Source organism: Phyllobates terribilis, unplaced genomic scaffold (assembly GCF_046119375.1).
Source record: "Phyllobates terribilis strain yellow unplaced genomic scaffold, ASM4611937v1 Scaffold_10__3_contigs__length_209671492, whole genome shotgun sequence".
NCBI classification, from domain to species: Eukaryota; Metazoa; Chordata; class Amphibia; order Anura; family Dendrobatidae; genus Phyllobates; species Phyllobates terribilis.
In genome coordinates, this window is record NW_027362770.1 from 125,237,411 (window position 1) to 125,806,995 (window position 569,585).

Sequence of the window (569,585 nt, forward strand, 5' to 3'; positions counted from 1 at the left end):
CTAAGTATCTTCATTTTTTAACATGTTTTCTATATCACTAATGCAATTCCAATTTCATATATTCAGGGTTTAACAAATTAAAGCTACACTATGAAAAGCTATGATATGTAGGTACGGTATATACAGTGTGTAGCGTCGGCGTCCCGGCCTCCTGCTAGGCAGGGACGCTGTTCCCCTCACCTCTCCGCTCCGTGCCCGGCGTCTTCCTCCCGCTCTGCTGGCAGCGCGCGCTCCTTCTCGGCCACTGTGCTTAGGGCGCGCGCGCGCTCCCCCTCTCTTAAAGGGGCCGCGCGCGCCGTCCTAAGGAGTCCCCGGCCAATGGCCGGAGGATCTCTCCATATATAAGGCACCTCCTCCAAAATGGAGGTGCCCGAGCAATGTTGTTGCAAAGTCTTTCAACTCTGCTTCAGCCCTCAGGTCCCGTTGCCAGTTACCTGCCAGTCACCTGCCAGTCACCTGCCAGATTCCTGCCTGTTTCTTATCTATCTTCGGTCCGACAGTCTGCCTACCAGCCCTGCCAGTCTGTCTATGGATCAGTCTGCCCGCTCACCTGGGAGCGCTCACCTGCTACCTGCCCGCTAGCCTACCTGGAGGCTCCGCTGTCACGTGCTGTGACCACCTGCCAGTCCAGAGACTCTTGCCCGCTCACCTGGGAGCGCTCACCTGCTACCTGCCTGCTAGCCAACCTGGAGGCTCCGCCGTCACGTGCTGTGACCACCTGCCTGTCCAGAGACTCTTGCCCGCTCACCTGGGAGCGCTCACCTGCTACCTGCCTGCTAGCCAACCTGGAGGCTCCGCCGTCACGTGCTGTGACCACCTGCCTGTCCAGAGACTCTTGCCTGCTAGCCTACCTGGAGGCTCCGCCGTCACGTGCCGTGACCACCTGCCTGTCCAGAGACTCTTGCCCGCTCACCTGGGAGCGCACATCTGCCACCTGCCTGCTAGCCTACCTGGAGGCTCTGCCGTCACTTGCCGTGACCACCTGCTTGTCCAGAGACTCTCGCCTTCTCACCTGGGAGCACACATCTGCTACTTGCCTGCTAGCCTACCTGGAGGCTCTGCCGTCACAGGCCGTGTCCACCCGTCTGTCAAGAGACTGTCCCCGTCACTTGCCATGTCCTCCTGCTCTTCAACCCAGAGACTGTCCCTGTCACTTGCCCTATCCTCCTGCCCTTCTACCCAGAGACTGCCCCTGTCACTTGCCGTGACTACCTGCCCGCCTTCCCTGGGAGCCACCTGCTTCCTTACAAGGACTGCCCCCTTTGTATAGTAGCTCAGAGGTTCCACCTCCCAGACCCGTTACAGTGTGGCTCTCTTAGCTTGCACCTGTTCACACTAGTCTTTTTCTGTTTGGAAATGTCGGTCAGTTTTTCAACATCTTACCATCATTATCAAATAATCAAAACAGATTCAGCAGGAGGATGAGAATCTAAGCTAAACAAAAAAAAAACAACTAAGACCACGCACAGACCACTTACTTATCCACAACATGAAATCCATCACACAATCCTATTCTCCAAATGTGAATTCAGCCAAGGCTTTCTGGTGAGTGTGATCAATGCCTTTCAATCTTCATATGTGTGACCTGTACAAGTTTTCCTTATGTGAACCTGACAAGGGTGACAATTTAACTGGCAGTCAGGCTTTTTTATATTAATGATTTTAACCTTTACAGTTTTTATATTGAAGACTGCATGACATTTCAATTTAGCGGTTGATAATAAATTTATTAAGAGTTTCCAGGGGAAAATTAATTTTCCTGCATTAACTTATAAAGCGGAATGATCGCATCAAATACAAGACTGAGCATAATGTTCACCATACACACCCTATAATTAGAGTTGTCCCTCATGTGAGTTATGTCCACCTTTACAACCAGTTTTTCTAAAACGTATTCCTTTGAAGTGTACTAAATTAAAAATAAAAAAATTCATTTTGCAGTCTTATTTTCTAATATCCCCATTATGCATATGCAGCACCTATAAACTTTAGAGAAAATGAAGCCATGGGCACTTTTACCAAATTTTTCAAAGGTTGAATTGTGATTTTATAAATATATTCTGTGTTTCTCTGAAAATATTATTCTCTGACATTATTTTTTGCTCCTAGAGATGGGTTAGGGCTGATTTTTAGAGGATGCCATTTTTTCCATGAACAATCCACAATTATTCTTGAAAAAAAAAAAAGTCAACATTTATTCAAATATAATCATGTCATCACACAAACACACACACTGCACATACACATGTGTATATATATATATATATATATATATATATACTAGATGGTGGCCCGATTCTAACGCATCGGGTATTCTAGAATATGTATGCGGCCGACCGGGCGCAATCAGCAGAGCGTTGTTTAAATTTGGCGCCAATCTCGCAGATTGGTCGCGGTCGGCTGGCGGCCGTGACCAATCAGCAGAGCGTTGTTTAAATTTGGTGCCAATCTCGCTGATTAATCGCGTCTGGCGTCCGCGACCAATCAGCAGAGCGTTGTTGAAATTTGGCGCCAATCTCGCTGATTGGTTGCGGTGGCCGGCCGCAACCAATCAGCAGAGCGGCGTTTAAATTTTCCGCCCATATTGCTGATTGGTCGCAGGCGTCGACCGCGACCAATCAGCGTCGTATTAGTGAGGACCGGGGAGCGGCGCTGCTTGTGTGGCTACTTCCGAGAAGCCCGGAGATGAGCGGCTACTCACAGCAGAAGCATCCCGACCGGCGGCGCCGCTCCCCGGTCCTCCGTTCACACTTGCCCTCCGGAGATCAGTGGGCCAAGCGGCTGATCTCCCGACGTTAGCCGCATGGAGGTGAGCGGCGCCGCCTGTCGGGGTACTCGTGCTGCCAGCAGCGGGGAGATGAGCGCCTCGCGCCGCTCATCTCCCCGCTGCATCGCCGCTGACCTCCGTCCCGCAGATGAGCCGCTAACGGTCGCCATCTTTTTCTGAAATCCCGCGTCGTTGATTGGCCGTGGCCGGACCAATCAGCGACGCGGGATTTCCTGGACAGACAGACAGACGGGATAAGACGATTATATATATATATATATATATATATATATATATATATATATATATATATATACACACTGCACATACACATGTATATACACACACTGCACATACACATGTATATACACACACTGCACATACACATGTATATACACACACTGCACATACACATGTATATACACACACTGCACATACACATGTACAGTACAGACCAAAAGTTTGGACACACCTTCTCATTTAAAGATTTTTCTGTATTTTCATGACTTTGAAAATTGTACATTCACACTGAAGGCATCAAAACTATGAATTAACACATGTGGAATTATATACTTAACAAAAAAGTGTGAAACAACTGAAAATATGTCTTATATTCTAGGTTCTTCAAAGTAGCCACCTTTTGCTTTGATGACTGCTTTGCACACTCTTGGCATTCTCTTGATGAGCTTCAAGAGGTAGTCACCGGAAATGGTTTTCACTTCACAGGTGTGCCCTGTCAGGTTTAACAAGTGGGATTTCTTGCCTTATAAATGGGGTTGGGACCATCAGTTGTGTTGTGCAGAAGTCAGGTGGATACACAGCTGATAGTCCTACTGAATAGACTGTTAGAATTTGTATTATGGCAAGAAAAAAGCAGTTAAGTAAAGAAAAACGAGTGGCCATCATTACTTTAAGAAATGAAGGTCAGTCAGTGCGAAAAATTGGACAAACTTTGAACGTGTCCCCCAGTGCAGTTGCAAAAACCATCAAGCGCTATGGCTACAAAGAAACTGGCTCACTTGAGGACCACCCCAGGAAAGGAAGACAAAGAGTCACCTCTGCTTCTGAGGATAAGTTCTGAGGATAAGTTTATCTGAGTCACCAGCCTCAGAAATCGCAGGTTAACAGCAGCTCAGATTAGAGACCAGGTCAATGCCACACAGAGTTCTAGCAGCAGACACATCTCTACAACAACTGTTAAGGGGAGACTTTGTGGAGCAGGCCTTCATTGTAAAATAGCTGCTAGGAAACCACTGCTAAGGACAGGCAACACACAGAAGAGACTTGTTTGGGCTAAAGAACACAAGGAATGGACATGAGACCAGTGGAAATCTGTGCTTTGGTCTGATGAGTCCAAATTTGAGATCTTTGGTTCCAACCACCGTGTCTTTGTGCGACGCAGAAAAGGTGAACGGATGGACTCTACACTGTGTTCCAAATTATTATGCAAAAAGTGTTTAGGAGTGATAAGGTAAGAATTTTTTTGTTTGTCAGTTAAACTCATTGATGGTGATGTGTGTCAGGGCTCTTTATATCACTGTAAGCAATTGCACACACCTGTGCTAATTAGTTTGGCAGGTGTGTCCAATGAAAGGCAAGACTACTTAAGAAGGCTGTCCCACATGATTAAGCAGCCTACATTTTCTGCCAAAATGGGAAAGAAAAAGGATGTGTCGGCAGCTGAGAAGCAACAAATTGTGGAGTGTTTAGGTCAAGGCATGACTACAATCAACATTGCCAAGACACTTCATCGTGATCATCGCACAATCCAGAAGTATGTAGCTGATTCACAGTACACACGTGTGCGTGCTGATAAGGGCAAATTGAGGACTCTTTCCTACAGGCAATTACGTCAGGTTAAAAGAGCAGTGGCAAAAAAGCCTTGTCATAGCAGCAGACAAGTTTTTGAAGCTGCTGGTGCCTCCAACGTCCCCCGAACAACAAGATGCAGGGTCCTTCATAGGTTTGCAGCTGTGCGTAAGCCATCCTGTCGACCTCCTCTATCCAAAGCACACAAGCAGAAACGGCTCCAGTGGGCCAAACAATACATGAAGACTGACTTCAAAACTGTTTTGTTCACCGATGAGTGCCGTGCAACGCTCAATGGTCCAGATGGATGGAGTGGAGGATGGCTGGTTGATGGACACCCCATGCAAACACGGCTACGTCGCCAACAAGGAAGAGGTGGAGTAATGTTTTGGGCTGGAATCATGGGGAGAGAGATTGTAGGCCCCTTTAGGATCCCTGAAGGGGTAAAGATGAACTCCATAATGTATGTGGAGTTTCTCAAACAGCACTTCCTGCCATGGTTCAAGAAGAAGAACCGTGCATTCCGCAGCAAGATCATTTTCATGCATGATAATGCCCCGTCTCATGCAGCACATAACACATCTGCATCTCTGGCTGCTATGGGCATAAAAGAGGACAAACTTATGGTGTGGCCCCCATGCTCCCCTGACCTCAACCCCATTGAGAACCTCTGGAGCATCATCAAAAGGAGTGTCTATGATGGTGGGAGGCAGTTCACATCTAAGCAACAGCTCTGGGAGGGTATTCTGTCCTCATGCAAAACAATTAAAGCAGAAACCATCCAAAACCTGACAAATTCAATGGACGAGAGAGTTCAGAAGCTCCTTTCGAACAAGGGGTCCTATGTGCAAATGTAACATCACCTAGAATAAAGTTTTGAGTTGAAAACTGTTTGATTTCAGTTTGTAATAACCTGCTAATGCTTATAATTTCAAAAATGACCATTTTTTTGTTCTTTATTAAAATGAAAAGGTTGAAAACTCTGCTGTGCATAATAATTTGGAACATGCATTTTGAGTGCAGTTTGAGTGTTTTATTTTTTTTTAAATACAGTATACTGTTATCATAGGCAGTTTGTACAAAAACCTTTCAATTGTACTCTAATAGTTATTTGACTGTAAAATTACAATGACTGCAATTCATATAGGTAATTTGGGAAAATCTGAGAAAATATTACTTGCATAATAATTTGGAACACAGTGTACATGCCTGGTTCCCACCGTGAAGCATGGAGGAGGAGGTGTGATGGTGTGGGGGTGCTTTGCTGGTGACACTGTTGGGGATTTATTCAAAATTGAAGGCATACTGAACCAGCATGGCTACTACAGCATCTTGCGGCGGCATGCTATTCCATCCGGTTTGCGTTTAGTTGGACCATCATTTATTTTTCAACAGGACAATGACCCCAAACACACCTCCAGGCTGTGTAAGGGCTATTTGACCAAGGAGGAGAGCGATGGGGTGCTACGCCAGATGACCTGACCTGAACCCAATCGAGATGGTTTGGGGTGAGCTGGACCGTAGAGTGAAGGCAAAAGGGCCAACAAGTGCTAAGCATCTCTGGGAACTCCTTCAAGATTGTTGGAAGACCATTTCCGGTGACTACCTCTTGAAGCTCATCAAGAGAATGCCAAGAGTGTGCAAAGCAGTCATCAAAGCAAAAGGTGGCTACTTTGAAGAACCTAGAATATAAGACATATTTTCAGTTGTTTCACACTTTTTTGTTAAGTATATAATTCCACATGTGTTAATTCATAGTTTTGATGCCTTCAGTGTGAATGTACAATTTTCATAGTCATGAAAATACAGAAAAATCTTTAAATGAGAAGGTGTGTCCAAACTTTTGGTCTGTACTGTACATATATATACATACATATTTATATACACATACATATATATACATACAATACAGACCAAAAGTTTGGACACACCTTCTCATTTAAAGATTTTTCTGTATTTTCATGACTATGAAACTTGTACATTCACACTGAAGGCATCAAAACTATGAATTAACACATGTGGAATTATATACTTAACAAAAAAGTGTGAAACAACTGAAAATATCTATATATATATATATATATATATATATATAATCGCCTTATCCCGTCTGTCTGTCTGTCTGTCCAGGAAATCCCGCGTCGCTCATTGGTCCGGCAGCGGCCAATCAGCGCCGCGGGATTTCTGAAAAAAGATGACGGCCGTCAGTGGCTCATCTGCGGGACGAAGCTCAGCGGCGATGCAGCCGGGAGATGACCGGCGCGAGGCGCTCATCTCCCGACCGCCGGCACCGCTGACCTCCATGCGGCTAGGGTGTCAAGGGAGGACCAGGGAGCGGCGCTGCGGGTCGGGATACTTCTGCTGCGAGCGCCCGCTCATGTGCCGGGTTCTCGTAGCGAAAGTAGCCGCACAGGCAGCGGCGCTCCCCGGTCCTCACCAATACGATTCCGCTCCCCGGTCCTCACCAATACGATTCGCTGATTGGTCGCGGCGCAAAATTTAAACACCGCTGTGCTGATTGGTCGCGGCCGCGACCAATCACCGATTTGGGCACCACATTTAAATAGCGGCCGCAACCAATCACCGATGTTGACGCCACATTTAAACACTGCTGTGCTGATTGGTCGCGGACGCCAGCCGCGACCAAACAGCGAGCTTGGCGCCAAATTTAAACAACGCTCTGCTGATTGGTCGCGTCTGGCGTCCGCGACCAATCAGCGAGATTGCCGCCAAATTTAAACAACGCTCTGCTGATTGGTCGCGGACGCCAGACGCGACCAATCACCAAGATTGGCGCCAAATTTAAACAATGCTCTGCTGATTGGTCGCGACCGCCAGCTGCGACCAATTAGCGATTTTGGCGCAAAATTTTAACAATGCTCTGCTGATTGGTCGCGGCTGCCGGCCGCGACCAATCAGCATTATTGGCGCCAAATTTAAACATGCTCTGCTGATTAGTCGCGGTCGTGACAAATCAGCAATATTGGCGCCAAATTTAAACACCGCTCTGCTGATTGGTCGCGGTCGCCAGCCGCAACAATCAGCAGTATTGGCGCCAAATTGAAACCTCGCTCTGCTGATTAGTCGCAACCACCGGCCGTGACCAATCAGCGATATTGGCGCCAAATTTAAACACCGCTTCGCTGATTGGCCGCGGTGGCCGGCTGCGACCAATCAGCGATATTGCCGCCAAATTTAAACACAGCTCTGCTGATTGGTCGCGGTTACCGGTCACGAATAATCAGCATTATTGGCGCCACATTTAAATACCACTCCGCTGATTGGTCGCGACCGCCGGCCGCAACCAATCAGCATTATTGCCGCCAAATTTAAACACCGCTCTGCTAATTGCGTCCGGTCGGCCGCATACATATTCTAGAATACCCGATGCGTTAGAATCGGGCCACCATCTAGTGTCTTATATTCTAGGTTCTTCAAAGTAGCCACCTTTTGCTTTGATGACTGCTTTGCACACTCTTGGCATTCTCTTGATGAGCTTCAAGAGGTAGTCACCGGAAATGGTTTTCACTTTACAGGTGTGTCCTGTCAGGTTTAAATAAGTGGGATTTCTTGCCTTATAAATGGGGTTGGAACCATCAGTTGTGTTGTGCAGAAGTCAGGTGGATACACAGCTGATAGTCCTACTGAATAGACTGTTAGAATTTGTATTATGGCAAGAAAAAAGCAGCTAAGTAAAGAAAAACGAGTGTCCATCATTACTTTAAGAAATGAAGGTCAGTCAGTGCGAAAAATTGGGAAAACTTTGAAAGTGTCCCCAAGTGCAGTTGCAAAAACCATCAAGCGCTACAAAGAAACTGGCTCACATGAGGACCGTCCCAGGAAAGGAAGACCAAGAGTCACCCCTCCTTCTGAGGATAAGTTTATCCGAGTCACCAGCCTCAGAAATCACAGGTTAACAGCAGCTCAGATTAGAGACCAGGTCAATGCCACACAGAGCTCTAGCAGCAGACACATCTCTTCAACAACTGTAAAGAGGAGACTTTGTGCAGCAAGCCTTCATGGTAAAGTAGCTGCTAGGAAACTACTGCTAAGGACAGGCAACAAGCAGAAGAGACTTGTTTGGGCTAAAGAACACAAGGAATGGACATTAGACCAGTGGAAATCTGTGCTTTGGTCTGATGAGTCCAAATTTGAGATCTTTGGTTCCAACCACCGTGTCTTTGTGCGACGCAGAAAAGGTGAACGGATGGACTCTACATGCCTGGTTCCCACCGTGAAGCATGGAGGAGGAGGTGTGATGGTGTGGGGGTGCTTTGCTGGTGACACTGTTGGGGATTTATTCAAAATTGAAGGCATACTGAACCAGCATGGCTACTACAGCATCTTGCAGCGGCATGCGATTCCATCAGGTTTGCGTTTACGTGGACCATCATTTATTTTTCAACAGGACAATGACCCCAAACACACCTCCAGGCTGTGTAAGGGCTATTTGACCAAGAAGGAGAGTGATGGGGTGCTACGCCAGATGACCTGGCCTCCACAGTCACCAGACCTGGACCCAATCGAGATGGTTTGGGGTGAGCTGGACCGCAGAGTGAAGGTAAAAGGGCCAACAAGTGCTAAGCATCTCTGGGAGCTCCTTCAAGATTGTTGGAAGACCATTTATGGTGACTACCTCTTGAAGCTCATCAAGAGAATGCCAAGAGTGTGCAAAGCAGTCATCAAAGCAAAAGGTGGCTACTTTGAAGAACCTAGAATATAAGACATATTTTCAGTTGTTTCACACTTTTTTGTTAAGAATATAATTCCACATGTGTTAATTCATAGTTTTGATGCCTTCAGTGTGAATGTACAATTTTCAAAGTCATGAAAATACAGAAAAATCTTTAAATGAGAAGGTGTGTCCAAACTTTTGGTCTGTACTGTACATTATATATACATATATATATATATATATATATATATATATATATATATATATATATATATATATATATATATATATACACACGGACACACTGCACATACACATGTAAATATACACACACTGCTCATATGGTGCATACCAGCCTCTCTCCTCTTCAGCTCCTCTAGACTCCTGCAGTTAAAGGACTTTTGGTGACTTCATAGTCACATAACCATAATGTCACCAAAGGTCCTTAAGCAGTTTTAATCTTGGAATAGAAATGCTGGGGGCCCCTAAGAGGGTCTAGGCCCTGGACAATTGACCAGTTTGCCTCCCCCCTACGCTGGTCCTATGGCTTATTTTTGGAGTAGTGCTTACATTTCAAGCATACTCCAAAAAGCCTGTAAACTCATGCTAGGGCTTATTTTCAGGGAAACACGGTAGCTTTTGAAATTGTAATAAAAACGTATTCTCCTTTAATCATAGTTTTTCTACCTGCATGTTGTCCTATTATACATCAAAATTCTACCACCATATAATACTGAGCCAGAGGCCACATACAATACTCCCACTCAGTGTTACCGTTACTACGATTATGCAGTGCCTAAATGATACTTTCATAGTGTCCATATAATTCTGCTACGTGCAAAACCTAAATACTGCTGCCACATAACTTAGCAACTAAATGCCCCTATACTATCACCATATACAGCTACAGAATACTGGGTGGATGTAGGATTCATTTTATTCTATGGAAGTAAAATAATTATTATCCCAGGGCTCTATGGCAGTGAAATGTTACTGATGGTGGAGAGGTTTAACAGCTAAATACTCGACATTGTACTGTAGTGAAGGTGTTAAATGGAATGTGTCATCAGAAAATAACCTATTTAATCAGGTTTTTGTGTTTAAATGTTTTTATGAAATATCTGTCTTTATAAAAAAATATCTAGATTTTAACTTCCTGTTGCAGGAAATCTACATGTACATTAGCAGCAATAGACTGACCCAGTCCCCATCTATTGTACTGAAGCATCTAATGAGCGTGTGCATGAGTCATTGTGAAGGGAGAAGCAGGGTCACCTGTGATATCAGTTATTGTGATTGGTGGATCCTGTGTTATCATTTCTGTATAAAGGTATTAGCTGTCATTGTAATCCTACCTCTAATAAGGTAACTGCTGTAAACTCTTCCTGCAAGAACAGGAAGTATGAATGGAAAAACGCGCCAGTGGCGAGTATGAAAATTACATTTTTTACACTGGCAATTGGGGCTATTTTAGACTCATATTTCCTGTCCTTTCAGGGAGAGTTTACAACTGTTTCTTTATCAGAGGCAGGATTAGCATGGCAAATAACAACTTTATAAAAGTTGAACACATAATCCACCAATCACAATAGGATACATCACAGCTGACCCTGCTTCCCTCCCTTTACAATTACCTTTGCACACACTCATTAGATTCTTCAATACCAAAGATAGGGTCAGTGTCTGTTTATTGCTTCTAATGTGCATGTGATGTTTCCTGAAACAGAAAGTTAGAGTCTAAAAAGAAATCCCCAGTGGCCAGATTGAAAATTGCAAGATTGTGATACAGGAAAAAAAAGGGCAATTTTTTTAGGAAAAATACATTCAACACAAAAAAATGATTTAAACTTCAGGTCATTTTCTGACAACACATTCCCTTAAGAATGGGTTATCATTTCTGAAAAAAACACAGTGACGGCAAATGATATTTTTGGACTTTTCTCAAATATATGCAATAGGTAAATCTGATTATTTCTCTTGGCATTACCGGGGTGCAGGCTTTACAATCATATAACCAAAGTGAGCACAACATATAGTGAAATTCCCCTCTCTTGGACTTACCACCAATGAGAGGAGGATTGAGGATCCGAATGGTAAATCATGTCTTCTGGTCAAATCTTATTGGCTGAATCTCTGCTCTATAGAATACAATGGAAGGACAGTTTTATTTTTCTTTCTGATAGATTCAACAGAAGTACAAGATTTATAAATTAAGTCACCGATATGCTGCAAATCAGCAAAACACAAATCAGATCAAAAATGTTCTCACCTCCTGCCAGGAACATAAACTTGGCTCTTTCTAAAGGGTTAATCTAGTAGAAGAGGAAATAGCTGCTTGTAAAGGGTTAAGCTACTAGGTGAGGACATAGCTGCTTCTAAACAGTTTATGCGAAACTCCCAGCTAAGAGGCAAGAAGTCTCACAAATCTTTCAAAATATTGACCGTGAAGAGCCTGACTTCAGTGGTCCAGAGATTTTATTGCTAAATTAATAAGTTTTTTTTTTTTTACTTTTCCTAATTCTAAATATGTGAGAAAAGGTTATAGTTTACCCGGTCAAGTTTACCAGGAAGTGAAAGGTCCTCCTTAATGTTCCCAAAAGTCTAGATTGGTGGTCTAGGGTAGTAAATGGCTTAAATGTAAAGTCAATGGATGTCCAAGTGTTAAATACTCACCAGCCCAGGCTCCACTGATGTCCTGCTGTACCAGGAGACTGTTGGTAGTCTTGACTACAATCGGACATTTATGAGGTCTCAGAAAATAGCAAAGCAGAATCATAAGGACCACAGCACTTTCCTGCAGCCACTGCAGTTTTGTACTAGAGATCTTTAGAGGTTGTACCCCTCAATGAGCAGACATACGCTAGGAATATGTCATCTACAGGTGCATCTCACTAAATTAGAATATCATCAAAAAGTAAATTTTTTCAGTTCTTCAATAAAAAAAGTGAAACTCATATATTATATAGAGTCATTACAAACAGAGTGATCTATTTCAAGTTTTTATTTCTATTAATGTTGATGATTATGGCTTACAGCCAATGAAAACTCAAAAGTCATTATCTCAGTAAATTAGAATACTTTATAACAACAGCTTGAAAAATGTTTTTAAAATCTGAAATGTTGGCCTACTGAAATGTCTGTTCAGTAAATGCCCTCAATACTTGGTCGAGGCTCCTTTTGCATCAATTACTGCATCAATGCGGCAATGTGGCATGGAGGCGATCAGCCTGTGGCACTGCTGAGGTGTTATGGAAGCCCAGGTTGCTTTGATAGCAGCCTTCAGCTCGTCTGCATTGTTGGGTCTGGTGTCTCACATCTTCCACTTGACAATACCCCATAGATTCTCTATAATAGATTCTCTATGGGGTTAAGGTCAGGCGAGTTTGCTGCCAATCAAGCACAGTGATACTGTTGTGTAAACCAAGTATTGGTACTTTTGGTAGTGTGGACAGGGGCCAAGTCCTGCTGGAGAATGAAATTTCCATCTCCGAAAAGCTTGTCGGCAGAGGGAAGCATGAAGTGCTCTAAAATGTCCTGGTAGACGGCAGCGCTGACTTTGGTCTTGATAAAACAGAGTGGACCTACACCAGCAGATGTCATGGCCCCAAACCATCACTGATTGTGGAAACTTCACACTAGACCTCAAGAAGCTTGGATTGTGGCCGCTCCAATCTTCCTCCAGACTCTGGGACCTTGATTTCCAAATGAAAATTGGAACTCTGGGACCCTGTGGAGTGTGTCACTGACTGCCCTTCTGGACATCTGTCAAGTCAGCAGTCTTCCCCATAATTGTGGAGCCTACTGAAACAGACTAAGGGACCTTTTTGTTAACTATTTTAATTTACTGAGATAATGACTTTTGTGTTTTCATTGGCTGTAAGAGATAATCATCAACATTAACAGAAATAAACACTTGAAATAGATCACTCTGTTTTAATGACTCTATATAATATAGGAGTTTCACTTTTTGTATTGAAGAACTGAAATAAATTAACTTTTTGATAATATTCTAATTTAATGAGAAACACCTGTATGTCTTTTATGAGATAACCCCTGTTAACATCATCCAATAATTAAAATTACTATTTGGTGACTACTGCAAACCAAGAAAAGTGACACAATCCTCTCTCATCCAGATAGTAACAGTGCACAATTTTATTTTATTTTTTTTTAAGAGATGTATTCAAGAAATCAATAAAAAATACAAATGACGACAATTGTTTTGTAACATATCCCAGTGTATATAACAGAGAAGAGGTGGGACTTTATGGCAATTTTGATAAATAATAGCCAAGAAAAATAGTTGAATGGTTCAGAAATTAAAAGCAATTCCTGAAAAATCCACTTACAGATCAAAATATACAGAAACATTTAGTCAAGAGCAGGAAGAGATTTTTTTTGCAGTCCTAGTAATTGTGGAACAAAATAAAATATTTGCCTGTGGCAGCTTCACGGGAACCAATAAATTAAATATCCTTCTTCTGGCCTCTTAACATTCATCTAGAAAAACTGAGAAATAATAGATCAGATGGCGGAGATACTTTGGGCTACTTACCATTGGGGTCTTCTAGAAAGAGGGTCAGTAATGCCATGTACAACAAGCAGCTAGTATATTCTGCGACTTTAGACTTTTACAGGAAACTACACATTTATTGGATTCCTTTAAGATGGTGGTCTACAACAGTGTTCCCCAACTCCAGTCCTCAAGGCCCACCAACAGATCATGTTTTCAGGATTTCCTTAGTATTGCTCAGGTGATGGAGTTATTCCCTGTGCAGGTTATGCAATTATCACCTGTGTAATACTAAGGAAATCAAGAAAACATGGCTTGTTGGTGGGCCTTGAGGACTGGAGTTGGGGAACCCTGGTCTACAACATGTAGTTTTGCTAAAACTTGAGAGCCACAATTCTCGGCGCATGCCAAGAGATGTAGTTTTTGTAATAACTGGAAAACATATGTTGGAGACCACTGTCTCAATGGGGTTGTCTCATCATCTTCATTGGGTAAAACTGCAAAGTGCCGGTAATAATAAGCAACTTTGCAATTTATTAGTTGTCAAAGGGAATCTGTCAGTAGATTTTTGCTACCTCATCTGAGAGCAGAGTAATGTAGGCAAAGAGAAGCTGAATCCAACGATGTATCACTTAGATTACTGGGTGCAGCGGTTCTGACACAATCAGAGCTTTTAGATTTAGCACTGCAGCAGAGCTGAGGAAGCTAACCCCGCCCACAACAGGCTCTCTGTGTACAAAGTCCATAGACAGTGAGCTGCTTATCACAGGAGGGGGCCTTGCCGGACTAGTGTAGTCCATGTTAATCTCTTAGTGATAAATGCTTCAGTTAGTAAACAACAGCACGCACTTTGAGGCCATGTGCCCACGTAGCGTTTTTTGTAGCGTTTTTACGGCTGCGAAAACGCTTGTAAAACAGTCTTCCATGCAAAGCAATGTGAATTCGGATGTGCTGTGCACATGATGCGCTAACTTGCGCGCCAAATTCGCATTGCGTTGCAAAATGCAGCATGACCATTTCTACCGCGATTACGCTGCAAATTCGCGGCCATTGAGGAGCATTGAAACGCAGCAAACCCGCAGGTATATGTGGATTTGCTGCGTTTCAATTAAATTCAATGGCCGCGAATTTGCAGCGTAATCGCGGTGCGTGTGGTACCCAGGATGAAGAGGAGACTACAACTCCTCTTCATCCCGGCTACGACGCGGTGAAAAAAAGAAATAAAAAAGTTAAAAATAAACAAAACCTGTATACTCACCTCTCCGGCGGCCCCCGGTCTGCTCCCGGCCACGTCCTCTCTCCTTGGCGTCCCGCGTTGTACTGTCAGGACCTGCGGTGCCGTCATTTAGTCACCTGATGGTCACGCGACCGCTGACGTCGGCTGTCAGGTGATAGTCGCGTGACCATCAGCTGACTAAATGACGGCACTGCAGGTCCTGACAGTACACCGCGGGACGCCAAGGAGAGTGGACGCCGCCGGGAGCAGACTGGAGGAGACCGGAGAGGTGAGTATACAGGTTTTTTTTTATTTTTAACATTTTAATTCTCTTTTTTTTTTACTATAGATGCAGCATTTAAAGCATCAGTTGTTCACACATTATAAATCCATGCCGGTTGCATGGATTTATATTGTGTGACCAACTTGTCAAGCACTTTTCCAAGTGATGCTCAAAATCACTTGGAAAACTGCTTGAAAAAACGCATGCGAAAACGCATGTAAAAACGCTTCTCTCTGGCAGAAAAAACCCATGTAAATCTGCATGTAAATCTGCATGCGTTTTTTTCTGCCAGAGAGAGGCAAAAACGCTAAGCATCAAATCTGCTACGTGGGCACATAGCCTGACAAGTGACACATCCCTGAATTCTGTGTTTCAGCCTCTATCTGCTGCTATCTTCAGATTACACAGAAAAAAACTTGCTGACAGATTCCCTTTACAAAAATCCTCTTCATTCTCAATAACTTATTATTTGTAATGAATTTTAAATTTGTGTTTACAGCTCATAGCCTACGTTACCCGCTACTTCTGCAGTCCATCACTGGTGGCTGATTCCCTAGGCAAGAAATGCAGCATTTCCAAGCACTTTGATATAGAACTTGTAAACAATGCAGTAAAGCTGGCTAGGTCATTGGATTGGCCAGCAGCAGTGCGACTGCGCTCCTCCAATGCTGCAGAGGCAAAGCAGCCTCATCTTGCAGCATCGAACTACATTTTGGTTCCAACTGTCAATCAATAAGGAGAGCACTCTTCCCAGCAAGCAGAGAGCTAGGAGGCAGCAGAGGAGGCTCCCAGTTCAACAACACGAGAAACCCTTTTAAAGGCTATGATCTCATTGGCAACCTATTTTTTCTTTATTGCAATAATGCATCCAACATGGAAAAAAAAAGCGCCATTATTCCTTTGTTGGTATACAGCTTCTATGCAGACCAATGTGTTGCCAGGGCAGTAGACTACACTCTATGTAGTCCATTTTTCATCTCTACACTAATTCTTCCCAACATGCATTTACTCTGTTGAAGTAGTGTACACATGAAAGAGAAAACTGCAGGATTGTAATACAAAGGGTTTCTTCATAGTCGGTTATCATGGTGATGCATAAGTCTGCTTAGGAGCTGTAGACACAAAATGACGGTTAATTAGTTCCTTCATTTTCCATTTGAAATCCATTGGAGCAGTAAACATTATTTCTGAAACCTTTGATGAGGTCTTTAGGGGTTGTATATTTTTGGCTACTTTCTAAGTAAGGCCATCTTTTTGGATCTAGAGATAATACAGCAACACTTACTGATTGCCCTGTTCCATAGTGCACATCCAAAAGAGAATTTAAAAGGCTGTGCAGAACCTTGGCTGCTTTCTTCTAGAAACTGCACCACTGTCCATTGGTTTTACCTTGTATAGCATCTCAGCTGCAATACCACAATCGACCAGTGGACAGTGGTGGCACTGTGTTGGAAGAAACCAGCCATGTTTTTCTAATGCTATACAACACCTTTAAAAGTTGTTTATGTGACCTGCAGGTAAAAAATACAAGCCCTGGAAGCATTTGAGAAATGTACTTGTTATGGCGATAAATCTCTAAATTAATAGAGAAATAAAAATAATTAGTCCAAGGTTATATAAGAGAAAAACACCTTTAACTAATAACCAGAGGCCGAGAGGCATGAGCCAGACACCACCAGAGGAGTTGGTAATGGAGAAATTAGGTGTTATGTAGTAAGTGTATATACCCCCTTCTCAATCCATCGGCACATGAGAACACATCGACACGTACATCCAATGCAGAAAGCAATGCTTTGGTGTCCATCGTTTACGAATATTGTGCTTTCCATGGAGGACGACTGTTTTAGAAAATCCTCCCTCAAAGACTGGACAAAAATGGGCCACCGGCAAAGGCTTCATTTGGTCTCTCATCACCATCCGAGGACGTGGTGGCGAGTGGCCTGGCTGAACACAGGTTCCTCCCCATGAGCAGCAGAGCATTCTGGGAGTCCTGGTTGGTGGGGCACCACGTCAGCTCTTCTCCAGTTGCACTTTGTGGGGTAATTTAGAAAATGTATCTGCTTCTGTCCAAGACTGACCTTGAGCAGTGCTCCCGTGATCGCAGAACCACAGGGGAGGAATGAGGGCAGAGCAGCACAAAACGTTCAAGGAGCCCAATTGTTTCACAACTTGGTCCGTTGATCAGTCAACTTTTTTGATAAATATCTGTTTGGAGGAATGAATAGTAGAACAACGTGAGACATTAGAACAAATAATAACATTAATCTAGTAGACAAGAACATAAAAAATAGGTTACATGTATTGACGCGTTAGAAGAAGACAAATGAACTCTTTCACTACCTAGGACAAATCTATATCTCGTAACTTTAAAGGGGTATTCCCACCTTAGACATTTATTTCATAAGATATGCCATAAATGTCTTACAGATACTGGTCCCCGTCCCCTTCCGGAACCCACACTTATCTCACAAAAGAAGGTTCTGTGACAAGTTCCCGGGAAAGAGCACAGTTTGGACTAGACCATTCTGCTAGTCTTCCTGACAAAGCAAGAAGCTGGGGGCTGTTCGCGGTGCGCTTCTGAAGACAACCCCTTTCAGTCAAATTTTAGCCATTAATTATTATTTTTAGCAAAACCATTCATTAAGGTGTTTACGCCAAAAAAGTTGCAGTATTTTTACTCCACTCGGAAGTTGTGCAAAACTATTGCAACGTTTGATGCTTCAACACCAGTCCAGGCCAGCTACGCCAATATGGGAGTAGCATGGGTGGGACATGGGCAGGACTAAAGAGGCATAACTTTATCTAGAAATGTGCCAGTCCCCGACTGCCGTACAATTCTGCCAGCGGTGCACACTGGGTAACAGAGGCTTCTAGGTCATTAAGCGTCACACGCATCATAATGAATCAGGTGACTGTACGCCAGAGAGCGCTTCATTCAGACTTGTATGAGCCACAGACGTGTCTTAAGAAACAGACCACAATATGTTTTGATGTAAAATTGAAGAATACATCCATGTTTGTATGATGCTGGGTGGTAGGACTGGCAGGTGTCTATTTTTTTTTTTTAAATTGATTTTCGATGGAAGCTAAAATAGGTTTTATTTAGTTTATTTCATTTAGGTTTATTAAAAATGGGAAATTAGTCGTGGCATGTCTTTATTGTTAGATACATATATTTGTCCAAAATCAAAGCATGTAAATGAACTTGGATTAATCCTGAAGGCATTTACTCATCAAGACTGGTCCAGGCTTAATAGCTGCAGTCATGGTCCCCGGGGGTGATTGATACTCCCCTTTACTGCTCACGTCTCCAAGAAAGACTTCAAGGAGAAGACCGGAGCAGTGCAGGGAATGTTCATCCACCCAGGGCGCATGACTGCAGCTACGAAGTCTAGATGTGCAGACGTCGCAACGGACTAGTCCGGGTGCATTTGCAAATGCAGAGAGGTGATTTTAAGGTAATTTTGCACAAATATGTGCATGTGTATTTAATGACAAAGATTTAAAGATCTCTGCTTGCCATCATTAGATAAGAACGTTGATGGTTTAAAAATCAGTCCATAAATGAAAGCAAGCACAGATCTTGAAAATAGTAATAATTTTTATTTCTATAGCGCTGAAATATTCTGCATCACTTTTAGAGGGGAATTATACAAACAATAAAAGACATCACAGAATAACAATCACATAAATCAACAGATACCAAGAGGAGTGAGGACCCTGCTCACAAGCTTACAATGACAAGCGGAGTGAGGGCCCTGCTCACAAGCTTACAATGCCAAGAGGAGTGATGGCCCTGCCTACAAGCTTACAATGCCAAGAGGAGTGAGGGCCCTGCCTACAAGCTTACAATCTATGAAGAAAAGAAAAATAAATGGCCCAGAACATACATTGGAAATCTGCACAGATGCCAAGAGGAGTGAGAGCCCTGCCTGCAAGCTTAAGGCTATTTGCCCACGATGCAGAAATGTTCCGGATTTTTTCCTGAGCGTTTCTGCATCTCCCTGGCAGAAAAAACGCATGTGGATTGTACATGCGGATTGTACATGTGGATTGTACATGCGTTTTTCCTGCCAGGGACATGCGGATGTGAAGCGTTCTTCACATGCATTTCCGCATGCGGGTTGACAAGCGCTTTCCAAGCGATTTTAGCATCACTTGGAAAGTGCTTGTCAACTTGGTCACACTATATAAATCCATGCAACCGGCATGGATTTATATAGTGTGACCTTAAAGAATGTTTAAAAATAAAAAAATAAATCTATACTTACCTTCTGATGGCCCCCGCAGTCTTGCTTCGCTCCGTCCTGGCTTGCCGGCACCTCGCGAACACTACACTGAAGGACCTGCTGTCACATGACTAAATGATGTCAGCGCAGGTCCTTCAGTGCCGGCAAGGGAGGAAGAGCGCACCGCGGGCCATCAGAAGGTAAATATAATATTTATTTTTTATTTTATTCTTTTTTTTTACAGGTTCTATGGTACCCGGGTCCGGAGGAGAGTCTCCTCTCCTCTAGACCCGGGTACCATCCGCACATTGAAACGCATGGATTCTGCATGTACAGATGCAGTGATGTGTAATCCAAGCGTTCCAATGCAAGTCAATGGTGGCGAAAAAGCAGCGCTTCCGCAAAATAATTGGTAGTGCTGCGTTTTTTTCCGCAATGATAATCCGCAGTGGAAACTTCCGCAGCATGTGCACAGCACATGCGGATTATCATTGGGGAACATGGCAGACCTTCTACCAAGCGTTTTGGCAGCGTTTTTGCCGCTGCGGAAAAGCTTAAAAAACGCATCGTGGGCACACAGCCTAAAATTTATGAGAAAAAAAAGAATGAATGGCCCAGAACGTACATTGAAAATCAGCATAACTTAACAACTGTGATTAAGAAAATTTAGTTGGAGAGGTGGCTGAGAAATGATGATTCAGGGTCCCAAGGTGTTGCGAAAATCCATTCCCATACATGTGATGCAGATTGTTGTAAGATCTTAAATAGATTTCAGTACAAAAATCCTTTATTTCTGAACAGGGTCTTAAAGTTAAACTTAGACAATGACAAAAAATTTGAAAGAAATGGCAAGCTACATTTTTTTTTATCCATAAAAAATGTTTTCTCCTCCACATACCTCACTTAAAATGACCCATACTGGAGAATCTGTCTGAATGCAGAGACGCAGCGCCTCTAGTGGCCCAAACGAAGAATCCACTTCTCCTTCGGCTATGCCCTTATTGAATGATCCTAAAGATGAAGAAGAGAGCAAAAGTAAAGTTTAAAAAAAACTGTAAAAAAAAAATGCATATTTAAAACATTCATTGGAGTCCTCTGATGGCCCAAATTCCAGAATTACTGCCGATAATATTTAATTTCAAACGATTTATAAACCAAATCCAAGATTTGACTTAGTAATTGAATATTAGCTAATCAGATGCAGTTATTACCCGATCATCAATATTACAGCCGCAGGAAACTCTTATACCATGACTTCTGATTCCAAAATGTAATTGAGAAAGTTTTCTTAATTTAAAAAATTTAATTTAATTTGCCGCTAATAAGTGTCATTAAAAGTTATCAATACTAAAAACACTCAGGCATGACATAACATTTTCCAATCTGCCATCCGTGTGAGATCTCCTTTTAGCAATGACAAGGGTTGTTAGCTGATCTATGGGCTGGACAGAACTGCAAGGGTAGTTTGTGCTCCATACATTCATTGTTACAATACTTACAAGGAATCTGTCAGCAGGTTACTGCCATGTAATTCGACAGCAGCATAATTTAGCAGCAGAGACCCTGATTCCAGTGATGCATCACTTACTGGGTTGTGTTTTGCTGTTTCAATATGATCAGTGTTTTATCAGCAGGAGATTATCATTACTAAGGTGCCTCCTCCCTCCTGGTCCAGCCCCAATTAAATTTTTAATGTTTTTTATTGCATTTTTTTGAGTGAACTGAAGCAACAAAAAACTGGCAATTCTGGAGTTTGATTTTTTTTGCCATTTAAAGTATGATAAAAACCATTGTATGTTTTCATAGATAGGTTTTTTTCAGATACAATTATACGAGATAGGGTTGTTTCTTTTTTATTTTTAAACTGAAAAAAAAAGAAAGAAACCAGATTTTTTTAAACTAACTATTTTGATGGCTTATTCTATATTTTGTAATGATGAAAGTATTGCAGTACATAGGAAATTATTAATCTCCTATGAGCCCAGGGCTATCAGCTCTCTGTGATCTTGTTGCGCAAGGAGCCAATGGGTGCTGGAGACTATTGCCGTTTACAGTTGGGCCATTTAAATGCTGTCAGAGATTGGAGGCATTTAAATGGTTAAACATCAGTGCACAGAACAAGCGCAGGTCACTACTTTTAGCAGCAAGTGTTGTCTGTACAGAGCAACCGGCACAAGTTGGATTAGGTGCAGGTTCAGCTCCTGAGCCTGCTCCATACACCTGCACTCGACTTAGGACATAGTATTTATTCATACCCCAGTGGTGAGTGCCGCCTGTCTTCAGTTTTCATCTTCTACTGCGCACGCACTATCCTCTACAACCTGAGCACTGCAAGATCTGGTTTTCCCAAACTATTTTGCTAAATTTGCTTCCTGATTTTTTGTTATGCAGGTGTGGTAGCACTGCCAGAGTTTTCTGATTTCTTATTTCCTAAGAGGTCAAATGCAACTGAAATGTTGTTCTTGTGAGATATTCCAAAGGAAAATGTATTTGTGGAACAATTCCTTTAATTGTTCAGATATAAATAAGTTTGAAAAAAATAAGTGTATGCCAATGATATCAGCATGTCAGTGTAAAAGTCAAGATGTAAGGATAGCCTTTGTAACAGTAAATGTGTATGGGAACAGCCGCAAAGACAACCTGAATCATACTGAAAAAAAAGAAAACATGCACACTTGGCCAATATAACTATACAGGTTTACAGTGGAGGTTGGGCTGTGTTCCCAGTGGTCAAATCAGTTGCAGATTGTCAGGACAAAAAAAATCTGCAATATATTACAGCACCAGCAAAGAAATGTAATGAGATTTTACCAAATCTTTCCTATGTACCGAGTAAAATTTCTTTATGGAATCTGAAATTGCGGTGTGGATTTTGAATCTGCAGCATGCCAGCTTATGTTGTGGATTCACACCATGGAATTCACTCCTTGCAATCCCTAAGGAGAAATCCGTGGCAAAACCACAGTAAAAGATTTCAATCAATCAGCCCTGTTCACATCCCGGGCTGACCTACCCTTAAGCCCCCGTCTCACATAGCGAGATCGCTGCTGTGTCACGGTTTTGGTGACTCACCAGCGACCTCACCAGCGATGTCGCTATGTGTGACACTTTGCAGCGATCAGGCACCTGCTGTGAGGTCGCTGATCGCTGCAAAGTGTCCTGGACCATTTTTTGGTCGTTGCCCTCCCGCTGGTCAGCACACATCGCTGTGTGTGACCAGCGGGACCAACGATCAGGCTGGTATCCATGGTAAACATCGGGTTACTAGGGGCACACGCGCACTTAGTAACCCCATGTTTATCATGGTTACGAGCCTGCTAAAGTGAGCGGTAACCTCCCGCTCACCGTAGCAGAGTGGTAACCATGATAAACAACGGGTTACTAGGTGCGCGTGTGCCCCTAGTATCCCGCTGTTTATCATGGTTACCAGCCTGCTCCTGCTTCAGCAGCAGGCTGGCAACCAGGAGCAGGACATCGTGGAAAGATTCTTTCCATGATGTCGCTGCTCCCCTGATCGTTGGTGAGCCTGCCTGTTTGACAGCTCACCAGCGACCACATAGTGACGCAGCAACGATCCCTGACAGGTCGTATAGTTGTCGGGATCGTTGCAGCGTCGCTAAGTGTGACGGGGCCTTTACTCTGCTAGGGACCAATTGCATGTATTGCACTTTCCAGAATTTTTCGGTGTGCAATGGTTTATCAATATCAGAAATAATTTAAGGGAATTTCAGGATCTCTGATATTTGGCCAGGATGTGGACTGGATACAGTTGATCCACACTGGTAAAATCTATTAACATTGAGCCAGATTTAAAGATTTTACCTGAGTATTCTGGTGTAAAAAGCTTTCAAAAGTAATTAAATTTTAGCGTAACTTAAGCCTGTGCTAAAATGTTGCATTCTCACGCCATTTTCACCCAGCTCTGGCGTATGACTGCGAGGCATCCCCCACTTGTGAAAGACGTTGTTCCTTACACCACAAAGCTTACGCTAGTCGTTGACTGGATTAAGATTTGTGGCTAGGCGCAAGCCACTTTTTAGACGCTCCTAATTAAGGTGTGCGCTTCTTAATGAATCAGGAGTGTCGGACTCCAGCACATCTCAGCATCCATGACCAGCGGCATGACAAAAAAATTGGTCTTGACGAATCAGGGCCATTGTGTCTGTGGTCAGCATTACAGCACATAAAAGAGAACATGCAAAGATAATACTGGACGCCCATCAGTTCCCATATTCCCCTCGGACAGATCATAGAATCATAGAATGGTAGAGTTGGAAGGGACCTCCTGGGTCATCTGGTCCAACCCCCTGCTCAAATCAGGATTCACTAGATCATCTCAGACAGATGTCTGTCCAGCCTCTGTTTGAAGACGTCCATTGAAGGGGAACTCACCACCTCTCGTGGCAGCCTGTTCCACTCATTAATCACCCTAACTGTCAAAAAGTTTTTTCTAATATCTAATCTGTGTCTCCTCCCATTTAGTTTCATCCCATTGCTTCTAGTCTTTCCTTGTGCAAATGAGAATAAAGATGATCCTTCTACAATGTAACAGCCCTTAACATATTTGTAGACAGCTATTAAGTCTCCTCTCAGTCTTCTTTTTTGCAAGCTAAACATTCCCAAATCCTGCAACCGTTCCTCATAGGACATGGTTTGCAGACCAGTCACCATTCTGGTCGCTCTTCTCTGAACTTGCTCCAGTTTGTCTATGTCTTTTTTAAAATGTGGTGCCCAAAACTGTACACAGTATTCCAGATGAGGTCTGACCAAAGAGGAGTAAAGACCGATAATGACTTCACGTGATCTAGACTGTATGCTTCTGTTAATACATCCCAGAATTGTATTTGCCTTTTTTGCTGCTGCATCACACTGTTGACTCGTGTTCAGTCTATGATCTATTAGTATACCTAAGTCTTTTTCACATGTACTGTTGCTTAGCTCTATTCCTCCCATTCTGTATATGCTTTTTTCATTTTTATTGCCCAGATGTAGTACTTTGCATTTTTCCCTGTTAAAAACCATTCTGTTGGTTGCTGCCCACTGCTCCAGTTTATTTAGGTCTTTTTGAATCCTCTCTCTCTCTTCTCTAGTATTAGCTATCCCTCCTAGCTTTGTGTCATCAGCAAATTTAATCAGTTTACCCTCAATTCCTTCATCTAAATCATTGATAAAGATGTTGAACAATACAGGTCCCAGGACGGAGCCCTGTGGTACCCCACTTGAGACATTCACCTATTTGTAGGTATCCATCTGGCGTACGATGGTATTTAGAAGGTTTACCCCGTCCTTCATGTAAAGCTTCTTTGTCTGACTGAAGACTCTGAAAGAAACAAGTAAAAAAAAAAATCTGATTAACATTGTAAGAGAGCGAACTGTAATATAGTGTGTAGTCCAACAGACGAGACCCTAAAATCTTGCAGTTTTCACTCAAACCACTGGACCTAGACTGTACAGATTATTCTCAGCAGACAAATTTTCATCACAGCCAGAATTGCAATAAAAAAAACAACCTATGTATAGATAACACGTCACAGCACGCTTCCTCCCCCACCCTGCACAGTGACCTCCGCACAGATAACAGAGCACGCCCACAACACTCTCACACAGAAGTCAATGATTATCCTCCAGTCCTCCATTTTATTCTATGATCCACACGCCTGCTCAAAAGCATCTCACTAAGTGATGTTAAAGAGAAGCTGCCACCAGGTCAAAAGTGGAATGTTTTTGCTCTTATTTTATTCCCCATGCTCCCCTTGGTATGCAGTTTTAGATTTTTTTTTATATCCGCAATTTGATTCCACAGATATAAGTATTTTTATTTAGTCCACATTTTTATGGTCCTTACTATTGGGTCGTCGCTCACTGATCCTTTGGGGCGTGTCTTTAGGTTGCTCTGCATAATAACCCATGAGCCACGCCCCCTTGGTAAATACCATAAAATTAGCAGTAAATAAAAAGACCCATATCTCTGGAACCGTAACAGCAATGGAGTCAAGATGACCTTCCATAATTATGTGCAGAAAGTAAAATGTACCAGAAAATCTCAGTAAAAAACAGATATATATATATATATATATATATATAATATAGTATATAGTATACAGTTAGGTCCAGAAATATAGGGATGGTGACACAAGTTTTGGCACTTTAGCTGTTTACAAAAACATATACAGTCAAGATACAGTCATATAATCTGTATGGGTTTAAAGTTCAGACTCTCAGCTTTAATTTGAGAAGGTTCGCATTGAAGTAAAGGTTTAGGAATTACAGCTCTTTAATATGTAGCAGCCTCTTTTTAAAGGGACCAAAAGTAATTGGACAATTACAGTGGTGGCCAAAAGTATTGGCGCCCCTGCAATTCTGTCGGATAATACTCAGTTTCTTCCTGAAAATGATTGCAATCACAAATTCTTTGGTCTTATTATCTTCATTTAATTTGCTTGCAAGGAAAAAACACAAAAGAGAATGAAGCAAAAATCAAATCATTGATCATTTCACACAAAACTCCAAAAATGGGCCAGACAAAAGTATTGGCACCCTCAGCCTAATACTTGGTTGCACAACCTTTAGCCAAAATAACTGCGAACAACTGCTTCCTGTAACCATCAATGAGTTTCTTACAATGCTCTGCTGGAATTGTAGACCATTCTTCTTTGGCAAACTGCTCCAGGTCCCTGATATTTGAAGGGTGCCTTCTCCAAACTGCCATTTTGAGATCTCTCCACAGGTGTTCTATGGGATTCAGGTCTGGACTCATTGCTGGCCACCTTAGAAGTCTTCAGTGCTTTCTCTCAAACCATTTTATAGTGCTTTTGGAAGTGTGTTTTGAGTCATTGTCCTGCTGGAAGACCGATGACCTCTGAGGGAGACCCAGCTTTCTCACACTGGGCCCTACATTATGCTGCAAAATTTGTTGGTAGTCTTCAGACTTCATAATGCCATGCACACAGTCAAGCAGTCCAGTGCCAGAGGCAGCAAAGCAACCCCAAAACATCAGGGAACCTCCGCCATGTTTGACTGTAGGGACCGTGTTCTTTTCTTTGAATGCCTCTTTTTTTTCCCTGTACACTCTATGTTGATGAGCTTTTTGGCAAAAAGCTCTACTTTTGTCTCATCTGACCAGAGAACATTCTTCCAAAACGTTTTAGGCTTTCTCAGGTAAGTTTTGGCAAACTCCAGCCTGGCTTTTTTATGTCTCGGGGTAAGAAGTGGGGTCTTCCTGGGTATCCTACCATACAGTCCCTTTTCATTCAGATGCCGACGGATAGTATGGGTTGACACTGTTGTACCCTCGGACTGCAGGGCAGCTTGAACTTGTTTGGATGTTAGTCGAGGTTCTTTATCCACCATCCGCACAATCTTGCGTTGAAATCTCTCGTCAATTTTTCTTTTCCGTCCACATCTAGGGAGGTTAGCCACAGTGCCATGGGCTTTAAACTTCTTGATGACACTGCGCAAGGAAAACACAGGAAAATTCAGGTCTTTGGAGATGGACTTGTAGCCTTGAGATTGCTCATGCTTCCTCACAATTTGGTTTCTCAAGTCCTCAGACAGTTCTTTGGTCTTCTTTCTTTTCTCCATGCTCAATGTGGTACACACAAGGACACAGGACAGAGGTTGAGTCAACTTTAATCCATGTTAACTGGCTGCAAGTGTGATTTAGTTATTGCCAACACCTGTTAGGTGCCACAGGTAAGTTACAGGTTCTGTTAATTACACGAATTAGAGAAGCATCACATGATTTTTCAAACAGTGCCAATACTTTTGTCCACCCCCTTTTTTAGGTTTGGTGTGGAATTGTATCCAATTTGGCTTTAGGACAATTCTTTTTGTGTTTTTTCATTGAAGACAAATTAAATGAAGATAATAATACCAAAGAATTTGTGATTGCAATCATTTTCAGGAAGAAACTGAGTATTATCTGACATAATTGCAGGGGTGCCAATACTTTTGGCCACCACTGTATCTCAAAATCTCTTTAATTGGCTGCATGAGCTATTCTCTTGTTAATCCATCATCAATTAAGTAGGTAAAAGGTCTGGAGCTGATTCCAGGTGTGGCATTTTGCATTTACATTTGGAAGCTGTTGTGGTGGACCCACAGCATGTGGTCAAATGAGCTCTCAATGGAAGAGAAACAGACCATCACTAGGCTAAAAAAAGTAGAAATCCATCAGAGAGAGCAGAAATGTTAGGAGTGGCCAAATAAACAGTTTGGAATATTGTGCAATAAAAAAATAAAATAAAAAAAAGAGTGCACTGGTGAGCTTGGGAACTCAAAAAGGCCTGGACGTCCACTGTTGGTGGATAAGCGCAGAATCATTTCCATGGTGAAGAAAAACCCTTTCACAACACCCTCCCAAGTGTACAACACTCTACAGGAAGTAGGTGTTTCAGTATCTAAGTCTACCATAAAGAGAAGACTTCATGAGAGCAAATTTAGATGTTTCACCAGAAGGTTCAAACCATTAATCAGCCTTAAAAATAAGACTTTGCCAAAAAACATCTAAAGAAGCCAGTCCAGTTCTGGAAAAGCATTGTTTGGACAGATGAAATGAAGATCAACCTGTACCAGAGTGATGGGAAGAAAGTCTGGAGAAGGCTTGGAACGGCTCATGATCCAAAACACAGCACATCCTCTGTGACAAATGGTGGAGGCAGTGTGATGGCCGGGCATGCATGGCTTCCAATGGGGTCACTAGTGTTTATTGATGGTGTGACTGAAGCCAGAAGCAGCCGGATGAAGTGTACAGGGCGATACCATCTGCTCAGATTCAACTGAATGCAGGAAGGGTGATTGTCCACCTGTACTGTGAAGCGCCGTCCAATGACCCAAAACATACTGCGAAAACAACCCAGGAGTTTAAGGCAAAGAAGTGGACTATTCTACAATGTCCGAGTCATCACCGGATCTCAGCCCCATCGAGCAGCATTTTACATGCGTAAGACAAAATGTAAGTCAGAAAGTCCCACAACCAAGCAACAACTGAAGTCACTGCACTAAAGGCCGACAAACCATCACACAGCAGGAAACCCAGCTTATGGTGACGTCCATGGCTTCCAGACTTCAGCCAGTCATTGCCTACAAAGGATTAGCTACAAAGTAATAAAAATGATCATTTTATTTATATTAAAGTTAATTTATCCAATTACTTTTGAGCCCCTGAAATGAGAAGGCTTTGTAGAAAAATGGTTGCAATTCCTAAACGTTTCACAGGTTATTTTTGTTCAACCCCTTTAATTAAACCTGAAAGTCTTCACTTCAATCGCATCTCAGTTGTTTCATTTTAAATCCAAAATAGCGGCCTGCAGAGCTGAAATCATGAGCATTCGGTCTACTACTGGACCTTTCAGAGCTCACTGCACATGATTCTACATTTAAAGGGGTTGTCTGATCTGAGACATTTATGGGATATGCCATGAATGTAGAACGGTATGAAGTGAGCTCCCTCTAGTGGCAACGGCAGCTAGCCAACATGTCTCTGTAGTTCATATCTATGGTGGAGATTTGGAGCTCTATGTCAAGAAGATTTGAAATTGCACTACCCTGTCCTGCTCCAAGACCTCCTATTACATCATGTCATGCTCTACAGAGCGAGCTGTCAATCAATGTGCCAGGGCATGGTTACAGCGTGCTCACTGTATAGTGCGCGGTGACTGTATCCGTCCCCCTGCAATGCCCTGATGAGTGGAAGCGAGTGGTAACAGGGAGAAATTTCACTTTCTCCCTGTAGTCACTGGTCCAGAAAGGAAGCTGGACATGATTGAAATGCTATTTACCTGCAGATTACCACTGTATAGTGTTTTTGGAGTTGATTGGTTCAAGGGGTTATAGATAAAATATATTAAGAAGTTAATTTTGGACCTAAAAGCAATATGATAAAAAGATGGCTATTTACTATAAGGAATCCTGGAGGCATCTGCTTATCCATTAATAGCAACTCTGCATCCAAGGGGAAAAGAAGCAAATATAGGATCGCAAATGCATGAATCATAATGAAACGTCCACAAAAACAGGAAACTATCCTTGTATGGACTGTTCACATGCATGTTACAGGGAGACTGTCACCATGCTATCATGTTTTTGTGTCCCCATCTGACAGCAGTATGATGTAGGTGCAGAGACCCTGATTCCAGCGATGTGTCACGTACCGGTACTTGGCTGCTTGCTGAAGTTTTGATTAAAACTTTTCTCTGCTGCAGATCCACCAGTTCTCTAAACGCCGAGTTCTGTATAACCCCGCCCCCACCACTGAGTCGCAGCTTTCTACCTATGCACAGTGCACACAGAAAGCTGCCAATCAGTGGTGGGACATGGTTGGACTACCTGGCAGCAGGCCAAGAAGTAATCCAGTGATGATCTCCTGATGATAGAACAGCGATTTTATAAAAATTACAGTAAGCAGCCCAGTAAGTGATTTATCGCTGGAATCAGTGTCTCCGCCTCTACATTATTCTGCTTTCAGATAAAGCATTAAAACCTGGTGACAGGTGGAAAGGCTGAATTTGAGAACACAGGACCTGATGCATAAAAGCTTGAGGGGTACAATTTCTCCAAACTGGTCGCTCAAAATATTACTTCAATCAACAAAATGGAGTGAACCTGACTATTATAGCAATTTTATAAAAAATGCAAACATCACAGGAAATATTGCCATTCTACTGTATCAACTACCAGCACCCAAAATATATGAGCCGAAACAATGGAAAATCTGTGCAGCCACTACTAGATGGCAGTATGGTCCTGTGCATGAGTGGATCATCACAAGCAGAGCTGCCATTCATGGCTGATACATTAATAGCTAAAGAAAAAAAAGCTCCAGAGATGTAACACAAAGACCAATTTATCTGTATATTACAGATCCTCAGATAAGTTCAGTCCGCTGCAAAACAAGATATATCTTTGTGCGTTTTTTTTATTACTCTGCTTTATATGTGCCAGGCAGAGCGCAGGAAGCCGTTAACTTGAAAATACTGCCATGTAAACTGCACAGACAGGCAATTCATTTCTTCACCTACAGGAGATTTACTATTGAAATTATAGCAAACGAAAATATTGGTGTATGCTTTATCGAGAGCCGTCTGTGCCTCTGAGATCTGAGACTGGTGAGCAGTGATGTGCAAAGTATTCCTGACTCTGAATATAGATCTCTAAAATACATTACTGCATCACTAAGCACAGGCTCCTCTAGTGATATATATCCTCGGTGTACATCACTATGGTATTTATTGGGCTCCTGTAGTGATATATATCCCCGATATACACTATGGTACTTACTGGACTCCTCTAGTGATATGTATCCCCGGTGTACATCACTATGGTATTTATTGGGCTCCTGTAGTGATATATATCCCCGATATACACTATGGTACTTACTGGACTCCTCTAGTGATATGTATCCCCGGTGTACATCACTATGGTATTTATTGGGCTCCTGTAGTGATATATATCCCCGATATACACTATCGTACTTACTGGACTCCTCTAGTGATATATATCCCCGGTGTACATCACTATGGTATTTATTGGGCTCCTGTAGTGATATATATCCCCGATATACACTATGGTACTTACTGGACTCCTCTAGTGATATATATCCCCGGTGTACATCACTATGGTATTTATTGGGCTCCTGTAGTGATATATATCCCCGATATACACTATGGTACTTACTGGACTCCTCTAGTGATATGTATCCCCGGTGTACATCACTATGGTATTTATTGGGCTCCTGTAGTGATATATATCCCCGATATACACTATCGTACTTACTGGACTCCTCTAGTGATATATATCCCCGGTGTACATCACTATGGTATTTATTGGGCTCCTGTAGTGATATATATCCCCGATATACACTATGGTACTTACTGGACTCCTCTAGTGATATATATCCCCGGTGTACATCACTATGGTATTTATTGGGCTCCTGTAGTGATATATATCCCCGATATACACTATGGTACTTACTGGACTCCTCTAGTGATATATATCCCCGGTGTACATCACTATGGTATTTATTGGGCACCTGTAGTGATATATATCCCCAGTATACACTATGGTACTTACTGGACTCCTCTAGTGATATATATCCCCGGTGTACATCACTATGGTATTTATTGGGCACCTGTAGTGATATATATCCCCAGTATACACTATGGTACTTACTGGACTCCTCTAGTGATATATATCCCTGGTGTACATCACTATGGTATTTATTGGGCTCCTGTAGTGATATATATCCCCGGTGTACATCACTATGGTATTTATTGGGCTCCTGTAGTGATATATATCCCCGGTGTACATCACTATGGTACTTACTGGGCTCCTCTAGTGATATATATCCCCGGGGTACATCACTATGGTATTTACTATGCTCCTCTAATGATATATAATCCCTGGTATACACTATGATACTTACTGGGCTTCTCTAGTGATATACAGTACAGACCAAAAGTTTGGACACACCTTCTCATTTAAAGATTTTTCTGTATTTTCATGACTTTGAAAATTGTACATCTTGAAGGAGTTCCCAGAGATGCTTAGCACTTGTTGGCCCTTTTGCCTTCACTCTGCGGTCCAGCTCACCCCAAACCATCTCGATTGGGTTCAGGTCTGGTGACTGTGGAGGTCAGGTCATCTGGCGTAGCACCCCATCACTCTCCTTCTTGGTCAAATAGCATATTCCTGGTATACCCTATGGTAATTACTGGGCTCCTCTAGTGATGTATAAATCCCCGGTATACACCATGATCGCTAACCCAGTGAAAATTCTCACGTAGCGGTGGTGCCGTAAGTGAGGTCACCGGAGCTCATTAGCTGATTGAACCCCGGTGACCTCTCTCCCGGCAGCTCAGCGCAATACACTGACACAGGCGTGATTACACTCCTGTCAGTGTATAGCCTGTTGTCCTCTAGAACAGTCACATCAGTGATTGCTGATGTGACACTCTAGAACTGACCCAGATCTTTGTGGGACACTCTGGATTATTTCATCACGTCGGACAGGTGAGGAATATGGTTTTTCTTTATTTTTGTTTTTTTACAGATGACAATGGCTTCAAATGGAAAGGTGAGTATTTTTGTTATTATTCTCTTTTTTTTTTTTTTAACACGGGACAATGGCTTCAGGGGATTAGGCGTTGGATGAGTACACTTTTATTTTTAAATAAATGTGTAAAACCGTGTGGACTTTTATTTCAAATAAAGGATTTTTTTCAGGCTGTGTGTTTATTTCAGAACCTTTACTATGAGGTTAGTAATGGGGGTGTCTTATAGACGTCTCTCCATTACTAGTCTGGGCTTCATAGCAGCTGTCAATACAAGGCTGACATGAATTCCAAGTGGTCGGGATTCAGTCTCCGCTGCAGATTTTTACCGATAGAAATGTCATTACAAGCGGTGGATCCGCATGTACTGATGAAACAAGTGCAGCATTAGAACGCAGCGTCCAAAATACGCTGCGTCCAATGCACTGCTGGTTCCTGATCGGGAGCTGTTATTAATAGCCAGGGAACATGTTGGTCTAATAGCCCCTTCCTAGGCTAAAAATAGCAGCCATCAACTGCCCCTGAAATGGCACTTCCTTTGATGGGATTAGGAGTAACGGGATTAAGGGTAATGGGATTAGGTGTTGCTGACACCAAGCCATAGGTTTAGTAATGAAGAGTTGTCAGCCAGATACCCTCATTACTAAACTTGTAAGTAAAGAGTTAAATAAACACACACACCGAGAATAAAACACTTTATTTGAAATAAAACAGCTGCATTCTTTAATCATTTAAATTAACCCAATATACTCACCCCAGGTCAGACGGTAATCTAAGGGTTAAAGCGCTGTCCCACGTTTCTTTTTTCAAATATCTTTATTTCGCTCCAAAAAGCATTCATTGCTGTACAAAAAAGCTTAAAAAAACATAAGCACAAATGCACGTTTTTTTCTGCATAGTGCCAACAGATAGAAGAAAACAGCCCTTGCCAGCACCTCAAACTACAGATGGGCATCTAATCCAGTCACCCCATTGCTTTCCAAACTTGGCGATTGCTCCCCTCTTGATATAGACCTTTGCTTCCTTTAAAATGGTATTCTTCAAGCCCTGAACCCCTTCCTTTACCAAGGGAGGACCATTTGCCAACCAATGTTGGCAATAGACTTTTTGGTTTGCTAGAATATTTTGGCAATGGCCAACTATACTTGGGAAGAACCGCCCACGTCGCCCCGCAAATCTAACACAGGATTTTGCGCTAAGAGGAATTCTAACTTTAGAAACCTCCATCACTAATCTGCCAATACTTTCCCATAGCCCAACTAGTCGAGAGCATGACCGAAACATATGAATTAAGTCTGCACCTTCCTCTCTGCAACGTGGACTGCAAGCAGCAGCTCGAAGGCCCATTCTATATAATACTTTTGGAGCTCTGTAGACTCTGTGTATGAGAAACAGTTGAGACCTCCTCTGCGGTGTATTAATTGAGACCAGTCTTGTCGATTCTAGCACATCCTTCCACTCCTCAGTGGACATATTGCCCACGTCTCTCTCCCATCTAACCCTGGACCAATGCTATCAGATCTCCCAGAATTTTTAACAACGAGGAGTTACATAATAGTGATATAATTCCATTAGTAGCTTTATCGTGCACCACAAAGTCTATCAACCCATTGGAAGAAATAGTAAGATCAGAAATGGTTTCCTGAGCCCATATTGCATGTCTTAATTGCAGGTATTTAAAAAAATATATAAAATATGAGTTATGCAAATTAAACTCTTGCTTCAAGTGGTCAAATGAGCAGAAATGGCCATCTATGTACAACATTTATACATACCGTACTTCAATCCATGATTTCTCCATTCCCCAAATCCCTCCAGATTGTCGCAGGTCCCTCAAGTTAGGATTATCACAAAGAGGGGTATACTTTCGAGAAATCCTGCATTCCTAGCTATTTTTTACATGTCCACCAAATTTTATGAACCAAAGAGACAGTAGGGTAACATCTCAAATTACCCTTGAATTTATGGGATTCCAACAAATCTAGTAAACTGTTCCTGCCCAACAAATGTTTTAATATTACTGTTCCTGGCTCCTGAGTCCCCTACAGTGCCCATTCCCTGAAATGCTGGAATTGGGAGGCTAAGTAATACCCCCAAATATGTGGCAGAGCTAGCCCCCCCCCCCCCCCTGATTTTTAGGTAAGTGCAGCTTTTCCAGTTTTATCCTCAGGACTCCTCTTTTCCACACTAGGTCTGTCTATGAATATATTATGCATTTTCCTGAACCAGTACTTAGGAATCCAGAAGGTGGAGTTATGTAACACATACAGGATACATGGTATAACGCTCATTTTAATAAGGTTCGTTCTACCCAAAGCTAAACGGGGTAGTTTCCCCCAAGGGCTCACTTTATTCCTCATCTTGATTACCAGAGGGCTTAGATTCAAAGGGATGCAATCCAGTGGCTTTCTTGTAATGAAGATACCCAGGTATTTAAATTTCTGAACCACTGGAATCTTTGACAATCCGTCCCAGAGTGAATTAGGAAGAGGAGCTGACTTTGACCAGTTTATAGTCAGGCCCAAAAAGGTCCTGAATCTTTCAATTGTATACATTATAATTGGGAGGGAGATGGTAAAATTCTTGACAAATAACAAGTCATCTTTTTCTCTTCATTCCTGTACCTAAACCTCTCTATCCCAGGAAGTCTTCTAATTATACATGCTAACGGTTCAATTGTAAGAGCAAAGAGTAATGGCGACAAGGGGCAGCCCTATCTTTTTCCCCTAAAAAGCTCAAATATATCAGACATCTCCCCATTAGCCCTTATTCTAGCTTTGGGGTCTTATATAATAGCATAATCCACTTGATGATGTTGGGTGCGAACCCAATCTCTTTTAGTACCGCTCACATATAGCCCCACTCCACACTGTCAAAAGCCTTGGCAGCATCCAAAGAAACAATCTATTTCTAGGGTCAGCCTGCCACACTTGCAAATTTAGGAATACCCTTCATAAATGAATTGTCGTTAACTTTGAGGGCCTAAACCCAGCTTGATCTGAATGTATTACCGAAGAGATGACCGTGCCCAGCCATTTCTGGTGACTACCTCTTGAAGCTCATCATGAGAATGCCAAGAGTGTGCAAAGCAGTCATCAAAGCAAAAGGTGGCCACTTTGAAGAACCTAGAATATAAGACATATTTTCAGTTGTTTCACACTTTTTTGTTAAGTATATAATTCCACATGTGTTAATTCATAGTTTTGATGCCTTCAGTGTGAATGTACAATTTTCATAGTCATGAAAATACAGAAAAATCTTTAAATGAGAAGGTGTGTCCAAACTTTTGGTCTGTATTGTATAACCACAATTATTGCATCACTTAGGGAACTTGGAAGTCTCCCCGCTATAAACACATTGTTAATCATATCCAGGTATTGTTGCCCTAATACCGTATCAAACAGCTTGTATATTTCTATTGGGAGGCTATCCAACTGGATGGTTGGTCATTGGGCATCTTTCCCCACTGCCTGTTGAACTTCTTCCAATGAAATTGGTCTTTCTAGAAATTCCCTATCATTATCCCCCAGTGTAGGGAGGTCTATCACAACCAAATACTCCTGCGGGTAGTTAACCATGGAGGAGTAAGTATAAGCTGGAGTAGAAGTCGTGTAAAATCTCCAGTATTTTAGAAGTTTGAGTACAGATGTCCCCCCGCCCCCCCTATCCGTCAGATGAAAAATATAAGCGTTTTCCCTCTAAGCCTTTGCCCGATTGGCTAATAGGAGGCCAGTTGTATCTCCCTCCTCATAAAACTGCTGCTTTAAAGAACATACGCTTGTTATCGGCTTGTTCCAGCTGAAATGACCTCAACTGCTTTTCGGCCCCTTATCAGATTCTCCAGGTTATTTAGTATATAAAGTAGTAGTAGAAGTCTTCTCTATCTTCCAGTTCCACCAATTTTTTCCAAGAGTTGTCTTTTACTCTCTTTATTTCACTTATAAGGACCACTTAAGAAAAGCCTTCATAGCATCTCATAGCACATTAATTGGTGCTGAACCCAAATTAATCTAAAAAATCCCACAATTTCCCCCTGACGTTGTCACAATTAATAAGTTTGATTCAGAAGGGATTAAGTTTCCAGTCAAGGGAGGGTTTAGCCCTAATAAGATTTACCGGCATCTGGACCATTAGAGGGGAGTGATCCGACAAGGACCTAGGGGCATATTCAATATCCGACAAAAACAGTACCATAGAGGTGTTACACCATACCATATCTATTCATGAAAAGGGATTGATTTGTCGACAAGGCACAAGAGAAGGCCCTTGTGGCGGGGAACCTCTTCCTTCAAATATCTATCAAGCCCACTTCCTTAGTAAGACGCCCAAATGGAGGTACAGTGGTGGCCAAAAGTATTGGCACCCCTGCAATTATGTCAGATAATACTCAGTTTCTTCCTGAAAATGATTGCAATCACAAATTCTTTGGTATTATTATCTTCATTTAATTTGTCTTCAATGAAAAAACACAAAAAGAATTGTCCTAAAGCCAAATTGGATACAATTCCACACCAAACCTAAAAAAGGGGGTGGACAAAAGTATTGGCACTGTTTGAAAAATCATGTGATGCTTCTCTAATTCGTGTAATTAACAGCACCTGTAACTTACTTGTGGCACCTAAATCACACTTGCAGCCAGTTAACATGGATTAAAGTTGACTCAACCTCTGTCCTGTGTCCTTGTGTGTACCACATTGAGCATGGAGAAAAGAAAGAAGACAAAAGAACTGTCTGAGGACAAAAGTAGAGCTTTTTGGGAAACAGCATCAACATAGAGTGTACAGGAAAAAAAAGAGGCATTCAAAGAAAAGAACACGGTCCCTACAGTCAAACATGGCGGAGGTTCCCTGATGTTTTGGAGTTGCTTTGCTGCCTCTGGCACTGGACTGCTTGACCGTGTGTATGGCATTATGAAGTCTGAAGACTACCAACAAATTTTGCAGCATAATGTAGGGCCCAGTGTGAGAAAGCTGGGTCTCCCTCAGAGGTCATGGGTCTTCCAGCAGGACAATGACCCAAAACACACTTCCAAAAGCACTATAAAATGGTTTGAGAGAAAGCACTGAAGACTTCTAAGGTGGCCAGCAATGAGTCCAGACCTGAATCCCATAGAACACCTGTGGAGAGATCTCAAAATGGCAGTTTGGAGAAGGCACCCTTCAAATATCAGGGACCTGGAGCAGTTTGCCAAAGAAGAATGGTCTACAATTCCAGCAGAGCATTGTAAGAAACTCATTGATGGTTACCGGAAGCCGTTGTTCGCAGTTATTTTGGCTAAAGGTTGTGCAACCAAGTATTAGGCTGAGGGTGCCAATACTTTTGTCTGGCCCATTTTTAGAGTTTTGTGTGAAATGATCAATGATTTGATTTTTGCTTCATTCTCTTTTGTGTTTTTTCCTTGCAAGCAAATTAAATGAAGATAATAAGACCAAAGAATTTGTGATTGCAATCATTTTCAGGAAGAAACTGAGTATTATCTGACAGAATTGCAGGGGTGCCAATACTTTTGGCCACCACTGTATATAGTCTTTCCCTCCCGTAAACTTATCTTCATGAGGATTACAAATATTATTAAAGTTACCCATGATTATTAAAGGGATATCAGGCCACCCACCGAGTTTTACTAGAATTTTTTTTTAAGTGGGGTGCTAGAATATGGAGGGGGAATATATAGGACAACAATGATACATTCAAAGTGGGACACTGTACAACGCACTCCAACAAACCTGCCATCATCTGTGAATGAGTCTATGCATTCAAAGGGAATTCCCCTATGCACAAAAAGACTAAACCCCCCTAGAGTAACTAGAATACACAGAGTGTAAAGCATACCCCATCCAAGGTCTATGTAGCGTATTAATTGACTAATTTGTCATGTGTATCTCCTGCAGTCCAACAATCGCCGAATTAGATTTCCTAATGTATTCAAAAATTGCGTGTCGTTTAGCACTGTCTCTCATTCCCCGGATGTTCCACAAGAGACACTTCAACCCATGTAGCAGGAAAAAAAAATAATGGCAAATATTAACAAAGCATCATAACACAAGGCAGTCATACTGGAAGATACCCAGAAATCTTTACATTTGCACACCAAGAGAAGACCCATCCCAACCCAGAACTTTACTTCACCCAAAATGACGTAAATCTACCCTTAAAGACCGGGACTCAAGATAGCATCTAGCCATCCAATACGCTATCATGCCGAGTGTGACCAACCAGCGAACAAACTAAAAAAGAGACATCTAAAGCATGTAAAACAGAGCTCACTCTATTATTGAACCCCTCCTCCCCCCACCCAAAAAAAACAGGTGTCAAGAAAAGTCCATATTCAGAAAAGACCAGGACCTCAGGCTTATATTAACTCAAACTTAAAAAAAAAAATAAAAAAAACCCAGACGTGTAGTACATATTTTATGTAAGTGAAGCAGCTTCTTCCATTGAAAACGTCTAAGATTTAAAATCTTCCATCCCTCATTTCTTGACAGATCTGATGCTCATTAGTGTCCAACCATCTAAGGGCATCCTTTGATAGATCATGGAGTATTGCAGACCCAGTGCACACATTCTTTTTTGATATCTAGAAACATGGCTCTCTTGCGCTGGACTTCCAATGAAAAATCTGTGAAGAAAAATCTTTTGCCCGCCAAGAGTAATGTGTTGTTTCTCCTGTGCCTTCCATAGAATAATGTTTAGATTCTTATAATGTAGGATTTTGATCAAAATGGGTCTGCAGTGGACTACCCACCGGTCCCGGTATAGTGGCGACCCTGTGTGCCCTCTCTACCGCAAACGAAGGAGTGAGGATCTCCTTTCCAAAAGTGTCCATCAGCTATTTCTCAAAAAAAAACTGTCGGGGTCATTCTTTTCTACCTTCTCCGGTATCATCTACCTTCTCCGGTATCATGATGTCATTACATGATGTTATTGCGTCTTTGACAGTTTTCCAAGTCGTCAACCTTAGCAAGTAGAGCGGCCACGGCCTGGAAATAACTTTGAATGTCCCTATGAATGGGGGGGTTGCGCATCCTCCAGTTCGCCAACTCTCCCCTCGACTGTTATAGTGCGCTCCGCAACTTTGTGGAAATCATGTCGTATTATAGGAGGGGGATTCGCCTAGGAGTGTTCCACTAGTATTCCATTCATTTCCCTTAGGAGATTTACCTGCCATCGAAGGTTGCTGAGAGGACTGGGCTGGCTCAGGGGACCATCATCTTCCACCTCCTCCTGTGCCAAGGCCAAATAGAGATATCCTGTTGGGAATGTATTCTGCAACCCCTGTAGGTACACCCCGACCTCTGTCGCTCAGAGACTTCTGAGTGGGCATTATGCGCATATTTTTCCAGCTTGGCCGCTATGTCCACCGAAACATCTTTTGGTCTCTCCCTACAAGACGCGTAGGCGTCATCTTGGGAAAGCAGAAAACTAGATGAGCTCACTGTTGTAGGCATCCACCATCGAATAGGTTTCGGAGATCCAGCAAGCCCCTCGGCCTGGGCAAATGAATCCAAAATACCAGTCAGCTGGTATATTGGAGTAATATTGGGACCCAGTCTGAGACCCTCCATCTTCCTGACCCATCCTTTTGCTTTGGGTCATAGCAGAACTCGGGACCCAGCTCAGACAGCCAGAGACGACTTCTCCCCCTCTGCAGCGCCTTGTATGCACAAGCATCAGTCTCTGAGTAAATACAATCGTATTCCCACGGGTTCCATCGGAATCAGCAAAGCACTCCTCACAGTTAGGGATCCGAAGCACCTTTACGCGGAGGTTAAGTATTGCCTCGCCGTGTCCTCTTCCCATTATCTCGCTTCCTCTCACACCACCAGGACATGGCACCTAAGATGGCTGCCCTAACCTCAAAGCGCGCTTGAGGCCGAGGTCCTCCCAACAGCAGCACAGGGGTCTTTGGGCATCAGAAGCTTCCTCACAACGCACTTACTCCCCTCAGAAACTGATAGAATGCAGTTAAAACCACAAAATGTAGGGATTAATGGAGGATTACTGTCTAGGATACCAGGAGCTCTGCTTACACGGGTCTATTCAGTACCAGAGCATGGACACGGACCCTAGCTCACCAGTTTTACCCATCATGAGATGTTTTTTGTTTGGCACCTTGATAATGAGACACATATTCATAGGCCATCAGTTGAACCAGGTGACATTATTTTTCACTAAGTGGCAGGATTGCTTTCTAATTACTGATTTCAGCTAGTGTCATGACTTTCCACAGACTTTGCACCTCTCTTGCATCATCTGTTCAATACTTTTTCCCTGTGTCATTTCTCATTATTACACAAGTTAATTTACAGACATCTATGGTTTGATTTCTTTGCCTGTGTGGATTGGATGAGTTCTTACCAATATCTTGTGAGAATTTCATGTCTATAGCACCTTAGAAATATATTTACTTCCAAAATTGTTGACGTGTTCAATGCTCATTTCACCCGCTGTATATCCTGGTATGAACAATGGTATTTAATGGCTTCCTCTAGTGATATAGATCACTATCGATATCAAAATATTGATTTAGATTTCTCTTTTATTCATTCCCTTTCCATTTTGTTAATTGATAAAAATAAACTATTAACATTACTATTTTTGAAAGCAGTCTTGCTTTGGAGCATTTTTTTCAACACCAGCCTAAAACTGCATAGTACCGTGTATTCCAAGTAAAACACCACTAAGTTATTTACTGGCTTCCTCTAGTGATTTACAGCCCCAATTCCCAAAAAAGTTGAGGAACTTTGTAAAATTTGAAGGAAACAAGAATGATTTGGAAATTCCTTACAGCCGTAATTTATTAACAGCAGAACACAGATCAGCAGTTGAACGTTGGACATTTCTCCATTTCATTTGAAAAAAATTAAACCTTTTAGAAATCGATGGCAGCAGCACATTTCAGAAAAGTTGGAACTGGGTTAACAATAGGCTGCAAAAGTAAGTGGTGCTAATGAAAAACAGCTGGAGGATCAATTTTCAACTAAGTCACATGACTGTGTTTAAAAAAGAGCATGTTAGAGAGGCAGAGTCTCTCAGAAGCAAAGATGGTCAGAGGTTCACCAATCTGAACAACTGCAACATTGTGGAACAATTTCAGAAAAATGTTCCTCGATGCAAAATTGCAAAGACTTGGAAAATCCCACCATCTACAGTACATATTAAAAGCTTCAGGGATTCTGGAGAAATCCATGTGCACAAGGGACAAGGCCGAAAGACAATATTGGTTGCCCTTGGCGCATTATGAAACGAAAAATCCAGCAAAGACCCCAGACTGTTGAACACCGAGAATCCTACATCAGTCAAGAATGGGGCAACTTTCCTCTCCCAAAGCTCCAGCAATTGGTCTCACTTTCCAGACGTTTACAGGCTGTTGTGAAAAGAGGATGAGATGCTACATAATGGCAGACATGGCCCTGTTCCAACTTTTTAAGACGTGTTGCTGCAACCATTTTCTAAATGAGTTGGTTTTTTTTCAAATGAAATGGAAAAATGTCCAAAGTTCTTCTTCTGTCTATGATCTGTTGTGCACCCATCCAATCTATCCTAAACTCTGCTGCCCGACTAATCCACCTGTCCCCCCGCTATTCCCCGGCCTCTCCTCTCTGTCAATCCCTTCACTGGCTCCCCATTGCTCAGAGACTCCAGTTCAAAACCCTAACCACGGCATATAAAGCCATCCACAACCTGTCTCCTCCATATATCTCTGACCTAGTATCCCGGTACTTACCTGCACGCAACCTCCGATCCTCACAAGATCTCCTTCTCTACTCCCCTCTTATCTTCTCTTCCCACAATCGCATACAAGATTTCTCCCGTGCATCCCCCCCTACTCTGGAACTCTCTACCCCAACACATCAAACTCTCACCTACCGTGGAAACCTTCAAAAGGAACCTGAAGACCCACCTCTTCTGACAAGCCTACAACCTGCATTAACCATCGCTCCACCATACCGCTCCACGACCAGCTCTACCCTCATCTATTGTATCCTCACCCATCCCTTGTAGACTATGAGCCCTCGCAGGCAGGGTCCTCGCTCTTCCTGTACCAGTCATGTTTTGTTCAAGATTATTGTAATTGTTTTTGCTATGTATATCCCTTGTTCACATGTAAAGCGCCATGGAATAAATGGTGCTATAATAAATAATAATAATAATAATAATAATAAAATATGGTTATAAGGGACTTACAAATCATTACATTCTTGTGTTCTTTACATTTTACACAGCGCTCCAACTTTTTTGGAATTGGGTTTGTATATCTCCCGGTATACACTATGATGTTTACTGGCTTCCTGTGTAACTTACTAAAATGGGGTTTATCAAGAATGAAAGTTCTCTCCTATCCTAGGAGCTTGACTACTGGGACCCCCACAAAGTTTGAGAACGGGGCTTCTGAATGGTACAGAAGTCGAGCATGTGCAATTTTGCTTCATTCATTCTCTAAGGAATATCTGGAAACTGCTCAGCGCTGTTCTCCAGCAGTCCCACAGACCATGAATGAAACACAAGTGCACATGCTCAACATCAACTCTATTCACAGGTCTCAGGATCGATGGCTGTCCCAACAGTTGGACCAACATGAATCAGCAAATTATCTCCTGTCCTATGGAGAGAAGCCAACTTTCAATCTTTGGAAAACCCTTTAATAACACAGTGTGCTATTAGCTCCATTGCTCCTCCTAGGAGTCAACATGCTATCTTTCCAAACTATGTCTATGCAGGATATAAAGATATATACAGAAATTAAATAGCTACATTATTTTTCCTTAGCAGTAATAGTTACAGCCAATTTTTATCTTCATAATTCTCTGGAAAAGCAACTCACACAAATCTAAAGTGACTGGTTGTTACATAAATCCCATCCACAGTAGGCCAAGCTTCGTTTTTCCAGATGCTGGCTGACCTCCAAACCTCAACACTTGCAGAACGCATTTCCCCACATTGAGCACATGTTGTCCGGAACATCTTTACAGGAAGTTGTACTTCCACTTGATTTCCATGGGAGAAAACCTCTGATTCAGCACAGACCTCTCACCTACCAAGCTAATTATACATGGAATTTCAGATTTTCTTCTTTCACAAGTTGCTTGTGCTGTACGGATACTTATCACTCTCTAAACAGATCCCTCCTTGTACAAAACAAACTAAAGGGGTTTTCCAAGTACAGAAAAAAAGATCATAACTTAGACCATCAATGTTCAAGCAGTTAGGATATAACCCCGGGGGCAATCCAGAGCAGAATTGGGCGTTCTGTGGATTTACAATCGACATGGAAGGGTTAATTAAATTGCAGAGTTTTTCGACAGAGTGGAATAGATTTAGTAAAATCTCATCCACTTTGCAGATTCAGTAATACACAGCGGATTTTTCGCACGTAAATTTCAGATTTACCAATGTGGACATACTCCTACAGGTCCGACCACCAATGATCAGAGCTAACTGACCCATTTCACGTTTATCCAGGCACTTGATGTTCTGCCTGGTACCGCAACTCAGCCCAAATCAGGGAAAACAGTATCAGGCAAAGCAATGTGTACCTGAGAGCCATGGCCTATTTCTTCTAATTTATGGTGGTCCGATCCCCCCAGATTGAACACTGATGGGCTTCAAATGTTTTATTCCTGGAACAATCCTTTAAGGTTCAAAACCAGTAAGGATTTCCTATATGTGTGAAACTGAATACGGTCCTGAATTCTCCAGAACTATCCCAAATTTCCAGACACAAATCTGGCCAATTCAGGACTAAGAGGGTTTGGGATTTATCTAAATGTCGCCCATAGGAGGCGGGATCGTTGGTCAGAGCATTCTCAGGCAGAGATAGTGGGACGGACATAAAAGTCACTATTTGCCCAGCAGAGTATCCATCATTTTAATTTTTATTTAATAAAACAATAGTACACTTGAAAATAATCTGCTTTGTAATATATTTTATCACAGAAATCTGCTTCTTTCTCCTGGATTGATCTTTAGCCCTCAATCCAAGGCTAAAATTTGTACAGTCTGTACTCAACTTAGACAGATTTTCCCATGAGTGAATTAAGAGGACGGTTGGAACTTTTAAAATTCTATGGAGGGAGGAGCTAGAGTTCTACAGCTAAAATTCTTCATAGAACTGTATGAGCACCAACTGCCATCTATCTCAGTAATGGAGACATCTGTAATTCATTGAAGACATTTTACCTGTGAATTGAGAATTTTGAAAATGAATGATCAGTCCAGGAGAAGAAAGAAGCAGATTTCTCTAATAAGATACATTGCAAAGTTTCTTATTGTTATGTGTATTATTGATTTATGTCAAAAAAGTAAAACAGCAGTTACTCTCTAAGGCTGTGTGCCCACGATGCATTTTTTTAAGCGTTTTCGCAGCGGCAAAAACGCTGCAGAAACGCTTAAAAAACGCATGGTAGAAGACCTGCCATGTTCCCCAATGATAATCCGCATGTGCTGTGCACATCCTGCGGAAATTTCCGCTGCGGATTATCATTGCGGAAAAAAACGCAGCACTACCAATTATTTTGCGGAAGTGCTGCGTTTTCGCCGCCATTGACTTGCATTAGAACACATGAATTCTGCATCACTGTATATGTAGATGCAGAATCCATGCGTTCCAATGTGCGGATGGTATCCGGGTGTAGAGGAGAGGAGACTCTCCTCCGGACCCAGGTACCAGAGAACCTGTAAAAAAAAAAAAATAAATAAATATTATACTTGCCTTCTGGCGGCCCACGGTGCGCTCCTCCTCTCATGCCGGCAAATCGCGATGGACTGAAGGACCAGCGCTGACATCATAGTCATGTGACGGGTCATGCGATGCTGACGTCGGCAGGGCTTTCAGTGTACCACGATCTGCCGGCATTCAGCACCGAGTGAAGCAAGACTGCGGGGGCCATCGGAAGGTAAGTATAGATTTATTTTTTATTTTTTTACATTCTCTAGGGTCACACTATATAAATTCATGCCGATTGCATGGATTTATATAGTGTGACCAAGTTGTCAAGCACTTTCCAAGTGATGCTAAAATCGCTTGGAAAGCGCTTGTCAACCTGCATGCGGAAATGCAAATGAAGAACGCTTCACATCCGCATGTCCCTGGCAGGAAAACGCATGTACAATCCGCATGTACAATCCGCATGCGTTTTTTCTGCCAGGGAGATGCAGAAACGCTCAGGAAAAATCCGGACCATTTCTGCATCGTGGGCACATAGCCTGAGTGTGATATGGAGTAAGTCCTCCTCACCTGGAATACAAAGTATATAACAAAGGTGATAGATAAAAGGTATACCATTTATGATCGATTAGTAGTCTCCAAACATGTAGCCATGCTGGGACTAGTAATTTTGCAAAAGCTTGAAACTCACCAGAATTCAGGAAATGTGGCCATAATAAAAAGTTGTGATCAGGAATCGCCTTTTTTCTACAGCAGTATCAAAGAGGAAAAGAGCACTTCCATAATTTCTAGAAAGTAAAAATATTCTTTATCGACTTTCCATTAAAATCATATCAACAGTTTGTAGTCCACATTGTAAAACTACTGACGCGTTTCTGGCCACAGTACTGCCCTTAGCCGTAGTCTGAATCATAGAATTGTGGGAAAACATTTCTAAACACAAGAACCAATCATGTGCAAAGACAAAGTAAATGCTAAATGAAATCATGTGTCACTAGCACCGTCAATCGATAAATAAGTGACAGATCATATCTAGAATTCATCCCCTTCGCCGGTCTAGTATCTTGTATGGTTCCCTCAAGAGGGGGCGACTGGCAAAGACAACTATTATCGAAGGACGTATACTGGATACTAGAACTAGATACTAGACAGGCGAATGGGATGAATTCCAGGTATGAGCTGTCACTTATTTATGAGAGCTGGTGACACATAGGATTTCAATTAGTATTTATTTTGTTTTCATGTATAATTGGTTCTTTTCAACAGAAGAATGATTCAAATTATGTAAAATAAAAAGATGACAACACCTCTTGTAATACGTTTCGATAAATTAGCATATAGAGCAGAAGTACCCAACAAGGGGGTGCACACCTTTATATTATTGTTTAAAGCACCTTTCACCCTATCCCAGGGTAAGGGGGACCATAGTGAGTGCTGATGCCTGGTGTCTCCTGGCGTGCTTTCCTTTCTCCAGAGAGGTCTTGTTTTTGGTCTGATGAAGGGGAGCAGATCCCCGAAACGCGTAACCTTTTAAGACACTGTATGAACGAAATAGCATCTTTTACCTTACCTCTGGATTGATGCTACATTCTGTTGGAGTGAAAGCTCCAAATTTAAAAATTCAATCATAAGGCCAGAAACGTGTCAGTAGTCTTACAATTAATACGATTTTAATGGAAATTCAATAAAGAAGATTTATACTTGATATACAATATGGAAGTGCCATTTTCCTCTTTGATGATGATTTTAGGTTGATGGTCAGCAATAAAATTGTCACCCACTAATTTTCAGACAATCATCATACATTAGGATCACAGATATATAAGCCCAACAGACTAATATATCTAACCCCGAGCAGTGACGGCCAATTATTACTAACTGACGAGCGAGTCGTAGAGACACCTGTTAAATTAGAGTTTAAATATGGCGTGGGATTATTATAGCATAAGTGAATATTTTGGGAGATATCAGACAAATATATATTTAAAGAGTCAACATTTGCTGCATCGACTAGAGGTAAACACATTATATATACAGTACAGACCAAAAGTTTGGACACACCTTCTCATTTAAAGATTTTTCTGTATTTTCATGACTTTGAAAATTGTACATTCACACTGAAGGCATCAAAACTATGAATTAACACATGTGGAATTATATACTTAACAAAAAAGTGTGAAACAACTGAAAATATGTCTTATATTCTAGGTTCTTCAAAGTAGACACCTTTTGCTTTGATGACTGCTTTGCACACTCTTGGCATTCTCTTGACGAGCTTCAATATTTATCTATAATATAACGCAGCAAGCGTCCCTCTGTCTGAAGCCTCTATAGACTGCGAATGCGTGACACGCAGTCTGGGTCCAGACAGAAGAACGCTTGAAGCCGTTACAGGTAAGAGGAGGTGTATGGTGCCGGAGATCGCTGGTATGTCTAGACACTGAACGCATACCGCGATCTCCGGCGCCATGCTTACATACTCACCTGACCGGGAGGAGCGTTGCCGCGGCGCCTCTCTCTTTGCCGGAGACTGGGGCAGGAGTGAGGCGTCGGATCGGCGCATGCGCATAGTGCTATCCGGCGCCATTTTACAGCGCAGTGCTCTGGCGCAGCGCTCCTCCCCGGCATCCGGCAGAACAGGACGCAGCAGCGCTGGAGCACAGAGAAGAAAGGTGAGTATAAGTGGTTTTTTTTTTTGGATGTGTGTACAGCATGAAAGGGATGCGGGGGCTACACATACCAGGATTGGGGTGAGGGGTACCACACATACCAGGATTGGGGTGAGGGGTACCACACATACCGGGATTAGAGGGATGAAGAGTGCCACGCATGCCGGGATTGGGGCGATGAGGGGTGCCACGCATACCGGGATTGGGGGGATGAGGGGTGCCACGCATACCGGGATTGGGGGGGATGAGGGGTGCCACGCATACTGGGATTGGGGGGATGAGGGGTGCCACGCATACCAGGATTGGGGGGGATGAGGGGTGCCACGCATACCGGGATTGGGGGGATGAGGGGTGCCACGCATACCGGGATTGGGGGGATGAGGGGTGCCACGCATACCGGGATTGGGGGGATGAGGGGTGCCACGCATACCGGGATTCGGATGAGGGGGGCCACGCACACCGGGATTCGGATGAGGGGGGCCATGCATACCAGGATGAGGAATACCATACATACCAGGATAGGGATGGGGTACCATGCATACCAGGATAGGGATGAGGTATGGGGTACCACGCATACCAGGATTGGGGTGAGGGGTACCACGCATAGCAGGATTGGGGTGAGGGGTACCACACATACCAGGATTGGGGTAAGGGGTACCACACATACCAGGATTGGGGTGAGGGGTACCACACATACCAGGATTGGGGTGAGGGGTACCACACATACCAGGATTGGGGTGAGGGGTACCACACATACCAGGATTGGGGTGAGGGGTACCACACATACCAGGATTGTGGTGAGGGGTACCACACATACCAGGATTGGGGTGAGGGGTACCACACATACCAGGATTGGGGTGAGAGGTACCACGCATACCAGTATAGGATGGTGGGGACAGGATGGGGGCAGCACAAATATCAGGAGGGGGGCAGCACATACCAGCATGGGAGACCATATACCAATAAAAATGCTCGCCACCCGGGTGTAGAACTGGTCAATAGCTAGTATATAAATATTGTCACCCCCCTTCTCATGTACAGCACCATGAAATACATGGTGCTCTAAAAATAAATAATAATAATTCTCCAAATCTAGACCCAAGCAGTGCACATATATCAGCCGCTTACATCGAAAGGCAGGATCTCCACGGTTGTGTTATAAAGCTTATCTTCAGGGTGCTCTATGTTTCCACTTCGGAAAAAATACCTATAGGAAAAAAATAAATAAATTAAGAATGGAGTTCTCAAGTCAAAGACGGATGAAGGTCGATATCGTGATAACAAGTAATTATTTCTTGAAGTCTAATTAACTCGTATCTTAGGGAGGAGGAGGAGACGCGGCATCCACAGCCGGCACTTCTCAATCAAAACAACCCTTCTGATCCCCGCCTTGTATTAAAGTTGTAATGCTGGAAAACTTTCACTTCCGCAGCTTTAAGCGAGACGGTGGAATGTTTCTATAACAGCAGCGTATAGTCTCGGTACATTTGCTTTTACCACCACTTACGCTATTCTTCGCTGTATTGCATTAATAGCAGTATGTTTGTTAATACCATACTGTGTGATTAGCCTTTAGGAGGCTTTAAGAGCCACTTTATTTAAATTCTAAGGCAGGTTCTTATAAGAGAAGAGTCGGAAAAGCTAGATAAATACTGTAAAAGCTGTGCAAACATTTGCTGAGCGATATCAAGAAGAACCTGAAAACTTCATTTAAACATTTCAGGCAATTTTCAGACACTTACCAAATGCTTGACACCTGGAATACGCTTACTTCACGGGTGCAGACATATTCTATTACTCAGGTTTAGCTTTTGCATTTGTGGCATATATGAATATGGGTGCTTAACAGTTTTTTTGTGTTTCTCCACCATAATCATACACAACACATACATTTTGCCCTGTGTGAGATATTTCCGATATACGTTTCTTAGTGTACCGAAGTGAAGAACTCGATAAATTAAAGCTATGATGAGACTGTGTGCCGCACCCCGCACAGTATTAGAGCAGTGCATGTAACCCCCAGAGAAAGGCAATATATCCTAGGGGACACACGTGACACAGGATGAAAACACAGGTTTCTGTACGTCATGCATCCGAATCTTCAGTAAATTCACTTGTATTCCTTAACCAAATATTTAGAAATATATATTCATGAGGGTCTCCACGCCTGTCCACCCAACGTGGGCTCAGTTCTCATCACATTATGTGAACATGACTGGCTTATGAGCTGGGAAAGTGACCAAGAGACTGCCGTTTTCGGCTAGCAAACTACTGTACAGTATAAACATGCTTTGCAGAGACATCTGGAAAAAACACTATAGCGCATGGTACGTTATGGTTTTTTTTTTTTTTTTTAAGCTTATGGACAGCATACATCTATACATTGTCATACAAAGGAGCTGTGTTTTGGAGGTACACATCTGGATATCCTCCCAAAAGTATACTTCCGATGCAAAACTCAAAAGTAATCTAGTTTCATAACTTTTAAGGTTGAAGGTGGATATGAGTCCATAGAGTTTAACCTATAACCTAACATAGCCTCACTGCTCTATCTAAGCAGAGTCTAAATCTTCCCATACACATTAGGTGGCTGTCGGATGAACGATTGTTCGGCCAGCAGAGTTCTCAGCAGTCTCTCCCTTACACACGAGCGCTTACTCAGCAGAGTGCTCCTGTGCCATCTATGAGAGCGCCATAGCCAGATATGTCTACCGCTCACTTATTTCAGGGAGAACAAAAGGATTGGCAGTCCAAAATCGGAGATGCTGGATCCCGACTCACTTTACAATCAATTGTCCAAGGTGCCCATACACAGACTGTAGGCTGAATCCATTGATGTAGATGGGTTTGGCCATCAGTCTAATGTGTATAGGGGTTTTAAGTTGTCCATACACCTGAGGCAGCTGTCGGCCGCCTGCTCCCTCACACACATAAGTGCTGGGCTTGGCCCCAAGGACATATGTTTTCAACAAGGAGAAAGCCGTTGTCAGACACCTCTGAAAGGGGCTTTTCTTGAATACAAAAGGATTGGGCATTGGAATTCCAACTGCCTGATCCTTCTCATTTCTGACATCATATGTCAGGGAAGAATTGGGAGGTCCTCACACACATTCGATGGTTAGCAGGTTCCAACAACTTTCATCTAATATTTATGGAGGCCTCTAAAATCAATATGGGACCTTGTCCACTCTCAAACCTACTGACCTACAGACTCATTCACGCATATTTTAATCTCTTTAAAACAGTTCCTCTTTTTAAAGGGAAAATCTGCTCAAAAGTGATCTTCCAAAATGGATCTGTGAGCCAGAACTTCCATTAATTTCCAGAGCAAGAAAATAAATAGGAGACCAAAACGTTCAGGTGGTCATCAGGGTGCTGCATCCTTTCTGTTCAGGAAATCAATGGTGGCCTAGGTGGAAATCTAGACCAACATAGTCATAACATAAAGCTATAACACAGCTGGATGGGCTTCTTTAGTACAAGGCTAAATTAATAAGTACTTTAAGACCTGACTCCAGAAACATTCACATATAAATGAAGAGTAACAGAGGAGATAATCATCCTGGTCATACTATAAGTCTTACTATTTACGAACCTTTCAACCCGTAAAGGCTTGAAGAACCTAAAGCGTACAAAGTCTCCTGCTGTTGGTGTGAATGCCCAAAAGAAATCTTCTCTCAGGTAAGCCTTCTCCAAGGTGAAATGTTGGTACGTTTTTAGGCTGGTGCTGACTTCAGCGGCTGGATTCACATGTTCCTTTCGGAGAGCTTGCTTACCAAAATCTTTGTCCTGAATGAGACGACAAAGTTATATTGGTGAGAAATGTATAATATATTTACTATAGACCATCAATTACATTGAGTATATTGGAAATCCAATGATCAGCTTTCACAATGATCAGAACAGTACAAGATTCTCAACAAAAGGAGAGATAATGTATCGATAGTGTAATATCTAAGGGCCAGTGTATAATAAACTGGACTTTTACTGACCCTTATTTGGTCCAAAGATGCCTCTCCACTGCCACTTCAGTCTATGTTGATTGGCTGCAGCAGTGATGTCACATTGACAGTGTGGCAGTCAATCACTATGCTCAGCAGCTCGTGCCATTTACTTTGGCAGAGCTGCTGATCCAAGTGATTGGTTGCAGTGGCTACTAGTGCTGTAGATGCGACATCACCGCTGTAGATGCGACATCACCGCTGCAGCTCTTCAACAAAAATCGAACGCAGTGGACCGGAGAAAGGCTATGTTCACACATCATGTTTTTTTCAGCGTTTTTTATGAAAAATTTCAGCTATATTTTGCAGTACCAGCAAAGTTTATGAGATTCCAGAATTCTTAGTTCACACATCATGACTTTTTTGTTCAGGATTTTGTGCTTGGCGTTTTTTTTTGCAAAATAGAGCATGTCACTTCTTTCAGCATTTTTTCAGTGTTTTTCACCCATTGGAAGTAATGGGTAATGAAAAAACCGCTGAAAAAACGCCTAGTGTGAACATAGCTATCAGGTTTTGCTGCGTTTTTAGTGAAAATAAGCAAGTACAGCAGTATGTGAAACGCATTTATTTTTGTGATTTTACCATCTTGTCTTGGTCATGGAGATGGTCCTTTGCATTAGTACAGTGTAATTAAATTAGTGATGTGTAAAGCGTAAACATTGGCTAAGCTACCTGTGAGATTGAACAATACCTGTGGCCCAGGGAGGTGTGAAATTGAACAATGTCCTGAGCAACTCAATGGCAGACCATAGTGTGAAAATATATAGTGTCATACAAACTCAATGCACTGCCAGTGTCTTAGGTAAACTGTTCCTGAACAATTCACCTCCCCCCACTGTTACATTTGAAATTCTGATTAATATGGTTTCACATATGTCTTGCATTGGTGACCTGTATTCATACTTCTGTGGCGGAAGCAAAGCTGAACTTTGGCTATGTTCACACATCATGTTTTTTTCAGTGTTTTTGTACCTAAACCAGAATGAGATTTTTTTTTACTGAACTTTATGTACATGCATAACAGAGACAAAAGGACAGTGAGAAAAAAGCTGAAAAAAAGCACCAAACAAAAAGCAAAAAAAGCAAGAAAAGAGCAACAAAAATCCTGAACAACCTCCTGGCAAGAGATTAGGTTTTGTTGCAGAAAATGGACACTGAAAAAACCATGATGTGTGAACAAAACCTAAAAATTTGTTATATTATATTGCTGTGCCTATGTAGTAATAAAAGTTAAAACAGGACAACCCCTTTAACAAATCTCCAACTTTTACAAATATTAACTTAAATACCCATGCGATTCTCCATACCTTTAATTTCTGAATTTTTCCTGCCAGAGAAGAGTGGGTCCCGACGTGTTGGAACAGAGAGGGTTTGAACCGAATCCTCAGGTTTGCCTTTTGTCTGTCGCAGTGCTTCTGAAAATGGAAAGCATTCATTATTAGCAGGCGGCTGTGCTTATGTCTAGGTCAGATAACGCCAACGTGTAAGGAAAGCAAGCAAACTGGTAATCACCACCCGCCACATTATTCAGCATTACAAACACCACATCCCATATGGCACAAAGCTCGCAGACGAGACACAAATGTTTTTACACATAATTAGCAGAACCTGAATGTGATAATTTTTTTGTGTCACATATTTGTCTTGTTAAGATATATAACGGAAATCTCACGGAGATCTAGTTTTAAACAGGCATAAGCAAATCTGTTCCATAAAGAAAAAAATACTTGCTGGTGTCACCCTACAAAGGTGACTACTCTAAAAAATTACTGGGTAGCAATTTTACAAACCTTGCTCTTCATAACTATGTCTAAACCAAGCCAGACATCATCAGCAGTTACTGGGCATGGTCAAAAGACTCCATATTCAGCTCAGCTTCTTAAGAAAAAACAGTCCCTCCCCCAAGGCTGGGTCAAGGAGTGTCTCATACCGCCAGTCCGACCCTGCTCTGTACTGATAAGGGCTATTGCTTTAAAACAGCCATCTGCAGACGGGTTTCTGTCTTGGTCAATATTGTTGGCCTTACATTATGAGCACAAAACATCCTTCACCATTTTCTGACATATGACATATATATATATGTCTTATCTGGTCTCCCTCCTTTTGATGCAGGCTCCGGCGTTTAGCCTGCATCATTTCAGGCACATGACAGCTGACCTGATCAGCTGTCATGTGCCCCTAACAGCAGCGGGTGGAATCACGATCCACCTATGGCTGTTAACAAGTTAAATGCCGCTGTCGATCTCTGACAGCGGCATTTAACATGGCAGTGCTGGAAGTCCGCCCATCGGTGCGCCTGTCACATGATTGCGAGGCGCCGATGTGTTTGTATGACAACCCGGGGTCTGCAAAAGACCTCTGTGGTTGTCATAGCAGATGAGCATTTCTGCTACACATAGCAGGGCTGAAGCCATGCTATGTGTAGCACAAGCAATCGTAAGTAATGGGTAAGGAGACTATTGCAGCAAGTAAAAAGTGTAAAAAAAAATGTTTTTAAAGATATAAAAAAAAAATTAAAAATCTAAAATTTCAAACCATCCCCTTTCTCCCCATTCAAAATAAAAAATAAAATAAAAAATACACAGATTTGGTATTGTCACATTCAGAATCGCCCGATCTATCATAATATAAAAAGAATTAATCCGATCAATAAACGGCGTAACGAGAAAAGAAATTGAAACGTCCGTTTTACTTTTTTCTTTGGTCGCCGCAACATTGTAATAAAATGTAATAACAGGCGATCAAAACATTGTATCTACACCAACATGGTATCAATAAAAACATCAGCTCGGCACGCCAAAAATAAGCCCTCACCCAGCCTCAGATCCCAAAAAATGGAGACGCTACGTGTCTCGGAAAATGGCGTTTTTTTTTTTGTTTTTTTTACAAACTTTGGATTTTTTTTCACCACTTAAATAAAAAAGAACCTATACATGTTTGGTATCTGCGAACTCGTAATGACCTGGAGAATCGTAATCACATTTCAGTTTTAGCATTTAGAGAACATGGTAAAAAAAAAACAACAATTGTGGAATTGCACTTTTTTTTTTACAATTTCACTGCACTTGGAATTTTTTCCCCGTTTTCCAGTACGTTATATAGTAAAACCAATGGTGAAGTTTAAAAGTACTACTCGTCCTGTAAAAAATAAGCCCTCACACAGCCATATTAACGGAAAAAAAAAGTTATGGCTCTGGGAAGAAGGGGAGCAAAAAGCGAAAGCACAAAAACGGAAAATGGCCCAGGGTGAAGGGGTTAAGACGCCAAGGTTATCCTGGGCGAAGCCTGTGGTCTTTTTCCTTAAGCAATTTCACTGGTGGTTTTGTCATTGTATTCTGCAGCGGCGGAGCCTACGTCTTCTGTTTCAGCTACAAAGAGATGAGCCACTTAAAGAATGAACATGTTACTGTTTTTAAATGCTTCATGATTTCAGAACCTTGACGGGGTTAAAAGAAGCAGCAAAAGACTGAACATGTTCACAGTGATGTGGATTTTACATTGCTGTGCATTGTGTTCATTTTTGCAACTCCTTTCCAGGTGGGGTCCAAGTGGAATCCATAGGAAAACGACTGTGTGTGTGTCATGTTGCAAGGCTCGTTAAAGGGTCCAACATACACTTATAGGGTATCTACCTCCAAGGGGTTTCACCTGCCACATAGTTGTTTTTCTTCTTTACAGGTGAGACAATTTGTACTTTTTACTACGGTGAATAAGGTTTTATACACAGATGACCAAATACGTTGTGCAGGCCGCCATGAAAGCTGCATCAAAGAGACTCCAGCAATTTCAGGTTATACACAAGATAGATGGAACAAGACACCGTAGGGTTTTTTTTTTCAAATCTGTGAAGGAACAATTCGGGGTTAGGATTCCTTGTTAAGATAAAGTCTTTTTTCCTTCAATAAAGAGAGACGCTCATGCCCATAGGCTGTGATAAAATACCTTCTTATTGTAAATTAATAAATACAGCGCTAGCATACAAAAGATGAACGGACGGTGAAGAATAAAAAAAAAAAGAACTGTGCTTTTATGGTTGGCTGACTTGGTTTACCGTCACAGGCAGACAGTAAAAAGAGCAGCTCACGATCAAAAAGTGATGTGGCTAGCTGATGAAATTGTAATGACATAAGTTTAAATTAGCAAATTATGCAATTTACCTATATGGGCAGCACGGTGGCTCAGTGGTTAGCACTACTGCTTTGCAGGGCTGGACACCAAGGACAACATCTGTAAGGAGTTTGTATGTGACGCGCCCCTGGGCCTGTGTCGCGCTGCGTTGCGCACGCGGGAGCCTACCCGGAGCCGGATCAGTGGAGGGTTGTAGTCTCGTGGCGGTGACCCGGTCCGTGCCCAGGGAGTCAAACTAGACGGCAGTCTATTAGTAGTAAATAGTTGAGGACTACGCCACCCGTTGAGTGCAGCCAGGGAGCTGCTGCTGCAGGGCAGACCGCTGAGGCCGGTGGTAGGATTGTGCAGCGTGATAGTATAACCCCCAACGGGAGGGGTATGGCCTCAGGGCAGCCGACGTGGATGATGGGGGTAGCAGGAACCACTCAGAGACGGTACGGTGTAGTTCAGGGTCTTTACTGGTAACAACGACAGACCCTCCCGGAGTACTTGCTAGCAAACGGGGCCTGGTCAGTCTTTGAGCAGATGGGATCTCCCCTGGCCAGGCGTAGTTGTAGGCCTCCCAAACTGACTGTACTCTTCTGGCTACCTTGCTAGAAGCTGATGTAAGTAGCCCACGTCCCTGAGTGTACCGTGTGGTGCTCACCCGTATGGCCGGTGACTCGGGGCCTTCTAATGGCTTCCGCTCCACGATGGCGGTGCTGGTCCCACGCGTGTGACCGTGCCTTCGGGCTTCTGGGCCAGAGGACCTGAAATCCCCTGCCTGACGGATTCTGCTGCTGGGTAGAAGTTAGTCCCCACAGCCTCGGACTCCGGGTCCGGTAAAGAATCTTCTTAGTCAGGGCGAGCGCTGCAGCTGCCAGCCCCTGACTCCTTGGAACTCTCCTGTTTCCTATGCTGCTTCTTGTCTCCACTCTCCTTGTCTGACTCACCCTGCCTCAGCCCCGGGTTTATACAGGGGAAGTTCTTCCCCTCCCAAGACTGGGCAGGAGGTGTGGCATGCACAGGATCCCTGACCAAAGGACCTCCCACCTGCTCTCAGACATAATATCTCTATCACTGTGGCAACCAGACCCCTGGGGTGTCACATTCCCCCCTAGTGAAATTTAGTACTCCGGGACTAAACACATTTAGAAAAACATAACAAAGTATAACAATAACAATACTATAAGAAAAACACATAAGATGGTTACGGCGTGTCCGCAACTGGATGCAGTCTTTGAAGAAAAGCAAAGGTGTCCATTTCACCAACACAGGGAGACGTAACCAGGTAGGGGTCTGTCCTACCCCGAGTCCTTAACAGTCTCTAGTCCATCCTGGGTTACGCTCCAACTATATACAAGGATTCCCGGTAAATCCACCCAGGTTTCCTAAAAATAACTAGAAACACAAAATTATACACAAGCAACAAGACACAGAAAAACATAAATAAAACAATTTATACACTTTAAATTCTCCAGCGTGCGGGTAACTGGCCTCTAGTGGCCCGAGTGGACCTACGGAGCTGACTCTCTGGCCCTGAACTACAGGGTGTAGGAGCTGTCAAGGGTAAACTGGGCAGCTGTCTACCGGCTCTTTGTCTCACTAGGGGTACGGCAGGCTCACTATAAGCAGAGGGTTGATTCTCCTGTTCTACTCGTGTGGAGTCTTCTGCCTCCTGGACCGGCTGTTCTTCCAGCTCTACCCGTTGCTCCGTAGGTTCTTGGGATGATGGTTGGAGGAAGGTGAGTACGGGTACCACAACTGCACCATTGACTTGAGTCCAAGACTGAGGGAAGTCCCCGAGCACGGTACTAACCATATCTTCCCTTTCTTCCACGGGTCGATGGTCTTCTTGTTCCTCTTCAGGGTTCCTCAGTTGTTCGGGACACTTCTTCAGGTGGTCCCGGGATACAATGGCTGTGGTTTCCCCTCCGTCTTTACTGATGGTACAGACCTTCGGGTTCTCGTGGCTTGAGGGCAGTACTGTGTACGGGTCCTCCTCCCACTGGTCATCCAACTTGTGGAGCCGTCTTTTCCTCTTCAAGACCTGCTCTCCGGGTACCAGGGGAACAGCGGGAGCATACTGGTTGTAAGTCTTCTCTTGTCTTTCCCTAGCCTGACAGAGACTTCGCTCCACGCTCTCTTGTACTCTCCGGTACTGCTGCTGCCTCTCTGTGTCCCAGTCTGTTTCTGGTGAAGTGTCCTCAGGTGTCAGGACTCCCATTTCCAGGTCAACAGGTAACTTACCAGGTCTCGCCCTCATTAGGTAAGCCGGGGTACAGTTGGTGGAACCTACCGGGATGTGGTTGTATAGGTCCACCAGATCGGGCAACTTCTCAGGCCACAGACTGCGTTCTTCCAGGGGCAATGTTTTTAGCAGATCCATTACCACCTGGTTCATTTTTTCACAAAGTCCATTAGTTTGCGGATGGTAGGGTGTCGTCCTTATCTTCCGGCAGCCATACAGATTGCAGAATTCCTGGAAGACCTCCGCTTCAAAGGCAGGTCCCTGGTCCGTCAGCACTTGGTCCGGGTACCCGTGTGGACGGCAGAAGTGCTGCTGGAAGGCTCTAGCTGCTGTTTGAGCCGTTAAGTCCTTGACGGGGACGACAACCAAGAACCGGGAGTAATGATCCACGATGGTTAACGCGTAGACGTAGCCACTTCTGCTTGGGGTCAGTTTTACATGATCCAAGGCTACCAGTTCCAACGGTTGCCGGGTGACGATGGACTGCAGGGGAGTCCTCTGGCTGGCCCGGTCCTTCCTTCTCAGATTGCACGGGCCACAGTCTCTGCACCACTTCTCGATGGTTCCCCTCATGCCTACCCAGTGGAACCGCTCGCGCAGCAGGAACTCCAGCTTTTTCCACCCGAAGTGTCCAGCTCCGTCGTGGTATGCCTCCATCACCATGGCTGCGTCTCTTCGTGGCACCACTACTTGCCAGAGTAGTTCATGCGTCCGGGAGTTGACCATTCTGCGGCACAACTTCCCCTTGTAAAGGAATAGTCGACTCTTCTCCGCCCATAGTTGTTTGGCTTCCTCCGGAGCGTCTGGTTCAAGTCGAGCCTCCGGCCGAGTCAGCATCTCCTTCACCAGTCGGACGGCAGGGTCGCTGTCTTGCGTTTCCGCCCAGTTGTAGTGGGGTAAGGGGTTCAACGTAGCAGCCTGTTTACCCCTTACCCGGTGGGAATACTGGATAGTCCCATGACGGTGGAACGCAGGGAGTTCAACTTCTTCCAGTCCCTCCGGATCTTCTCCTTCGTCCGGCAGGTTGGGCATCCTGGACAGGGCATCCGCGTTAGTATTGGAGCGTCCTGCCCGGTATTTGATTGTGAACTCGTAGTTGGACAGACGGGCCATCCACCTCTGCTCCAGGGCACCGAGTCTTGCCGTGTCCAGGTGTATCAACGGGTTGTTATCCGTGTATACGGTGAACCGGGAAGAAGCGAGGTAATGCCTAAAGCGCTCGGTGACTGCCCATACCACGGCCAGGAACTCTAGCTTAAATGAGCTGTAATTCTCGGGGTTCCTTTCGGTGGGTCGCAGTTTTCGGCTGGCATAGGAGATCACTCGTTCTCTCCCCTGCTGAATCTGGGATAGTACGGCTCCTAGCCCGATGTTACTGGCGTCGGTGTAGAGGATGAAGGGCTGGCTATAGTCTGGGTACGCCAAGATTTCATCCCCCGTGAGGGCCATCTTCAGCTGGCGGAAGGACTCTTCTTCTAGCTCTTCCCATTTGAAAGGCGGCTTCTGGTTCTTGGCCTTCCGGGACTGGCCTATCAGGAGGTCCTGCATAGGCGCTGCCTTTTTGGTGAAACCGGGAATAAACCTTCGGTAGTAGCCTACCAACCCTAGGAACTGCCGCACTTCTTTTACGCTGGAGGGGCTTGGCCATCCCTTAATTGCGGTGATCTTATCGGGGTCGGGAGCCACTCCGTCAGCGCTCACCACGTGTCCCAGGTATTGTACCTTTGGTTTCAGGAGGTGACACTTGGAGGGTTTCACCTTTAGGCCGTAACTCGCCAGAGCTTCGAACACCTCCGCCAGGTGTTTCAGGTGGTCCTCATAAGTTTTGGAGTATACGATGACATCGTCCAGGTACAACAGGACCGTCTCGAAGTTTCTGTGGCCCAGACAGCACTCCATTAATCGTTGGAAGGTTCCTGGGGCGTTGCAGAGTCCGAACGGCATGCAGGTGAACTCACTAAGTCCCATCGGGGTGGTGAATGCGGTCTTCTCCCGGTCCGCCTCTGCTACAGGAACCTGCCAGTACCCGCTAGTGAGATCCAAGGTAGAGAAGAAGTTAGCAGATCTTAAAGCAGCCAATGACTCCTCTATCCTTGGTAAGGGGTACGCATCCTTGTGTGTGATACGGTTGATTTTCCGGTAATCTACACACATCCTCATGGTGTTGTCTTTCTTTTTGACTAAAACTAGTGGGGCTGCCCAGGGGCTACAGCTATCCCGGATTACCCCAGCCTCCTTCATGTCTCTAAGCATCCCCTTGGCGTGTTGGTAATGTGCAGGGGGTACGGGTCGATACCTCTCTTTTATGGGAGGATGATCTCCCGTGGGGATGCGGTGTTCTACCCCCTTGACTCGCCCGAAGTCTAACGGGTGTTTACTAAACACTCTCTCATACTCTTGAACCACCCGATAGACTCCTTGTTTCTGATGTGAGGGAGTGGAATCAGTACCCAAATGTAGTTGCTGACACCAGTCCTCCATGTCTTTCTTAGAGCCGTTACCTTCCTCCGGGTGAGATGGAGGCAAGGGTTCCACAGATTGTATAGAATTTTGATTAGTGGTATATAATTTGGCTAGCGTGGCATACCGGGGCAGGTACACTTCCCTCTCCCCGATATTTATTATGCGAATGGGCACCCTCCCATGGCGTACATTGACCACCCCCCGTGCTGTCAAAATGGTGGGCCTACTGTCTGAGTAAACTGGTTCTACCATTGCCTGGTAATCTCTTCCTCTCAGACCAATAGCTGCCCGGCACCAAATCATCATTTCACTTTTTGGGGGCATGGCAATAGGAAAAGGGTCACACATTCTTACGCTACCAATCTCACCGCCGGAGAGTTCCACTTGTTGCCGTTGCATCAGTGCCCGGATCTCTTTCTGGAGCACCCGCTGCTCGCCGGAGCTGGCGTTCTTGGCAACCTGCTGTAAAAGGAAAATCACCTCTGCAAGACAATTTTCAATTACGTTAGTTCCTAGAGTTATTTTTGGGTGACTCTCATGTTTATCAATATCTACAATGATCAGTCCCCGTGCGGCCAGTTCGACTCTACCGATTTTGAGGGCCACCTCCTTAAATCCGATCTGTGGCACGGGCTGGCCATTGCTGGCGATGATACTCAAGTCGTCGTCAGGGTGGTGGGTAATATCCGAGTCATTCCAGTACTGCTTGAAGAGCACGTACGGGATGGTGGTGACCTGTGACCCGGTATCCAGTAGGGCACTCATGGGAATGCCATCCAGTACCACAGGCAAGACTGGACGTCCTCCCACATATCTGTCGCGCCAGTTCGATGGGCCTGGTGATCTTTTTCCTGGGGGTTGGCCCTCTACCCCAGGTTGTGCCCGTTTAAAGAACAGTACCTTCCCATATGTCCAGGTTGATTGCAGCGGCGGCAGATGGGTCGTCCGTCCTCACTGTATCGGTCACTGGGTCTTCCTCTGGCCGGTGGGGTCCTCCTGGGTCGACGCCACGGGATGTCCTCTGGTCCGGATGCCAGCTGGATCTTCCCTGGGGTGGAAACCTGTAAAGACTGCACAGTTCGGGTTAGCGCAGCAACGCTCTTAGCTAGCTCTTGGACCTGATGGTGTAGGTCTGGAGCCGGGTCATTGTCCAAAGCCTGCGCATCAGCTCCCACAGGCCCTGCTGACAAGGGCGCCGCCTCCTGGTAGTAAGTGGTAGTGGGGCGTCTGTGGGTCACAACGCCACCTGGTGCCGGTTCTCGGAGCACCCGGATGGCTCTGTCCTTGAACTGTGCAAAGTCCAGATGGGGATCCTGTAAGGCCATTGCCCGCAACTGGGTTCGGTGGGCATTGCAATATAAACCCTCTATAAATTGTTCAGTCAACAGCCTGTCCTCGTTTCCCACCCCATCAGGGTCGGTCTGCTTTATGGCCCTCAGGGCCTCTTGTAGGTTTAGTGCATAGTCCCTTATACTCTCATGCGCTCGCTGCTTGCACCCGTAGAATCTAAGCTTAATCTCGGCTGAGGTGCGGGTATCAAAGGTGTCCTTCAGCCGGGTTAGTATCCCTGCGACAGTCTTCCTCCCAGGTGGCCAGGATTTTACTTCCCTTTTGGCTGCCCCGGTTAGTTGGGCCACCAGGATGCTCACTTTTTGCTCTTCTGTGAGGGGGTACACCTGGAAGAGGCTATCCAGCTTTTCTCTAAAGTCATGCAGGGTATGTGACTCCCCTGAGTACTGGGGTAGCCAAGCTGCTCCCGGGATATAGGGCATGGTGAAGGGCATAACTGCAGCAGCGGTAGCGCTGGCGGGGGTTGGGGCAGTGAAGCTCTCCTCCGTATCCGACATCTTCCTCCCCCCTAGTGGACCGTGGCCTACCTTGCGATGATCCTCTTCCGTAGGCCGCGGCTCCGCAGTGGATCGTCAGGGTTGAGGACCTTCCGTCGCGCTCCTGTGACGTCGGCGTCTGCTGGGCTCCTTCCAGGACCTTACGCAACGTCCGGACGTGAGGCGGGGCTTCAGTTCTCGCGCGCTTTCGGAGTTCACGCCCCTCTTCTTCCCGCGCGGCGTCCCCAAGATGGCGTCCAACGGCGGGAAAACTCCACGGATGGCAGGAAGAAGGCCGAAGATGGCGCCGGATGGCGGGAAACTTCACCGATGGCGGGAAGAAGGTAGAAGATGGCGCCGGATGGCGGGAAACCTCCACGGATAGCGGGAATCTTCACCACTGGTAAGTTTGAACAGTCTTTGCTTTTCAGGCACGCAGTACCCGGTGGTTGCGGGCACGAAATCCTGCCGACTACGCCAAAGTTGACGCGCCCCTGGGCCTGTGTCGCGCTGCGTTGCGCACGCGGGAGCCTACCCGGAGCCGGATCAGTGGAGGGTTGTAGTCTCGTGGCGGTGACCCGGTCCGTGCCCAGGGAGTCAAACTAGACGGCAGTCTATTAGTAGTAAATAGTTGAGGACTACGCCACCCGTTGAGTGCAGCCAGGGAGCTGCTGCTGCAGGGCAGACCGCTGAGGCCGGTGGTAGGATTGTGCAGCGTGATAGTATAACCCCCAACGGGAGGGGTATGGCCTCAGGGCAGCCGACGTGGATGATGGGGGTAGCAGGAACCACTCAGAGACGGTACGGTGTAGTTCAGGGTCTTTACTGGTAACAACGACAGACCCTCCCGGAGTACTTGCTAGCAAACGGGGCCTGGTCAGTCTTTGAGCAGATGGGATCTCCCCTGGCCAGGCGTAGTTGTAGGCCTCCCAAACTGACTGTACTCTTCTGGCTACCTTGCTAGAAGCTGATGTAAGTAGCCCACGTCCCTGAGTGTACCGTGTGGTGCTCACCCGTATGGCCGGTGACTCGGGGCCTTCTAATGGCTTCCGCTCCACGATGGCGGTGCTGGTCCCACGCGTGTGACCGTGCCTTCGGGCTTCTGGGCCAGAGGACCTGAAATCCCCTGCCTGACGGATTCTGCTGCTGGGTAGAAGTTAGTCCCCACAGCCTCGGACTCCGGGTCCGGTAAAGAATCTTCTTAGTCAGGGCGAGCGCTGCAGCTGCCAGCCCCTGACTCCTTGGAACTCTCCTGTTTCCTATGCTGCTTCTTGTCTCCACTCTCCTTGTCTGACTCACCCTGCCTCAGCCCCGGGTTTATACAGGGGAAGTTCTTCCCCTCCCAAGACTGGGCAGGAGGTGTGGCATGCACAGGATCCCTGACCAAAGGACCTCCCACCTGCTCTCAGACATAATATCTCTATCACTGTGGCAACCAGACCCCTGGGGTGTCACATATGTTTTCCCCAAGTTTACGCGAGTTCCTCCGGTTTCCTCCCACACTCCAAAGACATAGTGATAGGGAATCTGGATTGTGAGCCCCAATGGGGACAGTGATGATGGTGTCCGTAAAGCGCTGTGGAATTAATGGCGCTCAGAATCACATTGACTAGGTGATCAGAGGCTCGCCTCGTGGACAGATCATTTGGAATAGATCTATCAAAGCTTTAGCTACAAAAGCATCAATGCTATAAAAATTAAGACAACACAGATCATGTATATAACGTATGTGTTTTCCATATGACCAGGATAATGCAAATGTTTTTCCGTGAATCATTCTCATATGTGCTAAGAAAATTAGCTACTTTTATTATATTGCTGCTTTGCCAACAGAAACTAAGTCCTGCTCCTGGATTATAAACACATATGTATGAATAGACGTGAAGAAGGACTAATTAACACAAGTATATCATTTTTAAGACAAAGTAAACTGATTACAAGCGTAAACGAGAAGATGTAATATACAAATCATTCCAACAAATAAAAATAGTACTTTACAAATTACATCCTCCACCACTGGTACGTAAACATTCCCATCGTAACACTATAGTAACAAAACAAGGCCATCGTTCTACCGATAAACACAACGATGAAAAATGCTTGGAGTCTTTTTGCTTCAGCATTGAGACTTACATTTACTCATTGAAACTTTTCCCAAAAACAAAACTGTCAGTCACTCCTTTTACAGGCCTCCAACTTCCAACAAAATGCACTGAAGTAACCCTTCTTCCAATCTTGTTTTAGTAAAGAAAACCAGACAAAATGGATGCAATACAGAAATGATTGTTTGAAAACTCTCTTGGAACATCCAGGAGGCTCCAGGAAAATGGTAAGATCCCCAAAATTACCAAAAGAAGCTGTCAACCTACCTGGTGCCGATACACACTAATACTGCCAGAACATTCAGAAGACTCCTGAAAAAAATGATATGTCCTGGACTACCAGAAGAGCTGGCAAACCTCCGAGGTGACTACACCCTCACACAATCATGGATATCCAGGAAACTTCTGGAAAAAGGGTAATTCTCTTACACTACTAGAAAACCAGACACTCTTGAAATGTCAGATACTCTTAGAAAAAGAGGATATCTCCCAGACTACAAGAAGAACTGGCAAACTTTCCAGGTGCCCGCGTTCTATCACACAGCCAGTAACTTTCAGAAACTCCTGGAATGGTCCAGGTGACTCTAGAAAAAGAGGAGAGTTGCTAGTTGCTGGACTACCAGAAAAGCTGGAAACCTCCCATGCACCTGCACTTTGTCAGACAGCCAGGAACCTCCTCTAGGAGACTTCTGGAAAAAGGAGCTCTCCTGAACTTCCAGAAGAGCTAGCAAGTTTCCTAGGTGCCCACGATCTCACAAAGTTAGAGACGTGAAAGCTCCGCATTTTCCCTATTATTGCCTACAGCTTTCACATCTGTGAGTACTACAGCAGGAAAGGTATTCTCTGAAGTTCACAAATGGATGCCTCATAACAAAACATGCCAATCCCTAAAAAATAAAAAAGGCACAAACATCACAAAAAACATCACTGTACAATGAAGTTTAGCAGTGCCTGGGACAATCGTCTGACAAAATGTTGTGATTGTCTATTCCAAGCCTCCCAACCACCGCAGATCCAGAATGACAGTCCCAGATTTGGGGAGCTGTCCCAGGAAAAAGGTTAGATGTCCGTCCCTCTTCCAACCTTCTGTGTGTTTACAGGAAGCAGATACAACTGAATATAACCACTCACCTGTGGCATCTGAAGCGTAACTCAGGAGGCTTGATAAAGTTATTACATCGCACCTACTGTGCTGGGACACACAGCACGCACGCGAGAACTGCTCCACTCCTCATTGTAGGAACAGGAGTACGTGATCATTTTTTTGCTAGTGAGGTGGAGTTAAAGTACACCAAATTGGGGAGGAAAAAGGGCACTGTGGGACATCATACTGTGTGAGGAGGGACACTGGGGCATCATAATGTGTGCATGTGGTGAGGGGGGATACTGATGGCATCATGTCTCTGGAAGGCACTGTGGGCTCCCCATGTGTGTGGGACACTGTGGGGATATCCATGTGTGGAAAATACACTAAGGGTTTTGTGGGAGTGGCTCTATGGGGCCATCATAATGTGTATAAGGGCATCATAATGTATTTTGTGGGCGGTACTGTTAGGGTGGCATATTATTGCATAGGGGCCATAAAGGAGGTAATAATTGGCTTCATCAGAGGGCATAATTCCGCACAAAGGGTTAGGAGCGTGCTATAAGCCACATTATATGCCCCTTTCTCGTGTCTTTCAGAGTTGGAAGGTTTGCCATTCTGATAAAAAACTTGGTGTTTTTTTTTGTATTGAAAGTAGCATATTGCTTCTTTCCGAAACAGTAGTAAGACCTCTTGAACATGCAATTCACCTTGGTCACCTGGAGCTCCACAATCTGCAATCAATGGCAACAAAATGGAAAAAGTCAAGGAACACCTCAGTTATGAGGAAAAATTACTCAAAGCTGAAAAGAGGTGTTAAGGGGCATTATAGCAATTCATGCAAATACATACATACAAAACGAATTCTGTAAGAAGCCATCGACTTTCATGTAACCTCAAAAGACACAAGCGCGACCTCAGGAAAAGCAGGATAAAGATTCAATCTCAAGCTATGAAAAGGGTTCTTTACTTTAAGAGCTGCGTCAAAAGGTCTTCTACAGAAATTGGTTTTAGCAGAAACCGTAAATTACATGTTCAGATACAGAATGCAGATGAAGACGTTGAACAATGACTCAGTCTGATGGGTACTTGGGTTCAAGAAGGGATTTCACCTCTAACAGTCAAGAAGAAATCATGTCCTAACTTTGGATTACCCAAGGTTAACTAGTATTCATTTTATACTCCTCCTTATACCTCTTCAGGCTGTCTCCTTTTATCTAAACAAAGTAACTTTACATACACCATAAAGGAAATACTCGGACGGCTGCAAATTCCCCAGCAAAATCGGCTCTTACTGGGGAGAAGTTGGGTGGCTCCACATAGAAAGACGTGGTCTCCTATAATTCAACAAAATCTCTTTTTTTGTGCACACAACATGTGAAGACCCGGACTCTTCCATGGGAGTAATACTACTCAGACAACACAGGGTGAGGGGTAAAACAGTGTGGAAATATTTTATTGAACCACCAAACAGACAATAAACAGATAGAACAGTCCCAGCAAATACCCAAGATGGTGCAAAATTACACAGTCTCACCCTTCTACTGGCCCGCCGAAAATAGAGCAGCTGCGACTTAGAGACTTCCAGGGCAGGCTACCTCAACCAGTGGCCCCCCCACTTCTGGTGGGCCCCCACAGAGAGGAGATAGCGGCAAGCTTAGGAAGACTTCATCCTGCCAACCTGGTCCCCCCAAATGTATCCATGGGTTCTCTGATGGTCAATGGTGCAGATCAGTATCCTTCCAGTCAGGGCTGTAAACCTTTAGGCCGGAATTATGTAGAATCCAAATCTGTCTCTCTCTGGATCGAGCCATGCTACCAAGCTACTCTCCTGAAGAGTGTGTCTGATCCTTGATTCTCGCTTTCAATTCTCTTTGCAGCAGGATAGAAAAATGCTTTTTATATTTACATATGTGGCTAAGGTCATCAGTCACAGGTCAGAGGTGAAGGTGCAGGACTCACTCAGGTCTAATTGCTTGAGGGAATCCCCCTGCTCTTGGAAATAAACTTGCTAGCTTAGTACAATATGCAATTAGCATAGTAACAAACATCATTGTTCCCAAACACTGAGTCACTGTCCTTCTTGACCAGCCAAAGAAAAACACACATATTCACAAGTCAACACAAACACAATAGTGTATTTCTCTTGGCTTAACAAATCTAGACGTCTGGCTGTTTAAGATAAGAAGCTGTTTCATCACATAACCTAACCCTTTTCTTTTTTCCATATTTTCACACCAGTGGCATACAAAGAGAAGAGGAACCACTATGACATTGAACCCAGGCCAAGAGGTTCCTGTTCAACATCTCCTTCCTGCTCCAACCCTTGTAGAAGATGGAAAAAATAAGGAGTCCCTGCCAGGATGATCCGCCTTCATTTTGGTTATGAAGTCACTATAGAAAAGTAAATCTGTTCTGGGCTTTCACATTTCAGTGTTAAAAAGTATTAGAACTGATGGCATACATTCGATATAGTTTCACCTGCTGATCAAGAGGGTGCGTCTGCCAGGGTCGGACTGGCACTGAAACTCCCACCCTGGCACTTGAAAGAACACAGGCCCACCCGATGAATGGTGAATGTGAAATATTTTCGTGCAATTGTAGGTTATGGTTAATTTGGGAATATGTCACATTTTTTAAACAAAAATTGTTGTAAACTGCACTTTATCATAGACAGACAAAACTGAATTGACATAATGTAGAATATAAATTTCCCTCCAGGAGAATGTTAATTTGTTTTAACTGGATGGACGGACATATTTGTAATATAGAGCTCCATGATCCCAAAGACGCTGTTTGATAGTGTTACACGCACGCCGCCTAAGTTCAGATAGGGGCGAGACCAGTTACATGAATTCGCTGGAATCTTGGGGAAACCGTTACTCAGGGCGACCATAGGCTGTAGCTTCTCTCAGGCACACGATAGATTCAGTTGCTGACCAGACACATCTGACAAGAGTCTTCATGAAAGGTAGAACAGTAACATTTAGTGAGGTATGGCCAGTGCAATGCAAATGTCTCTTTGAGCAACAGGCTCCAGTAATAACAGTACAGTCTCCTTTGCAGCACAGCAGTACACAGTCTATTATCCGGTAGCACAGTACAGCACAGTTTTAATGCATACACAACCACAGGCTTTTCCTTCACAAGGACTCAATAATACACAGCATTCTTTATCCTGCATGGAGATGGAGGGGGGAAATGGTGTGATGAGAGAAATAATCTCTATGACAGGCTTCCTTCCAGTCCTTATCTTCCTGGCCAATAATACTGTACACTGTTAGCTCAGGGAGTCTAACTGACCTTTGTTTAGCTTCCCTCCTGACCTGAATTCTGTTCGCTTGCCTTCTGTGAGATACAGATCATAAGCCACCTGTCTCTTCAGCTCTGGCCAGCCAGTAAACAACCTCCCCACAATCCCCCTGGGGCTCTGCTAAAACACTCCCCTTCTCCTGTGACTGTGTTAACCCCTCTAGTTGCTGGATGCTTCTGGAGCACAACACTTTCTGTCTCCTGTGCTTGTGTTACTTCGAATAGTTGCTGAATGCTTTTAAAGCAACAGCACTACTTCTGTATGTCACACTCTGCAACAGCACTACTTCTGTATGTCACACTCTGCAACAGCACTACTTCTGCATGTCAGAATAGTCCCAGAAAAGTGAATGAGATGCCTGAAATCTCATGGAAAAGCAACTTATTTTCTCCTTGCATATTTGAAGCAGTTTCATGTCTGCAGTGTCTATTCTTTCAGCATTTTGCAGAGTTTTTCACCCACTCTAAAGAACGGGAAAAAATCTCATAAACGCAGCAATATCAAGGCGATTTTTCTCACAAGCGTTTTTCCTGCCAAGAGACGCGTTTTTGGTGCAGAAATGTCTGCAGCAAATACTTATCGTGTGCACGTACCCACTCCATTTCATTACCAGTAAGCATTGCAGACTATGGGCTGTTATCTTTACTAGATACTGACTTCAACAATTATCTTGAACAGGAGGAAGGGCATTTACACTGGCCGACTATGTGATTTCCACAGTTGCAGTTACTTCCTGAATAGATTCTCATCATCTTCTCTCAATGTTCTGCTGAGTAAAGCAGATGAAAATCTCGTCAGAACATGACCACAATTTAGCGCAAATCACATTCCTGCAGTGACGTGACAACCGCTCAGCACAGCAGAATCCTAACATTGTATATACTGCACATTCCGTAATCTGAATCTTAACATTGTGTATACTGCACATTCCGTGATCTGAATCCTAACATTGTATATACTGCGCACTGTCAGCTATTCCGTAAGCTGTACTGCTTGCAGAAAATTTCCATTGGGGTGAAAAACCCCTTTAATGGCTGTGGTCAGCCACTGTAAATGCTCCTTAAACAGAACCTGTCAGCAAGTAAAGTCACGGCTGTAATGGTGCTGCAATGTTGACTACACTGATATCTGTGGTGAAGAAATCCACTTTGTTGTTTCTCTTTAATCACCATGTGACGTTTTCTGATTTCGGGGCACAGGGGCCGGACTGTTTAACTGATCAGTTTTCCATAGATTTCATTGTCAAAAAAAAGGATCCAGTTGAAATCAGTTTTTTTTTGAAGCTGGACAAAACAGTTGTGTCTGCACCACTTTTTTGTTAATGGATCGCTGCTGGATCCGTTCTAACTGATGATTACCAGACATGTGAACATAGCCTTACTTTAGGGAGTGAAAAAAATTGGATCAAACACCATGGTACATAGTAAAATAAACAGGGTACTCCTTAATCGAACATAGAGCCTAAAGAAAGTGGAGTAGAACACCCAAACAATCAGAAACAAGCAAAGATTTATTTCAGTTTAAAAACACTTTTATTGGATAGAAAAATTAAAAGAGTTTCCTTTTCAATATATATATGTGACACTAATAGGGAGCGGTCATATAGGATAAGAGAAACACACATAGCAGTTACGGCAATTAATTAGTGGGTCCCCCGGGAGAAGAATGCAGAAGATCCCGTCAGAAAGTACAAAATTAGTGAAACAGAATAATATATACACAATGTATACCATTGTAGGGCGTTTGTGCAAGTTCAGAGTCAGAAAACAGGAGAAAAATGGCCACTACTCAGATAAGAAAGATGGCCAGGATACAGAGACAAATCATGGTATAGAACTCACCCATGGGGACTGGGGTAACCACGTGGCCGTACTGCAGCCCCGACGTGCGTTTCGCGTGGCTTCCTCGGGGGGCTGTGGTTGTGGATGGGGTAGGCACCTTTAAATATACTTCCGGATGCAGCGCTGATTAGTGCAGCGCATGTGGAGTGACAGCGTCCCCCCGCACCGCGTCACATCCGGCCAGTTTCCCGGGGAAGCGCGGGCAGCGACATACTGCAATGACGTCACTGCCCACACCTCCCACGTACGGAAGCCCGACGGGATGCGGCCAAGGGAGGGCGGCACTGCACATGCGCGGCTCAGCAGCCGCCATGGCGGGTGAGGGCGAAGAGAAGGGCAAAGAACACACATTGCTGCGAGTTGGATGTGGGACAAAATATGGACAAGGTGAGTGCCCCATTCATGCCTCAACAACACAGTAATATCACCATAAGTATGCATCAGTGTAAATAAAACGGGGAGCATATTTGCCCATACATGACGCAGCAGTGGCTACCACATTTAAACAAAACGACAGAGACAGGCAAATTTAAATATGTAGAGCAATATATACAGTGCCTACAAGTAGTATTCAACCTCCTGCAGATTTAGCTGGCTGACACATGCGGAATTAACTTGGCATTGTGACATTTGTACTGTAGATCAGCCTGGAAGTGGGAAATGCACTGCAGCAAATTTTTGTTTTGTTTTGTTTTTTTAAAACGTAAAAAGTTAATTCAGAGTGTCATTTATTATTCAACCCCTCAAACCACAAAAATTCTGTTTGGTCCCCCTAAAGTATTAAGAAGTAGTTCAGGCACCAAGAATAATGAGCTTCACATGTGTGGATTAAAGATCTATTTTGCCAGCCTTTTCTGACTATTTAAGACCCTCCCCAAACTTGTGAACAGCACTCAGACATGGTCAACATGGGAAAGACAAAGGAGCATTCCAAGGCCATCAGAGACAAGATCGTGGAGGGTCACAAGGCTGGCAAGGGGTACAAAACCCTTTCCAAGGAGTTGGACCTACCTGTCTCCACTGTTGGGAGCATCATCCGTAAGTGGAAGGCTTATGGAACTACTGTTAGCCTTCCACGGCCAGGACAGCCTTTGAAAGTGTCCTCCCGTGCCGAGGCCAGGCTTGTCCGAAGAGTCAAGGCTAACCCAAGGACAACAAGGAAGGAGCTCCGGGAAGATCTCATGGCAGTGGGGACATTGGTTTCAGTCAATACCATAAGTAAAGTACTCCACCGCAATGGTCTCCGTTCCAGACGAGCCCGTAAGGTACCTTTACTTTCAAAGCGTCACGTCAAGGCTCGTCTACAGTTTGCTCATGATCACTTGGAGGACTCTGAGACAGACTGGTTCAAGGTTCTATGGTCTGATGAGACCAAGATCGAGATCTTTGGTGCCAACCACACACGTGACGTTTGGAGACTGGATGGCACTGCATATGACCCCAAGAATACCATCCCTACAGTCAAGCATGGTGGTGGCAGCATCATGCTGTGGGGCTGTTTCTCTGCCAAGGGGCCTGGCCATCTGGTCCGCATCCATGGGAAGATGGATAGCACGGCCTACCTGGAGATTTTGGCCAAGAACCTCCGCTCCTCCATCAAGGATCTTAAGATGGGTCGTAATTTCATCTTCCAACAAGACAACGACCCAAAGCACACAGCCAAGAAAACCAAGGCCTGGTTCAATAGGGAAAAAGTCAAGGTGTTGGAGTGGCCTAGTCAGTCTCCTGACCTTAACCCAATTGAAAACTTGTGGAAGGAGCTCAAGAATAAAGTCCACATGAGACACCCAAAGAACCTAGATAACTTGGAGAAGATCTGCATGGAGGAGTGGGCCAAGATAACTCCACAGACCTGTGCCGGCCTGATCAGGTCTTATAAAAGACGATTATTAGCTGTAATTGCAAACAAGGGTTATTCCACAAAATATTAAACATAGGGGTTGTATAATAATTGACCCACACTTTTATGTTTAAAATTTAATAAAATTCAACTGAGCAACATAACTTTTTGGTTTGTAAGATTTATGCTTCTGTTCATAAAACCTACTCTCGTTTGCAGTTTGAAGGCTCTAACTTATTTGCATCTTATCAAACCAGCTAAATCTGCAGGGGGTTGAATACTACTTGTAGGCACTGTATGTTGCCAAATTGAAGACATATAAAGAGTCCAGTAGTTGCACAGTTGTCACCATTCACAGGGATCGTGTCATCACGAGACGAGATTGACTCCTAAAGATTATTTGTAACGCTGAACATTCATAAGCACTATAGGTGCCCATCCCACGTTCGTCCGAAACTCATCCTAAATAGTACGGAGGTATAGATGGTGGTGCCTAAATATGAAAAAATGATGAAGAAAACAGAAGAATAAATAAAAAAATAGAAACATATATGATACTAAAATGAGAATCCACATTTAAAAACGAAGGAGAAGAGAACCTACAAGAATGAAGAGAAACTGTTGTATTCGTTGAGACTGCCAGGGGTCACCGTATCCAAAAACGCATCTTGGCGCAGTTGGAGTGCCGCTGGATTGCGGTTTTGGATACGGTGACCCCTGGCGGTCTCAACGAATACAACAGTTTCTCTTCATTCTTGTAGGTTCTCTTCTCCTTCGTTTTTAAATGTGGATTCTCATTTTAGTATCATATATGTTTCTATTTTTTTATTTATTCTTCTGTTTTCTTCATCATTTTTTCATATTTAGGCACCACCATCTATACCTCCGTACTATTTAGGATGAGTTTCGGACGAACGTGGGATGGGCACCTATAGTGCTTATGAATGTTCAGCGTTACAAATAATCTTTAGGAGTCAATCTCGTCTCGTGATGACACGATCCCTGTGAATGGTGACAACTGTGCAACTACAGGACTCTTTATATGTCTTCAATTTGGCAACATATATATTGCTCTACACATTTAAATTTGCCTGTCTCTGTCGTTTTGTTTAAATGTGGTAGCCACTGCTGCGTCATGTATGGGCAAATATGCTCCCCGTTTTATTTACACTGATGCATACTTATGGTGATATTACTGTGTTGTTGAGGCATGAATGGGGCACTCACCTTGTCCATATTTTGTCCCACATCCAACTCGCAGCAATGTGTGTTCTTTGCCCTTCTCTTCGCCCTCACCCGCCATGGCGGCTGCTGAGCTGCGCATGTGCAGTGCCGCCCTCCCTTGGCCGCGTCCCGTCGGGCTTCCGTACGTGGGAGGTGTGGGCAGTGACGTCATTGCAGTATGTCGCTGCCCGCGCTTCCCCGGGAAACTGGCCGGACGTGACGCGGTGCGGGGGGACGCTGTCACTGCACATGCGCTGCACTAATCAGCGCTGCATCCGGAAGTATATTTAAAGGTGCCTACCCCATCCACAACCACAGCCCCCCGAGGAAGCCACACGAAACGCGCGTCGGGGCTGCAGTACGGCCATGTGGTTACCCCAGTCCCCATGGGTGAGTTCTATACCATGATTTGTCTCTGTGTCCTGGCCATCTTTCTTATCTGAGTAGTGGCCATTTTTCTCCTGTTTTCTGACTCTGAACTTGCACAAACGCCCTACAATGGTATACATTGTGTATATATTATTCTAACTGTTTCACTAATTTTGTACCTTCTGACGGGATCTTCTGCATTCTTCTCCCGGGGGACCCACTAATTAATTGCCGTAAATGCTATGTGTGTTTCTCTTACCCTATATGACCGCTCCCTATTAGTGTCACATATATATATTGAAAAGGAAACTCTTTTAATTTTTCTATCCAATAAAAGTGTTTTTAAACTGAAATAAGTCTTTCCTTGTTTCTGATTACTTTAGGGAGTCTAGCTTTTTCTGTCTTGGGCCATCTATGGTCTTATCTCCTCACAGTTTGGACTCGCTGAGCTCATTTCAGAAGTCATTAGACTCTATATCTTTTTTAAAAGAATGGTTACAATACGTCTAAGAATAGATGTGCCAGCCATCCTTCGCTTTCTTTTTTGCTCATATTTTATGTTAAATAGCGTTCCTCAATATATATATATATGTCATCCTCCATTACCTTTTTCATCTCTCCTTACATCTTAGCTAAAACATGGCACTATGTAGCACATTAGACACTTTTATAATACGTAGTGTATAATCACTGCATATTTCAGGGTTATGACCTCGTATAATATGGGGCTAGCCAGTCTCACCTACCAGTTTGGGTCACAGACCCTTTTTCTTTTTGCTTTGGTGTTTTAGGCTATGTGCCCACAAAGCAGATTTTAAGCAGAAATTTCCTGAGCGTTTTTTCTGTCAGGGAGAAGCGTTTTTACATGCGTTTTTTCAAGCGCTTTTCCAAGCTATTTTGAGCATCACTTGGAAAAGGGCTTGACAAGTTGGTCACACAATCTAAATCCATGCAACTGGCATGGATTTATATTGTGTGACCGAGATTTCTGCTTAAAATACTGCACCCATAGTAAAAAGAAAAGCCGGAATTAGTCTTACCGGTAATTATATTTCCAGGAGCCCATCCTGACGGCACTATGGAGGTCGTCCTTCCTATTCTTTACAGGGACAGGAATTGCGAGAGGTTAAAAGCCCCTCCCACCACCCTCTCCTCAGTGTTTTTTCAAGTACCACACCTGGATGGATGCTAAATCTTGTTTATTTAATTTTAAACATTTTAGAATGTACAGTGCAATATACCAAGAAGGGAGGGAACTAACTGTGCCGTCAGGATGGACTCCTGGAAACATAATTACCGGTAAGACTAATTCCGGCTTTCCAGTACGTCCATCCTGACCGCACTATGGAGAATACCAAAGTATGGCAAACTCTAGGGAGGGACCACAGCCTGTAAAACTTTCCGGTCGAAACCCAACTGATGACCCGAAACATCTAACTTATAATGTTTACAGAAGGTGCTTATGTTAGACCATGTGGCTGCACTACAGATTTGCTCCACCGAAGCCCCTGCTCTCAACTGCTCTGGTGGAATGGGCTTTCAGTTCCATAGAGGGAGATCTATTTTTTAAAATATAGGCCTCCGAGATAGTAGAAGTAATCCATCTGGCTATAGTCTGTTTTGAGGCCTTTTCCCCTTATTCTTACCCCCATATTGGAGAAATAAATTTTGGTCCTGTCTCCAACCCTTAGTCGCCTGAAGGTAATTAATTACTGACTGTCTCACATCCAGGGAATGAAGAGACTGCTCTTTGGGGTTCCTAGGGTTTTGACAAAATGAGGGCAAAATCACTTGCTGATTAAGATTTTTGGTGGAGACAGCCTTTGGTCTAAAAGCTGGGTTAAAGCTAAGCACTATACGGTCATATCTAAGATACGAAGATAAGGATCCTGAATAGAGAGGGCCTGTATTTCCCCTATACTCTTCACCAAAGTTATCGCCCTAGAAAAGCCATTTTGAGGGACAGATTTGCAATAGTAATATCTTCCGCTCGCTCATATGGGTGTTTACATAGAGCGTTAGGGAGCAAAAGATTTCCTAATTGTGGATCTTAGCCTCTGGATGGCTTTAAGAAATCTGACCACCCACGGATTAGATGCTAAGGGATAGTCAAAAAATACACTTAGGGCAGAAACTTGAACTTTCAGCGTACTAGGTCTCAACCCCTTATTAAATCCCGCCTGGAGGAAATCTAATATTTTAGGAATATTGGGGTGAAAAGAATCTATTTTTGCATTGCCACTCTCAGAACATAACCTTTTCCAGATCTTCATATAGATTGCAGAGGTGACAGGTTTCCTGCTTGCCTGCATCGTGAATATTACGTCGTCCGAGAGACCTGAGCCTTTAGGATCTCCCTTTCAGGATCCAGGCTGATAGCTGGAGTCTCTTCAGATCGTGATGAAACACCGGGCCCTGGTTGAGGAGGTCCTCTCTCAAAGGCAGAAGAATGGGTTTGTCCTGTGCCATCCTCTTCAGCAGAGGAAACCAACTCCTTTTCGGCAAGTAGGGTACTATTAGGAGGACTTCTGCTTGGTCCTCCTGAATTTTCCGAAGAGTCCGTGATATCAATGCTAAAGGAGGAAAAGCATAGGCTGGACTCAGGCCCCAGCTGTGATTCAAGGCGTCCACGCCCTCTGGTCTGTCTGCTGGACTTAGAGAAAAGAACCTTCTGACCTTTGCGTTTTTCCTCGTTGAAACTGCCAGAACACCTGGTTGTTTAGCTCCCATTCCATTGGTAAGATCTTCTGTCTGCTTAGATAGTCTGCCGTTATGTTCCTGGTTCCTGCTAGATGGACCGCCGAAATGGACCAGATCGTTCTTTCTGCCCAGAAAAAAAATCCTTGTGGCTAGGTCCTGGAGCGCTGGGTGCCTTGGGCCCCCCTGGTGCCGTAGGAAGGAACCTGCTGTCATGTTGTCTGATAAGATCTTCACGTGCTGATTCCTTAACAGAGCTTGGGTGCGCTTTAGCGTTTCCCATATCGCGCGTAGCTCTCTGTAATTGGATGAGCATGCCTGGACTTCTGTTGGCCAAGTACCCTGAAGAAATTCTCCTTGTAGATGTGCTCCCCATCCTGACCTGCTTGCGTCGGTAGTAATGGTGACACAAGGGGATGTTATCCACGGGATCCCTTTCTTCAGATTTTCTGATTTCAACCCCCAAATTAGAGATCTCCTTACTCTTAGGGATAAGCAGATCTCTCTGTCTAAGGTTATCTGCCTTCTGTCCCAGGCAGATAAAACTGCTCTCTGGAGATCCCTTGAGTGGAACTGGCTCCAGCAGACACAGGGGATGCAAGATGTTAGGGTGCCCAGTACCTTCATAGCCATCCTGATGGATTTCCGACCTTTTAGAAATCCCTGGACTCTGTTCCTTACCGTCCTCTGCTTCTCTTCTGGTAAGACAGATATTCTTGCTTCGGAGTCCAGCAGAAGTACCCCCAAAATTATCTTCCTGGTTCCCGGCATCAAATTTGACTTTTCCTGGTTGATAATCCAACCTAAATCCTGAAGAGTCGTGACGGTTATGCTCAGGTGACTCCGAAGTTCTTCTACGCTGACTATCAGAAGAAAATCGTCCAGATAAGGCACCATGATGATGTTCTTTTTCTTCAGGTAGGCAACTAAATACGAAATCAATTTTGTGAAGACTCTCGGCGCTGACGCTAGGCCAAAGAGAAGGCACTGAAACTGAAAGTGGCAAGTTTTTCCCTGAACCCTTATTACAAAACGGAGGAATTTTTGACACAGGGGGTGAATGGGAACATGGTAATATGCATTCTTTAAGTCTATTGTACACATGAATGCATTTTTGTCTATTAAAGGGATGGTTGTTTTTATCGACTCCATTCTGAAACGTTTGTACTTTATCCAGTGGTTCAGGGGTTTTAAATTTATTATCGGGCACGATTTTCCCGAGGGTTTCTTTATTGTAATCAATGTTGAATAATACCCTCGACCCGTCTCCTTTAGGGGAACCGGCACTATGACTCCCAAATCCAGGAGGTCCTGAACCTCTGACTGCATGGGACAATTTAAAACTCCTTCCCGACCCGTGTCACAGCGTTTGTGAAATGGAAATCGGTGCGTTCCTGACCCATGTCACAGCGTCTGTGACATGGAGGGATCGCGCCCCTGCAGCGCCTGCGAGCGGGGTCGCTCAGGTGTCACAGTTGCTACTGCAACTGGACATCCTGAAGTTGACCCCACAGGGGGTGGATTAACCCCCCCGTGCCTGGGACCCCTCCGATTGGCAGTTTCATTTTCACTTTTAGTGAAACTGCCAATCGGAATGAATTAAATATTTCACCAATGAAAATTGGTGTAATATTTAAATTTGGGCATGGCCTGATGCTTACAGCATCAGCCATTGACTGGGGGGAGTGTCACCTCTGTCCCCCCCTCCCCCCAGATCTGATTGGGGGGCTAGCATCACATGGATACTAGCCCCAATCAGATGTGGAGGGAGTTGTTCACGATAACTGAAACTCCCCAGCTCCTACCCGTCCCTGGATCGTCTGCTGCCGCCGTGGACCCTCTGCTGCTGCCCCATTGGACCCTCTGCTGCCCCCGTGGATCGCTTCTGCCGCCGCCGCGGATCGTCTGCTGCCGCCGCCGCTGATCCGCAGCAGGTAGTATTGCCCCCACTCCCCCCCGACCCCCCATCCACTTTCATACCTGCACCCCAACCTCCGCTCCCTCTGCTCCCTCTCCCACGTCTTCATCCACCGGCTGCTGTTCTCCTTCTGACAGCCGGTGGACTGTGATCACAGGCAGCAGCAGGCTCCTGTGATCACACCCACCATCCCCCAGTCCCAGTGATATCACCCCCCACCTCCCAATAATCACCCCCTCCCCCCAGTGTTCACCACCCCCTGTCCACCCCCCATCCCCAGTGTTCACCCCCCCATCCCCAGTGATCATCCCCCCTGCTGCTGCCGGCTCCTGCTCCCCTTTCTGCCCCAGTAATCTCCCCCCTGATTCTGCCGGCCTCCTACCCCCCTTGCTGCTGCCGGCTCCTGCCCCAGTGATCACCCCCCTTGCTGCTGCTGCTGGCTCCTCCATCTCCTCAGCCCCCTCCTACGCCTGACCACCCCCTCATGCGCCCCGTGTGCCTGAGCGCACCCCCTACGCCTGACAGCCCCCTACGCCTGACAGCCCCCACACGTGACTGCAGAAGGTTACACCAAGCACACACACACTATAATAAAGTTTCGATTTTTTTTTTTTTTTTTACACACAGCACACAAAATGTCCCGCCCGTCCCGCTCATCCCAGTCTAGGGCGTACTCAGCTGAGGAGGCTATGTCAGGTTGGTGTGTGTGTTGTAGTGTATGTGAGGTTGTGTGTGTGGTGTATACATTACACTATACCACACCGCACACCAACCTGACATACACTACACAATGGTGTCCGCTAACAAATTGGAACCATGTTGCGTTTGGAGAGTCCCTGTGTGCCCAAACATTGGAGCTCCCCACAAGTGACCCCATTTTGGAAACTAGACCCCCCAAGGCACCTATCTAGATGCATAGTGAGCACTTGGAACCCCCAGGTGCTTCAGAAATTGATTCGTAAAAATGAAAAAGTGGAAAAAAAACACTTTTTCATTTTTATGAATCAATTTGTGAAGCACCTGGGGGTTCCAAGTGCTCACTATGCATCTAGATAGGTGCCTTGGGGGGTCTAGTTTCCAAAATGGGGTCACTTGTGGGGGAGCTCCACTGTTTAGGCACATCAGGGGCTCTCCAAACGCGACATGGTGTCCGCTAACAAATTGAATGGAAAATCGGCTCAAATTGTTAGCGGACACCATGTTGCGTTTGGAGAGCCCCTAATGTGCCTAAACAGTAGAGCTCCCCCACAAGTGACCCCATTTTGGAAACTAGACCCCCCCAAGGCACCTATCTAGATGCATAGTGAGCACTTGGAACCCCCAGGTGCTTCACAAATTGATCTGTGAAAACAAAAAAGTACTTTTTTTTTTCACAAAAATTTTCTTTTAGCCTAAATTTTTTAATTTTCACATGGGTAACAGGATAAAATGCATCCTAAAATTTGTTGGGCAATTTCTCCTGAGTACACTGATACCTCATATGTGGTCATAAACCACTGTTTGGGCGCATGGCAGGGCTCAGAAGGGAAGGAGCGCAATTTGACTTTTGGAGCTAATTTTCCATTCAAAAACTGAAATGGCGCTCCTTCCCTTCTGAGCCCTGCCGTGTGCCCAAACAGTGGTTTATGACCACATATGAGGTATCAGTGTACTCAGGAGAAATTGACCAACAAATTTTAGGATGCATTTTATCCTGTTACCCATGTGAAAATTAAAAAATTTAGGCTAAAAGAAAATTTGTTAGAAAAATTAAAAATTTTTTCTTCCATGTTGCTTTAGTTCCTGTGATGCACCTGAAGGGTTAATAATCTTCTTGAATGCAGTTTTGAGTAGCTTGAGGGGTGCAGTTTTTGGAATGGTGTCACTTTTGGGTGTTTTCTGTCATGTACACCCCTCAAAGGGAATTCAAATGTGATGTGGTCACTAAAAAAAATGGTTTTGTAAATTTTGCTGGAAAAAAGATAAATTGCTGTTGAACTTTGAACCCTTCAAACTTCCTACCAAAATTTTTTTTTTTTTACAAAATTGTGCTGATGTAAAGTAGACATGTGGGAAATGTTATTTATTAACTATTTTGTGTCACATCACTCTCTGGTTTAGCAGAATAAAAATTCAAAATTTGAAAATTGCGAAATTTTCAAAATTTTTCCCATATTTTTGATTTTTTCACAAATAAACGCAAATATTATCGACCTAAATTTAATACTAACATGAAGCCCAATATGTCACGAAAAAACAGTCTCAGAATCGCTAGGATCTGTTGAAGTGTTCCAGAGTTTTAACTTCGTAAAGGGACACTGGTCAGAATTGACAAAAATGCCAAGGTCTTTAGGGTCAAAATAGGCTGGGTCCTGAAGGGGTTAAAGACTGGGAGTGGGGGTCTGTTATACTGAACCTTTCCGGTGGCGGGCGAATAAATTCTAGGGAATATCCCTGGGAAATTATCTTTAGAACCCATGGGTCCCGAGTTATCCCTGCCCAACTTTTGGCGAAGTAACTGAGACGCCCACCCAGCAGGGCGGGCTCCAGGTTTTTGTGGGCCCTGGGTGAAAGAGTCTCAGTGGGCCCCTTTAACACATACCACGATTCATGATGCACTGATACCGCACACATATATATATATATATATATATATATATATATATGTATATGTACTATATATATAGTACAATGCCAAAGATTTCACTTCTTACATTACATGACCGATATCTATTGTAAATTCTACAATAGCCCAGAAACCGGCAAATCATCCGATACAGAATACTGGCCCCCATAAAATGCTCCATACAAGATACTGGCCCCCATATAACGCTCCATACAGGATACTGGCCCCCATATAACACTCCATGCAGTCTGTGCCCCCACATAACGCTCCATGCAGGCTGTTCCCCCCACATAATGCCCCATGCAGGCTGTTCCCCCCACATAATGCCCCACGCAGGCTGTTCCCCCCACATAATGCCCCACACAGGCTGTTCCCCCCACATTTTGCCCCACACAGGCTGTTCCCCCTTATAATGCACCATGCAGGATGTCACCCCCCTTATAATGCCCCATGCAGGATGTCACCCCCCCCCTTTTAATGCCCCATGCAGGATGTCACACACCCATTCCCTTATAATGCCCCTTGCAGTATGTCACTCCTCCCCTTTTAATGCCCCATGCAGTATGTATGTCACTCCCCCTCCCTTATAATGCCTCATGCTTCCATACATTAAAAAAAACTAAAATAAATAAAATAAAATACTCACCTCACTTCTCACCTGCTGCTGCTGCTCCGGACTCCAGCGTCGCCGGAGTCTTCCCGCTCTGCGCTGCCTGTGACGGCTCAGGAGAGAGCACGGTGGAAAGACGTCACTGCGCACTCTGACCTGAGATGTTACAGTCAGAGGACGCGGAAGAGACCGGAGCTGCTGCGGAGGCACGGGGAGAGGTAAGTATTGTGCCGGCTGCTGGGGCCCTGACCAAGCGGGGGGGAGTGGGCGCTGACACCGCTCTCCTCCCGTCACGGGTCCCATAGCGCGGCGGGGTGCCCAACAGCAAGTCGGCCCCCCGCTTGCTCAGGGCCCCGGCACTAGCCCAGGTGCTGACGCTGGCCCTGCCCCCCAGGTCCATGGCGTCATTGCCCTTTGGACTCAGAACTGGAACCAAAGAGAGGGGCTCTACCTTCTACCCCCTTTAGAGTAGCTCCATCTTCCAGTTTTTCCCTTCCCCCGATACTCTTGTCTCTGGGGCGGGCAGGATTTCTGAAAGGGCTGAAATTTTTTAGGTTTTTCCTCAGGGAATCCCTTTTTCTTATCAGAGGCCTTTTCCAAGATAACATCTAGGATCGACCCGAATACCCTTAAACCTGAAAATGGAATGGCACATAATTTATTTTTTGATTGAACATCCCCCGACCACGTTTTCATCCAGATGGCCCGCCGGGCTGCATTAGACAAAGAGTTATTGCGGGACGCGAACCTGACTGACTCAGCGGAAGCGTCTGCCATAAATCCCGTGGCCAATTTTAACAATGGGAGAGAATCTATTATGTCCTCTCTAGGAGTCTTATTTCTGATATCTTCCTCCAAGTTGGTCGATCCACAAATACATGGATCTCGCCACTGAAGTGGCAGCTATGTTTGCCTTCATTGTTGCCGTCCGCTTTCCGGTCCATCGGGTCTTTTAGAGTTGATGAATCCTCAAAGGGAATAGATGTCTTTTTGGCTACCTTAGCCACTGGAACATCAATTTTTGGAACCTCGTCCCAGGTCTTGATGTCCTGTCGCTCAAAGGGGAGTGGGAGCCTGAAATGTCGGGGCACCACCAGCCTTTTCTCTGCTTCTTCCCACTCCTCCAAGATCATCTCTCGAATATGGTGGTTTACCGGAAAGACTATGTCTCTGAATCCGCAACCCGCCAAACATCTCATCCTGTATCGTCTGATTCTTCTGGGTCTCTTCTACCTGCATAGTGCTTCTTACAGCCTTCAGGAGTTTATCTATTTTCTTCAGAAAATATGGATATCTTTTGCCTATCTCTGGAGTATCCGACACTATCTCCCCTTCTTCCTCTGGATCCGAGGAAAAGGTCAGAGCATCTTCCTCAGAACTTGCTTCCATTTCTCACCTAGGTCGTTTGGCACGGGGACCCGGCTGAGTTGTAGGAGCGGGAATTAGGCTGGAAACCGAAGCCTGCACCTCCTCTCTAATCACAGATCTCATTTCAGTTAGAAGGGTAGATCTTTCTTCCCCAACGATCTTTGAGGTGCAGGTTGTAAATAGAGGCTTGCCGGAGTCGCCAAGCTTTTTGTTACATATGGCACATCTTCTAGACTTCCCTGATCCTTTCTCCTTGGATGGGGTAGGTGTTGCCATGTCCTAATATCAATATAGGTTAGTTTCTCACACTAATACTTCCCCCAGCCTCCCTCATACGCTGTGTTTACTCACAGATACCGGGGACTGCTCCTTTGGGGCCTCAGACATAGCTGTATCCGCCATGGTGCAGCTTAACTCTGGGATTTCTTCCCCCCTTAACGGACGCCAGGTAGCTTTTATCCTACCTTGGTCCTCATATCTCCAAAAGCCTTGCGTCACAGCCTGGAATGCACGCCGGAAGAGGATGGTTCGCGTGCTCCCTGGTGATGTCACCGGAAGTACGCTGAACTTCCACCAGCCGCTCTCTGCATATGAGCAGCGTCCCTGGCCAGCGCGAGCCCCAGCTCTGGGGGAAGCGGCTCGAGACCCCAGGAGCTCCCCGCTCGACTAGGACATGGCGTCTTGACAGGGGAAGGAGAGGCCATTAAAAAAATATGCAAACGCGTTTCAGACGACTGTCTTAATCACTGCATGTTTTTGCTTCTGACATGTAAATCTCACACCCCTGGGCCATTTTTAACACTAAAGAATTTGAAATGCATTGAGTTTTTGTAATTTGCAGCACTTTCTCTATCCTGAACCTGTGCTGCCGGCCCCGACCTCAGACAGTCTGACCTCGTCCTTGTCTTCACCCTCCTGTACCTAGTACCCGCTCTGACCCTCCGGTCTGCTGCTGCAGTCCTGTGGACTGCTCTGGCGTAGTACCTGATGTCTACCGGCAGCCCAGCTGATCCTCACCACCAGAGGCTCTAATGAAGACACAGTAGACACTTAGTCACACCCTTCCAGTCACACCCCACCCCCTTATTGGATGCTACCATGGAGTATCTCAATAACAATAGACTAATTTCCCAATATATACATATGTTGATGAGGGATCTGTCCTGCAAACTAATCTGATCAGATTCTATGAGGAGGTAAGTTCTAGATTGGACCAGGGAAACACAGTAGTTGTTGTCTATCTGGACTTTTCAAAGGCATTTGATACGGTGCCACACAAAAGGTGTTACGCTCACGTCCGGACTGGCTGGCGTGAGCGTGGTTAGCGGTCCCACTGGGTCACGAATCGAGGAGTGCCTGGAGGGGCATGACTAGGGGCCTCGCCAGATCCGACCACGAACACACGGCGGCTTAATCGTCTCCGTGGTCCGAGGAGGGATGTGGGAGGTGGCTCAGGTGCTACTCTAGGTCAGTCCCCGGTCACAGCTGTTGACCCACACCGGGGAATGCAGGAACGGGCAGGTTAGGCTGGTATGCAGACAGGTGGGTACTGGCAGGCACGGCTGATATGCAGACAGGCGGGTACTGGCAGGTAGGAAAGCAGGCTGGATAGGGACCAGTACAGACTGGGATACAGGAACAGAGCCGCAGGTGCGGTGGACAAGCAGAGCAGAGCGGAACCGCAGGCACGGAGGACAAGCGGACAGAGCAGAGCGAAACCGCAGGCGCGGAGGACAAGCAGAGCAGAGCGGAACCGCAGGCGCAGGGGACAAGCAGAGCAGAGCGGAACCGCAGGCGCGGAGGACAAGCGGAGCAGAGCGGAACCGCAGGCACGGAGGACAAGCAGAGCAGAGCGGAACCGCAGGCGCGGAGGACAAGCGGAGCAGAGCGGAACCGCAGGCGCGGAGGACAAGCGGAGCAGAGCAGAGCGGAACCGCAGGCGCGGAGGACAAGCAGAGCAGAGAGGAACCGCAGGCGTGGAGGACAAGCAGAGCAAAGCGGAACTGCAGGCGCGGAGGACAAGCGGAGCAGAGCGGAACTGCAGGATAGGAGGACAAGCGGAGCAGAGCAGAGCGGAACCGCAGGCGTGGAGGACAAGCGGAGCAGAGCGGAACCGCAGGAACGGAGGACAAGCGGAGCAGAGCAGAACCGCAGGCAAGGAGGACAAGCAGAGCAGAGCGGAACCACAGGCACGGAGGACAAGCGGAGCAGAGCAGAGCGGAACCGCAGGCGCAGAGGACAAGCGGAGCAGAGCGGAACCGCAGGGGCAGGGAGGCAGGACAGGGCTCTGTTCACATGGAACAGACTGGGAAACACAGGAAGATAGCTAGAACACGGGAGGTAGCGAGTGGACACAAAACTCACAAACATAAGTACAGAGGCAATGAGTTGGGAGTTCGGTGCAGGTTCAGACACTGCAGGAAAAGGGAAGAATCGGACATAGAGACAAACAGGTAACGGGCAAGGACACAGTTCAGACAGGAACTGAAACTGGAACAAGATACAGGAACGAGCCTGGGTACTCAGCCCCCAGGGTGGTGGAAACAGACTAGAAGTTACAGATACAGGTAACGGGCCTTGGTACTCAGCCCCCAGGGTGGCAGAAAGACTAGAAGTAATAATGCAGGTAACGGGCCTGGGTACTCAGTCCCCAGGGTGGCGAAAACAGACAAGAAACAGGACAGGACCTGAACACACTGAAAGAAAGTTTTGTTCAGGCACCTCCTACTGGGTGGAGGGGGTTTAAGTATCCAGTGACTCACAGCAATAGGCTGGGGACACATTAGGACTGCGCACACTGTAACTTTAAGAATCAGGAAGTAACAGCGCCGCCGCCCTAAGCAATCAGACAAGAGACATGCACACAGCAAGTAATGGAGCAAAGTGTGCAGCCAGGACTGATAGGTAAGTTGGCGGTCTTGCATGGTGGGAGATGGTAAGCCATGCCAGCACGCTGCCAGGGATGCTACAAAAGGTTGATACATAAAATGAGAGCAATGGGACCAGGGGAAAATATGTGTAACTGGATTAACAACTGGCTCAGAGATAGGAAACAGAAAGTGGTTATTAATGGAACACACTCAGATTGGGTCACAGTTAACAGTGGGGTGCCACAGGGATCAGTAATGGCAGGGGCGGACATATCGCTGGTGCAGCTGCACCGGAGCTCAGAGTTGGAGGGGTCCCGCAACAACGGCGCACATCCAGCTGTAATGTAATCCGCCGGATCCCTACGCTGCCATATACGCCACTGGCCAATCAAGGGCTGGCAGCTAACGTGGGCGTGCCAGATTCAAGGAGACAACAAGTGACAGAGCGACCCAGTCAGAATTGCCAGATGGCTAGTCCGTCCCTGGCATCTGCAGAGACCACCACAGTGGGAGTTGCACTAGGCTACACAATACCTAAATTATGTTGTGCCACAGTGCTCTCCTTCATCCTAGTACCCAGTGGGGGTATCACGTGTAGACTTGATATGGCTAGAATACCCCTTTAATCATGTGGCTAGTCTTTCTATACATACAGTACATTGTTGCCTTGAGGAGTGCTCCGCATTTACTCATTCTTGTGAAGCGCTGACCACAAACTTGTTAGATGACACACCACAAAAAACAGCAGAAAAATGAAATGACCAATAAAGTGCAGTGATTAATTTGAGCTTTATTCACTTGCAGGGAGAGCAGCTGCGGGACTTTACAAATAAGCTGATAACATTAAAAGTCATTTAGTGGTCTGTTTATTAAGTTCCAAAATGAATGCAATATTAACAAACCTGAACATCCAAACACCGCTGAAGGGAGTGAAGAGTAATCTTTCATGCAGTGTTAATTATCTCCAAATCCGGTTGCATTATGAAAGATGCCTGAGCAATGAAATTAGTGTGATAAGTGTTTAACCCCTTACAGGTCAAAAGCGGTCAATGCATAGTCCAATTAAATGCAACATTACGATAGGGCAACATGAGCTTAACCCCCCAGCACCACCACTACCACCCCAACTCCCATCATCAAGCTGCTCTGTCTGCCTTATTATCTCCTGACAATTACAGCTTGTTAATGCTATGTTCATTTACAGAATATCGCTGTACATCTCAGCAAAATAAAAGAAACCTTACAGAATGTGGCGGACCCCATTGTCAGATAGTTTTTGTGTTAGGCAAGAAAATACAGGGCGAGAGATCAAAGACTATATGGAAATAGCCACCAGACATCCACAAGACACAGCGTGTGCACTAAGGGCTTATGCAGATGACGCGCCCCCTGGGCCAGTGTTGTTTGGGGGATACCCGGAGCCGGATCAGATGGGGGTTGTAGTCTCCGAGTGGCGGTGACCCGGTCCGTGCCCAGGGTGTCAAGCTCAGTGTGTGGCAGTCCTTATAGATGTTACTAGATGTTCTTTTGTGTCGACTACGCCACCCGTTGATTTGCGGTCAATACGGCCGCCGCTGCAGCAGGGTCCGCTGAGGCTGGTGGTATGTGTGCAGCTTCGGGTAGTATAACCCCCAACGGGAGGGGTATAGCCTCAGGGGGTCAGATGTAGAGGATGGTGGTTGTGCAGGTGCAGGATGAATCAGCAAGAAGACTCAGAGTCGGGCTGTGCAGTTCAGGGGTTTTTACTTACGGGTGTTCTTATGGTCACTCTGGCCTGAAGCGACCACCCGAGCCGTGCTGCGTCCACCAGGTCCTGGACTCGGCCAACCCCCAAGCAATTCTGGAGCGTGGTCCTGAGCTCCTGTCTGACTTTCCCTCTCTTCTGGCCGTTCTCACCAGGGATCCACCTATGTCCGGCTCCCTCGGGTCTCTTGGTGGGTACACCTCTTCTGGGTTCCCTGACCCTATGCTTGGTATGCCTTTCTTGTGGATTTGGTGAGGGTCGTGGCAGATCCTGCCCACGACCTCCGGTCTCTGGCTAAGGTGTGCTTTAGCCTCTGCCAGCTTGGGTTCCGGTACCCTGGGTGCCAACCCTTCACCCTGCCGTTTGTATTCTGGGGTCTTGGGGTTCCTGCTTGTTTTCTCTCTGGGTCCTTCTGACTCCTCTCTCTCTCTCAGATTTGGCCTTGGAGCTGGGCCCAGCCGGAACCACAACTCCCTGTCAGTCCTTCTGGCTGAGCTTCTCTGCTCTGCTCCTCAGATTACACTCTGACAGACTGACCCTGATCTAAGATGGTGCCCACCTTATATACTCCCTCTATGTGTGAGCTCAGGTGACCAGCACCCAATGAGCTCCTAGCTTTACCCAGACTGCTCCCCCTATCTGCCCCTACACTACTGGGATGTTCCACCCCCCTCCCACTCCAGCCAGGGACAGACACTATCGTACCTGCACATAAACTGGTGGGAGTACCGTCGATCTGTCCCCCAGAAATGGGATGTGTGTAGTGCATGCAGCCTACTAGCTCAGTTCCACACTCCATCCTTACCCGGGAGTGGAATACCACACCTCTGGCTTGAGGTGTAATACCCCTGTAGCAGCCGAATCCTCAGGGTGCTACACAGACATCCGTGCAAATCGGTCTGATCTTGGACCACAATCTATGGACTGGCCGCGGCTCTACCGACCCGAATGTGACAGCCTCATAGGAATACATGGAGCTGTCACGCTCCGGTTGGGAGACTCGTGGCCAGTCCGTACATTGCAAGATCGGACAGTTTTGCACAGACTTCGGAATGAGCCTTCAAACATTTCCCGTGACGACATCAGATCACAGGATGATGAAGCTTGTTGTAAGGGAGCATTCACACTGCGTTCAGGTACAGTTCAGTGGCTCAGTCGGGGTTTATGTCCGAACCCCCCTCAAAAGATCCGATGTACATACCATTAGGCTGCACCAGGTTCAGGTATTAGGATTTCCGTTAACTCCGATTCATCCAAGTATTATTTTGAGCCTATTGAGTCCCTTCTTCTTGTAGGAAGGATTGTGTGAACATCTCCTAAGTGGTATTTTGGTTCAGGAAATAGAAGCATCATTGAATTTCCTGCAACCAATGCAATCGGCCCAGTGCTGAGGAGATTTATATGTTTGAAGAGAAACCAGAGTATTTACTTACTGCAGTTTTTCAACACCGTTTTTATTCTAGATTATATTTTTCTGTTAATGGCCACAGTGTGAATGTGCACCTACATATTACACTTACTAACAGGTATGCTGGCCCTCATTTTTAGTTTTGCTTCAGTTTTTTGTACACAGTATATTTGGGGTGTGTGGCTGCCCTCTTTGCAACTCATATATCCAGAAAACCTGTGTGTTAAACACAGTCAGGTCCAGGTCCTGCTCTGCCCCGGTCTATTTTGAGGCCTGCTGGCACATTATGAGGTAAGATATTAGAGAAAGGGATCATCCTGATTGGGTGTCACGGGGATACTGCAATAGAGAGGGGCTAGAAGATCACGGCATCTGGTCACACGAAATCTTGCACTGATTAGAACTGCTTCATCATCCTATTCAACAGTACAGTTTTTTCCCTTGCTCTGTCATTGCAAGGGTTAATCAGTTCAGCTGATCTCCTGGAGCTCTCCATCATGAATTGTCTCAGCTGTTCTGTGTTCGCCTCTCCCCTCTGGTTTATATCCTGCCACTGGCACTTGAGAGTTGCCAGGGAGAGTTTTTCCACTTCCTGGTTTGGTGTTGAAGGAGAAGTTCAGTGTTTGGAGTTGGCGGTTGAAGAATTTCTCAGGAGATAGCTGCGTGGAGTTGGTTTGCGTGTTTATCCTTATCCTCTCCTATTTGGTTTGTGCCTCCTATTCCATCCCTGTCTCCCACTCTGTCGTTTTGTGAGTGCATTTGTATGATTGTAGTTTTCTTTTATTACTGTCTGTTTACCCCTGTCTGGTTAATGTTTGCCTATACAGGTTGGCCTCACACCTCTCTGGGTGAGGGAGGGAACAGATATGGGTTAAGATAGGAGCATTGCAAGGTATGAGACCAGGGCGTCTCCACCATCCGGGGTAATCCAGGGGACAGGGCGCCCTTGGTTTGAGGGATTGGGTAGGTGCCCATAGTCCCTTGTCACTATGTGACATTGAGTACACCTTGTCGCTGTGGGAAGGCTTTAACCTTTTTTTTATGTAAAAACTAAGTACCCTATGTTTTTTATATGTGTTACTATTTATTTACTTACTGCAGTGTTTCTACGCATTTTTTTTATTTTAGGTTATATATAAAGTGCTAATTAGAACCCACAACATTAAATTCTAGCACCACAAAGTCTAGGCAATATTTCAAACCCATTTACTCTTTCTTTTAGAACAGCAATCATATTGCATATCTAACATATTCCCCAAGTATATATACACAAGTGTATTCCTAGACTATTATGGACAAAATATACATGAAAAAAACATCTTTATGACCTCTGTCTGGTTGCCATACCCTTTAAATGCATTGGAAAATTTGGACATTTAAGCTATGTGCCCACGGATTTTTCCTGAGCGTTTCTGCATGTCCCTGGCAGAAAAAAAGCATGCGGATTTGTACATGCGGATTGTACATGCGTTTTTGCTGCCAGGGACAAGCGGAAGTGAAGCGTTCTTCACATGCATTTCCACATGCGGGTTGTCAAGCGCTTTCCAAGCGATTTTAGCATCACTTGGAAGGTGCTTGACAACTTGGTCACACTATATAAATCCATGCAACCGGCATGGATTTATATAGTGTGACCGTAAAAGAATGGTAAAAAATAAATATTATACTTACCTTCTGATGGCTCCTGGTGTCCTTAGCGATCCGTCTTGGCTTGCCGGCAGCTCGCGGTGGACTAAAAGGACCTTCCATGACGTCATTTAGTCATGTGATGGGTCACGCGACCGCCGAACGTCAGCGGTCGCGTGACCCGTCACATGACTAAATGACGTCATGGCAGGTCCCTTTTAGACCATTGCGAGCTGCCGGCAAGCCAGGAAGGATCGCTGAGGAGACCGGGGGCCATCAGAAGGCAAGTATAATGTATATTTTTTATTTTATTCTTTATTTTACAGGTACTATGGTACCCGGGTCCGGAGGAGAGTCTCCTCTACTCCAAACCTGGGTACCATCCGCATGGTATCTGCATCTGCAGATGCAGTGATGCAGATTGCATGCGGTCCAATGCAAGTCAATGGTGACGAAAACACAGTGATTCTGCAAAATAATTGCTAGTGCTACGGATTTTTCCGCAGCATGTGCACAGCACATGTGGATTATCATTGGGGAACATGGCAGGCCTTCTACCAAGCGCTTTTTAAGCGTTTCTGCAGCGAAATTGCCGCTGCGGAAATGCTTAAAAAATGCATAGTGGGCACACAGCCTTACACTTTATAATACATCCTGCAAAAAAAAAAAAAAGCGTCTAATTATTTTTTGACCAAACAGTACTACTTTTGCTATTGGTTAGTTCTGCATTTTTTGAGCAGAACATGCTGCAAAGTCAGGCACAATTCATATATTGCATGTACAAGAGGCATTTATTCATTTCTCAGATCTGTCACCAGACTTCACAATACATTCAGCATACATCTTTAAATTAATCTCTTGAACCTGATGACAGTCGTGCACTTACTGTCCCTTAAATTAATATTTTCTTTTCCTAAGAGGACTTATAAAATGCTCATTTTAATATTAAGCAAGAAAATACTAAAAATAATTACACAGCCAATCTCACATGAATCACAGCAAGCGCACACCAGCCTCATCAAGTCTAAGAGATCCATGTGTTAATGTATGCAGTTTAAATGTATTTATTTTATTCACTTATAGAGCACCATTAATTCCACAGCGCTTTACAGACAATATTGGCACTGTCCCCATTGGGGCTCAAAATCTACATTCCCTATCAGTTTGTCTTTGGAATGTGGGAGGAAACTGGAGGAAACCCACACAAACACGGGGAGAACATACAAACTCCTTGCAGATGTCGTCCTTGGTGGGATTTGAACCCAGGATCCCAGCGCAGCAAAGCTACAGTGCTAACCACTGAGCCACCGTGCTGCCCGTGTTTTGTGAAATATGGTAAAAATCTGCTTAAAAGTTATAAAATAATTATAGTGCAGTAACCTGTACAATACATGTTTTCCTAAATCACTTGAATTTGCGATTTTGCACTAAAAGGAAATAGGTCACCAGGTTATTTCTACCTAATTTGAGAGCAGCATAATGTGAAGAGAGAGACCCTGATTTCTGCAATGTAGCACTTACTGGGCGGGCTTTGTGTAGTTTTTATAAAATCACAGTTTTATCAATAGAAGGCAGTGTGCACAGAAAGCAGCCAATCAGTGTTGTGGGCGGGGTTATACAGAGCTCAGCATTCAGAGAACTGGTAGATATGCAGCAGAGAAAACAGTGATTTTATCAAAACTGTAGCAAGCAGCCCAGTAAGTCATACATCACTGGAATCAGGGTCTCTGCCCCTACATTATGTTGCTATCAGATGGGGTAGCAAAGACACTGTTTTAAAGCAGCATGGATTGGTGATGGCTTGTGTGGTCTTCTTTTCTTCTTTGGCTGGAGAATTGTTTTGTCGTGGATACTATAAAACACAATGTGAAAGCAGTCTAATTATATGTAACTAGATGGTGGCCCGATTCTAATGCATCGGGTATTCTAGAATATGTATGCGGCCGACAGGGCGCAATCAGCAGAGCGGTGTTTAAATTTGGCGCCAAAATCGCTGATTGGTCGAGGCCGGCAACCGTGACCAATCACCAAAGGAGTGTTAAAATTTGGCGGCTATATCGCAGATTGGTCACGGCCGGCGGTTGCGACTAATCAGCAGAGCGGGGTTTAAATTTGGCGCCAATAATGCTGATTGGTCGCGGGCAGCGAACGCGACCAATCAGCAGAGCGGGGTTTAAATTTGGCGCCAATAATGGTGATTGGTCACGGCCGCAACCAATCAGCAGAGCGGTGTTTAAATTTGGCACCAATAATGCTGATTATTTGCGACCGGTAACCACGACCAATCAGCATAGCGGTGTTTAAATTTGGCGCCAATATCGCTGATTGGTCGCAGCCGGCCACGGCGACAAATCAGTAAAGCGGTGTTTAAATTTGGCGCCAATAATGCTGATTAGTCGCGGCCGGCAACTGCGACCAATCAGCAGAGTGGTGTTAAAATTTGGCGCCAATATCGTTGATTGGTCACGGCCAGCGACCGCGACCAATCAGCAGAGCGGGGTTAAATTTGCCGCCCATATCGCTGATTGTTCGCCAGGGAGCGGCGCTGCCTGTGCGGGTACTTCCGCTGCGAGCAGATGGGAGATGAGCGGCTGCTCGCAGCAGAAGCATCCCGACCGGCGGCGCCGCTCCTCGGTCCTCCGTTCACACTTGCCGTCGGGAGACCAGAGCGTTGTTTTAATTTGGCGCCAATCTCGCTGATTGGTCGCGGTCGGCTGGCGGCCGCGACCAATCAGCAGAGCGTTGTTTAAATTTGGCGCCAATCTTGCTGATTGTTCGCGGACGCCAGCCGCGACCAATCAGCAGAGCGTTGCTTACATTTGGCTCCAATCTCGTTGATTGGTCGCGGTCGGCTGACGTCCGCGATCAATCAGCAGAGCGTTGTTTAAATTTGGCTGCAATCTCGCTGAATGGTCACGGCTGGAGTCCGCGACCAATCAGCAGAGCGTTGTTTAAATTTGGCGCCAATCTCGCTGATTGGTCGCGGCTGGCGTCCGCGACCAATCAGCACAGCAGTTTTTAAATGTGGCGGCAAGATCGGTGATTGGTCGCGGACGCTATTTAAATGTGGCGCCCAAATCGGTGATTGGTCGCGGGCAGTGGCCGCGACCAATCAGCAGAGCGGTGTTTAACTTTAGCGCCAAGATCACTGATTGGTCGCGTGCGGAGAGCGCGACCAATCAGCGAATCGTATTGGTGAGGACCGGGGAGCGGAATCGTATTGGTGAGGACCGGGGAGCGCCGCTGCCTGTGCGGCTACTTCCGCTGCGAGAAGCCGGTAGGTGAGCGACTGCTCGCAGCAGAAGTATCTCGACCCGCAGCGCCGCTCCCCGGTCCTCCCTTCCGCATGGAGGTCAGCGGCGGTCGGGGTCCTTCTGCTGCTACCGGCCAGGAGATGAGCGCCTCGCTCATCTCCGTCCCGCAGATGAGCCGCTAACGGCCGCCATCTTTTTTCAGAAATCCCGCGGCGCTGATTGGCCGCTGCCGGACCAATGAGCGACTCGGGATTTCCAGGACGGACAGACGGGATAAGACGGTTATATATATAGATATTGGCATACACATTAGCAGGAGAACAAGCTCGTGCTCTTGTCTGCAGACGATTAGTATCTATAGATGACCTGTAAAGGTTGTGACTTTCTTCCTCACCAGTGTTACATTGTGCCCACACAGATGGGCAGGGGACAGAGATCAGGGCTTTAAAGATCAGAAAGTATCAGCCATGGACAGCATTATTAATCCTGCCTCTGGTCATTCTGTGAGCATGGGATGCCTAGGAAATATGTGCCCTAGGCAGTGAGGCTAGAAGCAACACATTTATATGAAAAGTTTTAATGGTGATGTCTCTGGGGAAAAAAGGCAGAGCTCAGGATGCAAAATCCAATGAGCTGCCTGACCCCACGACCCCTGTGCTGCATCCGAGATGCCGAAGGGAAGTACGATGGAAAGAAAGATTCTCATCACAAATCCTCCTCGCAGAAGCTTGCGGATTATTGACTGTAAACTGCATTCACATAAAATCACAGAGACTTATTACCAGGCAATAAAACACCATTTTACAGCAGGATTTCATGAGCTCGGGCCAAGAAAGTGGAGGTGACAGAAATATGCAGGGGCGAGTGCACAGTAGTAACTTGTATTAACACCCAGAATAGAGTGCAATATGCTCTAACACGTCTACGGATCCTCTCCACGTGCCACAGCATTATACTCAATCAGGCCTTCAACATATCTCCTGTAAATATTTCATTTTTGGCTACTTGGGAAAGTAGAGTAAAAACTTACACGCTATTGGACAGCCTCCAGCTTTTACTACTTTGATGTACACTAAATAGAAAAAAAATAGACTTCAAATGTAGTTAAATGTTGGAAGGAAGGAACCCAACATCTCCTTTTGATGTTGTAAAATACGGCCTAAAAACGCATCTGGGCCGGAGGTGCCCAAACACCCCCTCTAAGCCCCCAAAGATGGATTCTGACACCTGACTTCTTTGAAGATCCATTAAAAAATGAACTGAATGATTTTTGTGAGAAGCTCAAAAGGACAGAGCTATACACCACATCTAGGCAACTTTATAGAGAGGTTCGATATCTACTTTAAAATTAAAGGGGATTTCCATTTTCAGAATTTAAAATGGGCAAAAAGGAAATGTGATAGAATAAAGGTGCTTTCTTGTTAAATCCCCCGCAGATAAAGGACTGCAGCTCTAATGCTTAATTACATACCATCTATGCATGTGAGCACTGCAGCCAATCACTGGTCACTTCCTATTATCATGAAGATCAATGATTGGCTGCAGTGGTCATGTGCAAAGACAGCACTTCATTCCTGCAGAGGAAAATTTTAGGGAGCTCTGGAGCAGTAGTGTTGGAAAGGAGGTGGATTTAACTGGTAAGTACAGTCTATTCTTATTCTATCAAACTTTGTGGCTTGCCCATTTTTGTCCTGAGAATAGAAAACCCCTTTAATAAAAAATAATTATTTTAAAGATATGTCCATATTTGTAATTACTTTTTGATTATGGTTTCAATGCATTTCTATAAAAAAAAAAAAATTACATTTTAAAATGGTCTTCAGCTCCTCTGCCTACTAATGTGTCTCTATAGTAACAGACTACAAACGATCCATGTGAAGTCTGATCCTACACACTTATACTTCAATTCCATCAGACCCGGACTTCATGCTTACATATATTTGTTAGGTTTCAAAAAGTAAGGAACATGGAAGAGAATATGACAGAAAAGAAGGGGAAATTACAGGAAAGAGAAGATTACACAGTTAGAGTTTGTTACCATGGAGACACATAGTTAAGAATACAAGCTGCGCACACACATAAAATGGTATATATATATATATATATATATATATATATATATATATATATATATATATATATATTAGCAATTTTATCAAAGTTGTTACCTTTTTAAGTGAATATAACTATTCTTTCAAATGGAAGAAAAATTAAAAGTTTAATGGAAGAAGCTAAACAAATTGTCCAGTGCTCCTCCATGATAATTACGGAGGGCAATGTAAATCATCAAATCAATGTGACAATACTGTGAATACCACAACAGTATATATGTGGGTCAGCCATAGCCTTAAAACAGTAGTACAGCATTTTTTGCCAATAAAGTGCAGAACTGGCTATTGTAAAATCATAATGAAGAGGTTCTTGTGAATTCTTTGTGGATGGATAAATAGAATTTTTCATCATGACACAAGAGGACAACTCGAGGGTTGTTTAAGGGGAACCAGTCAGCTGATTCATGCTGTCGAAACCACAGGCAGCATGAGTCGGAGCTCGGCAGCACAATTGCAGCCAGGCATATCCTTTTCTGAAAGCATTTCAGAGAGGAGGTAGTTTGAAGATCTGACCGTGGAGCATAGGAACTGAGATGAGACTTGTCTGGTGCCGCCCCCACCAGCCTTCTTCCTGCACGGCTCTAGATGATTGACAGGTCCCTCCAGAATATGGGCAGCATGAATCAACTGACAGATTCCCTGTAAGGGTTTAACAAACCAAAATGGTGCATTGGGCCTGGTGGCTCAGTGGTTAGCACTGTTGCTTTGCAGCACTGGGGTCCTGGGTTCAAATCCCACCAAGGACAACATCTGCAAGGAGTTTGCATGTTTTCCAGGTATTTGCATGGGTTTCCTTCAACTTTAGAAGCAAACTGACAAGGAATATAGATGATAATGTTTGTAGAGTTCTTCGCTATAGAAGCAAGCATTATAAATAATAATAAATGTATTTTTTTTAAAGAGTATTTAGGATCTTTGTTCAAACTAGATTATTAGGCTTGTACTAGCACAAAAAATCCCTGTTGGGGAGATGCTTTCAGTCCCTATGGCGATAATACAAATAATAGCCAGATACAAGTACAAAAATGAATTTTAATTAGTGCTACCAAAGGGTTGTAGAAAATACTCTCCCAAGACAGGACGGGTATATTTTATATAAAATATTTCTCCTAACAGAAAGCAGGCAGTATGACAGCGCAGCAGTCTTAGCTCTGCCTAATTAAAGTCATATATTTTTGGTGAAAAAAGCGAGCTATAGTCAGCTGGAAGTAATGAGATATCCAGCATCACTTCATTATTAAAAGTGCTCATTATGATCGGGGAGAAAAATACTGAGAATGAAAGAAACTAAAGCACGATACAGAGGTTGGGACAGGATTTATTGTAAGTACACCAGCAATAGCTTCGGCTGAAGCATGTTTAATTGGCTGCAAGGAGGATGAATGGGGCAGGTACTCAGTCACGAAGGAAATGGGCTGAATGAACGGATTCATAGCCGTATACACCTACACCGCTATTCATTATTAAGAGGAGTGCATTCAGATCAACATACACTACCATATGCCTGACACTTTTAGACGCGACGCGTAATACAGCTCTCCAATAGTTCAACTTCTAAACCTTTATTCAAGGTCTTTGACCCATACTTTCTATTCGAGGAATGCAACAGAGTAAGAAAATGATAATCACTTAGGTAGCATGCCACAAAAAGAATAGGTACACATTTGGACTTTATATCTGGATGTTAGCTGTGAAATTAAATCAATAAAAAGTGGAGTAAGTGTACGCTGTCCAGTACCACTCTCCTTGGTTCCTCCTGTTGGTGCAACCTCTGTTATCATAGAGACACTACAACAACAATTAAAATCAATATAAAATACATAAAAGAGAAAGCATCAAAGGTCACTGATGGAATGGTAATTGGTAAATATACAATCATAGATGAAGGGAAGCAAAGGAAAAAACTGTAACGAAGGCGTCCCTGCATGGTTCCTCTCCCTCCTCCTAGCAGGGACACCGTCATAACTGCTCAGCGACATCCCCTGCTCTGTCTCCCGCTATGGCTGCCGGCTTCCAGCGCCCTTGCACGTCACGCGGGTCTCCATGCAGCACGTTTAGGGAAATGTCCCCAGTCTATAGCTGGGAGGCATTGGGTATTTAAAACACCCTTCCCTGTAGGGACATGCCTGAGCAACTTCAGTACCTAGTTAGTCTTGTACCCACTTGTTTGTTGTCAGGTCCCTGTTCCTGAACCCGTTATGCAAACCCTGTACCAGACTCTGTCCTTTTATCCTGAACCCGCTCTGCCAGAACCGAATCCTGCACCTGAACCCATCCTGTCTGTATTAGTCATTCTGTCCGAACCTGTACCTGCTCCGTCTGAATCAACACCAGTGTCCATACTACCATCCTGTCCTGCCTGACACTCCGAGTCCGTGCCTGTGTCCTGTATCGGGGCTGCCCTGGAGTGGTACCTGGCAGCTTCCTGCAACTTACGCCTAACCTCACCATCAGAGGCTCCAGTGAACACCAGGTAGCCGCTTAGTCACGCCCCTCCAGGGTCAGCCTGGCCAGTGGCACAGTGGGTCGATACCCACCAGTGTGACACAAATCCACCTCGCCGTGTATGTAGTTAAGAAGATTACACTTCATCATCCATCAGGAAATTTCGCTCCAATCTCATCAGTGCCTGGATCCCCTTCCTTGATGGACTTCAAGCTCACTTGCCATCTTTGAGTCTGTTACAGAAGAAGAAGTTACCCAGCTCCTCGCTTCTTCTCAGCCTACAACCTGCAACAGTGACCATATTTCCTCACATCTCCTGCAGTCTCTCTCACCGGTGGTCACCACTCACCTAACTAAAATATTTAATCTCTCTCTTTCTTCAGGCATCTTTTCCTCCTCATTTAAACATGCCATCTTAACCTCTTTACTTAAAAAAACATCCCTTGATCAGAACTGCACTGCTAACTACAGACCTGTCTCTAATCTTCCCTTCATCTCTAAACTTCTGGAACGCTTGGTCCACTCCTGTCTCATCCGCTATCTCTCAGACAACTCTCTTCTTGACCTTTTACAATCTGGTTAACGCTCTTTACACTCTACTGAAACTTCCCTTACTAAAGTCTCCAACGCTCTATTAACAGCTAAATCCAATGGTCACTACTCCCTGCTGATTCTCCTGGATCTCTCTGCCGCATTTGACACTGTGGATCACCAGCTCCTCTTCACTATGCTCCACTCTATCGGCCTCAAAGACACCGTTCTCTCTTGATTCTCCTCCTACCTCTCTGACCGCTCCTTCACTGTATCTTTTACCGACTCCTACTCCTCTCCTCGTCCCCTTACTATCGAGGTTCTGCAGGGCTCAGTCCTAGGCCCCCTCCTCTTCTCTCTATACACAGCCCCTATTGGAGAAACTATCTGCAGATTTGGGTTCCAGTATCATCTCTATGATGGAGACACCCAATTATACACTTATTTCCCTGAAATAACAGCGTAAAATACCAGAGATGGTCTTGTCTGCTGTTTCTATCATCATGTCCTCCCTCTATCTTAAACTGAATCTCTTCAAAACTGAACTTCTTGTGTTTCTCCCCTTTACTAATCTAACTCTACCGGACATTGAAATTACCTTGGGGGGTTCAATCATAACTCCCAAGCATCACGTCCGCTGCCTCGGGGTCATATTCGACACTAAACTTTCCTTTATTCCCTATATCCGATCACTCACCCGCTCTTGTCACCTGCATCTTAAAAACATCTCTAGAATCTGACCTTTTCTCACCTTTGAAACTGCTAAAACTCTTACTGTTTATTGTCTGCTTTGTGGTTCAATAAAGTATTGCCACGCTGTTTTACCCTCACCCTGTGTTGTCTGAGTAGCGTTACGCCCACGAAGACCCCGGGACTTCACAGTGAGGTAGGATTGTTCTGTGCTTCCCTTCATCCGGAATTGTATATTTACCAATTACCATTCCATCAGTGATCTTTGACGCTTTCTCTGTTATGTATTTTAATTCTTGTTGTAGAGTCGCTATGACAAAGGAGGTTGGACCAATAGGCGGAACCAAGGAGAGTGGTCCATGACTGATTTACTATAAACACTTCCTGTCTTGTGTTATTTTACTATGCACTTTATTTTCTTGGCTTGACAAAGGCCCTGCTATTTTTCCTGTGTGTACACTGGTGTCAATAAAAATAATTTTTGTGGAAGGAAGATAGTCGATGCCTTGGATTTTTGAAGTATGGATGCTGAGTTACGTTCGCAGGTCCTTGATTTGCAGCAAAAGAAATCCACAGCAAACCTGGAGGAAGCAGCAATGAAATCACCAGGATCCAAGCGAACTAAATCCAGGAGCTGCCATACTATTTTCCACATGGTGAGGCTTTCCCAACATTTCATAATAAAATTAATAATACACATTTAAACATTTTTCTAAATGTTTTTATTTAGCAAAAATGTTTGCTTTATTTACTGCACTCTGTGAGGAATCAAAGATGCCAACTGCCACATATTGTGCAGCCCATCCTAGATTTCAGAGAACACACAGAAGGACGGGCTGCATGAAGAACATATGCTCATAACACAGCAGCGTTTGGTCAGGCATTGTGAACGTACGTTCCTCTGTTCAGTCAACCTGACAGGACACTGAGGAGGCCGGATTAAAGGAGAAGATAAACACCTTTCTTTAGATGACTGAGAATGAACATCCATCTCTGTCAGCCTGACAGTTTGAGTGCATCTGTCTCTTTCTTCACACAGCCCGTCCTACTGCATGCTTTCTGAAATCTAGGATGGACTGCATACTGATTTATGGCAGTTGCCATCTTGTAATCCTGACATAGTGCACTAGATAAAACATTCTTCTTTTTTAACTAAATAAAAAGGTGTTTAAAAAAAATATTTAATATTTAAATGTGTATTATTTATTTTATTACATTTCTCGGAGAACCCCTTGGAGTCCAAGTGGGTGTTATCAGATTGCAACTCATACAGCGAGAATTACATGCCCCAACGAAAATGATTTAATAACACCCACTTGAACTTAAAGGTAACTCATTAAGTGCAAAATACTTTGCGAATATCTCCACAACGGAGGCAAAATTATATATATAAAAAAAAAGTTGTATTCCGCTTTGCAGCCACTATTACATCAACAAGAAAAAATTTGGAGAGAGGTCCTCTTTATCCTCCAACAATAACGTTTTATCAGATGTGATCACTGCAGCCTGTGATTTCCTGCAACAATCCCATGTGACGACATGTTATCGGTGTAGGCCAAGTGTACAGAGGCTGGCGGAGGACCCCAGAAGGGCTGCTAAGCCAATGCTGCAGATAATCTGCTGCAAAATCTGCAACACGTTTTTAGCTTTTTTGGCTAGGGCAACAGAGGAACATGTGTCATGTGACTAAGATTGTGGCGTCGTGATGTGACATCACATATAATGAATTCCTATCATATAACATTGCCATGTTTCCAAATGTGTTGGGTTTTCTGTTACTGGTTGTAAGTCCCTTATGCCATAGACTTCAATGCAAGTCGCATGTGACTTGTCTGAGATTGGCTGTTGTGCGACAAGTCATCGTATAGCTCCAGCCTTACTGTAGATTCTGATTTCTCCTTTAAATTCAATAGGGAACATTTTTAGAAAAAAAAATCCACAGCCAAAAATTGAAATGCTGAAGGTTTATAACTCTGCAACGTAGGTCAATTTCTGGGCAGGAAAATGTTTGGAGCCTGTGGATGTGTGTTCAAAACGAATCTACATTGCTGCACAATTCTGTATCAAACTTTAAAAAAAGTTTCATTTTTGGATGCAGCCACACACATTTTATATATAAATGGTACGAGCTTCATCACCAGAGTCAATAGAACAACAAAACGCTCAGCAAATGTCTGTAAGTTTTTATAAGAATTTACAGAAAATATACCAGTTCTAATCACGGATGATGAATTGGCTCTTTCATCTCAACCACTGGAATCTCAGGAGAATAAAGCGGCTTCTAGTTATTTGATATATCTTGAAGCTTTATAGGCTGCGGTTTCTAAGACTACTTAAAAGGGATCACAACCTTCCACAATCAGTATCATCTCTTATTCAAGCCAATACTTTCTTGGTCTATTGAAACGGAGAAAACTGAGAAACTAAACAATAAAAAAGCAGAGGAGACAGAAAGTGGATGGTGAGATCTGAAAACTACTATGAAATGACTTCACCATGCCACAAAAGTCCCTTTGTTATTTCCAGGATGACATTTCTCTCTGCACAATACAACATTAGTTGGTACAATGCAGCGAGGCTTCTGGGGAGCTGTCCTGAGTGGTCGGAGATAACCGAGCAATGGAGCAAGCAAGCGTTACCCATACCAAGAGAGCATGTCCTCACGTCTCCTCAGAGCCCCTGGAGCATGGTGGATTTGACTTTAATTTTACATTTTTCTCACTGCACTTGAAAGCCCATCATCCCTCTAAAATAACACTTCTGAGACCTGCTCCATTATCCGCTTATTTCTTCAGCCAGACATCTCCCTCAGTGTCGGTACTTAATTAAAAAAACATTTAAAAGGGCTATAGTGATGTATGTAAGGGCATCGCAAGCCAGAAAGGAAAAGGATAAAAGATAAACTGGGCACATGGACAATTTTTAAAAACATGCTACATTTTTGGGCAAAAGGATATTTTATTGGTGCGGTTATGAATTTTCCTTTAAGAATCTCTTAACCCATGGGGTGCCCCAGTTAAAAAGTCTATCAATGGTATTTCTCGCAGTAGGCAAAAAAGAATCTCCTTCATGGCTGCTAAGCAATCCATATCACAATCTTGGAAGCCGTAAACCTCTGATTTCTTTGAACTCAAGCAAAGACTAAATTATTATGACTGATGAAAAATTTACTGTACATCATGGGGAATCCTAAAACTTTGAGAGAAGTTAGGGGCTGCAGTATGCCTATGTTAGGGCACACCAAATGGCGTGTTATCCTCTTAATTGTCTGCTGTCAAATTGTATATACGATATACGGGCCAGAGAAATCACAACAGATGACATCCTTCTCCTACCTACCACCTCCTAGGTGTCCTTTCTGATGGTAGCGCCTAATACTCTACTGACCCAAATGATCCCCTCTCCACATTTCATTCCTCTTGTCTCTGCACTACTATTTAAAGCCTTTCCACCCATTTCTGGTTTCCCGTCTGTTTGCACTTTTATGTATCAACTATATACATTAGCCGAAATCTCCAAAAATATTGGTGATATTTCTGTCACAAATCAAATTATTTCATAGCTACTGAACAACCCCTCAAGAATTGCTACAAAGTGCCACTCTGAAGCAATTATGAAGCCAGTAGCTGATATATTGAGGTTGTTGAGGACATGGGGCTCAGAGAGGAGGAGGGCACTGGTCTGGGAGTCATTCACATGGGGTTGTCCAGAAGTTCACAAAGCCTTTCATTTAATGGATATACAGCGAATGAAATAAGTATTGAACACGTCACCGATTTTCTAAGTAAATATTTCTAAAGGTGCTATTGACATGAAATTCTCACCAGATGTCGGCAACAGCAATTCACACTGGCGAAGAAATCAAACCATAGATGTCCATAAATAAAGTTGTGCATAATAATGAGAATTGACACAGGAAAAAAGTACTGAACACGCTTACTGAAATGTATTTAATACTTTATACAAAAGCCTTATTTCACCCGATGTATTTATTATTAATTCTATGGCTTTAAAATTACTGTTTGGAAGCAGATAAAAAGGGGATCATAATGAGATCTTCTGAGAGTAACCCACTACTTCAGACCTGGGAAAAGCAGACCGGAACAGCCAAAGGCCAGGATTTAGTCTCATCCCACACCACGTAGTCATCCCCGGCAGAATGTCTTACTTTCATTGTTGAAAACAGTAATGGAATAGGGAGCAGATCCCACTCCTATCATTGATCCCGTGCGTAAGAGAGCGCAGCAGGTATGATGACATCATTACATCGCGCTGGCTGTGCCTCAGTACACAGCACAGGCCGGAGCATTGAGAGAGCAGGGTTACAGGAGTAGCTTTACTTTTTCTTAATTGACAATACATTTTGGGAAACTGGGATCATTATACTGTGCAAGGGGGCTGATTGGGAACATAATACTGTGAAAGGGGTATGTGTTGGGACATCATTCTGTGTGAGGGGCTATGTGGGGAAACAACACTTTGTAAGAGGCCTCTGTGGGAACATTATATGGTGTGAGGGTCTGTCTGGGGACATTATACTGTGTAAGGTGGCTGTGTGGGGACAATATACAGCGTAAGGTGGCTGTGTGGGGACAATATACTGCGTAAGGTGGCTGTGTGGGGACAATATACTGCGTAAGGTGGCTGTGTGGGGACATCATATTGTGTAGAGAGGGCTTTATGGGAACATTATACTTTGAAGGGTAGCTGTGTGGGAATGTCATACTGGTAGGGAACTGTGTGGGAAGGTCATAATGTTTAGGGAGGCTGTGTAGGGATGGACATTATACTGTACAAGGTGGCTGTGTGGTGACATACTGTGCAAGAGGACAGCATACTGTTTGAGGGGCTCATCCCATAAAGTGGACAAGGGTTGCTCACGGCACAACTTGTGACTATGATCAGTCTCCCGTGATAAGGAAAAACTACATGAGTAAAGATGGATAAGTAAAAAAGCAGCATGATGCAGAAGAAATTATTGTTGTATGCTTGCCCTACTTTACAATGTAATTTTCTTTATATATGACAAAGGTGTATTCTATCCTTAATGTGAGTTTCTTCAAATAATTTCTAATGGATTTCCATAAGATTTCACGCAGAGGAGCACATCCTCCCTCTCTTCCAACTATCTTTTATTGACAGAGAACTTTATTGATTATGAATTGTGGAATGAATTTCAGGACACCATAAAAAACTGCAGCACATAAGCATACAGCAGGGGGGCGAAATCCATTAGGTGAGAAGTGGGATTGTGCTTCCTCTGTCTCCAACTCTGCCATACTGATAAATTGGTCTAACTGAGCCAGAACAGATCAAGGAGAGATGGAAAGTGTACATAGACACCTCTACAAGAACGACTCAGTGATACAGGAAAACAATGAAATTGGAAATGATAGAGAGCCAAACCTCCTGAAAGACAAAGTCTTTGCTGGGATAAAGCTTCTGTCAAACAACAAAGCGCCTGCATGTAACAAAATTTCAATAGAGCTAATAAAATCTTCTGAAGCAGCAGTTGATGCCATCACCCAGTTGTGTCAACAGATATAGACAACTGGTAAATGTCCCAAGGACTGTACAAGATCTGTGTTTATTCCTATTCCAAAGAAGAGAGATGCTACCAACTGTGGAAACTGCTAGACTATTGCGCTCATACCTCATGCCAGCAAAGTACTGAAGATCCTACAAAGACGGTTACAGCCTTACTTTGACAAAAAGCTGCCAGAGAAATAAGCAGGATTTAAAAAAGGCAGAGGGGCAAGAGATGTGATTGCTAACATTAGATGGATAATGGAAAAGGCCAAAGAATACAACAAGGACATCTATTTTTCCTTCAACTACAGCAAAGCCTTTGACTGTTGATCACCAGAAACTTTGGAATACCATGAAGGATATGGATATGCCAAACCATCTGATCAGCCTCATTAGGAATCTTTACATTGACTAAGAAGAAACAGTCCGAGCGGAACACAGTGACACAGCATGGTTCAAAGTAGAGCGAGGCCTCAGAAAAGGCTGCATCCTGTCATCATTTCGCTTCCAATTATATGCAGAAGCTATTTTCAGGAAGGCTAGACTTGCCGAAAAAGAACAAGAGATCAAATTTGCTGGACAAATCATCAGCAATCTTAAGACGATAGAACACTGATAGCAATAAGCGTAGATGGAAAGGACTTATTATGGAGTGTTCAGATGGAAAGTTCGAACATGGGACTGCTACTCAACACAACACAGATATTGACTATTGCTAGCTACGACCGGGACACTTTTGAGATGGAAGCGAATGAACTGAAAGTTGTAAAGGACTTCAACCTAGTCAGATAACTCAAGATGCAACGACGTCACCGGAAGTGAATAGTTGACTCGCTATGGGCAAATCAACAGTGAAGTCACTGGACAAGGTCTTCAAATCGAGGAACATATCACTGGTGATAAAAACGGCTTGTACATAGATTGGTCTTTTCTGTGGTAACATACGGATGTGAAATCTGGACGATAAAGAATCAAGACAGAAGAAGAATCAACGCCTTCGAAATGTGGAGCTGGAGAAGGAGGTCATCATACCATGGATGGCAAGAAGACAAACAAATAAATTGTGGAACATATCAAGCCAGACATGTTACTCGAAGCAAGGACCACAGAGTTATGACTTGCCTACTTTGGACACATCATACGAAGAGAGCAATCACTGGAGAAAAACATTATGGTCGGAAGAATAGAACGAACAAGGTGAAGAGGACGACCAACAACCCGATGGCTTGATACAATCAAGATAACGGCAGAGAAGACTCTGGTGGACCTCTCTAGGCTTGCACAAGATCAATCTTCTTGGAGAATGTTCATCCATCAAGTCGACATGGCTCGAGTTCGAGCCAAAGGCCACTATACAAAATGATTATATATATTCGTCAATATTCTGCAATAATTAGGAACACAATGATTAAGGATTAGACCAAATCCTATAATAAAAGGCTTTTTGTGAAAAAGCTTATCTGTATTATACACCGGCAGATTGGCCATCATGGACTTCCATTTCAGTGGCCAAATATTGAAAATCTGTCCTAACTAATCTTCTTATACACCTACTCCTTTTGTACAGGTCTGTAAGGAGGCAAAAGCAGAAGTCATTTTTGACCATGGAAAATGTGCGGAGTACAGTCTTCAGCGAAAGAAAAAGCAAGGGTACAGTGACCGCATATGTGTAAGTGATGGCTTGTGCACGGTGATGCTACCATGAGCATGATCCCGCACCATGATATAAATGTACCACAGGCTGGCACTCTATTCTTTCAGGGGTAAACACAATCAAATGACACAAGCTGTGGGCATTCCCAGACATAAGTTATATACACAAAAAAATATGTGTATGGTAAGGGGGCAGGAAAATGGTTGCTGCGGTACCAGAACACATATGAATTTAATAGGAGCAATCTGACACCTTTTAGAAAACCAGAGAGCAATCGCTGATTAATTAGAAAACATCATCCCTTAATGAAGCCGGTTGTTCATATCGGGTCAAGAGACCTGCAGCTGGTTAGGACATAAGCATTCGTGCTCGCACCATGAATGGCGGAAGTGTGAGTCCGGTGTAAAGCTAGACTTTTTTTTTTAAGAGATTATGCCCAACTTGATAGCCCCTATATTGCCAACATGCCACTTTCTGAAACGGTCACCAAATAAGAATGGTCTGCACACATCCCAGGAAACAGGTAGCCAATGTATGATCACATCTAATGACATGATGGAACTAATCCGGATGGATTATAGAGATGTAGAGGGTACAGATGTAGCACCCTGAGGATTCGGCTGCTACAGGGGTATTGCACCTCAACCCAGAGGTGTGATATTCCACTCCCGGGTAAGGATGGAGTGTGGAACTGAGCTCGGTAGGCTGCATGCACTACATACATCCCATTTCCGAGGAACAGGCCGACGGTACTCCCACTTAGAAATGTGCAGGTACAACCGAGTCTGTTCCTGGCTGGAGTGGGAGGGGGGTGGTACATCCCAAGTAGTGTAGGGGCAGATAGGGGGAGCAGCCTGGGTAAAGTTAGGAGCTCATTGGGTGCTGGTCACCTGAGCTCACACATAGAGGGATATATAAGGTGGGCACCAACTAGAATCAGGGTCAGACGCAGAGAGTCAGATGCAGAGAGGATCAGCTGCAGAAAACAAGTTAGGAGAGGAGAGAAGAAAGACCAAGACCCAGAGTGAGAGAGGAGAAAAGAGAAAGACCCAGAGCACAGAAGAGAAGGGACCCAAGAACCCAAATCAGAGCACCGGGTGAGGAGTCAGCATCAGGGTACCGGAACCCAAGCTGGTGGGGGTAAAAACAATCCCCAGCCAGAGACCGGAGACCGTGGGCAGTGTCTGTCACGGTCACCCACCACATTCACCCCGAAGGCACACCACATGAAGGGTCAGGGAACCCAGGGCCAAGGGTGTCCCAACAGAAGGCCCGAGGGAGCTGGACCTAGGTGGATCACTGGTGGGGACGGCTGAAGAAAGGACAGAGGGAGAGCTCAGGGCCACGCTCCGGACTTGTTTGGGGGTTGGCTGGATCCAGGACCTGGTGGACGCAGCACGGCTCGGGTGGTCACTAGCAGCTGGAGTGACCAGTACAACATCTGCAGTAAGTAAACACCCTTAACTGCACAACCCGACTCTGTCTTCACTGCCGTCTGCACTACACCACCACAACCCCCATCCTCTGCGCCTGTCCCCTCTGAGGCTATACCCCTCCCGTTGGGGGTTATCCCACCAAGCTGCGCACCCACCATCAGCCTCAGCGGACCCTGCTGCAGCGGCGGCCACAGTGACCGCATCACAACGGGTGGCGTAGTCGACACAAAAGAACTTTAGTAACATCGGTAGAACTGCCACATCACACTGAGCTTGACGCCCTGGGCACGGGACCGGGTCACAGCCGCTCGGAGACTACAACCCCCCATCTGATCCGGTGCCGGGTATTCCCCTCAAAAAGGAATATGTCCCAGGGGGCGCGTCAACTTTGGCGTAGCCGGCAGGATTACGTGCCCGCAACACCCGGGTACTGCGTGCCTGAAGAAAAGTGCAAGTTTACCTCAGAAAGAAGTCTCCCGCCGGTTCCGGAGGGTCCACGCCATCGGACCCCATCACAGGTCGTTTCCCGCCGATTGTCCGCCATTTCCAGCTTGTTCCCGCCATCTGCAGAGTTTCCCGCCACTGGGCGACGCTTCCCGCCAAAACCGCAGATTTCCCGCCTTGGAAGAGCAGCGGACGCCATTATGGGCGTGCCAAAGGAGGGCAAGAGGCCGCCTCCCATCGTGGGCCAGGACAGAAAATGGCGCCAAAAGTGGAAACCGCCCCCACCAACAGAGACTGTGATGTTGGAGGTGTCTGTCAGCGTGAAAGAACTACCCCTGGAGCTGACAGTCACCGAGTTGCCCCGGGACCGCCCTCGAGGTGGGAGGAGACGAAAGAGAAGAGAAAAGATGGGTGCCGCTTGGAGCAGTCGGGAGCGAGCGCACCCGGAGGCAAGAGGTCTAACGAGGAGTAGCGGAGGAGCTTACCCGGAGATGGAGAGAAAGCAGAACAGCACCGGCCCGCTGGCCAGGAGTCTGCTAGAGACCGAGGAAGGAGGGCAGAGCAGCACCGGCCCGCTGGCCAGGAGCCTGCCGGAAGCAGAGCAGAGCAGCACCGACCCAATGGTCAGGAGCCTGCTAGAGTCCACAACCCCGCTAGGTCTAGCGGAGATCTTAGCGCAGCTCCCCCGAGACCGGGAGTGTGCACAAACTGCCCTGGAGGGCCTCGCACGGAGGATGGCCCGGGTACAGCGTGAGATACTGGCGGAGTGGAGCCGGGAGATGGCCCAGCAAGCAGAGACCAGTCAACGGAGCACGCTACCCTGGAAGAGGAAGCAGACCGCCTCTGAGGATGGCGCGGGAGGACCCAAGGCCGGAGACGGCGCCGAGGAGGGAGCCGAACGCATGGAGGCAGGTAAAGGGGACGCCTATACCCCAAGCCGTGACACCGCTCACCTGCCCCAGCTCCCCGTCGCAGAGCCCGAAAGTCCCCCTGCTGTGCCCGTAGCCGCCACGTCACCGCTATGGACTAGGCCCCGACCGGAAGCCGCCGCAGCGACCCCTGTGACGTCACGCGCCTCGATCCGGAGCGTGACAAAGCAGGAATTACCACCAGCCTGGTCGCAAGGCCTAGTACCCCCGGGCGCCGCAATGCCAACAGCGCCCCCTACCTCCGCGGAGCCCCCGGCCTGGTCGCAGGGCCAAGTAGCCCAGGGTGCCGCCGTCCTAACGGTGCCCTTCACCTTCCAGGTGCCCCAGGCCTGGCCGCAAGGCCTGGGCAACCCGGGCGCCACCACCACCGCGCCCGCGCCCGCAATACCAAGGGTGCCACACCTGGGGGAGGACCTCTTCAGCCAGCTCACATGGCCGGACGGGCGGCCCTTCATCTGGCCCGAAGGATACCATGAGCTGGAACGGCAGCAGAGACTAAGACCCCTGGATGAACCCCTGATTCCGGCTCCGAAGCCCGTGGCACGGATCTCGCCCCCGCTAGCGGAAGCACAGTTTGAGTGGGACCCCACCGGAGAGGATTTAATGGGGTTCACTCAGGAAACTCGGGCAGTCGCCGCTGAGCGTACTGAGTGTTGTCGTCAGCAGCTAGCAGAGTTTACGAGAGAACGGGAGGAGAGGCGGGTCAGAGAACAACAGGCCCAAATCCGGAGTGCGGAGCAGAAGAGCCGGACTAGGAGGAACCCCCGTGCAGCGCACTGTCCCCGCACCATCGGGACGGTGATAAAGTTCAACCCGCAGCATGGGTGGGGCTTTATTCGGGACCGTAACAACCGCGGTGACGTTTTTGTGACCCGCAGAGACGTCGAGTCCCACCTGCCGGAAGGTCACAAAGGCCGTGACCTCTACGTCGGAGACGAGGTCACTTTCACCCGGCACAAGTGTGCCAAAGGACCTTACGCCCTCCACGTACACCGCTTGACGGAGGAGGAGTTGCGGTACGGGGAGGAGGAGCCAGAGGACCCGGACGGGTCTGAAGCAACACCGTATCACTAAGAAAAAGCAGGAGGGAGCCGTCGTTGAGGACGGGAGTAGAGACTGTATATAGTTGCCCGTCGGGGCACAGTGAACCGTTGCTGCTAAAATAGTCCCCGTTGGGACCAGTGAACTGTTTACCCGTTTACCCTTAATCCCACAGGCTGAGGACTGTGAGCAGCCATTCCCTTCCCTCTACCTGGCCGAGGACTGAGAGCGGCCAACTTCCCCTGTATATAGTTGCGCGTCCTAAAGCGCCCCCTACCGGTTTTATAGAAAACCAGATTTTCTAAGAGACTGTCGCACTTTTCCCGGACACACGGTGCACAGTGTCCGGAGGAGGAACCTGAAACAGGAGACGACGAGAAAGTTTTATCTGCTAAGATATGTTATTTATATAATGTTTTTTATATGTTTTATATGTTTATATGAAAAAATTTTTGTATGTTTTGGTGTTTTTGTCTTTACAGCCCGAGGACGTGCTGTGATTTACCAGGGGGGAATGTAGCACCCTGAGGATTCGGCTGCTACAGGGGTATTGCACCTCAACCCAGAGGTGTGATATTCCACTCCCGGGTAAGGATGGAGTGTGGAACTGAGCTCGGTAGGCTGCATGCACTACATACATCCCATTTCCGAGGAACAGGCCGACGGTACTCCCACTTAGAAATGTGCAGGTACGACCGAGTCTGTTCCTGGCTGGAGTGGGAGGGGGGTGGTACATCCCAAGTAGTGTAGGGGCAGATAGGGGGAGCAGCCTGGGTAAAGTTAGGAGCTCATTGGGTGCTGGTCACCTGAGCTCACACATAGAGGGATATATAAGGTGGGCACCAACTAGAATCAGGGTCAGACGCAGAGAGTCAGATGCAGAGAGGATCAGCTGCAGAAAACAAGTTAGGAGAGGAGAGAAGAAAGACCAAGACCCAGAGTGAGAGAGGAGAAAAGAGAAAGACCCAGAGCACAGAAGAGAAGGGACCCAAGAACCCAAATCAGAGCACCGGGTGAGGAGTCAGCATCAGGGTACCGGAACCCAAGCTGGTGGGGGTAAAAACAATCCCCAGCCAGAGACCGGAGACCGTGGGCAGTGTCTGTCACGGTCACCCACCACATTCACCCCGAAGGCACACCACATGAAGGGTCAGGGAACCCAGGGCCAAGGGTGTCCCAACAGAAGGCCCGAGGGAGCTGGACCTAGGTGGATCACTGGTGGGGACGGCTGAAGAAAGGACAGAGGGAGAGCTCAGGGCCACGCTCCGGACTTGTTTGGGGGTTGGCTGGATCCAGGACCTGGTGGACGCAGCACGGCTCGGGTGGTCACTAGCAGCTGGAGTGACCAGTACAACATCTGCAGTAAGTAAACACCCTTAACTGCACAACCCGACTCTGTCTTCACTGCCGTCTGCACTACACCACCACAACCCCCATCCTCTGCGCCTGTCCCCTCTGAGGCTATACCCCTCCCGTTGGGGGTTATCCCACCAAGCTTTGCACCCACCATCAGCCTCAGCGGACCCTGCTGCAGCGGCGGCCACAGTGACCGCATCACAACGGGTGGCGTAGTCGACACAAAAGAACTTTAGTAACATCGGTAGAACTGCCACATCACACTGAGCTTGACGCCCTGGGCACGGGACCGGGTCACAGCCGCTCGGAGACTACAACCCCCCATCTGATCCGGTGCCGGGTATTCCCCTCAAAAAGGAATATGTCCCAGGGGGCGCGTCACAGACATGGCAGACTCTGGAAGTGGCAAAACGCGTGTCAAGGTGATTGTGTGCGCCCCTCCTGTGGCTCACCTCAGTACTTTCAATATTGTCTCACCATGTCTCAAGCTAATGGTTATCTTTGAGAGCCAATTTATTTATGCAATTTACCTGTGATCTTATATTCAGTTTCTTTAAGGGGCTTTACATTATTTATTTGGTGGAACATTTTTGTAGGCTATTATTACACTTTGAAAGGGTTGTCAAAATAGTTTCAATGCTGTATACTTCCACTAAAAAAAACTTGCAGGTACTTGCCTCTTGCCCCAGCCCCCTTACAGATGTGCTGGCACCAGGTCTCTCGGTCGCGCCACATGAGCACTGAAGTCAGAGGCTGTTAATTGACTAGAGCGCTCATACTTCTGTCCGTGAAACTCAGATTTCCTAGGGAGGTGTGAGAATTGCAGCCCATTAGTAGCAGCTAATTGTCACACAAGATCTGGGAGACTCAGCGCTGGTGCAGGAGGTATCTTTATTTCATCCAGCATTTAAGAAGTGGTGGATAACACTTTTAAGCTTGGGTTGAAATTACTTTATGTCAAAGCAAGAGATTCTGGTGCCCTTAAAAATGACAACATGAGCAACTGAATGTTGGTGGAATAATAAAATAATGGATAGGTCCTGCCACAGTTGTGTGTTGGGAGGTCAGTATAAATTGCCTTCAATTCTAAAGATCAGATATCAGTATATGAATTTCTGGATGTAAAAAATAAATTATCAAGAGTATGCCGCCCCCCAGCTCACACGGTCAATGGAATAAAATGATATAAAAAAACTGAAAAAATATTAAAAGTACACTGCTCAAAAAAATAAAGGGAACACTTAAACAACACAATGTAACTCCAAGTCAATAACACTTCTGTGAAATCTACCTGTCCAGTTATGAAGCAACACTGATTGTGAATCAATTTCTCCTGTTGTTGTGCAAATGGAACAGACAACTGGTAGAAATGATCGGCAATTAGCAAGATACCCCCTATAAAGGAGTGGTTCTGCAGGTGGTGACCACAGACCATTTGTCTGTTCTCATCCTTTTTGGCTGTTATTTTGGTCACTTTTTCATTTTGCCATTGCTCTCACCCCTAGAGGTACAGTAGCATGAGGATGTGTCTACAGTACAACCCACAGAAGTTGCTCAGGTAGTGCAGTTCATCCAGGATGGCACATCAGTGCGAGCTGTGGCAAGAAGGGTAGCTGTGTCTGTCAGCACAGTGTCCAGAGCATGGAGCACATACCAGGAGATGTGGAGGGAGCCATAGGAGGGCAACAACCCAGCAGCAGGACCGTTACCTCCTCCTTTCAGCAAGGAGGAACAGGAGGAGCATTGCCAGAGCCCTGCAAAATGACCTCCAGCAGGCAACAAATGTGCATGTATCTGCACAAACGGTTAGAAACCGACTCCATGAGGGTGGTATGAGGGCCCAACCTCCACAGATGGGGGTTGTGCTCACAGCCCAATACCGTGCAGGACGCTTGCCATTTGCCACAGAACACCAGGATTGGCAAAGTCGCCACTGGCGCCCTGTGCTCTTCACAGATGAAAGCAGGTTCACACTGATAAACATGTCACAGACGTGACAGAGTCTGAAGACGCCGTGGAGAGCGATCTGCTGCCTGCAACATCCTTCAGCATGACCGGTTTGGCAGTGGGTCAGTAATGGTGTGGGGTGGCATTTCTTTGGAGGGCCGCACAACCCTCCATGTGCTCACCAGAGGTAGCCTGACTGCCATTAGGTACCGAGATGAGATCCTCAGACCCCTTGTTAGACCATATGCTGGTGTGGTTGGCCCTGGGTTCCTCCTAATGCAGGACAATGCCAGACCTCATGTGGCTGGAGTGTGTCAGCAGTTCCTGCAAGATGAAGGCATTGAAGCTATGGACTGGCCCGCCCCCTCCCCAGACCTGAATCCGATTGAGCACATCTGGGACATCATGTCTCACTCCATCCACCAACGTCACGTTGCACCACAGACTGTCCAGGAGTTGTCGGATGGTTTAGTCCAGGTCTGGGAGGAGATCCCACAGGAGACCATCCGCAACCTCATCAGGAGCATGTCCAGGGGTTGTAGGGAGGTCATACAGGCACGTGGAGGCCACACACAATACTGAGACTCATTTTGACTTGTTTTAAGGACCTTACATCAAAGTTGGATCAGCCTGTAGTGTGTGTTTCCACTTTAATTTTGGGGGTGACTCCAAATCCAGGCCTCCATCGGTTAATAAATTTGATTTCCATTGATGATTTTTGTGTGATTTTGTTGTCAGCACATTCAACTTTGTACAGAACAAAGTATCCAATGAGAATATTTCATTCATTCAGATCTAGGATGTGTTATTTGAGTGTTCCCTTTATTTTTTTGAGCAGTGTGTATTATCAGCATCCAACTAGTCAGTGAGAGTGCAGCCCTTGTACAATGGATGACGCAATTTGCAGTAACTGGCTTTGCTGCAATAAATGATACAGAAGAAGATGGACATATATAAAAGCTCATCTAATTAAAGTACATTATGCATCTCCGTATTACGCAGCCTTTCCTATATATTCATGCCATGTATTGGCTTTGGATACTCTTTAAATTTACCATGTAATTATGTTTTATTTGTCGCTAATTTAGATAAAACATCCATCGGAATTTGCGGTTGTGCAGTCAGCGATATAGAACTGGACTTAATTATCATTTATTGGGTCATAAATAGGCTGGTTATTTCATGTATATTTCTATTATTTACGGTCCCTTCACTTCTTCTACAGCAGGCAGCACACTTTGCAAAAGCAACAGGGATCGCAAATATATATATATATATATATATATATATATATATATATATATATATATATATATATATTATTCTCACATACAAAAATACATTTTACATTTCCACAGCAACATGAATCACCCGTCGAGATAGAATGTCACCACACTGAGACTTTGCACTGACACTACTAATGGCCCTTCCTATGTGTTTCCCCCATTTGTTGCTAAGAATCAAGGCGGCTGGAGCTACGGGTGGCTGCGCATCACCGAAAGTCTAAACTTTAACTAATGCACACCAGTGTACCTACTAAAACTCAACACCGACTACAAATACCCATGCCAGGAGAAATGTTACGTCTAGAGGCAAAATGGCTTACTAATTAGTATTATGTGATCCCCAAAAGAAAATATATGTTCTTCACACTATACAGAGGCACAGGTAGCATAATACAGGTGTGTTCTACAAAACCTTGGTACATTACATATTCTATCATATGCCCCTTATACAGTGGTGTGAAAAAGTGTTCGTCCCCTTCCTGATTTCTTATTCTTTTGCATGTTTGTCACACTTAAATGTTTCAGATCACAAAACAAATTTAAATATTAGACAGATAACACAAGTAATCACAAATGCACTTTTTAAATGAATGTCTTTATTATTAAGGGGAAAAGAAATCCAAAACTACAGGGCCCTGCATGAAAAAGTGATTGCCACTCCCCCTCCTAAAAACATAAATTAACTGTGGTTTATCACATCTTTGGGAAGATGAGTTCAATTTCCTTAGCCACACACAGGCCTGATTACTGCCACACCTGTTCTCAATCAAGAAATCACTTAAATAGGACCTGCCTGAGAAAGTGAAGTAGACCAAAAGATCCTCAAAAGCTAGACATCATGCTGCGATTCAAAGAAATTCAGGAACAAATGAGAAACAAAGTAATTGAGATCTATCAGTCTGGAAAAGGTTATAAAGCCATTTCTAAAGCTTTAGGACTCCAGCGAACCACAGTAAGAGCCATTATCCACAAATATCGAAAACATGGAACAGTGGTGAACCTTCCCAGGAGTGACCGGCTGACCAAAATTACCGAAACAGCGCAGCGACGACTCATCCAAGAGGTCACCAAAGACCACACAACAACATCCGAACAACTGCAGGCCTCACTTGCCTTAGTTAAGGTCAGTGTTCATGACTCCACCATAAGAAAGAGACTGGGCAAAAATGGCATGCATAGCAGAGTTCCAAAACGAAAACCACTGCTGAGCAAAAAGAACATAAAGGTTTATCTCAGTTTTGCCAGAAAACATCTTGATGATCGCCAAGACTTTTGGGAGAATACTCTGTGGATTGACGAGACAAAAGTTTAACTTTTTGGAAGGTGTATGTCCCATTATTTCTGATGTAGAAGTAACACAGCATTTCAGAAAAGGAACATCATACCAACAGTAAAATATGGTGGTGCTAGTGTGATGGTCTGAGGCTGATTTGCTGCTTCAGGACATGGAAGACTTACTGTGGTAAATGGAGCCATGAATTCTGCAGTTTACCAAAAAATCCTGAAGGAGAGTGTCCGGCCATCTGTTCGTGACGTCAAGCTGAAGCGCACTTGGGTTATGCAGCAGGACAAAGATCAAAAACACACCAGCAATTCCACCTCTGAATGGCTTAAGAAAAACAAAATTAAGACATTGGAGTGGCCTAGTCAAAGTCCTGACCTTAATCCGATTGAGATGCTGTGGCATGACCTTAAAAAGGCGGTTCATGCTCGGACACCTTCCAATGTGGCTGAATTACAACAATTTTGCAAAGATGAGTGGCCAAAATTCATCAAGAGCGGTGTAAAAAACTCATTGCCAGTTATCGCAAACGTTTGATTGCAGTTGTTGCTGCTAAGGGTGGCCCAACCAGTTATTAGGCTTAGGGTGCAATCACTTTTTCACACAGAGCCCTGTAGGTTTGGATTGCTTTTTCCCTTAATAATAAAGACCTTCATTTAAAAATGGCATTTTGTGTTTACTTGTGTTATCTTTGTCTAATATTTAAATTTGCTTTGTGATCTGAAACATTTAAGTGTGGCAAACATGCAAAAGAATAAGCAATCAGGAAGGGGGCAAACACTTTTTCACACAACTGTACACGGAATTGTCAATGCCTTATTTACCTCTGCCTTTCAGAGCAAATTTTAATTTTTTTTTTGCCTCCTCTTCTTCCAAGAGCCAAATCTTTTTTTAATCTCCCATTGACATAGTCATATGGGGGCTTGCTTTTTGGTGGAAACCAGTTATAGTTTTGAATGGCAACATATAATGCACTGAAAAATGGGGAAAAAAATCCAATTGCAGAAAATTGTGAAAAAAAAAACACAAAAAAAACCACACTATTTCTGCCATTTTTGGGGGCTTTCAATTTCCCTGTATATAGTTCTGCAGTAAAAATGACCTGGCAAGATGATTCTTCAGGTCAGTACAATTAAGGCAGCACCAAAATTGTAAAGTTTTTTTTAATATACAGTTATATGAAAAAGTTTGGGCACCCCTATTAATCTTAAGCTTAATGTTTTATAAAAATTGGTGTTTTTGCAACAGCTATTTCAGTTTGATATATGTAATAACTGTTGGACACAGTAATGTTTCTGCCTTGAAATGAGGTTTATTGTACTAACAGAAAATGTGCAATCAGCATTCAAACAAAATTTGACAGGTGCATAAGTATGGGCACCCTTATCATTTTCTTGTTTTAAATACTCCTATCTACTTGTAACTGACTTACTAAAGCACTTTTTTTTGTTTTGTAACCTCATTGAGCTTTGAACTTCATAGCCAGGTGTATGCAATCATGAGAAAAGCTACTTAAAGTGGCCACTTGCAAGTTGTTCTCCTGTTTGAATCTCCTCTGAAGAGTGGCATCATGGGCTCCTCAAAACAACGGTCAAATGATCTGAAAACAAAGATTATTCAACATAGTTGTTCAGGGGAAGGATACAAAAAGCTGTCTCAGAGATTTAACCTGTCAGTTTCCACTGTGAGGAACATAGTAAGGAAATGGAAGAACACAGGGACAGTTCTTGTTAAGGCCAGAAGTTGCAGGCCAAGAAAAACATCAGAAAGGCAGAGAAGAAGAATGGTGAGATCAGTCAAGGACAATCCTCAGGCCACCTCCAGAGAGCTGCAGCATCAACTTGCTGCAGATGATGTCACTGTGCATCGGTCAACTATACAACGTACTTTGCACAAGGAGAAGCTGTATGGGAGAGTGATGCGAAAGAAGCCGTTTCTGCAAGCACGCCACAAACAGAGTCGGCTGAGGTATGCAAAAGCACATTTGGAGAAGCCAATTTCTTTTTGGAAGAAGGTCCTGTGGACTGATGAAACCAAGATTGAGTTGTTTGGTCATACAAAAAGGCTTTATGCATGGCGGCAAAAAACCACAGCATTCCAAGAAAAACACTTGCTACCCACAGTAAAATTTGGTGGAGGTTCCATCATGCTTTGGGGCTGTGTGGCCAATGCCGGCACTGGGAATCTTGTTAAAGTTGAGGGACGCATGGATTCCACTCAGTATCAGCAGATTCTTGACAATAATGTTCAAGAATCAGTGACAATGTTGAAGTTACGCAAGGGATGGATCTTTCAGCAAGACAATGATCCAAAACACCGCTCCAAATCTACTCAGGCATTCATGCAGAGGAACAATTACAATGTTCTGGAATGGCCATCCCAGTCCCCAGACCTGAATATCATTGAACATCTGTGGGATCATTTGAAGAGGACTGTCCATGCCTGGCGACCATCAAACTTAACTGAACTGGAATTGTATTGTAAAGAGGAATGGTCAAAAATACCTTCATCCAGGATCCAGGAAATCACTAAAAGCTACAGGAAGCGACTAGAGTTTGTTATTTTTGCAAAAGGAGGATCTACTAAATATTAATGTCACTTTTCTGGTGAGGTGCCCATACTTATGCACCTGTCAAATTTTGTTTGAATGCAGATTGCACATTTTCTGTTAGTACAATAAGCCCCATTTCAAGGCAGAAACATAACTGTGTCCAACAGTTATTACATATATCAAACTGAAATAGCTGTTGCAAAAACACCAATTTTTATAAAACATTAAGCTTAAGATTAATAGGGGTGCCCAAACTTTTTCATATAACTGTAATTTAATGGTTAAAATAATTCTTAACTTTGTAAAAAAAATGGTTAGAGTTGATACATTTTTAGGCCTCTAGCGTTTATTCTTTCATTGATGAAGCTATGTGATTGCTTGATTTTTGTTCGGCAAGCTGTCATTTTTATTGACACAATTTTTAGGCATAAGGCCACGTTCACATGTTCAGTATTTGGTCAGTATTTGCAACCCAAAACCAGGAGTGGGTGAAAAATACAGAAGTGGTGACGTGTTTCTATTATACTTTTCCTCTGATTGTTCCTCCACTGGGTTTAGCTTACAAATACTGATGTAAAATACTGACCAAATACTGAACATGGGAAAGTAGCCTAAATGTTTCAAGTGTTTGTTTTTTTTATTGCATTTTTGGTGAATGTGAGGTGACCACATGGGTTAACCCTAGAACTCATGACCATAAAAATCTACACTTTCACATACCTGGGGCCTTTTAGGCCCGTGTGCAAATAACATGGAATAACTCAAACAAAAATGACAAACAACTATATACCTGAGGAATACCTAGAGTTTCAAAATTCTAACTAAAGTAATCTTGCAGAAAATTGAAAACAATTAACAGGGCGGGCCTGCGAGGCCCCAGGTATGAGTTCTAGGGTTAATAAATGTAAAGTTTTTATGAATCAAACTTCTAAATGTAACTGCACCTGTCACGAAAACACACTTGGTCAGACCTTGCAGCCCTCTGGCGCCCCCTTATCCTGCTGGTCAAACACAGTATTGACCGAGGATAAGCAACAGGGCGCAGCTGCTCTCATTTATGTCGACTATTGTGGCACGTGATGTGACAGGACGTATATATACACCACCAGTTCCTTCCAGGAACGTATATATACCTCCGTCCAGCCACTCTCAAACCACAATATCACATAAATACTGGTATACTGCCACCACCGATCTCTTAACAGGTGGATCGGGTACCCGTTAGGTAACGTGAATTAGCGGGTGAGGAACGTGTTTGCTCGACATAGGACAAGAAGAATGAAGAATAATGATTTACTCCCGAAAGTGGGCAGTGTTTACAAAAGATATACAAGATATTATAAAAGAGACAATTTACATGTATGCATAAAACAGTTATTAAAATAAAAGGGATAAGTAATAGCAAAACCTGCGCCACGAGGTGATGGTCTCAGATTCTGTGGGGGGACGGCTCCCCGGAAATTAAATGTGATTCTTCCACGCAGCGAGGAGTGCATGCGTCTGACGTCCCGGGTAAGAATGAAGTAAAATGGCCGTTCTGGTTTTTAGTAAGGGGCCAAAACTCTAGGAGACACCCATGTTGTTTACCTCACATGAGGGCTCGGTTTTGTGAACCCACCCAGCTGCATAAGACATAAAAATCCATCACATTTCATATCTTGGTATGGGGGTGTCCCACATCCAAGATGGAGACATCATGTTTGTCGTCACCAATATTCATGAAGATGGATATCAAATATGATATCTCTATGATGCTCAGAAGCTCAGAACCCATTTCCCAGGTTCCTGGTGATCTTCCAGCCATGAAAACCACACCATCACAATTGGAAAAAGGTGAACATCTCAAAAATGTGGTCCCTGTGTTTGTGACAGTCATGTGCATTATTAAAATTGACATTAAAAGTTTGTACAGTTAGACAATAGGATTTTGGAGGGAAAATCCAGGGTATACCAGTATGCTTGCTGACGTTTTATGACGGTAATAAAAATTCCTTGTTAGGGGGGAAAGCAAGAGTGAGTTCTATGTAGCCTCTTCCAAATGAGCAGGGGGTGGAGATTTAAGACATCTCTCATTTTTAAAACTAGGACAAAAATACATTTTGCCTGACACCTCCCCCTTTTTAGACTGCGCTATGGAGGTAGGACCTTCTGGTACTCCTCCAGGCGTTTCTCTGGAGGTTCCCCTCGCCGGGACAACCCATCGGCATCGCCATGCTCGCTGCCTTTGCGGTGTTGAATGGTAAAGTCGTACTGCTGGAGGGTGAGGCTTCAGTGTAACAACCTTCCGTTGGCACCGGACATGGTGTGCAGCCAACTCAAGGAGTTGTGGTCAGTCACGACAGTGAAGGGGCGCCCGTACAAGTAAGGCTGTAAATGGTTGAGGGCCCATACAATGGCCAGGCACTCCTTCTCTATGGTGGAATAGGCCACTTCAGTCCTGCCAGGCAGGTTGGTGAACACTGCTTGGAAGGGTTCCAGCACTGCTCGCATCTGAGACCTCTAGTCTGCGGATAGCAAGGCGCTTATCTCTACATCCTCTAGGGACCCGCTGGCCTTCGCTTGGGTCAGCATGTCCAAGAGGGGGTCGTCCTCCCCATCCTCGGGCAGGCTGCAGACCGGTAGGACGCAGGCTCCAAGTTCTTGATGAGCCTTCATCATATTAACGTGAAAAGCCTTCCGCCTACCCCGCGCATGGTCAAGAGTGATCAAATAGGTGACCGGGTTGAGCTGTTGGTGAAGGACGTACGGGCCTTCCCAGGCCGCCTGAAGCTTGCCCTTTGGTACGGGGACCAGCACCCACACCTTCTGACCCACCTGGTAGGTCCGCTCTCGGGCGTTCTGGTCGTACCAATGCTTCTGGTCAGCCTGGGCTTGCGCCATGTTGTCATGCACCAACTGCGTCAAGGTCTGCATCTTGTCAAGGAAGCGCATGACATACTCCACGATGGACACTCTTGGGGAGCTCGGCTCTTCTTCCCAGAATTCCCTTATCAACCCAAGGGGTCCTCGGACACGCCTGCCATACAGGAGCACAAAGGGGGAGAACCCCGTCGAGGCCTGTGGAACCTCTCTGTAAGCAAATAACAGGTGTGGGAGGTAACGCTCCCAGTCGCGTCCCTGGGTCTCAACCAGCATTTTTAACATCTGTTTGAGGGTACCGTTGAATCGCTCACACAAATCATTGGTTTGGGGATGATACGCGCTCAATACCAGATGCTGCACCTGCATTTTCTTACATAGGGCCTCCATTAAGCGAGACATGAACTGGGTCCCCTGGTCGGTAAGCATCTCCCTGGGAAAGCCTACTCACGAAAAGATGGCCAAGAGGGCGTCCGCCACCTTATCCGCCCTAATTGAGGACAAGGCTACTGCTTCCGGATACCGGGTAGCATAGTCTACCACGGTAAGGATGAAAAGTTTTCCAGAGCTGCTGGGTATGGCCAGTGGTCCCACAATGTCCACAGCAATCCTCTGGAAAGGCTCCTCTATCACTGGCAAAGAGATCAGGGGGGCTTTGGGAGCCGGCCCTGACTTTCCCACTCTTTGACACGTGGTACAGGAGCGACAGTAGTTCACCACATCCATCCTCATTTTGGGCCAATAAAAGTGGTGAGACAGCCGGGCCTTGGTTTTGCTGACCCCCAAGTGTCCAGCGAGTGGAATCTCATGGGCGATCCGCAACAACTCATCCCTGAATTGGTAGGGGACGACCAGCTGTCTTTCCCTCAGCCACTCCTGTTGGGGTGTACAGGGAACTGTCTCCCGGTACAACCTCCCTTGGTCCCAGAATACCCTCTCCTTATCCGACTCGGAGGTGGGTTTCTCAGCGAGGCTCCTTAACGTCTCTAGGCTAGCATCTGAGTGCAGAGCTGCCTGAAACTCCTGGCTGGAGGAAGCCAGAAGTGAGGTTAAAGCCACGTCCTCACTGGGACCCTCTGGGACCGGCTCTGGGTTCATACCTGATTCTGTTATTCCTCTGTCCGAGGAGGGTCCAGAAGGCAGGGATTTACTTGCGTTCTGGGCACTCTGACTGCGGGTAACAGCGGCTATATAGGCCGTCTCCCCGGGGAATAACACCATCCCATCAGCCTGTGCGGCTATGAGTACTACTTCCCCATCCTCCTCCATTACCTCAGGCACAGTGCAACGTATGGGGCAGCTACCATCAGCCAGGTCACCATCTGTTGTGACAGTGGTCACTGGCACAGCACCACCTGCTTCATGGTCCCCGTGCCTCTCCCCATTACCCTTAGCACTGACACTTGCTCCTGCTAGGGGATCCTCAGCAATATCACCCCACAGCGTGACATGGCTGAGTTCTCCTGTACCTTCCAATACATCATCATCATCATCATCATGTAAAGCATTGACATTCACATTATCAGCATTAACCTTACCAACCGTGTCAGATCGGGAAGAGGTGTCAGGGACATAATAAGCAAACATCCTCCCCAAATCAGTTCCAAACAAAACATTTGCAGGTAGGTTTTTGGATACTCCCACTTCCTTCACCCCACTCCCGGCACCCCAATCAATAAAAACCCGGGCCATGGGCAAGGGGCATCGGACGCCCCCAATTCCGGTGACAGTCAGGGTCTTTCCTGGAATAAGCTCTTCAGTGGACACCAGTTCGGGTATGATGAGGGTTCGTTCGGCCCCAGTGTCCTTGAGGCCTACAGTGACAGTGTTCCCCACCATGACAAACTGCAAGTTTTCACAGGCCCTCCCAACCGGCCCACCCACCAAAAGAACTGATGCATTAGGCCCTGGGGCCTTGGATGGGGGGTTCTTCCTCTGCTTCTCTGGGCAAGTGGCGCTGAGATGACCAGTCTGGTTGCAGAAATAACACCTGCGGGCATCAGATGCAGGCCGGGCATTGGTAACGGGAAAAAGGCCTCCGGAAGGTCGGCTAGCAGGGGCAGGGATGGTGGTTGATGGCTTACCCACTTTCCAGCTGGCGACGACCGGCTTCCGCACCTCCGGTCTCCGGTTGGCATCGTAGGTGTCTGCGATCTGCGCTGCTTTATTGGCATCTGGTGGCTCCCGATCCATCACGAACTGCCGTACCTCAGTTGGACACAGATGCAGGAACTGGTCTTTCACCATCAGATCCTTTAGCTGCTCAAAGGTGGTCGCTGACAGTCCTTGGATCCACTGCTCAAAGTTGGTTCGGAGCCCATGCACCACATCGCTGTAACTGTCGTGCGGTCCACGTTGGAGGTTCCGGAACTTTTTACGGTACACCTCAGGAGTCAGTTGGCACCTCCGGATTAGGGCCTGCTTAATGGCATCATAGTTCCCATCGAGGCTCGGAGGAAGAGCCACAAACACATCCAGAGCTTTGCCTCGCAGCCCTGCAGTTAAGTATAGAGCCCACTGGCCCTCAGGCAAGTTTTTTCAAAACCCCTCAGAAAGGTGTCGAGGTCGCCGTCCTTTTCCATCTCAGGAAAATGCTCTGGACGGGGCTTAAACAGGGTCGCATTGTTGGTCTCACCGTTCCGTGAGGTGGATGCTGGGATCCCGAGTTGGGCCATCTGAAGTTCATGGGCCCTCTGAGCTTGGGCCTCCGCTCGCCGCTCGGCAGCCTCTCGCTGGGCTCTCTCGGCCTCTCGCTCGGCTCTCTCAGCCCTCTCGACCTCCTGGTAATGCTAAATTACTTTCAGCCGTCCTTCATGATCCTCTGCAGGAAGTGGCTGTAGAGCAATCTGCAGATAGGGGTCCACGCTGCCCTGGTCGCTGACGCGGCGTGCATCTACAGGTGGGACCCCTGCAGTAGTACTGTCCATATCTCGGCTGACCCCTGGCCCTGCTGAGGTCTGGAGAAGGGCTTGCTCTGCCTCCAGTTGCGCCAGTGCAGCAACCATTTGTTCTTTGTTTTTGCCGAGGGGGTCAATGCCTCTGGTTATACATATTCCAGTAAGAGTGTCCTTTTTCTGCTGGCTGTACCAGAGCTCCCCAACGATGACCATGATCACCAAAATAAAAATAGAAAAGAAAAAACGAAGAAGGGTAGTGGTAACTGCTACACATACAGTATTGTCTCAGATCTAATAAACACCGAGTTCGATCTTCAAAACTTTCGTGCAGGGTCCAGGTAAGAACCGTGCAAGTTTTTAGTGAGAGGAATGATTGCTCAAACCAGATCACTAATGTCCTATGATCCCACCACTTGCCACCAATTGTCATGAAAACACACTTGGTCAGACCTTGCAGCCCTCTGGCGCCCCCTTATCCTGCTGGTCAAACACAGTATTGACCGAGGATAAGCAACAGGGCGCAGCTGCTCTCATTTATGTCGACTATTGTGGCACGTGATGTGACAGGACGTATATATACACCACCAGTTCCTTCCAGGAACGTATATATACCTCCGTCCAGCCACTCTCAAACCACAATATCACATAAATACTGGTATACTGCCACCACCGATCTCTTAACAGGTGGATCGGGTACCCGTTAGGTAACGTGAATTAGCGGGTGAGGAACGTGTTTGCTCGACATAGGACAAGAAGAATGAAGAATAATGATTTACTCCCGAAAGTGGGCAGTGTTTACAAAAGATATACAAGATATTATAAAAGAGACAATTTACATGTATGCATAAAACAGTTATTAAAATAAAAGGGATAAGTAATAGCAAAACCTGTGCCACGAGGTGATGGTCTCAGATTTTGTGGGGGGACGGCTCCCCGGAAATTAAATGTGATTCTTCCACGAAGGCGAGGAGTGCATGCGTCTGACGTCCCGGGTAAGAATGAAGTAAAATGGTCGTTCTGGTTTTTAGTAAGGGGCCAAAATTCTAGGAGACACCCATGTTGTTTACCTCACATGGGGGCTCGGTTTTGTGAACTCACCCAGCTGCATAAGACATAAAAATCCATCAGATTTCATATCTTGGTATGGGGGTGTCCCACATCCAAGATGGAGACATCATGTTTGCAGTCACCAATATTCATGAGGATGGATATCAAATATGATATCTCTATGATGCTCAGAAGCTCAGAACCCATTTCCCAGGTTCCTGGTGGTCTTCCAGCCATGAAAACCACACCATCACAATTGGAAAAAGGTGAACATCTCAAAAATGTGGTCCCTGTGTTTGTGACAGTCATGTGCATTATTAAAATCGCCATTAAAAGTTTGTACAGTTAGACAATAGGATTTTGGAGGGAAAATCCAAGGTATACCAGTATGCTTGCTGACGTTTTATGACGGTAATAAAAATTCCTTGTTAGGGGGGAAAGCAAGAGTGAGTTCTATGTAGCCTCTTCCAAATGAGCAGGGGGTGGAGATTTAAGACATCTCTCATTTTTAAAACTAGGACAAAAATACATTTTGCCTGACAGCACCAACATTTTTTTAATGTCTTTATTTTTAAAATTGGGAAAAGGGAGGTGATTTCATTTTTTTAAGTTTTTAAACTTTGTTTTGTTTGTTTTTTTATTACTTATTTTTCTAGTTCTCCTATGGAACCCATACGTGACCGGTGTTTGCATAATATACTGCAACACTTCAGTATTACTAACAAACATTCATGTAGCACATAATATGTAACCAGGTCAGGAACATAAAAAAACTGAACGCTCCCCCTCTATGTAAAGAGAAATATAAAAAGCAGGTGGAGTATTCCTACAAAGTGTTAGAACAAAAGACCACTATTGGAGTAGCCACAAACCACCAAGTGATATTAAAAGAAAACCTTTATTGAGACAATATTTAAAAGTTAAAAAGCATATATGATTTCATGGTCTAGTAATGAGGAACAAACATACTGAAGGGGTATCAATAGACAGTGACACCCACAGGAAAAGCACAAATAGACATAAAACTCAGGTGCAACAATGACAGGTTATAAATATATGAAAAATTAATAAGAATTATTATAGTTAAGTCATGATATTGCATCTAAGAGACACCCATATATATGCATATGCCCGAGGAGGATATAGAAATTAATGCACTGCTGACCCATGGTGTGTGATACAGCCTCCACACTGCCTCACAGTATGTTTGTTCCTCTTTACTAGACCATGAAATTATATATACTTTTTAACTTTTAAATATTGTCTTCAATAAAAAAATATATCTCTTGGTGGTTTGTGGCTGTTCCAATATTGGTCTTTTGTTCAAATACTTCAGTATTATTGTAGATAGTATAAATCACAATCGCCTATGAAGCCCAGCTATAGGCCGGGCTTCATCGAAGTACCAAGATGGCAGCAATGTGGGCCTTCAGTGGACCCCCTGCTGCCATTGCAACCCATCAGCACCCAGCAATTGCAGGAAGGGGTGCTGAAATGGACAGCCCACTGATGCCGTACTACATAAATGTCACTATAAGCAATTGACGGCGGAATTTAAAGGGGTTGTCCACTACTGGGACAACCCCTTTTTAAACTAAATGTTTGGCCCCGATAAAATAAACAAACCTATACTCACCTTCCGTGCCGACTCCGTTCCAGCAGTGTGGGCAGTCACGGTCCCGGGGCTGAGATGTGGTGGAATGAAATGTGATACCCGGCGCCCAATCAGCACTGGCATCACTGTCCCCGCCTTCGGACAAGCTGAACATTAAGAGGAAGTCAGAGATCAGCTGTAGCCCTGGCCAAACATTTAGTTTAAGAATGGGTTGTCCTAGTAGTGGACTACACCTTTAAGTGGCTAAACAGCAGCGATAGGAGTTAGCTTTGATTGCTGCTGTTACACCTGAACTCGACATATGACAAACATGTATGTCACATGTCTGCTAAGGAGGTTAAAAGCTGATGCAAACTGTAAGGGGATTACTGATCATTCATATGGCCGATAGCACATCCCAATTACTGTAATTAGTTTTTAGACCATGTAAAACATGTGATTGGCCAATAAACGAGTGTTTTGCTCATATGTTGGCCGTTTGCGATCTTACTAAGATTGGCCAATGATGATGAAGGGGAGCTATTAGAGATGGCCATGTAATGGGGCCTTTGGTTAATCTTGGGAATTTGAAAGGTTGGTTATTTTATTATTTTTTGAAGTTTCACTGAAACCCTAAAATTTCCCATAATTACAATGTACCCAAACATGTTCATCATGGGTATAGGTTAATTATATATATAAAAAAAAGTCTTTTTGCCAATGTAATTCCAAATATGTTTCCTGTTTCTGAAGAGCGCAATCCACTCCAAATTCTATCTGACGAGCCTGGGTGATGTTTTATGTATAAATGACAGGTCGAATTTACAATGCAGACAGTGCACACGCTCCCTCCGAAGAGGAGATTCTCACAAGTGCCACAGCGGCAATCTGGTATTACTTACAGCATCCTTCTCTGGATTGCACACTTTCACCCACAGGATGTGGTCCAGCAGCCAGTCGATAGGCTTGTCTTTGTAAAACATGAGGATAAACTCGACAATCAGGCTGAGGTCCAGGGACTTGAAGAGCTTTCCTGAACGTAATGAAAGAAAATTGTGTTTACTCGGATTTCCTTTTCAATGCGCTTCATAAATAAAATTTCAAAATATCCACTATGGATGAGAAGTTTTGGTGAAGCTTTTCTGAGCAGATTGCTGCCATTAAGCCTTAAATACCATCAATCAAATGAAAGTCGGAGAGCGATCGATAGGGATACAAGTATACAGTGCGTGTAATTCTAGATGCTCACAGTTGGCAAACAAAAGCCGGAAAAAGCAAGTGTAAATGTCCATGCTGCTATTAACAACGGGAAGTTTACTTATATAATGTACCAAACAAGAAAAGCAAGGTTCAAAGTAAACAATACTGGGTGAAAAGCTAAGATTTGTGGCTGCAGATAAAATTACCATAAGAGTAACTTTCAGGAAAAAATAATTCAGTCACTACTGCTTAGTTTAATTTACTTCAATGTAATATATTTGCATTAAGATAATTAGTATTGTGCCTTTTTTGCATTTTTGGGGGTGGTCCTTAATGCAGTAGGCCCTCCTATCACTTGCTTTACAGCAGGAGAGAGATGCTTTACAGTAAAGTCCTCGTGGTCTGGAACAGGCACCATCCCACCGACCGCCGCTGCTCGCTTAGTCTGTGAGGATACTACCCTATCACCAACACCTAGTCTGTCAGCAGTACGAGCTCTGTACACCCAGCACTTTATCAGTCTCCATGTACCATTGGTATTTAAAGCGACCCTCCTCTAATTTCCAGTGCACTGATTATTTCTGGCTGCCATCTTCTAAGTAATTTTTCATTCCTCCCATGCCAGTTTTCAACACTAAGTTGCAAATTATGGTGCACACCATATCTACACAATGTCATTTTTTTTGTTTATCTTTTACAACAAGTTTCTGAAAGTAGGTGGAGCTGAACCAATGGGGTGGAGCCACGGACATCCTGACAAATTCACTGAAATTTACACCTGAAATAGACTATTTCTGGTGCAAATCTACACTAGTATCACAGGTGTCTCAGATGTGACAGACAGTCGCCCTGCAGTTGGTTGCAGAAGATCTCTTCGTTTGGCGTTACAGACACCTTCTTAGATCTGTCTCACTGTAGGACGCAGCGGCTACCTCCCTCCTGCTAATTGACACCCAGGCCTGGGTGTTTAAATACTTTCTGTTTGCTACAGGTGCCGGTGATATTCACATGTTCCCTTGTGTAGGCTTGGAGCTATTTCAGTCTATTTGCTTTCTCTCTGCTGCTAGGAGGACGTGTGGTTTAATCTTAAGTCGGCTCAAGCTAAGTTACTTTCCCCTGTGTTTGTCTCCTTTGTTGCATTTAGTTGTTAGTGGGGACTGACTAGTGCTCATCTCTCCCCTTCCCTATTCAGTACCAAGCTCTAGGGAAATACAGGGTTTAGGTTCCTATGCGGCGATTGGTCAGAAACCAATATAGGGATGATAGGGGAAACAGGGTGATATCAGACCAGCCTAGGAGGTCTCCACTCCCCCTTTCCCTAGCGTCTGGGCTTCCTTCCCCTCTTCCCTTCGTGTTGCACTTAGTCTTTCCCATACCTTGCGTGACAGCCAAAAGGTAGCAGATGATGCATACACCTCTAAGTAAATTAGGCGCAACTCATTACATCTGGTGGTTTATGAAGACCAGGGTAAAGAAAGACGGTCTTACTATATTTAAACTTAGAACTTACTCGATATTGTTTTACTAAGTTAGAAGTAACACTCTTTAAGGCCTTATTCAGACCTCCATTTTTCACATACATTTTCTTGCCATCATTTTCACTTACCCTTTACAGCCTATGTGGCTGTTCACACGTGTGTTTTTCTGTGCACCATGTGTGACCATACAAATATCACAGAGACATGTCCATTTTGAAAAAAAATCCAATACAAGTCTATGGGTCCGTGAAAATTACAATAATCACAAGGATGGCATCATTGTGCAGTTCGTGTGTGCTCTGTGATTAACATTGTAATGTATAGGTGAAGCTCTGTAATTTATATTTCCAGAAGTGAAAATCACTGATCAAACACTGATTGTAAAAGCTGACATACTGACCAAACACTGATGGTAAAAGCTGACATACTGATCAAACACTGATGGCAAAAGCTGACATACTGATCAAACACTGATGGTAAAAGCTGACATACTCATCAAACACTGATGGTAAAAGCTGACATACTGATCAAACACTGATGGCAAAAGCTGACATACTGATCAAACACTAATGGCAAAAGCTGACATACTGATCAAACACTGATGGCAAAAGCTGACATACTGATCAAACACTGATGGTAAAAGCTGACATCCTGACCAAACACTGATGGCAAAAGCTGACATACTGATCAAAACACTGATGGTAAAAGCTAACATACTGATAAAACACTGATGGTAAAAGCTAACATACTGATAAAACACTGATGGTAAAAGCTAACATACTGATAAAACACTGATGATAAAAGCTAACATACTGATCAAACACTGATGGTAAAAGCTAACATACTGATCAAACACTGATGGTAAAAGCTAACATACTGATCAAACACTGATGGTAAAAGCTAACATACTGATCAAACATTGATGGTAAAAGCTAACATACTGATCAAACACTGATGGTAAAAGCTGACATCCTGACCAAACACTGATGGCAAAAGCTGACATACTGACCAAACACTGATGGCAAAAGCTGACATACTGACCAAACACTGATGGCAAAAGCTGACATCCTGACCAAACACTGATGAACCTCGTAAGTGAAAAACCATGGACCTCTGAATGAGATGAAGAAAGTATTGAGATACACAGACTCTGATTGATGACATTAAATGAAAAACTACCAAAAAATATATCTGAGTATAGAAGCCAGAAGCAAGCGCCGCCAGCTAAATGAGATGTGCGCAGAGGTCAAACATTAGCAGACTTCATAATTCTAGAGAGGTAAGGTGAAGACTATCAGCGCATTATTGCAGAGACTCCTCAGCCATGCAACCGCAACATCAATCAGCTGGAATGGCGGCTCACAAACAACTCTTGATATAATATTGATGAGGAGTCAAAAAATAAACACTTTGCAATATGGAAAGAGAGAAATGACCAATAAATGTAGAGAAATGACTCAATTAATTCTAGTCACTAGACAGAAAGTGAAAATACAGGTTAAAAAAAAAATAATTATACGGTAAAAATCCTAAGACAAAACATTCAAACAACCACTAGACAGAAAAAGAAAAAAATTTCAGTATATTAATAAATATAAAACGAATTTTCAACATACTAAACCAAGGTATAGGCAACCTGTCATCTCATCAAGTGTCCCCATACTAACCCGATTCCACCAGCTTGAGAGCGCTCTAAACAATTTTTTAAGTGTGAACTCCAAAAGACGCCCCCGCACACGTAAGAAACCACCTGGAGAAGGTGTAGGGATTGCAGCGGACCGTGATAGCACAAGCACACCAGGTTAGTGCAAGGGCGCAACTCACTTGAGTAATTTGGACAGCTAACACCGAAGGCTCCTTCCTGATAACGATATAAGCACATCCAGTAGTTTTCGATATGGTGCTCTTCTTTCAGACACCAGTGGGTTGAGTTGTGTATATCCAGGATGAAGATAAGATGTCAAGCGATATTGGTTGTTGTACGGACACACTTTCTCTGTAGATAGGATACATTTACCGATACGTACAATCACAGCGCGTTTCGGATCCAGACCGGCTCCTTCACCAGGTGCTACATAAAAGTCTACTTTGACTCAACAGAAGACAATTTCAAATGGTTACATTTGTTTGAAAGCTGCTTCTGTTGAGTCAAACAAGATTTCTAAGCATCATCTGATGAAGGAACCGGTCTGGCTCTGAAATGCGTTGTGATTATACATAGGTATAAACAACTCTCTATTGACCGAGAAAGTGTATCAGTACAACAGCCGGTAACACTTGACATCATCATAATCCTGGAAACACACAGCTCAACCCACTGCCGTCTCACAGCAGTGTCAAGGAAGCGCACCATATCAAAGACTACTGGATGTGCCTTTACCATCTCTATAGGTATCTGAACTGTTATTATGGGGGTCATAGGTACTTGATTATTGATTGCTTTAAGGGATGCATTCGATGCTTTAATATTTTTTGCATTTCATTTCTTCTGTCACAAACAGAATCCTGGAGAACCGGTTGTGGGGATATTTGTATGTGCAGAGATTTGGAATCTCTGTTTATAAGGCTTTTTAATGTATTGTCTTGGGGTAGTGTCTGAGGTATTAATGTATCGATAAATGTCAAGAAAAATTAACTTATCATATACATAGGTACGATCAAGTTTTTTTTTAAAGCTGGTTTATATGTTGAGCTTTTAAATGTCTTCCTATTTGACCATCTCAGCTTTCCTTACCATAGAAAGATGTCCTCCACCATATTGAAAACCATTACTTAATGGTCCGATGGGCGGCTCAAACTGCCCTTAGCTCCTCCTGAAGGCCAGATAGTCCTGCCCCTTGTGATTGATGTTGATTACCGTAAGTCACCTACAATAAGCTATAAACCTTGATCCATCACCATTCACCTTCTGGCCAGTGTATATGCAGATTCTACTGCCCAGAACAGAGGACAGTGTGAAATGTGTATGCGCTGGTCTTTAGATGAATGGAGATAGCTGCGTGTGCTTTACAGCTGCAATCAACGGGAGATAAATGTCAGAAAAATATCACAGATTATTACAGCCTCTTCCCCAGTGACAAAGGACTCACATACAAAGTCAGATATGAGTATATGGCGCTGCTTTCCTGACTTATATAGGTCTCCAGCAGGACTGTCTTACTTACTCACTTTCTAATGATAATGAGATTACTCTGCACATTCTGTCACAGTCTACACAGCAAAACTAGCCGGAGAACTACACTCCCTGACAGAAGTTATGTCGCTTATCCATGTTATGTAAGTAAAAGCTTATAACCTGATGTTAAATTCATCCATTGGTTTTATAAATTACTCTTTTGAAAGCTGAAACCCTCCTAAATTTGGTTTAGCTTAAGAAAATAAATTGGCATCAATGCTGAAATATTGATCATTTAATGAACACAGAATGGTCAGATTTTGGCAAGACAAAAGTTTTGTCGCCCCCAGAAAGTAATGTGATATTCAAACAAATAATTATCTTAAAATACAAATATATGTGGCATAACATTGGTGAATGAAGTTGTGCTATTAGAGTTATATTTAATATTTTGTGTGACTTCCATGAGCATGAAGGACTGCATCCATGCGGTTCAACAATGATTCATACAATTTATTAATGAAGTCATCAGAAATAGCAGAGAATGCCGTCTTACATGCCTCCCAGAGTTCATCTAGAATTCTTTGGTTTTGTCTTCCAAGCTTCCTCTTTCATCCTACCCTAAACATGCTCAATGATGATCATGTCTGGTGACTGGGCTGGCCAGTCCTTGAGCTCCTTGATCTTTTTTGCCTGGAGGACCTTTGTTGTAGAGATGGATGTATGAGATGGAGCACCATCCTGCTGCAGAATTTGACCCCTTTTATGATTTGGAATGTAAGAGGTAGCTAATACTTCTTGATATTTTAGGCTATTGATATTGCCTTCCACCTTGCAAATGTTTCGCACACCCCCATACTGAATGTAACCCCAGACCATGATCTTTCCACCACCAAATTTAACTGTTCTCTGGGTATATTTTGGATCCATACTGGCTCCAGTAGGTCTCCTGCAGTATTTGCGGCGGCTGTGGTGTAATTCTACTGAAGATTCATCAGAGAAATCCACCTCCTGCCACTTTTCCAGCGTCCATCTGTTTAGCAGGCTGTGGGACTTTGCAAATGCCACACGGTTTTTATTTGCCTTTTGTTTAGTGCTAGCTTCTGGGCACTGATTCGACCATGGAGGCCATTTCGAGACAGAATCCTACAAACTGTTCCAGTTGACACAGGGACTTGAGGTGACCAGTAGAGATGAGCGTTGTTCTACTCGAACTGTTCGCCAATCTCAAATTCGAGCTGTTTTGGGCGGTGTTCGAGCCGTTCGGCGAACACGAACAATTTGAAAAAAATTCGGCTGTTCGAGGTTATGTTCGATAACTGTTCGTGCACCAAAATCATAACTGGATTTTTTCTCAGTAATGATGAAAATTAATGTTAATACGCAGTTTGAGTGTACAGCGGGGCGGGGGGAGGGGCAGGGGATGGATCTCTGCAGGAACAATGAAGATCTCCATTTTTTTTTCTCTTTCCCGCATTTGCAGTGGGGAGGTGCAATCTGTCAGCCTATCAGCAGCGCACACACGGAGCGAAGTGCTTTTTTTCACACAAGCAAGGGCATGTGTCATTGGCAGTGTATGTCACATGTCCTTGCCCTATAAGACCAAGCCATTTTCCCCGTCGCCACCATTTTCTCACTGCTGCAGCTGCGTGTTAGACGGCACCGCTGTTGCTGTGTGCGCTATACCTTGTTAATTTCAAGCCAATTTTCGCACAAATCTACAGATAGCTTGGGAGTAGGGAATAGTTGTGATTGCAGTCCTTTTAAGGACTAGGTTACAGCATTTCCTACGACTTTTATCAGGGAGGTCTGTGCTCTTAAATAGATAGGTTGTGGGAGTAAAGACTAATTGTAATTGGAGTCCTTTTCAGGACTAGGTTACATCAGTTCCTATCAGTTTTTGCCAGGCAGGTCTGTGCCAGTGCTGTGCAAGTTTTTTTCACAGCATTTGGCTGAATCTAGCAAAGCTAATCCTTTTTGGCCTATTGCAGAGTGTGTTAGTCAGTGGAGTAGCCTATCTGTGTTGCAAGATATAACACCTGTGTATAGAATACCAATTTTTTTACTGCACCTAGTGAAGTAAAATCTTTTGGGCATAGCATCATTCTATTAGTCCATCTATACTGACCTCCATCAGGTTGCAAACTGAATATAATTTTTTTCTGCATCTAGCTCTGAAAAAATATTTGGGCTTCTAGCAGTGTGTGGGACTTGGTCTATTAGTCCATCTATACTGACCTCCATCAGGTTGCAAATTAAAAATAATTTTTTTCTTCATTTAGCTCTGAAAAAATATTTGGGCTTCTAGCAGTGTGTGGGACTTGTTCTATTAGTCCTTCTATACTGACCTCCAGCAGGTTGCAAATTGAATATAATTTTTTTCTGCATCTAGCTCTGAAAAAATAGTTGGGCTTCTAGCGGTGTGTGGGACTTGGTCTATTAGTCCATCTATACTGACCTCCATCAGGTTGCAAATTAAAAATAATTTTTTTCTGCATCTAGCTCTGAAAAAATATTTGGGCTTCTAGCAGTGTGTGGGACTTGGTCTATTAGTCCATCTATACTGACCTCCATCAGGTTGCAAATTAAAAATAATTTTTTTCTGCATCTAGCTCTGAAAAAATATTTGGGCTTCTAGCAGTGTGTGGGACTTGGTCTATTAGTCCATCTATACTGACCTCCATCAGGTTGCAAATTAAAAATATTTTTTTTCTGCATCTAGCTCTGAAAAAATATTTGGGCTTCTAGCAGTGTGTGGGACTTGGTCTATTAGTCCATCTATACTGACCTCCATCAGGTTGCAAATTAAAAATAATTTTTTTCTTCATTTAGCTCTGAAAAAATATTTGGGCTTCTAGCAGTGTGTGGGACTTGTTCTATTAGTCCTTCTATACTGACCTCCAGCAGGTTGCAAATTGAATATAATTTTTTTCTGCATCTAGCTCTGAAAAAATAGTTGGGCTTCTAGCGGTGTGTGGGACTTGGTCTATTAGTCCATCTATACTGACCTCCATCAGGTTGCAAATTAAAAATAATTTTTTTCTGCATCTAGCTCTGAAAAAATATTTGGGCTTCTAGCAGTGTGTGGGACTTGGTCTATTAGTCCATCTATACTGACCTCCATCAGGTTGCAAATTAAAAATAATTTTTTTCTGCATCTAGCTCTGAAAAAATATTTGGGCTTCTAGCTGTGTGTGGGACTTGGTCTATTAGTCCATCTATACTGACCTCCATCAGGTTGCAAATTAAAAATAATTTTTTTCTGCATCTAGCTCTGAAAAAATATTTGGGCTTCTAGCAGTGTGTGGGACTTGGTCTATTAGTCCATCTATACTGACCTCCATCAGGTTGCAAATTAAAAATAATTTTTTTCTGCATCTAGCTCTGAAAAAATATTTGGGCTTCTAGCGGTGTGTGGGACTTGGTCTATTAGTCCATCTATACTGACCTCCATCAGGTTGCAAATTAAAAATAATTTTTTTCTGCATCTAGCTCTGAAAAAATATTTGGGCTTCTAGCAGTGTGTGGGACTTGGTCTATTAGTCCATCTATACTGACCTCCATCAGGTTGCAAATTAAAAATAATTTTTTTCTTCATTTAGCTCTGAAAAAATATTTGGGCTTCTAGCAGTGTGTGGGACTTGTTCTATTAGTCCTTCTATACTGACCTCCAGCAGGTTGCAAATTGAATATAATTTTTTTCTGCATCTAGCTCTGAAAAAATAGTTGGGCTTCTAGCGGTGTGTGGGACTTGGTCTATTAGTCCATCTATACTGACCTCCATCAGGTTGCAAATTAAAAATAATTTTTTTCTGCATCTAGCTCTGAAAAAATATTTGGGCTTCTAGCAGTGTGTGGGACTATTTGTATTAGTCCATCTATACTGACCTCCATGAGGTTGCAAATTCAAAATAATTTTTTTCTGCACCTAACCCAGCCAATAGTTTTGGCCTAATACCACAGTTTGGCCACTCAGCTCTGCTCGGTTACCATCCATTGTTTTTTTGTGCAAACAACTCCAGAGTTGTGAATTAGTTAACCACCAAAATGAGTGGAAAAAGGCCTGCTGCTGGTGGAAAGGGGAATAGGCGTGTTGGGAAGGGGAAAAAAGGTTGTGTCCGTGGGGTAGGTGTTAAAGCAACAGTAACATCTGCAGAAGAAAGACCATCTTCCAGCCAAACTAAAATGTCTACTTCTTTTAGCGGACAATGTGATAAGATCCCTTTCTTACGGCCACGCCAATCGCTACAAATTCCAGATGAGGCACAAAAACAGCAGGTGCTTCAACGGATATCAAGTGCTCCTTTAAGTGGGCTCTCCTCCACATCAACTTCAACATCACAAATACTCCAGTCCTCAAAGGTGTCACCCAAATCGCACTTGCTTCCTCACAGCTCCCAAATCTCCAGCTGCCCGTCTGAGTATGAGGTAGAACAGATGGTTGAGTCTGCAGAGCTGTTTACTCATACTATAGCCTGGGAATCAGAGGTCGACTCCAGCGCTTCTGTGAATCCAGACGAGGAAATGATCTGCACTGATGCCCAGAATCTTTATGAGTCGGATCCAGGACCAGACGCAGAAGGTTCTGACCATAATGTAGACCCTCATTCCCAAACTGTAACTCCTGTTGGTGGAGACAATGAGGAAGACGATGATAAGACTCAAATACCTGATTGGAGCGACAACTTTAGTTTTTTGTCAGGGCAGGAACAGGTTGGCTCTGAGGACGACGGGTGTGATAACGCACAGGGTGATGATGATGAGGTCGGAGATCCCACTTACTGTCAACCCACAGTCAGCCAAGAGATGAGGTCAGCAGAGGAGGTGGAGGAAGATGCTAGTGACGACGAGGTCAGGTTGCGCCTTCCTGGACAGAGACGTAGTACTGGAAGCACGTCAACAACTGCATCCTCAAACACAACTCTGCCTCTCACCACAAGTCGTGGTGGCTCTTCAGGTCGCATGGGTGCTAAGCCTTGCATAGCCTCGGCATTTTTTCAGATCGATAAAGATGACCCAACTCGTGTTATCTGTAACATTTGTCAGCAAAAGCTAAGTAGAGGCCAAAAAATACATAGTTTGAGTACTTCATGCATGAACCGGCACATGGACATGAAGCATAAGTTGCAGTGGGAAGCTCAGTGTGCTACAATGCGGCCTAGCCGGCCGGGCCAATCACCGTCTGCCATATCTTTTGCATCCGCGGCCTCTTCATCCTCTGTGACTGGGGGGACAGCAGTCACACCTGTTTTGGGGCGCAGACCTGCCACCTCTTTACCCGCAACAGCCAGCGTGATTGGCAGGTCATCATTTTCTTTGGAGGTGGTAACACCAGCTGGTGTTGAGCGCTGTCCGACATCGATAGCACCACCTTTGGATCAAGGCAACCTAACATGTCCGCCTGCATCTTCCTCACAGACCGGCAGTTTGCCGGGGACACCCTTATCAACCCCGTCTAAGCACAATAGCCAGCCCTCGGTCCCTCAGATGTGGACAAGTAAAAGACCATTTCCTCCTAGCCATGAGAAAGCTAAGAGGTTGAATTTCACCATCTGCAAGCTCTTGGCTACAGAAATGCTGCCTTTCCGCCTGGTGGACACAGAGGATTTTCGAGACCTTATGTCCGTCGCAGTGCCCCAGTACCAGATGCCCAGGCGGCACTACTTCTCAAAGAAAGGTGTGCCTGCGCTCCACCAGCATGTCGCACACAACATCACCGCTTCTTTGAGAAACTCTGTGTGTGACAGGGTGCATTTCACCACAGACACTTGGACGAGTAGGCATGGACAGGGGCGTTACATGTCGCTGACTGGGCACTGGGTAACTATGGTGACAGCAGGACAAGGGGCTGCTGTCCAAGTCTTGCCGTCCCCACGAGTTGTGCGTCAATCCTCTTTATGTCAAAGTTCCTCCACTGCTTCTGCCTCCTCAACCTCCTCTCGGTCTTCCACCTGCACCCAAAGCCTGTCTGGTCATGCCACAAGCTTTCTAACTGCGCAGAAGGGATCCTGCACACCTCCTTACTATGCTGGCAGTAGGGCTCAACGTCATCAGGCGGTTTTTACATTGAAATGTCTGGGAAATGTGTGTCACACAGCTGAGGAGTTGTGGTCAGCTCTGGAGAACCAATTTCATGAATGGTTGTCTCCACTGGACCTGAAACCAGGGAAGGCCGTGTGCGACAATGCTGCAAACCTGGGTGCGGCCCTTCGCCGGGGCAATGTCACACACGTGCCTTGTATGGCTCACGTGTTGAACCTGGTTGTCCAGCAATTTTTAGCCCACTATCCCAGACTAGATGGCCTTCTGCAGAGGGCACGGTCGCTGTGTGCTCACTTCCGCCGTTCGCATCCCGCAGCTCAGCGACTTACATCTCTACAGAAGTCGTTGGGCCTGCCACTTCACCGGCTAAAATGCGATGTGCCTACCCGGTGGAATTCAACTCTGCACATGTTGCAGCGACTGTGGCAGCACCGACAAGCCCTGGTGCAATACGTTCTGACGTATAGCCTGGGCCAACGAGATTCAGAGGTGGGGCAAATCACGCTGGAGGAGTGGTCTCAGATCAGGGACCTATGCACCCTTCTGCACAGTTTTGAAATGGCGACGAAGATGTTTAGTGCTGACGATGCCATTATCAGCATGACTATTCCGGTGATTTACATGCTGGAGCACATGTTAAACAGAATTCGGAGTCAGGTGGTGGCACAAGAGGAGGTGGAGGAAGTAGAGGAGGAGGAGTTGTATGCGGAAGGGCTAACATCTGCAAGGTCCAGACGGTCGGCAGCACCAAGGCGGCAGGCATGTGAGGGTGGGGGAGATGGTTTTACCAGGGCGCATGGTAGCAGCCAAACTAGTGAGGAAGGTGCAGGAGCCCAGGAAGAAGTGGAGGACGAACTGATGGAAGACTCATCAGATGAGGGAGACCTTGATCACATTTCTGTTGTGCGAGGTTGGGGGGAGAGGACAGAGGAAGGAAGCATGATTGTTACCTCGCCACCAACACAACAGGGACTTGGTGCTCCTGGATGCGCAACACACATGAGTGCCTTCTTGCTGCACTACCTGCAACATGACCCTCGAATTGTGAGAATTAGAAATAATCCTGACTACTGGGTTGCCACACTGTTAGATCCCCGGTACAAAAGTAAATTTGCAGAAATTATTCCTGCCATAGAAAGGGATGCACGCATGCAGGAGTATCAGCAGAGACTGTTGCAGAATCTTACATGTGCTTTTCCACAAAATACCAGTGGTGCACGTAGTGAATCTCACAGTTCCAACTTGCCAACCGTGGGACCGTCAAGTGTTCAGCACTCAAACCGTAACAGAACCACAGTATCTGCTGGTAACATCAATTTTGCGGAATCATTTCACCACTTTTTTAGCCCATCCTTTGCAAGGCCACAGGAGACAAGAAGTCTGACACATAGTCAACGCCTAGAGACGATGGTACAGGAGTATCTCCAAGTAAACATTGAAGCCACGACTGTGTCACTGGACCCTTGCTCTTTTTGGGCTTCCAATCTGGATAAATGGCCGGAGCTAGCCACTTACGCCTTGGAGATCTTGTCATGCCCCGCAGCCAGCGTTCTGTCTGAACGTGTGTTCAGCGCTGCTGGTGGTGTGCTGACAGATAAGCGCACGCGGCTCTCCACTGATAATGTAGACAGACTCACGTTCATAAAGATGAACAAATCATGGATCCGAAACGACTTTTCTACCCCTGTGTCATCCTGGGGAGAGTAAAAGCTTGATGATTGGTTAAAATCACCCTACCAACCGTTTTAAGCTTTCAAATTACTAATCATGTTTATCTCTATCTTGACTGGAAAATAATTTGGGCTTTGTAGCAGTGTGCAGCACTGATCCTATTAGGCCATCTATACTAAAGCTTCACCAGATTTAAAATTAAAAATAATTTTTAGCTGCATCTAGCCCGGAAAATAATTTTGGGGCTCCGAGATGCGCAAGGCACATAAGTGCCTTCTTGCTGCACTACCTGCAGCATGACCCTCATATTGTCAGAATTCGAAGTAATCATGACTACTGGGTTGCCACACTCTTAGATCCCCCAAACTTTTCGATCAACCTTTTCATTTTAATAAAGACCAAAAAAATGGTCATTTTTGAAATTATAAGCATTAGCAGGTTGTTAGAAACTGAAATCAAACAGTTTTCAACTCAAAACTTTATTCTAGGTGATGTTACATTTTCACATAGGACCCCTTGTTCGAAAGGAGCTTCTGAACTCTCTCGTCCATTGAATTTGTCAGGTTTTGGATGGTTTCTGCTTCAATTGTTTTGCATGAGGACAGAATACCCTCCCAGAGCTGTTGCTTAGATGTGAACTGCCTCCCGCCATCATAGACACTCCTTTTAATGATGCTCCAAAGGTTCTGAATGGGGTAGAGGTCAGGGGAGCATGGGGGTCACACCATAAGTTTGTCCCCTTTTATGCCCATATCAGCCAGAGATGCAGATGTTTTATGTGCAGCATGAGATGGTGCATTATCATGCAGAAAAATGATCTTGCTGTGAAATACACGGTTCTTCTTCTTGAACCATGGCAGGAAGTGCTGTTTGAGAAAATCCACATACATTATGGAGTTCATCTTTAGCGCCTTCAGGGATCCTAAAGGGGCCGACAATCTCTCTCCCCATGATTCCAGCCCAAAACATTACTCCACCTCCTCCTTGTTGGCGCTGTAGCCGTGTTTGCGTGGGGTGTCCATCAACCAGCCATCCTCCACTCCATCCATCTGGACCATCGAGCGCTGCACGGCACTCATCCGTGAACAAAACAGTTTTGAAATCAGTCTTCATGTAATGTTTGGCCCACTGGAGCCGTTTCTGCTTGTGTGAAGTGGATAGAGGAGGTCGACAGGATGGCGCATGCACAGCTGCAAACCTCTGAAGGACCCTGCACCTTGTTGTTCGGGGGACGTTGGAGGCACAAGCAGCTTCAAAAACTTGTCTGCTGCTATGACAAGGCTTTTTTGCCGTTGCTCTTTCAACCTGACGTAATTGCCTGTAGGAAAGAGTCCTCAATTTGCTCTTATCAGCACGCACACGTGTGTACTGTGAATCAGCTACATACTTCTTGATTGCCAAGACACTTCATCCTGATCATCGCACAATGTTGATTGTAGTCATGCCTTGACCTAAACACTCCACAATTTGTTGCTTCTCAGCAGCCGACACATCCTTTTTCTTTCCCATTTTGGCAGAAAATGTAGGCTGCTTAATAATGTGAGAGAGCCTTCTTAAGTAGTCTTGCCTTTCATTGGACACACCTGCCAAACTAATTAGCACAGGTGTCTGCAATTGCTTACAGTGATATAAAGAGCCCTGACACACATCACCATCAATGAGTTTAACTGACAAACAAACAAATTCTTCCCTTATCACTCCTAAACACTTTTTGTATAATAATTTGGAACGCAGTGTACATGTGCTTTTCCACAAAACACCAGTGGTTCACGTAGTGAATCTTACAGTTCTAACTTGCCAACCGTGGTCTGTATGGAGTTGTTCAATAAAGGGCCCAAAATTAAGATAACATAGATGGGAGAGGTCTCTATGAATAGGAATTCCTAAGTATTTGATACCCTGTGAGGGCCAGGCAAAGGGAAAGTTGGACTGGATGGAATCCTATATGGATTTGGGGAGGGAGACATCGAGGGCCTCAGACTTCGCTGCATTGATTTTAAAATTTTACCATGTAACAAAGTGATCTATTTCAGCCATAACAGCATGGATGGATATATGTGATTGAGTGATATATACTAGGACATCATCAGCAAATAGAGAGCACTTGTACTCGGTGCCTCCCACCTCAATCCACCTAATATTGGGGTTATGGCGAATTGATGAGAGCAGGTGCTCCGTCACTAGGATGTATAAGAGAGGGGACAGAGGACATCACTGCCTTGTCCCATTGGTGATTGTGAAAGGTGATGAAAATGTTCTGACGCACCCCCTGGGCCTTGGGACACCCGGAGCCGGACCCTTTTTGGTGGATGCTGGTGGTTGTAGTCTTCGTGGCGGCGACCCAGTTCCGTGGCTCAGGGCGGTCAAACCAGTGGCGGAACTATTTATGTGGTTTTCATGTTTAAATGTCCGACTACGCCACCCGTGGATTGCGGTCAGAGTGAACCGCCGCTACAGGGCAGACCACTGAGGCTGGTGTTGTGGGTGCAGCAGAGCGTAGCATAACTCCCCACGGGAGGAGTATAGCCTCAGGGCAGTGTATGCGGAGGATGGGGGTGATGGTGCAGGGCAGCAGCAGTAACGACACGGAGTCAGTGATGCAGTTCAGGGCCTTTACTCACAGTTCTTATTATCCAGACCACGTCTGCAGGTAACGGCTGCCCACGTCGTACTGTGCTCACCAGGTGAGGGGCTCAGACAACTCCCAGATAACTTTGGAGCACTTCACAGGACCCCCTTTGTGTGTCCTTTGTCTGGCCTTTCTTACCAACACTTCTGTCCGGCTGCCTCGGGCCTCCTCTTGGTAAACTTGGCGCCAGTTTCCCTGACCCTATGTGGTGCCTTCCTAGCGGGTGTAGCGAGGGGCTGCGCCACATAAAATGTCAGAGCCTCCGGTTTCTAGCTGAGGGTCGTTTCCTGCCTCCACTAGTTCGGGGACCGGTCTCCCCCTTTGGCCTGACCCCTCCACGCAGGTGGATTCGGGCGTGCGGTGGCGACTCGCCCGTCCGCACCCCTGGGATCCCTTCATTCCTCGTTCCTGGAGCCTTCTCCGCTCCTCTTCCTTCCTTCTCCCTCTTCCAGGCCTGGGCCTCTGTTACTAGGCCCGCCTCCGGAGCAGAGCTCATGCAGAGCCCCTGCTCCCTGCCACTTCTGCTCAGACTTCTCTGCACTGAACTAAGATGGTGCCCACCTTTTATACTCCCTTCTCAATGCACCCAGGAACTGCTTCCTCCCTGCTCCTGCACTACAGGGTTCCCCTTCCTCAGTGTTCCCTCCCCCCACTCCAGCCAGGGACAGGGACTGTCGTGCCCATCTCAGGGGCATATTGGTCGCCCTGCCCCACGGCAATGTGGTGTAATGCATGCAGGTGTCGGGTCCTGATCCACACTCCATCCTTACCTGAGAGTGAGATATCACACCTCTGGGTGAGGTGCAATACGTCTGTAGCAACCGAGCCCTCAGGGTGCTACAGTTCCATTTATCTTCAGCCTAGGTGACGTATTGCGATACAGGGCCGTGATTTTGGCTATAAAAGGGTCCCCTAGACCCCTACCCCAAGCTTTTTAAGAGAATCATATATGGCGTGCCAGGAGACTCTATGGAATGCTTTCTCAGCATCCAACGAGAGTATCTAATTACAAATTTTTAACTGCATCTAGCCCAGGAAATACTTTGTGCCTAGTAGCAGTGTCTGCTAGTGAGCGGATTATCCCGGCTGTTAAGCAAGCTGCACCACCTGTAGTTTAGACACTTCATTTTTTCAAAGGAAATGCTTCGGGACCATGGGATACTTAGTGAAGAGCATCAGGAGGCACCCCAAGGCATAGGGGCTGGGACTGGCAGTAGGATGCCTTGCGGTGGACAGCCGAGCTCGATCCTTATAAAAGCTTTTTAACTGCAGCAGCTTTAGTGGACGCTACTGGAGCTGGAATTACCGCGGCTGCTGGCATGAGACTTGCCCTCCAATAGATCCTTGTAAATGGATTTAAAGTGTATTCATTCAAATTAGAGAGACAATTTAAATTAAAAAGCTTAGAGCTGCCTCCACCACAGGGGGGCTCGCTCGACCCACCAGCGGACAGGCACCAGTATTGGGAGAGGGGGGCTGGCCGTCAGGGTTCACCGCGGCTCTGGCACAAACCCGGCGACACGGAGGTGGCACGGGCAGGAGCGGACTGGCCGTGTCGGCTTCTCACTTTTTGGATTTTAGAAGGGCATGACATGCCTATATCTGTGTCTCCCCCTCCTTTTACTCCTCCACCTCTTTTATTTTCGCATGACTATATGTACTTGTCACTTTTCCATGTGTTAGCTATGTCTTCTGAGCAGTTTGTCAGCTTTTGGACACCTTTGAAGGTGTTTTCTATGTGTTTCTATGTGTTTTTGTTTGCCTGCCATTGGTTTTAACGGTGTTCGAAGGTGTTCGACGAACAGTTCGACGAACAGTTCGGCGAACACACGGGTGTTCGACGAACCGAACCGAACTCGAACACTACGGGGGTGGCTCAACACTAGTGACCAGGCCTGTTGGAGCTCTGTTGCAGTGGAAGAGGGGCTTTCTTTGGATTTTCTAACCAACAAACGTTCCTCCTGAGCAGTTGTTTTGCGGGGTCTGCCGGACCTGGGCTTGTCAAACACATCTCCAGTCTCTTCAAATCTCGCTTTAATTCTTTCTACTTGATGCAGACACATTAAAGGTGCCAGCCACCTCTGCAGTGGATCTGGTCTTCAGCCTCTTGATAATCAAGGCTTTGGTCACAGGGTGGATTTTTGGCATGTTGTCAGAGCTCAAGTTGCAGTTCAAGTGAAGGTCTGGGGTTCTGGGTTTCTTTTTATACACACCCACTAATTAACTGATCATTTACTGAGCACTGGTGAGGATGTAAACTAGGATTGGGTGCATTATATGACCAGGCGACAAAACTTTTGTCTTGCCAAAATCTGACCATTCTGTGTTCATTAAATGATCAATATTTCAGCATTGACGCCAATTTATTTTCTTAACCTAAACCAAATTTGGGAGGATTTCAGCTTTCAAAAACCTAATTTATAAAACCAATGGATGAATTTAAAGTGAGGTTATAAGCTTTTATTTACATAACATGGATAAGTGACATAACTTCTGTTAGGGAGTGTAGAGAAAAGAGTGGAAATAGCCATTGTATGTTCTTTACTGGTGAATAAGTGCATATTTCAAGATTTTTTTTATAGACAGTCAATATACAAACATCAAAAATGTAAAAGAATATATATTTATTTGCCGTTTTCTGATGATAAATTTCAATACACCACTAAAACTGAATAGGAGGAAGGCGGTCCTCAGACAAGACTAAGAAATGTAATCTATCAAATATGACATGTCTCGCTCTTGGAGTAGATAACCAATCCTGTAAAGAGTAACAATGGCACTACATTTTCTGCATTAATGCATAATTTACAGTGGATTCATGAATCCCAAAGCCTATAAAAATGATTTTACAACATTTCTGTACAGTGGCAGCAGTAAAGACCTTTACGCACACCTCTTCCCTACTGAGTGATGCTAATAATAAGGAATGTGTTATGCTTTCATTGGTGAAAAAGAGCACGGTTGTCACTATGAACTGATAAAACAGTATAATTTGAGAGTCTGGTGAATCTCATGAATGCCTGATCAAAATGAAAGAGCAGAAGAGGTAAAGCAATAAAGTGACAGACATCATATATTTAGGGCAGCTGCCCTTTTAAAAAAGTGTATAAAATAATATTAAAGGGGTTTTCCCACGAACAAAAGTTCATTTTAATCAATAGATCTTGGAATAATAATAACTTCCATAATCTTATAAATGTGCCCCTGCTGTGTACTGTGTAATGGCTGTGTCTGACCGTGCAGGAACATGGTCTGATCATACCACATCTCCTGGACAGGGAGGACACAAAAGAGTATACAGACAAGACAGCAGGGGATCACAGCCGATTATTTATTTGAAGTAAAACATGGTGTAAAAACAGGCAGGGAAATGTTTTACCTCACAAAAAAAATCAGCTGTGATCCCAAACTGTAATGTCTGTACACTCTTTTGTTTCCTCCCCTGCCCAGGAAATGTGGTATGATGAGACCATGAACTGGAGCAGCTCTGCACGGTCAGACACAGTCATTACACAGCCGGGGGGCACTTGTATAAGATTATCTCAGCACAGGAACATTTTATTTAAACACATCCAATTGTGGAAGTTGTTATTATTCCAAGATCTATTGATTAAAATAAACTTTTGTTCGTGGGAAAACCCCTTTAATGGACTTTACCATATATCCACCCCCAAAAAATCATAATTAACCCCTTTACAGCCTGGGGTGTATTAGTACGCACCAGGCTGTCACTCCCTGTTCAGCGCGGGCTCCGGCGCTGAGACCATGCTGAACCGGGCACATGTCAGCTGATTATTACAGCTGACATGTGCCCGCAACAGCCGCGGGTGGAATCGCAATCCACCCGCGGCTGTTAACATGTTAAATGCCGCTGTCAATCTCCAACAGCGGCATTTAACATCGCCGCGCCGGAAGCGCGTCACTTACCCCGCCCATCAGTGACCCCGTCACGTGATCGCGGGTCACCGATGCGTGGGCATGACAACCCTGGGTCTGCAGCAGACTCCAGTGGTTGTCATGAGCTGATCACTATGAGCGCCACCTAGTGGTTGGCACTCATAGCACAGGACCATTTCCGCTACATAGAGGTGATCTGCTGATCACCTCTATGTAGCAGAGGTGATCAGACAAGTGCTGCTTCTAGTCTCATATGGAGACTATAGAAGCAAGCAAAAAGTGACAAAAAATGTTTTTAAAAATATTAAAAAAATATAAAAGTTTAAATCACTCCCCTTTCGCCCCATTCAAAATAAAATAATAAAAAAAAGCCACATACACATATTTGGTATCACCGCGTTCAGAATCGTCCGATCTATCAATATAAAAAAAGAATTAATCCGATCGGTAACGGCATAACGAGAAAAAAAAAATTCTAAATGCCAGAATTACGTTTTTTGGTCGCCGCAACATTGCAATAAAATGCAATAACAGGCGATCAAAACATCGCATGTACCCCAAAATGGTATCAATAAAAACTTCAGCTCGGCGCGCAAAAAATGAGCCCTCACCCGGCCCCAGATCCCGAAAAATGGAAACGCTACGGGTCTTGGAAAATGGCACCATTTTTTTTTTTTTTTAGCAAACTTTGGAATTTTTTTTCACCACTTAAATAAAAAAGAACCTATACATGTTTGGTGTCTACAAACTCGTAATGACCTGGAGAATAATAATGGCAGGTCATTTTTAGCATTCAGTGAACGTGGTAAAAAAAAAAAAAAAAAACATCCGTGGTATTGCACTTTTTTTGCAATTTCACCACACTTGGAATTTTTTTCCCGTTTTCCAGTACATGATATGGTAAAACCAGTAATGTCGTTCAAAAGTACAACTTGTCCCGCAAAAAAATAAGCCCTCACATGGCCATATTAACCAAAAAATAAAAAAAAAATGGCTCTGGGAACAAGGGGAGCAAAAAATGAAAATGCAAAAATGGAAAATCCCAGGGTTGCTAAGGGGTTAAAAGGAATCTGTCAAAAGGCTTGAATCTTACAATGAATAGTTGCTTTAAAATTCCCCAGTAGGGCGATCTAGTGACTGCATTTCATTTACTAGACGACCAATCTGGAGTGCTGTCTATAGCCCAGAATTAGGTAAGTACAGTCTAAATAAAATGCCCCAGAGGTAATGGTCTATGAAAAGCACTGCAGGGGTCCGAACTTGTGATATCTGCTGTACATGTGCGGTGGATGTACGCTCTGCATGTAAGGAGAGCGCTCCGCAGCAGAGCAGCTCCATACAGCACGGGGGGCTATTGGAGAGCACAGCATTTTAACCTCTTCGATGCTTTTGTCAATTGTAACAAAAGTTTTAATTGACAAAAGAAGTCCCTCGCAACTTAGCTCATGCCTTCCTCCACAACATGATTATGGGGTACTGATGGCATTGTGATGGCAGCCGATGAGTCTATTAAAAGGTATCTGTGTCCGCCATGTTTGTATAACCATGAAGTTCCCACGGCAGGGCTTCATAGGACAGAGGTCATTTTATAGTGCATGCAATACACAATATTACAGCACTGCAGTGTACTGTACAAGTGATCACAGGTTCAAATTCTTTAGAGGTGACCAATAAAAAAAATCATGTAAAAAATAAAATATAAAAGTTCATATCACCCACTTTTTCCTCCAGAGGTAAAAAATAAAAAAATAAAACATATTTGGTATTGCCACATGCACAAGTGTTTGAACATACCACAAAAAAACAAGCCCCGATACAACTCAATCAATCGAAAAAGAAAATAGAGATAGAGCTCTTGGAAGGCGAGGAGGAAAAAAAAAATCAAGAGTGAAGAGGGGCCTTACCTTCAGTCAGCTGTAATACCAGGCACAGCCACAACATGAGGTTCGGTGCTGTGCTCGGTAAACCATAAAGAGGGCACCAGAGTGATCAGCGGATTGAGGGAGTGCCAAGAGCCAGAACAGTACTAATCCGATAAGGCTGTCAATACTAAAGTCTCTAAAAAACGCGATCTAGTGAATGCTTGTTGGCTATTGCAAACTTATTACTTCTGGAATTAAGTCTTTGCTTCTCCCTGGGGGTATCCCTAATCATTATGGGAATTGAATATATAATATGTATGTAAACCATCCCTTAATTACATCTCTTCATATACATGCATTTATTACGCAGTAACTACTGACATACTTAACTTTAATGACTCCTCGTTGATCATTTCACCAATCAGAAATACACATATATTTCCCTTCCGAGGTTAACTACTGCGGTGTGAACCCGAGAAGCCGGCATTATGGAAGGTAATTCATCTTCTTCATCCTGCAATCTTGCAAAATACCGTCATGGTGGAAATCTATATAAATTACCGCTACGTCAGAAAGTGCAGACCAGCGGATGAATGTGGCGTGTTCACTTCTATCCCTCAACGGGTTAATCCATAAAGAGGAGAAGACAATTGACCTACTTATCTTTTATACTGATAATAATATGTTATTATGTTGTGTGCAAATATTATTCACTCCGATGTTTCTCCGTCGGTAAGAAAACAGCAGACTTGTATTACTGGGGGTCCCGGGGGACTTGGTGTACTCTGCATATCAATGGGATTTCAGCACTGTAAGATCAGAGATGAAATAAGATCTCGCCAACCTTTATTTCTCATTCCACGCATATGAAGGCAGGAGAAAAAAAAATCCTTAATGAAAAGCACAATGTGATTAATGGAGGAAAGGAGCAGGTCAACTAAACAGACAGCACTTTGTAGTAAACTTTTCAATCTGTGGGTGGATGAGGAGGCGAGAAGCCGACCGCGATTCATTATCTTGGCAAAATTATTATTTTTTTAATGAGCTTGAGCCCCCCAAAAACACTTTGTGGTCGTTTTAATGTGCGAACTTAGCGCAATTTTTCAGCCACTCACCTTTTCTTTTAGACACTTATTGTGGCTCCTGATAAAAGATGATTTTACTTAGTAATAAAACAAACCCGTTAAATTAGCTTCTTGTTATTCTTTTTCAAATTTGATAAAATTACGCACAGGCCTTTAGTTATTCTTGTACTGAAACACAAAAAGTTATTAAATATTCTGAGACAGCAGTGAGACCCGCTTGCTCGTGTTTTGCAAGCAGCGATGGGATATATTAATTGCATCCAAGCCAACCCGCAGGAGTGGATCACAGAACGCCCAACGTCCCACATGGTCCCACAGTCAACAGCTTGTGCTAAACAACAAGACGAGGCATCTGCTGAAATCGAGACTTAGGTCTCCAATCGGCCTCTTATCTCAAAGCCCCAGTGAGCTGAAGTGGCCAAAGTATCTTAATTAAACATATCAAAAGGCAAGAATTTCCTATACGGCCACCTGTCTCTGTCTGCAGGCTGACAGAACGTCTCATCTTCCCACTTACTTACAAGATGAGATACAAGAAGAAACATCCAGCATTAGTGCTGAACATGTCGTAAACCACAAGGCAGCAATGGCCACAATGCAGTCTGTGAACGGCGATTCTGATAAATTACCATGTTACTTGGAAATGGTTTTGTTGATTATAATGAGGGACCGTTGTAAAATGTTTCTTGCCTTTCATCCATCTTTTTGCATCAAGCTCGTACGCAACAACATCACTTTTTATTGTAAAGGCCAAACAAAAAAATATTATATATGTATCAAGCTCACACGTTTTATACGGTGCAAAAAAAATTGTGCAAACATGGCTTTAAAGGATTTTTTTTCTTAAACTCATGTAGTTTGGGCTGAAAATCATCGTTTTCTATAAAAAAAAAAAAAATGAATAAATAAATTTAAAAAAAATTGCATTGTTTACAAAATCATTGGGCCCCATTCATTGAAGCTTTTTTTGACAAAAAAAGTGGCATAAAAGCTTTGAAGAGTCACAAAATTTTGGTGTCGGAGTTGGGTGCAAATTTGTCGACTTTTGGCGTTTTCATGCCAGTTTCTCAACTTAGCCAAAATGGGTAAAACTGGGGCGGACAGGGGCATGATTACAGCCCGTCTAATTCATGACAAGCTGTGGTATTACTGACACCAGAAAAGTTGGGGACTGGAGTAAGATTTCTGGTGTGGTGCACGCCATGCGTCAGATGCTCCTGACTCCTGAACGTCCCCTTATCAAGACCAGCGAGAAAAATCTACAGTCTTGAAGAATCGGGCCCTTCGTCTCTCTACAGTTTCTTGGCAGGAGAATGAGTTCACTTAAAATCTGTGAGTACATTCTGTAATTCTTATCTGTCTTTTCTGTGCTCCTCTCACCTGATTTTTGACCGCATAATGATAAAAGTTGAGAAGAACTTTGATTTGATGTGGTCATAAATCAACGAAGAGGGGCTCAAAAAAAAAATATGGGAGAGTTTGTAACTTTTTTTCGACTGTCTTGTTCTGGGCTCCTCTTGGTTGATTTATGACCACATCAATGTTTATTTCAACTGTAATGTGATCAGAAATCAACTTAGAAAACACAGATAAAAGAGTTACAAGGTCTCCCATGAAAATGAGCTCACTGACCATTTCAATTAACCCATTCTGCCGCCAGAAATGAGTAGAGAGACAAGGAAAAGTCTCCAAATCTGCCACTTAATAGCTGTAACAGCTTAAAAGCCAAATGCTAAAAATGAAAAGGAAGAACGACTCAGAAGCTTCTCCTTAGGAAATAAGTCATTTACCCCCTTAAAAATCTTAATGCACAACATAATCCCTTAAAGAGGACCTTTCACCAGTTTGATATTATAAACTATTATAAACTGGCCACAAAGGAATAGTGGCTGCAGAGCAGAATAGTACATAGATTTCATTTTTTAATTCCTTCTCTCAGTTGCGGAGATCTTAGCTTGTAAAATTTAGGCTATAATTTATTATAAGTCCAAGGGAGCATTACCAATGAGTCTTCTCTTGTGTTGTGTACTTCTTCCCTTGCATATGGTTGACCAATCATAAGCAGATAGCAACATACAGGGAAAAAGAACACACCCTCACAATAGCTCAGAGCAGGCTTTCTCCTGTGTGAAACATGTAATGATAGTGTGATATCCTCCCTGATCTCAGTGCAGAGCAATATCAAGTGCTGTGAGTAGAGCAGAGAGACGTGCTGGGAGTAGAGCACCATCCATCTCCCAGCAGTCAGATGTTTGGGGGAGAGGCAGTACAGCAGAATGGAGATTTGTCTCATTACAAACACATCTGCAGCTATCCTAACAGTGCTGTCAGCCCCCTCTCCCCACACTGACTGCAGTGAGATGAAAGCTGAAGAAGTGTTAGAAATCACACTCATCTCTAGCCCCAGCATTTTCAGTCGCTCTGCAGATAGATGAGTGAGATCAGGCTGTCTGTCAATACATGTCTCATACAGGAGAAAATCAGTTCTATGCTTTTATGCGGGAGTGTCCCCCCCACCCATATTCTACTTACATTTGGTCAACCTCATGCAAGAGAAAGAAGTACACACCCCAGGGAAAAATCTCTGGTAATGGCCTTATAAAACACAGCCGAAACTTTAAAAGCTAAGATCTGCGCAACGGAGAGGAGACAGCATAAAAACTATGTTTTATTCAGCCCTGAGGCCACTATTTCATGATGTAGCCAGTTTAACTTGCTCAAACTGGTGAAAAATGCTATTTAACTAGAAATTACCTTTCCCATCTATGATTCATTGTATGAATACTTTCTAACATCCAAGATGACTAACAAATTTTGGCCTCACAATGAGTCCAGGTCAAAGCATTTCAGACTTAAAATGAAACTGCAGGGGTGCCCCCAGGTCATGATTGCCTTGGTTCGAAACCCCTCTGTAACTTAATGGGGTTGTATGGTCCAAAATGATAAATCTGCAGACACTCTGTGTGACTGCAGACTTATGAATCCCCCCAGCGAACGCACTTTGCGCTGTGGGGATTTGCTTGTTTCTGAGCTAGGACTGGCGGGTACGTATGTGTTATGCATACTCCTGGCCAGAACCCGATTAGTGGGTTTGGCCTTGCTCCATACACTTGTATTGAGCAAGACCGTACCCCATATAGTGACCCGGCTGTCCAGTAGCTGTGGCCTCACTTAATACAAGTGTATGGCGCGAGGTAGAGCCTACTAGTCAGGTTCTGGTCGGGAGTATGTATAATGCATACGTACCCGCCGGTCCTGGCTTAGAAGCCAGCTAATCCCCGCCATGTGGAATGATGGACAACTCTGACTACATGGCTGGGGATGAGGTACAGAGGACAGAATTATAGCATGGCCAGCTTGATTTCTTTGCACAGCTTCTCCATCTCCTTGACTGCAGACTGTTATTCTGCATACTATTGCCAGATCTAAATGGTCACTTTAAACTTAATCTCGTTAGATAATGTGATTGATAAACAATTTTCAAATCCTTTATTTAAAATTTATTTAAAAACAATGTTTTCAAATGTTCCTTCCCACAAAATAACCATCCACAAATTAGTCCAAATTGTTGGCCACTTGGTGGCTTTCGTCTAATTGTTGTCAACCATTTCTAATAGCAGAAACATCAAGCTGAATTAAAGAAGTAGTGGGGAGTGTTTCCCCATTTCAAATAGCATAAACAACAGGATGGAGTAAAGGAGTGGTGTGGAGAATACTGAAGATATAATCCCATGTCAATCATTGTGCCCTGTTTGGCGGGGGTTTATACAGATCTACAGTGTACAGCTGTAACCGGACACTTTTGCAGCAAGCAGAAGGGAGGGGCCTGAGTGACAAAACCCCATCCCTCAGCTGTGGAGCTGCCACAGGAAGACCCCCTGTGGACCCCAGCCATGCGGCATATCCTTTGTATCAGACAAGTATAATTCAATACCGATACATCCCAGTGATACACCAAATAGATTTTTGGAACCACCCGAACATGAAGAATGTCACCCTATCTTCCAGCACAGTCTAGCACGCAGGGATAGGGAGATACACGGCACAGCCTTTCGGAAATCTATAGGGCCACTGTGTTTGGTCTCCATGCGTAGCTCCCTAGGACCGTTCATTAAAGAAGTATAGCTCAATTTAGTTTTTTGGAGTTTTTAGCTTAAAAAGGCCAGGGGGGAGATTTAGGTCCAGCCAGGGGATCAGGAGGGGGAGTGACCCAGAGGGGTTAAGAGCTCCAGTATCACTAGCTCCGTGTGTTTTTCCTGGGAGGTTGTGACGATACATCGTGTGGGAGAAATCCTGCAACCAAGGGGACCACAAGCCTCCCATGTGGCAGCCTCTCCCCCGCAAGCCAGGCCTTCCATCTGACTGGTAACTGACTCTTAATAACTGCTTATATATTTTGTACCATTACTATGGTGTTTGCATCTCTGCCCATAATGTATGTATAACCCTTATGTATATAGTGTATTGTCTAGTGTGCCCTTAAGGCGATTAAATATATAATTTAACCTTGGGCTTCTCTTTTATCTCGATCCACGAACTCTCATGTCAGTTGTTCGGTCCAACAAACACGCTACCGGCTGGTTTCTGGCCCTATATAATCCCCCGATCCTAGCAGGAATTATATCTAATAGAAACTGATGGCAGCTCTACCAGGCCGACAAGGTTCTGCTTCACTGGGGCTAGTGAAGGGGCCTCTCAACTTGTCAGGGGTGTAAGCGAGTGTGGTGCCACATCAGTGACTGAGTGGGCCACCTCTTCTCACTCCCGGTGCCTTCCTGTACCCGTGTGGACAGGGGGTGTCTGTGTAGAACTGTACCAATCTGACTTTACGCGTCCTAGAAGGGGTGCGGAATGTCACATTGGTGCAAAGGGCAGATCCGTATCACGTGTTCTGTCTGACGTGTGACGTCAGACGGGTGGCGAGGTGTGGATCCTTCACATGTGGTGGCAGCGGTGGGATTCTGCGGGGTCTCGCTGGTGCCATTCTTCACAAGTGGTGGGGGGGTGTTTCTCCATTTCTAATATCAGACACATCAGGATAGAGTAAAGAAGTGGTGGGGAAGGGTGGGCGGTGTTTCCTCCTCCTCTCTTGTTTGTCAAAGAAAATAGCAAGCTTTCAGATCAGGATAAGCAAGCCATTAGACAAGTGTAGGAGCAATGCATGCTGGAAAGTGAAAGAAAAAGTCCCTGTACCTAAAGAGATGGCAGAATGCTGACAAAAGAGAAATAAGGGGTAAAAGACCATTCTTTTCACTTTTTGAAAGGCTATGTGTGTAAGTTTTTATTATCAAAATTAAGTCAGTGGTAGTGGTGGTGATGGTTGAAGAAGGATTGGTGCATACTGTTTGAGCACAACAATATGGTAATGATGGTGGTGTAGGGGGCAAAAAAACATCTTACTGGTTCCATTTAAAAGTTATATCAATCTTTTTAAAATTACATAGACATATTGGCTTTTTACAGCAGCCAAAAACAATTTGACATTCATATTCCACTTTGGAATAATGTTTTCACGGTTGGTCTGGTGGTGGCATTTCAGTTGTGCGCGCCTCCATAATTTCCTGCCTATAATGCTCCAGCGCACAATAAACTGTCACCATCCCTTAATATAATAGTTTGCGTTATGACAGTCTCCCCGTTCAATTATCCAGCGAGCTGCATCTCCATTTGAAAACTTCAGGTGCAGAATGGATTTGTGAAATTCCCAGTTTATATAAACACACGCCGAAGCTTTAAATGCCTTGAGTTTCGCAGCATGACTGTGTTTGTATTTTACAGAAGCATTCAGCATTGGAAAAGAGAAGGCTTAGGGGAGACCTCATAAACATGTATAAATACATCAGGGGGCAGTACAGAGATCTCTCCCATGACCTGTTTATACCAAGGATGGTGACAAAGACGAGGGGGCACACTATGCGTCTGGAGGAAAGGAGGTTCCTGCACCAGCATAGAAGGGGCTTCTTTACGGTCAGAGCCGTGAGACTCTGGAACTCTCTGGGAGAGGAAGTGGTGATGTCCAACTCACTTAAAGAGTTCAAGAGAGGCCTGGATGCCTTTCTTGAGAACAATAAAATTACATCTTATGCTTAGTTAATTAATCCAGGGATTTAATCTTACTGCCAGATTGGTGTCGGGAAGTGAATTTTTCCTCAGTGATGTAAATTGGCCTATACCTCATGGTTTTTTGTTGCCTTCCCCTGGATCAACGCTGCGGAATAGCTGCAGTGCACAAGAAATAGGCTGAACTGGATGGACGCTTGTCTTTTTTCGGCCTTATAAACTATGTAACTATGTAACTATGTAGCATATGAGAGACATTAAAATATGGAGGCTCGGAGAGACCAGAGGGGATTAAACAAATCCATAAATCCATCAGAGTTTAGACAGCCTGTGACGGTGTTGTCAGAGAGAACATCATAAATCAGAGGCACGCAGGTAACTGATAATAGGGCTCTTTTGTGGCAGTATTAGAAATAGTCGGCACAATGAGAGGGACCGCGTTGCTTGAAGATTCGGTAAAGAGTTGTTGAAGCTAATGGAAGACTACAAGATGAATAAAAACAAGTATGACAAGCTTCAGCCCCAAGGAATCAGTGCTCAAGTGTAAGGCATTATTTGCAATTCCATAATATTGTTTTATTAGCAAACTGATATTTGTGACTACTCTAAACAGTGCCAATTCACTTACAGAAAGACAACCAAGGGAAATGCATTCTACAGATGAAGCCCACTGAAAAAAACTATAGGGTAGATCACCATGTCCGGCACAAGAATGCAGAGAAACTTCTACATTACATGACTTACACTACATATAGCTTCATGATCCAATATGCACAAATTATAACAATATCTCATCATTTGCTCACAGAACATAACCCTTCCCAATGAGACCCAAACAAACAAAGGCTCAGATGATATTTAGAGGACCAAATTTCCACCATGACCAGAACACTGGACGTAATATACCTTGAAGACTACCCCTCCCAACAAGATCCAAGCAATGGATATCACCATAATACAATTGTATCATATATATACACACACACTCTACTGCATCTCCCAACTTGACACCACTAGACGTGCCCATAATAGAATTCTACGAGCTTGTCAACCCTTCTGAAATTTCCAATTTCTTCATAAATTTGACCTTAAGCTACTTCAGATTTTTACACAAGTCATAAAAGTAGATAAAGAGAACCAAATCAAATGAATGAGTCATTGTCATTTTTCTAAATGAGGATGAGCCAATATCACGTCTATGAGTGGCAAAAGTATGAGAATCTGTGCTTTCAGTATCTGGTGTGACCACCTTGTGCAGCAATAACAGCATCTAAACGTTTCCAGTAATTGTTGATTGGTCCTGTACATCCGCTTTGGAGGAATTTTAGCCCATTCCTCCCTACAAAACAGCTTCAACCTATATGTTGGTGGGTTTTCCCCCAAGAACTGTTCACTTCAGGTCCTTCCACAACATTTCTACAGGATTAAAAGGTCAGAGCTTTCTTTGACTTGGCCATTCAGAAACTTCAACATTATGCTTCTTTAATAATTTTTTTGAAAACTGACTTGCACACTTTGGTTTTTCGTTGCTTTTTTGCTGCATGCCCCATGTTCTGATATTCAGCTCATGGACAGCTGTCCTGACATTACCCTTAGAATTTGGTAGTATGATTCAGAATTCATTGTTCCATCAATGATGGCATATTGTCCTGGCCCAAATGCAGCACACAGGCCCAAACCATTATATCACCACCACCATCATAGTATATCACAGATGGTATGAGGTTTTTATGCAATAATGTTTTTTTCTTTCCCCGAAGATAATGGTTCTTATTTAAACCTAAAAAGGTCCATTCTGGACTCATGCATCCACAAAATATTGTTCCAATAGTCTTCTGTCTTGCCTAGGTGATCTTATGCAAACTATACAGTAGACTGGCAACAATATTCTTTTTGGAGAGCATTGACTTTCTCTTTGCAATCCTGCCACGCACACCATTGTTCAGTGTCCTCCTGATGGTGATCTCATAGACATTAACATTAGCTTATATGAGAGAGGCCTTTAGTTTCTTTGGGGTCACCTTGGGTTCCTTTTTGACCTTGCAGAATATTATATTCCTTGCTTTTGGATGATCTTTGCTAGCTGACCTCTCCTGGGGATAGTAATAATGGTCTTGAATATCTGACAAGTGGATTTATGGAGCTTAAAATCTTATTGTTTTTTAACTTTTACAGCTTTATGAGCATCAACAAATCTTCTTCTGAGGTTCTCAGAAATCTTGTTTGTTAATGACATAATAAGCTTGCATAAATGTTTTGTGAAGATCAGACTTTGATAATCTCTGTCCTTAAAGAAAAAAAACGTTGCTTACTCACACTTGAAAACAGACTAATTTCACCTTCAAATTTTCTACTGATACTAAAGGTTCACCTACTTTTACCATTCACAGTCATGTGATATTGAATCATTTTCTTAATTTAAAAATGAGTTGGTAATATACAGGTGCATCTCCATAAATTAGAATATCATCAAAAAGTTAATTTATTTCAGTTCTTCAATACAAAAAGTGAAACTCATATTATATAGAATCATTACAGAGTGATCTATTTCAAGTGTTTATTTCTGTTAATGTTGATGATTATGGCTTACAGCCAATGACAACACAAAAGTCATTATCTCAGTAAATTAGAATAATTAACAAAAAACACCTGCAAAGGCTTCCTAAGCATTTAAAAAGGTCCCTTAATCTGTTTCTGAAGGCTCCGCAATCATGGGGAAGACTGCTGACTCGACAGATGTCCAGAAGGCAGTCATTGACACCCTCCACAAGGTCCCAGAGTCTGAAGGAAGAGTGGAGAGGCCACAATCCAAGCTGCTTGAGGTCTAGTGTGAAGTTTCCACAATCAGTGATGGTTTGGGGCCATGTCATCTGCTGGTGTAGGTCCACTGTGTTTTATCAAGACCAAAGTCAGCGCAGCCGTCTACCAGGACATTTTAGAGCACTTCATCCTTCCCTCTGCCGACAAGCTTTTTGGAGATAGAAATTTCATTCTCCAGCAGGACTTGGCCCCTGTCCACACTGCCAAAAGTACCAATACCTGGTTTACACACAACAGTATCACTGTGCTTGATTGGCAGCAAACTCGCCTGACCTTCACCCCTTAGAGAATCTATGGGGTATTGTCAAGAGGAAGATGAGAGACACCAGACCCAACAATGCAGACGAGCTGAAGGCTGCTATCAAAGCAACCTGGGCTTCCATAACACCTCAGCAGTGCCACAGGCTGATCGCCTCCATGCCACATTGCCACATTGATGCAGTAATTGATGCAAAAGGAGCCCCGACCAAGTACTGAGTGCATTTACTGAACATACATTTCAGTAGGATAACATTTTGGATTTTAAAAACATTTTTCAAGCTGTTGTTATAAAGTATTCTAATTTACTGAGATAATGGCTTTAGTGTTTTCATTGGCTGTAAGCCATAATCATTAACATTAACAGAAATAAACACGTGAAATAGATCACTCTGTTTGTAATGACTCTATATAATATATGAGTTTCACTTTTTGCATTGAAAAACTGAAATAAATTAATTTTTTAATGATATTCTAATTTAGTGAGATGCACCTGTATTTTACTAATTTATTTAGTTTGGTTCACTTTATCTACTTTTAGGCCTTGTGCTAAAATCTAATGTAGTTGTAAGTAAAATTTATACAGAAATATGGACAGTTCTAAGGGGTTTACAAACTTTCAAGCACCGCTGTACATATAGCACTCAATCTCCACCCATGACCAGGCCACTAGAATTACATCTATACAACTCTCATATACTCTCTATATAACACTACTCCACAATTACTGGACATAACCATCTACACTGATAACTTTGCACACCATTGAATGCTCTGGTTGCCTATATGCTATGGAATACAAGTGTATCACTCTTACCCACAAATCTCTCCACAGTGCTGCACCGCCTACATCTCTTCCTTATCTCCGTGTACCACCCAACCCAAGCGCTCTGTTCTGCTGATGATCCAAGACCAACATTCTCCTTCATTAGTACCTCCCATTCCCATCTCCAAGACTTTTCTTGTGCTGCACAAGTTCTCCAAAATGCTCTCCCCCAGATAATCTAGGTTATTCCCAGTGTCCACAATTTTTTAAGACAGGTCTATTACATCCACTTATTAATCTAACTTTTTGAAGTTCTCCATCCCTACATTTTCTTCCGGTCCCTTACCTTTTCCCCCACACTACATGTACTCAGTAGCATTTAGCATCTGTGCATATATAGATATTGGTTGGTGACATTTCTGATATACTCCCTAAACATGGTGAGACCACTAGACATGTCTAAAATACAACACTGAACATCCCAGCAGGATGAGACCCCTGGACTTGTTAATATATAGAACTCTATACAGATACAGAATACTACCTTTGTACTACCCTGACTGGACAGTACTATATTATAGATGATACATTATAAAGTCAAAGATCACAACCCTTTCCAACATTCCCCGACCACTGGGCACAATTATATCTGATTAAGTCTGTTGTCACGCAGAGGAAATGACAAAGTAAAATACAGCCCGGTGATTTTACCTGTGTTCAAAGAATGATTCAGGAATAAATCATATAAATCTTCAAGAAAAAAAATATATATACAGAAACCTGAGTGGAGCTTGGAGACTAATTTGTAGCTCCTTCACTGCAATGATTTCTGCTATATGCATATTTCATGAATAGTAACAGCCATCAAATGAGCTCCAAACTGCAGTTTACATTACAGAGAGAACTCTGCAGATCTTGGCCCAATAACAATAGAATAATTAACACCGCATCATTTATATGCTTATTACTGATATTCACAAAGCTTACATATAGACATAACACGGAGCCGGGGGGTTATAATAAAGGTTTCTCTTATTCAAAATATTAGTTTAGTGGAAGTATAGTGACAGAAGATCATACGAGCACTCGTTCGCTCTTGTGGGTACTGTTAGATGTTCATACCGCTGTTGGGGGCTTTTTTTCAGAGTCTTTAGGCAGTGCCATACAAGCAGTGCTATTCTTGCCATAAGAATGACGGAAATGAGTACAAAATCCCAACAGACCCCAATATTTGTCAGGGTGAGCTGTGGTGAACTATTCCATCAATCATACAAAAGATCTGGCAATGCATCTCTGCATCAAGAACAAAGCCACTTTACAGACTTACACTTCATACATAACTCCTGAAGGTGAAGAAAGTTATAGTACAATATATAGGGCCACAGACCTTTAACTTGAGACAATGATGATGAGTAAGGCTCCAATAGACATTAGCAAAAATTCAGCCAAAGCCCCCGATCTTGGTGGGGCCGACAGACCATCAGGTCTGTCTCCTCATGAGTCTCCCAGACAGACCATGTAAGTAAAAAAAATTGGTCTGCACTTGATAAGGAGGGGTGCAGGTGGAATGGGCTAATAGTCCAATTAATCCAAGAAGAAAAAAAGCTAAGAGTTTCACAGAAGGGACTTTCGTTTTGCCGTACTCCCAATGTTAACATTTTTCAACTTGAATAGGACTTACAGAGGTTTTACAGCAATTTAAGACTTAGATTACTTATTCACGATTCATGGACAGTGACTAATAACAAAACTCCTCCCATCTTATCCATATCTACTGGATCTTCGAATATCAGAGATAAAAATTTTTCCCAAATAGTCTTTTAGCCATTAGATGTTAATAGCCTTTATACGTCTATCATACATGATAAAAGTACACAGGCTGTCATCACCATGTTCCGAAACTCCCATCTTTCCGAAGATGCTCCCCTATTTTGTATTAAACCCCTCTCTATCAGTTTACAGAATAATTTCTTCCCTTTTGGTGATGAGTTCTATTTGCAGACACGCAGCACTGCCATGGGCTTCAACGTGACACCAGCCTATGCAACTAGCTATATGGACTATTTTGAGAATCATTATGTTTATACCAATGACCTGTTCTCCACATATTCCTCCTGTTGGTATCGCTACATCGATGACGTTTCTTTTTTATCTGGAATGGCTTTATTGACACCTTGACCCAATTTGTCCATAACCTAAACTTTGTCTAGCCAGAATTACAATTTATTTTTAATTATGACACTTCCCAAATTCCATTTTTTGGATACCATGGTTATTATCTAACTATAGCCATCAGCGCCACATCAGTTCCGGGGGCAGTGATCCCACAACCGGAAATATTCCTAAGGTCCGGCACTTGAGTCTCTGTCATTGTTCAGCCTCTGCCTTTTTGAAAATTGTGACCTTATTAATTGATACTTATAGTCTGACCCACATAATAACCTAGTCATCTGCAATATCATAACTATATTCAGGGCCGGCGTCAGCACCCGGCGCACCCAGGCAAATGCCGGGGCCCTGAGCAGGCAGAGGGGCCCACTGGTGGTCGCTCACCCCGCTGGGCTATGGGCGGAGGAGAGCGGTGTCAGCGCCCGCCTTTCTCCGCCGCTTGCTCAGGGCCCCGGCAGCTGGATACTTACCTCTCCCCGCGCCTCTGCAGATCCGCTGTCTTCCTGCTCTGCGCTCCCTGTGACGTCTCAGGTCAGAGGACGCGGTGACGTCTTTACACCGCGCCCTCCCCTGAGCCGTCACAGGGAGCGCTGAGCGGGAAGATACTGGCGCCCCTGGAGTCCGGACCCGAGCAGCGGGCAGCAGGTGAGGAGAAGGGAGGTGAGTATTTGATTTTTTTTTTTTAATGTATGGAGGCATGGGGCAGTATAAAGAGAAGGGGGGGGTGGCATCCTCCATGGAGCATTATAAAGAGAGGGGTGGGGCATTCTGCATGGGGCATTATAAAGAGGGGGGGGTGACATCCTGCTTGGGGCATTATAAGGTGGGGAACAGCCTGCATGGGGCATTATAAGGGGGGGGGGCAGCCTGCATAGTGCATTATAAGGGGGGGGCAGCCTGTATGGGGCATTATGTGGGGGGTAACAGCCTGCATGGAGCATTATAAGGGGGGGACAGCTTGTATGGGGCATTATGTGGGGGGTAACAGCCTGCATGCAGCATTATATGGGGGCCAGTATCCTGTATGGAGCGTTATAAGGGGACCGGTATCCTGTATGGAGCGTTATATGGGGGCCAGTATCCTGTATGGAGTTTTATAAGGGGACCAGTATCCTGTATGGAGCGTTATATGGGGGCCAGTATCCTGTATGGAGCTTTATAAGGGGACCAGTATCCTGTATGGAACGTTATATGGGGGCCAGTATTCTGTACGGAGCCTTATATGGGGGCCAGTATTCCGTATGGAGCCTTATATGGGGGCCAGTATTCCGTATGGAGCCTTATATGGGGGCCAGTATTCCACATGGAGCCTTATATGGGGGCCAGTATTCCGCATGGAGCCTTATATGGGGGCCAGTATTCCGCATGGAGCCTTATATGGAGGCCAGTATTCCGCATGGAGCCTTATATGGGGGCCAGTATTCCGTATGGGGCCTTATATGGGGGCCAGTATTCCTTATGGGGCCTTATATGGGGGCCAGTATTCCGAATCGGACATTATATGGGGGCCAGTATTCCGTATGGGGCCTTATATGGGGGCCAGTATTCCGTATGGGGCCTTATATGGGGGCCAGTATTGTGTATGGAGCGTTATATGGGGGCCAGTATTCTGTATGGAGCGTTATATGGGGACAGTATTCTGTGTGGAGCGATTCACCGATTTCTGAGCTATTGTGGAATTTACAATAGATATCACTCATGTAATGTAAGAAGTGAAATCTTTGCATTGTACTATATATATATATATATATATATATATATATATATATATATATATATATATTTCTCCGCCGTATCTCTGCATCATGAATCGTGGTATGTGTTAAAGGGGCCCACTGAGACTCTTTCGCCCGAGGCCCAGAAAAACCTGGAGCCGGCCCTGACTATATTACATGAGCTATGCATATAAACTTTTGTACATTGTTACTGCTGTCTTATTCATGACCTCTATTTATGTACTATTTCTTGAATATATTTATATTTTGTAATTTTTAAATTATACTGTATAGCACATCCCCAATATTTTTCATCTTAGCGACCTTATGACAAAGACTCTGGATGGGTCGAAACATCCCTTTACTTTGTCGCTGCTTTAACTTAAATATTTGCTTTATCCATGCGTACCTACACTGAATACTGTCAATCAATAGAATAGGCGAGGTTACACGGAGCTCTTCATTGAGAAGATAAGCAGAGGTGCAACAAATGAAAATCTAAATTTGTCAAAATGACAGCAAGACGCCTGGTAAGTGATACACTCCTGGTACACATTGTGACTAGTGATGAGCGAGCATGCTCTCCACTGCTCGGTACTCACCCGAGCATCTCAGTACTCGAGATGCTCAGAGCTTGTCGAGTACTTGCGCGATGCTCGGGCGGGAGCTCGGGTGCCCGTCCTGCATGTTTGGCGCTATTTAGAGCACCAATCAAGCAGGGATTGTCTGCCACTCACTGTAATGCCACAGGCATGGTCAGGGCCATATTTGCCCTCAGGCACTTGTAGACACGTGCCTAGGGCGCCGGAATTCGGGGAGGGCGGCGCCTGAGCGTGTTTTTTTTTGGGGGGGGGGGGTTCGTGCCCTGAGCCGGCCGGGTGGCTCCGCCCCCCCCACGCAGGAGAGCAGGGAGTGTGGCCATGTGGGATGATTGACAATACCTGTGACTGGGCTCCTCCCTAATGAACGCTTACTCTGATTGTGATTGGCTGCTTACTGCACACATGGTCAGTGACATCATTAAGGTCCTGAAGTAAGTTTGCTGAAATCGCTGGCAATGCCTGGCATAATGTGAAACAACTGAAAATATGTCTTATATTCTAGGTTCTTCAAAGTAGCCACCTTTCGCTTTGATGACTGCTTTGCACACTCTTGGCATTCTCTTGATGAGCTTCAAAAGGTAGTCACCGGAAATGGTTTTCACTTCACAGGTGTCCCCTGTCAGGTTTAATAAGTGGGATTTCTTGCTTTATAAATGGGGTTGGGACCATCAGTTGTGTTGTGCAGAAGTCAGGTGGATACACAGCTGATAGTCCTACTGAATAGACTGTTAGAATTTGTATTATGGCAAGAAAAAAGCAGCTAAGTAAAGAAAAACGAGTGGCCATCATTACTTTAAGAAATGAAGGTCAGTCGGTCCGAAAAATTGGGAAAACTTTGAAAGTGTCCCCAAACTTTGAAAGTGTCCATCAAGCGCTACAAAGAAACTGGCTCACATGAGGACCGCCCCAGGAAAGGAAGACCAAGAGTCACCTCTGCTTCTGAGGATAAGTTTATCCGAGTCACCAGCCTCAGAAATCGCAGGTTAACAACAGCTCAGATTAGAGACCAGGTCAATGCCACACAGAGTTCTAGCAGCAGACACATCTCTTCAACAACTGTTAAGAGGAGACTTTGTGCAGCAGGCCTTCATGGTAAAATAGCTGCTAGGAAACCACTGCTAAGTACAGGCAACAAGCAGAAGAGACTTGTTTGGGATAAAGAACACAAGGAATGGACATTAGACCAGTGGAAATCTGTGCTTTGGTCTGATGAGTCCAAATTTGAGATCTTTGGTTCCAACCACCGTGTCTTTGTGCGATGCAGAAAAGGTGAACGGATGGACTCAACATGCCTGGTTCCCACCGTGAAGCATGGAGGAGGAGGTGTGATGGTGTGGGGGTGCTTTGCTGGTGACACTGTTGGGGATTTATTCAAAATTGAAGGCATACTGAACCAGCATGGCTACCACAGCATCTTGCTGCGGCATGCTATTCCATCTGGCTTGCGTTTAGTTGGACCATCATTTATTTTTCAACAGAACAATGACCCCAAACACACCTCCAGGCTGTGTAAGGGCTATTTGACAAAGAAGGAGAGTGATGGGGTGCTACGCCAGATGACCTGGCCTCCACAGTCACCAGACCTGAACCCAATCGAGACGGTTTGGGGTGAGCAGGACCGCAGAGTAAAGGCAAAAGGGCCAACAAGTGCTAAGCATCTCTGGGAACTTCTTCAAGATTGTTGGAAGACCATTTCCGGTGACTACCTCTTGAAGCTCATCAAGAGAATGCCAAGAGTGTGCAAAGCAGTCATCAAAGCAAAAGGTGGCTACTTTGAAGAACCTAGAATATAAGACATATTTTCAGTTGTTTCACACTTTTTTGTTAAGTATATAATTCCACATGTGTTAATTCATAGTTTTGATGCCTTCAGTGTGAATGTACAATTTCCATAGTCATGAAAATACAGAAAAATCTTTAAATGAGAAGGTGTGTCCAAACTTTTGGTCTGTACTGTATATAAAGTACAGGAGACTGGAGTCACTGACAACAGTGTGACACTTCTATTATTTCAGCGTCAGACAGGACAGGGGGTGGATGTGCGGCAGGAGAGGAGGCAGCAGCTCAGGGTAATAAATGGAGGTATGTATATAAAATAGAGTATAATAAGCTGCACTGAGTGTCACACGGCCCTACCTGACATGGCCGAGCATTTAACCCCATAAGCCGTGGGCTATGTTATTACAATAATAATGTTATTTTTTTTTCTTTTTAATTTCTGCGCTTTCGTCTTTCTCTCCCTCCTTCCTTCTTTTTTGACACCAGTGATACTCCATTTTATAAGGATTTACTAAAAAATGTGCAATAAAAATAAACAAAAAAAAACACACGAGCATAGAGCATTGGATACGATATGCTACTGACACTCGGCTCTTGTTCTGCTGCGAGTGTGATCCGAGTGTCAGTGCTTTGTGCTCCGATTCTCTCACATGACAGAATTGCAACACAGCTGTGGAGGAGATGGAGAAAGTCATTTCTCCATCTCCTTCATTGCCGGTGTCCGTGGGAATTGCACTGCACTCAGGTGACATTTGAGTGCACTGCCCCATAGTGTTACACTGCTCAAGTACAATCCTATTTTTTTTATCGTATTGCACTTGTCCGATTTATTCGCTCGTGTGTCAGCGAGCCTTTGTAGTTTTTAGAGATCGTACTTTTGTGGTCACGTTGATACCAAATGTGATTTTATTTTCTTGAACACTTCTTTATTGTTCACTAGGGTAAAGGCGGGAATGATTCCAATTTTTATCTGATGATCACCGTTTGAGCATCCCAGTAGACAGTGGGATTCTCAAATGAAGCGTCATCAAAAGGAAGCAGAAAAAGAAAAAAGCTGTTAGATACTGTAGTGTAGTTAAAGCTCCACTCCTGCAGTTTTTTATTTTACTGCTGGAGTGACGCTTTAAACCTCACTCCCCTGCCAGTGAATGGGTCTGCGCACATGACAGTGTGCTTCCACAGAACGTGTGTCCGTGGGCAAAACACGCTGACATGTCAGTTATTTACACGCTGCACGGGCCACAAAACTGATGACACATGGTTGACATCCATGTGTCATCAGTGTGACACGTACCGGTGCCTGGGAATTAGTGTACAGTTAGCACTGTTCTCAAGCGCCAGGTGCTGAACACTGCCCTCATCATTGTCCCCAGCCGGCGCTGCGATCAGCACCAGCAAGGGACAATGATTAGTAGTATTCTACTCCAGCTGTGTCCTGGAGTAAGAATAAAATAAAATAAATATTATACTCACCTGTCCGAAGATGTCCCCCACTGTAACCCATCTGACCGTTCAAGCCGAGGAGCCGGAGAGAATGACTCACTCCAGCGAGCGAGCCCTGAACCTCCGCTGTGCTCAGTGAGTGACAGGACACCGCTCACTGAGCACAGCATCAGTGCTGCAGAAGTCATTCTCCCTGGCTCCTCGGCGTGAACGGTCAGATGGGTTATAGTGGGGGACATCTTTGGACAGGTGAGTATAATGATTTTTTTAAATTTTATTCTTATTTTTACACCAGGACACAGCAGGAGCAGAATACTACTCATCGTCCCTTGCGTGTGCTGATTTCAGCACCGGCAGGGGACAATGATGAGGGCAGCGTTCAGTACCCGACACTTGGGAACAGCGTTAACTGATGCGGCATGGCTGCCACACAAGTACACACGGATATCTCCGGCCCTGTTTTTTCCAGTACCGGAAATATCAGGACATGTGAAACTGGCCTAACACTTCGTGTGTTGTGCACAGATCATAGTTAGTCTGTAAGAGCCTGTAAGGGTATGTGCACACGATCAGCAATCGCTGTGGATTGGACGCAGTGCAAACTGCAGCGGCCAGATGTTAGAGCATAGTGGATGGGATTTCAAGAAATCCCATCCACTATGCGTCTCCGTGCATCTGCGGATTACCCGCGGACACGTACATGTGGCGCGTCTTCACAGACCGCAGCATGTCAATTTCTCTTGCGGAGACTAGCGACTCCGCAAGAGAAATTAGATCACTGTAATGTTTAGGATGCAGTGAATCTGCATGGTTCAATGAACACATGCGGATTCACCTGCGTGCAGCGCTTTGGACGCAGCATAAAGTATACTGTGTTCAAAGCGCTGCCAATACTGACCGTGTGCACTTACCCCAATGCGTCTCCAAGCACTTATTCTTAAAAATCAGAATCTTCTCCAGCGCTAGCAGATGTCACAGCACTGACTGATGCAGAAAGGACATTTACAAGCAATATCAGATACTAGACAGTAACACAGGTCAGCAATAACCAGGAGTGAGCAGTCTGTACAGGAGCTGACACTCTGAGTACAGGGCAAAAAGTAATCTGTACTGCTTCAATAGATGCCTATACAGGTGTGTAATGAGGTTCTGGCTTTACAGTCAAAGGACTGGAGTTATAACAGTGAGAAAATTAGAATTGTTTGCAAGAAGAGCCATTTTTTGAGCCAAAAAGAGCCGGCTCTTTTTGGTGAGCGGAGCCGAGTGAGCCAGATCACCAAAAAGAGCCGGACTGCCCATCACTACTCTGCTGCTGCGATCTGGAAAGAAGAGGAGGAGTCCGGGCACTTGAAGCTCCCGCAGAGGCCCAGGCAGCACATTGCTGGCGGCGGCTCATCTCAGCAGGCAGCGCCGGTAATTGTGTCCTGTTGTGATGTGCCATTGCGCTGACACTGCCACCCGGAACGTGGTGCCGGTGCATGATGCTGGCTGAGGAGCTGCCGCTTCTGCAGACAGTCTGCTCTGCAGCATAATTGATGATGGCGGGCGGCAGGCGGCGAGGCGGGCGGCGGGGTCATAGTTTAGGCGCAGACGCGCAGTCAGCAGCTGCCGCCGGTACTGTGTTCTGTGCTGTGCACAGACTGTACAGCCAGCGGGCAGAAGGCAGCCTGACAGAGCCCAGACTGCCTGAGTCTCTGACTAGTCTCAGACTCTGAGGAGTCTGACTAGTCTGTGACTGTTGTCACTGGTCAGACATGATGGCAGGCAGGCAGCAGCAGGGAGGGACACAGTGGGGTCTGAATCCCAGACATGGGCTGCATCAGGCACTGCAGCATTGCATATGGGCCATATGCAATTTGCAGTGCGTGCTGCAGCCCAGTTCTGTGTGGGCCGCTCACCTCCCCCCCACCCCCATATACAATGCTGCAGCCCTGTGGTCTGTGTGGGCCGCTCCCACCCCCCCACCCTCATATGCAATGCTGCAGCCCTGTGGTCTGTGTGGGCCGCTCCCATCCCCCCCTCCCCCATACGCAATGCTGCAGCCCTGTGGTCTGTGTGGGCCGCTCCCATCCCCCCCACCCCCATATGCAATGCTGCAGCCCTGTAGTCTGTGTGGGCCGCTCCCATCCCCCCACCCTCATATGCAATGCTGCAGCCCTGTGGTCTGTGTGGGCCGCTCCCACCCCCCCTCCCCCATACGCAATGCTGCAGCCCTGTGGTCTGTGTGGGCTGCTCCCATCCCCCCCACCCCCATATGCAATGCTGCAGCCCTGTGGTCTGTGTGGGCCGCTCCCATCCCCCCCTCCCCCATATGCAATGCTGCAGCCCTGTGGTCTGTGTGGGCCGCTCCCATCCCCCCCACCCCCATATGCAATGCTGCAGCCCTGTGGTCTGTGTGGGCCGCTCCCATCCCCCCCACCCCCATATGCAATGCTGCAGCCCTGTGGTCTGTGTGGGCCGCTCCCACCCCCCCCACCTCCATATGCAATGCTGCAGCCCTGTGGTCTGTGTGGGCCGCTCCGATCCCCCCCACCCCAACCTTTTATATGTGCTACATGGAATGGGAGGGGGGGAGCTACAGTCATGGCCAAAAGTATTGAGAATGAGACAAATAGTAATTTTTCCAAAGTTTACTGCTTCATTTTTTGTAATGGCAATTTGCATATACTCCTGAATGTCAAAGAGTGATCAGCTTAACAGCAATTACTGTACTTGCAAAGTCAATATTTGCCCAGAAAATGAACTTTAACCCCCAAAACACATTTCAACATCATTGCAGTCCTGCCTTAAAAGGAGCAGCTAACATCGTTTTAGTGATTGATCCATTAACACAGGTGTGGGTGTTGATGAGGACAGGGCTGGCGATCAATCAGTCATGATTAAGTAAGAATGACATCACTGGACACTTTAAAAGGAGGCTGGTTCTTGGTATCATTGTTTCTCTTCAGTTAACCATGGTTATCTCTAAAGAAACACGTGCAGCCATCATTGCACTGCACAAAAATGGCCTAACAGGGAAGAGTATCGCAGCTACAAAGATTGCACCTCAGTCAGCAATCTATCGCATCATCAAGAACTTCTAGGAGAGAGCTTCCATTGTTGTCAAAAAGGCTCCAGGGCGCCCAAGAAAGACCAGCAAGCGCCAGGACCGTATCTTAAAACTGTTTCAGCTGCGGGATCGGACTACCAGCAGTGCCGAGCTTGCTCAGGAATGGCAGCAGGCTGGTGTGAGTGCTTCTGCACGCACTGTGAGGCAGAGACTCTTTGAGCAAGGGCTGGTTTCAAGGAAGGCATCAAAGAAGCCACTTCTCTCCAGAAAAAACATCAGGGACCGACTGATATTCTGCAAAAGGTACAGGGAGTGGACTGCTGAGGACTGGGGCAAAGTCAATTTCCCTGATGAATCCCCTTTTCGATTGTTTGGGACATCTGGAAAACAGCTTATTCGAAGAAGAAGAGGTGAGCGCTACCACCAGTCTTGTCTCATGCCAACTGTAAAGCATCCTGAAACCATTCATGTGTGGGGTTGCTTCTCAGCCAAGGGAATCGGCTCACTTACAGTCTTGCCTAAAAACACAGCCATGAATAAAGAATGGTACCAGAATGTCCTCCAAGAGCAACTTCTCCCAACCGTCCAAGAGCAGTTTGGCGCCCAACAATGCCTTTTCCAGCATGATGGAGCACCTTGCCATAAAGCAAAGGTGATAACTAAATGGCTCATGGAACAAAACATAGAGATTTTGGGTCCATGGCCTGGAAACTCCCCAGATCTTAATCCCATTGAGAACTTGTGGTCAATCATCAAGAGACTTGTGGACAAACAAAAACCAACAAATTCTGGCAAAATGCAAGCATTAATTATGCAAGAATGGACTGCTATCAGTCAGGATTTGGTCCAAAAGTTGATTGAGAGCATGCCAGGGAGAATTACAGAGGTCTTGAAGAAGAAGGGGCAACACTGCAAATATTGACTTGCTGCATTAACTCATTCTAACTGTCAATATAACCTATTGGTACTCATAATATGATTGCAATTCTATTTCTGTATGTGATATAAACATCAGACAAACACTAATAAAAACCAGAGGCCAGCAGATCATGTGAAAATATAATTTTGGTGTCATTCTCAAAACTTTTGGCCATGACTGTACATGAAACTTGGGGAAACGGCCGCGACGGGGGGGGGGGGGGGGGGGATATTGGATGCGAGGGGGGCACGACCACTGACAGTGCCTAGGGCAGCAGAAACTCCAAATACGGCCCTGGTGGTTGTGGCATTACAGTGATTGCCCAAATCGATGGGAACAGTGCTCACAGTGAAACATGAAAAGCCGGCAATTCAGCAGCGGCATACACCGGTACCCGACAATTTAGAACAGAAAGAATAGAGCATCACACATAGATTAGATAGAAACATGTCAGTCACATATATAATAAGTATAGTGACAGTGTTGGTTACGGTACTTGTCATTTAGTGTTAAAATAAAGGATTCATTAAAAAAAAAACTTAATTTTAGTCTCTAGCGGAGGTTAAGCAGACGGCTGGAACAGATGTTTGAAGCCTGGGAAGGGGGTAATACCCACGGAGCTTCCCAGGCTACTAATATCAGCCCCCAGCTGAATACCTAACCTTTACTAGCTATTAAAATGGGGGACCCCAAAAAAAATGACGTGGGGTCCCCCTTATTTTAATAGCTAGCAAAGGCTAGGCAGACAGCTGGGGGTTGATATTAATAGCCCAGGAAGGGTGCCATGAATATTGGCCCCCTCCCAGGCTAGAAACACCAGCCGTCAGCCGCCCCAGAAATGGCGCATCCATAGGATGCGCCAATTCTGGCACTTAGCCTAGCTCTTCCCACTGCCCTGTAGGCGGTGGCAGTGGGGTAATAGGGCTGTGGTTGATGTCAGCTTATAATGCCAGCTGACATCAAGCCCAGGTTAGTAATGGAGAGGCGTCTATAAGACACCCCCATTACTAACCCCATAGTGAAAGTTACAAAAAAACACAAACACCCAGAATAAAGTCCTTTAATTGAAATAAAGACACAATACTTTAATGTTCTAAATTAAACTCTACTTACCGTATCGTCCATTCCAGCTGAAGCCAACGATCTCCTGCAATAAAAGTAAAATAATAAACCAACCTCATCCTTACCTTTCCATGGTTCCCAGGACGGCTTCAGCTCTGCTACATCGAGATGGCAGGCTGGATCGCAGCAGAACGTGCCATCCAGCTTTTAGAGTTACAAAAGATGGGGCGGGCATCAATCAGACATTCTGTGGATATGCTATAAATATTCGAGTTGACAATACTCTAACTCAGGGACCAAGGAAACAAAAAAAACACCAAGTTATTACTCATGTTGAAAAAAAAAGAACAAAAAGAAAGAAGAAAGAAAAAGAAAGTAGAAAAAAAAAAACACAATGTCCCTTGACCACTGTAGGCTCGTAGCGAAGTTGGCATTAACCCCTTCACATGGTAAAAAGCCCAGAATATTTAACATTAAAAGGGTTATTCTCAAACAAACAAGTTATCCCCTATCAGTGGTATAATGGATAACTTGCTAATCACTGGATGCCCGACTGCTGAGTAGAGATGAGCGTTGTTCTACTCGAACTGTTCGCCAATCTCAAATTCGAGCTGTTTTGGGCGGTGTTCGAGCCGTTCGGCGAACACGAACAATTTGAGAAAAATTCGGCTGTTCGAGGTTATGTTCGATAACTGTTCGTGCACCAAAATCATAACTGGATTTTTTCTCAGTAATGATGAAAATTAATGTTAATACGCAGTTTGAGTGTACAGCGGGGTGGGGGGAGGGGCAGGGGATGGATCTCTGCAGGAATAATGAAGATCTCCATTTTTTTTTCTCTTTCCCGCATTTGCAGTGGGGAGGTGCAATCTGTCAGCCTATCAGCAGCGCACACACGGAGCGAAGTGCTTTTTATCACACAAGCAAGGGCATGTGTCATTGGCAGTGTATGTCACATGTCCTTGCCCTATAAGACCAAGCCATTTTCCCCGTCGCCACCATTTTCTCACTGCTGCAGCTGCGTGTTAGACGGCACCGCTGTTGCTGTGTGCGCTATACCTTGTTAATTTCAAGCCAATTTTCGCACAAATCTACAGATAGCTTGGGAGTAGGGAATAGTTGTGATTGCAGTCCTTTTAAGGACTAGGTTACAGCATTTCCTACGACTTTTATCAGGCAGGTCTGTGCTCTTAAATAGATAGATTGTGGGAGTAAAGACTAATTGTAATTGCAGTCTATTTCAGGACTAGGTTACATCAGTTCCTATCAGTTTTTGCCAGGGAGGTCTGTGCCAGTGCTGTGCAAGTTTTTTTCACAGCATTTGGCTGAATCTAGCAAAGCTAATCCTTTTAAAGCTAATCCTTTTTGGCCTATTGCAGAGTGTGTTAGTCAGTGGAGTAGCCTATCTGTGTTGCAAGATATACCACCTGTGTATAGAATACCAATTTTTTTACTGCACCTAGTGAAGTAAAATCTTTTGGGCATAGCATCATTCTATTAGTCCATCTATACTGACCTCCATCAGGTTGCAAATTGAATATAATTTTTTTCTGCATCTAGCTCTGAAAAAATATTGGGCTTCTAGCTGTGTGTGGGACTTGTTGTATTAGTCCATCTATACTGACCTCCATCAAGTTGCAAACTGCATATATTTTTTTCTTCATCTACCTCTGAAAAAACATTGGGCTTCTAGCTGTGTGTGGGACTTGTTGTATTAGTCCATCTATACTGACCTCCATCAGGTTGCAAACTGAATATATTTTTTTCTGCATCTACCTCTGAAAAAATATTGGGCTTCTAGCTGTGTGTGGGACTTGTTCTATTAATCCATCTATACAGACCTCCATCAGGTTGCAAACTGAATATATTTTTTTCTGCATCTACCTCTGAAAAAATATTGGGCTTCTAGCTGTGTGTGGGACTTGTTTTATTAATCCATCTATACAGACCTCCATCAGGTTGCAAACTGAATATATTTTTTTCTGCATCTACCTCTGAAAAAATATTGGGCTTCTAGCTGTGTGTGGGACTTGTTCTATTAATCCATCTATACAGACCTCCATCAGGTTGCAAACTGAATATATTTTTTTCTGCATCTACCTCTGAAAAAATATTGGGCTTCTAGCTGTGTGTGGGACTTGTTCTATTAATCCATCTATACAGACCTCCATCAGGTTGCAAACTGAATATATTTTTTTCTGCATCTACCTCTGAAAAAATATTGGGCTTCTAGCTGTGTGTGGGACTTGTTCTATTAATCCATATATACAGACCTCCATCAGGTTGCAAACTGAATATATTTTTTTCTGCATCTACCTCTGAAAAAATATTGGGCTTCTAGCTGTGTGTGGGACTTGTTGTATTAGTCCATCTATACTGACCTCCATCAGGTTGCAAACTGAATATATTTTTTTCTGCATCTACCTCTGAAAAAATATTGGGCTTCTAGCTGTGTGTGGGACTTGTTCTATTAATCCATCTATACAGACCTCCATCAGGTTGCAAACTGAATATATTTTTTCTGCATCTACCTCTGAAAAAATATTGGGCTTCTAGCTGTGTGTGGGACTTGTTCTATTAATCCATCTATACAGACCTCCATCAGGTTGCAAACTGAATATATTTTTTTCTGCATCTACCTCTGAAAAAATATTGGGCTTCTAGCTGTGTGTGGGACTTGTTCTATTAATCCATCTATACAGACCTCCATCAGGTTGCAAACTGAATATATTTTTTTCTGCATCTACCTCTGAAAAAATATTGGGCTTCTAGCTGTGTGTGGGACTTGTTGTATTAGTCCATCTATACTGACCTCCATCAGGTTGCAAACTGAATATATTTTTTTCTGCATCTACCTCTGAAAAAATATTGGGCTTCTAGCTGTGTGTGGGACTTGTTCTATTAATCCATCTATACAGACCTCCATCAGGTTGCAAACTGAATATATTTTTTTCTGCATCTACCTCTGAAAAAATATTTGGCCTTCTAGCAGTGTGTGGGACTTTCTCTATTAGTCCATCTATACTGACCTCAATCAGGTTGCAAATTAAAAATAATTTTTATCTGCATCTAGCTCTGAAAAAATATTTGGCCTTCTACCAGTGTGTGGGACTTTCTCTATTAGTCCATCTATACTGACCTCCATCAGGTTGCAAATTGAATATAATTTTTTTCTGCATCTAACCCAGCCAATAGTTTTGGCCTAATACCACAGTTTGGCCACTCAGCTCTGCTCGGTTCCCATCCATTGTTTTTTTGTGCAAACAACTCCAGAGTTGTTAATTAGTTAACCACCAAAATGAGTGGAAAAAGGCCTGCTGCTGGTGGAAAGGGGAATAGGCGTGTTGGGAAGGGGAAAAAAGGTTGTGACCGTGGGGTAGGTGTTAAAGCAACAGTAACATCTGCAGAAGAAAGACCATCTTCCAGCCAAACTAAAATGTCTACTTCTTTTAGTGGACAATGTGATAAGATCCCTTTCTTACGGCCACGCCAATCGCTACAAATTCCAGATGAGGCACAAAAACAGCAGGTGCTTCAACGGATATCAAGTGCTCCTTTAAGTGGGCTCTCCTCCACATCAACTTCAACATCACAAATACTCCAGTCCTCAAAGGTGTCACCCCAATCGCACTTGCTTCCTCACAGCTCCCAAATCTCCAGCTGCCCGTCTGAGTATGAGGTAGAACAGATGGTTGAGTCTGCAGAGCTGTTTACTCATACTATAGCCTGGGAATCAGAGGTCGACTCCAGCGCTTCTGTGAATCCAGACGAGGAAATGATCTGCACTGATGCCCAGAATCTTTATGAGTCGGATCCAGGACCAGACGCAGAAGGTTCTGACCATAATGTAGACCCTCATTCCCAAACTGTAACTCCTGTTGGTGGAGACAATGAGGAAGACGATGATAAGACTCAAATACCTGATTGGAGCGACAACTTTAGTTTTTTGTCAGGGCAGGAACAGGTTGGCTCTGAGGACGACGGGTGTGATAACGCACAGGGTGATGATGAGGTTGGAGATCCCACTTACTGTCAACCCACAGTCAGCCAAGAGATGAGGTCAGCAGAGGAGGTGGAGGAAGATGCTAGTGACGGCGAGGTCAGGTTGCGCCTTCCTGGACAGAGACGTAGTACTGGAAGCACGTCAACAACTGCATCCTCAAACACAACTCTGCCTCTCACCACAAGTCGTGGTGGCTCTTCAGGTCGCATGGGTGCTAAGCCTTGTATAGCCTGGGCATTTTTTCAGATCGATAAAGATGACCCAACTCGTGTTATCTGTAACATTTGTCAGCAAAAGCTAAGTAGAGGCCAAAAAATACATAGTTTGAGTACTTCATGCATGAACCGGCACATGGACATGAAGCATAAGTTGCAGTGGGAAGCTCAGTGTGCTACAATGCGGCCTAGCCGGCCGGGCCAACCACCGTCTGCCATATCTTGTGCATCTGCGGCCTCTTCATCCTCTGTGACTGGGGGGACAGCAGTCACACCTGTTTTGGGGCGCAGACCTGCCACCTCTTTACCCGCAAAAGCCAGAGTGATTGGCAGGTCATCATTTTCTTTGGAGGTGGTAACACCAGCTGGTGTTGAGCGCTGTCCGACATCGATAGCATCACCTTTGGATCAAGGCAACCTAACATGTCCGCCTGCATCTTCCTCACAGACCGGCAGTTTGCCGGGGACACCCTTATCAACCCCGCCTTAGCACAATAGCCAGCCCTCGGTCCCTCAGATGTGGACAAGTAAAAGACCATTTCCTCCTAGCCATGAGAAAGCTAAGAGGTTGAATTTCACCATCTGCAAGTTCTTGGCTACAGAAATGCTGCCTTTCCGCCTGGTGGACACAGAGGATTTTCGAGACCTTATGTCCGTCGCAGTGCCCCAGTACCAGATGCCCAGTCGGCACTACTTCTCAAAGAAAGGTGTGCCTGCGCTCCACCAGCATGTCGCACACAACATCACCGCTTCTTTGAGAAACTCTGTGTGTGACAGGGTGCATTTCACCACAGACACTTGGACGAGTAGGCATGGACAGGGGCGTTACATGTCGCTGACTGAGCACTCGGTAACTATGGTGACAGCAGGACAAGGTGCTGCTGTCCAAGTCTTGCCGCCCCCACGAGTTGTGCGTCAATCCTCTTTATCTCAAAGTTCCTCCACTGCTTCTGCCTCCTCAACCTCCTCTCGGTCTTCCACCTGCACCCAAAGCCTGTCTGGTCATGCCACAAGCTTTCTAACTGCGCAGAAGGGATCCTGCACACCTCCTTACTATGCTGGCAGTAGGGCTCAACGTCATCAGGCGGTTTTTACATTGAAATGTCTGGGAAATGTGAGTCACACAGCTGAGGAGTTGTGGTCAGCTCTGGAGAACCAATTTCATGAATGGTGGTCTCCACTGGACCTGAAACCAGGGAAGGCCGTGTGCGACAATGCTGCAAACCTGGGTGCGGCCCTTCGCCGGGGCAATGTCACACACGTGCCTTGTATGGCTCACATGTTGAACCTGGTTGTCCAGCAATTTTTAGCCCACTATCCCAGAGTAGATGGCCTTCTGCAGAGGGCACGGTCGCTGTGTGCTCACTTCCGCCGTTCGCATCCCGCAGCTCAGCGACTTGCATCTCTACAGAAGTCGTTGGGCCTGCCACTTCACCGGCTAAAATGCGATGTGCCTACCCGGTGGAATTCAACTCTGCACATGTTGCAGCGACTGTGGCAGCACCGACAAGCCCTGGTGCAATACGTTCTGACGTATAGCCTGGGCCAACGAGATCCAGAGGTGGGGCAAATCACGCTGGAGGAGTGGTCTCAGATCAGGGACCTATGCACCCTTCTGCACAGTTTTGAAATGGCGACGAAGATGTTTAGTGCTGACGATGCCATTATCAGCATGACTATTCCGGTGATTTACATGCTGGAGCACATGTTAAACAGAATTCGGAGTCAGGTGGTGGCACAAGAGGAGGTGGAGGAAGTAGAGGAGGAGGAGTTGTATGCGGAAGGGCTAACATCTGCAAGGTCCAGACGGTCGGCAGCACCAAGGCGGCAGGCATGTGAGGGTGGGGGAGATGGTTTTACCAGGGCGCATGGTAGCAGCCAAACTAGTGAGGAAGGTGCAGGAGCCCAGGAAGAAGTGGAGGACGAACTGATGGAAGACTCATCAGATGAGGGAGACCTTGATCACATTTCTGTTGTGCGAGGTTGGGGGGAGAGGACAGAGGAAGGAAGCATGATTGTTACCTCGCCACCAACACAACAGGGACTTGGTGCTCCTGGATGCGCAACACACATGAGTGCCTTCTTGCTGCACTACCTGCAACATGACCCTCGAATTGTGAGAATTAGAAATAATCCTGACTACTGGGTTGCCACACTGTTAGATCCCCGGTACAAAAGTAAATTTGCAGAAATTATTCCTGCCATAGAAAGGGATGCACGCATGCAGGAGTATCAGCAGAGACTGTTGCAGAATCTTACATGTGCTTTTCCACAAAATACCAGTGGTGCACGTAGTGAATCTCACAGTTCCAACTTGCCAACCGTGGGACCGTCAAGTGTTCAGCACTCAAGTTGACGCGCCCCTGGGCCTGTGTCGCGCTGCGTTGCGCACGCGGGAGCTTACCCGGAGCCGGATCTCTTGAGGGTTGTAGTCTCGTGGCGGTGACCCGGTCCGTGCCCAGGGAGTCAAACTGAGCGGCGATGTAACAGCGGTAGATGCAGGACGACTACGCCACCCGTTGAATGCAGCTATGGAGCTGCCGCTGCAGGACAGTCCGCTGAGGCCGGTGGATGGATGGTGCAGCGTAGATGGTATAACCCCCAACGGGAGGGGTATGGCCTCAGGGCAGCAGATGTGGATGATGGGGGTAGCAGGAACCACTCAGAGACGGTGCGGTGTAATTCAGGGTCTTTACTGGTAACAACGATAGACCCTCCCGGAGTACTTGCCAGTGAACGGGGCCTGGTCAGTCCTTGAGCAGATGGGATCTCCCCTGGCCAGGCGGAGTTGTAGGTCTCCCAAACTGACTGTACTCTTCTGGCTACCTTGCTAGAAGCGGATATAAGTAGCCCACGTCCCTGAGTGTACCGTGTGGTGCTCACCCGTATGGCCGGTGACTCGGGGCCTTCTAATGGCTTCCGCTCCACGATGGCGGTGCTGGTCCCACGCGTGTGACCGTGCCTTCGGGTTTCTGGGCCTGAGGACCTGAAATCCCCTGCCGGTCGGCTTCTGCTGCTGGGTAAGAGTTAGTCCCCACAGCCTCGGACGCCGGGTCCGGTAAGAAAGCTTCTCAGTCAGGGCGAGCTCTGCAGCTGCCAGCCCCTGACTCGTAGTAGTATTGCTTCTGCTGTTTCTTGTCTCTACTCTCCTTGACTGCTAACCCTGCTTCAGCCCCGGGTTTATATAGGGGAAGTTCTTCCCCTCCCAAGACTGGGCAGGAGGTGTGGCATGCACAGGATCCCTGACCAAAGGACCTCCCACCTGCTCTCAGACATAACATTACATTACTGTGGAAACCAGACCCCTGGGGTGCCACATTCCCCCCTAGTAAAATTTAGTACTCCGGGACTAAACACATTTTAGAAAAACATAACAAGATATAACAATAACAATACAATAAGAAACACATAAAGGTGGTCATGGCATGTCCGTAACCGGGTGCAGTCTTTGAAGAAAGCAAGGTGTCCATTTCACCAAAACAGGGAGACGTAACCAGGTAGGGGTCTGTCCTACCCCGAGTCCTTAACAGTCTCTAGTCCATCCTGGGTTACGCTCCAACTATGTACAAGGATTCCCGGTAAATCCACCAAGGATTCCTAAAAATAACTGGAAACACAAAATTATACACAAGCAACAATACACAGAAAAACATAAATAAAACAATTTATACACTTCAAATCCTCCAGCGTGCGGGTAACTGGCCTCTAGTGGCCCTAGTGGACCTACGGAGCTGACTGTCTGGCCCTGAACTACAGGGTGTAGGAGCTGTCAAGGGTAAACTGGGCAGCTGTCTACCGGCTCTTTGTCTCACTAGGGGTACGGCAGGCTCACTATAAGCAGAGGGTTGATCCTCCTGTTCTGCTTGTGTGGAGTCTTCTGCCTCCTGGACCGGCTGTTCTTCCAGCTCTACCTGTTGCTCCGTAGGTGCTTGGGATGCTGGTTGGAGGAAGGTGAGTACGGGTACCACAACTGCACCATTGACTTGAGTCCAAGACCGAGGGAAGTCCCCGAGCACAGTACTAACCATATCTTCCCTTTCCTCTACGGGTCGATGGTCTTCTTGTTCCTCTTCAGGGTTCCTCAGTTGTTCGGGACACTACTTCAGGTGGCCCCGGGATACAATGGCTGTGGTTTCCCCTCCGTCTTTACTGATGGTACAAACCTTCGGGTTCTCGTGGCTTGAGGGCAGTACGGTGTACGGGTCCTTCTCCCACTGGTCATCCAACTTGTGGAGCCGTCTCTTCCTCTTCAAGACCTGCTCTCCGGGTACCAGGGGAACAGCGGGAGCATACTGGTTGTAAGTTTTCTCTTGTCTTTCCCTAGCCTGACAGAGACTTCGCTCCACGCTCTCCTGTACTCTCCGGTACTGCTGCTGCCTCTCTGTGTCCCAGTCTGTTTCTGGTGAAGTGTCCTCGGGTGTCAGGACTCCCATTTCCAGGTCAACAGGTAACTTACCAGGTCTTGCCCTCATTAGGTAAGCCGGGGTACAGTTGGTGGAACCTACCGGGATGTGGTTGTATAGGTCCACCAGATCGGGCAACTTCTCAGGCCACAGACTGCGTTCTTCCAGGGGCAACGTTTTTAGAAGATCCATTACCACCTGGTTCATTTTCTCACAAAGTCCATTAGTTTGCGGATGGTAGGGTGTCGTCCTTATCTTCCGGCAGCCATACAGATTGCAGAATTCCTGGAAGACCTCCGCTTCAAAGGCAGGTCCCTGGTCCGTCAGCACTTGGTCCGGGTACCCGTGTGGACGGCAAAAGTGCTGCTGGAAGGCTCTAGCTGCTGTTTGAGCCGTTAAGTCCTTGACGGGGACGACAACCAGAAACCGGGAGTAATGATCCACGATGGTTAACGCGTAGACGTAGCCACTTCTGCTTGGGGTCAGTTTTACATGATCCAAGGCTACCAGTTCCAACGGTTGCCGGGTGACGATGGACTGCAGGGGAGTCTTCTGGCTGGCACGGTCCTTCCTTCTCAGGTTGCACGGGCCACAGTCTCTGCACCACTTCTCGATGGTTCCCCTCATGCCTACCCAGTGGAACCGCTCGCGCAGCAGGAACTCCAGCTTCTTCCACCCGAAGTGTCCGGCTCCGTCGTGGTATGCCTCCATCACCATGGCTGCGTCTCTTCGTGGCACCACTACTTGCCAGAGTAATTCATGCGTCCGGGAGTTAACCATTCTGCGGCACAACTTCCCTTTGTAAAGGAACAGTCGACTCTTCTCTGCCCATAGTTGTTTGGCTTCCTCCGGAGCGTCTGGTTCAAGGCGAGCCTCCGGCCGAGTCAGCATCTCCTTCACCAGTCGGACGGCAGGGTCGCTGTCTTGCGTTTCCGCCCAGTTGTAGTGGGGTAAGGGGTTCAACGTAGCAGCCTGCTTACTCCTTACCCGGTGGGAATACTGGATAGTCCCATGACGGTGGAACGCAGGGAGTTCAACTTCTTCCAGTCCCTCCGGATCTTCTCCTCCGTCCGGCAGGTTGGGCATCCTGGACAGGGCGTCCGCGTTGGTATTGGAGCGTCCTGCCCGGTATTTGATTGTGAACTCATAGTTGGACAGACGGGCCATCCACCTCTGCTCCAGGGCACCGAGTCTTGCCGTGTCCAGGTGTGTCAACGGGTTGTTATCCGTGTACACGGTGAACCGGGAAGAAGCGAGGTAATGCTTAAAGCGCTCGGTGACTGCCCATACTACGGCCAGGAACTCTAACTTAAATGAGCTGTAATTCTCGGGGTTCCTTTCGGTGGGTCGCAGTTTTCGGCTGGCGTAGGCGATTACTCGTTCCTTCCCCTGCTGGATCTGGGACAGTACGGCTCCTAGCCCGATGTTACTGGCGTCGGTGTAGAGGATAAAGGGCTGGCTATAATCCGGGTACGCCAGGATTTCGTCCCCCGTGAGGGCCATCTTCAGCTGGCGGAAGGACTCTTCTTCCAGCTCCTCCCATTTGAAGGGCGGCTTCTGGTTCTTGGCCTTCCGGGACTGGCCTATCAGGAGGTCCTGCATAGGTGCTGCCTTTTTGGTGAAACCGGGAATAAACCTTCGGTAGTAGCCTACCAACCCGAGGAACTGCCGCACTTCTTTTACGCTGGAGGGGCTTGGCCATTCCTTAATTGCGGTGATCTTATCAGGGTCGGGAGCCACTCCGTCAGCGCTCACCACGTGTCCCAGGTACTGCACCTTTGGTTTCAGGAGGTGACACTTGGAGGGTTTCACCTTTAGGCCGTAACTTGCCAGAGCTTCGAACACTTCCGCCAGGTGTTTCAGGTGGTCCTCATACGTCTTGGAATATACGATGACATCGTCCAGGTACAACAGGACCGTCTCGAAGTTTCTGTGGCCCAGACAACACTCCATTAGTCGTTGGAAGGTTCCCGGTGCGTTGCAGAGTCCGAACGGCATGCAGGTGAACTCGCTAAGTCCCATCGGGGTGGTGAATGCGGTCTTCTCCCGGTCCGCCTCTGCTACAGGAACCTGCCAGTACCCGCTATTGAGATCCAAGGTAGAGAAGAAGTTAGCAGATCTTAAAGCAGCCAATGACTCCTCTATCCTTGGTAAGGGGTACGCATCCTTGTGTGTGATACGATTGATTTTCCGGTAATCTACACACATCCTCAAAGTGTTGTCTTTCTTTCGGACTAAGACTAGTGGAGCTGCCCAGGGGCTACAGCTATCCCTGATCACCCCAGCCTCCTTCATGTCTCTAAGCATCCCCTTGGCGTGTTGGTAGTGGGCAGGGGGTACGGGTCGATACCTCTCTTTTATAGGAGGATGGTCTCCCGTGGGGATGTGGTGTTCTACCCCCTTGACTCGCCCGAAGTCTAACGGGTGTTTACTGAACACTCTCTCGTACTCCTGAACCACCCGATAGACTCCTTGTTTCTGGTGTGCGGGAGTGGAGTCAGTACCCAGATGTAGTTGCTGACACCAGTCCTCCATGTTTTTCTTAGAGCCGTTACCTTCCTCCGGGTGAGATGGAGGCAAGGGTTCCACAGATTGTATAGAATTTTGGTTAATGGTATAAAATTTGGCTAGCGTGGCATACCGGGGCAGGTACACTTCCCTCTCCCCGATATTTATTATGCGAACGGGCACCCTCCCATGGCGTACATCAACCACCCCCCGTGCTGTCAAAATGGTGGGCCTACTGTCCGAGTAAACTGGTTCTACCATTGCCTGGTAATCTCTACCTCTCAGACCAATAGCTGCCCGGCACCAAATCATCATTTCACTTTTTGGGGGCATGGCAATAGGAAAAGGGTCACACATTCTTACGCTACCAATCTCACCGCCGGAGAGTTCCACCTGTTGCCGTCGCATCAGTGCCCGGATCTCTTTCTGGAGCACCCGCTGCTCGCCGGAGCTGGCGTTCTTGGCAACCTGCTGTAAAAGGAAAATCACCTCTGCAAGACAATTTTCAATTACATTAGTTCCTAGAGTTATTTTTGGGTGACTCTCATGTTTGTCAATATCTACAATGATCAGTCCCTGTGCTGCCAGTTCGACTCTACCGATTTTGATGGTCACCTCTTTAAATCCGATCTGTGGCACGGGCTGGCCATTGCTGGCGATGATACTCAAGTCGTCGTCAGGGTAGCGGGTAATATCCGAGTCATTCCAGTACTGCTTAAAGAGCACGTACGGGATGGTGGTAACCTGTGACCCGGTGTCCAGTAGGGCACTCATGGGAATGCCATCCAGTACCACAGGCAAGACTGGACGTCCTCCCACATATCTGTCGCGCCAGTTCGATGGGCCTGGTGATCTTTTTCCTGGGGGTTGGCCCTCTACCCCAGGTTGTGCCCGTTTAAAGAACAGTACCTTGCCATATGTCCAGGTTGATTGCAGCGGCGGCAGATGGGTCGTCCGTCCTCGCTGTATCGGTCACTGGGTCTTCCTCTGGCCGGTGGGGTCCTCCTTGGTCGACGCCACGGGATGTCCTCCGGTCCGGATGCCAGCTGGATCTTCCCTGGGGTGGAAGCCTGTAAAGACTGCACAGTTCGGGTTAGCACAGCAACGCTCTTAGCTAACTCTTGGACCTGATGGTGTAGGTCTGGAGCCGGGTCATTGTCCAAAGCCTGCGCATCAGCTCCCACAGGCCCTGCCGACAAGGGCGCCGCCTCCTGGTGGTAAGTGATAGCAGGGCGCTTGTGGGTCACAACGCCACCCGGTGCCGGTTCTCGGAGCACCCGGATGGCTCTGTCCTTGAACTGTGCAAAGCCCAGATGGGGATCCTGTAAGGCCATTGCCCGCAACTGGGTTCGGTGGGTATTACAATACAGTCCCTCTATAAACTGTTCGGTCAACAGCCTGTCCTCGTTTCCCACTCCATCAGGGTCGGTCTGCTTAATGGCCCTCAGGGCCTCTTGTAGGTTTAGTGCATAGTCCCTTATACTCTCATGCGCTCGCTGCTTGCACCCGTAGAATCTAAGCTTAATCTCGGCTGAGGTGCGGGTATCAAAGGTGTCCTTCAGCCGGGTGAGTATCCCTGCGACAGTCTTCCTCCCAGGTGGCCAGGATTTTACTTCCCTTTTGGCTGCCCCGGTTAGTTGGGCCACCAGGATGCTCACTTTTTGCTCTTCTGTGAGGGGGTACACCTGGAAGAGGCTATCCAGCTTTTCTCTAAAGTCATGCAGGGTATGTGACTCCCCTGAGTACTGGGGTAGCCAAGCTGCTCCCGGGATATAGGGCATGGTGAAGGGCATAACTGCAGCAGCGGTAGCGCTGGCGGGGGTTGAGGCAGTGAAGCTCTCCTCCGTATCCGACATCTTCCTCCCCCCTAGTGGACCGTGGCCTACCTTGCGATGATCCTCTTCCGTAGGCCGCGGCTCCGCAGTGGATCGTCAGGGTTGAGGACCTTCCGTCGCGCTCCTGTGACGTCGGCGTCTGCTGGGCTCCTTCCAGGACCTTACGCAATGTCCGGACGTGAGGCGGGGCTTCAGTTCTCGCGCGCTTTCGGAGTCCACGCCCCTCTTCTTCCCGCGCGGCGTCCTCAAGATGGCGTCCAATGGCGGGAAAACTCCACGGATGGCGGGAAGAAGGCAGAAGATGGCGCCGGATGGCGGGAAACTTCACCGATGGCTGGAAGAAGGCTGAAGATGGCGCCGGATGGCGGGAATCTTCACCACAGGTAAGTTTGAAAAGTCTCTTTTTCAGGCACGCAGAACCCGGTGGTTGCGGGCACGAAATCCTGCCGACTACGCCAAAGTTGACGCGCCCCTGGGCCTGTGTCGCGCTGCGTTGCGCACGCGGGAGCTTACCCGGAGCAGGATCTCTTGAGGGTTGTAGTCTCGTGGCGGTGACCCGGTCCGTGCCCAGGGAGTCAAAGTGAGCGGCGATGTAACAGCGGTAGATGCAGGACGACTACGCCACCCGTTGAATGCAGCTATGGAGCTGCCGCTGCAGGACAGTCCGCTGAGGCCGGTGGATGGATGGTGCAGCGTAGATGGTATAACCCCCAACGGGAGGGGTATGGCCTCAGGGCAGCAGATGTGGATGATGGGGGTAGCAGGAACCACTCAGAGACGGTGCGGTGTAATTCAGGGTCTTTACTGGTAACGATAGACCCTCCCGGAGTACTTGCTAGTGAACGGGGCCTGGTCAGTCCTTGAGCAGATGGGATCTCCCCTGGCCAGGCGGAGTTGTAGGCCTCCCAAACTGACTGTACTCTTCTGGCTACCTTGCTAGAAGCGGATATAAGTAGCCCACGTCCCTGAGTGTACCGTGTGGTGCTCACCCGTATGGCCGGTGACTCGGGGCCTTCTAATGGCTTCCGCTCCACGATGGCGGTGCTGGTCCCACGCGTGTGACCGTGCCTTCGGGTTTCTGGGCCTGAGGACCTGAAATCCCCTGCCGGTCGGCTTCTGCTGCTGGGTAAGAGTTAGTCCCCACAGCCTCGGACGCCGGGTCCGGTAAGAAAGCTTCTCAGTCAGGGCGAGCTCTGCAGCTGCCAGCCCCTGACTCGTAGTAGTATTGCTTCTGCTGTTTCTTGTCTCTACTCTCCTTGACTGCTAACCCTGCTTCAGCCCCGGGTTTATATAGGGGAAGTTCTTCCCCTCCCAAGACTGGGCAGGAGGTGTGGCATGCACAGGATCCCTGACCAAAGGACCTCCCACCTGCTCTCAGACATAACATTACATTACTGTGGAAACCAGACCCCTGAGGTGCCACAAAACCGTAACAGAACCACAGTATCTGCTGGTAACATCAATTTTGCGGAATCATTTCACCACTTTTTTAGCCCATCCTTTGCAAGGCCACAGGAGACAAGAAGTCTGACACATAGTCAACGCCTAGAGACGATGGTACAGGAGTATCTCCAAGTAAACATTGAAGCCATGACTGTGTCACTGGACCCTCGCTCTTTTTGGGCTTCCAATCTGGATAAATGGCCGGAGCTAGCCACTTACGCCTTGGAGATCTTGTCATGCCCCGCAGCCAGCGTTCTGTCTGAACGTGTGTTCAGCGCTGCTGGTGGTGTGCTGACAGATAAGCGCACGCGGCTCTCCACTGATAATGTAGACAGACTCACGTTCATAAAGATGAACAAATCATGGATCCGAAACGACTTTTCTACCCCTGTGTCATCCTGGGGAGAGTAAAAGATTGATGATTGGTTAAAATCACCCTACCAACCGTTTTAAGCTTTCAAATTACTAATCATGTTTATCTGTATCTTGGCTGGAAAATAATTTGGGCTTTGTAGCAGTATGCAGCACTGATCCTATTAGGCCATCTATACTAAAGCTTCACCAGATTTAAAATTAATAATAATTTTTAGCTGCATCTGTAGCACCCCGAGGACTCGGCTGCTACAGGGGTATTGCACCTCGAACCAGAGGTGTGGTATTCCACTCCCGGGTAAGGATGGAGGGTGGGACTGAGCTCAGCTAGTTGCATGCACTACACTCATCCCATTTCCGGGGGACAGAACAACGGTACTCCCACCAGATAGATGTGCAGGTACGACAGCGTCTGTCCCTGGCTGGAGTGGGAGGGGGGGAGGAACATCCCAGTAGTGTAGGAGCAGTCAGGGGAGGGACTCTGGGCATAGGAGGAGCCCATGGTTGCATTGTGACCTGGGCTCGGGTGTCAGAGGGAGTATATAAGGTGGGCACCATCTTAAGACAGGGTCTGTTCAGAGAGGAGCTCAGCCAGAGAGGGCTGAGGGGGAGCTGTGGCTCCGTCTGGGCCCAGCTCCAGAGCCAGGCCTGAAGCAGAGAGAGGAAGAAAAAGGAACACAAGGAAAGGCCCAGAGACGCAAGCAGAGGGAACCCTGAGATCCCACGAGTGAACTAAAACGGGTGTGGGGTTGGCAGAGAAGGGTACCGGATCCCAAGCTGGTGGAGGCAAATCATCCTTAGCCAGGAACCGGAGGTCGTGGTCAAGCTTTGGCACGACCCCTCGCCACATCCACCAGGAAGGCACGCCACATAGGGTCAGGAAAACCGGAGAGAGGTTTTGCCCCATAAGGCCCGAGGAAGCCGGACATAGGTGGGTCCCTGGTGAGGAGGGCCAGTAGGAAGGAAGAGAGGGGAACTCAGGACCACGCTCTGGAACTGCCTGGGAGTTGGCCGAGTCCCGCACCTGGTGGACGCAGCACGGCTCGGGTGGTCACTCTTGGCCGAAGTGACCGGAGCAACACCTGTGAGTAAAAGCCTTGAAACTGCACCACACGTCTCTGAGCTTCCTTGCTGCACCATCACTACCACTATCATCCACATCTGCTGCCCTGAGGCCATACCCCTCCCGTTGGGGGTTATACCATCCACGCTGCACATCCGTACCACCGGCCTCAGTGGACTGTCCTGCAGCGGCGGCTTCATAGCCGCATTCAATGGGTGGCGTAGTCGAACATTCTAACATCTACTGCTAAACTCTGCCGCTCAGTTTGACTCCCTGGGCACGGACCGGGTCACCGCCACGAGACTACTACCCCCATCTGATCTGTCTCCGGGTAAGCCCCCGTGCGCGCGATGCCGCACGACACAGCAGGCCCAGGGGCGCGTCAACTTTGGCGTAGTCGGCAGGATTACGTGCCCGCAACCGACGGGTACTGCGTGCATGAAGAAAAGTTCACATTTACCGTAAAAAGGAGTCTCCCGCCAATTCCAGAGGGTTCCCGCCATCGGACGCCATCTCGGGTCGTTTCCCGCCGTTTGCCCGCCATCTGCAGCCTTTTCCCGCCATCCACGGAGTTTCCCGCCATAAGGAGACGATTCCCGCCATCTGAGACGATTTCCCGCCCTGGCAGAGCGGACTCCATTGTGGGCGTGCCAGAGGGTGGCAAGAGGCCACCTCCCATCGTGGGCCAGGTCCAGGAATGGCGCCAAAAGCGGAAACCACCCCCACCAGCAGAGACTGCAATGATAGAAATGTTCATCAGCGTGAGAGGGCTGCCCCTGGAACTGACAATCACTAAGTTGCCACGGGACCACCCTCAATGGGGGCGGATACAGAACAAAACAGAGAAGATGGGTGCGGCCTGGAGGAGTCTGGACAGATCGCACCCGGAGATGGAGGAAGAGTCAATCAGCACCAACCCTGTGGTCCGGAACCTGTTGCAGGCTGCCACCCCAGAAGGCCTGGTGGAGATCCTGGCACAGCTCCCCAGAAATCGGGAGCGTGCACAGACCGCGCTGGAGGCCTTGGCCCGGAAGATGGCCCGAGTGCAGCAAGAAGCACTGGCCGAGTGGAGGAGAGAGATGGTCCAGCAGGCTGGAACCCGCCAGCAGAAGACGCCACCCGCAACGTGGAGCATGTCTGCCCCTGAGGATGGTGCAGGAGGAACGGAGGCAGGAGACGACGCCGCGGAGGGAGCCGCAGAGATGGAAGCAGGTAATGGGGACGTCATCACCCCGTGCCCAGTAGCCGCAAGCCTGCCCCAGCTCCCCGTCGCAGAGCCCGAAGTTCCACTCACCGCGCCCGTTGCTGCACCGCCGCTGCTCCCGACTAGGCCTCGAGCGGCAGGAGCCGCGGTCGCGCCCTCTGTTACGCCACGCCCTTTGACCCTGAGCGCGGCAAAAGAGGAAGTGCCCCCGGCCTGGTCGCAGGGCCGAGTACCCCCGGGCGCCGCAGTCTCCACAGCGCCCTCTACCTCCACTGCGCCACCGGCCTGGTCGCAAGGCCTAGTGGATCGGGGCGCCGCGGCCCCTCCAGCGCCCTCTTTCCCAAAAGTGCCATACTTGAACCCAGACAGGATGCCTACGGCCTGGACGCAAGGCCGAGTACCTCCGGGCGCCGCTGCCCCTCCAGTGCCCTCAACTTCCACAGTGCTGCCCCTGGGCGAAGATCTCTTTGCGCAGCATACTAGCCCGGACGGGCTGCCTTTCGTTTGGCCACCGGAGTACGTCAACCCCCGACTCCGGAAGGAATGGCCTCTGTGTGAGCCTCTGATCCCGGCTCCGGCACCCGCCAAAATTGTTCCGCTCCCGCTGGAGGAGGCCCAATTTGCATGGGATCCCACCGGTGAGGACCTCATGGGGTTCACCAAGGAGACCCGCGCGGACGCAGCCCGGCGTGAGGAATGCTGCCGTCAGCAGTTAGAGGTCTTTGGGAGAGAACGGCGAGAGAGGCGGATCCGCGAGGAACGGCTGCAGGTCCAAAGCGCGGAGCAGAAACGCCGGGCCCGACGAAACCCCCATACGGCCCACGGTCCCCGCGCCACTGGGACTGTGATAAAGTTTCAGCTGGAGAATGGCTGGGGCTTTATCCGGGATCACCGAACCCCCGGCGACGTCTTTGTCACCCGCAGGGATTTCGAGTCTCACCTGCCGGAGGGACACCGAGGACGTGACCTTTACTCAGGTGATGAGGTCACCTTCACCCGGCACCAGTGTGCCAAAGGACCATACGCCCTTCACGTGCACCGGTTGACGGAGGAGGAGTTGCAGTATGAGGAAGATCAAGAGGACCCGGACGGGTCTGAAGACTACCCTCAGGAGGAGACAAGGAGAGGACATCGCTACTAAAGGGGAGTAGCATAAGCAAAGTACTGTAGATAAGTTACCCGTATGGGTATTTGACATGTTGCTGAATGGAGTGTGGTCCCCGTTGGGACTAGTGTGGGACTGTTAAAGAACTGTTTCCTGTGTGCCCCTATCCATTACCAGGCTGAGGACTGTGAGCAGCCATTCCCCTATCCCCACTGGCCGAGGACTGAGAGCGGCCATACCCTGTAAATAGTTGCGCTTCCTAAAGCGCCCCCTTCTGGGTTTATAAAGAACTGTTTTTCTCTAGTGACTGTTGCACTTACCTGGTCACAAGTTGCACGGTGGCCAGGGATCATGGACGTATTAGTCAAGAATGTTTTATATGAAAAGGTTTTATATTATGCTAAAAAAAAAAGTTGATATATTTTATATGTAAGTACACTTTAAAAAAAAAATAAAATTTTGTATGTTTTGTTTTATTCTTTTACAGCCCGAGGACGTGCTGTGGTTTACCAGGGGGGAATGTAGCACCCCGAGGACTCGGCTGCTACAGGGGTATTGCACCTCGAACCAGAGGTGTGGTATTCCACTCCCGGGTAAGGATGGAGGGTGGGACTGAGCTCAGCTAGTTGCATGCACTACACTCATCCCATTTCCGGGGGACAGAACAACGGTACTCCCACCAGATAGATGTGCAGGTACGACAGCGTCTGTCCCTGGCTGGAGTGGGAGGGGGGGAGGAACATCCCAGTAGTGTAGGAGCAGTCAGGGGAGGGACTCTGGGCATAAGAGGAGCCCATGGTTGCATTGTGACCTGGGCTCGGGTGTCAGAGGGAGTATATAAGGTGGGCACCATCTTAAGACAGGGTCTGTTCAGAGAGGAGCTCAGCCAGAGAGGGCTAAGGGGGAGCTGTGGCTCCGTCTGGGCCCAGCTCCAGAGCCAGGCCTGAAGCAGAGAGAGGAAGAAAAAGGAACACAAGGAAAGGCCCAGAGACGCAAGCAGAGGGAATTTGTGAATGACCTGGGGGTTCCAAGTGCTCACTGTGCATCTAGATAGGTGCCTTGGGGGTCTAGTTTCCAAAATGGGGTCACTTGTTGGGGAGCTCCAATGTTTGGGCACACAGCGGCTCTCCAAAAGCAACATGGTGTCCGCTAACAAATTGTCGGCTCAAATTGTTAGAAGACACCATGTTGCGTTTGGAGAGCCGCTGTGTGGCCAAACATTGGAGCTCCCCCACAAGTGACCCCATTTTGGAAACTAGACCCCCCAAGGCACCTATCTAGATGCATAGTGAGCACTTGGAACCCCCAGGTCCTTCACAAATTAATCCGTAAAAATAAAAAAGTGTTTTTTTTTCCACTTTTTCATTTTTATGAATCAATTTGTGAAGCACCTGGGGGTTTCAAGTGCTCACTATGCATCTAGATAGGTGCCTTGGGGGGTCTAGTTTCCAAAATGGGGTCACTTGTTGGGGAGCTCCAATGTTTGGGCACACAGGGACTCTCCAAACGCAACATGGTTCCAATTTGTTAGTGGACACCATTGTGTAGTGTATGTCAGGTTGGTGTGCGGTGTGGTATATTGTAGTGTATACACCACACACACACACACACACTACAACACACACACCAACCTGACATAGCCTACTAAGCTGAGTACGCCCTAGACTGGGATGAGTGGGACGGGCGGGACATTTTGTGTGCTGTGTGCGTGTGTAAAAAAAAAAAAATCGAAACTTTATTATAGTGTGAGTGTACGTGTGTGTGTGCTTGGTGTAACCTTCTGCAGTCACGTGTGGGGGCTGTCAGGCGTAGGGGGCTGTCAGGCGTAGGGGGCTGTCAGGCGTAGGGGGCTGTCAGGCGTAGGGGGCTGTCAGGCGTAGGGGGGCTGTCAGGCGTAGGGGGGCTGTCAGGCGTAGGGGGGCTGTCAGGCGTAGGGGGGCTGTCAGGTGTACGGGGGCTGTCAGGTGTACGGGGGCTGTCAGGCGTAGGGGGGGGGCTGAAGAGATGGAGGAGCCAGCAGCTGCAGCAAGGGGGGTGATCACTGGGGCAGGAGCCGGCAGTAGCAAGGGGGGTGATCACTGGGGCAGGAGCCGGCAGCAGCAAGGGGGGTGATCACTGGGGCAGGAGCCGGCAGCAGCAAGGGGGGTGATCACTGGGTTTGCGGGGGGGGGGGATGATCACTGGGATGGGGGGGTGCACACTGGGGATGGGGAGTGAACACTGGAGACAGGGGGGGTGAACACTGGGGTCAGGGGGGGTGAACACTGGGGACAGGGGGGGTGAACACTGGGGACAGGGGGGGTGAACACTGGGGACAGGAGGGGTGAACACTGGGGACAGGGGGGGTGAACACTGGGGGAGGGGTGATTATTGGGAGGTGGGGGGTGATATCACTGGGACTGGGGGATGGTGGGTTTGATCACAGGAGCAGGGCATTTACACTGAGCCTGCTGCTGCTGTGATCACAGTCCACCGGCTGTCAGAAGGAGAGCAGCAGCCGGTGGATGAAGACGTGGGAGAGGGAGCAGAGGGAGCGGAGGTCGGGGTGCAGGTATGAAAGTGGAGGGGGGGTCGGGGGTGGAGGGGGGGGCAGGGTGGAGTGGAGGGGGGGTCGGGGGGGAGCGGGGGCAATACTACCTGATGCAGATCAGCGGCGGCAGCAGGCGATCCACGGGGGGGCAGCTGCAGAGGGTCCACGGGGGGGCAGCAGCAGAGGGTCCACAGGAGGCAGCAGCAGAGGGTCCACAACGGCCGGCACCCGATCCATGGACGGGCAGTTGCGGCCATCATTAAAAACTCCCTCCACATCTGATTGGGGCTAGTATCCATGTGACGCTAGCCCCCCAATCAGATCTGGGGGGAGGGGGGGACAGAGGTGACACTCCCCCCAGCCAATGGCTGATGCTGTAAGCATCAGGCCATGCCCAGATTTAAATATTACACCAATTTTCATTGGTGAAATATTTAATTCATACCGATTGGCAGTTTCATTAAAAGTGAAAATGAAACAGCCAATCGGAGGGGTCCCAGGCACGGGGGGGTTAATCCACCCCCCGGGGGGTCGACTTCAGGATGTCCAGTTGCAGTAGCAACTGTGACACCTGAGCGACCCCGCTCGCAGGCGCTGCAGGGGGTCTTTCCCTCCATGTCACAGACGCTGTGACATGGGTCGGGAACGAACTGTTTTCCATGTCACAAACGGTGTGACACGGGTCGGGAAGGGGTTAAATAGCGTCCGCGACCAATCAGTACAGCGGCGCTCATCTCCCGGCTGCATCGCCTCTGAGCTCCATCCCGCAGATGAGCCGCTAACGGCCGCCATCTTTTTTCTGAAATCCCGCGGCGCTGATTGGACGCTGCTGGACCAATGAGCGACGCGGGATTTCCTGGACAGACAGACAGACAGACGGGATAAGACAATTATATATATAGATTATTTGGTCACTAAATGGTGGTAATAGGTGATCTGATCATGGTGTGGCAGTATTTGTGCCTTGTATCTGGTATTATTCGGTCACTATGTGGGTGAAAATATGTGGTCTGGTGATGCGGTGGCAGTATTTGTCCTTTATATGTGCTATTATTGGTTTTGGTATGGTGGATTGTGTTGTGAATGGAGGTCACTAGTTCTCTATGATATCAGTAAGGAGAAGATTCTTTATTTTCAATAGAGATTAAATGCTTGGATGTTTAACCCCTTCCTGTCCTGTTATTATTACACAGTAGCAAATATGCACTTACAGAGGTTCTCCAGTGAAAACAAGTAATCACCTATTCTAAGGCCATGTTTACACGTTCAGTATTTGATCAGCATTTTACATCAGTATTTGTAAGCCAAAACCAGGAGGGGGTGATAAATACAGGAGTGGTGACGTGTTTCTATTATACTTTTACTCTGATTGTTCCACTCCTAGTTTTGGCTTAAAAATACTGAGGTAAAATACTGACCAAATACTGAACATGTGAATGTGGGTGAAGTATATAACCAAAGTGATAACTTATTGACTGGTGGGGGTCCGACTGCTGGGACCTGGCTGATCGGCAGAATGTGGAACTTTTATGCCCATTAGAATGGAGCGGCATGTTTGGCTCAACCACTGATCCATTAATTCCCCAGGTAATTGCCGAGTGTTTCGCTTGGCTTTTTCTGGAAGGCCCAAAGAGGATGTATGGAGCTGCGGTCAAACATCTGACCTACCGCTCCATTTGAAAATGGGGATAAAAGTGGCTTGTCAGGGATAAAAGTTCCCCATTCTTCGGACCAGTGTAGTTTCCAATGGTTGGATTCCACTGATCAATAAGTTATTACCTATCCTGTTGATAACTTGTTTTCACCAAAGAACCCTTTAATGCAAACTACCGTAATTGTACATCCCAGTTACTGGGTGCGCACAGTAGATGTGCAGGAGCCGCCTGTGCTTTACAGTCGACGCTCCACTGTAAGGCTATGTTCACACATGTTGGGTTTTTCAGCGTCACTAATCTGCAGCAAAACCTAATCTCTGGCAGGAAATCAGCTGCATCAAAAAAGCAGGTTTTGGTGCGTTTTTTGCTGTGTTTTTGGTGCGTTTTTTCTGAGTTTTTTTTCACTGTTCTTCTGTCTATTTATACATGTACATAAAGTTCTGTGAAAAAAAGAATTTGTGATGTGTCAAGTGCAAACATTGGCTCAGCTATGTGTGAAATTGACCAATACCTGTGGCCCAGGGAGGTGTGAAATTGAACAATGCCTGAGCAACTGAATGGCAGACCATAGTGTGAAAATAAATAATGTCCTACAAATTCAATGCACTGCCAGTGTCTTAGAAAACATATTCCTGAATAATTCACCTCCCCCCACTGTTACATTTGAAATTCTGGTTAATATTGTTTCACATATTTCTTGCATTGGTGACCTGCATTGGGCCCCTAGAGTCAATTCCTCCTGTGGACCCCAGACACCCCAGTATGACCCTGGTGCCATGTACCTCTATACATGTAAAATGGAGAATAAAGCTTTGATTTTGACACCCTACGAACTGAGCTCATAACCTTGAACGGGTTAATTCACATTCCCTCTTGAAAGAGCTGCGACGTGCAGGGTTTTAAGCATGCAAATGCTCACAGCTCAAGAGCGCACACAGCCCAACTGCACTAATTAGTGAGAAACATGCCTCAAAAGGCCACCAAACCCACAGCGCACCCACAATGGCCAAATTAGTGTCACTCATAAGCAGTAACAAGGTAAATTTATGCGCAAGAGGTTTATATAAAGCCATAAAAGCCGAGGTTCCATCAAACGGCATCCTGTTTTCCTTTGCATCCTCATCTCCCACAGACCACTGCATTCAGCTGCGTTGGCTGCCATGGTAACAGAGGTGGCAGGCTTGGGGCCTGGTGTAAACACGAAGCCTCACCAAGTGGCGGCATGAGTTGGTGCGCTCTGGTTATTAGACCTTAAAAAGATCTCGTAAAAGGCAAAGTAATGTACTAACGCTGCCATTTTATCTTGACCTACTTTTGCAATGAGTTGACGGTGGAAGCTGTTCCATGTATCAGACACATGCCGCTCACACGCCGCGCTCCTGTGCCGCGCATATGTTATTTCATGACACACAACAGCTTTCTAGTACAAGACTAGAAAGGTGACTAATACAAGGATGCCAGCTGCTTCACTCCTGGAGAAAAATGTGAATGGCTCATTTTCCTAAACTCCGCAGCATGATCAAAAGGGACGCAAATGCTAAAAATGTATTAGGATAAAGAAGCTAAAACGTAAAAGTGTAAGGCCAGGTTCACATTGGTACGTCTGCAGACTTATGACGCATATACCTAACACGTATGCTAGTGGTAGCCATACATCGCAATACATCTATATTTAAAAAATTAGGTGATTACCTCTATAGACCTTTTTTTTTTTTTTATATATTGCTACAGTGCCTACAAGTAGTATTCAACCCACTGCAGATTTAGCTGGTTGACACATGCGGAATTAACTTGGCATTGTGACATTTGTACTGTAGATCAGCCTGGAAGTGAGAAATGCACTGCAGCAAATTTTTTTTTTTTTTTAAAACGTAAAAAGTTAATTCAGAGTGTCATTTATTATTCAACCCCTCAAACCACAAGAATTCTGTTTGGTCCCTCTAAAGTATTAAGAAGTAGTTCAGGCACCAAGAATAATGAGCTTCACATGTGTGGATTAAAGATGTCTTTTGCCAGCCTTTTCTGACTATTTAAGACCCTCCCCAAACTTGTGAACAGCACTCAGACATGGTCAACATGGGAAAAACAAAGGAGCATTCCAAGGCCATCAGAGACAAGATCGTGGAGGGTCACAAGGCTGGCAAGGGGTACAAAACCCTTTCCAAGGAGTTGGGCCTACCTGTCTCCACTGTTGGGAGCATCATCCGTAAGTGGAAGGCTTATGGAACTACTGTTAGCCTTCCACGGCCAGGACAGCCTTTGAAAGTGTCCTCCCGTGCCGAGGCCAGGCTTGTCCGAAGAGTCAAGGCTAACCCAAGGACAAGGAAGGAGCTCCGGGAAGATCTCATGGCAGTGGGGACATTGGTTTCAGTCAATACCATAAGTAATGTACTCCACCGCAATGGTCTCCGTTCCAGACGAGCCCGTAAGGTACCTTTACTTTCAAAGCGTCATGTCAAGGCTCGTCTACAGTTTGCTAATGATCACTTGGAGGACTCTGAGACAGACTGGTTCAAGGTTCTATGGTCTGATGAGACCAAGATCGAGATCTTTGGTGCCAACCACACATGTGACGTTTGGAGACTGGATGGCACTGCATACAACCCCAAGAATACCATCCCTACAGTCAAGCATGGTGGTGGCAGCAGCATGCTGTGGGGCTGTTTCTCTGCCAAGGGGCCTGGCCATCTGGTCCGCATCCATGGGAAGATGGATAGCACGGCCTACCTGGAGATTTTGGCCAAGAACCTCCGCTCCTCCATCAAGGATCTTAAGATGGGTCGTAATTTCATCTTCCAACAAGACAACGACCCAAAGCACACAGCCAAGAAAACCAAGGCCTGGTTCAATAGGGAAAAAGTCAAGGTGTTGGAGTGGCCTAGTCAGTCTCCTGACCTTAACCCAATTGAAAACTTGTGGAAGGAGCTCAAGAATAAAGTCCACATGAGACACCCAAAGAACCTAGATAACTTGGAGAAGATCTGCATGGAGGAGTGGACCAAGATAACTCCACAGACCTGTGCCGGCCTGATCAGGTCTTATAAAAGACGATTATTAGCTGTAATTGCAAACAAGGGTTATTCCACAAAATATTAAACATAGGGGTTGTATAATAATTGACCCACACTTTTATGTTTAAAATTTAATAAAATTCAACTGAGCAACATAACTTTTTGGTTTGTAAGATTTATGCTTCTGTTCATAAAACCTACTCTCGTTTGCAGTTTGAAGGCTCTAACTTATTTGCATCTTATCAAACCAGCTAAATCTGCAGGGGGTTGAATACTACTTGTAGGCACTGTATATGTTTCAATACATCTTCCACGGAGAAAAAAATATATATCTTTCATATGTTTGTTTTTGGGGCGACAAAAAAACATTGTCAACTTATTTGTACACCCCAAAAAAATACAATACAACATGAACCTAACAAAACATAGTAAAAAGAACATTTTTCTTTTTCATTGAACTACGTCTTGCTTATTTTAGTATTATTTTAGTGTATGAATATGCTGCCTTTTACATCTGAATACAGCTCCTTTCAATTCAGGAGCACATATGTCCAAGAGAACGCATTGTAGAAATGTGAACCGAGGCTAATAAGAGTAACATAGAACAAGTAGAACAATACAAGAGGAAACCCCAAAAAGATTGAACAAAAATATAAACTCAACACTTTTGTTCTTGCTCCCATGTTTCATGAGCTGAACTTAAAGATCGAAGACTTTTTCTATGTACACAAAAGGCTTTTATCTCTCAAATATTGTTTACAAATATGTCTAAATCTGTGTTAGTGAGCATTTGTCCTTTGCCGAGATAATCCATCCACCTCACAGGTTTGGCAAATCCAGATGCTGATTAAACAGAATGATTATTGCATTGTTGTGCCTGACCATAAATGTTGTCCATGACATACGCCTGCCCATACCATAAACCCACCACCACTATGGGCCACTCAAGTCACAATGTTCACATCAGCAAACCGCTCACCAACACGACGCCATACACCCAGTCTGCCATCTGTCATGTACAGTGAAAACCGGGATTCATCTGTGAAGAGAACTCCTCTCCAACAAGCCAGACCCCATCGAAAATGTGCATTTGCCCACTCAGGGAACAAAAGTGTTGCGTTTATAATTTTGTTCAGTGTACGCATTCCTCATCACGCCTCCCCGAATAAATCCCATCCTAAAATGGATTAGCCATTTTTATAAAAGGTTATGCCATAATTATCTAACAGAAGTGAGCTGCATCTATGGGAGTAGCAACAATGAAGAATGGGGGATCCTCAATTTATGTCAGTCATCAGCTGAGATGACCGAGGTTCAGCAGGAGGATGAATGGAGAGAAGTAACCAGTCACAGCCAGGACTGTGGAGTCGGAGTTGTGGAGCTGGTGTACATTTTGGTGGAATCGGTATAAAATGGACCAACTCCTAAAATCTATATAAATAAAAATGTAAATGTTCGTTTGTTCAAAATCTTAAATCTCCGAAAGTTCTTCACCGATTGCGGTAATACAACTAACGTTGGAAGACTAACGCTTTTGCCAACCAGCCAAAGCTTTGCAACGGCAAGCGGCTTGCACTAAAACAATTAATGAGCAACGTCGTTGAAGCAAGGTGAAGATGTCCTCATTCCTAAAATTCCTATCGTTCCAACGGATATGCTATTTCAATTTAAGAGACAAAAATTCCCAATTTAATTGACGTTTGCAATCACCATCAACAAAGCTCATGGCCAATCTTTAGAATTGTGCGGTTTACATCTAGACACGGATTGCTTCTCACATGGACAATTATATGTTGGGTGTTCCAAAGTCGGCAAACCAGACAATCTCTATATCTACACAGATAATGGAACAAAAAATATGGTATACCCACAAGCATTGTGAAATTAAATATTTTACAAACGTGCGCTTTCTCTTTTCTTTCTTTTCCATTTAACCAGACTGAGCCACAGCAACACGTGGCCGGGTACAGCTAGTATATAATAAATTGGGTATAGTAGTACAATGCAGGATGTGCTGTAAATATTTTCATAAGAATTTGGAAAAGTTATGAAATGTCCTATAAATGTCTGTTCTGTTCCTGATCTAAGGATCTCGGCTTTTAGTTGAGGTGAATCTGTGCTGCACTTTATGTACACGCTCAGTAGTGAGGATCCTCCTCCAGGGCTGTGGAGTCGGAGTTGGAGTCAGAGTCGGGAGTCAGGGAAATTGAGGAGTCGGAGGTTTGGCTTACCGACTCCACAGCCCTGGTCATAGCACATGATTAGTATCCTATCATCCAGATGTTGCAGCCTAACTCGTCGGCTGAAGGACCCCTGTTCTCCACATAGGTGGGACTTGCATCCATCTATGTATGTTCTGTGGATATGCCAGGAATGTCCAAAGTGGGAGTAGCCCTTCAGTAACTTTGTAATTCACAGGCACAGGTTATATTCACCAGCAAGAAATAAGGGAATGTTTATAGGGGTTGTCCACTACTTGGACAACCCCTTCTAAACCACTATGTTTCCACCTTATAATAATAATACCAGCTATAATCACCTCCGGTGCTGTTAAAGAGGTGTCGCCATTGGCTCTCCTGGGTCTCGTGTTACATAGCAATCAGGGGTCACTTCAATATCCCTTACTTTGGGTGTAACTTACATCCAGAGGAAATTAGACCTGCGACTGATCTCTCACTTACTCCAAATGTCTTAATTGTCTGAAGGATTGGGAGAGTCAAGCGGCCGGTGATTGGCTGCAGGGCTCACATGACATAATGTGACTGGCTGCAGGGCTCACATGACATCATGTGAATTAGGTGAATCACTGCCAACATAGCTGCTATTATATAAGGGGGAAACAGCGATTGAGAAGGACTTGTCCCAGAAGTGGACAGCTCTTTAGAGAGTAAGACATTTGAATCAGACTGCTCAGGGTTTGTTTGTAGTCTGTAACCATGGAGACAGGTCTGACCAACCAATGAACAAAAAAAATAGAACATTTATTTGCTTGAGTTTTCTATTGAGAGGCTAAACCCCTACTATTATTTAGAGTATCTCACCATTGGAACGTTGCAACTAAGCCATCTAATTTGTCACCACTGATCAAATAATTTTAAGACACTTCACAATGTAAGAGCAATATCCCTTTAAGAGTAAAGGAACGTACTGAGGGCAGACAAAGACTCAATACATTTTGCGGAATGAAAATATCTGAGATTGCTACTCCATCTTTATAAGGTTGTTTGCTTTTGCTGAAGAATTTCTAATGAAAATGACATTTTCATGCGCCATAAAATGCATTATGTGTTATAAGGCCAAAGCTGCAGTTTGACGCTCCCCAATTGTATTGCCGCTTTGCATCCTTCTAGCTACATCAATTGAAAGTAATGAATGTTCACTGCATGCAACATTAGGTGATGTAGCCTGGAAGACAGATAAAGCCTGTAATAACAGCCATCAGAGCTGTGTAGCCAAAATGAACATGTAAATCAGGACCGAGTTCCCATTACTACCTAATGGTGTTGATGAGGACAATAATTACAACAGAGATTTTTTCTAATTTATGATGCTTACAGTCACCATACTATAGCTAAATATCTGCCATCCTTGGGTATATAGGAATAGTGGCATGAATGTACCTGGGTATGGTTCTGAGTATCTGAGCTCCATGGATGCAACACTACTTAGAAAGTATGTCTAATCTTCTTTTAGAACAAAGGATTGTGCATGTTGAAATCTAACATGCCCTATCCTTCTTACCTGAAGTCAAGGGAGAGTTGGGACACCACCATACCCATTAGGCAGGCAATCACCTCCAGGAGCAAGCTGGATTGAGAGGCACAAGACAGATAACTGTTTAAGGCCGCCTGACTCACAGATGCCTAAGCAGCGCTTACCTTTAAATCACCTGTGGATGCATCACAATGTGCAACGAGTGCCACATATCAGAGATTGTGGTCAAACCACAGGTGATTTAATGCAAGGTACATTGGTGCTGAAACCCCAGTGTGGCCCTAAACAGGTTTTAGGCTAGGGCTGTCCTGTTGAAGCCTGTTTTAATGTAGCTGTACCTTCAAATCTGATGCTGCAACAAAATCTGTAGTAAGCATGCACACAGCAGTATACTGTGCAAGTCTGAAGAATGATGCATTGCAGGAGTAGGCTGTACATAGATGGCTGTGTATAGAGGGGCTGAAGAATGATGGGGCTGTATACAGGGAGGCTGAAGAGCGATATACTGCAGGAAGGGGCTGAGAAGAGATGTACTGCGGGATTAGATTGTGTATAAAGAGGGCTCAAAGGAATAAATCATCTGTGGCTGAACCACAATCTTTAAAATGCACGGCCTTGTGGGCGGAGATACACCATTGTCCATGGTGGGAAGAGCTTTGTATATAGAGAGTGGTGGCTGCAATCATGCCCCCGGCACTGACTGACAGCCGGACCTAATGCTGAGCTGCTGTCAGGTCCGAAGGTGCGGTTACAGATGCCCCTCTCTATACACAGAGCGGTGGCTGAACCTGTGCCGGTGCTGCCCCCGTGACTGAAACCCGAACGTTACCGGGAGGAATACAGTTAATTTCCTACCAAGCAGCGGGGATCTAAGGGTGGGCACAGCGCAGGTTCAGAACGCTATTAACCTGTAGATTAACAGCATTTTTTTCACGTGACAGGTTCCCTATCAGTGCAAATGGCTTGTTTATTGTTTGAATAGCTACATACATTTTATGAAATTATTTTTTAGTAGCCACCCCTTGGACATGCACCGAGGGCTACATGAGACCCAAGCCTAAATATGGACCTTGCCATCCATGGGCCAGTGTTTTAGGATTCCTCCCAAGGCTAAAAACTGCTAGCCCTTGATCCCCCCCTCCCACCCACCCAAAAATAATCAGATTTGGTTAATCAGTGGTTAGCACTGTTGCTTCATAGCGCTGGGGTCCTGGATTCAAATCCTGCCATGGACAACATCTGCATGGAGTTTGTGTGTTCCTCGTGTGTTCCTCGTGTGTTCCTTGTGTGTTCCTTGTGTGTTCCTTGTGTGTTCCTTGTGTGTTCCTTGTGTGTTTGTGTGGGTTTCCACTGGGTTCTCCGGTTTCTTTTCACTTCAAAAGGCATATGATAGAGAATTGAGATTATGATCCCCACAGGGGACAATAAGTGATGACAATGTCTGTACAATGCTCCCAATATGTTGATGCTATATAAGCATGCATATTGATAAGTATAGTGTCACTTTAGGTTATTAACACTATAAAATGTTCCCTTCTTCAGAGGAGCTGAGAAAACGACTTCCACATTTGGCTCTGCCGATCATGCATGTGTTTTCGAAAAGAAGAAATAAATCTGGTGATCTCCTTTGAGAACAAAGGATCAGGCATGTTTTAAACCAACATGCTCGATCCTCTTTTCCTATGATTTCTGCATACGAGGGAGAATTAGGACATCACCATACACATTAGATTATTGACCGAATGGAACATCTCATGTGTATAGCCAAAAATTTCCCTTCCTTGGGAAATGTATTGTATTAAAGGTATTCTCCCGTACTGTACTTTACTACGATACATGATCAGCAGCCTGCTTACATGGCAAGATAATCGTGAAACAAGACTATTTAACAACACTCAATGATTAAACTATCGGACCCCTGTTGCTACCCAATACCAATGCCAGGATCCCTGCTGGTCTCCTGGTGGGTGGCATTATGTGGCAACTGATGGGCTTCAGTCCCATTCTGAGTAGGAAGAGCTAGAAAGCTGGCTCAGACAGCACGACACCCCGGCGCCAGAAGGAGAAGCTAGGGGACCAGCAAGGTACAGTGTCCATTTTAGGACATGATCAGATATCAAAATCAAACATCAGAATGATGAGGCTAAATACCCTGTTTGAGAACTGATTTTGATAAGTGATTCTGACGAGCGATCCTGACGAGCGATCCTGACGAGCGATCCTGACGAGCGATCCTGACGAGCGATCCTGACAACTGTAATAGTAATAATAAAAAAAAGTAACTGTTCGCTGATGGGACTTGAACCCAAAATTCTGTGTCCCAAAACCAGCACACTATCTACTAAGCTATAAACTCAGTTGTAAAAACCTAGGAGTTCTATTTGGTTATTTGATTTTCAGTTCAAACTTGTCTAAAACTCATTGGGATGTATGCACAGACTGCAAGCAAGCCAAATTCAAATGATGTTTGATTTTGATGTGTGAGTCTGATGTGTGACTTTCTTCAAACATCAGAATCGGGAATCACAATGACTTTTAGTCACCCTGAGTATTTTCATGGTTGATCTCATAAGACAAGAAAAGCTATCAGTTAATATTGCTTGATTGGATAGCTTAATGGTGAGGCATCAGCCTCTGAAACTACAGTGTTAAGAGTTCAAATCCTGATAGGAATAAGATTTTTTTTTTAAATTATGCCCATTTAGCACACAAACTACCGGGTGTTTTACTTTTAATATCTGACACTCTGTCATCCTGATGTGTTAAGATCTTGTTTCAGACACGCTGTCTATTTGCATGGTAAATTACATAGCCAAAGTAAATTGGGAGGCAATGATTTACTACATATCTATTTCCAAGTGACTTTATATTTGCATAATTTCTTAAAGGGGTCTAATGATAAAATGTCTTTAATGTAAATTTTTATTTCCATCCACCCAAGTACTGGCAGCAAACTCCCAATTTACTTTTGCTATGTAATTTACCATGCAAATAGACAGTGTGTCTGAAACTCAACACATCAGAATGACAATCAGAGTGTCAGATATTAAAAGTAAAACACCCCGGTAGTTTGTGTGCTTAATAGGCATAATAAAAAAAAAAAATTCTTATTCCTATCAGGATTTGAACTCTTAACACTGTAGTTTCAGAGACTGATGCCTTACCATTGCGATATCCAGTCAAGTGATACTGATAGCTTTTCTTGTCATATGACATCAACCATGAAAATACTCATGGTGACTAAAAGTCATTGTGATTCTGATGTTTGAAGAAAGTCACACATCAGACTCACACATCAAAATCAAACATCATTTGAATTTGGCTTGCTTGCAGTCTGTACATAAGTCCCAATGAGTTTTAGACAAGTTTGCACTGAAAATCATATAACCAAATAGAACTCCTAGGCTTTAAAACTGAGTTTATAGCTCAGTGGTTAGTGTACTGGCTTTGGGATGCAGAATTTTGGGTTCAAGTCCCATCAGCAAACAGTTACTTTTTTTTTTTTTTAGCATTATTACAGTTGTAAAAGTCACTCGTCAGAATCACTCGTCAGAATCATTTGTCGAAATCACTCGTCAGAATCACTCATCAAAATCACTCGTCAGAATCACTTGTCAGAATCACAGGGTATTTAGCCTCAAACTGACATCATTCTGATGTTTGATTTTGATATCTGATCATGTCCTAAAATGAACACTGTAGCAAGGGACACTTATCAGTATGAAGGAGCAGTAGGGGTCCAGTAGTTGGCAAAAACTAGCTTTTTGTAGCTCTTAATTGAATGTACACAATTTTGGGGAATTTTTATGCAACAAAACATCAAGGAGAAAGACAAAAGGGGAAAATAAAGTCTTCTGCAACCAGTCACCAAATGTAGCCACTGTCCATGTAACTGTAAACCTGCTGGATATTTTTTATAAATGCCTAACATGAAGTGCTCTGCCCAGATGGACAATGCCAGGTCTTCTCATTTTGGTGTGTAGTCCATAATCCGGGTAATGAAAGTCCCACCATTACTCCTGCACCTTGAACCCCTCCTTGAAGACGGGCACCAGCCCACAGTGCTGCATGAAGGAATCTAAGGTGAATATAGTTTTTTTTTTTTACTATAATGGGATGATTCAGAAGCAGTCAGAATACGCATGACTGACTGATAATTTTATAGACGATGATGTGAGCCACTGCGGTGCACCACATACCTCCTGTCATTGCACTTTGTCATCCAATTTTAACAAGAAAGTCATTTCATCCATTTTAGAAATTGTTTCTAGTAAATTTTGAGAATTACTTAAATCCTATATAAAGGATTAAATGATTTTGCAATGAAATTCGGCGGGGTGTTAATAAAACCTACTCAGAATAAGGACTCTATAAAACATGCTTAATTTTATTTCACTGCAGTGTTCTCTGAAATGGGGTATAATTAGTCAAATCTTTTAAGCAATGATCATAAACCTCTCTATATTTGTTCTGCGGGTGTTTTTCGCTGTCCCCTGGGAACTGGGATGTGCTATTTCTATCAGTGATATTTTATTTCATAAATGACGTGAGCACACAGCAGGCCCACATGTCACTATCCGGAGAGCTGTGAATCCTTCTTGGTAGGAAGACACTGACTAATACAATCATAATGGGTTCTCCTCTGGAATTGGACTACAAATCCCAGTGTGCTTGTAATGCCTTTGTAGACCAAGTGATTGAAAAACATCTGTAGAACTGGGAACATTTCAGTAAAATATTCAGATTATTATTATATTTTCTCAAATGCAGCCTTAATGGAGGTCTCCAATATAGTAGATTGTGGCCAATGTAAAGTACCATGGCTCAGCAGTAGAGTACTTTCCAACAAAGAAGACCACACGACTGTATAGGGACTAAGGTAACACGAGGAACTGAAGAGGATTTGCTTCTCCCTTTTCCCAACACAGTGCCACTAGGTCAACATTCTTAGATGGACCGCTAAGCAAAACAATCTCTGTTCATGGAAGATGGAGCTACTGTCATACTGCTTAAATGACCCAAGACTGGCAGCCAAGAAAGACATCTGGAAGCTTCCAAGTCACCTGAAGCTCATACAATGTGTCTGTCACGGGTGTATCAAGTGTGACAGACAGTTGCTCTGGATCCAGCTGTAGAAGGTCACTGCGCTTGGCATTGCAGACGCCTTCTTGATCCGCTCATGTCTGTAGTGTAGCGATATCCGTCTTCTTTTAGGACTCAGCAGCGACCTCCACCTTCTGCTGCTAATTGACACACCCTTGCTTGGCAGTTAAAAACTCTCAGTGTCTCCAGAGAGTTGCCGGTGATAGTTCTATGTTCCTCTGTCCATGCCTGGAGTACTGGTAATCGGCTAGTTTCTTCTTGGACTTCCCTTGGAGGACTGTTGGCGTTATCTCTCTGCTGTCTTCTCAAGCTAAGTGTATCCCCTTTGTTTTACCTTGTTGTCTTTAGCTACAGTGGGACCTGGCTAGTGTTCACCCCGTCCCCTCCCTACCAAGGGCCTAGCTCTAGGGACATTCAGGGATTAGGTTTCCTGCTCGGCGATGAGTGCGGAACCTATATAGGGACAATAGGTTAGTCAGGGTGATATTAGTTGTACCTATGGGTCTCCACTCCCCCTTTCCCTAGTTGTTGGGCTCCCTTCCCCCTCTTCCCGTTGTTGTACACGTGTTCCTTCCCTCACCTTGCGTGACAGTGTCTGGGCTAAGCTTGTTTGTGTAGTGAGACACAAACCTGTTTGGGTAGAGAACTTTTAGAGTACCGACTGGTTCAAGATCCCAAAGGTGTAGCTAAGAAAACTCAGATTGCATGCCTGACCTTTAAAGAGGACCTGTCACTTGCTAATAAAATATTGAGTTAAATACCTTGTAAAAATCCCTAAGCTCCCCTAATTTTGTCACTTTTTTCCTAGTTCACAGAGAGTCTTCTTTGTGGGTGCGAGCTTTCACCCCTAGATGCTACCCAATCACAGCTCAGCAGCTGATCTACCAGTCTTAAATGCTGTACAGCTGTGAATAGCAGCATCTGGGAGGGAAAGGGTGATCGCGCGTGATGCAAGAGAAAACGCAGAAGAATCGCCCAGTTGGACTTACACATATTGCACTTCAAGAGCAACAAATGAGAATTTCACTGCAATGAAGCAGCACAAAACTGAAAAACAAGTGGAAAAATAAGGGGACCTCAGGAACTTTTACAAGGCATTGAAGTCAATTTTTCTTAGTAAGTGACAGGTCCTCTGTAAAACAAAAAAAAAGAAAAAAAGGCAAGTGCTGGAATCACCAAGTTTTCATACGCATATTTTTATCAAGTGGATAGTGTGAAATAATAGACAATGCCAAAAATCAGGGTGTCTATTTGCTTATGGTTTTGTCTCTGTATTTGTCCCACCTCTGGTCTGCACCTATCATACATTTGTTGCATATCTTGTAGATATGCTATGAATGTCTCAGATGTTTGGAAGTTATCGCCTATCCACTGGGGGTATGAACACTAGGACGCTCATTGATCCAGAGAACCGGAGCTGTGAGTAGCCCCATGGGAATGGAGCGGTGCTCGTTTATGTGCACTGCCACTCCACTTATTCTTATGGAAATGAATGGAGTGGCAGTGCAATTGATTGATACTGACCCATTCACACTAAAGAGCCCTGGTTCTCGGATCAGTGGAGGTCCCAGAAGTTGGACCCCAAGCAATCTGGAATTTATCTTATGTCAAATGGATAGGGAATAACTTCCCAACTTAAGAATAGTCCTTTAAGCTTGATAAATGAAAATTTGCTGTCCATATGAAAAAGTAGATTTTGGTACTCAATGTTTCTGTTTCTTGTATTCTTCATTGGAGGACACAGGAACCATGGGGTGGTCTGCTAACACTATTAATACATTTAATTGAAATTTGGCTCCTCTCCTGCAGACTATACCTCGCCTGCTAGCATCAGGCTCCTTAGTTTAGTGAGAAAGCAGTAGGAGAAGCCCAAAAAAGAATTACAACGTGAAAGGAAAATAATCCAATTACGTCTTGAGAGAAAAAAAAAAGTAAATGCACGTCCGACTGGGCAACCAAAGGTGGCTGCTGTGTCCCCCAAAGAAGACTACGAGAAACAGATTTTATGGGGAGTAATAAAAATCTACTTTTCTCGTTCTTCTCATTGGGGGACACAGAAACAATGGGACGCCTCTGGGGTGGGAATGAAAAAACAAACATTATACTGTTGTCACAGAAGTTTTCCACTCTCGCTCAAGATGCCACCTGGGCAACTGCTGACTGCAGGTATCTTCCTGCCAAGACTTGCGTCTGCAGAAGCAAAGGTCTGGACGCTGTAAAACCTAGACAAGATCTGCACAGATACGCTGCCATACATAATTGTAGAACTGATGCCTGGAGAAGAACAGCCCAGGAAACTCTTACAGTCCATGCAGAGTGTTCCCTAACCCTGACGCTGAATGGGGGAGAACTGGCCTTATAAACCTCGCTAATGGCTGATCTGATTCAGCAAGCAATGGTCACCCTAGAGGCAGGCGGACCTCTGCCAGAGCATACCGGGATGACCTCAAGACATCCCAACAGAGCTCTGAGAGATAGATCGAGAAGCACAGCTCTGACCAAGTCAGATTATGTGAGAGCCTCGCCTCTCAGGAAGATGAGAGGTGAAGTACCTAAGGGGAGAGCAATCTACTAATTAATGTGAAGAGGCAGAGAATCCCGCTAAGGCTAAAGGAGGGAGCTGATCGCCAGACTAATGTCCGAGAGAAGGAGATTACTAGAAAGGAGAAAAATCACGAGGAAGCCGAAATAGGTCAGTTAAAGTACCAGCAGAGCAATACGCTATGTCCGGGCCCGAGGGAAACCCGAACTTGCCACACATGCAAGCATACTAGGTAACTAGATGGTGACAGAAGAGAGGGGGGGGGGGGAGAGGGGTGTGAGATAGACCTCGCCTCCAACTGACACTGCAAAAAACTGAAGCGCCTGATGCTAGCAGGCGAGCTATAGTCCGCAGGTGAGCTATAATGTGCAAGCGAGCTATAGTCCGCAGGTGAGCTATAATGTGCAAGCGAGCTATAGTCCGCAGGTGAGCTATAATGTGCAAGCGAGCTATAGTCCGCAGGTGAGCTATAATGTGCAGGTGAGCTATAGTCCGCAGGCGAGCTATAGTCCGCAGGCGAGCTATAATGTGCAGGTGAGCTATAGTCCACAGGTGAGCTATAATGTGCAGGTGAGCTATAGTCCGCAGGTGAGCTATAGTCCGCAGGCGAGCTATAGTCCGCAGGCGAGCTATAGTCCGCAGGCGAGCTATAGTCTGCAGGCGAGCTATAGTCTGCAGGCGAGCTATAGTCCGCAGGCGAGCTATAGTCCGCAGGCGAGCTATAGTCCGCAGGCGAGCTATAGTGTGCAGGCGAGCTAGAGTCTGCAGGCGAGCTATAGTCCGCAGGCGAGCTATAGTCCGCAGGAAAGGAGCCAATTTTCATTTAGATGTATTAATAGTGTCAGGCTCCAGGTGGCAGCAGACTATCCCATGGTTTCTGTGTCCCTCAACGAACGAGAAAGTAAAGTAAATGCACACTCACTAATCACAGAACACCTTATGTTGTAAGAGAATAATAGAAAAGGACAATGTTTTGGAAATATCCACTTATTACAGGCTCATCCATAACCTTAAAAATGACTGAAAGTAAAATAGATAAAAGTGTCCTGCTACTAGAGTCTTTATGGTGGTGCAAAATACTGTAATCTGCAACTACAGCCACTCCGCGTACCATAATCACACGCCTCTGGGTAAAACCATACCATATTCTCTCCTAGAAGACAATATCTCCGTAATATTTCCTTCAAGAGAGCATGCTCCTTTGTATCAATAAATACATGACACTGGTGTACAGGATGGGGCCCTAGATTTTTATGAGCACCATATTACAAACCTGTATCAAACTGATTCTTCGGAACATGGATAGCTGAACATTTGGAACACCCATGTGATCGTTTGTAGGATATGTCCTCCTGCTCTTTAAGATCTTCAATGCCTTTATCATATTAGACCAATATAATAAATATCAAACAGACAGATAAAGGCACTGACAGCAAACTAAACCTGCTATTCTATGAACCGCCGGCCTTTCTGTGTTCAGGGCAAGAGGTGGAAAATTCTCACCGAAAATTGTCAACAATTTACCCAACTAAGTCTGCCAACCTTTCCTGAGCCATTAACTTTTGAAGGAACGGATCACAGGTTTCTTCTTGTGCCTTTGACAGATAACAGAGCTTATTTACTGCTGGTACCTTCTGGAGAACCCTTTCTTAAATGTACTGATTTTTTCACAGCACAGACAGTAAGAAAGTAAGAAGTCCTATCACCCCAAGGTGAAGGGAGCATTTTAATAAGAATTATCTAAGAAATTCTGAGCTACTAAACTTCATGTAAGATCCATTTTTCATAATCCCAAACTGGACAATGGGCGTTGTGCATAATCGCTCTTCTGATGGTGTAGCCTACTACATTTTAGCCTGCTCTGGGAAAAACTACAGAGCATTTGACATCAAAGTCCTATTTTTTTTATACATTTTTGGATCACTGAATAAGGAATTTTCTAGGTAAGCATTATTTTATTTTTTATAACTTACATCATGAAGGTCCTCCACTTCTACTATCATTTATTAGAGGTTTCGCCTGATTAAGCCCTCATAGAACATATTGGCTGTGCTTACAATGATATATAGCATTTTTAAATATGAAGGTATCAGATTGTTTTACCCTCATCTATAAAATCATTTGATTCACAATTCTGCCTTTTAAAAGGTCCAGATACGCCATGTTTTAGGCTCATCAAGTCCACGCTAAGTGACCTGCGGCCAATCAGACCTCAGACCATGGATGATTTATGGTTAGTGGCCTTCTGCTCACGGCTTATTTACACGTCGCATTTCCAGGGAGAAAAATTGAGGTCAATACTTGGACTTTCTGCTACGGATGTGTAACTTGGGTGGGCAGCAGATCCACAGGAGGATTAATCCAGCGGTGATTTAATGGGCCTAATCCTCGGTTTTTCAGAGTGAAATCCGCTGATTTTCTACAAAAAAAAGCTGAGGATTAGGCCCTTAAAATGATAGTGGGATAATCCTCATGCGGATCCGTGCCAGACATTTTTCTGACAACAGATTATCTGGTAAAGACACATCAAATTCAATTCAGCACATGAGCACATGCAGACTAAACTGCTTTACAACCCATAGATATGATTCTCCAGGAAGAATACATGTCGTGGAAAATGACAAGAAAAAACGCTTAACGAGAAGTGAACATCAAGGGGTACCCAACTGGAATGGTCTACCTGAAAATGTCCTTTTCAGCTGGATGCTAGGCACAGTAAATATCCAAACTCTTGCTAACATAGCTATATGGATGGCAGATTTAACACCCATTTGTATAAATTTTCATGTCACATGGCAAAGGGACTATAATTATGTTGGACAGGAGATGAGATCTACCAAAATCAGTTCATACTTGAACAAAATATTACAGTAATGCTAAATGGATTATCCTGCATCTCTCACTTTTCCATTAGGAGGTGAGAGGTGTCACTTGTATTGGTGGTAGTTTGCCACGCATAGGGAGGTCTCTTGTATGCCAAGCAAGTATTGTGCACCTATCCTAATAAATAGAATATATAACCTATTTGGACAATAAGACAATATTACGCTGTGTGGCTGTAATGAAGAATCCTTAGGACCAAGATGAGTTGAATGGTTTTTATTTCCACAACGCATTTCAATGCTGGTGAGCACCTTTTACTCAAAAGGGTATCACCCTATGGTCTTGTGCGCTTTTCTTCCTTTATAACTTTTCTAATAGTAATTATATATTAGGACGCATGTACAAAACCTGGCTAGAGGCTTTCTCACACCGCTAGCGCTGACGTCAGTGAGGTTATCGGAGTTCATCTGCTATGAACTCCGCTCACCTTATTCCCATCAACGCGAGGCACTGCTGCTGCTCTATCGTGTGCAGCTCAGTATCTCTTCTGGATGCCAGGCTGAATGGTCGCTCCATGTCACCGTTCAGCGAGGCATCCAGATGTAGCAGAGTTGGACTTGTCGAGGGAAAAATGAATTATCGCCAGACAGGTGAGGAATATGGTTTTTAATTATTTTGCATTTTTACATAATAAATGGGTAAAAGAGGGAGGGAGTGATTGTTTTTTTTTATAAAATAAAGGACTTTACTCTGTGTGTTTACTAAATTTGACTATGGGGTTAGTAATTGGGGACATCTTATAGATGCCTCTCCATTACTAACCCCCGGGCTTGATGTCAGCTGACATTACAAAGCTGACATCAACCCCAATATTATTACCCCACTTGCCACCGCATCAGGGGAAGTGGGAAGAGCAAGGCTAAGAGACAGAATTGGCACATCTCTGGAGAGGCTGAGAGCTGATGTTCTTCGTCTGGGAGGGGGCCAATATATACGGCCCCTTTCTAGCCCTATTAATATCCGCTCACAGCTGTCAGCCTAACCTGTGCTAGTTATTAAAAATAGGGGTGACCCCACGCCTTTTTTTAGGGGTCCAGCATTTTTAATAACCAGTAAAGGAAAAGTAGACAGCTGTGAGCGGATATTAATAGCCTGGGAAGATCCATGTTTATTACCCCCTTCCCAGATTATAAACACCAGCCTCCGGAAGTCCGCTTTCCCTAAGCTGGTTAATAAAATTAAGGTGGACTCAATGCCATTTTTTTCTTCCATCTATATATGTATTATATTCTGCCGGTTCACGCTGTGAATTTACTGTACTCTGCTGATGAAATGTCGGGTTTCCTATGAGATGGATGCATAAAAATCGGACAGCATTTGAACGATCCGTGTGCCGTGTGATTTTTTTCTCGCGGCCACTCGCAGCATGCTGAGAAATTTTTTTCTCAGTCCGATCCGAGCAGAGAAAAAAAAATCGCAGATGAACACAGAATCATTGACTAACATTAGTCAGAGTGCAATCTGATTTTTTTATCGGATTGCACTCATTCGTTTTAAAAGCAGATGAGTATGAGCCCACACTGTGTGTAAGGGAGTTGTGAGAAGTAGCTTTTAGAGAGTTTTTCTTTTTTAATTTCACTTTTCTAAAGCCCCATCCCCCACACCTACTCTAGATGTCTATTACACCACCTTATCCTGTAGAGCAGTTTTCAAGGCATGGCTAACACTATGGATTTGTGATTTAAGTTTCTTGAAATCAACTAACATCTCAAACTTTTTTTTTTTTACTTTTTAATATTTTACAGTATTTTATTTCCTACTTTGCTTCTTCTTAAAATGTTACAGATAGTACAAGTGCCCGCAGAAACCACTCCACCTGCTCAATGCAAGGAAGCATCAGATGTACCAATTTGCATTTATATCTAGTTTTATCCAGTAATGTGATCGAGTTGTTCAGCTCCGAGGGCTGATTGTTATTTTCCACAACAATGGGATATTGCTGCATTCCTGGTTACACGAAGGAGGGGCGGAAATACTCAACAAGAATAAGACCCACAGAAAATCACAAAGATTTACATTTTCACACTTTAAGGCTCTGAAATCCTTCCTGGAGATTAGCTGGGTCCATTAATGTGATGTGTAAAGTTATATTTACTGGCAATACATTACTGAGCAGAGACGCATGGGTTTGTGCCATATTTCTTCACACAGCTAAACATGACATCAGTCTGTGGCTTTTATAAAAGATAATATGCATACATAAGCATATAAAGGTTCAGGAGCCCATCGGGTACAGAAGGCATTGCTACCGCTTTGGTTAAGTTATTTAACGAGGACCTGTCACTAGTTTTAGCATGATAAACTGGCCACAACATGGGATAGTGGCTGCAGAGCTGAGTAAAACATAGCTTTTATTTGTTAATTTTTTGAATCCAATGCAAAGATGCTATAAAAAGTCAATGTTATAACTTATGATAATGCCAAGAAGGTATTAGGAGAGCTTCTTCTGTTGGGGGCTTTATCCCCTACATGACGTTGACCAATCATAAGCAGGAGACACCATGCAGGGGGAAAAAAAGAGAACACAGAACGTCAGAACAGGCTTTCTTCTGCGAGACATGTAATGACACAAAGCCCTGATTTCACTATGGGGATCTGCTGTGTAGAGTAAAGCAGAGCTGTGTGTCATAACAAACACCTCTTGCAGCTTTCATCTCATGGCAGTCTTTGTGGGGAGAGGGGAAGGTTTGGAGAACTGAACTGACAGTGCACTGAGAAAAAAGTTGCAAAAGGTGTTTGTAATCATACATAGCTTTGCTCTACTCCCCTCCCCCACACACTGAGAACAGGTCTGTGTGTCATTACATGTCTCACAGAAGAAATGCTGTTCTAACCTTCACTGGAGACTTTGTCTCCCCCTGTATGATGCCTCTTTCTTATGATTGGTCAATGTCATGCAGGGGAAGAATTAACTGCACACAGAGAAGAATCTCTGGTAGGCAATGCCCCCTTTGGTCTTAGCATAAATTAGAATATAAACTTTACAAGCGAATATCTCCGCAACAGATAAGAGACATTAAAAAAAATGTATTTTATTCAGCTCTGCAGCCACTATTCTATGATACAGCCAGTATAACATGCTCAAACTTGTGAAAGGTCTACTTTAAAGTGATCCTGAAAGCTGACACATGCTTCCTGATCCTTGGACAGCATGCATCAGGCACTGGCTGTATGATCTCAGAACGTATGTTTGACTCTGAAATGTTGCAATGTTTCAGAGGAAAACATACTTTTATAACCACCAGTGACTGAGTTGCACTGGAGACTAGTCGGACAGGTGGGTCCCTTACGGATTTCTCCCCACCCGCTGCTCTGGAATGACAGGTCTCTCCCTAAACGCACAATCCAGGGCAGCGGGTGGGAAGAAGCCGCCAGGTATCCACCTGTCCGATTAGTCTCCAGCACTTTTAAAGTATGTTTTTTTTATGGAAACGCCGCAGCATTTCAGAGTTGAACATACAGTGGTGGCCGAAAGTATTGGCACCGCTGCAATTCTGTCAGATAATACTCAGTTTCTTCCTGAAAATGATTGCAATCACAAATTCTTTGGTATTATTATCTTCATTTAATGTCTTCAATGAAAAAACACAAAAAGAATTGTCCTAAAGCCAAATTGGATATAATTCCACACCAAACCTAAAAAAGGGGGTGGACAAAAGTATTGGCAACGTTTGAAAAATCATGTGATGCTTCTCTAATTCGTGTAATTAACAGCACCTGTAACTTACCTGTGGCACCTAACAGGTGTCGGCAATAACTAAATCACACTTGCAGCCAGTTAACATGGATTAAAGTTGACTCAACCTCTGTCCTGTGTCCTTGTGTGTACCACATTGAGCATGGAGAAAACAAAGAAGACCAAAGAACTGTCTGAGGACTTGAGAAACCAAATTGTGAGGAAGCATGAGCAATCTCAAGGCTACAAGTCCATCTCCAAAGACCTGAATGTTCCTGTGTCTTCCGTGCGCAGCGTCATCAAGAAGTTTAAAGCCCATGGCACTGTGGCTAACCTCCCTAGATGTGGACGGAAAAGAAAAGTGGACGAGAGATTTCAACGCAAGATTGTGCGGATGGTGGATAAAGAACCTCGACTAACATCCAAACAAGTTCAAGCTGCCCTGCAGTCCCTGGGTACAACAGTGTCAACCTGTACTATCCATCGGCGTGTGAATGAAAAGGGACTGTATGGTAGGATACCCAGGAAGACCCCACTTCTTACCCCGAGACATAAAAAAGGCAGGCTGGAGTTTGCCAAAACTTACCTGAGAAAGCCTAAAACATTTTGGAAGAATGTTCTCTGGTCAGATGAGACAAAAGTAGAGCTTTTTGGGAAAAAGCATCAACATAGAGTGTACAGGAAAAAAAGAGGCATTCAAAGAAAAGAACACGGTCCCTACAGTCAAACATGGCAGAGGTTCCCTGATGTTCTTGGGTTGCTTTGCTGCCTCTGGCACTGGACTGCTTGACCGTGTGCATGGCATTATGAAGTCTGAAGACTACCAACAAATTTTGCAGCATAATGTAGGGCCCAGTGTGAGAAAGCTGGGTCTCCCTCAGAGGTCATGGGTCTTCCAGCAGGACAATGACCCAAAATACACTTCCAAAAGCACTATAAAATGGTTTGAGAGAAAGCACTGGAGACTTCTAAGGTAGCCAGCAATGAGTCCAGACCTGAATCCGATAGAACACCTGTGGAGAGATCTCAAAATGGCAGTTTGGAGAAGGCACCCTTCAAATATCAGGGACCTGGAGCAGTTTGCCAAAGAAGAATGGTCTACAATTCCAGCAGAGCATTGTAAGAAACTCATTGATGGTTACCGGAAGAGGTTGTTCGCAGGTATTTTGGCTAAAGGTTGTGCAACCAAGTATTAGGCTGAGGGCGCCAATACTTTTGTCGGGCCCATTTTTGGAGTTTTGTGTGAAATGATCAATGATTTGATTTTTGCTTCATTCTCTTTTGTGTTTTTTCCTTGCAAGCAAATTAAATGAAGATAATAATACCAAAGAATTTGTGATTGCAATCATTTTCAGGAAGAAACTGAGTATTATCTGACAGAATTGCAGGGGTGCCAATACTTTTGGCCACCACTGTATACGGCTGACAACATGCAGCCAGTGTCTGTTATATGCTGCCCGTGGATTAGGCAGCATGTATCAGCTGTTAGTTTCCCTTTAACTCTAATTTCCAGTTCAGGAACCCATGAAAGACTCTGCAGTTTTCCAAATATAAGATTATAAACTGGAGAAAAAAGGAGGAATATACAGTATTTAGAAATGACAAACAATTCTATTGAATAAATTACATAACATATAGGTATAAAATTTAAAAGACCAGGACAATGATGGGGAAATAACATATCCTGCACATTTGGTAAGGTGCCAATAGTGTATTAAAGTACAAGGTAACCCATAAGTTCCTATTTAGATTATATGCAAAGAATAGCATTAAGGCACATATACGATTAAGCATATCCTTTAGTAATGAGAAGCTCAGAGCGACAGAGACAATATATCTGTAAAAAACTAACACCAGGTGGTCAGTAATAGTAGCGGCGTCCGGAACAGATCTTAATCTTACCAGGGCATGTGCAGAAAAATAAGACACCAGATGAAGAGTGGCCCCCACAGGACCCCGACGCGCGTTTCGTGTGCTTCTACGTTGCTTTATCAAGGGGAAGGATGTGTTATCCAAATATACAGCAAATAGTAGAGATGCTCCATTAACTCTGCACTCTTAGTTTTTAATAAAAACTTTATTACAATTTGGTCTCTAGTTAAATACTTGAAGACCAGGCTAATTTTAACCTCAAGGAACAAAATATTTTTTCTCTTCAAAATTGTAGCAGTAATTTGTATTCTAAATTTTAGATAGATAAAAGATTTCAACAAAATAATTCCCAAGATCCTGTTCCAGTGGCCACAAAGGTAGTCCATGGCTGCCAGACCACAGCCCTACAAACTTTTTTGTATCTGCCGGCATTCCAGAGCCTCTGCTGATTAATAGCCTTGGCATAAGGTCATGAATGTGTCACAACAATGACATTGTGCCGGGCCTGACAATCGGAACAGGATCTGGGGATGTCAGCAGGTAGATAGAGGTTCACAGGGCTTTCAAGTGGCCACTGGACCTGGACCTTTGCTAAAGTCCATCGATGAAGTTTTATGAAGCTTCGTTAGAGTGACTGCAGACTTGTAGTTTAAGACTGGACAACCCCTTTAATTTTTTTTATTTTTCCACTGATAAAGCCAAATGAGGGCTTGTGGTTTTCCTGGACAGGTTGTATGACACCATTCATTTCACCACAAAATACACTGAAAAGCAGGGAAAAAAATCCAGGTGAAGATGTCGGAAAAATAAAGAACAACCAAAAATGTAATTCCGCCATTGTTTTTCTGTAGTTTTGTCTTTAAGGTGTTCTTTGTGTGGCAAAAATGATCTGGTAAAATGATTTTCCAGGTCACTATGATTAAGGTGCTACCAAACTCGTATAATGTTTTTTACTCTTTTAGTAATGTGTAAAAAAAAAAATGTAAAATTGGTTTGAGTTGATATTTTCTTATTTCCCATCGATAGACCCCATTTTGGTGTACATATGACTTTAAATCATTTTTGGTCCTCAAAAATGCAATAAAAATTATCTATTGTGGCTTTTACCTTTTCTTTATGCAGTTTACCATACGAGTTAAATAATTTTATACTTTCAAGGTTCAGACATTTGAGGACACAGCAGTAAAAAATAGACTTATTTTTTTAAACCTAAACTTAAATTAATGGCTAGAATTCATGCATTATTGAATGTGTTTTTGGATTCTTCCTGCAAATTATTTACAATGTTTGGTTCTCAAATGTGAAGCAAGGTTTTTTAAGGTTTCTTGTTAATTGTTTTTAAACATAATGGTTTTAATGATATCAGGATCTGAATAAGAATGTGAATTAATGGCCATCGGTACACACGTATTTTACACCACTTCCTATGATGTGTGCTAGGAGTAGGAGCGTGGATAATGCTCAAAAAATTTAAGACCGCTTTTCAGTTGTCAGTTGTGGCGCACTGAGGATCCTTTTATAGGGAATCTGTCACCAGGTTTTTGCCACCTAATCTGAGAGCAGCATAATGTACAGACAGAGACCCTGATTCCAGTGATATGACACTTTCTGAGCAGCTTACAGTAGTTGATAAAATCAATAACAGTTCACTGAATGCCGAGCTCTGTATGACCCCACTCCCGCCACTGATTGGCAATTTTCTGCCTATGCACAGTGTACACAGAAAGCTGCCAATCAGTGGTGTGGGGGCGGGGCTATACAGAGCTCAGCATTCAGAGAACTGCTAAATCCGCAGCATATAAAACTACATTTATCGAAACTCCAGCAAATAGTCCAGTAAGTGACACATCACTGAAAATCAAGATCTCTGCCCCTACATCATGGCAAAGCAAAAACAAGGTGACAGATTCCCTTTCAAGAAGCAATAATAAAATAGATGTTTTAATTTCCCTATGCCAGATGCATCAGATTCTTTTGCTATTTTGACTATCCGCCTGAGCCAAAGGTGTAGTCTGAGAGGGAAATTCCAATTTTGGAACGAGGTGTACCCACCGGACAACCTTTACTAACAAAGAAAAGAATGAAATGAATATAATGGCTTAAATATGTCACAATCTACTAACTTGAACTGAATCATGTCTGATTTCATGGCCACTTGCTTCATTAATCCACAATATCTTGGCGTATTTGATGTTCAAGACTTGATAAGACATTGTGAATGCAGCTGATGTTATGGGATAGATTTCTTCTACGCACTAATTAATTTCTCACTCTTTGTCTCAGCAATAGATGTATCACTTAGCAGCTGGCTGTGTATAGAATGGCGTTAAATACCGAAGCCTGTGATATGGAATAGTTTAAGCTGCTATGGCTTCCTACATCAAAACACAAAGCTTAACCATGGTGCCGGCCAAAATATTGGACAACGCACAATAATATTATATAAAGCCGGCCAAAATGCTATCATTTGCATCAAATGGAAGAGTCACAAACTGTAAAAATAAACGATAGGATGATTACCGATGAAGCCAAGTTGAGAGAATTCAAGAATCATCCACTCCTCGGAGGGCTGCTGGAGGGCAAAGTTCTTCATTGTGCTGAGATAGTTGGGTTTGGCCACAATATCGTCCTCCAGCTGCCAGGATGGGAATAAAAAGTACACTGATCAGCAACAATAATCATACTCAGTACTTACACCGCCAATCATTATATACCAGCGGAAGGCACTCATTACAGAAACTCATTTAAAAGGCAATCTGTCACAAGGTGTTTGTCTCTAGATCAGCTGCTCTCAGAGACACTTATTTCAGCGATGAATCACTCGCTGGGATGCTTGCTGTCATTTTGGTAAAATCACTGTTTTATGTATTGCAGATCTAGCAGTGCTCAGAATGCTGAGCTCTTTATAACCCCGCCCACACCACTGATTGGCAGCTTTCTGTATACACTGTATATGGTCAGAAAGCTACTAATCAGTGGTGGAGGTGGCTTACACAAATCTCATGAATATGGAGGACTACATGGCAGGTTTACTACTCCTCTAGTGATAATCTCCTGCTGATAAAACTGTGATTTTTATCAAACCTACAGCAAGCAGCCCAGTGAATGACAGATCACTGGAATCAAGGGTTCTGCCTTTAAGTTTTGCTGTTCTCAGATTAGGTGCAAAAACCTGGTGCCAGATTCCCTTTGGAATTGGACCTATAGGAGCTGGGTCAAAAGCGCTGTACAAAAACAGGGGAGAAAGATAAACAAAGTAATTAAAAAGATTTGCATCTGAAGTGCCTATAGGAAACATTCATGTACGTCAATCTTTGGCCTAATAAAGAACCTTGGACTAGGGATATCAGCTGAATCCGTGTTATGTTTCAAAGCTATTTAACAGGTTAGACACAAAAATATAGAGCACCAACTTATAGGCGGAAATAGAGAGACAGTTTTTTTCTTTCTGGAGGGGAGTTCATTTGAATATTTTTAGCAGTGAGCATTGTATTTAAAGGGGTTTTTCCACGAACGAAAGTGGATTTTACTCAATAGATCTTGGAATAATAATAAGTGCCACAATTGGATGTGTTTAAATAAAATGTTCCTGTGCTGAGATAATCTTATAAATGTGCCCCTGCTGTGTACTGTGTAATGGCTGTGTCTGACCGTACAGGAAAATGGTCTGATAATACCACAACTCCTGGCCATAGGAGGAGGCAAAAGAGTATACAGACAGGACAGCAGGGGATCACAGCTGATTCTTTTTGTGAGTTAAAACTTTTCATTGCCTGTTTTTAAACAATGTTTTACTTCAAAGAAAGAATCAGCTGCAATCCCCTGTTGAAATATCTGTACACTCTTTTGCTTCCTCCCCTGTCCAGGAGACGTGGTATTATCAGACCATGATCCTGCACGGTCAGACACAGCCATTACACAGTACACAGCAGGGGCACATTTATAAGATTATCTCAGCACAGGAACATTTTATTTAAACACATCCAATTGTGAAATTTATTATTATTCCAAGATCTATTGATTAAAATGAACTTTTGTTCGTGGGAAAACCCCTATAAGACTTCTTACACTTACTAAGTGGAACAGTACCTCTTAAGAAAAATATCCAAATGGTTCTCTTGTAATAGAATTCATTTCTTAGAGAACAAAGGCTGCATTTAGCGAACGATTGTTGAGAAGAATATTCGCTCCTTATTATTGGCCTGTGTATTTTGTTAGATGCTTGGATTGTTTGTACGAGCATACAAATCATCGCAATCGGCACAATGTGCTGCCGATAACACGATGCTGTACGGGGACATTCTGCTCCCACTTCATGAGACCGCCCGTGTAAAAATACCCATAAGGGCTCATTCACATGTCCGTGTTGAACGTATGTGTTGTACCCGTTTTTTTACAGATATAACACTTAACTATCTATGGTGCTACTCACATGTCCGTATGTCCATGAAAAACTTACAGAGACTTATCCATTTTTTCCGGCAACACAGATGTCAAGGGCCAATACAAGTCTATGGGTCCGTGAAAAACAAGTACAGCACATGGATGGCATCCATGTACCATCCCGTGTGCTGTCCATGTTCAACGCTGCTAGGTATAAGAGAAGCTTTGTCATTTATTTATTAATCCATCCGTGAAATAAGAGGACACACTGACGGTAAAAACAAACACTGACCATACACGGATACCACACTGATTATAACGGACAGGAGGGTGACACACTGATGGTAAAAACGGACAACCGGGCAACGCACGGGGTCAAAACACAGATGACACCATTTTTTCATGTTGGTGTTTAAACACGGACTTGTGAATGAAGCCTAAGACGGCGCTGATCAACTTGTATAAAATAAGTGCTTGATAGCAGATCGAAATTGGCCCCTACACGGCTGTGTGCCCGCGATGAGTTTTTGACACTGGGTATTTTTGCTGTGTTAAAAAATGCAGCATCTTACAGTTTCAGCAAAGTGTATGTGATGTAAAGACGTCTCCGGCCCATGGTAAAAACACCTCCGGTTCAAGTTTGAGATCCGCAACATCACGTCAATTTCTCTTTTGGCTACACTGAGTTTTATGTACAGATTCTCCCCATAGAATGGCATTAGATGCAGAAAATCCACAGGTAAAGAAACACATATGCTTTTCTAGTGCATTTCCGTTGGGAAACACACCAAAAATGCAAGTAATCTGCACACAACTGTATTAATAAAGTATTGTAAGCGCCAAATACCAGGAAGTATCAAAAACAAAGCAGCTTTATTTAAAGAATGACATAGATAAAAAAACAACATCAAAAACACGATAAAAAATCATGTAAAAAAAATGCGATGAAAAAACGCAAGTAACCCAATTTACATAATAGGTGCAGAAAATCTACAGCATCAAAAACTCACCAAATACTCATTGTGGAAACGTAGCCTAAATGTATCTCGAGTCTACGGTACAAAACTCATTCAAATTAAATTAAAAAGTACAATTATTGCTGAAAGAACTGCCAAAAGTGACAGAAATCCCAATGTAATATCCAAGTACAGGTGTGAACACAACCGACGGCCAATGCAATGTACAGCAAAATTGCAGATTACTTTATTTAAAATTTCAGCCCTAAAGTGGCAGCCACTAAGTGCCTTTCTTCTAACTTGCTGCCCGCTGACTGTTGTAACCTGCCCCCAGCAGCAGACACACTGAGTTGAATACAATGAAGGGGGTCTTTGTCTCTCTCCTGTTTGTAAAACTGCATAAAGGCATAACATGGGTGGACTTTCATTCTGGGTCAGGCAAGTTACTGTAGAGCCACAAGAGCAAAGCATGCTAGGAAGTGAGGCAAAAAATATAGCACCTATAGTGCTGGCAGAATACAAATGAAAAGGAAAGGTCCACAAAAAAAGTTGATGGCAGATTACAGAGCATGATAATCAGGATAGTTCCAGCATGCTTTGAGATTTCTCTGGTGTCGGGAGTGGGCGGTCATGTGATAGCAAGTATGTGCTTTGCATAATCCAGCCACATTCCGACCAAACGTGTCTAGCCTTCACCAATGAAAGTGTATTGAGAGAGGCCGGACACATCTAGTTGGCATGTGGCTGGAAGTGTGCAAAGTGCAGACTTATGGTCACATGATCGCCCGCTCCCAGCGCCAGAGGATCCTCACAGCGTACGCACATAAAATTACTGCAGACTTGTACCCCAAGGCCGGGCAACCCCTTTAAAGGGAGTCTTCCAGCACAAAATGATGGTTCAAACCAAGCGCAGTCAATCACTCAGTCCATCCTTGGCAATGCTAAGCAGTTCAGTGTACCTTCTCACCTACTTGATTTCCATCTCTGTCTATGTAAAGACAGATCTGTCAATCAAGGAAGAGGGGAGCAGTGGTGCACGGAGCGCTTGTGCTTGGTCTGAACAGTCATTTATTGCTGACTTGCTTTCAAGATTTCAAAAGGACACACTAGACTTTCATTGTTCATTACATTCGAGGAGTGTAAAACTTTCAAAAACAGAATATAGTGTTATGTGAATATGTGAAATCCTTTTCTTGCAATTTCTTAGGCTGATCTGGGATTTTATTGTTCAACAGTTTTCTCTGTCGCCAGCGTGAGACAGTGTGTACACGTACCTGCACATAGTAAGTGCCCTTTGACTGAGCATACATCATTAAGAAGCAATAATCCAGATTTTGTTTCGTCCTCCACCTGCAAAACAAACAATGATTTACATTAATGTTCATGTGGGAAGTCGGGTAGGATGAACTGTGTAAGATAATTACTTTGATGGAGATTTCCGCGCTGCTGACTATTACAGCTTCTATATTTAGTGTCTGGAACGAGAATCTAACGATTATGTTATTTACTTCTAATTAATCAGAGCGCGTCGCAGGTTGGGTACGACTCCTGCAGCGCTGGCAGGACCCGCAATGTCTGCAGCTTGTAAGCAATAAAGTGAGCACCAGAAACAGGAGAAATGACGGAGGCTGGGCGGCAGCAATGCCAAAACTGGATGATTGCAAAAAACACGCATCTTATTATAGGAGAATCGCCAAGTGCTTAATGAAAGTAGAGGGCAATAGAAAACACAAGGTTAGAAGAATATAGATCACCCACATTGCGCTTTTTAGAACTATTTTACTGCATAGTAGATAGTAGAGCAGATAAAGCCCCTTTTGTAAATAAGTTAAAAGGGGTTGCGCAGAATGAAAAAAAAACAAACAAAAAAAAACAGCACCACATCTGGTATTGCAGCTCATTACAGGTAGCGTGTGGGCAGGTTCTTTGTCTCTCTCCTCCTGTTTAACTGTCTTCCAATCTGCATACAGGTATAACAGAGGCTAGCTTTCTTAGCAGGTATGTTGGAAAAAGAGGGGAAAGGAGTTCCAGCACCTGTAGTGCTGGCAGAATACAGATTGTATGATATCTGGTATTGCAGCTCCGAACTATTGAAGTGGATAGTGCTGAACTACCATCACACAATATATAACATGCAGGCAATTTTTTTTAGAAGAGAGCAGCGATATTTGTGAAATTTTCCCGATGGCAAAACTGTACCCGTCCCTCACCGATTATTTATTTGCCAGGAGTTTATGCTAATTTCTGCAAATGTGCATTCCTATAAACTGACATTCTGGTAGGATGTGCTTATACATTGCTGTCAGCATGGACAATCAGAGCTTCAGTGTAAAGCATGAGGAAGAACAGTAGTAGACTGAATCTAGGATGAGACCGAATGTGGATTTAGCCCAAACATCACAAATACTGTAACCGAGTGAAAATAACTGATAACAGTCAACAGTGCCAAAAGTAAATCGTGGAAAAGCAACAGTAGGTAGCAATATACTGTGTGCCAAACTACTAGTATGACAGTATAGTATTATATACGGTGTCACAGACTACTAGTATGACAGTGTAGCATTATATACGGAGTCACAGACTATTAGTATTACAGTATGTTATATAATGAGTCACAAACTACTAGTATGACAGTATAGTATTATATACGGTGTCACAGACTATTAGTATTACAGTATAGCATTACGGTGTCACATTAGTTTTATATACTGCATCATAAACTATTAGTATAAAAGTATAGTATTCTATACTGGGTCACAAGCTATTAGTGTTACAGCACAGTATAAACTGTGACTTACTATAGATTTATATACTGTGACATAAACTTACTATTTCAGTGTATTATATACGGACATCAGCCATCAATGTCACTACTAAAAGATCCTAATTAAAGGTAAAGCACGACATTTAGAGAAAGCGACTATACTAGCAGCAGTGGCTTTCCCGCCTTATGACAAATGTCCATTAGTAACCTCTGATAGAGTCAATGAGCGGGGGACATTACATTTTGTGGTGACGAGCTAAACACTAGAAGGACGCAATCATCTGTAATCTTCATGCGACACAAAAACGGTTTCTGTGCCTTGTGCCGCGCTCAGGAGCGGAATTAGAGGTCAGGGATACGTAATATGCTTCACGTTAGAAAAGCCAAAATTATCCTCATCTTTCATTCGGCGGTGCCGGCGGTGCCAGCGGGATAGATCAGCTTCACATTCACTCCTGGCAACAGTCAGTTAGGAAGAAAATACACAGAGGCTTTTTGGGTTACCTCACACGCTCTCTGGGGTCTCCAAAAGATTCTCTTAGTCGTGAGAAATCTGGGTAAAAATGAGGCGAGGGAGATATAACTTCTAGAAGCCCTGACTGGATTTCATGTGGGAACCTAAAAAACAAAAAAGGTCAGTACATAAACATGGAGCAAATCAAGGTATTATATCGTGTGCGGATCATTCATGAGAGCAGACACACGCAAAATATTCACACGTCCTACCCAGCGGGCACCTTTGCTGCAGCAACTACTTTGGAAAAAATAGTCCCCCATATAAAAAAAATAATAATTTAATTTAAAGAGGATATTTTATCAAAGTTTGCATGTTGAACTGGATACACAATGTAATGGGCGCAAACTTTTTTTAACATTTTTTTTTTTGCCTTTCTGTTGTGGAGATATTAGCGCTGAAAAGATTTGGCACCCAAACAGTGCGCGTTACCAGAGAGATTTCACTGGGGGCGTGTACTTCTTTCTGATGCTGACCAATCATAAGCCGACAGAAACACTCTGGGGAAAGAAGAGATCCCCAAGATAGCGGAGAACAAGCTCAATGTGAGAAGTGTTGACAGTCTCCTCTCCTCACTGCAGAGTGATGATGTGCTGGAGCACAGCAGACCTGAGTGTGATTAACAGCTTTAATCTTTGGCAGTCAGTGTGGGGGAGGAGGGGCAGTGTTGCAGGAGTCAAGTCTCATTAGCAACACTTCTAGGAGCTCTCCTCTCAAATTAGCTTCATCGGCAGGACTAAATACACAATAGCATTGCCAAAGCAAGTATAGTGCTGCCAACTCTGCTGTATTACCCCTCCTCCCACACCGACTGCTGGATATGAAAGCAGATAATCACTCAGGGCTGCTGTGATCCGACACATGTGCAGGGAGGAGAGCTGACTGTGTCATTATGTCTCACACAGAGCTATAGTGGGTGCGTGATCTTTTTTCCCTTGAATGTGGTTAGCTACTTATGATTGGAGAGCTGTCAGCAGTATGAGAAGAGAGCTATTAAAAGTGTTTGTAACGAGATTTAACTCTGCAACACTTTGCCCTTCCCCCTGACTAACTGCCAGCGATGAGAGCTGAAAGCTGTTAATCACACTCAGGTCTGCTGTGCTTCAGCACCTACTGTATCATCACTCTGCAGTGAGGAGAGCAGACAGTTTATCAACACTGAGCCTGTTCTAAGCTATTGAGGGGGCGTCAGCATCAGAAAGAAGAAGTACATGCCCCCAGTGAAATTTCTCTGGTAATGCCCACTTGGACAAAAAAAAAATTACTATTTAGGTGACAAATACTTTTGCTAATATCTCCACATCAGTGAGACAAAATAAAAAAAAGAAAACAAAAAAAAAAAAAGTTTTATTCTGCCCTGCAGTGTCTATTATATTGTTCGTTCAGTTTAACATTAATAATTTAGTAAAAGTTGTTCTTTACGAGGACATTTCAGGCAAAAATGCCCATCTTTTTGGCTGACATGCTAAAATTTCAGGCACTGTTTAAAGTGAGTGGAAGCTGTGGCTCATAATGTCAATGGAGGGTCAGATGCCAACAATGTGCATAAATTGTTCCCACCCAGCCAGCATTTCTTTCTCTCTCTTTACAATAAAGGCAACAAACTTCCTCCTGGAACGTGTGAACAAAAACAATGTTTTTCCCCTTGCCTTGATATGGCCATTCCCTAGTTTTTATACCTATTGTACAGTTGATTAATACAAAAACTACAAATACAGAAATTTCAACAATTGGTTACATTCACAATCTAGAATTTGCAGGTGAAAATTGGATTTGCAGTTTGAAATGCTGAAGGTCGGCCTGCGAATTAGCCACATTCATAGGGGCTAATCTGTGTGACACCATCTGCATGGAGACTGCTTTACCAATTGACAAGTCAATTTCTGCAAGTCCTCTCCCGGAAAAACGCATGCGGAATTCCGCACGCGTTTATCGCGCGTTTTCCACATGCGGAATTGCCTTGCATTTTTAATGCATTGCACAAGGTAATTCCGCTTGCGGAAACGCAAAATTAACGGACATGCTGCGGATTTTTGTACGCAGCATAAACGCTGCGGAAAACTCCGCAGCATGGGCATAGAACTTGCGGAATCCCCTTGGGGACCATGGGGAGCGGATTACCAAGCGTTTCACAAGCATTTACGCTGCGGAAATTCCGCAGCATATACGCATGAAAAACGCTACGTGGGCACGCAGCCTAAAAATATTAAAAAAATACACAAGAGCAGCCTAAATATAACAGTGCAATCAGACAGCTGCATAAATTGGACAGAGATCGGACCACAATGCATGGACTGGCCAGTGGCTCTCCTGACCGTGAGAGCGTCATGTATTTCTATATAGCTGTCAGGCTCGCGTTAGGAGAGCCGCGGCCAGTCCAAGCATTGCGGTGCGATTTATACGGCCGTTCAGCAGCGTCCTTACAGTACATCATGCAGTGAGCACTAACCACTGACGCAGCTCCATCACTGCTCCCATGATATGTGAACAGTGCTGCAATGAACAATGGGTGAAGACTGCAGTGCCCAAATGCTCACAGATCATACAGACCAATCCAATCGGTCCAATCTAATCAAGGCCCTAATTGGCACAATATACTAACTTGTGGGAGCTGAATAGTTCTGTATTCAGTTATGATCCATTGTGACTCATGTTATTTCACGATACGATGAGCATGAATACTTTTTATGGGCATCATACATGTACCAGCAATAAGGCTGGCATATTATGATGCAGAAAAATGTCAAAATACATTTATATTGCGTCAATCATTCTGACAGGAGGATAGATTTGACGCTAGAATATACATTTTTATTTCTTAAAAAGAACCTCAACCCTGGGACTGAAAAGTGACTATTTCTCAGTATAAAAAAATAAGGTAGTTGTCACTCCATGGTGAGGATAATAGTTCAGATTTTATTTTATGGCAATTCCAAAAATATAATGGTGTGATGTTTGGATCACTATATCTGGACCTCCATCAGACACTAATAGCTATAGGGTAAAAAGGGCACACTGGAGGTAAAGCTCTGAGAGCAAGCGCTATATGTCTAAACTGCACCTCCCCTGCCTTTCCTATCCGCCATCACAGGAGGGGTTTCTCTATGAAACCCGGCCACCATAAATGGAGGCAGAAAGTAAGGAACACTGATCTGAGTAGAGGAGGCACCAGGCCGGGCGACTACACATGAGAAACGTATAGCCACTTTTTAGTCGTAGGATGGCGGTGCGCTTTATGGGATTTTAATTATTTAGATGCATTTAGGTGAAACCATAAGACTGAACATAGCTTATAAAATAGACAAAATCTACCGTCATGTGTACAATGAAACCGCCTAGGTCTGAAGGATAATAGCTGGAGCTACCTATGGGGTGAGTGTAAAGCACTGGCTTACTGATGTCCTGTCCATCACAACAGAAGTAAAGAGAAATCAATGCACTGGGAACAAAGCACATTCTTAGATAACTTCTGGAAATTTCAGCAGCCGGCACTACACAATGAACCCATTACAAGAAGCCCATTATCCTCTGATAACCATCCATTATGTGGCGTGTTGGCAGGAACTGCCCGTCACATCACATGCTTTATTTTTCACCCCTCTGAAAAGGGGCCTTGGGCATATGGAGAGTCCTTTTTCCACTTATGTTGGAGTTTCAAGAGGGCTGTTAGGCTTTTTATTTTACAGATGGGGGACTTATCTTGATTGCTAAGTGCAAAAATACAATGCCCTACACAAATCCGATGTGCCATCTCGAGCAGGCTCTACCCTTAGTATATTGCCCATCCATTTAGATACTACACATTTTAATTCACTATACTAGATTTCCTAAAACAATATAAATGTGATGTAAGAGTGTAAAACTAACCATTGCATAAAAATTTACAATACAAAAGAACATAAAAAAAGGCAAAGTGACACCAAAAATGGTGACCTTGGATTTAGTAACGAATCAATGATTTCACATTTCATGTCCTGCCAAAGCCAAGTGCTTAGAGGACATTGCATCAGGCCCACTAAGCAGAAGAGGTGCCAGCCGGTAAAGGACGTTCACAAGGTTCTCATTTGGCAGCCACAGACTACCAACATGATCTTTGGACCAAGGTCCTGCGAATTTCATTGCTCAACTCTACAAGTCAGACAATGACTTAAAAGGTTAGCTACTTATAGCGGGAACAATAGAGACCATTTTCTTCCTTCTGTAGAAGATTTAGTTTACATGCAGTTCTATTGTTTGTGTTCAACTTGGACCTTCACCTAACAGCACACACAGCGCAGTGGACCCTTATAGTCGAGTACCCCTTCCAGAAGATTCGGACAGGCCCATCTGCCATTCGGATGCGTTTCGATAGGCACACTTAGTGATACGGCTTTGAATCTTTTAACAATTTTTCCCAAATGGAAAACCCCTGAATGTAATTCCTACTGGGACATATGGACATCATACAGAGGGATCTCATGCTTAAGATACTCCTCTTCAGGCCCAGCCAGGCAGATTCCAGATGTGTCGCCTGCCCAATCACAGTAGTAGTAGAAACAGTACAACTAGAAGCAGTTACTTTCTGCACGAGGCGGTGCACACAAGACCTTACTAAATTTGGCACTGGCGATCAGGACTTTCTATGTGGGAGAAGCTTGTGCTCTATCTAGGCATCTCACTCGCTGTCTGGCTGCAATTGTTGACTTCTTTTCTTCACCTGCACCCGCTGTTCCGACAGCCAGTGTGAGGAGCCGGACACTCAGCAGACAGCTTGAGCCCAGCCATCTCTCGAGGCGAGCTGCAACACATTTGGCTACTGAGTGAGTCAGTGAGTTCCAGCTCAGAGACCACAATAGACTATATTAGAGCTGAATTCTGGAATAATGGTCCCTTCTGTGGTCCAGGTCTGGTTGGTTTCAGTGTCCTCATCCTCCTCAGGGTAGGAGCTGTAGTCTAGACTCCAGTGTATACAAAAAGCCAGGCTTTTTTGTCTAACCTAGCAGTGTCATGGTTTGCTATGGGCGCTTTTACAAGGGTTCATACTACTTAACAAATAGTTGTATAGGTCAAAAGTCTTATTACACAATGTCAACTAGTGTCTATAATGCAATTCATGCCACTTTGAGTCATAGTTAACAGTTGAGTACCACAGAGGTCAGTATTGGGCCCTCTTCTTTTTGACATTTATTAATGACCTTGTAGAGGGCATACAGAGTAAAACTTCAATATTTGCAGCTGATATTAATTATTCAAGGTAATCAACACAGAGGAGGATAATTTAATGTTACACAGCTTTATATAAGCTGGAGGCTTGGGCTGAGAAATGACAATTGAAGTTTAATGGAGATAAATGAAAGGTCATGCACTTAGACAGAAGAAATAAAATGTATAATTGTGTACTAAATTGGAAAACACTGGGTAATATTGTCACTGAAAAAGACTTGGGTGTATGGGTGGACTGCAAAGTCAACTTTAGTGACCAGGCAGCTGCTGCCAAGACTAATAAAACATGGGATGCATTAAAAGAGGCATAGATGCTCATGAAGAGAACATAGTTTTTTCTCTATACAAGTCACTAGTGCGGCCACACTTAGAATACTGTGTACAATTATGGTCTCCGGTGTATAAGAAGGACATAGTTGAACTAGAGCGGGTGCAGAGAAGAGCGACCAATGGGTGACTGCAATACCAAGACTGGTTATCCAACTTGGGGTTACTCAGCTTGGAAAAATGAAGGCTTAGGCGCGATTTTATTACAATTTACAAATATATCAGGGGACAGTACAGAGATGTTTCTGTTGATCTTTTCACACCTAGGTCTGCAACGATAACAAGGGGGCATCCTCTACGTAGAGGAAAGGAGGTTTAATCATAATCACAGATTCTTTACAGTAACAGCAGTGAGACTATGGAACTCTCTGCCTCATGATATTGTAATGGTTGAATCTAAAATAAAATTAAAGAAGGGCCTGGATGCCTTTCTTTAACCCATTCATGACATATGACGTACACTTATGTCATATGTCATGTCCCTGACTTTGATGTGGGCTCGCAAGCTGAAACCACATCTTTCTCATCATCTGCCTCTAACAGTCGCAGGTGCCATAACATTTAACCTGTTAAATACCGCTGTCCATCTCTGACAGTGGCACTTAACACGTGCCGGCGGGGGGGGGGGCGTCATTCCGCAAGCCCCATTGGCGTGCTTGTGACGTGATCGCAGGGCGCCAATGGGTTGCCCTAACAGCTGGGGTCTGCTGAAGACCTCTGTGCTTGTCATGATGATTTTCCTGTGAAAGCCGGCATTTAGCTTGCGTTAATAGAAGATTGTGATTTTCACTATACATAGCAATGCTGATACACCATGTATAGTACAACCTATCAGATGATCGCAGCTTCAAGTCCCCCTAAAGGGACTAACAAATACAGTTAAATTGAAAAAAAAATGTTTTTAAAAATATGAAAAAAATTTAAAAAAAAAATACAAAAAGTTCAAATCCCCTTTTTTCCCCTATTAAAAATAAAACAGTAAAAAAAAAAAAGTACACATATTTGATATGGCTGGATTCGTAAAAGTCCGATCTAGCGAAATATAAAATAAATTAAGCCCTCACACAGCCCAATATTTCGAAAATTGAAAATATTACAGGTCTCGGAAAATGGTGACAAGCAAAAAAAATTTTTTTCTTTTTTTTACAAATTTCGGAATTTTTTTCACCACTTAATAAAAAAAAATATATACATGTTTGGCATCTGCGTAATCGTGCTGACCTGGAGAATCATATTGCTAGTCAGTTTTACCATATAGTGAACATGGTAAATAAAAAAATTATTGTGGAATTGCACTTTTTTCCCATTTCAACACACTTGGAATTTTTTACCGCTTTCTAGTGCATCACATGATAAAATGAATGGAGTAATTCAAAAGAACAACTTGTCCAGCAATAAACCAACCCTCATACGGTTATGTGGATGGGAAAATAAAGAAGTTATGGCTCTTGGAAGAAGGGGAGAGAAAAACGGAAAAAAAAAAAAAAGTAGAATTTGGCCGCAGCGTGAAGAGGTTACCAATATAATTTTACAGGTTATGGGTACTAGACTCTGTGATGGGGTGTTGACCCAGGGAACTAGTCTGATTGCCGTATGGAGTGATAAGTGTCTGCCCCATTGGGGTTTTGCCTTCCTCTGGATCAACATGTTATGCTACGGGTTACGCTCAATGGACTTAAGTATTTTTTCAACCTTACAAACTATGAAACAAAGTTTTTTTTTCGAAAAACCATGTCAGTCATGTGAAAGGGTCCATTGCAAAGAGTTAGGTTGTGTTCCCATGTTGCAAAATAGTGGAAAAAAACAGGAGATCACACTCTGACCACACTCTGACCACACTCTGACCACACTCTGACCACACTCTGACCACACTCTGACCACACTCTGACCACACTCTGACCACACTCTGACCACACTCGTCCATTTTTCTTGTAAGTGAGAAAACCGGATGTCTGAATGAGGCCTTGGTGGGCGTACACAATCAGCACTGAAATTATGGGTACAAAGTAAAAGTGTAAAAAAACAGCAACTTTGCAATTTACCTTTTATTGAAAATCCTCTCTATTCTCAAGAACAGAGGAATTTTTAATTCTGTAGCTCACTGCTGGTCAACAAGTTAACCAGGTAGGACTGCAGTCTATCTGAGCAGAGAGTGCTGCACTTGGAAGCTCATTGCTATAGAGCTTGAAAGTGCTGCTTAGATTGCTGGACCAAGCCAGCTTCAGTGCCCCTGCTGTCCTCTGATGCTGTAAAGCAAAGCTGCCATTGCTAGCTACATTGGAGAGCGCTTAGATCCGACCACTTGCTCTTCAATACCGCTGGTCTGAACTGTTGTCTTCAGGAGCGCACCGCCTGTGTTAAGCAGGAAGCTGGGAGGCATAGGATCAGTGGGCTCCTGAAGATAGAAGATAAGAAAACCCCTATAAGAACGCATTTGTGGTGAGCTGTTCTTAAAATGACCCTATATTATTCCATCTAATGTCCAGAACATCAACGTCTGATAAACAAACAGAACAATTCCATCTTTGATATCTAAAGTCCCCATACACACTGGATAAAAGTCAACCCACCAGTTTCGGTGGGATCGGCCAAATAGCTAATGTGTATGGGGAAACCATCTGCCCTCCAGACAGATTATTTTTGGGACATAAGGACTGAGCGGTTGGAATTCAGTTGCCATCTAATGTGTATAGCCAGCCAAACATATTCAGCTGGAGCATGCATTGACCACCGCTATTTTTCCATGATTTAGGGTTGGCGGGAGTTGGTGATTTTTGTATATGGTTGAATAGGTTTGTGTGCCTGGGCTACTACTGTATTTAGTCCCAGTCCGGCCCTGCTCTTCTTTAGCCAATAAGGGTGACTACCATAGAAAAACAAATCTTCAAATACTCTATTAGGGCACTTTAAAGTAATAAAAGGGATTTCAACTGCAGGGCCATGATCAATAAGCCTGAGTAGGGGCAGCCACAAGAACGGTCTTATTCTCCGAGGAACCCAACCTGACCATTCATTATAAGGATAGTGCCTAAAATGTAACACTTCAGTTCGCCTTTGGTGGCGCTGGGGGAAAATTTAGAATAAAAGATTCCGCTTTTGATTACAAATCACTGGGGGTCCAAGCAAGAGCTAATTTGGGGAGCCTTTTAAAATAACTGAAATCCTTAATGACTTCTTCCAATACGTCCATGACTGTTTTGTGCTACTCCATATCCTAAAAGGCTTGTGGTCACGCACAATGTGCCATTTTTTTTCTTCAACTACTTTTTCAAAATCTAAAACCTTAGTTCTGTTTCCAAACTTGTTCTTTATCCATTATTTTTTTCCCTAGTGAAAATACTCAATTCACCACCTGCCAAGGAGGTTTATTGCTAAAGATTATATGGTTAAGTCTCCCCAATAGGATTCCTCCAGTAAAATGCTTTATTTCATCCAATCCATTCAGACTTTTACTTCTAGACTGTTAAAAGTGCTGCACAAAATGCTTAAATTAAAATGACGGAGTCGTGCCAAGATTGCCCATAGACGTTCCCAAAAGCTGTACTAACACTTCAAGGGCATTGCAAAGAAGTATCTCATAAGCGTGTGCAATGATGCTTTCACCCCATTCATAGGCTCAGGCCCCTGAAAACTACACTCTTGCTGTTATATTTCACTGTCTATATGTTTGCATTGAGAAGAAACGTGTATTTGCCGAAAATAACAAAAAGAAGAAAAAAGAAATCCCAAAAACTTACAGGCTTTTTATGTTGTCAGCCACTGTGGTCGCATACTGTGCATCAGTCTGCAAAACAAAGCACAAATTCATTTATTTACTTGGGAATTTATCTCAGTGATGAATGATATGTTTTTTTTGAATAGTCACTGTCAATTCAACAAACTCTGCACAAATCAATAGTACAGGCGAATATATGAAACACTAATATCTGATCAGATAAATATGCTTCTATCTCCACTTATGAGCCACTTCTTCACCTCCTCCTGAACTCATGGTCCACTCTGAGCAAGAAGGCTGAGCTAGCGTTTTTTTCAAAGCAAGACCGACTGCCAGTACAGTGAGGAATCAGGTTACACCTCCTATTATACTCTATGGGAAAAAAGTGGAGGAGAGGGACAAGCAGACATTGGGACTCAACTACAGCTTCTAGCAACTGTTGTATCTCACTTCAGTGATGGATTCACAGCCACACAGCTCAATACTACTGTATAATGTTTTCCATGCTGCTGCTTCTGTCTGTGCACTATAAAAAAAAAGTAAGAAAGAGCAGGAATCCATCTGTGTGTGCTGTTTATGGAAGGCATCATAGCAGCTAGTGTCCACACACTAGCTCAGAGAGAACTGAAAATTACAGACAGAAGCTGCTGAAGGTAACACTGGTGAAATGTGCAGGATATAGGCCATAATGGTCAGAAATAGGGTTATTCCTCATGTACACATACAACACCCACCCTATTCTGAAAAGCTACCTGAAACAACAGGTAAGCTTTAATGTATGTCTTATGTGTTCCAGTTCAATTACCAGATGATCGTGGTTGCCTTGACAGTCTAGAAAATGTGTAGAGGTCATAGGGAAGGTCTCATGGGTTATCTAAAGCGTGTCCTCTTTAGTAAATCTATTAAAGGGGTTTGTCCACTTATTTTTGAGGCCTTGACAATCTAGGATATGTGTTGAGGCCAGAAATGATGGGAGGTTTCATGGTTTATCTAAAGGGTGTCCTCTTTGGTAACTCTATTTATTTTATTTTATTTTTTATTTTTTTTATTTTAACAAATGAGTAGGGAGCAGCTACTACACAGTATATGGAGCTGTACCATTCTGGCTCACCGTTTACATCTGGCGGCCGGAACTGGAAACAGGTGATCGATGGAGACTATGTGTTAGACTGCCACCGATCTGATATTGATCGCCTATCCCAAGGATAGGTTATCAATATTGTAACTCTAGAAAGCCTCCTAAAATAAGATGATGACACAGAGTCCTGGTCCCTGAGTGATCATCTGTACTCTCTGAAGAAACCTTTAGATGTTTACTTTTGTATGAGAATCGTAAAAGTAAGGATTGGACTTCACTCTTTCAGATCAGAACAAGAAGTCTATGAGCTTCGATCCTCTACATGTCTATGCCAAAATGGAATTGCGAAAAGATTTTCTAATATCTACGTCCTGCCTCCTGCTCCTCTCTACCACGTCCATCCTGTTGCCAGCTCTTTTCCGCATTTCTATCTTTGGGAATTATAGAGACTGTACCAAGATGGATGTCTTGTCAAGTAGATGGTACAAGAGTCTTACGATCTTGCCAAGAGGCCAAGCAGCTAAGAGGGGCCAAGGAGACCTCCCTTGTGACTCCTTTGGACAAATAAGCAGTGGTTCATTGCTTGGAGAAGTCAGGAAAGCAGATTATTTTCATCCTCACTAACAACGTACGACAACAGACTGGTCAATTGGGGAGCCGCCTCGCATTAAGAGTGGTCATTTGACCCAGCCAGAAGCTCACGCATGGTCAGCGCACCCCAACAAAAAAACTTCAGAGCGTTCAACAGTCATTAAACCAATAAATACTAAAAGTGGACACATGAAAATACAGTGTAGTAAATGAGGCTCCGTCATCTCCGTAGATAAATTGCCATTTGAGAACCTGTTCATTTTTTTGATCGCTGGAAAACAAGTGTGCCTTAAACTCAGATATACATATCAATCATACACAGCGTCTGCCAGGAGCAGGAAAACAATATTCTACTGAAGAGAGGGGGAAAAAAAAGGGAAATAAATATGAATGTGCCACCAGAAAGCCTGACACATATTGCTAACGACAGGAAAATGCTTCTTGTTCCAACTTGAGCTGAAGCAGCGTCTCAGAAGCAGGGGAGAATTTACCGCCGCACTGATCGGGGAATGCCCAGAATACTTCAGCCCTATGTGTTTGGACAGCTATATTTATAGAAGGAAAATACAGAAACGCTGCCGTTAATCATGAGAGAGGCAGTTATGCCGGGTCCTCGTTTGGTTCGGAGCAAATTGTGCGCTACCTTAGAAGTCTTACATCTGTGGACAAGCACTGCAAACACAGGAGGCATTAACCTCACTTTAACAGGGCGCCGCAATCATCATCCAACGGCATGAATAAGACGGCCATTAAAAAGGACATATTTCAACAACAAGGAGCCTTCTGGGACCATCTCTTCCATGTTTTACAAAAGCAGAAGATAAATGACATATTACTGTAGGAAGACTGGAACATACAGCAGAGTCTGTGCCGTTAATTGCAGTTCAAGAGACTCAACTGAGGCTGTAAGCGACTTGTAATGTGAACGGGACGAGCTGCAGTACCAAGCTAAACCACTCGTATCACTGAGGCGCCGTGCCCACGGGAATAATGAAAGGTCCAAAAAGCTTCTTGTGCTGATCTGCAGGTCGGAACTTCACGATCACGAAAGATTGGATCACCAATTCACACATGGCAGATTTATTGCAACTGTCCATTGAAGTAAGATACATCCCATGCTCATACCCTAATGATCAATAGCAAAAAACCTCAAGGAACATCGAAAAATAGAGGATAAATCTTCCCATATTCTTGCCATGCGCTAGAGTATACATTCAAATATTGAGTGGCTCAACCCCTTACTGGCAAAGTCAGTCCTGGCCTTCATGATGGGCCAATTTGTTTTTCCTTTTTAGTAACCATGACTTCTGAGAGACAGAACCTACCTATGTAGCAATATCAGGACTTTCTGATCATTGGCTCAGTGATCGTACTCAAAGAGTGGCAATAAATGGTGCACATCCAATTGGAAGAGTGTTTCAAGTGGGGTACACAAGGCTCTGTCCTGGCCCCAGTGGTGTTCAACATTTTTATAAATGATCTAGATAAGGGAACTGAAGGTAAACTAATCAAATTTGCAGACTATGCAAAGCTAGGAGGGATAGCCAACACTAGAGAAGACAGAGGATTCAGAAGGATCTAGATAAGCTTGAATAATGGGCAGCGACTAATAGAATGAGATTTAACAGGGAGAAATGCAAGATTCTACATCTGGGCACGAAAAACGAAAATTACATCTGGGAGTATGGGAGGAATAGAACTAAGCAACAGCATGTGTGAAAAAGACTTGGGTATACTAATAGATCACAGACTGCACATGAGTCAACAGTGTGATGCAGCAGCAAAAAAGGCAAACAGATTTGGGATGTTATAAAAGAAGCATAGAGTCTATATCGCGTGACGTAATTATCCCCCCTTTACGCCTCCTTGGTCAGACCTCATCTGCAATACTGTGTCCAGTTCTGGGCACCACATTTTAAAAAAGACATATTAAAAAAATATATACTCACCTTGGATGCTGGAGCAATTCCAGCGGCATCAGCACTTGCAGTCCCAGGGCTGTGATGAGGTGGAATGACACGTGGTGCCCGCCACCCAATCAGCGCTGGTGTAACTGTCCCCGGCTTCGGACAAATTGAACATGAAGAGGAAGACAGGGCTGCAGCTGATCTCGGACTTCCTGTTCATGTTCAATTTGACAGGAGGTGAGGACAGTGACGCCAGCGCTGATTGGGCGCCAGGCACCATGTGTCATTCCACCACATCACAGTCCAGGGACAGCGAGTGCTGACACAGCTGGAATGGCGCCAGCGCCGGAGGAGAGTATAGGTTCTTTTACTTCATTGGGGCCAAACATTTAGTTCAAGAAGGAGTTGTCCTAGTAGTGGACGACCCCTTTAATAGCTGTCTACAAATATCTGAAGGGATGTCACAGTGTAGAGGGATCATCCTTATTCTCATTTGCACATGGAAACACGAGAAGCAATGGAATGAAACTAAAAAGGGAGAAGACACTTTTGACAGTGAGGGTGATCAATAAGTGGAAGAGGCGGCCACGAGAGGTGGTGAGTTCTCCTTCAATGGAAGTCTTCAAACAGAGGCTGGACAGACATCTGTCTGAGATGGAATAGTGAATCCTGCACTGAGCAGGGGGTTGGACACGATCAGGGCCGGTTTTGACAAAGTGGGGCCCTGGGCAAAAGTTTAAAGTGGGGCCCAAATTCTAACATATTGCACCATCACACAGAAACATTTCGGCTGTATTTACATGCACTGAGTTCAGACCACTAAACGAGCGTGATCAACAATATCTAAGTAATTCGGCGCTTGTTGCCCGGCCTCTTAACACCGGCTGAGGAAGAATGATGGGGACAGAACAATCACTAATAGATCAATCTGTCCCCATACATATCATGTTATCAGCAGCATATCTGCAGTTTTCACGGGGTGATGTGCTGGTGAGAACAATGATTTTTGTTCCAGCATAAATAAACAATAGAATCATTCGATGAGTAGGCAGCATTTTGCTTGTTCAGTATAATACATCCCATAGTCCTCCATATTGTACAATGTGCCCCATAGTCCTCCATATAGTATAATATGCCCCATAGTCCTCCATGTAGTATAATACACTCTGCATAATCCTCCATGTAGTATAATAACTCCCCATAGTCCTCCATATAGTAAAATGCAAACCTCATAGTCCAGCATACAGTATAATGCACCCCATAGTCCTCCAATACAGTATAATGCACCCCATAGTCCTCCATGTAGTACAATAACTCCCCATAGTCCTCCATATAGTATAATGCACTCCCCATAGTCCTCCATATACACTATAACTCCCCATAGTCCTCCATATACTATAATGCAAACCTCATAGTCCAGCATACAGTATAATGCACCCCATAGTCCTCCAATACAGTATAATGCACCCCATAGTTCTCCAATACAGTATAATGCACCCAATAGTCCTCCAATACAGTATAAAGCACCCCATAGTCCTCCAATACAGCATAATGCACTCCCTATAGACCTCCATACAGGATAATGCACTACCCATAGTCCTCCATATAGTATAATGCACTCCCCATAGTCCTCAATATAGTATACTGCATCCCATAGTCCTCCACATTGTATAATGCACTCCCATAGTTCTCCATATAGCATAATGCACAGCCCATATCCTCCCTATAGTATAATGCACTCCCCATAGTCCTCAATATAGTATAATGCACTCCCCATAGTCCTCTATACAGTATAATGCACTCCCCATAGTCCTCCATATAGTATAATCCACAGTCCATATCCTCCCTATAGTATAATGCACTCCCCATAGTCCTCAATATAGTATAATGCATCCCATAGACCTCCACATTGTATAATGCACTCCCATAGTCCTCCATATAGTATAATGCACAGCCCATATCCTCCCTATAGTATAATGCACTCCCCATAGTCCTCAATATAGTATAATGCATCCCATAGTCCTCCACATTGTATAATGCACTCCCCAAAGTCCTCCATATAGTATAATGCACATCCCATATCCTCCCTATAGTATAATGCACTCCCCATAGTCCTCAATATAGTATAATGCACTCCCCATAGTCCTCCATATAGTATAATCCACAGCCCATATCCTCCCTATAGTATAATGCACTCCTCATAGTCCTCAATATAGTATAATGCATGCCATAGTTCTCCATATTGTATAATGCACCCCTATAGTCTTCCATATAGTACAATGCACTCCCCATAGTACAATGCACCCCATAGTCCTTCATATAGTATAATGCATTCCCCATAGTCCTTGATACAGTAAAATGCAGCTCACATATAGTACATATAATATAATGCACTCCCTATAGTCCTTGACCGAGTATAATGCAGCCCCCACAAAGTATAATGCAGCCTCCCCATAAAGTATAATCTAGCCTCCCCATAAAGTATAATACAGCTCCCCCATAAAGTATAATGCAGCTCCCCCATAGAGCACAGTGGGTACGGAAAGTATTCAGTCCCCTTTAAATTTTTCACTCTTTGTTTCATTGCAGCCATTTGGTAAATTCTAAAAAGTTCATTTTTTTTCTCATTAAAGTACACTCTGCACCCCATCTTGACTGAAAAAAAACGGAAATGTAGACATTTTTGCAAATTTATTAAAAGAAAAACTGAAATATCACATGCTCATAAGTACTCAGACCCTTTGCTCAATATTGAGTAGAAGCACCCTTTTGAGCTAGTACAGCCATGAGTCTTCTTGAGAATGATGCAACAAGTTCCGTCAGGTTGGACGATGAACATTGGTGGACAGCCATTTTCAGGTCTCTCCAGAGATGCTCAATTGGGTTTAGGTCACAGCTCTGGCTGGGCCAGCCAAGAATGGTCACAGAGTTGTTCTGAAGCCACTCCTTTGTTATTTTAGCTGTGAGCTTAGGGTCATTGTCTTGTTGGAAGGTAAACCTTTGGCCAAGTCTGAGGTCCAAAGCACTCTGGAAGAGGTTTTCATCCAGGATATCTCTGTAATTGGCCGCATTCATGTTTCCTTCAATTGCAACCAGTTGTACTGTCCCTGCAGCTGAAAAACACCCCCATAGCATGATGCTGCCACCACCATGTTTCACTGTTGGGATTGTATTGGGCAGGAGATGAGCAGTGCCTGGTTTTCTCCACACATACCACTTAGAATTATCACCAAAAAGTTCTATCTTCGTCTCATCAGATCAGAGAATCTTATTTCTCATAGTCTGGGAGTCCTTCATGTGTTTTTGAGCAAACTCTATACGGGCTTTCATATGTCTTGCAATGAGGAGAGGCTTCCGTCGGGCCACTCTGCCATAAAGGCCCGACTGGTGGAGGGCTGCAGTGATAATCGACTTTGTGGAACTTTCTCCCATTTTCCTACTGCATCTCTGGAGCTCAGCCACGGTGATCTTGGGGTTCTTCTTTACCTCTCTCACCAAGACTCTTCTCCCACGATTGCTCAGTTTGGCTGGACGGCCAGGTCTAGGAAGGCTTCTGGTGGTCCCAAACTTCTTCCATTTAAGGATTATGGAGGCCACTGTGCTCTTAGGAACCTTAAGTAATGCAGAAATTCTTTTGTAACCTTGGCCATATCTGTGCGTTGCCACAATTCTGTCTCTGAGCTCCTTGGGCAGTTCCTTTGAGCTCATGATTCTCATTTGGTCTGACATGCACTATGAGCTGTGAGGTCTTATATAGACAGGTGTGTGACTTTCCAAATCAAGTCCTATTAGTTTAATTAAACACAGCTGGACTCCAATGAAGGAGTAGAACCATCTCAAGGAGGATCACAAGGAAATGGACAGCATGTGACTTAAATATGAGTGTCTGAGCAAAGGGTCTGAATACTTATGACCATGTGATATTTCAGTTTTTCTTTTTAAGAAATTTGCAGCAATTTCTACATTTCTGTTTTTTTTCAGTCAAGATGGGGTACTTTAATGAGAAAAAAATGAACTTTTTAGAATTTACCAAATGGCTGCAATAAAACAAAGTTAAAAATTTAAAGGGGTCTGAATACTTTCCGTACCCACTGTATAATGCAGCCCCCCATAGAGTATAAAGCAGCCCCCCATAGAGTATAATGCAGCCACCCCCCATAGAGTATAATGCAGCCACCCCCCATAGAGTATAATGCAGCCACCCTCAATAGAGTATAATGCATCCCCCATAGATTATAATGCAGTCCCCCCATACAGTATAATGCAGCCAACCCCAAAGAGTTTAATGCATCCACCCCCATAGAGTATAATGAAGCCCTATAGTCCTCCAGTATTATGGCCACCACATAGTGATTTAAAAAAAAAATACAATACTCCCCTCTCCTCGTTCCCCCGCTACTCCGCTTTCTGCAGAGCGTCTCAGCAGATCTACTGCCTGACGCAGTGTGGTGTGCGATGAAGTGACGTCATCGCGACCGCTGCGTTAGAGGCAGAGGGGGATTGATGGGAGAGAGAGGGTCATCTGATGCATTCTCCTCCATCATTGCTTTCAACTGTATTGGCATCTAGCGATGGCCCTGGGCCCCCCTGACTCATGGGCCCCATAGCGGCCGCATGGTGTGGCGCTATTAGGGGCACGCCACTGGCTGGGATCACTGAGGGAGTGGGGGCCCTAGTAAACTGCCTAGTTTGCCTGCCCCTAATGCAGGCCCTGGAAGCAGTGACCCTGGAGGTCCCTTCCAACTCTAACATTCTATGATTTGATGAGTTGTAATTTTATTGATCCAATTTGAAAGAATTTGAAAGACATAACATGTAATGAAGAATATATAAATATTTAGTTTTGTTTTTTTTCGGATGGTGAGGGATGATACAGAAATTTCTCAATTTCTTGAGGTTTAGTTTTTCCAGTTTGAGTTTTACAGGGATAAAAAAAAATCTTTATTTTGCACAATAAAATAAAATAAATGGTTTCGGTTTGCCATTTTCAAAGAGCTATGATTTTTAATCTTCCGTCATCCGAGCTGTGTGAGGGCATGTTTTACTGCGTAGGTAAAAGTAACATGATAATTTTATAGTTGGCATCATTGCGGGGTGCAGCAATACCAATTAAGTGTACTTTGGGTTAGAAGTATTTTTTATTGGGAAAAAGTTTTCGCTTAATTTCACGTTTTTAGTGCTACGAAAAGACTATCACGAATGAGCCTAGTGGCACACACTACTTTAATAATAATTTAATTTATATAGCGCCAACACATTCCGCAGCACTTAAAGGGATATTCCCATCTCTAAGATCCTATCCCAATATGTAGTAGGTGTAACAATAATAATATTAGCAAATATCTCCAATTAGAAATGTAGCATAGTTTTTCTGATTTGCTATGTCACTTACCCCATGCAGGGCATTGCAGGACCTTAGATATCCATGGTTACGTCCACTGATATGGTGAGTTAGCTAGTTGCTAGTGGTCGTAACCATGGATACCTAAGGTCCTGAAATGCTTCCACAGGAGGAAAGAGACATAGAGAATCAGAAAAAATATACTACATTTCTAATTAGAGGTATTTGCTAATATTATTATTACTACACATACTACATATTGAGATAGTATCTTGGAGATGGGAATACCCCTTTAACAATTAAGCTGGGACATGTACAGACAATAAAGACACTACTGAGTAACACATAGTTCAACAGTTACAGGAGGATTGAGGGCCCTGCTTGCAAGCTTACAAGCTACAAGAAAATAGGGGGGGGCACAATATGTAGAACGTGCTTGTCATGTATTGTCCAGCCATGATTATAATAAATAAGGGTTATGATATAAGGCTGTATGATGCGATCATCAGCCAGTATTTGTCCAAGTACAGTCCCCAAGTGCTATTGGGTGCATGGAGGATGTGGAGACAGATGAGTAAGAGGGACCAGATTCTGAGAAAATGTACAGGGAAGAGCTACATAAGTGATGTGAAGTGATAGGACTGTATAAAGAGATGTGTTTTTAAAGCATGCTTAAAAATGTGAGGGTTAAGTATTAGTCTGATCATCTGGGGTAGTGCATTCCAGAAAACTGGCACAGAACGAGAGCAGTCTTGGAGATGGAAGTGGTAGGTTCATATTAAGGAGGATGTTAGTGTAACACTATTGCCGGCGTGCCTGCATGGATCCCCCTTCCACCTTCATGCAGGGACGCCGGCATACTCACTGCACTGGCCGCGCGCCATGTGTCTCTTGGCATGCTTCCTTGTTCTCTGGTTTCCCGGTGGCACGCCTAATGAGCGCGTGCGCTGCCCTGCTCTTAAAGGGCCAGCGCCTGCACGTGCAAGATGGCCCCCAGCCAATAGCTGGGAGGCATTTTGTTTAAAATGCACCATCCCCAATAGGGAGGTGCCAAAGCATCAAGTTTCATTAGTGTGTTAGTGGTGCAACTAGTGAGTTGTTAGGTTCCCTGGTCCTGGTGTGGCCAGTCCTGAACCTGTAGTCACTAGTCCTTGCATGGCTAGTCATGAACCCCTGGTCTGTGTGTGGCCAGTACCTGAATCAGTATTGGAGACCCGTATGTCTAAATGTGTGCCTGATCTGAGACTCCGTGTCAGTAACCATTCTACCCGTGGATCCTGAATTTAGTAGTCTAAACAGACCCCGAGTCCCTGTCAGTAACGGTTCTGCAGAGGATCCATAACCTAGTAGTCTGAATGGAGTCCGAGTCCTATCCGTGTCTGTGTAAATGACCTCTAGTGTCAGGAGCTGCAGTACCAGAGGCCGCCTAGGAGTGGTATCTGGCGCCTACCTGCAGCTTAAGCCTGACTCCACCATCAGGAGCTCCAGTGAACACCAGTCAGCCGCTTAGCTACACCCCTCCTAGGTAAGCCCAGCCCCATGGCACAGTGGGTCAATGAACCACATGCACCACCTGCGTGCGTAACAGTTAGTCTTAGATCAGTTGCAAAACAGAGAGCACGGGTAAGGTGATAGATAGAGATAAGGAAGGAGATGTATGATGAGGCAGAACTGTGGAGAGCTTTGTGGGTGAGAGAGGAAAGTTTATATTGAAGTCTGTAGTGGATGGTTAACCAGTGCAATGACTGGCTCAAGGTGGAGACATAGGTGTAACGGCTGTTCAAAAATACAACCCTGGCTGCCACATTTAGGATTGACTGGAGAGGAAACAGTTTGGTAAGAGGTAGACCGATCAATAGAGAGTTGCAGTAGTCCAGATGAGAATGAATAAGAGCAACAATAAGAGTTTCGCAGTTTTCAAAAGGTAAAAAAGGTCAAATTCTGCCATTTAAGGTGCAGGTGCCGTGCGATTGAGTAATTGAATATAGGAAATACAGGCATCCGATGTGGTCCTGCCTATGGAATGACCTAAGGTATACAAAAATGGCACACTTAGGAAATTCAAAAGGTCATGGTGCAAAATATGTCATGGGGCACAGACCTATCGTGACATTCATTATACGAGTCCATTCATATAGCAGAGGAGGTTTTGTAAGTCCTACCCCAATAGTTACCCCTCTAATTTGGGCAACTGGTTAACACATGAATGCCCTAACTACATAAGTGGAAATACTTACAGATGAAAATGCTTTTTAGATAGGGAAACATACATTTTGGATATGGCTACAGTAGATAATAGATCTTATTTTTATATGTCCTAGCAGTAATGAAACTATGGGAAAGTTTTTTTTGTAGTATGGGATATGTTTTCTTCTATGATAATTGCTGTATGATTTGTCAGCACAAAAACTCACAGTTTCTCTCCTGGCTGAAGTAACACTGTCCTTACATTACTGTGACACTGATCTAGAGCGGACATGATGGTTTCTGCTATAGAAGCAGTTTTTGCAGAACTGTGTTACTGTAGTGTTAATGCAATTACCACATAGCAATGCACTGGCAGACGAAGATTGTGGGAGACAGACTATCTGTAAATACACACAAAAAAAAATAGACAAATTCATCGGCCTGAACAGGAGTCTGAGGTTGATTAATTCTCAGCAGCTCTCCTTCCCCGATCTCTTATCTCACAATTCATAATTGGTTATCTGATAAAGGACACAGGAGAAAAGGGAAGAAAAAAATCAGTAGTTTACTAGAGGAGGGTAAAAAACACTAAACATAGGAAATGAACAAGAAAAATTTACAGCACTTCCTCCCTTTATCCTCACATTTTTTTACCCTATTCTGTTTCATATGATTACAGCAGAAAAAAAACAAATACATTTTCTCTATGTGATTACAAAGGTCAGTTTCCTCTCCTCTCATTCAGCTTGTGGCTGCAGGACATATGACTGCAGCAGGAGCCTCCCCCCTCTGACCTGTCTGAGCCTGCCCCCTCTGACCTGTCTGAGCCTCCCCCCTCTGACCTGTCTGAGCCTGCCCCCTCTGACCTGTCTGAGCCAGCCCCCTCTGACCTGTCTGAGCCAGCCCCCTCTGACCTGTCTGAGCCTCCCCCCTCTGACTTGTCTGAGCCGACCCCCTCTGACCTGTCTGAGCCGACCCCATTGCTATAGAGTACATACTGTATCATACTCTGGGAAGATATAGTCAGTGGCGCAGTGGTTAGCATTGCAGCCTTGCAGCGCTGGGGTCCTGGGTTCAAATCCCACCAAGGACAACATCTGCAAGGAGTTTGTATGTTCTCCCCGTGTTTGGCTGGGTTTCCACCGGGTTCTCCGGTTTCCTCCCACACTCCAAAGACATACTGATAGGGAATCTAGATTGTGAGCCCCGATGGGGACAGCGACGATAATGTATGTAAAGCGCTGCGGAATATGTTAGCGCTATATAAAAAATAAAGATTATTATTATGGTCGAAAGTGTTGGTATCCTTCAAATTGTCCCAGAAAATGAAGTATTTCTCCCAGACAATTACTGCAAATTACACGTTTTGTTATACACATGTTTATTTCCTTTGTGTGCATTGGAACAAAACTAAAAAAAAACAGTATGAAATTATATCCTATTTGCAATTTTTAATCTAAATCCCCAAAATGGGCTGGACAAAATTGTTGGCACCTTTCCAAGGGTATACAACTCTTTTTCAAGCATGTGATGCTCATTCAAACTCATCTGTGGCAAGTAACAAGTGTGGGCAATATGAAAATCACACCTGAAACCAGATAAAAAGGGAAGAAGTTGACTGAATTTTTCCATTGTGAGTCACACTAAGAATGGAGAACAGAAAGAGAAGAGAACTGTCTGAGGACTTGAGAACCAAAATTGTTGAAAAATATCCCCCAAAATGTAAAAGTGGAGTACATTTTTTTTAAGAAGCTGATTGGTTACATGTACTTTAAAGGGAATCTGTCACTGTCAATAAGTGCACTTGGGTGTCTAACTTCCATATCAGTGCACTTGCAGTAGTCATCTCCGCTTTTCTATGGAAATTGGCAGTGGCCTACTGTATATGCACCAGCCACATATAAAGAGGGGCATACACAAGATTATGACAGGAAGCAGAGATAATGTCACAAAGCAGAGTCTCTGTTTATACCCGTCAATAAAGATGTGGGGGGCAGCACTGGGTGAGGAAAAAGAAAATCTGCCGAAGATTGCAAGTGCACAGATATGCCAACAAGTGCACTTGCATGCCTAATTTGCATATCTACGAAAGACGAATATTGGCACGGAGCACCGGATGGCTATGAAGTAAATATTATTGGAAATGTTTTAACTTGCCCTATTCTGCAGTACATGTGATTTACTGGGAAAAATCTTACTGACAGATTCCCCTTGAGTTAGCTGTTCCGTATGATGCTATTCTCCTGGTTTACAGGGTGCTGGGACTGCCTGGTGGGATAGAACTGCCATATAGGAATCAAAAGAAAAGTTATTTTCAAAGTGACTGAAAGCTTGCTTCTTTAAACCTTACATGCACGATTAGGTCTTTTCTACTTATAGGTGAGGAGTTTTTCTGTTATGCGCTGAGTATAAAGACAGCTAAAACTCATCTAGCACCATGGTAGGCACATCCGACTCCTGCCGCACAATCAATCATAATCACAGTGGATCTGTTTTGCCGATGCATCTCAATAGGTAGATGAATTACTCTGAATGAGAAAATATACAGTAAACTCTCTTTGGTCAGGCAGGGGGAAGGACTGAATATCTCTGCAGAGTAATACCTAAGCTGTGATCTTACATGAGAAAACACTGCTTTATTTTCTAGTTTTTTTATACCCTTTCCCTTTTTTTTCAGTGCAGATTTGAAGGGACTGTTTTTAATGCGGTTTATTTTTAGTGTACCACCACTGATTCTGCACTTAAAAAAAATCTAAATGTGTTGTTTAAAGATACCATTAGTCAGGGTTTCACAGAGACGACACCGGGGAGATCACACAATAGCCCACCGCTGCTGTCACTCGGTCAGGATTGAGCAGGGATTAGCGTGCACACGATCCCGATTACCCACTATGTAGGTATGGGCAAGCGCGCAGTGAGCGTATGGTGTACACACCTCTGGATTCCAACTCATGGAATATGTGTATACGCCCCAGTACGGTCACTGCCAGCTTCACGATAGCCCAATTAATATTATTCGCTGCCACCACCGACCAAATTTGCGCTATAATACAGGCCTGGTTGGACACCTGCTTTCTGGTAGCGTATGGCTTCGGTGGAGGGAACCATTACAGAACAAAAGAAACAGAACTATTAAATTTTATATTTGATCCAAAAGGGAGGCAGTGTTTATGAAAAATATACAAAGATTTTACAAATGGAGACATTTACAGTACAGAATATACAGTTACACCAAATAAAAGGGGATAACAAAAGAAAGTTACTATAAAGATCACTGAGACGACTCAGTATAGCTGGAGGGAAGCGCCCCTATGAAAGTTCAGCGAATGTGACACGTGCTACACATAAATATGTACTTCCAAACATGAGTACTGACCCATCTTCGGTCGGGTCTTTTAAGCCAAAGGGAGGACCTGCCCACACACTCCCCTGTGATGACATCATGTGGGCTGGGCTCCAGCCTTCATATTATTATTAAAAATATCTGGCTTCTGCGATAATTTCTTGCTGGTTGATCGCAGAAGCCCGAATGTGATACCATATTTTCCATTATGAATTTGCCTTTCTTTAGAGACCACACATGACATAGCTGTGGTCTGTTATCTTGTACTTTTGCATTACCGCTCTCCGGAGGGGCATACAGCTACGGAAAAGTATGCATATTGCTCCTTAGCTGACCCTGCCACTAAAAATATGGGTCCCATTCTCATCGGAGGTATAGAACTTTACATATTCCATAATTCGCGTCGGTGCAGGCCAGACTGAAGATTGTGATACAGCAAAAGGGGGAGGCCCCAGGGGGGTGAGAGAGAATTCTTTTGAAGCCCGGGAGTACATGCTTCTCACCTAGGTGTAGATTTATCGCAGGTCTATGCCACTGGAAAATACACTCACATGTTAATTGAGTTTGCCACCTATCTTTGTACTGGCATCTGCCCCTTAGCCACTTCTCCTGTGTGTGCTAGTTTGCATACAGACAGCTCCATAGGTTGCCAGCTCTGCTACTCTGACAACCAGTATGGAGGAGGGGGGGTGAGGGATTTCAGGGAGAGAGAGATCCTTAATATTTCTAAGACACTCATGGAAACTTATAGGAAAAAGTGCACACAAAAAAACACCCACACAGTTCAATAGCATCTTTAAAACGCACATTGGGCACATTGGAAATCACATCATTTACTTGGGACTGTTAAATGCACTGGATTTTATGAACAAAAAAACTTAGGAGGAAAAAAATGGGCTTTTATGGTATGTGGGAGCATGGCCTAAAAACGAACGCAAAGAAAAACAAAATCATAACAGTTTGATCAGACTCTTTTACCACTCTATAAAAAAATTCTTATCTTCCTAGTGTGAAGCATGATTGGATAAAGTAGCAAGGAGAAGTTCAAACTACAAGGGTCATTAAAGTGGCTAGAACCCCAAAAATGACAACTTTCATTTGGAAGCGTTAATATGTCTACCTGCTAACTATGCAAAGTAATTAGTAACATTGTCTGCTCCAATTCCAAGTCTAAATTTACTTTAAACCCCTGAAGAATACACAATTACTTTCTCTCACCCAGTAAAGTCAGTGTACATTATTATAAATACTCAATGCATTTTTTTTAATACCTGTTCTCATTCATATTCCTATAAATACTGTATTGATTGCGACTATTTGTCCTGTGTTTTACCACCTACGTACACAGCATTCCTGCTTTTACAGCCATCAGTGAAGGCATTAGAGATACTTAAGAAGCCATTGTTTATCTCTAAGATGTTTTGTAGAGAACGACTTCTAATATTCAAGATATAAAAGATACAAATAGCTTAGTACATCCACGCTCGGGTGAACACACCACAACATTTGGAGCTATAAAAGGCAATTAAGGAAATTAAACCGTATGCGGCCCATAGATGACCCCCGGTGACGGATAATATTTCCCCTGAATACAATCACATTATTGCCAGACCTGCTGGTAAATAGGGTCAGGAGGCCATCGCAGATGGTCACTATCAACATGGGCGTGAGTGAAAAAACCTGCCAAACCTGGAATCCCCCGAGACTGTAGCCGGATCTCTACCAGACTGGCCACGTCAGTGTATGTCCTTATTAAGTCCTCTGTCCAATGACATAATGTATGTCACACTAAATCTTAAAGTCGTCCTGTCACTTGCCATAAATACAGTGCTGGCCAAAAGTATTGGCACCCCTGCAATTCTGTCAGATAATACTCAGTTTCTTCCTGAAAATGATTGCAATCACAAATTCTTTGGTATTATTCTCTTCATTTAATTTGTCTTCAATGAAAAAAACACAAAAAGAATTGTCCTAAAGCCAAATTGGATATAATTCCACACCAAACCTAAAAAAGGGGGTGGACAAAAGTATTGGCACCCTTTGAAAAATCATGTGATGCTTCTCTAATTCGTATAATTAACAGCACCTGTAACTTACCTGTGGCACCTAACAGGTGTTGGCAATAACTAAATCACACTTGCAGCCAGTTAACATGGATTAAAGTTGACTCAACCTCTGTCCTGTGTCCTTGCGTGTACCACATTGAGCATGGAGAAAAGAAAGAAGACCAAAGAACTGTCTGAGGACTTGAGAAACCAAATTGTGAGGAAGCATGAGCAATCTCAAGGCTACAAGTCCATCTCCAAAGACCTGAATGTTCCTGTGTCTTCCGTGCGCAGTGTCATCAAGAAGTTTAAAGCCCATGGCACTGTGGCTAACCTCCCTAGATGTGGACGGAATAGAAAAATTGATGAGAGATTTCAACGCAAGATTGTGCGGATGGTGGATAAAGAACCTCGACTAACATCCAAACAAGTTCAAGCTGCCCTGCAGTCCGAGGGTACAACAGTGTCAACCCGTACTATCCGTCGGCATCTGAATGAAAAAGGACTGTATGGTAGGATACCCAGGAAGACCCCACTTCTTACCCGAGACATAAAAAAGCCAGGCTGGAGTTTGCCAAAACTTACCTGAGAAAGCCTAAAACGTTTTGGAAGAATGTTCTCTGGTCAGATGAGACATAAGTAGAGCTTTTGGGAAAAAGCATCAACATAGAGTGTACAGGAAAAAAAAAGAAGCATTCAAAGAAAAGAACACGGTTCCTACAGTCAAACATGGCGGAGGTTCCCTGATGTTTTGGGGTTGCTTTGCTGCCTCTGGCATTGGACTGCTTGACCGTGTGCATGGCATTATGAAGTCTGAAGACTATCAACAAATTTTGCAGCATAATGTAGGGCCCAGTGTGAGAAAGCTGGGTCTCCCTCAGAGGTCATCTGTCTTCCAGCAGGACAATGACCCAAAACACACTTCCAAAAGCACTATAAAATGGTTTGAGAGAAAGCACTGGAGACTTCTAAGGTGGCCAGCAATGAGTCCAGACCTGAATCCCATAGAACACCTGTGGAGAGATCTCAAAATGGCAGTTTGGAGAAGGCACCCTTCAAATATCAGGGACCAGGAGCAGTTTGCCAAAGAAGAATGGTCTACAAATCCAGCAGAGCATTGTAAGAAACTCATTGATGGTTACCAGAAGCGGTTGTTCGCAGTTATTTTGGCTAAAAGTTGTGCAACCAAGTATTAGGCTGAGGGTGCCAATACTTTTGTCCGGCCCTTTTTTGGAGTTTTGTGTGAAATGATCAATGATTTCATTTTTGCTTCATTCTCTTTTGTGTTTTTTCCTTGCAAGCAAATTAAATGAAGATAATAATACCAAAGAATTTGTGATTGCAATCATTTTCAGGAAGAAACTGAGTATTATCTGACAGAATTGCAGGGGTGCCAATACTTTTGGCCAGCACTGTATATCATTTTTTACCTGGTGTAAATGCTGCTGTTCTCATGAATCCGGTGAAGTTTTTCTTTTCTTCCTGCACCTTTCTGTTCTTGAGATATGGCCCCCTCTTCCCTGTTCGTCAATCTAGTCTATTTAGCCAACTGGGTATGGTCCTCGACTCTTCACTATGGGCATGTTCTTGAGGAACACACTTAATTTAGTTAAAAAGACTAGATTTAAACTAACAAATGTATAATAATGAGGTGAGGGATAGAACCAAAATCTAACTATACAAAAAGTGCCCATCCCCGCTCACTGTCATCTAACCCAAGAGAACCCTAGAGAGAAAGTCACCCCTAATCTGGATGATTTTGAGAGAGCAAAAAGACAGAATATCATAAATATGGACAGAGTGACTATCAAAAAATAGGTCAGACGTCATTAAATGTAGATGCGATACTAGGACTACACACGTGCATAAACATACACACCAAGAAGGCCATGATGAGATACCACATAATAAAGTGCCAGTGCAAATAATATATACGGTACATCACAGATAAAGTGCCAATAGTGCTCAGATTGTGAAGGTACCTGGTTCAACTTGAGAAAAACACCCTGCTAGGTCCAGCAGCAAGTAAACCCAAAATCATACGATCAAACTAATATAAGTCATTTATAAATAAAGGACCCCATATGGATACCAATTCCCTGCGACCTCGACGCGTTTCACCATCCTTGACATAAGTTCATCAGGAGATATTAGAGAGCAGTCCAAAGCAAATCCTTGGAGTCATGATGCCTGGATAAAAGCATGTCTGTCTATGATATATGGTGCCTTTTAAACCTGTCTTCATGTCAAACCCAGGCACAAGGAGTAAAAATACCCCAGGATTGCTTGTATTCAGGGTATAATTAAGCATGTTAGGTCTATGGTGGATATCCTTACAACGGAGAGAAATGCCTCTATGGTATCTACCTGCGTGCATTGGTCTCTGGTAAGATGACAGCCGCTGACAAATCACACGCAGTTTCACAGATGTCTTAATAGCATGTATCTGCGTGCAGTGGTCTTTGACTCCAGCAAGATGGCCGCTGATGACCAATCACATGCAGTATCCCCCAATCACGTCACCCAGAACAAAACAATCACAAGAAAAGGCCGCGCTTAGGCAAAGTTGATTCAGGACGTCATAATGCATCAGTGTGAACTCTAATTGGCCTAAGGGGCAGACAGCTGTATCGGGAAGGCTAACACATTCATTTGAAGACGAAATATACACTGAGATTCTTTTTGTAGAATGGGTTTATTTAATTAATCTCTCACATGATGGGCTAAGGGGGCGTCCCTTTTATGCTTAAAGTCACCCACCCAGGTGTTCCCCAATTCTCTCCTGAGCTGGCTCTTTGTTTTACTGACACTGTCGTGTTGGCAGGGGCAGGTGGCTACATAGATGACCCCCGCTGCCTTACATTTGGCAAAATCTTTAAAGATAAACTGTCTCCCCGTGTCTGCGCTACAGAAAGATTTGGAGGGTTTTATCCAAGAAAATAAATTGCAATCCCACACCTATAAGACCCGCAGACCCTGCGATCCAACCATGTTCCTGCCAATTTAGGTCTCTTATATACCGTAAGCAGTGAACTAGGTGGTCCCCAATGGATCTCCCCTTTCTATATGTAATCTTGTGGGTCAGGGGGACCACATCTGCTAGATCCGGATCTGCGAGTAGGATGTCCCAATGTTTTTTTAGGGCCTACAACACCCTGTTTGCCTGATTGTCGAAGGTTCCAATAACACGTATTGGTTCATCATTGGGTCCTTATTAGCTGGGCTGAGCAGGGAATGTCTCTCTTATCCTAATGCATTGTTAAACGCCTGGCTAAGAACCAGAGCTGGATATCCCCTCTGCGTGAATCGTTTTTTTTTTTTTAAGGTCCCTGGCCTGTATAAGGTAATCCTCAGTATTGGAACAATTTTGGTATCCCTCTCTTTAAAACCAAGGGATGATGCCTGTCTTAATTGAGTAGGCCATCATTTGAAAGTTGTTTTTTTCGAAAGGTGTACGTAGATAGAATCCCATCCCTTTCCTTTTTGATCATAATGTGTAAGAAAGGTAGACTGCATGAGTCCATTTCTGAGGTGAACCTCAGACGAATGTCATTCTGGTTCAAATGGTTGACAAAGGTAATTGTTCTTTAGATACACCGCACTGCATAAATGTGTCATCAATGCAGTGTCGTCCTGAAAAACAAATTGTTCCTTCTCACCAGCCGAGGAAGAGTTTGCAGGTTTGCATATGATGGTGCACAGAATGTACCCAGCGCCGTTCCCCTCTGCTGGTGGAAGTACTTGCTAGCAAAAAGAAAAGGATTGTGTCTTAAGACAAACTAGAGAAGATGGATAACAAGTGAGTTATGATTGTCAAAATAGGTGGTCCTGGATCTCAGAAAATGTTTGGTTGCCTTGATCCCAAAATGGTGCGGGATACTGCTGTACAGAGACTCAACATTGATCAATGCCAAAAAGTTTCCCTGTCTAGCACTACACCCTCCAACTTTAATAGTAAGTTGGCGGTGTCTCTAATGCACGACGGTAGGGCTACAACGAATGGGCGCAGTATCTGGTCCACATAAATACTCGCATTTTGGCTGATTAAGTTGATTCCTGAAACAATAGTACGTCCTTTCAGTGGGGAGAGTCCCTTATGAATTTTTGGGAGTAAATAAAAGGCTGGTATTGTTGGATTGGAGCGGGCCATAAAATTAAATTCATTTTTTCGAAATGACACACCTGTCGACTGCTTCAGTGACAATAGGTAAGAATGACTCACTGTTACAGATGAACATAAAAGTTTGGGGTTCGTTCTGGACTAGGTGTCCAGCACTAAACACCGAACACAGACTTCTGGGAAGTCCGTTGCAATGTTCAGAGTTCTGAGGGAGGTCCGCTGCAGAGAGAGAGGGAGAAATATCCACACAGTAAATTTTTAGTTCTGATAAATAAAAGTTATCTTATATTGGGGGAACTTTCTGTATAGTTGAATTTTAAAAATACTAGATTTACAAATAGGGAAGAGGGGGCCATATCTCATGAACGGAGAGGTGTAGAAACAAGAAAAAAAACTATGCCAGATTCAGGAAAACAGAGGCATTTACACCAGGTAAAAAATTACGTATTTATGGCAAGTGACAGAACTTTTTAAAAAAAAACAAAAAAACAAAGTTGTCTACCTCTGACCCATGGGAACATATTAGGTAGATACTACATGAAGAATCATCATACTGCAAGTCAAGAAGAGTATGTTTTCTTTTAGCTTCATACTCAAAATGCGTCTCGGCATCCTCTTTGCAGACCTCAGCTAGGTCTTCAGTATGTGAATCAAGAAAGCTTTCTGAATGATCTCATTACATCAGCCATAAAGCAGTGAGTAAAGGACACTGTAGTAGATGCCTCGTACCTCGGCAATTAGAACCACGATCACACAGTCTTCCTTCTCTTGTTGGTTTAGTTCAGAGATCAATGAGTTGAGGGTGTCCGACAGATATGAGTGGACTTCTCTCTTCACGCTGGGGATCCCCATTACTATAGACACTGTGAAAGTAATGAGGTACACATTAGTGATAAACAAATGGACAACCGGCCACTGAAAGAGCAAAAATAAAATTTGTAGGAAATAGTTTAAAATTAAATAAAAAAAGGTACGTTTCTGCATTGTGTCATTTCCCGATCACAGCCGTTAATCAACATGTGAACCAACTGGCGGTCATTTAACAGCCTGTTTAGACAGTATGACCACATCTCATATCTCACAGAACAATCGTTCTCTGCACATAGATTGGCAATGCTCTCGGCAGCACGCGTTCCGTTTACACAAGACGATGTGCTGCCGAAAACAATGACTCAAAATCATTTCACCTGACGAACAATCGCTTAGACAGGCCGATAATCGATAAATGCATGTCCTGATTACATGCTAGTGTAAGTCAGCCGTTACTCATCGATTTTATATATGATCAAAATGACAGCTCAGCGTTATCAACTTCCATAGTAATGGCTTGTGTCCCTACACAATCTGACATTGCTTAATAATTGCTGACAGTATCACTGTACAGACAAAGAACCCATTTATAAGCTTAATGGTAACATTCAGCTGGGAATTTGATCACACGTTTCCAGGAGGGATAACAGAGCAACAACGCTACAAATTTCTAGGTAAATTGCATTATATAGGGTAATACTTACTGACACTGACAAGTCAGGATAGCTGTCAGGTTCTCTTTAGTACTGTAATATATTGTAATGTATGATGGGCTATATTCACATATGTACAGAGTGGGAACATCACAGCTCCATACGTTTTTTAATGGCACTTAACAGGTTCTGCAAATCAGCGCCTAATCAATTGAATTGGAGTTATTCTCCATTACCCGGGAGCGGCCACTACGTAGTATATAGAGCTATGGTGTTCAGCTCCATACATATCCAGAGCTGGTAACACATGATCAATGGGGTGGAGGGTGTTGGACCCCAAATGATCCTAGTCATCAAGATCACAGTTGTGGAAAACCTCCAAACCGCAAATATAGGGCACGTAGATCTAAAGGTGCTGGTGGACTTACATTTTAATCTGTTGCTGCATTTGGAATAATTCGGCATCTTTCATTCATATGCAGAAGAGGTGTTGAGTGAGTATGGTCTATTAACCCTTTTGCCGAGTATGCTCGGGCCGAGCTCCGAGTATTTATAGCTGCTTGGTGATATGGTTGAATCGCTCCCGTGTGCATGATTTGCAACTGTTTGACAGCTTTATTACATGTGAGGAATGTGTAAGAAATAGACATTCCTCACATGTAATAAATCTGTCAAACAGTTGCAAATCATGCACACGGGAGCGATTTAATCTTATCACCGAGCAGCTATAAATACTCGGAGCTCGGCCCGAGCGTACTCGGACAGAACATACTCGCTGAACACTATGCAGAAGAGGTGTTAAGTGCTCTGGAAGTGTCATAGCACTGAACTAGCCTCTGCCTCTTGATTCCCAGAGCACTTAACTAGGCTTTGCCTTCGGAGATGGTTTCCCTGGCTCGCACCAGCCTCTTTGGCTCACTGTCTGTGACATCAGGCAAGGAAATCAGATTGAAAGTTATCAATCAAGATCAAGGAGGCTGGTGCTGGGTGGAGAACCAACCAGGGGAGGCAAAGTGCTTTGTCACACCCAGAGCACTTAACGCCTCATGAATGAAAACGCTAATTACTCAGGACTGCAAAGTGAAATTGTAAATCCCTAGACACCTTTATATTTTCTGAGATCTGCATGCCCATATTTCGTTTTGGGTGGGTTGATCTTGCTGCCAGATTCTCTTTAATCGGACCACTGGAGAAATTTCCAAAAGCACTTTTCATATATAACTATGAATAAAACAAGTAAAATTCAACCAACCCTAATAAATATGATCATCTGTAACCTGACTAGCACAGGTTGGGGTTAATAACGCATCATGTATCTAGGGGGTACTCGCAATTAAATGGTGCAGGACAGCTATGGTAACAGTGTTAACTGGCAATGTGTTGTGATATATTTGAGTAGGGGCACTGGGCTTGGAAACACTGCTGTATACATACATGGTGCAGGATAACACTATTCTTTCTGTATATCCAGACTAGCAGCATTTACCTCCAGTCCTCCCCTGACCCACGTGTATTGCTGGCTGCAAGCTGTTCTCCTTGGACAGAAGGTGCGGTAGGTGGTGGAAGATGGTGGGTAAGTGTAACACATTCTTGTTAGTGATGTTCCACAGTTTCAGCTTGGTTTCATCTTGAAGAAAATAACAAGATAAATGTAATTTAAGAATCTGATCTTTTAAAAAACACCATTAAGCCGCCCGGCGAGGATATAACAGGTATTACGCGGTGCACACAATTCAATTCATTTGTAGCGGACCACTGATTGATGAGACTCGGCTCATGCCGTGAAGAACAATCATTAGTCCAATTTGCTTTTGCGAACAACAAGGTTTTTTTTTTTACCCACAAAATAAAGAATGAAGCAGGAGACGCATAATATATACAGTTGCAAGAAAAAGTAAGTGAACCCTGAGGGGTTACCTGGATTTCTGAATTGATTACAAATGAAATGTTCGTGATTGTTCTCCAAGTCGCAATAGGCAAACCGAATATAACTAACCTAGTATGACGTCAGCACTTGTACAGCTCATGTCTTTTGTAGAGCACAATGGCTAAACGTCTACAGGGAAAGGAGAATAAGTAAGTGAACCTCTGTGTTAATGACTTTTCCAAGAGCCAATGGACAAAACACATTTACTTTAAGGGTTTCTCTGTCTATTTGTCCACAGACATGCACCAAAAAAAAAACGTCAGAGGTTTTACCTGCAGATTATAAGGTCTCCATTGAAATTAATGGGTAATAACCGAACGAAAAAAAGAAGTGCGTTTCCACAACAGTATACTTTGCAAAGCATAAAAACGTAACGCCGGGAAATTCCGTACACAAAAAAATGCAACATATGTATAAGATTAACTTAAAGAGGACCTTTCACCAAATTTTTCATTACAAACCCTTCTATCAGATATCCTCCTATCATAGAAATGTCCACTCTGCTGTACTACCCTTCCCACTACACTGCCTATCAATAGATTAGTCACATTTGTGCTCAAAAGTTGCATTGAACACAACATACATAAGTAAATCACTGACACAGCTCTGGACAGGCAGTGTGGGGGAAGGGGCATTACCGCAGAGCCAACAGTGCCATTAGAAAAATTGAGCCAATAGAAGGGTTTTTAATGTGGCATAACTAAACTCAGCTGCATTTTTTAATTATGCAGGAGGTTAGACCAGGAGATCAGGGCAGTATCATAGTAACATAGGTTGAATAAAGACCTAAGTGCATCCAGTTCAACCTTTCTCCCCCAATTGTACTCCCTACACTAACATACTAATCATTATATCTCACACATTGAAAAACCTAAGCTATTGTGGGGGCGTGTTCTTTTTCTACTGTGTTGCTGCCTGCTTATGATTGGGCAACTCATACAGGGAGAATAAATACACGCCCCCAGTAAAGAATATTTGATAACACCCACTTATATTTAAAAGTTAACCCATAAGGAGCCAAATACTTTGATTGCCAACAGAAGGGCGAAATAAAAAAAAGTTTTATTCTGCTCTGCAGCCACTATTACAACATGAAAAATTTGGTGAAAGGTCTTCTTTGAAAATTATCCATTTTGAGGCTGTATGTTAAATCTGCAGCTTTTTACAGTACCTGCAATGTGTGAATTTACACTAAAAGGCGTGGATGTTCTCCCTGGGTTCCCAAGTTCTCTCCTCTGGGCCAAACCCCTTCCAATCCACCAGAAAAAAAGGTTTTTCCTCTTACCCTCTTGGTGGCCAGAATGTTCTCTACCTCATAGACATCCTCAGCAGAAACCGGAGCTGGGGAGGTACCTGGAATGTTGGAAAAAAAATTAATCACAACTGGTTTGAGGAGAGATACGTGGAAGGAGTTGGGAATCCGTAAGGTGGCCGGGAGTTTTAACTTGTAGGCTACTGGGTTGATTTGCTTGAGGACTTCAAATGGGCCGATGAACCGTGGACCCAACTTGTAGGAGGGTATTTTGAGACGAACATGTTTGGAGGAGAGCCAAACCTTGTCTCCAGGATGGAATTGAGCTGGATCCAGACTTCTCTTATCAGCATGCTTCTTCATCCGCTCGGAGGATTGGAGAAGTGCGGATCTAGTGTCCTCCCAAATAGTGGAAAATTCGCTGACCAGAGACTCCGCGGCCCGGTTGTCCACAGAAGCGGAAACGGGAAATGGAATTCGGGGATGTTGACCGTAGACCACAAAGAACGGGGACTTGGAAGAAAATTCGCTCTCATGGTTGTTGTAGGAGAACTCGGCCCAAGGTAGGAGCTCCACCCAATCGGTAAGGTGAGCGTTGACAAAGTGCCGGAGGTAGCTGGTAAGGATCTGGTTGATACGCTCCACTTGGCCATTAGACTGCGGATGGTAAGCGGAGGAGAAATCCAGGGTGACATCCAGCAGCTTACACGTAGCTCTCCAGAAGCGAGAAGTGAACTGGACCCCTCGATCAGACACAATGTGGAGGGGTAGGTCGTGGAGACGAAAGATGTGATGGATGTAGTCCTTAGCCAGCACAGATGCAGATGGGAGACCAGGCAGAGGAATGAAGTGGGCCATTTTAGAGAAGCGGTCAGCGACCACCCAAATGATCATACAACCGTCAGAAACAGGGAGATCCGTAATAAAGTCCATAGCAATGTGTTGCCACGGGGCAGCAGGTACGGGAAGAGGCAGGAGACGGCCGGCAGGAAGATGTCTGGGAACCTTGTTGCGGGCACAGGACGAACAGGCCGTGACGAAGTCTACCACATCCTGGCACAGGGTAGACCACCAGTAATGCCGGGTAATGAGCAGGAAGGTCTTCTTCTGGCCCGCATGGCCGGCTAGTTTAGATGAATGACCCCAGTGAAGTACCTTCTTACGATCCGGAACCGCTACAAACGTCTTACCGGGTGGGAGACGAGACAGATCCAAGGGGGCCACATTCATCACTTTAGAGGAATCGATGATATGCATAGGCTCCTCCTTTTGATCGGAAGACAGGAAGGATCGGGATAAGGCATCTGCTTTAACGTACTTGTCCGCCGGGCGGTAATGTAGGGTAAAGTTAAAGCAGGCGAAGAACAAAGACCACCGGGCCTGACGCGGATTGAGTCTGAAGAAAAGTCAAATTTTTGTGGTCAGTATAGATGACCACCGGGTGCAGAGTCCCCTCGAGCAGGTAACGCCACTCCTCCAGCGCCAATTTGATGGCTAGCAGTTCTCGGTCTCCTATGGAGTAGTCACGCTCAGACGAGGAGAAGAGCTTGGAGAAGAAGCCGCAGGTTACCATTCTCCCGGATGGAGATTTCTGGGTGAGCACCGCTCCGGCTCCGGAAGAGGAAGCATCAACCTCCAGAAAGAATTGTTTGTTGCTATCCAGACGGTGCAGCACAGGGGCAGAAGAGAAGGCTTGTTTTAAAGAGAGGAAGGCCTCCTCCGCTTCGGACGGCCATTCCTTAGGATTTGCTCCCTTTCGGGTGAGCGCAGAGATGGGAGCAGTCCGGGAAGAGAAATGTGGGATGAAGAGATGGTAATAGTTGAGAAAGCCCAGGAATCGCTGAATCGCCTTCAACCCCTCTGGACGGGGCCACTTTAAGACGGCAGAGACCTTCTCGGGGTCCATAGACCCGTCTTAGAGATAATATAGCTCAGGAACGGAAGAGAGGACTGCTCGGAGAGGCATTTCTCAAATTTTGCATATAGGTGATTCTGCCTGAGCCTAAGCAGGACCTGACGAACATCCCTCCGATGTGAGGGAAGATCCGGAGAGAAGATCAAGATGTCGTCCAGGTACACCACCACGCAAGAATATAAGAGGTCACGGAAGATGTCATTAACTAATTCTTGGAAGACGGCGGGAGCATTACAGAGACCGAAGGGCATCACACGGTATTCATAGTGACCGTCCCGGGTATTGAATGCAGTCTTCCACTCGTCTCCTCGGCGGATCCGGACCAGGTTATATGCCCCACGAAGATCGAGCTTGGTGAAGACCTTCGCGCCTTTGAAGTGGTCAAACAGCTCAGAGATGAGCAGCAGGGGGTATTTGTTTTTGACAGTGATTTGGTTGAGTCCTCTATAGTCGATACATGGGCGTAGTGAACCGTCTTTCTTTTTAACGAAGAAGAATCCGACTCCAGCCGGGGAGGAAGATTTCCGGATGAATCCCCTAGCCAGATTTTCTTTGATGTACTCCGACATGGCCCGGGTTTCGGCCAACGACAACAGGTAGATACGCCCACGGGGTGAAGTGGCACCGGGTATCAGGTCGATAGGGCAGTCATATGGCCTATGGGGTGGTAGAGTCTCTGCCTCCTTCTTGTCGAAGACATCAGCATAGGACTAGTAGGGTGCCGGTAGACCGGGTAAATTAGTCGGAGTAGATGGGGGTCGAGCCGGGCGAACCGGAACCAGGCAGGTCTCATGGCAATCCTGCTCCCAACGAAGCACCTCACCGGATTGCCAGTTCAGAATGGGTTCATGTTTCTGTAGCCAGGGTAGACCTAGCAAAAGAGGGTGAGAGAGTTCGGAAAGCACATGGAAGGAGATCCTCACAGAGTGCAGCATTCCCACCTGCATGGTCACGGGCTCTGTGACGAGCAAGATGGTCACTGTAAGGAGTCTTCCATCCACGGAAGCGACTGCCAATGGTTCAGCCAGAAGTTTGGTAGGAATCTGATACTTCTCTACAAGGGACTGGGATATGAGATTCCCAGCGGCTCCGGAATCCAGATGTGCGGTTTCAAAGAAGCGGTTCTCTCTCCACAGGAAATAGAGACGGATAAAGTCAAGAAAGGGGAGGATTTATTTTTGCCTAGGACTACCTCCCCGAGCGGTCCTAGACACTGGAGTTTCCCGGCTTCACCGGGCAGGAACGAATCAGATGCTCCTTACTGCCGCAGTAGAAACAGCTCCCCTCGGCTCAGCGTGTCTCTTGGCGAGATTTGACCATCTTGGTCTGGTCGATGTGCATAGGTTCGGGCGAGTGTGCCCAGGAAGTAGCAGGTTGGGAAGCAGGTTTCTGGAAAGCAGGAGCAAGATGAGGAAATCTTCTCTCCCGGGTAGTCTCCTTAGTGCGTTCCAGGAAACGGATGTCAATCCGGGTTGTTAGTGACACTAGGTCATCCAGGGTGGTAGGAACGCCCCGGCCGGCTAACTCCTCCTTAATCCGACCGGAAAGGCCCTCCCAGAAGGTGGACACCAGGGCCTCGTTGTCCCAGGCAAGCTCAGAAGAGAGGGTACGGAACCGTATGGCATACTGGGCCACGGTGAGACTCCCTTGGCGGAGACGGAGCAATGAGGAGGCCGTAGAAATCCTTCGTCCGGGTTCATCGAAGACCCTCCGGAAGGCAGTGAGGAAAGCCGGAAGATCGGACACCAGGGAATCCCCTCTCTCCCATAGAGGGTTAAGCCATGCCAATGCTTCCCCGGTGAGGTGAGACATGATGAACGCCACTTTGGCCCGGTCGGAAGGAAACTGATGTGGTAGAAGTTCAAAGTGCAGCGTGCACTGGTTCAGAAAGCCCCGACATAGGACGGGGACACCTCCAAAACGAGGAGGCGCAGAAAGCCGGGGTCCTAGGCTGGATGCCGTGGTACTGGTAGGCAGCGGCACTGCCGGAGCGGGTGTCGCTCGACTTGGGGCGGACACAGGTGGAACAGACAGCGTGTCCAGGCGAGAGTTCACAGACCGCAGGTAGGTCAGGATGGTTTCCTGTTGGAATCTCTGACGAGAAACCTCCTGGTACACGTCAGCAAGCGAAGGGGCCTGGGAGCTACCGGGTTCCATGGCCCGTGCAAACTGTTACGGATCCAGGTGGTGGAACCTCTGTCCTGCGGTGCAAGGAGGGACCAGAGGGGCGTAAATAGGCATCAACTCGGACCGACCAAGGTCGTACGGCGGCTCAATCGACTCTGTGACCAGGGAGGGACCGAGCAAAGGGACCAGGTGCTACTCTGGGGACCGACCTTGTATGAGAGCAGGTGACTCCCACGGGTCAGAAGGCAGGGACTGACCGGTACAGCAGATGAGCATGGCAGGCAGGCTGGCGGGTGATCCGGGCAGACGGACTGGCAGGCACGGCAGGTAACAGTTAGGAGTCTCCAGGTAGGCTGGCTGGTAGGCACGGCAGGTAACAGGCAGGTGCTTCTAGGTAAGCGGGCTGGCAGGCACAGTAGGTAACAGGCAGAAGCCTCCAGGTAGGCTGGCTGGCAGGCACGGCAGGTAACGGGCAGGTGCTTCCAGGTAAGCAGGCGGGAAGAGCCCATAGACAGACTGGCGGACTGGCAGTAGGCAGACTGTCGGGCTGGAGAGTAGACAAGCAGACGGACTGGACTAGTAGTCCGGCTGGCGGGCTGGACTTGTAGTCCGGCTGGCGGGCTGGATTTGTAGTCCGGCTGGCGGGCTGGACTTGTAGTTCGGCTGGCGGGCTGGACTTGTAGTCCGGCTGGCGGGCTGGACTTGTAGTCCGGCTGGCGGGCTGGACTTGTAGTCTGGCTGGCAGGCTGGACTGGTAGTCTGGCTAGCAGCGGGACCTGAGGGCTGAAGCAGAGTATCACACACAAAGCTACAACCTTGCACGGGCACCTCCATATTGGAGGAGGTGCCTCTTATAGGGGAAGTCCTCCGGCCATTGGCCGGGGACTTCTTAGGACGGCGCGCGCGGCCCTTTTAAGAGGGCGGGAGCGCGCGCGCCCTAATAACAGGGCCAGGGAAGCTGCGTGCACCAGTAGCAGCTGCAGGGAGGCCAGAAGACGCCGGAGCAGGACCGCAGCGGTAAGGGGGACGGCGTCTCTGCCGGGCAGGAGGCAGAGACGCCGATGCTACACAGAGCATAAAAATCTATACATTTAGATAATTAGTAAAGATTTATGTATTGTTACAAGAGATCATTGTGGGGCCTTATTTCTGTCTAATATTTCTTAAAGCACGATACCCATCTCTGAGCCGACATATACAGGGTGGGATATCCATTGTTACTTTAACTTTAACATAATCACTGCTGAGTTCCTGGCTAAGCTTGTGGATTATATACTTAGCGAGCCTTATTTGTTATGGATATAATGCTTGCGGTTTCATTTCCTTTATAAGACGGACGTATTGTTATGTTTAGTAATGCCGGCTATGATACATTTCATAATGAGGATTTACATTCATATGAGATTAGTCTCAGTACACATCTAATGTAATAGCAGCATTATGTGTACATATCATTGTGATCAGAGGCTGAGGCTGTCTAATCTGTTAAACCGGTCATGCACACAAAAAGTCAACCGGTCTCGCCATTATCGTTGGACGATCCCGTTGATCTCGTAAACATGGGAGTCTACTAACATTTTGGCGATGGGAGGTATTAGGGGATATAGGGATCACACCTGATGCTTTAACATTGTGGGAGATCATTGAAATAAACCGGTATGCGAGCCGAATGGCTTTACAATCTTTTATGAAAGTTTAAACTAACTAACTATCTCCACCCACCTAAGGTGATTGACCGTTCCTCAGTGAGCCTCCTCCCTGCTGCTGCTGAGATCTCACACTGCTCAGAGCAAGCTGCAGCTGTCAGTAAAGCTGAGTGGGTGGAGATCTAATATACTTTGACTTATCTCTCACTTTATTGCTAGACTCGTGTAATACTTATCATAATATCAGGATTATACAGCCATTTTGACCTGCATTTCCAAAGTACACCAGTCTCCTCACGGAGACTCCTCATGGAAACCTGTTCTGTTGGTTACAATATATATCTTGCGAGATAAAAAATTAGGTCTTATTAGTCATTATAAGAGGGGGTTTTCAGGGAGATAATGCCAGCCTGCAACATGAAAACAATGAACATCAAAATATACTTCCCTTCCCAATTATTCTTTCATCCACCACACTAGCCTAATCCCCGAACAGTTTTTTTTGTGCACAGGTCAATGGAAAAATGTGTCATCCATAGGGACAACATGTCAAATTAGCATGGAAACACGGACGACTGACTTATGCAAACAATTTTTGCCTGAGATTGGTTAAGAGGAATGTCATTTTCCTGAGGAAATCTGTATTAATACAGTAATAGATAGATAGCATAAAATCAGAATAAAATACATTGTAGGTGTAATGTGAAAAAAATGTGGAAGTGTACACGGGGTATGAATACTTTTTCAAGGCACTATGTGTGTATATATCTACATCTAGATAGATAGATATAGTTTCAAAAAAGATGAAGGCAACACTCCAAAGTCAAATTTCCAGTGGTTTATTGACCCAAGGTGATAAGGCAACGTTTCGTTCCAAGTATGCTTGTGAAAGTTCCACACTTGGAACCAAACGTTGCCTCATCACCATGGGTCAATAAACCACTGAAAACTGGACTTTTGAGTGCTACCTTCATCTTTTTGAAAATAAGTTGAGGCTTGGTATTGCCTGGAGGGCTTTGTACCCGCTATATCGTCTTGCCTCCGCTAGTGCTGCACCGCTATTTTTTGCATTTAGATAGTTAGATAGTAAGAAAGAGATACACAGTGCCTTGAAAAAGTATTCATACCCCTTGTACTTTCCCACATTTTTTGCACATTGCACCCACAAACAAATGTATTTTATTGGGATTTTATGTGATATACCAACACAAAGTAGCAATTATTTGTGAAATGTAAAGGAAATGATACAGTAATTAAAAAAACATGTATTTAAAAAATCAGCATCTGAAAATTGTGATGTGCATTTTTATTTAGTCTCCTGTAGTCTGATACCCCTAAATAAAAGTCTGAATAATTACTAAATTGATTTATTTTCAATTTAACTACAGCTGTTCTGTGAAGGCCTCGGAGGTTTGTTTGAGAACATTAAAGATCAAACAGCATCATGAAAACCAAGGTTTTCATCACCAGACAGGTCAGGGATAAAGTTGCGGAGAAGTGTAAAGCACGGTTGAGTTATAAAACAACAGCTCAAGCGCGGAACGTCTCACAGAGCACTTTTCAACCCATCATCCAAAAATGGAAAAAGTATAGCACAACTGCAAACCTAAGTAGACATGGCAGTCCACCTAAACTGACATCCCAAGCAGGGAGAGTACTAATGAGAGAAGAAGCCAAGAGGCCCATGGTCACCCTGGAGGAGCTGCAGAGATCCACAGGTCAGGTGGGAGGTACTGTCTACAGGACATTTATTAGTCATAGTCGCCAAAAAACTAGCCTTTATGAAATAGTGGCTAGAAGAAAGCAATGTTTTAAAGCAAACCATAAGAAGTCCCAATTGCAGTTTGCAAAAAGCCATGTAGAAGACACAGCTAGTATGTTGACGAAGGTGCCCTGGTCAGATAGGACCAAAGTAGAACTTTTTGGTCTAAATGTAGAATGCTATGTGTGGTGGAAAACTAACACTGTACATCACCCTGAAAACACCATCCCCACTGTCAAGCATGATGGTGGTGGCATCATGCTGTGGAGAGAATTTTCTTCAGCAGGGACAGGGAAGTTGGTCACAGTTGATGGGAAGATGGATAGAGCAAAATACAGGACAATCCTGGAAGAAAACCTTAGGGTCACCTTCCAGCAGGACCCCGACCCTAAGCATACTGACAAAGCTACAATGGATGGTTTAGATTAAAGCATATTCGTGTGTGTGAATGGACAAGTCAAAGTCCAGATCTAAATTCCATTGAGAATTTGGGCAAGACATGAAACTTGCTGTTCACGAACACCTTCATCCAATCTCACTGAGCTAGAGCTAGTGTGCAAAGAGGAATGGGCAAAAATGTCAGCCTCTAGATGAGCAAAGGTGATGGTAGAGACAAACCCCAAAAGACTTGTAGCAGTAATTGCAGAAAAAGGTGGTCCCACAAAGTATTGACTCAGGGGGCTGAATACAAATCCACATCACAATATTTTCAGATATACATTTTTAAAATATTTAGAAAACCATGTACCATTTCCTTTACACTTCACAAATATTTGGTACTTTGTGTTTGGTATATCACATAAAATCCAAATAAAAAACATTTAAGTCTCTGGATGTAACGTGAAAAAATGTGGAAAAGTTCATTGAATATGAATACTTTCAAGGTACTGTACATATACACAGATATAGACTCCCTTTTATAAAAAAAAAACACCTAAATGTAATAGTAATATACTTTCCGATTGTCCTCGTTATACCTAAAACACGTTCTAGGCTTTGTGTCATATTGCATAGTAACAGTAAAACTGTCAGTATTGTTAAAAGGAACATAAAATGGAGAGAAAGATAATGGTGTAGAAAATACAGCCAATATTCCTTTATTGTCAAATCTAGCATTCGGCGGCAGTGTGAGCAGAAGACGTAGGTCAGATAGGAATGAATCACAAGATTTTGTTCTCTTAGAAACTAGGATCTCACCAGATAAGCTGCTCCACGTCCGGTTGATATCGCGTAAGGCTTGTTTCTCGGATATGGCCCTTTTGATCTCATCTAGAACCAGGTTCAGCTCCTTGGATCGTTTCAGGTTCTCTTGTTCAGCAGCATGAAGTCGATCCCTGAGGGCCAGGAACTCCCTCTGATAGACATCCACCACATCCCCTGAAAATTGGAAGTGGAGAGGTTAGCCTGGATTTCCAGAGCAAATTGGGTCAGTCGTTTTTTTACCAGAAATATAGCCTAATAAGTGCATATGTATGATCAAAATCGGACAGCTGGCCCCATGAGAAATTTGGAGATGCCTGGTGGCTTCTCCTAGGTTTGCGTGTCAAACTCAAATTATTAATATAGAGAAGAAGATGGATCTGCGGCTTGGACTCTGGATATAAGAACTGCGACAGTGCTGGGCCAGTATGGGATTATTTTCCAACTAGATCCTCTTGCACAAGCTAGCCCTAATTTTACAGTCTCCATGCCTTCCCCAAGCCTTCACCAAATCTTCTTACAGATTTCCCAACTATATGTCAAAAGCATTAAAAACACAGAATTGTAAAAACGAAACATTTTAGGAAAAAAATAATACAGATTTATGTTTAGAATTACTCTACTGAAAAAGCTGAGGAACTCTGTAAGTACATTTCATTACTAATCTTGACATTCGGTATCAGTCCAGAGCTGCACTTGACATTGGTGAAACCTTCCACCATTTCTTGAAGGTTCCACATCAACACACTTGAGAACAATGCAAATCACCCAAACACCATATGTGATGAAACAACAACTAGCATAACTAATATCTGCATTTTGGTAGTTCAGCAATTAGTTGGTCAACTGTCTCTGAAAGCAACCAGCAGAATTCTGAATAGCTCTGGACTATATTACAGGACATAACTCAATATTTGCAATATGTTACGTGGCTTTTAATGTAAAATATATCTATATAAAAGGGTTAAAATAGGGTTCAAAGATAAACACACACCTCAATAGACCAATGGAAACATGATAAAATTGAGGACAGGACCTAATGGAGCCCATACACAAGAGATCGCCTTTAACTGGATGATGGTTAGGCCGATCGCTCAACTGGCAGCTCTCTCTCCCGCTTTCTCTGTGGAGCACTCCTGTGTTCTCTACGAGAGAGCCGCTCCCAGACTACTCTTGCATTGGCTTATCTCACTGTGAACAAGTTGGACATGCTGGATCTTTATCTCCTCTGACAACATGTGTCAGTCAGAAGATCCCCATATACATTATATTGTCAACTGAGCCCGCCAATATCGGCCAATAATGGTCTAATGTTAATGGTGCCTTTAAAGTGCCCATACAACTTAAGACAGACAGCTGTTGAAAAAGAACTCATTCGGATAATCGCCATCTCTCCAGTCTTGTACATATATATTGTGACAGAGTCACTGGTATGATATACGAGGGGAGGTATGTGTCACTCAGGATGCTCTCCTGTATGAGCTGAAACCTACTAAATTTCTGCCAGCATGTTTTTATGGGAATGGCAAAGAGGGTGGGAGGCCATTCCCCTACCTCCCCTCAAGGTTTGGCTGAGCAAGGCTTAGATGCTCAGTCACATTTTTTTTTTCTGTTGTTGAGTTTGGAGAGGCCAGACTGGAAGCCCACAGCTCAGAGAGGAGCTGAAAGCTGGGACTACAACCTGTGTGGGCGAACCCCACACTGCTATGAACTGTGCCTATCATTTATCTTTTTTTTTGTTGTTTTGCTGGTAAGGATGTGTTTATTTTTGCTGGAGCTGCAGGGCTTTATGAGAAAACACCGTTTCTGAGTCTACTTCCGGAAGCGGCCGAGTGAGTCGTCTTACCACAATATATACACAAATGCACATTTTCTGTCCAATGTTATGTGAATTTTCATTGAGTAGAGGGGCCGAAATGGCCACCAGACCCCTCTGGTGACCAATCTACCAGAAAAACAAAGGGATAATGATATTCTAATTTTCTGATTCTTCTCTTCCCAAACATCACTTGTCGGATGGGAGTCGGGAGGTCCGTATTCACATTAGTCAGCAGAGCCCACTGAAAACTGTAGGTTGGGCTTGGCTGATTTTTTCTAATTCATTTATAATAGGGCAGGTGGTATACCCTTAGGCAATGGTGTAAATTGAACTGGGTGTGGAGCCAACCACTGAGCCCCTGTAAGACTGTAGCAGATAGGAGGCAGGACCTGCGCACCAAAAGGCACGTGGGTTACGGGGTGGGCTTCCCCAAAAAAAGGTACATCAGGACATAATCTTACATACTAGCGCCTGGCAGACCCTATTGACCTACATGCTGAGCTAATCTTACAGCAATCTGACAGGCAACGGAGACTCCGAGCAGTAAGTATAGGGAGCACAAATATTTCACTACTAGATGGTGGCCCGATTCTAACGCATCGGGTATTCTAGAATATGTATGCGGCCGACCGGGTGCAATCAGCAGAGCGGTGTTTAAATTTGGCGCCAATATCGCTGATTGGTCACGGCCGGTGGTTGCGACTAATCAGCAGAGCGAGGTATCAATTTGGATCCAATACTGCTGATTGGTCGCGGCCGGCCACCGCGACCAATCAGCAGAGCATTGTTTAAATTTGGCGCCAATAATGCTGATTATTCGTGACCGGTAACCGCGACCAATCAGCGAAGCGGTGTTTAAATTTGGCGCCAATATCGCTGATTGGTCACAGCCGGTGGTTGCGACTAATCAGCAGAGCGAGGTATCAATTTGGCGCCAATACTGCTGATTGGTCGCGGCCGGCCACCGCGACCAATCAGCAGAGCGCTGTGTACATTTGGCGCCAATGTCACTGATTGGTCGCGGACTCCAGCCGCGACCAATCAGCAGAGCGTTGTTTAAATTTGGCGCCAATAATGCTAATTATTCGTGACCGGTAACCGCGACCAATCAGCGAAGCGTTGTTTAAATTTGGCGCCAAGCTCGCTGATTGGTCGCGGCTGGCGTCCGCGACCAATCAGCACAGCAGTGTTTAAATGAGGCATCAACATCGGTGATAGGTCGCGGCCGCTATTTAAATGTGGCGCCCAAATCGGTGATTGGTCGCGGGCAGCGGCCGCGACCAATCAGCACAGCGGTGTTTAAATTTTGCGCCAAGATCACTGATTGGTCGGGTGCGGAGACCGCGACCAATCAGCGAATCGTATTGGTGAGGACCGGGGAGCGGAATCGTATTGGTGAGGACCGGCGAGCGCCGCTGCCTGTGCGGCTACTTCCGCTGCGAGAAGCCGGGACATGAGCGACTGCTCGCAGCAGAAGTATCCCGACCCGCAGCGCCGCTCCCCGGTCCTCCCTTGACACCCTAGCCGCTGATCTCCCGACAGTAGCCGCATGGTGTTACTAAGGTCCTGACATTTGTGTTCAAAATCGCTGATTGGTCGCGGGCGCTGCCCGCGACCAATCACCCATTTGGTCGCCACATTTAAATATCGGCCACGACCAACACCGATCTTGGCGTCACATTTAAACACCGCTGTGCTGATTGGTCGCGGGCATCGTCCGCGACCAATCAATGATTTGGGCACCACATTTAAATAGCGTCCGCGACCAATCAGCACAGCGGTGTTTAACTTTTGCAGCAAGATCAGTGATTGGTCGCGGCCGAAGACCGCGACCAATCACCGATTTGTGCGCCACATTTAAATAGCGGCCGCGACCAATCACCGATCTTGCAGAGACATTTAAACACCGCTGTGCTGATTGGTCGCCGACGCTGCCCGAGACCAATCACCGATTTGGGCGCCACATTTAAATAGCGTCCGCGACCAATCAGCACAGCGGTGTTTAAATGTGTCTGCAAGATCGGTGATTGGTCGCGGGCGCTATTTAAATGTGGCGCCCAAATCGGTGATTGATCGCGGTCTTCCGCCACGACCAATCACTGATCTTGCCGCAAAAGTTAAACACAACTGTGCTGATTGGTCGCGGACGCTGCCCGCGACTAATCACCGATTTTGGCGCCACATTTAAACACTGCTGTGATGATTGGTCGCGGACGCTGGCCGCGACCAATCACCGATTTGGGCGCCACATTTAAATAGCGGCCGCGACCAATCACCGATCTTGCAGTCACATTTAAACACCGTTGTGCTGATTGGTCGCGGACGCTATTTAAATGTGGCGCCCAAATCGGTGATTGGTCGCGGGCAGCGGCCGCGACCAATCAGCACAGCGGTGTTTAACTTTTGGGCCAAGATCAGTGATTGGTCGCGGCGAGAGATCGCGACCAATCAGCGAATCGTATTGGTGAGGACCAGGGAGCGGCGCTGCCTGTGCGGCTACTTCCGCTGCGAGAATCCGGGACATGAGCGGGCGCTCGCAGCAGAAGTATCCCGACCCGCAGCGCCGCTCCCCGGTCCTCCCTTCACACCCTAGCCGCATGGAGGTCAGCGGCGCCGGCGGTCAGGAGATGAGCGCCTCGCGCCGGTCATCTCCCGGCTGCATCGCCGCTCAGCTCCGTCCCGCAGATGAGCCGCTAACGGCCGCCATCTTTTTTCAGAAATCCCGCGGCGCTGATTGGCCGCTGCCGGACAATGAGCGACGCGGGATTTCCTGGACAGACAGACAGACGGGATAAGACGATTTTATATATATAGATTCGCAGTTAAACAGAGTATTTTTTTCTCTTCACTTTCAAGTCTATAACTTTCCACCATACATCTGGTCTTGACATACCCCCCATTACAAGTGATTTTCTAAAAACCTCTTCGGGCAATATACAGAACGATCATATCACAGTAGGCTTAGATAATCCTTTCTTAATCTGTTTGGATTTCAATTAAACCCGTTATAATAAGAAAGTCGTACAGTTCAGTAAAACACCACTTTCGGCATGATTAAAATCTGCAATAGAACCAGTACACAATGTATCTGCTGTTACAAGAGGAAATTTTAATATTCCTACTTTACCTCTGGTAAATACCTTTAATTTACTCCGAACGAGGAAATAATGCCATTTTATGGCACCCCTGACGGTCTAAGTGAAATGTTACCGTGCGCAGCTCACTTATCTGCAAATATAGAAATTAAAGAGTCCTTGACTGCAAAATGCTTCAATAGCTTCCATAGGCAAAGAAACAGTAAATGATCACTAAATTTCCAGTGAGCATTGATTTAAAGGGGTATTCCAGCCGAAATAGGTTATCCCCTATGCACTGGATAGATGTTAACTGTTGAGGTCCCCGTACACATTAAGCAAAAGTCGTCCGAGCCGGCTAATATCGGCCAACAGCTTAATGTGTAGGGGGCATCCTGACCCTCTCCGACAGCATGCTGGAAAACCAACGGTCAATCCTTTTTGGTGAGATTCGGGGGGTCCTGACCAGGCAACCCGATTAATAACTATTGGCCTTGTCAATGGTATGTGACCCTACACAATCAGCATTTATCGGACAGTATCAGACGCTATAGGGATATCCCTTCTAGACAAGTGGGATGGTAACAGACAGATTAGTCATACATTCTCAGGAGAAATAACAGAGGAACGGCACAATGCAGAGTTCTAGAAGAGACAATCCCGAAGTGTTACATTATGGGGAATACGTGTTTTTTTTAAAGATTGGTTATGTAAATGAATAGCAATTTATTCCCGCCGGCTTTAGAAAGTTTTAATAGCAGCTGATTACTTCTACGTGGTTTATTGTTCACTTAGAAATGTAATAATTCCACTATAATTGGAGTGGTACTCCAATCTGTAAGAATGTGCAAACCAAAGACCAAGAGCCCTAAATCCAGCAAATTAAGGAAATTAAGTTGATTATATCTGATGTATTCCACAGTAAATACTTGCGATAGGCATCACTTGCCCCCATATAGCCCTGGAGTAGAGCGATAAATTAGTGGGTAGAACATGTAAGCTGTACAATAGCTTATAAGGGAAAGTTGGAGGCAGTAATATTGAAGTAACTGAAGGCCATGTTCCCACATGAACAGGACATGAACTCTAGTGCAACCTATTGGAAGTAGCAATCCTAAAAATCAATAATCGACCCTTTAATGAGCCTTGCCACTTGACTTAGGAGAAAAAGCCAAACAAGAAACTTAATTTGCAGACACGTGTTTAGGGGTGTTTACCCTTCATCAGTGCAAAGCAGGAAGTCTGATTTGATGAGAGGCCTCTGACAGGAGGTTTAAGGGGGACTGTTTCTCTTGGTGGAGGGTGCCATGTTGGTACAGTTATATGAAAAAGTTTGGGCACCCCTATTAATCTTAAGCTTAATGTTTTATAAAAATTGGTGTTTTTGCAACACTTATTTCAGTTTGATATATGCAATAACTGTTGGACACAGTTATGTTTCTGCCTTGAAATGAGGTTTATTGTACTAACAGAAAATGTGCAATCTGCATTCAAACAAAATTTGACAGGTGCATAAGTATGGGTACCCTTATCATTTTCTTGTTTTAAATACTCCTACCTACTTTTTACTGACTTACTAAAGCACTTTTTTTGGTTTTGTAACCTCATTGAGCTTTGAACTTCATAGCCAGGTGTATGCAATCATGAGAAAAGCTACTTAAAGTGGCCACTTGCAAGTTATTCTCCTGTTTGAATCTCCTCTGAAGAGTGGCATCATGGGCTCCTCAAAACAACTGTCAAATGATCTGAAAACAAAGATTATTCAACATAGTTGTTCAGGGGAAAGATACAAAAAGCTGTCTCAGAGATTTAACCTGTCAGTTTCCACTGTGAGGAACATAGTAAGGAAATGGAAGAACACAGGGACAGTTCTTGTTAAGGCCAGAAGTGGCAGGCCAAGAAAAACATCAGAAAGGCAGAGAAGAAGAATGGTGAGATCAGTCAAGGACAATCCTCAGATGGTGTCACTGTGCATCGGTCAACTATACAACGCACTTTGCACAAGGAGAAGCTGTATGGGAGAGTGATGCGAAAGAAGCCGTTTCTGCAAGCACGCCACAAACAGAGTCGGCTGAGGTATGCAAAAGCACATTTGGAGAAGCCAATTTCTTTTTGGAAGAAGGTCCTGTGGACTGATGAAGCCAAGACTGAGTTGTTTGGTCATACAAAAAGGCGTTATGCATGGCGGCAAAAAAGCACAGCATTCCAAGAAAAACACTTGCTACCCACAGTAAAATTTGGTGGAGGTTCCATCATGCTTTGGGGCTGTGTGGCCAATGCCGGCACCGGGAATCTTGTTAAAGTTGAGGGACGCATGGATTCCACTCAGTATCAGCAGATTCTTGACAATAATGTTCAAGAATCAGTGACAAAGTTGAAGTTACGCAGGGGATGGATCTTTCAGCAAGACAATGATCCAAAACACCGCTCCAAATCTACTCAGGCATTCATGCAGAGGAACAATTACAATGTTCTGGAATGGCCATCCCAGTCCCCAGACCCTGAATATCATTGAACATCTGTGGGATCATTTGAAGAGGGCAAAAGGAGGATCTACTAAATATTAATGTCACTTTTCTGGTGAGGTGCCCATACTTATGCACCTGTCAAATTTTGTTTGAATGCAGATTGCACATTTTCTGTTAGTACAATAAACCTCATTTCAAGGCAGAAACATTACTGTGTCCAACACTTATTACATATATCAAACTGAAATAGCTGTTGCAAAAACACAAATTTTTATAAAACATTAAGCTTAAGATTAATAGGGGTGCCCAAACTTTTTCATATAACTGTATAAAAAGAAATGTTCGCCCTTAGACCCAATGCGAAAAACACAGCATTTTTTTCTGCTTGTGTCTACACCAAAAATGCATTTTTGAGTATTTTCCCATTTCTTGAAGCAGATTTGATGCATTTTTTAATGCATATAATATTTATGTGCAGAATCTCAGATTCTGTGCTTAAAGGGGTTTTCCCATAAACAAAATACATTTTAATCAATAGATCTTGCAATAAAAATAATCTCCATAATTGGATAGGTTTTAAAAAAGTTCCTGTGCTGAAATAATCTTATAAATGTGCCCCTGCTGTGTACTGTGTAATGGCTGTGTCTCACCGTGCAGAGCTGCTCCAGTTCATGGTCAGCACACACCACAGATCCCAGCCAGTGGAGAAACAATAAGTGATTATACAGACAGCACAGCAGTGCCTTACAGATGCTGCTTCCTGGGAGGTAAAATATTTCCCTGCCTGTTTCAAAACAATGTTTTACCTCACAGAAAAAAAAATGTTTTACCTCTCCAGAAAGAATCAGCTGCAAATCCCATACTGTTCTGTCTGTATACTCTCTTCAGCGTCCTCCCCGGCCCAGGAGATGTGGTATGATCAGATCATGCTCTTGCATGGTCAGACACAGCCATTATACAGTACACAACAGGAGCACATTTATAAGATTATCTCAGCACAGGAACATCCAATTGTGGAAATAAACATCTTGATAAAGATCCCCATGGAGCTGCTCATATTTCTCATCCATATATAAAGTCACTTTAAAGGCATTAGGTCACCATAACATTGGAGAGCCCCCTTGACACTGAAAAAAGAGTGACATTGCTTCCAAAGGGCGATTCATTCCTCAGTAGATTGTTGTATATCCGTATATGAACTGCGCTCCTGTCCTCCAGTTGTACTGGGGTTGTCCACTACACGGAAATCTTCCTAAAAACTATATTACCCAAGGAAAAATGACACACCGGCACCATATCAGCGATGTAGGCTCCAGGTCTCACGTGACATTTATTTACCATGTGAGCACTGCATTCACTAATGGGTCATTTTACTCAGACGTCCAAATGAAGTGTGAGCCCATTACTGGCCGCTGAATGGTTGACGTGCCCATGTGGCATTACAGTGTCACACAAACCCTGGGAGGCCCGATGCTGCGATGGCACCAGTGAGTGGAGTGAGGACAGCATCTGCGATCTTTATTTTATACCAGTGAATAAAGCTAGAATGGGTTGTCCGAGCAGTGGACAACCCCTTTAAGGAGGGCCAGTCACTGAATATTTTAATTTAAACTCCTCAAAATTGCTGCTGCTCCACTGATTCTGGGAGATTTTCTTTTTCTTAGGAGCCCCTCTGTTCCAAAGATGTGCCCCCTCAGTAATAAACATGCAAATTTTCTCCTCGGCCAACTGGGCATATGCCACAGAACATCAGGGCGCAAAAGAGGAAAAAGCAAATGCCCACAAGAAAGTTCTGCAGTACACGCCCAGTTGGTTGGAGGGAAAATTTGCACCTTTATTACCAGGAGTGTGGAGGGGATCATAACTTTGGGACGGAGGAAGAGCAAAGAAGAAAGAAAAACAGTTCCAAAATCAGTGGAGCAGCGATATTTGGAGGGAGTACTCAGTTTAAATTTTAGAAATCCAGAGCAAGGTCCTCTTTAACAACCAGCTATTATCTTTCATCCTCTCTCACTCATACCTGTTTTGGTCTTTCAGCCATTATCTTGTTACAAGCTTTCAGCTGTATCCATCTTTTGGAAGGTCACTTATAAAATTAATCTTGTGTTTAATTATCTTTCCGGGCTGTAGCGTGGCTTCATAAGCCTGTTAATTTTAATTTCCAGAAGCTGCTAAAATGCACAGATGACATTTGCTACAGTAAAGCCCAAATCGCCGTCCAGCACAACAAAAGTCAGACATTTGGCAGGATTTATTTAGAAAAAGAAACAAAAAAAAAACAAAACACAAGAGCCGTAAATAAAAAAATACTGCTAGATCTGCAGCAGATAAAGTTTTTAATCAAAACTGCAGAAACCAGTAAAGTAAGTGATACATCGCTGGCATCAGGGTCTCTGCCCCTTCATCATGCTGCTCATAGAAGGGGTAACAAACACCTGGTGTCAGATTTCCTTCAAGGTGACCATACACAGTAGAAAGGATTACGTTGATGGTTAAACAAAGAGCTGACCAAACCATTGTCTGGTGGGGGATCATTCTACAACCATACACATTTTATCCATATTGGCCACACAACACCGGACAAAAGATCTTTCATTTAGAATCGACAATCAAATAAAAATGTCAAACGTGGCTGACTTCTTTCCAGACAATGATGAGGAGTCAATGTTAGGCTAAAATGATTGCTTGTTCAATGATTTAATTGGATGAATGATTATATAGCTTCATCCTTTTAAGGTTCAAAGACACAAATCCATCGAGTTCAACCTATAATCCTAATATGTTGATCCATAGGAAGGAAAAAAAACCTTGAGGGAGAAGCTAATTGCCCCGTATTCTGGGAAAAATTCCTTCCCGACTCCACACACGACAGTCAGACTAGTTCCCTTGATTATTTTGGTTGAAATAATGACCTTTAAATGAGTGAAAAGCTATAGGATCTGTGCGATATCACGTAGGGCCAATTCTACCACATAGAACCCTACTTTTGTCTTCAATAACCATTGGGCTAGCCATAGAAACAGCGTCTATAGGGAACTTCTTGTCAGGAGAAACTAGGATCTGACAGATTGACCTTCAACTTGTCTGTTTCTTCTGTTCTGCCCATGTACATCCCAAACATTCATGTTTATGGACAAGTCATTGCTTATGGCCATCACGTCTATGGTCTGCCTTATTCGCTGTCACTTCTTCAATGCGTCCATAAGAAAACCAGTCAACCCTACTGAATAACAACCACTTTGACTTGGGTAGCTTCTATTCAAGTTCCCGATCTTGTTATCTTGGAGTTTATTACCTAAAAATATGACATACACTACTTCCCTGATACCAAGGAGATGGATCCATTAATGATGCAACGATTAATTGCCTACTGGAGAAAAAACAAAACTAAAAGACCATATAGGAAAGTCTCCCTCTAAGACACATCCAATGTCCTTATCAGTGGCCTACATGGAAGAGACGGGGCTCAATATCACAGATCAAAATGGTGTCCATCACCAGCATCCTGTCAAGTGCCACTAAGAGGCCACTAATTGATTTCCCTCAAAATCCCAGACAATGCCTTTAAGTGTGCTATTAGCTGCTGCGTTCATTCAACTAATCACTTTTGCATATCCTGGGTCTGATTGTCAGTCATGGTCTGTTCGAGGACACTGAGCCACAGCCAAAACAACTAACTCCGAAAAGTAGCCAGACCAGGCCGAACAGCGAGGGTGGAATAATAACCAGCATGGCCACCAAGGTCTAATTCTTTATTGACCGAATATAATGACATTACATGGAATAGGATCACATTCCCATGTGAAAGCTGGAAAACTGGGATGAGAAACTTCTGTAACGCGTTCTGTGACGGTCCGGACAGCCGGTGACACTTCTGAGGTTACATTTCTGTTTTGCCACCTGTCAATCACGCCGTTCTCACACATTCTTCTCGCTCGGAGAAACAACCTACAAAAGGGTGAAATGAAAACACCCTGTACAGTGAAAGACTAACACATGAGCATACATAATCTGCCGAAAACCGCCATGCTCCCTCTGTCAAACACAGATATTGAGACTCGACTGCAAAATGAAAAGTAGTTTAATTTCCTCCTCCACAGCCCAGCTGAGGCGGCGTGTATGGAAATGTCATTGCCTAATTCTGCAGCACATCCGCCTTCCGAGGAGGGAGAATCAGCGGCTTTATTATGCTGAAGTGGCAATGCACATTACTATTGACACATGCCAGTTACGGGAGGGCAGAAGTCCCTGCCATTAATGACTGCCCAACAATGGGGGCTTTTCTCGGGGCTGTCAGAAGTATCACCAGTTGATGCTCCCAGTAGGTTTATTAAGGCCTCTCGTGCTGAGAGATGCGAGGGCTGAAGCCGCCCCGAGGTGGTTAGGATCCGAGAATGTCCTCACTCGCCGTCTTAGTGCCAAATATAAAAATTACAAAGAGGCGATCCGTTTCAATTGCTCAGCTGGTATCTGGAGTTTGTAAAAAGGAGGCCGGAGAGAAAGTAAATTGACGTTTCTTTTTTTCTCCGTTGACAACCAATTAAGTCCATCTGTAGCGTCTGCTTCATTGTGACCTGTGACGGTTTTGTGGCAGTGGTTTGGAAACAAAATAGCAGGACTCTAAGTAACGGGATCGCAGTCAGCAGGACTCCGGGACCCACACGGCTAAGGCCCAAATGAGACTTTGCCCGTGCTCCATTTATGCATTATATATCTTCAAGTCGGAGTCTCGCTAAAAAAATCCATGTTAAAAAAAAAAAAGCTTAGGGGCCCAAGTCACCGGTATTTACCAGAATTTAAGTGTAAAATAATTGTGCACCTCCGGCCAACGCAGCCAAAGTTTTATAGAGGGAGGAGGAATGGGCTGGGACGTATGTTCCGATGCTGGCACCTTCATGGAGACCGGCATGAGAAACACAAATCTTGATTACGTTTTATTCGTTATCTGGTGCAGGTTTTTACACGGTTTTGTGTATAGGGCAGTTTTTTCTGTTTCCACTGATGTAACAATCAAATTAGATTTTTTGCAAGAAAAAAAACCTTAAGAATTGATTGCTTGTTTTTCCACATAGAAAAAAACCCCAGCACCATGTGCGCTATAGCGGTGTTACCACTGAAATAAATAGGAAGCTTACTCAAAGACTGACAGCGCTGTTTGAAGTAGATTTTGGAGCAGGAACAGTTCCAAAATCCACAGAAAGAAAACTGTGTGAACATAATTTACCATTAATTACATTTATCGTCTATATACAATGTAGATGATAAATGTTTCCAGAGAATTTGAGCCCCCTGTGTCAAATGGATGGTGCAGAGCGTGCTCAGTCTCCTCGCCATTCACTACTCCATAACTAGAATGGAGATACTTAATCAATGCCATAGAAGTTAAAGTATTTGTACCAAGATATCAAGTAACTTGATTGCTGGGGTGACGACTGATGGCGATCTTTGGCAGTCCTATAGACTTTTAAAAGGAATCTATCACCAGGTCTTTGAGACCTCCTCTGAGAGCAGCATAATGTGGGGAAAGAGACCCTGATTCCAGTGACGTGTCACTTAGTTTATTGAGTGGAGATGTGATAGAGTTTTTAGATGTAGCAGAGCTCAAAAGCTAATAAAACCTTAATTGTATGTAAACAACAGCACACAGCCTAATAAGTGACACATTGCTGAAATCAGGGTCTCCGCTCCTACCTCATGCTGACCTCGGATTACATAGCAAAATCTGCTGACGGATTCCCTTTAATGCCTTAAGTACCATGCTCATATTTTTCGGCTATTCCCATAGATAAAGAATATAGTGTGGACATTTAGGCTCAACCCCTGCTCAATCCAGACGGAGCTCTGGAGACCCAGAATCAATTGAGGTATAGATGTCGGATCCCCAGTGATCGGGTGGTAACTTCAGCGGTGTCGTGTTCAAGCATGTGACTTCCCAATCCATCCACCTGTGGGACTTTGGAACAACAGTTTTTGGGATTAGTGAAGGTCTCAGCCCCTCAGAGATCATACATACAGGTGCATCTCACTAAATTAGAATATCATCAAAAAGTTAATTTATTTCAGTTCTTCAATACAAAAAGTGAAACTCCTATATTATATAGAGTCATTACAAACAGAGTGATCTATTTCACGTGTTTATTTCTGTTACTATTGATGATTATGGCTTACAGCCAATGAAAACACAAAAGTCATTATCTCAGTAAATTAGAATACTTTATAACAGCTTGAAAAATGTTGTTAAAATCCGAAATGTTATCCTACTAAAATGTATGTTCAGTAAGTGCACTCAATACTTGGTCGGGGCTACTTTTGCATCAATTACTGCATCAATGCGGCAATGTGGCATGGAGGCGATCAGCCTGTGGCACTGCTGAGGTGTTATGGAAGCCCAGGTTGCTTTGATAGCAGCCTTCAGCTCGTCTGCATTGTTGGGTCCGGTGTCTCTCATCTTCCTCTTGACAATACCCCATAGATTCTCTATAATAGATTCTCTATGGGGTTAAGTTTAGGTGAGTTTGCTGCTAATCAAGCACAGTGATACTGTTGTGTGTAAACCAGGTATTGGTACTTTTGGCAGTGTGGACAGGTGCCAAGTCCTGCTGGAGAATGACATTTCCATCTCCATAAAGCTTGTCGGCAGAGGGAAGCATGAAGTGCTCTAAAATGTCCTGGTAGACGGCTGCGCTGACTTTGGTCTTGATAAAACACAGTGGACCTACACCAGCAGATGACATGGCCCCAAACCATCACTGATTGTGGAAACTTCACACTAGACCTCAAGCAGCTTGGATTGTGGCCTCTCCACTCTTCCTCCAGACTCTGGGACCTTGATTTCCAAATGAAATGCAAAATTTACTTTGCATTTACTTAGTGTCAACGACTGCCTTCTGGACATCTGGCAAGTCAGCAGTCTTCCCCATGATTGTGGAGCCTACTGAAACAGACTAAGGGACCTTTTTAAACTCTTAGGCTATGTGCCCACGATGCAGAAATGAAGCAGAAAATTTCTGCAGCATTTCTGCATCTCCCTGGCAGAAAAAGCGCATGCAGATTGTGCATGCGTTTTTCCTGCAGAATACATGCGGATTCACATGTGTACCCACATGCGTTAACGCATGTGTTTCCGTATGCGGATTGACAAGCACTTTCCAGGCGATAGCATCACTTGGAAAGTGCTTGACAACTAGGTCACACTGTATAAATCAATGCAAAAGGCATGGATTTATATAGTGTGACCGTAAAAATAAAAAAATAAAGCTATACTCACCTCCGATGCCCCGCCGCGTGTGCTGTCGCGCTCGTCCTGGCTTCTTCCGGGTTGCCGGCATCTCGCGAGACAGGCTGCGGTCACATGACAGCGACGTCATCTCAGGTCCTGGAAGGAGAAGCGCTGCTGGGGCCGCCGGACAGGTGAATATAAACTTTATTTATTATTTTATTCTTTTTTTACAGGTACAATGGTACCCAGGTCTGGATGAGAGTCTCCTCTCCTCCAGAACTGGGTACCATCCGCACATAGAGACGCATAGAATCCGCTTGTACAAATGTACAGACATGGATTCTATGCGTCTCAATGCAAGTCAATGGCGGCGCTTCCGCAAAATTAATGAACATGCTGCGGATTTATTTGTGCTGCAGAAACGCTGCGGAAAAATCCGCAGCATGTGCATTGACATTGCGGAATGTCATTGGGGACCATGGGGTGCGGATTACCATGCGTTTTTGATGCGTTTCCGCTGCGGAAATTCCGCACCATAAACGCATGAAAAACGCATCGTGTGCACGCAGCCTTAGGAAGCCTTTGCAGGTGTTTTTTGTTAATTATTCTTATTTACTGAGATAATGACTTTTGTGTTTTCATTGGCTGTAATCCATAATCATCAACATCAACAGAAATAAACACTTGAAATAGATCACTCTGTAATGACTGTATATAATATAGGAGTTTCACTTTTTGTATTGAAAAACTGAAATAAATTAACTTTTTGATGATATTCTAATTTTGTGAGATGCACCTGTAAGTGATGAATGCACAGGCAAAAAATGGTGGCTTTTTGTATCTTGCAATTATAGGACCTGCCATCCCATGAATGAGAATGGTGATTTTTCTATATTAAAAAACTAAACACATAAAAAAAAAAAATCAGGCGACTCTTTACAACTTGTGGACAACCTCTCTAACTCAATTCAGGTTCAGAACACAAAAGTGTTTTTATTAACATATAAATGTCTTTGTGTTATACGCCACATCAATTCTCCATATACTCAGCATTAGCTATTTTATATTGACCAAGCAAACCGAGCTAAGTAACACCGCAGTTCTGAAAGTGGATTTCCTTTTACCAGTATTCATATACTATTAGAAGTCTTAACAAATGCCATTTTGATAAATAAAGTAATTGAGAAAATGCAGTCGAATAAATGGAAAGATATATCGCAACCAGAAAGTTTCCAGCGCAGGAATTGCTTTGTGCCCGACCTGACTTTGAATAATTAGTTTCAGCCCCTTATCTGCTTTCACTAAATGGAGCTTTTTTATTATTTCCATACAGAATCACATATATTATAAAGTTGGAAAAATGCTGGTTGTCAATAGCCGTAAAATAGTGAAGTAAATTCAGGTCAGCCGAGACTACTGAGAAAATGACTAGGAGGAGAGTCAAGCACCTAAATATCTCCTGAAAGAACAGAATGGGGAATAGCCATCAAATAAGAAAGAGCTTTAAAAGGATATTTATATAATTTATTGCTATGGCATTAAACTAAAGCACTATGCTCCCTGGGGGTCCGACCTCTAGGACACCAGCTTATCTGGAGAATGAAGGGACCAAGGTGCCCAGTCAAGTAGACGGCCGGGAGCATCATCATTCAGGCAAAAACAAGTGAATGAAACACTGATTTCAGGAGCCTCATTGTTGTCTCATTAGCCACAAGAATGGGGTCTTTTCATTAACTGATTGAATAAAGCGGCAGCGTGCATGTGTGACCACCACTCTCACGGTCTTTGGACTGGTGGATATAGCCAACCTCTGTACTCGCCCAATAGATTCAGAGTAGTGCAAATAACTCCTGCCTCAACACACAAATGGGAGACGTGGGACCCCCATTGTTACGAACAGTGGGGGTCCCAGCAGACACATCAGTTATGTGGATAGGCATTACGTTCTGATCAAGAGAAATCGCCCGTGGCTGATGCTACCACCTCTTCAATCGAGAGCTGCCCATACATATAAAAAACAGTCAACACATCGGTCCTACAGTTATTTCTCCAGACCCCCAATTCACATATGCATCAGCAAAGAAATAGGGCAATAAACTGCTGTCATTGGAAATTAAAGATTGGACATACTGAAATCAAACATGTTTGGTCCTTCGCTCCCACCCAGTCTGATGGCCAACAGACATTACACCATTGTCCACTTCACAGAGATAGGTCTAATGTGCATGGTCAGTGTTCACGTCATTGGGTCCAGGCAGTCTGGTCCAATCGATCAGTGAATGATGGCATATTACAATCATAGGACTTGGGGTGCTTCACACTGGCTGACTGTAGGGAGTGAGCATTCATAGAAACGCTTGTTTCACAATAATTGGCCATTACAAAGAGGCAACTAATTTTCCTTAAAAATCATGGTTCTTGGCAGCACATGTCCTGTGCCGAGAAGACGACAGTCTATGAGCGGAGGAGAAAGGGACCAGGGTGCTTCAAAAAAACTTAAAAAAAACTACTGGACTGGTTCTGGCTGGCTTTGGGCTCCCGACTTCCTCTTCCATTGGGGGGCGTCATGTGTCGGCTGCAGCCTTGACATTATGCCAGAGCAGAAGAAATGGCTGATTAGCTGCAGCGGTCACGCAACATCCTCTTTCGCCAGAATAGGAAGCCAAGAGCCAGGCAGGGGCAGCTGGAAGCAGAATGGAGAAGTGGCGCCGGTCCAGTAGGTGAGTGTGTGTTTTTTTTCCCTCATTTGCCAAGCAACCTTGACCCACTGATATATTTTTAAAATTAATGGTCGACCCCTTTAAGTTGACTATTGACTGTTGGTAAAAAAAACAATAAAAAATTGTCCAGGATTAGAAAACCAGCAATACTGCCCCTCTTGTTTGTGGGCAGTGTTGGTATTGCACCTTAACTCCATGAACTTGAAAGCTTCAATACCAAACACAACCAATGGCTATGGCCATGGGGATCCTTTTTCCAATTTCTAACCACCCTTTGTACTGTGAACACGGTGATGGGGTGTCCATGGCCACCCTCACGGCTTAGCTTGGACTTGGAGCTCTGATTGTTCGTGGGCCCTAATGTATGCTTTGTGTTTTTGATGAATAATTCCTGGGCGGAAGCTGAGCAAACATTAAAGAGGGCATCAAATATAAAATTACAATAGAGATAAAACATCTTCTGTATTAATGAAAAATTCAGCACTGATCTGTTCTGCACTTTGTCCGGTATCTACCCCAGGTTTCCCTTATAGTCCTCTGTCACACTGACAAAGCTGTAGTATGGCACCTATAGGAGTCCAGAGAACCCCCTGCACCGCACTATGCCTCTGACTGACAGCGTGTGCATCCGTCCGCCTCTGCATTGTGCACAAGGTCTTAGCCTTGAATGCACTGACAGTAATGAGGTCAAACATAAAAGACTAAACCGTTTCCATGTATATAATGCCTGGAGCAAAACATAGGATGAAACCTGACTGAGCAACGCTACCGAACAAATGTCCACACTATGAAAGACAACTGCTCCGGGCTACATTTTATTACACCCAGGTTGTTGCTTCCCTTTTCGTAAGGGGCATAGCTATAGGAGGGCCGAGGTAGCAGCTGCGCCCCGGCCCTGGTGCCTAAGGGGGGCTCAAAGGTCTGTACGCGCCATAACACAACACTAATGGTATGCATTAGACGTGGGAGGTGGGGGTCCTGTTACAGACTTCGCACCAAGAGGAAATTGGTTTTGATCATTATTACTGGTACATAAGCCAATCATGTTCCATATGCTGCGGTAGAAATCAGAGGTGCAAAGCAAGCAAAACGCTTAAAATAATCCCTGCGCTTTCACACAACTTGGTCTAATATGATAATAGACAATCTGCAAATTAATGTTTAATATCGTTGTCTTAATCGCTGAAAATTCACTCCAAAGTGCCGGCCACTAGGCGTACCTCTTCTGTATAACTTGTCCACTGCCTGTTGTTAAGTGTAATCTGTCTTGAGCAACAGAGATGCCGAGATGGATTACAGGAATTTACTGGGTCTTTTTGCTCCTACTCTCATGTCAGTCAAACTGCATATAGACATAACAGAGAGGACGGCCTTCAGCTCCCTGGACAATGACAAGAGCCATGCATACTGAGAAAGGAAGTTCCAGCACATATAGTGCTGGCAGAATGTGCCCCACCACCCCAATAAAAAAGCGCACTCAAAGTTGAGGATCCTAATTTTACATTTTCATCAACACAACAGATCCACCATAGTGGCCATGGAACAAGTAGAAAACGGAAAAAATATAATATATCCCTCCTTCAGCGCGGTTAATCACTTGTAGTCTACATTAATGCTTCATTACAGAGAACAAACAGGACTATTTTCGTTGTTTGCCTTGAAGGTAAAAATCTCATCTTCCCAAGGTCACGAGAAATAAAAAACCAGACGTGGATCCAACGCCACCTGCTGTAATTATCACACCAGCCTGGCATTTGGATGCCCACACATGGCACGTGCTCAAACAAACAGCCACAGAATAATGAAATCCCAAATGAAATTACTTGTCAATTCATGAAGCTTTGTTTTCACTCCGTGTAGGCAAAACTTCAAGATGTGGAAATGCCAAGATGTTCATTACTGCAGTGAATGGGGATTCCCTCCTCCCATCCGCTTCCCTGTATTTCATCGCATCCAGTCGGCTTTTGTCACTTCGTTATGCGATAATCTGCTAAGATTTTTCAAATGCAGATAATGAGATTTAAAAAGAAAAAGGAGAAATGACAACACTTCGGAAAATCGAGAAAAGAAAACGAAGATAATGAAAGTCTTGTAATGTGCGGATAAGCAACTGTGAGATGTGAGCGTAATTTCATTTCTGACAACGCTCAGACATTCCACACAGCAGAAAATATCTGTTACATTTTACCAACGCGACTATGAGGTCTTAATCGTGGCCATGATTAAGATGGTAAGGTCGAAATGCGTTGGAAAATGCTATTGTAAATGTTCATGCTCCATAGGGAAAGTTTCAAGTTTTAAGTCCGAAAACGGAGTACCGGAAGTCTCGTCTGTGATCCTACATGCTCATGTGTCCGTGCATCTGTGATTAGGGAGGACGTAACGCTAGGTGAGGAGCTGGAAAACCAGAAAACATGTATCGAGAGTGCACCAAACCAACCAAAATTCCCAAGCTGTGCTTTGGTGTGCATATGTACGTCTAACCAGATGACAATTTCTTCCTTGGGTTGGTCAGACAGAGCGGGAGCATAAAGGGTCCTCTTGTGGCTCAGGCTCTGACACGATAATGGGCCCAGAAATAGAAAGCTCCTTTTTGAAGAGACTTTAAAGCCAATCTTTCCTTCTTATGCGTTGACTTACGAATAACCTATTAGACCTTTCTGATGATCTGTCCTCTGTGACATGTTCTGTCCAGGTGAAGGGTGAATGATCTCCTCTGTTGGACCAAAGGAACCTCAGTTGACGCCAAGCACTTGATGCTTCTATTTTTTCCAGTCACCATCATCTGGCTCTGAAGAAACTAAAATGCTTTAGGTTTCCAAATCCGTGACATGAGACAAACCTTCTGATTAAGACAACCATCAAAAGTGGTATCATAATACTCCCCTGACAGCAAATGTCAGGAATAAAGAAGGGCGAGGGTGCTGATATCCAGCAGAATAGAAGCCATCACCAGACGTGCATGCCCACTCCTCTCTGCCCATTCGGAATAGAAGTATGCTCAGTAAGAGTATACGGAAGGGGATACGGAGGAATCAAGCTTTGCTCAACAGCTTCTTCAATGTATGGCCAGCTTAAGAAACAGCTCTTGAACTTCTGGAGGAAATCCTGACACTTCAAATAGGAAATTAAAGGTTTGTTATTACCATTTTATGGTGAAGTCTTAACCTACCTCCCCCCACCAAAAAAAGAAAAACCTCCAACTTTATCTCAGGTTTTGAGTGATCTTTTCACCTGGCACACTATTAATATAGTGTTGAATAGGTTTCGCCCTTTTCAACAGGACACTTCAGGTCATGATCTCTACAATAAGACAGGGTCTTTGAGGTGTTCCAAAATGACAAATATAACAAATGCCAGCAATTTTTATTTTTACCTTCATGGAAAATAGCATATAACGCAAAGAACACAATATGTAACTTATTGAAGACCTTTCAGCAATCAGCTTTATTTCCAGCGTCAAGCTGTAATGGCAAGTGGGAAGACTTTGGTCATAGGGGATAATTTGCTGATGGCTGGGAGTCCAACCGATTCAAGATGAGGGCTCTGTCACCTGGAGATTGGGGCTCTGCAGCCCCTCTTTGAATGGAGAGCGGAGCTGCGCGCACATTCATTGTCAACTGGACTGGTGAAAATGGAGGAGCCCGGTGCTTGGCTTTCTCTGGCACTCTTCTAGACAATGAATGGAACGGAGGTCTAGCATGCACACCTCTGCTCCAGAGCCCCGATCCCAGAATGGGTGGGTGATGGGGTTCCCAGAGATTGGACCCCCAGCAATTAGAAAATTAACCACTATACCATAGAGAAGGAATAATTTTTTGGTTATAATGCATTAATTATCTGTGATGATAAATTAGATAAGCACCCATTACTAAAAATGTTTTTAGAATATAACATATTAGATATCGACTGCTTCCACAATCCCCATCTAATAATCGCGTCAGAGGGGCGATTCAGGAGAGACCGCCTATATGTAGGGACATGTGAAGAGAAAATTGTGTAAACATAGCTTAAATTACTATATCTCCTTCTGTTACCTTGAGAATTTTCTTGTCGACAAAATTATATACCATGGCGCTTTAGAAACCGGTGTCTGCATAAGCTTTTAGCTAAAAGGAACGGTAAATCGGCAGAATGCAATGTTTAGCCCCCATCCACTGTAATTACAATGCTAAATGACTCAGGCAGCAGACAACTTTATGGGTCTCATCACAGCGGATCGATGATCTCTGCAGTAGTGTTACCCTCTACAGGAAGATGGTGTGGATATGTTTACTTCAATATATGGTGACCTGAGTCCGCATCACTGAGAATTCAGCCCTTACACAACCTGTCATTTTGCTGAAACAACAAGCTTTCCCCAACATCTGCAAAAAGTCTCGCAAGAACAAGGAACAGTTTTGTGGGCTACATAAATAGATAAAAGACTAGTACAGTAGTACATCCTCCTGAAAGAGCCCTTTAAAGGGAATCCGTCAGCAGGTTTTTGCTAATTATTCTGAGAGCAATATAATATAGGGCAAGAGACCCTCATACCAGGGATGTGTCACCTATTAGGCTTAGTTTCAATACAAGCAGTGTTTTATCTGCAGGAGATTATCATTACAGGACTACATCTCATGTGACCAGCAGTCAGGCTAATCTGTGTAACCCCACCGCCACTGAGCAGCAGCTTGCTCACAATGCACAGGACGCTGCTAATCAGCCCAGGAAGTGATACATCCCTGGAATCAGCCTTTCTTACCCTATATTATGCCAATCTCAGATTATATAGCAAAAACTTGCTGACAGATCATTTTAAGACTGTTGGGATCTACTAGACGTTAAACGTGAGAGTTGGTATAAACCTAAATATGCTGTCAGACAATTTGATTTAATTTGATAGATAATGAGATCATTGATAATTAAAGTGATTTAAACATTGTCTGACTATTGTCTCACCCCTGAAAATCGCTCCAAAATTTCCCGTCACTAGGGGGCTCCCTTCTTTCTAATTTGCTGTCCAGTGAATCTGTCTCTACTGTCTCTACCATTACAAGAACTGGAGCTGGGTGTTTGTCTCCCCTGATTACTAAACTGCATACGGGCATTATCAAGAGAAGGGACTTTGGCTTGGTGCACTAGAATAAATGGGACTTTGGTGTCCAAGATGCAATGAGAGTACAATGATTGTAAGGATCTCAGAAGACAAAAATGGCAAGAAGACCAGCTCAGTGACTCCTTGGGCAGTTCGTATTTCTTACAGGTGATTGCTGTACCACTTCAGTAAAATAAAGACACTTCTCAGAAATAAATCATCAACCTCTGTGCAAACAATGAGCCAGTTAAGGCTATGTTCACATGCAACATTTTTTATGCAAATTAAAAGCTGCTTTTTACAGTACCAGCAAAAACTAGGAGAGTACACAAATTTCACATCCTTTATTTCTGACTGAATCGTAGAACTGCAGCGTTTCAATTCTTTCAGCGTTTTTGCAACGCTTTTTTTCCACCCATAGAAAGCAATGGGTGAAAGTGAAAAACCGCTGCAAAAAAATGCAACTAACTTTTTTTTGCAGAATATTTAAAATGTTTTTGGTGAATAAAATTAACTTTTAACCATTTACTCTAGACATAACATACATATAATCCACACCCAAAAAACGCAGCAAAATGGGCATTTTGAAAGTATTTTTACTGCCAAGAGATCAGGTTTTGGCTGCAGAAAAAAAACCTGCTTGTGAACATAGCATAAAGATTGCTTACAGATTTCAGCTCTGAAGTACAAAGAGAATTTTAAATGCAGCTTAGAATATACTACAGACTGTAATATACATTTTAAGGGTAGAAAGGAAACTCACATGCACTAAAAAGACTTACATGAAATGAAGCTCTGCGATGGTAAGAATAGCTAAGTCTACATCAATTTTCTTATTGTGAAAAGTGTCAGCCGTACGAGCATATTGTTAAAGAGTAAAGGTCATTTTAATTTTTATTTCATAAATCAATACTACACATAAAAACGCGAAGCTTTGTAATATATATCTTATCAGAAAAATCTGCTTCTTTCTCCCCCAGCACGGTAAAATCTATATTTAGTGATAGATTTTTCCCATTAATAAAAAAAGAAGATAACCATTGCTGCTCATAAGATTATATGGAGATGGGAGAGGGCGAGGAGGGAGGAGATAGAGGCACTCAGACATTCTGCTGCAAGTTCACCTGACATGATATATGGAGATAGGAGAGGGCGAGGAGGGAGGAGATAGAGGCACTCAGACATTCTGCTGCAAGTTCACCTGACATGATATATGGAGATAGGAGAGGGCGAGGAGGGAGGAGATAGAGGCACTCAGACATTCTGCTGCAAGTTCACCTGACAGGACAGTTGATTTTTAAAAAGTGTAAATGGTGTTTCAGGAGAACTTGCAGCAGAATGTCTGTGTCACGTAGCTCCTTCCTCACTGCTCTCCATAGAACAGTATGACCTCCAACTGTCATTTCTTATCTCAGTAATGGGAACATTTGTAACCACTAAAGATAGATTTTACCCGTAAATTGAGAATATTGAGAATGATCGATCAGTCCTGGAGGAGAAATAAGCAGATTTCTCTGATAAGATATATTACAAAGTTTCTTATTTGCATGCGTACTATTGATTCATGAAATAAAAGTTTAAGCGATGGCTACTCTTTAAGAGCAGAAATCACAATGTTAGTGTGAAGACTGACTACTTTTTTTCTCTTGTAGGTAGATGGTAAAAAGTGCATTAAATCATCATTATTCTAGACATTGTTACGGGTCCGGGTGGTGGAACCTCTGTGCTGCGGTGCAAGGAGGGACCAGAGGGGCGTGACTAAGTACCTACTCGGCCTGACCAAGTTCGCACGGCGGCTCAATCGACTCCGTGAACCAGGGAGGGACCGAGCAGGGGGACCAGGTGCCACTCTGGGACCGACCTTGAATGAGAGCAGGTGACTCCCACGGGTCAGAAGGCAGGAACTGACCGGTACAGAGGATGAGCACGGCAGGAAGGCTGACGGGTGGTCCAGGTAGACAACCTAGCAGGCACGACAGGTAACAGGCAGGTGCTTCAGGTAGGCAGGCAGACGGGCAAAACAGGTAACAGACAGGTGCTTCCAGGTAAGCAGGCTGGTGGGCGCGACAGGTAACTGACAGGTGCTTCCAGGTAAGCAGGCTGGTGAGCACGGCAGGTAACTCGCGGGCAGGACTGACAGGCAGACAGGCAAGCAGGACTGACAGGCAGACAGACGGGCAGGACTGACAGGCAGCGGGACTTGAGGGCTGAAGCAAGTGTTAGCACATGGAACAACAACCATTGCACAGGCACCTCCATTTTGGAAATCTTCCGGCCATTGGCCGGGGACTCTTTAGGACGGTGCGCGCGGCCCCTCTAAGAGGCGGGGAACGCGCGCGCCCTAAACACCGTGCCCGGGAAGCTGCATGAACCAGCAGCAGCAGGGAGGCCAGAAGATGCCGGACCAGGACCGCAGCGGTAAGGGGGACGGTGTCTCTGCCTGGCAGGGGGCAGAGACGTCGATGCTACGGTACCCCCCCCCCTTTACACCCCCTCTTTTTTAGGCCCGCAAGAAATTCTTTAAGAAGATGAGGGGCATGGATGTTCTCCCTGGATTCCCAAGACCTCTCGTCTGGGCCAAACCCCTTCCAATCCACTAGAAAAAAGTTTTTTCCTCTTACCCTTTTGGTGGCCAAAATGTTCTCTACCTCATAGACGTCCTCAGCGGAGACCGGAGCTGGGGTGGTACCTGGATCATCAGAGAAAGAATTAAGGACAACAGGTTTGAGGAGGGATACATGAAAGGAGTTGGGAATCCGTATGGTGACCGGGAGTTTCAGCTTGTAAGCCACGGGATTGATTTTGTTCAGAACCTCGAACGGGCCGATGAACCGCGGACCCAACTTATACGATGGTATTTTGAGACGAACATATTTGGAGGAGAGCCAGACCTTGTCTCCCGGACGGAATTGAGGCGGATCCAGACGTCTCTTATCAGCATGTCTCTTCATCCGCTCGGAGGACTGAAGAAGTGAGGATTGTCCACTGTAGAAGAGACAGGAAACGGAATCCGGGGGTGTTGACCGCAGACCACAAAGAACGGGAATTTGGAAGAAGACTCGCTCTCATGATTGTTATAGGAGAACTCGGCCCAAGGTAGGAGCTCAACCCAATCGTTATGGTGAGCGTTGACGAAGTGCCGAAGAAAGCTGGTAAGGACCTGGTTGATACGTTCCACTTGACCATTGGACTGAGGATGATAAGCAGAGGAGAAATCCAAGGAGACATCCAGCAGCTTGCACGTAGCTCTCCAGAAGAGCGAAGTGAACTGGACCCCGCGATCAGACACAATGTGGAGGAGTAGGCCGTGGAGACTAAAGATGTGATGGATGAAGTCCTTAGCCAGCACAGATGCAGACGGGAGACAAGGCAGAGGGATGAAGTGGGCCATTTTAGAAAAGCGGTCAGCGACCACCCAAATGACAGTACAACCGGCAGAAACAGGGAGATCCGTAATGAAGTCCATTGCAATGTGTTGCCAAGGAGCGGAAGGTATGGGGAGAGGAAGGAGACGGCCGGCTGGAAGATGCCTGGGAACCTTGTTACGGGCACAGGAGGAACAAGCCGTGACGAAATCCGCAACATCCTTGCGCAGAGAAGGCCACCAGTAATTCCGGGCGATGAGCAGGGAGGACTTCCTCTGGCCAGAAGAACCCTCTTAAGATCCGGAACCGCTACAAAGGTCTTACCGGGTGGAAGACGAGACAGGTCACACGGAGCCACAGTCATTACTTTGGAGTGGTCAATGATATGCAGAGGCTCCTCCTCTTGGTCGGAAGACAGGAATGAGCGGGATAGAGCGTCGGCTTTAATGCTCTTGTCCGCTGGGCGGTAATGTAGAGTAAAGCAAAATCGGGCAAAGAACAAAGACCTCAGGGCCTGACACGGATTGAGTCTTTGGGCGTTTTGTAAATAGGCCAGGCTTTTGTGGTCAGTGTAGATGACCACTGGGTGCAGAGCCGCCTCCAGCAGATAACGCCACTCCTCCAGCGCCAATTTGATGGCTAGCAGCTCGCAATCTCCTATGGAGTAGTTGCGCTCGGACGAGGAGAAGAGCTTGGAGAAGAAGACGCAGGTTACCATTCTCCCGGACAGGGATTTCTGGGTGAGCACCGCTCCGGCTCCGGAGGAGGAAGCATCAACCTCCAGGAAGAACGGCAATCCGGATGATGCAGCACAGAGGCGGAGGAGAAAGCTTGTTTTAGGGAGACGAAGGCCTCCTCCGCTTCGGAAGTCCATTCCCTGGAATTTGCTCCCTTATGGGGAGGAGAAAAGCGGGATGAAGAGGCGGTAATAATTTGCGAAGGCCAGGAATCGCTGAATCGCCTTCAACCGCTCCGGTCGGGGCCACTTTAAGACGGCAGAAACCTTCTCGGGATCCATCCGCAGACCAGTCTCGAAGAGAATATAGCCCAGGAACGGAAGGGAGGTCTGCTCGAAGAGGCATTTCTCAAATTTTGCATATAGGCGACTCTGCCGGAGCCTTAGCAGAACGTACATCCCTCCGGTGTGTGGGCAGGCCCGGAGAGAAGGCCAAGATATCATCCAGGTACACCACCATGCAAGAATACAGGAGATCACGGAAGATGTCGTTAACCAGCTCCTGGAAGACGGCTGGGGCATTACAGAGACCAAAGGGCATCACGCGATATTCATAGTGACCGTCCCGGGTGTTGAATGCCATCTTCCACTCGTCTCCCTGGTGGATCCGGACCAAATTGTACGCCTCACGAAGATCGAGCTTGGTGAAGATCTTCGCGCCTTTAAGGCGGTCGAACAGTTCTGAGATGAGAGGCAGGGGGTACTTATTCTTGATAGTAATCTGGTTAAGACCCCTGTAATCGATACAGGGACGTAGTGAGCCGTCTTTCTTCTTAACGAAGAAGAATCCTGCTCCAGCCGGGGAGGTAGATTTCTGGATGAATCCCCTAGCAAGATTCTCCTCTATGTACTAAGACATGGCCCGGGTCTCAGCCAGCGACAAGGGGTAGATTCGCCCGCGGGGAGGAGAAGCACCAGGTACCAGGCCGATGGGGCAATCAAACGGCCTATGAGGTGGTAGAGTCTCTGCTTCCTTCTTGTCTAAGACATCCGCACAGGACCAGTAAGGTGCCGGCAGACCAGGTAGATTAGCCGGGATAGACGGGGGTCGAACTGGACGAACCGGAACCAGGCAGGACTCATGGCATTCCTGCCCCCAACGGAGCACTTCACCTGAACTCCAATTCAGGACAGGTTCATGTCTCTGTAACCAGGGTAGACCAAGCAAGAGGGAGTGGGAGAGACCGGACAGCACATGAAAGGAGATCTTCTCCGAGTGCAGCATTCCCACCTGAAGGGTTACAGGCTCTGTGACGAGCAAGATGGTCTCCAGAAGAAGTCTCCCATCAACGGAAGTGACCGCCAACGGTTCAGCCAGACGTATGGTAGGAATCTGATACCGCTCCACAAGGGCCTGAGAAATGAGATTCCCAGCGGCTCCAGAATCCAGGTGGGCAGTCTCAAAGAAGCGGGTTTCACCACTGGAAATAGAAACAGAAAGAGTCAAGGACAGAGAGGATTTACTCTGGCCTAGGACGACCTCTTCAAGCGGTCCTAGACACTGGAGTTTCCCGGCTTTACCAGGCAGGAACGGATCAGATGCTCCTTACTACCACAGTAGAAGCAACTCCCTTCAGCTCGGCGCGTCTCCTGGCGAGACTTGACCATCTTGGTTTGGTCAATTTGCATGAGTTCAGGCGAGAGTGCCCGGGGAATTGCTGGTTGGGAGGCAGGCTTTTGGAATACAGGAGCGAGACGCAGAAATCTTCTCTCCCGGGTAGTCTCCTTAGCTTGCTCCAAAAAACGGATGTCAATCCGGGTAGCTAATGACACCAGGTCGTCCAGGGTGGAAGGGATGTCAGGACCGGCTAGCTCATCCTTGATCCATCCGGAAAGACCCTCCCAGAAGGTGGACACCAGGGCCTCGTTGTTCCAGGCAAGCTCGGATGCGAGGGTACAGAAATGTATGGCATACTGGCCCACGGTGAGACTCCCTTGGCGGAGATGGAGAAGTGAAGAGGCAGTAGAAGTTTTTCGAAGACCTTCCAGAAGGTAGTGAGGAAAGCCGGAAGATCGGACACCAGGGGATCCCCTCTCTCCCACAGAGGGTTTAGCCATGCCAATGCCTCCCCGGTGAGGTGAGACATGATGAAAGCCACCTTGGCCCGGTCGGAGGGGAACTGATGTGCCAGGAGATCAAAGTGCAGCATGCACTGATTTAGAAAACCCCGACATAAGACGGGGTCACCACCAAAACGTGGAGGCGCAGAGAGCCGGATGCCATAGCGCTAGTGGGTTGAGGCGCCGCCGAAGCGGGTGCCGCTCGGCTAGAAACGGACACAGATGGGGTAGGCAGCGTGTCCAGGCGGGAGTTGACAGACCGCAGGTAGGTCAGGATAGTTTCCTGTTGGGATCTCTGACGTGAAACCTCCTGGTACAGGTCAGAGAGCGAAGGAGCCTGGGGGCCACCGGGTTCCATGGCCTGTGCAAACTGTTACGGGTCCGGGTGGTGGAACCTCTGTGCTGCTGTGCAAGGAGGGACCAGAGGGGTGTGACTAAGTACCTACTCGGCCTGACCAAGGTTGCACGGCGGCTCAATCGACTCCATGAACCAGGGAGGGACTGAGCAGGGGGACCAGGTGCCATTCTGGGACCGACCTTGTATGAGAGCAGGTGATTCCCATGGGTCAGATGGCAGGAACTGACCGGTACAGTGGATGAGCACAGCAGGAAGGCTGACGGGTGGTCCGGGTAGGCAACCTAGCGGGCACGATAGGTAACAGGCAGGTGCTCCAGGTAGGCATGCAGACGGGCACAACAGGTAACAGGCAGGTGCTTCCAGGTAAGCAGGCTGGTGAGCACGGCAGGTAACTGGCGGGCAGACTGGCGAGCAGGACTGACAGGCAGACAGGCGGGCAGGACTGAGAGGCAGACTGGCGAGCAGGACTGACAGGCAGCGGGACCTGAGGGCTGAAGCAAATGTTAGCACATGGAACAACAACCATTGCACAGGCACCTCCATTTTGGAGGAGGTGCCTTATATATGGGAAGTCCTCCGGCCATTGGCCGGGGACTCTTTAGGACAGCGTGCGTGGCCCCTTTAAGAGGGGGGAGTGCGCGCCCTAAGAACCGTGCCCAGGAAGCTGCGTGCACCAGCAGCAGCAGGAAGGCCAGAAGACGCCGGACCAGGACCGCGGCGGTAAGGGGGGCGGCACCTCTGCCTGGCAGGCGGCAGAGACGCCGATGCTACAGACATTTAACAGACATTTGAGTAACAAGTCTAAACTTGTGGTCATAGTCTTTTTGACTGGTGGGAGAATTCAGAATCAATAATTACCAGAAAGTTGTTTCGCAACAGATGAGAAAATATTTGTTTAGGCCGCAATTAACTGAGCAAAGTCTCAACAAATATTAGAGGAGCCAAATAGCTGAGAGTGAGATGTAATTTACATAAAGTCAAATAGGACTAGGTAGTAAACCGTCAACGGATTAAACAAGGCCAATAAACGACAAAATTATTTATAACATGACGCCTATTCATGGAGATTGTGTTATTGTACTCAAGAGAACGCGGTTAACGGGAATACTACAGGAGGTAAAACGACTGTCCTTTCTTTACACGTACGATTTCTATGCATCAGCTAAATAAAAAGGAAAAACAAAAAAGGAAAAAAACAAAACAGTAAAACGCTCTCAGGAGCCAGTGGTGTCACAGCTCCAAGAAAAGAGAGGGACATGCAAGAAAAAAAAAGCAAAATGTATTGGTTTCTTATAAAACACTTGCTTTGTTCCCAAAATATACTTTAAAGGGGTGGTCCCTTTTCAGAAAATATTTTTTTTCAGGTGCAGTTTGGTATAAAAAAACAAAAACCAAAATGAACTATACTCACCATCCCCGAGTCCACCGGAGAGTCTCTGCCACTGCTCCCAGTGTCTGGCATTGGCTGCGGGGCTTATACCACGTCGACAGCCAATCGGTGAGCTCAGCGGCCCGAGCAGGGTGTCCCATCTAAACTGGCTGATCTCACCGATTGGCTGCCACGCCTACGACGGGAAGCCAGCGCCACAGCCAATGGCAGATCCCAGAAGCAAAACGGGCCCCTGTGCAGACTGTAGGCATGGGACCTCATTCCACATATACACAAGTGCATATATGAAATAAGTACATACACGTCCTTATATATTTATACCATTTTTACATATGTGTGTAATGTGTATTTCTGCCAAAGAGCACCCAAAAACCACATGTGAACATACCCTAAGACGCCAGCCTTTTGCTACCAAGTGCTTCATCTAATCCTTTTACTGATGGAAATATTAATGATGAACTCGTTCAGATGGCAAGAAGACGCTTATAGGAGCGGTACTGTGGGTGAACTGCATGTGTTCACTGTACAGGTTATCATTACAGTAATACCAGATGTGTCTTATTCACTGGTTTGTGGTTATTTAAAAAAAGTGCATCACAAAAATGTGATTGTCATTATTTTGCACCTTTTTAAAAAAAAAATGTTTATGGTAAAAAAAAGTTTTACATTCTTTTTAATCTATAATGTACTGGTATAGAGAGAATACCATTAACATCTTTAGGCAGTGAAAATTCTCTTATACACATAAGTGCAGCCTGGGGCTCACTATTAGAGTTTCTGCCTCCCAACACCGCAGGCCCTGAGTTTGAACCCCAGCAGTGAAGAGCGAGAGATTATGGGAATTAATTAAATATATGGGGGTTTTCACTAAGAGCAGTCGGATGTCTAGGACCCTTCCTTACGACAAAGAACATGCAAGGTGCCGGTGAATAATGTTCAGCTCAAAGTCTTCACTAGGCCACCCTACCCTGCATCACTGTCAGCAGAACCCGCAGCATAGGGGGCATGTCTACCAACTCTCCCAGGGAAAGGGTGTTTTCCACAGTGTGAATACAGCTCAAAAGAATATTTGCAAGAATGTTGGTTTCTGATCATTGCCCGATGTATGTAAACCAGCTGCGCTCCAGGGGAAAAAAAGTTGTCTCTCTAATCCAGTGACAGAGGAAACCACTACCCTACAAGGCACTGTCTGATTTTTTTGTAGTGAGCCTTGCCACATGAATTAGGAACAACCCCCATCTTCAGAGCGGTCTCTGAGCATTTGCTCGCTGTCAGTGCAGAGCACCAATAGGTGGCACTAGACACCCAGCTTGTTTCTCCTGGAGGAGAGCTAATTAGCATGCCTGTCTACCAGGGAGCTTCACCTGGCCCATTAGCACTCCTCCTCCTCCCATAAAAGTTTTTCTCCTCTTAATATATTGCAGTCATCATATTATATAGCACTGTGTACTTACAATTGCTCATTTTGCCTTTCTACCCAGATAATTCTTCTCTTTTCCATTAGGTCTATGACATCACGTAATTAAACACTGACTAGCTGAATCCTTCAAAGCTCTATGTAGAAACAGGAGGTCAATTTCCCGTGTATGAGTCATAAGTCACTGCAAAAGTCCCTGGCAGGGGGAGGAGCGGAGCAGCTGGGTCAGGAGTTGAAGAGGGGAATGATAAATGCAGGGAAAAGAGACTCCCTGTTTCTACATAGAGCAGAGAAAACAGAAGAATTAGCTGGAAGAAAGACAAAATGAGCAATTGTAAGCACACAGTGCTATATAATATGATGACTGCAATATATTAAGAGGATAAAAACTTTTATAGGAGGAGGAGGAGCGCTTCTTTAACCTGCTAGTGGTGTTCACAAGAAAAAAACAGCACCTCCTTACCAAGTGTAGGGAATTTACAGGGCATAGTCCCATACAGATAATTACCGTATTGTTCTGTGTCACCCCAGGCCAGGATGCCACAAATATTAAAGGCTGTGTCTGAGAGCAGGAGGGAGGTTCCCTGGTCAGGGACCATTAGCATGCAGCACCTCCTGTCCCAGGCCAGTAGGGGGAGCAGGCTGTCCCTATAAAAGCTGGAACTGGGGCAGGGTTAGAGAGAGCAGAACCCACTTCTGAAGTGTCCAGAAGGGTTCTCAGAGAAGAGGGACAGGTCAGCAGCAGCTGAGGAGTCCGTGAGGCAGAGGAGAAACTGCAAGCCAGGGACAGAGGCGACGAGAGCCGGTCCTGGCTGAGAGAACCACACAACCGGACATTGGGGTCCGAGGCTGTCAGGGTTGCAAGCCCAGCAGCAGAGAACCAACCCACGAGGGATTTCAGGTCCCTTGGCCTAAGAAGCCTGGAGGCTCCGCCACACAGAGGGACCAGTACAGCACGGAGAAGCAAAGGTACCCAAGGCCCGAGTCTCAAGCCATACAGGCAAAGTTCACGGCCAGCTCAGGGACGTGGGCTATCACACCACGAAGAGGGGGATAGTCAGAAAGAGCATAGAGAGAACGGTAGGCCTACACACTCACCCTGACCAGTGGGGCTCGCCCGAATGCTCTCAGATACCCAGGCCCACTCCTAACCGGTACTCCTTTTGGGTCAGTAATAACATCTGCAATAAAGACCCTGGACTGTTTGAAGCGGACTCTGAACTCTTACTATTGCGGCCTGCACTATCACCCCCAGCATTCACCTACACTGCCCTGAGGCTACACTCTTCCCGTGGGGAGTTGTCCTACCCCTGTGCTGCACACCAACACCAGCCTCAGCGGTCTGCCTCGCAGCGGCGGTTATCCCTGACCGCAATCCACGGGTGGCGTAGTCGGACATTCATAACTCTCAAATAGACTGCCACAGCATTTGGTCTGACCACCCTGAGCCACGGGATCGGGTTGCCACTACTACCCCCAGCATCGCACAGAAGCCCGGTTCCGGGTGCCCCCAGTTCTCGTTGCTAAAAGGCGAAGTTCTGAAACTAGTCTAAATTTAGGCAACTGTAAGAGTCTCGGATTCATATGGAGCATAAAGAATTTGCTGCACTTTTTACCCTCTGCAATATTATAGCCAAAAGGTAAAAAAATACATGAGAATCGACCTAATAATACAGCATAGGAAGTTTCTAAAAGTTCATGTTACTTAGGGCTCAAACACAAGCTTCTCTGCACACAGAAATCCAGGCACTTCATACCGGGGGCTCATAGGTTCCCACCGCATGGCGGCTCCACGTGGTGCCTCCTTTACAATGGCAGACAGACTGTCAGGTGGAGGTATGGTAAGGACCCATAGAAGGTTACGGCAGCTACATTGTGGATTAGTACAATTCTGATAATGTATATGACTATGTGCATGGGCCCTTATAAAAAGTACAGATACGACATCATCACTAAAATCCTTAGCGCCACCTAATAGCATTCCTCCATAAGAAGAAGTGTAGACCGAGGTCTGAAACATTTGCAGCTTCATCAGTCCTCTAGCTAGATTAAGGGGAAGGAAGCAGGCTAGGCCATCTGCCACTGAACTCCTAGCTCTTACGGTTCATTGAAAACAGACCAAGAAACAAATGGCGGCAGCAGATCGAGCAAATCACAAGTTTTCTTTGCTGTAACTGTTTAGCGGATGAGCCTATTTATAACAAAATCTGAGTTTCTATGAAAGCTAGACAGATTAAAGGGAAACAACAATTGGACGCCTCTGAAATATACCATTTACCACCCATAAATCATATTATGAGTATGTAAGATCAAGGATCATAAACATCTTCACACTTTAAGAGTGCGCCGCTCCCCAGCCCGCCCAACTTTGATGCTGCTGCTGGGGGCGGGACTTCCTGCTTGAGTGACAGTTCAGACTAGCAGCATTGTTGTGCCGCGGTCGTACATCTGCTGCTCACAGCTACCAGGAAGGAGGTAGGCGGCACATTAGAAATACTGAAGAACTGTGGGGCAAGTCCAGGACCAGTTTTATACAAATAAAATACGGTAGATGTAGGGATGTGGCCAGGTTTAAGCGCTAATGGGAGGTGCACAGATCCTGGCCCGCTTCTGTGTAATAATAAAAAAATTAAAAAAAGTTTCCTTAGGAGGTTGCGCTGGGCTGGGAATAGAGCTGGAGTGACAGAGGCTTCAGCTATACAGCCTAATTTGCATATCAATTCAAACACTGCTGTCTTAGTGACGGGAGAAAAGGCTGGTCACGTAAAAGTATTGCTGGATTTGTCTTTGTAAGAACTACTTTCATATATAAATAGTTTCGGGTGGGAAATTCTGCTGACCGGTTCCTTATAAAGTGAATCTTTCACCAGGTTTTTGCCATTCAGTCTGAGAGACAGAGACCCTGATTCCAGTGATGTGTCTCTAACTGGGCTGCTTGCTGTAGGTTTGCTAAAATCACTATTTTATCAGCAGATCATCACTAGAGGTCAATTTACGCTGCAGATTTTCTACGCAGCAAATGACTGAGATTTGGTAACATAATATCTACATAACATCCATCCCATGAGAATATACAGTAAATGTCATAACCTCGTTGGCCCCATGGTTCGCATGTACCTTCTCAATGCCAATGGCCGTTGTTTTCAGAATATAACTGACAATCCAATTTACCCAAACCTAATTTTTCTCTCTGATGTGAACAATTCCTTTAAAACATTAGGAAGTGTTTTGAGAATAAAAAGTTCCTATGCTGATAACCTTAGAGGGTATTTCCATTTTAGTAAGTGATGGCATATAGTTAAGATATTACATCACAATGAATAGTGACAGCTATATTACACAGTTTTCCTTCATAGAGGTTCTCCTAGCCCCCCGGATGTGTAGGGGGATTGCAGATGGCGCAAGGTGCAGTAAAGCAAGTGAGTGGGAAAACCTCTGTGCAAAGCACAAATGTGAATGAGAAACTGTACAAGCTGTTCTACAGCCCTTATAATTTCAGGATTATAAGGGTTCAAAGAGGTCGAAACGCAAACGATCATTAAGTGATGACATATTCTGGCGAAATGTTAGTAATTATTGAGTTGGGAATATGTTTTTAACAAACAGATCACAAGTAAGGATAGGGCAAGACTATTTAAATCTTTTCTTCATTTTCAGAGTCTACAGGTCACAAGTCATTAATTGTATTTACTACCTGTAGATGCAAAGCAAACTGATTGCATCACAGAAAAAATCCTAAGGCCTGGTGTACATTGCAGCATGTCAGACTGCTGTAGTTCAGATTTGTTGTACATGCCCATTGAATTGGCTATAATAGTCTGCTCTGTTGCAGATACAGTGGAGATGCAACCCAGTCACAATCACAAGTTTTACAGCTCACACATTACGCTGGCCATTGCTCACACATTACGCTGGCCATTACTCACACATTACGCTGGCCATAGCTCACACATTACGCTGGCCATTACTCACACATTACGCTGGCCATTACTCACACATTACGCTGGCCATTACTCACACATTACGCTGGCCATTACTCACACATTACGCTGGCCATTACTCACACATTACGCTGGCCATTACTCACACATTACGCTGGCCATTGCTCACACATTACGCTGGCCATTGCTCACACATTACGCTGGCCATTGCCCACACATTACGCTGGCCATTACCCACACATTACGCTGGCCATTACCCACACATTACGCTGGCCATTGCTCACACATTACGCTGGCCATTGCTCACACATTACGCTGGCCATAGCTCACACATTACGCTGGCCATAGCTCACACATTACGCTGGCCATAGCTCACACATTACGCTGGCCATTACCCACACATTACGCTGGCCATTACCCACACATTACGCTGGCCATAGCTCACACATTACGCTGGCCATAGCTCACACATTACGCTGGCCATAGCTCACACATTACGCTGGCCATAGCTCACACATTACGCTGGCCATAGCTCACACATTACGCTGGCCATAGCTCACACATTACGCTGGCCATAGCTCACACATTACGCTGGCCATAGCTCACACATTACGCTGGCCATAGCTCACACATTACGCTGGCCATAGCTCACACATTACGCTGGCCATTACCCACACATTACGCTGGCCATTACCCACACATTACGCTGGCCATAGCTCACACATTACGCTGGCCATAGCTCACACATTACGCTGGCCATAGCTCACACATTACGCTGGCCATAGCTCACACATTACGCTGGCCATAGCTCACACATTACGCTGGCCATAGCTCACACATTACGCTGGCCATTGCTCATACATTACGCTGGCCATTACTCACACATTACGCTGGCCATAGCTCACACATTACGCTGGCCATAGCTCACACATTACGCTGGCCATTACTCACACATTACACTGGCCATTACTCACACATTACGCTGGCCATTACTCACACATTACACTGGCCATTACTCACATATTAAACTGGCCATAACTCACACATTACACTTGCCATTACTCACTAATTATACCTTGCCACTCCCGCAGCTTCTCCCTCCCCACTTTCCTTTCAATCAAGTAGTGACTGTGTGCGAATCAGTGCAAATTCTGCTGGAATCACAAATCTAATCAAAACAAGTGTGACGATGCAATATGACTGTTCAAAGCACTGTTGCTCATTGCCCCACACCTACTCAACCCTCCTCCTCCAAAACCACCTTCTCCACCATTACGGAAGATCAACTTTCCTCCTTACTCTCCAAATCACACCTCACCACCTGTGAACTTGACCCAATCCCGTCCCACCTCATCCCAAACCTTACTACTATCTTCATCCCAACCCTAGCCCACCTCTTTAACCTGTCACTAACAACTGGTGTCTTCCCCTCATGCTTCAAACATGCCTCAATCACACCCATCCTCAAAAAGCCCTCCCTTGACCCATCCTCTCTGACTAGCTATCGCCCCATATCACTTCTCCCCTATGCCTCAAAACTACTAGAACAACATGTCCATTCTGAACTGTCCTCCCACCTCTCCTCCTGCTCCCTCTTCGACCGCCTACAATCTGGTTTCCGACCGCATCATTCTACTGAAACTGCACTGACTAAAGTCACCAACGACCTTCTAACTGCCAAATCTAAGCGACACTACTCCGTCCTCCTCCACCTAGACCTGTCATCTGCCTTCGACACAGTGGACCATTCCCTCTTACTACAAACTGTCTCATCTCTCGGCATCACAGACTTGGCCCTATCCTGGATCTCCTCATACCTAACAGACAGGACATTCAGTGTCTCCCATTCACACACCACCTCCTCATCTCGTCCCCTGTCTGTCGGTGTCCCTCAAGGTTCAGTCCTCAGTCCTAGCACCTCTGCTCTTCTCCATCTACACCTTAGGCCTGGGACAGCTCATAAAGTCTCACGGCTTTCATTATCACCTCTATGCTGATGACACACAGATCTACCTCTCTGGATCCGACATCTCCTCCCTACTAACCAAAATCCCACAATGCCTGTCCGCTATTTCATCCTTCTTCTCTGCTAGATTTCTAAAACTTAACATGGACAAAACAGAATTCATCATCTTTCCGCCATCCCATTCAACCCCCCCAACTGACCTATCTATCAACGTCAATGGCTGCCCACTCTCCCCAGTCCCTCAAGCTCGCTGCCTTGGAGTAACCCTTGACTCTGATCTCTCCTTCAAACCACATATCCAAGCCCTTTCCACTTCCTGCCGACTCCAACTCAAAAATATCTCCCGGATCCGCACATTCCTCAACCATGAATCTGCAAAAACACTAGTGCACGCCCTCATCATCTCCCGCCTAGACTACTGCAACCTCCTGCTCTGTGGTCTCCCTTCTACCACTCTTGCACCCCTCCAATCTATCCTAAACTCTGCGGCCCGACTAATCCACCAGTCCCCCCGCTATTCCCAAGCCTCTCCTCTCTGTCAATCTCTTCACTGGCTCCCCATTGCTCTGAGACTCCAGTTCAAAACCCTAACCACGGCATACAAAGCCATGCACAACCTGTCTCCTCCATATATCTGTGACCTAGTCTCCTGTTACATACCCGCACGTAACCTCCGATCCTCACAAGATCTCCTTCTCTACTCCCCTCTTATCTCCTCCTCCCACAATCGCATACAAGATTTCTCCCGTGCTTCCCCCCTACTCTGGAACTCTCTACCCCAACACATCAGACTCTCGTCGACTGTGGAAACCTTCAAAAGGAGCCTGAAGACCCACCTCTTCCGACAAGCCTACAACCTGCAGTAACCACCGCTGCATGACCAGCTCTACTCTCACCTACTGTATCCTCACCCATCCCTTGTAGATTGTGAGCCCTCGCGGGCAGGGTCCTCGCTCCTCCTGTACCAGTCGCTGTCACACTGTGTTCAAGATTATTGTACTTGTTTTTGCTATGTATACCCCTTTTCACATGTAAAGCGCCATGGAATAAATGGCGCTATAATAATAAATAATAATAATAATAATAATAATTACACCCTTGGCGAGGCCAAACTGTTCAGTACACATTCCCACCTACTTGTTTGGCATCCATCTCTGCCTTCCTTTTCCTTAAGTCTAAGTCACACATGCCAAACTCTGACCCACAGGCCCATTATACTGTATGGAAGACTATGTGAGGCCCATGTTATTGTATGGAGGACTAATGGGGGCCCATATTACTGTATGGAGGACTATGTGGGGCCCATTATACTGTATGGAGGACTATGTGGGGCCCATTATACTGTATGGAAGACGATGTGGGGCCCATATGACTGTATGGAAGACGATGTGGGGCCCATATGACTGTATGGAAGACTATGTGGGGCCCATTATACTGTATGGAGGACTATGTGGGGCCCATTATACTGTATGGAGGACTATGTGGGGCCCATTATTCTGTATGGAGGACTATGTGGGGTCCATATTACTGTATGGAGGACTATGTGGGGCCCATTATTCTGTATGGAGGACTATGTGGGGCCCATTATACTGTATGGAGGACTATGTGGGGCCCATTATTCTGTATGGAGGACTATGTGGGGCCCATTATACTGTATGGAGGACTATGTGGGGCCCATTATACTGTGTGGAGATCTGCATGGGGATCACAGTTGGGGCTTCATACTGTGATGGGTCACCATACTTTGCTGGGGGGATACATTAGGGTCATCATACTGTGCGTGTGGAGGAATTCACTGTGGGGGTATCATACTGTGTTCGAGGGGCACTATTGTTTGCATCATATTCTTTATTACATATTTAAATTAGGCCATTGGGCCGTATGCTTTTTACTGCTCTTACATACCATATTATATTATTTCAGTAAGCCCCATTTGTGGATATGTGCTAATTTTATTCTAAGATCTATTGATTGAAATGTACTTTGTTTGTGGGAGAGAGCCTTTAAGTTTGTTCCCATATGAAAAAGTTCATTGTTATTTTTGATGATGAGGAAAAATTTCTTCAAATGTAGACTTTTTTTTAATAAATATCAAGGTTGGCCCGCGACCTTGTCCAAGTTTGTAATTTTGGCCCTCTGTATTTGAGCTTGACATCCCTGATCTAAGGGGTAACGTTTGGCCTTGTGGAGAGAGTGACATGTCTTACATGCCAAGGTAAGGAGACTTATGGGATATGCAATCCTCTTCTGTGAAATTAAATATGCAAATTGCCTCTTCAGAGAGGTAAAGGCAATCTTCTTCCTCTTTGAAGAGGCAATTTGCATAAATCTTCCTTGATTGACAGCTCTGGCTTTTCCAAGAGACAGAATTGTGGAGATAGATGGAAAACACGTAGCTTAGAAAGTGCACTGAACTTTTTGGCCACATTACAGCTATAAAGAGAGTCTGTGCTTGGTTTGATAGGTCATGTAGTGTTAACAGACTCCCCTTTAAATAATTAGTTCCCTCTACAGACTAACAATTTTAACATCTCACCAAAACAGGAAATTACAAACATGTTAACATTTCTTAATGCATTAAAAGTCCCTAGTTTTGACTAACGCATGGAAAACTAAAATTGTTGGTGTTATTATAAGAGATAAAGTGTTTTCCCACAAAATAAAATGCTGAGCCGAGTTCTGAGAACATTGCTCTGCATTCTCAGCACTATCTACCCATGATCTGGACATGATGGGAAATGAAGCTCTGCTAATTTCCTGCCTAATTGTCAAAAATATTATATCTTTCCGAAACAGAAAACAAAGGCATAAGGCCGGAAATAAGGTTCATATCACGCTAGGAATAGTCCTGAGCAACACATAAAGTCACTTATTGTTTCAGTATGTTTGAGATGGTGCCATACCGGCCTCTGTGAGGTGCAGAAGGTTTTATATCCAGAACCAGACTGGACTCAGTACAGGGAAGTAGTCAGAGAGGTGCTTTCTATAGCCATGCAGAACATGTGCCACAATGGAGACAATAGGGTAGTCTTCCGCTGGACTCTTGGGTACAATTACTTTGACAGAACCTGGTCCCACCATTTACGCTGGTTGGCCAATTCAATGTTATATATTTTACACTATATATGCACTATTGCTTTTTACTTACAGCAAGGTATATGTTAATTTTGTGTCTATCTTAGGTTTTGTGTCACGGGTGTCTCAGGTGTAATAGACAGTCGCTCTGGATCTGGCTGTAGAAAGTCACTGTGCTTGGCATTACAGATGCCTTCTTAATCCTTTTGCCTTTAGGACCCAGTGGCGACCTCCCTCCTGCTACTGATTGACACACATTTGCCTGGGAGTTAAAAACACTCAGTTTGCTCCAGGGAATCGCCGGTGATACTTCTATGTACAGGCTTGGAGCACTAGCAGTTGGCTAGCGTCTTCTTTGGTGCCCTTGGAGGACAGTTGGCGTTACTCCTCTGGTGACTGCTCAAGCTAAGTTCATCCCCTTTGTGTGTCTACCTTGTTGTCTTTAGTTTATAGTGTGGCCTGACTAGTGCTCACCCCTCCCCATCCCTATCTAGGGCCTAGCTCTAGGGACATTCAGGGCTTAGGTTCCTGCTCGGCGATAGATGTGTAACCTATATAGGGATGGTAGGGTAGGCAGGGTGATATTAGATCTACCTAGCAGTCTTCACTCCCCCTTTCCCTAGTTTTTGGGCTTCCTCCCCCTCTTCCCTTCGTGTTGCACTTAGTCTTTCCCACACCTTGAGTGACATTTTGTCTGTTTAATGGCCAATGTGAACATGTTCCTACACATTATATGTATACCAACTTATACTCCAGTTCATTTTTTTTGTTTTGCTTTAGGTTTTGCATTCAGTGCAGGCAAGGACGTGGCCTTCCTTTCTTTGAGCTGGGCATTACGTTTCTATAGCTTCCTATTGCTGGGTGTCCATAGTTGGGTCTCAGTCCTGCTCGGCTCTTATTCACATTGAGGTCGCCTTTAATACTAGAGGTTAAGACTATCCCGACTGGGTTCACCTTGGCGCTGGTGGGATGGCTTTTACCCTTTATTGGTCAAAAACAGTGTTTACTAAGTACCCTATGCTATTTGTATGCACAATTTACTTACAGCATGGTATATGCTCATTTTATTTCTGTCTTAGGCTTTGTCTGTTTAATGGCCAGTGTGAACATGCTCCTACAAGTTGCATGTATATCAGTTTTCTCCAGTTCATTTCTTTCAGGTTTTATTTTACACATAGACCTAATCATATGTAAAGTTGTGACATGGCTGTGTGCATGAAGCATGTACAGATTTCTATTATTATCTAACATATGTATAAGTCTCTTTTAAGTGCTTCTATACACCATCTAAAAGGAAAAGCCGGCTTGATTGTCAAAAAATAATGGATTTTTTCCTTCAAAAAAAGAAACGCCATTATTTCAGGAGCATTTTTTTTCTAAATTAAAGAGGTTTTCTACCATTATGTGTAGAAATGATTGCATGCTTGTAAAACAACAAACACATTTAGTATTGCCTTGGTCTAGCGCCAGCTCCTTGCTGCTGCTCCTGTCATGACTACAGTGTAAAACAGCGCTGCAGTCAATCACTGAGCTCAGCAGCTCATGTAGTCTAGAGGAGCCGATGAGCTCTGTGACTGGCTGCAGCCCTGACGTGCGCTGTAGATGTGACATCATTGCTGCAACCAGTTATCTAAGGGTGGAGCAGCAGCAAACAGCTGGCGCAGAACTGTGGGAGCGGAAGTAATATTTTTGTTTGCTGTTTTTTAAGGGAATATCATCAGGTTTTTGCCACCTAATCTGAGAGCAGTATAATGTAGGGGTAGAGACCCTGATTCCAGCAATGTGTTATTTCCTGCAGTTTTACAGATTAACACTAGAGGACTAGTAAACTTGCTGCCATGCAGTCCTCGATATTCATGAGCTCTGTATAACCCCGCCCCCACTACTGATTAGAAGATTTCTGCCTATGCAGTGTACACAGAAAGCTGCCAATCAGTGGTGTGGGCGGGGTTATACATGGCTCAGCATTCAGAGAACTGCTAGATCTGCAGTAGAGAAAACTGGGATTTTATCAAAACTACAGCAAGGAGCCTAGTAAATGATACATCGCTGGAATACGGGTCTCTGTCCCTACATTCTGCTGCTCTCAGATGGGGTAGCAAAAACCTGGTGAGAGGCTCTCTTTAATATGCAAAAGCTTGGTGCATGCTTCTTGATAGTGGAAAACTCCTTTAACATAGTTGTAGTAAGTAGAAGGTGATTATTCCAGGACTATGCACCTCTGTAACACCAAAAGTATGGCTGGAAACATCCAAAATCATTATGAGCAGAAGCGCTGTGGTTTGTGTGTGTAGGAATTGTGCGTCTCTCATACAAAATATACCACATAGGAAGTAAGACTGGCAGAAAATATTAGGAAACTGCAAGGAGAGCGATCTTATTCATAGGAAGTGGAAACATCACTTGTAATAAAATCTGAGCAATCTCATATCCAGGGAATGGAAACCAATATAAACAGGATTGAGTCCACAAACGTTTCCAAGACAACACAGCGCCCGTCAGGAATCAGATCACGTCATCCTCAGTGCAGCCTCGGTCTTTGGGCCTGTAACTTTAAAGGGAATCGGTCACCTCATCTGAGAGCAGCATAATGTAAAAAAGGGACCCTGATCCCAATGATGTGTCACTTAGTCTACTGAGTGCAGCAGCTGGGATACAGAGTTTTCAGATGTAGCAGAGCTCAGACAACTGCCCCCGCTCACACCACAGCTTTCTGAGTACATTGTATATTGACAGTAAGCTGCTCATCAGAGCTGGGGGCGCGGCTGGACCAGGAGGCAGTGATAATCTCCTTCTGGACATCTGTCAAGTCAGCAGTCTTCCCCATGATTGTGGAGCCTACTGAAACAGACTAAGAGACCTTTTTAAACTCTTAGGAAGTCTTTGCAGGTGTTTTTTGTTAATTATTTTAATTAATGAGATAATGACTTTTGTGTTTTCATTGGCTGTAAGCCATAATCATGAACAGTAACAGAAATAAACACTTGAAATAGATCACTATTTGTAATGACTCTATATAATTTAGGAGTTTCACTTTTTGTATTGAACTGAAATAAATTAACTTTTTGATGATATTCTAATTTAGTGAGATGCACCTGTATATATATATACACACACAAACACATATTTTTCTTTTTTTTTTTTTTTTAATGTCCGGGTTTTTAAGTGGTTAAGACATTTCTCAAGTTTCTGCTGAGTAAGGCTACAAAGCGCATTGGTTCTGGGCTAGCACACAAGGCTCACCATGCGGACACCAGGAATGAGGTGGGAATAGTATAGAGATGTGGGGCAAGGACGGCTGCGCACCACAGAGCGGCACCTGTCCTCATGTTATTGGGATGCGGCTGTGGCGCGGCTTCATACAGCAGCCATCTTTCATCAGACGCATGCTGGGTGTCAGTGCAGAACATGTTCCTAGTGGCTCATTTTCCTAAATTACCCACGGCTCGCTCTCTTGTGCCTCCTCCGGAGCTGACAGCCCTGGGCTGGAGTCATACCGAGAGCAGGCACAGTAGGCACATTGGCAATATGCAGAGCAGACATGCCGCGCCAGGGGAAGGTTTATTACACCGCAGCATGCCTGCTAACTGATTACACTGACACTGATGGCCACTGCCGACACGTTCCAGATTTTTTTTCTGTGTGTTCCTGCTTTAGATTTACAATTTCATTTCAGCTCATAAACAGGAGAACAGGAACACATTTAGCTGCAAGTAGTCGCTGTGACCTAGAAAGACCGGTCAGCAAGGAATACACATTGATTAAAAACAACACCTATAATGACAATCACTTACACATCCAGCCACCGCTAACAAACTCATTACCGCTACTGCAAGAATAATCCCTTATAAATCTATCACAGAACGGCCCTGATACGTCACAGAGTAGCTAATCATCAATATGTACTAGACATTACAGTTACACCCTGTGTTATTGTCACAGGTGTATCAAGTGTGACAGTCGTTCTGGATCCAGCTGTAGAAGGTCACTGCGTTGGCATTGCAGACGCCTTCCTGATCCTCTCATCTCTGTAGTGTAGTGATATCCTACTTCCTTTAGGACCCATGAGTGACCTCCACCTTCTGTTGCTAATTGACACACCTTTGCTTGGTAGTTAAAAACTCTCAGTGTCTCCAGAGAGTCGCCGGTGATACATCTATGTTTCTCTGTCCTTGCCCGGAGTGCTAGTAGTCTGCTAGTTTCTTCTTGGACTTCCCTTGGAGGACAGTTGGCGTTATCTCTCTGGTGTCTTCTCAAGCTAATTGTTTGCCTTGTTGTCTTTAGTTACAGTCGGGCCTGACTAGTGCTCTCCCCGTCCCCTCCCTACGTAGGGCCTAGTTCTAGGGACAATCAAGGTTTAGATTCCTGCTCGGCGATAGGTGTGGAACCTATACAGGGACGATAGGGTAGGCAGGGTGATATTAGATCAGCCTAGGGGTCTCCACTCCCTCTTTCCCTAGTTGTTGGGCTCCCTTCCCCCTCTTGCCGTCGTCGTACTCTTGTTCCTTCCCTCACCTTGCATGACAGTTATACTTCAGAGCTGCATTAATAATAATGCAAGCCTCAGAGCTGAATTCTCCCAGCGTTATTAACTGGCTTAAAGGAATTGTCCCTAAAAAAAAAAAATCCTTTAGATGTGTTCCTAGTATGATTATATAGACCTTACTATTATGCTTTTATTTTCAAGGGGTCTTGATTCTTGATCTTATATCAGCAGCAATCCATGGTATGGTTGCTCCACTTGTAGCTTTGTACGCTACACAGAATGCTGTGTGTAAAGGGGGCTGGCTGACTGGCTCATTCCAATATCTAAGCCAGCCTCTCTTCCATCACAGCTGTAGCACAGACAGATAAGGAGGCTGAATTAGCTGCTGCAATGAGTAACCCCTGCGCACACAGCGCTGATGACGTGACGACATGGTGAACTCTCCCCTTTGTTGAGCGCAGGGAAGAAAGTAGAACAGATAAACCCAGGACCACTGCGGAGATCATCAGATCAGGGCACGGAATATAACCTGTAACAATAAGTAGTCAGGCTCCTAAAAGATTATTTACTTTCTTATGTAAAATATATCTTTACATAAAGTAAGACATTATAAAAAATAAAGTATCATCCAATAATGATCAACTTTTTTTCTTCTTTTTTAGAGGAAAGAAGGGTAGTACAGTTTTTAGCCACTATCTCTACAGTGATGGAGCTGTAGGCGATGGATGCAGAAGTTGCTGACTGTCAAAAATATATCATTTTGCCACATAAGACAACAGCATTATTGGACATGAAACTTCATACTAAAGGGGTCTTCTGAGATACAGTTACAAAAAAACCCTCCCTATGCACAATAGTAGAAATTGCCACTCATTTGGGAAAATGAGAAGATTACATTTTTTTTTTTTTTTTTTGGGGGGGGGGGTGCCCAAAGGAGTTAAAAAAAAAAAAAAAAGTAGCTGTCTTAATTTTTATTTCAGAAATCAATATTACACATGCAGGTTATCGACTTTGTAATATGTCTTATCAGAGAACTCTGCTTCTCTCATATCCTGGACTGATTTTTCACTCTCAATTCATGGGTAAAACATTAATTCAGTGAAGAAAGACTTTTCCATTACAAACATAGGAGATGTCAGTTAGTGCTGATAAAAATGTATGGAGAGGGTAGGAGCTAGAGGCAGACAGAGGCATCATGCTGAAATTGCTCCATAGAACATTATGAGCACCAACTGCCATCTCCTATCTATCTCCGTAATGTGATAGTCTGTACTTACTGAAGAGAGATTTTACCTGTGAATGGAGAATTTTGAGAATGACTGATCAGTCCAGGAGAAAGAATATAATATATTATAAACAGTAGCGTAACTTGAAGCTCGTGGGTCCTGATGCAAAAGCTCCAACAGAGCCCCCAATTGTTACAAATCTTTAATTATAATGTTCTTGTCATATGGGCCAAGGGGTCTTTTGGGCCCACTAGTCTTCAGAGCCCAGGTACAATTGCAATTCTGAAGAGAACAGTAGGATATGCAGCAATGTTTTCAAAAGCGCCAAAGAAATTGTAACGAAATACACAAACATTTACAACATGTATGAGAAAAGAGAACAAATCCCACAACATACGGGACAGAAGTTGTAGGAAATGCCCAGCGGAGAAGCTGGGTGGACGGGGTGACCCGCGACACATGTGTCAGGCACAGACCCAATGAGGCTGATAGGGCGACAGATGCCTTTAATGCTCCCAGAACAAAACAAGGGCTGTAACCTAGAAGACTCGCAGGCGCGCCACATCTGGAGCTGGAAAGCCGCTGCTCGCAGATATCATCCAGATAATACAATTCACTGGTTTAGAAAGAACTCATCTTGGTAATTTTTTCGAGAGAGACAAATAGGAGCGTGATTACTGCAGCTGGAGGGGTCACCGGAGAGCTGGCTCAGTGACACAAGCCAATGAGGATGGCACGTAATACAACAGCGGGGGGACGGGGAATAATTCATGGAGATTGCAGGCCGCTCGCTCTCATCTGATCGGCTTGTGTGCTCTTCCTCCTTTCCAATCAGCCCTCATATTGTCTTGTGGCTTCAGCAAATAAAGGTTATGTGCGATATAATGGAAAGCTAGGACATTTTCCAATATGCTTTCTTATGAATTCCTTACATTTTCCAAAATCTCTGGTTGCCGCCATTCAATAGAAAATGATATATTTGCCGGGGGTCCAACCTATGGGACCCTCACTGATCCTGAGAATAAATAGGCCACGGCATTGATTTAGTGCGGCAACCTCTTCACGGTTTTGCTGCACAGCGCCTCTCCTGGCTGTGCAGGGGAACTGCACAGAGCTCCTTCTTTCTCAGCAGCTCATCTGTGATGGGAATACCTCTTTATGCTTCTTATTGACACACAGAAAGCAGCATTTTTAGATAATTAGCCATTTAATTGCCCAAGTTTTCTCAACATCTGTAATTGGCGTCAATAAATGGAAACATTCATGGTTTATAGTCAGATGAAAAGTGGTCCTTAAAGAGTAACTGACATTAGATTTTTATTAAATGGAACCCGACACTGATATATGCTGCCCGATCCAGCCCTTATGCTGTTCCCTAATTGCTGCCCCATCCGTGTCTTTCGCTCCAGTAGAGGAGTCACTGTGTTTTCTCCATCCTCCCTCGGTCCAGGCTGAGTATGGAGATATGATTAGGGGGACGTTCCCCGTATAGTGCACCTGCTGCACACAGCTTATGGTGCGCACAGCCTCAGCACTTATCCTCACAGATACTGAAGGCTGGTTCAATGTGCCCAAAAGGCCACCATTCACTAGATGGACACCAAAAGGGGGTTCTTCAGGCCTCCATCTGTCCGGTAAGCGTCGGCATACCATTTGTTTAGCAGCCGAAGTCAGGACATAACCCCAACCTCCCCAAATTCAAGATAGTCCACTGGATCAGTAGCAGATCGGAGATATGCATGCTTTATATATTTCTTTACAATAGGTCCCTATTAGGGTAGGATGCCCTGGCATCCATCCTGAGTGGCCCCTGTTGGGCATACGCCTCCTGAGCGTATGCGCTCGACAGTGGCCTCAAACGTAGTGTGAACCTAGCCTAAGACCAGCACTGTCTCAGGAACCAGAGCAGCCCCATGGGAAAGAATGGAAACCAGCATGAGACAGAGGGCAAACGTCACAGGAGAGAGGCCCCTTCCCCATCTTCATTCGACAGGCTGTTACTAAAGCGTCATTCAGACGTCAGGTTTTTACACGTATGAGAAAATCGGACAGCGTTTCATCAGAGATTTACATCAGTGTGTCATCAGTTTTTCTGTGAAGGGGAGAAAAAAAAAAGGGTTTGTCCAGCTTCTCCTACCGGTCAATGAAAGCAGACAGCACATAGATGGCGTCCAAGTGCGCTCTGATTTTTCACTGACCCATAGACTTGCATTGCCAATTCTGATCCAACACTCTGTTCAACATCGGACATGTCTCCATGATTTCGCTTGGTCACATTACAATGTAGTGACGGCACACTGATCCCATCCACGCGCTGTCTGGGATCACCACGGTCCGATGGACTTCGATTTGTAACTCAGATCAAAATCTTACATGTCTGATCTTTTTGTAAATCACTCAGTCCGAAAAAAAAACATGAACATGTGAAAAGATCTGTAGACCATAATGGGTAGGTGCTCGATCCAGTAAAAAACACTGACAGAACATATAGGTCACTCACGGATGTCTGAATGAGGCCTTAGGATGAGGTGGTCTTCTGGAGTTTGCAGAACAAAAACGTTTAGGGTTTATTGGGCTCCATAATTATTATACATCGCACTTTTGTGAAACAACAGGTACACTTTAAAAATTGCTGCCCCCTGAACTTGGGCAGTATTGTTTATTTTTTCGCAGCTGGTTGGTAGCTATTCGGCTATTAGCACGATACTGGACAAAAAGATGAGCTGGGTTTGAGATTAGTTTTTCCATATTTTAGAAAATAATAGGAATGTCGATTTTGCCCTCTTTATTCTGTGTATTGTAGAATCAATTTTCTCTCGTTTGTTTACTATAAATAGGATTCATAGATTTTACCAGAAATCTGGAGTAAAATAACAATGGCGCACACCCAATTTGCAGCCTCTATTTCACACCACTCTGCCAACTTCTACGAAAAGTCAGACTGAAGGGGAATTTCTGAACCCATTTTTGATGTGTAATCTGAGAGCAGCATGATGAAGGGGCAGAGAGCCCGATTCCAGCAATGTGTCACTCACTGGGCTGCTTGGTGCAGTTCAGATAGAATCCCTGTTTTCTCTGCTGTAGATGTAGCGGTGCTATGAATACTGAGCTGTGTATAACTCCGCCCCTGCCACTGATTGGCAACTTGATGACTATGAACTGTATACACAGGAGGCTGCAATTAATGGTGTAGCCCGACTGCCTGGCACGCAACATCACCTAGTCCACCAGTGATAATCTTCTGCTGATAAAACACTGATTGCACTGAAACTACAGCAAGCTGCTGAACAAGGGACACATTCCTGGAATCAGGCTCTTTGCCCCTACATCATGCTCTTCTCAGATTATAAATAGCAAAAACCTGCTGAAGGATTCCTTTTAATAAATTCCCCAAACGTGATTTATTGAACAAGCGATCACCTGTGATTAGGGCGTTACTGACGGCCAACTCCGTGTACAGCAGTGCTTACAGGAGCGTGTATAAATATTGGATCAATGCCTGCACTGCACGACGGGCCTCTATGAGATTAATACCATGATTATTAGTTTAGGATCTTATGTGTGACAGCTGACTTCCAATATTCGAGTGATAAAATGGAATTTATCCCTCATGCAAATTATTCAGGCTCCTTCCAGGAATTTCTCGGTGTTTACTTGCTGGTTAGCTTGCCCACGCACACATAATGAGCTTATTCTACCAACAGATACCAGCTGTTACAACGCAGGGAAAAAGAGGCATCGCCACAATATTTAGGCCCAGGCGGATGAGTGACGTTTCTGTTTATCTGCATAGATTTTCCTTAGCAATGGTTAATATGGACATATAAAAGTGGCCTTTAGAAGCCAGTGGGACTGGACTGGTACCTAATAGCCCAGAATATAGATATTGAAGAGTCCATGTCTCATTTTGTTTTGTGACCAGGTAGAACTTATGACTTCCATAATGAAATGGTTGGGAATTTGCAGAGTGGATCATGTGTTGTGGTAGAGGTGAAGTGAGTTAGGCAATATTTCACACAATCTCCAATATCACGATAGATCAGTACACACTACGATCCCAAACAGCACAGGGACTACTTTCCATCCTGTAAATAGGCAGACTGCCTGATTACAAGTTTGTAGACACACAATTTACTAATTACTGGACACACATTAATTTCACATGTCCCTATGGTCAAATGATCACCAATTGCTTCTAGGGATATCATCGTTCTTGTGCAGGCCATATTTATTACATATTGTTTAACTAATTCTTGCCAATGGCAATTACAATGGTAATTGTAATCCCATAGACTGTCTCATATCTATGTGATACACCAGGTGTACAGGACACCTCAATTCTTATTTAACATAGGATGTCGTTCAGGTCCCCACTGTCCTAGCTGCAAAACTAACATAGCAGATATGCTTCATATGATGTGGAACTGTCCTAACTTGGTGTCCTTTTGGAAGAGTGTCGTATCAATGATTAACAGGGTTTATTCAATTGACAGAGCTTTCACCATTAGTATGTATATTGGGATATGCTGGAGATCTGACTATTGAGGAGTACGGCAAAATTGCAGCGGCACGTATGTTATATATGGCAAGAAAATTGATAGGCTCCTGATCTGCTAGCCATTTTTGGGCTATGATATCAGAATTTATTGATAAAGTTAACTGGCTAGTAAATCTGGAAAAAGGCATATACCTAAAAAGAGATGCTATCTCTAAATTTGACAAGATCTGGGGTCTATGGATTGATGGCTCTGGTTTGACATCTAGGGAACTGAGGAGATTTCGCCTCGGCTTGCTTTGAGTTACGTTTATATGATGCCTCAAATTAAACTTCTTTGAAAATTAATAAAAATGTTATTAGTACTTCCACAAGTTATATGGAATTGGATTGACTATTGTTACAATGTTCAAATATTTGTTCATCTAATTGTGCTGGTTTTGCAGGGCCAAGATGTATGAATAACTCATGGTTAATGCTTCTTAAGGTTGGGGGGTGGAGAACTGTGTTTCTCCAATGTTTGTCTGGTTGTTGTTTTTTTTTTACCTTTGTGAAAATCTTTATAAAAATGAATAAAAAGCATTTGATTTAAAAAGAAAAACAATGGTAATTGTAATACATGAAAGAGGTTAGTCGTTTTTATTGGTAACAATGATGTAATAATAATTTAGCACGTCATCATTCATATGTGACGTTTTAAAGGAGTCGTCCAGTTTTTTTGTGTTTGCTTGTATTTCATTATAAACTTTACAATATTTGGCTTTTACCGGCTCATGGTCTTCTAGCACACACAACTTTGATGTGGTCTGTGGTCCTAAATCGGCCGAGAGCTCAGAAAAAGACACATGGCGTTACACTGCGGCGCGGCGTGTGCATGACATCAAGATGGTCTACTAATTACAAAAGGTATATAAACATAGCTAGAATTGTGAACTGGAAAAAGGACCATGGTCCTAAATGCGGGACACTCCCCAAAACCATTTAACCCAAAGATCAAGAACTAAAGAAGCATAAAGGCCCGTCTAAAGTGTCAAAGTGAATCGCATACTCTGTTTATCATATAATACAAAGCTTTATTGAAAAAGGCATAAAAACCATGTATCAAAATCAATAGGTAATAAATGTATAAAGTGGACAGGCGGGCAACAATACAATAGGGCTGACACATGAGCATGGTATATAATAATAATAATAATCTTTAATTTATATAGTGCCAACATATTCCGCAGCGCTTTACAATTCAGAGGTTCATATACAACAGTCCAGTCATAAGTAACATAGCTAAAGATAATACAATAATTAAAGCAAAAATAATGACGACCCTGCTCGTAATGGTATACAAGATAAATAGGGGTTATGTTTGCCAGTACAAAAATGTATCCATTAATACCAAGTATTGTCATAAAGGATAACCCAGAGTAAAAAGATGGGAAGACAAATAGAGATTCAACCTCCAACCACAGTAAAACGTCAGAACCTGAAATCAGGTCGCTTCAAATGATGATGCCATAGGCTCAGAGTAGTCAGCTGAGCACATATCAAAAAAAGGGGGCCAAATGATGACCCTTATGTCACAATCATGTGCTGGATAGTCAGACTATAGTGCATGAGCGGCATAAAAGAGAAAAGATGCCGAGTGCATATATACATAAACTTCAGACATGGCCACCTGACCACGGTGACAGCAGCACTACCTGTCCCCATGTCATTTACAATGACCAGCAATCAGACAGTACTGTCTGTGCCGTCCACCTTTACAAAGTAAGCAGTACTATCTGCATTTATATAACTTACTGCCCTTTCCTGATAAATGATGCAGGCGTCTCACTGTACAGTCAGGTAGCAATGAATATCTGCATCTACATCTTTTAAAGTGAGAAACAAGGAGTTGATATTGTGTGTAAAAATTATACAGGGAGAGGCAGGGAAACAGCACTACCTGTGCCTATAACATTTTCATGGAGGGACAGGGAAGCAGTGCTGCCTGTTTCTATATCAGTTAGGGGAATGGAAAGAGAGGTAGTGCTATCGGAGCATATAATGTACAGGGAGGCAGTGTTATCTCGGCCTACATCTTTTACAAAGAGAGACAGGAAGCTAGTGCTACCTGTGCCTACATCATTTTCAAGAAGGGACAGGGAAGCAGTACTGCCTGTGCCTATATCTTTTACAGGAAGGGAAGGCGGTCACACTTTCTGAACCTAATGCGCAGGGAAGCAATGTTACCTAGATTCCCAAAGGAATGATCCGTTAACGATAATAATCACATCATGGTAATGCAAAAGCCGGCAACACAATTTGGCCACACATTGAAGGGTGGATAATAACAGATTTATTTGTTAAACCAAGCAAAATCTCATGTGATCTCATCACGCCTTGTGCCAATTGACAGACTCTCCTCTGCTGCATCTGCATATTTAATACATGAAGCAATGATAAAAATCAGTCTTATACACAAAGATTGGGAAACCGATATATTAATCAGCTCAGAGTTCCCATGGGAACAAGGAGAAAGGTCTCGGGGGGCAGCAACCACCATGTCGTCAGTCATTAGGTACCGCTATATAGGATCATGGATCAACGCATTTCAGTTCACACTTTCTGTGGATTTAATTTGTATTTCACTTTTCCACCTGTTTTTATGTATTCTAAACATCTAGACGTTACGACTGCTGCGGATGAGATAACACCTCCTCCTCCCAGCAGGGTGCTGAGAATTATATGTGTTACAGGTTTGTGGATGAAAAAAAAAAATAGTGATCTTATTGTGGCAGTAATGTGACCTAGATTACAGTAATGGCTGCAGTGCTACCTCCCAGCCACCATGGCCTTTCTTTGCATGGCTGCAGATTTCTGATGGTGCGAAATGCGTTGGAACTTGAAAAATCATTGTCCACATGAGAAAATATTTTAATTATCCACTCGTCGCTCCCTTGCCTTGGTTTTAATTAGGTTTGGCAGCAGGCTGTTTACTTACGGGTTAGGAAAAACAACAGCGTAATCTTCAGCCTATCACAGCTGATGAATTCCATGCTAATGCAAAAATACCGAGCTCGTTTCATGAGGTACAGAAAAAATGGAGTCTCACTGTGGAAACTTCACTAGTATTTAAGTCATTGTTCACTTTTAAACAGCATTTCAAAAACGCCGTAAAGAACTACGTTCTGATGCAAGCAACTCCAAAAGCCACTTAGCCCACTTCAATGCTCATGGATTGATTTTGTAATGAGTGATCATGTCCATTGCACCTGAGATTGTGACTTACCCAAGTGACAGCCTACTTGACTGCCTGCTTTTCAGTGCTGGTGCGGACATGTTACCATACTGGCGTAGTACTGCTGGAAAACAGTGGCCGAAGTAGCAGGAACAACAAGCGGTAGAAGAAGTTCTTGTAGTTACAAAAAGGAGTTGTAGGAAACAATTCATAGATAGGTGAGAACAGTCTGGGTAAGACTGTTCAGGAGCTTGGAGACTGGAAACTAGGCTAACAGCTAGACACAATACTCAAGCAAGAGTGCAAGATCCATGCAGCTTTAAGTAGGCCTAAACAGGAAACAAGATGGATTCCACAGGTTCAGAATCTGCCATCTTAGTACAGGGCAATTGCACAACACATCAGCAGCCTCCAGTGGTAAGGAGTGGGATTGCAGCACAATTATTAAGGTGAACAATAGCAGCCACTAGTGGTCAAAGTGTAGAAGAACACATGGAATTCTGACAGGACAGTGGCTGAAATTATCCAGCACATGCGTGGAGATTCTGGTAAGTGTATCCACAGGCAGATACGAGTGGAGGGAACTGAGAAGGCAGTCGTGTGGGCAAATCACGACTGCCACCATATTGAGAGCTATGGACGGGATGACTGCTGCAGTCCACCGTTTACAAAGCTGATCGAGGGGCAGCAGGAAACCCTGAAATGCAGTGCAGGGGTAGTTATTGAGGGCACAGAGTTGTCAAAACGTAGATCATTATTGCAATGGTAACAAACATGAACTGGCCATGCCTTTAAGGGTATGTCCACTCAAAACTGAAGCACTGAAAATATTCCAGAGCAGTAAAACCCTTTAGAAATGTGTTAGAAGTAGTGCAGACAGATGTGTATTTGCCCATTTTTAGTCTTTTTTTTCTCTATGTTGCGTTCTGTAAATGTACATTTACTCACACCATGCTTGGAGAGTTAGTAGGCCCTTCCTAGCACTGGATTACAAACCAATCTGTTCAGTTTGTCTCCTCCTCCCCTCTCATAGCACACACACTCAGAGAAACTGCAACAGCATTGTCTTCCTTCAGCTCTAATACTTAACTAATATATTATTATTATAGCTGGATGTTTTACTGCCTTAGAAGAAGATTTTGTTCAACTTAAGAGGTATACATATATTAATACGTCATACTAATTCATGCAAATTAGATTGTCGACAGTAACTAAACATGTTCTGCACAAGTGTGGACATTAGAGAATCTGTCTCTGCAGGGAGATACAAGAGCAGGAAGCTATTGTGGTGGGTAAATCACATGACAGTTGCCATCTTGAAAGCTTTGGATGAGGTCACTGGTGTGATCCAGGGGCAAAGGGCAACCTTGAAATGCAGTGGAGGGGGTACATAGAGCTGAATGTGTCAGAAAGTAGCTGAGTTAAGACATAAATAGGTCATGTCAATAACGGTACATCCACATAGGACTTAAAGTTGCAAGTTTTCTAGAGCTGCAAAATCAGCACCAAATCCTGTAGATTAGGTTTATACACTGCGCCTATTTTTTTCTGCTCTTCTAGGCATACTGCTAACCAATCAACATCTCTTCCATTCAGCTCTTCCTCCCCTCTCACAGCGTGCAGTCTCAGGGAAAGCAGGAACAAACAACTAACTCCATGCAGATGTTATCCTCGGTGGGATTTGAACCTATGACCCCAACGCTGTAAAGCAACAACTGCACGGTGAATATTACAGATTAAAGGGGAGACAATAGTAATAACCAGGGCTGTGGAGTCGGTAAGCCAAAACTCTGACTCAGACTCCTCAATTTCCAAGACACCGACTCAGACTCCACGACTCCGACTCCCTCATACATGGCTCATGTTTAAGTGATAAATTTACTGTAGCACAGATTCATCTCAGCTAAAAGTCTAGACCCTTAGATCAAGAATAGGGCAGACATTTATAGGACATTTCATAACTTTCCCAAATTCTTATGAAAAAATATTCCCCACAAACTGCATTGAACTACTGTACCCAATTTATTATATATTTTAGGAGTCGGAGTCTGTCCATTTTATACCGACTCCAGCAAAATGGGCTCCGACTCCACAGCCCAGGTAATAACCACTGAGCCATTGGGCTACCCCAGCTACCGCTATTCACAAGTACTACTACGGCATACAAATAAAATAGCTTCTAACCCAACAGTGGGACATCTTGGTGTCCGCTTATTGCCTGGGGACCATTTTTTGGAAAAAAAGGAAATATTCAAAAGCACATAGCTTTGCTGTATGGAGACCATAAGACTCAATCAAGAAAAGGAAAAGCAAAAAAAAAGCTAATAATGCAGCCCAGTCATTACAAGGCTTTCTGTGCAATAACAGATTGCTATTAAATGAAGGTAATTGGGGTCAAAACACTTCACCTACCTGGGATATATTCCAGCCTCTGCCCCTTTCTCTAATGATTTGTTTATGGTCTTTTCTTTCCTCGGTAGAATTACAAATCCATGATCCATTTTCCAATCCCCAGTGCCTTAACTTTTACAGCATCCCTGAAGATGAAGTTTTAGGGAGCCAGACATTACAGCGAGAGCACCTTCCCGGCAAGGTGATGGATTAGAGCATAAAAAGGTGTCTTGCTAACATTTTAATTAGCTCTGCTGGGAGATCGGATGGCTCACTGCTGATATTTTATGCAGCTGCAACTTTTTTAGAAAACGGAAAATTACCTTTCACGAGCCCGATCACCATGAAAAAAAGAGAAATCTGTGGCATTTCCAATTTAGCCATGGCAATTAGGCCCCCTTACACTAAATATTTTGCGTAATTTGCATCAATTATACAAATGAGGGTAAACGAGTAAAAATAGAGAATGGTGCCGGGGACTATTTGCATTATGCACGGCTATACTCCGCAGGTACATTACAGGATTCATGAAAGGGATGCTTTTCTCCAGCGGGAGGACATATTGTAGCTAGTGAGGTCTTAAATGTTACCCGTCACCCACACTCGCTGACACCTACAGGAAATCATGTTTTAGGTTTTGTCAGGCGGCCAACAAATAAGAGGCTTCTATGGAGAGCGCTGCTGACTTCTCAATTCTCTCCAAGAGCCATTTGTTAATCCTGACTTTCCAGCAGTCTTACAGAGGTTAAAACGTTAATTTCAAGGGGCAATCAGAGCAAAATTTATACACCGAGCATCGGATTTGCCCGAGTGTTGCTGTAAGGGAATCATCCTATAACAATCTCTGTGCAGAAGTCCTAACAGGGTTCATGGACATCATTCACGGAGTCTCGGCTCTAGATCCTATTCTATTGGCAGCTCATGTAGACTAAGCGCCACCTTTTATTAGTTGCCCATTTACTCGCATGGTAGTCCATAAGCCCATATTTCACTTGCAGAGGCTCTCACATGAGTGGTTCTCGATGCTGGGTTCATTACAACGCAGAAAATTGGTTCCTCGACAACAACTAATCTAGGCCCCCTCTATTCGCCAGTTGTCCTGAACTGAAGTTTTGCAAAAAAAATTTAAAAAAAAAACACAAGTTATTGTGCAGATGAGACGTGCGGCATAATTTGCAGGTGGCCTAGGGGAGGATGATAAACTGTATACAAGCCTGGCATAATTTTTAGAAAGAGTATACTGGTGACAAAATGCAAAAAATTGTCCTTTTTTCTAGATGAAAAAACAGATAATTTTTCATAAGCTTGTGTGAACTTGGTGATAAACCCAATCCATGGATTTCAATGGGCACTGTGCAATGATGATTTTTTTTTTCCTGTGCTGGTGCTGCAGGAATATCAAACACTTATTGCCAAGTTAGGTCACAGATCACAGCTGATCGTAAGGGGTTTATTGTAGAGGGAATATTCTTATGAGCAAGAATTGTGCAAAGTAGAGAGTCAGTCTATGCGTGCTGAATCAGAATCTGTCAGAAAAACCATAATGTAAAGATCCATCCAGGGACTATTGAGAGGGGCCTGACTAGTCCAAGGCTGCCCCCGAACGGCATTTCCCACAACACTATAGTTGTCATGGGTGTGTCAGGTTTGACCAGACAGTCATACTGGATCTGGCTGTAGAAGGTCGCTGCGTTTGGCCTTGCAAACACCTTCTTGATCCTTTCATCATCCCTCTCACTTTAGGAACCAGCAGTGATCTCCACCTCCTTCTGCTAATTAACACACCCTTGCTGGATCATTAAATACACTGAATTTCTCCAGAGAGGTGCTGGTGATAGAGTAAATTCCTGTGTTCAGGTCTGGAATTCTAGCTAGAATCTCCTTGGAGCTCCTTTCTGGATTGTAGTCGTGATCTCTCTGGAGTGTTCTCAAAGCTAAAGTCTATCCCCTTGTATGTTTCCCTTGTTTGTCTTTAGTTGCAGTGGGGCTGACTAGTGCTCACCCCTCCCCCTCCCTAAATAGGGTCGATTTCTAGGGTCAGCCAGGGCTAAGGTATCCTGCTCGGAGATAGGTGCAGAATCTATTTAGAGACGATAGGGGAGTGAGGGTGTCGTAAGATCTGCTTAGGGGTCTCCACTCCCCCTTTCCCTTGTTGCTGGGCTCCCCCCCTTTTTCCATTGTCGTGTGCTGGGTTCTTCCCATACCGAGTGTGACAATAGGTGATTAATAGGTCTCTCCCATGAGTGAGGATCGAGAGACACCTATCAAATCAAGCAGGACAGTGAGGGAAGTAGCAGGCCGTGGGCCGTGCCAGACAATTTTCATCTCTCTTTATAATCCATGGCCAGATCCTTAAACTATGGCTCCGATTCAGCATTAATAGACTGACAGGTTCCCTTGAAATGTCCGTGTGCTGCCCAATTCTTTAGCAGGCGGCACACAGACTCAGAGTGTGAGATCCATAAGGGCCCTAAGAGTGAGAGCATGTTGTATTCTGATGCAATTTTAAGGGATCACAATAGGACATATCCAAAAGAGAAAAATAAATCAGACAGCACACCAACACTTTACATGGATGTAGCCTTAGTGAAAGGGATCCTATAGTTGTACTCTTTTAATGAAACAGATCTTCACACTTTTCGAACCGTCCTACCCTTCACATTTACCAAATGTTACTATAAAATCTTCACACTCTCATCTGGATATGGTCCGAAAAGTCCAAAGGAGATCATTTATCCAGAGCAGAGAGTATGACCTACTTCCACATTTTCAGTTCCTCCATTCCTAAAGGCCTGGGGGAATCAAGAGTATGTGCACAAGATATAGGAGGTCCCAATTTTTCCAACAAAATCACCATGGGACCTCATTAACTTATCAGAAAAAGGTCTCACATTAGGTATACATCAATTAAATCCGTCTTGACCTCACTACTGTAAGAAATCCTAAAAGGCCACTCAAATCTAAAGTAGAAATGGACAGCTAGAAAACAACAAAAAAATCAACTGTTATCTATCAGGCTGTTCTAAAAGATGATTAAAAAAAATATACATGGAGATATAAAAGATAAAAATGTGCTTATTCGGAAGCCACCTTACTGGACCTCCAATAAGGAGTCCCAAAAAAAGAACCAAAAGATGCTCTCCAGCTTGAAATTCCAGATAGTTAAATAAAAGCTTGCACTCAACCTCATAAAACATGGAGTCCAGATATGGTTTATTCAGTGTCTTTGAACTAGAAATATGTGGCTCTATAATGTGTAAATCCCAGCGCTGCGGCAGAACTGTAGCTGAACACATTTCTTGTTAGACAAATGACAAGTGACAATCCAGAACTTCAATGGGATCAGCGGTGCGAGCTCCTCCGGGGGTCAACCTCAAAAACTTCACACATTCAATTCACACATGTTCAAACATCGCACAGGAAGGCTGCAAATCCCAACCGGAAAGCTAATCCGTGTCCATTTAAACCAGCCAAATAAACTATGCACAGAGGAGAAAAAGGTGGATTTTGTGAGTCTCGCTTTAGAGACAAGTGTCAGTATTGGGATTTCTGATGATCTGGAAACGGCAAAGGCAGCAAAGCAATAAAATAAATGCACACAAAACCCCTGAAAACTACAAACAATGTGGTCACATAGCCATCTCACATGACCAGAAGGATGAGCTGTCATATAGATGACCGGCAGCAGTGGCCATATCTAAACCTTGGCTTAACTATGGGGGAATTACTCAAGACTGGAGTTTTGCACGCTTCATCAAATCACTGCTTAGAAAGATTAACTAAAAAGTGCAAGCCTCCTGATAAACTTAAAAAGTAACTGTTGCTTTAAATTTTATTTCACAAATGGCACACATGAAACAAAGTAACCTTGTAATACATCTTATCAGAGACATTGGCTTAGTTTTCCTCCTGGACTGATCTTTCACTCTCAATTCATGGGTAAAATTTGTAAAAATCTGTATTAAGGGATGAAACACTTTTCCAGTTACTGAGAGAGGAGATCACTGTTAGTGCTTTTAAAATTCTATTGAGAAAGGAGAGGGATGGGGGCTAGAGACAGATATTTTACTGCAAGTACTCTCCCAAATTGACAGTTACAGTTCTCCATAGAACTTTATGAGCACCAACAGTCATCTCTCTCAGTAATGGGAAAGTGTGTATTCACTGAAGACAGATTTTTCCCCATGAATTTAGAATTTGGAGAATGTAAGATCAGTGCTAGCGGAGAGAGAAGTGAATTTCTCTTACAAAGTTGTACTACGGATTTATGAAAAAAACAAAAATAAAAATTGACGGCTACTCATTAAAATTAATTATGATTTAGTAGATTAAATTCACAGATTTCTGTAACAATTTAAGCCACTTCCTGGTAAACTTTCCTTGTTCATGCCCCCTATGCGAAGGAACATCCACTTTTTTGATAATTTGTAGGGTCTGTGTGTAAATTCTAGAATGTGTAAAATTTTTGTACGGCTGCACGCCTCTATTTCAGTGCCTGATTGCTAGGAAAATCTTGCAAACCAAACTCAGAGGTGGGTACTTTTATAAGCTTTGCCCATAAGTTAATGTTTTGGAGCAGATCATGGGCATTTGGGGTAAGGGCTCAATGAGGACCTGTCACTTGCTGAAAATATGCAAGTTTTTATTTTTTTACCCTGTGTAAATGGCACTGTTTTGCTTTTCTTACTGCATGTCAAGGCGGTAACCCACATGCCCCACAGTACCGCCCTACTCACCACGTGGCTTCTACTCACATCAGCCGGGTCGCTGAGTTGTCCTCTTGCTGCATTGCAGCATAGGTAGGCGTCTCCATATGGCTTTAGGGGGCATGGCCTGTCTCTGCAGGAATTTAACCCTGCTGTGTCCAGCAGAGATTAGGTTTCCTGGACTATCCCGTGTCGGCAGGTCCACTCTGCCCAAACGTTGGTTCCTAGTCAGTTCGCAGTCGTGTGTTTGTTTCGCCTGTTGTTGACCCGACTAGTATACCCGTCCTGTCTGACCTCTCTGCTCTTGACCTCGGCTATGTTTCCTGATCCTGTGCTGCCTGCCCAGACCTGGGACCGTCTGACCTAATGTCTGTCTTTGCCCTCCTGTATCTCACTCTCGTACCTCTAACCCCCAGTCAGGTGCTGCAGTCCCCGTGACTGCCCTGGAGTGGTACCTGGTGGCACCCAAGGCTCTAGGGAAGACCCGGTAGACACCTAGCTACGCCCTCCAGGGTAAGCCTGGCCTGTGGCGCAGTAGGTCCACATCCACCCTTCAGCGTAACACTGCGCTTTTTTGTGCCTTAGATATGGTCCTCCGTTCCCGGTATATAAATTTAATCTTGGCTTAGTTAGCCAAGTGGGCATGATCCTCAGGTTGTGCAACACACCCACTTGGTAAAAAAAAATGCATGCAAGGAAGAGGGGGCCATTTCTCCGGAATTAAGAGTCAACGAAACAAAGGATAAACTATGTAAGTTTCAGGAGAACAGCGGAATTTACACTAGGTAAAATATATATATATTCAAATGTATGGATTTTGGCAATTAATGTTGGTAAGTACATTAATGCAGAATCAGGAAAGCCATCTATAAGTTTGGGAAAATCAGGGCATATGCAATATAGGTGCCAATGAAATGATGGGATCCAGCTCAGGCGATTCTGGTCATTGCTCCTATATGTTAATGCATTCACACAGCATCAATGAGTCTATTTGTCAATTATTTTGCATTACCAAAGTAAATCTATTAATGTATGAAGATAAATTCCAGGTAATAGATAAATGCCCATTTCTGTGTGTGCCAATGCTCCATATTAAGGGGCCGATCCTTCCCAGATAGCGGGCACAGTCAATGAGCGCCTGGCAGACTCTGCACAATGACCTAGTTGATTCATATAGGGCAGAGACACCGATGTGACAAGCACACAATTGACTGCATTCTCTGTATTTGACCTGCATTAGATTCCTCTAGCACCTGCTGTAAATATGTAGCCAGGGTTTCGGCTGCCTGAAGTGGAGCGAGAAGGTAATACTTTCCATTTTAATAGAGATGCTGTGCAAAGTCAGGCGGACGCCAAATAATGGATCTTATCTGAAAAATTCCATTTAGTGCTCGGCACGTATTTAAAGAAGAAGCGGTGAACAGAATTCCATACAGCAGAATCGAGCCACGGGCCACACCGAGCTATAATACTGCTGGTGGGCCAAGCCGACATGGCGGGCATAAGGACATTTTTTTGCATTCTAGAATTTAACTAGATCACATTTAGTGAATAAAAAGAAATAATGATGGAAAACACTTAGAAATAGGGGTGTATCCGCTTGAAAGGAGGGAACCCCGTTTTGCAGGTCAACCATGTGCTCTGCCTCATCGCTCAGAGTCTATGAGAGTGACGGAACTGGACCTGAACTAAGTGGGTCCCAGTAGAAAGGTGGGACCGCTGTTTCGCTGACCACATAACCATGGGTATAAGTAGTTGGAATAGAAAGGCGGTCAACCATGTGCCCTGCCTCATGTTCAAAGAAACAGACCTAAACTCAGTGCGGTCCCAGACATCAGATCCCTATTCAGTGGATAGGTGCTCGTGGCTGAAACCCAAAAGGGGTTTTCTGGGATAAAAAATAAATCAGAAATTGAATAAGATAATGAAAGACCAAATACCTGTTACAACTTCTGTGCGGGCACACTGATGCATTGGCGCTTCCTGATGATCTTTCTTTAGTGGAAGTGCCATCTTTCCAAGTAGAAACGAAGCTCTGATGACCTACTGTATACAACAGGCGATAGCTGCAGCCAAACTGTGATAGGTGGGGAACACCGGAGCGGAAGCAAGCGGTAGGGGACTTGAGAGGTGATTACGAGGTCTTTTATTATTTAATCCTCTGCCCGCCCCCTCTGTCAGATCTCGGAAACCTCCTTTAATGTTCTCCAGGGCCTTTAGCATTGGTATAGTATATAATTTCTTTATCTTTATTATTCTTTGGAATAGTCTCTCCACAATCCTAGTTCTTATCTCTGCAAAGCATACAATCCATACAGTTGCTATTGTAGGTTGGTCTTCCCCCCCCATATAAGAGGTTTACTTGTCATTCACAACCCACAAGATGTCCCACTTTAGCAGTGCTAGTTCCCTTATACAGCGTCTCCTTCAGTTACATCGGCTGCGGATTGGGTAGTGTCAAAAACATAGCTCTTAAATTTTGCAGAAACACACTGCGATGATCTTCTCCCTGCTTCCGAGATGTGTGCGGAGCCTGTCACTTGGTGATATTCTTGCAATTCAGCAAAGACTTCTGTGGCAGCCTCACAGGTCCACGGAAACCCGCTACTATTCAGCAGTACCGTGAACTGGAACAACCCACGGTGACAAAAGCTTTGGGAACGTCAATGACAGGCCCTGCACGCAGCACAATAGTTGTCCCAAAAAGAAGCTATGTAGCTCCAAACCAACCAACACAGCCATTATAAACCTGCACACATTTCAAATATCATCCTGAAGGAGATGGACTAGGACAGTGTTCCCCAACTCCCGTCCTCAAGACCCACCAACAGATCATGTTTTCAGGATCTCCTTAGTATTTCCCAGGTGGTGGAATTATTGCCTGTGCAGGTGGTGGAATTAACACCTGTGCAATACTATGGAAATCCTGAAAACATGACCTGTTGGTGGGCTTTGAGGACTGAAGTTGGGGAACCCTGGACTAGAAGGTCAGCCTGGGAAACGCTCCATCCACAATGGTCGCAAACACGCTCTAAAGCTGTAATGCAGGCACTGTAAGTGAGAGACATTCACCACTTCCCTTAACTCCAGAAAGGCAGTAGGAGACAATGGAAACCTCACAGATATTTCCATTTCCAGAGGTATAAACAAATCCGTCATGAAGCAACCGAATAGGAAGGAGGCGCAAGAATGTACGAGAAGCAATACAATGGGGCACGGTGTCCTAAATGTACAGATGCGGTGCATGGGTAAGCCTATAAAAAAAGAATGACTTGGAGCCTTTACTACATGCACAGCAGAGATCCTCCAGTGTGGAGTAATACTTCTTGTGTCTCATGGCTCCCAATTCTTGGTCTTCAAAATGGTCTTTGGCCTAAATGAAGAATTCAGACACCTGCAGTCATTCCCTGGCTCGTGTAGACCAGGACACAGATGAAAGTTATGTCCTATAATATTTCCTGTACTATTCATACAGCACGTATTTTATTAAAGCAGGTGCACCAGAATAATGCTGAAATTGACAGACATAGTAGTCCCATCAAGAACATGGTGTCTGAAAAAGGCCTTAAACATTATAGAGGTTTTCCAAGTTCTGGCAGCCCCTTCAAACATTTGATTTGAGAAGGTACAAGATGTGAACCACTACCTGTGGCCTATTCTAAGGATAGGCAATCAATATTCTAAACCGGCACTATTTCTTTAAATGAATGACAATGAACCAACCACATATCGGGCTAAAAGACATACATTTAAGGTGTACAAAAATGTTCCAACTTTCCTTACAGAAGATATCTGAGGAAAGAAGTCAGACATGGGATTTCAACATGCCCAATCTTTTTGTTCTCTTGGCCACTGTCAAAGGCGTCTCGCACTTGTTCACTCACCCCTTACCAATGAGAACGGCCAAGTGAAGCGTTTGTCAGAGCTAAATCTAATCTGAAATGTATGGCCAGCTTAAGGGGGTCACAACCAGAGCCCCTAGGCCACATTGTATTACAAAAGGCATAGGAGAAGTTAACGGACGTGATACAAAATTTTGGATTGAATTTGGTTGAGTCTTTGGAAGGGTTGGACAGTTCCAGAAACGCCTTACCATTCTGGAAGGATCAAGTATTTGCATAGGTTTAGGACTTACGAAGGAACCGCCACCCAGTGTTATGCCATGTGTAGGCCATCTTGGACCCCGAATTAGGTACAGCTAAGACTGCTCTTAATGAACTTTGCTCTATTCCCATTGCGTAAGTACAACATGGTTCCTGGCAAGTCATGATACATTTCCATCTCTGCGGCATGAGTTGACAACACTCAGAACAGAAGCCATATGACATTGTCTGGTTTGGAGATTTAAGGCCTCCTTACAGCAATGGTTAATGTGTCGGACACATCCCGGGAGGAGGAGGAGGCGGCAGACATCCAGGAGAGAATGTTCCCAGATGACAGCCGGTCCTATGACTAATCTGTGGTCATGTTTATACCACATACTGTACCAGGGGAATAAGAGCCTCACTGTTGTGCAGTCTCTGATGCTAAACCCCATTAATAGCTGGAAAGTGGAGGACAACAAACTAATCTTGACGCTTCGCACGATTCGCTTTTAAACAACGTTGTTGGAAGAGAATTGATGGATCTTATAAGAAATCCATGAAGACAAGGATGTGATGAGAGCGAATTGTCTGAATGTCTAATGCTGATTTAATGTAGAGCAGTCAGTAGTGAAAACTACAATGGGACAATCAGTTCTGTACACAGGGCTATATTATACATGATTAACAGGAGGCTCCTCTTACATCACACATGCCTTTTTGCCTTACCTTCCACCCAACGTGAATCCATCAAAACATTCCCACATATGGGGGCTGTCCGGCTGATGGCAGTACGTCCTGATTTCACCTGTATTTGTGTCCTTGAGATAAATGCACAGTTGTATACAATGGTGGAGCAGGGGCTGACAACTACCCGCTCCACCATTCAACTTGTGGCAAGTGCAGGTACTTAAGTTACACCGGCAGCATCACTGTCTGGTAATTGTTAACTAATTTGCTGAGTAGAAGCTCTGATTGCTGGATCACCTGTCAGATAAGAGACGGAGGAGGCCCTGCACCTGCCCATACAGAGGAGAGACGGAGGAGGCCCTGCACCTGCCCATACAGAGGAGAGACGGAGGAGGCCCTGCACCTGCCCATACAGAGGAGAGACGGAGGAGGCCCTGCACCTGCCCATACAGAGGAGAGACGTGGAGGCTCTGCACCTGCCCATACAGAGGAGAGACGGAGGAGGCTCTGCACCTGCCCATACAGAGGAGAGACGGAGGAGGCCCCGCACCTGCCCATACAGAGGAGAGACGGAGGAGGCCCCGCACCTGCCCATACAGAGGAGAGACGGAGGAGGCTCTGCACCTGCCCATACAGAGGAGAGACGGAGGAGGCTCTGCACCGCTATGTGTGACAACATGACGGGAAGTCTGAAGTTTCCTCCCAGATGATGAGGAGGATGTAACAGGTCGCATCTGCAACCTGTAGGAACTGGAACAGTCCCCAGAAAGTGACTGGGCTGGAGAGTGGCTCTTGTAGCCTCATGTGCTAGAATGGAGGAGGGGGTGCACTTATTTAGACATTCTGTGATGCGGGAAGAGTCTCCTATGTAATGTAAATGGGAAAGGATAGATGCATTCTGTGTGATGGGGGTGTCATACAGGGCAATTGATTGGCTGCAGTGGTTACATGTCCTCTGTTCCTCTTCGCTTCTCACCGCCAATACCATGAAGTGGAGGGCAGCGCTGAGGGAGAAAAGCGAAGGGGAGAAGAGGATTGCAAGGGCACCCATACACCCACCTGTGCACCGATACGCCCACCTATGCACCCATACACCCACCTGTGCACCCATACGCCCACCTATGCACCCATACGCCCACCTGTGCACCGATACGCCCACCTATGCACCCATACACCCACCTGTGCACCCATACGCCCACCTGTGTACCCATACGCCCACCTATGCACCCATACGCCCACCTATGCACCCATACACCCACCTGTGCACCCATACTCCCACCTGTGTACCCATACGCCCACCTATGCACCCATACGCCCACCTGTGCACCGATACGCCCACCTATGCACCCATACACCCACCTGTGCACCGATACGCCCACCTATGCACCCATACACCCACCTGTGCACCCATACGCCCACCTGTGCACCCATACGCCCACCTGTGCACCCATACACCCACCTGTGCACCCATAAAGCTAATTTGCACATGAATAAAAAGTGAATTTCAGAGCAAGGGAGCAGCAAATAATGAAAAAATAGGTAAAGGTTTACACAGCCTTTGCCTGCAGTACCTCTTCTTTCCTAGGGCAAATATTACAGACAGTCCCTTCAAAATAGTAGACAGCTACTTTAAAGTGTAAATTGACAACCGCGCGTGATCCATTTTCCTTGACAAAAGGCAATGTCCTGAGCATAATGTATGCAAGGACGGCCACAATGAATAACACTCAGTTGTCAATTTATCCAGGAGTAGTAATATTTGAGGAACAGCAGAATCATATTATGGGGAATAAAAGGACTGAAATGTCAGAAGACGGATCTGATTAGGAGTCAGTAGTGTTTCTGTGGTGATGGTGGGAGAAGGCGTAATGAACACGTGGCATCAGTGCAGGTCATTGTACATGGCTGGTTTAAGAAAGGCACTGCTCATGCTGAATGGCAGGTTGGTATGAGACATGCTGTGCCAACGCATTGTACGGCTGCGCAGCATAACACTGGAAGGATCGCTCGTTATTCATTTGTTATTTTTGTGCGTTGCTTGTTAAGTGGAATGAATCGATCACCCCCCCACACACACTTTTTGCATTCTCCACCAATAATGACTAAACCTCTACAGCATTTCAATTAGAGCAGAAGTAATAAAGCGAAGAATGTGAATCCTGCCAGAGATACATTGCCCTTCAGAGTCTCATTTAAAAAGGCAATGAAGACGGACCGTATAATTACTTACTTTTAGCTGTCACCTTTGCATTTACAATATTTGTAGCTCATAAAGTATCAAAAATAAAAGAAGGGATCTCTAGAAGTGCAAGGCAACAAGGCTTAAAGTTGGACTACAATTTTACATTTAACCCAAACTTTGGGGGGGTAAAAAAATAAAGAAAAAACTTCAAATAAATCATTTTCAGATTCACATTCTTCTTACTCGGCCAATACAAGATTGGCATTAGGAGCTCATACCCCACAATTACACACTTTTTTGTGCTTTACCTCTATTTGCCATGTGGACACCACTTATCCAAAAGTAATGTACACAAAAAAGCAAGTGTGGTTTTAGTTTCACAGGTTCCAGATACTACCTATGTGACAACCATAAAGCATGGTAAGCAAAACGTATAGATGGTCACTGCTCATCTGATGGCCAATGAAATGACTAACATTTCTTAAATGGTTATTCCCAAAATCAGGACCAGGCATAACTTGCTGATCGCTGGTGATCCGACTGCTCAGACCTCCATCGATCCAGAGATCTAAAACCCCCGAATGGAAGTGCACATGCACAGTCTCAACTTTGTTGGCTATTTTTGTCAGTCCCATAGACAAATGGTATCCTCAGCATTCCCAAAGACAATGAATGGAGTCGGAGTATGCCCACCTACATTCAGGACGGGGCTTCAGTGCCCTAATGGATAGGGGATAACTTTTTGGGGCTGGTAGGGGGATTAACCCGTTATTTTACCCAAAAGTACACTTTCAATTAAAAAAGTCCCTCCAACGTGTCGGACACTCGGTGTCTCCCTTCTGTCTAAATTGCTGTCCACTGCCTGTTGTTAAGTGTTATCCATCTCTAGTGCCAGAGATGCAAAGATGAATTACAAGATGTTACGGTGAGTTTTTCTTCCTGATCTCCTGTCTGCCAAACCGCATACAGGAATAGCAGGGGGGCAGACTTTCAGTTTAGGAGAGGCAAATGATTGGAAAGTGGCAGGTGTAATGTATGCTGGAAAGTAAAAGGAAATTTTCAGCTCCTATAGTGCTGAGACTAAGAGAAACTGCCAACTAAGGAGTGTATGGCAAGTAACAGAACAAGAGAATACGGGCAGTTTCTGGAAATATTAGGCTGGCATGAGCACCAAAAGTAGTATTAACCTGTATGGGATGAGGGCAGTAAGACGACACGTTTCTACAAGTTCTTTGTGGAAGAACGGCTATCCTTTAAGATCACTTTGCTTTGGCCTCAGACTGGGTGACATTCAGGTTCTTTTGAAAATCAAATGTCCTTTCTCTTAAGGAACACCACTACAAATCTGAAGAAGCCAATGGTGTCTCTGAGTTGTTTTAATTTGCTAATGAGACATCCAGAATACACGATTATTTGGCGACGTGATTCATGTACAGCAGGCAGAAGTGCAGCGCAAGTAAAAAATCACCATACGGTGGGATCAGCTGTTTTCAGCCAGAAACACATTACTAGCAGGGATTGTACATATACTATTTAATTTTAAATAGCATTGGCCATTGCACAGATACAGCGGTATTTAAAGGGACACACCAGAAAAAGAGACATCATAGAGTACTGTATCCTAACGCTCCTGGAGGGAGGGTGCAGGACCCTGCCATATACCGACCCCCTCATTAGGCATAAGGTATATTTCATGTGGCCGTGTAACAGACAGTGTCCGGATTGCAATATCCAGATCGACAGCCCGGACTCTGGGACTTGAGCCAACTGCTTCCTATATGCCTGCGAGGCAGGTAGGTCAGGAGACCCTGCAGGTGGGCTCGGTATCGTGATCAAAACCAAGGTCTGTAGGTCACAGACGTGTAAAACCAACCGAACACAGGAGAACTGTTTTCTCTGAAGGGTTACTTAAACCCTAAAAATATATTCACATAGGGCAGATCTGTTGCAGAAATTATTGCAACTGGAGTTGAGAAAAACATTTAGTAGGACCCTCGCCCCAAAGTTACAGAGCTTTGCAGACCCAAAATGGCTGTTATTACCACTACCCGAGGGGCTGTTGGAAGTTTTACTTTATAGCGATTTCTGTCGCTCCAGGATATGTCCCTACACAAATAAACCTCCGTGCAGCAGCAAACACTTCCAAAACCATCCCTTATTCACAACCGTATATTGTGCCAAATAAAGTGGAAAAGGAATCAAAATTTAACAGAGAATACCTGGGGCATTGGCATGGTTTGACGTGGTTGTTTGCTTCTCCCCACCTTTTTCTATTTCAACAAACAGCAGGTAAGCGAAATAAGAGTGAGAAAACGTACAAATTAGATTTCATGATTACAACGCAGGAGGAGACGAGAGGCGATTAAAGTGGCAATTAGTCGTGGAAGAACAGATGACTGAGGTCTGGAGAGAAGAATTTCCTACAAATACATCTGTACTGCACATAATGCAGAATATACATTAAAGAGGTAATAAACCAGTTGGCCGGCGTTACATGAGGCGTGTTCCCCTACAGGAAAGGACTTCCATCAGTCCCTGGAGAGGAAGTCTTTATTTGCACCGCATGGGATGTCCTATGACTACTGGAGAACGTGTCAGCTCTGGCGTACGTGTCAGCTCTGGCGCATGTGTCAGCTCTGGCGTACGTGTCAGCTCTGGCGTACGTGTCAGCTCTGGCGTACGTGCAAGTTCTGAGTTTTGTGATTTTTGACGTTTTCACAATAGTCCTGGCCAGCTTCACTAAAATGAGTAGAGCATTGGCAGGACAGGGAATGGCTATGCCCACTAGTGTAATTCATGAAAATTTACACCTCTTTGGTGATGTCAATTTTGCCAGAAACGTACTCCAGTGCTTGACTGATCTCTGGCGGTGGCGTACAGCACTTGTAAGATGCATTTAATTCATTAAGTGGCAAATGCCTCTTAATGAATTAGGCGCATCTTACTCCTACACACTCCTTCATTAAGACTGGCATGTACAATGTGGGTCTTAATTAATCGGCCCCCTAGAATGCCGTCACTTCAGTAGTGTTAGGCTGTAAATGGTCCCTAAAGCTTCAGACAACTTGATCTCTGGTGTTAGAAAATGTGAAAAACAGACAATCAGCAAATCACTTTATGTATAAATGCTTCACTCTTACCCCAAAGAAATCACTCCTGTCTAAATTACTTTCCACTGCCTGTTGGCAAGTGTAATCAGTTTCTAGCAGCAGAGACACCGAGACAAATTACAAGATGTTAGGGCAGGTCTTTGTCTCTCTGCTCCTACTCTGTATGACAAACTGCCCAAAGACCTAACAAAGGGGTGCGTTTTCAGTTCAGTGCGAGCAAGCCATTGGACAATAGGGGCAATTCATATTTAATAGTAAGGGAAATGCAGTTCCAACTCCTAGAATACTGGCAGAATGCTGATGAAGGTAAGCCATTTGACAACTGCATTGGCAATACATGCTGGAAAATGAGGGAAATGGAGATTCAACTCCTATAATGCTGATAGAATGCTAATGAAGAAGAAACACCCAGGCAAAAAGAGTGAATGGCAACTTGGGAATCAAGAGAGTTCCTGACTTTACTAGACCGCTAAGTGCACAAATAGAAGCTTTAGCTTGTTGGGCATGTGTAGGAAAGGGGGGAAATACAGTAAGACCATACTTTTCTCCAGGTTTAGTGTGATAGAATAGACAGGATTTGGGTAGAGAGGACTGGTTTTAGGTCTTGAGTTTTATCTATAGAGTCAGTTACAGTAAAATTAGACCCACGGAGTATTTTACTCCAACTACATTTTCTAAACCGCCTTGATTATAGGAAGTTATCGATCCTGGACAGGCGCTGATTACACACCGTTTCAGTTTCCGGCTTCAATTGATTTTGTGGCCAATATGGTTTACAGTGGCCAGACTGATCGTATCGGCAGCTTTATTCTAGTGAATCAATAGTGAATAGGATTGCACACGTACCTACCAATAGGACTCATCCTTCTTCATGATGTTGCTCCGCTACAGTTTTTATCGCTAATTTGTTAAATGAATTAACCTAGGTTGCATCAAATCATTGATGTTGTGGGATAAAATTACTTCCTTCTGACCAATTCAATAAGATGCCAAGAGTGTGCAAAGCAGTCATCAAAGCAAAAGGTGGCTACTTTGAAGAACCTAGAATATAAGACATATTTTCACTTGTTTCACACTTTTTTGTTAAGTATATAATTCCACATGTGTTAATTCATAGTTTTGATGCCTTCAGTGTGAATGTACAATTTTCAAAGTCATGAAAATACAGAAAATTCTTTAAATGCGAAGGTGTGTCCAAACTTTTTGTCTGTTCTGTATATAGGTAAAAATCAAATGCAAGGTGAACCTGCAGCAATTCTAATGCGAAATCCGCACCCGTTATGTGACGATTTTGCATGGGATTGTGCTGCGGATTCACAGCAACTTTTACACAATTCATAGCAATGGTGAAATTCATGTCCTCATCTTGCCCTGATTTTTGACCGTTTTTTCCTCTACATGTGGTTTTGAAAAAGCTTAGTGACATTTGCTACACGTATCGCTAAGTCTTTTGTATTGCAGAGTTGAAAAAAAGTGCTATGTTATAATAGGGTAACCATGGATATTCTTAATACAGTAAGCCTATGTATCTTATGGGTAAACTAAGGACAAACTGTATTTTTCAGGAAAGGAAGACATTTTGGTTTTTTTTCCAGAAATAAAGCAGCTTATAAAAGCGTCAAACCAGAATACCGATCTGCACTAAAACCTAGACATTGGATGAATAACAGTATGAAGAAGAGGGACTGTTGTCCGAGTGGCCCCCAGTCTGGGCACATCACAAATAGAAGTGCTTAGTGTGCATCTCCTCCTCCAGAGACCCAGCAGAGCTTATTAATCAGACTCAATCAAGTGCTACTTTTGTGATTAAAAATAGATATGTCAGCAAAAACATGGATTTGCATGCTCCAAAAACAACAAGGACGGTAATTGACATTCACAAGAGATGTCAAACAAGACACGTCAGCTGATTTAAAGGGAACCTGGCCAACCTGGAGATGACCTCTTCAAGAGGCATGTGTTAAGCCCCCATTGCTGTACCCTTAGGCTATGTTCACAAAGAGTGGATTTGCTGCAGGGAAAACAGCAGCAGACCCCCGTTATCGCCTATGTGCCTATTTTAATTTTTCATAATGGCAACAGTGAAATCTTTTGTGAGATTTATTTAGTGTCCAACCAGGGTATCAGAAACAAAACCATAAACCTATGGCCATACACAATGGGGCAGATTACTAATCCAGTGCAATATAGAGTCTATTTGAATTTAGGCTAAACAATATGAACATTTGCCAAAGAGATTGGTGTTGGTTGATAAATGTGACGTATCTCTAGATACTTTTGTCCATCATGCCACCACTTCTTCACTTCTTAATTTTAAAGAATTTTTCTGCGCTGAAATTTTGATGCACGTTAGTGTATTATAAGCCGTACCCTCTTCGGTAAGGCTCATCTCTCCCTGTAAAACCATGCCACTATTTTTAAGTGAATCTTGGTGCTTAAAGACATTCACAACAGAAAATCTGCCCCAATGCACCAAACCAATCGCACAATGTATTGTTCAATCGAATGTCCAACATGTCAGACTGGACTTGCCGATCACAGACACACAACAAAAAAGAAAATGAAATATTGCAGAAAATCAAAATATGCTAGAGCAAAATGGAGGAGGTCCAATCATGTCATACGTACAGCCATGTGTCGCAGCCCTAGTATGGACCACAATGTAGGTCTTCTGACCTGAGCTGGATAGCCTCACATATGCCTATAAGGCTGTCGGGTTCAGGTCAGGAGACGGGTTCACCCTATTCATCAGCATCATTAACTTCTACTGTTAAATTTCTTTTCCTTACATTTCCTTACCTATATACAAGCCTTTGAAGGCAATCCATCAGCAGGTTTTTGCCACCTAATCTGGGAGCAACATAATGTAGAGACAGAGACCCTGATTCCAGCAATGTGTCACTTGTTGGGCTGCTTGATGTAGTTTTTGACAAAACCACAGTTTTATCAGCAGGAGATTACCACTAGAGGACTAGAAAACCTGCTGTCAGGTAGTCAAGCATATTCATGGGCTCGGTATAACTCCACCCCCACCACTGATTCGCAGCTTTCTGCCTATGCACAGTGTCCACAGTAGCTGCCAATCATTGGTGTGGGTTCAGATATACATAGCTCAGCATTCAGAGCACTATTAGATCTGCAGAAGCAAAAACAGTGATTATATCAAAATGACAGCAAGCAGCCCAGTAAGTGACACATCCATGGAATCTGGGTCTCATCTTGCTGCTCTCAGATGAGGTAGCAAGACCCTAAAGACAGATTCCCTTAATGATACAGTGATTTTTCTTGTTTTAAACCCCCACCTTCTGAAAGCCATTATTTTATTTTTTTTCTATTAATGTAGCTTTATGAGAGTTTTTTTTTTACTGAGGGACTAGTTTTGTTTTGTTTTGTTTTTAATGGTATGTTCTTAGGGTACATACAATGTGAGGAGAAAGAAAAATGGAGGGGACGGGGACTGAAAAATAACAAAACAGCAATTTTGTAACATTTGACTTTTTTTTGTTTAGTTTTATGGAATTCATTGTGCGTTATAAAAAGCAAGACAACTTTATTCTTCAGGCCAGCGTTTTATCGGGACGCAGAATGCTTGGTTAGTTTAAGGCCGGAAAGGTTTAAAATACGGTTATTCACAAATCTTGTAATGTGACGATTGGGGACACAACAGGTGACAAATCAATATGGCTGCACTTTCTGTCGTCACTTATTGGCCTCCTGAAATAAATCGGATCATGCCAACAATGCTGTAGCCAAACGCTGACTAGCAATCTAACAACGGATTTACCAATACAGTATGGGACCCATAACATTTTACCTGGTAATAAAATATTTTTTCAGCAAAATGTGTCAGCTCATGTAGTGGATATTATTATTTTCTGCCTTTTGGATTACTACATCGCTGTTTGCACATAGTGTGATGGCTAAGCAGCAGAGCCAGGTATTTCCATGTACCGGATCCCTGGGTGTCATGTTATTTCGGTAGGAACAGTGTTAATTCCCAGATAAAACAGACGTCCTTTCAGTGATGACAATGTTACTGTAAAGCCGCGGAGGTTACCCCCTGTCTGTCCAATCTGCCGCAGGTTTATCTGCCAGGAGAGGGATTAGAGGAGGACGCCCATGGAGAACAACTGTTACGACAACAAACAACGAATCAAGGCATCCGCCTGTTTGTCTTTCTGTAAATTATATGATTCAGCTGCTCATGTCAAGGACAAGACACCAACCTCCATAATCTGCAACATCAACAGTATGCCACCCAACCGCCCGTCATGATTCATGAGGTGTATGTGTTTATCAAAGAATTGGAAAGTATTCGAACTGGCGGTAAAATCTAGAAACACTTCATCACTGTATCACCTCTGCTCAAAACCTAAGTGCATTCAGCTTTAGAAAGGTGTCCGGAATGGGTCAGGGGTACGCATAGGGCCAAGGCAGCCATGGTACTTACTAACCATCACCAAAGTAGTACACTGGCACCCCTGGCTTGGCTATAGTATCCAACTAGCTATCCTAATTATAGAGAAAGAAACCCTACTCCCCCACACATATGCCTCACTCCAACTTGGCACCCACTCATCTAGTAAATCACCAGCCGATTCAGTAATGTCTATCCAGTGGTCCCACTGATCTTTGATAATCTAACTGTTCTACAGTGATGACAAGCCAACCATGTGCACGTGACCGCTGCAGCCAATCAGTGCCTTCAGCAGTGATGATACATAGGTTGGCACATGACCAGGACTGTCTGTATGCCGCCGTCATGTGTGTTTGGTTAGCACATCACCGCTACAACGCAGGTAATAAAGACTGGCAGGATTAGCAAAGTGAGTAAAAAATATTTTGCCATTGTAGAACATTCTGTGCTTTGTGGAAATTTTTGAAAAATTAGGGACAACCCGTGAAACAAAGGATGTCCTTTTTCTTTTAAATGTGCCACTATCGCCACAAGTGAGCAAACCATACAGATATCTACAGATATTGGGTGCTGGAAGAAAACTAAAATTTGCATAAAAGTTATTCTTCATGGCTGCCGAACCATTGGGTTCAAGACTAAAGAAATTTACCGTACTGTAATTATTGTAGCACAGAATTTAAAGTGGACCTGACACATTCAAAAAGAAGTAAAAAATCCCTAAACTCTACAGATCTTGCTGCTGTTTTCCATTTTGCGCTGCATCACTCCATTGCTGACATATTGACATTTGTTGCTTTTGGTGAGCAGTATGTGAAATCTCTGCTCACAGTGAAACTAGGGTTTTCGCGTGCGCCTTCACCACTGCCTCCCAAATGCTGCCACTCACAGCTGGTCTAGCAGCCCATCAGCCTCAGAGGATGAGGAGTTGTAATTGGCAGTGTTTTGGAGGGAATGGTGAAAGCACACGCCCCAGAGAAGAGTGCAAAGAAATGCCCAGTTGAACTGCAAGCAGAGATTTCACATAGTGCACTCCAAAAGCAACAATTGTGAATATCTCTGCAATGGAGCGACGCAGCGCAAAACTTAAAAGAGCGACAGAATCAGGGGAGCTCAGATATTATTTTCAAGGCATGTAACGCAGTTATTTTGAGCAAGTGACAAATCCTCTATATGAAGCAATGACAATGTGTACGGTAAATGTGCAAAATATGAGAAAGCCTCACATACTACTTATTAGCTGCACCGTCATGCAGAAATGAATGCCGATTTTGCAGCAAAACATTATTTATGGTGCGTCTGATCTCGTTTAAGACCTTGCCAATCACATAACCGTAGGAGACTCACACTTACAGCACACGACAGATATTAATTCATCGCTGCTTGTCAGAGAACAGTTGGGTACCTTACCAAACACTGTAAAACCGACGGATTTTACTGCACAGCCCTCATCTATATAAATCTAATCCTAATCTGTCTTACAGTTTACAACATGGCCAATATTAAAAGTGCAAAACTGGCATGTAAAATAAGAGAAACCATGGCAAGCTTAGAAATGACACACAAGCCCAGAAAATAAAATGTGTCATTCGAGGTATGTACCACCAAACCTGGTTGCCCCTCGAGGTGGATTTTTTTTTAATGGATTTCTATGGAAAAAAACAAACAATTGGAGCGATACAAGTAGAACACAGTGGCCTTACTGTGCTGACCGTCCGGCAAGACATTATTTTGTCCTGGCCAAGTTATCTGTCACCAGGTTTTTCCTCATCTGAAAGCAGCATAATTTAGGAAGAGACCCTGATTCCTGCGATGTATCCGTTTACTGGGTGCAGCAGCTGTGATGCAGAGTTTTTAGATGCAGCAGAGCTCAGAAAGTTAACCCCGCCCACACCACAGCTTTCTGTGTACATTGATAAACAGCTTACTGTCAATAGACAAAGGAGATGCTGACCACAGTGGCATGAGGACTGCAGTGGCAAGTCCAAACCACGTCTTCCCTGCCTTTCCTATTCCACCACACAAGAAAGTTATAATAGGAACATTGGTCTGAGCAAAAGAGGCAGCTAGAAGCAATTGGAGCGCACCAGGTAAGGTGACTACACGAGGGTCGCTGTTGTGCACCTTTCTTGGCTCCGCAGGGCTCTGCCTCCTTCCCCTATAGCCGCTGCTCTTTGTTATGCTCCACGTCAGGATTTACAAGTGGCCTGACATGCCTCCAGGACACAATCTCGCAAGGCTGGACACACACCTGTGTCTGAACGTTAAACCAGAACTGTGTCCTACAGACGTATGTTTGAACTCTGACTTTTTCATAATTCTCAGTTCCCGTTGTCTTCATCATCATTCCAGCAATTTAATTCATCCCTTGCCGTATACTTCAACTATTACTGAAGTCTGCTTGCAATAGCTGCCATTTAACCCACTCCCTGCTGTGAACATCCTGAACGGCTATTGGAGACTGGTCGCATTACCTACACGTGTGTGCCTGCTTCTGATCTGCCGTCTGCCTACTTCTGTGGCTTCCAGCTTGTCCTGCATTGCCAGTTATTGGAGTCCTCATTGTACCACGCGGCTGTATGCCTGCTGTGCTGACGCCCGGGGTCCGTGTGTCCACCCTGACCTGCGGCTTCGTGGATCCCCCTCACCAGGTGAGCCCAACACCTGCTTTAAGTTACCACTAAATCCGAGCTTGCCTGGCTGTGTAGTGACAACCTGCGGGTTGCAATCTGACCATATTCACCTTCATTATGTAACAGTGTAATGTGGGCGAGTAGGTGTACCTGTCACGTGGCGACTGCAATGTATGCATAAAATAATAATAAAATCCCATATATCGCATGGAAAGAAGCCTTTTTATATGTACAGTTATATGAAAAAGTTGGGGCACCCCTATTAATCTTAAGCGTAGTGTTTTATAAAAATTGGTGTTTTTGCAACAGCTATTTCAGTTTGATATATGTAATAACTGTTGGACACAGTAATGTTTCTGCCTTGAAATGAGGTTTATTGTACTAACAGAAAATGTGCAATCTGCATTCAAACAAAATTTGACAGGTGCATAAGTATGGGCACCTCACCAGAAAAGTGACATTAATATTTAGTAGATCCTCCTTTTGCAAAAATAACAGCCTCTAGTCGCTTCCTGTAGCTTTTAATGAGTTCCTGGATCCTGGATGAAGGTATTTTTGACCATTCCTCTTTACAAAACAATTCCAGTTCAGTTAAGTTTGATGGTGGCAGAGCATGGACAGCCCTCTTCAAATGATCCCACAGATGTTCAATGATATTCAGGTCTGGGGACTGGGATGGCCATTCCAGAACATTGTAATTGTTCTTCTGCATGAATGCCTGAGTAGATTTGGAGCGGTGTTTTGGATCATTGTCTTGCTGAAAGATCCATCCCCTGCGCAACTTCAACTTTGTCACTGATTCTTGAACATTATTGTCAAGAATCTGCTGATACTGAGTGGAATCCATGCGTCCCTCAACTTTAACAAGATTCCCGGTGCCGGCATTGGCCACACAGCCCCAAAGCATGATGGAACCTCCACCAAATTTTACTGTGGGTAGCAAGTGTTTTTCTTGGAATGCTGTGTTTTTTTGCCGCCATGCATAACGCCTTTTTGTATGACCAAACAACTCAATCTTGGTTTCATCAGTCCACAGGACCTTCTTCCAAAAAGAAATTGGCTTCTTCAAATGTGCTTTTGCATACCTCAGCCGACTGTTTGTGGTGTGCTTGCAGAAACGGCTTCTTTCGCATCACTCTCCCATACAGCTTCTCCTTGTGCAAAGTGTGTTGTATAGTTGACCGATGCACAGTGACACCATCTGCAGCAAGTTGATGCTGAAGCTCTCTGGAGGTGGTCTGAGGATTGTCCTTGACTGATCTCACCATTCTTCTTCTCTGCCTTTCTGATGTTTTTCTTGGCCTGCCACTTCTGGCCTTAGCAAGAACTGTCCCTGTGTTCTTCCATTTCCTTACTATGTTCCTCACAGTGGAAACTGACAGGTTAAATCTCTGAGACAGCTTTTTGTATCCTTCCCCTAAACAACTATGCCGAATAATCTTTGTTTTCAGATCATTTGACAGTTGTTTTGAGGAGCCCATGATGCCACTCTTCAGAGGAGATTCAAACAGGAGAACAACTTGCAAGTGGCCACTTTAAGTAGCTTTTCTTCATGATTGCACACACTTGGCTATGAAGTTCAAAGCTCAATGAGGTTACAAAACCAAAAAAAGTGCTTTAGTAAGTCAGTAAAAAGTAGGTAGGAGTATTTAAAATGAGAAAATGATAAGGGTGCCCATACTTATGCACCTGTCAAATTTTGTTTGAATGCAGATTGCACATTTTCTGTTAGTACAATAAACCTCATTTCAAGGCAGAAACATTACTGTGTCCAACAGTTATTACATATATCAAACTGAAACAGCTGTCGCAAAAACATCAATTTTTATAAAACATTAAGCTTAAGATTAATAGGGGTGCCCAAACTTTTTCATATAACTGTATAAACACTCATTCTTCTATATTTCACCCTAGATTAGCTTCTGCTTGGTGGTTAAGAGCCCTGTAAGCCTCCGCAGAACGTTGCACCTGGCTGTTTGAGCATTGCAATAAACCGCAGGGAACAACTCCGTACTACATATAACGGCAGCACTGCCTTGGGCACCGGTAGTTTTTACACCAGCTACCACTCCAGATGCCCGCTGTGACACCGGCAAATAAAACTGCTGCTACAAAGTTATCAGAGAAGTTCTGGTCCTACCAGGAGAAATCCTCATAACAAAATTAACCCCGTGTTTTTCTGCCAAGTGCTGCACATCAGATTGGCCATAAAGCACCTGTACGGCAGCACAGCACATTTCATTCTGGGACGGGTCCAGCAGCACATGATTTCTGACCAATCCGACCACGGCAGCTTTTCAAATACACAGGATTTATGGGGAATATCTGCCATATGCCTCAGACTGTAAATCAAAGCGAAGGTCTCCAGCACTTCATTCTCTCCTTCAAGAAGGCGGCACATAAAGAACCTGCACGAGTTTGTTTCTATCTGCCAAGCAACAACATAACATGGACATACACCTGCAGTGTGCAAGGCATGATGGGTGATCGTATGCAAATAAGATCAGATAAGAATATTACATTTGATGTGGATGAGTAACCCTTATTATGCTGGATAGATCACACATGCTGGTCTAGGATGCTCAGTAGATCACTTGGAGGCTAAACGGGTCCACTTTCTGCATTATAATCCGGAATGCTGGGGGAAAAAAAGGCAATGGAGTGTGAAAAACGTGTGCGTATTAACCCTTCCATCCTTTACTAAAATTCTATATCGTCAGCAAACATGTAAAAGCTGAATTGCAACATTAGTGGTTTTTTTAAATCTCCCCATACTGAAATATTTTTTTAAAGTAGACACCTGGCGCTTTGTGAAGATGCCGCGCGGCACTTTACAGTCATGGATGGCTTCAAGCAATATTCCAAAGTGGAAAGTTTTGGGAAAAAATGCATACAAATTCACATTTGTGGCTAAAAGATTGGGAGGTGATGTGCGTCTCTGGCTTTTTTGGGTCAAAGATCACTAAAAGCGTCGCGGCTGCATCAGTCACATGGCATCTACTATAGGAAGTATGGAGGCCGGCGGGGGAGCCAGGAAAAACTAAGAGCAGCAGCAGGGGGATCGGCATGGCAAGAATGCTTAGTTTTGGGGGGGGTTTAATAGCATTCTGTGTTTTTTTTTTTTTTTTTCATTTTAGGGGTAGAAAAAACTCTGAGTGATACTAGGTCACAATCTGTCAATATTTCTACACAATGTGGTACAGATGTACGCCACGGCTGTTACATCTAGCTCTCTCTCCAATCTACCTACAGGCAGATTGTGCTTCCGCTGTGCACAGAACGATCAGTAATAGATCGTTCTGTGGGAATAGTCCAGCATTTTTTCTCGCCGACACATGTGCTGTTTACACAGGATGGTGTGCTGCCTTGAACGATTGTTTTGTGTCATTTCATCCAATGAACACTTGTTTTTCTCGCTCACAGGCTGATCGGCAGCCTGTCTACACTGGCCGATTATCAGGACACAAGCGTTCCTAGGACCAGTTCATGATAATCGGCCAGGGTAGATGCCCCTTACACTTCTTCATGAACAGCCACTAATCTAGAGAATATCGTAACGGCAAAGATGTATGTAATCTCCCTAGTGCATAGAAACTGGGCCACCGTAGAAGACCCCATTATTAGACTTAAAGTTACCATTGTTAAAAAACGTGACAGATTCATGATTATATATGTAACACAGTGGGCACAGCAGGGAATATCAGCAGATCCCAAGGGCATAATCTCCGGATAATTTATCTGCATCCCATCCATGCACCACCGTCATATTAAAAAGGCTCTCCAAAAAGGGGCAGAGAAAAGCTGCTTGTGACTACTGCCCGTCAGGTCCATGCATTACTGGTCAGCAATTCATTTGTATGGTCACCATGCATTATATAAGGCCTTACATGCCTTTCCCAAAATTTCTCTGGGCTTTAAAGAAGCCAGACCTGTACAATCGGCTGATCACCAAGACGGCTTCTGTTTCAAAAGGGATCATCCTGATGAGAGAGCAGTTTTAAAGGGCATGTCAGTAGGATCAACCCTCTAGAGCAGTCTATATAGAAATGTAGGTTAGTGGAAGTTGGATAAAACGATACGTTGATATCTGAGATCCGATGTCTTATTTCTGAGAGTTCTATGTTTTTTTTTTTAATATTTATATGAGCTGTTAAGATCTCTGGGCCGGACATAGATCTCCCGGAGAATTTGCCTTCAGAGCTTAATTGAAATGAAAGGAGGAGCTACAAGTGTGAGACATATAATGACTGACAGTCTGCTCTCCTGACCTTTATATCCCCCTTTCATTTACAATAAGCCCTGGAGGCAGATTCTCAGTGAGATCTATGTCCGGCCCATAGATCTTAACAGCTCATTTGCATATTTAGAAAAATGTGGATTTCTCTGGAATAAGACATTGGATCATAGATACCAAGGTATCATTTTATTCAACTTTCTATGACCTGTATGTGCATATAGATGACTTAGGAGGGTTGATCATACTGAAAAGTTCCCTGTAAGAGCTATTAAAGGGTTTTCTCATCCTATAGTGTGATCGCTTATTGCTCGGTGATGGCCAACCTCGGGGAACGCCAACGGATCCTGAGAATGAAGGGAATAGTGAAGGGCTCCAGAGAATGAAGGGAAGGTTTATTGATGTGTCTCCTCCACTGTTCTTCCCTTGCCCATCAGCACCCCAGTCACTGTCTGTGCAGGGGAACCACAGAACCAGGATGAAGACAGGGCCATTGTCAGCTCATGGTCACAGCTCCAACACCGAATAGTGTGATAAGCAAGCTGCAGGCGCCCACATATCTCACATGAAGAGGTGACCATGTAATATGGTAGCTGAGTGTTGGGTGGGAAATCCATTTAGAAGCAGATATTAAAGAGGGATGTAGGGTGTTCAAGTCAACTGATAGGTATTCTCCATGTTAGATAATCCCATAAAAAATAATGGCCCAGGAATAAAACTTATCATGTAATAAATGTATGATTTCTGGGGGTCTTAACTGTGACCCTGACCAATCATAAGGGAAGATCGTGTACATCTGTGACCAGCACTCCTTCCAAAGTCTTATGTGACCAATGAAGATAGCAGAGCGCTGTACTATGCCATTGCTGATGGAGCAGTAGTGCACGTGTGACCAATACATCAAAATGGGGACATATGACCCCTATTTTGGTCATTAGTAAGGTCCCCCCGCGATCATATATTTATTAACAGATAAATGTTTTGCATGGGTCAACCTCTTTTTAAAAAATAAAAAAAAATCTCAAAAAGAGAGCACTCCATGGTGTAAAACCAAATGGCAAGATGGTGGTGATATGTAGAGTAATGCCCACCCTGTGTAGCTGTGCAGGGGTCCTTTATAGCACCAAGACAAAACGTGAAGCCAAACTATCAAATCTGGGACGGCTGCTGCTCCACCTGTGGAACCAACCAAGGGTTAAATTGCTGGGAAGCGCAGGAAAAGAAAAACAGGAATCAAAAGGAGTGCTGCCAGTAGGAGTAATCAGAAAGTGGAAAAAAATATATATATTTTTTTCAATTAAATTAAAACATGCTAGACGTTTCTAAATAGATCAGGATTCTTCATCAGGCTCCTCTTTTTATAGGGTTTTCTAGCATTACAACAAAATGGGCCACAAGGAGAAAATGGATATAAAACAGGTGCCTACGCTCACCAATCTTATTGCCTTCCGGTACATGCAGACATAACCTGAGGCCAGTGATTGGCTGCAGTGGTCATGTGTGTATAGACAGGATATCATCACTGCAGGGAGTAAGCAGAGCCCGGCAGGAAGCATGGCAGCAAGGGAGGAGTAAAGAGGTCTTGGAAAATTTCTTTCAGGAATTCACCATTGCAGTATGACAAGGCCGTTCACCTGATATTAATGCTCTGATACTGGGTGATGGTCCGTTTCTGTACTCGATCTTCCTTTATTGCATGATGCTGCCTAACATTGCCGGGATGATGTGTGTGAGTTATTCCAGACTGTGGAGAGCATAGGAAATGTTATATGAGAACACAGATAGTAATAATGGCTGCACAAATCAGCCGAGGATATTGAAGCGCGGCATGCGGAGAATGCCTTCCAGTTATCAAATCTCTACGGGGACAGGAGGCTATAGGCTATCTTACCCATTTACACTGACTAAGATTTATTTATTTTAAAGCAGTCTGCTCTACTGGAAATGACAAGAACATGGAAATCGGGGAAGATTACATAAGTGTGCGGAAGATTTTCGGCCCAGTTAAGAATAAATGTACATTTAATTACCAGCTCCAGACACAAACATGATGCCTGTCACAGAGGATCCAATCTCACGCTGACAAATATGGGGCATCTTGGTCCGTACTAAAAATGTCAGATTATTTCTTTGAAGAGATCATAAATATATAGCGGAGGCCATAAATACATAAAAACCAACAGGGCGCACAGGAGCGGTTATATAAAGGATGACGAAATAGCAAACTAGGGCACAGACAACGCTGGTGATATCCCAGATGGTGAAGAATATCCCCAAATATAACCCAATCTCCTCAGATAGCCGGAATTAAGAATTAACCAATGGGTACAACCCTCAGTACTGCTGCGAGTCCCCTGATGGCCTCTTTGGCGGTGGACGTCACATGATTACCATCAGGCTGTAGTAGTCACGTGCTGTCAGTGCTGGAAGATGAAGTCTTATTGTGCCTCCTCTGACTGGGACAGCGCGTGAGCGTTACAGAAAATCAATGAATAATAATTGGCGAACGTCAAGTGACCCCTGCAGCCAAACAGCATTCACTGATTGGCAGCAGCAGTCATGCGTTGCCCAAGTAGGAAGAGGCATAAAAGAGCAATCAGGCTTTCTCTTCCGGCTTGGATGGCACATGGCTGCTCCAGCCAATTAGTAGGCATGTGACGTCCCCAAGCGGAAGAGCAAGCAAATACACCGAGAAGGGACACAGGAGGGAATACATAGGTATGGCACGGGTGGTTTCTTTTCTCAGAACACCCAGACCACCATGGCACAGTTTTTAAAGATATAATTCTGCCTTTCTGCACACACCAATAGGGGGAGCTTACTACAGAATGTAAAGACAGCATGAAATATATAAGTTCTCCCTTTTGGTGACTGCAGATAATGTTACAGCTCTGTTCTCATATACTTAATTGTCTACATAGACATAGATGCTATAGATATAGATGATTATATATTAATATTTATTTATTACACATACAAAGTCATGGTCGAAAGTGTTGGCACCCTTGAAATTGTTCCAGAAAATGAAGCATTTCTCCCAGAAAATTATTGCAATTATACATGTTTTGTTATACACATGTTTATTTCCTTTGTGTGTATTGGAGCAGCACAAATAAACAGGAAAAAAAAGGCAAATTGGACTTAATTTCATACTAAACCTCAAAAATGGGCAGGACAAAATTGTTAGTACCTTTCCAAAAATGTGGGTAAACAGCTTTGTTTCAAGCATGTGATGGTCGTTCAAACTCACCTGTGGCTAGTAACAGGTGTGGGCAATATGAAAATCTCAAATCTCCCCTTTTTGATCTGGCTTCAGGTGTGAAGTTGACTCAATCTTTGCATTGTGTGTCTGTGTGCCACACTAAGCAAGAGAACAGAAAGAGGAAGAGAGAACTGTCTGAGGACTTGAGAACCAAAATTGGTGAAAAATATTAACAATCTCAAGGTTACAAGTCCATCTCCAGAGATCTTGACGTTCCTTTGTCCACGGTGAGCAACATAATCAAGACGTTTACACTCCATGCATTGTAACTAATCTCCCTGAACGTGGAGGGCAGAGAAAATTGATGAAAGGCTGCAATGAAGGATAGTCCGGATGGTGAATAAGTAGCCCCAATCAAGTTTCAAAGAAATTCAAGCTTTCCTGCAGGCTTAGGGTGCATCAGTGTCAGCGCAAAGTATCCGTCAATATTTGAATGACATGAAACGCTATGGCAGGGGACCCAGGGGGATGCCACTGCGGACACAGGCATAAAAAAGCTAGACTGCAGTTTGCCAAAATGTATGCAAAGTCAAAATCCTTCTGGGAAAGCGTCTTGTGGACAAATGAGACCAAGATAGAGCTTTTTGGTAAAGCACATCATTCTACTATTTACCAAAAATGGAATAAGGCCTACAAAGAAAAGAACACAGTACCTACAGTCAAATATGGTGGAAGTTGAAAGATGTTTTGGGGTTATTTTGCTGCCTCTGGCACATGGTGTCTTGAATATGTGCAAGGCATCATGAAATCTGAAGATTACCAAAGGATTGTGGCTCGCAAAGCAGTGCCCAGTGTTAGAAAGCTGGGTTTGGTTTGGGTCTGGGCTTCCAGCAGGACAATAACCCAAAACATAATTCAAGAAGCACCCAGAAATGGATGGAACAAAGAACTGGAGAGTTCTGAAGTGGCCAGCAATGAGTCCGGATCTAAATCCCATTTAACACCTATGGAGAGATCTTCTGTTGGGAGAAGGCACCTTCACAGATGAGAGTCCTGGAGCAGTTTACAAAAGAAGAGTCGTCCAAAATTCCAGCTGAGTGTAAGAAGCTTGTTGATGGTTATAGGAAGCGATTGATTGCAGTTATTTATTCCAAAGGACGTGCAATATATACATACATACACAGTGTATATATGAAATGTTAGATCTATTTATGAAAATGACATCAAAAGAAAAATATCGGAACTTAATTGTTCCCTTTATACATCTATATGAAGTCAGAAACACTAGCATGTGGATACAGATCGGCCCTCTACATCAAGTAACTTGCGAGATTTGATTTGTCCTATTGAAATGTTAGATGGCATTTTAGAATGTAATTTTTAATTCCAAGTATTCTGAATTTATCCATCTCGTCAGCTGTCACTAATCCCAGTTGTAAAGTAAAATAAATAAATCTGCTTAACATACCACATGAAAGGGAGGCTGATTGCATTTAGTATCTATATTTATTCCCCTTCCTCAAACTAAACAATCATCAGGTCTTGACAGCTGTAATTACCCTGCTGAGTACCTGCCCCGGTGCCGCTCTTATCCGGTCTTTTACTCCCACTCGCTCTGTCAAACGTTCCTCGTCAATGTGACATACTTGGTGTTTTCTAAGGCACAGCTCTATAGTCACCGGGTTCTGAGGGGACACTTGTTAGGAAAGTTCAAAGTGGGAGAGGAATGACGAGGAAAGCGGAGCACAAACGGCGTGACGCTAATCTTGGGATTGGACTCCAAATGATATGTGGTGTTGCAGAAAATTTTGACTCAAGATTTGCAAATTAGCTCTTCTACAGAAGGAAGAAAATAGACCCAAATATAGGTAGCTACTATTAATGTCTGATACATTAGAGGGGTCGACACCGATCTACAGGATAGGTGATAGTTCACTGATCGGTGGGGGACCCACATCATCGGCAACGCTCCGCTCTTTTACCAGATTCCTGACTCCAGCTCCATTCTCTATGGGGTTGCCGTAAAAAAAAAAAAGTACATTGCTTGGCAGCCCCATGGAGAACAAATGGCGCAGTGGTCAAGCATGATGTAACGGGTCTGGGAGGCGGAACCTCTGAGCTACTATACAAGGGGGCGGTCCTTGTAAGGGAGCGGGTGGCGACCAGGGTAGACAGGCAGGCAGTCACAGCAGGTGACTGGGACAGTCTCTGAATGAACGGACAGGAGGTCACGGCAAGTGACCGGGGCAGTCTCTGGATGAACGGGCAGGAGGTCACGGCAAGTGACCGGGGCAGTCTCTGGATGAACGGGCAGATGGTCACGGCAAGTGACCGGGGCAGTCTCTGGGTGAACGGGCAGATGGTCACGGCAAGTGACCGGGGCAGTCTCTGGGTGAACGGGCAGATGGTCACGGCAAGTGACCGGGGCAGTCTCTGGGTAAAGGGTTGGTACGACCTGTGGCGGCTGACGGTAGACGTGAGCTCCCAGGTGAGCAGGCGAGAGTCTCTGGATAAACGGGTGGTCACAGCATGTGACGGCGGAGCCTCCAGGAAGACCAACAGACAGGCGGCAGATGAGCGCTCCCAGGTGAGCGGGCAGAAGTCTCTGGACAGGCGGGTGGTCACAGCACGTGACGGCAGAGCCTCCAGGTAGGCTAGCAGACAGGCAGCAGATGAGCACTCCCAGGTGAGCGGGCAGGAGTCACTGGACAGGCAGGTGGTCACAGCACGTGACGGCAGAGCCTCCAGGTAGGCTAGCAGGCAGGTAGCAGATGTGCGCTCCCAGGTGAGCGGGCAAGCTGGTCCTTAGACAGACTGACAGGAGTAGTAAGGCAGACCGTCGGACCTCAGGCTAGCAGGCAGGTAGCAGAATATCAGGCAGGAATAAGACAGCAAACTGGCAGGAATCTGGCAGGTATCTGGCAGGTAACTGGCAACGGGACCTGAGGGCTGAAGCAGAGTAGTGAACAGTGCAACAACATTGCTCGGGCACCTCCATCTTGGAGGAGGTGCCTTATATATGGTGAAGTCCTCCGGCCATTGGCCGGGGACTCCTTAGGACGGCGCGCGCGGCCCCTTTAAGAGGGAGGGAGAGCGCGCGCGCCCTAAGCACAGTGGCCGGGAAGGAGCGCGCGATGCCAGCAGAGCGGGAGGAGGACGCCGGGCACGGAGCAGGGAGGTGAGGGGAACAGCGTCCCTGCCTAGCAGAGGGCAGGGACGCCGGCGCTACACATGAGCATTGCTGCTCCATTCTAAGTTTCCTTACACCAGCCAGATCTCTGCACAGCTATGTCAAAGCCATCTCACCCAACCCTGCACTGGATAGAGGTGAGAAGCCTGAAACAGCTGCCTACAAATGGCCGATATCTGGAAAGAACATTTGAAGGCTTGTTTTATAATGGTGGGACACTACCTTAAAGGGTAGCTACCTTTAGGTGGCACTACAGAGCCTGTATTCTTCCTTCTGGAGGAAAGGAGCATATTCCATGTCAGTTGTTTAGTTTACTTATGTGTTAATGAGACCTGAGCCTGATCTAGAATATATTATCACTCACGCTCCAGGGTAAGCATTAACCTCATTCTACGACTTCACTAACCTTTTATATGTTCAATTTTAGAAACTCATTGTTATGGAGGTTAAAGGATGTGGACTCTCTATATCTTAGACAGGACTGCCTTAATTCTACACGGTCTTCACCGTTAGGATGATTATGAACATACATCTTTCTATTCACATAAAGGACAAATCCAGCTATAAAGGAACAAGTTACCTTGAGGAGATGATTATAATGCCATTAATGATGAAGATCCATCAGAGAGCTGTAATATGAATGGTTACATATAAACATATAGGATTCTAATAAACATATGGTAATAAGACGCCCCGTCCTCCTACACTGGGAGGAGTCCTCGATTTGTGCACAAATAACATAACTGCTGGACATGTCAAATCATACTGCTCAGTGGGGGTCCGATCGCTGGACTAGAAGGACGTGCCTTAAGCCCCCGTCTCACATAGCGAGATCGCTAGCGAGATCGCTGCTGTGTCACGGTTTTGGTGACGCAACAGCGACGTCGCTATGTGTGACACTTTGCAGCGATCAGGTCCCTGCTGTGAGGTCGCTGATCGCTGCAAAGTGTCCTGGACCATTTTTTGGTCGTTGCCCTCCCGCTGGTCAGCACACATCGCTGTGTGTGACCAGCGGGAGCAGCGATCAGGCTGGTAACCATGATAAACATCGGGTTACTAGGGGCACACGCGCACCTAGTAACCCGTTGTTTATCATGGTTACGAGCCTGCTAAAGTGAGCGGTAACCTCCCGCTCACCGTAGCAGAGTGGTAACCATGATAAACAACGGGTTACTAGGTGCGCTTGTGCCCCTAGTAACCCGATGTTTATCATGGTTACCAGCCTGCTCCTGCTTCAGCAGGCTGGTAACCAGGAGCAGGACATCGTGGAAAGATTCTTTCCACGATGTCGCTGCTCCCCTGATCGTTGGTGAGCCTGCCTGTTTGACAGCTCACCAGCGACCACATAGCGACGCAGCAACGATCCCTGACAGGTCGTATCATTGTCGGGATCGTTGCAGCATCACTAAGTGTGACAGGGCCTTTAAGCAGTGATGACGTCCCGCTCCCGGCTAGTGTCAGGCAGGCGCTGCAATTAAGCTGCATTCACGAGGCAGGGCAGCAGTTCCCTGCACAGAACCTGACATCATACCGACGTTGTACAAGAACTGTAGGGTCCCAGCTGTCAGACCGCTTACCCAATAGATCATTACATACCTGGCAATATACTTAAAACAAACTCCAAACTCAGCTCTTCTAGCTTCCCGCTCCAGAAACCCCAATCTTGTTGTGATATGCAATTTATATACTGACAACTTGTGAGGTCAAAGTTTATTGACCCCAGTCTCCAGGTAGTCACTGCGTCAATGCGCTTATTCTTCATCATTAACCCAAACTACAGTCCTTTATACTATGTGCTTGATTGTACAGACATCAGTAGCAATGGAAAGTCATTCTTTAAAGGGAATCTGTCAGCAGGTATTTGTTATGTAACCTGAAGACAGCAGGAGATAGGGGCTGAGACACTAATTTCAGGGATGTGCCACTTTTCAGGCTGTGTACTATTGTTTACTTGCAATGAAGGTTTTATCACTAGGGCATTATCACTGCCAGATCGGATACTCACGCGACTGCTAATCAGACTCCACCCCTTCCTCTGATAGGCAGCTCACTGTCAATAGACAATGCTAGTCAGACTCCACCCCTTCCTGATAGGCAGCTCATGGTCAATAGACAATGCTAGTCAGACTCCACTCCTTCCTCTGATAGGTAGCTCACTGTCAATAGACAATGTACATACAGAGCCTTGTGAGAGCAGGGTTAGCTTTTCAGCTGCTTCATGTTACATCTAAGAACTCATAGTTTACTGGGTCCAGAAGTTGTGACATCAGTGGAATCAGGGTTTTTCCTACATTATGCTGCTCTCAGGTGAGGTAGCAAAAACACGGTGACAGATTCCCTTTAAAAGGGTTCTCCAGGAAGTGAAGAGATAGATAAGTAAAAGAAATGTCACTCTAAATTCCTAAATACCTTTACATAGCAAAACTCACTCACTTTAGTCTGGAAAAGTAATCACTATAGTATGTTAAAATGGCTATTGTTATAATGATAGAAACCTGTCCTAAGACAGATGCCTGAGAGCATGTGCAGTAGAAAGTTCTGCTCCTGTGACCTGGAGATAATCTACACAACATATTGTCAAGTATCTCCAACTCACAGCTGACACTCAGCATTCAGATAGAAAGGGTGGCCTGCAGTGTGAGCAGCCTCTTCTTACCTCAACTCCCTTGGTATCTCCAGTATTAGATCAGATAGACAAGGTGGACAGCAGTGTGAGCAGCCTCTTCTTACCTCAACTCCCTTGGTATCTCCAGTATTAGATCAGATAGACAAGGTGGACAGCAGTGTGAGCAGCCTCTTCTTACCTCAGCACCCCTGGTAACTCCAGCATTAGATCAGACAGAGATTTTATGCATGAGTGTTTTTGGACACATTACAGTGTTACAATCGTGTAACCCATTCACATTACACAATTATCGTGAACGATGGGACGTTAGCGTTAGAATCTGACAGGGTATTGGCCAGTGATAATGGGCCTTTACCTCAGCACCCTGATATTTCCAGTATTAGATCAGATAACCAGGGGTGGACAGCAGTGTGAGCAGCCTCTTCTTTTGTCAGCACCCCTGGTATCTCCAGTATTAGATCAGACCGGGTGGACAGCAGTGTGAGCGGCCTCTTCTTACCTCAGCACCCCTGGTATCTCCAGTATTAGATCAGACCGGGTGGACAGCAGAGTGAGCAGCCTCTTCTTACCTCAGCACTCCTGGTATCCCCAGTATTAGATCAGACAGGGTGGACAGCAGTGTGAGCGGCCTCTTTTTTTGTCAGCACCCCTGGTATCTCCAGTATTTGATCAGACTGGGTGGACAGCAGTATGAGCAGCCTCTTCTTATGTCAGCACCCCTGGTATCTCGAGTATTAGATCAGACAGGGAGGACAGCAGTGTGAGTGGCCTCTTCTTATGTCAGCACCCCTGGTATCTCCAGTATTAGATCAGACAGCAGGATAGACAGCAGTATGAGCAGCCTCTTCTTATGCCAGCACCCCTGGTATCTCCGGTATTAGATCAGATAGACAAGGTGGACAGCAGTGTGAGCAGCCTCTTCTTACCTTAGCACCCCTGGTATCTCCAGTATTAGATCAGACAGGGTGGACAGCAGTGTGAGCGGCCTCTTCTTACCTCAGCACCCCTGGTATCTCCAGTATTAGATCAGACAGGGTGGACAGCAATGTGAGCAGCCTCTTCTTACCTCAGCACCCCTGGTATCTCCAGTATTAGATCAGACAGGGTGGACAGCAGTGTGAGCAGCCTCTTCTTAAGTCAGCACCCCTGGTATCTCCGGTATTAGAACAGAATATCCACTGGCAGAGCATATTCCCAAACATAAAGAGAGGGGGGCAGAGCTTCCTACTGCACATGCTCACAGGCTGTCCTAGTAACATTCTAGGACAGGTTTCTTTCACGGTAACCAGACAACAGCAATTTTACCGGGCTATAGTGATTATCTCCCGAGGCAAAGACGGATTTGATTTGCTAATTGAAAGGAATTTAATTAGAATGACATTTTTTTATAATTTGTTTCAAGTCCTGGAGATTCCTATTATTTCCAAATGTGATATGTATAGGTCTAAATCACGTCAGTACAAGACACTGCCCATAGACACAACAGGGGCGCTGTTTCTGAAAGGGGAGGAAGCCGCCAGTATGTGGTGCGGTTTCTGAATGCGGGGAGGAGACTAATATGTGGTGCTGCCTATGGATGAAAGCCGCCATGTTTGTTTCTTCCCAATCTTTCTTTATAGCATCGAGTGCAGGGTATTTAGCACAGAGATTTCTATGTAGGGGAGGCCACACAAGCAAGGTGATTCTTTTACGCTTCATTCACTATGGCAGATTTCACGGGGCAGGTAGCATAAAGTATATGTCATATGTAGGTCCTTTGATTAGCTATGGATAGCAGAATAAAAACCCCATGGTTTACACTGCAGGCAGCTTCTGAGGCAATTGTGCAGCACAGAAAACGGGTGATACATGAAGTCACGAATATTTTAAACAGCAAGGCTCCCGGACAATTAAATAATCGGGAACTGGCGCCCCAGTGATCTCATTAATTCCTGGGAGAGCATAGTGTCGAGAATATTAGTGCTAGTACAAAATGGCCGCCTGAGGCATGAGAAGGAATAACTTACAATAATGGATAACTCCAAATGAGGCAATTTGCATTATTTGTGGCAGTCGCAGATAAACCTGCCGTGCCATCGCCGAGGTCTGTTCTTCCCACATAAAGCGTTACATCTCCTGCTGCCTTCGCCTCACATTTCTTCCTCCATTGCTGGTGTCAGGTCAATCACTCAGTAATGATGCTGTATCATGGGGAGAGGAAAACAACGGCAGCGCACAGAGACATGGCGAGGTGAAGAAAAATAGGACAAAGCCATTTTCAATGGACTTTCAAATTACCCAGAAGAAATTGTTACAAAACACAAAACAGTCTTGGCGCCCAGAGATGGAGATGTATTCACAAAAAAATTGATTTATTTGCAAGCGTGATCCGCGGGTCACAAGTATCCATCGCTGTCAAGTTCAACTGCTGCATAACGCATTTCACTTTATGTAAAGAGATACAAATATGACTGCCAGCTGCTTATCCGAGGGGATCAGCAAATCCAATTACGTGCATATGACACTACATCATGTAGGGCAAAATGTCTGTGCATTCACGGAGGAGAAATATATTGTTCTATCACCCATTTGTTTTTAATATTTTTTACTCTTCCTTGTATGTCCTGCAGAACCGTGGGGGGATCCTAAGACACCAACCAATCGCTCAAAACAGTGCTCTGAAGCACACACTTCAGCCAGCAGAAGCGTCCAGAACCAGCAGGAGTGCACGATAAAGTCTGAGGGTCCATATACCACCCGATGTGCGCTCATGACGGAGCTGAGCACTTCTGCTTGCTGTACAGAGCACTACACGAGCAATCATTGGGGGGCTCAAGATCCCGATTCCCATAGATCAGCAGCACAACATCTCTCAAAAATCATTTCAAGTATTAGCTACTCATTAAAATAGCAACAGAAAAATACATTATAGGGGTACTCCGGGGAGATAAAAAATTATTGCAATGGCCATACCCTCAAACTATTAGGATAACATGAATAGTGAGGTTTTCCACCCTCACACTACCTGTAATTCTGTGTTAAGCCACGTTCACACGTTCAGTATTTCACATCAGTATTTGTAAGTCAAAATCAGGTGAGGAACAAATCAGAGAAAAACTATAATAGAAACACGTCACCACTTTTGTATTTTTCACCTACTCCTGATTTTGGCCTACAAATACTGATGTAAAATACTGAACATGTGAACAAGGCCTTACACTGCAGCGGCTCCTCACTGCTCCCCCTCCTTTATGGCCACACATGCCTTCTAATAGCAGCAGCCCCGATATTATCAGGGTGCTGTCTGATGCTACTAGTAGGGAGCAGGCCACGTCCACATCTCGACTGCAATATTGGACCACATACAAGCAGACAGTATCAGGGGGCTGGCTGCCGATATTAGCATGGAGCAGGCCACACCCAATATCGGACAGTACTCAAGGAGACATTAGCAGGGGCAGGCCGCTACTAGCAGTGAGCAGTCCTCGCCCCCAATATCGGACTCCATACCAGCAGATAGTATCAGGGGGCTGGCTGCTGCTACCAGCAGGGAGCAGGCCACACCCTCTGATGTGTGACATAACGTCCCATAAAGGGGAGGGAGGGGGTGCACCAAGGAGCAGCTCCAGCGTCACAGAATTACAGGTAGTGTGAGGGTGGGATACAGCACTATTTATGTTATCCTAATTGTTTATGAAGGTATGGCCATGGCAATCATTTTTTAGCTCCCCAGAATATCCCTTTAAATCTGTTAAACATGAAGTGCATCACCATAGGATCTTATTGTGATCTAAGTTCATTTGACCTTTAATATGGCTGTCTGAATGAGGCTCAAATGAAATGTCAGACTTAGAGGGGTTGACCACTTTATATTTACTTTAACAATCATTTCAAGGACATGATTTTGCGGTGCTAGTATATATGAATAAGTATTACAGGTTCTCCTCCTCATTCCTCAAAGACTTCACAGCTCTCCTCTTCTCATAATGGTAGAAGAGCCTGTGAGCAGACCTGAGGAACTCTGCACAAGCGATAGCTGCTTTCAATTGGAAGTGGCCGGTCACATGGTCCTCCATCAGCAGTCAGTCATTTTCAGAGTATGGAAGCTCTGCAGTCTGCAAGGAAGGAGGAGGAGAACCTGTAAAATTATTTATTAGTAAGTGACACAAAATCTCGTCCCCAACATATTTATTATATATATGTAGCACCCTGAGGATTCGGCTGCTACAGGGGTATTGCACCTCAACCCAGAGGTGTGATATTCCACTCCCGGGTAAGGATGGAGTGTGGAACTGAGCTCAGATAGACTGCATGCACTACATACATCCCATTCCAGAGGAGCAGGCCGACGGTACTCCCACTTAGAAATGTGCAGGTACAACCGAGCCTGTTCCTGGCTGGAGTGGGAGGGGCGTGGAACATCCCATGTAGTGTAGGGGCAGATAGGGGGAGCAGTCTGGGTAGTGATAGGAGCTCATTGGGTGCTGGTCACCTGAGCTCACACATAGAGGGATATATAAGGAGGGCACCAACTTAGATCAGGGTCAGACGCAGAGAGTCAGTCAGCTGCAGAGGACAAGTCTGATGCAGAGAGCAGGAAACAGCAGCCCTGGAGAGAGAGAGAGTGGAGCAGAGAAAGACCCAGAGGGGGAAGACTGAAGGGACCCAAGAACCCAAATTAGAGCACCGGGTGAGGAGTCAGCATCAGGGTACCGGAACCCAAGCTGGTGGGGGCAAAAACAATCCCCAGCCAGAGACCGGAGACCGTGGGCAGTGTCTGTCACGGTCACCCACCACATTCACCCCGAAGGCACACCACATGCAGGGTCAGGGAACCCAGGGCCAAGGGTGTCCCAAAAGAAGGCCCGAGGGAGCTGGACCTAGGTGAATCCCTGGTGGGGACGGCTGAAGAAAGGACAGAGGGAGAGCTCAGGGCCACGCTCCGGACTTGTTTGGGGGTTGGCTGGATCCAGGACCTGGTGGACGCAGCACGGCTCGGGTGGTCACTAGCAGCTGGAGTGACCGGAACATCAGCAGTAAGTAAACACCCTTAACTGCACAACCCGAGTCTGTCTTCATTGCCGGCTGCACCGCACCACCACAACCCCCATCCTCTGCGCCTGTCCCCTCTGAGGCTATACCCCTCCCGTTGGGGGTTATCCCACCAAGCTGCGCATCCACCATCAGCCTCAGCGGACCCTGCTGCAGCGGCGGCCACAGTGACCGCATCACAACGGGTGGCGTAGTCGACACAAAAGAACTTTAGTAACATCTGTAAAGCTGCCACATAACACTGAGCTTGACGCCCTGGGCACGGGACCGGGTCACAGCCGCTCGGAGACTACAACCCCCCATCTGATCCGGTGCCGGGTATTCCCCTCAAAAAGGAATATGTCCCAGGGGGCGCGTCAACTTTGGCGTAGTCGGCAGGATTACGTGCCCGCAACACCCGGGTACTGCGTGCCTGAAGAAAAGTGCAAGTTTACCTCAGAAAGAAGTCTCCCGCCGGTTCCGGAGGGTCCACGCCATCGGACTCCATCACCAGTCGTTTCCCGCCGATTGTCCGCCATTTCCAGCTTTTTCCCGCCATCTGCAGAGTTTCCCGCCACTGGGAGACGATTCCCGCCATTTCCAAAGGTTTCCCGCCTTGTCAGAGCGGACGCCATTATGGGCGTGCCAGGGGATGGCAAGAGGCCACCTCCCATCGTGGGCCAGGACAGAAAATGGCGCCAAAAGTGGAAACCGCCCCCACCAACAGAGACTGTGATGTTGGAGGTGTCTGTCAGCGTGAAAGAACTCCCCCTGGAGCTGACAGTCACCGAGTTGCCCCGGGACCGCCCTCGAAGTGGGAGGAGACGAAAGAGAAGAGAAAAGATGGGTGTCGCTTGGAGCAGTCTGGAGCGAGCGCACCCGGAGGCAAGAGGTCTAACAAGGAGTAGCGGAGAAGCTCACCCGGAGATGGAGAGAAAGCAGAACAGCACCGGCCCGCTGGCCAGGAGTCTGCTAGAGACCGAGGAAGGAGGGCAGAGCAGCACCGGCCCGCTGGCCAGGAGCCTGCCGGAAGCAGAGCAGAGCAGCACCGACCCGATGGTCAGGAGCCTGCTAGAGTCCACAACCCCGCTAGGTCTAGCGGAGATCCTAGCGCAGCTCCCCCGAGACCGGGAGTGTGCACAAACTGCCCTGGAGGGCCTCGCAAGGAGGATGGCCCGGGTACAGCGCGAGATACTGGCGGAGTGGAGCCGGGAGATGGCCCAGCAACCAGAGACCAGTCAACGGAGCACGCTACCCTGGAAGAGGAAGCAGACCGCCTCTGAGGATGGCGCAGGAGGACCCAAGGCCGGAGACGGCGCCGAGGAGGGAGCCGAACGCATGGAGGCAGGTAAAGGGGGCGCCTATACCCCAAGCCGTGACACCGCTTACCTGCCCCAGCTCCCCGTCGCAGAGCCCGAAAGTCCCCCTGCTGTGCCCGTAGCCGCCAGGTCACCGCCATGGACTAGGCCCCGACCGGAAGCCGCCGCAGCGACCCCTGTGACGTCATGCACCTCGATCCGGAGCGTGACAAAGCAGGAATTACCACCAGCCTGGTCGCAAGGCCTAGTACCCCCGGGCGCCGCACCACCAACAGCGCCCCCTACCTCCGCGGAGCCTCCGGCCTGGCCGCAAGGCCAGGTAGCCCAGGGCGCCGCCGTCCTAACGGTGCCCTTCACCTTCCAGGTGCCCCAGGCCTGGCCGCAAGGCCTGGGCAACCCGGGCGCCATCACCACCGCGCCCGCGCCCGCAATACCAAGGGTGCCACACCTGGGGGAGGACCTCTTCAGCCAGCTCACATGGCCGGACGGGCAGCCCTTCATCTGGCCCGAAGGATACCATGAGCTGGGGCGGCAACAGAGACGAGGGCCCTTGTGTGAGCCCCTGATCCCGGCTCCGAAGCCCGTGACTCGGGTCTCGCCTCCTTTGGAAGACGCACAGTTTGAGTGGGACCCCACCGGAGAAGATCTAATGGGGTTCACTCAGGAAACTCGGGCAGTCGCCGCTGAGCGGACTGAGTGTTGTCGTCAGCAGCTAGCAGAGTTTACGAGAGAACGGGAGGAGAGGCGGGCCAGAGAACAACAGGCCCAAATCCGGAGCGCGGAGCAGAAGAGCCGGACTAGGAGGAACCCCCGTGCAGCGCATTGTCCCCGCACCATCGGGACAGTGATAAAGTTCAACCCGCAGCATGGGTGGGGCTTTATTCGGGACCGTAACAACCGCGGTGACGTTTTTGTGACTCGCAGAGACGTCGAGTCCCACCTGCCGGAAGGTCACAAAGGCCGTGACCTCTACGTCGGAGACGAGGTCACTTTCACCCGGCACAAGTGTGCCAAAGGACCTTACGCCCTCCACGTACACCGCTTGACGGAGGAGGAGTTGCGGTACGGAGAGGAGGAGCCAGAGGACCCGGACGGGTCTGAAGCAACACCATATCAAGAAAGAGCAGGAGGAAGACGCCGTTGAGTGCGGCCGAGAAGTGATGTAAATAGTTACCCAATCGGGGTATAAAGGAACTGTTGCTGCTGCTAAAATAGTCCCCGTTGGGACCAGTGAACTGTTTTACCCGTTAACCCCTTCATCCTACAGGCTGAGGACTGTGAGCAGCCATTCCCTTTCCTCTAACTGGCCGAGGACTGAGAGCGGCCAACTTCCAACTTCCCTGTATATAGTTGCGCGTCCTAAAGCGCCCCCTACCGGTTTTATAGAAAACCAGTTTTTCTAAGAGACTGTCGCACTTTTCCCGGACACACGTTGCACAGTGTCCGGAGGAGGAACCAGAGACAAGAGAAGTCTACGAGAAAGTTTTATCTGATAAGATATGTTATATATATAATGTTTTATATGTTTTAATATGTTTATATGAAAAATTTGTATGTTTTGGTGTTTTATGTCTTACAGTCCGAGGACGTGCTGTGATTTACCAGGGGGGAATGTAGCACCCTGAGGATTCGGCTGCTACAGGGGTATTGCACCTCAACCCAGAGGTGTGATATTCCACTCCCGGGTAAGGATGGAGTGTGGAACTGAGCTCAGATAGACTGCATGCACTACATACATCCCATTCCAGAGGAGCAGGCCGACGGTACTCCCACTTAGAAATGTGCAGGTACAACCGAGCCTGTTCCTGGCTGGAGTGGGAGGGGGGTGGAACATCCCATGTAGTGTAGGGGCAGATAGGGGGAGCAGTCTGGGTAGTGATAGGAGCTCATTGGGTGCTGGTCACCTGAGCTCACACATAGAGGGATATATAAGGAGGGCACCAACTTAGATCAGGGTCAGACGCAGAGAGTCAGTCAGCTGCAGAGGACAAGTCTGATGCAGAGAGCAGGAAACAGCAGCCCTGGAGAGAGAGAGAGTGGAGCAGAGAAAGACCCAGAGGGGGAAGACTGAAGGGACCCAAGAACCCAAATTAGAGCACCGGGTGAGGAGTCAGCATCAGGGTACCGGAACCCAAGCTGGTGGGGGCAAAAACAATCCCCAGCCAGAGACCGGAGACCGTGGGCAGTGTCTGTCACGGTCACCCACCACATTCACCCCGAAGGCACACCACATGCAGGGTCAGGGAACCCAGGGCCAAGGGTGTCCCAAAAGAAGGCCCGAGGGAGCTGGACCTAGGTGAATCCCTGGTGGGGACGGCTGAAGAAAGGACAGAGGGAGAGCTCAGGGCCACGCTCCGGACTTGTTTGGGGGTTGGCTGGATCCAGGACCTGGTGGACGCAGCACGGCTCGGGTGGTCACTAGCAGCTGGAGTGACCGGAACATCAGCAGTAAGTAAACACCCTTAACTGCACAACCCGAGTCTGTCTTCATTGCCGGCTGCACCGCACCACCACAACCCCCATCCTCTGCGCCTGTCCCCTCTGAGGCTATACCCCTCCCGTTGGGGGTTATCCCACCAAGCTGCGCATCCACCATCAGCCTCAGCGGACCCTGCTGCAGCGGCGGCCACAGTGACCGCATCACAACGGGTGGCGTAGTCGACACAAAAGAACTTTAGTAACATCTGTAAAGCTGCCACATAACACTGAGCTTGACGCCCTGGGCACGGGACCGTGTCACAGCCGCTCGGAGACTACAACCCCCCATCTGATCCGGTGCCGGGTATTCCCCTCAAAAAGGAATATGTCCCAGGGGGCGCGTCATATATATATTATATTTCAAAAGGAAAGGATTGTCAGAAATTAATAAAAAAAAAATATATATATATATATATACACACGGTATATTCACCGTCTCCAACTCCAGTGTGTGTTCTCAGTCAGGGCAGGAAACAATGATTAGTAACTTGACTGCAGCATCCAATCACACATGTTCGTGGTCAGGTGAAAGAAAAACAGGATATCATGGCTTCCTGTCGGGGCCGAAACTCTTGGGTGATTGGGATTATAGGCACTGAGCACAATGTAACAGTCTCTGCCTTCTGAAAAAAATATAACTCTGGAAAGCAGAGTAAGGATCACTAACTCAATAGATTTGCCCATCAGGGTCTAGAAATTGCTGAGTGACAAGGAGGGAGAACGTGCACTCTCCCTAGGAGTCTGGTATATGTTTTATTGAGACTGATGGTGCAATATATTGGTGTGAGAGCAGACCTGTCCCCATACTATGTTGCTCCTAAAGGGAATTTGTCAGCAGGTTTTTGCCATTTGATCTGAGAGCAGGATATAGGGCAAAGGAGCTGGATTCCAGCAATGTATCACTGATTAGGCTGTGATCTGTAGTTTCAATACAATCAGTGTTTTATCAGCAGGAGATTATCACTGCCTGACTATGTGTCATGTGTAGGCCAGTCAGGCTAATCTGTGTAAACCAGCCCCCATCACTGATTGGCAGCTTCCTGTGTACACTGTCAGCAACCTGCCATTCAATGGTGGGGGCGGGGTTACACAGCACAGCATTTTGAGTTCTGCTAGATCTACAACAACAAAAAAAAACACGGATTATATCAAAACTCTACCAAGCAGGCCAATAAGTGAAACACTGCTAAAATCAGGGTCTTTGCCCCTACATCAGGCTTCTCACAGATTACATAACAAAATTCTGCTGACAGGTTCTCTTTAAACAACACACCCATACGTTTTACAGGTTCCTTTAGAAAGGATCATGGTGGATCCCATTGATTTACAAAAGGGGTCTCTCAATTCTATTTATTTTTGTGCACTACAGAATATGTGCTCAATGCCGTCCAACCGAAACCCAAGGGGTCAGAGACCAGCGGTAATGTGACTGTAGCGTTACTTTGTCAGTTTCAGAAGGAAAAGCTGTTTTCCATCCCCATGTAGTTACACAGCGCCAAAAGATTCTGCAGCTCCTCCGAGAGAATGTCCTAATGTACAACGCATCCTGCGCCGCTGGAGCTTGCAGTCTAATTTTCTTAATAAACGCATGACTAAGTTTAATTTTGTGGGAAGTTAATTACGCATCAGTAATGTTTTGCAATCTGAACGCCCAAGGAAAGAAAGCCCTGCATAGCCGAGATCAACACAACACTTACGCTACTTCACAGAGGACTTTTACAATTTTTTATTATTGAATAATATAGTCTATTCAACTCTCCAAAACAAGAGGAGTTAAGAAAAACTTGTGCAAGTAATGGCATTTTACATGAGTTGCTGCCAAGTTCTAGGAGTTTGAGCGCAAGGTCTCATGATTTACAAATTACAGATTTTTTAGTATTTATGATTCCCTGCAATTACAATGCGCCATACCAAGAAAAAGTATATGCTGCCCAACCCTATAAACCGAGTGATTACTTTACTAACTGAATGCTGGATGACCCACACAAGTGCAGATTTGTAAAAATAGGATTTGGGGCAACAAGCAAGCTGTTCCCTTAATGTAACGGGAAGATACCCCTGATGTGAAAAAAAGATATATATTTTTACATAGGTTAATGGTTACATTCAGATAATAAAATTGAAAATTCTTCTCTTATAGGACTGCCCCTATTAATATAGCCTTATTGTAACATATGTGGGCTGTCTTCATTAGCTTATATAATCAGCCCTGCTTGAACTCATTTTCTCTGCCCTCCCTAACACTGTAGGTACTTTCCCTACTTTGCATATTATTAACATTTGTGTACAACCTCTTCCCTTCTGTGCAGCCATCTCTATCACTGACAGCAGGGATGGGAAACCATCCGAACGAGGAGAAGGAGTTCTGAAAGATTTGCATCAGTTTTGAAAAGCACCAAGTTAGATGAAGGGCTTACAGATCCCCTACAGCAGCAACATGGTAGAAGACCGTTTTTAATTAAATCCATTTTTATGAAGACTATTTGGAAAGTTGCATTTAGCAAGCAAATTAGCAATAAAAAAAACCCTAATTCTGTTGAAGGTGTACCATGCCATTAAAGCATACCTGCCTCTTAAACTAAACCTAAAGAAAAGCATAGTCCTGCAACCCCATACCAAACCACATTTTTCTACAAGTACAAGTCTACTCTGTCCAGGAACTGTCATTCTCATGCTCTGTGACCTGCCATACTTTCTTTTTTTGATAGCCATCGTTATTCTGCCAGCACTATAGGCGCTGGAACTTCCTTTCTTTAGTTTTCCAGCATCCACTGATAAGTTTCATGATAAAGTGCCTGGTGGTCACAGGGTAATGAAAGACTGTATGCTCAGATCTCAGCTTACTCTTAACGTTGATTTACACCAGTGTTTCCTAAATTCCAGTCCTCACGGCCTCCAATAGATCAAGCTTTCAGGATTTCCTTAGTATTACACAGGTGATGGAATTATAATCAAGGCATCACAAATTGTCACAGGCTCTCTCACCTATCCTAAATTAATCCTGAAACATGATCTGTTGGGGGCCGTGAGGACTGAGTTTGGGAAACACTGCTTCACACTAAAAATCAACCCAAACCCCTCTGAGTAGACCATAAAGTCTTTAGACGAGTTGCAATAAAAACTACTATAAAATACTGTATGTATTTTGAGTGCATAGATATAGATTATTCCATTACACCCAATGGCCGAGTGAGAGGAAAAACAAAGATTTAATAAGTAGATGAGTTTTCCATCTAGAACGAGAAGTTTTCCTCCATTATCGGCAAAGCTCTGGAGCTTGTAAAGACAAGATGGAAAATTAAAGGATTACTACATGGGCCGCTATGTTCAGGAGTAATAACCTTACACAGCAATACATTTACTATTCTCCTATTATTTTTTTTCTACTTTGCAGGGTTTCATTTCTGTGGTTTCTTAATTTGAACTCAGCCAAGGAAAATGAACAGCAGCTTCCTCGTCTACGTGTGGACTAAACAGCTTCCATTAACGGGAGCCTCTCAGGAGATACATCCATCTTAATTAGACCCCTTCTTTTCCTAATTGCTGCAAGCTCTAGAAATGGTCTGAGTAATATTAACCATGAGAGGCTAGGAATTGATGAACGAGGGGGAGATGGGGACCCTGAAGTCTCTACCCGAAATCCTGACGAAAGAGAAAAAAAAGGAGGAATTGCTGGTCATCACAAATCAGATTCAAGACTTCATTTTTCCAATGAAGATTAAAGGGGTTTACTGTCTTATAAAGCTGCGGCATTAGAAGGGATTTGACCTCTGGGAACCCTAAAGATCCTGAGAGTCGCAGGAAAGCCGCTCTCACCACGGAGCTCATAGTCCTCCTGCCCTACAGTCGTGTAACAACCAACAGATTAGACTTTAATACATCTTATATCACTTTCACCATTTGCAACACACTCATTACAATACATGAGCAAAGCACATGCTGCACTTAACCATGAAAACAAGCCTGCATATAGAAGTGAGAAGACTTTTGGGCACAGGGGTTAAAAGATACGGACTCATTCAGAGGCATAATATATATATTTTTTTTATTATTTAAATACATTTATTTTGAGCTACTTGAGTTTTATGAAACAATTTGCACCATTTGGCCTTCACAGACTCCTTGTTTCCTACAGATTGCAAGAACGAGCTCACGGATGGACTCTCAGTTAACTCAGAGTTTGTATTTCTTTCAGCAGACATTTTCTGAGCTTCCCTGTGTCGGTTTACGACCACATCAAAGTTCAGCTCAATCTTTATGTCTTCTGTTAACATATTCCAGCTGAGAGAAGATAAGAAATTTTATTTTATTTTTTAAAGGTCTAGGGGCATTCATAGGATCTATCGTTTTCCGAGAAACATGCAGTATAAATATGCTGCCGATTACCCAACAAAAAAAGGAAAATTCTCACTTGTTGGGTGAAATGATCTTTTTGATTGCTTAAAATATCTTTGATCTCAGCAGCACATTGTCCATTGTAAACAACACAATAAGCTGCTGAGAACAATTGGTGGCCTACGTGCAGAAAACGATCTATTACTGACTGTTCGGCCTATTACTGATCGTTCTGAGCGCATATTAAATGAGGCCAGCCTGACTAAACAGGAGCTGCCAGGCCTGTATGTGACTGCAGACTTGGGAATATGACAGGCATTTGGCCACAACTTTGCGATTTGCATACATGAGGGCAAGTGCCTACTAGATGTGCACGGCCTCAGTCAATACAAGTGAATCGAGCAAGGCTGGAAACGACTAGTTGGAATGTGGCAGAGAGTATGCAGACCGCTCCCAGCACCAGAGAATGCTCACAGCACACATACACTGTGTGCAGAATTATTAGGCAAGTTGTATTTTAGAGGATTATTTTTATTATTGATCAACATCTTTGTTCTCAACCAACCCAAAAGACTCATAAATATCCAAGCTTAATATTTTTGGAAGTTGGAGTGGGTTTTTTTAGATTTGGCTATCTTAGGAGGATATCTGTTTGTGCAGGTAACTATTACTGTGCCGAACTATTAGGCAACTTAATAAAAACCAAATATAATTCCATCTCACGTGTTTATTTTCACCAGGTAAACCAATATCAGTGCACAAAATTTAGAGATAAACATTTCTGACATGCAAAAACAAAAACCAAAAAAAATTAGTGATCAATAAAGTCACCTTTCTTTATGACACTCAACAGCCTTCCATCCATAGATTCTGTCAGTTGCTTGATCTGTTTTCAATCAACATTGCATGCAGCAGCCACCACAGCCTCCCAGACACTGTTCCGAGAGGTGTACTGTTTTCCCTCCCTGTAGATCTCACATTTTATTATGGACCACAGGTTCTCTATGGCAGTGGTCCCCAACCTTTTTTGCACCAGGGACCGGCTTGAAGCAAGATCATTTTTCCATGGCCCAGCAAGGAGGGGGTGGGGTGGGCGGGGCTTTGGTCATATGGGGGCGGGGTAATGGAGGGATTTGGAGTTTAGTGCATACTTATCATATAGTGTAGACCAGGTCCCCGCCAGGAGCCCCACATAATGTGCTGTGCCAGGAGCCGCATCACTGAGGCCCCATCACGCCCTGCAGCAGGACAGGGCAGCTGTCCTGACAGCTGCTGTTCAGCTGCATTTACTTCATCCCAGGGGCGGACACAGACTGTAGTGGGCCCCTGTGCAAGAAATTTTTGGGGGCCCCCCCCGCCCTTCATAAGGCAACAAAGTTATGTAAACATAACCCCCCCATGTGCATCTCTCACCCCCCCATGTGCAGCTCACCCCCGTGCATCTCTCATCCCCCTCCGTGCATCTCTCATCCCCCTCCGTGCATCTCTCATCCCCCCCGTGCATCTCTCATCCACCCCCCGTGCATCTCTCATCCACCCCCCGTGCATCTCTCACCCCCCCGTGCATCTCTCATCTCTCTCCTCCCTCCCATGTGCATCTCTCATCTCTCCCCTCCCCCCATGTGCATCTCTCATCTCTCCCCATGTGCATCTCCCATTCTCCCCCATGTGCATCTCTCATCTCTCCCCTCCCCCCCATGTGGATCTCTCATCTCTCCCCTCCCCCATGTGCATCTCTCATCTCTCCCCTCCCCCCCATGTGGATCTCTCATCTCTCCCCTCCCCCATGTGCATCTCTCATCTCCCCCCATGTGCATCTCCCATTCCCCCCACTCCTAGTTAATTGTATTTAAAAAAAAATAAAACTTGTTATACTTACCCCCATGCGATCCCTGCAGAATCCTGGCGCTCGTCCAAATCGCTGACACCAGGTTCTCCTGACTTCCGGCCATGTGACGGCGCCGTCACATGACCGGAAGTCAGGGGAATCATGAAGGTGCTGCCGCAGCAGCGCAGCGCTAAGATGTCCCGGACCCAGCGCTTAGCATGCGGCCGGGGGCCCCATGAGGAGAGAGACGCACAAGAGGGGGGCTCCGAGGGGGCTCCTACCGGCCGGGCCCCATACTGGAGTCAGGGCAGTCATGCCCTGATGGCGGCCCTGCTGGAGGCTGGAGGGGCCTCCTCTCCCCGCGGACCGGCTGAAAAACCCCAACGGCCCGGTCCTGGTCCGCGGACTGGCGGTTGGGGACCTCTGCTCTATGGGGTTCAGATCAGGTGAACAAGGGGCCATGTCATTATTTTTTTCTTCTTTTAGACCTTTACTGGCCAGCCACGCTGTGGAGTAGTTGGATGCATGCGATGGAGCATTGTCCTGCATGAAAATCATGTTTTTCTTGAACGATACCGACTTCTTCCTGTACCACTGCTTGAAGAAGTTGTCTTCCAGAAACTGGCAGTAGGTCTGGGAGTTGAGCTTCACTCCATCCTCGACCCGAAAAGGTCCCACAAGTTCATCTTTGATGATACCAGCCCATACCAGTAGCCCACCTCCACCTTGCTGGCGTCTGAGTCGGATTGGAGCTCTCTGCCCTTTACTGATCCAGCCTCTGGCCCATCCATCGACACTTTCATTTCATCAGTCCATAAAACCTTTGAAAAATCAGTCTTAAGATATTTCTTGGCCCATTCTTGACGTTTTATCTTATGTTTCTTGTTCAAAGGTGGTCGTTTTTCAGCCTTCCTTACCTTGGCCATGTCCCTCAGTATCGCACACCTTGTGCTTTTTGATACTCCAGTAACGTTGCAGCTCTGAAATATGGCAAAACTGGTGGCGAATGGCATCTTGGCAGCTTCACGCTTGATTTTCCTCAATTCATGGGCAGTTATTTTGCGCCTTTTTTGGCCAACACGCTTCTTGCGGCCCTGTTGGCCATTTTCCATGAAACGCTTGATTGTTCGGTGATCACGCTTCAAAAGTTTGGAAATTTCAAGACTGCTGCATCCCTCTGAAAGACATCTCACAATTTTGGACTTTTCAGAGCCCGTCAAATCTCTCTTCTGACCCATTTTGCCAAAGGAAAGGAAGTTGCCTAATAATTAAGCCCACCTTATATAGGGTGTTGATGTCATTAGTCAACACCCCTCCTCATTACAGAGATGCACATCACCAGATTTACTTAATTGGTAGTTGGCTCTCAAGCCTATGCAGCTTGGAGTAGGACAACATGTATAAAAAGTATCATGTGATCAAAATACTCATTCGCCTAATAATTCACAGTGTAGAGAGGCAAACATTATTTTCACCACAAAATACATTCAGATATTTAAGAAATAAATAATATCCCTGAAGAGGTCAGAATTTTTCAATCTCCTATAAATGACCCCCTAGTACCACAAGGTAGCTCCCCACCATGACTACATACAGAAACACACACTCCCGCCATCACTTGAAAAGCTGTTGCCGTTAGTTTTTATGCCATTACTTATCACAGTGGGCACCGGCTCAGCTGAAAAGTGGCACAGGAATGGCTTTCTGTTTGAGGGTTCATCCAACATTGAATCGAGGGCATTTAATGCAGTACTAAAGCATTTTTACTTACACTATTCTTTCCTGCATTTATAGTTCACTGACCCAATACACTCAGAAAGTGGCCGACCTTTTATGAAGGAGCAAAGTGAGAAGTGAGAATCAAAATACTACGTTGTCTCTTCAACTTCTCTTTGAGTAACTGCAGAGGGGCGACTGAATACCATTACTAGATAACTATATCGCTGTACCCGGCTTAACGTGCCATTAACCAGGAGCCGCGGAGAATTCTACATGGAAAAACCCAGGAGTACTCCAATCTCTTTACATCATGGAGGAAAATGTGGCTTGTTCTCTCTTAAAATGTCCTTGTCAAAAGTCATTTATTAGTTTTGGGGAAAGTTTGGGGAGATTCAATCTGTCACATCATCTCCCAGAGATCCTGTGAACAACGGCACAGCTAGATGCAGCGCTATATCACCCACTCTAAGGGTATGTTCACACTAGGCGTTTTTTTTTTAGCAGCAAAACCTAATCTCTTAGCAGTAAAGTTTGTGCCTCAAAAAAGCAGATTGCTTGTTTTTTTTTGCTGCGTTTTTTGTCACTGTCCATTTGTCTCTTAATGTATGCAGATAAAGTTTAGTGACAAATCAATTACCTATTCAACTTCATGAGGTTTTGGCACAAAAAACGCTGCAAAACCTATACCTGAGTTTTGGCAGCGTTTTTTTCACCACCCTTTACTTTAAATGGGTGAAAAATGCTAAAAAAAAAAACACAGAAAAAGCTGAAAGAAGTGACATGCTCTATTGTGCAAGAAACCATGCAAAGCAGAAACTACTGATGACACAAGAACCTATGTGTGTGCATGAGATTTCCGAAATCTCAGACTTTGCTGGTACTGTAAAACGCAGCTGAAAATTTGCATAAAAAAAACGCCTAGTGTGAACATACCTTAATACTCCTGCATTAAAGGGGGTATTCCATGAATCATCTTCAAGGGGGCTACTAATCGCTTTATTAAACTAATTCAGTGTTTCAACATATAAATACTGGTTTAACCATTACTGGCTTATTTATGTCCCTCTATTTGCTGTTGTAATTTAGATGTGACAGAATCAGTCTCCTTACCCCTCTGGCAGCTAATACAATCCAATCCCTTCTCATTTCCCTACAGAAGCAGCCTTCTAAACTATACTAACATGCTTCTGGACAAGCTCTGCTCCTAGCCTTACAGGGAAGAAAGCCATTACCATTGTCTACCCTCTGTTCACTGCAGAGCAGTTACGTAGAAAACTGGTTTTGGGGAGAGTGACTGACCATGTGCGACCACCAGCCCTCAGTCAATAGGTGGACATGCACACTGTTATAGACAATGAACACAAGGTGGCGCCAAACTATAAAATAAAAGTCATAATTCTTTACTGAATAATTTCCTTTACAGCATGTAAAAGGCAAATATTGTTTTGTTTTATGATCTACACAATGGTGCGAAATATTGTTTAAGGGATTATCCAGGCTTAGGAGGACAAAATTCAGCAGTTACACTGTGACGGCAGACTACTGAATCGTGACAGTGTGCGATGCTCACACTGACAATTCCCTGACATTGGGTGGTCCTACCACATGTATGCGATTTGCATACTTGCGGACAAATGTCAACTAGCCCCCATCTGCTTCTCTCCATAGAAGTGAAAGAAGTTGGAAACATCTGTTCGGGAGTTGACTGCAAGTATGGAAATCTCATACATGCGGTCATGCGACCACTCGCACCAGCAATATTGCGTGCGCACACTGTCATGATTCAACAGTCACAGAGTGACTGCAAACTTTTTTCTCAATCCAGGACAACCCCTTTAAAAGGCCTGAATTTTCAGATCTACTAAATCAATTATTTTACCATGAAATCATATATACATTACAAGTCCAGTTCAACAGAGCAGCTTAAGGTCTCGACACAGCAGTCCTAAAATGGACACTAAGGGTATGTGCACACGATGCAGAAATGAAGCAGAAAATTTCTGCATCATTTCTGCATCTCCCTGGCAGAAAAAACACATGCAGATTGTGCATGCGTTTTTCCTGCAGAATACATGCGGATCCACATGCGGATTCACATGCGTTTCCGCATGCAGATTGACAAGCGCTTTCCAGGTGATTTTAGCATCACCTGGAAAGTGCTTGACAACTAGGTCACACTGTATAAATCCATGCAAACAGCATGGATTTATATAGTGTGACCCGAGAGAGTGTATATACTTACCTCCGATGGCCCGCGCTGTCCTGCTCACTCCGTTCTCCCGGCTGCCGGCAACTTTGAATTGAAAGACCTGCCGACGTCAGCGTCACGTGACCCGTCACATGACTCTGACGTCAGCGCAGGTCCTTCAACTCACTGCAAGTGCCGGGAACCAAGCAGGAGCGCTGCGCGGGCCGACAGATGGAAAGTATATATATATATTTTATTTTATTCTTGTTTTACAGCTTTTTTAATGGTACCTGGGTGTGGATGAGACTCTCCTCTCCTCCACACCCGGGTACCATCCGCACATTAGAACTCACCAATTACGCAAGTACAGATGCTGTCTTGCGGAATTGTCGCGTTCTAATGCAAGTCAATGGCGGCGAAAACGCCGCGTTTACGCAAAATTAATTGACATGCTGCGGATTTTTGAGCGCAGCGTTAACGCTGCGGAAAAATCCGCATCATGGGCACAGCACATGCGGATTTCAATTGGGGAACATTGCTGCCCTTCTACCATGCGTTTTTAATGCGTTTCCGCGGCGTTTACGCAACTGCAAAAACGCAGCGGAAACGCATTAAATACGCATCGTGTGAACTCAGCCTAAAATGTTACTAGCGGTGAGCGAGTATGTTCTATTAACCCTTTCGGTGAGTATGCTCGGGCCGAGCTCCGAGTATTTACAGCTGCTCGGTGATATGTTTGAATCGCTCCAGTGTGCATGATTTGCAACTGTTTGACAGTTTTATTACATGGGAGGAATGTGTAAGAAATAGACATCCCTCACATGTAATAAAACTGTCAAACAGTCACAAATCATGGGGAGCGATTCAACCATATCACCGAGCAGCTGTAAATACTCGGAGCTCGGCCCGAGCATACTCGGAACAGAACATACTCGCTCAACACTAAACGTTACCCTAGTATGGCCTTTAAAGGGCAATAAAAAGTAGCCTTTAAATGAGGTTGTCCTTTTTTAGAAAATCCTGTCCAAAGGCGCAGTGTGTTATTAACTCCTTTACAACCCAAGGTGGTTTGCACGTTAATGACCGGGCCAATTTTTACAATTCTGAGCACTGTCACTTTATGAAGTAATTACTCTGGAACACTTCAACGGATCCCCCTGATTCTGAGAATGTTTTTTCGTGACATATTGTACTTCATGATTGTGGTAAAATTTCTTCGATATCACTTGCGTTTATTTGTGGAAAAAAAAAGGAAATTTGGCGAACATTTAGAAAATTTAAAAATTTGAATTTTTATCCCCTTAAATCAGAGAGATATGTTACACAAAATAGTTCATAAACAACATTTCCCACATGTCTACTTTACATCAGCACAATTTTGGAACCAACATTTTTTTTTTTTTGTTAGGGAGCTATAAGGGTTAAAAGCTGACCAGCGATTCCTCATTTTTCCAACAAAATTTACAAAACCATTTTTTTAGGGGCCACATCATATTTGAAGTCACTTTGAGGGGTCTTTATGACAGAAAATACCCCAAAGTGACACCATTCTAAAAACTGCATCACTCAATGTGCTCAAAACCACATTCAATAAGTTTATTAACCCTTCAGGTGCTTCACAGGAATTTTTGGAATGTGGAAGAAAAAAATGAACATTTAACTTTTTTCACAAAAATGTTACTTTAGACCCAAATTTTTTTATTTTCGCAGGGGTAACAGGAAAAAATGGACCCCAAAATATGTTGTGCAATTTCCCCTGGGCACGCAGATACCCCATATGTGGGGAAAAACCACTGTTTGGGTGCACAGCAGGGCTCGGAAGGGAAGGAGCACCATTTGACTTTTTGAATGTAAAATTTTCTTGAATAATTAGCGGACGCCATGTCGCATTTGGAGAGCCCCTGATGTGCCTAAACAGTGGAAACCCCCCACAAGTGATACCATTTTGGAAACTAGACCCCTCAGGGAACTTATCTAGATGTGTGGTGAGCACCTTGAACCCCCAGGTGCTTCACAGAAGTTTATAACATTGAGCCGTAAAAATAAAATTTTCACATTTTTCCCACAAAAATATTTTTCAGCCTCCACTTTTGCATTTTCATAAGGGTAACAGGATAAATTGTGCCATGCAGTTTGTTGTGCAATTTCTCCTGAGTAAGCAGATACCCCATATGTGGGGGAAAACCCCTGTTTGGGCGCACGGCAGAGTTCGGAAGGGAAGGAGCGCCATTTGACTTTTTGATTGTAAAATTTGCTTGAATAGTTAGCGGACGCCATTTTGCATTTGGAGAGCCCCTGATGTACCTAAACAGTGGAAACCCCCCACAAGTGTCACCATTTTGGAAACTAGACCCCTCAGGGAACTTATCTAGATGTGTGGTGAGCACCTTGAACCCCCAGGTGCTTCACAGAAGTTTATAACATGGAGCCGTGAAAATAAAAAAATCTAACTTTTTCCACAAAATGATGTTTTAGCCCCAATTTTTTTATTTTCACAAGGGTAAGAGGAGAAAATGGACCCCAAAAACTTTTGTGCAATTTCTCCTGAGTACGCCAATACCCCATATGTGGGGAAAATACAGTGTTTGGGCGCACAGCAGCGTTCAGAAGGGAAGGAGCACTGTGTGACTTTTTGAACGCAAAATCGGCTGGAATCGAGAGAGGACGCCATGTCGCGTTTGGAGAGCCCCTGATGTGCCTAAATAGTGGAAACTCCCCACAAGTGACCCCATTTTGGAAACTACACCCCTCAAGGATTTTATCAAGGGGTATTGTGAACATTTTGAACCCAGAGGTACGACACAGAATTTGATAACATTAGGTCATCATATTGAATAAGTTGTCATTAGTCTTGAGCGCAAGTGCTCACTACTTTAGTTTGCATCGGGTACTCAGGTATGCACCAAGTATCGCGGGTGCTCGAGTGACATGCTCGAGTCCCCGCCCCGCATGTTTCACGGTTATTAGACACCCAAAAAAAACATGCGGGGATCGCTCGTGCATGGCAGGCAATCCCCGCAAGGTTTTTTTCGCCGCGAAGCATATGGGGCGGAGACTCGAGCATGTCACTCGAGCACCCGCGATACTCAATGCATACCCGAGCACCCGATGCAAACTCAAGTAGCGAGCACTTGCGCTCAACACTAGTTGCCATATCGTCATCTTTTTTTTTTTTTTACTTTTGAAAAAAAAAAAAACCCTAACCCTAGCTCAGCCCTAGAGTTTATTTTTTACGCCGTTCCTCATGTGGTATAAGTGATTAGACGACTTTATTCTTCGGGTTGGTGCGACTACAGCGATACCAGAATCATATGGGGTTTTTATGACTGACAGCTGTCACACACTAAAAGACACATATTTTGTAAAAGCTAGTTTTTGCATCGCCATATTTTGAGAGCAATAATTTTTCCATATTTTGGCCTACAGAGTCATGTGACGGCTTGTTTTTTGCGGGATGAGTTGACGTTTTTATTGGTGCCATTTTCAGGCACGTGACATTTTTTGATCGCTTTCTATTCCGGTTTTTGGGAGGCAGAATAAACAAAAGCCAACAATTCAGGAATAGGTTTTTTTTTCGTTTTTTATTCTGTTCAGCTTGTCGTAAAATTGATAAGGCAGCTTTATTCTTCGGGTCAGTACGTTTACAGCGATACCACATTTATATAGTTTTTCTATGTTTTAGCGCTTTTACACAATAAAAGCTATTTTATAGAAAAAATTATTTCTTTGCATCGCTTTATTCTGAGAGCTATAACTTTTTTATTTTTCGGCTGCTGGAGCTGTATGGTGGCTTATTTTTTGCGGGACGAGATGACGTTTTCAGCGGTACCATTTTTATTTACATTCGTCTTTTTGATCACGTGTTATTCCATTTTTTGTTTGGTGGTATGATGATAAAGCATTGTTTTTTGCTTCGCTTTTTATTTATTTTTTTACCGTGTTCACTGAAGGGGTTAACTAGTGGGACAATTTTATAGGTCTGGTCCTTCCGGACGCAGCGATACCAAATATGTGTACTTTTATTGTTTGTTGTTGTTTTTTTTTCATAATAATATTTATTGATGGGTACATTATATTTTTATTTTTGGTGGATTATATATATATTTTTTTTTTTACATTTTTTTTTTTCACTTTCTGACAGTTTTTTTATTTGTTTACTTTGTCCCACTCTGGGGCTTTCACTTTTTTTATTCTGATCGCCTGCATAGCACAGGAATGGAGCACCATCCCTGTGCTATACAGGCTGTCAGCGCTGCACAGTGAGAAGATAGCTTGGTCATGCACTGCGCATGACCAAAAAATCTTCCTGCTGTCTGGTGACCCGGATGTTGTCATGACGACATCGGGTCGTCATGGAAACATCCGGGAAGCCGCGGCAGACAGCGCTGGAGGCCGGAAGAGGAGGTGAGTATACCGATCACCTCCCCTTAGCCACCGCAATGCTGCGATCGACTTCAATCGCAGCATTGCGGGGGTTAATAATACCTGCTGACAACCGCGCCCGCACAGCCTGTGAGCACGCGCGATCGCCATGACGTACTAATACGGGTCAGGCTCTTAAAGCGCAAAGTCTCCACTATTATTCCCAGTGTCCAATATTGGCTGCAGCATGGCAGTCACGTCGTCTGTGCGGCAGCCAATCACTGAGCTCAGCGGGTAGACGGGACACTCCACACAGTGATTGGCTGCAGCACTATTGATGTGCTGTCAGTGCTACAGCCAATATCAGACATCGGGGGCAGAAACAAAGGCTAGTGCTGGACACAGGAATGGTGAGTAAGATGCGCTTTTTTGTGGGTTTTTTTTTAAATAAAGTACACCTGGGAACTGGAATTTTCAGAAAGGGCATAGCCCCTTTTAAAGAGGAATAGAAGAAGATAAAGCAATAAAATGCGATATTAAATATATTCCTAAATAAATTTAATTAGCAAATCACACTTGCTTTGCCAGGAAGGAAATCCATAAAATGCATCAAACTGGCTGCCGTCTTGTTACACCAACTGAAATCTGTCCTAAAATTTGAATAGAGCAGGTTTCCATAAGCATGTGTAGTGGAAAGCTCTGCCTCCTTCCTTCATGTGTATGAATATTTGCTGCTAGGGAATATTCTGATCTAATACTGGAGACACCAGGGGTCCTGAGGTAAGAAGAGGCTGCTCACACTGCTGTCCACAATGTCTATCTGATCTAATACTGGAGATACCAGGGGTGCTGAGATAAGAAGAGGCTGCTCACACTGCTGTCCACCTTGTCTATCTGATCTAATACTGGAGATACCAGGGGTGCTGAGGTAAGAAGAGGCTGCTCACACTGCTATCCACCTTGTCTTTCTGGTCTAATACTGGAGATACCAGGGGTCCTGAGGTAAGAAGAGGCTGCTCACACTGCGTTCCTCCCTCCCTATCCATTAGATCTAATACTGGAGATACCAGGAGTGCTGAAATAAGAAGAAACTGCTCACAGTGCTGTGTGCCTTGTCTATGTGATCCAATACTGGAGATGCCAGGGGTGTTGAGGCAAGAAGAGGCGGCTCACACTGCTGTCCACCTTGTTTATCTGATCTAATACTGGAGATACCAAGGGAGTTGAGGTAAGAAGAGGCTGCTCACACTGCGGTCCTCCCTCCCTATCCATTAGATCTAATACTGGAGATACCAGGAGTGCTGAAATAAGAAGAAACTGCTCACAGTGCTGTGTGCCTTGTCTATGTGATCCAATACTGGAGATGCCAGGGGTGTTGAGGCAAGAGGAGGCTTCTCACACTGCTGTCCACCTTGTTTATCTGATCTAATACTGGAGATACCAAGGGTGCTGAGGCAAGAAGAGGCGGCTCACACTGCTGTCCACCTTGTTTATCTGATCTAATACTGGAGATACCAAGGGTGCTGAGGTAGGAAGAGTCCGCTCACACTGCTGTTCAACCTGTCGATCTGATCTAATACTGGTGATACCAGCAGTGCTGAGGTAAGAAGAGGCTGCTCACACTGCTATTCACCCCTGCCTATCTGATCTAATACTGGAAATATCGGGGTGCTGTCCAATACCCTGTCAGACTAACGCTAACGTCCCATCGTTCACGATAATTGTGTAATGTGCATGGGTTAAACGACTGTAATACTGTAATGTGTTCATTGTGCATAAAATCGTTTAGGCGAGCGAATAAATTCTTGTTCTTAAAATTGTGTCATGTAAAAGGATTTTGTTAGTTTGTTCAACGATTTGAACGACAAAAAAAAGAGGAGTGTATATTCAAGTCCTAAACAGTGTTGACCCTGTTCTAAGACAATGGTTAGGCATCAGTTACAACACTGGAACGAGTACATGTTCTTAGATGGAGAAAGTATATATTTGTAATTTGCTAAAAAAATGTTTTACTTTGTTAATTTGATTAAATAATCTTTTTACAGTATGAATAGAAATGTTTATGAAATCATGTATTCAAAATACTTAGAATCACTTATGGGATTTGGACATTGAAGGCACCAATACTTCACTATTCAACCATTTCATTCATGATTCTCATGCTGTGATCGCATTGTTTAAACAAATCCTAAGAAGAAGAGGAGGCAGCTCACGTGGCTGTCCACCCGGTCTCTGCTGAGTGGCTGCTGTGACCTGAAGATAACCTATATACCATGCACTATCAAGCTATGTATAGGTCACAGCAGCAGTGCTTCCTACAGCAAATGCTCCTGGCTTCTTGTCCTATTATTGTTCTAGTTCAGCTTTATGTCAGTGTAACAACACATTGACAATTTAATGTACTATAGTGATTACCTCCACAAATTTGCTTAAAAAAATAAATAAATAAAAAAACTCATGTATTTAGGAATTTACTTATAATTAAGTTTTTTTCTATTTATTTTTCTTCCATTCCTAGAGTACCACATTAACAATCTATAAATGCCCGTGAACACAACCATAAAAGAAATGCTCTGCGATGAGGACAGCAGATTGAAACTGGACTTCAGATAGAGGTGCAAATGGATCCTATGTGGAGGAGACTAGTAGCCGGGAAAACAAGGGATCTTTATCAAATAAATATAAAATGTCCAGTCTCAAGGTACAACGCGTTTTGGGTTATCACAGCACCCTTTTTCCAAGTTTTCATACCTCGGTATACTTGAAAAAGAGGACTTGGAGCCTCAAATCACGTTGTATTTGGGGACTTTACACCTTTTCCTGGCTACTCTCATCCTCCATCTTGGATCCATTTGCCCAGAAGAAGTCCAGTTTCACGGAGCAGATCTCATTGCAGAACATTACTTTTAGCTTTCCTTGCCAGCTGAAAGTGGCGATTTGGGGTACACGAACCTGGACACTGGCTGCAGTTATCCCTCCTAATCTGTTCCAATAGAGTTGAGCCTATATTAGCACAACACATTAAGGTGAGCCTTCACTATGGTCTCGCTCTGCCACTAAAGCAGACATGTCAGTCTACTCTGTGATATCCGAGCCATTAAGATTACCCTAAACTAGTTCTGCGATCTCTAGAATAAATAAGTAAACTGTCTGTCTCAGCATCCAAAGGGTCAAGTATCCGAGGCCGCCAGCACCAAATTACGTCCAATCAGCAATGCTCAATTGGGGTCATTATTCTGCTTTAAAATACTCATTTGTGTCTTCTGCGCTCATCCAGACTGGCACCTGTAAAGGATTCCTTAGCTCTGGGGGACTCTTGTGTAGTCTAGGCGGGTGTGTAGATATGACCCCGTAATGCACAGCACACAATAACACCTGGGCGACAGCTGAACCGGCTCAGAGCTGGCGGGCTACTTTCCTACAGATGCAACACTCTCCCAGCATGATCATGGAAAAGCAATGCACAATGAAATTAGAGCAAAGATTACCAATAGCAGATGTGTGTGTAGGCAGCGCGCAGGTTCACAAGGTGAGAATGCTCCTATGTATAGAAAGGCTGCGATTCCATTTCACAAAGAAAGAAAAAAAAAAAGTGTCTGTGTTTTATCCCCGAGCGCGCGAGGCATGAGTAACCTGCAGTGGAGGCAGATATCATGCGGCGGAGATAATTATCTGGATCCCTCTTTATCCCATTATAAGGTTTCATCCGTGTCCTGGCATACTATAAGCGGATTGCCTCTCGGGCTTTATTTGCTTTCTGTTGTTTCAATACCAACTGGAATTATCTCTGTACCATGGAAGAGGGCGGAGGGCTGGAGATTACATGGCTTTCACTGCTACAGTGGCTTTTTTTTATCCAATATGATCACTCAACATATGGCGACGCAGTCAGATATAAACGTACACAGCAAAATAACAGATGCAATCACATCTATGGAGATAACTAGTGAAAAAACTACTAGAATAATGAGGAAGAAGCAAATGGGTCATTAAAAAAAGTTATATAGGCTAAGAGATAGCAGAGCAAAAATGGAAGTTAGAGGGGGATTCCTTCCTTAGAACATATCCATAAGATAGGATCGAACCCCAACTCTGAGACCCACACCCATCAGCAGAGAGGGGGGTGCCGAACTCCTGTCCTGTCTTGGTGATTTAGCTACCACATCAGAGATGAAAAATTGTTAAAGTTTCCGCACAACTTTTATGGGAGTCATCGAAAATGCTAAACAAGCATTTTAGAAGTGGCATCCCCACAACAACAAAAAAAATCTATAGCCGCTAATCCACTGCAGATCAGAAAACGAAGATACAGCTTGTTATGGAAATACAGGTCAAATATTAATCAAACATGTGAATGTACCCTGCTGAGCTGAACGGTCACTAAATTTCACAATACAAACTTTATATGCTATTAAACAGATCTCTAAAACCTGATGAGGATGATTTACTTACTTTGAAAATCTATATGTCAGAATGGCTTGATTATACTTTCTGAAAGCTTTTCTTAACAGAGAGCAAAATGAGCATTCACTGAACTCAAAAATGCTCCATTTTAAGATTAGGAAAATACATTCTGACACAGATTTTTTTAAGTAAATACACTAGTCTCACCAGGTCTTAGAGACCAATTTAACAATGTGTGTATTTTCTATTAGAAAATTTGGCAACAAATCAGCCGGATCTAATGGCAGTCCTATCTTGAGCAGAAAAACTAACAAATCGAAGACAGGACAGTTTCTAGGAACATTGTGTCTTTAAAGGGCATCCTCTTAATAGGATGAACCCTCCAAAGCCAGCTATATGGTTATTATATAGGTCATAGAAAATTGAATAAAATCATACCTTATCTGCGATCTGATACTTTATTCCTGAGAAATCCATATTTTTCTAAATATGTAAATGAGCTGTTAAGATCTATGGGCCGGGACATAGAGCTCTCTGAGATTCTGCCTCCAGGGATATTGTAAATGAATATTGAGAGTTACCAGTGTGAGACATGTAGATCAAGAGAGCAGACGGTCAGTGATTACATGTCTCACATTGGTAACGTCTCCTTTCATTTACAATAATTCCTGGGGGCAGATTCTTGGGGAGATCTGTGTCCAGCCCATAATAGCTCATGTACAGATTAAGAAAAATGTGGATTTCTCTGGAATATCGGATTGCAAATATCAAGATATCATTTTATTCAGCTTCCTATGACCTATATGCCCATAAAGACGGCTTAGGAGGGATGATCCTACTGACAGATTCCCTTTAAACCTCATAGAACAGATCATGGCTCTTACACTGACAGCAAAGGGAAAAAGCAGCTTGGCGACTGATAGCAGGAAAGTTCACATGACTGTGGTATAATCATTACTTGCGTCACCAATTAATTGATTCAAAAGCCAAATTCAGTATTAAAATAAAATTATAAACTCTATAAGAAGAATATAGCTGGTTATTCACAATAGTGCACCAATATATTGAGCAATTGATCATTAAGAAAAAATATTTAATGGAAATGCTGTACATATTAATCTACTAAACTATCACATATAAAAGAACGCTCTGAAATATTACCCCATGAATTACATACAATTAAGCCGCTATTGCACAATTACCTCCTTATAAGCAATTACCAAACTGAAAAAAAGTGCCAACCATTAGGCCTACAAGTTGTACACTCCCTGCTGTCTAATGTAATCCGTTTCTAGCAGCAGAGAAAGACAGATTGCAGGAAATGGCGACAGATCTTGCTCTTTCAGCTCCTGTTCAACTGTAGGCAGGCAGGTCGGGGAAGCCATTGGACAATGACAGAAGCAATGCATGCTGGAAAGTGAGAGAAAGGTAGTTCCAGTTCCTAAAGTGCTGGCAGAATGCTGGTTTTTATAAAAACGGCCCATTGGAAGAGTGAATAATAAATTATACAGCATGAAAACGGAGACAGTTCCTTAGATATAATTCCTGATATATGTGCACGAAAAAAACAGTTTCAACCTGTTGTGGGTGATGAGAGCAACAATGACATGCACTTCTACAGTTAGTCTCTGACAGACAGACACTTTAAAAGGCTGTAAAAACAGCTGACTACAGAAGGAGCCTTTCCCTTTTTGCAATTGGAGACAAAAAGTGATAGGTGGGGCTTAGTCGGGGGCGAAGAGTCCAACTTCTACTGGCAAGACAAAAAAAATGGAAGAAAATCACTAGAAAATTAACCCCTTTGTTTATGCTGAATTTCTGCTACGCTGGCACATGCCCAAAACTTTACAGTGCAGCCAAGTGAGTCTCCTGTTTTATCAGTCTTTTCCATAGTTTTAGTGTCCCTATAAGACGTATACTAGACAAATAAAACACCACAATAGGAAAGATTGATGTTCTCAGACATCAACACCCAAGATTGTGAAATGATCAAAGAAGTGTCAAGATGTGCCAGAGAACAGGCCTATTAGGAAATATTTACGGTGCAGACTTGAGCTTGTTAGCGCATACACGGTATGGATTATGTATTGATCAGGCTGAGAACCGCGTCTAAGGACTGGCCACGCGGATGCACAGCAGCCATGCCCTGATGACGGCTACAAGCTTTGCAGTTCCCATCTGGAGTTCAGAGATGTTGTTCCTCGGTCTCCCTGTATAAGTACACGTACTAATAGGCTTCGTACATCATGACATTACAACGCGGGAGCTGGTTTTAATTGGCAAAATGTTCCGAATAGGAACCAAAAAACACCGCTGAATGAATGTGTCTGCAGAAATAAGGCGGCACAACAAGTCAACTGTCTACTCCGAGCAATTTCCACTAATCACCAAGATCTACAATTCTCCGCACTCCACGTCAAAGCAAAAAAACAGATAAATCAGGCTCACCGCGACTTTGCTGCTCTTTTATTTTAAAAGCACTCGGGTATTTAGAGTTTAACAACAAATCATTACTTGATGTGATTAATCACGCAATGAGGTTGGGAGCCCCGAAGAAAACGTTATCACCTTGAGAAAAAGTAGTCTGCCGCTTACAGTTAATGATACAGTCTATTCTCCAAATCCCAAGTCACCTCCAAGTGGTTCTTGAGGACAGGAAACAATTGGATAAGGGTGTAGGACATGCTGGGAACGGGCTGCTATCCAGTCAGGCTGGGCCATATGTCCGTGATGAATATAAAGTGGCTCATGGCCTGAATTAATCTTGAGGACTTTAAAGCATCATTCAGTACTACAACCAAAGTCATAAGACGCACATTGGGGGCGTAGAGTGATACTGTGGCACCCCAGGGGTCTGGTTTTCCACAGTAATGTAATGTTATGTCTGAGAGCAGGTGGGAGGTCCTTTGGTCAGGGATCCTGTGCATGCCACACCTCCTGCCCAGTCTTGGGAGGGGAAGAACTTCCCCTGTATAAACCCTGGGCTGAGGCAGGGTTAGTCAGTCAAGGAGAGTAGAGACAAGAGACAGTCACAGGAAGAAACAGCAGAAGCTCAGTGGGAGCAATACTACTACAAGTCAGGGGCTGGCAGCTGCAGAGCTCGCCCTGACTGAGAAGCTTTCTTACCGGACCCGGCGTCCGAGGCTGTGGGGACTAACTCTTACCCAGCAGCAGAAGCCGACCGGCAGGGGATTTCAGGTCCTCTGGCCCAGAAACCCGAAGGCACGGTCACACGCGTGGGACCAGCACCGCCATCGTGGAGCGGAAGCCATTAGAAGGCCCCGAGTCACCGGCCATACGGGTGAGCACCACACGGTACACTCAGGGACGTGGGCTACTTATATCCGCTTCTAGCAAGGTAGCCAGAAGAGTACAGTCAGTTTGGGAGGCCTACAGCTCCGCCTGGCCAGGGGAGATCCCATCTGCTCAAGGACTGACCAGGCCCCGTTCACTAGCAAGTACTCCGGGAGGGTCTATCGTTGTTACCAGTAAAGACCCTGAATTACACCGCACCGTCTCTGAGTGGTTCCTGCTACCCCCATCATCCACACCTGCTGCCCTGAGGCCATACCCCTCCCGTTGGGGGTTATACCATCTACGCTGCACCATCCATCCACCGGCCTCAGCGGACTGTCTTGCAGCAGCAGCTCCATAGCTGCATTCAACGGGTGGCGTAGTCGTCCTACATCTACCGCTGTTACATCGCCGCTCAGTTTGACTCCCTGGGTACGGACCGGGTCACCGCCACGAGACTACAACCCTCAAGAGATCCGGCTCCGGGTAAGCTCCTGCGTGCGCAACGCAGCGCGACACAGGCCCAGGGGCGCGTCAACTTTGGCGTAGTCGGCAGGATTTCGTGCCCGCAACCACCGGGTACTGCGTGCCTGAAAAAGAGACTTTTAAAACTTACCATCCGTGAAGTTTTCCCGCCATCGGTGAAGATTCCCGCCATCCGGCGCCATTTTCAGCCTTCTTCCCGCCATCTGTGAAGATTCCCGCCATCCGGCGCCATCTTCAGCCTTCTTCCCGCCATCCGTGGAGTTTTCCCGCCGTTGGACGCCATCTTGAGGACGCCGCGCGGGAAGAAGAGGGGCGTGGACTCCGAAAGCGCGCGAGAACTGAAGCCCCGCCTCACGTCCGGACGTTGCGTAAGGTCCTGGAAGGAGCCCAGCAGACGCCGACGTCACAGGAGCGCGACGGAAGGTCATCAACCCTGACGATCCACTGCGGAGCCGCGGCCTACGGAACAGGATCATCGCAAGGTAGGCCACGGTCCACTAGGGGGGAGGAAGATGTCGGATACGGAGGAGAGCTTCACTGCCTCAACCCCCGCCAGCGCTACCGCTGCTGCAGTTATGCCCTTCACCATGCCCTATATCCCGGGAGCAGCTTGGCTACCCCAGTACTCAGGGGAGTCACATACCCTGCATGACTTTAGAGAAAAGCTGGATAGCCTCTTCCAGGTGTACCCCCTCACAGAAGAGCAAAAAGTGAGCATCCTGGTGGCCCAACTAACCGGGGCAGCCAAAAGGGAAGTAAAATCCTGGCCACCTGGGAGGAAGACTGTCGCAGGGATACTAACCCGGCTGAAGGACACCTTTGATACCCGCACCTCAGCCGAGATTAAGCTTAGATTCTACGGGTGCAAGCAGCGAGCGCATGAGAGTATAAGGGACTATGCACTAAACCTACAAGAGGCCCTGAGGGCCATTAAGCAGACCGACCCTGATGGAGTGGGAAACGAGGACAGGCTGTTGACCGAACAGTTTATAGAGGGACTGTATTGTAATACCCACCGAACCCAGTTGCGGGCAATGGCCTTACAGGATCCCCATCTGGGCTTTGCACAGTTCAAGGACAGAGCCATCCGGGTGCTCCGAGAACCGGCACCGGGTGGCGTTGTGACCCACAGGCGCCCAGCTAGCACTTACCACCAGGAGGCGGCGCCCTTGTCGGCAGGGCCTGTGGGAGCTGATGCGCAGGCTTTGGACAATGACCCGGCTCCAGACCTACACCAGCAGGTCCAAGAGCTAGCTAAGAGCGTTGCTGCGCTAACCCGAACTGTGCAGTCTTTACAGGTTTCCACCCCAGGGAAGATCCAGCTGGCATCCGGACCGGAGGACATCCCGTGGCGTCGACCAAGGAGGACCCCACCGGCCAGAGGAAGACCCAGTGACCGATACAGCGAGGACGGACGACCCATCTGCCGCCGCTGCAATCAACCTGGACATATGGCAAGGTACTGTTCTTTAAACGGGCACAACCTGGGGTAGAGGGCCAACCCCCAGGAAAAAGATCACCAGGCCCATCGAACTGGCGCGACAGATATGTGGGAGGACGTCCAGTCTTGCCTGTGGTACTGGATGGCATTCCCATGAGTGCCCTACTGGACACCGGGTCACAGGTCACCACCATCCCGTACGTGCTCTTTAAGCAGTACTGGAATGACTCGGATATTACCCGCTACCCTGACGACGACTTGAGTATCATCGCCAGCAATGGCCAGCCCGTGCCACAGATCGGATTTAAAGAGGTGACCATCAAAATCGGTAGAGTCGAACTGGCAGCACAGGGACTGATCATTGTAGATATTGACAAGCATGAGAGTCACCCAAAAATAACTCTAGGAACTAATGTAATTGAAAATTGTCTTGCAGAGGTGATTTTCCTTTTACAGCAGGTTGCCAAGAACGCCAGCTCCGGCGAGCAGCGGGTGCTCCAGAAAGAGATCCGGGCACTGATGCGACGGCAACAGGTGGAACTCTCCGGCGGTGAGATTGGTAGCGTAAGAATGTGTGACCCTTTTCCTATTGCCATGCCCCCAAAAAGTGAAATGATGATTTGGTGCCGGGCAGCTATTGGTCTGAGAGGTAGAGATTACCAGGCAATGGTAGAACCAGTTTACTCGGACAGTAGGCCCACCATTTTGACAGCACGGGGGGTGGTTGATGTACGCCATGGGAGGGTGCCCGTTCGCATAATAAATATCGGGGAGAGGGAAGTGTACCTGCCCCGGTATGCCACGCTAGCCAAATTATATACCATTAACCAAAATTCTATACAATCTGTGGAACCCTTGCCTCCATCTCACCCGGAGGAAGGTAACGGCTCTAAGAAAAACATGGAAGACTGGTGTCAGCAACTACATCTGGGTACTGACTCCACTCCCGCACACCAGAAACAAGGAGTCTATCGGGTGGTTCAGGAGTACGAGAGAGTGTTCAGTAAACACCCGTTAGACTTCGGGCGAGTCAAGGGGGTAGAACACCACATCCCCACGGGAGACCATCCTCCTATAAAAGAGAGGTATCGACCCGTACCCCCTGCCCACTACCAACACGCCAAGGGGATGCTTAGAGACATGAAGGAGGCTGGGGTGATCAGGGATAGCTGTAGCCCCTGGGCAGCTCCACTAGTCTTAGTCCGAAAGAAAGACAACACCATGAGGATGTGTGTAGATTACCGGAAAATCAATCGTATCACACACAAGGATGCGTACCCCTTACCAAGGATAGAGGAGTCATTGGCTGCTTTAAGATCTGCTAACTTCTTCTCTACCTTGGATCTCACTAGCGGGTACTGGCAGGTTCCTGTAGCAGAGGCGGACCGGGAGAAGACCGCATTCACCACCCCGATGGGACTTAGCGAGTTCACCTGCATGCCGTTCGGACTCTGCAACGCACCGGGAACCTTCCAACGACTAATGGAGTGTTGTCTGGGCCACAGAAACTTCGAGACGGTCCTGTTGTACCTGGACGATGTCATCGTATATTCCAAGACGTATGAGGACCACCTGAAACACCTGGCGGAAGTGTTCGAAGCTCTGGCAAGTTACGGCCTAAAGGTGAAACCCTCCAAGTGTCACCTCCTGAAACCAAAGGTGCAGTACCTGGGACACGTGGTGAGCGCTGACGGAGTGGCTCCCGACCCTGATAAGATCACCGCAATTAAGGAATGGCCAAGCCCCTCCAGCGTAAAAGAAGTGCGGCAGTTCCTCGGGTTGGTAGGCTACTACCGAAGGTTTATTCCCGGTTTCACCAAAAAGGCAGCACCTATGCAGGACCTCCTGATAGGCCAGTCCCGGAAGGCCAAGAACCAGAAGCCGCCCTTCAAATGGGAGGAGCTGGAAGAAGAGTCCTTCCGCCAGCTGAAGATGGCCCTCACGGGGGACGAAATCCTGGCGTACCCGGATTATAGCCAGCCCTTTATCCTCTACACCGACGCCAGTAACATCGGGCTAGGAGCCGTACTGTCCCAGATCCAGCAGGGGAAGGAACGAGTAATCGCCTACGCCAGCCGAAAACTGCGACCCACCGAAAGGAACCCCGAGAATTACAGCTCATTTAAGTTAGAGTTCCTGGCCGTAGTATGGGCAGTCACCGAGCGCTTTAAGCATTACCTCGCTTCTTCCCGGTTCACCGTGTACACGGATAACAACCCGTTGACACACCTGGACACGGCAAGACTCGGTGCCCTGGAGCAGAGGTGGATGGCCCGTCTGTCCAACTACGAGTTCACAATCAAATACCGGGCAGGACGCTCCAATACCAACGCTGACGCCCTGTCCAGGATGCCCAACCTGCCGGACGGAGGAGAAGATCCGGAGGGACTGGAAGAAGTTGAACTCCCTGCGTTCCACCGTCATGGGACTATCCAGTATTCCCACCGGGTAAGGAGTAAGCAGGCTGCTACGTTGAACCCCTTACCCCACTACAACTGGGCGGAAACGCAAGACAGCGACCCTGCCGTCCGACTGGTGAAGGAGATGCTGACTCGGCCGGAGGCTCGCCTTGAACCAGACGCTCCGGAGGAAGCCAAACAACTATGGGCAGAGAAGAGTCGACTGTTCCTTTACAAAGGGAAGTTGTGCCGCAGAATGGTTAACTCCCGGACGCATGAATTACTCTGGCAAGTAGTGGTGCCACGAAGAGACGCAGCCATGGTGATGGAGGCATACCACGACGGAGCTGGACACTTCGGGTGGAAGAAGCTGGAGTTCCTGCTGCGCGAGCGGTTCCACTGGGTAGGCATGAGGGGAACCATCGAGAAGTGGTGCAGAGACTGTGGCCCGTGCAACCTGAGAAGGAAGGACCGTGCCAGCCAGAAGACTCCCCTGCAGTCCATCGTCACCCGGCAACCGTTGGAACTGGTAGCCTTGGATCATGTAAAACTGACCCCAAGCAGAAGTGGCTACGTCTACGCGTTAACCATCGTGGATCATTACTCCCGGTTTCTGGTTGTCGTCCCCGTCAAGGACTTAACGGCTCAAACAGCAGCTAGAGCCTTCCAGCAGCACTTTTGCCGTCCACACGGGTACCCGGACCAAGTGCTGACGGACCAGGGACCTGCCTTTGAAGCGGAGGTCTTCCAGGAATTCTGCAATCTGTATGGCTGCCGGAAGATAAGGACGACACCCTACCATCCGCAAACTAATGGACTTTGTGAGAAAATGAACCAGGTGGTAATGGATCTTCTAAAAACGTTGCCCCTGGAAGAACGCAGTCTGTGGCCTGAGAAGTTGCCCGATCTGGTGGACCTATACAACCACATCCCGGTAGGTTCCACCAACTGTACCCCGGCTTACCTAATGAGGGCAAGACCTGGTAAGTTACCTGTTGACCTGGAAATGGGAGTCCTGACACCCGAGGACACTTCACCAGAAACAGACTGGGACACAGAGAGGCAGCAGCAGTACCGGAGAGTACAGGAGAGCGTGGAGCGAAGTCTCTGTCAGGCTAGGGAAAGACAAGAGAAAACTTACAACCAGTATGCTCCCGCTGTTCCCCTGGTACCCGGAGAGCAGGTCTTGAAGAGGAAGAGACGGCTCCACAAGTTGGATGACCAGTGGGAGAAGGACCCGTACACCGTACTGCCCTCAAGCCACGAGAACCCGAAGGTTTGTACCATCAGTAAAGACGGAGGGGAAACCACAGCCATTGTATCCCGGGACCACCTGAAGAAGTGTCCCGAACAACTGAGGAACCCTGAAGAGGAACAAGAAGACCATCGACCCGTAGAGGAAAGGGAAGATATGGTTAGTACTGTGCTCGGGGACTTCCCTCGGTCTTGGACTCAAGTCAATGGTGCAGTTGTGGTACCCGTACTCACCTTCCTCCAACCAGCATCCCAAGCACCTACGGAGCAACAGGTAGAGCTGGAAGAACAGCCGGTCCAGGAGGCAGAAGACTCCACACAAGCAGAACAGGAGGATCAACCCTCTGCTTATAGTGAGCCTGCCGTACCCCTAGTGAGACAAAGAGCCGGTAGACAGCTGCCCAGTTTACCCTTGACAGCTCCTACACCCTGTAGTTCAGGGCTAGACAGTCAGCTCCGTAGGTCCACTAGGGCCACTAGAGGCCAGTTACCCGCACGCTGGAGGATATGAAGTGTATAAATTGTTTTATTTATGTTTATCTGTGTATTGTTGCTTGTGTATAATTTTGTGTTTCCAGTTATTTTTAGGAATCCTTGGTGGATTTACCGGGAATCCTTGTACATAGTTGGAGCGTAACCCAGGATGGACTAGAGACTGTTAAGGACTCGGGGTAGGACAGACCCCTACCTGGTTACGTCTCCCTGTTTTGGTGAAATGGACACCTAGCTTTCTTCAAAGACTGCACCCGGTTACGGACACGCCGTGACCAGCTTTATGTGTTTCCTTATTGTAATGTTATTGTTTATACTTTGTTATGTTACAAAAATATGTTTAGTCCCGGAGTACTAAATTTCACTAGGGGGGAATGTGGCACCCCAGGGGTCTGGTTTTCCACAGTAATGTAATGTTATGTCTGAGAGCAGGTGGGAGGTCCTTTGGTCAGGGATCCTGTGCATGCCACACCTCCTGCCCAGTCTTGGGAGGGGAAGAACTTCCCCTGTATAAACCCTGGGCTGAGGCAGGGTTAGTCAGTCAAGGAGAGTAGAGACAAGAGACAGTCACAGGAAGAAACAGCAGAAGCTCAGTGGGAGCAATACTACTACAAGTCAGGGGCTGGCAGCTGCAGAGCTTGCCCTGACTGAGAAGCTTTCTTACCGGACCCGGCGTCCGAGGCTGTGGGGACTAACTCTTACCCAGCAGCAGAAGCCGACCGGCAGGGGATTTCAGGTCCTCTGGCCCAGAAACCCGAAGGCACGGTCACACGCGTGGGACCAGCACCGCCATCGTGGAGCGGAAGCCATTAGAAGGCCCCGAGTCACCGGCCATACGGGTGAGCACCACACGGTACACTCAGGGACGTGGGCTACTTATATCCGCTTCTAGCAAGGTAGCCAGAAGAGTACAGTCAGTTTGGGAGGCCTACAGCTCCGCCTGGCCAGGGGAGATCCCATCTGCTCAAGGACTGACCAGGCCCCGTTCACTAGCAAGTACTCCGGGAGGGTCTATCGTTGTTACCAGTAAAGACCCTGAATTACACCGCACCGTCTCTGAGTGGTTCCTGCTACCCCCATCATCCACACCTGCTGCCCTGAGGCCATACCCCTCCCGTTGGGGGTTATACCATCTACGCTGCACCATCCATCCACCGGCCTCAGCGGACTGTCTTGCAGCGGCAGCTCCATAGCTGCATTCAACGGGTGGCGTAGTCGTCCTACATCTACCGCTGTTACATCGCCGCTCAGTTTGACTCCCTGGGTACGGACCGGGTCACCGCCACGAGACTACAACCCTCAAGAGATCCGGCTCCGGGTAAGCTCCTGCATGCGCAACGCAGCGCGACACAGGCCCAGGGGCGCGTCAACACACCAGAGACGGTGCCAGCCACATCATTCAGCTTTCCCAGGAACAAATGAGACTCAAAAACCACTTGGTACATACAGTGGGGAAAATAAGTATTTGATACAGTGCCAATTTTGCAAGATTTCCCACCTACAAAGAATGGAGAGGTCTGTAATTTTTATCATAGGTACACTTCACCTGTCATAGACAGAATCTAAATATAAAAAAACAAAAAAATCGCATTGAATGATTTTTACATACTGTAATTAAATTGCATTTTATTGCATGAAATAAGTATTTGATCACCTACCAAGCAGCGAGAATTCTGGGTCTCACAGACTGTTAGTTTTTTTTTAAGAAGCCCTCCTACTCTGCACTCATTACCTGTATTTTTTTATTGCACCTGTTTGAACTCATTACCTGTATGAAAGACACCTGTCCACACAATCAATCACACTCCAACCCCTCCACCATGGCCAAGACCAAAGAGTCACCAGGGACAAAATTGTTGACCTGCCCACTGCTCGGATAAGCTACAGGACAATAGGCAAGCAGCTTGGTGAGAATCCAACCCACTGTTGGCACAATTATTAAAAAAGAAGAAACACAAGATGACCGTCAGTCTTCGTTGGTCTGGGGCTCCATGCAAGATCTCGACTCATGGGGTAAGGATGATTCTGAGAAAGGTCAGGAATCAACCTAAAACTACACGGAAGGACCTGGTCAAAGACCTGAAGAGCATAGAAATAAATTAATCCCGGCACTCCCATGTGTGCCCTGCAGGATTTTAATCCATGACTGCGCAGTGTGTTACCAACGGTAATGTTTGAGACTGTGGGTCTGGCTCTCTTCAGGTCATTAGATCCAGAAAGAAGGTCGGCACTCCGTAATAGGTAGTGGTGCAAGTGGAAATCAGCAGTCCATAGAAATAAATGAATCCTGGAACTCCCATATGTGTCAATGCTCTTTAATGACAGAAAAAATGTTTCAGCCCATCACAGGCTTTTGTCAGTTCAATGGGCTAAAACGTTTTTTCTGTGTCGACGTTCATTAAAGAGCATTGACACATATGGGAGTGCCGGGATTCATTTATTTCTATAGACTGCTGATTTCCACATGCACCACTACCTATTACGGAGTGCCGACCTTCTTTCTTGATCTAATGACCTGAAGAGAGCCAGACCCGCAGTCTCAAACGTTACCGTTAGTAACACATTACGCAGTCACGGATTAAAATCCTGCAGGGCATGCAAGGTCCCCCTGCTAACGCCAACACATGTCCAGGTCCATTTGAAGTTCGCCAATGACCATCTGGATGATCCAGTGAAGGCATGTGAGAAGGTCATGTGGTCAGATGAGACTTTTTGGTAGCAACTCCACTCGCCGTTTTTGGAGGAAGAAGGTGGTTGAGTACAACCCTAAAAACACTGTCCCAACCCTGAAGCTTGGTGGAGGAAACATCATACTATGGAAGTGCTTTTCTGCAGAGGGGACAGGACGACTGCACCGTACTGAAGGGAGGCTGGATGGGGTCATGTGTCGCGAGATTTTGGCCAACCTCCTTCCTTCAGTAAGAGAATTGAAGATGGGTCGTGGCTGGGTCTTCCAGCATGACAATGACCCAAAACACACAGCCAGGGCAACTAAGGAGTGACTCCGTAGGAAGTATTACAAGGTCCTGGAGTGGCCTAGCCAGTCACCAAAAGTGAACCCAATAAAAAATATCTTTGGAAAGACCTGAAACTCAATGTTGCCCAGCGACAGCCCCAAAACCTGAAAGATCTGGAGAAGATCTGTATGGAGGAGTGGGCCAAAATCCCTGCTGCAGTGTGTGCAAATTTGGTCAAGAACTACAGGAAAAGTCTGACCTCTGTAATTGCAAACAAAGGTTTCTGTACCAAATATTAAGTTCTATTTTTCTATTGTATCAAATACTTATTTTATGCAATAAAATGCAAATTAATTATGTAAAAATCATACAATGTGATTTTCTGGATTTTCTTTTTAGATTCCTGTCTCTCACAGCTGAAGTGTACCTACGGTCAAAATTACAGACCTCTTCATTCCTTGTAGGTGGGAAAACTTGCAAAATCAGCAGTAGATCAAATACTTAATTTTTCCCACTGTAAGACAACAGAGGCTTAGATTTACAGATCGAGAAATGCTTTTTAAAACACCCAGTCCTGAAACAGAGGAACTTCAATGTCTACTAGAGCGAAAATGTCTTCAGATATGATGGATGTACAAGTCATAGCAGCACGTGCAAAAAAAAAAAAAAAAACCCTTGTGACTTTCAATCCCAGCTCATGGATTATACAAGGGTCCATGGGATTGAGAGTCAACAAGGGTTCTTTCTTGCACGGTGCCCCTTGACTTGTAGCCGCTATATCCACCATATCTAAAGAACTTTCTGTTCTGCACAACTAGTACTAGTTCAATTCTTTAATGAAATCTGCAAATTCTTCTAAATACCAAAATATCTTTTAATGCGAGAGCTCCATATTTGATTAAACAGACACAAATTAGTTGACAAATGTCAAGAAACTTTGTAAATTACTGTGATTTGAAAAGGTTATCCCAAATTGCATTATTAAGGCATATAGGGACCCCCACAAAGGACCAGGTCATCATTAGCTGGAGGAAGAAAAAGACAGTCAACAGAAGGTCTTTATTTCTAAAACAAAAAAAGTGGTTGTCATGATGGGGTAACTTCCTTAAAAGTGAACTTCCATCTTGGATCCTAATGGCACTGCCACACTTGTCGGACAACTGGGGGTCATACCACTGGTCGTCTGCACCCATCTTGAGAACAAGACTGTCTAGAGCAGACTGGAATAGCGAAGTGGCCGCACACGTGCAGCTTCATTTAAATGGGAGCTCTCAAAATAATCAAACTGAAATGGGAATACCAAATTAAAAACCTGTTTTTTTTGTTGTTTTTTTACCCGCCCAGTTCTACTATGCAGTGTAAAAGGAGAAAAAATGTTGACATCTGAAACCATCTATAAGCATGCAGCTTGTATACATTAAATCGAAGCCGCACCCAAGTGGAGAACGGGGTCGCCTGACCTACAGCTAAGCTGCCACCTATCCATTCATTCCTCATGATGTAGAATGTGGGACCCCATTTTCCATACTCGCATCAGACACACAGTACAAGCTAATCCCATGGCTGTGCCACAAATATCCAAGTTGGGAATAACTAATAGATCTGGAGACCATACAGGTAGGGTTGACATATGTTCTGCTCTACGTTGGGCACTCCATTGGGATAAGACTCCGTTTCACCTCCTTTCCAGCAGCGTCAGTCTTTTTTTTAGCATGGTAGACTATGCAGCTGCGTCCAGCAAAAAGGCAAGGAGGTAAAATGGAGACGAGAGTTGCATATCAGATTATTTGCCTCTGTCAAGTAGATGACTAAATGGGGTGGGACTGGTATGTAGATTCACCACGACTTTTGCTTTAGCGTTATAATTTTTTTTCAATTAGGGAACACAAGTCTTAATGGGGAATGAGTAATCAAGTTTTTCACTAATTTCCTTTTTGTAAAAATGCATTATAAAAGGAGGTTTGCTAGTGGTGAAGCTCAGGTTTCCATACCACTCATGAGTATCTACTTTTCGGAACGGGTCATCTCTGGACAACCCATAGAAGAATTTAGTGGGTAACTTTACCACTCAGGCTCCTTGTAAAACCCTCTTGACTGTATTTCATACTTTCATTTCAGGACCATGGATTTTTTGGAGAACTTTTTGTCTGCTTTTTTGTGCCTTGAGAATTATTAAGCACCTTATCAAATCCCGCAGCTTAGGAAGGAAAGTTGCACATTATTGCCAAGAAAAGAAGTATCTTTTGTGATAGATTGCGAGTCCGGCTTTTTAATGCTATGCTGAAATCCGAATGGAAAAAAAATAAATAAGAAAATCATATCTCCAGCAGGTATTTATTACCCCTATAAATCTAATGTGCTGCTGTTAGGCAAATTTACTGTACCATGCTGCTGTGATAACAGCGCTCGTCATTATGCTCCAGCTTTTTAAATCCTAAACGTACCTCTTATCTCAAAAAAGCAAGACGGATACAACACAGTGAAGATGTAATAGAGTATTTCTTTAATGCCCATTATTGGTTTGTGGATCTAATTTACTCCCAAGTCTTCTATTGAGTAAAAGCAGGAGCACTTTCCTTTCTATGGGGGACACATCCTAAAGCAGCAGAAGAAAAAAAAAACACATTACCCTTCCATTATGTGATGATGCTGTGAGCGATACTTAACATGGGGTCATTACTCCTGAGCGGGGTCCCAACTCAAACCCACTTGTCAAATGAGGCAATTGTAAATAAAATACTCTGACCTATCATGGCAGATTAATGGCACGCCGAAACCTTGTCACAAACATTATAAAGATCTGGTACTGCGGCCCTGTATCGCAGCCGTCCGCAGTCTTCTAACACGCTCAGGAGGAATCAGTCTTGCTGCAAAGAAATGCGTTCAGAAGATAGAAGCCGGGAACTGGACCCTCATATTACCTATTCCCAGCGTGGGTTATAACTGCCCAGAAACATGCGCCCAAAGGCAATATACGGACCACCATTAATGGTTATCTATAGCCAGTCCAGGATTTACATGAAAAATACCTAGCCTTGAGACCAGCTGTGCCATCGGTAGAACCTTCAGGAACCTCACTTTTCGAAGAAGCAGCACCCAGAACGGTTGCTGGTGCGGTATCACTTTGGCGGTAGTCACCGCACCTTTACAGTTAGGGACCCACTAAGAGGTTCGCAGTAACGTGGTAGTGGGCTTTGGACATTCTGATCGTCATGTTATCCAAGAACCTTGTGTTCAGTTTTGTAAACTTCTACTTAGGAAATTTAGATCATGTAAGTTTTGGATGTGTGGTTCATTTTTTTTTCTACAGTTCTAGCGTACAACAATACATTATACAGTGGTTTCCGAAAGTATTCACCCCCTGGAATTTCACTTTTAGGGGTTTGCACCAGTTCATGTAAAGAACATGCATACAACTTTGAACAGTTTGTTTTCTTTGCTTCACAATAAAAACAGATAGGGCAAAATAACTTCAAATTTCAGTACTCATAACTATACCCCCCCCCTCTCCTAAAGTCAGTAGAGCATCCTTTTGCAGCAATTAGAGCTGCAAGTCACTATGGATAAGTCTCTATGAGCTTTCCACATCTTGCCACTAGGATTTTTGCCTATTCCTCAAGGCAAAACTGCTCCAGCTCCTTCAAGTTAGATGGTTTCTCTGGTGAACGCAATCTTCAAGTCTGACCACAGATTCTCAATTGGATTAAGGGCTGAGCTTTGATTAGGCCACTCCAAAACATTTACACATTTCCCCTTAAACCATTCGAGTGTAGCTTTAGCAGTATACTTTGGGTCATTGTCTTGTTGGAAGGTGAACCTCCAGCCCAGTCTCAAATCAATGACAGACTGAAACAGGTTTTGCTCAAGAATATCCCTATATTTCGCAACATCCATCTTCTCCTCGATTTGGACCATTTTCCCTGTCCCTACTGCCGAAAAACATCCCCACAGCATGATGCTGCCACCACGTTTCACTGTGGGGATGGTGTTCTTCGGGGGATGAGTTGTGCTGGTTTGACGCAGGACATAGCGTTTACCTTGGTGGCCAAAAAGTTCTATTTTGGTCTCATCTGCCACCTCCATACACGTGGGGAATCTCCCACGTGTCTTTCGCAAACTCAAAACGAGCCTAACAATTTTTTTTGTGTACGTAAGGGCTTTTCTCTGCCCACTCTTCCATAAAGGCCACCTCTATGGAGTGTATGGCTTATTGTAGTTGTATGGACAAATACTCCAGTCTCTTCTTGGGTACTCTGCAGCTCCCTCAGGGTTACCTTTGATCTCTGTGCTGCTTCTCTGATTACTGCCCTCTTTTGCCCGAGCTGAGAGTTTTTGTGGGTGGCCCTCTCTTGGCAGGTTTGTTGTGGTACCATGTTCTTCCATTTGATGATGCTCCGGGGATTATCAGAGATTGGGATAGATTTGTAGTTTGTTTTTTTTTTTGTTTTTTTTATAACCCGACCCGGACTCGTATTTCTTAACAACTTTGTCTCTGACTTGTTTGGAGATCTCTTTGGTCTTCATGGTGGTGTTTAGATAGTGGTGTTGCAGCCTCTGTGGCCTTTCAAAAATAATAAAGGTGCGTATATACTTACAGACCATATGACACTTAGATTGCACATAGGTGGATTTCCTTTCACTAAGCATGTGATTAATGAAGGTAATTGCTTGCACCAGAACTTTTCAAAGGCTTATCCATATCCAATTTTTAGTTATTTGATCCCATAAATTTAACGTATGCCTATAATTTTCTCATTTCACTAACTTAAGACTATTTAGTGCTGATGCATCACACACAAATCGGATTACAAAAACATTTAAAAACACAGGTTGTGATAATAAATAATATTTTTTATTGCTATAGCGCCAACATTTTCTGCAGCACTTAATGTAACAAAATAAGTAAAAAGCCAAGGGGGGGGGGGGGGGTGAATTATTTCGCAAGCCACCGTGTTTATAATACATTTTATATATATACAAAAAAATTCTATAATATATACATACACACACAGCTCTGGCAAAAATTAAGAGACCACTGCACAGTTTTCTAAAAATCCCCATCTCTCCATGTCTGACAGCCATTCCATTCCAGTGTCAGGTGAATTCCAACCACAGTCCACCTCATTCTACTTAATGTGCTTCTGATTAGGTGATCACCTGAACCATATCTTATGTAACGAGGGAAAGTATAAAAAACACTGCTGTGGTCTTCTCAATCCTCTTGCAATAGGACAAGCTGGATGGCAAAACAAGTGCTAGGAATAGCCCAAATTCTAATTTTCATCTTTGCCCAACACCTGGTCGTCTAATGGTTAGATGGAGATCTGGAGAGGCATACAAGCCACAGTGTCTTGCACCCACTGTGAAATTTGGTGGAGGATCGGTGATGATCTGGGGATGCGTCAGCAAGTCTGGAATTGGGCAGGGTAATCTTTGCGAAGGACGTATGAATCAAGCCGCATACAAGGTTATCTTTGAAAAACACTTGCTTCCTTCTGCTCAGGCAATGTTCCCCAACTCTGAGGACTGTTTTTTTCCAGCAGGACAATGCCCCATGCCACACAGCTAGGTCAATCAATGTGTGGATGAAGGAGCACCACATCACGACCCTGTCATGGCCGCCCAATCTCCAGACCTGAACCCCATTGAAAACCTGTGGAATGTAATCAAGAAGAAGATGGATAGTCACAAGCCATCAAACAAAGAAGAACTGCTTAAATGTTTGTGTCAGGAGTGGCATAAGGTCACCCAAAAGCAGTGTGAAAGACCGGTGGAAAGCAGCCAAGACGATGTGATTAAATATCATGGTTATTCCACCAAATATTGATTTCTGAACTCATCCTGAGTTAAAACACGAGTATTGTTGTTTCTAAATCAATAAGAACTTGTTTTCTTTGCATTATTTGTGGTCTGAAAGCACGGTTTCTTTAATACTTTGACGATTTCTTGTTTGCTATAAATAGATACAAAATTTTTAGCTTTGAATTTCAGACACACACACATTAAAAATGATTAAAAAATCATGGTTAGTCCACCAAATATTGCCAAATATTGATTCCACCGTTCAAAACATGAGTAATTTGAGGTCTGAAAGAACTGTTTCTTTTTTAGTATTTTGACGCTTTATCATTTGCTGCAAATAAATACAAAATTTTTAGCTTTGAATTTCGGAGACATGTTGTCAGTAGTTTATAGAATAAAACAAAAAGGTGCATTTTACTCAAAAATAGACCTATGAAGAGAAAAATCAGAGAAAATGAAAATTTTGCAGTGGTCTCTTAATTTTTGCCAGAGCTGTATGTATGTATGTATGTTCGTTCATGTATGTATGTATGTATGTGAGTGATTATATACACTGTATGTGTGTATATACATACACACATACACACAGTGACTTGTGATATATATATATATATATATATATATATATATATATATATATATATACACATATATATATATATATACATATATATATATATATATACACATACACACATACATACATACATACACACACACACACTATCATATAGGTCATCTGAGTTTAGAATATGAAATGTTACACATGCTCTATAAATTGGCTATTTAAAATCCTGTATGTATTATTTTAACGATCCACTTTTGCATCTAGAAAGGATAATTCGTTATTGAAAAAAAAATAAAAATAAAAACAAAGATCTTTATTTGCCGTTTTCCGGGTCCAGCGCCGAGTACCTGGTGATGCTATGATGATTGGGTATAGGCTGCAGTGATTTTACGCTGACAGCACTACAGCCAATCACTGAGCACAAGTAGTTCATGCAGTCCGTATCGGCAGAGTGGCTAAAACTCAGTGTTTGGCTGCAGCGCTGTTGATGTGATGTCACTGCTGCAGCCTATATACAATCACGGAAGCAGCGGCAGAGACACGGCTCTGGACTTGGAGAGGATGAGTAAAGTGATTTACAATGAACTGAGCCAGCAGGCAAACTTTTTCTGAAAAGGGGACAACACCGTGAATTTTCAATATGTATATCTTTGCCTTGTTTTTGTCATTCTTTACACAAAATTGCAGAAATTTCCAAAGCTGCCTATATACTTAAAAGGAATCTGTCACCACATTTCACCACACAAACTGCATAACTTATTAAATACGGTAGATCCTCAAGACCTGATAAGGTTTATTTCTTTTAAAAATCCACGTCAAAAAAGGATTAAATAACTAAGGATAATCATAGTTAGTATATCAGACTCCTCAGGTCTAAAAGATCTATTTGAAAATGTATGCAACTGTATTGTGGAATACATATCAATTGTGATAACATCCGCTTTAAAGAAGTGCTCCAAGGATTACAAAGGTTATTTTTTCATGCTTTTTAGAATCAGCACCATGTCTATTCTACCCACTTGTAAGGCTAGGCTGCGGTGTCACACAGTGTCGTCAATGGACAGGAGTGGAACGGTTTCTTGAATGGATCTATGGTTTGTCACCTCATACAACCTCTTTAAAGCACAAAGCCTCATCTGCGTCAATAGGAGGATAGGAGCCATGGGATACACGCACGCTACTACCTGTTCCATTTTCTTTTTAAACAAAGGGGGATTACACCGCCTTCTTCCATAAAGACAGCATTTACAGATTCAATCTATCATGGATAAAATACTGCATCTAAAGGAACTCACTGTAATGAATACACAATGAACCTCTGCCAAAAATACTTATCACATCAGGACGAAAAATCTCCAAATTAAATGCTGCTTGTTAGTAGCAAAGCAAACAGGTTTTGACCTAGAATAATTGCTGTGCACCGTCCATGTATCTGTAAGGTGCACGCACAAAGCGCGTCGGCACTTGGTGGTGTGTATGGATATTGGACCATGCAAATGTCATTCACGCAACTTTAATTAGCCGTCCGTCCCTACCTGAGCGCCGTCTCATCCGTGTCCTCTAGAAGGCTCATTATTAGCACATAATTACTCTGTGAAATTGAACTGTGCACAATGGGAATTGTGCTCTCTCTTCCGACTGTCTGGTCTCTGTGTCTTAATGCAAAGTGACACTGTCGCCACAGATATGTAATGCCTATTGGAGATAGTTGCCCAATGCACAGTGGTAAGGAAGCGTTTTCCTGCCACCGCCTGGGTCACTTGACAGCCATGTCATGATCGAATGCAAAGGGTAGGGTTAAAGAAAAGTGATGCCGAAACCAAAGATTTATTAGCAAGCTGTGCACAATGGCTCGTCTAACGGGTCTGGTACTCGCTCATTTGTTACTGTCATTTTCTCAGCCCAGCATCGATAAAGCGATATTTCTATAATGTGCAAGCTGACACACCCTGGAAATTACTCAACAGTTACATTCCTATTACTCGCAAATTAATTTCTAAATCTCACTGAAGAGGTGATTGATCGGAGTAATAGAAGCTGATCTGCTGCGGCGTTATAGAAGGCTGTTGTGCCAGATGATGAATGCACTTAGATTTCATATAAAAACAGTAAAAAAAGTGTTTTAAATAATAAATACAAGTCCTCTAATATAATGGGGTCAGATCTCCAAATATAAAGAAGAGGATCCCTCATTCAAAACCTTACAGGAACAGACAGCAATTACCACGAGGGCCTCACTTTCTCTCTTGCTTTTGGAGTTTTAACCACAGTTACTCACTGAGGATTGAAATCCGGGAAGTTTCCTAACCATGGACCCAAAATGTCAATGTTTTATTCACCGAGCCACTTAGTTATCACTTTTGACCTTGTGCCATGGTCTCCATCATGCTGGAAAAAGCATTGCTCTTCCTCAAATTGCTCCTGGATCGTTGGGAGAAGTGGCTTTTGGAGATTTCTAGATACCATTCTTTATTCATGGCCGTGTTCTTTGGCTAATGAGCCCCCTCCCTGATAAAAAAAAAAAAAAAGCCCTTACATTAATGGTCTCCAGATGCTTTACTGTTGGCATGACACAGGACTCATGGTAGCACTCACCCCTTCTTCGAGCAATCATTCTGACAGTCTGAAGGGGGCTTCATCAGAGAAAATAACTATGCAGGAGGTACAGGGATGGGACAGCAGCAATTCAGACATTCATGTTCTATGTACGCCTTCCATCAGTGTATTTAACAGATAGAACATGTATCAATTATAGCCAATTGGGCTTTTCACATACATTAGTGTGAAAAAGTGTTCGCCCCCTTCCTGATTTCTTATTCTTTTACATGTTTGTCACACTTAAATGTTTCAGATCACAAAACAAATTGAAATATTAGACAAAGATAGCACGAGTAACCACAAACTGCATTTTTTAAATGAAGGTCTTTATTATTAAGGGAAAAAGAAATCCAAACCTACTGGGCCCTGTGTGAAAAAGTGATTGTCTCCCCTTAAAACATAAATTAACTGTGGTTTATCACATTTTTTGGGAAGCTGAGTTCAATTTCCCTAGCCACACACAGGCCTATGTAGTGTAGTTAGGCCTATACGACCCTACCCCACACTCAACTAGACAAGGACCCCCCCTATAAACTTGATCCATGTGGGCAATTTGGGGTAACCATCCCTCAAGGTATCATACAGCAAGTCTAAAGTCATGGGCACATCTGTAAAAATTGCACCAACAGATAACGGAGAAAAACATGGTTGCCGAAAATCTCAGCGCTCTAATGTGAATGTTGAAAAGGTCTTACTCCTTGAGCAATTCTAGAATAAGATGCAGACACTGTGACAAAGTTTCCTTGATAAGAAAAAATTGCCTGGATTGTAGCACAGGCATGACCATCTAGCTGAGAGACCCACAGAGACAAAATTGCTGTCATGTCATTATTAATGCACAAGGACAAAATAACGCGCCACCTCCTATTATTTTTTCCATTTTAACTAGATTGATGCTGGAACCTGCAGATGCCAAGCCGGGCACGTTTAGCTGGGCACCGCGCTCCATCAAACGCGCTGTCATAAACAGCATATCAATTTTTGATGATTCCTTATTTATGCAGCTCCCGAAGCAGAGGAAGAAGGAGCTGCAGCGTGAGAGAGGAGCACTAATCTGGGCCGCATGCTAGGCTCAGGGACGGCCACTCTGCAGCCTGGCAGGGAAGAAGGCTTCATTATCGGGGCCGCTCATACCGCATCTGGAGCATCCCGTTACAGCTCAGGACAGGTTTATTATTTAACACTAAACCGTAAAAGTCAGGGGTGAAATCTCAGACCCCAACAATGGACATTCGGTCAGTGATATCTACACTATAGAAGGTGCAGATAGCAGGAATACAAGCGGGGAATATTTCTAGGTAGGTGCAGTCTCCATAACATCCATTGTAATGTATTTAAATCTCTTAAAGAAGCGTTTCCAAAGAAATGCAGGTCATTATATTTGCAATCTTCTCGGAATGATATTCCCTCCTAAATTCAATCCCTTTTATTTTTCCTATACTTGAAGTAAACAGATGGATTGTGGTGTCTCTAGCATTTCATCATAATCCCATTAACTCCCAAAAAAATGGCAACTTGCAAAATTACCAGCATTAGAAAGTAATTGCAAGGGTTAAAAGGCGTACTCTAGCCAAAATATTTTATCACATAGCCACCGGATAGATGAAAAACGTTACATTGGTGGTAACAGCTTGCTGCATGTCTGTTCCCATCAATGAAAGGCTATGAATGGAGCCGCAGGGTGCATCATCAACCACTACTCCATTCACGCCCCTCCTTACTGTGTAAGATATCTTATTAGAGAAATATGCTTCTTTCTTGACGAGCCACTTCTCCCACCTCCCCCCATCCCTCCGAACTCAAGCATTGAGAAATGTAGCTAAAATCTTGGTCAAAACAAAAATAACTTCCAGTTCACAGAGTTCAGATTACTGCTGTCTATTGAGAAGCGGAAAGACCATGTGAGAGAATCAGATACATTAATGCAGAGGTGATGCCGCTGTCTAGTTTTTCTTTCGCTTCAGAGCTGGATGCACAGCTACACGGCTCAGTACTGCTGAATTGTGACCTACATACTGCTGCTCCTGAACATGTGCGACAATGAGGTTAGGAGCAGGAATCCCTCTATGTGATGTGTATGGGAGACCGCATAGCAGCTAGTCTTACAGCACTAACACAGAGACAACGGAAAGAAGAGATGGATGATAAGTGGTGAAAAAAGAAGGATACAAGTCATATAATAGATAAAAATACTTATTCCTCGTGTTCTCTTTGTACATATGAACGCTTAGCCATATGTTCATAAGTTTTCAAAAGGGTGAAAAACACTGATACGTCATGTAGGTGAAAAACAGATGTCTGAATGAGGCCTTAGAAAAGGTGGGCCAATGTATATATTAAAAAAATATACCACACAATTCTCTGCTCATTCAGCGCCTTTGCATCAGACTATTATATTTAATGAAAAGAATAATGGTGAATGCAATGCTATTTTTCTAGTCAAAATGACGGATGGCACAATGGAATGAATGGGCTAATTTGAGCTCCGGTGATATTAGTTGAGTGACGGATCTAGCACTGGATCATGGTTTTTGGTTATTACTAGAAATCATTACAAAGATGTGAAAAGAGCTGTAGATATGATGAACTATTGAGAGTAACATTTCCTGAAACTGTATGACAGGTGACCGTTTTAGGGAATGTTCCCCAGGACACCATTAGAGGCCCTTCCTCACCACCTGTGAGGGTTAGTACATAGCTTTTTAGTAACTGGTCCTGTTGACAAGTCCCACACGTCTTTTTGCAGAGCCCTGTGCCTCTATACAGGACTTAGCAATGATACTTTAAAATCTCTTGCACTTTGTTTCGCCGGTACGTCAATCTCCTAATTGCAAGGAACTTAAAACACAAAGGTCTCTAGAAAGCCTTAATAAAATGCTCCATCAGTCAGATTACCTTTGGGTGTTCCCGATCTTGCTAATCTCAAAAACCCCCATAATCTGAATGACCTTTATATTGAGAAAATGTCTCTCTATAAAATTAAACATTGAAAGGTATCAGTGGCCATGGAGGGATTCCCTGCTCACCGATGGAGAGACAGGTCTCCTTATATATTACAGCCATAATTCTCCCAGGGACTATAAAAATATCTTGGCTGAAAATGAAGAGATAATTCAGAATTACTCCTGTCCATCCTCATGTTAACAACTGAATTCAAAGTGGTGTCATGGCTTTCAAAGCCACAATTTACAATGAAGTATACCGGCTGTGCATTGTGTGATTTGACTTACCTAAGCATGACATTAAACGTAATTAAAGGGCTTGTACAAGGACCTTTTGCGATTGATCGGTTTGGTTATATCAATGATTGACAATTGTAAGGAGTCTGTGCAAATCTACCTTTAAAGGGGTGTTACCAAGTTTAGAAGGTATCCCAAATCCTGTGGATATAGGCTAAGTTCCCAAACCCTGGATGGTTCAGCCGGTTAACCACTGGGACCCCACCAAACCAAAGAATGATGGCCCTATCAGAAAAGAGCAGCAGTTGAGCATGTGCATCTTCACTCCATCCATTTAATTTCCAGCATGCTCAATCTTCACTCCATTCAGACGCATCTCTTCAGAGTCTTCTTGAGATCAATGGGCGTCTCAGTGATTGTACCTCCAGAAGTTATGCAACATCCTATGGAAAGTGAAGAACTTCCAAACATGGTAAAACCCCGGGTTTACACTTGTTCATAACAAGTGTCCATTATATGAACACTTCTTATGAGCCATGATATTTCCAATCCAATCGGCCTTAAAAGATAGTTTTACAGGGACTAATGCTGTGTGTACGTAAAGAAAAAAACCATAAATGCGACTTATTGATGCCCAATAGATTTGCATACTGTTTTCATGAGGAGATGAGCTGCCAATGGCACTTTTGCTTGGCTAGTGACTGATTACTTTCATATTCTTAACAGGCCATTCATTGGGAACATGCCTGGTTAATTGTCAGCCCATATAAAATGGCCTTAAAATGGGTTGTCTTGAGTTCATAAATGGGTAAAATTGCAAAATGATTGTGAAGACCAGCAACTTTCACCTTATTAAAAATCAGCTCTATTTTCATGGAATTCTATAGTGAACAAATCATTGCTTATGTAATTGACCACGTTGCAGATCTAGCCTGGCCGGTTAGCTGAGCAAGAAGTGCAAGGCATGAGCAGGCTCTATGCTTTACAGCTTGCTCGCCCAACTCTTATGTGGCCGTGATCCATGGTTTTGGCTAGCTTCAGCGCCCCAGCACAACTCCTATGCTGCAGAGGCAAAGCACTCTAATAACAGCACTGTTTGGACCAAGGGTGGAAGGATGCAACTAGTCTGAACTGTCTATATTCAGGAAGATTCATCTTGAGACAACCCTTTTAAGTGTCGTTCAACCTCAGCCCTTCAGCAGCTTATAATAAAGGTCACCTAAGATACACCTAACCAAGTACCTGAAGACAACTACATGCTCCAACATCATCCAATGACAGCGGACAGTGAGGGCGACTGCACACGCCTGCAACACACAGCCGAAACTCTGCTCACTATTATGCCCAATACCGGCACAATTGTTAAACTGGATCATGAAGTCATTGGGCATCATGGTAGTTGGAGATTTGGCTTCATGCAGCAAGACGCATGGCATGCAATCACCCTGTGTAAACACGAACCTTTGATAAGGCAAAATTCATTCATACACCCTCACAACGAACAGAAGAATGGCACAACGCTCAATACACAATGTCGAGTTTTCATACAAAAAAATTCCAAAAATGCTGTTTTATGGGGGATTACAGTTTCTTTTAATAAAAATAGACAAGTCTGCACATCTTCTGACAAGATCTCTTTAAAACAGCCAGTAAAAAAAATGTAAAAAAGCAGTAATCAGTAACAAATTCCATACGTGACAGGGCTTATAAGAAGACAAGTCAGCTCTTGAGTCATACATATTCTTATTTGCCCCTGAAAATACATTGTGTTCACAGAGTATTGAAGTAGATTATGTAAATTACTTGTTAATCAATGAGGTCGAGGATAAGTCAGAAAAGGATTTATTTGGAGAAAGTGCTATCCACGATAGTTGTAAACAGGCTGTGACAGCTGATGGGCTCCTGTGTGAGCAGGACACGGGTGCGAGGTGGTCAAGTGAGGACACACCAGACAACTGCTACTCCCAGGCCGACTTCACACACGGGAAGTGAGACTCCGGACATGTGTATGTTGTGCTACACTGCGTGTTCCAGGCGGCTCAGCAGCCACCAAATTCTCTTGTAATTACAGCTGCGACCCCAAGTTCTCAGACTGATACACACTGAAGAAAGATCATCAGACAGGAAACAGTCTAATAAACTGGCACAACGAATAGCGGGTATTCTGGTGCTAAAATATAATTCATAAATGGTGTAATCACTACAGCGTACCGAAGGCAGTGTGCAACCACTACAGCGTACCGTAGGCAGTGTGCAACCACTACAGCGTAGCGTAGGTAGTGTGCAACCACTACAGCGTAGCGTAGGCAGTGTGCAACCACTACAGCGTACCGTAGGCAGTGTGCAACCACTACAGCGTACCGTAGGCAATGTGCAACCACTACAGCGTACCGTAGGCAGTGTGCAACCACTACAGCGTACCGTAGGCAGTGTGCAACCACTACCGCGTACCGTAGGCAGTGTGCAACCACTACAGCGTAGCGTAGGCAGTGTGCAACCACTACAGCGTAGCGTAGGCAGTGTGCAACCACTACAGCGTAGCGTAGGCAGTGTGCAACCACTACAGCGTAGCGTAGGCAGTGTGCAACCACTACAGCGTAGCGTAGGCAGTGTGCAATCATTACAGCGTAGCGTAGGCAGTGTGCAATCACTACAGCGTACCGCAGGCAGTGTGCAACCACTACAGCGTACCGCAGGCAGTGTGCAACCACTACAGCGTACCGTAGGCAGTGTGCAACCACTACCGCGTACCGTAGGCAGTGTGCAACCACTACCGCGTACCGTAGGCAGTGTGCAACAACTACCGCGTACCGTAGGCAGTGTGCAACCACTACCGCGTACCGTAGGCAGTGTGCAACCACTACCGCGTACCGTAGGCAGTGTGCAACCACTACCGCGTACCGTAGGCAGTGTGCAACCACTACCGCGTACCGTAGGCAGTGTGCAACCACTACCGCGTACCGTAGGCAGTGTGCAACCACTACCGCGTACCGTAGGCAGTGTGCAACCACTACAGCGTACCGTAGGCAGTGTGCAATCACTACCGCGTACCGTAGGCAGTGTGCAATCACTACCGCGTACAGTAGGCAATGTGCAACCACTACAGCGTACCGTAGGCAGTGTGCAATCACTACCGCGTACCGTAGGCAGTGTGCAATCACTACAGCGTACCGTAGGCAGTGTGCAACCACTACAGCGTACCGTAGGTAGTGTGCAACCACTACAGCGTACCGTAGGTAGTGTGCAACCACTACAGCGTACCGTAGGTAGTGTGCAACCACTACAGCGTACCGTAGGCAGTGTGTAATCACAACAGTATTCTGTAGGCAGTGTGTAATCACAACAGTATTCCGTAGGCAGTGTGTAATCACAATATGTCATATCACATAATGTATGTGACGTGCTATGGAATTAATGGCGCTATATAAGTGAGTAAAATAAATAAAAAATAAATAGGTACTGTACAATCACAATAGTATACACACACAATACATATTTACTATTGTATTCCATACATACCGTATATTCACGTGTATGCTGTAGATATAACTCAGCCATACTATATACGCAGTGTATTCACTACTGTACTGCATAAATACCGTATATTCCCATTTGCATGGAATTGGCATGATATTCAAAAAGTTATGATGTAGATACAATGTAGTTACAGTATACCACAGATACTATATATTCACAACTGTATAGCATAGATATTATATACAGTCACGTATACTCATTGGCCTGGCCTAGGTACTGAATATTCACAAACTGTCAGGCACTACTAATGGCTTATAAGATAGCTGCTGACACAGCAGGCAATGCTTCCCAATGGGGAGAGAGGGAAACCTTCTAGTTGGATCGATGTGGTGAAACCCAAAATGCACAATCGTTATTTCTCCAGATTTAAGTAATCGGAGCACATTTAGACGCCCCCTGGCATGTCAGACCGCACGTCCTACTTGTTGAGTGTGAGCTCACACATTAGTTGAGTAGGGGCATTGCTCACATGCTGCCGGTCCATATGGCCCGCTCTGTGACAAGGTACGTGTGCATGGCATCCATGGCACAGACTTATTAACGATATTGTGTTTATTTGGAGCTTTTACACAATGACTTCATCTTAGATGATACATTCCCTTTTGAGTAACAGAGTTCACCCATTTTCAGAAGCCAAGTGAGTAACATCAAAAGTAACTTCTCACATAGCACGGCATCTTACTGAGAACTGTGCTAACCTCCTCAGCATTTCTCCAAGCCTACCTGGTCACAGTAATGGTGGCATCTAATCAGTCCTCAATATCGGGGCTGTAGCTACACATCTGTATGTACAGATGATATGTGTATATAATGAAAGTCACTCTAAAGAAAATTGCAGTCACAAAATGCCAGGCTTAATTACCTTTTGCGCCGGCTTCCATCTGAGCGGCGTGGCAATCTTTTGATAATTATCCTTAGTTACTGAAAATATTCCGAAGGGCGCATCCATTTTCCTCGAACCGCAGACTCTAACCCAGGTTGCTCATTACCAGTCAGCTGAATTTAATTATAACAGAATTGGTTTTCTGATACCATTGCTTGCTCAGTGTTTCAGAAAATTGAGTCAATTAAGAATCAATAAAATTAAGAGAAATTGTTATATGAAAAGAGCATCACAATTAACAAGCAGATTGGACAGAGGTCGACGATGGCCAGGATAAAATGACTTTTGTCTGTGATACGATACAAAACATGTGCCATGTAATCAATAGCCCCAGGAGTCAGCGGAGACGACTTGTGATTAATGGTGGATATACATTACACTCATAAGACGGCAGGCATTAGATTACATGTACCAAACAACCACTACATGGTGGAAAGAATGCGAAAACGACCCAGTCCGCTAAGGATAGTCACCAGAGTCGGGATATGCTTCCTACAGCAACATCCAACATTAGTCTAAAGATGGGTTTACACTCCCCGACTTGTGGCATTAAACAACGGCTGACTGGTAAAGATTTACTGATCCCGGTTTACCCAGACCGCGCTTAATCACTGAACCATCTGTAATAGATCGTTCTGTGAACACAGGCTGCCAATGTTCTCGGCAGCACAAGTCTGGTTTACACAGCATCATGTGCTGCCAAGAATAAAGATCTTTTGTGCAGCACAAAAGATCATTTCACCCGACAGACGAGCTTTTTGCTTGATCAACAGGTGATTGTCTATTTAAACTGCTAAATTATTGCGAAACAAACGTTCCTAAGGATGCTTGTTCACAATAATCGGGCAGTGTAAATGGACCCTAACTGAAGATTGGTCGTTTATCGGCACCCCCTCTTTAGTTTATAAAAGGAAGTCAGAAAATGTTTCCCTATGCGATTTCTGTAGCTTTATATAGCTATGACACTGCTTTGATATTTCTTAACTAGAAGGCAGAAACATATGGTTTACGCCAAATGGTGATTATAAGGGCAGTTTAGCAACTGTGCCAGGTGAACAAATGAAGAGGGCAGATATGGCCTTGATGTCAGGACACTGGCATTGTAGACAAAGTGACCTAATGTGTGGCGGTCCACCAACATAGGGACATCCCTCTTGAAAGTGTGTCTGCAAAGTGCCACTCCTGAGCCAGGGCCGCACATGTATACATGACCTCAACGATCAATAAGTAATGACATAACGACATGTTACAACTATTTTTTTTTTTTTTATTACACCACTTTAAGAAAATTCTAGTTTACCTAGTCCAAAATTGATGACCATGGGTGTTCTGCATTCACAAGACACCACCTGGTCACTCCCTATGACATTGTGAATCTCCTGGAAGCCATCAGACAAGCCTTCCTGCAGCCAGAACTTGGTATAATCTGACATCTGTAATATTTGCGCTTCCATTCCAACAACAGTATCGAGAAAGTAGCCCAAAGATGGCTGATAAATCCTACCAGCAATGTTTTGACCTCATGATCTACCCTTAAAACACCAATTGTAAAAAATGGATATTTAATTTAAAACAGGAAATCTGATGCCCTCATGATTTTTTAATCTGCAGCATTTTTGCATGATCACCAAGGTTATCTTTCTGCTTATCAGATCCATTTTCTGCTGGAGGCCTAACCAGTCTTTTGTCCTACTGTAGACAGAGGGGGAGGCTCCTGCTGCAGCCAGTGTCATACAGCCAGACACAGGACATTGAGGTGGAGAAGGGGGGAATCCCGAATAAGCTCCTGAGACACTCAAACAATTAAATCAATATTAGTGTTGAGCATTCCGATACTGTAATATCGGGTATCGGCCGATATTCGCGGTATCGGAATTCCGATACTTAATTCCGATACTTTTACAATATCGGATACCGGAATCGGAAGTTCCCATAATGCCTGCGCTCTGCAGTGTCTGTGAAGGATGACAAGTTGGATGGCAGCGCAATCCAGCCTGTCATCAGAATGCCATCCCAGCGGGGGAGAATTCTCCTGATTGTTTAAAAGCCGGCGGGCGGTATAAAGCCGCCGGCTTTTAAACAATCACACAGCCCCATACTGCTTCCCCGCAGCCTCCCACCCCGATCCTCCGCTCCCCTCGCCACCTCCCATCCCGATCGTAAGTTAGGACCGGGCGGGGAGCGCAGCACCAAGGAGTGAAGGACCCGGGCGGGGAAGCCGGCAGTGAAAAGACTTCACCGCCGGCTTTCCCGTTCTGTGCTGCGCTTTCCCGCCGGTTATTTCAAATGAACAGCTGAGGTATCAGCTGATGCCGATCAGCTGTTCATTTGAAGTCGCCGCGTTGCCCTCAGAGGGTTCATGTGAGTTCATGCTTGACTGCATGAACTCACATGAACTTTCCCACGGCCGCACAGGTCAGCCTCACCTCCCAGACCATCAGACCGGTCATGATTAGTGTGTGTGCGGGGTGTGTGTGCGATGTTTGTGCGGGTGTGCGCGGTGTCTGTGCGATGTGTGCGGGTGTGTGCGGTGTGTGTGCGTGCAGGCAGACATAGGCCGATGTGACACTACTACTCCCATCGGCCTATGTCTGTCCCCCGTCCACTCCTGCCAGCAGGATCAGCTCGATGGGAGCAGTAGTTCCCATCAGACTGATCCTGCTATTTAAATTGCCCTACTGTGTCCCCAATAAATGTTAAATACATGTCATTGGTGGCCAGTGGTTACCTAAAAGAAATTAGTTCATACATTACCTGTCCCCGCCGATCGCCACCTAAAATAAAGTAAAAAATAAAAAACTACACCTATACTCACCTAGACACCTAATTCCCCGAAGCCATCGATCTCCTGTAATAAAATATAAAATAATAAACCACAACCTTATCCTTACCCCTCCGTAGCAGTCCACGAGTGTCCCACGAAGATCTCCAGTTCAGAGCAGCCACATAGAATGTGACCGCTCTGAACCGCTGCCGCCGCTAGAATGACGGGGCCGTAAGGGTTCACCGGAGTTCAGGCAGCGCTGTTCCGGTTAGCTGCTTTACGGCCCTGCTGTATCGTGAGAAATTCCCACGGTACAGCAGTGCCGTAAAGGAGGTCTCCGGAGCTGCGCTGCCTGAATGCACTCCGGTGACCTCAGTCAGTGGCTCCCGCTGCCGGGAGCGGACGTGTTCCCGGCAGCGTGAGCTTACAGCAGCCATGCACAGCTGTCATCATCTCCAGATGTGACAGCTGTGCATGGGAGATCAGCGCAGGAACGTGGACAGGTAACTATTATTTTTAGTAAACTAAGAATTAAATAAAATTGTGTGTTTTATTTCAAATAAATTATTTTTTTCTGGGTGTAGTGTGTTTTTTCTTTTTAACACTTTGTAGGTTAGTAATGGGGGTGTCTTATAGACGCCCATCATTACTAACCTGGGCTTCATGGCAGCTGGCGCTGACATGAACCCCACCACTATTACCCCCTGCAACCGCACCAGGGCAGCGTGGAAGAGCGAGGCTAAGTGCCAGAATTGGCGCATCCTATGGATGTGCCATTTCTGGGGCGGCTGACGACTGGTGTTTCTAGCCTGGGAGGGGGCCAATATTCATGGCACCCTTCCTGGGCTATTAATATCAGCCCCCAGCTGTCTGCCTAGCCTTTGCTAGCTATTAAAATAGGGGGGACCCCACGTCATTTTTTTTGGGGGGGTCCCCCATTTTAATAGCTAGTAAAGGCTAGGTATTCAGCTGGGGGCTGATATTAGTAGCCTGGGAAGCTCCGTGGGTTTTACCCCCTTCCCAGGCTTCAAACATCTGCCCCAGCCGTCTGCTTAACCTCCGCTAGAGACTAAAATTATGGGGGATCCCACGCCATTTTTTTTTTAAATAAATCCATTATTTTAACACTAAATGACATTTGAGGAGTTAATAAAGATGCAGTCCCTAAATTATTATTTATTTTTTAATTAATTTTTCCCAAAACTTTTGACGTGGGCTTCGCCATATTTTTGTATGCCAGCCAGGTACAGCATCCAGCTTCGATGAACGCGCCATTTTCCGGGGCGGCTGCGGACTGCAATTTTCAGCGGGGGGCAGAAAGCTTGGGCCTCCCTGCGCTGCAGATTCCATCCCCCAGCTGCCTAGTTGTACCTGGCTGGGCACAAAAATAGGGAGAAGCTCCACGTTTTTTTTTTTTTAATTATTTCATGAAATTCATGGAATAATTAAGAAAAAAAGGGCTTCCCTATATTGTTGTGTCCAACCAGGTACAAATAGGCAGCTGGTGGTTGGGGGCAGCCCGTTCCTGCCTGCTGTACCTGGCTGGACCCAAATATAGTGCAAAGCCCCACGTCAATTTTTTTTTAATTATTTCAGGAAATTCATGAAATAATTAAAAAAAAATTATGTGGGGCTTCGCCCTATATTTGTGTCCAGTCAGGTACAGCAGGCAGGAACGGGCTGCTCCCAACCACCAGCTGCCTATTTGTACCTAGCCGGACACAACAATATAGGGAAGCCCTTTTTTTCTTAATTATTCCATGAATTTCATGAAATAATTAAAAAAAAAAATACGTGGGGCTTCGCCCTATTTTTGTGTCCAGCCAGGTACAACAAGGCAGCTGGGGGCTGGAATCTGCAGCGCAGGGAGGCCCAAGCTTTTTGGGCCCCACCCGCTGCAAATTGCAGTCCGCAGCCGCCCCGGAAAATGGCGCGTTCATAGAAGCGCCATCTTCTGGCGCTGTACCCAACTCATCCAGGGCCCTGGTGCGGTGGCTCACTGGGTAATAAAGGGGTTAAGGCCAGCTTGGCATTATCAGCTGGCCCTAAGCCCGAAATTCATGGGGTCACGCCAATATTAGACATGACCACCATGAATTTCTAGTAAAGTATTTAAAAAAACACAACACCCAGAAAAAAGTCCTTTAATTGAAATAAACACACAATTCTTTATTGTTCTAAATTAAACCATACTTACCATCACGCCCATTCCAGCTGAAGCCAACGATCTCCTGCAATAAAAGTAAAATAATAAAGCAACATCATCCTTACCTTTCCATGGCTCCCACGACAGCTTCAGCTCTGCTACATCGAGATGACAGGCTGGACCGCAGCAGAACGCTGCCATCCATCCTGTCATCCCGCAGACACTGAGAAGCGCAGGCATACTTCCACTCCTCAGTGTCTGGCTGTGACGGCATCCAGATGAGCCGAGGTCATGTCCAATGAACTCAGCTCACCTCATGTACGTCACTGACAGCGTGGGAAAATTCTCCTGCACTCAGCACTTCAGCGTGAGAATTTTCCCACGCTGTCAGTGATGTGCATGAGGTGAGCTGAGTTCATTGGACATGACCTCACCTTATGTATGTCACTGACAGCGTGGGAGAATTCTCACGCTGAAGCGCTGAGTGCAGGAGAATTTTCCCACGCTGTCAGTGACGTGCATGAGGTGAGCTGAGTTCATTGGACATGACCTCGGCTCATCTGGATGCCGTCACAGGCAGACACTGATGAGCGCAAGCATGCCTGCGCTTCTCAGTGTCTGCGGGATGACAGGCTGGATGGCAGCGTTCTGCTGCGGTCCAGCCTGTCATCTCGATGTAGCAGAGCTGAAGCTGTCGTGGGAACCATGGAAAGGTAAGGATGAGGTTGCTTTATTATTTTACTTTTATTGCAGGAGATCGTTGGCTTCAGCTGGAATGGGCGTGATGGTAAGTATGGTTTAAATTTAGAACAATAAAGAATTGTGTCTTTATTTCAATTAAAGGACTTTATTCTGGGTGTTTGTGTTTTCTTTTAACTTTGACTATGGGGTTAGTAATGGGGGTGTCTTATAGACGCCTCTCCATTACTAACCTGGGCTTGATGTCAGCTGGCATTATAAGCTGACATCAACCCCAACCCTATTACCCCCTGCCACCGCACCAGGGCAGCGTGGAAGAGCGAGGCTAAGTGCCAGAATTGGCGCATCCTATGGATGCGCCATTTCTGGGGCGGCTGACGGCTGGTGTTTCTAGCCTGGGAGGGGGCCAATATTCATGGCACCCTTCCTGGGCTATTAATATCAGCCCCCAGCTGTCTGCCTAGCCTGTGCTAGCTATTAAATTAGGGGGGACCCCACGTTATTTTTTTTGGGGGGTTCCCCCATTTTAATAGCTAGTAAAGGCTAGGTATTCAGCTGGGGGCTATTAGTAGCCTGGGAAGCTCCGTGGGTATTACCCCCTTCCCAGGCTTCAAACATTTGCCCCAGCTGTCTGCTTAACCTCCGCTAGAGCCTAAAATTAAGGGGAACCCCACGCCAATTTTTTTTTTAAATAAATCCTTTATTTTAACACTAAATGACAAGTACAGTAATCAACACTGTCACTGTACTTCATATATATGTGACTGACATGTTTCTATCTATCTAATCTATGTGTGATTCTCTATTCTTTCTATTCTAAATTGTCGGGTACAGATGCTGAATTGCCGGCCGGCTTTCTTAAAGAGACGGTGCATGAAAACACTTATTTTTTTAAATAAATCCTTTACACTAAATGACAAGTACAGTAAGCAACACTGTCACTGTACTTCTTATATATGTGACTGACATGTTTCTATCTATCTAATCTATGTGTGAAGCTCTATTCTGTCTGTTATAAATTGTCGGGTACCGCTGCTGAATTGCCGGCCGGCTTTTTTAAAGAGACGGTGCACGAAAACACTTATTTTTTTAAATAAATCCTTTACACTAAATGACAAGTACAGTAAGCAACACTGTCACTGTACTTCATATATATGTGACTGACATGTTTCTATCTATCTAATCTATGTGTGAAGCTCTATTCTTTCTGTTGTAAATTGTCGGGTACCGGTGTATGCCGCTGATGAATTGCCGGCTTTTCATGTCATTCTACATTATTCTTAGTTGTTTTACTTCATGTAGAATTAACCTACAAGGAAAGAAAGGGTTTATTTTCATTCCGATATTGGTGTCCCATTGATTTGCATTGGTTTCCGGTATCGGAATCGGCGATATCCGATACTTTTTGGGTATCGGCCCGATCCAATCCGATACGATATTTCCTGATATCGGAAGGTATCGCTCAACACTAATCAATATATATTAAAGAAATTGTGTAATAAGATAAAAAGGAGGAGATTATGGGAGGAAGTGCTTGGATATACAGTGGTGGCCAAAAGTATTGGCACCCCTGCAATTCTGTCAGATAATACTCCGTTTCTTCCTGAAAATGATTGCAATCACAAATTCTTTGGTATTATTATCTTCATTTAATTTGCTTGCAAGAAAAAAAACACAAAAGAGAATGAAGCAAAAATCAAATCATTGATCATTTCACACAAAACTCCAAAAATGGGCCAGACAAAAGTATTGGCACCCTCAGCCTAATACTTGGTTGCACAACCTTTAGCCAAAATAACTGCGAACAACCGCTTCCGGTAACCATCAATGAGTTTCTTACAATGCTCTGCTGGATTTGTAGACCATTCTTCTTTGGCAAACTGCTCCAGGTCCCTGATATTTGAAGGGTGCCTTCTCCAAACTGCCATTTTGAGATCTCTCCACAGGTGTTCTATGGGATTCAGGTCTGGACTCATTGCTGGCCACCTTAGAAGTCTCCAGTGCTTTCTCTCAAACCATTTTATAGAGCTTTTGGAAGTGTGTTTTGGGTCATTGTCCTGCTGGAAGACCCATGACCTCTGAGGGAGACCCAGCTTTCTCACACTGGGCCCTACATTATGCTGCAAAATTTGTTGGTAGTCTTCAGACTTCATAATGCCATGCACACGGTCAAGCAGTCCAGTGCCAGAGGCAGCAAAGCAACCCCAAAACATCAGGGAACCTCCGCCATGTTTGACTGTAGGGACCGTGTTCTTTTCTTTGAATGCCTCTTTTTTTCCTGTACACTCTATGTTGATGCTTTTTCCCAAAAAGCTCTACTTTTGTCTCATCTGACCCGAGAATATTCTTTCTTCCAAAACGTTTTAGGCTTTCTCAGGTAAGTTTTGGCAAACTCCAGCCTGGCTTTTTTATGTCTCGGGGTAAGAAGTGGGGTCTTCCTGGGTATCCTACCATACAGTCCCTTTTCATTCAGACGCCGACGGATAGTACGGGTTGACACTGTTGTACCCTCGGACTGCAGGGCAGCTTGAACTTGTTTGGATGTTAGTAGAGGTTCTTTATCCACCATCTGCACAATCTTGCGTTGAAATCTCTCGTCAATTTTTCTTTTCCGTCCACATCTAGGGAGGTTAGCCACAGTGCCATGGGCTTTAAACTTCTTGATGACACTGCTCACGGAAGACACAGGAACATTCAGGTCTTTGGAGATGGACTTGTAGCCTTGAGATTGCTCATGCTTCCTCACAATTTGGTTTCTCAAGTCCTCAGACAGTTCTTTGGTCTTCTTTCTTTCCTCCATGCTCAATGTGGTACACACAAGGACACAGGACAGAGTTTGAGTCAACTTTAATCCATGTTAACTGGCTGCAAGTGTGATTTAGTTATTGCCAACACCTGTTAGGTGCCACAGGTAAGTTACAGGTGCTGTTAATTACACGAATTAGAGAAGCATCACATGATTTTTCAAACAGTGCCAATACTTTTGTCCACCCCCTTTTTTAGGTTTGGTGTGGAATTGTATTCAATTTGGCTTTAGGACAATTCTTTGTGTGTTTTTTTCATTGAAGACAAATTAAATGAAGATAATAATACCAAAGAATTTGTGATTGCAATCATTTTCAGGAAGAAACTGAGTATTATCTGACAGAATTGCAGGGGTGCCAATACTTCTGGCCACCACTGTATTTATATTTTTCAGTTAATTGTAACTTCATTATATTAAAACACAAACCCCAAGGAACCTTACTTTTTACTCATTCCCTTTTAAATTTTCCTGGTAGGTTTCTTTACATAATAATGTAATAAATGTGCAATTATATAGCAAAAATAATAAACTCACACAAAAGATCTATGGACCACAAACTAAATCTATATTTCTCGCCTTATTCCACACACTCATTCTACAAGAATCCATATCATCGCTCCATATTATCCAGTAACCTCCCGATCACTTGACACCTTTTGATGGCTGGAATAGAAGTGATGCTGATAAACGCTCAATAGCTAATCAACTACTGGCGATTTACCCAGCAGGGAAAGTAATTGCTACATGAAGGAGCGGAGATTGGTATGGACGGTTATTTCCCAAATCCTACTACAGCACAATGTGTTTAGGACTATTTCAGAAATACTGTGAACCTGCAGTCTCAAAAATATGTATGAACTGCAAAACAGAAAAAACATCTATTATACGAGTGCAAGTCAAAAAAATGTCCTCACTTTGGTTATATTAAAAATGATGTTGGCCGCGTTCTCTCGTCAGTCGCTGTCACTGCTGTGCAGGTTTGAACAGGTTATGTCACTTCAGCTGTGACTGTAGCGCAAGAAACAATGGCTGCCCCCCTTCTGATTAGCATGAAAGAAGAGCAATTTGTTTTCTTTTTTGGTAGTAGGGTGGTGATATTTATCGAGGCCTTTGTGCACACTATTGAGAAAAAATGTTGTCTTGAAGCACGTGCGAATGGATAGAGAAGTTCAAGAAAGGTCACTTCAGTGTCGGTGATGAAGAGGGAGCCGTATGCCTGTTTTGGGGTGTTAAAGTCCTGATCTTGACATCTTGCTGATGATTTTTGACTCACCCAAATATAGCGCACACATTTTTTGACACTTTTCTTTCAAAATAGTCCAACTAGGTAGACCAATGAGGTCACCCCAGTACATAACACTATTAAGACCCCAGTGACCAGCTATGATCCACATAATCATCAATTGAATAATCGTCCTCGGGACACGACCGATGACATACCTATACGTACCTTCATCGGTCGTGAAGGGGTTAATATTTTGTTCCACCACCTTTTGAGGGAATCACAGCAAACAAACAATTACTGTAACTCCCAATGCAGCTGTCCACAGGTATTATGGCCCACTCATTATGAGAAAACCGCTCCTTTGTGTCTCAGGTGTGACAGCACCTTCTCCAGACTGCAGGTTTCAGCTCCTTCCACAGATATTCAATAGGATTTAGATCAGGGCTCATAAATTCCACTTCAGAATAGTCCAGTGCTTTGCTCTTTGCCATTCTTAAATGTTTTTAGCAGTGTGTGTTTTGGGTCATTATCCTGTTGGGAGGACCCATGACCTTAGACTCAGACCAGCCTTCTGACACTGGGCAGCACATTTTGCTCCAGAATGCCTTGATAGTCCTGATCATTTCATTGTGCCAGATGCAGCAAAGCAGCCCCAAAACCTATCTGAGCCTCCTCCATGTTTCAGAGTAGGTGCAATGTTCTTTCTTTGTATGCTTCATTTTAGCGTCTCTGAACATAAAGCTGGAGCTTTTTGGCAAGTCACATCAGCTCTGTCTCATCTGTTCAAGGACATTCTCCTAGAAGCTGTATTCCTTGTCAATATGCATTTTGGCAAATTCCAGTCTTTACAATTTGATATCAACAGTGGTATCCTCCTCGGTCATCTTCCATAAAGTCCACTTTGGCCAAAACAGCGACACATGGTGCGATCGAACACTGAGGTATCTTGACCATGGAGATCACCTCTAATCTCTTTGGAAGTTGTTCTGTGCTCTTTGGTTACCATTCCCATTATCCATTTCTCCAGTTTCTCACCATTTTCCTCATGTAGCCATGTCCAGGGAGGTTGGCTACAGTCCCATAGACCTTAAAGTTCTGAATAATATGCACAACTGTAGTAAGAGGAACATCAAACTGTTTGGAAATGGTCTTATAGCATTTACGTTCAACATGTTTGTCTATAATTTTCTTTCTAATCTCCTGAGACAACTTTCTCTTTAGCTTTCGTTGGTCCATGTTGAGTGTGGTACATACCATGTCACCAAACAGCACAGTGACTAATTTTCACCTTTCAAATACACAGACTGTCTGATTACAAGTTTGTAGACAGCTATGAAGGTAATTATTGGACACATCTTGTTAAAAAGTATTTTCAAACTTTTTTAGGGATACCATAATTTTTTTTCAGGCCAATTTCATTAGTTTATTTTTTTTACATTTTTCTGCTGAATCGCAATTCAAAAGCAATGTCTGATTTTTATTAGCTTACATTCAATAAATTAAAATTGAAAATTACTTTTGTCAGTTTCAAGTTATTTCAGTGACCATTGTTGGCACCCTTCTGTTAAAGTAAGAAAAACCCACAATTTTGCCCATGTGATGTGTGTAACTGATCCTCTGCATGCACAGAGAAAAAAGGGAACCAAAAATATGTATCGGGAGGACGAAATCTCAGATGAAAACTGACAGAATTCAACAAGTATTTATCTGGTATGGCAAGTTTTATGGTAGAGATACTATACGGTACTGGTTTGTAATATAACAGGAAGATCAGCTTTATCATTGGCTAAAGGCAGAGTGAAGCTTCCCCCTTAGTCAAGGAGTAGGGGCTTGCTAATCTTTTGTCCTACTGCAGACAGTGCTGAGGGGAGAGGCTTCTGCTGCAGTCAGTTGCCTTACAGACAGACACAGGATATTCATGAATAGGAGGGTTGGCATGGCTGAGCTCCTGATATACAAAATTTCTTTGTATATCTCTTAGTTTTCATTATAGTAGGAGACAAAATGACAAAACGAAAGCAGAGATTAAGCGAGGAAATTTTTTTCTCTTTATTGTGTTGTCTGAATTTAATACATGTTAGATATTCTCGCTCCTCTTGGCCTTTACACCTCACAATTACTTGAGCATTTATTTGCTTCTTGGGCTCTCTCTCTTCCCTTTCAGTACATTAAAGAAAGTCAAAAGGACTTAAGAATTTTTTTATTTGTTAAGTGGAATTGTAAATTGGATTACGGATTTTAAGTGACTTTCTTCAGCGAAAAGATTACACAGACCAATTATTCAATTAGAGATAAGTCTGCTCGGCCCATCAATCTCCACAGATCCGTTATCTCCTCTCGTGATGCCTTTTCGTTCACATATACTTTGAATAAAAAGGCTGCTGCCTTCATAATGTCCTTTATTTACACGTCTATTGGCCGCAATTAGATCATTGCGCTATAAAAACAAGAAAGAAGTGGTTATCAGTCACTGATAGGGCTCAAAGGAATCAGTCATAGATTCCCTTGAATTTATATATGTACTAAGTGGAGAATCTGATCCCCAGAATACAGCTGCCTTTTTTATGCCTGCTGCTTGTACTGATCAGAACAGCTGCATATTCTCTTTTCTACTGTATGCCGTCAATTATTAACATCTCTACCTCATATCTTTGCACTTTTTGTCACTATAGGGTGATATAGGGAAAGTAGGGTGAGCGGGGGCGCCATTGCGCAGGATAAGGGTGCCAACCTCCGCAGTTAGGTAGGGTCAGGCAGTGCCGTAGTAAGGAGAGGCACTCCCCTTCATTCTTTTTGCACTGATAAATGTGTTTGTTGTTTTAAAATTGTCTATTTTTAAGGTATTGATTAAAAGTTAATTTTTTAATAATATATTATGAGGTATGTGTGTCCCATTAAAAATCGGCAGCACTCCACTCCATCAAACTCCAGCTTTAGAAAAATCCCAGTCTTGGTAAATGTCCTATGCACCTGGAAATTTGAAAGAACAGATATCAGATAGTCAGATGAAGACATTATTTTTTTGAGCAGTGTATTAATAAAGGGAACATTTATATTCTGTTGTTTAACTCCAAGTAAATCAAACTTCTGTGAAATCAAACTGTCCACTTAGGAAGCAACACTGATTGACAATCAATTTCACATGCTGTTGTGCAAATGGAATAGACACTAGATGGAAATTATTGGCAATTATCAAGACACCCTCAATAAAGGAGTGGTTCTGCAGGTGGGGAACACAGACCACATCTCAGTACCAATGCTTTCTGGCTGATGTGTTTTGGTCACTTTTGAATGTTGGTTGTGCTTTCACACTCGTGGTAGCATGAGATGGACTCTACAACCCACAGAAGTTGCTCAGGTAGTGCAGCTCATCCAGGACGGCACATCAATGCGGGCTGTGGCAAGAAGGTTTGCTGTGTCTATCAGCGTAGTGTCCAGAGGCTGGAGGCGCTACCAGGAGACAGGCCAGTACACCAGAAGATGTGGAGGGGGCCAACAACCCAGCAGCAGGACCGCTACCTCCGCCTTTGTGCAAGGAGGAACAGGAGGAGCACTGCCAGAGCCCTGCAAAATGACCTCCAGCAGGCCACAAATGTGCATGTGTCTGCACAAATGGTTAGAAACCGACTCCATGAGGGTGGTATGAGGGACCGACGTCCACAGATGGGGTTGTGCTCACAGCACAACATATTATTGCAGGACGCTTGGCATTTGCCACAGAACACCAGGATTGGCAAAGTCGCCACTGGCACCCTGTGCTCTTCACAGATGAAAGCAGGTTCACACTGAGCACATGTGGCAGACGTGATAGAGTCTGGAGACGCCGTGGAGAGTGATCTGCTGCCTGCAACATCCTTCAGCATGACCAGTTTGGCAGTGGGTCAGTAATGGTGTGGGGTGGCATTTCTTTGGAGGGCCACACAGCCCTCCATGTGCTCGCCAGAGGTAGCCTGACTGCCATTAGGTACCGAGATGAGATCCTCAGACCCCTTGTGAGACCATATGCTGGTGCGGTTGGCCATGGGTTCCTCCTAATGCAGGACAATGCCAGACCTCATGTGGCTGGAGTATGTCAGCAGTTCCTGCAAGATGAAGGCATTGAAGCTATGGACTGGCCCGCCCGTTCCCGAGACCTGAATCCGATTGAGTACATCTGGGACATCATGTCTAGCTCCATCCACCAACGTCACGTTGCACCACAGACTGTCCAGGAGTTGGCGGATGCTTTAGTCCAGGTCTGGGAGGAGATCCCACAGGAGACCATCTGCAACCTCATCAGGAGCATGCTCAGGCGTTGTAGGGAGGTCATACAGACACGTGGAGGCCACACACAATACTGAGCCTCATTTTGACTTGTTTTAAGGACATTACATCAAAGTTGGATCAGCCTGTAGTGTGTTTTTCCACTTTAATTTTGGGGGTGACTCCAAATCCAGACCTCCATTGGTTAATAAATTTGATTTCCATTGATGATTTTTGTGTGATTTTGTTGTCAGCACATTCAACTTTGTACAGAACAAAGTATTCAATGAGAATATTTCATTCATTCAGATCTAGGATGTGTTATTTGAGTGTTCCATTTATTTTTTTGAGCAGTGTACAATAAGTGATTATTTCTAGTTTATAACCAATTGACTATGGTGCGAGTTGGATCTCAGCATAGCTCACTTGAGCAAAATATATGGCAAGAATGTAGTCCACACAAAAATATTAAGATTTGAGAGTCGTCAGTGGTTGATACCTTTTAATGGCTAACTGAACAGATGGTAACAAGTTGCAAGCTTTCGAGACTACTCAGGCCTCATCAGGCGTAGTATAACACAAAATCTGAAGAGTCACATATTTATACACAATAGGACACAGAAATAACGCAATAGATGAGACAGGTGACTTAAAGCAGAGCTATTACTATGGGAGAGAGAAACAGACTGGCTGAAAGCTTGCAACTGGTTACCATCTTTTCAGTTAGCCATTAAAAGGTATCAACCACTGAGGACTCTCAAATCTAAATATTTTTCTATCTACTGGCTAACAGGGTACAAAAATATATATTGTCCACACAAAACAAATCTTCATGTTATTAGAACCTTATTACTGACACAATAAAGCATGGTGGAGTCCCATTATGCTGAAAAAATATTCCCAACAGCTTTTGACGTACCCCCTGGGCCATGTGCAAGGGATACCCGGAGCCGGATCCTTGTGGCGGTGACCCGGTCCGTGCCCAGGGTGTCAAACTAAGTGGCAGTCTATGGCAGTAGATGTTAATTTGATCGACTACGCCACCCGTTGAGTTCGGCTTTGAAGCCGCCGCTGCAGAACAGTCCACTGAGGCCAGGTGTATGAGGATGTGCAGCGTGGTGGTATAACCCCCAACGGGAGGGGTATGGCCTCAGGGCAGCAGGTGTAGATGATGCAGAAAGGAGATTCAGAGTCAGGAGATCCAGTTCAGGGTTTTTACTTACTGGTGTTCTCTTGGTCACTCTGGCCTTGAGTGACCACCCGAGCCGTGCTGCGTCCACCAGGTCCTGGACTCGGCCAACCCCCAGGCAATTCCGGAGCGTGGTCCTGAGCTCCTTTCTGACTCTCCCTTCCTCTGGCCGTTCCCACCAGGGATCCACTTTTGGCCGGCTCCCTCGGGTCTCTTGGTGGTCAAGCCTCCTCTGGGCTCCCTGACCCTATGCTCGGTGTGCCTTTCTAGTGGATTTGGTGAGGGTCGTGGCAGATCCTGACCACGACCTCCGGTTCCTGGCTAAGGTTGGTTTTGGCCTCTGCCAGCTTGGGATCCGGTACCCGTGTCCGCCAACCCTTCACCCTTCTGTCCTTATTCTGGGATCTTGGGGTTCCTTCTTGTTTCCTCTCTGGGTCCTTCTCACTCCTCTCTCTCTCTCTGCAGGCTCTGCTCTGGAGCTGGGCCCAGCCGGAGCCACAGCTCCCTGTCAGCCCTCCTGGCTGAGCTCCTCTGCTCTGCTCCTCAGGCTAAACTCTGACCCTGTTCTAAGATGGTGCCCACCTTATATACTCCCTCTGTGTGAGCTCAGGTGACCAGCACCCAATGAGCTCCTATCTTTACTCAGACTACTCCCCCTATCTGCCCCTACACTACTGGGATGTTCCACCCCCCTCCCACTCCAGCCAGGGACAGACGCAGTCGTACCTGCACATATACTGGTGGGAGTACCGTCGTTCTGTCCCCCGGAAATGGGATGTATGTAGTGCATGCAGCCTACTAGCTCAGTTCCACACTCCATCCTTACCCGGAAGTGGAATACCACACCTCTGGCTTGAGGTGTAATACCCCTGTAGCAGCCGAGTCCTCAGGGTGCTACACTTTTTCCTAGTAACATTAAATAGGTGCATGTGGCATTACAGAAAGATGGCTGCACAGATCAATAGACCGCTCAAAGAAGAATGTATCCAGCAGAGCAGCTCGTGTGCAGTAACGCCATGCAGTGCTATCGATCCTGGAGAAGGTGTGCAGGCGAGGGCGATATTACACTACAGAAGCAGGCGGGTGCTCTCTAGGTCATTTCTCAACAGTTTAACTAAAACGGGAGCAGAATTGGAGTATTACGGCCTTGCAAGCTCTTTGATGTGAGGCGGCTTGTCTGGCTCTGAACTTCTCATATTAGCACAGCAGAGAGGGCCCCTGCGGCTATTACTCTCTGGATAGTCAAGAAAGGGTGAAGTGCGGAAATCTCTAAACAAACACCTATCACCCAGACAGTCTGCGCTTACATAATGATCAATCGCTTTCTTCTGATGTAAACCCCGTGCTGGGACTGACGCCATTTAGTGACGAGAAAGACTTCGCTGGCGTGAAATAAACAGGCACAACTCCCAACATCAAAAATGGCTGACGAGACGTCTATCCGTCTTTACATTCTGCCTGTGATAGTCTACCCGTGGCTATCCAGGCCTGTTCTGTTAGTAGGCAGCACATCCCAACATAATATATTTCACTCACACAGACACATAAGAAAATATCCACCACCTAAGATCGGACGTTTCCCCACTCTGTGTGCTCCATCAGGATGTAGTAAGCATGTTCTCCTGGAGGGGGGGGGGGGGTGGGGGGCGCCACTGATGGCCTGGAAGATGTGAGGCTCATGAGCACAAAATAAATCTAGATAGTAATTGCATTATCTAGATATTGTATAGCAGTGCTTTTATATTACATTATGTATGAAGCTTTTATGTGTGCACTGTATGGCGAGAATAATGTAGACATCTGCTGTATAATTCCAACCAAAGATCGTTTCTCAAGTAATACAGCACAAGTCAGATGCTCTGCACACAAACTATAAATCTTGTCATTGTCAGAGAGATCGTACAGGAAAGTAGTGGTCATGTCCGACCAGTGCGTGAATATTTATACCTGTCCAAAAGAAAAACCCAATGTAGAAACTAGTCAGTAATATGCACAGTGGAACGCCTCCCAGGAGACACAAAGCCAAAGACCTTAATAAGTGGCCAGATGGTGCCTTCCCTTCCGAGACCGTCCTACTGATGTTTGGAAGAGTACAAGGCTGCTCTTCCCAAGAGATTGCCAGCACTGCGCCCACCACTAATGTGCTATGCCTAGGACAGGCTCTTAAGGGGTCATGTCCCCTCTGGCTCTGGCATAACAAAGGGGAGGGATTTATGAATTATAATTTGCCACCCAAGTAACTACCCTGTTAAAATACATTAAGTTGAATAAAACCAACTCCGGTTTGCACCCAGCGCGGTTTTCTGCCATCCAGCAAATCAGAACAGTGGGCAAAGGACATTGTTGTTAAAAGAAGAAGGCTGGCTTCACAAACATGGACTTAAAAGGTTATGTAGAACGTCACAGGTTTTTTTTTTATTGTTAGTTTGCTTCTTAAATCAAAATTAGAAAGTCTTCATGAAACATTTTCTACCATTTTGCTGCCACAGAGTGTCTGCAAATCCTTTATTGAGCGTAGTGCTTTGCAACAATGTTACAAATCCATCAGCGCTCCTGACAGCTCTCCCCCCTCTTTTCTTAGTGTTAGAGATCTCAGCAGGAATGGGGTTGCACAAATACACAAAATGCAGTGGGGAGAAAGCAACTAAAGTCTCGGGGATAGCAGGAAAAAAAACTATAGTCTGGAAGGAAAGAAAATGTAGAAAAATTAAGTGCAGAGTAGACGCTGTATTGATATATAAGTTGATAAAGACAGAAGTAACTTGGATACATACAGACCTCACATTCAGGGTAGATTACTAGAAAAATATGAAATTGTGATCAGACTGCAAACTGCATGTGAGGGGTCCTGGAAGAGAATGAAGGAATGAGGACTGCAGCCTAAAACTCAATTTTATTAACCAAACACATTTCAAAAGTGCCCATGGCCTTTAAACTTACAAAATGGGTGATCCTTCAACATTACATTACTTGGCAATTATTAAGCTGAGTAACTTACCAATGTTCTTGTAACTAAATTGAGACCATTTGCTGATCAATAAGTCAAACGTGTAATAAAATCAAGTGACCGCTAAAGGGCTGGCACTGGGACACGTGACCGGTGCTCTGGGGTATGGGGTCAGTTTTGGGTAGAATTGGATTTGAAAGTACTGACTTCAACTATCTTAAAAATAAAAAGTATAAAATATCGTAGTATTAAAAAGGGCAGCGAAATGAAGTGTTCACCTATCCAAAGTATAGGTGATAGCGTAGTGATTGATGAAGGTGTAACTGATCTGATCAGCAGAACGGAGTAAGGATGTGCATGCTCCATTCATTCTCTACGGGGCTGCCAGAAAAAAGCCAAGCGCAATGCTAAACAGTCCCATAGAGAAAGAATAAAGCCTGTCGAGAATGTGCAGTCAATCCAGAAAAATGCCTTGTTCCGCAGGTTAGGCCCCACAGACCAATAAGTTACCACCTATCATTGTCACAGAACAATCCCTTTAATTTTGTATTATCATTCAATTGCTTTGTTTGTTGCTACATATAGTATAAAGGAAGTCAGAAAAGGACATTTGGCATAAGATAGGCAGGGACAAAAAAGTCTGGATGAATACAGGGAATAGTGCTACATCGGGTTGCGATGGTGAAAGCAAAATTATTTTTCCCCTCTATTAATCTTCATCTTACAATCATTGTGAATCTTCAGTTTATAGTAATGGCCGGATCTGCTGCAGGTGCATGGATTTCTGCAAGACCCATCCAAATGAATAGGACAGTGACAGAAATCTGGCACATGCGCATACGTACGCCCTTGGGACTGCATCATAAGGGATGTGCTAATATGGAGCTGGAAGTGACCTGATGTGAGAAGAGTCAGCTAGCCACGGGCCACCATTTATGGCAGGTTGTAAAACAGGTAATAGCTTATTGCCAGGATGGGATGAGGGAGATGAGCATTTTAGAAGATCTTCTGTCTTTCACTTTATAAAGCAGATAGTCAAAGAAATGACATGGAATTCAACGAAGCGCAGAGTATTTCAGGACAGAAAAAAAAAAAGGTAACATGCAGTATTATACATTTGAGATTGAGCAATAAGTTACTTCATTTAGTGAGGAGGGGACCAGAGTACCCGCAAATCAGAAACCAAAAGCCGAGCCCTCAAACCATACGCTCAGCTCATTCTACTATTTCTGTCATATTCCATCTGGAAATCAGTACAAGGACGGTAATGAAATTTATTGACTAAAATGTGATTTAGAAAAGAAAAAAAAAAAAAATCATACAAGTAACAAAAGCTAAACTACAGCAATCCACAACCCTGACGCCTTCACAACAACCAGAATGTAATCGAGTTCTACAAAGAATCAGATCGGAGATGGACGGCACCACGAAGCTCCATAATCAGCTAAAATGTGACTTATACACCCGTATTCCATAATTATGCTACTTTGTGGCGTAAATTAAGATGGTGTGCTTAGCCATGCCCCGCCTGACCTCTGCTCACACATAGAAAAGTTGTTATAAAAAAGCTAAAATTGGCAAAATTCTGTGCTGCTTCGAGTTGTGCATACATTTTCAGATTTTTCAAGCATTTTACAAGAGAATTTTAGCACAAACTCGTTGATGGATCAGATCCACAGCCTCCAGTCTCTGTGATAACCATTTACCTGTAGTGAACTAAAAGTTCTATCTGCTATACAATGCACTTCCTCTCAGTGCTGCACAGACTTGTAGAAAGTTCCTTTCTCTTAGGAAACACTGAGCATGGGAAAATTGCACAAGACATCATGTGGCTTCAAGCTAGAAGACCCAAAACAATGGAGGCAACGTGTAGATAATGAGATGTAAGCGATCTATATACAGCTAGGAGACAGTGCATGGTAAATGCTGACAGGCTAAACACTGTGCTTGTATTTCACATGAAATTCTGGGGTAGCTTTCTGCTGTTCCTCTGTTATTCCTCCTGGAAATGAAAATTGGCTGCTACCATCCCCCTTGTCAATGGGATGTGTCCTTAAGGCTTAGACAATGTGAGTTCAGCAGAGCAGACTGATCCTCTAAGGCTAGGTTCACATGTGACATAATACAATGCTAATGGGCAACTACCCGGCCTTATAACCGAAGCCGCCGGACAGCTACACGGCAGCCGCTGGCTCTGGACAATCAATGTGACCAAGCACAATCTTCCAAGGCCACTGGAGAATGCAAATGTTTTAATATACTTTTTTTGCCATTCTTCACACACTGACAGCAAAGAGAGATCTTGAGAAATGGTGAAGTTCCCTTCGCAGGCAAGAGCGTGCTACAATTCTATCCAGCACGGCCATGCACATCCCAGCATATTCCTCCACTATCCTTATAGATTGGATGAGCGTACCAGCGCCGGAAAAATGGTTTAAGAACAGAAGTCTCCAGCTGAGAGGATTGTCTAGACTTGACTACATCTCCATCTCCTTTTAAACAATAGGTGTATGTTCACATATGCATTTTGTCACATTTCTATGTGCAGTTTTGCAGCATTTTTACCCATTTATTTGAATGGGTGAGAAGCGCTGCAAAAAAGCTGAAACAATTGGCATGCTGCGTCTTGGCAAAAAATGTAGCAAGGATCAAAATACAGTGTGTGCATGAGATTTTGTAAATCTCATTGATTATACCAGTACTGTAAAACGCAGTGTGTTTTACACACCAAATACATTGAAAAAAAATAATAATAGTAAAATCGCCATATGTTCACAGTGAGGTTTTTTTTTCTGGAGTTTTTGGACCAGAACCTCTGAGTTGGAGTCGGAATCCATTTTGGTGGACTTAGAATAAAATGCACTGACTCCTAAAATATATAATAAATTCTGTACAGAAGTAAAATGCAGGGTGTGCTGTAAATGTTTTCATAAGAATTTGGGAAAGTTCTGAAATGTCCTATACATATTTGTTCCTTTCCTGATCTAAGGCTCTCGGCTTTTAGTTGAGATGAATCTGTGCTGCACTTTATGTACACGCTGAGTAGTGAGGCAGGGCTGTGGAGTTGGGGAAATTGAGGGGTCGGAGGTTTGGCTTGCAGACTCAGGAGCCCTAGTAAAAACCCCATGCAAGAAAAGGGAGAGGTTTTCTGCAGGGTACAGAGCCGAACAGAAATCCAGATGAGGTAAATGTGTTTTCTTAGTGACAAGGAATTGTAAGAACTCGCAATGGGTTTCTCCACAATGAAGCCAGTCGTCACACACAATGTAATATCAGTTACTAATTGTGGTGGCAGACACTGCTCTCCCCTGCGGCCCCTTTTCCATCCTCCGAATAACACTACAGCTGTCTGGTATAGATCCGTCTGACAGTTATTAAAGTGGCTAACACAACAAAATCACCATGTTATCCCCTTGACCACAGCGAGGCTCATTTATACAGCTCGGCAGCGCAATTACAGAACAGCGGCACATTCTCCTCAAGGTGTGGGCGTCCCCCCCCGGCGCTCGAGCCTTCACTTCTGCCTGGTAATCATAATGTGTGTGAATTAGTCTCTGGATCACCGACTTATAATACTTAAACGCTTCTAGAAAATGTGAAATAAAAATCCAAGTATAAGGGGTTCTGTGCTATAGATTTAGAAGACCCCAATTTATGTGCTCTGATAATCCCTTAAAGGGAACCCGACATGAGATTCACGCTGCCCGAACCATGTGCTGCAAGAGGGAGACATCGGCTGTGCTATTGCAGTCATGTAGGTTTTACTCTGGAACATTGCAGCATTTCAGAGAAAACATAGTTCTAAGTGCAGGGGACTACGCGTCTCACGTGACTAATCCGAGGCAGGTCCCCGGCGGCTTCTCCCTGCCCGGCTTCTCGTTACCAACAGGAAGAGACCTGTGTGTAGAGAGACCAGTCAGTCTGGGTGAGCAAGGCAGGGAGAAGCCACCGGGGACCTGCCTCCGAACACTAATCTAAGGCCATGTTCACACATGTTGGGTTTTTCAGCACATTTTCAGCTGCGTTTTGCAGTACCAGCAAAGTCTATGAGAAACCAGAATTCTCTGTTCACACATCGTTTTTTTTTTTCTGCATATTTTGTGCCTTGGTTGGATCTTTGGAAAATAAAACACGTCACTTCTTTCAGCGTTTTTTTAACCCATAGGAAGTAATGGGTGGTGAAAAAAAAGGCTGGAAAAATGCACCAAAATTTGCATCAGCGTTTTTGATGGCAAAATAGAATGGGGTTCTTTTTTTCACAGAACTTTATGTACATGCATAAATCGAGACAGAAGGACAGTGAGAAAAAAAAAAAGCTGAAAAAAACGCAGCAAAAACTGATTTCCTGCCAGAGATTAGGTTTTGCTGCAGATTAGTGACGCTGAAAAACCCAACATGTGTGAACATAGCCTTAGTCTCAAAGTCCTCGGCTAATATTAAAGCATCCTTGGACATGAAGATGCAGCCGGTCTATGATTATTGCTGCGCGTGGTTTAGTATGAATCTCATGTCAGTGAGACAAATCCTGAAGGGGTTCTCCGGCTCAACACCCTAAACCCTGCAGGAGACCTCCACATTTCTAATAAATATATATACACGTACGTACATACATACATTTACACACACTGCAATTTTACGTGTATGATCACCAAGGGGGACTACTGATGTATCTGACATGTTTCTGCGACATACATCTGAACATGGCTTCAAGTTTCTATTGAAATAGTTTAAAGGGGATTATTACATCCTAAAATTAATTTGCGAGCGCTCCACACAGGACAGTGGGAGAAAATTTAATGGAACACAATGGAAATCTGAGCAGTTATGAATGAGATGTTAAGCCTCGCTGAGTGGGTTTTAATTCCATATTTGGGGAAGTGAAATGTAAGAGTGATGTATGAGAAGGTCGCAGCTGCAGCTTCCCGGGGAGAGAGCCTCACCACTCCAGAGGAATCCAGCTACGGGGAACAATAGAAAAGCCCAAAATTCACCCGCACAATTTCTGCTGTAATAAATTGTATCCCAATTATCATAACAAAAGTGCGGCACGCGTCGAGCCATATTGCTTTGACTAGCCGTGGGTGGAATACACTCTCGGCTCCTCTTGATTGCAAGGAAGATGGAAACCTTAAAATCTAGCAAGACGATGTTTTGACATGTATGCCATAAAATGTTTACCAGCAGCATATGCTGTGGAGACGTAATAACATATTATACAGTCTGACTGACTAATTACTCTCTCCGGAGAGCCGTTTGAGTTAATGCACATGGAGGGCGGCACCGTGCTACTTGCCAATGGGAAAGTTAGACACCCCATAGTTATTGAGTTTTAGTTTTTGACTATATCAGGTTGCTCAAAGAGCCCCCACAAACCATTAGCTGATACTGCCAGTGGACACTTCAGGGGCCATACAATGACAATGTCACTGCAGAAGAATTTATACTACATCCATTCAGAAGAACGGATGACCATGTTATATGTTGGTGCACTAAATCCCCTGACTCACAGAAGGGTGTCGGAGAAGTGGACCCACTGTGTAACATGAAGGGGGTCTCTAATGCGTAGTAGAAATAGTATACTAATCTGTCCAAATCAGTCCCATAGAAATTAAACAGAGCAGCGCTGCAGATTACGGACTGCCACTCCTTGCAAAGTTTTCCTCAATGCTATAGAACAGCAAGGAGGAAGGGAGGAATTGGGCTCCCTCAAGTGATTGGTGGAGGACCCAATCGTGGAGACCCCAGTGATCAGACATTCATCAGCTTATCCATCCTATGAAAAAGTGATAACTGTACATTGTGGGAAAACCCCTTTAATTACTCATCAGTGATCTACACGATCACTTGGTTCCCGCCAGACAGCGGAATATGTAAATCGGGATTCTGGTTAGGCTTTATACTCCAAGTCATGTGGCAAAGTCCTTGAAAGGGTCGATATTGATCCAATAGGAGGCAAAAAGACCCTGTTTGCTTCCTCTGTGAAGAGGCTATTCACATAATTTATTTCCCAAGGGGAGTAGTGAAGGCCATTTGCCACAGTTTGGTCCACTGGATCACTTGGCTCAGTTCACCAAAATGAGCTAGTTCATCTGGATCCCAAAGCGCTTTTCTATTAAATACCAGATCACTGAGCACAGCGAGACCCGGCAGCTCTGATGAGCGTTGTAGTCACTACCCAGCGCCTGTGAAGAGCAGGAGCTCTACTGCTATTCACAGTCGCTGGAGCCAGAAACGGGGAACATGGACTACATTGGAGCTTCGTGGGAACATTTTTACAAATAAATTGGTGAAAAAGGGAGTGTCTTAAGTTTCATTCTGTCATACAAGGTTTTTCAGGCTTTCAATAAATTGGAGAATGAGACAAAAGTGTGGAGGAGTCTTTATTCAAATAAAGGATTTTTTTTGTGTGTATGTGTTTTTATTTTGTACTGATAGACACCTCTCTATTACTAACCCCAGGGTTAGATGTCAGCTGTGATTTTTGACAAATCACAGCTGTTATAAACCCCAAGTACCATGACCCAATGCCACCGCTCCAGGGGAACTGGGAAGAGTCGGGCAAAGCGCCAGAATTGGCACATCAAATGGATGCACCAATTATGGGGCAGCTGTGGGCTTGTATTTTTAGGATGGTAAGGGCCCAATAACCAGGGATCTTCCCAGCCTGATAGTATCAGCCCGCAGCCGTCTGTCTGCTTTACCTTGGCTGGTTATCAAACGTGGTTTCTTTTAATTATTCATTAGGTTAAACCAAGCTAAAAACATGTACGTGTTTTTTTTGTTTTTTTAACTGCAGATTTTCCGCACCTAATGCAAGTCTAGGGGGAAATTCTGTACAGAAGACCGAGCGTTCCAGCAAGAAAAATTGACAAGCTGCGGCTCAAAAATCCACACCGAGGGTGAGTTTACGCAGCGTCAAAAACAAGCACAGTGCGCAGGAGATTTCTATTAATCCCATCCACTGTGCTTGTACTGTATAAGGCTATGTGCCCACGATGCAGAAATGAAGCAGAAAATTTCTGCAGCATTTCTGCATCTCCCTGGCAGAAAAAAACGCATGCAGATTGTGCATGCGTTTTTCCTGCAGAATACATGCGGATCCACATGCGGGTTCACATGCAGATTGACAAGCGCTTTCCAGGCGATAGCATCACTTGGAAAGTGCTTGACAACTAGGTCACACTGTATAAATCCATGCAAACAGCATGGATTTATACAGTGTGAACCGTAAAAATAAAACAAATAAAGCTATACTCACCCCGGAGGCCCCGGCGTGGCTGCAGCGCTCGTTCCTGTCTGGTTCCCGGCTGCCGGCATATCGCGAGACAGAGCGGTGAAGGGCCTGCGGTCACATGACTGTGACGTCACCGAAGGTCCTTCAGCGCTGCTGGCATTCAGAGAGAAGACGCCGGACAGGTGAGTATAAACTTTATTTGTTATTTTATTCTTTTTTTACAGGTACAAATGGTACCCAGGTCTGGATGAGAGTCTCCTCTCCTCCAGAACTGGGTACCATCCGCACATAGAGACGCATAGAAGCCGCTTGTACAAATGTACAGTCGCGGTTTCTATGCGTCTCAATGCAAGTCAATGGCGGGAGTTCCGCTGCGCTTCCGCAAAATTAAATGACATGCTGCGGATTTTTGTACGTAGCATAAACGCTGCGGAAAAATCCGCAGCATGTGCATAGAACTTGCGGAATCCCATTGGGGACCATGGGGTGCGGATTACCTAGCGTTTTACAAGCGTTTCCGCTGCGGAAATTCCGCAGCATAAACGCTTGAAAAACGCTACGTGGGCACACAGCCTAAGGCTATGTGCCCACGTTGCATTTATGAAGCAGAAAATTTCTGCTGCATAAATGCAAGTCCTCTCCCGGAAAAACGCATGCGGAATTCCGCACGCGTTTATCGCGCATTTTTCACGCGTTTATCACGCGTTTTCCACATGCGGAATTGCCTTGCGTTTTTTATGCATTGGACAAAACGCAAAATTAAATGACATGCTGCGGATTTTTGAACGCGGCATAAACGCTGCGGAAAAATCCGCAGCATGTGCATAGAACTTGCGGAATCCCATTGGGGACCATGGGGTGCGGATATACATGCGTTTTTCAAGCGTTTACGCTGCGGAAATTCCGCAGCATATACGCTTGAAAAATGCTACGTGGGCACACAGCCTGCGTTTTGGACGCAGTGAAACTACGCTGCACCCAGAACGCTAGTAGTACTGATCGTGGGAATGTACCCTTAGTGTCCTTGAGCTTTCATTTTGTCACAAACCTTTAGGAAAACAAAATTTATTGAGACGCTTTTAGGAAAGCGGTCAAAGGGTGACAAACAATATAAATGCTATTAAAGATCTCACAGATGAGGGCATCCAGGACTCTTGCATGGCAAATCTGCCTGATTATGCGGGACACATCCCTACGTCTATTGCTTTTCACTGCTATATTAAGGGTACATGCAGACAGGACATTTCCACTGCAAATCTTCTGCAGCGGCGTTTCTGGAAAAAAAAAATAAATAAATAAAAAAATAAGCCAACATAAGTTATACAACCAAAAAAAAGAAAATATACCTAGACTAAACAATCAGAACAATTAAAAAAAAAAAAAAAAACGCCAAAGTAATTTATCGTTACAGTGAAAATCTGTAATAAAACATTTTCTACAATGTGCTTCTTTTAGATGTGGATGGCACAGAGGATCAGACGTTGAGGGGTGCCCACCCTCGGGAGGATGATTAAAGCAATCGCTGTAATTACCGCACAATAATTCTCTCTCTTATTGTACGCCAATGTTCTCTGAACACACAAAATAAGATTGTTGGTGCAAGGTGTGATCCGGCTACTGATAACGCCGCTTATCAAGCCCCAGGGAATAACTTTAACATGAAAACGCTAATTAGAAAAGACATTTAACTGAAAGTTAAAACAAAATAAAGTACAAAAAAAGCAATATAATCAAAAGCAGAGGAACATATGTAAGAAAGCCGAAGTAAGAATGCACCTTTAATAGGTTTCTAAATCGTATTAGTGTGAGAAGCTTTACATGGCGATTATAAAGAGATTCAGCAAGAGCTGGAAGGCATAAATAATCAGGAGACCCAAGGACACAGCAATTATGCTTCAATTTACCATATAAAACTAATCCTACAGACAGAAGAAAAAAAAATGTATAATATATGTATATATATATATATATATATATATATATGAAAAAGAGGTCACTGTCATATAGACCTTCTCTTTACTTCACATGGTTTTCTGACTCTCTGAATACACCCATCCCTGTAATCAATGAGAAATATTATTCTGTCGTGGCTTCGCCAATGATCATATATATTTTACAAAACTGGGGTTGTCTCAGACCACCCCTCCCAGTGTCGGCACTGGATCCCTGCAGCCGATCAGTGGTGGCATCACTCACACGCTCCTTCAGGCTAACCAAGACTTCCAGAGGGAATGAGAAAGCAGCTCTTACTTCTTCCGGATGTCAATTACGTCCATAGGCGAGTGAGGCCACCGCTGATTGTTATGTCACACGATACCAGGCAGAGCCTGCAATGGTGCCGGCACCAGAGGTATGCCTTATTTTACTGAAGGGGTGACATAGGGATTTAGAAGAGGTTGTCCAAGTAGTGGAAAACCCCTTTAGATAAGTGAATTTTAAGTTACATTTTTATAAACATTGATCTTAAAAAGGGGTTTTATGCTCTTTATTAAAAATTACCAATATAAAGTCATCCTGATAATTATTTAAAAAAAACTATTTAAGAAAAAAAACAAGAAAATATAAAGGAAATCACCACTGGAATCTGCTCTCCACTTCAGCACTGCTGTTCTGACAGTCACAGCCAGACCAGACGTGAGGACATCATGACACCCCTCCCCCATCCACCCATCCCATCCTCACGTGGCCTGACTGATGAGGCCACTGATTGGCTGCAGGGTCCAGTGACTGTTGGTGGGGACAACTTAACTTTCAGGTCGGCGTAGACTGTTGGAATAGCAGAACTGGAGCAGATCCAAGAGTTAAAGAGGTTGTCCACTACTTTTACATTGATTGGTCGGGGTTCAACACCCGGCACGCCAGTCGATCAGCTGTTTTCGGTGTCGGCAGCTGCCAATACTCACTTGCCGAGCTGCTCCATCTACTTGTAGTAGCTGCTGCAGGGTACTGCACATCCGCCTCCTATACAAATCAATAGGAGGTGGATGTGCAGTACCCTGAGGCAGCCACTACAAGTAGATGGAGCAGCTCAGCAAGTGAGTCCGACACATAACAGCTGATCGGCGGGGGTGCTGGGTGTCGTACCCCACCGATCCGACATTGATGACCTACAGGTGCATCTCACTAAATTAGAATATCATCAAAAAGTTAATTTAATTCAGTTCTTCAATACAAAAAGTGAAACTCATATTATATAGAATCATAACAGTAAAGAATAGTCCCAATTGGGACAAATATATACATCTGAACTCTGCCACTATTTCTGCCAAATACTGAATATGGGGTGTGAATGCACCCCAATACAAGAATGATCCGCGCTTTTTTTTGGCAGAGTCCTGGAGTTTCCAGTGTTGGATCTCTAGACCCTATCAAAGCCAAAACATGTAGAGATTTTTCCAGATGCGGTGAGACTGGTGACTTATACAGACGCAAACCTCAGATTTTATGATGTGTACCTAAGGATCATTTATGTATCCAGTAATCTTGTCGGCTTTCGCGGCAGCTGCCTGACCACAGTAAAAGAAATACATTTCTAGCATTAACAGATTGTTACTGTATGAAAAAAAATAAAGCCGAAAGATTAGTTTTATATTTATTTTATTACTGTTTATTCTCTATCATTACGCAGAACTTCTGCCAGTTGCGATTGTGTGTAAGGGGGAGGAATACCTCCTGAAGCCGGGGTCCAGGACGTAGGATCCTGAGGTTGCAGTGTGGGGGAAATGCTGTAATCTGGGATTCAGAACAACTCTAGCCAGCTTTTTTGGCTGTTTGGAAACTGTTATGAGATGTTTTTACTTTTGCCTTAGGGCGGTACAGTGAAGTACAAGGGGTCGAAAGAGAAAGATAGAGAACTGTGAGACAATGGTCATCGGTCAACATCTGAAGGTCTACAAGGCTTTACAAGCCAGTGATGCTGGTTCATGTTGTTCTCCGAGCCGTCAGCAGGACATTAAAAGCTTCTCAGTGTTTTGTGAGACTAGTTGGCAGGGAAACAGCTAAATGGGAATATGTGTTTATCTTTGCATATCAGCTGTAATACTGTGTCACATTCACCACCAATCCAAGTAAATAAGAAGGAAATCAGCTAATAGGCCCTAAAATGGTGCGAGCTCTGCTCTCAGAGGATAGCTTTTCGGAAAAGTTTTATAGAATGCTGACTACAATTTCCATAATGATTGCTAAAGATGGAATAGTGAGCAGGCAGAGTAGACCCTGCTGATTCTCTATGTAACAACCTCCACTTTGTTATATGCTTTATTTAGGATGCATATTGACTCCCATTGGACACTCGCTGCTTCACTTCCGTGGCGCTTTACAGACATCCTCACCACTGTCCCCATTGGGGCTCACAATCTAAAATTCCCTATCAGCATGTCTTTGGAGTGTGGGAGGAAAAGGAGAATTTAAGAGGAAACCTAGGAAAACACAGGTAGAACAAACTCCTTGCTGATGTTGTCCTTGGTGGGATATGAACCCGGGACCCCAGCGCTGCAAAGCAACATTGCTAACCACTGAACCACCGTGCTGCCCATGACAGAAAATAAAAGGGCACAACTCAGTGGAGAATTATGTAACCCCCTTGGGGTGTGTTCACAACATTTTTTTCCCCAGGAGTCTTTGGAGCAGAAAGTCTCCAAAAACCATGAGAAGTTCAAAAAAACACCAGTTTTGGTTAGAGAGCTAGGGTACATGTAATATAGTGTCTTTAAGATGCCGAGTTTTTCTAGGTAAAACACTTCAGGAAAACATGCAGAGAAGAGCAATTATCTTGGATTTCCTCTCTTTCTACTACCATACATCATTAAGAGGCATATATTTTTGTTGTCCCCCTTTTTAGCTTGTGTAGGGAGGTCTGAATACTTTTGTTTTCTATAGGATCATTACTAGATCACTCTTCCCATAAATTTATGAAATACCAGAACACAAATGATTTTGGAACATCATCCCCTACGGACAGCCCATCACAGCTAAATATTTACCAGACTACTTTTTGGATTTTGTCATGCTGCTACCATGGATTGACATCAGTTTTCAAGACTTGTTTGCGTAAAATTTTGTAACTTTTCTTTAAAAAGTGGGTGGGATTATTTAGAGGGTCCGGCCGACTGCAGTCATACAGATTTACAGTAATAAAGGTGAATGGCACCACACCAGTGTTGCTCCTCACATGGGTAGATGGGGGCGTCATCACTTCAGCGTGGATCACTGGAGAGATGGCAAATTTATCAGGTGAGATTAGGTTCTTTTGTTATTTTAAGGGCATGTTCATAGTGATTTGTGAATTTTTGAAGTTGATCATCTTTGAAATCCACATCAAAGAGTAATCTGAAACGGTATTTGATGTGGAATTTGAAGTAGATCTGCTTTAAAAGCCACAAAAAACTCCATGTGAAACTAAGCTATGCCATTTTTTCCATTTCACACTTTGGAAAAACGCTTTTAATGTCAGAATGAAAAAAAAAAAAAAGATAGTTACAGGTAATTTCCTGCACTTCCTCAAAAACACATCATGACCCCGATTCATCATTGTTATTGCACTTTTTCCAGAGTAAAAATGGTTCTAGTAATGACTTTTTTATTTGCACCTTATTCATTATTTAAATTGTTTATTTTAAATTTACTTGGTTTCACCAGTTTTTTTTTTTTTTTTTAAAAGGCGGGAGGAATTTTCCTTATCCAAATGTTTTAGCCCAATTCATCTTTTGGACAATTGTACTCCAGTACCCTATGGGAGTACAAAATCTGTCTAATTTTATTTTTTTACAGTTGAAGATTAGCCTTCAAGAGTTATGGGCATTTTTGCTCCAAAAAGGTAGAAAATATGATTTTGCGCAAAATTCATCAACCTGTGTGCACCATTTTATGATAAATATTTATACTTTGATTTATTATTTAGACAATTAATATATCTGATAATTTTGTATTTTAATTTTAGCTTGTGTTGTATCTTATATAGAGTTGTCTTGGTGTCAAAACTTTCCTTTGTTTCTGAAAATATAGTAAACTAGATATAGACAGTTTCTAAGGAATTCAGCAGAATCCATAATTTATGACTTTGTTATTCCCAACATAGATATCTTCCTTTTTAGGGAATGTAATGTATTAAGCCATTCTCACTTTAATATCTTTGTGGTTTATAATAAAAACTTGTGACTAGGCATCTGATAGCAGACGCCTTGTACACGGACAGTACGGGATATGTGCTCTCGTCTCCGATCAATCGACTCTCTGATTTGATCAAAACTGGCAAACATGTGAAACCTTTTGAGTTTCCCCTAAAGCTTTCCATACAGGTTTCCATGTCAACCATTTAGAAAAATTTGGCACATAAAATGGTAATAAATACCACAAAATAAAATAGAAAAGGCAATAAAAATAAGTGTGAATGATGAATCCGGAGGCCCATGAGTGAAAGAAAAAGCTAGGGTTTAGAAACGTAAATGCCGCTCACTCTGAGGCCCCATTCACGTAGCAGGGTTTTGCGGTTTTTTGAGTGCAAGAAAAACAAAAAAATAAATAAAAAAGAACACCTGATCGATATCGATCAGGGTTTTTTTTTTATTTAATTTTCATGCATGTGGCATAAATATTTCTTGTATGTAAAAATATGTTTTGCTCGAGCTTCTTCTATCCATTAGACATTAAAAAAAAACAGCTCTAGTAGAAAATGTGAATGGCATCCATGTGCTGGCCATTTTCTTTTTTCAAGGCCCACTTCACTTGAGTGGGTAATCTTGACCGACAATTTGGCTCCAAATCAGACAGTCTTATTTTTTATTTTTTTCGAAGGCCAAAAAGGTCAAAAGGCTCAAAGACCATAATGAAAAACACAGAAAACATACCTGAAAGATGGATGTGTGACTGGGTCTGAATACTTTCTTACCTGGATACAGGTGACGCAGGCTGGCAAATAAACCAATGCTCCAATATAATGAGAGTTCAGCAGAAGCAGCAATGAAATAAGGATTCAAAAAACGAGAACAAAAGAAGGATCCGTGCAGGATAATGTAGCGTCAGATGAAGGTTGTGCAGCTATTATTTTTGTAATGTGTTAAGTACAGTTATAGTCGTGACATTTCTTTCTAGTTTCACAACGTAATAGAGACTGCAGACAAGTATCGTGCATTAATACGGCCTTTAATAGATGAAAGGGACGTGAGATGCAAGGAAAGGTTATTTTTTTTCTATATCTACCTCTATATATCTACCACTATAAATTATCCAATAGTTTCAAAACACATTTACAGCCTTCAGGGGGATACGCAAGGAGAGATGGCATGACAGGAGCCCCCCGTTCTGAATGCCAGTGGGGAGTATACAACCCTTGGCCAGGGGGTAGTGCATATATGTACACGCTGGCAAAATACTGGGAGTCAAACTTGCTCTTTACTACAGTTAAGGCCGGGTTCACACAAGTGTCTGTGTACGGACCACAATGCCCAGACTGTCCATGGGTCACCCGACCCAACTTAGGCCTCGTGTCTATGAGGCTGTGAGTTCGGGAGACCCACGGTTAGTTTGGGCACTATGGTCTGTATACAAACTGTGAAATATACCCATGTGAACCTGGCCTAACCCTTTAAGGACTGTATTATTTTTGGAGCATTTTTCTGACAGAGTTCAGATTTTTCTTTCACCTGCTCATCTCAGCATTCAAAGAGACAAAACCTTTCATATAAAGTACAAGAAGATATTACTATTATTTTGAGGTATATCATTCAAGGTTTACCTTTTAATTATTAGTTTTTTTGTAGGTGAATGGAAAAAAAAAAAAAAAAAAAAAAAAAGAGCAAAACATCAGGAGAACCACAATGATGGGCCTCTACGGTATAATCAATCTTACAGTATAAATACAATTTAATGAACAAAAGAAGGGTGGAGAAGCAGTTTTATATTGATTCTGCTCCATTCAAGTAAACAAATCTCAAATAGACCCTATGGGCCAATATCTCACCTTAGAGGGCGGTCTCTGAGGCTCATTCTTGATTTTAACATATTTATGCCCCTGACACCTCTTAGATGTATTTCCTTTATCAGTAAGGTGGGTACAGAAACTGCTTCATCCAACTGTGTTAGTGTGGGGAGTGGGGAACTTAACATGGGCGAGTATTCCCCGGGAGGGCCCGCATCTGCTTCCCTTCAGATCAGCCACTCCTCCCAATTTCGCAAGGTGATTACAGTAGTTCCCATTCTTTGTTTGACTTGTGGAGAATAAATCACCCCAAGGAAAGGTCTATAGCCTGTCATACTCATTAGATGACAATCAACCATCGTTTGGCCGGCTCTCCCACATACAGGAGCGCTCATTCCTTCCAAGTGCTCTTGTGTCCTCTGCGATGGCTCATCTCCATGAGACAATACGATCAACAGTCCGAAATTGAACTTGTCGAATCTATAATTTCCCATACAACTAATTGTCCATGGCACCCACATGTAATGATCCTATAGAGAACAAAAGTACACATTAGGATATCGGCCGAACCTGTAAATATAAGCGGGTTCAGCCTACATCCTTCGCTCATTTGTTGGTTTCATTTCACAACTTGTGCCCAACAGATCTGCATACTAACTACATCTACTCTTCTGAGGGACGATCTCTCTAGTTCTAACCATTCTAAATTTCCCCCTGAAGCTGTTAAATCCATTAATGAGGACATTTCAGAGAGGAGATATAGTGGGAATATTAAAAGGACTTTCCAATAGGCAAAACACCAAAAAAAGAAAAAAAAAGGGAAATTTCTCGAGCTTTTTCCATCAAGCATTCCATGAAAAATGGTAGGCACACAAGTGCTGTCCACTTTTTTCACAAACCGATAGACTTGCATTGGGGAGTTTGGTCTGGCGGGACGCAGTCTCTGCGATTTTGTGTGGACCACTCAGTTCACAAAAATACAGGGACCTGTGAGCAGCCCCACAGACTATAATGGGTATGAGTTCTCTACAAGAAATACATGGATAACATTTGTACCCTAAAAAGAAATTCCAATATCTGGAATATTATTCTACAAAAGACCAAGTAGGATTATTTCCTTTCAGTCAGCAAGGAGATAATAGGAGGAGAGTGATAGACCTGGTAGATATAGTCAACAGATGGAGGTAACAAGTCCTTCTCCTTAGTCTGGAAGACAAAAAGACATTTGACGGCTTGGCTGGTCTCATTAAATTCATCCATTTTTAAAAATTCTGTCAAAACTTTTCAAAAAGTTGTTGGATCTGGCCATGGCAGGAGTAATATAATGCCAAAAGCCACAATGTTTTTGCGCAATTTCAAGTTGAGCAAAAATGTTGTTTATGCCCAAATTCTAGCAAAAATTATTTGATGAATCTGGGCCAAAGAGAGTTTAAAATATCACTCATTGCCAATGAGGTTGTATTGTCCGTATTCGGACAAAACACAATAGACTTCAGCAGCCAGCCAACAAAGTTTAGAAAAAAAAACAACCCAAGTCCAAAAAGGATTAAAGTGGCCATACATTAGTAGACTCGGGGGTTGTACAGAAATTGTGCTGTTAACAATAAGCAAGCAAGCAATTTGTACTAGATTTTTAACAATCCAACTCCAAGGTCTTCATGAAGAGGATATGGGTTGGGTGCTTGCCAACAGCTAGGTGGGACCCTACCCAAAATGTCTATTATATTTGCATACAATTGTCCTATTAATTGGAGAATACATGAGATAGGCCGCATTCACACGCAGGCCCAGCGTCAGCACCCGGGCAAATGCCGGGGCCCTGAGCAGGCGGGGGGGCCCACTCACCGTCGGGCACCACGGCGCGGTATGGAACCCGTGAGAGGAGGAGTCCGATGCCAGAGCCCACAACTGGGCCCCCTCCTGCTTGCTCAGGGCCCCGGCACAATACTTACCTCTCCCCGTGCCTCCGCAGCAGGTTCTGTATCTTCTGCGGCTCCTGACTGTGAAGTCTCAGGTCAGAGGGCGCAATGATGTCTTTACAGCGCATTACACGGGGGCCAGTATTCTGTATGGGGCATTACCCGGGGGCCAGTATTCTGCATGGGGCATTACCCGGGGGCCAGTATTCTGCATGGGGCATTACCCGGGGGCCAGTATTCTGCATGGGGCATTACACGGGGGCCCGCATTCTGTATGGAGCATTACACGGGGGCCCGCATTCTGTATGGAGCATTACACGGGGGCCCGCATTCTGTATGGAGCATTACACGGGGGCCCGCATTCTGTATGGAGCATTACACAGGGGCCCGCATTCTGTATGGAGCATTATGTGGTGCCCAGTATTGTGTATGGAGTTGTGGTGCCCAGTATTCTGTATGGAGGACTATGTGGTGCCCATAATACTGTATGGAGGTCTATGTGGTGCCCATAATACTGTATGTAAGACTATGTGGTGCCCAAAATACTGTATGGAGGACTATGTGGTGCCCATAATACTGTATGGAGGACTATGTGGCGCCCATAATACTGTATGGAGGACTATGTGGTGCCCATAATACTGTATGGAGGACTATGTGGTGCCCATAATACTGTATGGAGGACTATACTGTCCGGTCTGCACTGTGCGCTGTTAGGATTCACCGGTTTCTGAGCTATTGTAGAATTTACAATAGATATTGCTCGTGTAATGTAAGAAGTAAGTGACATCTTTGGCCTTGTACTATATATATATATTTCTCTGCGGTATCTGTGCATCATGAATCATGGTATGTGTTAAAGGAGCCCACTGAGACTCTTTCGCCCGGGGCCCACAAAAACCTGGAGCCGGCCTTGTCCACACGGGTCATGGTCCAAGCACACACACCGCAATTCACCGACCAAATGCAAGTCTCCTCACATGAACTTGGCAGCCTCTTAAGTTCAGATGAGGAGATGCGTGGCCAGTCTATGAATCAATGTCTGTGTTTGGACCATGACATGTGTGAATGCAGCCTTACACAAAATGAGAAGAAAAAAAAAGATGTAATTTACACATAGACATATCGATTTAAGTCAATTTCTCATGAAGCACCTCCATATGTGAATAATAGAAGCGATTCTTTTATTTTCAGTCATTTTCTCTGAATGTCCGATGCCTTGTTCAGCTATTCAGAGAACACGACCAAAAACAATTCGGATCATTTTTATGTATTTCTGTAAGTTTCACTTGTCACCCTCGTCACGTCCTCCTCTGTCAAACCCTCCAGCAGTAATTTCAGAGAAATATTGATGTAAAAACACTTTTTATTTGCAGCCGCTCTCCAACAAGTTCACCAAAGTGGAAACTCCAGAATGTAATCGCCATATATCTGTAATCCTCTCACCGGCCCCTTTTACCGTGTTCCTGGCAGCGAGAAGGAATCACAATTGGAATTGACTACATCAGTCCTCCAAAATATTTCTTACCCGTATCTACCAGACCTCCCAACGTCCTGATCACCCCCATTCTTCCTCTGTATAACAGCGACATGACACTTGGGGGCCCCAGAACTGTTACAATACACAGTCAAAACCTGCAGCTTTTGTGTCCACTGTGCACTTACCCTTATGTTATATTTAAGCAGTTTTATTGGTTTTGTACATAAAAAAAAAAACTTAAACCAAAGAAAAGAGTAGAACACAGAAAAAAAAAAAAATGTAAAAACGCAGTTGTGCAATATAATACAACAGATGTCCTCCTCTCGGAGAGGACAACACTTTACAGCCATGTTCACACACAATGCTTTTTTATATATTGTCTGCAAAAGTTTTTTTGTTTTTTTAAAGATGCATTTTTCTCTTTATTTGATGCGTTTTTGGTGCAGATCTCACATTATGCGCTAATGCTTGGTTGTTTTTTTAAAGTACAGAAAAGCTTGAATTCTGCATTTAAAAGGCAACTGTGTTTTACATGTTTTCTACAGGCTCTCTATAGAAGCCTATAAATTTACCTAAAAATGCACATTACAACAATGTCCTTAAACGCACAGTGCGCAGAAAATTTCACGAAATCACTTCCACTTTGCTTGAACTGTTAAAAAGATTTTCTGCACAAAAAAAAGCAGTGAAAAAAAAAACCAAGATGCCTAAAGAGGAGAAAGATGAAAAAAAGAGGGGAAAAGAAGCAACCACGGCTCATTCCTATTAGGAATCGTCTGGCTCATACCTATTAGGAAACATCAACCTGGAGAGATAGCTTATCTCGCAGGAGCATGGCAGGCTGCAAATGTAACAAAAGGGAAGAATAATTCAATCTAACAAGGATAAGAAATCAAGAGTGTCTTATAAAGACATCTAAGTTTGCCATACTTTTATAAATGGACTTGAGTCTCCTGAATCATCTTACACTAACATCTAAACATAATGGCCTTCACCTCCTGGATCCATTCCAAGTCAGTGGGGGGTCAGCTCATCCTCCATACTAGGGATAGCCGCCCTAGCTGCTGTGAAGAAGTGGCGTAAAAGGTCTACTTTGATGGACTTGCATTACTATCTGCTATACAGGTCTCTTACTATTTTAGGGGAGGCCGACGCAGAAGTACCATTCATCTTATTGCAAATGGAGAAAATGGAATCCCAAATGGGCCGCTCCACCACACATCCAGCACAGTTCCAACAGAAATCCAACAAAATTGGGTAGAGCCCTTAATTTTATGTTGTGTTGACACTCCAAAACAGCTTTTAAATGCGTAAAAAAAAAATCTATTAAATTATTTTCTACAGGAAACCAACTTTTACATTCAGTTGAAAATTTGCGGAAAAAAAGTGCACATTGCATCTTTGAAGCGGATCCTGATTGTATCCACTCCAAACTAGGCACTATAAAGATCAAAATGCTACAAAGACCTCTTCAAGAAAAAAAAAAAAAGTTTTCTGATGCAGTTTCTGTATGTAATGCAGACTTGGGTATGTGCACAAGTTAAGGCTCTGTTCACATGCAGTACTTTTGCTGCAGCCAAAACCTGCTCTCTTAGTAAGAAAAACGGTACGTTCAAAACACCAGCTTTTCGGTGTTCAACGTGTTTATTACATATCTGCTTTGTCTACTCTACATTTTTAATAAAAAGTTAGTTGTATTCACCAGAAACGCATTTCATTGCTTCCTATGGGTGAAAAAAAAACACTGAAAGAATTTACATGTTGCAGATTTCAAATATAATCAGTAAAAAGTGTGTGATAAGATATCTGAAATCTCATAGCTTTTGCTGGGACTGTAAAAAGCATTTTTAAAATTGGTTTAAAAAAATGCAGCTAAAAAGACCACTGCATGTGAACAGTGTATGCATAGCAGACATTTCTGCTGTAAATTCTGAAGTGTTGGCAGAAAAAAAACGCAGCACAAAATAAGCACATTTTTTGCGTGTTTTTTTTGTTTTTGTTTTTTTTAATGCAGTTCCTCCCCAAGTCATTTTTTTTCCCAGTAGGGAAACGGCTGTCAATCAGCATAACCTCGTCAGGCACACACCATCAGCAGAGAAGAGTAGCAGCTGCTCTGTCGACAGGACGTCAGCGGAAGCCGCAGAATCATCGGCACACTCTGTGCCGCCAGAGATCAGCAGTGGGCAGGACAGGTAGGTAGTTAACAACTACCTGCATGTTAGTTCTTAGGCCCATAGTAAAAAAAAAAAAAAAAGTTAATTAGTCCAGTCCCAGATAACCCCTTTAAATACATTTATTTAGATATATATATATATATATATATATATATGTGTATATAGCTCAAAAAAATAGAGGGAACACTTAAATAACACATCCTAGATCTGAATGAATGAAATATTCTCATTGAATACTTTGTTCTGTACAAAGTTGAATGTGCTGAAAACAAAATCACACAAAAATCATCAATGGAAATCAAATTTATTAACCAATGGAGGCCTGGATTTGGAGTCACCCCCAAAATTAAAGTGGAAAAAAACACTACAGGCTGATCCAACTTTGATGTAATGTACTTAAAACAAGTCAAAATGAGGCTCAGTATTGTGTGTGGCCTCCACGTGCCTGTATGACCTCCCTACAACGCCTGGGCATGCTCCTGATGAGGCTGAGTATTGTGTGTGGCCTCCACGTGCCTGTATGACCTCCCTACAACCCCTGGACATGCTCCTGATGAGGTTGCGGATGGTCTCCTGTGGGATCTCCTCCCAGACCTGGACTAAAGCATCCGCCAACTCCTGGACAGTCTGTGGTGCAACGTGACGTTGCTGGATGGAGCGAGACATGATGTCCCAGATGTGCTCAATCAGATTCAGATCTGGGGAACGGGCGGGCCAGTCCATAGCTTCAATGCCTTCATCTTGCAACTGCTGACACACTCCAGCCACATGAGGTCTGGCATTGTCCTGCATTAGGAGGAACCCAGGGCCAACCGCACCAGCATATGGTCTCACAAGGGGTCTGAGGATCTCATCTCGGTACCTAATGGCAGTCAGGCTACCTCTGGCGAGCACATGGAGGGCTGTGCAGCCCTCCAAAGAAATGCCACCCCACACCATTACTGACCCACTGCCAAACCGGTCATGCTGAAGGATGTTGCAGGCAGCAGATCGCTCTCCACGGCGTCTCCAGACTCTGTCACGTCTGTCACATGTGCTCAGTGTGAACCTGCTTTCATCTGTGAACAGCACAGGGCGCCAGTGGTGCTGTTCTGTGGCAAATGCCAAGCGTCCTGCACGGTGTTGGGCTGTGAGCACAACCCCCATCTGTGGACGTCGGGCCCTCATACCACCCTCATGGAGCCTGCTCAAGGTCATTTTGCAGGGCTCTGGCATTGCTCCTCCTGTTCCTCCTTGCACAAAGGCGCAGGTAGCGGTCCTGCTGCTCGGTTGTTGCCCTCCTACGGCCCCCTCCACGTCTCCTGGTGTACTGGCCTGTCTCCTGGTAGTGCCTCCAGCCTCTGGACACTACGCTGACAGACACAGCAAACCTTCTTGCCACAGCTCGCATTGATATGCCATCCTGGATGAGATGAGCTGCACTACCTGAGCAACTTCTGTGGGTTGTAGAGTCCGTCTCATGCTACCACGAGTGTGAAAGCACAACCAACATTCAAAAGTGACCAAAATATCAGCCAGAAAGCATTGGTACTGAGATGTGGTCTGTGGTCCCCACCTGCAGAACCACTTCATTATTGAGGGTGTCTTGATAATTGCCAATAATTTCCATCTATTGTCTATTCCATTTGCACAACAGCATGTGAAATTGATTGTCAATCAGTGTTGCTTCCTAAGTGGACAGTTTGATTTACTTGGAGTTATATTCTGTTGTTTAAGTGTTCCCTTTATTTTTTTTTTGTGTGTATATATATATATATATATATATATATATATATATATATATATATATATATATATATATATATATATTATATCTGCAGCTGAATTGACAGATTTCATGTAAAATCATGTAAAAATCTGCATCAAAATATGTCCATCACGTCAGAGCACGGCCAGAATCTCCCAAACCCAAATCTTGCAGCAGCCGCAAACTATATCCCACTTTTCATCGCTGGCAAAATCTTCAGGAAATGTACAAGTGGATCTGGCCACAGAATTCACTCTGTGCATTTGAAAAGGTAAAGTTTACAGCCTCTCTACACAAGGAGCAGCAGGCCGTGGCTTTTTTCCAGGGTTTTCGGTTGAATATTAGGAGCTTCTGTCAGCCAGCTTTTTCCGCTGACTCGGTCATTAGCATCTTGTTTCCCACCACTGGCATTATTTTATCACGCTGCCCCCATGACATGCTGCTCTGCACCTACACAACCATCTCCAGCTGAGGACCTTATGCAATCAACTACAAGGAGAGACGCTAAGTAGGTAAATACACCCATCATCACACAATCCTAATATAGGAACAGGTTTCTGAGGTTTACAGTTTGTCAAAGTAGAAACAAAAACTACAAACATCTAAAACGGTAATGGCAGATGACCGTAGAGGTTTCCCAGATTTGGCCCCCCATAATCCGCCCGCTTCTGTGAAACATGTTGTCCACATGAGACAAACCCTACAAATTGTTGAAAGCCTGTTGCTTAGCAGCTGCTGTCTACAGAGAACCATAGACTAGAGAGAAAGCAGCCATCATGGGGCTGACAGATCGGGCGGCCAGCGGAGCTTCTGGATGCAGAATTGTAATATCCGATAAAGCACAAATATAGGTCTGCAGGAAAAAACAGCAGAACTGTATGAATTTCAATCATTAATTACCCCATGTTTGCAGCACCCCTAAGGGAGGTCACCTCCATAACATGGCCTGTCTGGGATGTAAGGACCTACCCATATCCCTGTATACAGAACACCACACTAACAATCTGCATGACATGACGACACCATACACAGGCACATGGAGCGTAGCCCCCCCTTACAGATAATATCGGGGGGGGGACACAATAAAACGCCAGCTGAAATTTCATCAGCCAATCCTTTTGTTCGGCGCTGAGACAAGAATTTTCTGGCAGCAGATCTCTCAGAGAACACAGACCGAGCCGAGCGTTACCGTATACGGAGGAGTAATAACTGTTGGCCGAATAACTAGTTAGCTGACAGATATCTGATGTGTATGGGGACCGTTAATATAGATTGATATCACCGTCTATCAGTGACTTCATGTGCCACACTACACGTCCATGTGCAAGGCTTCGTTGTTCCCTACTTTGGACAGTCCCTGCTTTTACGAAGGTCCCTTGACAAATGGTTAATTACAGTGTCCCTTTTCCCTCCTGGACCCCCAATGATAATCTGTAAATTAAATAAATCGGATGATAATGGTTCCATTTATTTGCAGCCCGTCCACAGGGAAAATGAAGAAGAATACAAGTCACATTAAAACAGGCGGCTTATATAATGCAGGACAGGACAAGAGAGTCCTTCATTAAGTACCCCCTATATTAACTGATGATAGCGTATATAAAAAAAACACTTTAATAACCATCATGAAACAAAATCAGTCATATAATACAGAAAAGAGGAAGGTAGAGGACAAATTGGGGATATGTAACTTGGAAAGTAAACAAAGTATCTAAAGAAACAATGTATTTGTTACAAAAAACTGAAACAAAAACCAACGACAATTAAATCTGTACATTACAAGAGCACAGCCGGTAGCGTAAAAACACAATATTTTTGGAGACACCGGGGAGATAAAGATTTGAAGCTGTTACTATTTGCTGCTCACGAGCGATAAACGCTGCCAATTCCAGCTCAGGATATGCTCCAGCACATTCATCGGAGATAACAATGAGAAAAACAAATTCATGTCAGCGCCATGTGAACAATTACAGCTCGTGAAACAACCGGCGCTACACTCCACGTGCCATTAGTCAAGAGCAAACCGCGACACCGTTTACTGCCGCTCACAAGTGTCATTAGTTATACGCTCGCTCCACGTAGAGAACTGGCAACACTGACAAATGCAACATCACAACCCTCCATAGATGGGTAAGGAGCCCAGTGAAGCTGGGAGTCACCCAACACTTCCCCGCCTGCATCCACTATTCTAGCCCTGATGCATGTTTTTTGTGAAAATGCCCCTAGCTTCTTAGGATTACAAACTTAGGGGGGCTGTTCCCAGAAACAGTGCCACCCTTTAATCAGAGTCTTGGATCAAAACTTGCCAATGCAAGTGTATAGGTCCGTAGGGGTGGTGGTGGGGGGGGGGATATATATAAGAAAAAAAAAAAATCTGATAGAACTTGGATGCCATCGGTGTCCTGTCCATTTTCTACTGACTGCTTGATAAATCAAAACAGATTGACGTTTTTCCTATCTCATACAAGAAAAACCAATGGAGCTCTAATGATAAAAACTGACACTGACCAAACACTGATGAAACTTGGACCGTTTATTTTTATTTGTTGCATGACAAATCACAGTCTAAGGTCTCATTCTGACGTCAATGTTCCCACGGCGAGCTTTTAATGTTGCAGATTTTCTGGCTTCCTAGAGCCAGAGAAAGAAGGAGATAGAGGGAAGACAAGCAGGTGAGGAGGTGTATATACAGTGTCATGTAAAAGTTTGGGCACCCCTGGTCAAAATTACTGTTATCGTTAACAGTCAAGTAAGTTGATGATGAAATTATCTCTAAAAGGGCTAAAGTTAAAAGGTGACACATTTCCTTTGTATTTTAGGCAAAAAAAAAAAATCATATATATATATATATATATATATATATATATATATATATATATATATATATATATATATATATATATATATATATATATATATATATATATATATATATGTTGTCATTTTTTACATTTTAAAAATTACAAAAAGGAAAATGGGCCAATGCAAAAGTTTGGGCACCCTTGGAAATTTGTGTGCTCAGATAACTTTGACCAAGGTTTCAGACCTTCATAACCCTAACAGGCTAATTGCTTGTTCACTATCATCGTTAGGAAAGGCCAGGTGATGCAAATTTCCCAGCTTTATAAAACCCAACCTCCTCTAACCTTGTGCCAAAAAAGAGCAGCCATGAGTTCTTCTAAGCGTCCTAGCACTCTGAAAATGAAAATGGTGGAGACCAACAAAGCAGGAGAAGGCTATAAGAGGATAGCAAAGCGTTGTCAAGTTGCCCTTTCCTCAATTCAAAATATAATTAAGAAATGACAGTTAACAGGAACAGTGGAGGTCAAGATAAGGTCTGGAAGACCAAGCTAAATTTCAGTGAGAGCTGTTCGTAGGATTGCCAAACAGGCAAATCAGAACCCCCACTTGACCCAAAAGACCTTAAAGTTTTAGCAGACTCTGGAGTGGTGTTACATTATCCTACAGTTCAAAAGACACCTGCACAAATATGGCCTTCATGAAAGAGTCATCAGAAGAAAACCTTTCTTGCGTTCTCACCATAAAATTCAGAGTCTGAAGTATACAAAAGAACATCTAAACAAGCCTGATGCATTTTGGAAACAAGTCCTGTGGACCGATGAGGTCAAAATAGAATTCTTTAGCCACAATGATCAAAGGTATATGTGGAAAAAAGGGGACACAGAATTTCAGGAAAAGAACATCTCTCCAAGCATTAAGCATGGGGGGTGGATAAATTATGCTTTGGGGTTGTGTTGCAGCCAATGATACAGAGGACATTTAACGGGTAGAGGAAAGAAAGGATTCAATGAAATCTCAACAAATTCTAGAGGCAAACATAACACAGTCTGTAAAAAAAAGATGACATTGAAAAGAAGATGTTTTCTACAAAATGGATAATGATGTTAAACACACGTCAAAATCCACAATAGACTACCTAGGCACAAGCTGAAAATTTTACAATGGCCCTCACAGTCCTCTGATCTGAACATCATTGAAAATCTGTGGCTAGACCTCAAAGTGCATGCAAGACGACCCAGGAATCTCACAGAACTGGAAGAATTTTCCAAGGAAGAATGGATGAAAATATAATCCCTCAAACAAGAACTGAAAGACTTGACCGGCTACAAAAAGTGTTTACAAGCTATGATACTTTCAAAAGGGGGTGCTGCTAGGTACTAATCATGTAGGGTGCCCAAACTTTTTCATTGGCCAGTTTTCCTTTTTGTAATTATTAAAATGGAAAAAAATTACAATATATATATATATTTTTTGCCTAAAATACAAAGGAAATGTGTCATCTTTGACTTTAGGCCTTTTAGAGAAAATTTCATCTTCAACTTGCTTAACTGTTCACAATAACAGTAATTTTGACTAGGGGTGCCCAAACTTTTGCATGCCACTGTAAATGACTGGCCCCACAGTGAAGCACCGAGCGCCTGCACTTGGTTTGAACAGTCATTATGTGCTGACAGAGTCCTTTAAGGTCCATTTACATTAGCCGACCAGCAGCACTAAGCGACTGTCGATCAGCTACTTGTTTGCTGATTGCCGGTCAGTTAATAGCCGGGTTACACAGGCCGAGCCCGCTTCAGACGAGCACTGACAATCAGTATTAGATCTTTCAGCATGCATAGGCTGCTATTGTCCACAGGAGTATAGGTCCTGTATATACAAGATGATGCGCTGACGAGAACGATGAGATTTTGTGCCACCAAGAAAATCATTTCATCCGACAAATGAGTGTTGTGCACACTGATCGGCAGCCTGTTCAGACTTCAAGATTACCACAAAAGAAGCATTCGCAGGGACACTCCTTCACAATAATCGCACAATGTACATGGATCTTTACAGCCAATGCTTCCTGGGAAAAAGGTTGCGAAGTACATTGACATGGTTCCTACCTATAGGTAGTGCTACAGGGGCAGTTTTCAAGTTTTCTTTCTTATGGAGAATTCTCATTCATTCAAGGGTGCAATCAAAATGCCAAGGGAGGTCGTAGCGAACGCCACTGAGGGGCATGTATAAAGCAATTTAGGGTCTAGTATAGTGAAGGTCCTACAGCGAGAAGCCCCAATCATTGCTCTGAACACAGGGTCCTGACTTCTGTGAGACGTTTGGACTGTCACACACACAAGGTGCCATTATTAGAAACTAGTAATATCCATGAGAGCAGCTGATGCATCTCTCACAGCACATGAACGAAGCTCATCATCTCGCTCCCAGCATGACGGGAGCGCACACAACCGAGTCTATCAGTGCAGACACGGTAACTTCATTCTCGACAGACTGTCCTTACAAAAGATGAATCATACTGCAAAAATCCATATCTGCATGGCACAGTGAAACGCCATCTCTGGCAGGAGAAGTAATGACTGCGCTACCAAATAAGCGGATCATATTCAGGACGCGGCACGATATCTGCACAAAATGTGAGGTTGATCTTTCATTCAATCGGGGTAATAATGATTTTATGTGCTCCACACTTCAGCCTGTCACATGCAGACACAAAGGCTGCAGCAGCAAGTGCAAACCTAAAAGAAAAATATTCCATCCACAAACAGGCAAGGCATGTACTCGAGGGTCCAGTATATACAGCACTGGCAAAAAGTACGAGACCACTGAACAGTTTTCTACTGGAAAGACTGGTGGAAAGCATGGCAAGATGCATGAAAGCTGGGATTAAAAACCATGGTTAGTCCACCAAACATTGATTTCTGAACTCTTCCCGAGTTAAAACATGAGTAATTTGAGGTCTGAAAGCACTGTTTTTTTATGTATTTTGACGCTTTATTATTTGCTGCAAATAAATACAAAATTTTTAGCTTTGAATTTCGGAGACATGTTGTCAGTAGTTTATAGAATAAAACAACAATGTACATTTTACTCAAAAATATACCTATGAAGAGAAAAATCAGAGAAAATGAAAATTTTGCAGTGGTCTCTTAATTTTTGCCAGAGCCGTAGTTATTCAAACCAGCTTCCTAACAAACACAATTTTAAAGGGGGATTCCCAAACTTTAAAATGATTGGCATATTTGGTTGCAGAAAACAAGTCATCCATGGTTAGCCTTGGCAAAGCGCAGCACCCGTATGGCACCAGAGAGTTCATCGCAGTGTTAGACACTGGCAGCTGTATCACATACAAACACTATGGGCGACATTCATTATTGCATCTACGTAGCTTTTTTATTTAGTTTTTAATGTCTTTTATTTGCCCTTTTTGTAAAGTCTATTTTATGTGTGTTTGCCTGCAGTTTTTTATATGTTGTAGGCAGGATTTATAGTTTAGAGAGGTTTTCAGCTGATTCAGGGTATATGTGCACGATCAGTATTTGCTTACAGAAATTTCTGCAAGGTTCTGCACCTCTTAGCAGCAAAAACGCTGCAGAAATTTTCATGCGCTTTTTTTCCAATGCACTGTATAGGAAAATTGCAGGCAAAAAACACAAAAAGAATGGACATGCTGCTTCTTTTAACGCACATGAAATTCTGTAAGGAAAAATCCTGATCATGTGCCCAGATCTTGCAAAATCTCATAAAAATGCTGGGATATGGTTTGCAATGCGTTTTTTGGGGCCAATTCCGCACGGATTTACAGCATAAAAAATGCATGGTGTCCACATAGCCTAATAGTTTGCGACAAGAGAAGGTTAAAAAAAAAAAAAAGGTACATTTTTGCCCCAATATTCTCCAGTCCATCTCTGGAGTAATTTTAAATAGTTCTGACATTTTTGTACAAATTTTGCAACTTAGCGGAACATGTATCTTCTTTGTGCTAAAAAAAAAAAAAATTCACAAAAGCAGTCACAAAGCAAAAAATATACAGCATTTTTTATTTTGCGCAAAAGGCTGTGTGCCAGCAATGCGGATTTAATGCGTTTCCACGGTGGCATTTCCACCACGAAAACACATTAAAAACGCTTGTTAAGTTGTCTGCCATGTTCCCCAATGATAATCCGCATGTGCTGTGCACATGCTGCAGAACTTTCCGGTGTGGATTATCATTGCAGAAAAATCCGCAGCACTACCAATTATTGTGCGTAATTGCGGCATTGACTTGCATTGAACCACATAACATCCACATGTATGCATGCGGATGTTATGCGGTTCAATGCGCGGATGGTACCTGGGTCTGAAGAAGAGGAGACTCTCCTCCATACCCGATACCATTAGTAAAAAAAAAGTTAAAGAGAAGAATTAGCTGGGTAGAAAGGCAAAATGAGCAATTGTAAGTACACAGTGCTTTATAATATGATGACTGCAATATAATAAGAGGATAAAAACTGATGGGAGGAGGAGGAGTGCTTCTTTAAAATTTATTGAACATTAGGCAAGTATGCTTCTTTACGTGGATTACAGAATCTATATTAAAAAGCAAATGCATATCGCTAGGTTATGACATTGCTATGAGGTCTGGAGTCCGGGACCTCCACACTCATCCTGAGAATGAAGGGGACACTGCACCAGTTCCCTGCAAAGGGAGTGCATAGACATGCTGAACATTAAGTGATGTATGGTAGCAAAAGGAAAAACCATTTTATGAAAATCAACAAGCACCCAATTCCTTTTATCCCACAAAAATGCAAATGTGATGAATGTGAAATAAATAAAAACCTATGCATAAAAGAAATACTGCCAGTTCAGAAGGAATATTGCGGCACAGTTTTGCGGCACACAGTTTTGCCATGCTGGCACTAAACTACAGCATTATATTTGCCGCAGTATCTGCAGCAATCTGTGCACTGGTCAATTCAACCAGGACCTTCAGGAGCTGCAGGCCTCCTAGATACTCCTATTATTATAGATGTTGCCACCATGCGGGTATACACCTCTGATGAGAAATGTAACGTGGTGTTCCTTTACCTGAGATCAGTTTCTCATAGACATTGTATGACAGATGACCTAGAGTTCTACATAGTTATGTATATACAGCAGAAGAAATTACAACACAATAAAAACCATTATGAGGACAGGTAGATGGCGCGGTGCCATGGCAGAGATCCCAGCGCAGTGTGGCAGACAACATTCAATGTGACAGACACTCACCCATCACATGAAAACTGTCAGATATACACTCTGCATTATTCTCATTGTCAAGCATGAAAGAATCTGCCTCCGACACTAAATTAAACTCGGCCTCATTCATACTCATGGTGCATGCCCACCGGGGGCTGATCAAAACCTAGTACACAAGAAGCCAAAAGCACCTAGAAAACTAGCCAAAAAGTTAGCAAATTTTCTCTAAGGCCTCATTTAGACGAGTGTATTGCACATCTGTGTGTTGTCCATATGCGAATGGTAGCGTATTATATATGGGCTATATATGCGCTCCTCCTGGGGAGGAGTCATCGTGCACTTAGGTGGTGCCTCGTGTGTGGAAGTGGTGAGTGATATGGGAACACAGGATGCCGCGCTTCACCATTGTTTAGCGGCCCGGTGAGACATGGGACACTGTGTCTCCCGGTTGCCAGGTAATGCAAGACACTGCCTTGTCTGTGGTTAGCCAATGGTGGGAATGTGTGCGCCCTGCTGTGCAGGTGAGCAGGGAGTGGCTGCCTGGACCTGGCTGGGAGGATTGCAGCACCTGATTGTTATCCTTGGATTTGGGCTGGCTAGATTATGTTAGAACCTTGCTGTTAGGTTTTTTTTTCCTTTGCTGGTCACATGACCTTGTTGGCCTATTTAATCCTGCTCCGCCCTTCTGGCTTTGCTGGACTTCATTGTATATCTACTTTCTAGCTAGCCTGTGCTCTGTATCTAACTCTGTTAGTTTGCTTGGTCTACGGACCTCTATGTTCTATCTATTTTGTTTGTTCGTCTGTCTGCTACTATTTCTGTTAGGAGGTGTCCCATATTCCTCCCAGTCCTTAGTACTTGTAGGGATTCCCTCCTCACATCTATAGGTCTCCGTACAGACTAGATTAGGACTTTAGCAGGTCTGATCGCAGGATCAGGTTCCCTGTTACATCGTAGGGATTCAGCTGAGTCTTATAGTAGGGACAGATCTCCTCTCTTTCCTTAGCTTTGGTAGCAGAACATAACCGTAAGTCCAGCCTGCAAATTCTCTAAGGAAAGATTTTTTTTTTTTTTTTTGTTCCATCATGGTGTCTGTTCAGGATTTGGCTAAACACCTACAGGGACTCTCTCTGGAAGTGGCCGAGCTCCGTCAGCACGTGAGTAACTGTCCTGGAGCATATTTCTTGGAGCCTAAGGTATGTTTGCCGGATTTATTTTTTGGTGAACATCGAGAATTTTTTTCATTTAAAAATGCTTGCTTATTGTATTTTCGTTTGAGACCCAAGTCCTCTGGGGATGAATCCCAGCGCGTAGGGTTCATAATGTCACTTTTGCGCAAAGAGCCTCAGGAGTGGGCCTTTTCTTTGCAACCTAGTGATACATGCTTCAGATCAGTGGATAGTTTTTTTTCTGCTTTAGGACTATTATATGATGATCCTGACCGTGTGGCATCAGCTGAGACTGAGTTGAGACGTTTAAAACAAGGATCAGGTAATGTCGAAAAATATTGTACTCATTTTCGTCGTTGGTCCACTCAAACAGGGTGGAACGATTCTGCTCTGAAAAGTCTATTTCTTGCTGGGCTCAGTGAAAGGGTTAATCATACATCTTCTCCTGCTGGTTGTTCGCCTTTTTTTTGTTGTTCTGGGAGACGTCCGTCGTTTGGGTCGTTCTCCAAGTTGGGATCTGCCGTGCCTGAGGAGGAGAATTTTTCTGGTGATTTGGAAAGAGTTTGGACGGATGTGCGTGGTAATCTTCAGGAGGCCAACAGAAAATCTAAAGACTACTTTGATAGGAAACGACAGGAGGTTTTGTTCGCTGTTGGTGACATGGTTTGGTTGTCCTCTAGGAATCTGCGGTTGAGGATTCCTTCTAAGAAATTGGGTCCCAAGTTTGTAGGGCCCTTTAAGGTGCTTCAGGTTGTCAACCAATCTGCTGTTAGGTTGGAGGTTCCTACCTCCTGGAGAATTAATCCGGTCTTTCATGTCTCTCTGTTAAAAAAAGCTGTTGTGTCGGATGGTGACGCCTCTGCCTCTGTTCCTCCGGTGGTGGAGGACGGGGAATATGAAATTTCTCGCATCCTTGACTCTAGACGGTATAGAGGTAGTTTGCAGTATCTTGTGGCCTGGAAAGGTTTCGGACCCGAGGATAACTCTTGGGTGAGGTCAGATGATGTTTCCGCGTCCAGACTTATCAGAGCGTTTCACAGGAGATTTCCTGATAAGCCTGGTCCTAGGGGATCCGGAGGATCCTCTTAGAAGGGGGGGTACTGTTAGAACCTTGCTGTTAGGTTTTTTTTTTCTTTTGCTGGTCACATGACCTTGTTGGCCCATTTAATCCTGCTCCGCCCTTCTGGATTTGCTGGACTTCATTGTATATCTACTTTCTAGCTAGCCTGTGCTCTGTATCTAACTCTGTTAGTTTGCTTGGTCTACGGACCTCTATGTTCTATCTATTTTGTTTGTTCGTCTGTCTGCTACTATTTCTGTTAGGAGGTGTCCCATATTCCTCCCAGTCCTTAGTACTTGTAGGGATTCCCTCCTCACATCTATAGGTCTCCGTACAGACTAGATTAGGACTTTAGCAGGTCTGATCGCAGGATCAGGTTCCCTGTTACATCGTAGGGATTCAGCTGAGTCTTATAGTAGGGACAGATCTCATCTCTTTCCTTAGCTTTGGTAGCAGAACATAACAGATTAGGCCTGCTTCTATTCCCGTTCAGGGCTGTTTATTCAGCTCCTTTGCATAGTGGTATGGTGAGTGCTTCCTGGTTGGGTTCTGGTTGCTTCCCAGTAGGTGATAATCGTCATTATTGGTTCTCCTTCATTAGCTATGTCCCGGGGTTTCCCTTTGGGTTTTTTACTGACTTTAGATTTACTCTTGTAGCTGACTCCACATTGTCTGTGTCACCAGACGTCAGCTATCCTGTGAGAGCAGTCTGGAAAGGGCTCTGTGACGCCCCCCTCCACTTCAGGAGTGGGTGAAGAATACCCCGGCCCTTAAGGCCTGGCCTAGCAGTGGCGGCCTGTGTAAAGTGCTCGGTGACTGCGCTTTTGCAGGTCCAATGTGAGTTGCTACAGAGTAGCTATTCCTATGCATAACACCACCCCAAAACCAGTCAATGGGTGCCCAAAAAAGGTATCACGTACAGACTACTATCTGTACATCATGTCATGAGGTTTTTCACATATCCATAAGTAAAATAGGAAACTATTACTTAATACATTGTTCATGTACAAACTGTATGCCATACTGATGTACAAAACAGACATACGGATGCAAAAACGGGATTGATGAAGTCCAGCTGAGCTCGGCAGTCTCCGACGCTCCCACTAAGAATGAATGGCACAGCAGGGGGCATCACCCTCCGCTCCATTCAGCTAGGCCTCACCAACTGACTTTCAAAAATTCCTTTTGATTACTTTTTTTTTTTTTTTTAACTGGAGGTTTGAGAAAAATAACTTATTTATTAGCAATTTTAAAAATGTTTCCTTTTTTTTGTGCCACTAGAGAACGTGTTAAAGCTTGTCTGCTCAAAAAATACTTGTGTGTTGCAGTGTATCACGCCTGTCAGTATGACGGCGACAGGCGTCCTAGTAGGCAACGCCTCTAATGGGGTGATTGGAACGAGTGCTCGCTCTATGACTCCTGTAATGTATAGCTGATATTTACTGCGCCATCTATGATACTAACCATCCTGTCAGTGCTGTAAGATTCAGATGGCTCCCTTTGCCAGTAACATGGGCAGAGCTCCTAAGCCTGTGCCATTACACGTTCAAGCACTTTTAGTAGTATTTTTTTATTTTTATACATTTTGCAAAGGTAAAGAACAGAAAAAAATTATACCCAAAGTATAATGTGTCCTGGAAAAAGTAAATAAGGCCACAAATCCCCAAAAAAAGCTCTGCAAGAAAACGCTCATCTGAAAGCAAGAAACATCCAAAACCCATATTATTTTTACAACAGCAATAAGATGAAATAAGAAAACACAGGCAACAAAAGGAACGAGAACAATCCTGGGATACGGAGTTCTATAAAAGAAAACACATGTATTATAAAGCCGTCACAACAGAAGGATCCTACACTGTGGGGCACAAGAGGTCCATGAAGTCCCAGTACAGAGGAGGACGCTTGCTTTCTGGCATTTTTTACTACAGTATCCAAGGACAGGTGAAGACGATGAGGGTTGAGAGGCGAAATATTGCAATCAATGAATGAGAGGCTGTTGCTAGAGCACTGATGCATGACGGGAGCGGACAAGAACAGGCCGGCTGACAGACTCCACAGCTTTTATTATATTGTACAGATCCTGCATCCTTCAGTACATGCTTGTAATTATTTGATGGCATGTGCCCCCTTACTACTGTGCAGAATAAAATCATTTGCTTCTTCTAAGGGATGAAGTGTGACCCCAGAATGAAGCTGAAGAGTCCACGGAGCGTCCTAAACAACGACTAACTGAATATCTACACCTTGGCACAAGAGGGCGAGAAGAGAGGGCTCCCTCTTGCGGCCGGGTATGAGAAGAGAGGGCTCCCTCTTGCGGCCGGGTATGAGAAGAGAGGGCTCCCTCTTGCGGCCGGGTATGAGAAGAGAGGGCTCCCTCTTGCGGCCGGGTATGAGAAGAGAGGGCTCCCTCTTGCGGCCGGGTACGAGAAGAGAGGGCTCCCTCTTGCGGCCGGGTACGAGAAGAGAGGGCTCCCTCTTGCGGCCGGGTACGAGAAGAGAGGGCTCCCTCTTGCGGCCGGGTACGAGAAGAGAGGGCTCCCTCTTGCGGCCGGGTACGAGAAGAGAGGGCTCCCTCTTGCGGCCGGGTACGAGAAGAGAGGGCTCCCTCTTGCGGCCGGGTACGAGAAGAGAGGGCTCCCTCTTGCGGCCGGGTACGAGAAGAGAGGGCTCCCTCTTGCGGCCGGGTACGAGAAGAGAGGGCTCCCTCTTGCGGCCGGGTACGAGAAGAGAGGGCTCCCTCTTGCGGCCGGGTACGAGAAGAGAGGGCTCCCTCTTGCGGCCGGGTACGAGAAGAGAGGGCTCCCTCTTGAGGCAGAGTACGAGAAGAGAGGGCTCACTCTTGCCCACATCACCTGGATGTAGAAGAGACGCTGGCATGGGCTAATGCCAAGGTGCGGACAGGACAAGCTAGGAATTATTTTAAATATCTTAGTTTAGATATACTGCGCTTCGCCATCAATCCAGCAGAAGGCTGCCAAGTTCTCAGTGTAGAAAATAACTAGGTCCTCCGGAAAACTTAAAAGGGGTATTTCCACTAAATACTAGGACAGTTAATAAATGTTTGATCACTGGGACCCCCACCAATAACAAAGGTCCCCTGTGCTCAGCACCTAGAAAAGGGAATGAAGCAGTGATCTCACACCCATTATCACACAGGTGACTCTGGGGCCTCGCTCTCAGGATCTGAGCGGATCCCAATGGTCATGATTTTCAGAGTTAAATCCCTTCTCATGGAATTTCCACCATTATACACATCTTACAATTTACATATAGAGATGATCGACAGAGAAATTGAGCGGCTTTGTAAGCACATGACATTACATATGGTGTACTGATCCAGAAATACAGTGATAATTCTGCAGCCTTTAGAGCTGAAATCTCCCAGAATTCCCTACTGACTCAATGTGTACAGAGATACTGCTCTGGTGATTTGCTTTCTGAGAAGCTTCATCATGAGCCAATAAAGCGCCTCAGTCAATTATAGGACCGCTGCTAAACTCGGCATCTCCATCAAGAAACTTGCTGACAGTTTCCAATGAGCGGCCAATGCACTACTATTCCAGGATATATTAGCACACATCCGCAGCAGGCACGCACGTCAACTTTATTAAACATGAAAGTGGTGCCAACATCAGAACCCGAGTGCTCGGCATGCCTGCCACATGCTAGTGGTTAGTTCTGTTACCAGCGAAACTGGCCAAACCCAATACTCCTGGCACACGACTGGGCATAATTAGAGTCCCGATCATTTTCAAAGAAAAGGTTATGCCACCTGGACATGCCAGATAAAACCATTTTGAACACATGAAAATATACAGTACTCACATGGTGAAGAGACGCATATACTCAATACATAACATGTGCCACATTGTGTCCACATCTGCTCTGGGCACAAATCCAAGGGTTAAAGGGTGGCATCAGGATAGTCCTTATACTTCTGATAAACACCAGGGGTATACCAAAACAGAATCTGTGCCACTAGTGTGCCAACATTACCAGCCAAGCATACACATCGGTAAGTAAACACATGACCTTTGTCACATACCAGTGAGCTAGTGCCCATGACACGCCAGGCAGTGCCATCACTAATAGTTGGGTATGCTCTATACTACCACACGCCATGCGGTGCCATCACTACTAGTTGGGTATGCTCTATACTACCATACGCCAGGCGGTGCCATCACTACTAGCTCTATACTACCACACGCCAGGCAGTGCCATCACTACTAACTCTGTACTACCACACGCCAGGCGGTGCCATCACTACTAGCTCTATACTTCCATACGCCAGGCGGTGCCATCACTACTAGCTCTATACTACCACACGCCAGGCAGTGCCATCACTACTAGCTCTGTACTAACACACGCCAGGCAGTGCCATCACTACTAGCTCTGTACTAACACACGCCAGGCAGTGCCATCACTACTAGCTCTGTACTAACACACGCCAGGCGGTGCCATCACTACTAGCTCTATACTACCACACGCCAGGCAGTGCCATCACTACTAGCTCTGTACTAACACACGCCAGGCGGTGCCATCACTACTAGCTCTATACTACCACACGCCAGGCAGTGCCATCACTACTAGCTCTATACTACCACAAGCCAGGCGGTGCCATCACTACAAGTTGGGTATGCCCTCTACTACCACACGCCAGGCAGTGCCATTACTACTAGTTGGGTATGCTCTATACTACCACACGCCAGGCGGTGCCATCACTACTAGTTGGGTATGCTCTATACTACCACACGCCAGGCGGTGCCATCACTACTAGCTCTATACTACCACAGGCCAGGTGGTGCCATCACTACTAGTTGGGTATGCTATATACTACCATACGGTGCCATCATTACTAGTTGGGTATGCTCTATACTACCACACGCCAGGCGGTGCCATCACTACTAGCTCTATACTACCACACGCCAGGCGGTGCCATCACTACTAGCTCTATACTACCACACGCCAGGCAGTAACATCACTACTAGCTCTGTACTAACACACACCAGGCGGTGCCATCACTACTAGCTCTATACTACCACAGGCCAGGCGGTGCCATCACTACAAGTTGGGTATGCTCTCTACTACCACACGCCAGGCAGTGCCATTACTACTAGTTGGGTATGCTCTATACTACCACACGCCAGGCGGTGCCATCACTACTAGTTGGGTATGCTCTATACTACCACACGCCAGGCGGTGCCATCACTACTAGTTGGGTATGCTCTATACTACCATACGCCAGGCGGTGCCATCACTACTAGCTCTATACTACCACAGGCCAGGTGGTGCCATCACTACTAGTTGGGTATGCTATATACTACCATACGGTGCCATCATTACTAGTTGGGTATGCTCTATTCTACCATACGCCAGGCAGTGCCATCACTATTAGCTCTATACTACCACAGGCCAGGTGGTGCCATCACTACTAGTTGGGTATGCTATATACTACCATACGGTGCCATCATTACTAGTTGGGTATGCTCTATTCTACCATACGCCAGGCAGTGCCATCACTATTAGCTCTATACTACCACAGGCCAGGTGGTGCCATCACTACTAGTTGGGTATGCTATATACTACCATACGGTGCCATCATTACTAGTTGGGTATGCTCTATTCTACCATACGCCAGGCAGTGCCATCACTATTAGCTCTATACTACCACACCCCAGGCGGTGCCATCGCTACAAGTTGGGTATGCTCTATACTACCATACGCCAGGCGGTGCCATCACTACTAGCTCTATACTACCACACGCCAGGCGGTGCCATCACTACTAGCTCTATACTACCACACGCCAGGCGGTGCCATCACTACTAGCTCTATACTACCACACGCCAGGCGGTGCCATCACTACTAGCTCTGTACTACCACACGCCAGGCGGTGCCATCACTACTAGCTCTATACTACCACAGGCCAGGCGGTGCCATCACTACAAGTTGGGTATGCTCTATACTACCACACGCCAGGCAGTGCCATTACTACTAGTTGGGTATGCTCTATACTACCACACGCCAGGCGGTGCCATTACTACTAGTTGGGTATGCTCTATACTACCATACGCCAGGCGGTGCCATCACTACTAGCTCTATACTACCACAGGCCAGGCGGTGCCATCACTACTAGCTCTATACTACCACAGGCCAGGCGGTGCCATCACTACAAGTTGGGTATGCTCTATACTACCACACGCCAGGCAGTGCCATTACTACTAGTTGGGTATGCTCTATACTACCACACGCCAGGCGGTGCCATCATTACTAGTTGGGTATGCTCTATACTACCATACGCCAGGCAGTGCCATCACTATTAGCTCTATACTACCACACGCCAGGCGGTGCCATCGCTACTAGTTGGGTATGCGCTATACTACCACACCCCAGGCGGTGCCATCGTTACAAGCTGGGTATGCTCTATACTACCACACGCCAGGCGGTGCCATCGCTACTACTTGGGTATGCTCTATACTACCACACGCCAGGCGGTGCCATCACTACTAGTTGGGTATGCTCTATACTACCACACCCCAGGCGGTGCCATCACTACAAGTTGGGTATGCTCTATACTACCATACGCCAGGCAGTGCCATCACTACTAGCTCTATACTACCACAGGCCAGGCGGTGCCATCACTACTAGCTCTATACTACCACAGGCCAGGCGGTGCCATCACTACAAGTTGGGTATGCTCTATACTACCACACGCCAGGCAGTGCCATTACTACTAGTTGGGTATGCTCTATACTACCACACGCCAGGCGGTGCCATCACTACAAGTTGGGTATGCTCTATACTACCATACGCCAGGCAGTGCCATCACTACTAGCTCTATACTACCACAGGCCAGGCGGTGCCATCACTACTAGCTCTATACTACCACAGGCCAGGCGGTGCCATCACTACAAGTTGGGTATGCTCTATACTACCACACGCCAGGCAGTGCCATTACTACTAGTTGGGTATGCTCTATACTACCACACGCCAGGCGGTGCCATCATTACTAGTTGGGTATGCTCTATACTACCATACGCCAGGCAGTGCCATCACTATTAGCTCTATACTACCACACGCCAGGCGGTGCCATCGTTACAAGCTGGGTATGCTCTATACTACCACACGCCAGGCGGTGCCATCGCTACTACTTGGGTATGCTCTATACTACCACACGCCAGGCGGTGCCATCACTACTAGTTGGGTATGCTCTATACTACCACACCCCAGGCGGTGCCATCGCTACAAGTTGGGTATGCTCTATATTACCACACCCCAGGCGGTGCCATCGCTACTAGTTGGGTATGCTCTATACTACCACACGCCAGGCGGTGCCATCACTACTAGTTGGGTATGCTCTATACTACCACACGCCAGGCGGTGTCATCGCTACTAGTTGGGTATGCTCTATACTACCACATGGCTGAAGTACCAGCTGGGCACACTCATGGGCTTGCTCAGCACCCTAAGGGCAAGAGCCCCTGCACCTGGGCATAGCCATCAGCCTGGTGACATGGTGCCTCCATTCCCAGCCGGGCACAGACAATACTCACAGCAGGGGGCACAACTGGGCACAAAGGAAAATCCCCCCCTGTGACCTTGGAGAAATGCATGGCCCCCGGGGGCCGGAGCTCACCTTTCTGCCCGCTGAATGCCGTGTACCAGGACAGGGAGAGAAAGATGCAAAAGCAGAAGGCGAGCAGAGTCAAGAAAGTGCCATTGCGGAGCCTCATCTCCTCCTCCTGCTGCTCCTCAGCCTGGGCGGGGGCGGCTGCATGTCCGGGGGTCGGGGAGGATGATGTACGGTGTAGCCCTCTCTATCCGCGGTGTGTAGCAGCACACAGCTCCCGGGAGCGACGACTGACAGAGCAGACACAGCAGAGCGCTGCACACAGGCGCGGCCCCGGCCACCCGAGTGACGAGCCTGACGGGGGCGGGGCCGCGGGAGCGCGCTCCCGTGACATCATACTGCTCCGGCGAAACAACAACTGTCAGTCGCGGCCAGAGGTGCTCTGTGCGCAGCAGCGGCGTGCGCGTCACATTCTAAGGTATTACGACGTGCGCCGCAGGTTATAGCAGGACAAGGCGTCCAATAGAAAACCTCTGTCCGTACCAACCAATCACATGCGGGCTTTAATTTTCCTGTAGGGAATGAGAACATGAAAGGGGGCATTTGATTGGTTGTTGTCAGGGTTTTAGAGTTTCATTGTGGAGTCCTTCTTCTCTTTCGATTTTTCCTCCTTGCGTTCGCTGTATGGGATAAATATGATGATATTTTATTGGGTCAGACAATTACACACACGGCGATACCAAACATGTTAGTTTTCTTCATTACATTTTATTTGCAAAAATTTGTTTTGGGGCAGATATGAACTTTTATGTTTTTTTAATTTTTAAAATATTTTTCAGGATCTGAGCACCCTGTATACAGCCAGCACCCGAGAGAGTAACGGTTACTGATTGCACATGGTTAACCTCTTAGATGCCACTGTCTATCGTGATCGCTGGATGCCGATGAGTTGTCATGGTTGTCACGGCACCTGGAGGCCGACTGTCTGCCATGTTAGTAAGCCTAGGCGAGCCGTAATTATACAATAGGCTGCATTATATGTGATCAAGTCTCATAAAATATGAGAATCGTTAATAAATGTTTATATGACGTCCTATTCCCAAAATCTGAAAAATAAAATGAATATATTTGATCTCAACGCCCATATAATTGTCTGAACTATATCAAATACTAAAATATTTGAGACCTTATACAAGAATGGAAAAAAAAAGTTGACATGGCCTGATCGCTGGTTTTTAGCCACATTATTACCCCCTCCCCCCAAAAAAATGGAATTAAAAGAGATCAAAGAGCCGTATGGACCCTCAGCCAAGAAATGAGAGTTGCAGCTGTCATGGTATATATGGTGACTGTATGGTGACTGAAGCCACATTTTTTTGGTACTTTTTTTTTATTTCTCCTTTCACAGTATTTTTTATTTTAAACTGTATAATTCACTAAAAAGGGCCAGATGGGCTGAGAAAACTTTTTTTTTACGGTTTTGTTGAAATATGGGTTTCTGAAGTTTGGGGCACCCAATATGTGAATTTCTCCTCCACTAAAGATTTTTCTCTAGGGGCGTTTACGTTTCCCCTCTATGATGCTGCCCAATCATAAGCAGGCAGAATCTTAGAGGGAGGGGGGGAAGCAAATGCCTCTAGAGAAGATCAAAAACAGACATTTTCTCCTTGATCTAGTGAGTTTGATGTGTTTTACTTGACACCACTGAAAATTGGTTACTCCTGTCACTTTCTGTCATTTCAGCTGTGGGAGATGAGAGCTGCATCGGGGGGCGCCGGAGCAGTGAAGACTCTCATGGGAGCTGCGTGTGTCACCTACAACGCTCTGGACCTATGTAAGGAGATGGACATATCGCCCACGTTATCCATTGAAGAATAAGTAACATAGTAACATAGCTTGTAAAGCCGAATAAAGACTTGCGTCCATCAAGTTCGACCTGTTAGTTCTGTAATTGCTAAAGTTGATCCAGAGGAGGGCAAAAACCCCAAATGATTTAGCCAATCTTCACCTGAGGAAAAATTCCCTCCCGACTCTGAAACCAGCAGTCAGAATAAATCCCTGTATCAACCTACTATTTTATTTTATTTTTAAGTATACGCCGAAATCTGCCTGGTATCTAGAAATGCATCCAGTCCCCGCTTGAACTGGTGTAGTGAATCTGACATTACCGTCTCCTCACTCAGTGAATTCCATATTCTCACTGCTCTTACCGTAAAGAACCCCTTCCTATGCTGGTGCTGAAACCTTTTCTCTTCCAGTCTTAGTGAATGCCCTCTTGTTACCGTAATATCCCTCCTTTTGAACAAATCCCGGGCAAGATCTCTATACTGTCCCCTAACATATTTGTACACATTTATTATGTCCCCCCTCAACCTTCTCTTTTCCAGGCTGAATAGTCCTAGTTTTGCCAACCTCTCTGGGTATTGCAGTCCCTCCATTCCCTTTATTAATTTTGTTGCCCTCCTTTGTACCTTTTCAAGCTCATTTATATCCTTTCTATATATTGGGGCCCATAACTGAGCACAGTATTCCAAGTGTGGTCTGACCAGTGCTTTGTACAGTGGAAGAACAATGTTCTCCTCCTTTGCAGCTATACCTCTTCTGATACATCCCATTACCCTGTTTGCCCTTACAGCAGCGGCCTGACTTTGGGCACTCCAATTTAGTTTGCTATCAATCAAGATGCCCAAGTCCTTCTCCATCTTTGAATTCCCCAATGATTTCCCATTCAGTGAGTACTGGTGACTTCCATTTTTCCTTCCCATATGTATGACCTTACATTTCTCCTCGTTAAACCTCATTTGCCATTTAATGCTCCACCTACCCAGCTTATCCAAATCCCTCTGTAGGTCTGCACTGTCCTCTTTTGTATTAATTGTTTTACATAACTTTGTGTCATCTGCAAATATTGATATTTTACTATTTATCCCGTTGACTATGTCGTTAATAAAGATATTAAATAACATTGGGCCTAGTACAGACCCCTGTGGTACCCCACTAGTGACGCTTACCCATTCTGAGTATATTCCATTTATAACCACCCTCTGCCTTCTATCCCTTAGCCAGTTTGCTACCCACTTGCAGACATTTTCCCCCAGCCCCATCATTCTCATTTTGTATACCAACCTATTATGTGGCACGCTATCGAAAGCTTTTGAGAAGTCGAGATACACGACATCCACTGGTTCCCCCTGATCTACTCGAGAGCTAACCTCCTCGTAGAAGTCAATCAGGTTTGTTTGGCAGGAGCGATTCCTCATGAATCCATGTTGGTTCGGGATTAAAAGATTATTAGCATCAAGATGCTCCGTAATTGCCTCTTTAATGAAGCTTTCAAAAATTTTGCCCACAACGGACGTCAGACTCACCGGCCGATAGTTTCCGGCGTCACTTTTTGCTCCCTTTTTGAATATTGGCACTACATTCGCCTGTCGCCAATCAAGTGGTACAGACCCAGTCTCAACAGAGTCCTTAAATATAAGATATAACGGTCTGTCTATCACATTACTTAGTTCCCTTAGTACCCGTGGGTGTATGCCATCAGGTCCTGGTGATTTGTTTATTTTAATGTTACTGAGGCGTTTCTGTACCCCAGCTTGGGTTAGATTTGTCATACTTAGTGGAGGATTAAGCTTGTCACTTCTCATTTCTCCTGTTAGTTCTATTTCCTTTGTGAAAGTTGTCGAAAAAAAATTATTTAATAGATTAGCTTTATCCTCATCTTTCTCTATGATTTTGCCTTCATCACTTTTTATCGGTCCAATATTATCCGATTTATTCCTTTTACTATTTATATACGTAAAGAACAGTTTGGGATTTGATCTACTTTCCCTAGCAATACGTTTCTCTGTTTCCTCCTTCGCTATTTTTATTTGTTTTTTGCAGGTTCTCGTTTTTTCCTTGTAACACATTAGTGCCTCCTTACTGTTTTCCTGTTTTAATCCCTTGAATGCCTCTTTTTTGCTATTTAACGCCCCTTTTAGGTTCTTGTTCAACCATATTGGTTTCCTCTTATTTCGGGCCCTTTTATTCCCATACGGTATATACCTCTCGCACTGAGTATTCAGAATTGTTTTGAAGGTTTCCCATTTACTATTCGTATTCCTTTGATTAAGAACTTTGTCCCAGTCAATAAGTTGAAGGTTTTCTATCAGCTGATCAAACTTCGCCCTCCTAAAGTTTAATGTTTTTGTTGTTCCCTTATTGATAACCCTACTGAAGGGCATTTTGAAGTCGATAATATTATGATCGCTATTACCTAGGTGCCCCCCTATCTGTACCTCAGTTATTCTATCAGGCCTATTAGTCAATATTAAGTCCAACACGGCCTTCCCTCTCGTTGGTTCCTGCACTAGTTGGGAGAGATAATTATCCTTAATATTTGTCAAGAACCTTTTTCCTTTCTGAGATCTACAGGTTTCAGTTTCCCAGTCAATATCCGGGTAGTTGAAATCCCCCATTACAATCACTTCATTATGTTTTGCTACTTTGTCTATTTGTCCTAATAGCAGATTCTCATTCTCCTCTGTTATATTTGGTGGCTTATAGCAGACCCCCAGTAATATTTTATTATTATTTTTTGCCCCCTCTATCTCTACCCACATGGACTCGACCCCCTCTTCTCCCTCTCCTATATCTTCCCTTAGTCTGGGCTTTAGACATGACTTTACATATAAGCAGACTCCTCCGCCTTTCCCCTGTTTCCGGTCCCTTCTAAATAAACTATAATCTAATAAATTTACCGCCCAGTCGTAGCTATCGTCTAGCCAAGTCTCTGTTATATCTACGATGTCATACCTCTCCTCCGATATAAGCACCCGCAGCTCATCCGCCTTATTGGTCAGGCTTCTTGCGTTGGTCAGCATGCAAGATAAAACTTTGGAGTTATTTAGCATCCTATTCTTCTCTAACGATCTAACTGTACTATCCCCACCCCCCTCTCCACCCTCATTATATTCACTTCTCCCCTTCCCCCTTGCTTGCCTCACATGCCACCTATCTCCTTGGTCCCCCCCCCCCCGTCTCTAGTTTAAAAACTCCTCCAACCTATTAGCCATCTTCTTCCCCAGCACCGCTGCACCCTCCCCATTGAGGTGCAGCTCGTCCCTACGGTAGAGCCTGTAACCGACCGCGAAGTCGGCCCAGTTCTCCATGAACCCAAACCCTTCTGCCTTGCACCAACTCTTTAGCCACTTATTCACCTCCCTAACTTCCCGTTGGCGCTCCTGTGTGACTCGCGGGATTGGTAGTATTTCTGAGAAAACTACCTTGGAGGTCCTTGCTCTAAGCTTCCTACCTAGGTCCCTGAAATCATTTTTAAGGACCCTCCATCTACCACTCACTTTGTCATTGGTGCCGATGTGGACCATGACTGCTGGGTCTTCGCTAGCCCCACCCAGTAACCTGTCAACCCGATCCGCGATGTGCCGGACTCGAGCGCCAGGGAGACAGCACACCGTTCGGCGATCCCGGTCTTTGTGACAGATTGCCCTGTCTGTCCCCCTAATAATAGAGTCACCCACTACCAGGACCTGTCTTGCCTGCCCTACACTTCCCCCCTCCCCCTCATTACTGGAGCATACACTCCCCCGGCGGTCAGAGGATCTGTCGTGCTCCAATAATGCCGGTTCTGAACCAGCCTTCCTATACTTCTTCCCTCTATCCCTCCTAACTGTTATCCAGCTCCCTGCCTGTTCAGCCTGCACTTCCCCTCTATGCTCCACCCCCAGTATTGACCCATTGAGTGTCTGCTCTGTGAGCAGCAAAATCCGTTCCATGTTGTCGATGCTCCTCAGTATCGCTATCTGAGCACTTATATCCAGAATTTGGGCTTCCAAGTGCACGATATGCTCACATCTCTCGCAGCAGTATGGATCCTCGAGCGGTTGCTCACGGAATGCATACATTGCGCAAGATGTACACTGCACGGCTCCGGCCAACATGGACGTCATTCTAAATATGGGGATACAGTCAGTATATATATACAAGTCCAAAACACAATTATTTATATATAGGTGTATGGACGGGGATCAATTAGGGATGTGCAAGTGTATCGATTAGATATCGGCGGGGGATCAGTTAAGTATGGACGGGGGATCAATTAAGTATCAAGTATGGACGGGGGAATCAGCTAAGTAGGTCAGGTGGATTAATTAAGTATGGACGGTGTGTCAATTAACTATGGACTGGGGATCAATAAATATGGACTGGGGAAATAATTGTGGACTGGGGAATCAATCAATTAATTATGGACAGGGGTTAATTAAATATGGATGGGGATAAGGCAAATAAATAAGGACTGGGGATCAGTAAAAGTGGACAGGGGGAATCTATTAAATATGGACAAGGGGGATCAATTGATTATGGGCTGGGGGGGGTCGATCAGTTAAATGTGGTTTGGGGGATCAATTTAATATGGACTGGGGTGGTTGGGGGATCAATTAAATGAGGACGGGGGGGTCAATTTAAATGTGGTCAGGGGGATCAGTTAAATATGGACGGGGGGTGATCAGGGGATCAATTTAAATATGGACGGGGGGTGATCAATTAAATATGGACTGGGGGATCACTAAAGATGGCCGAGGGAGTTGTATTAAATATGGATAGGGGGGAGATCGATCAAGTATGGACAGGGGATTAATTTAAATAAGGCCGGGGGGGGGGGCACTTAAATATAATACAAATACAATACAGTACAGTACAGTACACACTCGGGTTCAGTAGGGCTGCTTATCGCGGCCTCCTGCCCCTCACTCACCTCCTCTAGGGACGCTGCACGCTATCACAGCGCGCTCGCCCCTCCGGTCGCCTCTTACCGGTCCTCCTGGTCACCACCACCTGGCGCCCTTCGCCGGCCGTCGCTGCACGCTATCACAGCGCTCTCTTGCGCTCGTCCCTCCGGTCGCCTCCTACCGGTCCACCCGGTCCAATCGGTCACCTCCGCCTGGCTCCCTCGCCGGAGGGCCGCGAGCCGAGTCGGACCTCGCCGCTCACCACAGCCACACCACAGCCCACGTGCTCACACCCCACGCGCGCTCTCACTTCCGGTCACGTGCTCTCTCTGTAGCTGGGAAGGGGTCAGATGAAAAAGTCCTGGAGATGTTTTTCCCTTTTGTATTGTGTAATGTGTAATGTGAATTGTGATATGTGTTAATATTGTGCGTTACTCGACTGTAGTTAGAGTTAACAGTTGGGACTAGCCCAGACTGTGAAGAGCTAAGCTGTAGGGACAGAGACGTCGGATAGGGCACAGTTTGCGTAGCAAGCAGACTAAAGGTATGGTCAGTGAACAGCGCCGCATGGCGTGGGTGTCCCTAACATGAGAGGAGACCGTGACAGAGGATAGCGAGATCCTAGTGGAAAGAAGCAGAGAAGTGACCGAAAGATAGAGTGATCGATCGGAGACTGGTCCTGGGAGAGAACGTCTAGCTGTACGGCCAGGACTGTGGAGTCGGTAAGCCAATCCTCCGACTCAATTTCCCTGACTTCGGACTCCCAACTCCGACTCCACAGCACTACGTCACTACTGAGCATGTATCTAAAGTGCAGCACAGATTCATCTCAACTAAAAGCTGAGATCCTTATATCAGGGCCAGAACAAACATTTATAGGACATTTCATAACTTTCCCAAATTCTTATGAAAACATTTACAGCAGATCCTGCATTGTACTACTGACCCCAATGTATTATATTTTAGGAGTCTGAGTCTGTCCATTTTATACCATCTCCAATTCCGACTTCACCAAAATGGACCACGACTCCGACTCCACAGCCCTGGGTGCAGCCCAGCGTTTATAACCCGCAGAGGTAACAGGCTAAAGCGGGACAGAGTACGTGAGACACAGAGTGTGTTACAGAGCGTCAGAGATAGAGAAGGTAAGTACCGGCCATACTGGCAATATACTGTACTTCCCTAGAGGGGAAAGGAGACGCGGAAACATGGGTTGAATAAAGGACTCTTGCTAACTGGACTATAGTACTTAGCTGGGGTGAAGATGGAGGACGAGCGAAGAGGAAGGAATTGAAACTGTGTATGGAAAATGCTCAGTTTTGTGAAGGAAATGTTAATTAAGTTGTGCACCCGCTACCAGGGCTGTGGAGTCGGTAAGCCAAACCTCCGACTCAACTCCGACTCCTCAATTTCCATGACACTGACTTCAAACTCCAACTCCCTCATACATGGCTCGTGTTTAAGTGATAAATTTACTGTAGCACAGATATGCAAATTGCCTCTTCAGAGAAAAAGACAACTTGTACTCTATAGCGCCACCTATTGGAAGCAGCAATCCTACAAGTCACAATCAACCCTTTAACGAGTCATGCAATATGACTTAGGATAAAATCTAAATCAGAATCTCAATTTGCAGACACAGTGTTTCGGGCTGTTGGCCCTCGTCAGTGCAAAGTATGAGAACTGATTTGGCTAGGTGGGAGGCACAGATTAATGTCAGCTAAAAGTCTAGACTCATAGATCAGGAATAGGACAGACATTTATAGGACATTTCATAACTTTCCCAAATTCTTCTGAAAAAAATATTCCCCACAAACATTGAACTACTGTACCCAATTTATTATATATTGTCGGAGTCGGTCCATTTTATACCGATTCTGACTCCACCAAAATGGACACCGACTCTACGACTCCGACTCCACAGCCCTACCCGCTACCTACTGTACAGTATATAATCCCCAACAAGTTACCATTTAGTTACCTGCAAGGGCATAACGCCCATAAAGCACCACCATTTTTATGAAACGTGCAGGGGGAAAGAGATGAGTATCTCGCCCGCGGCTACCGCCCCGCGCCACGTTACACCTACTACAGATGTTAGGGCATACTGGCAATCTTCTTATTCCCCAATACCTGCTTGGGGCGCGCCACACTGCAGCTCTCCTCCTCTCCCGGAGCTGTATTGACAGAGTGATGGGAGTAATCAGGTCCCAGCATGGCCAAGTGAGACACATCTGTCTCACCAGATCACTTTGAAAATGCTTGTTTTTTACTTTCTCTTGAGGCTTTTGCTTCTCCACCCAACCTATCCCTATGACGCCTTTTTCTTATGATTGGACGTCATCCAGGGGAAAAAGTAAATGTCCCCAGAGAAGAATCTCTACTAATGCCCCCTTGGTTGAAGGGGAAATTTGCATATTTGTTCCTGCACTCTGAAGAGCTTCACTGCTTTGGTGCTCCAATCATCTCCACTGCTTCTGTGCTTTGATGATCTCCACTGCTCCAGCTCTCCGAGGATTTAAACTTCTCCAGTGTCGATGATCTCCACTGATCCGGCACTCTAATGATCTCCACTGCTTCAGCGCTTCGATGCTTCAGTGCTCTGATGATCTCCATTGCACCGGCACTGTAATGATCTCCAGTGCTCTGATTATTTCCACAGCTTCGGCATTCCGATGATCTCCACTGCTTCAGTGATCTTCCCTGCTCCGACACTCTGATGATCTCCACTGCCCTGGCTCTCCAATGTTCTCCACTGTTCAGGCACTGTGATGATCTCTGCTGCTTTGGCGCTTTGATGATCTTCACTGCTGTGTCACTTCCATGATCTACATTTCTCCTTCGCTCGATAATCTCCACTGTTCCAGCGTTCCAATGATCTTCAGCACTTCAATGATCTTCACTGCTCCAGGGCTCTGATGACCTTTTGTGCTTTGTCGCTCCGATGATTTCTGCTCCCACACTCCCTTTTGCAGCTCTTCTCCTCTCCCAGCGCTGTAATGACAGGAAGAGACAGAAGTGAGCAGTTCTCAGCATGGTCATGTGAACCACCGAGTTTCACCAGATCACTCTGAAAATGCCTGTTTTAATCTTCTATGGGGGATTTTACTTTTTTCCCCTCTATGAGGCTGCCTTCTTATGATTGAGTAACGTCATACAGAGGAAAAAGTATGATATTGCTCATTTTATTTACACTGTTTTTATGTTTTGTGATGCCTGCTTTGGCATTCTTTGACGGGAAAAAAGTAAACTCCCAATGAAGAATCTCTGCTATCAAGCCCTTGGTTGAAGGGTAAAATTGAATATTAGGTGCCCTACCCTTTAACCCCTTTCTGACATACTATGTAATAATACGTCCCTATGCCCTGGTACTTATGGACCAGGTACCTATTATTACGGCAAATTTTTAATGCTGCACTGTGACCAAAGTTGTAATGATCGCATTAAAGTTACGGAGCCATCTTACCTCAGGGTAGATGTCGTCGTCGTTGTCGTCCTGGGGGGTGTCGCCGCCCCCCCCCCCAATTCTGGACAGCCAATCACAGCATTTCTTAGTGTTTCAGGCAATCAGATTGCCTGAAACACTGATGTCTAGCCTAAGATTGGTGCTGTAAATGCACCAATCACAGGCTGGTGCCGGGCAACAACAGGCCTCGCCTGAGACCGCTCTGATTGGTGCGATCGACGATGACATTGATTGCACCAATCAAAGTGCACAGACACGCTGTGACCGCCCTGTGATCTAGGTGTGACCGCCCTGCACATTCTCATAGTAGCTGAGGATTTGTACAGGGCGGTCACGCTGTCCGATCTGCGCTGTGCTGTCCGATCTCTCCTCGTCCACTCTAATCCCCACCTCCCCCCTCTTTTTACCCTGCTCCCGGCCTCACAGAAATAGACTTTTTCAAAGTCTTTTTCTCTGAGGATTTTTTTAAACTTCATGATGGGCCAAACTAATTTTTGGCACAAAACCACTCATCCTTTTCTAACTGGTCTCCTGTAGACGCAGTAGAAATGATGAAGTTTTGGGGCCTGGTCCTTCATATGGGGATACTCAAGAAGCCAGAAGTTCGGCAATATTGGAGTGTTAACGTTTTGTATAACACTCCAGTGTTCCGAATGGCCATGACCTGGACACCTTTTGAGGCCATTCACAAATTATTGCATTATAATGATAATGCACAGTGTCTTCCACGAGATGACTCCAACTTTTATCGTCTTTTCAAAGTTCAGCTGGTCATCGAGCACTTTAACAACAAGTTTGCTGAAGTGTACGTGCCCCAAAGGAACATCTGTGTGGATGAGTCCCTAATTCATTTTAAGGGGAGGCTTAAATTCAGGCAATACTTGCCCAGTAAGAGGGCCAGGTACGGAATCAAGCTGTACAAACTGTGAGCGATTACCTCAGGGTACACTCACAAGTTTAGGGTTTATGAAGGGATTGACTCTCAGATTGAACCCCCTGTCTTGTGAGTGAGTGGGAAAATTGTGTGGGATTTGGTGCACCCACTGCTGGATCAAGGTTATTACTTCTATCTTGATAACTTTTATATCAGCATCCCACTCTTCAAGTCCCTCTCTGCGCGAGGTACCGTAGCCTGCTGTACTGTCCGCAAAAGTCAGAGAGGCCTCCTGAAGACGCTAATTGGGCAGCTGCTCAGAAGGTATGAGATCAGAGCCCAATATAGCGACCACCTACTGGTGGTCAAGTACAAGGACAAGAGGGATGTCCTTTTCTTAACCACCATACATGGTGATGGCAGCACCTCCAGTACTGTATGAGGTACCTCTACACAGGTCGTCAAACCAGACTGTACTGGGGTACAACAAAAACATGGGGGAGTTGATCTCGCTGATCAAGTTGCGTTTTTCTAATGCATTGAAGAAGGCAATTCTGCATGCGTAAACGCACAAATAATGGACATGCTGCGGATTTTTTCGCACATCAAAAACGCTGCGGAAAAATCCGCAGCATGGGCATTGAACTTGAGGAATGTCATTGGGGACCATGGGGGATGGATTACCAAGCGTTTACGCTGCGCAAATTCTGCAGCAAAAGCGCTTGAAAACGCACCCTTATAGCTCCCTAACAAAAAAAAAAAAATGGTTCCAAAATTGTGCTGATGTAAAGTAGACATGTGGGAAATGTTATTTATTAACTATTTTGTGTGACATATCTCTCTGATTTAAGGGCATAAAAATTCAAAGTTAAAAAATTGTGAAATTTTCGCCAAATTTCCGACTTTTTTCTGAAATACACGCAAGTCATATCAAATAAATTTTACCACTATATTGAAGTACAATATGTCACAAAAAAACTTTCTCAGAATCAGTGGGATCTGATGAAGCTTTCCAGAGTTATTACCTCCTAAAGTGACAGCACAGAATTGTAAAAATTGGCCTGGTCATTAACCGCTTCGCGACGGCCCACTGTAGATAAACGTCAGCGCAGCCTGGGCTCTGTGCAGCGCGGACGTTTAAAAACGGTGGGTGGTCACGCAGCGCTCAGGACCCCCAGGGTCCTGCAAGCGCTGCGGGTGCGGTGCAGAGCGATAGCTCTGACAGGGAACATCATCGGGACCTGATTGGATCAGGTCCCAGTGATGTTAACCCTTTGCTGTCTTCTATATGCCGCGATCTATAGTGATCGCGGCATATAGAAGACAGCAGGAGGAGAGGGGGTCGTATACTTACCTCTCCGACGACCCCTGATACCTTCCAGGACCTGGCGTTGCTATGGCAGCTGGAGGTTACATGACCGCCTCCAGATCTGCCATATATGGTGTCCTGCCAGGCTCAGCCTGCAGCTGAAGCCTGGCAGGAGACACTGACTGTGAAACAGTCAGCAAAGATCTCATGTAATGTAATACATGTCTATTACATTACATGAGATCAGTGATCAGAAAAATAAAAATGAATGTCCCATACAGGGACTAAGTAAAAATGTAAAAAAAAATTTTGAAACTGTTAAAAAAAAAAATCACAAAATAAATAAAAATAAATAAATAAAATATTAAACCGATAAATCCATATATTTATGCAAAAACAAAAAAAGTACACATATTTGGTATCGCCGCGTCCGAAACAACCCGAGCTATAAAACTGTCACAGTAATTAACTCTCTCTGTGCACACCGTAATAAAAATAAATAAAAAACAGAGCAAAAAACGATGCTTTTTCCTCATATCGCCAAACAAAAAGTGGAAAAAAAATGCAATCAAAAAGCAAAATGGAAATAAAAATGGTACCGCTGAAAACGTCATCTTGTTCCGCAAAAAACAAGCCGCCATACAGCTCCATCAGCCGAAAAATAAAAAAGTTATACCTCTCAGAATAAAGCAATGCAAAAAAAATATTTTTTCTATAAAATTGTTTTATTGTGTAAAAGCGCCAAAACATAAAAAAATATACAGTAAGTGTAGTATCGCTGTAAACGTACTGACCAGAAGAATAATGCTGCCTTATCACTTTTACCACACGCAGAACGGCATAAAAAAAACCTCAAAAAACAATTCCTGAATTGTTGGTTTTTGTTAATTTTACCTCCCAAAAAACGGAATAGAAAGCGATCAAAAAATGTCACGTACCCAAAAATGGTGCTAATAAAAATGTCAACTCGTCCCGCAAAAAACAAGCCGTCACATGACTCTGTCGGCCAAAATATGGAAAAGTTATAGCTCTCAAAATATGGCGATGCAAAAACTAGATTTTGCAAAAAAAAGCGTCTTTTAGTGTGTGACAGCTGTCAGTCATAAAAACCCGATATAAATCTGGTATCTCTGTAATTGCACCGACCCGAAGAATAAAGTAATCTCATCATTTATACCGCACGAGGAACGGCGTAAAAATAAATAAAACCACCTGCTACTGATTTGTTTATTATGTCTCCCAATGTGCTCACCACACATCTAGATAAGTTCCCTAAGTGGTCTAGTTTACAAAATAGTGGCACTTGTGGGGGGTTTCCACTGTTTAGGCACATTAGGGGCTCCCCAAATGCGACATGGCGTCTGCTAATTATTCAAAAAATTTTACATTCAAAAAGTCAAATGGCGCTCCTTCCCTTCCGAGCCCTGCAGTGTACCCAAATAGTGGTTTTCCCCCACATATGGGGTATCGGCATACTCAGGAGAAATTGCACAGCAAATTTAATGGTGCAATTTCTCCTGTTACCCTTATGATAATGCAAAATTAGGGGATGAAAAACATTTTTTGTGGGAAAAATGGAAAAATTTTATTTTTACGGCTCAATATTATAAACTTCTGTGAAGCACCTGGGGGTGCAAGGTGCTCACCACACATCTAGATAAGTTCCCCAAGGGGTCTAGTTTCCAAAATGGTGTCACTTGTGGGGGGTTTCCACTGTTTACGCACATCAGGGGCTCCCCAAATGCAACATGGCGTCCGCTAATTATTCAAACAAATTTTACATTCAAAAAGTCTAATGGCGCTCCTTCCCTTCCGAACCCTGGAGTGCGCCCAAACAGTGGTCTTCCCTCACATATGGGGTATCAGCGCGCTCAAGAGAAATTGCACAAAAAAATTTGGGGTCCATTTTTTCCTGTTACCCCTGCGAAAATAAAAAAAATTGGGTCTAAAGTAACATTTTTGTGAAAAAAGTTAAATGTTCATTTTTTTCTTCCACATTCCTAAAATTCCTGTGAAGCACCTGAAGGGTTAATAGAGTTCTTGAATGTAGTTTTGAGCACCTTGAGGGGTGCAGTTTTTAGAATGGTGTCACTTTTGGGTATTTTCTGTCATAAAGACCCCTCAAAGTGACTTCAAATATGATATGGTCCCTAAAAAAATGTTTTTGTAGATTTTGCTGGAAAAATGAGAAATCGCTGGTCAACTTTTAACCCTTATAGCTCCCTAACAAAAAAAAATTTTGGTTCCAAAATTGTGCTGATGTAAAGTAAACATGTGGGAAATGTTATTTATTAACTATTTTGTGTGACATATCTCTCTGATTTAAGGGCATGAAAATTCAAAGTTAGAAAGTTGCAAAATTTTCGCCAAATTTCCGATTTTTTCACAAATAAACGCAAGTGATATTGAAGAAATTTTACCACTATCATGAAGTACAATATGTCACGAAAAAAGATTCTCAGAATCAGGGGAATCCGTTGAAGCGTTCCAGAGTAATTACTTCATAAAGTGACAGTGGTCAGAATTGAAAAAATTGGCCGGTCACGAAGGCAAAAACAGGCTCTGGGGCGAAGTGGTTAACGTGCAAACCACCCTCGGGGTGGTAAAGGGGTTATAAGCACATATCTCTGCAATTCAGTGAAGCGGGGGAGTTTTCATCAGACACTCTTTTCAGTGATATTTGCAGTTTAAAATTCAAAGTATTGCAAAAGGTTATTTTTAAATGGTAAAAAAAAGTCACCTTGTAAAAAACAAAACCCACAAAACAACGTCCAAATCATTCAGGGGTTTTTTTCTTACCTTGATGGAAAAATGAAAAAATGGCTTTTGTAAAAAGAGGAAAAAAAAAAATAAAAAACTTAAAAACCAAAGATGGCTGTATCTCCAAGGGTTTAAAACATGTCGCGGTATAGTCACAGGATCTGCCCTGAGTGCCGGATGCACTAATGGTGTTTGCACCTGTTTTGGGAAGAAATCTACAGACGTTATGTGAAGTGTAAATGCGTCATTACATTTCAGCTCTCATGCTGGGGTTGTGATGTCTGATGGCTGGCTCCTGTCACATGCATCTGTACGATGAAACCAATATAATTGTCGATGTGTATGATTAAATAATGGACCTCTCTGTGTGAGAAAATCCACACTCCTAGCGGGTGTATATTTCATTTTTTGGCACAAGGACAGACAAATATGTGCCTAATTTAGAAATGGGTAAAATTGCACAGAGCATGTAAAAACAAGTAACTTTGCAATTTTCCCTGTTCTGAAGAGTAAAAGGATTTTTCATTTTATAGTATACAGTTCGTTGCCTATGTTTTCAGCCTACTCAGCAGTCTCAGAGTGGCCAGTTACCGAGGCCAGAAGTGTGCTTTGTGAGCAGGCTTCATGCTTTAGGCTCTATGCTTTGTGTTCCTGCGCAGCTACCTTGCTGCAGAGGCAACGTGACCTCTGCAAGCAGCCTGGGAGAGAGCATTGGCTTCTGCTAGCAGTCTGGGAGAGAGCATTGGCTTCTGCTAGCAGTCTGGGAGAGAGCATTGGCTTCTGCTAGCAGCATGGGAGAGAGCATTGGCTTCTGCTAGCAGCATGGGAGAGAGCATTGGCTTCTGCTAGCAGCATGGGAGAGAGCATTGGCTTCTGCTAGCAGTCTGGGAGAGAGCATTGGCTTCTGCTAGCAGCCTGGGAGAGAGCATTGGCTTCTGCTAGCAGCCTGGGAGAGAGCATTGGCTTCTGCTAGCAGTCTGGGAGAGAGCATTGGCTTCTGCTAGCAGCCTGGGAGAGAGCATTGGCTTCTGCTAGCAGCCTGGGAGAGAGCATTGGCTTCTGCTAGCAGCCTGGGAGAGAGCATTGGCTTCTGCTAGCAGCCTGGGAGAGAGCATTGGCTTCTGCTAGCAGTCTGGGAGAGAGCATTGGCTTCTGCTAGCAGCCTGGGAGAGAGCATTGGCTTCTGCTAGCAGCCTGGGAGAGAGCATTGGCTTCTGCTAGCAGCCTGGGAGAGAGCATTGGCTTCTGCTAGCATTCTGGGAGAGAGCATTGGCTTCTGCTAGCAGTCTGGGAGAGAGCATTGGCTTCTGCTAGCAGTCTGGGAGAGAGCATTGGCTTCTGCTAGCAGTCTGGGAGAGAGCATTGGCTTCTGCTAGCAGTCTGGGAGAGAGCATTGGCTTCTGCTAGCAGCCTTCGAGAGAGCATTGGCTTCTGCTAGCAGTCTGGGAGAGAGCATTGGCTTCTGCTAGCAGTCTGGGAGAGAGCATTGGCTTCTGCTAGCAGTCTGGGAGAGAGCATTGGCTTCTGCTAGCAGTCTAGGAGGCAGCACAGTTCGAACCAGCGGGCCACCATCAGTTTGTCAGTCTTCAGGAGAACCCTTTCCCTTCAAAGCAGGAACCTGGGTGCTGGGGACACATCTTGAGAAAACTCTTTAAGTGATGGGTGCCTTGCTATCTAAGACTGCTGTAAGAAACACCAGTCATAGTAAATTCCCTCTTGTATTTTGTGCCTTTTGGCTACTGGTAGGTGTAATATGCCGCCCTTGCATGGGTCCTCTCCAAGTTCAGCTTCCTACACTTTTGCGTACAGGAATAGACATTAATGATGAGTTGGTGACGCGCCCCTGGGCCTGCTGTGTCGTGCGGCATCGCGCACACGGGGGCTTACCCGGAGCCGGATCAGATGGGGGTAGTAGTCTCGTGGCGGTGACCCGGTCCGTGCCCAGGGAGTCAAACTGTGTGGCTGAGTATAGCAGTAGATGCTAGAATGTTCGACTACGCCACCCGTTGAATGCGGCTATGAAGCCGCCGCTGCAGGGCAGACCGCTGAGGCCGGTGGTAAGGTTGTGCAGCGTAGCTGGTAGAACCCCCAACGGGAGGGGTATGGCCTCAGGGCAGCAGATGTGGAGATTGGGGTAGTGATGGTGCAGCAAGGAAGCTCAGAGACGTGTGGTGCAGTTCAAGGCTTTTACTCACAGGTGTTGCTCCGGTCACTTTGGCCAGCAGTGACCACCCGAGCCGTGCTGCGTCCACCAGGTGCGGGACTCGGCCAACCCCCAGGCAGTTCGAGCGTGGTCCCGAGCTCCCCTCTATTCCTTCCTACGGGCCGTCCTCACCAGGGACCCACCTTTGTCCGGCTCCCTCGGGTCTTTTAGTGGCGAAACCTTTCCCGGCTTCCCTGACCCTATGCGTGGTTTGCCTTCCTGGTGGATATGGTGAGGGGTCGCGCCAAAACTTGTCCACGACCTCCGGTTCCTGGCTAAGGATGTTTTGCCTCTACCAGTTTGGGATCCGGTACCCTCTTCTGCCAACCCTTCACCCGTCTTAGTTCACTTGTGGGATCTCAGGGTTCCCTCTGCTTGTGTCTCTGGGCCTTTCACTGGGTTTTTTCCTCTTCTTCCTCTTTCTCTGCGCTTCAGGCCTGGCCCTGGAGCTGGGCCCAGCCGGAGCCACAGCTCCCTGTCAGCCCTCTCTGGCTGAACTGTCCCTCAGAACAGACCCTGTCTTCAGATGGTGCCCACCTCTTATACTCCCTCTGACACCCGAGCCCAGGTGACTAGCACCCAATGGGCTCCTTCCTATGCCCAGAGTACTCCCCCTATCTGCCCCTACACTACTGGGATGTTCCTCCCCCCCTCCCACTCCAGCCAGGGACAGACGCTGTCGTACCTGCACATCTACCTAGTGGGAGTACCGTTGTTCTGTCCCCCGGAAATGGGATGAGTGTAGTGCATGCAGCTACTGAGCTCGGTCCCACACTCCATCCTTACCCGGGAGTGGAATACCACACCTCTGGTTTGAGGTGCAATACCCCTGTAGCAGCCGAGTCCTCGGGGTGCTACATTGGCATTAGGCACGTGACTGCTGATAACTTTAGTAGAAGCGACAATTCATTGTGCAGGATACAGTTATAATGACAAGATGAAGGGCTGGACGGGGAGAACGTTTCCAGGACACAGGATATGAGTGTACAGGACATGGCAGAGTGGGCAGGAGACCGTTCCTAGTCTGCGCTTTTCAATCAAACCATTTCTGCTTTCCAGTTATGCCGAAGAGCCCCCCTAATTCTGGAGGAAACTCCCAGCATGCACTGCACCAGCTGTTCTCAAACTGTCAGCGAGACAAGAGGATTTCAAAGCAAACAGCGCTGTGCAGAGTTCTCATATGCCTGGTAATTAGACAGCGCTTTCTGCAGGTGATTTGGACTTTTTTTTTTCTTTCCCCTTTTGGGGACTTGACAAACCGTTCAAAGAAAAAGAGAAGAATTAGGAGAAATGCCTCGTTTTGATTTTCTGCATGTAAGTTAAATGTAAAGGACTGTATTAAACACACTATAAACACTGCATTATTGTGTCCTTTTTTTGTATTTCTTTTTCTAAATGCATTCATTATGCTCTAGGGTTTTTCTAGTTATTTACCTATAGGGTTGAATAAAATGTCTGAGAAAAATACATGTAAAGAATGTATGATTGCCACAAAACAAAAAGAAAGAGAAAAAAACACTTGTAAAAACAAATTAAGATCATTCATATGAAAAAAACACAATGGGCCTCAGGTTCCTCTCTGTCTGCTGCTGGGGTGCGGCACTGCCTTGCACGAGTTTGTCCACTTTCCGAAATGTCCCCCCTTTTTCCAGGAGCTTCATTAATGTTAGCAGTTCATGCAGTAGCAGTGATATAAGTGCAAGTTTTAATAGCTTGAAAACCCCTTTGAGTTACATGAATTCTTTAAGGCAGATTTTGCATCAAAATTGCTGCAAATCTGTTGCAAATTCTGTTTTGGAATTGCTGCAGACTTCACCCTCTGCATTGAAAAGGTAGTCTGCAATAACGTCCACCAAACTAACTGAGATGCAGCACATGTTAATTCACATGCAGAAAATATCCGAAACATGTAGATGAGATTTTGTTGTATTTCAATTACATTGTTGGTAATGAATTACACTGGATTTGCCACTGGAAAATCCGCCTCATTCAGACATCCAGTTTTTTGGATACAAGAAAAAGCAGACCAATTTCCATCTATTTTCTTTGGGTGCAGACTGATTTTCATCAGCATGCTTGCATTTTTCGGCAATGTTTCCGTTTTTTTTCATCAGTGTGGCATTCATTTCTGTTGTGTGCAAAAAAACAACTTTTCCAAGCTTTTCCTACCTAAGTACTGCCTGTTTTTGACAGATCCATTCAATTAAATAGGTGATTTTGATCCACAAAACGGATCAAAAAATGGGTGTCTCTTTTTATTTGGTTTGCAAAATAAAAGCAACTTGTGAACAGCCCCACAGATTGTAAATAGGTATGCATTCTCGTCATAAAAAAGAAACACTTTAAAAACAAGCATCTGACTGACGCCTTATGCACAATGTGTGCATGTAGCCTTAAAGGGGTATTGTCAAGTTTCAAAAATCTGCTATCCATGGGATAGATGCTAACTTTATGATCGCTAGGAGTTTGACCACTGGCATCCCCACCGATCCCGTGAATCGGGACTCTTCTCATACAAATGGAGCAGAGGTTGATCTTGCCCTTCCGCTCCATGAATTCTTAAGGGAGTGTCAAAGTCCAGCCGAGCGCAGCGTTTGGCTATCTCCGGCAGTCCCATTAAGAATGAATGGAGCGGCAGTGCAGATGATAGACCACCATTCCATTCACTTGGGGTTCGATGTGTGTCCCAGCGGTCGGACCCCCAGCAATCAGGAGGTTATCCCCCATCCCATACATAGGAAATAACTTTCAATAGCCCTTTCAGAGGTTTTCTGGCCCTATGATTTTTTTTTTTTTTTACAAAAATGACAATGGTAAAAACTAAATAAAAATGAGCAATACATTGAGAAAGTGGTCCAGACTTGAAAAAACAAGTTTGCTGGGAAACTCCCCCCACCTTCATTGGCCGGTCTCGTCCTATATGAAAATAAGAAGAGACCTGTCAATCAATCTGAGCAAGGCAGGAAAAGCCAGAGGCCATGACTAAGAACCGTTCACACACTGATTCGAAACGCGTAGGCCACCTATGTGTTTCTTGCTAGGATGTCCTGTTTTTAATGTGTGGATGTTTTTATCTTGATGATTAGACTTTGTACTACTTTCGGAGGTTGAGTGACCTACCGCTTATCTTGTCAGAAGCCGGAGGAAGCTCTCGGGCTCAGCAGACACTTCTCTCTGTCCCTGGGCCATTTTTTGTGCAAGCTATGTTCTCTCTGACACCTGTTTAGATATCATTCTGCCTCTGGTTCAGGCATCATAAAACGACTAATGGGTTCCTTTTAAGAAAGACAATGACGATGAATTCTGTTGTACCGGTGTAAAATAAAAGGGTTTGTATGAATGGGAATGTCAGACATTTTTTAATTACAGCTCAATGATCTTACACCGTCAGAGCTCTGCCTAGAATTTAGATTATAGCGGGAACGCTGTGCTCAGAGACACCTCCATTTATACCCGTGACAGCTGTGTGAGGTACCGTTCACCTCTTCCCTCCCACTCACACTTCCAGAATAGACAATTCCCATCCCGCCCACACATATATCTGATCTGTAGGAAAGCTAATACACAAGGTTAAATTGTTACTATAGTCAAATCAAATTATTGTTAACTACGCAATGCAAATTGCTGTAATTTACTGAAAGCAGAGTCCTTTTATATTTATCCAGATTGTGCAGCGAGATTTATTACATCCACTATAAACGTCCTTATTATCAGCTCCGTGTGCAGGAAATCCAACTTAGGTCAAATGTTAGGGCAGATTCAGACTTTACACTTTGTTTTTGGATCCAATCCTGATTATGGCTATGAGCTTGTCTTAACGGGTAAGTAAACTTTTATGCATTTTTTTGTATATTAAGTAGCGATGATCAATGGGGGGGGGGTCCGGCTCTTCAGACTCAAACTGATCGATTAAACCAAGGGGCAGAAGCACTCAGCTTATCTTTGAGTGTGAGCAGACCCCATCGACCCTCTATTGAGCCAAAAGCTCTCATTGAAGGAGTTGTCCACCTTTCAGGACAATTTTAACATTTTTGTTGGGAACCTGTCACCTTGGAAAACACTATTTACCTGTAGATAAAGGGTTAGTCTGCAGGTACATAACATTTCAATGCTACCGTGTCTCCTTACTAAATGCGTGGCTACTGGGAGAAAAATAATTTACAGTGGATATGGAAAGTATTCAGACCCCTTTAAATTTTTCACTCTTTGTTTCATTGCAGCCATTTGGTAAATTCTAAAAAGTTAATTTTTTTTCTCATTAAAGTACACTCTGCACCCCATCTTGACTGAAAGAAAAACAGAAATGTAGAAATTTTTGCAAATTTATTAAAAAAGAAAAACTGAAATATCACATAGTCATAAGTATTCAGACCCTTTTCTCAGTATTGAGTAGAAGCCCCCTTTTGAGCTAGTACTGCCTTGAGTCTTCTTGGGAATGATGCAACAAGTTTTTCATACCTGGATTTGGGGATCCTCTGCCATTCTTCCTTGCAGATCCTCTCCAGTTCCGTTAGGTTGGATGGTGAACATTGGTGGACAACCATTTTCAGGTCTCTCCACAGATGCTCAATAGGGTTTAGGTCAGGGCTCTGGCTGGGCCAGTAAAGAATGGTCACAGAGTTGTTCTGAAACCACTCCTTTGTTATTTTAGCTGTGTGCTTAAGGTCATTGTCTTGTTGGAAGGTGAACTTTCGGCCAAGTCTGAGGTCCAGAGCACTCTGGAAGAGGTTTTCATCCAGGATATCTCTGTACTTGGCCGCATTCATGTTTCCTTCAATTGTAACCAGTCGTCCTGTCCCTGCAGCTGAAAAACAACCCCCATAGCATGATGCTGCCACCACCATGTTTCACTGTTGGGATTGTATTGTATTGGGCAGGTGATGAGCAGTGCATGGTTTTCTCCACACAAACCGCTTAGAATTATCACCAAAAAGTTCTATCTTCGTCTCATCAGACAAGAGAATCTTATTTCTCATAGTCTGGGAGTCCTTCATGTGTTTTTGAGCAAACTCTGTGAGGACTTTCATATGTCTTTCATAGAGGAGAGGCTTCCGTCGGGCCACTCTGCCATAAAGGCCCAACTGGTGGATGGCTGCAGTGATAGTTGACTTTGTAGAACTTTCTCCCGTCTCCCTACTGGATCTCTGGAGCTCAGCCACAGTGATCTTGGGGTTCTTCTTTACCTCTCTCACCAAGGCTCTTCTCCCACGATTGTTCAGTTTGGCTGGACAGCCAGGTCTAGGAAGACTTCTGGTGGTCCCAAACTTCTTCCATTTAAGGATTATGGAGGTCACTGTGCTCTTAGGAACCTTGAGCAATGCAGAAATTCTTTTGTAACCTTGGCCAGATCTGTGCCTTGCCACAATTCTGTCTCTGAGCTCCTTGGGCAGTTCCTTTGAGCTCATGATTCTCCTTTGGTCTGACATGCACTGTGAGCTGTGAGGTCTTATATAGACAGGTGTGTGCCTTTCCAAATCAAGTCCTATCAGTTTAATTAAACACAGCTGGACGGGGGCGTGGCCTAGCTCTTGATGTGAGAGGTCGGGTGGCAGTGCCTCTCCACCACCATTAGCTTCAATTATCCTGCACAGAGCCCGAATCAGCCAAATCCCTTATCAGGAACTGCTGTCTGAGGGTCCCGGGAGTCAGAGGCGAGCTTCTGCCAGACTCAGAGAGACCAACATGGGCCGCAAAAGGCAGAAGGATGCCGGGGCCTGCAGCAGTGCCTCAGCCCAAGATGGCACCGAGACAGAGGAAGAGGCGGGAAGGAGGAACACAGCCTATGCACGGAGGCTGGAGGCTTCAGCACGGCTGCACAGGTATGCGAGGGGCATGGAGGCAGATGAAGAAGGAAGTGAAGGCAGTGAGAAGCATGGAGATGAGGAGGAAGACGGTGAGGAGATGCCTGTGCTACATAATGTACAGCAGGAGGAGGGGGATGGTGACACTGTGCTGGCAGCTGAAAGTTCAGATGAGGCAGAGCCGACTCTGCGAGATGTATTCCAGGCTGTCTTATACTGCAAGACTGCTTTAACTGCTCTGACAAAGCAGGTGAATGGTCTGAAAGCCGACATGGGAGGCATTGAGGCTTCTATGCAGAAAGTTACAGCCAGATTGACTGAGGTGGAGGGCAGAGTTGGCGTAACAGAAGATCATTTAACCTCAGTGCAAAAGACGCAACAACAGCACACTCAGAGGATCACGGTAGTGGCTAATAAAAACGATGACCTGGAAAACCGGTCACGCAGGAACAATTTGCGTATTGTGGGCATCCCTGAAAGAGCTGAGGGTGCTGACCCCACGACCTTTGTTGAAACCTGGCTGCTGGGAAAGTTTGGGTCTAATATCCTGTCGAGGGTGTTTGCTGTGGAGCGTGCCCATCGTGTGCCCATGAGACCCCCAGTGCCTGGAGAGGGCCCTCGTACGATGTTAGCCAGAATCCTGAATTGCAGAGACCGGGACACTATTTTACGTAAGGCCAGAAAATTGACAGATCTCACCCTGGAGGGCAAACGCATTGAAATATACCCGGATTACTCGGCTGAGGTGCAAAAGCTGCGGCTACGGTATGGTGAAGTGAAGAAACAGCTCCGCTCTTTGAATGTGAAATACTCTACAATTTATCCTGCTAAATTAAGAGTGGAAGCCTTTGGAAAGGTCAATTTTTTCCCATCACCGGTAGAGGCCGCTTCGTGGTTGGAGCGGAACCGGAGCAAATTGAGAGAAGCTGAGGACTCGGCACGGTGAATACACGACCCTGCTATCCCGACTACTGGACAGGGTTGTGGTTCTACATTGCTCTGCGAAACCGCAGAGGAGGGGGAGAAACCCCCGCTGGGATCTACGTTTTATAGTTTTATAGTTAATTTGTTTGATTAATGGTTCGGGACTATGCATACTATTGATTATGTGGTGGAGAGACTGCCAATGCTGGAGGAGGACACGGCGCATGTTGATATGCGGTATACTACGATGTTGCTCAGGTTCTTTGAGCTCCCACTCTCACGTTGGGAAGAGAGTGACAAGAGAAGGGTGGGGGGAGGGGGTGGGAGGGAGGGGGGGGGGTGGATGGGTTGGATTTGCGGGAAAATGGGGTTGCTTACGCTGTTTGACCTGGTATGCTGGGGAACAAAATGGAAAGATGTTACTTGATGATGGTAGATTGTTTTTTCTAATGCACAATGAGTAACCGTACGGTTCGGATTTTAAGTTGGAATGTACGTGGTATATCTGACCGGATTAAGAGGGCAGCAGTTCTGAATCACATCAGATCTTGTGATCCTATGATTGCGTGCTTACAGGAGACCCATCTCACTAGAGATACTAGGCACTGGCTATCGAGAGGGTGGATGTTAAAGACATATCATTCTACTTATTCCTCGTACTCCAGGGGGGTGTCAGTCCTAATACGCAAAAACGCTCATTATGAAGAGCTGGCAGTGCAAGTAGACAGTGAAGGGCAGTATGTATGGATTGCGTGCAGATTGTATGGACACAAAATGATTTTAGTGGCTTTATATATCCCTCCACCTTATTCTAAAAAGGAACTTCAAGCAGTAATGGACTTGACGGCCAGATGGGGGGAGGCTCCGATGTTGATTATGGGAGATGTTAACAACACCATGAATGATCACTGGGATAAAGTACGTCCGGCAGGTATGGAAGCTGGACGGGACGGAATGACTGCATTTGGCACCTACGTGGGGGAGCTGGGGCTGGTGGATCTGTGGAGAGTACGAAATGAGGGTAAGAGGACCTTCTCGTGTCACTCGGCTACACACGGAACACTGTCAAGGATAGACCTGGCTTTTGGGGATACTGCTATGGATGGGATGGTGGGGGAGGTGGAATACCTACAGAGGACTCTATCGGATCATAGTCCTATGGTTGTCACGCTTCTAGTGGGATCTGCTCAGGGTCAGAGGGGAGGTTGGCGTCTTCACCCGACGTGGCTTAAAGTGGTGGATATGGGTGGCATAACCAAAGAACTAGAGCACTTCTTCCAAGTTAATGAAGGGAGTGCTGAGGCTACAGTGGTGTGGGAGGCTATGAAGGCATTTACGAGGGGACTCTTTATAAGTGAGATCTCACGGTGTAAGACCAAAACTAAATTGGCAGATCAACAAATAAAGGATGACTTGACAAGGGCAGAGGCAGACATGATTTTGGCGCCAACGAGTGTAGCTCACAATAGACTAAAATTGGCACAGGAGGCAGTTAATAAACTGCACATGATGCAAGCCGAGAGGAAAAGGGCATTTCAGCAAGCCCAATTCTTTGAGGAAGGAGAGAGAGTGGGTCGCTTGTTGGCGGTGATATCTTCGGCACAGAGGGAGTCTTCCAGGGTGTACAGGTTGAGAGACCAAGCGGGGACGACTCTGACAGACACAAAGGACATATTGGAGGTCTTTAAGGAATATTACATGGCACTGTACAATTCAAGAGTACGGGACACAGAGGGGGCCGTAGAGGAATTCTTGGAGGGCATCTCACTGTCTACATTGTCTGAGGAAGATAGGTTAAGGTTGGATGAACCTGTGAGTGTGGAGGAGGTGGAATGTGCAATTCTGTCTATGCCCAATAACAAATCACCGGGTGCTGATGGTCTACCTGGGGAGGTGTACAGGGAGCTGGTGGAACTGCTAGCCCCAAAATTGAAATCTGTGTTTGATGAGGCTTTGGAGAAGGGGGCGTTACCGAGATCAATGGAGGAAGCGGTGATAGTGGTTCTGCCAAAGGAGGGGAAAGACCCCATGGATGCGGAGTCGTATAGGCCCATATCGTTGTTGACAACGGATGTCAAAATACTCGCTAAGATCCTGGCCACCCGGCTCACCGGGGTTGCGCATACTGTTATTCACGAGGACCAGTCGGGCTTTATGCCCAACCGCTCCACGGCTGTTAACTTGAGAAGACTATTTCTTAATATGCAGCTGCCTGCTGATAATGGTGGCGGGAGAATAGTGATGTCGTTGGACGCTAGGAAAGCATTCGATAGCGTGGAATGGGAATATTTATGGAAAATCATGGAAATAATGGGATTTGGCCCCGCATTCATGGCCTGGGTGAAGTTATTGTACTCATCCCCAAGGGCGGTAGTTAAGGTGAATGGTGAACGGTCCGGGATGTTTGACTTACATAGGGGCACAAGGCAGGGGTGCCCGCTGTCCCCGCTATTGTTTGCGGTGGCTGTGGAGCCCCTGGCGGCCAAAATAAGAGCTGAGAGAGGAGTGGTCGGATTTAAATTTGGGAGGCTGGAAGAAAAAATATCACTGTATGCCGATGACATCCTGTTATTTCTGGAAAATGCAGGAGAGACATTGGGGTGCACGATGGATGTAATTAAACAATTTGGGAGCATTTCGGGACTGGAGATAAACTGGCACAAGTCTTATGTCATGGCTGTAGATAGACCAATAAAAGTGGAGGAGATAGATGAGAGGGGGAAGCAGCTCCAGCTGGTTTCACAATTTAAATACCTTGGGATATGGGTGGCGCTTCCATTGACTCGATTCACGGATCTGAATTTAGTTCCTCTGCTAGAGAAATTTAAAAAGAAAATAGGCGCATGGTGCCAATTGGCTTTGACGGTGACGGGTAGAACTAACCTGATTAAGATGGTCCTTATGCCACAACTAATGTACGTTTTGCACAACTCACCGATATGGCTACCAAAAAAACGGTTTCAGGGTATTGATTCTATCTTCAGATCCTTGATATGGGGCAAGAGGCAGGCAAGGATTAAATTGGGAACGCTGCAAAATGGGAAGGAGGAGGGAGGATTGGCCGCTCCCAATCCCTGGGTCTATTTCTTGGCAGTACAAGGCCAGCATGTCAGGGGATGGAGAGAGCCCGATTGTGGAGGGGCAGCTTGCCGGGTGCTGGTACATGTGTCGGGGAGACGCCCACTGGTCCAGGCGTTAGAGGATGGTACCTTTAAGAAATTGGGAGCAATATATCCTACCTTAGGCTTGACTCAGAAGGTATGGGACACTATTAAAAAGATCAGGGGGGTGGACGGGCTGACTAAGTACTCACCGGTGTTGGGCAATGAACATCTGCCGGAACTTAATAAGCTGTGTCAAATGGGCAATTGGAAGGCGCAAGGAGTGAGATATGTGTGCCAGCTGCAGAGTGGAACGGACCTGAAGACCTTTGAGAAATTGAGAGAAGAATTTGATTTGCCTTTGGTATGGGGATTTCAATACTATAGGCTTCGACATGCTTGGATGGCACAGTGTGGATTGGGAGACATGACGGTTCAGGGTGACATTGTACTAGACTTTGTGTGTATGAAGGGAGGGACGAGGGGAGTCATATCGAGCTTATATCATGACCTACTGCACTCCTATCTGGGGGGGAATCACCTCATTGCAAAGAGTAAATGGGAAAGGGAGGTGGGTACCCTCACAACAGAACAATGGGAGGCGATTCTAGAATATGTCCCGAAGATCTCTTTAAGCGAGCAGGCACGGATTTCCCAATTATACATAATACATAGGACATACAAAACACCGCTGCGCCTGTACAAGGCGGGCTTGAGGGGAGATTCCAATTGCCCTAGATGCTACACATGCTATGGTCATGCCCACGGTTGGTGGCTTATTGGTTGTTCGTTGTCAGCAAAATTGAGAGGGCTTATACATGTACAATTGACAGAAACCCGGTGCTGTGTGTTTTGGGGGAGGTGGATGGAATACCTGTCTCAGAACATTACAAAGTGGCGATAGCGCGATTGCTATATGTGGCACGCAAACTAATAGCACGAAAATGGACAGATTCGGAACCCCCCACTAGGAGGGAATTTATTGCTCAGACACGTACGGTGATGCATTTAGAGGAAAGCATTTACAGGCGGAGGCATGGAGAGAGAACTTTTGGGAAAATATGGTCCGCATGGATGGCGGTAATATGATTGTCAATGTTCCCAGGTATGCCCGGCATAAGGAGTATTGGCGGGAGGGGGGAGGGGGGAGAGGGTTTTGACTGTATTATTACACGTTATGTGAATTGTTATATGTATATTGATAACTGTTTGCTGTTAAAATTTTTGAAACCTAAATAAAAATAATTGGTTTAAAAAAAAAAAAAAAAAAAAAAAACACAGCTGGACTCCAATGAAGGAGTAGAACCATCTCAAGGAGGATTACAAGGAAATGGACAGCATTTGACTTAAACATGAGTGTCTGAGCCAAGGGTCTGAATACTTATGACCATGGGATATTTCAGTTTTTCTTTTTTAATAAATTTGTAAAAATTTCTACATTTCTGTTTTTTTTTTTTCAGTCAAGATGGGGTGCAGAGTGTACATTAATGAGTAAAAATAATGAACTTTGTTAGAATTTACCAAATGGCTGCAATGAAACAAAGAGTGAAAAATTTAAAGGGGTCTGAATACTTTCCGTACCCACTGTATTTCCTCCCGGGAGCCAGCGGCTTTCAGTCATGGAGGCAGGTAGGGAGCGCTACAGTCACTATACTGTGAGCAGCGGCTGTAAGCTCACTGTGATTGACAGCTGTCTTTGCAGTATAGTGAGCGGTGACTATAGGAACAACACTATTTCTGGCCATTTTATGACGTGTATCCAGCATTTGAAGCAGTTTTTCTCTCTGCACTAGAAGCCTCAGCCGATACTTTTTGTGTTTTCCTTCTGAAAAACTGTGAATTCAGGAAGTAAGTGTCAACACCGCTATAGAGGACCATCTTCATATTTCATTTCAAGCATCACTATTGCTGAGTCAACCCTGCTATATTACTGTGCCAGCTTTGCTTTTTTGAACTCTGTGGCAAACGCACCTCTGCTACATTGAATTTGCTATAGCATTGTGGCATCTCTGCAATATTAAGCTCTGCAGCAAACCCTGCCCTGCTAATTTACTAAGCCAGCACTACCATCTTGAAACCTATTCAACTCGCCTCTTCATCTCAGTTTTCATTGTTAAAATACCTCTGCTTCATTGCTGTGCCTCATCTGCCACTTTTGTTCCAATTTATCACTTTGCTGCACCAAAACCACCATGGAACTGCTCATCTGGACGAAGGGCTTCGAAGATCCCCCTCACCAGGTGAGATATAACAGCTCCTGTAAAATAAGCATTGATCGCTTGTTGACCTTCTCATTATAAGGTCCGGTTTGAGGGTCCATATTCGGACGACAATGCCCGGACTGACTGCGGGTCTTCTAGGCATATATGAGGTTGTATGTTCGGGTCAGGATAGCCTCAGTTATTTCGGTCATTGCAGTCCATAAATGGACCATGAAATACAGCTGTCTTAACCCAGCCTAAAAGGGGTTGTTTCTAATGAGATAACCCCCTTTAAATTAATCTTTAATGACAAATTTGTATGAAGATAATAACGAATTCTCAAAAACCGGCCCCATGTTATAAATAGGATAAAATGCGTCTCATGTAGAGACAGTAGAGTGTTGTGCACTTGTTAGAGAAACAAGTCTAATGAAGACAACATATTACAGATAATCGGCCGTTCTTCTGCTCTTTATAGAATTCACAAAAAATCCACCTGCAGTGTATCTGTGTGCAGACATTTACTGCTTCATTGTGAAGCCATGAATCCCGGGCAATTAAGCAAGCACTACATAAAGAAAAATGGAAGTTTATCTAGCTGAATATCGTAAATAATGTGCTGAAATTATCTATATAGTAACATCATGGTTAAAGAGCCAAATGTAATTTACCCCACAGCCCAGACAGGTGCAGCAGCAATGGAGGTCTGCTCAGTGGGACTTCGCAGCATAACAGCGCCACCTAGTGCTAAGATTTCCAGCATTACAAGACAAGTGAATTGCTGTGATTGCGTCTGTTGGGAGATAACGATCAGAGCCAGATTGGAAATTAATAACAGCCCTTGGCTTGCACACAAAGCACTAACTAACATCCACAACTATCTGTTGACAATAACAAGACTTATGACGTTGTACAGCATCTGGAGAGTGCAAGCATTTTACTAAAATTCTTAAGCCGCTTTCCATGTTGGTTATTTTCAATCAGAAAAGAATATGATTAATTCCTTATTCAGACCACTGATTTTGTACAGGGAAAAAAGGACCAATTTTCATCAGTGTGCTGGATTTCTCTAAGGGTTCATGCAGACGTCCGTGCAAATCCGTCCATTCTAGGATTGCAATGCACAGATTGGCCGCAGCTCTCCTAACCTGAGCGTGACAGTTTTTGTATTTCTATGAAACTGTCATTTTCATTGCGTCCAGTCCGTGCATTGCAATCCAAGAACGGACTCATCTGCACCCGACGTCTGCATGAGCCCTTATGCTAAAAAATAAATGAAAAAGCTTCTCCTTCCTTTGCAAGACGGAAAACAAACCATAGACTTGCATGGATGATTTTGATCGGTGACTTAGATAGAAAAGGACATGTCTCCATGATTATTTTGCAGACACACAGCTCTCAAAAAAAATGGACATGTGAACAGCCTCATAGATTTTCACAGGTATGTGCTCTATGCAGGAAAAACAGGTAGTGCGTGCTGCGATTATTTTACACGTGGATCATTGGCTCAGGTGTAAACCATCCATTTGATCTACCATATTGACTGGCATTGGTCAGTGTGCTCTCCGTATGCTATCTGATTTGCATGTGGACAGCACACGGACCGATTATACGCTCGTCCGAACAAGCACTAATGGATAGGAGAAGTTTTGCAATTTTTTTTTTTAGCTTATGAAAAAAATCACTGTTGAACCACTGAAGGTAAAAACCCACACTGCCCAGACAGTGATGAAAATCTAATCCAGCACCGTTTAAAAATCAAAAAAATGTTCATCTGAATGAGGCCTAAGAGGAAGTAGAGAAAAAAAATGCTTTGCTGCTCCCCTACTTATAAATCATACAGTACAGAAGAAGCTTAGTGTAAGTCCTCATTCAGACGTATGGGATTTTTTTTTTGCATACGAGAATGAAAGGAGCATTTTTCATCAGTGAGCTGGAACCAATTTTCATCTATTTTTTGATCTGTGTGTCCTCAGCTCAGAGCCGAAATCTCGATCTGCGCATGTGCCACCTCCGGCGCCATTTTATTATTTTTATGAAGTTCTGCACACAGGACGCCGACTCCCACTGTGCACGCAATGATGTGCTGAATTTTAAAAAGGAGGCAGGTCACTGAATAATCAGTAACATGAAGAAGAAACAGAAGAGACTGGTGGGGTAGGGGCAGAGAACCAGAAGAAGACCCTGCCCCCACATCCCAGCCCGAAGCACACAAGACGTCATCTTATCAAAACTTCATAATGTGAGTATTGTGAGGCAGTGACCGGGATCGTATACGAGGGAAGGTATATATCCCCCAGAATGTGTACAGAGACCTATTAAATCCATTGGAGTGCATTGCAGTCACACACACAGCTGCGGCTGCAATGCAGGAATGAAGGTGAGCAATGACCTGGTCAGACTACCTGGCTATACAGATTAGTAAAACCCGGCAGGGCCTTCATTTCTTGGAGGAGGCTACAGGAAGGCAGTGGGGCGGCCTCCTCCCTCCAACCCGGGTTTTCCAGTGGCTCTTGTCACAGGTCCTATAAAAACCCTGCACTAAGGATTAGTGTTGTTCAGTGTTGGGACCTGCTAGGAGCATAGCAGGAAAGCTTTGCGGGCCTGTGAGCAGCTGAACCCACGCCTGGGAAGGCTCTGCACCCGTCAGGCTCTGAGCAGTCCGGTGCGGCCGTTGCCCACGGCAACCATTTTTTAAGGACTCATGTTAACCCGGCTGCGAACCGGAGAACTTTTCTGTTTACCCGTGAGTCGCTGAATAAAAGCTGTTTATGTTGGACTTGCTTGGGTCACTGCCTCAGTTACTGCACGGTGTGAACACCGCCACCTTACAGTATTAAACAACCACACAGCGGATCCATTAACATCAGGTATCATATTAATCAGCATCACAGCGCCATTATAGTCATGCCTTTACTTTATAGGGATAATCTTCATGGCAGGTTTCCTTTAAGCAGCGACCTTTTCTTGCTGCTAGGTTAACATCTTCAATACAGGAGAGAGCGTCATAGGATCTCACACCGCTCGTTCCCGTCAGCTAAGAGTGACAAGCAGGACGCAGCATAGTTTGATGCAGCCCAGAGCGAAGACTTCAGACGGTCCGTGCTGCAGGCTAACAGTGAAAACCTCTAATTGAGTGATTTAGAACAAAAGATTATAATTCCAAGTCCTGTTCTATAATCATTATTCTTTTGTAAGGGGAAGTACGCTTTAAACTTTCGTTACTATTTAAAGTGTCTTGAAGCAGCTCACTCTGGTAACTCCATTGAAAACAAACACTCGGCCCAGCTGGAGAGTCAGGAGAGATGGCTATCAGCCAAATAACAACTATCTATTGGAGACAGTCGAAAGTTTTCAGACTTTGGTTTTCACAAAATTTGCTGCTTTAGTGTTTTTAGATTTTTTAATCATGTTTCTATGGTTACTGAAGTACAATTATAAGAATGTCATAAGTTTTTAAGCTTTTATTGACAAATACATCTAGTTTATACCAAGAGTCTTTACATAAACTTAATGTATTTGTCAATACAAGTTTTAAAAACATATGAAACGCTTTTAATTGTTCTTCAGTAACCACACACTGAGGCAAAAAACTTTGTGAAAACCAAAATTTGTGTGTCTTAAAACTTTTGGCCACGACTGTACATGTCCAGTCATCTCCCTTACATGAGTTGTCTAACTCGTCATCATGGTAAGTTGATGAATTCTTACATGGGATGAGATCATATGAAAAATTGTCCTTTTTAGTGTTAAAACAACATCCATGACAATATTTCTGGTTTTGACCTCCATTTTTTATGTCCACAAAAAATAAGGCCCACACCAGTGTCCTTAATCAATTTTGGATAGTGTCACTTTTCTCTCCCATTGATTTGAACAGATGAATCTCATCCACTAATTGGCGAGTTCATGTTGAGATGCTTTCTATGTGTGCTATCGGCTAACCTAGACTCACCCTAAGGCCATGGACCCGCTATCAGTATTCGGTCAGTATTTTTTCTCAGGAGTGGGAGCCAAAACCAGGAGTGGGTGATAAATGCAGAATTGGTGACTTGTTTCTATTATACTTTTTCTCTGATTTTCTCTGAGCTCACTGATAGCGTGATGCAGGTCTGGGAGGAGATTCCTCAGGACACCATCCGCTGTGTTATCAGGAGCATGACCAGACGTTGTTGGGAGTGCACACAGGCACGTGGGGACCATACACACTGATGATTTTTATTTCAATTCTTTACTTTTATTTTAGGACGATTTATAATCAAGTCCTCAATTGATTGATGATCTTGGTTTATTGATACGTCATTTAGTTCTCAACAAATTATACAATTTCAATCTTCAAAAATATTGAATCTTCATCGAGATCCTATTTATGATTTATATGCTCTCTTAATTTTTTTTGCACAGTGTATTTTACCCCCTGAATCATCAGAAATAATATAATAAACCAAGTCATAATGTAGTTAAACCTTAAACTACTGCATTATAATAATTAACCCTCAAGACTAAAGAAGATGTTATATATTCACTTAATTCTTTACAAAGAGTCTACTGGTAGGCAATGTTCAAGGAGGTAGCATGTCTGATAATGCTATGGGGACACTGAGCTTGTAAGTGCTCATTCAGACGAGCCTGTTATACGAACGTGTAATGTCGAATAAAAATCGGACAGCTCACTGACCAGTGTAATTCAATAGGGCTGTCCAGATGACAAGTTCTTCACATGAATTGATTGTCAGTGTGAAAAAAAATTGTACCGTGGCTATACCCTTCCGAGTCCATTATAACCTGAGAAACTGTATTTGCTCATGCACATTTTAAAATGTTGATATATAAATACGGATGTTAAATAGATATAAGATACGGACACACTGATAACAAAATAGATGAAAATCGTTTGAGTTTCATCCAGATTTTTCATCTGCTCGTCAGACCCCGGCCCTAGATTAACTTCACAAAAGCATATTTTTGGTCCATGTGCGGAAAACAGACATGAACAGCTCACTGACTAATGATAACAAAAGTGTTTGTACATATGGATATATTTTTTTTCAAAATTACATTTTTTTATTGAAAAATTATATCATTTTCAATAACAAAGATACAAAAAAGAAGAATAAACAGGACAATATCAGCATCAATATATCATAGATTATAAATATAAAGTCCGAAAAAAACATCAACTTATAGGAAGAAAAGGGAGGGAAGGGAACATTTTAAGTCATCAGTATTCCAATTATGGGGTTACTAAAATCCAATGGAAACCATACATAGTGCAGCCAGGCGCGGACCAACGTGGAGCATAATCAGTAACGAGAAGAGGTCCATCAAAGAAGAGGGTGGGTCCCATCAGTCTGATGAGAGGCGCTAGGCATCGGATTCCTGGAATTCAATCCAGTCTCTCCAAGTCTCACAGTAAGGCCACGGCCCCACTATCAGTGTTTGGTCAGTATTCGGTCAGTATTTTTTCTCAGGAGTAGGAGCCAAAACCAGGTGATGAGCAATCAGAGAAAAGGTTTAATAGAAACAAGTCACCAATTCAGCATTTATCACCCACTCCTGGTTTTGGCTCCCCCTCCTGAGAAAAAATACTGACCGAATACTGACCAAATACTGATAGTGGGGCCATGGCCTATGTATCACAGTCAGTGGACATGGACATATTTTACATGTCTATGTGGAAAAAAAATCACAATAGTGGCCAGTTGCAACCAGTTTTGGGATGTGACTCGCCCATAGATTTCAATGAGTGCTCACAAGAAACAACAACTAATAGATGCCATATGGACACCATCCTTATTAATACATTTTTAACTGATAGTTACATATATATAGTTACATAGTTACGTTGGTTGAATAAAGACCTAGGTCCATGAAGTTCAACCTTCCTCCATTGAAAAGATTACATAGGAAACTATTAAGCTTTTTATTATTTTTTTTTATATATGGATGTCAAAACAGACAATTTTTTATACACTTATGTGAACGTAGCCTTAGACACGTTCAGATGAGAGTAGGATGCACTAACCAATGGTGAAAAACAATTGGTGCAACCTCTCCAAGCGCACAGGGGCGCCATTTCCACCTCCAAAGCAGAACTCCGCTTTTGTCACAGATACAAAGAGGGGCCCATATACTGTTCTTGCACAGGGGCCATCTTAGATCTGTGTCCACCCCTTGTGGAAATGACCCGCCCCCTGGGCCGTGGGGTACTCGGTGCCAGGTCGGTCGTTGCTAGGGGAGATGTCACAGTGGCGGTGAACCGGTCCGTGACCCAGGGCGGTCAGTAAAAAGGGGATATTTACAGGGGAATTAAAGTTCTTATGTACAGTTCGTGACGCCACCTGTGGTATGCGGCTAAAGGGAGCCGCCGCTGCGGAGCAGGTCCTCTGGAGCTGGTGTGAATGCAGCAGAGTTGGTTCAGCTCTCCACAGGCAGAGCTTAGCTCCAGGGCAGTGTAGATGTTGCTGTTATGGAAGTAGCACTCGTGGTGCAGTGTAGTGCAGGGGGTGATGGCGCAGCAGCAATAATTGACAGGTGCAGTCTTCCGGATTTACTCACAGTTCTCACTTTGCTCCAGGTTACAACTGCAGATCATAACTCCCCATGTCGTGCTGCGTTCACCGGGCAGGGGCTCAGGCAACCCTCAGGTACCTCCGGAGTACATAACGGGACCCCCTTCTGTGTATTCCTTCTGGCCGTCTCCCTGCACCTTGCCGGGCGACGTCTTCTCTCTCCCCTGGGTCCTCTATGGCCACCTTCTTGGTGAGATAGATGTGGCTTGTGGCTGCAGTACCTGAAATACTGCAGCCTCCGGTTTCCTAGTTGAGGCTTAAAGAACTCTGCTAGTTTAGGGACCGGTCCCCTCTGTGCAACCTGACCTCTCCACCTCCTGGCAGATTCGGGTGTACGGGTGGCCTCCAGCACTATCCGTACCCCTGGGGTCCCTTCCACGTTCCTGGAGCCTTCCTCCTGCTCCTCTCTCTCTCTTCAGTCTTGGGCCTCTCTGGCTAGGCCCTCCTACAGAGCTCCTGCTCCTCTCACTGTCCTCCTCTGACTGAACTCCTTCTCAGACTTCACTGACTCTAGAATGTTCCACCCTCTCCTTTATATCGCCTCTTACTGAGCTCCCTTGAACTGCTTCCTCCACCCACACCCACTACATGGTTCCCCCTACTTTGGTCCCCCCACTCCAGCCAGGGACAAGGCTCCGCAGGAGAGCATCGCATCTTGCCCCTCCTGCTGAGATGTAGTACCTCTGTGGCAACTGAACCCGCAGGGGCGCCACAGAAACGTAGCCCTGAAGCTTTTTTTTCCACTGCGCTTCTCAGGATAGGTCATTATCACATGGTGGGGGTCCAACTCCAGCCATCTCCACCGATCAGCGGTTACCATTCCTCAGCTCCGATTCCTTTGAATAGAAGCTGATCTGCAGTACCTTGGAGAGGCCATTAAACAGTGTGACAGATTAGTGGTGGTCCCCTTCATACACTGTTTACATCCGGCTGCTAGTAACAGCTGATCGGTGGGGGTTCCGGGAGTCAGGAACCTTCCATTCCAATATTGATGACCTCTCCTAATTATAGTTGTGGGTGGGTCAACAAAAAAAACCCTAATATGTGAATAGCCTCACAGAATATAATGTGTCAGGGTGCTATAAAAAAAAAAACGTAGGCCAAAACAGACATGTGAATGAGGCCTAATTGTTTTCTCATTGAACTGTTTAGTGGGTGCAATAGAATCCCTAATTTAGAGGTCAGTCGTCAAGACAGATCCACTGTAATGTATGAAGCATCTGTAGTCTTCATCTGCCCCCTAGTGAATAAAACATTTATAGTAACCTCCGTTACTCAGCGGCTAGCTTTACTTGAGGGTCTATTCATGGGTTACTTCACCTCTTTTGCCTTAATTCTCACAAATTAACTGAAAAAGTTGCAATATGGCCACGTCTGACCAAGAGAAAGCTTTCAGCAATGTAATTATTCTGGTTATTTCTGATGTTCGATCGCTGGGTGATAACAGAACAGGAAGGTAAAAGCATTTCCCAACCACCAAAGAGTCCTGAATAAACCGTGACCATGGGCTGCTATGTCCGCTCCTCTGTCATTAAGACACGATCGAGGCAAATTTTAAGCCTAAGGCCACATTCACACGTTCAGTATTTGGTCAGTATTTTACATCAGTATTTGTAAGCCAAAACCAGGAGTGGGTGATAAATACAGAAGTGGTGACGTGTTTCTATTATACTTTTCCTCTAATTGTTCTACTCCTGGTTTTGGCTGACAAATACTGAGGTAAAATACTGACCAAATACTGAACGTGTGAACGTGGCCTGTGGCTGTGTGCTCACGATGTGGATTTAATGCGTTTCCGCGGCGGCATTTCCACAGTGGAAACGCATTAAAATCGCTTGGTAAGAGGTCTGGGATGTTTCCCAATGATAATCCGGATGTGCTGTGCACATACTGTGGAAATTTCCACTGCAGATTATCATTGTGGAAAAATCTGCAGCACAACCAATTTGGGCGCGATTTCGCGGCGAAATTGCACCCATTGACTTGCATTGAACCGCATAATATCTGCATGTATACATGCGGATGTTATGCGGTTCAATACGTGGATGACACCCGGGTCTGGAGAAGAGGAGACTATCATCCAACCCGGGTACCATGGTACCTGAAAGTAAAAAAAGATTTATAAAGTAAAAACAAAATAAAAAACCTGATCCTCACCTGATCCGGCGGCCCTGGGTCTTGTCCCGGCAGTGTCCTCTCTACTGGCGTCCCGCAGTGTACTGGCAGGACCTGCGGTAACATCATTTAGTCAGCTGATAGTTACGCGAGCATCACCTGACTGCTGACGTCAGCGGTCGCGTGACCATCAGCTGACTAAATGACGTCACCGCAGGTCCTTCCAGCACACTGCGGGACGCCAAGGAGAGAGGACGCCGCCGAGAGGAGACCAGGGGCCGCCGGAGAGGTGAGGATCAGGTTTTTTATTCCTTTTTACTTTTTAATTCTTTTTTTTAACTTCAAATGCAGCATTTGAAGTAGAAATTTCCTCTAAGTTGGTCACACAATATAAATCCATGCCGGTTGCATGGATTTATATTGTGTGACCAACTTGTCAAGCCCTTTTCCAAGTGATGCTCAAAATCGCTTGGAAAAATGCCTGAAAAAAATGCATGCCTAAGGCTGTGTGCCCACGTAGCGTTTTTCAAGCGTATATGCTGCGGAATTTCCGCAGCGTAAACGCTTGAAAAATGCATGTATATCCGCACCCCATGGTCCCCAATGGCATTCCGCAATGTCAATGCCCATGCTGCGGATTTTTCCGCAGCGTATATGCTGCGGTCAAAAATCCGCAGCATGTTCATTAATTTTGCGGAAGCGCAGCGGAATCAATGTGCGGATGGTACCCAAGTCTGGATGAGAGGAGACTCTCATCCAGACCTGGGTACCAAAGAACCTGTAAAAAAAAGAATAAAATAAAGTTTATACTTATCTTCTGATGTTTTCCCTCCGTCGCGCTGTTGTCTGAAGGACCTGCCACGTCATCGAGTCATGTGACCCACCACATGACTCAATGACGTCACCGCAGGTCCTGCACACAACAGCGTGAGCCGCTCAAGACTCCGGACGGGGCAGAGAATGCATCAGAAGGTGAGTATAAAGTTTATTTTTTTAATTTTTACCATTCTGAACAAGTTGTCAAGCACTTTTCCAAGTGATGCTTGGAGAGGTGCTTGATAACCCGCATGCGGAAATGCATGCAAAGACGCCTCACAAACGCTTCTACCTGGCGGGAAAACCGCATGTAATATCCGCATGCGATTTTCCCGCCAGGGAGAAGTGTAAAAAATATGCTTCAGGTCCGCAACGTGGGCACATAGCCTTAATGCATGTAAAAACGCATGTGAAATCCGCATGCATTTTTTCTGCCAAGGAGATGCAAAAATGCTCAGGAAATTTCTGCTTCAAACCTGCATCGTGGGCACATAGCCTTAGGCTAGTTTCAGACAAACATATTATGAATAGGAGTTCCGACACAGCATTCATTTGAAACTGACCTTACGGTCTAACCAACAATTTACATTCACTGTCAGCAAACAAATATCATGTACATGGTAGGGAATAAAAGAAAACAGGGGTTGATACACCAAAGTGTTTACACCTGAAAACTGATGTGAAACACTTTGAATAGTGCAGTTTTTTGACACAAGGCAGAGTTGTGCAAAATTTTGGGACTTTTGGCATTTTCACGCTAGTTGCTAGCAGCTCCACCAAAATGGGCAGAGCTTCAGAGGAGCAGGGCCAGTTTTAGGCAAAGCGGGGCCCTAGGCAAAAGTTTAATGTGTGGCCCTAAATGCTGACATTCTGCACCATCACAATTAAACATTTCGGTTGTATTAACATGCACTGAGTTCAGGCAGTTTAATGAGCGTGATCGACAATATTGAAGTCATTCGACGCTTGTTTCCCAGTCTCTTTACACTGGTTGAGGAAGAATGATGGGCACACTGCCGGATTTATAAATGGGGATCATGCACGCACACTGTGTGTCTGTACCCGACCATCTACGTAGACTATGAACATATATACAAGTTAGAATAATGCAATAAAATATATAAACATACACACTTTTACAGGGCACACACTATACAGTCATGGCCAAAAGTTTTGAGAATGACACCAAAATTATATTTTCACATGATCTGCTGGCCTCTGGTTTTTATTAGTGTTTGTCTGATGTTTATATCACATACAGAAATATAATTGCAATCATATTATGAGTACCAATAGGTTATATTGACAGTTAGAATGAGTTAATGCAGCAAGTCAATATTTGCAGTGTTGCCCCTTCTTCTTCAAGACCTCTGTAATTCTCCCTGGCATGCTCTCAATCAACTTTTGGACCAAATCCTGACTGATAGCAGTCCATTCTTGCATAATCAATGCTTGCATTTTGCCAGAATTTGTTGGTTTTTGTTTGTCAACCCGTCTCTTGATGATTGACCACAAGTTCTCAATGGGATTAAGATCTTAGGAGTTTCCAGGCCATGGACCCAAAATCTCTATGTTTTGTTCCATGAGCCATTTAGTTATCACCTTTACTTTATGGCAAGGTGCTCCATCATGCTGGAAAAGGCATTGTTGGGCGCCAAACTGCTCTTGGACGGTTGGGAGAAGTTGCTCTTGGAGGACATTCTGGTACCATTCTTTATTCATGGCTGTGTTTTTAGGCAAGACTGTGAGTGAGCCGATTCCCTTGGCTGAGAAGCAACCCCACACATGAATGGTTTCAGGATGCTTTACAGTTGGCATGAGACAAGACTGGTGGTAGCGCTCACCTCTTCTTCTCCGAATAAGCTGTTTTCCAGATGTCCCAAACAATCGAAAAGGGGATTCATCAGAGAAAATGACTTTGCCCCAGTCCTCAGCAGTCCACTCCCTGTACCTTTTGCAGAATATCAGTCGGTCCCTGATGTTTTTTCTGGAGAGAAGTGGCTTCTTTGCTGCCCTCCTTGAAACCAGCCCTTGCTCAAAGAGTCTCCGCCTCACAGTGCGTGCAGAAGCACTCACACCAGCCTGCTGCCATTCCTGAGCAAGCTCGGCACTGCTGGTAGTCTGATCCCGCAGCTGAAACAGTTTTAAGATACGGTCCTGGCGCTTGCTGGTCTTTCTTGGGCGCCCTGGAGCCTTTTTGACAACAATGGAAGCTCTCTCCTTGAAGTTCTTGATGATGCGATAGATTGTTGACTGAGGTGCAATCTTTGTAGCTGCGATACTTTTCAATGTTAGGCCATTTTTGTGCAGTGCAATGATGGCTGCACGTGTTTCTTTAGAGATAACCATGGTTAACTGAAGAGAAACAATGATACCAAGAACCAGCCTCCTTTTAAAGTGTCCAGTGATGTCATTCTTACTTAATCATGACTGATTGATCGCCAGCCCTGTCCTCATCAACACCCACACCTATGTTAATGGATCAATCACTAAAACGATGTTAGCTGCTCCTTTTAAGGCAGGACTGCAATGATGTTGAAATGTGTTTTGGGGGTTAAAGTTATTTTCTGGGCAAATATTGAGTTTGCAAGTACAGTAATTGCTGTTAAGCTGATCACTCTTTGACATTCAGGAGTATATGCAAATTGCCATTACAAAAAATGAAGCAGTAAACTTTGGAAAAATTACTATTTGTCTCATTCTCAATACTTTTGGCCATAACTGTACACATGGTACACGGCCCACACATGCTGCACAACAAATGCTCAGTAGATACACATATTACACACAGCACATGTATGCAGGACAACAAACATTGATATAAACACATACAAATCTCTCACAGGCAGTACACACTGCACACACCTCACATACACACACTCCTTTATGCTGAAGGGAATGAAGATGTTCTCACTATGAGCTGCAGCTTCTCCTGCTCACAGCAGCACTGTCCCAGCAGACACCTCCATGCCCTCTCCTCCGCTGGGAGTTGACAGGAGCAGGAGGAGGCTGGCAGGAGCAGGAGGAGGCTGGCAGGAGGAGGCTGACAGGAGCAGGAGGAAGCTGGCAGGAAGAGGCTGGCAAGAGCAGGAGGAGGCTGGCAGGAGCAGGAGGAGGCTGACAGGAGGAGGCTGGCAGGAGCAGGAGGTGGCTGACATGAGCAGGAGGAGTCTGGCAGGAGCAGGAGGAGGCTGACAGTGGCAGGAGGAGGCTGGCAGGAGCAGGCTGACAGGAGCAGGAGGAGGCTGGCAGGAGCAGAAGGAGGCTGGCAGGAGCAGCACAGCACACACAAGTGGACACAGGAGAACTTATCTGGCAGCTCAGCTCAGTAGGTCCCCGAGTCTCTACATGGAAAGCATCACTGATAATGCTAATATCAGTGAAGCTCCTGCTGTTGTGGCGCCCTGCTGTGCATTAGTGCCACAGATCCTAGAGGGGTTCATGAACGGATTCCTCCACAAGAAGCCCTCATAGCACATACACACCTCCACCTTCCACCTCAGACCACCAGAGGGAGCCCGTTAGGGATATAAATAGGGAAGGTGGAGCTAGGCAGTTCAGTCTGGAGTCGACAGAGAGTCAAGTCTGTTGAGAGAGTTCCTGCAGTAGTTAAGCCTGAGAGAGGTCAGCCTGCAGTGAAGCCCAGTCCAGACTCAGTTGTAGCTCAGAATAGTGAGCTTAAGGTGTGCTGACGCCATAAGACCGGTGAAGCGCGGCAAGCTGCCGCTAGTGTGTGTAGCCTAGTGAGGGCCTCGAGCGAGGCCGAAGGCTAGAGGAGTGAGTAGCATTGGGGCCAGAGGAGCTGTACAAGCTCACCCCAGGAAACATATACCGGACACTGGGTCCGCGTCTACAGGGCCGTATACCCCCCTGTAGAGACAACCGGAGACCCCTGGAAGACTTCAAGTCCCAGGATCACCTAAGAGCTGGTACGTATCAGAGCCAGGAGTCACGGAGGCCCCGCAAGCTGGGAGCGCATACTCCAAGAGAAGGCCCTACCACAAAGTCAGCCTGTGCAGGACAGAGACAAAGTTAGGCCTAGCTCCAGGCAGGTCAGAAACTTACTACACAAAGGCAAGAAACAGGAGGCCCTACACCCGCTCACTGGGGAGGATCCTGATATACACCCTTCACCCTACAGTGCTCCGGGATGTGCCTGAATTTCCATCAGTAAAAGGTACTGAAGTGACTATCGTGTCTGTCCCTGTTCTTACTCTGGTCCGGTTGGGTCCCATCTGTCCTGCATCCTTACATCCACACTGCCCTGAGGCCTAGCTCCACCTGTGGGGAGCTATACCACGCAAGCTGCCTTAACACCGGCCTCAGTGGGCTGCCGCAGCGCTGGTGATCCTCACCAGACACCACAGGTGGCGTTACAAACTTATATATATATAATTATCCACCCTTTTAAAGAGAGGCCCAGGGTACGGGCCCGGGAGTCGACTACCGCGACATCCCCCAGAACCAACAACAAGGCCTGGGCGTCGAGTCCTCCCCATCCCCTGGGCGCGTCATTGTAGCCACTGGGGGCCTAGTCTGCCCTGCCCTAACGCCCTGCAGAGGAGCCAGGGCAGAACGGGAGCCATCAAATTCAGCAGTTTTCAAATTCAGTCTCTGACTGGAGTAACATTTCTGGTGAGGTGCTTGTGGCGCCCCTGAGGGTTCGGTTGCCACAGAGGTACTGCCCCTCACCCAGAGGTGTGGTGCCTCCCTTCTCTCAGGTAAGGAGGGAGTGCTGCACGGGACCCCAACATCTACATCCAACACTACACTATCCCAGGCCAGCAGGAGGGGCAAGACGCAATGTAGTTTTCTCCTGAGCCCTGACCCTGTCTGGGGTGGGGGGAACCCAAAGTTAGGGGGAACCAGTAGTGGATGTGGGTGGAGGAAGTAGTTTATGGGAGCACTCATATAGTAGATATATAAAAGGTAGACATCTTAACGGTAGAGAGAGTGTGGTTCAGAGGAACAGTCTGGGAGCAGAGCCTCTGTAGGAGCTCTGCTCCACTACAAGGGCCCAGGACTGAGGCCCAGGAGGGGAGCAGGGAGTAAGCTCCGTTCTGTAGAAGGAATCCTAGGGGAGTACGGCGAGTGCAGGCGGCACCCGTACACCCCTTACCTGCCAAGTGTCAGGAGGATCTAGGCCGCAAGAAGGGGACCGGCCCCTGACCCAGTCGTGCAGCTTCAGGCCTCGGCTGGAAAAACCGGAGGCTTCTGACTTCTATAGCCAGGAGCCAAACCCCCACTTCAATCCAAGTAAGGTCAAGCAGGTCTGTGCAACTCCGACGGACAGGGGGGACCTCGCAGAACCCGAACAGGATTCACAGTGGGAAGCGCAGGGCAGGAAGGGGTAAGACCCAGCGTGAAGTCGGTCTAGAGAGGTACATAAGAAAGTGGGGTTCTGCCAGGTACACCTGAACTGCCTGAGGAAGGACTGAACCCCTGCCCGGTGAATGCAGTGCAATGCGGGGGGCTTGCACCAGTACAGTGCACCTGTGGACTGTCTAAGAACTGTGAGTAAATCTTGGATGACTGCACTGAGCTGCCTCCGCTCCTTTCTTTCGCCGGTGCCATTTCCCTCCCTGCACTACAACGCCCAGCGCACCTCCATTTATCTACACTGCCCTGAGGCCTGCCCCACCTGTGGGGAGCCGTTCCATCTCAAGCTGCCCTAACACCTGCCTCAGAGGACTGTCGCAGCGCTGGTGATCCTCACCAGACACCACAGGTGGCGTCACGACAAATCCCCTATAAATATCCCCCTTTTTGCACTGACCGCCCTGGGTCACGGACTGGGCCAGCCACCGTGATCCCCCCCAAAAAGCAGCCATAAGACCCGGCTGCCGAGTACCCCACAGCCCTGGGGGCGAGTCATGCACACCACTGATAAGACGTGCTGAATTTATTAAGTGGTGTGCACCTCTGAATGAATTTGGTGCATCTTATTCCTGCACTCACCTCCTTAACCCCTTCTTCGTATCCGTACATCCAGTTTAACCCCCTAAATGCTGCAATTGATATCGATCGCAGCATTTAGAAGGCAGGTAGGGAGCTCCCTCTGCACTCCGCTCAGCGCCTTCACGATGTCATCAGAAATATGGAAAAATTATAGCTCTCAAAATATCGCGATGCAAAAACTATTTTTTGCCCCAAAAAAACCTCTTTAAGGCTGTGTGCCCATGATGCGTTTTTTAAGCGTTTCCGCAGCGGCAAAAACGCTGCAGAAATGCTTAAAAAACGCATGGTAGAAGGCCTGCCATGGCGGAAAAAAACGCAGCACTACCAATTATTTTGCGGAAATGCTGCGTTTTTGCCGCCATTGACTTGCATTAGAACGCACCAATTCCGCAAGACTGCATCTGTACTTGCGTAATTGGCGCGTTCTAATGTGCGGATGGTACCCGGGTGTGGAGGAGAGGAGACCCACACCCAGGTACCATTAAAAAAGCTGTAAAAAAAGAATAAAATAAAAAATAAATATATACTTACCTTCTGGCGGCCCGCGCTGCGCTCCTCCTTGCTTCCCGGCACTTCGCAATGGAATGAAGGGCCTGCGCTGACGTCAGAGTCATGTGACGGGTCACACGACACTGACGTCGGCAGGTCCTTCAGTGTACCGCTGCCGGCAGCCGGACCGAGCGAAGCAAGACAGCGCGGGCCATCGGAGGGTATGTATATTTTTATTTTTTTATTTTTTGACATTCTCTCGGGTCACACTATATAAATCCATGCTGTTTGCTTGGATTTATATAGTGTGACCAAGTTGTCAAGCACTTTCCAAGTGATGCTAAAATCGCTTGGAAAGCGCTTGTCAACCCGCATGCGGAAATGCAAGTGAAGAACGCTTCACTTCCGCATGTCCCTGGCAGGAAAACGCATGTACAATCCGCATGCGTTTTTTTCTGCCAGGGAGATGCAGAAACGCTCAGGAAAAAATCCGGAGCATTTCTGCATCGTGGGCACATAGCCTTAGTGTGTGATAATAGTCAAGCATAAAAAAAACAATATAAATCTTGTATTGCTGTAATCGCATCGACCCGAAGAATAACGTTGTCTAATCACACTGCACGAGGAACGGCATAAAAAATAAATACAACCAATTCTTGACCTGCTGTTGATTTGTTCATTCTGCTTCCCAAAGATCGCAGTAAGGCTTGGCTCACATTTATCCTGTTCTGAGTGCTTACACCGGGATTTCCGTGTAAATCTCTGGAATACGTGATTCAGACGGAACCCCCATAGGAAGATTCCCTGTAATGAGGCAGATTGAGGCACAGTGGACGCCGTCTGGCCTATGATCCAGCAGTGTCCATCTTTTTAGACATGCATAAAAGAGCGGTCCGCCACAGTTGTGTGCACCTCTGAAAAGAAGGACACAGCTGAACAGAGGCCAGGCGGAGTTCAGAGTAACTCTGCTGACTAATTATAGTGAATGGATCCCTCGGAGGTTTCATCTGAATCACGTCAGTGCTTCCCAAATGGGGTCACATGAGGGGGCATTCTGGTCTTCTAGCACTTAGGGGCTCTGTATATGTAATCTGCAAGCTATTCTAGGAAAATCTCCTCCCCATGAACCAAATAGCATTACGTCCCTCCCGAGTCTAACCGTTTGGCTAAGTAGTACTGTATAGCCATATACAGTGCCTACAAGTAGTATTCAACCCCCTGCAGATTTAGCTGGTTTGATAAGATGCAAATAAGTTAGAGCCTTCAAACTGCAAACGATCGTAGGTTTTATGAACAGAAGCATAAATCTTACAAACCAAAAAGTTATGTTGCTCAGTTGAATTTTATTAAATTTTAAACATAAAAGTGTGGGTCAATTATTATTCAACCCCTATGTTTAATATTTTGTGGAATAACCCTTGTTTGCAATTACAGCTAATAATCGTCTTTTATAAGACCTGATCAGGCCGGCACAGGTCTGTGGAGTTATCTTGGCCCACTCCTCCATGCAGATCTTCTCCAAGTTATCTAGGTTCTTTGGGTGTCTCATGTGGACTTTATTCTTGAGCTCCTTCCACAAGTTTTCAATTGGGTTAAGGTCAGGAGACTGACTAGGCCACTCCAACACCTTGACTTTTTCCCTATTGAACCAGGCCTTGGTTTTCTTGGCTGTGTGCTTTGGGTCGTTGTCTTGTTGGAAGATGAAATTACGACCCATCTTAAGATCCTTGATGGAGGAGCGGAGGTTCTTGGCCAAAATCTCCAGGTAGGCCGTGCTATCCATCTTCCCATGGATGCGGACCAGATGGCCAGGCCCCTTGGCAGAGAAACAGCCCCACAGCATGATGCTGCCACCACCATGCTTGACTGTAGGGATGGTATTCTTGGGGTCGTATGCAGTGCCATCCAGTCTCCAAACGTCACGTGTGTGGTTGGCACCAAAGATCTCGATCTTGGTCTCATCAGACCATAGAACCTTGAACCAGTCTGTCTCAGAGTCCTCCAAGTGATCATGAGCAAACTGTAGACGAGCCTTGACATGACGCTTTGAAAGTAAAGGTACCTTACGGTCTCGTCTGGAACGGAGACCATTGCGGTGGAGTACGTTACTTATGGTATTGACTGAAACCAATGTCCCCACTGCCATGAGATCTTCCCAGAGCTCCTTCCTTGTTGTCCTTGGGTTAGCCTTGACTCTTCGGACAAGCCTGGCCTCGGCACGGGAGGACACTTTCAAAGGCTGTCCTGGCCGTGGAAGGCTAACAGTAGTTCCATAAGCCTTCCACTTACGGATGATGCTCCCAACAGTGGAGACAGGTAGGCCCAACTCCTTGGAAAGGGTTTTGTACCCCTTGCCAGCCTTGTGACCCTCCACGATCTTGTCTCTGATGGCCTTGGAATGCTCCTTTGTCTTTCCCATGTTGACCATGTCTCAGTGCTGTTCACAAGTTTGGGGAGGGTCTTATATAGTCAGAAAAGGCTGGCAAAAGAGATCTTTAATCCACACATGTGAAGCTCATTATTCTTGATGCCTGAACTACTTCTTAATACTTTAGGGGGACCAAACAGAATTCTTGTGGTTTGAGGGGTTGAATAATAAATGACACTCTGAATTAACTTTTTACGTTTAAAAAAAAAAAAGAAAAATTTGCTGCAGTGCATTTCCCACTTCCAGGCTGATCTACAGTACAAATGTCACAATGCCAAGTTAATTCCGCATGTGTCAACCATCTAAATCTGCAGGGGGTTGAATACTACTTGTAGGCACTGTATGGGGTATTTCCACATTCAGCAGAAATTGTGTGACACATTTTGGTGCCATTTTTCCCATTTCCCGTTGTGAAAATGTAAAATCTGGGGCTAAAACAAAATTTTTGTGGTAAAAATGTAATTATTTTTTCTTTACTGCCCAATGGTATATAATTCTGTGTCACACCTGTGGTGTCAATATGATCACTGCACCTCTAGACTAATTCATTGAGAGGTATAGTTTGTAAAATGGGGTCGCTTATGGGGGGGGTTTTGCTGTTCTGGCACCTCAAGGGCTCTCCCACTGGGTCATAGCACTCGCAAATCATAAAAGTAAAATCTGCACTAAATTATGGCGCTCCTTCCTTTCTGAGTTTTGCACTGTGCACTGTGCCTGAAAAGTATTTACCGATTACATGTAGGGTATTGGTGTACTCAGGAGAAATTGCACGACAAACTGAGAGGTCCATTTTTTCCTGTTAGCCCTTATAAAAATAAAACATTTTGGGCTAAAACAACATTTTAACGGTAAAAATGTAATTATTCTTTCTTCACCGCTAATGGTATAAATTTCTGTGAGGCACATGTGGTGTCACCATGCTCGCTGCACCCCTAGATAAAATAATTGAGAGGTGTAGTTTGTAAAGTGGCATCACTTATGACAGGTTTCTGCTGTTCTGACACCTAAGGGGCATTGCCAGTGTGACATGGCACCCTCAAACCATTCCAGCAAAATCTGAAGAGGTTAAAGGAAACCTGTCATGTCCTAGTTACTATCATCACTGCCCCCATTGCTTTGTTAGTGATGCAATGTGCATCACTAACAAGCTTTTTCATTAAAATTGGTGGTGTTATACTGATTTTATAACATTTTATATAATTTGTCCTACCTGCTCGTTTTCAGTCATAGGGGTGTGATTCTGCTATTCAGTCAGGGGTGGGCGCCACATTCAGTCACTGCTGGCGCCGCCCACGTATTTGAATATTTCTCCCGGCAAGCGCTGATATTATCGTGGCACATGCGCATTCCTACATGTCCGGCCGCTGGCCCCCGCACGAGCGCAGTGAGGCTGTGCAGTTTGCAGCTTCACTGAGCACGTGCGGGGAGCCACAGGACATAGCGCGTACGCAGCGAAGCTGATAACCACACAGTCTAACTGTGCATGCGCAGGGAACAGAGGGTAATAGCGAATGCGCAGTGAAGCTGTGAACTACACAGCCTCACTGCGCACGCGCGGGGACATAGCACATGCGCAGTGAAGCTGGTAACCACACAGCCTCACTGCGCATGTGTGGGGCCAGCCGCCGGACATGTAGAAATGCACAGGCGCCCCACTAATAACAGCGCTTGCTGGGAGCAATATTCAAATACTTGGGCGGCACCAGCAGTGACTGAATGCGGCGCCCGCCCCTGACTGAATAGCAGAATCACACCCCTATGACTGAAAACGAGCAGGTAGGACAAAGTATATAAAATGTTATTAAATCATTATAACACCACCAATTTTTATGAAAAAGCTTGTTAGTGATGCACATTGCATCACTAACAAAGCAATGGGGGCAGCGTAGATAGTAGCTAGGACATGACAGATTCCCTTTAAAACTGGCATTTGAAACATAAGTCTTAATATACCTGTAAGGGTGTGAGAGAGACTGTCCTATACCTGCTCCTGAAGACAACAATTGTAAAGTGTGTACTGTGACATGTGGTTTTATTGCATTTTTATGGAGTAATGTAAAATTGCACAGAATGTTATATTTACTGATGCTGCTGTGTAAGTACTGTATTGGTAATGCCTAAAGTAACCTGTTATACTCAGCTCAGGGGTAGGGATAGAATATGATATAGAACATGGTTTAGTGTTTAGTTAGTGATAGATAGGAACATTAGGGCAGATAGGCAGTGGTGGGTCTATTAAAGTGTAAGATATAGAAATAGTTTAGGATACATTTAAAATGTTTGGGACCATCCCAGCATGGGAGGCCAAGCAAAAACGGGAAGCATTTCCTGGTTTAGTCAGACATTGTTAGTATGTAAGGTTCGTGTCAAGTTTAAGTTCAGGTGGCAGTGGGCTGGAGGCACATGGAGCACATAGCGTTCTGAGAGCATGAGGTCATACCGAATTTACTGCGGACATTCCTGTAATGTTCGGGGCCTGCGGACCGAACTAGGCATGGGGAAGTATTCCCTTCCATCCAGAGGAAAGGCGTGAAGGAAACGTAGCGGATCTCGAGAGTGCTGTGGAGTCGGATGGGAAATCCCTGGGGCTGACAGGAGGATCTAGTGTAGGGATAGTTCGAGCTGAACGTAAGCAGAGACTTGAAATGTGCTGTATTGATGAAACTGGAGCTGGAGGGTGCTGTGCCCGAAACTGCGTGTTAAAGATTGTGGTATCTGAACTGTCCAGTAAAGTTGAATTTGTTATAACAAACCGGGTTTCCCCTGATATGTGTGTGGCTGATCCTAGACCAAAGGACGTGGATGCAGCGGAGCCCTCTGGCCTGAAAGTGAGTACACTGCATTGTACACAGCACAGCATTGATGGACTGAGGCACTGTGTGTTTGTGGGGTGCCAGGATGTGGAGAAGCAGCAGCTTGCCCACGGCTACTGCTGTACCTTACATACTGAGGCCAAAGTTTACTAGAAAGGTGAGTAAGTTTATTCCAATAAAACCAAAAGCCCCCCCCCTATTATAATCTTTATTGCAGTTGTAGTATTAAAGGGAACCTGTCAAGTAAAATAACGCTTTTAACAAGCTGATATGGGGTTAATCTGCACCTTAATAGCGTTCTGATGCAGCGCGGTGCAGTTACTGTGGACAAGGAACTCATCTCCCTTTATGCCCCAGCATGCTACCTGAAAGTGTGGGTCCAGGCTGGGTGTGTGGACTTGTGCTGTGTGGACATCATGCCCGTGCAGGCCGCATGTAGTTCCGCATCCTATTTCTTCCACTACTGGCACCCTGGAACCCTCACACTCAGTCCTGCTTAGGTCTGTTACCTTCTGCGTTACAAGCTCCAGGGTTCGTGACTCTGTATCTTATCCAAAGACGCCTCTGCGGAAGGCCACTCTGTCTCTTCAGTCACTTCGCTTCAGGATCACACTATCCATTGTCCTTAGTGTCCTCTCACTTAGGGTCACCCATTCATGCAGCTCTGATCTCTAGAAATTCCAAACTCTATCTGACTAGCTACCAGGAATGCCGTAACTTTCCCTAAGACTAACACCTCCTACTGTGGGCTAGTCCCAAACATTAACTCTATTCTAAGGTACCCTATTGTCACTACCTATGCTACAGTCAACTGTCTTATTCACTATGTTCTACACTATACACAATTCATATGACACAATATATATACAAGGACGCAGGCAACAGTGCACACAACACAATTGGTGTCTTCAGGGGTAGGAATGCAACAGCAATTGTCCACCACCCTTACACTGATACCATACAGACACTGAGAGCCCTGCTGCCGGGAGGAAATTAATTTTATTTCCCCCCCACCCCGGGCGGGCTCGCTCATTCAGTCATAGAGTTGGCATCGGCACTGTTTCAGTCATCGCTGTGTGTATAGAGAGCGGTTGCTGTAACCACACCCCGGCATTGACTAACAGCTCACTCAGCATTAGGGCCGGCTGTCAGTCTGTGCTGGGGGCGATGTTACAGCCACCGCTGTCTATTCCCTGAGCGGTGACTGAAACCGTGCCAACGTCAACCCTATGACTGAAAGATCGAGCCTGTTGGGGGGAATAAATTTAATTTCCTCTCGGCAGCAGAGCTTTTAGTGGCGGTGTCTCACGATGCCAGAACGCTATTAACCTACAGATTAAACCGATATCTGCAGTTTAATAGCGTTATTTTATATGACAGATTCCCATAAAATACAATAGATGTTCAGTTAAATTCTGCAAGATGCGCCTAAAAGGAGTTATCCCATAAACATCATATATTACCAATCCACAGTATAAGTGATGGATTTTTCATCGGTGAGTGGTCAAACTTTCATACCCCTATCAATCCCGAGAATAGGAGTCCCTTGTCCCCCATGTGAATGGAGTAATGGCATGCATGTGTGATTACTTCTCCACTTCCATGGGAGCAGTAGTATGGATGTTTGACCATCACACCACTAGACAGTAATTGCAGTAGTTGCCAAACCACTCCATTCATATTGGCGAAAGGGGACCTCCATCCTCATGATCAGCAGGGTTCCATTGTGTGCCAACGTCAAAACGCGCTTTGGGGAGTCCCACTACCAGTAAGTACTCATTGCACATATCTTATTTGCCCCTCTTTGTCCATTTGAGACATACAAATAGAACTACATATATAAATTCTCTCTAAGCATACAACTGCTGCACTTTCCTAACTACACAATGTATTGGCAAATACTATAACTCATTTATTCCCATGGAGTATATTTTTGTACTTGCTACATCTATCCTGGGATCCCTATTTTGGCATTGTCCTTTTGAATATTTTTTGCACGTGCGTCTCTGCCTTGTTGAATGTTTTTGTCATCTTCCTGATCTTCAATAAATATATATACTTTTTTAAACTTATACTTTGATTCTAGACTTTCTGGTCAGTTTTTTCGTTCTGTTTGTTGCCCGTACAATTTCTGCAAAGTATTGTCCCCACAGTATTGTCATCCCTCCACTCCAGGTACAATTGTGCAATAACCAAATTTAGAGAAAAAAAAATTACTCACCTAGCCCCATTCCCACGATGAGCTGCTCTTGTCTCTGTGGTGTGTGGCTCCACACAGCAGGGACAACATATGACATTATTACACCTATTGCGTCAAGACACTGGCCGGACAGTGAAGCACAGAGCTGACAGATCTCTGCTTCTGAAGATTCAGATATTGTTGAAATTGGGATAGGGTACAAGGGTCTTCAACTCACAGACCCCATAGCAGCAGTGTTGTCTGCCACCATTGACATTACGCCACTGGAGATAAATATTGCTTGTGGGGTAAATCCTTTAAGGGACTATGTATGTATCCTGCATCCAGCGAACATTTTACCCTTTCTACAAACACATAGATTATATTAGGAATTGGTAATTTTCTGTATATTTGATGTACAGGAGAACCCCTTCACCCTCTATAACCTACGTACTGGATTGGGATTCAGAACTGATTTCTGTTTAACACACTGAGAAAAGAAGTTTAGAAAAGGTTCACAGATTTAACTCCAGATCTGGATCACCCCAGGGGCCTTCGTCAGGATGAAAAAAGGTTTCCATGACATTTTGTCTCCTTAGTAACAGTATAACGCTGTAGAAAACCATTGAGAAAGAAGCTTAAAATGCAAGTAAAGTTCTACAGAACAAGTGCCACGTCCTGTTCTTCTGAAAGGCACAGATTCATGGGCTCTTACTCGTAGAATGAGGATTATAGCTAGTTGGCAAAAAAATTCTACTGGTATTTATTAGACATGACTTTAGGCTTGGCTTATACTGACTTTTTATGTTTCTGATTTATATGCAAAGGTAACGAAATAAATGTGTGACAGGCTAGAACATAAAGGTAATGCCAATTTTTGCATTACAATTTCAAATATTTTTTTTATTAGGATCTAATATCCCATTACATTGGACTAAAAAGGATAAGGGAACATATCATCATTCCCACTTAAAGGGATTGCCCAAGATATATATATTTTTTGTAAAGACAGAGAATACTTTTGTTAGCAGAGGATTAATCCGCGTGACATCCAGAGTTTAGAACACAGAATGTAGGTTTATTCATATCCAGCATAGGCACAGCATGGAGTCTGGTGTTACTGCAGCATGAGGAAATCAAATACATATATAACAACAACACAGGAAGAGAAGGAGGGGGCATCCTGTCTGTGGGAGTTTTTTTTTTTTTTAACTAAACTTTGTTAACAACCTCACAATATGCACAACATATGAAACAGCACAGTAGTTGTTGCAATACACATACAGATTAATATGTATTATTCCAACACCCCCACTCAACAACTACTTATCCTCTTAGTCCCATTGTGGTTCTCAATTCTTGGAACCTAGCTCGTGGCAATGGCTTTGTCATAATGTCAGCTACCATCTTATCAGTTTCGCAATAGACAAACTGAATTATCCCATGATCTATCAAATCACGTAGATGATGATGTCTGACGTCAATGTGCTTGGTTCTAGCACTGATCTTTTCACTGCATGCAAGTTTAATGCATCCTTGGTTGTCCTCATAAATCACCGTCGGCTGAGTTGTCGGTTTGCCAAGATCGTCCATCAATTGTCTTAGCCAAACAACCTCCTGGCTTGCATAGGCTGCGGACACATACTCCGCTTCTGTAGATGACAAGGCAACAGACATTTGTTTCCTACTAGACCAGGAGATTGAACTTTCTCCAACTTTAAACAAGTATCCACTTGTGGATTTACGATCACGCGAATCACCAGCCCAATCCGCATCTACATAGCCGGTAAGTTCTAGATCTCCTGCTGCAGATAGTTTTAAATTTACATCTTGCGTTTCTTTCAAATATCGGAGAAGTCTCTTAACAGCATTCGGGTCTCTTTGGCGCAGTTTTTCCACATATCTGCAAAGGATTCCAACTGTTGTTGCGATATCCGGTCGAGTCATAGTTGATATGTATAGAAGTGCCCCCACTGCCTGACGATATTTCTCATTGTTAGGCAACAGGTCATCTTCTCCTTCCAGCTTCAGGTAGGATGGTTCCATTGGGGTTGATATACCTTTGGCCTCTGACATTTTAAACTGATTCAGAATCAAATAAATTTTTGCACTTTGGTTTAGAAGAAAACTTCCATCTTCCTCTCTCTGGATTTGGATTCCTAGATAATATGTCACACTTCCAAGGTCTTTTGTTTCAAAGTGCTGATTCAGAATTTCAGTCATTTTTCCAATTTCTGCATCGTCTTGATGAACAACAATCACGTCGTCCACATATAAGAGAATATACATCCACTTTCCATCTGTATATTTTGTGTATAAGCACGGATCTGCTTGACCTCTTTTAAATCCTTCTTCCAACAAGACTTTATTCATCTTGGTGTTCCATGCTCTTGCTGATTGCTTAAGACCATAGAGAGATTTTTGTAGTTTGCAAACAAGATTCTCTTCACCTCTTTTTACATAACCTTCAGGTTGAGTCATGTATAAGTCCTCCTCAATGTCACCATTTAAAAAGGCAGTTTTTATATCCAAATGTCTGACATACATCTTTTGTACAGCAGCTATAGCTAACAAAGCTCTGAACGTGGTCTGTTTAGCGACTGGAGCAAGTGTAGCATCGTAATCTTCGCCATACTTTTGAGAATATCCTTTTGCGACCAACCTTGCTTTGAATCTGTGGACTTTACCTTCAGAGTCATATTTGGTTTTGAAGACCCACTTGCACTTGATTGCCTTTTTGCCCTGTGGTAGCTTGGTGAGTTTCCAAGTTTGGAGTTGATGAAGCGATTTGATTTCCTCATTAGCGGCATCGATCCACTTTGTTCTTTCATGGACAGGTAGTGCTTGCATTTCATCCCATGACTGCGGCTCTGATTCAGGTAGTGTCTTGACAATGTAGGATAGACGTTTAGCTGGTATACCTTTATTTGATCTTGACGATCTCCTGATTTCAGATTCACCTGATTTTTCTGTTGTTCCTTCATTAGTTGAAGAATCCAGCCAGACCTCTACATCCTCCTTGTTGCTGTCTTGTAATTGTGACTTCAGCTCGACTACTGGCGTGATGTCACAAAACTTGGGTGATACAAAGTTCTCATCAATCACTACATCTCTACTTATTGTGATCTTGTTTGTTTCTGGGTGTAGAATCCTATAACCTTTCTGGGTTTCGCTGTAGCCTACCAGGATACCTTCTTTAGCGTGAGATTCCCACTTAGTTCGCTTTTCCTTGGGAACATGTACAAATGCTTTACTTCCGAATATTCTTATGTGATGTAGTTTTGGCTTTCTGCTATTCCATTGCTCAAATAGAGTTTTCTCTGTAGCTTTACCTGGTAGTCTGTTCTGAAGATAGCAAGCTGTCATGATTGCTTCACCCCAATATGCTGTGGGCATATTTGCATCAAATAACATGCTTCTTCCACTTTCACATAGTGTTCGGTTCCTTCTTTCCGCGACACCATTTTGCTCTGGGTTGTACGGTACAGTGGTCTGAAATAGGATTCCATTTTTCTTTAAAATGCTCTGTGTCTCATTACTTGTATATTCAGTCCCATTATCTGCACGTAGAATCTTTGGCATTCTTCCAAATTTATTATATACTTCAGCTAGGTATATTTCAAGTTTCTCTGGAACTTCCTTCTTGCTGTGAAGCAGGTGGACAACTGTATATCTTGAATGATCATCAATAAATGTGAGAAAATATCTCTTCTTCCCTGGAGTCAGAGTGCTCATTGGACCACAGACATCTGTGTGTATTAAATCTAGTGGCTGTGCTGTTGTTGTACTAATTCTCTTAGGAAAAGCTTTCCTAGACATTTTCCCTTTGATGCAGCTAGTACACTTCATTGTCTGGTTACATAGATCAATTGTAATATCCTCAGCTAGTTGCTTTTGGACTAACTTTCTTATTGCTTCTGGGTCTCTGTGTGCCAGACGCCTATGCCACACATGAATACAGTTTTTATGCTCTTCTTGTTGTGCTGTATACACACACTCTTTGCATTTCAGCTGATAAAGTTCATCTGTGATGTTTCCCTCTGTTAGTGTGTGACCTTCCTTTGAGATGATGCAGCTATCATGCTTAAATGTAACTTCATTTCCTTGTTTTGTGAGTTTCTTCACAGATAGTAGATTACTTTCAAGACTAGGCACATACAGCACATCCTTTACTGGGATCTTCCTGCTTTGTGTTGGTGAGATTTGACAATCAATATAACCATCTCCTATGCCTTCTGAAGTCATGTACTGACCATTAGCCATAATCACTTTCTCTGATTTACTTTGGTCAAGCTTAGAAAAGAAGTCTCTGTTATTAGTCATGTGACTAGTTGCTCCAGAGTCTATACACCATGCATGCTTTGATGTATTTGCACTGACAGTAAATGCAGTTTCAGTATTCACAGAATCATTTTCTCCAGATACAGCACTTTTAACCCTTTGATGACGGCTTTGCTTTTTCAGCTGATTCATTCTAGCTTTCCAGACTCTGCAGTCAGCTTTCAAATGTCCTGATTTCTTGCAAACAAAACATTCACGTGTTTCTTTTATGTGCTTCCTGTTATCAGTTAGGTTTTGTGTCTGTAAAGCAGATTCTGTGTTGCATGTCCTACTGTTTACACCTTCTACCTTTCGCTTATATTCATCTATGAGCTTTCCCTTGACATACTCCAGTGTAAGCTCATCATCTGGACACGCATCTAGTGCGGTTACAAGCGTATCATAGCTCTCTGGAAGGCCACTAAGCAGTAATGCGGCCACATGAAAGTCCTTTAGAACTTCCCCAATGCCTCTCAGGCGTTCTACAATTTCCAGAACACTTATGTAATCCTGCATATCCTGGCCTTTCTGTAGCTTAGACTGGTACAGCTTTCTCATGAGATAGAGCTTGTTGCTTAAATTTATCCTCTCATGTACCTTTTGCAACTGCTCCCACATTTCCTTTGCAGTATTACATTTACACACATGCGCAATCTGGTCATTATCTATACTGAGTGATATGGTACTTTGTGCTTTCTGATCCATCTCTGTCCACTCCTGTGGCACTGGGTCAGGTTTAGGCTCCTGTGTGTATTTCCACGTACCTTCTCTTATCAGCAGCATTTTCACTTTGAATTTCCAGGATTGATAATTCTGGTTAGTGAGACTTGGCACTGTAAATTTCATGGAGCTGCTGCTGGTGGCCATCTTTGCTTCTTCTCAGTTTGCTGTCTTTCTTTCTTTTCTTTCCTCTGTGTTCTGGGGATCTGTGACTCTGGGACTCAGGTACATCTGGGCCCATAACCTGTTAGCAGAGGATTAATCCGCGTGACATCCAGAGTTTAGAACACAGAATGTAGGTTTATTCATATCCAGCATAGGCACAGCATGGAGTCTGGTGTTACTGCAGCATGAGGAAATCAAATACATATATAACAACAACACAGGAAGAGAAGGAGGGGGCATCCTGTCTGTGGGAGTTTTTTTTTTTTTTAACTAAACTTTGTTAACAACCTCACAATATGCACAACATATGAAACAGCACAGTAGTTGTTGCAATACACATACAGATTAATATGTATTATTCCAACACCCCCACTCAACAACTACTTATCCTCTTAGTCCCATTGTGGTTCTCAATTCTTGGAACCTAGCTCGTGGCAATGGCTTTGTCATAATGTCAGCTACCATCTTATCAGTTTCGCAATAGACAAACTGAATTATCCCATGATCTATCAAATCACGTAGATGATGATGTCTGACGTCAATGTGCTTGGTTCTAGCACTGATCTTTTCACTGCATGCAAGTTTAATGCATCCTTGGTTGTCCTCATAAATCACCGTCGGCTGAGTTGTCGGTTTGCCAAGATCGTCCATCAATTGTCTTAGCCAAACAACCTCCTGGCTTGCATAGGCTGCGGACACATACTCCGCTTCTGTAGATGACAAGGCAACAGACATTTGTTTCCTACTAGACCAGGAGATTGAACTTTCTCCAACTTTAAACAAGTATCCACTTGTGGATTTACGATCACGCGAATCACCAGCCCAATCCGCATCTACATAGCCGGTAAGTTCTAGATCTCCTGCTGCAGATAGTTTTAAATTTACATCTTGCGTTTCTTTCAAATATCGGAGAAGTCTCTTAACAGCATTCGGGTCTCTTTGGCGCAGTTTTTCCACATATCTGCAAAGGATTCCAACTGTTGTTGCGATATCCGGTCGAGTCATAGTTGATATGTATAGAAGTGCCCCCACTGCCTGACGATATTTCTCATTGTTAGGCAACAGGTCATCTTCTCCTTCCAGCTTCAGGTAGGATGGTTCCATTGGGGTTGATATACCTTTGGCCTCTGACATTTTAAACTGATTCAGAATCAAATAAATTTTTGCACTTTGGTTTAGAAGAAAACTTCCATCTTCCTCTCTCTGGATTTGGATTCCTAGATAATATGTCACACTTCCAAGGTCTTTTGTTTCAAAGTGCTGATTCAGAATTTCAGTCATTTTTCCAATTTCTGCGTCGTCTTGATGAACAACAATCACGTCGTCCACATATAAGAGAATATACATCCACTTTCCATCTGTATATTTTGTGTATAAGCACGGATCTGCTTGACCTCTTTTAAATCCTTCTTCCAACAAGACTTTATTCATCTTGGTGTTCCATGCTCTTGCTGATTGCTTAAGACCATAGAGAGATTTTTGTAGTTTGCAAACAAGATTCTCTTCACCTCTTTTTACATAACCTTCAGGTTGAGTCATGTATAAGTCCTCCTCAATGTCACCATTTAAAAAGGCAGTTTTTATATCCAAATGCCTGACATACATCTTTTGTACAGCAGCTATAGCTAACAAAGCTCTGAACGTGGTCTGTTTAGCGACTGGAGCAAGTGTAGCATCGTAATCTTCGCCATACTTTTGAGAATATCCTTTTGCGACCAACCTTGCTTTGAATCTGTGGACTTTACCTTCAGAGTCATATTTGGTTTTGAAGACCCACTTGCACTTGATTGCCTTTTTGCCCTGTGGTAGCTTGGTGAGTTTCCAAGTTTGGAGTTGATGAAGCGATTTGATTTCCTCATTAGCGGCATCGATCCACTTTGTTCTTTCATGGACAGGTAGTGCTTGCATTTCATCCCATGACTGCGGCTCTGATTCAGGTAGTGTCTTGACAATGTAGGATAGACGTTTAGCTGGTATACCTTTATTTGATCTTGACGATCTCCTGATTTCAGATTCACCTGATTTTTCTGTTGTTCCTTCATTAGTTGAAGAATCCAGCCAGACCTCTACATCCTCCTTGTTGCTGTCTTGTAATTGTGACTTCAGCTCGACTACTGGCGTGATGTCACAAAACTTGGGTGATACAAAGTTCTCATCAATCACTACATCTCTACTTATTGTGATCTTGTTTGTTTCTGGGTGTAGAATCCTATAACCTTTCTGGGTTTCGCTGTAGCCTACCAGGATACCTTCTTTAGCGTGAGATTCCCACTTAGTTCGCTTTTCCTTGGGAACATGTACAAATGCTTTACTTCCGAATATTCTTATGTGATGTAGTTTTGGCTTTCTGCTATTCCATTGCTCAAATAGAGTTTTCTCTGTAGCTTTACCTGGTAGTCTGTTCTGAAGATAGCAAGCTGTCATGATTGCTTCACCCCAATATGCTGTGGGCATATTTGCATCAAATAACATGCTTCTTCCACTTTCACATAGTGTTCGGTTCCTTCTTTCCGCGACACCATTTTGCTCTGGGTTGTACGGTACAGTGGTCTGAAATAGGATTCCATTTTTCTTTAAAATGCTCTGTGTCTCATTACTTGTATATTCAGTCCCATTATCTGCACGTAGAATCTTTGGCATTCTTCCAAATTTATTATATACTTCAGCTAGGTATATTTCAAGTTTCTCTGGAACTTCCTTCTTGCTGTGAAGCAGGTGGACAACTGTATATCTTGAATGATCATCAATAAATGTGAGAAAATATCTCTTCTTCCCTGGAGTCAGAGTGCTCATTGGACCACAGACATCTGTGTGTATTAAATCTAGTGGCTGTGCTGTTGTTGTACTAATTCTCTTAGGAAAAGCTTTCCTAGACATTTTCCCTTTGATGCAGCTAGTACACTTCATTGTCTGGTTACATAGATCAATTGTAATATCCTCAGCTAGTTGCTTTTGGACTAACTTTCTTATTGCTTCTGGGTCTCTGTGTGCCAGACGCCTATGCCACACATGAATACAGTTTTTATGCTCTTCTTGTTGTGCTGTATACACACACTCTTTGCATTTCAGCTGATAAAGTTCATCTGTGATGTTTCCCTCTGTTAGTGTGTGACCTTCCTTTGAGATGATGCAGCTATCATGCTTAAATGTAACTTCATTTCCTTGTTTTGTGAGTTTCTTCACAGATAGTAGATTACTTTCAAGACTAGGCACATACAGCACATCCTTTACTGGGATCTTCCTGCTTTGTGTTGGTGAGATTTGACAATCAATATAACCATCTCCTATGCCTTCTGAAGTCATGTACTGACCATTAGCCATAATCACTTTCTCTGATTTACTTTGGTCAAGCTTAGAAAAGAAGTCTCTGTTATTAGTCATGTGACTAGTTGCTCCAGAGTCTATACACCATGCATGCTTTGATGTATTTGCACTGACAGTAAATGCAGTTTCAGTATTCACAGAATCATTTTCTCCAGATACAGCACTTTTAACCCTTTGATGACGGCTTTGCTTTTTCAGCTGATTCATTCTAGCTTTCCAGACTCTGCAGTCAGCTTTCAAATGTCCTGATTTCTTGCAAACAAAACATTCACGTGTTTCTTTTATGTGCTTCCTGTTATCAGTTAGGTTTTGTGTCTGTAAAGCAGATTCTGTGTTGCATGTCCTACTGTTTACACCTTCTACCTTTCGCTTATATTCATCTATGAGCTTTCCCTTGACATACTCCAGTGTAAGCTCATCATCTGGACACGCATCTAGTGCGGTTACAAGCGTATCATAGCTCTCTGGAAGGCCACTAAGCAGTAATGCGGCCACATGAAAGTCCTTTAGAACTTCCCCAATGCCTCTCAGGCGTTCTACAATTTCCAGAACACTTATGTAATCCTGCATATCCTGGCCTTTCTGTAGCTTAGACTGGTACAGCTTTCTCATGAGATAGAGCTTGTTGCTTAAATTTATCCTCTCATGTACCTTTTGCAACTGCTCCCACATTTCCTTTGCAGTATTACATTTACACACATGCGCAATCTGGTCATTATCTATACTGAGTGATATGGTACTTTGTGCTTTCTGATCCATCTCGGTCCACTCCTGTGGCACTGGGTCAGGTTTAGGCTCCTGTGTGTATTTCCACGTACCTTCTCTTATCACTTTGAATTTCCAGGATTGATAATTCTGGTTAGTGAGACTTGGCACTGTAAATTTCATGGAGCTGCTGCTGGTGGCCATCTTTGCTTCTTCTCAGTTTGCTGTCTTTCTTTCTTTTCTTTCCTCTGTGTTCTGGGGATCTGTGACTCTGGGACTCAGGTACATCTGGGCCCATAACCTGTTAGCAGAGGATTAATCCGCGTGACATCCAGAGTTTAGAACACAGAATGTAGGTTTATTCATATCCAGCATAGGCACAGCATGGAGTCTGGTGTTACTGCAGCATGAGGAAATCAAATACATATATAACAACAACACAGGAAGAGAAGGAGGGGGCATCCTGTCTGTGGGAGTTTTTTTTTTTTTTAACTAAACTTTGTTAACAACCTCACAATATGCACAACATATGAAACAGCACAGTAGTTGTTGCAATACACATACAGATTAATATGTATTATTCCAACAACTTTAACCCCTTTACCCCCGAGGGTGGTTTGCACGTTAATGACCAGGACAATTTTTACAATTCTGACCACTGTCACTTAATAAGGTAATTACTCTGGAACGCTTCACTGGATCCCGCTGATTCTGAGATTGTTTTTTCATGACATATTGTAATTCATGATAGTGGTAAAATTTCTTCAATATCACTTGCGTTTATTTGTGAAAAAAAATGGAAATTTGGCGAAAATTTAGCAATTTTCAACATTTTTATTTTTATTCCCTTAAATCAGAGAGATACTGTATGTTACACAAAATAGTTAATAAATAACATTTCCCACATGTCTACTTTACATCAGCACAATTTTGGAACCAACATTTTTTTTTAGTAGGGAACTTTAAGGGTTAAAAGTTTACCAGTTATTTCTCATTTTTACAACAAAATTTACAAAACCATTTTTTTAGAGACCACATCACATTTGACGTGACTTTGAGAGGCCTTTATGACAGAAAATACCCAAAAGTGACACCATTCTAAAAACTGCACCCCTCAAGGTGCTCAAAACTACATTCAATAAGTTTATTAACCCTTCAGGTGCTTCACAGGAATTTTTGGAATGTGGAAGAAAAAAATTAACATTTAACTTTTTTCACAAAAATGTTACTTTAGATCCCAATTTTTTTATTTTTGCAGGGGTAACAGGAAAAAATGGACCCCAAAATTTGTTGTGCAATTTCCCCTGAGCATGCAGATACCCCATATGTGAGGAAAAAACACGGTGCACGGCAGGGCTCGGAAGGGAAGGAGCGCCATTTGACTTTTTGAATGTAAAATTTGCTTGAATAATTAGCGGACGCCATGTTGCGTTTGGAGAGCCCCTGATATGCCTAAACAGTGGAAACCCCCCACAAGTGATACCATTTTGGAAACTAGACCCCCAGGGAACTTATCTAGATGTGTGGTGAGCACCTTGAACCCCCAGGTGCTTTGCAGAAGTTTATAACATTGAGCCGTAAAAATAAAATTTTCACATTTTTCCAACAAAAATGTTTTTCAGCTCTCAATTTTGCATTTTCACAAGGCTAACAGGAGAAATTGCACCATGCAATTTGTTATGCAATTTCTCCTGAGTAAGCCGATATCCCATATGTGGGGGAAAACCACTGTTTAGGTGCACGGCAGGGTTCGGAAGGGAAGGAGCGCCATTTGACTTTTTGAATGTAAAATTTGCTTGAATAATTAGCGGACACCATGTTGCGTTTGGGGAGTCCCTGATGTGCCTAAATAGTGGAAAACACCCCACCCCCAACCCCCCAGTGACTCCATTTTGGAAACTACACCCCTCTAGGATTTTATCAAGGGGTATAGTGAACATTATTAACCCAGAGGTACAACACATAATTTGATAACATTAGGTCATCATATTGAATAAGTTGTCATTAGTCTTGAGTGCAAGTGCTCGCTACTTGAGTTTGCATCGGGTGCTCGGGTATGCACAAAGTATCGCGGGTGATCAAGTCCCGCGCCCCGCATGTTTCACGGTTATTAGACACCCAAACCCCAAAAAATTTGGGGCTGTATAACAGCTGCAAAACATTTGAGGTGGAGACTCGAGCGTGTCACTCGAGCACCCGCTATGCTCGGTGCATACCCGAGCACCCGATGCAAACTCAAGTAGCGAGCACTTGCGCTCAACATTAGTCGCCATATCGTCATTTTTTTTTCTTTACTTCGGAAAAAATCCCAACCCCAACCCTAACCTTAGCCGAACCCTAACCCTAGCCCAACCCTTGCCCAACTCTAACCCTAGCCTAACCCTAACCCTAGCCTAACCCTAGCCCAACCCTAACCCTAGCCCAAGCCTAACCGTAGTCGAACCCTAACCGTAGCACAACCCTAACCCTAGCACAACCCTAACCCTAGCACAACCCTAACCCTAGCACAACCCTAACCCAAACCCTAGCACAACCCTAACCCAAACCCTAGCACAACCCTAACCCTAGCACAACCCTAACCTTAAAGTTTATTTTTTATGCCGTTCCTCGTGCGGTATAAGTGATTAGACGTCTTTATTCTTCGGGTCGGTGCAATTACAATGATGCCAGATTCATATCGGGTTTTTATGATTGACAGCTGTCACACACTAAAAGACACATTTTTTTGCATCGCCATATTTTGAGAGCTATAATTTTTCCATATTTCGGCCGACGGAGTCATGTGACGGCTTGTTTTTTTTGCAGGACAAGTTGACGTTTTTATCGGTACCATTTTCGGGCACGTGACATTTTTTGATCGCTTTTTATTCTGATTTTTAGAAGGCAGAATAAACAACCAACAATTCAGGAATTGTTTTTTTTTTATGCCGTTCCGCGTGTGGTAAAATTGATAATGCAGCGTTATTCTTCGGGTCAGTACGTTTACAGCGGTACCGCATTTATATATTTTTTTTATATTTTGGCGCTTTTACACAATAAAAACTATTTTATAGAAAAAATAATTGTTTTTGCATTGCTTTATTGTAAGAGCTATAACTTTTTAAATTTTCAGTTGTTGGAGCTGTATGGCGGCTTGTTTTTTGCGGGACAAGATGACATTTTCAGCGGTACCATTTTTATTTACATTCGTCTTTTTTATTGTGTTTTATTCCATTTTTTGTTTGGTGGTATGATGATAAAACATTGTTTTATGTTTCAGTTTTTATTTTTATTTTTTCACCGTGTTCGCTAAAGGGCTTAACTAGCGGGACAGTTTTATAGGTCAGGTTGTTGCGGACGCGGCGATACCAAATATGTGTACTTTTATTGTTTTTTTTTTTTTTCAGTAGATTATTTATTTATGGGTACAATATATTTTTATTTTTCTTTTATTATTTTTTCCATTTTTTTTATATTTTTACAATTTTTTTTTACATTTTTTTTCACTTTCTGACATTTTTATTACTTTTACACTTTGTCCCACTATGGGACTTTCACTTTTTGCAGCCTGATCGCCTGTGCCATGCAGCCTGTCAGCGCTGCACATGGAGAAGTTACTTTGGTCGTGCACTGCGCATGACCAAAGCAACTTCCTGCCTCCTGGTGACCTGGATGTTGTCATGATGACATCGGGTCAATATGGCAACATCTGGGACCGGATTCAGACGCCGCGGGACGCCGGCAGAGAAGGTAAGTATAGCGCTTACCTCCTCTTGCCACCGGAATGCTGCGATCGATTTTGATTGCAGCATTTCGGGGGTTAATGTGCAGGGAGCGGTGCGGGACTGCTCCCTGCACATAGCACCGGGTGTCAGCTGACAATCAGTGTGCGGGCGAAATCGCCAGGGCGTACTAATACGTATCAGGCCCATAAGGCCCAGGGCGCAGATACATATTAGTACGCCCTGGGCCAGAAAGGGGTTAAAATAAAATAAAAAACAAACAACAAAACAACATTACTGACTAGTTTAAAGGTAATGTGTCGTAATTTTAATTATTCCATCAATAATTATATAATCATTTATTTTAAAAACAATATAAATTGTCGTGTTTAAACATATACTGTATATACAGTGGGGGAAATAAGTATTTGATCCCTTGCTGTTTTTGTAAGTTTGCCCACTGACAAAGACATGAACAGTCTAGAATTTTAGGCGTAGGTTAATTTTAACATTGAGATATAGAATATCCAAAAAAATCAAGAAAATCACATTGTATAAATTAGATAATTTTTTTTGCATTTTGCTGTGCGAAATAAGTATTTGATCCCTCTGGCAAACAACACTTAATACTTGGTGGCAAAACCCTTGTTGGCAAGCAGAGCAGTCAGACGTTTTTGTAGTTGATGATGAGGGTTGCGCACATGTCGGGAGGAATTTTGGTCCACTCCTCTTTGCAGATCATCTCTAAATCATTAAGATTTTGAGGCTGTCGCTTGGCAACTCGGAGCTTCAACTCTCTCCATGAGTTTTCTATGGGATTAAGGTCTGGAGACTGGCTAGGCCACTCCATGACCTTACCGTGCGTCTTTTTGAGCCACTCCTTTGTTGCCTTGGCTGTATGTTTTGGGCCATTGTCTTGCTGGAAGACCCAGCCACGACCCATCTTCAATGCTCTCACTGAGGGAAGGAGGTTGTTGGCCAAAATCTCGCAATACATGACCCATCCATCTTCCCTTTAGTACGGTGCAGTTGTAGCACCCTGAGGACTCGGTTGCTACAGGGGTATTGCACCTCGACCCAGAGGTGTGGTATTCCACTCCCGGGTAAGGATGGGGTGTGGAACTGAGCTCAGTAGGCTGCATGCACTACATACATCCCATTTCCGGGGGACAGAACTACGGTACTCCCACCAGTATATGTGCAGGTACGACAGCGTCTGTCCCTGGCTGGAGTGGGAGGGGGGTGGAACATCCCAGTAGTGTAGGGGCAGATAGGGGGAGTAGTCTGGGTAAATGTAGGAGCTCATTGGGTGCTGGTCACCTGAGCTCACACATAGAGGGAGTATATAAGGTGGGCACCATCTTAGGACAGGGTCAGTCAGTCAGTCAGTCAGCAAGTGAGTCAGCAGTAACTCCAGGAGAGGAGAAGGAAGAGGGACCCAGAGGCGCAGGACGAGAGGGGACCCCAAGATCCCAGAATAAAGACAAAAGGGTGAAGGGTCGGCAAAAGGGTACCGGATCCCAAGCTGGCGGAGGCCAAAGCAAACCTTAGCCAGGAACCGGAGGTCGTGGGCAAGATTTGCCACGACCCTCACCAAATCCACCAGAATGGCACACCGAGCATAGGGTCAGGGAAGCCAGAGAAGGTTCAACCACCAAGAGACCCGAGGGAGCCGGACATAGGTGGATCCCTGGTGAGAACGGCCAGAGAAAGAGAGAAGAAGGGAGCTCAGGACCATACTCAGGAATTGCCCGGGAGTTGACCGAGTCCCGCACCTGGTGGACGCAGCACGGCTTGGGTGGTCACTGCTGTACAGAGTGACCCGAGCAACACCAGTGAGTAAAAACCCTGAAACTGCATTTCATGCCTCTGAGTCTCCTTGCTGCACCTTCACAACCACCATCCTCCACGTCTGACCCCCTGAGGCTATACCCCTCCCGTTGGGGGTTATACTACCACAGCTGCACACACACCACCAGCCTCTGCGGACCATCCTGCAGCGGCGGCCTTTTGACCGCAAATCAACGGGTGGCGTAGTCGACACTAAGAACATCTGCAAGGACTGCCGCACACTGAGTTTGACACCCTGGGCACGGACCGGGTCACAGCCACTCGGAGACTACAACCCCCATCTGATCCGGCTCCGGGTATCCCTAACAACATGGCCCAGGGGGCGCGTCGCAGTCATCATGTCCCCTTTGCAGAAAAGCACCCCCAAAGTATAATATGTTTCCCCCACTGTACTTCACGGTTGGGACAATGTTCTTAGGGTTGTACTCAGCCTTCTTCTTCCTCCAAACACCGCAAGTTGAGTTAATGCCAAAAAGCTCAATTTTTGTCTCATCTCACCACAGTACCTTCTCCCAATAACTCATAGAATCATCCAGGTGTTCATTGGCTAACTTCAGTCGGGCCTGCACATGTGCCTTCTTGAGCAAGGGGATCTTGTGGGCACTGCAGGATTTTAAACCTTTAAGGCGTAATTTGTTACCAATGGTTTTCTTGGTGACTGTGGTCCCAGCTGCCTGCAAATCATTAACAAGTTCCCCCCGTGTAGTTTTAGGCTGATCTCTCACCTTCCTCATGATCAAGGATACCCCACAAGGTGAGATTTTGCATGGTGCCCCAGATCGATATCCGATTGACAGTCATTTCGTATTTCTTCCATTTTCTTACTATTGCACCAACAGTTGTCTCCTTCTCACCCAGCATCTTACTTATGGTTTTGTAGCCCATTCCAGCTTTGTGCAGGTCTATGATCTTGTCCCTGACAGCCTTAGAAAGCTCTTTGGTCTTGCCCATGTGGTAGAGGTTAGAGTCTGACTGATTAATTGAGTCTGTAGACAGGAGTCTTTTATACAGGTGACTATGTAAGACAGCTGTATTTAATGCCTGTAACGAGTTGATTAGGAGTGTCTAACTGGTCTGTAGGCCAGAACTCATAATGGTTTGTAGGTGATCAAATACTTATTTCTCACTGCAAAATGCAAATACATTTATCTAATTTATACAATGTGATTTTCTTGATTTATTTTTGGATATTCTATCTCTCAATGTTAAAAGTAACCTACCCTTAAAATTATAGACTGTTCATGTCTTTGTCAGTGTGCAAACTTACAAAAACAGCAAGGGATCAGATACTTATTTCCCCCACTGTAGTTATTATTTTGTTTCCTGCAGCTGCTGGGGGCTGCTATTTTTTTTGCTGGTGTGTAAGTGTCTGAGCACAACAGATACACCGCAGACATGGAAGCCCCAGGGCAAAGAAGACTACTGGCACTGTTCGACCACATCTCCTACACAGGAGCGGACACAGACTGTAGTGGGCTCCTGTGCAAGAATTTTTTTGCCCCCCCCTTGCCCTTCATAGGGGGCATGAAGGGCTGCCCCCCGTGCATCTCTCATCCCCCCGTGCATCTCTGATTCCCCCCACTCCTAGTTAATTAATTGTATTTAAAAAAAATAAAACTTGTTATACTTACCCCCAGAACCGGCTCCAGGTTTTTGTGGGCCCTGGGTGACAGAGTTTCAGTGGGCCCCTTTAACACATACCATGATTCATGATGCACAGATACCACAGAGAAATATATACATATACAGTACAGACCAAAAGTTTGGACACACCTTCTCATTTAAAGATTTTTCTGTATTTTTATGACTTTGAAAATTGTACATTCACACTGAAGGCATCAAAACTATGAATTAGCATATGTGGAATTATATACTTAACAAAAAAGTGTGGAACAACTGAAAATATGTCTTATATTCTTGGTTCTTCAAAGTAGCCACCTTTTGCTTTGATGACTGCTTTGCACACTTTTGGCATTCTCTTGATGAGCTACAAGAGGTAGTCACCGGAAATTGTTTTCACTTCACAGGTGTGCCCTGTCAGGTTTAATAAGTGGGATTTCTTGCCTTATAAATGGGGTTGGGACCATCAGTTGTGTTGTGCAGAAGTCAGGTGGATACACAGCTGATAGTCCTACTGAATAGACTGTTAGAATTTGTATTATGGCAAGAAAAAAGCAGCTAAGTAAAGAAAAACGAGTGGCCATCATTACTTTAAGAAATGAAGGTCAGTCAGTCCGAAAAATTGGGCAAACTTTGAATGTGTCCCCAAGTGCAGTTGCAAAAACCATCAAGCGCTACAAAGAAACTGGCTCACATGAGGACCGCCCCAGGAAAGGAAGACCAAGAGTCACCTCTGCTTCTGAGGATAAGTTTATCTGAGTCACCAGCATCAGAAATCGCAGGTTAACAGCAGCTCAGATTAGAGACCAGGTCAATGCCACACAGAGTTCTAGCAGCAGACACATCTCTACAACTGTTAAGAGGAGACTTTGTGCAGCAGGCCTTCATGGTAAAATAGCTGCTAGGAAACCACTGCTAAGGACAGGCAACAAGCAGAAGAGACTTGTTTGGGCTAAAGAACACAGGGAATGGACATTAGACCAGTGGAAATCTGTGCTTTGGTCTGATGAATCCAAATTTGAGATCTTTGGTTCCAACCACCGTGTCTTTGTGCGATGCAGAAAAGGTGAACGGATGGACTCTACATGCCTGGTTCCCACCGTGAAGCATGGAGGAGGAGGTGTGATGGTGTGGGGGTGCTTTGCTGGTAACACTGTTGGGGATTTATTCAAAACTGAAGGCATACTGAACCAGCATGGCTACCACAGCATCTGGCAGCGGCATGCTATTCCATCCGGTTTGCGTTTAGTTGGACCATCATTTATTTTTCAACAGGACAATGACCCCAAATACACCTCCAGGCTGTGTAAGGGCTATTTGACCAAGAAGGAGAGTGATGGGATGCTACGCCAGATGACCTGGCCTCCACAGTCACCAGCCCTGAACCCAATCAAGATGGTTTGGGGTGAGCTGTTCCGGAGAGTGAAGGCAAAAGGGCCAACAAGTGCTAAGAATCTCTGGGAACTCCTTCAAGATTGTTGGAAGACCATTTCCGGTGACTACCTCTTGAAGCTCATCAAGAGAATGCCAAGAGTGTGCAAAGCAGTCATCAAAGCAAAAGGTGGCTACTTTGAAGAACCTAGACTATAAGACATATTTTCAGTTGTTTCACACTTTTTTTGTTAAGTATATAATTCCACATGTGTTAATTCATAGTTTTGATGCCTTCAGTGTGAATGTACAATTTTCATAGTCATGAAAATACAGAAAAATCTTTAAATGAGAAGGTGTGTCCAAACTTTTGGTCTGTACTGTAGTACAAGGCCAAGGATTTCACTTACTACATTACATGAGCGATATCTATTGTAAATTCTACAATAGCTCAGAAACCGGCGAATCCTCACAGCGCACAGTGCAGACCGGACAGTATAGTTGTAACGGGTCTGGGAGGTGGAACCTCTGAGCTACTATACAAAGGGGCAGTCCTTGTAAGGAAGCGGGTGGCTCCCAGGGAAGGCGGGCAGGTAGACACGGCAAGTGACAGGAACAGTCTCTGGGTAGAAGGGCAGGTGGTCACGGCAAGTGACGGGGAAAGTCTCTAGACAGGCAGGTGGTCACGGCAAGTGACGGCAAAGCCTCCAGGTAGGCTAGCACGCGGGTAGTAGGTGAGCGCTCCCAGGTGAGTGGGTAAGAGTCTCTCGGCTGGCTGGCAAGTGGTCTCAAGCAGGTATCAGGCAGGTATCAGGCAGGTAACAGGCAGGTATCAGGCAGGTGCTTCCAGATCCGCAGGCGGACTGGTCCATAGACAGACTGGCGGATGCTGGTAGACAGACTGTCGGACCACAGGGAATGCAAGCAGGTAGACAGAGCTGGAAAACAGACTGGCAACGGGACCTGAGGGCTAAAGCAGAGGTGAAAGGCTTTGCAACAACTTTGCTCGGGCACCTCCATTTTGGAGGAGGTGCCTTATATATGGGAGCTCCACCGGCAATTGGCCAGGGACTCCTCAGGATGGCGCGCGCAGCCCCTTTAAGAGAGAGGGAGCGCGCCCTAAGCACAGTGCTCGGGAAGCGGCGAGTGCTGCCAGTAGCGTGGGAAGAGGGCGCCGAGGACGGAGCAGGGAGGTGAGAGTAACGGCGTCTCTGCCTAGCAGGAGGCAGGGACGCCGACGCCTCAATAGTCCTCTATACAGTATTATGGGCATCATATAATGCTCCATACAGGATACTTACCCCCTTATAATGCTCCATACAGGATACTGGTCCCCATATAATGCTCCATACAGGATACTGGTCCCCATATAACGCTCCATACAGGATACTGGTCCCCATATAACACTGCATACAGAATACTGGCCCCCATATAACGCTCCATACAGAATACTGTCCCCCATATAACGCTCCATACAGAATACCGACCACCATATAACGCTCCATACAGAATATTGGCCCCCATATAACGCTCCATGCAGGCTGTTCCCCCCTTATAATGCCCCATTACATGAGCGATATCTATTGTAAATTCTACAATAGCTCAGAAACCGGCGAATCCTCACAGCGCACAGTGCAGACCGGACAGTATAGTCCTCCATACAGTATTATGGGCACCATATAATGCTCCATACAGGATACTGACCCCCTTATAATGCTCCATACAGGATACTGGTCCCCATATAAAGCTCCATACAGGATACTGGTCCCCATATAACGCTCCATACAGGATACTGGTCCCCATATAACACTGCATACAGAATACTGGCCCCCATAAAATGCTCCATACAGAATACTGACCCCCATACAACGCTCCATACAGAATACTGACCCCCATATAATGCTCCATACAGAATACTGGCCCCCATATAACGCTCCATACAGAATACTGGCCCCCATATAACGCTCCATACAGAATACTGGCCCCCATATAACGCTCCATACAGAATACTGACCCCCATATAACGCTCCATATAGAATACTGTCCCCCATATAACGCTCCATACAGAATACTGACCCCCATATAACGCTCCATACAGAATATTGGCCCCCATGTAACGCTCCATGCAGGCTGTTCCCCCCTTATAATGCCCCATGCAGGATGACACCCCCCTTTTAATGCCCTATGCAGGATGTCACCTCTACCCCCCATAAAATGCCCCATGCAGGATGTCACCTCTCCCCCCCCCCCATATAATGCCCCTTGCAGGATGTCACTTCTCCCCTTTTCAATGCCCTATGCAGAATGTCAGACCACCCCCTCCCTTATAATGACCCATGCAGGAGGTCACCCCCCTCCTTATAATGGCCCATGCAGTATGTCACACCCCCCCTCCCTTATAATGCCCCATGCAGGATGTCACTTCCCCCCTTCCCCTCTTATAATGCCCCATGCAGGATGTCACTTCCCCCCTTCCCCTCTTATAATGCCCCATGCAGGATGTCACTTCCCCCCTTCCCCTCTTATAATGCCCCATGCAAGATTTCACACTCCCCCCCACCCCCATATAATGCCCCATGCAGGATGTCAATTCCCCCCTCCCCCTCTTATAATGCCCCATACAGGATGTCAATTCCCCCCTCCCCCTCTTATAATGCCCCGTGCAGGATGTCACTTCCCCCCTTCCCCTCTTATAATGCCCCATGCAGGATGTCACTTCCCCCCTTCCCCTCTTATAATGCCGCATGCAGGATGTCACCCCCCACCCCCATATAATGCCCCCATGCAGGATGTCAATTCCCCCCTCCCCCTCCCCATATAATGCCCCATGCAGGATGTCAATTCCCCCCTCCCCCTCTTATAATGCCCCATGCAGGATGTCACACCCCCTCCCTTATAATGCCCCATGCAGGACGTCACTTCCCCCCTTCCCCTCTTATAATGCCCCATGCAGTATATCACCCCCCCATATAATGCCCCATGCAGGATGTCACACCCCCTCCCTTATAATGGCCCATGCAGGATGTCACCCCCCCATCTAATGCCCCATGCAGGATGTCACACCCCCCTCCCTTATAATGCCCCATGCAGGATGTCGCCCCCCCCATATAATGCCCCATGCAGTATGTCACCCCCCCATATAATGCCCCATGTAGTATGTCACCCCCCCATATAATGTCCCATGCAGGATGTCACACCCCCCTCCCTTATAATGCCCCATGCAGGATGTCACCTCTCCCCCCATATAATGCCCCATGCAGGATGTCACCCCCCCATATAATGCCCCATGCAGGATGTCACCCCCCCCATATAATGCCCCATGCAGGGTGTCACACCCACTCTCCCCCCACCATATAATGCCCCATGCCCCCATGCATAAAAAAAAAAATCAAATACTCACCTCACTTCTCACCTGATGCTGATCCGGACTCCAGCATCGCTAGCGTCTTCCCGCTCTGTGCTGTGACAGCTCAGGAGAGATCGCGCGCGGTGTAAACATATCACCGCGCCCTCTGACCTGAGACGTCACAGTCAGAGGACGCGGAAGACCCTGCGGAGGCATGGAGAGAGGTAAGTATTGTGCCAGTGCCGTCACATAACCGGAGATGTCCCTGCGCTCAGCATGGGGCCGGGGGCCCATGCTGAGCGCAGGGACATCTCCGGTCATGTGACAGTGGGGGGTCCTGCGGGGGGGCCCCATGAGGAGACGCACAAGAGGGGGCCCCGACCGGCCGGGCCCCATGCTGGAGTCAGGGCAGTCATGCCCTGATGGCGGCCCTGCTGGAGGCTAGAGGGGCCCCCTCTCCCTCGGGGGCCTCCGTTCAATGAACCGGCTGCACGGGCGGTAGGTCCGCCCCTGCTCCTACACTGTGGCTGCCTGAGCTGTGAACTGGGCACCTCCCTGGCCTGTCCACTGTGGAGGGAGCCATGCGCCATCTTATTGTAGACCAGCTCTCTACTTTGAGCTACAATGTCCCCATCACCGCTCAGTGTTCAGCGGCAAGCGGTGATGTGGCGCCCCTGAGGGTTCAGTTGCCACAGGGGTACTGCACCTCAGTTTGAGGTGTGGTATCTCCTCTTCCAGGTAAGGATGGAGCATCTCTCAGGACACCACTTCACCATTCAACACTACACCACTCCTGTCCTGAAGGGGGCCTAAATACACCAGGGTGCTGCCCCGGCCCGGGATAGAGGAGATGGGGGGAACCAAAGATAGGAGGAACCATGTAGTGGGTGAGGGTGGAGGACACACTCTTTGGAAACACATATTGTTTCATATTTAATCTACGGCCATCTTAAGTTCAAGGTCTTTGATTGTGATCTTCGTCTTTGATTGTGGTCTTTGTCTTGGAATGTGGTCTTCTGTCAGGGTCCAGCGACACTCTGTAGCTGACTGAAGATACACGGTCCTCGTATTCTGGCCTTGAGACGAGGAGCGGGTCAGAGTTAACCACTGTCTCTACCCGGTCAAGGTCCTGACCTAAGAAGGCCTTGGAGGGGAGCGGAGGAGATAAGCTCCACAGGCAAAAGGATCCCAGGGGATACGGACGGAGCGGAGTCGCCACCTGTATTCTTTACTCTGGCCTAGTCAGAGGGATTCCTGCTGCAAGAGGGGTGACCGGCCCCCGATATCTGACTTTGTTACTTCAAGTCTCAGTCAGAAAAGCCCAGAAGCTTAGTGGATCCCAGAGGGATACGGACGGAGCGGCTTACGCCACCTGTATCTGCACCCACCATTCCTTCTCACACTGCCCTGAGGCCTGCTCCGCCTGTGGGGAGCCGTCCCATCTTAGCTGCCCCTAACACCAGCCTCAGTGGACTGTAGCAGCGCTGGTGTCCATCACCAGGAACCGCAGGTGGCGTAGTCGAAAAATACCACTCACCCTTGAATAGCCCATTACATCCTTTATGTGACTGCCCTGGGCACGGACCGGGTCTAGGCCACGACTGCATCCCTCCCGCGACCCCTACGTTGACCCGGCTCCGAGTACCCCAAGATCCCAGGGAGGGCGAGGTGTCACAGTGACAGAAGGTGCTAGGCGGCAGTGGAGAGTGGAGCATCAGTGCGGTGAGCGATGAGCATGGGTTGGCAGCCTGACTTAGCATTGCTAATGTCTTTCCTCCCAACTTTTGAAGCATAGAAAGAGGGACAAAGCATGGGGCGCGCAAATTTTGATCATACCCCAAGCCACGTCCATTTACCATTTCTTTCTAAGTTGGTATGGAGCAAATGTCAGAGGGGGCTGTGGCAGGGAGGGACATACAGCAGACTGACTGCAGGGCATAGACTCAAATTCGGGACTGTCCTGCTGAATCCAGGATGGCTGCGACTAGAGGTGAACGGATCGATTCACAGGACTCCGGTAGCGTCCAGATCAGTGGTACTGGGCGACTGGATGGGAGGCACGTGAATCTCTTACCTTCTGGCATCCCCGGCACGGCTTTTGATTAGCCAGAGCTGGAACAACGTCATTTGTGCCTCCTGCTCCTCTCTACTTGAGACCTATGGATTTATTTTTTGTTCATTCATTCAGTCATAGCAGCCAGAACTTTCTCATCTTTATGTAGCTTCACTATATGACATCTGGCTTTTTTGTGTCTGTAAGGCTGTGTTCACACATTGCAGAAATACTGTGTTTTTTTTTGCAAGTGTCTGCAGTGCTCCAAACTACGCAATAACAATCTTCTCTGATTATTGATGCATTTTTTAGGCCTTTTCCCCCTTGTTTGATGCGTTTCTGGTGCAGATGTGAAGCAGTGTTTCTAATGTGTTTTTATAGTACAGAAAAGCTTTGATTCTACACTTAAAAAAATGTAACTGCAGTTTTTTACATGTTTTTTTAGGCTCCACATAGAAGACTCAAGAGAAAAAAGCACCAAAACTGCACAGTGGGTGCAGTTTTCATGAAATCACATCCACTTTGCTTGGATAGTTAAACACAGCAGAATTTCTGTGCAAAAAAGCAGCAGGAAAATGCTGCATTTACGCTACATGTGAACACGGCCTAAGGCTATGTGCACACATAGCGTTTTTGATGCATTTTCGCTGCGGTTTTCCCGCCGCGGAAACGCTGCGAAAACGCTTGTTATTAGGTCTGCCATGCATTGCAATGCTAATCCGAATGTACAGTGCACATGATGCAGAAATTTCCGCTCCGGATTCGCATTGCGCTAAAAAACGCAGCATCACCATTGTTCGGGCGTTTCCGCCGCAAATTCGCGCCCATTAACTTGAATTGAAACGCAGCAAAACCACAGATAACATGTGGATTTGCTGCGTTTCAATTAAAGCCAATGGCCGCGAATTTGCGGCGGAAACGCGCTGCGTGTGGTACCCAGGCCAGGAAAGGAGGCTACTACTTCTCTCATCCGACTGCCACTCTCACTGATAACAGCGGGAGCGGGGGTGCCTGGGAGGAGTAGTAGTCTGCTCTGCCCAGCCCACGTGCCCACGATGTAAAAAAAAGAAAAAAAAAAGTTTGCCTCTATTCTAGGACCTGAAAGGGCAGAAGGCATAATAGTCGAACGGGTACATAGGGCCTTCAAACCAAAACCTAAAGCCCAAGACCCATCTAGAGACGTAATCTGCGGCCTGCTGAGTTTCGCTGACACCTCGGCTGTACTGTCCAAGATGAGAGAAAGTTCCGCAATATTTTATGATAACAAACCGATACAGATCTATCAGGACATTGCCCCCTGTACCCTGGCGAAAAGAAGGAAAATTAAACCTCTCCTAGACGCCTTACGGGCCAACAAGCTTCTGTACAGGTGGCTTTTTCCATTAGGCCTTGCTGTACAAAAAGACGGTAAAATTTTTTTCATACAGACGCCTGAAGATCTACAAGCTTCATAGAAGACCTTGGGGATCCAGCAAATCGAGGTTCCCTCTTGGATGCCACTAGATGATACCTCTACCTTCCCACAGCTCCAGAGACCTGAAAAATGGTCGGTGCAGAGGAGGGGCTCCCCTTCCAGGGCTGGAGGGCAACCATCAAAGTTCCTGCCTCCGTGATATCCAAAGATGGGGACTGTTCTCTTATATCTTTTTCATTAACCCATGCTGGATTTACACTTCAACCTTGTGGGCGATTTATGTTTAGCTTGAATGACTGTTCTTACTTGAAGTTTTTTGTTACTAATAATCTTTTACAAATAATCCTTTATAATTCTTGAAGGTACCACCTCCTTAATTTCCTTGTCTGCTATACCTTGGGATGCTACCCCCCCCCTCCCCGCCCTGCTGCAGACAAGGTGTATATTCTTGTTAGTTTAATGTTGTTTAGTTCTAAATGTTTTTGTTTATACTTAGGCTGTTGGACCTCTTTCCAGATACTTCACTTGGTCAAGACATCTAATGGATGATAGGACCCCCCCCCGACACTGTTGTTGTTGCATCTTTTAATGTCAATGGCCTTAATTCCCCTCCAAAACGCAGCCAGATCCTCCACCTCTTGAATAAGAACCATACTTCTATAGCTTTTATTCAAGAGACTCACTTTAAAGTGGGACGTGCCCCTGACCTCACTAGAACTAAATTTCCAGTCTGGTTCCATAGTTGCAGCGCCTCCGCATCTAAAGGGGTTTGTATATCCCTTCACAAAAATTTACCCTTCTCATTTAAGGACCAATTAGCAGATGCAGATGGCAGATATACACTGCTCAAAAAACCACTCAAATAACACATCCTAGATCTGAATGAATGAAATATTCTCATTGAATACTTTGTTCTGTACAAAGTTGAATGTGCTGACAACAAAATCACACAAAAATCATCAATGGAAATCAAATTTATTAACCAATGAAGGCCTGGATTTGGAGTCACCCCCAAAATTAAAGTGGAAAAACATACTACAGGCTGATCCAACTTTGATGTAATGTCCTTAAAACAAGTCAAAATGAGGCTCAGTATTGTGTGTGGCCTCCACGTGCCTGTATGACCTCCCTACAACGCCTGGGCATGCTCCTGATGAGGTTGCGGACGGTCTTCTGTGGGATCTCCTCCCAGACCTGGACTAAAGCATCCGCCAACTCCTGGACAGTCTTTGGTGCAACGTGACATTGGTCGATGGAGCGAGACATGATGTCCCAGATGTGCTCAATCGGATACAGGTCTGGGGAACAGGCGGGCCAGTCCATAGCCTCAATGCCTTCATCTTGCAGGAACTGCTGACACACTCCAGCCACATGAGGTCTGGCATTGTCCTGCATTAGGAGGAACCCAGGGCCAACCACACCAGCATATGGTCTCACAAGGGGTCTGAGGATCTCATCTCGGTACCTAATGGCAGTCAGGCTACCTCTGGCGAGCACATGGAGGGCTGTGCGGCCCTCCAAAGAAATGCCACCCCACACCATTACTGACCCACTGCCAAACCGGTCATGCTGAAGGATGTTGCAGGCAGCAGATTGCTCTCCACGGCGTCTCCAGACTCTGTCATGTCAGTCACATGTGCTCAGTGTGAACCTGCATTCATCTGTGAAGAGCACAGGGCGCCAGTGGCGACTTTGCCAATCCTGGTGTTCTGTGGCAAATGCCAAGCTTCCTGCACGGTGTTGGGCTGTGAGCACAACCCCCATCTGTGGACGTTGGGCCCTCATACCACCCTCATGGAGTCGGTTTCTAACCATTTGTGCAGACACGTGCACATTTGTGGCCTGCTGGAGGTCATTTTGCAGGACTCTGGCAGTGCTCCTCCTGTTCCTCATTGCACAAAGGCGGAGGTAGCGGTCCTGCTGCTGGGTTCTTGCCCTCCTACGGCCCCCTCCTCGTCTCCTAGTGTACTGGCCTGTCTCCTGGTAGCGCATCCAGCCTCTGGACACTACGCTGACAGGCACAGCAAACCTTCTTGCCACAGCTCGCATTGATGTGCCATCCTGGATGAGCTGCACTACCTGAGCAACTTCTGTGGGTTGTAGAGTCCGTCTCATGCTACCACGAGTGTGAAAGCACAACCAACATTCAAAAGTGACCAAAACATCAGCCAGAAAGCATTGGTACTGAGATGTGGTCTGTGGTCCCCACCTGCAGAACCACTTCATTATTGAGGGTGTCTTGATAATTGCCAATAATTTTCATCTATTGTCTATTCCATTTGCACAACAGCATGTGAAATTGATTGTCAATCAGTGTTGGTTCCTAAGTGGACAGTTTGATTTCACAGAAGTTTGATTTACTTGGAGTTATATTCTGTTGTTTAAGTGTTCCCTTTATTTTTTTGAGCAGTGTATATTTGTTAAGGGTACTATCACTAACACTGTAGTCACTATGTGCAACTTGTATGCACCAAACCAAGGCCAATCAGGTTGGCTCACTAAGACTCTTGAGACCCTGGACTCCTTTAAAGAAGACCTCTTAACAGTGGGGGGTGATCTCAATACCCCTTTAAATCCCATTAATCCCATTATACTGGCTCTTCCACTCTGTCCCAAAAAATCCTGAGAAGGATTCGTCTGGCTTTCAACAAGCTGCATTTAACTGACACATGGAGAACCTTACACCCTTCAACAAAGGATTATACTTTCTTCTCCCACACACACTCCACTTATCAGATTAGATTATTTGTTCCTTCAAAGCTCCTATATATCTCTTATTAAAAATTCCTCAATTGGTTCCCTAACCTTATCAGATCATGCCCCAGTTTTTTTAGAACTTACTATATCCTCTCTCCCTAGAAAGGCTGTGGAGATTAAATGAAACGTTAATGAATAATGAAGAATACATCTCCAGGGTCACTAAGTCCGTAGATATGTTTTTCCAAGAAAACGCAGGGTCGGGCCCCTCCATACCGGTGACATGGGAAGCTCATAAAGCTGTTATTCGACAAAGAAATCTCCTCCGTACTACATCAAATTAACATCATGGAAAGACTCCACAAAAGATCGCTAGCAGTCAAAGATCAAAACAAACTCCTGAAGTTAAGAAATAAACTCAAAGATACCCAAAATATTAATACGGCCAAATTTCTAAACAAAAGATTTATCTGCACGGAAACAAAGGAGGCAAACTTACCTCCTCCCTGCTTAAGAAAAACCTTGAACGCTCATTTATCAATAAGATTCAAACCAAAGAAGGCACTCTGGTTGACAGGACAACTGATATCTCTCAAGCCTTTACTACATTTTACCAGGGACTTTATAATCTAGAAACGCCACTCTCCATGCTAGACCCTGGGATAGCAACCACTAAAATTAAAGATTTTCTTGACACCCTAATTCTCCCCTCGCTTAAACCTGAGGACATTCGGAAGTTAAACGGGAAAGTTACACAGCAGGAAATCCTGGACACACTAAAAACTATCCCTAACGAGAAAACCCCAGGTCCCGATGGTCTCCCTATCATCTATTATAAAAAGCTTATCAAATCTCTGCTCCCACATCTAGTAACCCTGTTTAATTCTTTCCTTGAGGGGGAAGTCCCAGCCAAACAGACTTTAGAAGCTCACATCTCAATAATACATAAAGAAGGTAAAGATCCCACCCACTGTGCTAGCTATCTTCCAATTTCGTTATTAAACGCAGACATTAAATTATGGGCAAAAATTCTGGCTAAGAGACTAGAGGATGTACTTCCATATATAATTAATCAAGATCAGGCAGAATTTGTCAGAGGGAGAGAAGGGAAAGATAATTCTATTAAAATTATACACGCCATCTCTTATGCTAGAAGGAGGGGGATCCCCCTGACTTTGCTGTCCACAGACGCGGAGAAGGCGTTTGACAGAGTCAGTTGACGCTTTTTAACTGATACTTTAGAAAAATTTGCCTTCCCGCCAGTTTTTGTGAACGCCGTCCTCTTGCTGTACTCTACCCCCTCTGCTCATGTTAGAATTAATGGCACGCTGTCAGGGAGTTTCGATATTCACAATGGGACGCAGCAGGGGTGCCCCCTCTCTCCTTCCCTCTTCATCCTTCTTATGGAGGCGCTTGTACAGAAAATCAGACAAAATCCAGATGTCCAGGGTATTAACCCCTTTCGGACCCAGGGTGACGCACCCCCTGGGCCGTGGGGTACCCGGAGCCGGGCCTGTAGATGCTGGGGGTTGTAGTCACCGTGGCGGCGACCCGGTCTGTGACCCAGGGCGGTCAAACCAGGGTAGTCTATGTGTCTCTGTTATATATAGTCCGACTACGCCACCTGTGGAATGCGGTTATTGGGAACCACCGCTGCGGAGCAGTCCGCTGAAGCTGGTGGTATGTGCAGCAAGGTGATGTAACTCCCCACAGGAAGAGTGTAGCTTCAGGGCAGCATGTATGGATGATGGTGGTTGTAGTGCAGGGAGTCAGTAATGACACGGAGTCAGATAGTGCAGTCCCAGTGTTATGATCTGCAACATAGGCTAAGGAAAGATGGGGAGAGCTGTCCCTACAGTAAGACTAAGCTGAGCCCCTACGTTGTAGCGGGCTACCTGTTCCTTGTGAACAGACCCGCCTTCGTCCTCGGCTAGTCTGAACGGAGACCTATAGAGAAAGGGAGGGGTCCCTAAAGGAACTAAGGACTGGGACAAAAATGGGACACCTCCTAAACAGAAGTTGTTGCAGAGTAAAAGTTAAAATGACAAAAAGTACTAGAGGTCCCAGAGGACCAAGCAAACTAGAGAGAGATAGGCACAAAAGCACCAGGCTAGAGAGACAGTCAAAACAACACTGAAGTCCAGCAAAGCCAGAAGGGCGGAGCTGGAATATATAGACAGCTGGTCACGTGACCGCAAAACACAAGATAGCAAAAACTAACAGGAGGGTTCTAACACCCAGATCTTTTACTCACAATTGTAGCAGTTCCAGATACAGGGCCAGAGTAGAGGCCCACGGCGTCCTGTGTTCACGCAGTGAGGGGCTCGGTCGACCCTCAGGTACCTCCGGAGTATTTTGTAGGACCCCCTTCTGTGTGTCCTCTCTCTGGCCTGCTCCCTGCACCTCACACCCAGTGGCACTTCTATCCGGCGTCTTCGGGCCTTGGTGGGCGATGTGTGTTCTGTCCCCTGGGTCCTATGCGGCTACCTTCTTTGTGTACTGGTGTGGACTTGCAGCCTGCAGTACTTGAAATGCTGCAGCCTCCGGTTTCCTAGTTGGGCCTTGTAGCTCTGTGCTAGTTGAGGGACCGGTAACCCTTATCTGGCCTGACCCCTCTTCCTCCTGGTAGCAGCGGGCGTACGGGTGGCTTTCTGCACGGCCCGTACCCCTAGGGTCCCTTCTCTCCTCATTCCTGGAGCCATCCTGCTCCCTCTCCTTCTCTCCCCAGACTTGGGCCTCAGTGCTAGGCCCGCCTCCGGAGCAGAGCTCATGCAGAGCCTCTGCTCCTGTCACTTCTCCTCTCAACTCCAACTCCTTCTCCGACCGAACACTGATCTAAGATGGTGTCTAGTTTTCATACCTCCTGCACATGTGCTCCCAGGATCTACGTCCTCCACCCCATCCACTACATAGTTCCCCCTCTCTAAGTGGTTCCTCCCCACTCCAGCCAGGGATCAGGGACTGTGCTCTCCCGTAGGAGCAATCTCGCCCTGTCCCCCGGAAATGTGGTGTAGTGAATGCAGGTGTTAGGGTCTTCAGCCATACTCCTTCCTTACCTGAGAGTGAGATACCACACCTCTGGATGAGATGCAATACCTCTGTGGCGACCGAACCCTCAGGGGCGCCACAAGGGCGTATTAGTACGTATCTGTGCCCTGGGCCTTATGGGCCTGATACGTATTAATACGCCTTGGCGATTTCAATCGCACAGAAGCGGTGCGGGCGAGATCGCCGTCAGGTGTCAGCTGATTGTCACAGCTGACACACTGTGCTATGTTCAGGGAGCGGTCCCGCACATTAACCCCCGAAATGCTGTGATCTAAAGCAATCCCAGCATTCCGGTGGCAAGAGGAGGTAAGCGCGATACTTACCTTCTCTGCCGGCGTCCAGCGGCGTCTGAATCCGGTCCCGGATGTTGCCATGGTGACCCGACGTCATCATGACAACATCTGGGTCACCATGAGGCAGGAAGTTGCTTTGGTGATGCGCAGTGCACGACCAAAGTAACTTCTCCCTGTGCAGCGCTGACAGGCTGCATGGCTAGGGATCTGCTGCTCTCTATGCCATGCAGGCGATCAGGCTGCAAAAATTGAAAGTCCCATAGTGGGACAATGTGAACAAGTAATAAAAATGTCAGAAAGTGAAAAAAAAAATAAAAAAAAAATTGTAAAAATATTTTTTTTAAAAACTGAAAATAATAATAATAATAAAAAAAATATATATATATTGTACCCATAAATAAATAACCTTATGAAAAAAAAAAAAATAAAAGTACATGTATTTGGTATCGCCGCGTCCGGAACGACCTGACCTATAAAACTGTCCCACTAGTTAACCCCTTTAGTGAACACGGTAAAAAAAAAAAAACGAAACATAAAATGATGTTTTATCATCATACCGCCAAACAAAAAATGGAATAAAACATGATCAAAAAGACGAATGTAAATAAAAATGGTACCGCTAAAAACGTCATCTTGTCCTGCAAAAAACAAGCCAGAATACAGCTCCAACAACAGAAAAATAAAAAAGTTATAGCTCTCAGAATAAAGTGATGCAAAAACAATTCTTTTTTCTACACTGTGTTCCAAATTATTATGCAAATAATATTTTCTCAGATTTTCCCAAATTACCTATATGAATTGCAGTCATTGTAATTTTCCAGTCAAATAACTATTAGAGTACAATTGAAAGGTTTTTGTACAAACTGCCTATGATAACAGTATATTTTTTAAAAAATAAAAAACTCAAACTGCACTCAAAATGCATGTTCCAAATTATTATGCACAGCAGAGTTTTCAACCTTTTCATTTTAATAAAGAGCAAAAAAATGGTCATTTTTGAAATTATAAGCATTAGCAGGTTATTACAAACTGAAATCAAACAGTTTTCAACTCAAAATTTTATTCTAGGTGATGTTACATTTGCACATAGGACCGCTTGTTCGAAAGGAGCTTCTGAACTCTCTCGTCCATTGAATTTGTCAGGTTTTGGATGGTTTCTGCTTCAATTGTTTTGCATGAGGACAGAATACCCTCCCAGAGCTGTTGCTTAGATGTGAACTGCCTCCCACCATCATAGACACTCCTTTTGATGATGCTCCAGACATTCTCAATGGGGTTGAGGTCAGGGGAGCATGGGTGCCACACCATAAGTTTGTCCCCTTTTATGCCCATAGCAGCCAGAGATGCAGATGTGTTATGTGCAGCATGAGACGGGGCATTATCATGCAAACTCAAATAGCGAGCACTTGCACTCAAGAGTAATGACAACTTATTCAATATGATGACCTAATGTTATCAAATTCTGTGTCGTACCGCTGGGTTCAAAATGTTCACTATACCCCTTAATAAAATCCTGGAGGGGTGTAGCTTCCAAAATGGAGTCACTGGGGGGAGGGTGGGGTGGTTTCCACTATTTAGGCACATCAGGGACTCCCCAAATGCAACCTGTTACCCTTGTGAAAATGAAAAATTGGGGGCTGAAAAACATTTTTGTTGGAAAAATGTGAAAATTTTATTTTTACGGCTCAATGTTATAAACTTCTGTGAAGCACCTGGGGGTTCAAGGTGCACACAACACATCTAGATAAGTTCCCTATGGGGTCTAGTTTCCAAAATGGTGTCACTTGTGGGGGGTTTCCACTGTTTAGGCACATCAGGGGCTCCCCAAACGCAACATGGCGTCCGTTAATTTATTCAAGCAAATTTTACATTCAAAAAGTCAAATGGCGCTCCTTCCCTTCCGAACCCTGCCGTGCGCCCAAACAGTGTTTTTTCATCACATATGGGGTATCTGCGTGCTCAGGGGAAATTGCACAACAAATTTTGGGGTCCATTTTTTCCTGTTACCCCTGCGAAAATAAAAAAATTTGGGTCTAAAGTAAAGTTTTTGTGAAAAAAGTTAAATGTTCATTTTTTTCTTCCACATTCCAAAAATTCCTGTGAAACACCTGAAGGGTTAATAAACTTCTTGAATGTGGTTTTTAGCACCTTGAGGGGTGCAGTTTTTAGAATGGTGTCACTTTTGAGTATTTCTGTCATAAAGGCCCCTCAAAGTCACTTCAAATGTGATGTGGTCTCTAAAAAATGGTTTTGTAAATTTTGTTGTTAAAATGAGAAATCGATGGTCAACTTTTAACCCTTATAGCTCCCTACTAAAAAAAAAATTTTTGTTACAAAATTGTGCTGATGTAAAGTAGACATGTGGAAAATTGTTATTTATTAAATATTTTGTGTGACATATCTCTTTGATTTAAGGGCATAAAAATTAAAATTTTGATAATTGCAAAATTTTCTAAATTTTCACCAAATTTCAGATTTTTTCACAAATAAACGCAAGTGATATAGAAGAAATTTTACCACTATCATGAAGTACAATATGTCACGAAAAAAACAATCTCAGAATCAGGGGGATCCGTTGAAGCGTTTCAGAGTAATTACCTCATAAAGTGACAGTGGTCAGAATTGTAAAAATTGGCCTGGTCATTAACGTGCAAACCACCCTCGGGGGTAAAGGGGTTAAAATAAAAAATATGAAGTTGTTGGCTACGGAGTTCGCAGATGATCTCCTCCTAATGTTATCTAATCCCGTGGTAGCAATCCCCAGACTTCTAACGATATTAGAACAATTTGGGAAAATGTCAAACTTCAAAATTAACCTTGAAACGTCTGAGGCTTTTAACATTTCGACTCCTTTAAGCGACATAAAATTACTCCAGAGAACTGCACCCTTCAAATGGCCAGAGGTCAGTATCAAATACTTAGGAGTGTAGATTACTAATAATCCCGACCTTTTATACTATAAGAACTTTATGCCTCTTATTGAGAAAATGAAATCCCTCCTTAGAACATATGATAATCCTTTGTTATCCTGGACAGGTAGGAAAAATGTAGTCAAAGCGTATATCCTCCCCAAAGTTATTTATCACATGAATATGCTCCCTATAAATCTTCCTTTAGCCTTCTTTTCCTCAATAAAACAGGTCCTATCTCAATACATTTGGAAGTATAAAAAAATCTAGACTTCTTCATAAAATCCTAACCCTACCTAATCATAAGTGGGGTATTGGCCTTCCTAGTGTCCTAAACTATTATAAAGGAATCCACTTAAATAGATGGCTCAAATTAGCCAGTGCATTCAAGAGAGGCGATGCCTCAGACATTGATCTTCTACTCCTGGGTAATAATCCATACAAATACATATGGGCAAATGTTGTCCCCACTTCCGAGGCCATGAGTGACATTACTATTACCACTTCCCTTAAGATTAAACGAGTTTTAGATAAAGATCTAAAAAAGAGCATACTTCCCTCAGCTCAGGCCCCTATTTCTACCATTCCGTACTTTCTAGACCCAAATTATTCAGATCCCTATAATCTCTGGTCGGATTTGCCGAACTATTCAAACAGTTCCTGACCAATAAAATCCCCTTGCTGGATTCATGGCCGGTTAATTCCTCCACACGCCCCATTAATTTCTTACAACACAAATATGTCACCCACATTCTTTCGATGTTTAAATCTAAATTCCCTGGTGCGGGAGGAGGTTCATTGGTGGACATGCTATATAAACTCTCGTTCCCTTTTCCTAAAGGAATATCGAAGATATATAACCGTATGATCCTGCTTCAGTCTTTCCAAAAACCTTCCTTTATATACTCTTGGGAAAAGGAACTTAACATCTCTTTGGTGGATGAAGAAGAAGAAGAAGAAGAATCCATTCTTACTAATTCTCAAGAATTCTCCAGGTGCATATCTTTGCAAGAGAATTTGTACAAAATATTAACACGGTGGTATAGAACGCCAGAACTTTTATGCCATTATGGATTGTCTGTCTCTAACCTTTGCTGGAGATGTAAAGCAGGGGTGGGGAACATGTCCCATATATTTTGGTACTGCCTTAATATTAGACCTTTCTGGGTTAAAATAAAGGAGACGTTGAAAGACCTAGGTTTGATAAGGGGTACCTTGTCTCCGAAAGAAGTCTTACTATCCGGCCCATCTCAAAATTTTAAACCTAAAAAACATGATCTGCTCCCTCTACTGTTCGGGGCAGTGAAATACCTGATCCCTCTGCACTGGTTGCAGGTTACACCCCTCACTCACGTTGAGTGGTTGAATAAGGTTGACATGATTAGGTGGTTGGAGGAGCTCACTAGTTGGGAGACTTCCCGGCATTCCCATTTTCTTGAGGTTTGTATCCCCACCTGGGAATGGAGCAGGTCTGGTGCTACGCTATTCCGGTCGCAGACGCCACCATTCTCCTGACCCAGGAGGCGGAGCTACTACGCGTGCACGGAAACTGTCCCAATTTTATGGAGCATTGCGTTTTGGTGTTGTAGGATGTGTGAGGACGTGGGACGCCGTGTCTCTCACTGATTTCTCTGCCCGGGGAACACGGGATGCTGTCTTCCCCAGTTGCCAGGCAACATAGGGTGCAGCTTTGTCTGGCACTAGGCAGTGGTGAGATTGTGTCCAGTATGCTGTGCAAGCTAGCAGGGAGTGGCTGATTGGGAGGTATTCAACACCTGATCATTAAGTGGACTATTTAATCCTGTTCCCTGCTCAGTCCTTTGCTGTTTATTGCAGCACTATGTACTGTGGTGGTGAGTGGTGCTAGCAGTAGTGTTGCTATCTTTTTAGGGGTTTTCTCTTCTTTTTCTCTTCTAGCTACAATTCCTTGGGTTCTTGCAGAAGTACTCACCTGGTTCTTGACTAGGCACCGGCCGCATCACTAGACGCCAGCTGTCCGGCGACAGTGGGCCTGGAAAGGGCTCTGCTAAAGTCCCCGTTCCATTAAATGGGAGCTGGCTGAAGAGTATTCCCGGCCCTCAAGGGCCCGCCTAGCTGGGAAGCTTGTGCCATGTGCGTCTATGGCTGCGCCTTTGCTAGTTTGGTGCCAGTCTTGCTGGGTCCCCCTGGGAAGCGCATAACAGTACCTAAGTCTATCATGTGTTCAGTCCACTGAGCTGTGTAGCTAAGCCCACCATGTGTGATTCAGTCCGCTGAGCCATGTATCTAAGCTCATTAAGTGTGAGGCAGTGTGCCAAGCTGTGTATCTAATCCTGTAATGTGTGATTCAGGGCATGTATCTAATCCTATCATGTGTGACACAGGTCGTGTATCTAATCCTATTATTTGTGATACAATGAGCTACACTGTCACAACTAACAGAATCAGGGCTGTCAACCTTCGTCGGTGACTCTGCCAACATCTCGGTATCACATTGCAGTCACCAACAAAAAGTCTCCGCACTGTGATCCTAAACCTCGTCCTTCCTTATCCTTTTATAGACACCCAGAAGGGGAGGAGAGGAGTGATATTACACAAGTAATTCAATCCAGCTTTTACTGCAGATGTAACACTTTTACTGCAGTCATAATGTGAGCTAGCAGTACACTACATTTTCATGGCAATTTTCATCAAGTGCTCCCCCTAGTGTTTACAAGTTGAAAACGTTTATTTTTTTCCGGATTTTACTATATATATAATCGTTTTATCCCGTCTGTCTGTCTGTCCTGGAAATCCCGCGTTGCTCATTGGTCCGTCAGCGGCCAATCAGCGCAGCGGGATTTCGGAAAAAAGATGGCGGCCGTTAGCGGCTCATCTGCGGGACGGAGATGCAGCCGGCAGATGACCGGCGCGAGGCGCTCATCTCCCGGCCGGTAGCAGCAGAAGGACCCCGACCACTGGCGTCGCTGACCTCCATGCGGAAGGGAGGACCGGGGAGCGGCGCTGCGGGTCGGGATACTTCTGCGAGCAGTCGCTCATCTCCCGGCTTCTCGCAGCGGAAGTAGCCGCACAGGCAGCGGTGCTCCCCGGTCCTCACCAATACGATTCCGCTCCCTGGTCCTCACCAATACGATTCGCTGATTGGTCGCGCTCTCCGCCCGCGACCAATCAGTGATCTTGGCGCTAAAGTTAAACACCACTCTGCAGATTGGTCGCGGCCGCAGCCCGCGACCAATCACCGCTTTGGGCGCCACATTTAAATAGTGCCCGTGACCAATCACCGATCTTGGCGCCACATTTAAACATTGCTGTGCTGATTGGTTGCGGGCAGCGTCCACGACCAATCAGCGATCTTGCCGACACATTTAAACACTGCTGTGCTGATTGGTCGCGGCTGCCAGCGACCAATCAGCGAGATTGGCGCAAAATTTAAACAACGCTCTGCTGATTGGTCGCGGACTCCAGCCGCGACCAATCAGCGAGATTGGCGCCAAATTTAAACAACGCTCTGCTGATTGATCGCCGACGCCAGCCGCGACCAATCAGCGAGATTGGCGCCAAATATAAACAACGCTCTGCTAATTGGGCACGGCTGCCAGCCACGTCCAATCAGCGAGATTGCCGCCAAATTTAAACAACACTCTGCTGATTGATCGCGGACGCCAGCCGCGACCAATCAGCGAGATTGGCGCCAAATTTAAACAACGCTTTGCTGATTGGGCGCGGCTGCCAGCCGCGACCAATTAGCGAGATTGGCGCCGAATTTAAACAACGCTCTGCTGATTGGTCGCCGACGCCAGCCGCGACCAATCAGCGAGATTGGCGCCAAATTTAAACAACGCTCTGCTAATTGGGCGCGGCTGCCAGCCGCGACCAATCAGTGAGATTGCCGCCAAATTTAAACAACGCTCTGCTGAATGATCGCGGACGTAAGCCGCGACCAATCAGCAAGATTGGCGCCAAATTTAAACAATGCTCTGCTGATTGGTCGCCGACGGCAGACACGACCAATCAGCGAGATTGGCGCCAAATTTAAACAACGCTCTGCTGATTGGTTGCGGCCGCCAGCCGACCGCGACCAATCAGCGTGATTGGCGCCAAATGTAAACAACGGTCTGCTGACTGCTCGCGGATGCCAGCCGTGACCAATCAGCGAGATTGGCGCCAAATTTAAACAACGCTCTGATCTCCCGACGGCCGCGACCAATCAGCATTATTTGTGCCAAATTTAAACCCCGCTCTGCTGATTGGTTGCGACCGCCGTGCGCGACCAATCAGCGATTTTGGCACCAAATTTAAACAACGCTCTGCTGATTGGTCGCGGTTGCCGGCCGTGACCAATCAGCAGTATTGGCGCCAAATTTAAACCCCGCTCTGCTGATTGGTCGCGACCGCCGTGCGGGACCAATCAGCGATTTTGGCGCAAAATTTAAACCCCGCTCTGCTGATTGGTTGCGGTCGCCGGCCGCGACCAATCAGCAGTATTTGCGCCAAATTTAAACACAGCTCTGCTGATTAGTCGCGGTCGCCGGCCGCGACCAATCAGCAATATTGGCGCCACATTTAAACATTGCTGTGCTGATTGGTTGCGGGCAGCGTCCACGACCAATCAGCGATCTTGCCGACACATTTAAACACTGCTGTGCTGATTGGTCGCGGCTGCCAGCGACCAATCAGCGAGATTGGCGCAAAATTTAAACAACGCTCTGCTGATTGGTCGCGGACTCCAGCCGCGACCAATCAGCGAGATTGGCGCCAAATTTAAACAACGCTCTGCTGATTGATCGCCGACGCCAGCCGCGACCAATCAGCGAGATTGGCGCCAAATATAAACAACGCTCTGCTAATTGGGCACGGCTGCCAGCCACGTCCAATCAGCGAGATTGCCGCCAAATTTAAACAACACTCTGCTGATTGATCGCGGACGCCAGCCGCGACCAATCAGCGACATTGGCGCCAAATTTAAACAACGCTTTGCTGATTGGGCGCGGCTGCCAGCCGCGACCAATTAGCGAGATTGGCGCCAAATTTAAACAACGCTCTGCTGATTGGTCGCCGACGCCAGCCGCGACCAATCAGCGAGATTGGCGCCAAATTTAAACAACGCTCTGCTAATTGGGCGCGGCTGCCAACCGCGACCAATCAGTGAGATTGCCGCCAAATTTAAACAACGCTCTGCTGAATGATCGCGGACGTAAGCCGCGACCAATCAGCAAGATTGGCGCCAAATTTAAACAATGCTCTGCTGATTGGTCGCCGACGGCAGACACGACCAATCAGCGAGATTGGCGCCAAATTTAAACAACGCTCTGCTGATTGGTTGCGGCCGCCAGCCGACCGCGACCAATCAGCGTGATTGGCGCCAAATGTAAACAACGGTCTGCTGACTGCTCGCGGATGCCAGCCGTGACCAATCAGCGAGATTGGCGCCAAATTTAAACAACGCTCTGATCTCCCGACGGCCGCGACCAATCAGCATTATTGGTGCCAAATTTAAACCCCGCTCTGCTGATTGGTTGCGACCGCCGTGCGCGACCAATCAGCGATTTTGGCACCAAATTTAAACAACGCTCTGCTGATTGGTCGCGGTTGCCGGCCGCGACCAATCAGCAGTATTGGCGCCAAATTTAAACCCCGCTCTGCTGATTGGTCGCGACCACCGTGCGGGACCAATCAGCGATTTTGGCGCAAAATTTAAACCCCGCTCTGCTGATTGGTTGCGGTCGCCGGCCGCGACCAATCAGCAGTATTTGCGCCAAATTTAAACACAGCTCTGCTGATTAGTCGCGGTCGCCGGCCGCGACCAATCAGCAATATTGGCGCCAAATTTTAACAACGCTCTGCTGATTGGTCGCGGTCGCCGGCTGCGACCAATCAGAAGTATTGGCGCAAAATTTAAACCCCGCTCTGCTGATTAGTCGTAACCACCGGCCGTGACCAATCAGCGATATTGGCACCAAATTTAAACACCGCTTCGCTGATTGGTGGCGATGGCCGGCCGCGACCAAGCAGCGATATTGGCGCCAAATTTTAACACAGCTCTGCTGATTGGTCGCGGTTGCCGGTCGCAAATAATCAGCATTATTGGCGCCAAATTTAAACACCGTTCTGCTGATTGGTCGCGGCCGTGACCAATCACCATTATTGGCGCCAAATTTAAATAACGCTCTGCTGATTGGTCGCGACCGCCGGCCGCAACCAATCAGCATTATTGGCACCAAATTTAAACCCCGCTCTGCTGATTGGTCGCGTTCGCTGCCCGCGACCAACCAGCATTATTGGCGCCAAATTTAAACCCCGCTCTGCTGATTAGTCGCGACCGCCAGCCGTGACCAATCTGCGATATAGCCGCCAAATTTTAACACCGCTTTGGTGATTGG

The 569,585-nt window shown here is 44.8% G+C and overlaps 1 protein-coding gene and 2 long non-coding RNA genes across 3 annotated transcripts; 2 read left to right on the plus strand and 1 right to left on the minus strand.

Moving 5' to 3' along the window:
- Positions 1–15,261: 15,261 nt before the first annotated feature.
- MGAT4B (alpha-1,3-mannosyl-glycoprotein 4-beta-N-acetylglucosaminyltransferase B) lies at positions 15,262–477,329 on the minus strand. The gene is made up of 15 exons (XM_073649763.1): positions 477,016–477,329; positions 270,548–270,727; positions 260,208–260,348; positions 257,988–258,121; positions 236,669–236,715; positions 227,393–227,506; positions 225,399–225,474; positions 221,306–221,420; positions 128,930–129,060; positions 53,186–53,293; positions 51,473–51,666; positions 49,006–49,084; positions 24,725–24,812; positions 20,391–20,503; positions 15,262–17,468 (listed from the first exon to the last, which is right to left on the minus strand). The coding sequence occupies exons 1-15, from the start codon at positions 477,110–477,112 to the stop codon at positions 17,445–17,447; spliced, it is 1,641 nt and encodes a 546-aa protein (XP_073505864.1). The 5' UTR covers positions 477,113–477,329; the 3' UTR covers positions 15,262–17,444.
- On the plus strand, positions 477,168–478,878 carry LOC141164461 (uncharacterized). The gene is made up of 3 exons (XR_012250913.1): positions 477,168–477,427; positions 477,789–477,941; positions 478,693–478,878. It is a non-coding gene; the product is annotated as an uncharacterized lncRNA (long non-coding RNA).
- An 18,967-nt stretch (positions 478,879–497,845) lies between these two features.
- Positions 497,846–564,218, plus strand: LOC141164150 (uncharacterized). The gene is made up of 4 exons (XR_012250850.1): positions 497,846–498,113; positions 505,912–505,966; positions 506,335–506,358; positions 564,068–564,218. It is a non-coding gene; the product is annotated as an uncharacterized lncRNA (long non-coding RNA).
- The last annotated feature ends 5,367 nt before the right edge of the window (positions 564,219–569,585 follow it).

Coding starts and splice junctions, on each gene's coding strand:
- MGAT4B (XM_073649763.1), bottom strand. CDS start 477,112: ATGAGGCTCCGCAATGGCACTTTCTTGACTCTGCTCGCCTTCTGCTTT. Junction 225,475..227,392: donor GACCCCAGAGAGCGTGTGAG/GTAACCCAAAAA, acceptor TTTGTTTTGCAG/GTGGAGGACGAAACAAAATC. Junction 221,421..225,398: donor AGGGCACTTACTATGTGCAG/GTACGTGTACAC, acceptor CCATCCTGGCAG/CTGGAGGACGATATTGTGGC.